The sequence below is a fragment of the Balaenoptera borealis genome, assembly GCF_965194805.1.
Source record: "Balaenoptera borealis genome assembly, chromosome: 13".
NCBI lineage: Eukaryota > Metazoa > Chordata > Mammalia > Artiodactyla > Balaenopteridae > Balaenoptera > Balaenoptera borealis.
The window spans coordinates 78,738,181-79,240,742 of record NC_138870.1 but is presented as its reverse complement, the minus strand read 5'-3'; the positions used below and the strand labels follow the sequence as shown (position 1 = coordinate 79,240,742).

General features: G+C 39.0%; 2 protein-coding genes and 6 long non-coding RNA genes across 11 annotated transcripts; 5 read left to right on the top strand and 3 right to left on the bottom strand.

Annotated features, from left to right (window-relative positions):
• The first annotated feature begins 23,245 nt into the window (after nucleotides 1-23,245).
• Nucleotides 23,246-80,451, top strand: LOC309609252. Its single transcript, XR_014233345.1, has 3 exons — nucleotides 23,246-34,846; nucleotides 35,159-42,890; nucleotides 78,454-80,451. It is a non-coding gene; the product is annotated as an uncharacterized lncRNA (long non-coding RNA).
• A 9,560-nt stretch (nucleotides 80,452-90,011) lies between these two features.
• Nucleotides 90,012-478,919, top strand: LOC309609246. Its single transcript, XR_014233337.1, has 2 exons — nucleotides 90,012-97,660; nucleotides 478,766-478,919. It is a non-coding gene; the product is annotated as an uncharacterized lncRNA (long non-coding RNA).
• Nucleotides 179,212-183,670, top strand: LOC309609256. The gene is made up of 2 exons (XR_014233349.1): nucleotides 179,212-179,463; nucleotides 179,496-183,670. It is a non-coding gene; the product is annotated as an uncharacterized lncRNA (long non-coding RNA).
• On the bottom strand, nucleotides 187,457-198,636 carry LOC309609254. The gene is made up of 2 exons (XR_014233347.1): nucleotides 197,979-198,636; nucleotides 187,457-191,121 (listed from the first exon to the last, which is right to left on the bottom strand). It is a non-coding gene; the product is annotated as an uncharacterized lncRNA (long non-coding RNA).
• LOC309609390 lies at nucleotides 198,674-205,339 on the top strand. Its single transcript, XR_014233412.1, has 2 exons — nucleotides 198,674-199,645; nucleotides 199,723-205,339. It is a non-coding gene; the product is annotated as an uncharacterized lncRNA (long non-coding RNA).
• EEA1 (early endosome antigen 1) lies at nucleotides 253,165-383,283 on the top strand. 3 transcript variants are annotated; one of them, XM_082350419.1, is made up of 30 exons: nucleotides 253,167-257,689; nucleotides 289,836-289,928; nucleotides 297,046-297,171; nucleotides 301,644-301,768; nucleotides 305,525-305,579; nucleotides 305,676-305,741; nucleotides 307,645-307,684; nucleotides 308,950-309,063; nucleotides 314,820-314,941; nucleotides 315,853-316,008; nucleotides 321,701-321,817; nucleotides 330,017-330,355; nucleotides 336,202-336,351; nucleotides 337,377-337,496; nucleotides 344,231-344,434; nucleotides 349,000-349,200; nucleotides 350,328-350,441; nucleotides 352,808-352,963; nucleotides 355,260-355,399; nucleotides 358,065-358,395; nucleotides 359,503-359,604; nucleotides 361,480-361,674; nucleotides 367,691-367,873; nucleotides 374,254-374,439; nucleotides 375,477-375,608; nucleotides 376,641-376,826; nucleotides 377,725-377,963; nucleotides 378,220-378,340; nucleotides 378,916-379,014; nucleotides 379,742-383,283. In XM_082350419.1, exons 1-30 carry the CDS (start codon nucleotides 257,666-257,668, stop codon nucleotides 379,862-379,864), a joined length of 4,359 nt encoding a protein of 1,452 aa, XP_082206545.1. In that variant the 5' UTR covers nucleotides 253,167-257,665; the 3' UTR covers nucleotides 379,865-383,283. The 3 variants fall into 3 exon arrangements, with proteins under 3 accessions (XP_082206547.1, XP_082206545.1, XP_082206546.1); XM_082350421.1 differs by lacking the exon at nucleotides 375,477-375,608 and having other exon boundaries at nucleotides 253,165-257,689; XM_082350420.1 differs by lacking the exon at nucleotides 297,046-297,171 and having other exon boundaries at nucleotides 254,074-257,689.
• On the bottom strand, nucleotides 256,227-262,324 carry LOC309609240. Of its 2 annotated transcripts, XR_014233326.1 has the most exons (3): nucleotides 258,417-262,324; nucleotides 258,215-258,338; nucleotides 256,227-258,056 (listed from the first exon to the last, which is right to left on the bottom strand). It is a non-coding gene; the product is annotated as an uncharacterized lncRNA (long non-coding RNA). The 2 variants fall into 2 exon arrangements; XR_014233327.1 differs by lacking the exon at nucleotides 258,417-262,324 and having other exon boundaries at nucleotides 258,215-258,409.
• On the bottom strand, nucleotides 383,393-478,734 carry PLEKHG7 (pleckstrin homology and RhoGEF domain containing G7). Its single transcript, XM_082350475.1, has 17 exons — nucleotides 475,794-478,734; nucleotides 471,276-472,024; nucleotides 470,744-470,766; nucleotides 456,438-456,565; nucleotides 453,516-453,556; nucleotides 447,460-447,558; nucleotides 446,267-446,410; nucleotides 443,087-443,182; nucleotides 442,131-442,232; nucleotides 438,200-438,313; nucleotides 402,627-402,801; nucleotides 400,967-401,082; nucleotides 400,527-400,620; nucleotides 394,444-394,523; nucleotides 392,353-392,506; nucleotides 387,271-387,368; nucleotides 383,393-386,264 (listed from the first exon to the last, which is right to left on the bottom strand). Exons 2-17 carry the CDS (start codon nucleotides 471,993-471,995, stop codon nucleotides 386,157-386,159), a joined length of 2,292 nt encoding a protein of 763 aa, XP_082206601.1. The 5' UTR covers nucleotides 471,996-472,024; nucleotides 475,794-478,734; the 3' UTR covers nucleotides 383,393-386,156.
• Nucleotides 478,920-502,562: the final 23,643 nt, after the last annotated feature.

Sequence of the window (502,562 nt, the reverse complement as noted above, 5' to 3'; positions counted from 1 at the left end):
TACAAAAATGAGATCTGACTCTACATTTGTTTGGCAGCCTTATTTTTAACTTGACAGATGGTGGATTTTTTTCCATGCCGTTAAATACTCTTCTACAGTATAATTTTTGATGGTTTCAAACTATTTCTTTGTGGAGGAGGAAAAACTTTTTCTCTACCCTCTTAGGTTCTATCTCTGGGGCGGGGGGTGTTGGGGGGGGTGGGTGCGGGGCTGAGAATTTAACTGAAAAAAGACAGTAAGAGAAAAAAGAAGATTTTTTATTCATGTTATGTGCATGGGAATTCACAGAAAATTGTGACTCAAGGAGGTGATTAGAATTTGGGGCTTATATACCATCATAATAGGGAAAAAGGGTACTTTTGGGAAAAACAAATGACTTTTGGGGAAGGTAAATGAGCCTTTATGAGGATAGGTAGGAGATATGCTAGTTTAGAGACAATGTCTATTTAAGTGGTTTCTTATCTGGTGCTGTCTCCAGTGATAGGAGTCAATCTTTCCCGGTTTCCTGGAGGGCATTTATGACAGTTGAATTCTTTTGGGAGGCTCTGCTTTTAGTCAGATAAGGACAATTCAGAAAAGAAAACTCTTCACAGTGGTATATTCAGAATTCCTTCACCAGTGTGGCACATATATACAGTGGAATATTACTCAGCCATAAAAAGAAATGAAATTGAGTTATTTGTAGTGAGGTGGATGGACCTAGAGTCTGTCATACAGAGTGAAGTAAGTCAGAAAGAGAAAAACAAATACCATATGCTAACACATATATATGGAATCTAAAAAAAAAAAAAAAAAGTTCTGAAGAACCTAGGGGCAGGACAGGAATAAAGATGCAGACGTAGAGAATAGACTTGAGGACACGGGGAGGGGGAAGGTTAAGCTGGGACAAAGTGAGAGAGTGGCATTGACATATATACACTACCAAATGTAAAATAGCTAGCTAGTGGGAAGCAGCTGCATAGCACAGGGAGATCAGCTCAGTGCTTTGTGGCCACCTAGAGGGGTGGGATAGGGAGGGTGGGAGGGAGACGCAAGAAGGAGGAGATATGGAGATATATGTGTATGTATAGCTGATTCACTTTGTTATACAGCAGAAACTAACACACCATTGTAAAGCAATTATACTCCAATAAAGATGTTAAAAAAAAAAAAAGAATTCCTTCACCATATTTGTATTACACAAGTCAATCCCAGTTTCTGCAGCCTCTGCTAAGGGGAACTGACCCACCCACAGCTCCTGCTAACTGGGTGGGGCATCCCTCCTCTCCTGCTCCCTCCCAACCAGCCACCAGCTAATTGGAACAAGACCAGGTACCTGACCATGGATAAGCACTATGTTATGAGGGGGCCTGGGGCACCATCTTTGCTCCGACATGGAAAAGCTGAACCAGTCATGATCTCATTATTAGATGTGAGATAAGAAATAAGTAGAAAGTTGAGCTGTTCACAGTGGATACATAGCTTAAAGACGCATGAAGGAGAGACAAGAGGGAGAGTAGTTACCTTGAAAGGTCATAAATAGGTCAGTTGACATTATAGGGAAGCAGGATGTAGGCAGTAAGACAAGCTATGAAGTTGACACAAATATGTAGAATGAAGAGTAGTGTTTTTTTTTTTTATTTGTATGTTTTAAATATTTATTTATTTATTTATTTATTTTGGCTGCTCCGGGTCTTCGTTGTGGCACGTGGGATCTTCGTTGCGGCATGTTTAGTTGTGGTATGCAGGATCTTAGTCGCGGCAGGAATGTGAGATCTAGTTCCCCGACCAGGGATCGAACCTGGGCCCCCTGCATTGTGAGTGTGGAGTCTTAGCCACTGGACCTCCAGGGAAGTCCCAAGAGTAGTGTTATAGAGTAAAGACTTTGGAGTCTGATGAGAATTTGAATTCTGACAGTTCTACTTAAATGGTGTGTGACTTGTACCATTTAATCTTCTGAGCCGTAGTTTCCTTATCAGTAACATGTGGATAATAATATATCTGTTATTGAGTTGTAGAAAGAATTTATTGACGTATTATAGGTAGGCTTCTTAGCGCACAGTCTCTGACACATAGAAGCACTAAATAAATGAAGTTTATTATAACTATTTCTTCCCAAATATATAATATATTTGATATTCTTCCTGTACTATATTTTGAATCTCTGGCATTTAATATATCAGTTAATGAATAAGTAATTAATATTTGTATATTATGTTCCAGAAAGCTTTTGTATTGAAGTATGGATTTTTTTATTGACCAGAGTTCTGAAATTACCAAATCAGTTTTCTAACCTACAGCTTTCTTCTACTTTTAAGGATAAAAGGAGATTCTACAAAGACTGCTCATTTAATTTGGGGCATATGCAACTTGACTCTTCTCTCCCATAGCCTGTTAAAGTTTTGAACTCACACAATAAAAAGGATTATTGGCTATGAAATGCCAGTTGGCAACTGGGTAGACAGCATTCTCACAGGATTGGAGGTTTCTTACCTTTTTCTCTTGTAAAGGAAGTGCCTAGAATTTTCCCTCTTGCTGGAATGGTACAAAAGGGGATGGGGGGATGGATTTAGTTTTTAGTCATGTCAACTTTCCAACTCTTCCCATCCCCTCCCTACCAGATAATTAAGGACCATGTGGCATGTATAAATAGCTTCGGCTGAGAACATCCTCATATCTTTGCCCCTCTCGTCATTGAGCAGGGCCCATAACTGATGTTGCAATTAGAGTACTGATTTAGCTCTGAGAGACGCATTGCCGATGATCCGCTGAGGAGGATGGTATTTATATCAGTACTGACTGATGAAGACTTTGTCAACTGTACCTTTGGCAGATCATTTGATGGCATGCCCCTGGGTTAATCTACTTCTCATTATAACCCATGACCCATGATGATGTATTTTCAGAACCACTCATCTTACACAGGGTACCATGATGTGGAACAGATGTACGTAAATGCAGACAATTATGGAAATTCTCAATCCAAAATGTAGAGATCAACAGAAGAACTGTAGAGGTCAAGGCATTTAGTGATTTACTGGGGCAAGTTTGGTATCATTTGTGCCAAGAGGAATTCACACTTCTGTACTTCAGGTTTAACTGTCTATTTTGACATAAGAGAAAGGAAATGAAAATAGATTGACTAGTTAGGTTTACCATAGAAAGGTCAGGCAATTTGAATTTGTCTTTTTTCATTTCTTAGATGTTATGAGTGCTTCAAAATCATAATGTATTCTCAGGTCAAGTAAGTAATACAGAATCAGAAATTCTAGGATTATTTGATTAGAGTCAAAAGCCAGTGATTGTATGTCTATTTATTATCTATCTGTCTGTCTGTCTGTCTATCTATCTATCTATCTATCTATCTATCTATCTATCTATCTACCTATCTTTCCTTAGTGAAAGATGAGTAGTGGAAACACAGATAGGGAGGTGGGCTCACTCCCTTCCTGACTCTGTCTTTGATGGCTAGGGGGTGGGATGTTATAGTCCTTTAGTAGAAAGCTTCACCTTTGCTCTCTTCTTTGATATGGAGAATTGATATATGCAATTCGTTGTGAACAGCTTTGCAAACATAGCTTCATGTCTTTCCTGATTTTCCAGCAACCCCAAGTAGATTACCACCTCTCAGCCTTTCCTACCTAAAAATATTTCTATTGATCAAACATGCTCCAGGAGTCTAGATGATGTTTCAGTATGGAAAGTCACTGCTCAGTATACACTGAGTCCCTGAGGCAGCAGGGAAGTCCTCTTCCTCTCCTTCTTTTATGGTTCCCTTATCTCAGGACCAACCTCTTATTCCTCTCTGATTCTGGCTCAGGTGCTCAGCCAGTTAGATGGGCCCATTGGAGGTGGGGAAGCGGGAAGTAGTGGGGATTCTCACTCTTAAGAGAAAGGGCAGAATGAAAATGGCAACTCCTGGTCTAGTCTCAAAGTGAAACAGCTACCAAACTAATTCTTCCCTTACTGGTTTTGACCCACTCTAAGAAAACTTTTGTGTAATTTTGTGTCTTTCTTCTCTCTGACCACAGACCCACCATATTGTTCTAACTTGTATGGAATAAGATGAAGAGAATGAAAAACTCTGGGTTACTATATAATCAAGGCCTTTTCTGTCTTCTATAAACATCTGCCTCCCTTGCGACTAGTGTCTACGAGCTAAGGACCATCTCTACACTCATCTCAGAAATGTCTGATGTAGCCCCTTGGTAGGATAAAAAAAATAAGCGGGAAATCAACATGTGATTTAGGACTTTCATCCAGAATATATAAGAACTTTCAAAACTCAGAACTAAGAAAAAACCCCAATTAAAAAAAATGGACAAATAACTTGAAAGGAAACTTTAAAAGTATATAAATGCCCAATAAGCACATGAGAAGATGCTCAACACATTAGAGAAATGCAAATTAAAACCACAATGAGAAGCTACACACATAAAAGAGTGGCTAAAAATAAAATAAAATAAAATAACAAAAAGTAAAACTTGACAATACCAAGTGCTGATGAGGATGCAGAGTAACTTGAACTCTTGTCCATTGCTGGTGGGAATGCAAAATGATATAGCCATTTTAGAAAATAGTTTGGCATTTCTTATAAAATTAAAATACACTTAACATGTGACTCAGTAATCCCACTTTTAGGTGTTTACCTAAGCTAATTGGAAACTTATGTTATACAAAAACCTGTATGCAAATGTTTGTAACAGCTTTGTTCATAAACACCTAAAACTAGAAACAACCCTAATGTCCTTCAACTGGTGAATGGATAAACAAACTATAGTCCATATGATGAAACCCCACTGAGCAATAAAAGGAACTAACCTGTGATACGTGCAACAATACGGATGAATCTCAAATGCATTATGCTAAGTCAAACAATCGAGACTTAAAAAGCCGAAAATCATACCATCTGATTCCATTTATATGACATTTGGGAAGAGGCAAAACTACAGAGACATAAAAGAGATAGTAGTTGTCAGGGGCTGAAGGGGACAACAAAGAACCATAAGGGAACTTTTTGTTTTTATTTTATTCTATTTTTCTTTACTTTTTGACCATGCCATGTGGCATGTGGGATCCTAGTTCCCCGACCAGGGATCGAACCCATGCCTCCTGCATTGGAAGCATGGAGTCTTAACCACTGGACTGCCAGGCAAGTCCCAAGGGAACTTTTTGAGATGGTTGAAATGCTCTATATCTTCATGGTCATGGTTATATCATTGCATGCATTTGTTAAGACTCATAGGATCATACACTAAAAGGTGTGAACTTTACTATATGTAAATTACACCTCAATAATTTAAAAAAAGGAATGCCCATAAATAAAATAGAAGACAAAGATAAATGGGATCAACCATGGCAACTTACCTCTTTAAGAAAACTAAGAAAATTAGACAAACCCTGATATTAAGCAGAGTTGCCAAAACTAGCTAGCGAGAGAGATGGAGCATGTAGGGTAACAGACCCATCCAAGGCAGCCTCTCTTAGGTCCCTCTGAGGTTCAGGACTGCAGAGGAAAGTGACAGTGACTAAGCGCTAGGAAAATAACACCTACAAGGAAAGGTTAAAGGAATTGAGATTACTTTCCCTGGCAACGAGAGGCCAGAAAGATGATTTAATAGCAGTCTTTGAGTTTCCAAGCCTTCTTGACAGTTTGATTACAGTGCCATTTAGCAGGGGTGAACAGCTTCAGTGGTCTTTAGCACATTATAGTGGAATTGTGTCCGTGGAATTAATGGTTTCAGTAGACAGAGAAGTCTTCCCTGAAAGGGTAAGTACTTGTATCGTCTTATAGAATGAGAATGTGCCTGAAGTGCACTGAATAGCCATGCAGCTTGGAGCCTCTGTTTCCTCATCTATAAAATGGATACAGTGTTAACCTACTTATAGTTTTATAGAGAGGATTCAAATCAGATGGCTTATGAAAAGTGCCTGGCCATCCTCCTCTTTCCCAAAGTCATTCTTCTTTTCCTTTCCTAATTGAAAGCTGCAAGCATTAACATTTTGAAGAAAATAATATTAAAAAACTAACAATTTATTGTGCTAACTATATGCCAGATACTCTTCTATGCTCTTCATATTTATTAACTCATTTAATCATCTCAGCAAGCTGTGGAAGGAGGTATTATTATTATCTCCATTTTAAAGATTTGGACACTGAGGAACAAGAGAAGGAGTTGCAGTTGTATCTACTTGTTGAAATAAAATGATGCTTTTTGTGGATTTGTCTCTCTCTTGTGTTCTTTTTTCTCTTAGTAGCATTCTTTCATTTATGTTGCCTTTTATACTTGACAAAAGTACTTTCAAAAGCCATATTTTAGTTGCAACCATAGGAATTTTGGTGTGAAGTAGTAGTGATGCATATGTATTGTTGAAGTTTAATGGTGATAGTTTCTAGAAAGTTCTAGGAAGAGTTAAATGCTTATGTTCTGAATTCCATATTTTAGTTTTTATTTTCTATACCTGTTATAAAATTCCCTCTTTTCTTTCTTGATTCTTACTGACACTTCAAGGCCCAGGTGAAGGTCCCACCGCCCTATTCAGTGACATTTATGAAGTGCTTGCCATGTGCTGGGCATCAGCTTTTCTTCTCTGACACCTGAGGGAGTGTACTACCACCTGTCTTCACAGCGAGACTACAAAGATGAATGGACCCTTGCCTCTGAGGAATTTACTGTCTAGTTGGAGAGTGGACAGATGCATGACTTACTTGATAGTACAGTATGATAACTGCAAAAGTGGGCAACTGCAGGTTCAAGTGGAGACAGTGAATGAGTCCAGGGACCCACTCATTCTCCTGAAATAGGAAGAGCAGGGAAGAGGAGAGTAAAAGGTGAGACAGAAGAGAGAAGATGAAGAATAGTCATCTGCCAAGAATGAGGGCATTGGGGATGGAGTTGGGGGCCTGAAGAAGTAAGGACGTTTAGGGAGAGTTACCATGCAGAATAGAAAAGGAGTCAACTCAGAATGAGTTAAAGCAATGATTCTCAACCTGGTGCACAGTAGACCGCCTGTATTTAAAAAAATACCAGTATTTGCTTCCCATCCCAGAGTTTCTGATTCAGTTGATTTGGTTGGTGGGGTTCCAACCACTGGTGTTTTTAGAAAGCTCCCAAGTGATTCTAATGTAAACTGGGGCTAAGAAACACTGAAAACAATTGCTGAATAGTGCCGAGAGGCTCATGCCCATCCTGCCTAAGTAAATTTCTCACTATTACTTACTCTCATATTCATTCACTTGTTCATTCAAAAATGTTTATTGAGCCCTACTATGTGTCAGGTGCCTCACTAGACAATGAAAAGGTCTTCATATTGCATTGATTTTTATTTCCCTCCCATTTTGACACTCATATTGTGGATTAAATCCTTTTCAAAAGTATAATAGAAGTCAAGATACTTGAACACTTGCTATATATTATTGAAATTTTATAATGTCTGCTTGTGGTAGCCCTGTCCTTATTATGTCCCACATTTGGGACATATGAGGCACAGAGACGTGAAGTAACTTGCCTAAGGTCACACAGCTAGAAGCTGGCAGAGCTGAGAGGCTCCAGAATGTTGTCCTTGACTGCTCTGTTGCACCTACCTCCGTGCTGAGCCCAAAGACAGTGCTTCATAAATGTCTTGAACCCTCAGAAATACTGAAAACACTGTTAGTCAGATAGCTTTAAAATGACGGAGGATATCTTGTCTCAAATGTGTGCATTTCACTGGCCAGTTTGCAGTCACAATGGCCACATCTTGTTGCAGGTGAGGATGAGAAATGCAGTCTGGCTGTGTGTGCACAGGAGGAAAGGACAAAAGGGTGAGTGAACAACTAGGAAGTCTTTGCTACAGTCTTCTCTGATGTAATACAAGTTTTGAATTTAGTGTAGTCAAATGTGTCACTTTTTTCCTGTGTAAGTTATGCATTTGGTGTCTTATTTTAAAAATACTTCTCTATCATAAGGACATGAAGATTTTATGCTGTATTCTTTTCTAAAAGATATCAAGTTTTGACTTACACATTTAAGTCTCTAATCTACCTGGCATCAATTTTGGTATATGTTGTGAAGTAAGGATTACATTTGTTCTCTTTATGTCTGATGTTTTGGAGTTTCATGATACTGCTTTTTGGTATAGCTTTTTTCTTTTGTTCTAAAGTCTCTCAACCTGAAGGTTAATGTTCTTTAAATTCTGAGAAAATTTCTTGAGTTCTTTATTTGATAATTTTATGCTCTTTGTTTTTTCTTTCTGGAATTCCTACCGATATTTGACCTGGATTGATCTTTTATATATTCTATTTTGCTCTCATATTATTCATCTTTATCTTCTGTTTTGCATTTGTATATGGTATTTGATTATCATCATTAATTTAATACTAATCACTATCATTTCATGCAGCATATTCTCAGACCAACATTGACAAAGGCCATTCAAAAAAATGGATGTCACCATTTTGGCCGATGGTGGCAACAAGAGTGCAAGCCACTAGGTGTTCTGGCAAACATGACCCTTGCCTCTCTGAAAACTTAATAGCAGATTCTGGAGGTAAAATCTGGTCTGTGTAATTTCAAATCCAATGTTCATGTACTCATAAACTTTGCTAAGGCCTCTTTTTTGTGCAAAGTGGGTGAGAGAATATTCAGAAAGAGGCAACATAAACTGAGCCAAGGAGGCTGGCAGAGGTGATACTGGGGCTTCACGGCTGCTGTCAATCATTCATTCTTTCCTTCACTCCTTGGACATTTGCCAGCCTCGTGTGCCACAGGCTTTAAGATTACAGATCTTTCTAGTGGTCAGGAGCCCTCCAGTGTAGCCCAGGGCATGGGACATGGAAGGAAAATGGGTTAGGGAAGACAAGATAGACTCTATGATGCTGCTGTTGGGGAAGGGGGAGGGGATTGACTGATAAGTATATGTATATATGTGTGTGTGTGTATATATATATATATTTTTTTTTAAATCTTATTTTCCAACTGTTTTATTGGATTTTCAATTTTAGCAGCCCTATTTTTAACTTCCCCAGAACTCTTTCTTGTTCTCTGTTCTTTTTTTAAAATAGCATTTTGATGCTGTTTTTATAGATGCAGTATCTTTTTTAACCTTTCAAAGATTCGAGTTCTCTTCGGTTTTCTATACTTTCTTTGTTTACTCTGAGATGCTGTTATCTATTTGTTTTTCTTGGTGTCTCTCTATTATTAAAGGTCTGGTCACCTGTAGCACTTCATTCATAATTAAGCTTGAGCTGCTGGAAAGCAGAGTGGGAATGCTTCTGACCTGGGTGCGGCTTGCTGTCCAATGGCAGTTGTTTTAGGGTGATTGGCAGGGACTTGGCTCAATGCTGGGAAACTTCCACATGCCATTCTATGGAGGTCTTTTCTCTGCAGCCATTCAGCTTTTCCAGATAAGAAGCCTCATAATTCCTGTCTGGAGAAAAAAGGGGCTGGCTACCAGGAAACTGTGTTCAGGCATGTTTGGGTGCATAATGTTCATAGATTAAGTGTTCCAAATACAGGCCTCTTCAATCAATCCCACTCTTTACTGTAATAACAATAGAAATGGCAAACTCTCATCTGTAGCTTTCTTTGTGTCAGGCACTAATCTAACTGCTTTACACTGTTATTTACTTTATTAATTCCTTTACCCATTTAATCCTCCCCCAAAAACTTATGATCTTACGGAAGAGGAGACTTAGGCACAGGGAAATTAAGTAACTTGCCTGAGATTGCAGAGCTACTAAGTTGTAAAGCCAGGATTTGAACCCAGGTCCTCTGACTGACCATAAGGCCTATGAAATGCTGCCTCCTTGAAAGAAAAATGACGTAGGCTGGCATTCGGACAGTATTATTTTTGAGGGAGCCACAAGACTATAAGCTCCATGCTGGCAGGGATTTTGTCTATTTTACTCACCACTGTTTGCCCAAACTCTAGCACAGATCAAAGCAATAAGTTTTCATGGAATGAAAGAATATACAGTGCCTTTTGTACAGAAATGGCACGTGTCTCTCCTGGGAGTGGGCTGACTAAAGGAAGGGGTGGTACGTGTTCATTACTGAGGCCTTCTGTGTTTCCTTTGGTTGCTAAAACTCATTTTTCCCTCTTGGCTGGGGAAAGAGAGTAGATCTGAGGTTGCAGGAGAGGTGGTCTAGGGCAGCGGTCCCCAACCTTTTTGGCACCAGGGACCGGTTTTGTGGAAGACAATTTTACCGGACTGGGGGGTTGGGGTAGGCGGGGGGATGGTTCAGGCTGCAATGCGAGCGATGGGGAGCGATGGGGCGCAGCAGGTGGAGCTTCGCTGGGTCGCCTGCCACTCACCTCCTGCTGTGCGGCCTGGCTCCTAACAGGCCATGGACCGATAGAGGTCTGCACTCCGGGGGTTGGGGACCCATGGTCTACGGCACATTTCTTCAGTTAAATGTCTTCATCTGCTTCCATAATTGGTTACCTCATTCTTTAAGACTGCTACTATTACTTGGGAAGTGAGCTTATTAAATTTTTCTCAATATTGGGTACTATGAACCAACATTCTTCTCATTAGTCATCATCTGAAGTTTGGAGCAACTTCTAGCTACCACCATTCCCATTTAAAAACAAAAAGCAAAAAACAAAAAATTCCAAGGTTTGATTTTGATATTGTTGTGTTTGAATGAATGCTACTACCATTCTTTTCCTTACCAAATGGCTCTAATTTTACAATGATTATACAAAGCATGAACTTCCTGAAATGGAGTGACCTGAAGGCAATGGCCATACACATGCTTCACATGCTTAAATGAAAAAAAAAAAAAATTGGGTCTTAATGTCAAGGATTTATTGCTGTTTTGACAATGTACTTATATCTTCCACTGAAATGTTTTTGTAAAAATGGGCCCATGCATAATCAGGATCTGAAGCTTTATTGCCAGTGTCACTAATATTTATTGTAGTTGTGGAGCAGAAATGATTACCTTTTAATCTGGACTGCTTGTTTGCAATTCCAGACTTCTCAATGGCTTATGGTTAAGGAAAATACTTTTGGTGGATTTTTCTTGTTTTAGTCTGATAGCCTGAATCTTAGTCTGTTCAGGCTATCATAATAGAATACCAAAGACTGGGTGGCTTATAACAACAGAAATTTATTTCTCACAGTTCTGGAGGCTGGAAGTCCAAGATCAAGTCACTAGCAGATTTGGTATCTGGTGGGAGCCTGCTTCCTGGTTTATAGATTACTGCCTTCCCACTGTCCTCACATGGCGGGAGGAACAAGAATGCTCTCTGGGATCCATTTTATTTATTTTATTTTATTTATTTATTTTGAAGTATAGTTGATTTACAATGTTGTGTTAGTTTCAGATGTACAGCAAAGTGATTCAGTTATACATATATATCTATATTTTTTCAGATTTTTTTCCCTTATAGGTTATTACAAAATATTGAGTATAGTTCCCTGTGCTATACCGTAGGTCCTTGTTGGGATCCGTTTTATATGGGCACTAATTCCACTCATGAAGATTCTACCCTCATGACCTAATCACCTCCTAAAAGCCCTACATCCTAATGCCATCACATTGCGGGTTAGAATTTCAGCATATGAATTTGGGGGGGGGGTGGATACAAATATTCAGTTCATAACAGTGGCTCTGATGATAGGGCGCTTTTTTGTTTGTTTGCTTTGTTTTGTTTAATTAAAGAAAGCAATTCTCTAGAAGAAAACTGTGATACAAATGGGAAAACAAAAAATTGCTTGAAAGTAATCAGCAGCTATCAGGAATTGCTTGATTAAAAATCACAGAAACCCATTTGATCTATGTTAAGCAAAATAGAAACATTTATAGAAAATTATGGAAGCCTAATATAGGAGAGTACAAAGGTTGATTGGAACCAGGACTGGAAAGTCAGAGCCTGAGATCTCCCTCCTTCCCTCTTTCCCTCCCTCCCTCCCTTCCTTCCTTCCTTCCACATACCCCCCCCCACCCACGTGCCAAGCACTGTGGATACAGTGGAGAACTAGTCAGATGAAAGCTGTCTTGTTAAAGAGCTTATATTCTTGTAGAAGGAGATTGACAATAAGCAACCCAAAGTCAAACAAAAATAAGATTCTTATAAACAGGGTGACCATAAAATTTGTTGGCCACATTTGAGAGCGAATGAAGTGCTAGTAATAGTCATGCTTGACAATAAGCATAAACCTGTCCAGGGTACACCGGAAATATCATGGGCAAAGGGCTATGGAGAGGATTAGAAGAGGACCATGTGGTAAAAACTGGGAGGCTACCTGAGACAGGTGATAAAAGGTGCTCTCATGTAAGCTGTGACCTGAACGACAGGAAGGAGCTGAGCATTGGAAGATGGCAAGGATGAGCCTCTGAGGCAGAGAGACCAGCTAGTGCGAGGGCTCTCGGGGAGGAGAGAACGTGCAGTGCTAGTGTGGCTGGTGTGCAGTGGGAGGCTGGTCAGGAATGGGATCAGAGATGCAGGCAGGGGCCACGTGAGGCTGGACCTTCTAAACCTTAATAAGGGGTTTTTGCTTTATTCAAAGCGTGATGGGAAGCCACTGGAAGGTTTTCAGCAAGGAAATGGCATGACCTGCTTCACCTTTTAAAAAGAACACCCTGTAATGTTATGTAGTTATGGTTTTTAAAAAATCGTTTGCAATTTTTATTGATCTTTCCTTTGATTTTTTTTGAAAGTTCTTTAAAGAACTTTGTATCTTTAAGAGATACAAACTTATGCAAAATCATAGATCAAATGATATGGTATCTGGGATTTATCTCAGAATTAGAGATAGAAATGAAACAGAATTGGCCATGATCGGATACTTGTTGAAGGTGGGCACATGGAGTTTTGATTCACCATTGGTTTTTTTTTTGGTTACTGTTGTCACTATTGTTAATATTGTTACTATTAATATTGTTACAACTGTTTCAAACTTGTGTTTATGTTTGAAAATTTTTTATAGTGAAATGTAAAAAATAAAAAAAGAGGCTCACTCTGGCTGCAGCTGTGTGAAGATTGTATTGTGGAAGAGTAAAGAGCAGGAGGGCCGGTTAGGTCCAGAAGAGTCCACCTGAGGTGTGGTGATGGATGGGGTTAGGTTGGCTGTAGGGCAGACGGAGAGAAGTGGATGGATTTGGGATGCATTTTGTAGCTAGAGCCAACGGGATCTACTGGTAGATGAATTGGGGAGGGGAGGGCAATGAGAGAAACCAATGGTAACTCTTCAATTTTTAGCATAGCAACTGGTTGGATTAAGATGTTATTGACCAGACTTCCCTGGTGGCACAGTGGTTAGGAATCCGCCTGCCAATGCAGGGGACGCGGGTTCGAGCCCTGGTCCAGGAAGATCCAACCCGCCGCGGAGCAACTAAGCCCGTGTGCCACAACTACTGAGCCTGCACTCTAGAGCCCACAAGCCACAACTACTGAGCCCACAAGCCACAACTACTGAGCCCACGTGCCACAACTACTGAAGCCTGCACGCCTAGAGCCCGTGCTCCACAACAGGAGAAGCCACTGCAATGAGACGCCCGTGCACTGCAACGAAGGGTAGCCCCCGCTCGCCACAACTAGAAAATGCCCACGCACAGCAACAAAGACCCAACACAGCCATAAATAAATAAATGAATAAATAAATAAATAAATAAGATGTTACTGACCAAGATAGAGAAGACATAGGAGGAACATGCTGGGGTAGGGAGGGAGGAAACGTTCTCTTTCGACCACATTACTGTGCCTTTTAGACATTGATATGGAGATGTCAATAGGCAAGGCTGGAGCTGGGAGGAGAGGACAGGGATGTTGTATAAGACACCTCTTTTGAGTTATTTCCGGTGCTCTCTGCCTCGCCTGACCCAGGAGCCTTTGCGTTTTTGTTCTGCCTCTGTTGTTGGTTCTGTGTGGGCTCCCACTGACTTTTTGTGGGTGCAACCTGACAAAGTCCTGTTTCCCAGGTGCCTGTCACCTTCCGTCCTGGGGATTCCCTGCCAATGCAGACCTGCTCAGTGCCTTTGTAGAAGCAGTTAGGAAGTGAGGAGGAGTCTGTCCTCCGTGGAGTAAACCTCTGGCCATTGGGGAATGGGAGGGAGGAAATAAATCCTTCCCTCTTCGTCTCTCTGACAGCCAGCTCTGAGGTGTCATCATTCACGTGGCCTCCTGGAAGCTGATCCTGGGAGGTGAAGCAATCAATCATGCTTGATCCCAAGGGGAAGGCAGATCCGTAATGCACAATTATATTTGCTTTCCTACCTTTCCTGATCCACTCTCCTTTCCCTCAATATCTGGAGAACAAAAGAATAAGGTAGATCCAGTGAAGCTGATGGAGATGAGGCAGCAAGGTAGAAGGTAAGCCAGGAGAAAGCCGTGTCATGGAAACTTTGTGAAGTAGGTAATGCTCGTCTTTGCTGAATGCTGCAAACAGCCAAGTAAGAAAAGATTAGGAGAGGGATCCTTAGATTTGGCAAACATGGACATCATTAGAAACCTCGATGAGACCAGTCTTCATGGTGCGATGGGCAAGGAAGTGGACTGAAGAGAGAGTATAAAATTAAACATTTTAAAAGTGGAGGAAGTAAACAGAGACAACCCTTTGCTTTGAAGAGGAGCAGAAAATGAAGTGGTTGCTGGAAGAGGATGTGTGGAAAAGGGAGGATCTTCCTTTTTTAAAGATGGGCGATAATTACTGTATATTCATGGGAATAATCCGGGAGAGGGGGCATAATCATGAGAGTGAGAAGCCTGTGGAAGGAAAATAGGGGATATAATTGAGGACTCAAATGAGAGGGCAGGTGGGCATGGGAGGGTTGGAGTTTGAAGAGGGGTGAATATGTACTTTGGAAATGGGAAGCGAAATAAACCAAGGATGTGTAGAGGGGTCACTGGACAGTATTGAGGGCAAATTGAGATTTGTGGCTGCCACAAGTCCACTTGGATTGATGTCTGTCTCTCTCAGTGAACCTGCTTTGTTCTGTTTTTCCTCCCTTTGAAGACTGGCTTTTCTGCTCAGTTTAAGACAAGAAAGAGGAGTTCCGGAATTCTGGTCTCTAGGAGAGGTGCCCTAACAAGGATCTACTCCTGTACTCCTGGTCCCATCAGCTGTGCTAGGGAGCTGGGGTCATGGGTGAGGCACAGTTGTCAAAGAATAGGGCATGGATAAGGCAGGCACCCAGGAGGTGTTTATCCCAACTTTCCTCACCTTCCGGATGTCCTGCTCATTAGAAGAGCCTGGAGAACAGGTTGGATGTGTTTGGCTAAGTTGATTTTTTGGTTTGTTTGTTTCTTGGGGATATCCTTGCTATAGACCTAGTGATCATAGTCAGACTGTGTTCTGATTTTAGTCTGGAACATTTGCTTCAGGGAAACATCTTTTATTAAACTCAATCATTTCAAAGATTTTGTGTAGGATGGATAACAAATAGAGATAGAGTGTGTGTGTGTGTACTTCCTGTGAGTGGTGTCTTGGTTCTTTCTGGATACAGGAAGATAAATCTTTTCTGTGAGAGAGGAATGTCATGCAGTGATTTGCTTACAGGAGCTGATGAGTTAATGGGCCATTAGGGGAATGTTTTGGGAGTCTCTTTTTAGTTGTCCTCCTGGCAGCATGGGGGCAGAGGAGTTCAGAGCTTAATGAATTAATGTTGTGGCCTTTATTACTACTGGCAAGTCTCTGGGCCATTGTATTGTCCAGGGCTGCCATGTTAGTCCTTCATCCAGGCTGAAAGGTTAGGAGCTCAGGCCTATAGTCAGATCTGGTTCAGATCCCCACTCTGACATTTACTAGCTGAGTGGCCAAAGGACATAATTAATATACACCTTCTTTATGTGGTTCTTGGGAAGAGTAAATGAGCTGTGGTGTATAGAGCATTCAGCGAGGTGCCTGGCACAAAGCAGACATGACACACATAATATTAGTCGTAATTTCTAGGGGGACTTATTGGCATAAAGTGCTGCTATTGGATGCCCAGTGCAGTGTATGTTCTAGAGAAAAAAGAGAAGGCTATTTGGTGAATGAGGTGAGACTGGGGAATAGAAGAGCACCAGATGAAACATGGAATTATGGAACTTCAGTTAGGGATGCAGATTTTGTTGCAAATTCCAAGCATACTGCTTGGGCCTTTGGGGAAGTTACGTCTCTGAGTCTCAGTTTCCCATCTCTAATATGAGGTCGTCGTAAGAAATAGATCAATAAAACACTAAGCATAGACCCGACATATAGTAGCTAATTCATTAAAGCACTTTGATGATTAATAGTAGTAGATGGAAATCATTGCTCACATAATAGAGGCAGTGTAGCTGAGTGGGAAAGAGTGGCCTCCTGCATTCCTGAAATTGTACCAAGTTAGTAATTATCCACTTTGCAAGGGCAGAGGCTGACCCTGCCCAAATCTCAATTCTGATTATTCAACAAAGGTTGTTAGATTTGACATGACAAGGGCCCCTTTCAAACATACATAAGTTATTAATAATCTTGGACATGAATCTTTGACACCCCATCTTTCATTTTGCTGTGGACATCACAATCCTTCTGTTAAAAGCAGTATATATTAAATCTCATTTTAAAAAATGACATTTTTTAAACTCTGTTGAATTCGATCACTGAGGCCTTGGTAAAATCCTTGTTCTGGAGTTTGTTCAAAGTTCATGGGAACAGCATTACAATATACTATTCTTGCCAAAATTGCTTAAGCGGAATTGAATCACAAGGAAGCAATCAGATTAACTCAGAACATGGGACATTCTATAAGACAACTGCCCCAGAGTCTTCAAAAAACTTGAAAAACAAAACAAAACAAAAAAAGCAGGGCTGGAGGTAGGTAGAATTAGATTTGAAAACACTTAAATATGCACGATAACTAAATGCAACGCACGAACCTTGAATGAACGTGGATGTCCCTCTCCCTGCCCAAAAATCCAACTGTAAAGCACATTATGGGGCAACTGGGAACATTTGATTATGGATTCTATAGTAGATAATGTTATTGAATCAATGGTAAATTTCTTGGGGATGACAAGGTATTGTGGCTATGTAGGAGAATATCCTTGTTTTTGTAGGAGATACAAGCTTAAATATTCAGCGGTAAAGTATGATCTCTGCAATTTACTTTCAAATGGTTTAGTAAGAAAATATATAAATATTCGTAAGTATATAGATATATAAAGAGAAAGAAAATAAATATTCTTTGGAACATTTGGAACATGGAAAATGCTAACATCTAGTTAACCTATATGAAAAGTTTATAGGTGTTCATTAAACTGTACTTTCAACTTTTCTGTAAGTTTGAAAATTTTCAAAATAAAACATTGGAGGAAAAATTTCATGGAAGAAAACCAGCTGGCCAGTCTGCATGTCTTCTATCTGTGAACATTCAGTGAGGAACCTTCAATGCAGCCTCATAAAGACTCAGGGCTCCCACCAGAGATAAAAGGTAGGGAGGTATTCAAACCCTTGGCCAAGCCTCACCTGGGAAATCCTCATTCTTTACAATCCTGCACTTGAAAATCTGGATTAGGAGATAGGTGTGGAGAGAGGGCTTGCCCAAAAAAAGGAAACAATAAAACAAACATGCATTTGAGAGAGCAACCATTAAAAAAAAACCCTAAGGAAGTAAAAGTCCCTTCAGTTTTTACAAGGCATTTGGCCCATTAAGCATCTGTGTAAACTTGGTAGGAATCATGTCCTCCTAGGTGAAGAATCAGAATTCCAGCGTGAAAAGAATCCTTAAGTTTTCACCTTGAATCTCTGGGGAGAAATGAATATAATCATGTTATATTAATTATACATTTCAGGGAGAAGGAATTTCTTTTCAAGAATGGCTTTATTAAGGACAGATGAGTCCTGGGGTCCTTCTCCTTGGAGCCTAAATACCATGTTCTGAAGCAGTTTGATATCTTAATGACTTGACTCCTTCACATATCCACTGGTGTCAAATTTAACGCCAACCACACAAAATGTTGGGGGCGAAAAGTAGTCCAGTAAACAAACTTATTAATAGACATGAAATCCCACAGGGAACACAGACACACTCAAGTCAGTGAGATATTAAATTCCTGTGATAAGTTAACATGGATTAAGCAAAACTTTTTATAGTGCAAGTTCTTCGTATCAAATTTTGAAGCACAGCAACATCTAATAATATAATTATTTATATTAACCATTTCTACTAGTTTGCAAATAATGCTAAAGGGATATGTTGAAGGAAAACACTGATTTATTCAATAAATAGTTGTTGGACACCCATTCTTTTCCTAATTTGGGAATAAAACCAGGGACATACCTTCCTGGAATTCACTCTCTACGGATGAGGTAGACTTAAATTATTACGTGATGAGTGACAATAGCAGGAAATGCTATATAATAGTAGTTTGTAGATGTGACATCTGGAGTAGCTTAGATTTTGTGAACATTAATAATTGCAGAAGAAAATTCTCAAATGTAGAAATATTTTTTAATATATTTAAAGTTTTTTTAAAAAAATTTCTTCGTTGTACAAAGGTTTTGTGAAGGCTTTAAAGATCACTTCTTAAATGCTCAAGGTTGAAACCTTTATTCTCTTGCTTAGTTCTCGTGTCCCAATACTCCCAGGTAGGGTGATTGACAGGATTGGTATCTGTGCATGTGATGGTGGATGGGAAAGACACATGGGAATTTACTCATAGTCCTCCATTCCATCAGCATGCTGGTGTAGTGCTGGTGTGGTTAAAGGTACCAATACTAGTGTTAGATCCTTGAGTTCAAGCCCAGGCTCTGCCACTTAGTAGCTGGGTGGTCTTAGCAAGTTACTCAACTCTCCTAAACCCGATTTCTTCAGCTGCAAATGGGGATAGTAGCAGTACTATATTCCTCTTTGATCTCTATCTCTATCTCTATATCTATTTTGTATTCTAAATGAGATGATTCAGGTAAAGCACTTGGCAAAAAGTAAGTCCTCAATATTTTATGGTTAATTATTGTGACTATTAGGTTGTCTGATCATTCATAACCTCTCCTATTCTTGGCAAGCTCACGGCTTTTTATTCTTATTTCCTAAGCTGAATGCAGGCAGATGCCTGATTTCACACTGAATGCATTCATCTTCAAATCTTGTATGTAGAGTAATCAAAGTAAGTGGGCTTTTATTCCCATAGAGGTAAAAAAAAAAAACCCAAAAAACATAAAATTTTAGCTGCAGTATGGAAACCCAAATTTGGTATAGGAAAGGATGTTTAAAGATATCAGAGATTAATATATGAAAGTAAAAGTTGTTTAAAAGGCAAATACACAAAGTTGAGAACAGTGTTTTCCCTGAACGAACATCTGGGTTGACTTCATGTAGATTAATACGCTCATGAGACAAGTTAGTGCCAGCTCCTTCTGAGTCTGTTGGGGACTTTTCTAGTGACTCTGGGAAATCCACATCTTTTTGCTTTTATTTTTTATGCTGGGCAGTGTGACAAAGATGGCTAGTTGTCCCAATATTCTTTTCTGCCTTCTTTTTGTTAGAGACCGCTGATTTTTAGTTGGACTTATGGCTAGTCAGAATATAGACTACATTTCCCAGGCTCCCTTGCAGCTTGGTGTGGTCATGTGACTAAGTTCTAGCCGAAGGGCTGTGGATAGAAGAGATGTGTTCTTGAGAGGCAGTATGTGCTCTCCTTCCTTTTCCCATTCTATCAGCCAGGATGTGGATGTTGTGGTGAGCTACCTGGACCATGCAGCTGAGGGTAACACCCAAAGAGAAGTGGAAGGAACTTGGGTTTGTGACACTATGGAGCAGTCATGTTATATGACGAAGAGAAATAAATTTCTATTTTGTTTAAGTATGGTTACTTGGTCTCCATTACTGCAATCATGTCTGTATCATAAATAATACAGGCAGGAATGAGTATGGTAGCAGAAGTGTCTCCCCAGCTACCTCCCAATCTTCTTCTTTGTGGCTTTAATACTGGGAAAAATGTTGGGGTGTGTGTGTGTGTGTGTGTGTGTGTGTTTTGTTTTACTCTGTGTGTAAAAACTCATTTACCCAACACATACAGTATTTATTTTGAAAGTGCCAAGCATTTTACCAGGCATACACATATATATTTATATATCAATTATAACTTCTATGTTTAATGAACATACAATGTAGAATTGGGAGAATCTATATAGTATGAGAAGTACTATATGGCCAAATGAACAAGATAATGGGCATTAGAAAATTTCAGGAAGCCTGGACCACCATTTTTACTCTGAACCCAGTGAGTTACCCATAAAAGTAGAAAGATAGTTTCCAGAATGACAAGGGATGGGAGCTGACTTCATTTAGTTTTCTCCATTGTTTACAGAACAGCCTATACGTAAGACTCAGAGTCCTGTGTCAGGTTGCGCCTCCCCCTGCCCCCCATGGTCTTTGGCTTTTTCTCAGCATCTGTCCCCCTCCCCACTCTTGTAAGGCCCCTGCTCCAGAAGCCTCTGTTATCTCCTAAACCTAGCCTTCCTTCATCCCTTCATGCGAGGCAGGCAGCCAGCATCACTGCCCCAGTTTCACAGACAGAGCAACTGAGTCATTTTTCTATTGTTACTACACCAAAGTTAACCAGTGAGTCATTCTAAAGTCCTAGAACTGGATCCTAATTCTTGTTCCTGACATCATTCACAGAGCTGAATTACACCGAAGGTTCAAGAGGATGTTGGCCTTCGAACAGCTCAGAAAGGAACGCATTTCATGTGACTGAGTCAAAAACAAGGATTAACTCTCTCTTGAAATCTGCAGACCTGAAAAATAAAAAGGGGAGAAATGTATCTGTGTAACATCATTATCATACCAAAAGTATTCTTAACCGCTCTCTAAATGCTCCACAAATTCTCTGGTTCATGGCTTCCTTAGTACTAGGTTTTTAAATAGAAAATATCTTATTTGCAGTTGACGCAATCAATTTTCTTCATCTTATGACAGACACTTATGTGAATTTAGATGAGAGGAAACTAAATTTATTTCCTTCTTTTCACAAGAGAATCTTTAAAGTATCTGGCAGAAAAGAAATGAGCTCGCTCATGTAATAAAATTAGTAACCCAAACCATTCCAAACACACACTGTTCATATTTAGTAGGGAGATGCTTTTTATGTAGCATTTTCTGCATAGCTTAGAATTTCCTAAATTTTTTCCTTTCCTTGTGTTTTTCTTTGCATCACATGTCACCCTACTTATTCATCTTGTCACCCGCCCTGCCCCCAACCAACAAAGTTGATGAGAGGCACAAGGTGTGTCTGCAGTAGTAACTCTGGATTTAAAAGTAGCTACAGCATCAGTTTGAAGGCAAGTTATAGCTTTTGTACGTTAAACTTGGTGATTTTATCCTTTGTTTCATAGCTATGGGAGAAGGGAAAATTTTGGAAAGCAGAAATAGGATTTCTAACTGGGAATACAGGAATCCTCAAAGCTGCCTTTCTAAAAATTATCACCTTCACGAACCTTTCAGACTCTACCCCAGACACCTTGAGTGAGGATCCTCAAAAATGGGCCCTGGGAATCTGCATTTTCACATGCTTCCTAGGTGGTTCTTATATCCACTAAAATCTCCAGAGTCCCTACTTTGAGGGGGTCCATGGCTGGTCTTCAGGGGTGCTGTGAAGCCCCTTGATGTGTATACAAAGTGTGGTGTGTGTGCATATGTGCATTTTTCTGAGGGAGCTTCTCAAAGGGATCGGTGACCCTGGAAAAGCTTAAGGATGTAAATCGACAATGATTGTTAAAAAAAAAAGCCCAATCTCACTTATTAGTGAACAGGGAAATGAAAGGTAAAACAAAGATTATCACTTTGCACCCACAGATTTTTGAAAAATCTGACACTGTAGTTGGCAAAGATATAGAAAAGTAGGAATTCTTATACATTGCTTATGATTACAGACATTTTGGGGAGCAATTTGACAATACCTAGTAAAACTCAAAATACATTCTCTTTACAACCCAGCAAATCCACTTTTAAGTAAAAACAAACTCTTGAAAATAGTGAGCATGACCTGTTTAAGGATATCCTATAGGATATTGTTTAAAATTGACAAAAATTGGAAATAACCTAAATATCCACCAATAGGGGAATAGATAAGTAAAATGTAGTATAATCAGTGATAGATTACTATAAAGTAATTACAGGGAATGGTCTAAGTCTATATATTAATAATAATGAAAATAATAATAGTAGTTACTTACATGGTCTTTACTGGCTTTAGGTTTACTAAAATCTTTTTATATATTAACCAAAAAAGCTGAATCTCAAAACATAACATTGAGTGAAAAAAGTGCACAAGAAAATGATGCAACATTGTGATACTACTTATGTTTAAAAGTACAAAATAATATTTATATGGCTTATCAGTACATATGTAGTAAAAATATTAAAACATGGATTTCACAAATATACACAAAATTCTCTATATTGGTAGTCTAGGGTGGCACTAGGGAGGATTTATAAGACTGGGGTAATTTTGGTCTACTTCAACTTTATCAGATATATGTTATTTTCAGAAGACCTATTAATGAACACTTATATGATACAAGACCAATTATTAAGGTGTGATGGTTAATTTTATGTGTCAACTTGACTGGGCTAAGGAATACCCAGAGAGCTGGTAAAACATTATTTCTGTCTGTGAGGGTGTTTCTGGAAGAGATTAGCATTTGAATCAGGGGACTGAGTAAAGATCACCCTCACCAGTGTTAGGTGGGCATTGTCCAATTCCTTGAGGGCATGAATAAAACAAAAAGGCACAGAAAGGGCAAATTTGCTCTCTGCCTGAGCTGGGACATCCATCTTCTCCTGCCCTCAGACACTAGCACTCTGATTCTTGGGCTTTCAGACTCAGACTCAAACTTATACCACTGGCCTCTCAATTTTCAGATCTACTCAGAATTCACAATATTCAGGGAGTAAAGGGCTTGGTGTTGCCAGGCATATGCCTTAAACTTAAGATTGGGAAAACTGGGAAAACTCAAAATATGCAATTTTGATTTAACAAAAGCAAGATCCCTGTCACCTCAACTCCTACACCCCCTGCATATAGAAAAAAAAGGAGAAGGAAAAAGGGTTAGAAAAAAAATTAGTAATGGTTACTCAGGGAATTCTCCTTTCAACCAGATTTCAAATTTAGAGCACTTTACCTCCCACTTCTCTGTCCTCTTTGTCTACAAGATTAAGTGGACCTATAAAGATCTCCGTATTTGGTCACAACATCCTCCCGGTTCACCCCACCCACATGGTTCTTCCCCTTCCATTTTTCTGCAGCCAACTTTTGCCCATGCCACTTCCTTTGACTTCTCTTTGAAGAAGAAGTCTTCTCTTCTCCTTCTGCTTGCCTGGGAAAGCCCAACCATCCTTCAAGAACCAGCTCAAATGTCATCTCCTCGGTTAAGGCTCCCCTGAAAGAGGAGTGGCACAGTCACCCTTTATACACCCAGTTATTCACCCCACCTATGCTTACCAAGTGCTGTCAATGCCCTTTAGCCAAAGACCACCAGAAACATGCTGACAATGAAGCAAGATGGGCTTCTTACTCATTGATGGAGGAAGAACATACTCCTTGGGGAACCATGGGGTGTCTCAGTAACAGAGTGTTAGGAAGAACTTATAAGATTTGAGCTTCAGTTGGGTAATTTGGGGAGGGTCTGAGATATCGAGGATCCATTCTAGATTGGAAGCCACCAGAGAGCAAGGGCAATCCTATGATTGGGTGGCACAGCGACCCTTTTTTTGTTTCTGCATAGACAAAGTTATACAGTGGCCTTGTTTTGTTTCATTCTATCATGGTTCGGAGTAAGCTTGTCTGAGGTTGGTGTTCTGTGAAATTGTTTATGTCCAACTTGGGAACAAAATTGCTGGGCTATGAGGGTCAGACCAGCCTGTAATGCTTTTGGGCTCCAGCTGTGGTTATTTCCAGATGTCAGGGGCTGCTTTCTTTCTTTCTCAGCACCTACAATGTACCAGTCATTGGACTGTGATATTGTACATTTGTCTTTTACATCACTCAGCATGTTGTATTGTGTAGCAGATAGTGTGGTTACCTCTCAAGATCCATTCTAACCCTTTCCCACAGTGGGGCAGCCATGGGATGTCAGTGAGACTGACACCATCTCTGGCTTCAATGATGAGCTCCGATTTGTCTAGAACATCCCAGTGACTGGTTCAAGGATGGGCATTGCAGGTGGGGTTGCCTGGAAATAGACACTGAGATTTGCATGCAGGAGATTTGGTGGAGAGATGCTCACAGGAACAATGTAATGGAGCAACGGAAGCTCGATGAGGCAGAGGGAAATGTTGTGGTTGCAAAAAGAGCCTCCCTTGATCCCCCACGTGAGCTCTGGAGCTGGGATAGCCCTTCAGAGATGTCTGAATTGAGGTAGGGCTTTCGTACCAACCCATTAACCTGTCCTTCAAGGCAATTTCTTCCCAAGAGGAGCAGGCAGCTCCTTTTGGCAAGGGCAATGCCTGGGGAGGAACTCAGCTGGGAACCATCAACAGCAACCCCTTCCAGCAGTGGGGGGGGGGGGGGGTGAATGAGAATTTCAATCCTGAAAAGATCTGGTTAGTATAGCCATTGTAATGGACAAATATAAACAAGCTATTTTCTTGTCTTGCTAATAATTTCACCTTCCAGAGAAAAGGTTTTTGGTGCTAATTCTATCCAACAAGGAGCACTTGGTAGGTGAAATGAAGAGCCATGGGGGACAAGTTACTATTACTTATTTAACACATTGCCCAAGGCTAAGCCAGCTGGGAGTACCATTTTTTGGGGTACAGTGATTATTTCAGGGGAGCTCAGGAATTTTTTTGATGATTAAGGGAAGAGAAGCTTGTTCTTCTACTAGACACTAGCAAGAAAGTATACAGTCCCAGTTTCTGGTTGCATCATCAGGACAAAACCAGCACACAGAGTTTGGAAGAACCACAAGACTTGTAGAGAAATGAGGGTGGCAATGGTGTGTTGGAGCTAGCCTGCATCAGCCCAGAGATGGATATGTACATCTCGTCCCAATTCTGTGTTCAGTGACTTAATGTTGGTAGCTTGAAATAAACAGGCCATGGTGGGAGTATTTACAACATGGATATTGGCAAACACTATAAATCAAAGCTTTGTTCTCTGGAGAGTCAGTGAGTTGTTAGAGACATTCCAGCACACCACTGAAGGAGCCCAAATCAAACCATTCCTGAAGTCTACCCTACCTCTGGACCTTTAAATTACGTGAGTCAATAGACTCTATTATATAAGCTATTTTGACTCCTAATTATCACATACAATTTATCTGTTTGCACATTTGTTTTCTCCAATAAGCTGAAAGCTTCCTAAAAGTCAGAGAACATACTTATCTTTGAATTTTCAGTGCTTAGAACACACTCAGTATCCAATTGAATAAATGAAGCAAAATGATCCTTGAACTGAAAAGGACTGAGCAAGAATTGATAAAAGAGAAGTAAAAGTATTTAAGGTGAGTGAAAGTACAGGTGTTCAAATAGTCCATTCTTCTGGCCTAAACAAATTACATACCACAGCTGAGGGAACTTTGAGAAGTTGTGGATATGGGAGAGAAGGTGAAAGATAAGATAGGCAAATGCACATCTGATTTTTCAAGAAGGAGAAAAGTGAAAGTGGATTCTTTCAAGAAGGAGGAAAGTGAATTCAAGCTGTATAGCTTCCTGATTACCTCATGTCAGGTTCTAGAAGAGATCACTGAAATGTTGGCTAGACAAGAAGAGGAAACAGTGTTCACTGATGATCAGGACATGCTCATTAATAATGAAAGAAATGCAAAAATAGAATGGTCACAGGTTTGCCTGATGAGACATGGCCATAGAATTAAATTTAATAGGGATAATTGAAAGACACTTATAATTGGGTCCAAAACGCCAACAGCACACTTTCAGGATGTGACATGGCTTAGCAGCAATGTGTATAACAAAGGCTGAGAGATTTTATTTGACAATATATCCAACATGAGTCATTGATGTGATGTGACCACCAGGAAAGCTGCTGCCATGCTGGATTGTGTTAAATGAAGCTTAGTTTGGTCTGGCAACTTACTGATTGATGTCCGGGTCTCATCTGATGACCCAAACAGAAACAGATCCTGCTTGAACACCATTTTGAATAATTTGTTCTCCTTCCTCCCTCAAACCTGGCAGTCTTATTGAGAAACCAGTGTGTGTGATTCAGTCAGGGGTAGTACCTGCTTATGAATCATGTTTGTGGTTGCACAGAGAGCTAGGTCCACCCAGATTCAGGTGATCTGACTAACTAATCATTTGCCATTACTGTGCTGTAAAAATTACAGAGGCTTTGTGGTATGTTACTATCTGATGGAGCTGGTCTCCTTGCATAGGTCTTCCTTTTCAGTGTTTTTGAGAAGATTTTCGATGGTGTTGATGATCTATAGGCTCCTATCATCTCTGGCACCGATGTCTTCATTCCACAGCAGTGGGACATGAGCGTGGATGGGAAAAGGAAACAGCATCTCTTGGCATTCATATCTTTCTCTCTCTCACTGTCTCTCTCCCTCTACACACACAAGCACACACACACACGGCCCTCTCTCAAGGAGACACAGTGAACGTGGGCTCTGGTATCTGACAGCCACAGCCCTAACTTCCATTTCTGGCTCAGCTGCTCATTAGCTTTGATCCTTGACAAGTTCTCTAAAATCCCTAAGCCTCATCTGTAAAGTGGGAAGAGGATGCCTTCCTCAGAGTGAGGATGAAGGGAAATGGTACATGGAAAGCACGTAGTACAGGGAAGAGTCTCCATGTATGGCAGCCATGTTTGCTGTTGTGCTTGTAGCAGACGTTGCTTTGTTATTATAGTTCTGTTTTTATTGTAATTATTATCATCTGCAACCTCCTTCCCTTTATTTCCTTTGTTCTGGTTCATGAATTTGAATGGGAAAACACTGCATCTCTATTTTATCTAAACTTTCCCTGAAACCTAGCTTTTCCTTCTAGGAAGAACGCAGGCAACAAGCTGCAGTGGTATTAGCACTGTGACTTTGTCGCCATAGAAATCACAGATCTTTTCATAACATCTGATAGTTTTTGCAGGCATCTCGAACCATTGTTTTCTCCCATCGCTCTTTGAAATGATGGTAGTCATTTCACCCTTCATCAGCTCTTACTATTTAAAGCATTGATAAAGGAGTACAAATATCACTATATCACATTATGTAAATGTTTGATAACTATAGCAGTGTAATTGTTTTCTTTTAGAGTTTTACAAATTTAAAACATTATTCTGAGAAGGGGTCTGTAGGCTTAACCAGCCTTCCAGAGGGAGCTGTGGCACATTAAAGGTTAAGAATCCCTGCCCTGGAGCCATGTTGCTGCTTCGGACTGTCACCTGGGTTGACTAAAGGGCAGTGAGGGTCATACAAGTCCCCTTGGTCAGTTTACTTCACTTCATTCTATTCATCAGCCCTAAGTCCAGAGTATGTCAGGGCCAGGCATGTCCAGAGACACAGAAGGGGCTGAGTAAGACCTACCCTAACAAGCCCATCTGTTTGACAGGAAGCAGAGTGTCCTGTGGATGGTGGATTAGCCTTGGCATTGCATTAATTGGGGAAGGGGGGCACTTGGACATGGAACTTGTTAGTTAGCCAAACACAATAAAGGCAGAAATGAATCACTTGTAACTGGTGGAGGGACCTGTGGTGCACCAGCAGTTCCTCATTCTGGCTGTCTCTCCCTCTCAGTGCAGGCCTTGCAGTCTACAACCAGTAAGGCTCCCCACTTCCTATTCCTTCCTCTCCCATCTCCACTCCTCTCTTTCTCTCCATCTTTGTTTCTGCTTCTCTTTCTCTCTCATTTTTCCCCCTTTTTCGTTCTCTCTAATTCCCTTTGCCCCACTTCTTCAGGGAGGAAGCAGTAGAAAAATCCCGAATTTAGTCATTGGGCACAGAGTGGATATTCTCTCTGCTTGGCCTTGTGCTCTTGACACTGATCCACTGAGCCTTTGCTGGCTCCCCTTTCTGTCATCACACACACACATGCACACACACACTCACTCCATTTCTGTCTCTTCCTGACACACACTCACACCTCAGAAAAATTATATTTATAATACCCTAGGGCATTTCTAAATACCAGTATTCATTTTGGGAGCACACTTGTTTCTCTTGCTTGGAACAGACTGAATATTCCACCAGCTCAGAGTTTTGAAGTTCTTCCGGCTGAGAGAGGAGTGAGAGTCTCCGGGAGACCAGCCACATGTCAGAGTGCTATCAGCTTTTTGCACCGAGGGGTGTGCTCATGAGAGCAGAAAATTTGCTGAAGGACTCACGGCCACATTTGGCCCAGGCAGCTCGTGTTGTGCCTCTTCAGATAAAACCTGGTGGGGGAAAGGGCATCTGGAGTAGAGAGATCAGGTGTCAAGTGAGGATGAATCCTACAGGGCTGATAGTTACAGGCCATCAGAATAGATCTATTTCCTAGGAGAAGAGAAGGGTATTAAAACCAGTCAATCCCTGAAGGACAAATTATAACTCTCAGTCAACTTCTGTGAATTCATCTGAGTGGCAGTTGAAGGCTCTCATTTCTCAAAACTGGACTCAAAGCTGCCTTTCTGCCTAGGTAGACTTGGGCAATTCCTCTCCTTTTCCTTGTATTTAGCTGTTTCATGAAATATCCTTAAAAGTGTTCAAAGAACAGCCATTCCACAAGTAGAGCTATGCCTTGAAATCCTCATTCCTGTGAGAGTTGACTCACTGACTTTAAATTCACACTAAAGTGTGAATGACTAACGTAAGATTCTTTCCTTTCTTGAAAACAAGTTAATTAAATAAGAAATATGGGAGAATATGGGAGAGAAAGAGGAGGGGGAGGGAGAGAGAGAGAGAGGCTCAAGTTTGAAAGGGAATTGGGTAGAGGGACAAAGGAAGGGAATGCTGGAGATTTTATAACTATGCTCAGAGTTGGTCCCAATTAATTTTCTGGAGGCAATTGCTTAGCTTAATTCTGGATTTCTCCCCATAAGTTTCTAGCACTCAATTTCAACTAAACGTTACATTGGTTGGTTTTCTTAGCCTCTCACATGAGAAGTTCTTTAGTGGGCAAGATGGGAAAGTGGCAGGAGAGAAGGGGGAAGTACTAAACTGGATCAGAACCATTGCTCAGAGTATGATGTTTCCTCACCTTCCATGAAATTTCATCAGATGTCATTTCAAACCAGAGATAACATGCTCTTCCCTTCTACTTCAGAGCAAACAAATCTTGGGAGAATCCTTTCTAGCTGAGTGCTTCCCCAAGTCATCCTTCTTTAAGTGGAATTTATGTAACAATTTGATGTTTATTTCTAGTCTGGCTGCCATTTGTTACTTGTATGGGTCACCAAGCAAAGGGGCATAATGTGTCACATGTTCCACATATAAATATCACCTGATTTTAGCAGTTTGTTGAGCTCCAAGGTCAAAGGAGAGGTTACCATCAGTGGAAAAGTATCACTTTCAACACAGGATGTGCTGTACATATTAGTGACATGCATCACATTAAGCAATTTGTGCAGGTTTCCATGAACTTGTCAGCAGGGTCTGCATAAACTTCACAATGAAATTCACTTTGTTGTCAGCGCAAATTTTTAGCACGCCTTGCAAGGAGGGGAAAAAAATGGAAGACAAGGGGATGGGTCCCAGAGCACTTTCTGCCATGTGAGGCTTCTCCCTCTGACATCTGGAAGGGAGGAGGGTGGTTGAGTTCAAGGTCACTGCCTTCAGACAGAGAGAAGGGAGAAGAGAGTTTTCCTTGGGCACCGCTCCCTTTGGGAGGAGAGTGAGGCTCCAGCCCCAGATTGTATAGAAGTAACATAGAAAAATTATGCTTCACTACTGGAAACAAATTACTTTTCAGTGTTTGTAAATTGTGAATAATAGTACCTTTGGTACAGAGTTAAGAAGTAATGAGATAAACTATGGAAAGTACCTAATATGATACTTGGTTCCGAGTAGTCACTCAATTATTATTTGTTTCTTTCTGGCTATGACCAGGCATGGCTGGAGGTAGCACCTGGTTCATGGCTGACTTTTCTCGCCGGTATTCCAGCCATCAGACTAATGGAATTATATATTGTACCTTTCAGTTTAAATTCCCTCCCTCCCTCCTTCCATCTCTCCCTCCTTCCCTTCCTTCCATGAGGTTAATTAAGGGTCTGCTATGTACCAGGCACGTGGTAAGCGCTAGGAACCTGAGGATGAATCAAACACAGGAGCGCCCATGTACGGAGAAGGCAAACCCAAGCAGTATTAACTTCAGAAGCACCTATTGGGCACTATTGGAACCAGGCACAGGGCCAACAAGAAAGACGTGGTTCCTGCCCACACACAGCTTACTCTTGAAAATGGATGATTATGATAGAGAATAATGAGAGCAATAGAGTTCTTGTTACGAGTGCAAAAAGGAGAGAGTTCAACCAGGGGGGTTGGGGAAGGCTTCTCAGGAGAGGCGCCTTTTCCCTGGACACTCAGGGCACAGTGGGTCAGAACCGTCGAGGCAGACGGGACCCTGGAATGTGCGGGGCTGGGAATAGCTGTGTGTTGCCCTAGCTGGAATGATCCACACTGACCAACAGCAGCTGACGGTGGCTGGGGTAGGGTCTAGGGTGCCAAGAGCTCAGGGGGACAATGGGAGGTTGTTGATTAGGGCTGCAACTAGGAAGTTAGATTTGTTAACAGCTGCTGGAAGATTGGGCAACGAAGTAGTTTTTAACCATTCATTCATTTAGTCAACAAATGTTTTTCTGAGCACCCACTATCTTCCGGAGACTGTGCTGGCTGCTAGGAATACGGAGGGGAGCAAGGTCCCTGGTTTCCATCTAGTGGGCTCTGAGTTTTGGGGTGAATTTCCCTAGGGCAGCAGTTCTTGAAGTGTGTTACAGATGCCCCTGGGCACTCAAGGAGGTGTGAAGTGGTACAAAGATGAACACTTTTGATTTTATAAGTTGGCTCTGTTTAGGACGAGCCTAAATAAAAATGTCTCTGCAAAGGAAATATCCAATAAAAATAGTGTAAGTGATAGGCAGGCACAGCAAAATTTGTGAAGATAGGATGTGAAGGGCTGAAGTTTTGGAAATATGCTATTAGGAAAATCTGAATAATTTAGGGACATAAAAACCACAGCAAGTTAGAGATATAATGCCTTTTCCCTTGACTCATCCCCAAAGCCTCACTTTTTAAGTTGGTGAATGGGTGTCGGGTGCTCAGGGGACCCAGGGGAATCATGGAGTCGCCCCCAAAGAAAGCGTTTGTGCCCTCAGCTCTGTCCACACACCCGTTCCTCTTTCCTGCCTGTCTTGGGTTCTCTTTGGCCTTGGCAGCATCTATAAGAAGTAACAGGAGGATGTGGGAACGTGTGGGTTGTCCCAGCATAGCACACCCGAGAGAGAGAGTGCAGTGCAATGGAAAGGATCCAGAGACTGGAATCAGGAGATCAAATGTTCAATCTTAGTTTGCAACAGACTGTGTGTGAATAACGGTACATCAGTTTTCTCATCTCAAATAGGGAGATAATCACATTTACTCCACCAAATAGAGTTGGTCTGAAGATTATATGAAATAATATATAGGAAAGCTTTTGTAAAAAGACTTTATTTTTTTAGAGCATTTTTAGGTTTACAGGGAAATTGCTCAGAAAGTACAGAGAGTTCCCAAATACTACCCACCCCCCACCCCTGCCCACAGTTCCCGCTATTATTCACATCCAGTAGTAGTATGGCACATTTGTTGCAGTTGATGAACCAATATTGATATATTATTATTAGCTAGTCCATACTTTATATTATGGTTCACTCTTTGTGCTGTACAGCACTATGGATTTTGACAAATGTGTAATGTCATATATCTACCATTACAGTATCATACAGAATAATTTCACTGCCCTTAAAATGCCCTGAGTTTCACCTATTCATCCCTTCCCCCTCCCCTTGAATTCCTGGCAGCCACTGATCTTTTTACTGCCTCTTTAGTTTTGCCTTTTCCAGAAGGTCATATAATTGGAATCATATATTATATAGCCTTTTTAGATTGGTTTCTTTCACCTAACAGTGATACTTTTAAGGTTCCTCCATGTTTTATTGTGGCTTGAAATCTCATTTCTTTCTTTTTTTAAAATCACTGGATAATATTGCATTGTCTGAATGTACCACTGTCTGTTTACCCATTCACCTGTTAAAGGACATCCTGGTTGCTTCCAAGTTTTGGTAACTATGAACAAAGCCACTATAAACATTCACATGCAGGTTTTTATGTGGATGTAAACTTTTCAGCTCATTTGGAAAAATACCTAGGATTTCAGTTGCTGGGTTGTATGATAACCCTATGTTTAGCTCTGTGAGAAACTGCTGAAGTGTCTTCCAAAGAGTCTGTGCCGTTTTGCATTCCCAGCAGCAATGATGAGAATTCCTGTTGCTGCATATCCTTGCCAGCATTTGGTGTTGTCAGTGTTTTGGATTTTAGCCATTCTAATAGATGTGTTGTAGTATCTTATTTTAATTTGCAATTTCCTAATGACATATGATACTGATCATGTTTTCGTATGCTTATTTGCCATCTGTATGTTTTCTTGCAGATGTGTCTTTTCAGGTCTTTTGCCCATCTTTAAATTCGGTTTATTCGTTTTCTTATTGTTGAGTTTTATGAGTTCTTTGTATATTTGGGTATCAGTCCTTTTATGAGTTCTTTGTATATTTGGATATCAGTTTTACAAATATTTTCTCCCAGTCTGTGACTTGTCTTTTCATTCTCTTAACAATGTCTTTCACATAGCAGAAGTTTTAAATTTTAATGAGGTCCAACTTATTGATTCTTTCATTCATGGATCCTGTTTTTGGTGTTGTATCTAAAAAACACAAAGTCATCTAGATTTTTCTCCTATGTTATCTTCTAAAAGTTTTATAGTTTGGGGTTTTCCATTTAGGTCTATGATCTATTTTGAGTTAAGTTTTGTGAAAGGTGCAAGGTCTTTGTTCATATTCATTTCCTTCCTCCCTCCCTCCCTCCTTCCCTTCCTTCCTTCTTTTCTTCCTTCCTCCCTTCCTTTCTCTTTTTATTTATTTATTTATTTATTTATTTTTTTTATTTTTTTGGCTGTGTTGGGTCCTCGTTTCTGTGCAAGGGCTTCCTCCAGTTGCGGCAAGCGGGGGTCACTCTTCATCGTGGTGCGCGGGCCTCTCACCGTCGCGGCCTCTCTTGTTGGGAGCACAGGCTCCAGACGCGCAGGCTCAGTAGTTGTGGCTCACGGGCCCAGTTGCTCCGCGGCATGCGGGATCTTCCCAGACCAGGGCTCGAACCCGTGTCCCCTGCATTGGCAGGCGGACTCTCAACCACTGCGCCACCAGGGAAGCCCCCTTCCTTTCTCTTTTGCATGTGGATGTCTGGTTGTTCCACCACCATTTGTTGAAAATAGTACCCTTTCTCTATGGAAGTGACTTTGCTACTTTTTCAAAGATCATTTTAGTTGACTATATTTATATGGACCTATTTCTGGGCTGTCTATTCTGTTCCATTGATCTATTTGTCTGTTCTTTCAATATTACACTGTCTTGATCACTGGAAAGGTTTTTTTATTTTAAAAAATTATTTATTTATTTATTTATTTGGCCACACTGCGTGGCTTGTGGGATCTTAGTTCCCTGACCAGGGATTGAACCTACGTTCTCAGCTGTGAAAGTGAAAAGTCTTAACCACTGGATTGCCAGGGAATTCCCTGGAAAGCTTTTTAAAACCATGAAGTCTTAAACCCATGGACGGCACTATTACTAGAGGCAGTGATCGGGCAGGGTGTGGTGGGCATTTCCCTCAGTTCTTATCTTCTCCCTGCTGTTTGTGAATTAGGGAACGGGATTCCTCATCTGTGAAGAGAGAAAGCCGAGGCTACAAGGCCAAGTGCTTATCAAGGGGATGGTGGACTTTGTCTCTTCCTTTAGGTTGGAGGACAGGGGTTGATCAAAAATGTCTGTTTGATTAATCCCTGCTCTTTCCGACTTTAAAGACCAGATCACTTTGCTTCTGGCAACTCAAGCATTACATGTTCTATTATTTGTATATGTTTTATTATTTTCTTGCTTATTCTGGACAGAATTGTTTCTTCTTACTGTTCAGTCTGGGCATTCCTCGTGATTGCCCATTATAACTCTAGCTGACATTTTTCTTGTGCTTTCGTAGTGGTTCTCAAAGTGTGGTCCTTGACCAGCTGAATCAGCATGCCCTGCCTGGGAAGCTGTTAGAAATGCAAATTCTCAGGCCCTACCCTGACCTGACGAATGGAACCTCGGAGTGAAGCCAAGTAATTTGTGTTTTAACAAGCTCTCCAGATGACACTGATACACACTGGAGTTGGAGAACCACTAATTTTGAGTTAGTTTTTTATCCAGTTAGTAGCAACCTTCTTATATGCATTCTCTCAGACTGTTGCATTGCCTCATTTACACTCTTGAGCTGGAGAAATGGAGGCTTAGACATGTGATGAGGAGGAGGGTCGAGAATCAGACTTCCCTTGTAGTGTCTATAGTTCTCCTTTCCCTTTGCATATCAGAGCTCATCACAGGATGTCCTCACCTCTGCTGGTACACCTCAAGGGAGCTATCCTAGAACACAACTCAGAGCACTTCCCCCACAGCCTCAGAAAGGAGAGCACCGCTGGTCATGCTGCTGAGTGACAGCTGATCGACAGCCTGCCTCATCTGCTACCTCATATCCTAGCTCAAGGGAGCTCTCTCTTCCTTCTCAATCTCTTTTCCCCTCTCTACAGTCACGCCTGCCCAGATCAGCTGAGCCACTGCCACTGCCTGTCTCTGGAGAAGAGAGAATAGTTGGGCAGATAGAATGGCCTCTCTTTCGAAACAGGCTCTCTGAGGTCAAGGCCTCGGAAGATTGCCTTTTAGGGTATGGGGCAAGGGCTTGTCTGTTTATTGAGGGCGTGGACGTGGAGTCAGGGCAGGCATTTTTTTTTTTTAATTTTTATTTATTTATTTATTTATTTGTGGCTGTGTTGGGTCTTCGTTTCTGTGTGAGGGCTTTCTCTAGTTGTGGCAAGCGGGGGCCACTCTTCATCGTGGTGCGCGGGCCTCTCACTATTGCGGCCTCTCCTGTTGCGGAGCACAGGCTCCAGATGCGCAGGCTCAGCAGTTGTGGCGCACGGGCCTAGTTGCTCCGCAGCATGTGGGATCTTCCCAGACCAGGGCTCGAACCCCCTTCCCTGCATTGGCAGGCAGACTCTCAACCACTGCGCCACCAGGGAAGCCCAGGGCAGGCATTTTATGAACAGAGAGGGAGTTTTTTTGAGTTTGTGGCCTTGTGCTGATTCTTTTGGGGAAGCTGAGTGGCGTGAATAGAGAAATCTCTGATGAGGGGAAAAAATCAATTTTAGTGAAATAAATGTAGGTAGGTTCACTTTCATCTGTAAATATATTTCTTCTATTTGTTGGTACTTCATCCATAAGTTGCATGCATATACCCATAGAGTCAGAATCCTTTTTATTACCCATCTAGGTTGCTTTCTCTTCAAGCTTAGCCTAGAGTTTAAAATAAAAACTCTGAAATAATGGATGAAATCCATTCAGGCAGCTTGGTGGTTTAAAGTAAAGCTGAACTTCCTGTTTTTTGAAAAGTTTATGTCCAGAAATAAAGCTAAGTGGGCAGAGGAAGACCTATTCCTCCCTACTGAAGAGGAAACAAAACTACACATATTAAAGGATGTCTCGAAGGTGCTCATACTGCTTGGGAAAAATGCCCTAGACACCCAGGCTATTTGTGTTAAGATTGAACACATGATGTAAATGTGAATTAAGCAAGGCCATGGTAAAGTTGACTGAAAATGAGTCAACAGGACTTTGTGAGCCATTCATTCCCCTAATAAAACATCTTCCTCCCTAAAAAAAATCCCTTTCCTCTCTCTTTTGACCTTGGGCAGTCTTTAAAGTACAAAATTCTTCATCTGTGATTATCTAATCTCTTTTAAAAATGCCTTGCCCTCATCTATTGCTGGTAGGAATGTAAAATGGTGCAGCTGCTGTGAAAAAGTTTGTTGATTCCTCAGTAAGTTAAACATAAAGTTATTATGTGTGTTTATGACCCAGAATACTCCACTCCTAGATACATATCCAGGATAATTGAAAAAGTAGGTTCATACAAACACCTGTACATGAATGTTCATAGCAACATTACTCATAATAACCCAAAAGTGGAAACAACATAAATGTCCATCAACTGAGGATGAGATAAACTAAATATTATATCCATACAATGGAATATTATTCAACCATAAAAAGGAATGACGTACTGATGCATGCTACAACTTGGATGAACCTTATAAACATTATGCTAAGTGAAAGAAGCCAGAAACAGAGGCCTGCATGCTTCTATTTGTATTAAATGTCCAGAATAGGCAAATCCACGGAGACAGTAAGTAGATTAGTGGTTGCCAGAGGCTGGTGGGAGAGGAGAAATGGAGAGTGACTACTAATGGGTATGAGCTTTCTCTTTGGGGTGATGAAGATATTCTGGAGTTAGATAGTGGTGATGGTTGCACATCCTAGTGATGATATTAAAAACCACTAAATTGTACACTAAAAGGGTGAATTTAGTGGTATGTGAATTATATCTCAATTAAAAAAAATAAAAGGCCTCAGTGAGGAGGCTCTACTACTTCTTCATTTTTCTTCTTTTAGATTAAATCAGGTAAGTAGAATGCTTCTCTACTTGGGCCCCTGGTCAAGTGTTCATTGAGCTGAGTGCTGTCCTTCACCTTCTTGATATGCTGTAGGGTATCAAGTGCTAGAACTGAAAGAGCAGATAATAAGAATTAAGAGGAGCTCAGGAAAGGAATGAAGAATTGGATAGGTCAGCTGAGACCTTTAGGGAAGAGCTGTACTCTACATATTTATGCAGTCAACAAGTATCTATGGAGCCCTTTCATGGGCTAAATGTCATGTGATTAATAACACGAGTAGGACCAAGTCTCTACCTTCACGAAGCTCAAGTTAAGACAGATATGTTAAGTAAAAAATTATAATTCAAAGCAGTCCACCTACACAAGAGATTGTGGACTTGACAGGAAAACTTGTAGAAGAGATGAGGGAAGAAGATAATGTCTTCCCGGCATTATCAACAGGAACAAAGGGGCAGAAGTAGGAATGATGGTGTATTTGGGGCAGATGGGGAAATGGTCAGAGTTTCATCTACATCCTCAAGGCAAGTAATTGTGCAATTCTTTGCTTTATCTCTTGTAAAAATTCTTTCTAAATGTTATGGATGCACTGGCAAAAGTTTTGAACAGTACAAAAGAGAACACAGTGTATAGTAATCTCCCTAATACCCTTTCTCCTAATTTTCCTCTTCAGATGGAACCATCTCCAGAAAGTCTTCTCTTTTAATAGACCCTATGTATCCCCCTTTGCTTTATTTTTGAGAAATAGAGACTTCATGATCAAGACTAGATCACAGAATAAAATTTTAAAAATTGAATTCTATAAGTTGGTTGTTTTCCATTTGCTTAATTCAATTCAGTTCAGTCAAATTTTCTTCATTCAACCAAGTCTAATTATCTTTACCTTATGGCAGTCATTTCTTGTTAATTAATTGATTTTAAAATTTTAAATAAAAAAATTTTTCAGTTGCTATTCATTCATTTAAACGTTTTTCATTCAATAAATATTTCCTGAGTCCCCTACCAAGTGTTGGGCTCTGTTCTAAGACTTGGGCTACATAGTGAACAAGATAAACATCTTGTGTCTATCCTCAGGGAGCTCACTGGGGGACACAAAGGGTAAGAAAGTACATAAGTTAACAAGAAAAGCAGGTGGTAATAAGTGCTATGATGGCAACTTTTAAAAGGGTGAAGAGATAGAGAATGGGGATCAGGGGAGCTACTCTAGATTATCTAGTCTTTGAGGATGTGATATTTAGGTTAAGACCTGAAAAACAAGAAGGAGCAGCCATGCAAAGATCAGTTGGCAGGCACAGCTGGTGCAAAGGACCTACAGTGGGAACCAGTCAGGCAGTTGAAAGAAACAGGAAGAAGGCAAGGATGGCTGGATCTCAGAGTGGAAGTGGAGAGTGAGTGAGGTTGTATGTTAGTATGTTAGGGCTGCTGTAACAAAGAACCACAGCCTGGGTGGCTTAAACAACAGAAATTTATTTTCTCATGTTTCTGGAAGTTGGAAGTCCAAGATCAAGGTGTGAGCAGGGTTGATTTCTTCTTGGGCCTCTCTCATTGCCTTTTAGATGGCCAGCTTTCCCTGTGTCTTCACATGGCCTTCCTCTGTGCATGTCCGTGTTTTAATCTCTTCTTATCATAAGGACACCCATCATGTTGGATTAGGGCCCACTCATATCACCTTATTTTACCTTAATTACTTCTTTCAATAACCTATCTACAAATACAGTCACATTCTGAGGTATTGGGGTTAGGACGTCAACATGTACATTTTAGAGGGACACAATTCAGCCCCTAACAGGACTGGTAAGGTCTAAGCAGGGGCCAGATTGTGTAGGGTTTTTTTGGCCAGGGTAAGGAGTTTTATTTAAGAGTAAGAGCCATTGGAGGGTTTTAAGCAAGGGGGTCTGCAGATCTGATTAATATTGGGGAGTTAGAGCTTCCCTAGAGATTCCCACAAGGAGAACTAAAGCACTCCCGGCCCTAGCCCAGAGGTGATCTTCCATATCAACCCGGGGCCTGGACTAAACTTTTTCCTCCTGTTCATGGTCCCTGTTTTTCATCAGAGTTTGCACAGAAAGAAACCAACACACTCAGGATAGCATTCCTCAATATTCCAAACAAATTTTGAAAAACATAAAGGGTCAACGATAAATACACATTTTGCAAGACTCTCTGATCTATTTATGTCACAAAAATCTCCTAAATAGAGGAATTGGATTGACTGCAAATAGCCGTTGTTGACTTTCTATGAGTACATGGTTGTGTGCCACAGGATTTTTGTAAAGAGAGATTTCTGCATGGTGGTGATTTTCTGTACTCATCAGTAGATTTTGTTTTTTCACTTGGATCAAGATCGCCAACCATAAACAAAGGGGACATTTTGGCTTGAGAAATATCTGCTTTACTTTGTTAATAAGCAAAGCTGAAACTGGAAAAAATAATTTCGTTTTGTAAACATAGGCTTGTTGTTCAGAGTGCAAAACATAGCTCTTGCAAAATGCTATGGTGACATGGTCCCATGGGGCTAGCATTTAAAATGGAGGGATAGAAACAGCAGATCTGTTTATTGTGCAAATGCAGGGAATGTCAAAGCCAGGTCGTCAAAATTATTTTAAACAACCAAATGCCACTTACCAGCTGTGGGCTACCTGCCTCAACCACCTCTTTCAAGTTTAAAGGGAGAAAAATCTCTCTTTTCTCTCTATGTGTTTGAAGACAGCATCAGAATTAACATCTGACTCATAAACAGTCCATGAAATTGATGACTCTTCACGTCCTATGACTTGGTATTTTCAGATAAAATCTCTTTCTCTTTTGCATTTTTAAAAGCTAGTTTCCTTCTCTGCTTGGTCCTGTGGTTAATGTGTGGAGGCAGGCTCTTGGCAGCCAGATGGAATATAATCTATATTCAGGGCTTCCATTAGCTCTTGTGTTTGAATGTGCTACCATTTCCTAATTTCAACACAAATATTTTACGAGAGTGGATTGCCATTTATGTTTTTGCTATATAATACAGTCATTATGCTAATATGTCTTGTTTTTGGTGGAGATTAATTTCAAAACACGTGTGCCCCCTTTTCATTGGTCACATGTTGACAAATGGGGTCACATTTGACACCAGACTGGTCAACCTCAATTCTGGTTTTTCTCCATGTCCCTTCCAGGCTGGTCTGGACACTGTTAGCACTTTCTTTTTAGTTTGTGGGAGTTTAGCAACCCAATTAACCTTGAGAATGGAGGAATGAGAAATGGAACCGGTTCATCTTAAGCTAAAAGGATCATGTTGCCAGGGTAATTTTTTTTCTTAGAGTAAGAGATTACTGTGTCATTCCAAATGCACAGGTACTACCATGCCAAAGTGCTACAGAGAGCTTAGTGCTGAACTTTGCTAAAATTAATTGGGTATTAATGAAAGTTTGGGGGTAGTTGAATTTAAGAGAGAAGTATTCTGCTTTTATTACCACTTCCCAAAACTATGTAGTAGAGGGCTCTGATGATGATAAAAATAACAACTCCTCCTTGCTTGTGCTAGACAGAATATAAAGCAGTTTCCCAACATTTCTGCATTGAATCAGAGTAATCCTCTCAGTGTCCTCTAGCAAAGACCTCCCTGCGGCCAATAGAATGCTGGCATTGCCATCAGAATCCTGGGAGTGAGGCCTTGGGCCGGGTCTTGGGATTCTAATAAATACAGCACATGGAACAAACTTCTCGAATCATACTCTTTAACAAAAAAGAAAAAATTGAGATCACAATTACTTAAAAGGTTTTTTGGACCTTAGAAAGGAGATGAGGAATCTACAAATGGTCTTCTGTGCAGAAGAAGATAGTCAGACTCATGTTTGTTCTCAATTATGGCAGCTGTTTGAACCCAGAAGGAATATCCACTATCTAGTTTGTCACATGAAGGAAAAGATCAGGGGTTCAGTGGAGTGGCCAGAAAAATTGGGCTTTGCCATTCCCAGTCACCGAGGTGAGCTCCAGGTGTTTCTGGATCAGCACAGAGGATCAAACATGGATGTCTGGTGTTTGCTCTTTTGCACATCAACTGAGACAAGCTTCTTGCTGCCATGTCACAAGGCCCCTGGCTGGAGAGGATGATAAGGGGAGACCTCAAGTCACATCAATAACTCTCAGTCCAGCTCCTACTATTCTTACAGTGTCTTTGTTTTCCCCTCACAACTGGCCACTGCAGGCTCCCCTCTGACTTCTCTGCTTTTCTCTGCTTTCTTCCTTGGCCTCTCTTCCTGAAAATGCTGACTTAAATGTTGACATCCCCTGGGTTTGCCCTATGACTTTTATCTGTCCTCACTTTACCTACACTCTCTGGACAACCTCATCCGTTCCCATAGCTCCCGTTGTCTTCTCTATTTGTGATGGCTCTAAAATTAAATCTACATCTCTCTAGCCCAGACCTCTTTCTCTGCTTCCATAGATGTCTCAAACTCAGCATGTTTGATCTGAATTCACAATGCTCCCACCCCTGTGAGTGTGTCTTCTCCTGAGATCCTTGTCGCTGGGATAGTGACCAAGATTGACTCTGCTCATGGTATTCCAGGCTCGGTTCCAAGCATTTAACATGCTTTACCTCATTTCACCTTTTCAAGAGCCCGATACAGAAAGTACAGTTATTGTTGCCATTTCACACTTCAGAGGCAAAAAGTGTTCAGTGCCTTGCCCCAGGTTCAAGAGTTCATCATGGGTAGAGCTGGGGTTTGAACATAGGCTGTGTAGACAGAGCCCATACTTTTTTTTTTTGGTTTGTTTTGTTTTGGCCGCGCGGCATGCGGGATCTTAGTTCCCCGGTCAGGGATAGAACCCGTGCCCCCTGCAGTGGGGGCACAGAGCCTTAACCACTGGAGTGCCAGGGAAGTCCCCAGAGCCTACACTTTAAACAACTCTGCTGTGCTGCTTGCTGTTTTACATTTACCCCGGTCAGAAACCTGGGCATCATTTTTGAAGCCTCCTTCTCGCTTGCCTCCCATATCTAATCCAATGCCAAGCCTATCATTTTTGCCTCTGGAATAAATTTCTATTTCTTTCTGTTTTCACTGTCACCACCCTAGTCCAAGCTATTGCCTCTTTCCTGGACACATGCAATGACCTAATGGCTCTTTCTGTCTTTCTCTCTTTTCTCCTTCCCACCCCGTATACTTCCCGTATTACAACAAAAGAAATCTCTAAAACATAAATTTAGTTGTGCCACTCTGCTAATTAAAATGCTCCAATGGTTTCCTACTGTCCTCAGGTCAAAATCTGAACTCCTGTTAAAGGATAAACTGAGGCATAGTAAACATTTTTAGAGTTTATTTGAGAAAAAAAATCGATGTGGATAGGGCAGTGCCAAACCAAAAGTGGCTAGGAGCGCACTATGGACAGGAACCAGGGGAAAGACCTACAGAGAAGGTGTGGAAGCAAAGAAAGGAAATTATCTCATTGGCTACAGCTTAAAGCCTTATTGGCTGTTTGTGATTGGTTGTCCTTAGGTTTTGATTTCTTAGCCTTGAGGCATTAGCAGGCTTAGGTTTTGGTTTGCTTGTGTAGACCAACCGACATTAGAGCCACCTCAGTCTAATGGGCTCCGTGTTTAATTAACTTAGCGCTCCTCAACATGCCTTAAAAGGCCTGCTCTGGGCTCTGATCTCTCCACCCTCATCCTTCTTCCCACACTCCCTACCCTCACCTTGTATTATCCACGTGATCCAGACTTTCTGAACCTCTTCCCTTTTCTGGCTCTTGGAAGGACATCTGCTCTCTTTCACCTCTTGGCCGCTGAGCTGTCTGATCCCTTCTCTTTAGCTGGTTTACTCCTACTCATCCTTTAAAGCCTCAGGATCTCCTCCTTAAGATCCTAGAAAGGGATTTTGGTGCCTTGGCTGTGTGTTCCAGAACAGTTGGCACTTACTGTGTGCCAGGCTCTGTTCGAGCATTTTAAATACATTCACTCATTTAGTTCCACAACAGCCCCCTGAGGTGCAATTATAATTTCCTTCTGGCAGACAAGGAAGTTGAAGCACAAAGTGTATCCGTCACAGTCCAGTCAGAAAAGCTGATGTTGCTCAAGTAGTTCCCCAGCGGAAACTTGATACAGGGCTCTGACTACAAGGGAATTATTGCAAGAGCAGGAAAGGCAGATAGTAGATGGCAAAGCAACCTAGAAATCATCAACAGGAAGAAGCTGCTCCTGCAGGTTAGAGGGACAGGGGAAGAAGGTGATGTCACCAGAGCTGAGGGGCTGGGGCAGCCTAACGGCAACTGGAACCCGGGAGGAGATGCAGCCCCTGCCAGAGCTGCCACCCCAAACAGAGACGGCGGGTAACAACCTGACAGTCCCCCCTCCTACCCATTAAGCTCCCCCAGTGCTTCCCGTTGGCTGAACTAACCAGACCCTCATTAGCAAGGGAGCTTGGGAAAAGTAGTTCTCAGAAGTGATGGGAAAGATGGGGAATAAATTGAGAGTAAACAGGCAGAAGACAGACCCAGAGAAGTTAAGTAGTTAGCCCAAGGTCACACAGCTTCTAAGTAGCAGATGCAGGTAGTTTGTCCCCGGAATGTACACCCTTAGCAACTGTTATATATTGCCTCTCTGAGAACTTTGGGCAAAGCACTGAATCATTCTTTGCCTCAGATATACAAAATGCAGATAATAGTAGTACCCTCTGTGAAAAAGATTAAAATATGAGTTAAAATATGTCAGATACTTTGAACAGTAATTATGCCTGCAATATCATAAATGCGGTCCGTCTTGTTCACCATTTCAGGGACAAGGATTTCAGGAGGAGGCAGTGGTCTCGTGATGGAAACTATGCCCGCTACTGCTCTAAGCTCTTTCTCTGTAATGTAGTTGCTAGCTCCATCTTATGGAGGATAAAACTAAAGCCCCAAGAGTTTGATTGTCTAAGGTGATATAGCATAAGTGGGAGTAGGGTTCAAGAATCGGATCTAGAGTCAGGGTGTTTAACTGCTATATTGAAATTCTTGTGTAACAGACTCTCCCAGCTAAACTGCAGTTACTATGGCACATGGTCTGTGCCTTTTTGCCTTTGATTTCCCAGCACTAGCTTATTGCCTAGTGCCAGGAAGGTACTCACTTCATGAGTTGAAATGGCCTGGTGATTTGCTGGTGCCCAGGAAAAGCAAATGTTTCCAGACCTGTCTCGGGACTTCTTGGTCAGCAGCAAGGTGTCCAGTCATGAGCTGTAGCACAGCCTGTCCTCAGGGACTGATTCTAGGCCATTTCCATGTTGCATCTCTGGGTATCCCAGCTCTGCCATTTCATCCAGCTTTGTGATGTCTTCTCCTGACCCTCCCCATCCATTTTCTACCTCGCTGAGTGCTCAGGGTGACCAAAGCTGAGTCAGAGCGGGGAAGATTGCAGCAGGAGGATGTAAGAGAAAAGGAAATGGGGTCAAAGGTCACCATTCGGAAGTTCTTGAGGGCATGTAAAGATCAAAATCTATGAACTGCCCATCCAGATGTAAGGTGGGACTGAGAGTTGCATCTTGCTAGGACATTATTTCCGTTTTTATCTCAGTAATTGAGTTGGTGTATGAAGCGGAAGCAATCACTCTTTGCCTGTTTCCCCACATAAAGAAGACAGCAAAGATAATTTTCACCAAGTGTCGGAGAAGCTGTGCCAGGTCAATCTCGTAATCGAGTTTTGGCATGAGGACATTGGCCTGATTTTTTGATTCGTTGGCAACAAGTATGCTTTGGGGATGCTGCCCTTTCTTCAGTTTCTCTCGTCTTGCCAGTTGAAAAGAGTTGGGCTTCTTGTGAGAAGCCGATGTGTGTTCATCTAACAAATAATATCAATTACATACTTGATAATGGTTCCCTTTTTCCTTCGGCTGCTTACAAAGGGCAGAGCCAAAACTGGCCGTTCAGCGCTTGGAAGTCTATGGGATTTTCTAACCTCGCCACTGGGATTCATTCTCTATCCCATTTTCTTTGTCTTCTTTTCCTGCACTTCTATTTAATGGCTTATATCTTGCTGGATTGTGTGCATCTTTGTAAGCCACACCTAGTCCCTCCAGACACAATGTGTACAAATACAAGGCTACTGACTCAAACGTTTTTATCATAGACTTGATTCCTCTCTTTGTTTTAGTGGAGCACTTTAAATTACTGACATGCATCAATGTCCCATTACTTTCTGGAATGAATGAGTTTAGCAGAGGCCTTTTTAAGGCAAAAAGCTAAATATTAAAGTCTGTGGTTTCTAGCTGAGAGAATTTGTAATTTTAGAACTGGTTGATGAAGAAATATATGTTGAGTGGTTGCCTGAGGCAGGGGGTGGGAGGTGGGTAAAATGGGTGAAGGGGAGTCAAAAGGTACAAATTTCCAGTCATAAGATAAATAATTCCTAGGGATGTAGTATACAGCATGGTGACTATCATTAACAATCCTGTACTGTATATTTGAAAGTGGCTAAGAGAGTAGATCTTAAAAGTCTCATCGCAAGAAAAAAAAATTTGTAATGGTGTGTGGTGATGGATGTTAACTAGACTTATTTGGGTGATCATTTTGCAATATATATAAATATCATTATGTTGTACACCTAAAATGAATATAATGTTATATATCAATTATGTCTCAAAATATATACAAACAAATGATAAAAAAATCAGATACTCATTTCAAAAATAATCAAGTCATCAGAAATGATAGTAAGTGACTGAAGAAGTGGTGTTTGCTGAAATGAGAGGTACCAGAGGCAAGGCAGTCCTGATGTTTTAATACTGGCTTGTTAGACTCATTCCTACCTATTACATTTTGTTATATTTTGGCTTTTGCTCTTGTAAAATATAGGCATAGTATACAGTAGAGATCAGGAAAAGGGAATAATCTGAGCAAGTAGATTAATACAAGTAAATCTGCAATGGTCTGTCTTAGCAAAAAAAAGAGAAAGAAAGAGAGAAAAGAAAGAAAGAGAGAAAGAATTATATACTGAAAATCTGATTGATTTTGGTAATGTTTTAAAAGGAGTTTATACCTTATTAATGCATAAAGAAAAAATAAAATTAATAAATTTGTGATTTATTAATCATATTGATTAACTATAACCAATCTACATATATTTGAAAAATAGGTGCATAGGCATCTGGTGAAAACAGGGGTCTTGGATAATGTCTTGAGCACATGGAGAGAAGACCCTTCTCAGGAGCCCGTAGTGCCCCAAAGGCTGAGGATCCTGCCCTTACTCTGTTTTTATGGCACACTTTGTTAGGTGCTAGTGCCCCAGGTATGCTGTTGCACTAGAGTGCTTTTCTTTTGTGAAAAATGGAAAACAATGGGCTCAAACGCCACCTTCACTGATAAAATTTCCCTTCTAACTTTCTAGACATGCATCAAAATCACTTCATTAAATTTGAACAATGTTTAAATAAGGACATATTTGTACTGAGATTTTTTAAACTGTTTAAGTCCTCTGATATAATACGTTTGGTTTTCTGTTTTTTTTTTTTTTTAATTTATGGCTGTGTTGGGTCTTCGTTTCCGTGCGAGGGTTTTCTCTAGTTGTGGCAAGCGGGGGCCACTCTTCATCGCGGTGCACGGACCTCTCACTATCGCGGCCTCTCTTGTTGCGGAGCACAGGCTCCAGGCGCGCAGGCTCAGTAATTGTGGCTCACGGGCCCAGTTGCTCCGCGGCATGTGGGATCTTCCCAGACCAGGGCTCGAACCCGTATCCCCTGCATTAGCAGGCAGATTCTCAACCACTGCGCCACCAGGGAAGCCTGGTTTTCTGTTTTTTAAATTTTTTTTCTTCCAGGTTTATTGAGATATAATTGACATACAGCACCGTATAAGTTTAAGGTGTACAGCATAGTGATTTAACTTACGTAGATCATAAAATGATGACCTCAGTAAGTTTAGTGAACATCCATCATCTCATGTAGATACAAAATAAAAGAAAAAGAAAAAAAATTTTTTCCTCATGATGAGAACTCTTAGGATTTACTCTCTTAACTTTCACATATAACATACAGCAGTGTTAATTATATTATGTTGTACATTACATCCTTAGTACATATTTTATTCCTATCAATTATATATAATTTAACAATTGTATATTCCTATTAAAAAACAGATCTAGGAAGGCGGGGGATCTCGTTTTCTGAAAAGGAAGCTGTAGAGATGCTTGTCTGAGGTAACTCTTCAAGTTGGAGGCTGAGCTGAGATTAGAACTTTATTTCCTAAAATGAATTCTATTACTTTTTCCCTTGACTATGGGCTGTCTTTTTTTCCCTAAATCTTTTTAGGTAAACAAGGTCACAGCGACCCCTTCATCTCTCAGCCTTTTCCCTCCAGTGACATATTAGTACAGTGCCCAGACCTGTGTCTCTGTGTTCTCCAACACCTTTGCCTCCGCTGGGGTCCTGTAATCCCTCTACCATCTACAGACAATAAGAAATCAAGATTATTCACTCTAGACGGCAGCTTTTCTTTCCTTTTTTTAAAATAGATCTTTATTGGAGTATAATTGCTTCACAATACTGTGTTAGTTTCTGTTGTACAACAAAATGAATCAGCCATATGCATACATATATCCCCATATCCCCTCCCTCTTGAGCCTCCCTCCTACCCTCCCTATCCCACCCCTCTAGGTGGTCACAAAGCACCAAGCTGATCTCCCTGTGCTATGTGGCTGCTTCCCACTAGCTATCTATTTTACATTTGGTAGTGTATATATGTCCATGCTACTCTCACTTTATCCCAGCTTCCCCCTCCCCACTGTGTCCTATGTCTACGTCTTTATTCCCGCCCTGCCACTAGGTTCATCAGTACCTTTTTTTTTTTTTAAAGATTCCATATATATGCATTAGCATACGGTATTTGTTTTTCTCTTTCTGACTTACTTCACTCTGTATGACAGACTCTAGGTCCATCCACCTCACTAAAAACAACTCAATTTCATTTCTTTTTATGGCTGAGTAATATTCCATTGTATATATGTGCCACATCTTCTTTATCCATTCATCTGTCAATGGACATTTAGGTTGCTTCCATGATCTGGCTATTGTAAATAGTGATGCAGTGAACATTGCAGTGCATGTATATTTTTGAATTATGGTTTTCTCTGGGTATATGCCTAGTAGTGGGATTGCTGGGTCATGTGGTAGTTCTATTTTTAGTTTTTTAAGGAACCTCCATAGTGTTCTCCATAGTGGTTGTATCAATTTACATTCCCACCAACAGTGCAAGAGGGTTCCCTTTTCTCCACATGCTCTCCAGCATCTATTGTTTCTAGATTTTTTTGATGATGGCCTTTCTGACTGGTGTGAGGTGATACCTCATTGTAGTTTTGATTTGCATTTCTCTAATAATTAGTGATGCTGAGCATCTTAGCAGCTTTTCTACTATATTGATTAGCTGTTTTATGGAAGAAGACTGGCACATCTGATCTATAGGATTTTTGTGGCTGTTAAACGGAATTTATTGAAACCAACTCAGCAAAGCCCTGTTTGCGTGGATAGCTATGCCTCAGGAAAGGTCTGTGCTTAAACCCCAATACTAAACAGCATGCAATGAAAGGCCCTCTTGCCTAAATCACCCCACCCCCAGCCCCCCCGCCCTGCAGACACTTCCCAGGCTTGGGGGAAAGCTGGCAGGGCTCCATTTTGATAATCTCCATGTGGAGTTTTTCCTCAGCCCCTGATATGGGTTAATTCTGAATTATAATCCAGCCTGCTTTCTGGGGGTCCCTGAGGAAATTCGGAGAGAGAATGCAACTTGTTTTGTTGAATTGAAAACCAAGTAGCCCATGTTTGGCTAAGAGTTTTTAAAAAAAAAAAAAGGGAAGAAGAAAAACTCATGAGAAGAAATGAAACGCCAGCTCTCTCTTTCATGTGGGGCAGTTCAGGGTATGGGAGGACAGTGGGAGGAGGTGGGAAGAGTAGAGGAGGGAGGCAGCTGAGTTTATTTTTAACACCAAGTTAAAGGCACACTCTGTGTTCTTTCCTTTTAAAAATAGACTTTGAACCTCTTAAAACGTTTGACTCTATTCTGCCTGTGGGGTAATACCCCTTTTGTGGCTGGCAACTCCCACTGGATCTTTTCCCATTACAGGCTTACTGGCCAAGTAGTTAGAAGGATGGAAAAACCCCAGATTTTTTCTTCCGAGAGCTCCTGATCAGCATACGCACACAGCTCCTGTATGCAGAGAGGCTCATAAACTCTGGCTGCTTACCTGAACCTTGAGCTTTATGGCGTTTCTCAAAACTTGATGGTTTGGGAAAATGTCCTCTTTTTAAAATAGTCCGGGTTACATGGATGGACCTAGAGGTTGTCATACTGAGTGAAGTAAGTCAGACAGAGAGAAATATTGTATGATATCGCTTGTATGCGGAATCTAAAAAAAAAAATGATACAAATGAACTTATTTACAAAACAGAAACAGACTCACAGACTCAGAGAAGGAACTTATGCTTACCAGTGGGGAAGGGCTGGGGGGGAGGGATAGTTAGGGAGTTCGGGATTGACATGTACACACTGCTATATTTAAAATGGATAACCAACAAGGACCTACTGTATAGCACGGGGAACTCTGCTCAATATTCTGTAACAACCTAATTGGGAAAAGAATTTGAAAAAGAATAGATACATGTATACGTATAACTGAATCACTTTGTTGTACACCTGAAACTAACACAATATTGTTAATCAACTATACTCCAATATGAAATAAAAAGTTAAAAAAATAGTCTGGGTTAGTAAAATAGTGGATAAAGTCTTTTTGAGGTCCATTGCAATAATTTATTCATTGAGCTTATAAATGACACAACACACATGTATATACACATTTACACACATGAAATTAGAATAAGTATGAGTAATATGATAATAGCTGATCTCCAACACTTATTGAGGGCTTACTCTGTGCCCGGCACTGTTTCACATACATTTAATGCTTTGAACAATGCTCTCAATATTATCATCCCATTTTACAGATGAGGAAACTTGGGCTCAGGGCTATTCAGTAATTTGTGAAGATTATAAAATCAATGAGTGGTTATGTTTTGTTTTTTGGGTTTTTTTTTTTTGCCCGTGAGGCATGCGGTATCTTAGTTCCTTGACCAGGGATCGAACCCATGCCCCCTGCAGTGGAAGCCCGGAGTCTTAACCACTGGACTGCCAGTGGTTTAGGGAAGTCCCTAAAGTCAGGCAGTCAAGCAGTTCAAGTCCACTGCTAGCCCATACATTTAGTCCATAATTAGAAAAGGACATTTCTAATGTCCTACCTTAAGACATTTTTGCTTCCATCTGTTGGGAAGTTATCAAATGTACTGATTTTGTTAGAACATGTTATTGCCATTTGCAAGACAGTTGTCATAATAAAAATGTAAATCCACAATGTTGATGATGTGAAGGGTGCCGCCTTAGATGTGATATCTTTGTGCAGTGCACAGCCTGCACAAAGGTACATGGCGGCCCTAGGTATACACACACAAGCACACACACATGTACTACTGCAGACATGGTAGTTTATGAAGAAAAAAACCATACTGCTCTCGTTTAGAAGGAGAGGGGACTAGTCTTTTAGTGTTTAGAGGTAACCAGACTGATCTGATGTTAGCAACAACTCTTCTATGTGCCTCAGTCTAGAACTAGTACAAATCTTATATGAAACTCTGAAGCTTGTATTTGTGCACAGCAGAAAAGTGCCCTACTCCCACTTCCCTCTTCTTCTCCTCTGGGGAATACACATTGAATTCACATTGGAACACGGTGGTCCATGTATATGCATGTGTTAAATGGCAGCAGGGGGCGGGGAGAGAAATAGAACAGTTCACAATCCTAGGAGATGAAAGTTTTATTATGGAAAATTTCAGAAATATACTGAAGTAGACCAAAAAGCATAATGAACTCCACTTACCCTCATGAACCTCACACCCAGCTGCAGCAATTATCAACTAATTATCAACTAATGACCAGTGTTGCTTCATCTATGTTTCTACTCAATCCTCCCTTATTTGAAGCAAATTCTAGACATCATATCATTTTATCCAAATACATTGCAGTGCATTTCTCTGCAAGATGTAAACTGTTTTTTAAAAACAACCACAATATTATCATTACATCTCAACAGAAATAGCAATAAGTCCTTGATGTAATCATATATCCAATCAGTGTTCAAAATTTCAATTGTTTTCCAAATGTCCCAAATTTTCTTTTGTTTGTTGTTTTCACCTTGTGTTTGTTTGAAATGGCAATCAACTAAGTTCAAACATCACATTGGTGGTAGTGTCTCTTACTCTCTGAATCTACATCACTTTTTTCCACAGTCTGGATTTTGCTAACATGCTGATATGGCATCCTCATAATGTAGTTTAACACATTTCTTTGTAGCAGAATCCTTTCTGGGAGGAGTCCAGGCATCTGCATATTCTTTTAAGGTGCTTGAGTGAATTTGAGCCACAACCAGGCTTGGAAAGCCCTGGAAAAGCTCAGTGTCTGCTCCCAGATTTCTTAATGGATGGGTTGAAGAAATGAAACTCCGAGGATCTTACTTGGTGCCATGGTGAAAACATATGTCTACCACCCGTTGACAGGTGAAGAATGTTGGCTTGCTTCTTGAGGGCCTGTAGACTCCCCATGGTAATTTCCTGTTCTCCAGGAGAACAGTTTCTCAGCCAGGCTTGAGAGGGGGCAAAAAACCTGCATTGGTGGCATCGGAAAAAAGACAATCTCCCAGAGGGGTGATTTGCTTTTATTGGGACAATGTGAGAACCAGTAACCAGCCAGCAAATTGCCCATTAACAGGCAGAGCCTCTATTTTGCAGACCTGAGTAAGCTGGTGCTTGACTTAGTGGAGTTTAAATAACTGGTAATACCAAATGTTCTATGGATACTTGACTGATGCTAAATCTACATGTGTTCAACGGATTGTGACATGAACACATTTGATTCATTTTGTGCTTTTTTTTTTTTAAGATTCTGGCTTTGCTGAAGAAATCAAACAAAGGCTGATAGGTTTGCTGGGCTCTGGTTTACAGCCTCTTTTTCCACAAGAATCTGCTGCAGTCATGTCATTGCTAGCCAAAGGCAGCCTCACCCTTGCTGTGGAAGAGGTTATCTGTCCTAGGCTGCTCTGCTTCTTGGTCAGCAGCCTGACTTTTCTTTCTTCTGTGTCTCTTGAAGCCTCAAGATAACTAAAAAATAATAACAGAACATTGCAGTTTCTTGGTAAGGTTAGGGTTTTGAGCTTTTCCCTTCCCCACTTCCACATTGGTCATCAGCACCTGCCCCATCCCCTGATGTCCTCCTTCCCTACACAGGCTGCCTGGAGAGGTGTTTGCACTGTGCTTGTTGTCACATAGCCTGGGGTCAAGGTCTGCTCTGCAACCTCACTGGCTAGCTGGGTGACCTTGGGTAGGCCACTTGATGGTCTGAGCACTGATATCTTTACCTGTAAAATAAAGATTGTATCAGCTGCTCTGCCTATCCCATGAAGATGTTATGAAGATCAAATTGAGAGTTGATGTAGGGGAAAGTCCTAAGCATTGCACAAGAGCCCTTGCAGCCTCCACTGCATCAGTTCACAGTGCAGAATAAATCACATGAATTTTAGAGTCTAATAAGGTCCCATTGCCTTTTGGCTGTATCATTTTGGGCAAATTGTACTCTGAGCCTTAGTTTCCTCATAAATGAAATGGGGATTATTTTACCTGGCATTTGTTTACTTGCATCTTTATTTATTCACACCACACTTTGATCTACTGTTGTCATGAGGACTAACGCTGAGATAACATATATAAAGCACCTAACATAGATTTGGTACCCAGTAGGTTCTCAGTAAATGGAAATTCTTTTTCCTGTCCTGTTCTTGGCAACTGGACTGTGGTATGACCCAGCTGACATGTCTTCCTTTATACAGAAATATCTCTTCCTCTAGATTGCTGAGTACAGAACTGCCTGCTTGTTCCTCTGTCCTCACCTATGAGGATGCTTGCTTACAGCCCAGACATGTTTCAAATTCTCTTTGTAAGTCTGTAGACTAGGAAGTTACATAATGAAGTCCTTCTCTTATATTACTTGGGAATAAAGATTCCTTAACAGCATATTCGAAAAAGACCCAAAAGTTTGGTTGACTACAAAATTAACATGAGTCAATAGTGTAATGAAGTGAACAGAAATCAATGAATTTTAGGAAACACTAATGGAAAGGTCCAATCCTACTGGACTCATCCTACTTGTGTTTAAGATGCTGGCGCACTGGGATGGATCACTAGAAGAGGAGAGCTGACAAAGGGCTTGGGATCCAGGGTGTTTGAGTAACTATTAGAAAAACTGAGGATACTTAAAGATATATTTCAGGAGAAAGATCTTACTGTCTTCTGTTTTTTAAAGGAACCATTTTGAGATATGTCAGAGCACACGGTTCTTTTTTTTTTTTTTAATTTTTTTATTTATTTATGGCTGTGTTGGGTCTTCGTTTCTGTGCGAGGGCTCTCTCTAGTTGTGGCAAGCGGGCGCCACTCTTCATCGCGGTGCGCGGGCCTCTCACTATCGCGGTCTCTCTTGTTGCGGAGCACAGGCTCCAGACGCGCAGGCTCAGTAATTGTGGCTTACGGGCCCAGTTGCTCCGCGGCATGTGGGATCTTCCCAGACCAGCTCTCGAACCCGTGTTCCCTGCACTGGCAGGCAGATTCTCAACCACTGCGCCACCAGGGAAGCCCTGTCTTCTGTTTTTGAATGGGCCAAGCAATTAGAGAAAATAGAACACCACCACTTTGCATTTACGTAAAAGAACAAATTTCTAAGGTGTATGTACAGGCATGCATTTGAGGCTATGTGACTTAACTGGGAGGAATTAGAGATAGAAGTTATAGGGGAGTAGTTCTAGTAGTGGTATTTCTATTTCTATTCCTGCTTCAAACTCTGAGCTATTGTAAGCATTTGCTATTACAACACGTTTAAAACTGGGCTTCCCTATGGCCAGTCTCAGCATGGCATTACATACAAAAGATATCCAAAACAATATTGAAATGAGAAATTGTAAAGCAATATAATCACAAATATACCAGAAATTGGGCTTCCCTGGTGGCGCAGCGGTTGAGAGTCTGCCTGCCAATGCAGGGGACACGGGTTCGAGCCCTGGTCCGGGGGGATCCCACATGCCGCAGAGCGGCTGGGCCCGTGAGCCACAACTGCTGAGCCTGCGCATCTGGAGCCTGTGCTCCCAACGGGAGAGGCCGCGATAGTGAGAGGCCCGTGCACTGCAATGAGGAGTGGCCCCTGCTTACCGCAACTGGAGAAAGCCCTCGCACAGAAACGAAGACCCAACACAGCCAAAAATAAATAAATAAATAAATAAATAAAAATAAATTAAAAATATATATATATACCAGAAATTAAGACAGGTAACAAGGAACAATCATGTACAACTTTATGTCAATTAACTGAAATATGCAAAATAGTCAATTTTCTAGAAAACTATAAAACTGGTTCAAGAAGAAATAAATGACCTAAATCCTATAATCTTCAAAGATATTAAATCATTGATTAAATCTACCCAAATTATTAATTAAGATACAAATAGTTTCTTACAGGTGAGTCTTACCAATTTTCTAAGGAGTATATAGTTCCAGTCTTCTATGAACTGTTCCACAGAATATAGAGAGAGTATAAAAAGAACCCCAAAACTCATTTTATTAGACTGGCACAAACTTGAATCCAAAATAAGACAAAAATAATAGGGGAAATTGTAAGCCAACTTCATTACTGAATATAAAGGTATAAATTGTAATAAAATTTAGCAAAAAACAAAACAAGACAAAAAAATAAAACCAAAAATACACTATGACCAAATTGGGTTTATCCCAGGAAAGCAAGGATAGTTTAATGTTAGAAAAATCTGTTAGTATAATTTATCACATTAACAAATTACAAGAGAGAAAGCATGCAATTATCTTAATAGAGGCAAGTAAAATCATTTGGTAAACTTTAATATTACTTTACATTAAAAAAAAGGAAATACAAATAAGAGGGAATGGAATTTTCTTTATTTTGTATACATTTATTTCATAAAACTCGAAATTATTCTGAATATTGAATATTATTTTGTCTAATTAATGTAGGTTGCTCATTTCAGGGAATAATTTGGGAATGGAAATCTCCCCCCAAATTCTCCTCAGTAAAGGCAAAAACATACTCTCTCCCTGTTACCTGAGCCTGGCATTTATTTTATTTATTTACTTTCACAAACTTACTGCAGTATAACTGATATATCCAAAAGAAGCCACACATTCCTGTATACAATTTGATGAATTTGGACCTGTGCATTCACTTCTGATGCCATCACTACAATCAAGGTTATAAAACACCTCTAAAGGTTTCCTTAGGTTCCTTTGCTTTTGTTGTTGTTGTAAGAAGACTTAACTAGATCTTCCCTCTTAGCAAATTTTTAAGTGCCCAATACCATAGTGTTAACTATAGGCACTGTGTTGTACAGCAGATCTCTAGAACTTATTCATTTTTACATCTGTGACTTTATACCCATTGAACATCTCCCCATTTCCCCCTGCCCTCTTCCCCTGGCAACCTCCACTCTTTCTTCTGCTTATGTAAGTTTAACTATGCAAGCGATCTCATATAAGTGGGATCATGGGGGGGATATGTGTCCTGCTATGACTGACTTATTCACTTAGCATAATGTCTTCCAGGTCTATCCATGTTGTCACAAATGGTAGGGTTTCCTCCTTTTTAAAAGCTGAATAATATTCCATTGTATGTATACACATTTTATTTATCCATTCATCTGTCAGTAGACTGATTATCTTCTCCATCTATTTTTCTCCTCTATTCAAGCTCTGAGTGTTTTCAGAGATGTAACCTCACCTCATGTTCTAATTTCTTCCTGGGCCTGGAAACTTGAATTTGGCTTCTTGAACCTGTTGTGAATCGTAACCAGGATTAACCCAGCTATTCTACTTTGCAAGAAGGGCCGAGTCTTCATTTCCTGCCAGGGAACTGGGATGTGACTCCACTTCATGGTTTATCAGATCTGGACTTGTTATCATGAAAATCACTTTAAAGGCCTTTAGGGTTACCAATTTAAATGCTAACATATTCTTCTCCATTTGCTTGTATATGTGTAGGAAATGGTGGAAACTGATGGAGATTAACAGGGGAAGGGCATTCATCGGGTCAGTGACAGGGACTGAGGGAGGGGAGAAGGAAAAAGTCACTTTTCAATTCCCACCTTTTCTTCTTGAATTTTTTATAGTAAGCATGTATCATTTTTATGATAAAATAAAAATATGCAATGAAACACTGTGTTCTAACTGGTATAATAAGCTGTTAGCATTTGGTCCTGAGATTCTCTCTTCCAGAGGCAGCTGTAGAACAGATATGCTACTAAGGATAACTTCAGCTTCTAGGAGAAATCATTATAGAGAGGTGCAATTTCAAATCCAGTAGGAGAGTGGCAAGGGCAGGGTATGGCCATGAACCCTTTTCCTAATTTGAAGAGGACATTTGTGAGGGAGTCACTGTGTGGATGTAGAGATGAATTTTGGGGCTGTTGTTCTTGTCCTGCAGCTGCTTCTGTCTCTGCAAGCAGTTTAGGGGAGAGCCAAGAGGAATGGAACCCTGCCCCTTTAATTAGCCCCAGGAGCCAGGCAAGGTAAATATTTGTGGCTGAAACTGCATGAATCCATGGAAGCTGGGATTTTAGCCTAGAAGCATTGTGCTGCCAAGTTGCCATGAGACCCAGAAAGCTGGAGCTAGGTTCTGCCTCAGAAAGTGCTTCTGAGTTTAAGAGAAGTGGGAAGAATAACAAACAGAGCAGTGGTATCGAGGTCTAAGTGTTAGATGAGGATGATGAGTGTATATCTATGCCGTATGCTAAGTTGCAAATTTTACCTATTTTAATTTTATCTCGATATTGATTTCTTTTACTAAAAAAAATGTCAGTGCTCCAAATGCAGACATATTTAACTTACTGCATTTATTAACTCATTATCTGGTTTCCAGTGATACTAAATACAATCAGATCATGCAATTGCCCTGCTTAAAACTTTTCAATGTCTTCCCATTTCTCTTAGAATAAAATCCTGACTTTTATGGGATTTTATATGTAGGGTGACTGTACAATTTATCATCCAAACTGAGACACTCAATATTTATGGTGGGAAAACAGGTGTAATAGGGACTCTCCTAGGAAAACCAAGATGTATCCATGAGGCTCTGTTGGATTTAGCACCTAGCCTCATTTCTTGCTGTCCTTGTCTGCTCACTTGGCACCAGGTATGCTGGCCTCCCTTCTGTTGGTTGCTTCAAAAAGTCATCATGGAGTCTTTTTTTTTTTTTTTTTTTTTTAATAAATTTATTTATTTATTTTTGGCTGTGTTGGGTTTTCGTTTCTGTGCGAGGGCTTTCTCCAGTTGCGGTGAGCGGGGGCCACTCTTCATCGCGGTGCGCGGGCCTCTCACTGTCGCGGCCTCTCCCGTTGCGGAGCACAGGCTCCAGACGCGCAAGCTCAGTAATTGTGGCTCATGGGCCCAGCTGCTCCGCGGCATGTGGGATCCTCCCAGACCAAGGTTCCAACCCGTGTCCCCTGCATTGGCAGGCAGATTCTCAACCACTGCACCACCAGGGAAGCCCCATCATGGAGTCTTTACTGTCCTCTGAGTCATGCTTACGTGTGCGTTATTTATCTTTGGGGTCTCAGATATCAACTCCTCAGAGAGTCCTTCCCTGACCACCAGTCTAGAGTGGTCTCCGCAGTTACTCTGTGTTTCATCTCTCTGCTCCCTTCCATCATCATACCTGTGACAATCTCTAAGGATCTTGTCTAGGTGTTTGTTTATTATCTGTATCAGCTACTGGAATGAGATCAAGGACTTGTCTGTCTTATTCGTGGGCCTGGCACACAGTAGGGGCTTAATAAATATATGGCAAATGAATGAATGACCAAGTGAAGGTTTTTAAGTTGGACTGAATCACCCAGAGATGATCACTGCCTTGATTCTCATCATATGAATAAGGTCCATCTTCAGTAGAAGAGGATGAACTGGAACAGAGAAAAGCAGAGGGAAGAGACAGAGAGGGGAGAGTAGGGGCTGATGCTGGACACGTCTTTTGTTACAGGCCCTATGGATATACAGTTTATCCTTTACTTCTTCCTTAATGGGGTGAGCCATTCAAATAAATTGTAAAAAAACCTCTCTTCCCCTTGCTTAACCTTAAATTAGCTAGAATTGGGATTGGGGTTCCATTTTTGCAACCAAAAACTTGTAGTAAAACATAATTAACCTATTTCCTTTGGATTATATATTTCCCTTTTTTTTTTTTTTTAAAGGAAAACATCATGGCAGGATATGCTAATTGTGTGCCTCATTATCCAATTTTACCTTCTTCCTTGTAACTTAAGGGAGATGCATTAGTTTCCTATTGCTGCTGTAACAAATTGTCACAAAATTAGTGGCTTGAAGCAACATGAATTTTTTATCTTACAGTTCTGGAGGTCAGAAGTCTAAAATGGGTTGGTAGGCTGGGTTCCTTCTGGAGACTCTAGGAAAGAATCTGTTTCTTTGCCTTTTCCAGCTTCTAGAGGCTACATGCATTTCTTGGCTGAGGGCCACTTCCTCATATCACTCTGACCTCTGCTTTCAATGACACATCTCCTTCTGTGACTCTGACCCTTTTGCCACCCTTCTGTAAAGGCCCTTGTGATTACATTGGGCCCACCTGGATAATCTAGCATAATCTCCCCATCTCAAGATCCTTAACTTAATCACACCTGTAAAGTAACATATTTATGGGTTTTAGGAATTGGGACATGGGCATCTTTAGCAGACCATTTTTCTGTCTGTCATGAGGGGCATGTCCTTCTTTACCTGTTTCCTCTTCTGATGGCTGGGATGTAAGTATAACAGCTGGAGCTCAAGCAACCACCCTGGGCCGTAGTTTGGAAGACGTGTGCTAAGGATAGGAGAGCAGCAATGGAGAAGGAAGATCTAAGATCTAATCAGGTGGGAGAAGCTCACCCTGATTAAAAGAACAGGATTTACAAGAAAATCTTCAACTTTACATCTTCTACACTTGAAAACCTGAATCCAGTAAGGTGACAGAAACATCATAAAAGAAACATTTTTAAAGTTACCAAGGTGACAGTATCATTGTTCATGTGATTAAAAAATAATAACAGTTTTACATCCTTGAGTAAAATCTGATTTCATTAAATATTTTTATGTTGACTTTTTCTGCAAAGCAGGTTGCGGGGCTGGGTGTGGGGAATGAGCCCTTTGTACTCTCATTCCCCATTGGGGCAATAATAAATTATATTATTCTCTCAACATCCCACACAAACAGCACATTAAGCAATCTTTAGTGCTCTGTATTATTTCCTTCAATAGCAGTCATAAAAGAAGTTCAAAGGAACACAAATACAGGTCAATGATAAGAACTCTTTTGTAATATGCAGTCACAAGGGTGTGTGTAATTATAGTGAAGATCAAGTCCACGGCATATTTCTCTGTGGAATGACTATCCTTTGCGGGTAAAATTTAAGATGTTATTTATTTACCTATTTATTTAGCTTACCACTCTCAGTTTCCTTACCCTTTATTTTTCTTCACCATACTCTTTACTACTTAATATTGTATATTGATTTGTTTTCTTGCTTTTGGCTACCTTGCTAAAATGTAGACTCCATAGGGCAGGGTCTTGTCTGCCTACTCACAGGGGTCTCCACAGTGTCCAATCACAAATGCCAGCTGCAAGGTGAGGAGTGACTGGAGGTGATACCGAAGGGGTGTGGGGTGCCTGGATCATGGGGGAACTGAAGGGGCTTTGACTGGATCCTGAGGCAGTGGGGAGTTGCAGAAAGGTATAAAGCTGACAGTTGCAGATGAGTGACATGATCAGACTTGGATTTTAGATAATAATTCTGCGTTTGGTGTGGACAAAGGATTTGAGTTGATGGAACAGTCTGGAGGCAGGGACACCAGTGAGGAGGCTACTGTGATATTTCAGGAGAGTGGAGATGAGAGCCAACCTAGAAAATTGGTAATAATGACAGCGATAATAATAATAATTTAACAAAGTTTGCTGCACAGTCACTAAAATGCATTTCTTAGACTACATTCCCCAGGCCCCTTTGCAGTTAGGTGTGGCCATGTGATTATGTTCCAACCAATAGAATGTGAGCAGAAATAAAGAGCTCCAATTCCAGGCCTGACCCATGGGAATCTCCCATGCACACTCCTCTCTGTTCTTTCCCTTTTCTGGCTAATAGGAATGGAGAAGCCATGTACTGAAGGTAACTGGGAATCCATTAATGTAGGTCCCTGTAAAGCCATGTAGAGAAAAGTTGCCCCAATTGGAATGTTATATAAATGAGGAAGAACTATCTGCTGTGTTTGAGCCATTGGATAATTCTAGCTCTTTGTTACAGCAGCTAATGTTACCCTAATGAATTTAAGCACTCATTTTTGGCTAGGTACCATTCTTAATGCTTTCTATCTTCACAACAGTCCATTAAGTAACATATTATTATTATCCCCAATTTACAGATGAGGAATTTGCAATAAAGAAGGACTATATAACCTACTGCAGTTACATAGCTGGGAAATGACAGAGCCAGATTTCAGAGTTCTAGCTCCAGTATTTTAAGCAATATCTGGTAGTGGAGATGGATAGAAATTAATAGACTTTTTAAAAAAAGACAGACATCCTTTCTTTTCAATTAAACATTCTGAAAAAAACAGAACCTTTAAAATGTTTAATGGTCCAGCATGAACATTAATTAAAATTGAAGTCATTATTTACAAAATAGTAATATTTCCCCCAAAAACTTAAAGAGATAAATTGCTTTTGGTTGGATTTTCTGGAAACAAACTCTGAAACTGAGATTTCCAAGCAGGAGGTTTATTGGGAAGTGCTCCCTGAAAGTAAGGGAAGCAGGATTGGGCAGAGAGAGAAGTTGAACTATAATATAATCACAACAGAGAACTCAGCCTATCCCATGGGAAGCTCTGGAGCTGGGATAACCCTTCACAGTTATTCCATCTGGGCAGGAGGTCTGGGCTTTTTGTCCTGCTTCAGTCATAGAATGTGAGCTGCTGTCTGGGAGGGAATGTAAGCTTGGGTGAGGCAGCATCTTTGGAGAGGGATTCAGCTATGAAGCAGTGCTCCCAGCAGCTGGAGGAATGAGCAATGTGGTCTGGAAAGGGGGGTGGGCATGGAATCTTGTTGTTGCATCACAGCATTCACTATAGAAACAATTCAGAATAAATAAGTACTGTATTTATAAATTTTAGGGTTGTTCCAGATTTCTACTGAGCCTCAGACTCACATAGCCCACTATTTCCTGATTGTGCCTGAAGCTTAAGAGGGCGTGTTGTGAAAGGACTGATGAGAGATGAGACTTCAGAGGTGAGCTGAGCTCACGTGAGAGATGAAACTGTCCGCCATGGAGTCTGGGTGAGAGGGAAGTCTGGTGGCAGCATGGAGATGGAGTAGCACACGGATGGACCCCTGGCAGGTGTACCATTCGGAGCAGTTGTACCAACCCATTGCTCCATGAGGACCAAAGCATGAACCAGTATCAATGGGATGGAGGAGGGCTGAACTTGCAAGACATTTTAAGGGTAGTTTTTAATGGCTGAATGTGAAGATGAGGGAAGATTTGAAGCAAACTCTGTAGTTGTAGCTTAGGAGACTGTGTGAAAGGTGACTCTTGAAGGGAGATTGTGGTCATGTCCACCCTATGGGGGCCAACATGAAATCTTGACTATCTTTTTAATTGACGAAACAAGAATTCCCTTTTCCTTCCTCCCTTCCTTCCTTCCTTCCTTCCTTTCTTTCCTTCTTTCTTTTTCTTTCTCTTCTCCTTTCTTCCTTTCTTCTTTAATTTTTCTTCTATTTGAGGAAACTTTCTGTTGCTTCCTCCGGTCCCTTAAAATGAGTTGTTCTTTCCATATGTAATTGGTTTTTTCATTAATCTATTTTAACAAAAATTTCTTTCATCATGTCTTCCCCTTTTTGGTTATAAATCTAAGTGTACCCAAACAAAACATACACTTAAGTAAAACCAAACAAAGTTTTAAAGCACAGATAGGAAATCCATTTTTTTCTTTATATCTTCATTTTCTGGCAGTTCTGTCATGGCTCATACTAGAAGTTCTGATAACAGGCTTGGACTGTGGGTGCAATGAGAGGTGACATGCAGTGTGCTGGGCTTGGGCACAGTGTTACCTTGTGCGTGGCTGGTTGCTCTCAGGTATGTAGATGTACAAGATCGTTTACTAAGGCCAGGTCTGAATGACCGTATTATATCCCTTGGTGTACCCAATGAGTGAGCCGTTATGCAGCTCTGATCTTTGTACTACACCCCTTTTATTTTCTGGAGCAAAAGTAATTTTCTGACCTGATATACACAAGATTAGAATCTAGCCTTCTGCAGGCTGCATTATTGCCAAGCAATTGGAAAACTTCTAATAGTGTAAAAATTTATTTTTAAAAGGAAAAAAACGTTAGTAATTAAGTGAGAGCAAATCAGTGGAGAAGACGTTGATGTTGTGTATACTCAGGGCAGCCAGATCAAACCATCATTCATTGAAAAACATTTCTTGTGTAGGTTCTCTGTGCCAGGCACTATCCTAGATGTGCCAAGAATATAAAGGTGGATGAGACAGGTGAGGTCCCATCTCTCACAGAAGGTACCTCCTAATTATGAGAAACAGAAAAGAAGAAATAATAAGATAGCTTCCGATGTTTGCAAGTGCTCAGAAGAAAATAAAAGTTGGAATTCATTTGTTTATCCAGCCCTTTCTTCCCATTTCAAGAGGTTGCACTAGTGAGAAACTGGGTCTTTTCGGGACCTAGAAACGAGATAATGTGAACCCAAACCTATTGCCTGAATAGGTAAATTGACAGACTGGGGATTTTGTGGGTAGGGAGGGTGGGGTTTTAAAACTTCGAATATAAATAGGATAGATATAATTTAAACTCCTGCTTAATATTAACAATTAGCTAGTTAAAATGATGGTGGGCGCTCTTTTAGCCAATTTCCACTTAAGCGACTCATAGGAAGAACAAGGGCTTTCTGTCCCCTCTGTAAGGGCTCAGCTGGTGCTCGGAGCACACTGAACAGTCTGCCCACACGGGCCCATCTCTGCCCCCAAGAGTTGAGTTTCACGCTGTCTGACAGTCAGAATTGTTTGTTCTTTAACATATTTGTGCCAGTTTTATTTGTTATTAAAATTATGCAATTTACTTTAATATGACCTAACTAATGAAACATGAGTCTATGACCTAACTAATGAAACATGAGTCTGGAAAGAGAGATAGACAGACAGAGAATTACTACAATGAAATTTAAATGGAATGCTTTGGAAAGGCTCAATAATGTCAAATGAGTTAATTAGCAAAGATTGGGAAAAATAATAAAATCTACAGTATTTTGTTCATAAGTGTCTTTAAGTTCTCACCCACTACACAGGAAGAAAAAAATGGAAGGTAAAAATGAGATCATATGGTGTGGTTTGGGTAAAAAAATGTAGGTTTGGAACATTTCCAGTGAATTCATAGTGAGGGAAAGTGCCACAACCTTCTACCAGATTGTTGAGTACATTTACATTTATTGAAGTTAAAATATAAGATTTACAATATAAATGTATCCTTCCCTCCAGGCCCCCTGCCCCCATCTCCGATTAGCTCATTAATTAGCAGTTCTGATTGTGTTGCATAAGAAGATTTTTACTGCATTGTAAGTTGTGTGTTCAGTGCAACAGGGACTCACAATCCCTCCATTCAGAGAGCTCCAGAGTATAGTCCTAACATTATTAGATAAAGAATTTATGTCTTCCAGTAATTCCTTAACCTGAGCTATATCTCCTTTTTATCATTTGCACAGCAGAAGCAAAGAAAATATTTTCACTTTTCAGCAGCACCTTTTCATTGAGAATATCAAAGCTCTTTAAAGGACAAATTTCTAATTGAGCAATAATGCTTATATCCCCAGAGAGAGGTGGACAGAGAGGATTTATTATCCTCTCACAGAGGATGTTAGACCCATGCTAAGTAGCTAACAGATGTCTCCTTGCTGTCTCTCAGGAGAATTATGTTTCCGCTAATCTCCTGGCCACACTGTGTCCTGTTCCCTATTCTTAATAATTCCCGGTATTACAGAGAACTATGCGAGCGTGAAAAGAGCGCTTTTCTGTGGCCAGGACATGTGGACTTAGACCCTGGCTGTGCCACTAACTCGTGGGATCTTGGACATTTTGGTCAGCCTTTCTGTGCCTCAGATCCTGTAAGATGAGGATGACGGTACTTGTCATACCAGCCAACCAGGTTGGGGAAAAAAAATGTTTGTCAACAAATATGGACATTGTAGCTGCAGATAGTGAAACAACAGTGTTTCATTTCGTTTACCTTATTTCCATTTCAAAACATGGACCTGCTTTTTGTTAGGATATTTTTGATCATGTGTTGATTCATAGGTTCTGGTTTGAACTTTCGTTCTTGAGAGCAGAAGGGAAAGTCCTTCTTCAGATGCTTTTATCCCAATCTTGCCCATCTACCCACCTTTACCATCTTTCAGTAACGATCCCGGACTCAGAGTATGTAAGGAAAGAGTAAGACTGTGGTAGGATACTGGTCTAATTGAATTCTGAACTATAAGACACCAGTAAGTGGTAGCTGTTTTCTAAAGGTTTTGAGTGACTCATTGTATCTCTTCACTCATTCACAGAAATATTGCCGATAATGGCCAAAAAAGAAAAAAAAAGTGAAATATACTTAATTTCTAGCAATAGGGAAGTATTCAAGTAAATGATGGTATTTCCATACAATGGAAGGCCATTGTTATGAGTGAATATTTATAAAAAGATATTGTAGATGAGTATTTGCTGGCATAAAATGACAGGCATGATTAAGTGAAAAAGCAACCCCAAATGGGCAGCACGATCCCATTATTATTATTATTTTATTTATTTTTTTTAAATGTTTGTAAATTCACAGGTAAGCATCTGATTTTTTTTTTAAATTAATTATTTATTTATTTTTATTTATGGCTGTGTTGGGTCTTCATTTCTGTGCGAGGGCTTTCTCTAGTTGCAGCAAGTGGGGGCCACTCTTCACCGCGGTGCGCCGGCCTCTCACTATCGCGGCCTCTCTTGTTGCGGAGCACAGGCTCCAGACGCGAAGGGTCAGTAATTGTGGCTCACGGGCCCAGTTGCTCCGCGGCATGTGGGATCTTCCCAGACCAGGGCTCGAACCCGTGTCCCCTGCATTGGCAGGCAGACTCTCAACCACTGCGCCACCAGGGAAGCCCCCATTATTATTTTAAAAAACAGGTACTGAAATAAAACATACTTAGAAGAACAAACAGTGGCTATCTTTGGGTGATGGGATTACAGAAATAAATTTTCCTTCTTTATACTTACCTGCATTTTCTAAATTTTTATGATGGACATATGCTGCTTTTTGCAAAAGAAGAAAACTGATTTAAATTAAAATTCTATTGATGCAAAAGCTGCTTGTGGGAATGAACAACAACATTTTGAAAAAAATAAATGCCAACTCTGAGGATGGAAAACTTTTTTAAAATAGGAAGGATAGAAAATGGGCAGAAGACCTAAATAGACTTTTCTCCAAAGAAGATATACAGATTGCCAACAAACACATGAAAGGATGCTCAACATCACTAATCATTAGAGAAATGCAAATCAAAACTACGATGAGGTATCACCTCACACTGGTCAGAATGACCAACATCAAAAAGTCTACATACAATAAATGCTGGAGAGGGTGTGGAGAAAAGCGAACCCTCTTGCACTGTTGGTGGGAATGTAAATTGATACAGCCACTATGGAGAACAGTATGGAGGTTCCTTAAAAAACTAAAAATAGAACTACCATATGACCCAGCAATCCCACTACTGGGCATATACCCAGAGAAAACCATAATTCAAAAAGAGTCATGTACCACAATGTTCATTGCAGCACTATTTACAATAGCCAGGACATGGAAGCAACCTAAATGTCCGACAGATGAATAGATAAAGAAGATGTGGCACATATATACAATGGAATATTACTCAGCCATGAAAGGAAACGAAATTGAGTTATTTGTAGTGAGGTGGATGGAGTTAGAGTCTGTCATACAGAGTGAAGTAAGTCAGAAAGAGAAAAACAAATACCGTATGCTAACACATATATATGGAATCTTAAAAAAAAAAAGTTCTGAAGAACCTAGGGGCAGGACAGGAATAAAGTCTCAGATATAGAGAATGGACTTGAGAACACGGGGAGGGGAAGGGTAAGATGGGATGAAGTGAGAGAGTGGCAGTGACATATATACACTACCGAATGTAAAGTAGATAGCTGGTGGGAAGCAGCTGCATAGCACAGGAAGATCAGCTCGGCGCTTTGTGACCACCTAGATGGGTGGGATAGGGAGGGCGGGAGGGAGATGCAAGAGGGAGGGGATATGGGGATATATGTATATGTATAGCTGATTCACTTTGTTATACAGCAGAAAGTAACACACCATTGTAAAGCAATTTTACTCCAATGAAGATTAAAAAAAAATAGGAAGGATAAATTTCATTCTTTTTTAAAAGGATGGAGTCAATGACAAATGTTTGAAATAAGTGAATTATCAATTGGCAACCTATTTCTTCTTAGCTGAATTCTACCTTAAATTGCTTCTAAAATTGACTTACATCATGGTAAATAAGCATGATATTTTGAAATACCTAAATTAAACAATAATAAATAGTAATACAATGTAATTTTTTTCTTTTCTGGCAAAACATCACTATAAAACAAATTACCTTATAAAACAGAGAGCAGATGTATTTATCTTTCCCATCGTAATAAAAGCAATAGGTTACCAAGTGCCTTCTGTGTGCCTATGTGTCAGATACTTGGAATGTTAACTTTATTGGTTAATTTATTTAACTATAACTGCCTTAGGAGAAAGGTATTATTGTATTCATTTTATAGTTGCTGAAAACTAAAACCCCAAAAGTTGTTTCTTACCCAACTGTTAAGTAGCAGAACCACATACCTTTTAAAAAATTACTTAACAAATATTTGTTGAATCCACTCTGTGCTAGCCATCATGTGCTGTATGCTGGAAATGCACCAATGAACAGGACACTGTGGTCCCATCCTTCAAAAACGCTTACATTCTAGTTGGATGACATGGAGCAAATAACTATAAGTATGATGAATCTTACAAAATGGGAAACACAGGATTGAGGGGAGAGTTAATCTGGTTTGCAACATCTGTCCTATGTACTAAACATTTAAACTGAGATATGAATAGGAGTTAACTGGGGGAAGAGTAGGTGTGAAAGAGTATTCCTGGTAGAGGGAATGGTACATGCTAATGCGTGGAGATGATATTTTGCTACAATAATCTGGCATAACCAACCATCCACACTCTGGCTTAAAACTGTAAGCATTTATTTCTCTCACATGGGTCTGTGGATCAGCTGCAGCCCAAATGCAATCACACAAGCCCATTTAAGACCTGTGTCATGTTCAGGAACGTTTCATTGGCTAAAGCTAGCTGTATGACCAAACCCCAAATCCATGAGATAGGGAAAATATTTTACCCACAGTGGATAGTACTTCAAAATCACATAACACAAGATGTGGATGAATAATTTAATACAGGAAAAAACTGTGAACAGTGATTCAAAAAACCACCCCTGGATTTTTTAAGGAGCCTGTTGCCAGCGTGGCTAAAGTATATTGAGATGGGGAGATATACTGCTTGCTGGCTGCTCTTATAACTCGTTGTCCTTGGGAACTTCTTATTCTAGAGATTATATATATGTGTGTATACATAAGCTCACTCCAAAAATAAGCTCACTCCTAAAGATAATGGCTTATCCAACTTCTACCCGAACTTTGTTTCCAAAGAGTTGACCAACATTGAAATACCATGGTTATACCACAGGACTAATATAGTGTTGATTGAATTAAATGTTCCTCTGTAATGCACCAGTGTTGGGTCTCTGTGTGACAGTAGCACATTCAGAAGTTATGCCTCACAGCCGATGAAACCAGTGTTTGGGCCCCTGAGCAAACAGCGTTAAATTTGGTTGCTACTCACTCTCCTGGAATGGAGGTCAGCTATTTTATACACAGTGAATGAGACAAACTAGTCATAAAACGTGAGGAAACATCTAATTTGACCACTTTATCCCACGAAACATAATCTTCTATTTGGTAACATCGTTTTGATAATGTTACGAGAATAGTTCAGTTTATTTTTACCCATTGCTGTACAGATACATTCATCTGCTCTACAAGTGCTAATGCCTGAATGAACAGGTGTGGAGACATGAGTTGGGCAAATATAAACTCGTACAGTTCATGTGTTTAACAAGCGTGGACATTTTTTAAAAAGAAGATTCATTCAACACAGCCAGCCACTGCATTATTAGCTGTAATGGTATATTCTGCCACAGAAAACTGTCTTAGTTTCAGTTGAGGCTATTCCTTTTTTTCCTTTTGCTGATAAGAAGAGATTAAATAGAAATCACTTGAATAATCCTGTTCAAAAGCCAAATTTTCCCCTTCATTTGTAAAAGCTCAGTTTTACAATCTTGAGGATTTAAAACAGAATCTACTAGTCTTTCTGACAATACTTACCTCCCATAAAAAAGAGATTTTTGTTAGCTAGCTCACAGTAAATTTTGTTATAAATCATGCGTTGTTTCAAGGGAAATCAGTGGTTCTAATAAATATAATGGATTTGGAGCAATTCTTTTCCCCTCGTTTTGTTCACAGTTATGTAAGCCTTCTGCTTGGTCACATTATTGTATTTTATTACTAAGTTTGCAAAGCTGCCTTTAAGAAAGGCTACAGTTTTCTGGTTTCCTCTTCTGATATACTTTGATTCTTCTTGTTTGAGCACCTTTTCATCTTTATGGGTACTTTTTTGCTCTTTTAGCCTGACATCCCTTCAAATGTCAGCGCAATGTGTACATACCAGGTAATAGCAGCATTTAGAGATGACCGCCTCTCATATTAATACATTCCTTAAGTGGAAATGCAAGTAATAGGAAGAAAAATACCCTAATTGTCAGAAACAAATGGGGTCCTAATTGCTTCCTGATGGTTAGTCTTTTAAAAGGGCTGTGGGAATCGTCTGCTTGTGTGTCTGTTGAGATGTCATTCCACATATTTAAGATGCATTGATTTCCATGGACAAATCACTAGGGCTTGATTACAGAGAGCTGGTAGACCAAACTCGGGCTTAATTCATGTGTTCTGTTCACAGGTCTCTCATTTCCCAGTGAGCTATTTGTACAACTAAGAAATTGACTTACTTAGTTTTTCCTCCTGAAAAAATGGAAATAGTACTATTATTTTTACAGCAGCTTTTAAATGTTTGAGTCCAACCAAATGAAAGTTGTAGCTGCATTGCAGTATTAGAAACATAAATTTGATTAATATTTCTCTCCTAATTTTCCTCTGCCCCACAGAACTGACCTGTTCACCTGAACTGACCAAGTTAACTTAGTGTTTTGCCATTGTATAGACCCCAAATCTTTGCAGAATTACAACCTCGAATGATATGGCTATATGATTTTTAAAACTTCAAAAAGTTTAGAACCTTTAATATCATCTGATACAGCTTTTAGAAAAATGATAGGATTATATCATATCACCTTTTGCAGGACAGTATAGGATTTAAATAAAAATTTACTGTGTATATTACTGAATTAAATCATATAGTTTTATATATTTTGACTAGACATAAGTTGGCCTGCTGTAGTAAGAGAATTTGAAGCTTAAAAGACCTGAATATGAATTTTGTTCCTTTCTATGTCATCCCCCCAAACCCAACTATACTAAGTCTTATCTGTAAAATGGGCCAATACTTATTCTCCCTACCTCCTTGGGGTGTTTGTAAAATTCAAATAGTGTAATAGGTATAGGCACTGTTTGAAAACTGTAAAAAACCATACAATGTGATTTAAAAAGGGAATTTAGACATGTTTTGCTTTCACAGTTACTGTTTAATAACAGTTATCTGTTAAATTGTTTTACAAATTAGAGTTTCTGGCCAATACATGAAGAGAAGGAAATATAAAGGTTGGATGAGCAGACTTAATCAACAAACTAAAATAAGGAATTTCAAAAAATAAATAAATAGGGCTTCCCTGGTGGCGCAGTGGTTAAGAATCTGCCTGCCAATGCAGGGGACATGGGTTCGAGCCCTGGTCCAGGAAGATCCCACGTGCCACAGAGCAACTAAGCCCGTGCGCCACAACTACTGAACCTGCATGCTAGAGCCCGCGAGTCACAACTACTAAGCCCGCATCATAACTACTGAAGCCCGCATGCCTAGAGCCCGTGCTCTGCAATAAGAGAAGCCACCGCAATGAGAAGCCCGCGCACCGCAACAAAGAGTAGCCCTCGCTCGCCACAACTGGAGAAAGCTCGCGCACAGCAACGAAGACCCAATGCAGCCAAAATAAATAAATAAATAAATAAATAAATAAATAAATAAATAAATAAATAAAAATAAATAGTAAAAAGTAAATAAATAAAATAAGGGATTTCAGTAAGGATGGTGAATATCTGATCAGTTTTTTAAAGTTATTAGTCTTTATCAACCTTAGCAAAACCATCTAGAAAATCCAATAGAAAATAAGATAGCATTTTTACAGTATAAAGCATGTAGGATATAACAGTCTTTCCTGAGAAAATTTTAAAACTCAATTACATATTTTAAAAGAAGAGCTGAAAAAACAGAAAGATATACCATATCTTTGACATGTAAATATGTTAGTTTCCCTTAAAATTACCTATACATTTAGTGTCAAAATTATGGCAAGGATTTTTTGAGGCCTCGACATACTTACTCTAAATTTATACAAAGGAAGAGGTTCATGATACCTAAGTCAATTTTGAAAAGGAAGAGCAAAGAGGAGGGATTCACCTTCCCAGAGAAAAGCAGTGTGGGGGGCTTCCCTGGTGGCGCAGTGGTTGAGAATCTGCCTGCTAATGCAGGAGACACGGGTTCGAGCCCTGGTCTGGAAAGATCCCACATGCCGCGGAGCAACAAGGCCCGTGAGCCACAGCTACTGAGCCTGCGCGTCTGGAGCCTGTGCTCCGCAACAAGAGAGGCCACGATAGTGAGAGGCCCGCGCACCGCAATGAAGAATGGCCTCCGCTTGCCGCAACTAGAGGAAGCCCTCGCACAGAAACGAAGACCCACCACAGCCAAATAAATAAATAAATAAATAAATAAATAATTAAAGGTGCTAATAATTTAAAAAAACAGTGTGGAACTGGTGCAGAAGCAGTCAATTAAATCTATCAAAAAGAATAGAACATTAGAGATAGAACCAGGTATAAGTGGGAGGCTATGGGGATAAACATGGTACCATAAATCAGTGGGAAAAAGATGAATTGCCTAAAACTCACTACTTGGTAGTGGGGAAACAGCTCATTATACAAAGAAAATAGATTGGTTCACTATCTCAAGTGTATACAAAGGAGAAATCCAGTGTGAAAGTAAAATTATAAAGCTACTAGAAGAAAGTACTAGAGGTGTTGAAGAAGATCCTCAAAATCTAAGCTATAAGTTGAAAATTTAGTAAATTTGACTACATTTTAAAAATGAAGAATTTCTGTTAGAGGACAGACACAATAAGTAAAGTTAAAATGTGACAGAATGAGAAACTTGTAATATCTAAAATTCACAAGAGATTAATATCTAGAAGACAGTCAAGAAGCCTCAGTTTCCCCATTTTTAAAATGGAGATTGCTGTACACCTGAAACCAACACAACATTGTAAATCAGCTATACTCCAATAAAATTTTAAAATAAAATAAAGTGGAGATAATAATAATAGAAAGTGAAGTGCTCAAGGCAGAGCCTGGCATTAATGCTTACCATTTGCTTTTATTAGTTTATCTGTTCTTATCCTCTCTGACAAAACATATTTTTGTGGTGAGCCTGAATTTCCAGTTTCTGCGTGGTTTTATGTTGCTAGTTTATGGAGTTATGGAGAAATGTATGTGCAAATATCTAGCTAGTCTCACTGTCCGCAACCCTGTTTGATAAATATCCCTGGATAAGCCAATGGTTAAAAGAAAAAAGGGGAGATATTAGTCGCAGCTCCCATGACACGGAGGTGAGCAAAATGCTACGTGCACCACTGCAGCTGTGGAACCAGCTGCCAAGGGCACCTGCCAGGTGATGTAGCAAGAAGAGTATGCTTCATGGCTTGAGGTGTGGATCTTGTAACTGTCATGTTCCATCCTGCCTGAGGCTGGGACCCGAGAGTGCTGTGTGCAGAGGACGGAAAGACTAAGTGAAGCAGCTCCCCAATCCTTAGCTCTTTGTCCAAGTGTCTTGTATGACTGTGGTTGGTGGGAGGACCACGTGGGTCAGCCCTGTCCTGCTGGGTTTCCTGGGGACTCCCATCCCGGGGGGGCAGGCTGGCCACAGAGAGATGGCTTTGCTCACGGCCAACCAAACTTGCTCTCTGAAAACAGAGCTTTGTCTTTTTCTGCTTTATGACCTCAACTTCGGGGAAGGCTTTGGCTCCACAAGTGTGGCCCAACCAAAAACATGGATGATGACACACAGGGCAGAAGGCAGTGAGCTGTACTCAGCGGCAGTGACCTGAGCTGGGTCCCCTCCTTGGGCTTGGGGGGAGATAAAACTGTCCTTCTGAAAGGGAAGAAAGGGAAACTAATGATAACTCTGTGCTGGACACTGTTCCACACACTGTCTCCTTCAATTCCCTGCAAACCTGTAGGATGAATGTTCTTATCCCCATTTTACAGATGTGAAAACTGCAGCTAGAAAGGGAAAATTTCCCAGCTTGTAAGTGACCCAGTGAGGTTTGAACCCTAGGTCTGTTTGACTCTTGAGACCCACGGTGATTGTTTTGTTTGGTTTCTTTTTCACTGCACTACTCTCTTTATCTGTGGACTTGGGCTGGAGCAGGTGGGGCTGGGATGGATCTATGGTTTGGTGGAGTCCAGGTAAGAATGTATGGGTAGTCCCATCCGTATCTGATCTTGGCGGGCAGTTCAGTTAGGTTATAGAAAGATAATTACACTTAGTGCTGGTTTTAGCTGTGGCTTTGATTTCTCAGCAAAAACTGTGTTCCTATGAAATAACATCATCCTTGAAGTGTTGTCCTTTGCTTGTCATTCAGAGAAGCCCACACTTCCAGGAGACACTCTATATCCCAAGGATGGATTCCCTGCCCAGGAAGGAAACCAGGCAGGCCCTCCAAGACAGAAAGCACTTGTTCCCAGGTGGAATTTCATTCCTCTGTACTTTGGGGATCTGACAGGTGCTTTGAAGAACTGGCTTCACTAGCCATTAACAGAGACGTCTTTTGTCCACATATCTGCAACTGACTTTCTTTGCGCTTGACAGATCACATGTTTTTTGTACTGTGCTTTTTGGAGGTCAGCAGGGTTCCCAGAGCCACATGTTCTTGCCCCTGTCTCTAGGGCCCAAGTCAATGACTAATAACGATAACAATCATGATAGGGATCATTGCAAACCATTCACTGTGTATTTGCTATGTGCTGGGCCATGTAGCAAGTTCACTTTATATTCACAACAACCCACTGAAGTACAGGCATACCTCAGAGATATTTTGGATTTGGTTCCAGACCACTGAAATAAAGTGAATATTGCAATAAAGTGAGTCACACGAATTTCTGGGTTTCCCAGTGGATTGGAAAATTATGTTTATACTATACGGTAGTCTATTGAGTATGCAATAGCATTATGTCTAAAAAAAATACATACTTTAATTTAAAAATGCATTATTGCTAAAAACGCTAACCTTCGTCTGAGCCTTCAGCAAGTCATAGTAGTAACATCCAAGAGCACTGATCACAGATCACCATAACAAATATAATAACGAAAAAGTTTGAAATATTGTGAGAATTACCAAAATGTGACACAGAGTCATGAAGTGAGCAAATGCTGTTGGAAAAATGGCACTGATAGACTTGTTTGATGCAGGACTGCCACAAACCTTCAATGTGTAAAAAATGCAATATCTGTGAAGCCCAGTATGTGAAGCCCAGTAAAACGAGATATGCCTGTGTGTATTGTTTAGGATTGGCTTGACTGCCAGTAGCAGAAATCCAGCTTCAATGGCTTAATCAAATGAGGGATTTGTTTTTCTCATGTGATAAGTCTAGCATCAAATACTTCAAGGGGAGTATGGGGGCTCCGTGATGCCATCAAGAACCAAGGCTCCTTTTCTGGGGGCTTTCTTCCTCATATTTGCAACATGGCTGTTCTACTTCATGCATTACAACTGATTTTTAGACAGAAAGAAGGAAGAAGGGAAAAAGCTAAGTGGGAAAAACTAAAATGGTGGAGGTAAGCTGAATTGCCCCCTCTAACAAGCTTTCTCAGAAACCCCAGCTGACACCTTCAGTTGCACCTCACTGTCCAGAACTATATTGCATGCCTACACCTAGCTGCAAGGGAGTCTGACACCCAAGATTATATAAGTGAGCACCTTGGTTGGGAAGGAAGAAAGGAGGAATGGGTATTGGCTAGGTAACCAACAGTGCCTGACTTATCTAGTTAATACTTGTTCAAAATGTATAGATAAGAAAAATGAAATTAGAGAAGTAACTCTGTTACTCCTAGCTAAAAAGTGACAGAGCCCAGACCCAAGTCCAGGTATGTCTGATTCTGAAGCCACATTTCTAAAAGTTCTGCTAGAATTTGTTCCTGATGCTTGTGGGTATCTGTGCTAGAGAACAGAGGACTTTAGGGGGCTCTGTTATGGAACAGAAGAGGGATTGATTTGTCAGCTTCTTGAGAATAGTGTGAAGATCAACACGTGAAAGATATGAAAAGGCAGATTGTGGCACAAGGTGAGGAAGTGATTTCTAACAATTAGTAATTAATTGTTCTATGGGCTGGGTACCAAACTCATTTGTGTAGAAATTAGATTACCCATCAGAGGAGATCCCTGAACTGACTGCAAGCTTGGGTCTAGGAAACAAAAGCAGCTGAGATAGAATAATCATGATTAGAGGAAGACTTCTGGATTAAATGTAGAAGCCTCCTGATTTGTCAGAGCTATAGTGATCATACGGTTAATTTATGGTCCAACCTAGGGCATTTTTTAGAGTAAAAGGGGGATTTATCGCTAATTACACTGGGACAAATGGCATATACCAGGATCATCACAGACCTGTGGGTTCCCTAGGCAGAGGCTTCTGATGAATAAAGGAATGGAGAGGCCTGGACTTCATAGGGGGAAGCAGCTAGGGGAATTGTCAGAAAGGTCAAACACCCCCAAGCCAGATCCCACTTCCATAGGCTGGATCTTCTGAGAGGCCCTTCTTTGTCAGTGATGGAGTTTAGGGATAGGTGTTGGAATCTGATGGGCAGGACAATGTGTGACATTGAAATATTCACCTGACACAGACGCTTGTGCCTGAGTCTCCTCTAACATGACTCGTTTTTTGTTTTTTTTTTTTTTTAAATTTATTTATTTATTTATTTATTTTTGGCTGTGTTGGGTCTTCGTTTCTGTGCAAGGGCTTTCTCCAGTGCGGCGAGCGGGGGCCACTCTTCATCGCGGTGCGCGGGCCTCTCATTGTCGCGGCCTCTCCCGTTGCGGAGCACAGGCTCCAGACGCGCAGGCTCAGTAGTCGTGGCTCACGGGCTTAGTTGCTCCGCGGCATGTGGGATCTTCCCAGGCCAGGGCTCGAACCCGTGTGCCCTGCATTGGCAGGTAGACTCTCAACCACTGCGCCACCAGGGAAGCCCAACATGACTCGTTTTTAAGAGACACTGAGAGACGCAGACCTACTAGAGAATGGACTTGAGGACATGGGGAGGGGGAATGGTAAGCTGGGACAAAGTGAGAGAGTGGCATGGACATATATACACTACCAAATGTAAAACAGATAGCTAGTGGGAAGCAGCCGCATAGCACTGGGAGATCAGCTCGGTGCTTTGTGACCACCTAGAGGGGTGGGATACTGAGGGTGGGAGGGCGGGAGACACAAGAGGGAAGAGATATGTGGATATATGTATACGTATAGCTGATACACTTTGTTATAAAGCAGAAACTAACACACCATTGTAAAGCAATTATACTCCAATAAAGGTGTTAAAAAAAAAAGAAGAGACACTGAGCTTGGATCATGCTGTGTTCCTTCCTGAGTCATGAACCAGAACCATTCTAGGCTAGGAAGGAAACTGGATTTCACATATCCCCAAATCCTTCTCAGCCTTTAAAAACTGCCTTTCTACTTAGCTCAGTGACCTTGGGCAAGTCACAACCTCTCTTTATGCTTTGGTTTTTCCTTTAGTGGAAATAGAATGGAAACAATTGTTACCCAAGAGAAAAAAATGATTCAAGATTTTCCAATGAAAAATGCCACATGGAGCCAAGTGATATTATTATTATTTTTATGACAGTTATTAGCAGAGCTGCTTCTTGTCCCATCCCCTCTCATTAGGCCACTGAGCATGAATAAACACGGGTTCAGCCAGTGGCTGGTATTTGATGATGTTGGCACTGGAGACGAAGGGAAGGAATTTCTCTCTGGTTTGTGTTTCACTATTAACCTCCTCATGCCTGGATCTCAGTGTCTACTAGTGTGGAAACTGGAGACCAGCGGGAGTCTCAGCTAGTGGTTTCATAACAGAGGCAGCCTATTCAGGAAAACTCTTAATAATGATGCTATTAAAATAGTCTTCAACCCTTCCTTAATTCCTTTATTTGATAGACATCGATTGTCTCTGTGTGCCACGTTCTCTTTCCCAAGCATACGACAAGATGTATAATGGCAAACATTAAGCTCTCTGATGTTTGTTGAATCAAGGAATATGGCGGAGATGTAAGGTTCGGAGAGCTGGTCTTCTGTAATTTTACATCTCTCTTACCTATCTTGATGCCTGAGAAACATTTCTAAATGCAAAACTGCTTTTTTTAACCCATTTATTAAAGAGTCAAGACCAAATTTCTTTTCTTTCTTTTTAAATTGAGGTATAGTTGATTTATAATATTATGTTAGTTTCAGGTGTACAACATAGTGATTCAAACTTTTTATAGCTTATATTCCATTTATAGTTATTATAAAATATTGGCTATATTCCCTGTGCAACACTTCCTTGTGGCTTATTTATTTTATACATAGTAGTTTGTACCTCTTAATCCCCTACCGCTATCTTGCCCCTCCCCCCTCCCCTCTCCCCACTGGTACCAAATGTCTTAATACAGCATAAAAGAACCTTCAGGATTTGGTCCCTGCTCCCCTTTCTGTCTCATCTCTCACCAAGCCTCTTTTAGGACCACCAAGGTCCAGCAATTGGGACTGTCCTACAGGCTCTTGAATATTTAGTAAACATATTAGATTTTGTGTGTCTTGTGGTCTCTGTTGCAACTAATCGGTGGTGCTGTTGTAACGTGAAAGCAGCCATGGACAAAATGTACATGGGTGGGCATGGCTGTGTCCAAATAAAACTTTATTTACAAAAACAGGTGGTAGGTCAGATTTGGTCCATGGGCTCTAGTTTGCTCATCTCTGCTTTAGATCTTAGCTCATGCTATGTTCTTTCACTTCCTACATTAAAGACCTCTTCCTCCCCCATTTATCTGGCTACTACCTATTTAATGTCACCTCAAGCCTGAGGCCTTTCTCTACTACCCTGGGTAGCACTGACCACTCACACCACTGTATTCTATATCTACCACATGCTTATCTGTGTTTTCTCCCCTTACTTGATTGTAAGCTTTATTCCTTCATTCATGCATTCATTGATTCATTCTTTCAACATTGTTTAATGAGTGCACGCTATGGGGCAGAGTTGATGACTTTTTAGTCTTTGTACAGCACCTAGGTGAAAGCCTAGCACATAAAACGTGACTAATACATGCTTGTTGAATAAAAGGACATAGAAAATAAAGAAGCCCATTGCCAAAGAGATATTTGTGTCTTTGGTGTAAGTGCCTAAAAGTGGGGAATGGTCTTGATTTGGAAACCTCTCCGTTGTGCAGAAGGATTAGGACAGTTGATTGCATTTGGAGTGTTCCTTTCAAGGTTTCTATAGCCTGATCTGGCATAGTTTGGTGGCTCCTACCTGTTGTCCAGCCTCATCCCCTTTCCTAAGTGCCCGGGGTCCTGCTTCTGCTGACCCTGTATGGCAGGATCAAGGGCAGCAGCGCCAACTCCCAAACTCCTTCACGGGCAGGACTCACGTGAGTTTGAAGTTTACCAACAACGTGTCAGCATAGTGCAGTGGTTTCTTACTTTCATTTTAAATAGAAGATCTTTTAAATGGAAGCATTTCCATTGCTTCCTGAGCGAGCAGGGCTATAAGAAGCTTAAACAGCTCACAACGTGGGTATATTGACATTGCCTCCTTGCAGAGTCTGAATCAAATTTTCTTTTTTCATCCACAGTCTCTGGCTCTTTGAGAATGACCCTGAGGTAAATGTAAAAATGAAGCTCCTTGGTTACTCATACTACAGCAATGACTTCATGGTTCCATGGACCCCAAAATATTTGAAATAGGGCATGAGCCGTTTTCTTAAATTTACAACCCATCTAAATGTAAGCAGAACATTTATTTAATTGGTTGTCACCAACGGAACCAAAATGACTTCATTCCGTTCAACCTGGTCAGATGTAGTTTTTCAGTGGTTACCGGAAGGTTATGGCTTTGTAGTCAGAGGCAGAGAAAAGAAAATGGTTACAGCTGGTGACCAAACAAACACAAAACCTCCACATGTTTCTCATGTTACAAGAGCAAATAAGAAAGGAGCCCCACCTGGAGATTGTAGCGCAGAGTGTGTGCTGGGTAAATACTAGAGAAACTGGAGAGAAGGTTCTGGGTCTCTTCACCTATTTTATTTTATTTATTTATTTTAATACAGGAAGCCAGCAAGGAAAGTGGCAGCTGAACAGAGTATGAGATTGTCATTCATGAACTCACTCCCACAGGTAATAGAAAATTAAATAAATCAAAGTTCCACTGTGACAGGGCCCCTTTCATGGATGCATCCGTAACCTGCCTGACCTGACATTTTAAGAATGGTTACTTTTGTGAGGGAACGCAGGTGAGAAGAAATGATGTGCCTGGTGATTCGGAGGAGGAAGGGAGGGAGCAGGGTTGTAAATTGACCTTTGGTTACAGAAGAAAAATAAAGCAGTGTTGCTAAATGACCAAGGCCACAAAGGGTAGTAAACACAGCAAGGACACAGTGGAGAATGTGTGGTATTCGTGAGCTAACCCCATTGCAACACTCACGCACTGTGGTAAGAAAGTTCTGGCAAGTTCCTCCTTTAGTGAGTTGTTCTCGAAGTACATTTTGAATGGATTCATAATAACGTCTGTGTGTGTGTGTGTTTAGGTGGGCAAGACATTGGCAAATGAGTTTCATAAAAAAAAATGAGCTGCTTGCCTGAGGTATTAAAAAGTTTAAAATAAAATACAGCCTTTGCCTTGTTTCTGGCATGAACAAATACTTTACTTTTGGCAATTCTCATCAAAACTTGAGTGTCACTGTTTGATAATGTCTATCAGAATTAAAATTCACATATCTTTTGACTGCAATTCCATTTTAAGGCGTTGATTCATCGCTCGATTCAGATATGTGCAAAAATACGTTTGTGGGAACAAAGGATTGGAAACCACCCATTTGTCTATTTGTCTATTGGCTGGGTAAATTTTGGGACATCCATACAATGGAATATAGTGCAGCTGTTGAAATGAAAGAGATAAATCTAAGTGTAAGGATTTACAATAAACTCCACAATATCTTGTTAAGTTTCACTAAGGAACAGAGGAGTATGTGTAAGAAAGGGAGGGGCACATATGCTTGTATATACATAGAAAATTTCTGGAAGGATACCCAAGAAATATAATAGTGGATGCCTCTATGGAAAAGACTGTGAGACTAGGTTCCAGAGGTTGATAGAAATTTACTTTCCACTCCTAATGTTTTGCACTGTTTGAAATTTTTATTCGCATGGTACGCAAATCATTTTTTTTAAATTAATTAATTTATCTATTTATTTTTGGCTGTGTTGGGTCCCCGCCTCTGTGCAAGGGCTTCCTCCAGTTGCGGCAAGCGGGGTCCACTCTTCATCGCAGTGCGTGGGGCTCTCACTATCGCGGTCTCTCTTATTGCAGAGCACAGGCTCCAGACGTGCAGGCTCAGTAGTTGTGGCTCACGGGCCCAGCTGCTCCGTGGCATGTGGGATCTTCCCAGACCGGGGCTCGAACCCGTGTCCCCTGCACCGGTAGGCAGACTCTCAACCACCGCGCCACCAGGGAAGCCCCGCAAATCATTTTTAAAAAAGAATTCTAAAGGAAATATCATTCTTCCCAATTAATTAGGGTTTTGCTGGTGGTGATATCAGTGCCCAGTGAAACAGGCTGAAATATATGGTTTGATTCATGGACTAAATGGTTTAAAACCCTACAGAAGAAGACATCTTTCAGTTAAGTGTGTATTTGGGAAGAGGATTTCAGTAACTAATGAATAATAAAAACATTGATTGGGGGTGCTATTTTTATGCTGACAGTTTGGAATCCTAGAGAGCTGTGTAGAAAACCCTGTACCTCTCCCCAGTAAGTCATGGCAAAGGTCCTTTCATGTTGAAGGGTCACCCTGACCTGCAAAATCATTAATTAAAGCCTTCTAACTTCTCGTACATTCTAATTCCATAGCTATTAAAGAGTCATCATTGCCATTTCTTTCTTTGCCTGTGGATGACTGAAGAATGATTGAGAGGATAAACACCCATTGATTTATCTACATTAAATAATACCCTGCTCGTTCCCAGGAGCTGATAAACTTGGTGGCCTTTAGAAACCAGTCACATGACAGCAACCTAGCAACCTCCCTCTGAAGTCGGGCTCATGGGTGGGATGGGCAGGGTGGGTGGGGTGGGGGTGATGATAAGTACAGAAGAGTGGCAGCTAACACACATTCTTTTCTGCTGAATCAACACATTGTGTTTTGGGAGAGGGTATATGACAGTATACCCTTCATTTAACCTTTAATAGCCTGTGTTGTCTTTTGTACTGTTAGGTTTACTATTAATTAATGCTTCATTTGTCTATGCCTTCTCTCTTCTCAGAGTGTGAGCTCTTTAAGTGCTAGACTGGTGTCTTCATTCATTCATTTGTTCATTTATGGAACAAATATTTAATGCATTGCTGCCAAATGTGGATCCTTCGCTAAGCCCTGGGGGATGTAAAGATGAATAAGACATATTCCTTGCTTTCAAGTCACTCACAGTCTACTAGTCTCTTCACAGTCTACTAGTCTCTTCACAGTCTAATAGTCTCATTCAGATTTGTATCTCCCAAAGTTACTGACACAGAAATGTTTAACAAATGTTGAGAAATTGAGAAACTGCTCATGCTATGAACCCAGGACCGTGCCGTGATACTGTGGGTGCACATTAAATTTCTATTGATGAGATTTCAGTAAATCACCAATTTCTTGAGACCTCTTCAGTAATAGCATTTAGAAACACAATTTCTTCCATAGGTCAGACATTTCTAGACCTGGGAACGAATACTTTTAGGGCTGGCATTGAGGACAACAATTATTCTAACCCAACAATAACCAGGGCTATAACCTCCTGAGGAAGTGGGTTCATTTTCACATGGACAAACAGCTACACTAACAAAGAGCACAGGAAGAGGGAAGGCGATCAGGGAAGCTAACATTTCCTGAGTGCTCACTCACAGCCTGAAACTCCACATGCTTCACTTCATTTAGTGAACAAGACCCGAGGAACACAGTAATACTGATATGGAGAATAAGAAATGAGTGTTTTCAATATTGGCCTGGGGTTAGTAGGTCACAGATATATTTGTAGGTATGTATACATATACTTATAACTTAAAATTAAATATTTACCAAGCACTCTTCTAGGTGCTGGGTGCCTAAAGAGGTATAAGCCATAGTCTGTGCCCTCAATTAGGCAAATGATATAAAGAAACACATACAAAGTTAAATAACCACATGAAAATTATATAACAGTACCCGAGAGGATTTTAGAGCTGCTGGATCCATAGTGAACATTTAATCCAGAGTTTGCTAAAATGGTGTGTGCACCTCACAGGTGGCCTGCAAGCTGATTTAGATATTATAAAAGTATTTTAAAATTTCATTAGGTATTTATTTAAACATGTGTTAGAAAAATCTATAATTACCATATCCAACCCTTGACTATACGGATATTCCCTCTTACTGTGAGGCTACATATGAAAGTGAGTTGATTTGAAGATTATCTGAAGGAAAATATCAAGTAAGAGCCAGGATGTGATTCGGGGATATGGTAATGATTCTACAAGTGTTATCTGAATAACCTGAGTTTGGAAAATGCAGATCAAGTCCAATTTCTGGGCTGCAGAGAGGTTAATGAGTTCTCCAAGGTCAGAAAGTCAGTAAAGAACACAGACCAGAATCTGGTCACCTGACTGGTCCTCTGTCCCCACATCCTCATTCAATCACTGCTTCCTATTTTGCAGATGACGAAACTACAGCACTGAATTACATGTCCTCTTTTGGTGCAACAACTCACATGAGAATCTGCGATGTAGAAAGGATAGAACTGGTCCCATGAAAAATCAAAATTGACATATTTCTAGAGTACTCAACTGTGCATGCCAGTATTATAAAAATATCATACTTACTAATTTATGGTCATCCCCAAACCACCCTGTGAGATATACTTAGCTATTTCTACCATCCCTCTTTTCATAGGGGGAAATTAAGGAACAAAGATCAAATACCTTTCCTAAGATTATAACTTGCAAAGCTGCGATCTGAACGTACATCGTTCAGCTCCAGAATTTATTCTTTTAACCACCACACACAGAGTTCACCAATAAGTGAAGAGGTGGAAGAAGCAACCTCTCTCCCTGGTGAAATGGGAAAGAGTCTGCTCAGACAATATATTACTCCCTGTTTCAGATTCCGTAGTTAGACCCTGGTTCGCCTCATGGAACATATTGTTTCTTCTAACCATCACTTTTTTTTTTTTTTTTTTAACCATCACTTTTTAAAGTGCAGAAACTCCCAGGAGGAAACAGTGATTACCAAAAGCAACACTTGTATAAGAATAATTTGTTAGATCACTATGATAAGAACTATAAAGAAATAGCCCCACCCCAAAAGGGAGGAGAGGGAGAGAGTCACTGGGAGGTGAATGGAGAGAGGGATAGTTTGGGGACACGGTGGGGCTGAGAGCGACCCGGGAGAGGAGGTCCCTGAAGGACTCGCGTGCACCACAGGGGGCCACCGGGTGCTGTGAAAGCCCTGCCTGGTGCCCAGAGCTCGGCACAGCACCTGGCACAGAGCAGGGGCTCAAAAGCTTTGTGGAGTGAGTGGAAGCCTGGATGGAAACAAAAGCCAAGCCGGGAGGCAGGCACGGGTACAGTGATTGGAGGTGAGAGGGCATCAAACCCGCACCACACCTGCTTTATAGCTCAGCTCCAGGTGGGCTCGAGGAGAGCACACGATGAATCTGTCATCAGACAAAGGGGCTGTGTGCTAACCATTTAACAGTGCTCCTGGCGTGTCTAGGATGCCTTGCCCTATCAAAGCAGCCCCAGTTCAATCTTCTGGCCTAGACTTCCTTAGATGAAATGTCCTCATTCCCCCTCACGGCAGGGTGCTTCAGGGTAGACCGAGGCCATCTAGGGACCGGAGCCAGCCTTCTCTGTGCTGCCGCCAAAGAGGGATCAGCCCCTGCTCGTCTCCGCCTCACCGGCAGATGCCAACACCTAAGCCGTTTCACGCGCCTTTGGGGCAAAGAACTGCCGCAAACCAGAGCCAAGTTCGGAGCCTGAAAATTCCTCCGAAGGATGCGAGGAGAAGCCTGAGGGCGCGCTCATGCATTACATAAGCTGTGGGTTCGTGGAGCCCCGCTGGTGCATGGAGCCCTGGGCCTCTCGGAATTGCACAACGCTTACGCAGAAGCACTTGTTAAGTGTTGCAACATGACTCCACATCTTTATCAAAAATGTGAAACATCCACCCAGCACACACTTAGAAAACACTAAAGCTCTTCACCAGGTGGTTAAGGCTGCTTGATCCAGCTGACAGGAGAGGAGCAGCCCGGGCGGGAGTCGGTGGGGGTGTGTGTGTGTGTGTGTGTGTGTGGTACTTACTGTAGCTCTTGGCCCAGGAAGCTGAACACGCAGTACCTTGTACCCCACTAGCCTTGGGCAGCGCAGGCTTCTGATAAAATGTACTTTTTTGTGTGTTTGTTTTTCCTGGCAGTCTCATTTTGGGTTATAAATGGCTCATTATTTCCATCCCATAGATCCATTCTTGCCTCTGTTGTGTTCTCTTCTTGCTTCCGAAATAACTGAAAGGTTGGTAAAATCATCATTGGTGGTTTTAGAACTGCCTGTTCTGACCTTGAACAGAGGCTGAATTTCCAAATTGCTCAATGCTGTCTACAGTTGCTCCAATGCGGGAGCGGTTGGCTGGAAAGGCCCCCCGAAAGCAGGGGATATCATTCTATTTACACTAAAGCACTTGGTGCCCTTCAGTGCCAGGAATCGGCGTGGACTTTCATTTGCTCCAGTCCTGCAACCTTTTTAGAGGACAATCGGGCAATCGTCAGAGGTTACAAAGTTGGTACAGCATTCCCCCCAGATAGGTCATTTTCCCTGCAGGACAGCCTGGAGGCAAATTTTATTAAGTATCACGTAGCTGACCCAAAGCATTATAAATAGCGAGAGAGCATATGACAAACTCAGAATGTGGTTAAACCCCAGGCTGAATACGTGTAATGTGTTTACTGTCATCGGCACCTGCATGGAGATGTTTGCCCAGCAACCATCCAGGAAAGGTGTTGAACCATAGAAATGGTTCAGTCTTAGAAAAATAATTTTATCCCTACTTTTGAAAGCTTGCTGACTATACAGTTATCCCAGGGAAGGCACCTGCAGATAGGCTGAATGTGTTTTTTTATAGATAAAGACTGACCCTTATAAAACTCCCAAGTTCATCCAGGTAAGAGCCAGGGAAAAGGGATGGAAGCCTAGTTTATAGTGGGTAGGAACCGTAGGCAGTCATTATCAGGCAAAATGGACCCCAAAATGAGAATTTTTCAAGGGAAACCTAAGGAGAATTTTAATTCCCTGTTTTCCCCCGTTGTTCCCTATCTTTATTTTAAGGAAGCAACACAGTATAAACCATGCTCTAATGGATTGATCAGACCACAGATGATTGAGTGGTGAGAGGCCTCTGAGCTTTCCAAGGCCAGTTTCCTAAACAGGCTGCTTTGTCCAGTTCTGTCCCTACTGGCTGGAGCTGTTAACATTCCAGAAGATAATCTTGTGTTCTTATAATGATGGAAGGAAGCTCTAGGAAGGCATAGTGTAAGACTGATGTACAATGAAATTTGTTGAATGTTTCTACTCAGAGACAACAAATTTCCAAGGCCTCCCTGGTCTTTCCTGCAACTGCAGTTTCCAGTATCCCTCGTAAGGAAAGACTTCTGCATCATAGGATCAAAACTCCAAAACTATTTTGAAGGGCGGCAGCACTGTTAGGGTCTAACCCCTTTGAAGAAGATAGTAGCCTCCTGAATATATCAATTCTTGTATGTTAAAATCGGTATCTTGGGGCTTCCCTGGTGGCGCAGTGGTTGAGAATCTGCCTGCCAATGCAGGGGACACGGATTCGAGCCCTGGTCTGGGAAGATCCCACATGCCGCGGAGCGGCTGGGCCCGTGAGCCACAGTTACTGAGCCTGTGCGTCTGGAGCCTGTGCTCCGCAACAGGAGGGGCCGCGATAGTGAGAGGCCCGCGCACCGTGATGAGGAGTGGCCCTCGCTTGCCGCAACTGGAGAAAGCCCTCGCACAGAAACGAAGACCCAGCACAGCCATAAATAAACAAAAAATGTAAAAAAAAAAAAGAAAAAGAAACATTTCTTAAAAAAAAAAAGAAAATCGTTATCTTTACTTTGTATCTAGAACCGAGGCAAAAAGAGCCAGAGGTGTTCAGAGGCCAGAGTGACCATGAGGGGCTGATGTAGTTAAGAAATGCTGCACGGAGGGTGTGGAGCCTGGATGAGGCCTTGTCCTTTTCCCAGGCTCACTCTGACTCCTGCAACGACCGTCGGCTCTTTAGCCAATATTCTCATTTCTTCCTTAGTAAAACAACTCTGTGCCTGGCTGAAGACTGCATTTCCCAGCCTCCCTTACAGTAGGGGTGGCTAATGAGACCTGAAGAGTTGTTGTTGGGAGGGCAGCATTGCCAGATAAGATATTAGTTTCCCAGTTAAATTTGAATTTCAGATAAACAATGTATAATTTTTAATGAGTATGTCCCATGTAATATATTAGTATTTTCATTTACCAAATTGGCAACTCTATGGATGAGGCTTCTGGGAAACAAGCTCGAACACTCCTTTTGCCCTTTTCCCCCTTTCTCTTCTTTCCCCTTTCTTGGGATATGGATGGGATATCTGGGACTTCAGCAACCATCTTGGATCATATGGTTAAGGATGGCAGAAGACAGAGAGGGAAGTCTTGGGTCCCTAATGATTGAACACCTTCCAACTTGATGTGTAAGAATAAACCACTGACTTGCTTTAGCCACTAATAGTACCTCTGTTATTTGCATCCAATTGCTATTCCTAACTGATATAGTCATAAAAACAAGTGCACTGTTAATTTTGGTGTTAAGTCTGTTTACCATGTGTCATCTTTGATAAACCACTCCACTTTCACTTACTGTATTTTTTTAGGACCCCAAGAGGGATGGATGGTGCTCCTTATACCCTTTAAAATGACAGCCCTCAGCATGAGTTTCTACATGGCATTATTGCCTATTTTGCAAATAGCATTTAGGTATTTTGAGTACTTGCTTCAGGTGATTAATAATAGTATTTCTAAAGCAGAACAGTTCTTATCTCTGCACAAAGATTTGGTCGTCTGAAAACTCAAGTCCCATAAAATGATACTCTGAAACTCCAGAACCATTATTTCAAGACAGTAAAATCACTTTTGAGTTTTGACCTTCTGCTTTGAGAAAAAAAAAAATTATATAGTTTAAGTCTTCATTGGCCCTTACATTGACAGCCTTTCTTCTATGTGGTAAAGATAAGCTGAGGATAGTCACGTGCACAGGTAAAGCTGATTTGCAAAGCTCCATCAGTAATTCAGGAATGATGTAAAACCTAACAACTCCTCCAGCCTTGTTAGCAAGTCGACTTCTTTGAATGTTCACTGTGAGGCATGCAGGGAAATGCAGAGGGTCATAGGATTGGCCTCTTTATGTATAAGACCAAGCTAAATAGCTTAGCTCGGCTGGGTATGCAGAGGAAAAGACGTTCCTGGGCTGTGAACTGTATAAATACCTGCCCTTCCTTTTGCAGTGGAATCTTTCGAAGGTTAAGTAATAGTAAATAATCAACTAAGATTTCTCAGATTGGCTGCGTTTACCTTTCTCTGAAAAAAAATTTTCCCCATGAAGACAAAGCAACTTTGGAGTGAGAGCAATATTTCCTTTTAGGCCTCCCTACTTCAGGCATTCAGGGAACAAGATCAGGCCTGGCCTGGCTGGCAGAGGCTGCCTGGGGCAGACAGCTAGACTTGCCATGTGGGTGAGGGGAGGTGAGTTAGAATTTAACAGAAGGGAGGGAAAGAAAACTCCCATGTCATGTTATAAGTTTCTGCACCCGCCTTTCAGAGGTGAGCAGAGTCTTGTCCCTCATCCATCATTGGGGGTAAATGATCAACTCCTGAAATCTGAGTTCTATATATATTTTGTAAGATATACATTGATGTATATAATTTTATATATATATATATATTGTGTGTGTGTGTGTGTGTGTGTGTGTGTGTGTGTGTATATCTCTCTCTCACACAAAGGAACAAGTAATACACAAATGGAGTAAGACTGACCTAGAAGATCTGGCCTTCGTGTTTGGTGACAGGTCACGATGTCATGAGTGTTAGCTCAGAAGAATTGACAGATGAGCCTATTTGTATACATCCATACTACAGATGCAAATAAAAGTTGCACTGATGTGAGCTGGGGAAAATTTAAAAGCAAACCTGTTTATTAGTATTATCTACACAATGTTAAGGGGGAAAGAATTTATTTTTTTGGTTCAGAGCACATTGATTTCTATTTTGTCCACAGTATACTGATTATATTTATGTTGAATACCCATTCAGCAAGCATTCATTGAGTGCCTACTATGTGCCCGGCACAGTGCTAGGTGCTGGGAATGCACCCAGTTGTATAGTGCTGATAGCAGAAAGGATAATAATGCCTTTGAACTTCACAGGTAGGTTAGAATTTTACAAGGCCCCTCTATTCTCTTCCCCTAACAAGAGCACAGCCAGAGCCAGCCATCCACCTCGTACTGTGACCTCTTAAGATAATGACAATTGCTGTTTAAAACAAAAGTGCACAATGGGCATATTTGCAATTTTTTCCTTTCTTTTAATAGCCTTATTAGAAGCCCTGTAGTAAAAAATTAAAAGACCAAAAATTAGAAGACTTTTTATGTTAGAAATCTTTTCTCTGCTAGTGAATAATAACAACTTTGGTCAAGTTTTTAAATTTCTCTGGGACTAACTTTAAATATTTATAAAATGAGATGGTAGAAAGTAGGACTAGGTTGAGTTAATGATTCAGTTTTAGGATAAGCAATAAGAGTAGGTTACTAGCCTCTAACAAACTGTATGATCTCAGGGTAGTTACTCAAACCTCTTAAAGTCTCAGTTTCCTTATCTGAGAAATGGGGATAATGTGCTATTGTTGTTAGGATGAAATGGATTAACAGGTAACACACCTGGTTCAATGTAAGCCATAGCAGAAATCCACCTGTGAATGTAGCTATTTTTATCCTACTGAAAAATTATTTGACTCTTGGTCTATTGTAGGTATGTATGTATGTATATATGTATCTCTCTCTCTCTCTCTGTATTTATCATCTATCATCACTGATATACTAGTAAGTGGTTAACTGAAGGATGTCAACATATTAGGGCACAAACGTGTAATGGATTCTTTTTTTTTCCCAATCAGTACTTTCAGCGATGTTGTATCTAATCCCTTTTTCTATCCTTCAACAAAATCTAGGGCAGACTGTAGAAATTTACATCTTAAAAAGCTAGGTCCATATAGTTGGAATCTTATTCTGGTTCCCAGCTTCTCTCCTCCACCCTTTCCTAGGCTCGGGCTCCTCCAGTGCATTGGGCAGAGAGGAGGGAGAGAGGAAGGGACCAGCACCTCTTAGCTGCGCACCCACGCCTGTGGTTCTCTCACCACGGTGGGTACCGTGTCTCAGGCTACCCCTGCTGGCACGTCGCTGCCCAAAGCTGGCAGCACACTGTGGGTCTTTGGAGGCCCTTTGGGGGTTCTGACTGTGTAGATCGGTGACCTGCAAGACCTGGCCCTGAATGGACTTCCTCCACTCCTCAGCTCCCGCCCTGGCTGTTACCCTCCCAGACTCTTCCGCTACGGCGCTATCGTCGCTCCAGCGTCTAGCGAGTAGTCTCCACGCTCGGGCGTGATTTCGTTGGTATTTGAACTGTGTTGCAAGAATGTAATTTTTGCCCTTTAGATGCTTAGAGCTCCCATGGGTATCTACTTCTGGCTGAGACACAGTTAATTGAATAATGGCATGAGGGGTTACATTGTGGTCTTGATTTAATCCCAGTGATGTACTTGTCTTTCATTGGTTTGGATTCAAAGTCCTTTATTAAAAACAAGGGAGTTAGGACTTCCCTGGTAGCGTAGTGGTTAAGAATCCACCTGCCAATGCAGGGGACGCGGGTTCGAGCCCTAGTCCAGGAAGATCCCACATGCCATGGAGCAACTAAGCCCGTGTGCCACAACTACTGAGCCTGAGCTCCAGAGGCCGCAAGCCACGGCTACTGAGCCCACGTGCCACAGCTACTGAAGCCTGCGCGCCTAGAGCCCATGCTGTGCAACAAGAGAAGCCACGACAATGAGAAGCCCGCGCACTGCAACAAAGAATAGACCCCGCTCTCCGCAACTAAAGAAAGCCCGCATATAGCAACGAAGACCCAACACAGCCAAAAGAGAAAAAAACCCAAAAAGAAAACAAAACAGTGATCCCAAAGAGGCGGAGTAGGAAAAAAGGGATGCGACAGGGAAAGAGGGAAACCCAATACAAGGATGAGTTGTTGGTTTGACCACTACTGCAGACAACTCTGTTCTATCTCACTAGAACCTTCTGAGGAGCCTTATGAATTGTGTCTCAAAAATGCCTGCCTGGAAACACAAAAGACCCCGAATAGCCAAAGCAATCTTGAGAACGAAAAATGGAGCTGGGGGAATCAGGCTCCCTGACTTCAGACTATACTACAAAGCTTCAGTAATCAAGACAGTTTGGTACTGGCACAAAAACAGAAATATTGATCAATGGAACAGGATAGAAAGCCCAGAGATAAACCCACACACATATGGTCACCTTATCTTTGATAAAGGAGGCAAGCATATACAGTGGAGAAAAGACAGCCTCTTCAATAAGTGGTGCTGGGAAAACTGGACAGGTACATGTAAAAGTATGAAATTAGAACACTCCCTGACACCATGCACAAAAATAAACTCCAAATGGATTAAAGACCTAAGTGTAAGGCCAGACACTATCAAACTCTTAGAGGAAAACATAGGCAGAACACTCTATGACATACATCACAGCAAGATTCTTTTTGACCCAGCTCCCAGAGGAATGGAAATAAGAACACAAATAAACAAATGGGACCTAATGAAACTTAAAAGCTTTTGCACAGCAAAGGAAACCATAAACAAGACCAAAAGACCACCCTTAGAATGGGAGAAAATATTTGCAAATGAAGCAACTGACAAAGGATTAATCTCCAAGATTTACAAGCAGCTCATGCAGCTCAATAACAAAAAAACGAACAACCCAATCCAAAAATGGGCAGAAGACCTAAATAGACATTTCTCCAAAGAAGATATACAGATGGCCTACAGACACATGAAAGAATGCTCAACATCATTAATCATTAGAGAAATGCAAATCAAAACTACAATGAGATATCATCTCACACCGGTCAGAATGGCCATCATCAAAAAATCTACAAACAATAAATGCTGGAGAGGATGTGGAGGAAAGGGAACACTCTTGCACTGTTGGTGGGAATGTAAATTGATACAGCCACTATGGAGAACAGTATGGAGGTTCCTTAAAAAACTACAAATAGAACTACCATACGACCCAGCAATCCCACTACTGGGCATATACCCTGAGAAAACCATAGGTCAAAAAGTGTCATGTACCACAATGTTCATTGCAGCTCTATTTACAATAGCCAGGACCTGGAAGCAACCTAAATGTCCATCGACAGATGAATGGATAAAGAAGATGTGGCACATATATACAATGGAATATTACTCAGCCATAAAAAGAAATGAAATGGAGGTATTTGTAATGAGGTGGATGGAGTTAGAGTCTGTCATACAGAGTGAAGTAAGTCAGAAAGAGAAAAACAAATACAGTATGCTAACACATATATACGGAATCTAAGGAAAAAAAAAAAAAAAAAAAAGGCCATGAAGAACCTAGTGGCAAGACGGGAATAAAGACACAGACCTACTAGAGAATGGACTTGAGGATATGGGGAGGGGGTGGGGTGAGATGTGACAGGGTAAGAGATTGTCATGGACATATATACACTACCAAATGTAAAATAGATAGCTAGTGGGAAGCAGCCGCATAGCACAGGGAGATCAGCTCGGTGCTTTGTGACCACCTAGAGGGGTGGGATGGGGAGGGTGGGAGGGAGGGAGATGCAAGAGGGAAGAGAAATGGGAACATATTGTATATGTATAACTGATTCACTTTGTTATAAAGCAGAAGCTAACACACTATTGTAAGGCAATTATACTTCAATAAAGATGTTTAAAAAAAAAAAAAAAAAATGCCTGCCTGGAAGACCAAAAAAAAGGAACTATGTATTCATTAGTTTCTGTCATCTATTGGTCAATGGTGGGCCCATGGCATTATTGACCCTCTTACTTCTGGGTTGCAGTGTGGTAGTGCCAGTATTCCCCTTGGTGTATTGCACCTGGCATAAGAGAAGCCCTGGGATGGGAAGCAAGAGGTGTGTGATGGAGGCACATGTGAGACACTATCAGATTTACACCCATGGGAAGCTGGACAAAGACTCCATGGAACTCGATGCTGCAGCGGTGGGCTGTAGTAGGAGATGGGGCTGAGAGGATGTGAAGTGGTGTGTGACAGGTATCCAGTACTCCAGTACACACACCATGAATGTTTTGGTAGTGTAGACCAGATTGGGAAACAGTTTCCAGTAACATGCCTCTTCTTGTAGCAGAGATTTCAGCCTGAACCCAGGCCTTTTCTTTTGCTGGAGTTCATGTTCAGGCATGTTTGGCAGACTAGTAGGGCAAACCTGAGAGAGTCTATTTGTATGCATCAGTATGGAAGAGCCTAGAAAGAGACATTAAGAGATGGAGGGAATCAGATGGTATCCCATGACAAGGTCTGAACTCTATGGAAAAAGGGGCTCAGGCAGAAAGGGCAGGATCTGTTTTCAGAGGGATCCAGTACCTTCATAGCCAGCAGTATAAACTCTGCAAAGGCCCTGGTGATAAACCAGTAGGGAAGCTGAGCATTATTCCCACTTCTGCATGGTTCCACAGGGAAGATCAAATGTTTATAATGCAATAAACATGGTTTGGGTGCTTCCAAGAATGCTTTTCCATGTGGCCCTGTATGTTTAGGGACTGAGAAAGTTTTTTAGAGATGTTAGTAGCTGTCATAACTGGGGATTGGCCAGTGGGTGTGGAACTCAGAGTCTGAACCAGCCTCCAGAGATAGCACAGGGTTGGTCCAACCAGTAGGCAATAGGAAGAAGGCTTGACAAGTGAGTAGAGATCGGTATTTGGTTGCAGATAGCTCTAGTACAGGTGGCTATTCAACGAAAGAGTGGAGACCCAGTCATGGGAACGTGGTAAGAAGGTTACACCAGGGTTTTTCCAGGCCCAGAGGAAGTAGCACGCAGGGTGCTAATCTAAGATGCAACTCAGCAAGGCATGAAGAGGAATCAAATAGAATCCCAAATGGGCTGAATCCAGTCACCAGAAATAATGAGCCTTGAGACTGACCGGCCCATGGCTCCATTTAGTTCATCTTCCTGGGGTTTGTCTGAATGCCCAGAGGGAAGTAAAGAGGCTGCTTACTAGCTAAACAGGCAAGTGGGCAGCAGGGGCAGTGAGTCAAGCTGCTCTTCACGGTTGAATTATCGATAAGCTCTATGTGTCTGAATCCACCAGGATTCATGAAGCAGGGCCCAATTTGTGAAAGCCTGTTTGCAACAGGCCTTATAAAAGAAGACTTGTTTTCCCCTGTCTAGAATCCCTTCTCCTCTTCTTCTTCCAGCAGAGCTACTTTTTTTCCTTTATAATTGGAAATACAGCACTGTATAAGTTTAAGGTGTACAGCATAATGACTTCACTTACATACATCATGAAATGATTATCACCATAAGTTTAGTGAATTCCATCATCTCACATAAATACAAAATTGAAGAAATAGAAAAAACATTTTTTTGTACTGAGAACTCTTAGGATTGACTCTCTTAACAGCTTTCATATACAACATACAGCAGTGTCAATTACATTTATCATGTACATTACATCCCTAGCACATACTTATCTTTTAACTGGAAGTTTGTAAACTTTTGACTGCCTTCATCCAATTCCCCCTTCCCCCATCCCACCTCTGGTAACCACAAGTCTCATCTCTTTTTCTGTGAGTTTCTTTGTTTGTTTGTTGTTGAAGTATAATTGACCTACAACACTATGCTAGTTGCTATTACACAGCATAGTGTTTTGATATTTCTATACCTTTCAAAATGATCACCATGATAAGTCTAGTTATGATATATCACCATACAAAGATATTACATAGTTATTGACTGTTTTCCCCACACTGTACATTTCATACCCATGAATCATTTATTTTGTAACTGGAAGTTTGTACCTCTTAATTTCCCCTGCTATTTCAATCCTCCCCCCAACCCCCTCCCTCCTGGCAACCGTTTGTTCTCAGTATCTATAACTCTGTTTCTATTTTGTTATGTTTGTTCATTTGTTTGTTTTTTAGATTCCACATACAGTATTTGTCTTTCTCTGTCTGACTTACTTCATTTAGCATAATACCCTCTGGGTCCATCCATGTTGTTGCAAATGGCAAGATTTCATTCTTTTTTATGGCTGAGTAGTATTCTATTCTGTGTGTGTATGTATACATATATATGTCACATCTTCTTTATCCATTCATCTATTGATGGACCCTTAGGTTGATTCCATATCTTGCCTATTGTAAATAATGCTGCAATGAACATAAGTATGCATATAACTTTTCAAATTAGTGTTTTCATTTTCTTTGGATAAATACCCAGGACTGGAATTGCTGGATCATATGGTAGATCTAATTTTAATTTTTTCTTTTTAATAAATTTATTTATTATTTTATTTTATTTTTGGCTGCGTTGGGTCTTCGTTGCTGCATGTGGGCTTTCTCTAGTTGTGGCAATCGGGGGGCTACTCTTCGTTGTGGTGCACGGGCTTCTCATTGCAGTGGCTTCTCTTGTTGCAGAGCACGGGCTCTAGGCACGCGGGCTTCAGTAGTTGCAGCACGCGGGCTCAGTAGTTGTGGCTCACGGGCTCTAGAGCGCAGGCTCAGTAGCTGTGGTGCATGGGCTTAGTTGCTCCACGGCATGTGGAATCTTCCCGGACCAGGGCTCGAACCTGTGTCCCCTGCATTGGCAGGTGGATTCTCAAGCACTGCACCACCAGGGAAGCCCTAATTTTAATTTTTTGAGGAATCTCCATACTGTTTTCCATTGTGGCTGCACCAATTTTCAATCCCACCAACCATGTACAAAGTTGGTGGAAATGTACACGTATTCCCTTTTCTCTGCATCCTTGCCAACACTTGTAATTTGTTGTCTTTTTGGTAATAGCCATTCTGACAGGTGTGAGGTGATAGCTCATTGTGGTTTTGATCTGCATTTCCCTGATGATTAATGATGTTGAGCATCCTTTCATGTACCTGTTGGCCACCTGTATGTCTTCTTTGGACAAATGTCTATTCAGATCCTCTGCCCATTTTTCAATCAGGTTTTTTGTTTTTCTGATGTTGAGTTGTATGAGTTCTTTGTATATTTTGGACATTAACCCCTTATCAGATATATTGTTTGCAAATATCTTCTCTCATTCAGTAGGTGGCCTTTTTAATTTGCTGATCGTTTCCTTTGCTATTCAAAAGCTTTTTAATTTGATGTGATCCCATTTATTTTTGCTTTTGTGTCCCTTGCTTGAAGAAACAGACATATCCAAAAAAAAAAAAAATCAACAAAACCTATGTCAAAGAGAGTACTACCTATGTTTTCTTCTAGAAGTTTTATGGTTTCAGGTCTTAACATTTATGTCTTTAATTGATTTTGAATTTATTTTTGTGCATGGTGTGAGAGAGTAATCCAGATTGACTCTTTTGCATGTAGCTGAAACATGACCTAAGCCCAGCCAATCAGAGTGCTTTCTTTATTCCCTTGGTTTGGGGAAAGGCAGGAAACCTAGAAAGGCCAATCAAATTCTTCCTTGAGATTTGATATTCAGGTGCTTAGACAGAGAGCAGAGCTCTCTCTCAGTCTTGGGATCACAAGCTGTAAAGATGATGTAGATGGGAGTTATTTTCTGTCACCTTTCCTGGGTGCATGAGGAAAACCATCTACGGTTAGAGAGAATGAGTTCAGCATTCAAAGAAAATAAGAAATGAAGAGAGATGAGAGAGAGGTAGAGAGAGACAGGGTCCTAAGGATGTTACTTGGGCTCTGAATCCAGCCATGCCTGAAGCAAAAGCAATCCCTGCTCTTTCATGCACCAATAAGTTCTCTTCTACTTAAACTAGTTTCTAGCCTATTTCAATCGGGGTTCTGTCATTTGCCACATACGGGAATGAGACTAATTTATGTGTTTATTCACTGCTTCATAGCAGGTACATATCTATTGCCTTCATTCATAGCTAGCCTGAAATTTAGAGTTTGGACAGCAAATACTTACTCAAGTCTGGCCTCCATTGCTCTTCACAAGGACACACTGACCACTTGGGTGAACATATAGCTAATACTTCCTATCTGGCAAAATCTCTGTGATATCATATCTTTGTCATTGCCCAGCACTGCTTTTGACATTTGCTTGTTCTTTGGAGTTCACTCCTCCCTTTTTGCCCTTGGTCTTCTCTAACTGTGGATGAAATCCTCAGCCCTTTCCACTTTGAATCTTCCTTTTTGCCCATGAGTTTAAACCTACAACTCAAATCCTGACCTTTCTCCTGAAACCAGATACCTGTTTTTAATTTCTATTTGTGGGTTCAATGATCAGCTCACACTCAACAAGTCTGAGACAGAGGTCAGCCGTCTCCTGGTAGTATTGATGGCACCACCATTGCACCTATCATCTGCTCCTGACAAGCCCGAAATTATCTGGGCAGGACTTCTTTCTCTCATCCTCATGTGCACTGAGTCAAGGAGACACCCTTCATGATGTCTGTGTGTGCCAGGAGCTGCGTGAGGTGCTGTAGGGAGAAGAAAAAAATTCAGTCATGGTCCCTGACCTGAAGAGTTTGCCTTCTAGTAGAGGAGCAATCCAAGACAGAAAGTGCTGAGTGCCAGAATAGCAGCAGCAAAGAAAGGATGGAGTCAGCCTGACAGGAGGCAGCGTTCATGTCTTCTACTGGGGAAGAATTTCCACAGTCCATGAAGGGACAAGGACGTCACAAGAAAAGGGAGCCATGAGAGCAATTGATTGAAGTGCTCTTGGAATGATGACTTGTGTTTGCTGGTTCATGGGGGTGGCTGGGGAAAGCATTGGGGAACCATGGTTGAGGTCAACAGTGTGAGTGTGGCACAGAAAAGCCAGTCAGAGCCCCCTTCTGTCTTGTCTTCCCATATTATGGAGCTAGAAAACTGAAATACCAGCTTCCCTTGCAATTATGCATGACCAACTAGTGGCCAAAGAGAGTAAAGAGAGTGTAAGCTGGTGGAAGTCGTGGGAAAGCATTTAAAAAGTAGACAGGCTGTGCTGGCATACTCATCTTGGGCTTCCTCTCCCCACTTCTTCCTACTTAGGAGCACACATCATTATTTGTGGGTACAGCAGCCATCCTGGCACCATGAGACCCTCCAAGAATGAGGATATGTTTGCAGGATGGCAGAGGAGAAAGACAGAAATATCCTGCTTTCTCAATGACATCATCTAGCTACTGTTTTCCCCCACATGCCTTGTGTATTAATAAAAAAAAAAAAAAAAAAAAAAAGTCCCGGGACTTCCCTGGTGGCACAGCGGTTAAGAATCCGCCTGCCAATGCAGGGGACACAGGTTTGAGCCCTGGGCCAGGAAGATCCCACATGCCACAGAGCAACTAAGCCCGTGAGCCACAACTACTGAAGCCTGCACACCACAACTACTGAAGCCCATGCACCTAGAGCCCGTGCTCCGCAGCAAGAGAAGCCACTGCAATGAGAAGCCTGCGCACCACAACGAAGAGTAGCCCCCGCTCGCGGCAACTAGAGAAAGCCTGTGTGCAACAAGGAAGACCCAACACAGCCAAAAATAAATAAATAAATAAATTTTAAAAAATCCTTATTTGAGTAAAATCACTGTTAGTCAGATTTTCTTTTGCTCACAGCTGAATAAAAATGCTAACTTATAAGCCATATGTTAGAAATACTGCATGCCATTCTAGAGAAAGTTTATTCTATAAGCAAGGAAGAGGCAGAAAGCTCTTTACATAGAAGTTAGGGGGATGCCATTAACAGAAACCCCTCTCCTTTTGCCGTTCACTGTTCATACCCTTCAAAGCTGAGTTCAGTCTCCTCCTATTCATGGAAGCTTCTGTCTCTTGTCTTAGCCACATTTATCCTCACTCCCTGCTGGGCAATTATCAAGTGTAGCTCAGTGACATGTACTGTTACTGATTCTTCGTGGATGTATGTTATGCATGCCCAGTAGGACTGTCAGTGCCTTGCAGGTAGTGGCCAGGTTTTATCCTTTCTCTCTTGAAGTGCCCAGGCTGGAAAAAAAATCACACGTTGGTTAGGTGCTCAGGCGCTGGAGTCTCGGGTTTGAATCCTGACTCCATCATGTAGATCATAGGCAAAATTTTTAACCTCTCTAGGCCTCAGTTTCCTCATCTGGGGAACAAAGACTGATAGTAGAACTTACTCACAGGGTTATTGTGAGGCTCAGATGAAATATTTTCACTAATTCCTTAGCATCATTTTAGTCATCATTACATACGTAGTCGATGGATTGCGTTAATGACCTCCCTGTGTCCATGTGTGTTCCAGTGTGACTTTACTGCTCTTCCCATCATGAGGTGGACTCCACTTCCCTGCCCTTGAATCTGGACTGGCCTTATGACATTCTTTGGCCAGTAGAATGTGGCAGAAGTGAGGCTGTGCTAGTTCTCAGTCTAGGCCTCAAGAGTCCTGGCACATCTCCACTCTCCCTTTCAGTGCCCCTGACTTTACCATAAGAACAAGCCCGGGGGGCTGCTGGAATTGAGACACCTCATGCATTAGACTTGGGTCTTCCCAGAGGAGCCCTTCTAGACCAGCCAGTCCGCCATTTAGCTATATACACATGAGAGAGTCCAGCCAAGATCAGAAAAACCACTCGGGAAACCCATACACTTATGAGCAATAATAAATGCTAATTGTTTTAAGCCAGTCAGTTTGGGGGAGGTTTGTTATACAGCAAAGCCAGCTGATATAAGTTATCTAAGAGATGTGGGACTTTGCCTGTTTCATTCACTACTGTATTTCCAACACCTAGAACAGTGTATCACACAATCAGGTGCTCAATAAACGTGTTGAATAAATTCTTGAATGTATTTATGATTATTATGATTATTATTATTATCTTAAAGGATCATAGTGACAAGTAAATGAGATGATGCAGGAAGAGCATTTAGCATTGTTTCTGGCGCACAGTGACTTCTCAATAAATGTTAGCTATTAATGGGTGGTCAACAATGACTGATCAATTGACGAACACATTTTGTATTAACTAAGACTAGCTGATGAGTAATGCGGTCCTAAGCCCAGTGAATGAAGCAGTCTTCTGTCTTTCAGAAAACCTAACACGAGCCACAGTAGGGTCTTTAGCTTGTAACTTTAAATAGCTAGATGATAGATAAATAGATAGGTAGATAGATAGACAGGTAATAAATTAACTGCCCCAGGCCACGATGTGTTGAGTTCCCAACTCTTATCAGTATGCTGCTTCTTCCCCCCAGATACTGGGGAACTCTCTCCCCTGCGGCACTGCTGGTGACCATGGGGGTAGGTGGTGTGTGTGGGACGGGTCGGATGGGAGGTGGGGCGTGAAGCCTGGGGTAATTCCTCTGTAACTGTGCTAAGGGGCTGGTCCTGCTTGCTAGCTCTGCTTTGCTATTGTGAAAAGAGGCCTTTTCTTCCTCACCAAGCAAAGGTTCACACTTTGTAATCACTCAGTGACCTCCCTAGTTCCCAAATTACATTTGGCCGCTAGAAAGATGAACACGTTGTACCCTCTCTGTGGGACTCATTATTTCCATTCTGGAGACTGTCATTTATGAAATTCTGACATTTTTTTCATTTTGTATTTACACTAGACAAGGCTAAGAATATTGTAATTGTCTGCAGTGTTTTGAAAACACTTGTCACAAACCGAAGCCAAATGCTGATTAATGTTAAAGTGTTTTGAAGAACCAAGCTTTTGGCTCATTAACTGGACTTGAATGGCATTACCCATCAGCTTCAAGTTCTGATAATTGCTCATCACAGATTGGTGCTAATTTAGTAATAATGGTGCTGACAGATTTGTATATTTTGCCCACACTGAACATTATGTACATATAAAGGCTAGTGTGAATGCCAGACCCAGGGCGAGAAGACTGGTCCCAGATTTGCCACAATATAAATGTGAGCAAGTAAGCTGACCTATTCTGTCTCCATTTCCTTATGTAAAATAAGGGGCTTAGAGGAGATGATCTTCAATATCCTTCTTACCAAGATTCAGTGGTGTCAATATTATGTGGTTTGGTCTTGAGTCACACAATAAATACAGATTCATTTTAGGAAAGGCACAAACATGGGGCTAAACTGATATACACAGAATATGGGCAAGGATGTCAGTTTATTTCCTTTTTGCTCTGCATCTTTTCTATATTAAGAAGGAAAGAAATGTTCCCTGTTGGGCTTGCAGGATAAGCCCTTAATCAAATGTTACATACCATCTGTTTGAGACAGTATTTGGTAAGTCAACTTAAGTAGCTATAATCACTGTGGAATCTGAAACTGTTTCCTGTTATCCTGTCTATTTTCTAAAGCAGAGGGAGGTAATCTAGTTTCTTAAGCCAGCACAAAACAGTAATATTCCAAGGAAGAAAGACACTTATTTTGAGCTTCATATTAATACTTTGGAACTGCTTATTGAATTTGCCTTTCCTTTTCTCCCTCTTCTCCCATTTATTTACGCTGCTTCTTCCCCTCACCCTTCTGTATCAAAGTTATCGACCCCCTCAGTGCGACTCACTGTCTTCCCCTCTATTCCCATTCCTTGGCATAATCCTTGGGGGTTTAATGTACTTGTTGATAATTCTTACCCTGACATTAGAAGAGGGCCAGGTTCAGAAATGTTAATGATTGGGTCAAGATGGCATCTCTGGTTCATGCCAAAGGATGGTAGATTGCCATAAAGATTAATTCAGTGTATATTGAGTGTTTCATGGAGTGTGGGACCACAACATGCTCCCCAGGTGTTAGAATCACAGAAATACAGAGCTTAGTCAGGCCTAAGAGTTGTTCTCTGTAACTCTGTGCTCCGGGAATTTATTTCTCTACTTTAAAGATTAGGAAAGTAGCTTCAAAATCTGCCTTATTTTTCCTTCCAACAACTGACATATTTTCTTAAAGGCCCTCTTTCTCTTCTACTGGCTGGATAACATGTAACATACTACCCTTTTCTATTTGAAAGCCTGGGGTCATCCTCTGGAGTCATTGGCTATTTCCTGCCGGTTGGGGTGATGGTGACAGCCAAGTAAATGGTGGAGATCATCTTGAGTTTACCACTGGTGCAAGTCCATGGGGTTGGGTTACCTGGGTATGGGCATCCCCATAAGTCCAGTGCCTTCCAGGATATTAAATGTCATGTAAACACAGCCTCACCACTGCTGCCCATGATAGTCTGTTGTCATCTGTCAGAAGGCAATGCCATGGGCTGTTTACTTGATGTAGAGACAAGATACCACCTCTTCCTGGGGCTTTTCAAGTTCTTAAATTCTGATCCTGGACAGCAGTAGTGCTGCAATATCTGGAACTACCAAAGAACACTGATGCGAGAATGTGGGATTGTTGAGGACATGACCTTGTAGGAGTTACTGTGCACATTTGGGTGTAACAGGGATGGGTAAAGATTGGGGGTCTGGAGGTACAGATTGCCTTTCCATGGTCAGAGAAAGGTTTTGGGGTTGAGAGAACTTGATGATCTGGTCTTCTGTACCATGTTATGCTGTGCATATGGGGAGAACTACCCTCTATGCTAGTGCCTGCCCCAAGGGCCGTGTCAGCTTTACTTTAAAAACGAACTTAAAATGGTGGATACTAGGCAGACATTGTTACTCCCACTCCAAAGGTGAGGACACTGAAGTCAAGGGTCTGGCCCACGGTCACCCTGCAAGGTCTTATTGAAGGCAGAAATAACATCTGAGTCTCGACTCCAGATCCGGCTCTCATTGCTCATCCCAGCGTGCCATGGCCAAAGTGACACGACAAGGCATTTAAATGTGAGAGCCAAGTTCTAGGTTCAGGTTATGTCCTTCTGTTCTTTAACTTGGCCTATTGCTGCTGGTTCAGGGCAGCTCTGTGCTCTGACTTACTGGTTTTTTCCTTAGACTGGAGAGCATTACCACACTTCCTGGTCTAGACCTCCAATGGGGGAGGATGGGACATAGTGCCAGCATTTAGATCATACTTGACTCAAGTGACTGCTCCAAACTATGAGAGCAGGGAATTTGAGTCTTTGTCTTTTAACCCTATCAAGCAAGACTGGTCTTTAGTGCATGATTTGCAATAATGAAGGTGACTCAGACAACCATCACCTGTCATAGGTCCTTGCTGGGGAGGCATCAAGAGGTTAGGACCCAAACTTTGAGGGCAGAGTACCCTGGATTCAAATCCCAACTCTATTGTTTCCTGGCTGTGTGATCTTGGACAAGTCTCTTAACCTCTCTGTAGCTCAATTTCCTGGTCTGTAAAATGGATTAAAAAAATCTGTTAGGATGAGATAATCTTTCCAAAGTCTCTGTCACATAAAAGATTTCAGGAACTCTTGGTTTCTTCACTCCTCCTCACCTCACATACATGTTGAATACAGTAGCCGTATTTTGAACCTCACATTAAAAGAATAAGTGTTATGCCTAGGGAAGCTAAATGACTTAAGGGCTAGCAAAAATTAGGTCTTTGGGGTTAGCTATGCCACATGCCACGTATAGATTTCCTGTTAATGAGCTTTAAATATATTACTGAGAGAATGCTTGTACTCCTCAGATGGTATCACAATATTTTGTGCCACTGGTATCCATGAGGAAGTACTGAGACAAATGGATCCCCATAAGTTGTGCAGTGTGAGTGAACTGAACCCTTTTTTTTCTAATATCACCAAGGCATTTGATCTCAAAGGGTGAAAACGTACAAATGTGTGTCATACAATTGTAATTTATTGCCTGCAATTGTAATTATTGATGACTCAAATTGAGGCACAGCCTTTTACATAGGAGGTTTATGATCAACAATTAAGAAATTTAAAAATATTAAACCATAGGATATACTATTACCTTTAAACATAATCAATTTGAAATGACTTCAATACTTAAAAAAATTGGGGGGCATTAAATTCTGCTGTAATTCTCTCTTTTTCCTCCTGAAATCAAAAAACAGGTCTGTCTTACCTACTTTATGGCCCACGATATACGTTTAATTAAAATCCCTCTATTTGTAACACACTTAGATTGGCAGTGGGCAAGTGGACAGATGCAAAACTATGTGGCTTAATTTTGCCCTCAAGGAGCTTACACTCTGGTCAGTCCTTTGGGAAATAGCCCAAGTAAACCTGGCCAGAGCAATTGCAGGGAAGTAGGCTGTTCTCTTTCTGTATCCATCTGTTGGTCTCTCGCTCTCCCTCTCTGTAAAACAGGACATAAGTAGTGAATGGAGAAGCCAGCTAATGTTCACCCTCAAACTGAATCCTAGATTATTGAAAATAACTAGGCTTTTATCCCAGAAGCCAGAAAAGAAATAAAAGTGCAATAATTATTTTAAAATTGTACATTAGGACAAAGCAGCTAAAATTCTAAATAATCATTATACATACCTTTTAGGTAGAAAACAGTAGATATTCATTTCTGTATCTACTGGAAAAGTAGGGCTGCCCTCCAGGCTATGACATTCCAAGTTCTCATTTGTATACAGGCAGGTACAATGAATGCCCTTCTAGTTCTAGGTGTGGAAGTTGTTGGTGGGCCCATCAACCATGTCAGTGGATATACTAAAGAATCATCTGGGCATATATAAGTAACAGGCATTCCTTCCAGCCAGACTACGCAGCTCATATTCATAAAAAGAGGAAGAGGATATTTCCAATGTGCTGTCAATAGGGCATGAACTCCTAGTTGTTTTTATTTTATTCAATTACTTATTGACTCATTCATTCATTCACTCACTCATTCAACCAAGGTGTTCCAAGCCCTATACTAGGTGCTGAGCTTCAGAGATGAATGTGATACCATAGCTATCCTAGGTGAACTAATAGTTAAATAAGAGTCCTTGCCCTGTGGTCCATAGATACCCAGGGTCAAAGTCGGGCTTTAGGGGATCAAGAAATCCCTTGAAATTAAATGCAGTCATTGGTCTGAATGTGTGAATATAAATTTTTCTGGGACAGGAGCCCATATCTTTCATCAGATAATCAAAGGGCTTGAGATCCAAAAAAAAGTTAAAGAATAACTGGCCTAGAAGGGAAGAAAACCCAGCCCAGCTCCAACAAACAACCATCAGCTCTGTAACCCTGGCTGGAAGCCAGGTAGGAGGTTTCCCTTGTCCCCTGCTCTGGGGCTCTACCATCAATGTGTCTCCATCCATGGATCTCTCTTCTAGTTCCAAAGCTACCCTCTCCTTATATCTTCACTTTGAATTCCTAATAAGGAACATTTGATAAGCCCCGTAAATTCCCATCATTTCTATTAGGGCAGAGCCTTCTTGCCAGGACACCTCAAAGGTTTTTGGCTGCTAATTGACTGCCTTTGGGTCAAGCACCAAAATGGCTCTAATCAGTTATGCCAGGTTGGGTGGGGGAGTGTCACTGGGAACAGATCATGGCCACTGCTCTCTAAGCCCTTGTCAGGAATCCTCCCCGGAGAGCTAGTAGATGAGGACATTCCCTGAGAAGTTAGTTGTAGGTGTGACAGTCCCTGCTCTCATGTATATGGAATCCTAAATCCATCCATAAAAAAGGTATGGTTAGATAAGTTGGATCAAGCTATCCATTAACTTGCCAGATCCCTGTTGGGATTGGTTAGTAAGATGATTAGTCGTATTCCATTCTATGGCTATGGAATACAAGAAAGCTAACTGTGCTATGCATATTTAAAACCTGGAATTTTGGCCTTCTTAGTCTTAGCTCAACCCAGCTAACTGGTAATAGTAACTGTGAAAAGCACAGACACTAGAACCAAGTGTCTTTATTTCAGGTCCACCATAAACTCGTACTTGTCCCAAGTCAGGGATCCAAAACCAAATAGGATTTGCAACCTGTCCTTGCAGGGATCACATAAGAATAGAAGTTATATTGTTTGGTATAAATAGCTGAATTGAAATGGCCATGGGCTGGGGGCCAGAGGGCCGGAATTCTGGTGCCAACTTTGCCACTTACTGGTTGCATAGGCTTGGCTCTACTATTTGAATGCTCTGAACCGTAGTTTTCTTACTTTAAAATGGGCATAATGAAACGCACTCTGCTTGGCTCTATGGTTATCTGAGAAACTCAATAAGATAATATATGTGAAAATGCTTTACTCTAAATTGCCAAAGCAAAACAAGGCTTTAAAAAATTATTGTCTTCGTTTTGGGTATTGTTGGCAGAACCGAACCATTCATTACTGGCGCCACGCTAGCTCCTATCATTAAACACATTCTTTGTCCTCTCAAGGTCTTTGCAAATAGGTTTAAAAGACATCTGATCACTTTGGAAACATGTGTATTTTAGTGGTGTGCATTTGGTTTCAAAGAACATCTGATAAAGGCTTTAAAAGTTTAAAAGTACAAACTGAATATTAAAACACCAGTTAAAGTTAATGAAGCAGGGCTCATAAGGAAAAAGAAGCTGTTTGCTGAGGGTGAGATGTCTTTTGCAAGAAGTTTCAAACTCTCAGAACTGTGTTAGAAATTTCCAAAGGGATTGATTGGATTCCAGTCATATTAAATTTCATAGAAGACTTTTTGACCATGGCACCCAAAGTTCCAGAACAATTATGGTTCTGAATGGCTTATTTATGCTGAGTAAAGTATATGAACAAGAGTTCCTTTTCTGATTTTAGTCTGGTAGGATGAGGTCTGTGAATTGGTCATTCACATAGCAAAGTAGCAAGTGCTTTGTTTTGAGGACTTTTGATTGTCCACATATTCTTTGTACTGTCTGGGCCACTGAGGGCTTAAATTGTGTATGTTCTTGAGTATGACTGAACTTTCTGTTTTCAGTATCCCCAGTGGGAGAGTGAGATCCTTGGGGACAGGAACTGTATTATATCCCTAAAAATACTTAAAGTACTATACCGGATATCACATTAAGAGAGCATAAGCCTTGTCGAGGCAAAATTCTGAACAGGAGATAATTATCTATTTTTGCCCTTTCTGAGTTTCCAGAGTCTTACTGAAAATAGTTAGATACGGTTTGCTGGATCAGGTATCTGTATGTAATAGCACCTGAAGTGGTTTCTTAACTTTGGGTTTAATGAAGCCAACAAAAGGATCTCTGGAAATGACTACGTCTACCCATTGAAGTGAGGATTGTACATAGTTTACTAGTCATATTTAGAAACAGGGAACTAAAAAAATACCCATAGTGTGGTGGTATTCATCACCAGTTAACCCTTTACTAAGGACTGGCTGTCATGATCAACCAGCATTGGGGTTAAAGAACTTAGGGCCTGGAGTCAAGCAGACTTGAGTTTGAATTTCAGCTCCACCACCAATTAGCTGTGGCCTTGGTCAACTTACTTAATTCCTCTAAGCCTCTGTGTTGCCATCAGTAAAATGAGGACAATAATAGTGCATTCTTATTAAGAGCTGTTGGGAAGATTAAATGAGGTGATATATGCCGAAGTGCTCAGCAGTGTGCTTGGCACAGAAGATGTGATTAATGCCTGGTAGCTATTACTATATATTAGCCAAGAAATTAGTCTTTGAGCTGGTCCAGGTTATAGCCCATTTAATGTGCTCCTAATTGTCCTTGTCTCAAGGGTTCTGTGCTTGGGCTTCTATTCTTGCTTCTTCCTTTATTAGTCACTACATATTATTCTTCTCTTTGTGTTTGAACGCTGGGAATGGCTGAACAATGAAAGATCTCTCCCTACCCTGAGTTAGGATTGGACATGTCTCATCTACTGACTGCCTGCCTGGTCAGCAGTGAGATCATATGCCATTGTGATTGGAGGAGGATTTAAACCCTTGCAGGCCAAAAGGAGTCACTTTCCACTGGGAATGTAAACTGAAAACAGATTCCCCTTCAACTCAGTGTTGGCGATGTATAGCACCATTAAATAACCCAGGAGCAGAGGCTCTGGACATGATAGTTTAATCACTTCATGCCCAAAGCCATATGGTGGCAGAAAGCAGCTCAACACTGGGTACTGAAACTGCTCCATTAAACAAATGCCTTTTAATTGAATAATTATGAGCATTACATAGTTGCTGACTTCAAGTATGGGCTTGAGAAAGAGGTGAAATCTGGAATGCTTTTTAAAGTTCTTTGGAGATAAGCTTCTGTCTGAATTGACATCTCTTGAGCTAGCCCAGAGTGAGTGTACTTTTTGGCTTTAAGGATCATTTACCTCATAGAAAACCTGGTTACTTACTGGGCTAGTGTGCCACTGCTGTGAGCTGGATGTCAGAATCTCACTATGGGCTCTGAGGTTTATGCCAGACCTGGTTAGTTTGACCAGGAAGAATGTTAGGAGAGAAGATGTGAGTCATCTCAAGTAAGCTTGTGATGGGTTGATACAGCTCTGCTGTGGGAAAAACCTAATCCCAGGAACATGGTATCTTACCCTAGACCTGTTGAATTAGAGGAAAGCAGAGCCCTCTTTCTATGAATTTATGCCTGTTCTTTGCTGAAGTACCAGACTTCTCCCAGTCTTCCCTCTGCTTTCTCTCCCAGCACTATAGGCAGACTGAAGGCTTCTAGATTCAGATCAAGGAATCATAGTTACATCTTGCCCACTAGGTTAGTGTTACAAATGTGTCAGCTAATCGGAACCCTTAAGCATGGAGGAATGATGACGGTCCCTGAGAATTTTAATATAGTATGAAAATGTAATAAGGTCTGTGATGTTGCCAGATGGTTTCCAAAGAGTCTAGTTCTGACTAAACTGACAGAGTGAGGACTGCTTTCGGTGTTTGTATTGGCCACATCTAGGCAATGGCACACCCGCTATACATGTTTATCGAATGGATGGATGGAGCTTCTGTAATGTGCTAATAAAGGTACTGTAGTTTACATTTGATGGAAGAAGCAGCATGGAAAGGAATGAAATGGCTTTCCAGAAGGACAGTAAGTACCAACAAAGTAACATGGAAGTATTCAGGGAAGATGAAGAGAAGACAGTGAGGCCAAAAAGAGTAAGTCTGAGAAAATAGAAAGTCACAACTAAAGACTGAGAGAGAAAGTTCCCTTCTAAACAAAAAGTAAAGCCTATTTTTCATTTTAAAGAAATACTCTAATGTGACTGAGGTTCCTTTCTTGAGTCAAAATGTTTTTGTTTCTGTTTCAGAATAATTCCCTTATTTCTATACTGTATTTTGAGCATATTTTTATCCTTTTATGAAGGAAGAGGGCGAGAAAAATGTTCTTTCTGCAGAAAAAAGACTCACCTTTTCTCATCCGTTCATTAAAAGCAGGATTTCCAAAGTGACATATTGAGACTATCCCATAACAGTTTCCTCTAGAAGCAAACATGCAAAGGAAGGTTTGAGGTGAATTTAGTTCTTGAATCCCACAAATTCTACTGTTCTTGTAAATATTTTACTACACTCTAATAAAATTCCTCTGTTTTTCTAGGATGAACGATAGCATATGTTTCCTCTTTGCTTTCAGCAGCCTCTCTAAGAACATAAGAGGCATTAAACCTCAATACATTGACAGAGGCTACTGAAGATTTAGTTTTGAAACCATCAACTACTCTCAGCCCCACCTTAGAAGTATTAAGTGAAAGCCATCCTGTAAAGTTATAATTAGAGATCGAAAATGCTGACCAGGAAGCTCATAGCCCTTTTTAAGTTGCTCCCAGGAGCTTGCTCAATTTCAAAAGGCTATTGGAAGAACATCATTAAAGTCAACAAGGGAAAAAAATGCTCTAAGATTTTCAGGGTGGGAGAAGAGTAGCAGCCAGAAGTAATATTGATTAGAAACTTATCCCCACAGCCTTCCTGTGACACCACCAATGAAAAGTGCTACAACATAAGACTGAAGGACATCCAGAGTTTCTTTCTGTATCAAACCTTTTGGATGCAGACTTAGGCAGCTTCATTCTACTGTGTGGAAGAGCCGAAAGACTAGTGCCCTTATGGGAATTATTTATGGTATCATGCCTAAGAACTTGGGGAAAATTTGCTACAACCCTGAATAAGGGGTCTGTGATTTTTAGCACACTTGGTCAATAATTTAACTCATAAATGCATACAGAGGCCCTACTGTATGCTAGGAGAGGCCCTGCTGTGTGTCAAGCACCATGATGGCATGAGGACAAAAAGACTGGCCTTGCCCTCAAGGAGCTCATTGTCTAATGAAGGGAGGAAGACAAGTAAACAGGAAAGTGACTGAGATGAACGTAAGATGTTTAGAGAGGGGCAAGTACAGGGAGATAAAGAGATGGTTCTGTTTGTGTGGAAAGTGGCTGCCCTCTGATGGCAACACCATCTGAAGGAACCTGAAATACCACACTTAGTCACTTGTCACCCTTACTCTCCCAGTGAGAGGCCTGCACATACCTTGCTTCCTATTTCTTTATCTAGAGCCTAGGGCCAGGATTGGGAGTGCTGCCTACTGGACTGTGTTAGAAAGAATGGAAGAAGAGTGTAGTAATCAATTACTGATGTCTGCCAAGGGTGTAGGAAATGGTGGGTGGCAGTATGTGTGCTATGCATTTGCCAACCCTGGACTAGGGCATATTCTCAGTGAGCTATGTTTGCAGTGTAACTGTAGCATATAAAGCTAAAATTCATTCAGTTGTTAACTTGAGCTAATAACGGTTTTGGTGATTTTCACTGACATTGGGAATTTTCACTGACTTTACCAGCACTTTGTAACTGTGACAGATACACTTTAGTAGATAGTAACAGTCTTGGGATGAGATAGATACACTCCATTGTGGAACAGGGATGGTTCATTTGGATTGTTTATATCCTGGAGAATGCTTCTTTCAAGACCTTTAAATTTCCTGTGTTCTGGTTTGATACTCAACAAATACCCTTCTCATTGCTAATCTGATTCTTTGTTTCTGGAAAGGAAGGATCCTGGTTGGTTGAAAGCAATGTTATTGTTACTTGGAAAGCTATTTCTCAAAGGGGAACCATAACAGTATCTCCTTGAAAATAGTTGGCAGTTGGGGTTATATGCCATTTCTTTCTAAGTGTAAATTTTAAGGGGATTGATCACTCTTGGGGGTTTGGTTAATTAAGTTTCTCAGTTTGGTTCTCCCAACCACAGGACTCCCACCCCAGGAATACTCTCTCCCATAGAACTCTAACTTCAACAGCAGTAGGGGCTGGTTTGCTTGCTTGTTGGTGATTGAAAGCTGATCAGTGTTCTCAACAGCGTTGTTAAAAATGCTTGTCACTGCTACTCTTAATAGTAGATGATCTTATAATTGGCGGCAAAATGATTCAATTACATTGATATCAATATATCTTTTTTGATAATATATTTTTTAGTTCATCAGCTTTTTTGGTTAAAAATGTGATTGCAGGAAGAGTCAGATTTGGGGCGTGGCCAAAATTTTGTTATTAGTGAATTTTAATGGTCCCTGAAAAACATTTTTAATGAGGAAACATCATTATTAATGTTGGAAATTAATTACCTTTTCGTGTTTAGCAGCAGAGTAAATGAAAAGAAGTATGAGAACAATAACTTTATATTCTAGAGTGTATAATCTAGTTGGGGACATAAAAGACAAAGATAATAATAAAACAAGGTAGTATATACTTTATTGCATATATAATTAAATATGCATGCTGGAGCTGCTCATACTGGCTTGCAAGGAGCCAGTTGCTAAATTTTCCAGAGTTTTGAGAGCTGGTTGCTAAACTCAGCCATTATTAAAAATTAAATTATATAAACTTATGATTAAATAAATTATATTAAAAACAAAGGTAATAAAGAAGTGAAACTCATCACTTCCTAATCATTCTACTACATTTTACTGTCATCTCTGATCTTGAGGTCATTTATATCTACTGTGTCTATATGGTATGCCACGTGCATTTCTTCCAACTGTGTTGGGTGATGTCACGTTGGTGGCTTGAACTCAGCCATGGTGGGACTATTTACTCCATAGAAATTAACAAGCACTGCAAACCAAGACTTCCTCCCTCCACCTCCCACCCCCAGCCAGTTGTTAAATATTTACCAGCACACCACTGGATATAAACACCAAATAGGGAGAATAGACTCTAAGAACTATCACTGGGCAGAGGAGGGTGAGGTCACTTCAGGTTTGGGGGTCAGCGAGGTAAGTTTTTGAAGTTGGCTCTGAAGCCAACTTGTATGTATATGTATGGGTCAGGGCCACCCTCAGGGGCATTTAGAACCAGGACAAATCACAGAATGCCCACATGTCCCTGGACATTTCCATATAGATGAAACCAGGTTAACATGAATATTAAAAACCTCTTTGAAGACAAAACAAAGTAAATAAAAAATCAACAGTCAGCTTGAGGGGTGTGTGTGTGTGTGTGTGTGTGTGTGTGTGTGTGTAAGGCTGTAAGGCATGTAGGGCAGTCTTGCCTGTTCTGGCTGAGGGGTCGTGAGATGGTTAGATAACCACAGTGATAGCCAGTAAAGAGTTAAAGGGCTTTCTGTGCTTCTCTTCCTGCCAGGAGCTGACACCCCAGAGACAAGGTATTCCCTTTCATCTTGCTGTATAATAGAAAAAAAGAAATTTAAATTAAAAAAAAAAGGTAGTCTAATAGAGTATATTTAGGTGGCTTCCTGCAAGTGGGGGAGGGACACTCTTTGAACTAGCATCCTGGATCACTGTTCTCTTCTACCCCCACATCTTTGCAGACCTCTACATGCCTCCTGGGAGAGAACAGTTACTCATTTTCAATCAATGGAAGTTTTTCTTGATGTAAAGAAAAAGAAGCTTAAGGAAAAAAACGTGAAGAGTAATAATAGTAGGAACAAGATGGCGATGGTGAGCCTTAAGGAGTTTTGGAAAGGAAAAAAGAAAAAAAAAAAAGCTTGAGTCTTAACAACAGGCCACAGAGTAGGCCAGTGTGAGCCGTTAGCTGTGCAGCCAGCCCTGAGGGGATCATGGTGGAGCACAGGAAGGAAGAGACAGAGGAAGAAGAAGATTCCAAGGACACGGATAGGAACCATTCACCACTTGGGGCTACAGCTGATGTCAGGTGAGGAGAGGCTATTGATTGCTTGCAATCCTCATCTCAGGAATACAGGTGCTATATTTCACCACTGTTGAAGTGCCCTTTTTCTTACAATTTAACAATTTTGAAATCAGGATGCACCTTATAATTGATGGTGTCAACATCACTGTTGGTCAGGTGGCAGATGTGACAATGTGGTCATTGCTGTGCATGTGGAAACTTGGTATAGATGTTTGTATTGTGGTCATGTGTTGTTTTAAAAACACATATCTATATCAAATAAATTTAGCATAGCAGAAAATGAAAATTTCTAATAAGAAAGCATGGTGTCATGGTTCAATGGGCATTTTTTTTCTCCATGACAGATTAAATAATGGTGTGTCTTACGATTAGTGGCACCTTAGATTCAGTGAAATACAAGTTAATTCGCTGTTTAGATATCTAAATTAACTCTTTATGAAATTGTGTTCCATTTACACACAGTCTTAGGTCTTCATTGAATACCTCTGTTGAACCAGAAATGTGTGAGTTAGGTTGATCAAAATAATCACCCAGAGGTCACTATTCTGTGTACAGAATTGGCCAACCATTTACTGAATTTGGTTGTTCATTTATAACAATGCATGTACAAGTAGGAACTATTTGGCTTGGTACTGCTGGATGCTAAAAGTTATAATTACATGGAGATAGGTGAGTTTCTGGGGTTTTTGCTTAGCATCAAAGAGTTGAGCCAACCTCTCATCTGTCCTCTTTATGGCAGTGAACTGCCACTCACTACATCAGACCAGTGTCCTCCAATGTGGGTGGCTGGGAGAAATTGTCTTCATTTTGTATCCACTCCAAAATGACTCTGCAAGCAGACTGAAGGATGTAGTGATCAGAAAGTGAAAATTGTGTTTGGTAGTTGGTGGGTCGATCATTTGCCTGGAGTGGATTGGGTTTGTATGGGAGAAGGGTTACAGGTAAAGATGGTGAGTTAGACTGGTTCTGTGTATTGGACTAGGTGAGAATCTCTGGATACGATGTGCACTGACATTCACCCACAAATCAGCACACAGCAAATGTTTTGTTAAGCAGAAGGAGCAGGCTAACGAGGGAAGAGAAAGCTGCAAGGCAGTGATGCAAAATTCTTGGCACTCTTTGTCAGAAATGAGGGCTTCTATTCCAGGTGCAAAGTTGCAAGGCATACTCCATTTCACAGCTGGTGGCCTGTTTTATTTTTCAGAAGGGATCGGAGAGGGGGAGGTGGGGAACCTCTCGCCTGATGGCACAGCAGAGGTGGGAAGAAGGGGATCCAGCTCATTTGTTTCCCTTTCATTAGGCCCCTGCAAAATTAACGATGAAGGATTTAATTGCACTGTTTGCTTCTATCTCTAGAAAAGCTGAATTGGTAATTGCATTAACTTGTTACTATGCCTTGCTCTTACAGGGTAATAAAATTTTAACTATTGCTTACTAATTACAGGGTTTTCATTATTCTGAAAATCCCGTTCAGCATGTGTCCCATTTTCACTTTTATGAAGTGGAAAAACGGGGGCTGCATCTTTGAAAGACCCAAACTGAGTTGAAGCTGTGACTTGCCTAAAGCCATTCCTGACTATGAAGAGCAGGGTACGACTGTGATTTTTATCCTCCTTTGATGAATAGCGCTGTTGGCAGAGAACATAAGTGCTGTCGCGCTCTGGAGTCCCATGGCACTGCACAGCAGAGGGATTATCACATGGAGCCAGTGATGGTTTTTGTTGGGTGGTAGTAATGGCAGAAGTAATGGCAGTCATTAAAATCATGCTGCCAGTGGCGTTGGGCCTTCAGACCACAGTTAACTCAGGACATGTCAAGGACAGGTCGCTCCCAAAAGCTCTCTGGAAGGGATTGCCCATCATGCCTTGTTCTTTCCACGGAGAGCTTTGCATCTGAGAATTACAAAGCTCGCATGCGCAGTGATAGACCTTGAGTCTTGGCCATCTCTTGCATCTACACTGTGGTGCTTTTGATGTTTCCTGAAGATCTTCCTTAGGTGAGAATCAAAGTGGACTCATACAAACCTGAGTTCATTCATAGAAAGGTAGCAGGAAATATCCTTGGGATGTCCCACTCCAAATTCAACAAATACAAATTTTGCAATACCGGAATGTATATGCAGTGCTAAAAGCTATGATGGATTTGAAGATTAGAATGGTTACTGTTCTCTGGGACCTACTCTCTGGGGATGGAGGGATCTATTCACAAGGAACTCTAATGCAAAGCAACATATGATATCATATATGTGTTACAAGAGAACTGGATTAGTGGCGGGGGGTGTGAATTGGTTCAGACTACAGTGATTTGAGAAGGTGTATGTGGGGTACAGGGGGAAAAATACCTGAGTTAAATTTTTCTGCGAATTTCACAAAGGTGACCTCGAACAAATCATTTAATCTCTTGTTTGTCAGTTTTGTCATCTTTAAAAAGGAAGTAGCTATCTTAAAGATTATTGGTAGGGCAAAGAACCACTCAATGCCTCCCACCGAAAATTTGATTTTAACAAAGCTCTGAATTCTAGGTAGGATTGGACAGGTAGAAATGGGAGGAAAAGGAATTCCAGGTGACGGGGACAGCATGGATAAGGGCCCAGTGGTAGGAAGGTGCTTTTCTGGTTGAAGCATAGGGTTTGTGTTGATATTTGTGTCTATGTGTGTCTATGTTGTGTGTGTGTGTCTCCTTTCTTTGTGAGGATAATCTTCCTTTACCCTCTTCCTTTACAACAGCACCTTTAAAATATTAAGAAACCCTAAGACAGAAGCAAGTTATTTCTTAAATTATATCTGCAGAGATATTTGCACAAAAAGGAAAAAATGAATAAATAGATAATTTTTAGATTTCTTGACTCATACAGAGTTATGCTTAGATGATGACTCAGGGATAAACTGAAAATGTATTGCTCTTATCTTAACAAAGGGAAAACATTGTTTATAGTAGATAGTCTGAGGTCCAACAAATGCATTTTTATAGTATGGTTCTAACCCACAGAATTCTGCCTGTAGGAGCACAAACACTTGTAAAAGATTGTAGGAATATAATAAGATTTAGCATAAAAATTAGAATAAATAGAATTTTATAAATAATATTACCCTACATTTATTTGGTGCTTTTTCATTTACAAAGTGCTTTCTTCATTATCTAATTTTATGCTCACCACAAATCTGGAAGAGGAGTGTTTCTGATATTACTCTGCCCATTTTCCAGATGTGGAAACTAAGTTTCCATGAAGTTGTGTGACTTTTTGTGAATTTTACACCTAACAAGTGCTAGAACTAGAACTTGAACTTTGGACTCTTGCTCTAGGATTCTTTCTAGAACATTATGTTGTCTTAGGATGATGCAGTCAGCCCACTCCTCATTTTTTTTTTTTTTTTTTTTGAGTAAATAGGTCCAGAGGGTTGAAGAGATGCGCTCAAGATCACATAGTTGATGGCTGCATTGGACCTTAAGCCCAAATTTCCTAACTTCTTGCCCAGAGCTCATTTCATAACACAGGCTATAGAGGACACAGGTTCACACTAAAAGCACTGCAGAATCCTTCCACACAGTATGGATCCCATAGGACAGTGTCTCTGTAAATGTCAGGTGGTAAAGTTCCTACAGGTAATTTCAAGGAAAATAAATAAGAGCTGGAATATATGACACACTATGCACTGAGCTCTTGAATTACTTTACATTAACTCATTTAATCCTCCCAAATACCCTCTGAGGTCACTGTGGTTATTATTTTCATTTTTTTCATTAGAGAAACTGAGGTACAGAGAGGTTAAGTAATCTGACCAGGGGTACATAGCCAGAAAGTGGTAGGTGGGAATGCAGAGTTAGGTAGTAAGGCCCTGGAACCTGACTCTTAGGCACTCAGCTATTAAGCCAAAATGCACCAATAGTTGGAATTCAAACAGGTGCTGAAATGAAGTCACATTTGCTTAGGAAACCCTTTTAACAAATAGAGCAAATTAATCATGAAAAAGCAGTGTAGGGTAAGTGTTCAGACCAATTAAGCATATAAGTAACTAATGTCAATTATCCATCATCTTACCTAGTCACTAGCTAAATACATCTACTACTTGGTTCCTAAGATCATAGCATGTTTGGAAGCTATATGCTGTTGCACTTTTATGTTTATTTTTTAAATTGAGATATAATTGGCATGCAACACTGTATAAATATGAGGTGTACAGCATAATGATTTGACTTACATACATCATGAAATGATTACCACAGTAGGTTTAGTGAACATCTGTCTCATATTTCTCATTAAAGAAATAGAAAAAAAAATTTTCCCTGTGATAACTCTTAGTGATAACTAAGTGATAACTCTCTTAACTTTCATGTATAACATACAGCAGTGTTAATTATATTTATCATGTTGCACATTACATCCCTAGTAACTGTTTATCTTATAACTGAAAGTTTGTACCTTTTGACTGCCTTCTTCCAATTTCCCCAACCCCAATCCCCCAGTTCTGGTAACCACAAATCAGATCTCTTTTCCTATGAGTTGGTTTGTTTTTGAAGTATAATTGACCTACAGGTACTATGTTAGTTCTTGTTACACAACATAGAGGTTCAATATTTCTATACATTTCAGAAATGGTCACCACTGTAAGTCTAGTTGCCATTTGTCACCACACAAAGATATTACATAACTATAGACTATATGCCCCACACTGTACCTTCATACCTGTGACTCATTTATTTTACAACTGGAAGTTTGTACTGCTTAATTTCCCCCACCTATTTCACTCATCCCTCCACATTCTTCTCTCTGGCAACCACCTGTTTGTTCTCTGTATTGGTGACTCTGTTTCTGTTTAGTTATGTTTGTTTATTTGTTTTGTTTGTTAGATTCTGCATGTAAGTGAAATCATATGATATTTGTCTTTGTCTTATTTCACTTACCCTTTAGGTCTATCCATGTTGTTTCAAATGGAAAGATTTTATTCTTTTTTATAGCTGAGTAATATTTCATTGTATACCATATCTTTTTTTTTTTTTTTAATTAGTTTAAAATTTTTTTTTTTTAAAATATTTTATTTATTTATTTATTTATTTATTTATGGCTGTGTTGGCTCTTCGTTTCTGTGTGAGGGCTTTCTCCAGTTGCGGCAAGTGGGGGCCATTCTTCATCGCGGTGCGCGGGCCTCTCACTATCGCGGCCTCTCTTGTTGCGGAGCACAGGCTCCAGACGCGCAGGCTCAGTAATTGTGGCTCACGGGCCCAGTGGCTCCGCGGCATGTGGGATCTTCCCAGACCAGGGCGCGAACCCGTGTTCCCTGCATTGGCAGGCAGATTCTCAACCACTGCGCCACCAGGGAAGCCCACCATATCTTCTTTATTCATTCATCTATTGATGGACACTTAGGTTGTTTCCATATCTTGGCTATTGTAAATAATGCTGCAACAAACATAGGGGTGCATACATCTTTTCGAATTAGTGTTTTTGCTTTCTTTGGATAAAAGCCCAGGAGTGGAATTGCTGATTGTATGGTAGTTCCATTTTTAAGTTTTTGAGGAATGTCCATGTTGTTTTCCACTGCTGTTGCATTTTTTTAAAACACAGTCTATGCATTGCATTTGTGCTCATTCAAATCAGCATTTCTATTATTAGTCTGACCTACTGAAGTTTCCTATCCATTCTACACTTGACTTCATTATCAGATAGTAACAATACCTTGGGGTTATAAAGAATTTTCTTCTAAGGACCATGGATTATTTTATTTAATTTATGGTACATCAGAACAGTTAAGATTGCATGGGCTGTTTCTCTCTGTGTGTCAGAGATGGGGAAATTGAGTGAGGGTGCTTCAGACGCCCTGGAGTGAAATGGTCAGAGGAGAGAAGCAGCGTAACTGCTCCTGTCTCTAGGATGCTGCTCCACGGTTCGGTGGAGAGAGCAGCGGGAGCCTCATTTCTGGAGTCACACAGGCAGCCGGTCATGTTATCTTCTGTTCCCTGCGATGAACTCAGCTGCTATCTATAGATTCTGCGGCCAGTACAAACACTCAAGGAATTCCTCTGGGCTTTGTATGTTCTGAGGCTGGAGAGATGTAGTCCCCTTGCTAGAAAGTTTTACTAACTCAACCAAGATTATGCACAGTGAGTGAACAGACACGTCTGATGTCCATAAAGCATTGCATTTCCACGTGATACACCACCCAGGAAACCTCTCTGCATTTTCAAAGGTTAGCTCCTTCCTGAAGATGTGCAGCTTGTGGAGAGCTGATTACTCAAGAGTCCCTGGGGGAATGCACATATAGAGCCAGCTAGAATCACGACAAAGGAAAAGAGTCCTCATTTTTTCCCTCTTTTTTTGTCCCCTTATTTCCATAAGTGCAAATTCTACCAATAACTTTAGTAGTTTAGCAGTTCCTGAATTACAGGAAAGCCAAAAGCCATCGATTCTGCTTATTACTGATAAAAAGCAATAAAAATTTGAGGGGTGTCAAGATTTTATGGCTACATTTGTCTTGTCTTTACAAATAAAGTTAAATGGGTAATAATAATAAGTTAATTGCTTATTTAGTCCTTGCAATGTGGCAGACACTATAGAACCATGGTCTCACTTACTCCTTAGCACAGCCAGAAGAAGTGGCTCCTTGGACTTAGAACTGAGATCACTTGTACCAATATGATTTAGTTATTGTTCCATGAAAACTTTTCCTGGGAAAGGTGAGACTGAAAACCAATAAATAAGTTCTCTGTTTGCCTCAGGAAATTTCTGCAGATCAGTTTATCTGAGATAACAGTCTGCTCGTCATGGGCAGACTTCTTGTTCTCATTAAACCACAGTTACCTATCAAGACTTGCTTTAAGACTCTCACCTCCCTGTATGCATCAATCCTAAACAATTATGTCAGGATCTTAGCCCAATTTTAGGCCGTTCCCTTCTTGAAAGACCTGCTTGAAGTCACTTGAACCCAGAGCCTAAACCCTATAAAGATCCTCCCCTGACTTCCCTTTTCTGAGATACTATTAAGACTTTGTCCTAGGAGTGACTCCTTTATTCAGTTGTCTGGTAATATTTTGGAGAGTTCAATAATCCTTATTTTACAATTGAGGGAAGAGAAGCCCAGAGAGTTTCAGTAATTTGTCCAAATTCACCCACTTAAGAGGTTCCGATCCAGGACTGTCTGACCCCATCTCATGTTCCTCACCACTCTGCTATTCTGCCCTTCAGTTGGAATTAAAGTCTAATTTTTCAGTTTTACCCCTGAAATTATTTGACTTTCTAAGATTTAAAAAAATATGTATATATATAAAAAATATGTCAATGATACCTCAATTTTTAAAAATGCTCAGTTTCAAAAGGTAATGAAAAACTATCATTAGGCAGTATTGCAAGAAAGATCAGCAGCAAAATGTTAACTGGTGGGAGATCTGATTTATTGCTTATCTTATAAAACAAAACTAAACAAAATTTGCTACAAGTTCATAATCTCTGTTACATTAATTAATTCTGCTATTCACTAATGAACTCTAATATTAATAAATTAACTTATATATAATAAAAAAAACTAAGTCATTATCTTGGTAACCGCTAAATAAAAGGAAATATTAAGCAAAAGAAAAAAAAAAAATATCCAAACAATGGTCTAGTTTACAGTACCAAGAAAGGCAGTCGCTGTGTGCCCTTATGCATTTAAGTAGCCGCAGAAATTTAACACTCAGTTTCAAAATAAACTCCAACAATGGTAACTCACCAACATTCTCTAAATGAAGAATATGAGTCAAGCAAGAGCTAGGAGAACCAAGCTTATAATTGGTGTGACTTTTTTAAACTATTAGTGAATTATTCAGCTGGTATATTCATTTCCTAGGGCTACCGCAAAATTGGTGACTTAAAACAACAGAAATTTATTCTTTCACGGTTCTGAAGGCCTGTGTCAACAAAATCAAGGTGTCAACATCAAGGTGTCAACAAGGCCATGTTCCCTCTAGAGGTTCTGAGGGACAATCCGTTCCATGCCTCTCTCCTAGCTTCTGGCAGCTCCTGGCAACCCTTGACATTCCTTGTTTTGGGGCTCATAATTCCAATCTCTGTTTCTGTCCTCGTGTGACCTCCTCTCCTTTCTGTCTCTTATAAGGACACTTGTCGTTGGATTTAAGGCTCAGTCTAATCCAGGATGATCTCATCTTGAGACCCTTATCTTAATTACATCTGCAAAGACCCGTATTCCAAATAAGGTCACGTTCTGAGGTTCCAAGTGGACACATCCTTTGTGGGCCACAATTTAACCCACTACAGCTGGTAACGTTTATTACTGTGTTAATCATCAGCATTATCATGTCTAAAATAAAAATGCCAACCAAAAATAATACAAGGAATAACGTAACAATATCTCCTTTACATATATGCACTCTTTGGAAAAATTGATATTAAAGTACTTTCTATGGGGTATTCCAGTGATCATATGATGTTTGATTATGGAAATACATATATGGAATTTTTAAATACCTTATTCATATCACTGATTGTGATGTAGATACAATGACTTTGTGAACAGATCATTTTTCAGAAATGTATCAAATGTTTATCTAGAGCCTTTGGTGTTCCAAGCACTAGAGAGGTACCTCAATGATTACAGTATTGTCAAGGCTCTTGCCTTCTGCAGTTTGCAAAAAAGAGAAAAGTGAAAAGGAAGATGATGAAGTGGTAACTTGGTCCCCAACTTTAAACCATCAGTGGAAGAAAATAGTAATGCTCAAAATATGATTCCTGTAGATGTTAACAAAATTATTTATAAAAACTCTACTGTATTTTCTTCATTTTTCACCTCCACATTGACAGTATGACAGGGTAATTTCTGAACCACAGAATTTAGTCGATCAGAATTTTGCAAACTGTCTGACCCTGTAGAAATACATTTTACATTGTGATCAAGTATATGTATCACTGAAATCAGTTTCACGAAACAATATTTACTGTTATAAACATGATGCCTTCTGATATTTTCTATTCCATTGTATTTCATTAGTGATCTAAATTCAAAACTAATGGGTAACCACAGTTTATTAAATAACATTACCCCCTCCTCTCCATATCTACCCAACACACACATATTAACAAGACTTGGTAACGAGTGGCATTCTTGCATTTTGTGCAGTAAATATTTAGACGTAGCCTCATTCACATGACTTTGGTAGGAATGATATTTCTGGGGACTTTAAAGACACAGTTAAATAGTTGAAAAAACCCCACATTAGGTGATTTTACATTACCTTGCATATTGTTAGAACACATTTTTTCCTGAATATATTAAAGCCTTCACATCATTAATAAATAACACTCTGCATCTTTCCTCCACAAACCAATTTTTGCAACTGCCCTATAGTAGCTTCAGCTGGCTCACAGCTTTGGGTTGCCATGGCACTGACTCTTGCTATCTCTGGGTGAGCTTATAAATCTCCAGCTATCTGCTGGCTCAGTCACTCAGAGCTTCTGTGACTCTATTCCAAATTGTTAGCAGAGAGCCTCTGGGTTGTTCACCGTGGTCAGCTGCTCACATCTGGTGTGGTCAGCCGTGACCTGATTGAGGGGCTCATGTAGGACCAGTGGTGGCTTTTCCCCGGGTCTCTAAGAGGGTAGGTAGCAGTCAGGGTCCCAGCAGAAGTAGATGAGGCACTGAAATTGGGAAAATTGGGGTAGATTTTAATAAAAATGTGATTTACAAAGGTCCTTGCAGGGTGTAAGAAAACCACAAGAAACGAGGGAGATTAGTACAGTGTCTTTAGGTTAGTAATTATGGGGTGCCACTACCATGACTTGGCCCAAAGGGGCAATGGGAGGGAGCAGTTACAGAACTTGGAGAAAGAGAGATCTGGGTGGAGAGGTCTGCTCCACAGTAATTGTGACCTTTGGTCAAGTGACCCCACAGGGAGGGCACTCAACCTCACTCTCTTTCCCTCTTCCAGTTTCCTGCTGGTTCTCCCCCTATTATAAGTCCAACAGGACTGGAAGCCAGAGGGCAAGAAGGAGCACATTGCTGTGGGTCAGGATGCAGAAGCAGAGAGCAGGAAGGAGCAGGGCTCTAGAAGAACAAATGCAAAGTATCTTGAAGCATAGGAGGTACGGACAAGGAGGGAATGATTGGCATCTCAAGTGCAGGGGGAGGTCAGGAAGGTTTCTAGAGGTTCTGGCATCTTTAGTTTTATATACTGCCACTAAAGATTTAGGGAACCCCCCACCCCCACCCAGTGTCAGGTACCATCCTAAGAGCATCATCTGTTTTAACTTTTTCCAGTCTCCACCACCCTCAGTGGTAACTACTATCCTGGTTTCTAATGCCAGGAATGATTTTTTTGTTTTGTTTTGGCTGCGTTAGGTCTTCGTTGCTGCGCGCGGGCTTCTTCTAGTTGCGGTGAGCGGGGGCTGCTCTTCGTTGTGGTGCACGGGCTTCTCATTGCAGTGGCTTCTCTTGTTGCAGAGCGCGGGCTCTAGGCACGCAGGCTTCAGTAGTTGTGGCGTGTGGGCTTCAGTAGTTGTGGCTCGCGGACTCTAGAGTGCAGGCTCACCGGCTTAGTTGATCCGTGGCATGTGGGATCTTCCCGGACCAGGGCTCGAACCCGTGTCCCCCTCACTGGCAGGCAGATTCTTAACCACGGCGCCACCAGGGAAGCCCCGCCAGGAACAATTTTTGCCTGTGTTTGACCTTTATGTATTGACATCATACAGCACTAATTCTTTCGTGTGATCTCTTTGCACAATATTACGTTTGCAACAACAGCCTTATTTTTTTATGGGAGTAAAATACACATAACATAAAATTTACCATTTTAACCATTTTTCCAGCTTTAATGAGGTATAATTGACAAAATTGTATGTACTTTAGTTGCACAACTTGATGTTTTGATATACATATACATTGTGAAATAATCACCACAATCAAGCTAATTAACATGTTCCATTATCTCATATAGTTATCATTTTCTTTTTTTCATTTTGACTGTTTTTAAGTATACAGTTCAGTGGCGTTAAGTACATTAACAATATCATGCATCGATCTCCTCTATCCATCTCCATTACTTTTTCATCATCTCAAACTGAAACTCTCTACCCATTAAACAATACCTTGCCCCCATTCTCTCCTCCCTCCAGCCCCTGGAGAAAGCTCTATTCTACTCTGTCTCTATCAATTTGCCTGTTCTAGGTTCTATGAATTTGCTTGTTCTAGGTACTTCAGATGAGTGAGATAATACAATATTCATCCTCTTATGTCTAGGTTTTTTCACTTAGCATAATGTTTTCCAGTTCTAAATTGTGATCTTCATTTTATAGATGAGGAAACTGAGGTGCAGAATCATTAAGGAAGCAAATGGTGAACCCAGGCTATGAACCCAGGCAATCTGGCTCCAGAGCCTGAGTACTTAGTGCTTCATTAGGCTGTTCATCAGTGGATCTTGTTTTCACAGTCAGTGATAGCTGTTTAAATCATGGGCTAGCTGGATGGCTCTGACTACTTCTGAGTCTACCCACCCAAAGTCAGACAACTTGAAATCCACATTTTCTCTCCTGTGTTACAAAAGGAAGAGTTTCCCTTTGTTGCCTGTGTCTGGTTAAAAGGGCAAACTTTTCCTTCTAATCGCAGACTCTTAGTAGACTACTTCTGCAGTCCTGGCCATTTGTCAGTTTCTAGGATTACTCTGCTCTCATCCCTAGTCTGGTTTCCCACTCCAGAGCCGACGTTTGGTTGTCTCAACTCCCCATTGGGTAGAACTCATCTTCCCACCACTCATAACTGCATACAATTTGCTCAAATTAGTTTGGTGCAGAACCTGCTGTTCACATGAGAACCAGATCAATCCCTTTTGAAGCCAAAGATGCCAGTCTGGCTACTGTTAGGAATGAGGGAGCCCAGTTGGCAGACACCAATCTTTCTCATCCAAAGTGAATTCAGGGGCCAACAGAGCCCGAGTCCAAGCTCCTCCCTGTCTTTGTGCAGTCAAACCAGAGAGAGCTCATGCGAATTTACAAACAGCCCACACATGTCTGACTTTTCCTTGCCAAACCCCTCGAATTCCCACATCTTAGAATGCTGGATGCCGAGAAAAGGCAGGTAGCCATAACCATCTTGGATGGCATGACCCAGCATGCAAGGGAGCTCTCCAGCAAAGAGGTGCTGTCCTTTCAACACAGGGAAAATGCAACAGCACCATGTCATAAGTGTATTTTTTAATTTGGGAATTTTCAAACATAAAGCCCCCTATATACCTATCCCCCAGATTAAAAAATTATCAATATTCTGACAACAGATTTTCTTCGGTAATGGAATGAATTACATTATCTTTCTGGTCCCATTTGTTATCAAAGACAAGTGACAATCTAACTGAAATGCTGTAGCATCCTCCTATATCGGGTCTTTATTACAGTGTTTTGTGGCTCAGTCCTCCTCTCTACACTCTCCTCTTGTGTGATCTCATCCAAGTACGGGCTTTAAGTGATGCTTGGACTTGTCAGAAATCACTTGGCTGCAAGTAACAGAAACTCAACTCAACTATCCGAAGCAAAAATGGGAATTCATTGATTCACATGATCACGAACTTCATTTCTGGAATAACAGCATCAAGGGACTCAATGCTACATCAACACATTGCCCATCACCCTTGGTCACTTGAATCTGTTTTTTGCTGTGTTGATCTCATTCTCATTAGGCTATGACCCCAAGGTGGTAAAAAAAAAAAAAAAAAAAAAAAAAGCCCTTGTGTCTCTAAGCTTTTACTGTACCAGTTTAGCAATCCTGCCAGAAAGAGGACAGGACTTCTGTTCCTGATTATTTCATCAAAAATCTTTTGGCTCATTCTTATTGAATTGACCTAATTCATTTGCGCATCCCTTAAGAATCACTGTGACCAGGTGGATGACATATGCTGACTGTCCAGTCTTGCTACTTGGCCAGAGGAGGGCTTGGCACTTTGATTAACAGCCCCATCAAGATTATTAACCAAGAAAGAGGAATATTTCCCCAAAAGAAAATCAGGATACTTTTAGCAAAAGACATGGGACATTATGCTAGACACCACTATTCCATCTACATGTTGATAACTCCCAAATTTATTTCTCCTTATCCTAGGCTTCAACCCTGAACTCCAGGTGCAAATACCCAACAGGCCCCTTGACATATCTCACAGACATCTCAAACTTGACCTGTTCAACATGTATCTCCTGGTTTTGAGCACCCTGCTCCCACTCTGTCTCCTTCCTGTATGCCCTTTGGTTACAACAAGAACTGGCAGAGGGAATGTATTGGAAGGCTTTGGGACTCACAGAATTGATTGGAGGCTGGAGTCCTGGGCTTGGGCAATAGGAAGCACAGCAGCTGCCTTATGAAGGAAAATTTTGTTAGGAAGCTGAATTACGATATAATCCAGCAATTCCATTTCTTCATACGTACACAAAAGAATTGAAAGCAAGGACACAAACAGATATTTGTACACCAATGTTTACAGCAGCATATTGACAATTGTGAAAAGGTGGAAGAAACTCAAAAGTCCACAGATGAATGGATAAACAAAATGTGGTATATACATACAATGGAAAATTATGCAGCCTTTAAAAGGAAATTCTGATACATGCTACAATATGAATGAAACTTGAAAACATTACGCTGAATGAAATGTCAGACACAAGAAAACAAATACTATGTAATTTCACTATATAGGGTGCCTAGAACAGACAAATTCATAGAGACAGGAAGTAGAATGCTGGTTGCCAGGGGCTGTGGGGAAAATGGGGAGTTACTGTATAATGGGTACAGAGTTTCATCTTGGGATAATAGAAAAGTTCTGGAAATGAATGGAGGTGATGGTTGCACAGCAATGTGAAGATATTAATGTCACTCAATTGTATACTCAGAAAAAGCTAAAATAATAAATTTTATGTTATATATATTTTACTGCAGTAAAAAACAATAATGGCTTTCTCACAGGGTAGTTTCAAGCATGAACGAGATGATGCATGTCATCACTTACCATAGCTGGTATTCAGTTAAATTGGCGTGAAATGAGTGGCAAACAAGGAGAAGCTTTTAGCCTTGAAACATTTCTCAGCAGGGACATGATGTGCACGCAGGACATAGTGAACAGCATCCCGGTAAAAAGTATTAATGGATGTACTGTGTACCTGGTGGCCTTTGCCAACATCCATTCTGCCATAGCCTGACCCAGGTTGAGTGGAGGGAAGTCTTTCCCCTGAGAGCACACTGGATCCTTCTCACTGTTTTACTCTAAAGCAGGCTAACAGGCCTGGGAAATAAACTCACTTTGAGAGTAGTGACCAAATGCTGGGGTGTCCCCCACAGTCAACAACAGAGGCCTTCACCATCTTCTTACATGGGTGGTGGTGGTGGGCTCAGGGTTGGGATTGGGCTTCTCTGGACTTCCTTCTGCGAATGCAGCCCTGCCTGCAGCCTCTTCTGTAATTCCCCTTCTTGGCAAAGAAACGTCACCCACCCAGCCCTTGAAGCGGAAGAAACTGATCCTTAACTCCAGTGCGAGCGGTCTCAGGGAATGACCAGTTCACAATATGTAATAACAGGGACTCTGAATTTAGAGAACTGATGCTTTGCCTCCCAATGGTGCCTCTGCTTCCAAAAAAGCCTCTCGATTTTCCTATCAGCTTGAGCTCTCTTGCTCCCATTCCCCAGGTCCTAGAGAAAACCACACTCTTCCTGGCAGGTTCTAGGCTCATGTCCTGGTTTAGATAAAACTGTTCTTTGATTAGCTTCCTGTGTACCATCCAGAACTGATGCTCTTCCTCTTGGGTCCCCAAACCGGTTCTTCCCAACTAGTCTGGTGTTTATGTGTCCAGCTTAACCCTCCAAAGCTTCTCCTGCTGCCCCCCATGCCTTTGTTCACTGAATCACTTCAGGTCTGAACACCACCTCACGGGCTTTTCCATTCACGGTTTCATCTCTAATCATTTCTTTTACTTGTTAGTTTAGGGATGACTTCTCTACCTTCTGGTACATTTTTGCTGTTGACTTCAGTCAGGTCTCTTGCAAGCCTTGGTAGATTGCAAGTAGAGCAGGGGAAGAACCCTAATCACTCATAAATATAACCCATGTGAAACTGAAGCATCTCACTTCCCCATCTCAAGGCTGTGTGAGTAGAGGTGGGAGAGCATCACTGCCTAAGAGTACAGGCTCTGGGGCTAGCCTGTCACTCATAAATCGGGTAACCTTGGGCACATCTCATCTTTCTGTGCCTCAGCCTTCCTCTCTGAAAACAGAAGTCATAGTAAGAGTACCCATTTCATGGGACTGTTGTGAGGATTGTGTTAATATGTGGAAAGTACTTAGAATAGACCTGGCACATAGTAAGTCCTCGATAAATATGGCTTCATCAAAAAATTTACAGAGATCTGTCCTTAACTGTTTTGAGGCAGTGGCAATGGAAGGGTGGGGGACACATTCACTTGTATTGCACAACACGTAACCAAATTTCTTGTATTCGGACTCTTTTGGTTACAAGTGACAGAAACTCAATTTAAATCATCTTAAGGAAAAAAGGGAAAGGAAGAATTGATACTTTTAATTGATACTTTTACTCTAGTAAACATACTAGAGCAGCTCAAGGAAAAGCTTTAGGAATCTCTGTTTCAAAAACTGGGATTTTCTTTCTCCCCTCTGTCTCTATCTCTACTCCTTATGTTTTCTCCTACTGCAGATGGCATAGGCTTTTCTGCATCACAAGGACTATGTCTGCTGACCAACCTAGCATAGCCATGTCAGCAGGAAAAATGTTCCTCCTCTATGCTGTATTAGTTAAAACAGGCCAGGATGATGTAACAAACATACCCAACCATGTGGATATGTTCACAGTATGCCTCAAGGTGGGTTCTCCAAGAAGCAGACTCTGAAAGTTTGGTGTGTAGGATGTTTATTAGAGAGTATTCTTAGATTTAAAATCTGTAGAAAAGAAGGAAATGAAGCAGGATTGGGCAAGACAGAAGCTGAGCTCAAGTCAGGCCTGGTGACCACCTTGGTCATCCCCACAGAAGCCCTGGAGCTGAGGTGGCTTGTTAGTGATGCCCCGAGTTAGACTGCAGTGGCTGTACATGCACTCTTGTGTCGGTTGATCTCTGGGTGTAGGCTTCCCCCGAGGGGTATGACCTTGGGTGAGGCAACTCTCCTAGAGCTGAGGCAGTCCCTGAAGGTGCTGACCGCACTCCCTCAGTTGGGATAATAAGTCTTTCATTGAAATGGAACCTGAGTGGCGGGTCGCAGTGTCCATCATACAGTAGAAATTTACCTCTTGCTCATATTATAGTCCTGGCAGGTGTTCAGCTAGGCAAGTACGCTCTTTTCCATGCAGTTATTCAAGAACCCAGGCTCCTTCCATCTGTGGCATCACCAAAACATAGAACCTCATTGTCATCTGTATCCAGCTGCAAGAAGACGGTAAAATGTGGAGGAGCACGTGGGGGAGGATTATATAGGCCAGGTCTAAAAGTGGCACACATCACTTCTGTTCATATTCTTTTGACATAGTAACGCTAACTGCAAGGGAGTCTGCATACCAAGAAGAAGAGGAAATGGATCTTGGTGAACAGCTATCAGTCTCTACCCTCCCCATCATTCGCTGGCTTCTGACACCAGACCTTCTCACTACATAAAACCTCCTAGAAAATGGTTGCTTCTCCCATGGGCCTCCTGCTCATCACCTGCTCCAAATCCTGATGAACATGATTCTCTCATTACTGATTTATGTCCTCCAGATCCTGTTGGTTTACTTTTCACACTGAAGACTTTAAGTCTTCTTCAGAGTAGGTAGAATCCCTTGATAATGCTTCTCCCATAAGCCCCATCATCCTCCTCTCCTGGGAGCCTTTCCAATCTGGCAGCTCTCCAACGTTCTCTTCTTCTACCTCCTTCTCTCAAGTTAAGACATGGAACTCACACAGACACACACACACACACACACACACACACACACACACACCCTTGTCACCGACTCCTGAAACTTGCCTTCCTCTTGACTGTGCTTAAGACACTGAACTCTCATGGGTTTCCCCTTTTTTAAAAAAAATTTTTGCTGTGTTCTGTCTGACTTAATGTTCAACTGCTTTCTATATCTGGTTTTAAGGGTCCAACTGGAAGGGAATCTGAGCCTTTTGCACAGGTCCTAAAAGATAGGCATTAAGTAAGTTCTTCCCTCCATTTCTCCCTCCCGTCCTTCCTCCCTCTCCTTGTGGCAGAGGTAGCTCACTGACTACCAAAGGCTCACACTCTCTTTCCATTGTGTGAGTTCTTATGACTAAGCAGTGCCATGAAACTAGTTTGGGCCAATGGAATGAGGGCAGAAGTCATTTGTGTCACTTCCAGCCGAGGTAGACTGTGCCTTCCCCGTGCTCTGTTTCCTGTTTGCAGCACCCTTAGAGACAGACCACGTGTTGAAGATGGCAGTGTCACAGGTCAGCAGAAGGCTGGATCCCTGGGTTACCACTCAGAGGAGAGTTGCCCAACCAGGCACATCTGCTTCAGACTTTGCATGAGTCTTTGCATAAATTGGGCTTGTTACTGGACTTGCATTTAGCCTGCTCTAATACACACTCTTTCCTTTATTTCTTAGCCCCTACTATTTGTCAAGCGCTATGCTGGGTATTAAGGGTGCAAAGATAAGTAAAACATAGTCCCTGCGCTCAAGGATCTCACAATTTAGGGGGAGAAATCAATGTATACTTAGATATTGATGTAACACTGTATTAAGTCCTGCATTTCCGATATGTACAGAGTATTATGGGAGAGTGGAGTAAGATATCTAAGTCAGCCTGCGTGGGGACGGTAGTGCGCATGGAAAGGATGGCTAGAGGTCAGCTAGGTGACAGGTATTCCAAAGAGATGGGCATGAACAAAGGTGGAAGCCAGGAAAGCAAGTTCATGGGTATATATGTGTGGTCGGGAAAAGGGGTAAGAGGATAAAAAAACCAGGAAATTTTCACTAGGATGTGCTATTAGTGTGATTCTAAAGGAGGAGAATTTTACTCAGCGGAGACAATTGTAACAAATTCTCAAATTTAATTAAAGCTTTACCTAAAAGTAATAGTTGTCCTGTGGGACCACAATACCTCTGACTTTCCAGGGGAAAACGTTACTGGGACTCAACTTCAGAGGTTTATTTTCACATAATCCTTAAACTCTAATGAGTGCTTGATTCCAGTGGAGCATAACTCTACTCAAAGGGAATCAAACTGCTGTTTTAGAGACGGACAATTATGTTTTTTATTTCCTGTGTGCTTAGCAAACCTGCTTTTTATGGGGTATCACCTGTTCATGCTGCTTTCCAGAGAGTTCTAGTAGCCAATGGATGACACAAGCCTAGCTTAAGTCCTGGTTCTACTGATTGTATTACATTGAACTATATGAGATGGTCAGTAGTTGACCATTTTGTACCTAAAAGATGACAGTTTCATAAGGTTCTACCTGATATAACCATGGGTGGGGTGGAAGGTTGAATTCTCGGTCTTAATTCTTTATTCCTTGTAGTAATATTATACATTCATGTACACATTTATATATATATATATATATATATATATATATATATATATATATATATATATGGCACATAATATTATGCAGTCATATAATCCAATAATAGGAGCGGTATACTTCCCCACTCCCTGACTTAGGGTCTTGCCTTGGAGTTTGCTTTGGGCAATGGAATGTTAGCAGATGTGATGTAAGCAGAGGCTTGAAATGTGCTTGTGTAGTTGGACTTTTCTCGTGCTTCTGTATCACTAAGAGAAGTATTTGTTCCCAGGTAGCCCCTGCGCCTTCATGCTGGGCCTAGAAGGAGGGAAGTTTTATCTTGATTCTAAAAAGGGAGCCAAGACAGGGATATTCCTTTTCTACCTCTCGTGGTAATCATCTGCATGTTGATTGAATGTGGGGCAGCCATCTTGGGACCATTACAGGAAACTGCCTTAAGAAGATAAGCCATTGTACAGAGGATGGTAGAGAGGCAATACGCGAGAAATATCTGTCATGGTAAAGTCACTGAGCTACTGGATTCACCAACCCTGAAACCGCCCTGTCTCCACACTCTTGCTATATGAGGTGATAAACATTCCCATTTTCTAAACCACTTTGCTTGCGTTTTCTCTTCCTTGTAGCTGGTAGCATCCCAACTGATCACTCAAGAATCGTCATCATGACTTTTAAGTGCTAAAGATGTTTGAGGTTGTAAAAGGTCATAAGTAAAAAATTGAATAATTATCTCCACCTTACAGATGGAGGTCCTTGTCAGCCTTGGTTAGAAGATGATACTAGAAAATGACCTTTGAGGGTTGGATCAAGTCTGACTTCTTTTGGCCTGAACCAGTCATTTTGGTTCATCATCAAATTCTGTCTGGTGTTATCATTTCCACTCTTTTTTAAAGTCCAATTTCCTTAAAGGAACGAAACAGGTCTGAGGGTCTAGAAGTTGTGTATCATGTATTTTGTTGGTCTAGAACTTAACAAATGAAGCTAATTCATGATTAATGTTCACGCACAGCTTTCACCCCTCTGGTCCCCACCTTAGGGAAAAGGTAACACTGCATAGTTGAAGGAGCAGAGTATTTGGAGTTCATTAGTTCTGAATTCAAGTCTTGGCTAGTTGGAATGATCTTGTGCAAGTCACTTAATGTCTTTAAGTCTCAGTCTCATTTGTAAAACAAGGATAATTATATGGACTTTTCAGTTTGGGGGAATAAAATATAAAGTATAAAGTACATAATAGGTGCTCTGTAAATGATCATTGTCTTCCTCCTCCCCATCTCCCACGGCAAAATATTTCTTTGATTATAAAGAAGACAAGCCTAAACATCATGAGTGGCTGGACTTGGAAAAGCCCATGCCTTACTGCTAAAGTCAGTAACAATCACTTTTGTAAACCAGGAACAAGACAGAGCCATCCTTCTAGAAAGCACTGTATGCTCTCAGGAAGAAAGATGGAACACTAACAGAAGGAGGTATTATAGCTGCCCTCACTTCTGTCCCCCAAACCATGTATTTATTTTTAATGTAAAATATATGACAACCTGGACATTTTTTAATATGGCAATTTTAAAAAGATTATTCTGCCATTCAAACTCAGGATGTATGCTTGTTTTCCCCAGAACTATTCTAAATGTCAGGACATTTAGAATTTTTCCTCAGGACATCCCTCCCAGTTAGGCTAAGATTATTTTTAGTTGTCTGGAATTTGGGAGAGTGAATGCTCTTGTGCGCGTGTGCACACACACATACACACATACATCCTTCAAAGCTATGTGGAGGAATTCAAGCTTTGTGGACCAAAGTGATATTTCCTGTCCTCTGTGGAATCCCTGACACTATCTCCTGCTGGTTTCTTTGTACCTTTTCTTTCATCCCCCAACACTGCCTGAAAATCAGGAGTTGCCCTTGGGCTACAGGAGCTAATGCTGTAGCCCAACAGGTTAGGCAGCTCATGATGTCAAGTGCAGAGTTCAAAAGCTGGGATGGGGCCTCTGGGTGGAGAATAAACTGAGGTCGAATTATCAACTCAGACTTTTTCTAGAGGGAAAATTAAGCATAAAGAGGTAAAAATGACTGTCTAATCTCAAGCTGTCCAATGTCCATGAAAGGCAAGATGATTGTAAAGGTTTTGTAAGATCCCTCGTCACACATTTATTGTGTGTCAATTACCATTACAGGCAGGAGGGATACAGAGGTGAGCAAAATCCTATCTTTAAGAAACTTACATTCTAGGGAAGAGAGACATCAGATAATAAATAAGGAAAATAAGTAACAGATACAGCATAAGGGCTTTGGAAAACAAATAAAGCAGAAAAGGGGCTAGGAGTAAGTATGAAGAGAGTTTTGCCATTTTAAGTGGGGTAGTTTGGTAAGCCTCATCCAGGTAACATTTGACAAAAGACTTAAGAGGGTGAGATCTAGGGGACAAGCATTCCAGGCAGAAGGAACAGCCAGTGCAAAAGCCTTGAAGTGGGAACGTACCTGGAATGCACAAGAGAAAGCAAAGAGGTCTGTGAGGCTGAAGCAGAGTGAGCAAAGGGGTATCATCTGATAGAATCAGGGAGAGGATGTGGTCCTTGTGTGGGGCTTGTAACACTGTAGGAAGCACAGTGTTTTTACTCCAAGTAGAATGGGAAACTGTTGGCTGCTTTTGAGCAGTAGAGTGACATGATTTGATTCACATGTTATAAAGATCCCTCTGGCTGCTGTAGTAAAAACAGATTATAAAGTGAGGAAATCATGGCAAAAATCTGAGTGAGACGTGAGGGTGGCCTGGACCAGGCAGGTGGCAGTAGAGGTGGAGAGAAGTAGAGACATTCTGGGTTACATTTTGAAAGTAGAACTAACAGGATCTCTTGACAGATTGGGTAAAGGGTGAGAGAGCCATAGAGGAGTCAAATACGACTCCAAGTCTTTTGGCTTGAGCACTTGGAATGACAGAGTTGCCATCAGCTGGCATTGGGAGGACTGTGGGTAGAACAGGAGTTTGGGGGGAAGAGCAGAAGCTCAGTTTGGGATGAGTTTGAGATGCCTTTAGACATCCAAGTGAGGGTGTTGGGTGGGCAGCTGCTTATATGGATCTGGAGCTCAAAGGTCCTGAATACGAAGTCCCCAGCCCAGTGTCCAGATGCTCAGTAAGTGGCAGTTCCCATATCCCCAGTGTCCAGATTTGGTTCATAAATACTGCATGAAAGAGAAGACTCCCAAGCCAGTGCTGATTGTCACACTGTGTGGCTTCTCTTACCTGTCCAAGCCTGGGGTTGCTTTATAATAAAATAATGTCTTGATCCAAGGAACCAGTTTTTCTCTTCAACCTCATCTTTTTAAAGAGGATGACGTAATTATGGATGAAATTCCTTTTCCTGCCTTCCAAAGGAGTAGTCAGCAAAATATTTCAACACCCTTACTCAGTGTTCTCTGTACATCTCTCTCTAGCCCTTACGCACATACCTTGTGCCAGAGGGACGATTTCCTCCCTGGATCCCTCAAAACAGCTATCCTTCATTTTCTGCCTTCCCCCTTGCCCCAGTCAGTAGTTTTGGTTTCTTCTTTCTTGCCTTGAAATAACCTTCATCTTAACCCTCTCCTTTCTCTACTGCTCCCCGCTTTCCCTAAACCTAGGATTTAGTCATCCTTTGGGGTTCCTATTTCCATAGTCTTCTTTGGATATTGAGTCCTGATTTCCTTGGACCAAGTGGTAAGGAATTTTTAAAAAATTCTTCTGGAATTGACTGCTGAGGGCAGAGCTGCTAGAGGAGTCTCAGATTGTCCAGTGGCCTCTGGGCATCTGAGTGGTGAAGGTGGTCCTAAGAGACTGTGTTTCTGTTCCCAGGGACAGTATGTGCTCCCACCCTGCAGGTCCTTTTGGTTTGCAGATGCTGGTCACCAACCAAGAGGTAGATACCATTCAGCTTAGAGAAGTATTTCACCAGCATTTACTTTGGGGTGGAAAGTTTTACCAGGAGGTCAGCTCCTCTGGAGTTTCAGGCTGTGAAGATGGTCCTTGAAGTGTGGGGAAAAGATACTAGTGTAGGAGGAGTTATGAGGGGGCACATCTGGAGGCAGCAAAGCCCTCTTACCTCCTGACTTCTCCTGTCTGTGCAAATGGGGGAGGTGTTGCAGGAGGCCAAGGTCCCCACGGCTTTTCTCCCCACTTTCATGCTTGGTACCATCTCAGAAAAGTCCTTGTTTCCAGGGTCAGCTCCAAACAGGAGGCACAGGTTGTTTCCTGAATGGCTCATTGGGTTTTACTTGACAGGTGTGTCCCGTGGCAGGAACAACAGCTCAAGTGTGGCTGAGCCTTGTCAAGAGGGCTTCTCGGCTTGGTCCTCCCTTCTGTTTCAGCTGGTCCTTGGCTCCATGCTTTTGAGCATCTGGGAAACTGGGCATGGAAGTAATCCCACACTTTGTTCAATGACTAGCAGACACACAGGCGAGACAAGCCAGGAGCCCAGCCAATTCCCTTAGGAGTGTGAGCAGAGACCACGCCAGTGGGAGGAGCAGGGGGACGGGCCCTCAGCGCTGCCACCGGTGCACCCAGCCAAGCTGGCAGCCTCAGCATCTGGCATGGGCTCCGAGTCTCTGACCCCCATCTTATTCCATCCTTCCTGAGGATTCATTAAGGGGAACACAGAAGGCTTTTTATAGGCATCCTGGTTCAGCTTCGGTAGGGTTGCTGAGAACAAAAAATATTTCTGGAGTGGACAGATCTTTAGAAACGTCCTTTCCAAAATATTTTATTTAAATCTTCATCATGAGACATATTGATGCAAGGAGGATTTTCCTAACACCTTCAGAGCTCGGAGGGGTATTGTGTGCATGAGTTGTTTGTGTGTCAAGGAGACAGAGGAGCCCAGGGGAGGGAGGTCTTGGCTTCAGCTCTGACACTTTTAAACCAGTGGGGATCTCTGGAATCACCAAGCCAGGTCCTGTGGGGATCCTCAGACACAGTCATCATGGCCGTGGAAACAATAGAGATTTCTGATATAAAATAGAAGGCAATCTCTGGTCATCACCCTTAAAAAGAACAAAGGTCTGGTTTTCATCTCTGCTCCTTGAGCTGGGGCCAGCCTTTCCTGTTCTCTCCTTTATGGACTTTGGAATAAGGAGCTGAAGGAAAACTCCTAAATGGGAAAAAGACTTCCTCTCTGAGTCCAGACAGGAGTGAGTGAACCAGTTTCAAAGTAGCAAGTTTTAACTAGCAGCTTCACTCCAGAACGTTGGAGACCCTACATTGAACTTGATTTTAAGTGGGCCTCTGAGTTTTTCTTCCTGTTTTTCGTGTAACTGTCTGGGCTTCTAAATTACAGGGGGAACAGCCCAGGAACAGAATAGCTGCTCTCATCTGCTTTCAGACCTGCCGCAGATGAGAGAGAAGCTGTGAGTACCTTGAAATTTCCAGTGTGGCCTCTCAGACCTGCTGGTTGGAATAATCCTGACGAGATTTGGAGAATGGGCACAGGCACATGAGCATTTATACGCACTGAGTAGAATCTTTATCCCTTTCGGGTTCATCGGACTGTCACTGTCACTACTGATAAATCAAGTGTGTCATCCTTTCCACTATCTCAGCACCTCACGTAGAGAGCACGATGTAATGGAAGGACCCCTGCAGCTGGGGTCAGTCATGGGTTCTGCTCCCAATTCTGCCTCTGTGAGCTGTGTGACCGTGCATGAGTCTGTTACCTTCTCTGGGCTTTACTTTATTCATCATTAAATTGTGTATGTTTGGGGGGTTACTAGATTATTCTTTTCTCTTCTTTCTTTTTTTAATCGTGGTAAAAAACACAACATAAAATTTACCATCTTAACCATTTTTAAGTGTACAGTTCAGTTGTGTTAAGTATATTCGCATTTTTGTGAAACAGATCTCCAGAACTTCTTCATCTTGAAAACTGAACTCTATACGATTGAACAGCAACTCCCCTTTCCCCACTCCTCCCAGCCCCTGGTAACCACTGTTCTACTTTCTGTACTGTGAAGCTGACTATTTTAGATACCTCATATAAGTGGGATCATACGATATCTATTTGTTTTTTGTGACTGTCTATTTCATTTAAATAATGCCTTCAAGGTTCATCCATGTTGTGGCATATGTCAGAATTTCCTTTTCTTTCAAAGGCTGAATTATATTCCTTTGTATGCAGATATCATATTTTGTTTATCCATTCATCTGTTGACAGACATTTGGGTTGTTTCCACCTCTTGGCTATTGTGAATCATGCCGCTATGAACATTGGTGTTCAAGTGTCTGTTCAAGTCCCTGCTTTCTTTTGGAAATATATATATATATATATATATATATATATATATATATATATATATATATATATATGTGTGTGTGTGTAATTTCTGGATCGCATGTTAGTTCTATTTTTAATTTTTTGAGGAACTGTCATAACGTTTTCTAAGGTGGCCGCTCATTTTACATTCCCACTAGCTGAGCACAAGGGTTCCAATTTATCTACATCCTCATTAACACTTGCTATTTTCTGGTTTTTTGATAGTTGACATTTTAGTGGGTGTGAGGTGGTAACTCATTGTGGTTTTGATTTGCATTTCTCTGATGATTAATGATGTTGAGCATCTTTTCATGGGCTTATTGCCCATTTGTGTATCATCTTTGGAAAAATGTCTATCCAAGTCCTTTGCCCATTTTTTAATCCAGTTATTTGATTTTTGTTGTTGTTGAGTTGTATATTAGATAACGATTGACTATCTTTAACATTTATAACTCTACATTCTTACTGTCTTCAACCAACTTTTTTCATTCTCTTTCCTTCCTTTCAAGGGACAGATAATGGTTAATTGTCATATCATATGTTTGTAAGAAATTGAATCCATCAGTGACTGACAGATTTTTTTTTTTTTGCATACTTGGATTTTTTGCTGAATGTAAGTGACAGGAAGTGAAGGTGCATTGTTTAAGGTTAGATATAGCTAGATGTCCTTCGTGAAAGGGAAACTGTGGCATGGGAATCTTTTTCCTTCTGAAGGAAATGCTTCTTCAGGACTGACTATATGCTGATCAATATTCTAAGTATTTTACATACATTAACGCATTTAATCCTCACAGCAACAACAAATTTATGAGGTAAATACCAGTATCATCCTCATTTTACAATGATGAAACTAAAGCCCAGAGAGAACAAGTAACTCACCTAAGGTCACACAGCTAGTAAGCTGAGGTCAGAGGTCTCTCTGCCTCCTGTCCCTTTCATCCTTAGCTGTTGCCTTGAATACAGACCTCTTTAGTCTTTGTTCTATTATACAGTATCATCCCCCGATGCTTTTTGTCTTTATCCCCTGCCTCTCTCCCTCAACTTTCCAACCATGTCCTCTGGAACCCTATTCAATGATAAACAGAGTCCCTGTATCCTTAACATTTCTACGAAATGTTTCCCCTAGGACTTCCCTGGTGGCACAGTGGTTAAGAACCCACCTGCCAATGCAGGGGACACGGGCTCCATCCCTGGTCTGGGAAGATCCCACATGCCGTGGAGCAACTAAGCCCGTGCTCCACAACTACTGAGCCTGTGCTCTAGAGCCCGTGAGCCACAACTACTGAAGCCTGCACACCTAGAGTCCACGCTCCACAACAAGTGAAGCCACTGCAATGAGAAGCCTGTGCACGGCAACCAAGAGTAGCCCCCTGCTCCACGCAGCTAGAGAAAGCCCGCGCCCAGCAACAAAAACCCAACACAGCCCACCCCCCCAAAAAAAGGTTTCCGATATTTTCTGTTGTCAGCTGAGACCTGAGTCTCTCCTGAGGTTCCTGCTTTTCTTTTATCCTTTTCAAGGGAAGGGGGCTCACTCTTACCTACCCTCTGCCCCTCAGGCTGGGAGTTGGGAATTAATGTCTCCTTTGCTCTCCAAAGCCGTTGCCAGGCTGCAGTTCCACCCCTCTTACAGAAAATTCCCTTTGGCTTCGAGGCTCACCTCTCATCCCCATGTCATCCCTGTCATGTGTCAATCTGCTGATTGGTCTCTGTGTTCACAGAGGATTTTGGCAGCTGGCCCATGACCTCTCTGTCCCCCAGCTTCTGCCAACTGCCAACTCCAGTGTCCAAAAGATGACCCTCCTGAACCCACTGGCTCCTCTGATCTTTAGCTTCAAACCCAGTGTTTTCCACTTGGCCTCTACTTCACCATGCTGGTCTTTCAGCAGCCCTACCCTGCTGTGTCATCACTCAGGATGGCCCTATCCCGAAATCTCAAACTCCAGTGTCCTTTTAGCTCATCATTCCCTCACCGCTATTAGTTAGTTCATGAAGGTGTTTAGAGCCTGGACCATCATGTCCACCCAGGCTATATCCCCTTCATCACTTACCCCTGACCCTAGGGTGATCACCTGAACTGTTTTCTTATTAACAGCCTCAGCAGCATTAGTCCCCATCTCTGCCTTCTTTCCTCCTGTTTTCCTCTCATTCCTTCAAATTTAATACTTCAACCTGTGTCCCCTGCCGCTTCTCTGGGGTCCTGCTCTGTCAGTCATTCCCTCTCTGCCATGCATCTTCACCCTCTTCCTTTTCCCTGTGAACATGCTCAACTCTTTCCATTCCCCATCCTTCCCCTGACCCTGCATCCCTACCCCAGCTTCTGTTCAATCTCACGCCTTCCCCTTCTCTAAATTTCTGGAAAGAGAGTCCCTACTTACTCATCTCCTTTTCAACTCTCTGTCCATCAAAATTTGACTTCTGTTCACAGGGTATTTGGGTACATGTGAGGCTGGGTTAGAAATCTGAAGTAGTGAATGGCTGATTACTTCCATTGACTTGATGGAGGGCGAGGCCACACTGATGCAAGACAAGGTGACGGGCAAACCCGAGGAGCATGGGAAAATCTACTGTGTGCCTGTCAGAGGGGGAAAGAGAGTAGAAAAGGGCTATGACGTGCCACTCTGTGCATCTTAATTGAAGGTTCACTTGCACAGTGCTTGGAACATAGAGGATATTCAGTAAAGGAGCTCCCCCTCTTGTCCCCTTTCTTTGGAACTCAGTTATCTTTGTATAGCGTGGGGTTGGACCAAATGATCATCAAACACCTTCCAGCTCTGTCTTCATACAACAGAATTTCTCCTAGCAATGTCTTGAGTTTGTAACTGCCTTGGAGACAAGCCTTTCAGAAACGGCTTATGAAAAGATCTCTGTTCTTTCCACAGAGCATTCTAAACAAATATCAACAAAAAATGTTTTTAAGAGACATTGAAACTCATTGCCTAATCGCCTATTACCTCATCATGCTTCTTCTTGAGTAATCTAAACCAATGTGTGTGTGGTGACAGTGGTGTTATGAGGATTAAAGCTGTGATGTGATTTCCATCCAAGTAAGTATATATGCATTTCAAAGGGATTTTTAGGGTCTAGCACATCAACCTTAAGGAGAAACTATGATTCAGTTAAATTTTGGACTAAATAAAGAAAGGCTGATGCTTTTTAGACAGATCGGGGCTTTTGTGGACAGAGCTGGACAAAAAGAATATGAAAAGAATGCAGAATTCAATCAGGCAGTAAAGAGATTGATTGAATCCAGCCTAGACTAGGGGTTGCTGAATTCCATCTACCCAAATTAAGCTTCTCTAAAAAGGGCCAGTATGTTTGCTATTTCAAGAGAATGTAGCATACTCGTATCCTCAAAGCCTGTCACTGTGATCTCAATATAAAATGGGTAACATTTTAATCTTGAGATTCTGAGTTGAAAGGTATATGAGATGTTGATCGAGTTTGTAAACAGAACTGGAATATTTGATAACTCAATTTATTATATATATATATTTTTTTTAAATAAATTTATTTATTTATTTTTGGCTGCGTTGGGTCTTTGTTGCTGCGCGCTGGCTTTCTCTAGTTGCGGCGAGCCGGGATTACTTTTTGATGCATTGCGCGGGCTTCTTATTGCAGTGGCTTCTCTTGTTATGGAGCACAGGCTCTAGGTGTGCGGGCTCAGTAGTTGTGGCGCACGGGCTTAGTTGCTCCGCGGCATGTGGGATCTTCCCAGACCAGGGCTCGAACCCGTGTCCCCTGCCTTGACAGGTGGATTCTTAACCACTGCGCCACCAGGGAAGACCTCAATTTATTATATTTTTGAGTTTATTTGATTAGAGTTGCAACAAGAGAGCTTTAAATGCTAAGGAAGCTTGTTTTTGTTACGGTCATAAATTTGTCCTGTAAGACATTGGAGGCACATAAAAATTAGTTTGAGTATATTACATTTATAAATGCAGTTTAAAATTAAGACTATTTAATTGATGAAGTTTATAGATAGAACTGATTATCTAAGCAGTTTAGTCTGTCAAGAAGAGTTTCTGGAAACTTGTCAGAGAAAATTTGAAAGTGATTTTCTTATTTTACTAGTTTTATAGAGTCGTAGTTTGGACTGAAAGTAATGAAAACCAGCTTTTTACATTTGTAATTTGGGAACTTGAATATTAATTTAGAGTAAAGTAACTGAAAACCCTTTCTGTGAAAAAGGTCCCCATTAGGAATAGGATAAGCCAAGACAGGAAGGCTGAAAAGGTCTGGAGTATATGGACAAGGAGAGCTGTTTGGGGCTGCAAGAAAGTGGGCACCCCAGGGATGTAATGGCAGATATAATGGGGAATACTGGAGTGTACTACGGCTTGTGGCCTGAAATATTTTCTCTTAATATGAATACCTTTTTAAAATTTATTTTATTTTATTTTTTTAGCCACGCCACACAGCATGTGGGATCTTAACTCCCTGACCAGGGATCCAATCTGCACCCCCTGCATTGGAAGCACAGACTCTTAACCATTGGACCGCCAGGGAAGTCCCAATAATGTAAATACTTTTAAGAATGCTCCAGTTCTAATTTTTATCTCTGCATGCCCTTTTTTGACATGATATTTGATATTTAACAGATTAAGATTAAATCAGAAGAAGGTAACACTCAAAATTGGATGACACACTAACTCCATGGGGAGTATTGAATGGTTTCTCAGTAGTTCACATACAATATTACCTCACTATTAAATGATTTTCTTATTTTGACTCTTCTAGAAATTGGGGACCAAAAAGAGGTTAAGAAGAAATGAGCAAAAGTTTTTAAGTAACCAGCTGATAAAGTAGAATTCGTACTCATTTCTGGCTCTCCCAACTGACTTGGACCAAATGGTGAGGGAGCAGAAGCAATTGTCTTTGAGATGCTCCAGGTTTCCCATTCTCTTTCCCCACGTAAAGTTATGCTTTTGTCTTCTCCACTCATCAGATTCCATTCTCAGGGAGAATTGGCCTATTGGTTGATATTTTAATGTGAATTTAAGATCAAGAGGTAGTTTTTCTCTAAGTCTTGTCTTTAGTCATAGAATGAAAGAAACGCTACAACAAGGTCATCACTGTTGGGTGAATTAAGTGACCACCACCTTCACTGAGAGCACCTTAAGGGAGGGTGAGGTACATGTAGGAGAGCACATAATGTTCATCTCTGCAGAGAGATTTTTGTAAGAGAAGGGGGTTCTGGTAATAATTATTCTGGGACTGTCCTGGTAGATGAGAGAGATGGTGGTCCTATGTACAGGCCAGTAGTTCCTAAACCTGGCTAGCCATCATAATTACTTGAAGAGATGTTTTTAAAACATTCTAGGCCTGGCATTCCTCATTCAGATTCTTATTCAGTTACTCTGGGGTGCGTTTGTGGTCAACCCTGTGGAGGGACAGCTATTATAAAACCGGTGATGAGTTTACAGTTAACAGTTACTTAAAGAAGTGGGTGTATACTCCATTGCTTTCTTTTTTTTAAAAAAATCTTTATTGGAGTATAATTGCTTTACAATGTTGTGTTAGCTTCTGCTGTAGAACAAAGTGAATCAGCTATTATGTATACATATATCCCCATATCTCCTCCCTCTTGCGTCTCCCTCCCACCCTCCCTATCCCACCCCTCTAGGTGGTCACAAAGCACCAAGCTGACCTCCCTGTGCTATGCGGCTGCTTCCCACTAGCTATCTATTTTACATTTGGTAGTGTATATATGTCCGTGCCACTCTCTCACTTCGTCCCAGCTTACCCTTCCCACTCCCCATGTCCTCAAGTCCATTCTCTACGTCTGCATCTTTATTCCTGTCCTGCCCCTAGGTTCTTTAGAACCTTTTTTTTTTTAGATTCCATATATATGTGTTAGCATACGGTATTTGTTTTTCTCTTTCTGACTTACTTCACTCTGTATGACAGACTCTAGGTCCATCCACCTCACTACAAATAACTCAATTTTGTTTCCTTTTATGGCTGAGTAATATTCCACTGTACATGTGTGCCACAGCTTCTTTATCCATTCATCTGTCGATGGACACTTAGGTAGCTTCCGTGTCCTGGCTATTGTAGATAGTGTTATAACAGCACAGTTACACTTTAGGGGCACAGATTTCCTCCACTCTTACTCATAAGCAAGCAGAAGCCCTAACTATTATAGATTCTGATGATCTCTAAGCTGTTTCTGTCTTGCCTTTTCTCTCTCTTTATGTCTGTTTCTCTGATCTTTCTCTTTTCCCCCTTGTGTTTTTCTATAACACACTTATAGGCTGCCTGAGGCTCTTTTTACTGGCTCTCTGCTCATATTGTTTTTCTATTCTTCAAAATAAATAAAGCTGAATATATCCCTATTATTTATCCAGAAAAAGGGGCTAATAATCTTATCTTCTCCTCTTAGATGAAGTGATAGGACTATTTACTATACACCAGACCCAAGACCAGCAGTTTTACACATATACCACTTCATTTCATCCTCAGCACAACCCTGGAAGACAGGAGCTATATTCAAAACAGTTAACTCTATTGCCCAAAATGACTCTGCCCAGGAATGACTAATTTTAGTTTCTTCATCACTAGCAAACATTGATTGAGCACCTAGCACAGGAGAGGGTCCTAACACAGGAGACCAGCCTAGGCTGTTCTGAGCTTGCTAATTAGATCATGCTGCTCTCTCCTTGGTACACTGTGTCTTGTGGTATTGATTAAAACCAACACATTAAAAATAAAACTTGACGTAGAGAATGGACTTGAGGACACGGGGAGGGGGAGGGGTACGCTGGGATGAAGTGAGAGAGTGGTATGGACTTATATATAATACCAAATGTAAAATAGATAGCTAGTGGTAAGCAGCTGCATAGCACAGGGAGATCAGCTCCGTGCTTTGTGTCCACCTAGAGGAGTGGGATAGGGAGCGTGGGAGGGAGACGCAAGAGGGAGGAGATATGGGGATATATGTATATGTATAGCTGATTCACTTTGTCATACAGCAGAAACTAACACACCATTGTAAAGCAATTAAACTCCAGTAAAGATGTTAAAAAATAAATAAAACTTGAAAATTTAACTCTTTGCTTAGCTTTTAAAAATCATTATTAATATCATATTCCCTTCAATTCCACAAATGCTACAATTTGGAAAAAAAAAAACATACACACACAAGGGAAAATCTAAAGATCACCAATAATTCTATTAATCAGAGGAAATTACTGTTAACTTTTTTGTGTATCACGACCTGTGTTTTGCTAAATACATGTGCACACACATTTATAGCATCCTTATACTTTAAAAATACAAATTTGATCATGCTAGGTTTTATGTATCATTTTATATTTTTCCACAGTGATTGTAGCATGTACAATGGCTGTATAAACCAGGATTCCATTATTTAACTGAGCATAATTTATCTCTTTATCCAAACCGTGATTGTTGCTTACTCAAGTTGTTTCCATTTCCACTTTTAAAAACAAGGCTGTGTTGGACTTCCTTGGAGGTCCAGTGGTTAACACTCCGTGCTTCCACTACAGGGGGCACAGGTTCGATCCCTGGTCAGGGAAGATCCTGCATGCCAGACAGTGTGACCAAAAAAAAAAAAAAAAAACCAACAGGCTGTGTTATCTAGCCCAGCAGTTCTTTAAATATCAAGACTACAGGCAGATAGCTTTAAAGATGGGAGAAGTCAGAATATATATAATCATGATTCCATCCTAAGAAATCTCCCGGGTGATGACCTGTATCCTATCAAGAGATGACTGGGGAAACAGCAGCAAAAGCACTGATAATGAGCACTGATTACACTTAAATGTAGGTCTAAGACTTAAATACAGATGGGGAAAAAGTGGAAGAATAGCATGTAAATATTAAACATTCTGATAAATTAGAAATAACACAACTAAAGGCAATGGAGAAGAGAAAGGGAAGGTAAGACCATTGATTGGCACGTAGGTAATGCATAATATAAGTGGGAGTCAAAAGATACCAGTTAAAAGTCTAAAGCAATTGTAGAAGTCCATGTAAGGAAAAAGGGGATTATGACCATTAAAAATACAAAATATTAATATAAAGGTAACCACCACAGTAAAAATATAAACTTTCTTAAATTTCAAAATATATAACAATGATAAAAAAGGGAAAATAGTTTCTTATATTTGCAAAAATACATATGTTAAGGATAATCTACAAGCTCATAAAAATAGCCACCTAGGAGGGTTACAGGTGATAAGGGTAGAAAGGATAGGAATGGAAGTGAGATTTCTCTGAGTTTACCTTTTTATACAGTTTTGACTTTTGAACCATGTAAAAATTATGCATATTTTAAAAATAAAATTAAATCCTTTAAGTCCAAAGAATAAAAAAAGGCAAACATTAAAATTGAGTGTGGGGCTTCCCTGGTGGCGCAGTGGTTGAGAATCTGCCTGCCAATGCAGGAGACACGGGTTCGAGCCCTGGTCTGGGAAGATCCCACATGCCGCGGAGCAACTAGGCCCGTGAGCCACAATTACTGAGCCTGCGCGTCTGGAGCCTGTGCTCCGCAACGAGAGAGGCCGCGATAGTGAGAGGCCCGCGCACCGCGATGAAGAGTGGCCCCCGCTTGCCGCAACTGGAAAAAGCCCTCGCACAGAAACGAAGACCCAACACAGCAATCAATCAATCAATAAATGAATAAATAAATAAATAAACAAGCTTTAAAAAAAAAAAATTGAGTGTGAACAGAAACAAATGAACCTAATTGTATATCAAATTGTACATCAAGGGAGTTCCCTGATGGTCTAGTGGTTAGGACTTGGTGCTTTCAGTGCCTTGGCCCGGGTTCAATCCCTGGTTGGGGAACTGAGATCCCACAATCTGTGCAGCGCAGCCAAAAAAAAAAATAAATAAAAAATTTAAAAAATTGTACATCAAATATAACTACATAGAAAATGGAATTAATTCAAGTACATTTTTAATATACCTTCATAGAGTATATTCTATGAACAGAAAGAACTTTAAATAAATATTTTATTTTACTTAGTTTTTATTTATGTAGTAAGTAATACTAAGATTATTTTGTATGTGTTGAAGCATATAGCAAATGAGAAAATATCTTAACCTTTTTGGAAACTAGAGTTCTCACTCTGCGAGAAGATAAAAATATGAAATGGGGAAAGAGAGGAAGATTTCTATGATATTGGATTTGAATTGGAGGTATTAGTATGAACTCATGATTTCTTGAAAAATTACACTTCTTGGCTCTGTGCACTGAAAGTGTCTAGAAACAGTGACATCCCATTAGCAATGAGCACAACTAGAAGCCAGATACTGGTTTCTAAATATAATTTTTCATTTAGAAGAACCAGGGTTCCTTGGAGAAATAGCTGATTCTAGGTCTGAGACAGAAAAAGTACAAGGTGAGCCTAGAACCACTTGTGCCACAAAGTAAGGAAGTACTCAAAGATCAATGGGACAATGTCAAAATTATGCAGAAACCAGACTATAGGGGCTCCCATTGGACAAATCTGGGACAATTTCAGCATCTAAAAGAATAATGGTGGTGATGGGGGGAAAGAATACAAAAGAATGCCAGCTAATAAATGTAGAAAGAAGGAGAGAAATAGAAAATTACCAGACATGATAACACTGCAATGTATATACCTTAATAGAATTCTGCATTAAAAAATATATATTATAAAGATCATTCTGGGGAAAACTGGGAAAATTTTTCTTGAATTCTGTATTAAATGATATTGCAACAATGTTAAATGTATTGAATGCAGTGATTGTGGCTATGAGGAGGATGTCCTTGATATTAGGAGACACAGGCTCAAGTGTTTAACAGTGAAGTATCATAATGTCTGTAATCTAATTGGAATGAAACAGCAAAAAATAAGTATGTAGAATGAGAGTGATAAAGCAAATGTGGCAAAATGTTAGCAACTGGTGAATCTAAGTGAGCATGTATGGGTGTTCATTACATTGTAACTTTGACATTTTTCAAAATAAGAAGTAGGGTGGTAGACGAAAATTGCTTTATTATAGAAGAAACAGATCTAATAAAACAATGTTATTATACAATTACAACATCACCATTTTAAAATCTCTAATGAAATAGTGGATCTAGGCAGTGATCACCAATCACTACTAAAACCATTAGGTGAAAAGTCGATGAGAAAGTATAAATTTGGGAGATTAGGCTAAGAGAATTTGAATCCACTAAGCAATGTAAATATCACTAAAAGTGGGGTAAACAGGCTTTATGTGCATTTGCTGTGATACAATATGAAGTGTACAGAGCCACCTATAAAACAAATTTTGGCAAATTCTTGCCAAAAAAGAAAAAGGAAAAAAAAGAAAGGATCTGAATTCAACCAAGACTCTAGCTCTGACTTCCAGTTTTGAGGAGATAGAGGAACATAATAAATGATACAATCAGCCAAGTCCAGAATATAAGAAATTCTACAGGACAAAATAGCCTGATTTTTTCAACAAATAAATGAATAATACAAAGTGAAGAAATTGTTATAGATTATAGAGAATAGAAATAACAACTAAATCCACTATATAGAACTTTTTTGATGCAGATTTGAACAAACTGTTAAAGATATTCTGAAATTATATGTGAATGGGCATCAGATGATATTAACAAATTACTGCTAACTTGGATAGGTGAAAGAATGATATGAGGGTAATGTTAATTTTTTAAATCCTTATTTTTTGGATATTCAGACAGATATATTTAAGAGTCAAATGCCAGGGATTTGCTTTAAAATATTTCAATGACAGCAGCAACAACAAAGAATGGTGGGGATAAATGAAACAAGAACTGGGCAAAATGTTGATAATCAATAGATCTGGGTGGTGGATGTATGGTGGTTTGTTATTCTTTTTACTTTTGTGTATGTTTGAAAATTTACATTATAAAAGTTTTTAAGCTCTAACAGAGTTTGAAGTACATGTATCTTTGTACACCTTTTTGATTATTTATTAAATTCTGAAAGTAGAATTTTGAGGCCAAAGAGTATGCATGTTTTGAAAACTTTTGATATCTATTGCCTAATTGAAAAAAAAGGCTGTCTTTTAACCAAAATTATATAGTAGTTTCTTCAGAAATATGTGATTCCTCTAAAGAAAACTCAATAATCAATGAGCACATGAGAGAGTTTTGTTTTTTTGTTTTGTTATTTGCCAAGGGAAAATTGTCTGCGTCTCTTGTGATGACTGTCCCTATCTTTATAGAATTATTCCTCCTTACTGCCTTGTGGATGCTGAATTGGTGGCAAGTCTGAGTAGGTGCTTTCACCAAATGACGCTTCTGTTCAGATCCGGAGCAAGAAACAGAGTTGGCTCTCTTAAGTCTGCTTTTTTATAGTTAAGAGAATTTAAGTTTTTGTTTCTTAAACCATACAGATCAGGAATATTTCATTCTATAATGTGGGAATCATTGAACTGTGACTCATTTCCTAAGGGAATCTGAGAAGACTCAACACAGGTGGAAGTTATGCCTGGGGAAAAACAAAAGGATCAAAAAGCCCTTAAGAGGATGAAAAAGACTTAAGGGGAGAGGGCCTCCAGGTGTCTTAGATAAAGTATGATAGAACTCTAAGAAATAGGGAAAGGGAAAAAAAGCAGCTCTTCTTGGTTCCTATGTGTCAATGATTTGCCAACTTTGGCCAACACAAGAGATATCTTAGTTGCAAGAGGGAAAAACAAAATTCTCAACAATTTCCCTGCCTACTCCACTACTGTCCATCTCCACCTGCCCCTCACCTACCAGTACTGCTCTTCCATCTAAGATTGAAACTGGGGGTTTTGGAAAAGCGTCACCGGGATTTGTTCAGGCACTGTTTTTCGGTAAGTATGTCAAAACGACTGTCAACATGCTCTTCTTAACAGCCATAGGGTACAAAGTGAGAAAAACACATGCATATTGGGAAACAGTTTTGTCCCAAAACTGAAGTACAAAAGTTCGTGTGAACACTCACTGTTAAATGTGATTTTGAAAGGCAATTTCTACCCTGCAGATGCATTGTCTTATGTAGACTCCAAACGTTGTATGGAGAAACTTTGTGGCATAAGGGGGTTGTGGATACCCCCGAATATTCCCACTTGTCATTTGAGCTGGTGTTGCCTCATTGTACTAGAGGTTAGTTCCTGTCTCATAGTTCCTTCTGGGGGGATCTTGATTAAAAGGAGACCTGTGATCTGGCAGTGGAGTCTTCATAGGAGCTTTAATGCCCCTGCAGATTAGAGGTCAGAATGGTAAGGAAATCAGCCTGCAGTAACCCCAATTTCGAACCCTCCAAAATATCTGGCAGCATGCAGAGGGCTTGGTGCTCTCTCTTCACCTGAGATTCCCCTAAGGCCTGGCTTTCTTGGAGTTGTCAGAGCACAAGATATTATCATCATTTGCCTTGATAGGAAACTCAGGGACAAATTTATTTGGATTCAAGATTCTGGTTGAAATGAATTAAAACCAATTAAAGCCAACTTCCATAAAATTTAAAAGAAGAAGAACGGAAGGAGCAAGGAAGGGAGGGAGGGAAGTAGGGAGCCATTTTATAAAGACGCAGGGATTTCTCACAGAGGTCAAGGGCGTATTTACACCTGAGCATCAGGAAGGAATTGGGATCCAGGAATTTGAAAGCCAGGGAACTCAATCTTTTTCTCTCATCTACTTCATTGTTTTTCAGTAGACCATTCTTCTGAGTTCCCATGTTACAAGTATAGCCACCCAGTCTTACGGGCTCAGCTTTAATCATGTTAACTTCTGGCCAATCTTACAAAGTCAGCTTGAATCACATGTTAACTTCTGGCCCAATCATTGATGGCCAGAAAGGAGGGTACATACTGCAAATATGGCCACCATGCCCAGTGCCCAGAAAGGAAAGAATGGTAGTAAGCAGGGCAGAAGTACTAAAAAGTTATCTACTCATCTTGTGCAGTGTTATAATCTGGATGTGCTTACCCACCATTCTAGGCCATCCTTTTTCATTTGCCAACTATGTATTAAGTACCTATGATGGGCATGGTAATGAGTTAGTTGCCACGAAAACACAAAGAAGAGTCAGACATGTCCCATCAACTTGGGAAAACAGGACACTTAGAAATTAAACTAGAAATTTAAACTTTAAAAAACTAATAATTTAACAATATTAAATAAGATATACATATAGAAATTAAATTAGAAATAATAAAAATTATATTAATATATTTATATAATATATTGTATTACTATTGATCTATAAAGTTAATGAAACAATGTATTAATTATATTAGTAAAATTAATATTAATAAAATTAAAATAGAAATTAAATTGCATTCCAAGGCATTCATCAGAAATGACCATAGTATAAAACTAACACAGGTCAGTTTGCAGAGGCTGTAATCAGAGGATCACAGCATATCTTAGAAGTCATCTGCATACTTTTCCTTTCAACTGCGGAATCTCTTCTGCAATACTGGTGGCAGACACTGGGTCTGCCAGCCTCTGCTCTAATGCATTCAGAATGCTTTGTGAGTCAGAGAGCCCTTTGCATTGTTGCACAATGTTAATTATTAGATTGTTCTTCCTTATAATAAAACAAAATAAGCCTCCTTATAATTTCTCAGCATTGATTTCTACCTCAGTGCAAACTTTACACGTACCAGCTTAGTCAATATTTGAAGGTTTATGATGGCTTCCCCAACTCTCCTACCCCAAAGAGTTGACTATATTCCACCCCCAATCTTCCCAAGTTCTTCAATGGCTATTTATAAGACCTATTTTGATTCTTCCTGAACCTCATTCCCCTCATCTGAATATTTTATCTATATCCTTCTTAAATTAGGGAGCCAGACCTCTATACTATATAGAGTTTAACCTAGGCAGACTATAGAGTAAATCCAATGAGATATTTCCATGGTGGTGCATAAGAAAGTAGGATAGCTTTTGGAGATGGAGGATCTGAGGCTTCCAGAAAATAAGGTTTTTTAAAAAATCAGACTTCTGCCCAAATGATAGCTAATCCTGTGCTCTCTCATGAAATGTTCATAGACAACCTGTATTCAAATTAATTGAGATTATGTGTTAAAAATGAAGAATGAGGGCTCCTACCCTAGCTATGAAATCGGAACTTCTGGATGTGGAGTCTGGGAATCTACATTTTAACTAATCTATCCTGATATTTCTTACATACACGAAATTTCAGAACCATCAATATGATGATTAGGAATACAGGATTTTCCAACATCTAGCTGTGTGACTGTGGGCAATTTACTTGACTTCTTTTTTTTTTTAAAGTATTTGTTTATTTATTTATTTATGACTGTGTTGGGTCTTCGTTTCTGTGCGAGGGCTTTCTCTAGTTGTGGCGAGCGGCGGCCACTCTTCATCGCGGTGCACGGGCCTCTCACTATCGCGGCCTCTCTTGTTGCGGAGCACAGGCTCCAGACGCGCAGGCTCAGTAGTTGTGGCTCACGGGCCCAGCTGCTCCGCGGCACGTGGGATCTTCCCAGACCAGGGCTCGAACCTGTGTCCCCTGCATTGGCAGGCAGATTCTCAACCACTGTGCCACCAGGGAAGCCCCTAGTTGACTTCTTTGAGCTTCAGTTTCCTCATCTATAAAATGAGGATAATAACTCCTTAGAGGCTGATTTATTAAAATAATAATGTATGTGTTGCAGACACTGCTGCTTTTCTACCTGATTGCCATTTTCCAGCCCATCCTCCTCTTCTTTGGCCATGGAGCCCAGTTATGTTTGAGTAGGGTGTGCTGCATGTGTTCAAGGAAGGTGAGCCAGAGGTGATTGTGATTGGTCTAAGATGATATTGGCAGTTTCATTCCCCTTGTCATTGACTGGTTTAGTTTTCTGTAAGTGATTTGATCCCAGACAATGAGATGTGAGGGAAATCTATAGAGACCTCCTGGGGTAGGTCTATTTCTATTTTCCCAACCAATAGAAAGAGACATGTGGAGGTGTAGTTTTCTAGATGTTGAGATTTGTGTGTGGCACCTGGAATCATTTCAGCCATTGTGCAACCACAAGAGGAGATGTTGCCCACGTGCCAAGAATGGCCGTGTAGGAGGATGGAACCTCCAGGATGTCGTTTTGCTGCTCAGTCAGCCAACCCTGGAATCAGTCACTCCTCACCAATGGTTATGAGATAGGAAACCTCTACTGCTTAAGCCCGTTTTAGTTAGGTGCTCTTACAGCCGAAAGCATTCTGACGGACATGGCAAGTAATGCCGTTAGCATAGTGCCTAACACATAATATTTACACACTAAAAGGCATCTATCATTATCATCATCATCATCATTATTATTAACAGAAACGCTGGACTTCTTATCTATTAAATGTAGAGCAGGGATTATAGTGCCAATCCTATTACAAGACATATATACTCAAAAATATTTACTGAAAGTTTGCATTAATTATCCTTGGTTTCCATTCTTTGTTTCAGCTATTGAAATAATGGTGGTTCTATTATATGATGTATATCAGCTCTCCTTCCTAGCCTTGAGTTTGTCACATATTTGACAAATTTTTCAGCCTTTAAAATTTTCACTTAAATTTGGCCTCCCTTGAAAGATGGTTATGACTTGAATAGGAGAGACAGGCTTCCATTTTGGTGGTAGGAGCACACCACGACTGAGAATTATTCAGGGAACAAGCCTAGTTTCATGATTTGTCATGGGTGGTCCCAAGGTAAGCACTGTAAAGGCATTTGGAGGGCAGCTTGTGGAGTGTAAGGATTTGGGTATTTGTCCCATAAATACCTGGAGGTTTTTGTCTAGTGAGGCATCTGGGACAGTTAGCTGAAGTTAGGTACCCTGCCCAAGGTCATTCAACGGTGGTGTGAACAAAGAGGGATTAGAATTCACAGTCACAGTGCCTGGAATTCCTGTGCGTGACTGGACTCTGCTACGTGATGTTACTTGGGGTCAACAGCAATTATTGTGGCAACAGTATCTCTGGAGAACAAGGGGAGGGACAATGGTGGAGTCAGACTCATTGACTCATAGAATGGTACAACTGGAAGAAATCTCAGGAACTGTCTGGTCCAACACTGTCATTTTATAGAGGAGGAGGTTGACATCCGTAGAGGTCGAGTGATGTTTCCAAGGTTACATGGCCAACAAGTGGCAGAGCAGAGATGAGGACTTTGGTCTTATGATGCTTGGCTTCCTGCTTTTTCCCTGTATCATTTCTGCTGAACTTATTTAAAAACACTCTAGAGTTTCATGACATGAGGACTACAAGCATGTGGCAACATTGTAAACAGACTGCATTCTCTTATTAGAGCCACTGCTTAATTTTAATTTATTTTACTGTCTAGTTTTATCAGAACTTCCTGTATTTCTTTTGAATTCCTGGCAGATGTGCTAGGCAAGTACTTACTTTCATGACTGGTTTATCAAGCCATATTTGTGAAGTGTGTCCATAATGTAGAGGTGACTCTTTTGTGGCTCTAGAACCTAGTGTTGTTACTTTATATTCAAATAACAGGTATGAAAATTGGGGAACTATTCCTTATGACTGAACTATCATTATGGAGCACCAATTATGTGTTAAGAATTGATTTTTTTTTTAAGAAATGGCCTTTGATTTATTAATTAATTTATTTATTTTTGGCTGCATTGGGTCTTCACTGATGCGTGCGGGCTTTCTCTAGTTGTGGCGAGCAGGGGCTAGCTACTCTTTGTGGCAGTGCCCGGGCTTCTCTTTGCGGTGGTTTCTCTTGTCGAGGAGCACGGGCTCTAGGCACACGGGCTTCAGTAGCTGTGGCATGCGGGCTCAGTAGTTGTGGCTCGTAGGCTCTAGAGTGCAGGCTCAGTAGTTGTGGTGCATGGGTTTAGTTGCTCTGTGGCATGTGGGATCTTCCTGGACCAGGGATTGAACCCGTGTCCCCTGCATTGGCAGGCAGATTCTTAACCACTGCACCACCAGGGAAGTCCAAGAATTGATCTTAAAACCAACAAGAACTTACTTATAGAACAGGAAATTCTACTCAATGCTCTATGGTGACCTAAATGGGAAGGAAATCCAAAAAAGAGGGGATATATGTATATGTATAGCTGATTGACTTTGCTGTACAGCAGAAACTAACACAGCATTGTAAAACAACTATACTCCAATAAAAATTATTAAAAAAAGAGAATTGGGGCTTCCCTGGTGGCGCAGTGGTTGAGAGTCTGCCTGCCAATGCAGGGGACAAGGGTTCGAGACCTGGTTTGGGAAGATCCCACATGCCACGGAGCAACTAGGCCCGTGAGCCACAACTACTGAGCCTGCGCATCTGGAGCCTGTGCTCCGCAACAAGAGAGGCCGCGATAGTGAGAGGCCCGCGCACCGCGATGAAGAGTGGCCCCTGCTCGCCACAACTAGAGAAAGCCCTCGCACAGAAACGAAGACCCAACACAGCCATAAATAAATAAACAAATAATAAAAAATAAAAAATAAAAAAGAGAATTGATCTTGATACAGCACACATGATGATATGTCATTTTTATCCCTATAAAAATAGCGGAGGAAGTTTGTGCTACCATGGCAGTTTCACAGATGAGAGAAGTGGGGATCAAGATCGCACAGCTAAAAACAGTACAGGTAGAATTAGAAGCCTGATCCATTTGAATCCAGAACCCTTGATGGATTTGCAAAACAGAGGGAATGGTAATTTTGTCAGAGAAGTGATTTGGGGTCTAAGGCACAGACCACAAGGGACAGTATCTGGAGTAGAGTCATCTGGGGATTTCCCTGGCAGTCCAGTGGTTAGGACTTCACACTTCCACTGCCGGGGGCCAGGGTTTGATCCCTGGTCAGGGAACTAAGTTCTCACAAGCCGACAGTGCGGGGGAAAAAAAACCAAAAAAAACAACCTCTGGAGTAGAGTCATCTGGGTCAACTGCAGAGGCAATGAGAGCACTGAATTCCAGGAAAAGCAATCACCAGAAATCAAGAGGTTTGCCTGTTTCACAATATTGGCCCTGGTTCTGAATATCTACCAAAAATATGTTTGGTTTGGAAGGCAACCTGGCACCATCCCCCAGCAAGTTGGAGATGCCAACTAGGGGTTGAGGTTTTTCAGACTGACATTTCATTAGCAAAGGAATTGTGCTCTTGATTCTGCATCCTGAGGGAGAAGGAGACTCATTCGGCTTTGGCAGATGCAGCAGAGGGTGGGGGTTTAGAGCACGGGCTATGGATTTAGCCTTGGCCTATCTAGTGCCAGGTCACCAGTTACCAGGTGTGTAACCTTGGACCAGTGACCTTCATCTCTGAATTCTCACCTCTAAAATGGGATAATAATAGCACTTACCTCATAGTCTTGTGCAATTTCCGTGAGATGATGCGTGTAAAACACTGGGCACAGAGCCAGGCATTCAGTAAATAAATGTTCACAGTTACCATCGTCATCTGAGTTGTTATTCTGGTGGCTCCACCTGGGGAATCAGGAGAGCAGGGCTCTACTTTTTCACTTCTTCTACAGATCTACATTCCTGCTTTCTTCAGGAGGTCACAAAAGTTTTCTGGACTTTAGTGTCATGATAGAAAGTCAACAAGTGTGTGTGCTTCCTGATGCATCACTGTGCCACATCAGAAATAAGGCAGAGAGGGACTTCCCTGGTGGGCCAGTGGGTAAGACTCCATGCTCCCAATGCAGGGGGCCTGGGTTCGATCCCTGGTCAGGGAACTAGACCCCGCACACCTCAAGTAAGAGATTCCTGCATACCACAACTAAGAAGTCTACATGCCACAAGTAGGAGTCCGCATGCCACAGCTAAGAGTCTGAATGCTGCAACTAAGAAGCCCATGTGCTGCAACGGAGATCCTATGTGCCACAACTAAGACCCGGTGCAGCCTAAATAAATAAATAAATAAATAGAAATAAGGCAGAGAGGAAGAGAGGAAGAGAGAATGCCTGGTTGCCATCCTGGGCTGTGTGTTATAGTCACTCATGATGCTTTTGTAAAAGTAGTTGTCTCTGAGCCAGACTTGAAGCCAAGCTCTCACGTTTCTAAAAATGACAACAGAAGTTCATTATCTTGTTTGTGCTTATTTTAATTCATGAAAGTGACTGAATGATGACACGGAGATGCCGACACCATTGAAAAACGAATTTATTACTTACATTTCCTGAAAGGAGTGGCCATGCCATGTCACACAGGTCCACATAGGGAGCACCAGGTTTGGTCAGGAGGCAGAAAGGAGCCAGAGGAAAGCCTAGGCCAGAGCCTTTATTGGGGTTTCTGCAGAAAAGACACAGCAAGGCAGAGTAAACAACTAAAATGGGCTAGTTTGACTAATTCTGACGGGCTTTGGGTTATAGGGGTGATCTCCAGTTGCCTGGTACCTGGACCTGCGATGATTTAGGGCAGAGGAAATATTGGCTTGGTGTGTGAGAGTTAGATAAAGGAGCTGGTTGGGGGATGGGGGCTCAGGATTGGTTAGTTTGCATATGAAAGTGTGTTCATGGGTAAGGTGTTATCTTTAGGAATTAGCTAGTCCTGAAAGGGGCACACTTTCTCTCCAGGTCTGTAAGGTCCCCCAAATCTCAAAGCATCCTTAGATACACACACACGAAGACATAATTAATACAACCATTCATCTGGTCCCTATTCTCATTCCCTGGTCCTTCAAACTTCAGCGTCCTCTGAAAAATAGATGAAGTCATAGGCATCAAGGCCAAGTGCACAGGTCAAGCATTTTTTGGTAAAAAAGCAAATCTTGTATGCTCTGGTAGGTGATGCTAGAAGTAGCCTTGCATTGTCTCTCAGGTTCTGTGGTGCCACAAAATTCACAATCTGTTTATAGCCTGCATGGAGAAAAGAAAAAGAAAGGCAAAGACAAAGACAAAGAGTTCAAAGAAAACCTACTGCAGCCCACCATATCTTTTGGTTCTGCTACCGGGCAACCAGCAAGTTCGTATCAGCCCTGCAGCTGCCTGTTAATGGTTTAGAATCTTCAGTTTGCATTTTGGAAAGGAGTCTATGTTATAACTGCAGATTTCACCATATAAAATGAGACAAAGGCAAACACCACTTAACTCCCACCTGCACAACAGCATTCACGTGAATTATTCACTGGGTCTGATTTTCTTTTATGGCAGCGATTTTTATAGAAGGTGTAGGAGATTTAAAAGACTGAATCAAATCTCATAGTGCAGGCTTTTACAGCGACTCATTAACTGATGCACATAGTCCCAAGCCTTGAGCATATTATAGAATTATGTTGCATATCCACACTTATTGCCAAATAAACTGGAAACCCAGGCTTTGGGCCTGTTTTATTATCACAGACTCATACTTGGTCTCCAAGATGCTATTTCCACTGTAGTTTATCTTGCATGTGTTCATGGGTGACTTGCTGACATAGGTCATCAGGTTTTTGATGCAGTAAAACAAATCTTGAGACCAGAGTGTTGACAGGATTACATTTATTCTCAACCCTGCACAAGAGCAGTTTCATTTTTTCTAACAATACTACTCATATATGTTGCTTTGGTCTTTAATATATAACATGATCTTTCTTATTTATTGAGCACTTAATAGATTGTAAGGGCAGTTCATATTTTTTATATACCTCTCACAAGCAGTTAGTTGTAGTAGGCACATACTGGAAGCTAAAATGAGTACTTGATTAGGTAATTGTCTTACTACAATGTTTCTCAAGGTGTTCTTCATGGTCCACCTAAGGTCTGAAGGGATTCACCCGATGGGCATTGAATGAATTAATCAAACAATACAAGACCTTTCTATTCTAGAGTTCCTGGATTTTCACTATTACATACTATGGCCTATTTATTAGTAAATAAGTGAGTTTATTAAAGGTTTCTAAAATTAGGTATTCATATTTTTATTGAGTTTGTTGGGTATCCCACTAGAGAATTCTAGAGTAGATTGCATATTCTGCTAACATAGCTTGCTCATGTGTAATACTTCTCAACATTGCAAACTCCCATTGTGTGCACACAGATGCAGGCAGGTGGTTGGACTCCCCATTTTATTTGGGAAAGGTTTTTGTTATCAGTGCCTCACAGATTCTGCCTTGAGTTGATCATGCTTTTCAATTGCTATTATCCTGGATTTAACTAATGTTTTCAAATTTTTGCTTTTGTAGTCTTTGTATTATTGAGTTTTTTCCACTGGAAAGGGGAACTGAGTAGAATATGCAGACTGTAGAAACTTTGGCCCGGTCTAAGCTGTCCCCAGTCAAAAAATGTGGAGAGCTACTGCTCTAGACCTGAGTTTCTCATGTCATAATTGATGTGATTAACTATGAGGTACAGTGCAAAAAATTCATTACTGCTAATAAGTGAAATACCGAGTTTGTGAATGATTTATATTTCTGTATAAGTTAATGAGGACTCAGGGTTAATCATGGAATAATCCTATTCTTTTTTTTTTTTTTTTTAACATCTTTACTGCAGTATAATTGCTTTACAATGGTGTGTTAGTTTCTGCTTTATAACAAAGTGAATCAGTTATACATATACATATGTTCCCATATCTCTTCCCTCTTGCGTCTCCCTCCCTCCCACCCTCCCTATCCCACCCCTCTAGGTGGTCACAAAGCACCGAGCTGATCTCCCTGTGCTATGCGGCCGCTTCCCACTAGCTATCTATTTTATATTTGGTAGTGTATATGTGTCCATGCCACTCTCTCACCCTGTCACATCTTACCCCTCCCCCTCCCCATATCCTCAAGTCCATTCTTTAGTAGGTCTGTGTCTTTATTCTTGCTTACTGCCTTCTATAGGCTTTCTTTCTTTTTTTTTTTAATAAGATTACGAATTATTTATTTATTTATTTCTGGCTGTGTTGGGTCTTCATTTCTGTGCGAGGGCTTCCTCTAGTTGCGGCAAGTGGGGGCCACTCTTCATCGCGGTGCGCGGGCCTCTCGCTATCGCGGCCTCTCTTGTTGCGGAGCACAGGCTCCAGATGCGCAGGCTCAGCAATTGTGGCTCACGGGCCCAGTCGCTCCGCGGCATGTGGGATCCTCCCAGACCAAGGCTCGAACCCGTGTCCCCTGCATTGGCAGGCAGACTCTCAACCACTGCGCCACCAGGGAAGCCCCTAGGCTTTCTTGAATGGGAAAGAAAGGGGAGAGAATTATAAAACTGGAAATTGTATCTATTATAACTGAAACTACCTTCTCAAAGCCACATCCTGCAGTGAGTGACTTGCCGATATTCATAGTAGTGGCAATTACCAATTATTGAAGTGCTTATGAGCTTTATGCCTTTTTCAGGTTTTTAAAAAAAGTCTTTCTCCCTGAGTATGAGATGTGAGTTATTGAGGGCTTCAAGAATGTTCCCATCGCCTTAGCTGCATTGTAAATTTCATTTTGGCTTGTGTGCTCACTAACACAGTGCTCCATTTTTCTTTTTAATTCTGTCCATGGACAAATATGTAATAAAGAAGAAGGCAAGGGAACTATGGTGACTTCCTAGAACTGAACAGTCATGAGCACCAAACTACAGGCATCCAGAATGAGCCTGTTGCTGAAAATTCACACTACCATTTTATTATTTCTCAAAAATCTGTACATTGTAAATGTTCAGTTTTAAACAGTGATTTTTATATGCTTATTTTAAAATATAACTTACATCATTAACTGATTTAACAAATTTTGATTCACACATTATGTGCTAGATGTAAAATGGCCAACAAGGCAGACATGGGCTTGTCTCTCCTGATGCTTGTATATGCTGGAAGGTTGGGGTGGCGTGGGGACAACAAAGTGAGGTGGGAGTGAGGGGTGGGGCCAGGGATATAGATAAGGAAACAGGCAACTGCAATATAAGAGCCTTGGTAGAGTACCTTTGGGATCCCATGGGGGCACATGGGGAGGGACATATAACCCCAAGTGAGGGAGTCACAGGGAAGCTTTTAAGAGGGAAGTTATATCTAAATTGAGATGCAAAAAATGGAAGCAAATTGACTTCTGATATTACCTATCAGAGTAGAAGTCTAGAAAAAAAATCAAGGTTCTTTTTCCAAAATATAGTTTAAAAATTTGAAATTTGATTTGCTATTTTCTTGTAAGATATATTTTCCCTTATAAGAGTTTTATAAGGGATCTTTAAATGGCTGATTTCATCATTCACATGTTTGTAAAATGCTTCTGAATTCCATGCTCCATTGCCATCCATATCAAAATGGCACCATTTGTTTTATTTGCCAGAAAATTAGTTTTAGGATTTGCCTGATCTGTATATCTCCCATGGGAGTGTGCCCTGCTTGAAAACAACACTGTCATGTGTATCACAGTGAGAAAAGAAGATTGAGATTTGTTCACTCTATACTGACTATTTATTGAGCACTTACTATGCACCAGGCAGCGTTCTATGGGCTGGAGACCAATGCAATGTCTAAGCCCTCATAGTACTCACATCTAGTGTGGAAGATAGAGAAAAATAATTTAATGTATAAAATGTCAGGTAGGGATGAGTATCATTCTTAAAAAAAGGCAGATAGGGAGTGATGGGGTGAGAAGAGGCCATTTTTGATAGAGTAATTGGAGAATCTCCTATAATGAGGTGACAACTTAGCAGAGACCTGAATGAAGTGGAGGGGTGAGCCACACAGTTCTCTGGAGAGTGTTCCAAGTAGAAGGAACAGCAAGTGCAAAGGCTCTGAGGTAGGAATATTCTGTATTTAAAAGTGACTGCCCAGAGGACAGTTGGAAAGTGATGTGGTGGAACGAGGAATAACATTCTAACCTGGCATTTTTAGGAGAAGAGAGAAAGATTTGAGTAGTCTTATTTTTCAAAGTTCTGTAAAGAAGCTTCAAAATTATGCTTTAAAGAAAGTAACAGTTCTGTCCAGAGTCTAGATCGTTGGTTCAGATACCCCAGAGTATTTTTATTTCTATTTCTGATGTTTTATATACCTAAAATACCTTTACCTCCTTCTGTTTGTTTGGATGTGTGTCCAAAAACAGGAGGATAGGCATTTTTCTTATAGTCACTGGTCTCCTTCTCACATTATCTACACATATACTAATCCTACCTAACTCTTCAGCCTAGCTGGAGTTTACCACCCACTTTCCACACTTTTCATAGGTCAGGAACCCAAGGCTCAGAGTTGTTAGGCAACCTGTCTTAATCAGCTCAGGGGCTGCAATATCAAAGTACCATAGACTAGGTGGCTTAAACAACAGAATTTTATTTTTTCACGGTTCAGGGTGCCCACATGGTGGGTTTCTGGTGAGAATCCTTCATGGCTTGCAGATGGCTGCATTCATGCTGCCTCATGTCCTTACATGGTAGAGACAGAGAGAAAGCTCTCCAGTGTCTCTTATTATAAGGACACTTATCCCATCATGAGGGCCCCACCCTCATGACCTTCTCTAAACTTTATTACCTCCCAGAGGTCCCATCTTCAAATTTCTTTATAATGGGGATTAGGGCTTCAACATATGAATTTGGGGGTGGGGGAACACAATTCAGTCCATGGCATTGACCAAAGCATATGGTGAGTAAGTAGTGAGCCCAAGACTCAAACTTGGGTCTTTAGTCCTCATGCTCAGTGCTCTTATCACATTGCATGTTTTTACAAAACAGGCAGTTTGATGATTAGTGGAGCTGATTCAGTTTACTATGAAATACTAGATGAAGCAGTACCTTATGCCTAAATGTTAGTTCCTAATCAAAATATTTCTGTGGCTTTTTCTTCCCACTGCTCTCATCCCACTGTCCCTTGCATCTTGCTGTCAGGGGGACTCATAATGCAGCCCCTGGATAATATACCATCAACTTGAGTAGTTCCTCTGTCTGTGAATTGCAGCAAGTAATTATGGAAGAAATAAATTCACAGTAGTAACAAGTGGTAATACTGACCATAGTTACTCAACAGAGAACACTTGTTCAATAAGAAAAATGCTTAGGTCACCTGTTGATGTTTTCTCAGCAACTGGACCAACAATGTAGTCAGCTTTTTTAAATTAACTAATTTTTATTGAAATATAGTTGATATACAATATTGTTAGTTTCAGGTATGTTACATAGTGATTTGACATTTGCATGCATTATGAAATGATGACCACAATAAGTCTAGTAACCATCTGTCCTCACACAAAGTATTACAATGCTATTGACCATATTCCTTATGCTGTATATTACATCCCTGTGGCTTATTTAATTTATAACTGGAGGTTTGTACCTCTTAGTCCCCTTCACCTATTTCGACCCCCACCCTGAGCCCCCTTCCCTCTGGCAACCACTGATTTGTTCTTTGTATCTATGAGTCTATTTTCACTTTGTTTTGTTTGTTTTGTTTTTTAGATTCCACATATAAATGTTTGTCCTTCTCTGTAAAACTTACTTCACTTAGCATACCTTCTAGATCTATCCTTGTTGTTGCAAATTGCAAGATTCATTTTTTATGGCTGAGTAATATTCCTGTGTGTGTGTGTGTGTGTGTGTGTGTGTGTGTGTAGGCATATACCACATCTTCTTTATCCATTCATCTATCAGTGGGCACTTAGGCTGCTTCTGTATCTCGGCTTTTGCAAATAATGCTGCAATGAACATAGGGGTGCATATATCTTTTTCAGTTAGTGTTTTTGTTTTCTTTGGATAAATACTCAGGAGTGGAATTTCTGGATCATATGGTAGTTTAATTTTTAATTTTTTGAGGAACCTCCATACCATTTTCCATGGTGGCTGCACTAATTTACAATCTCACCAACAGTGCAGAAGGGTTCCCTTTTCTCTATATCCTCACCAACACTTGTTATATGTTGCCTTTTTTTTTTTTTTTTTTATGTTGCCTTTTTGATGATAGTCATTCTGACAGGTGTGAGATGGTATCTCATTGTGGTTTTGATTTACATTTCCCTGATGATTAGTGATGTTGAGCGTCTTTTCATGTGTCTGATGGCCATCTGCATGTCTTCTTTGGAAAAATGTTTATTCAGGTCCTCTGCCTGAAAAGACATTTTTTAATCGAGTTTTTTTTTTTTGATGTTAATTTATATGAGTTCTTTGTATATTTTTTGATATTAACCCCTTATCAGATATATCATTTTACAAATATCTTCTCCCATCTAGTAGGCTATCTTTTTATTTTGTTGATAGTTCCTTCACTGTGCAAAAGCCTTTTCGTTTGACATAGTCCCATTTGTTTTTCTTTTTTTCCCCTTGCCTGAGGAGACAAATCAAAAATATATGTATATATTGCTAAGACTAATGTCAAAGAGCATACTACCTATATCTTCTTCTAGGAGTCTTGTGGTTTCAGGTCTTACATTTAAGTCTTTAATCCATTTTGAGTTTATATTTGTATACTGTATGAGAAAGTAGTCCAGTTTGATTCCTTTGCATGTAGCTGTCAAGTTTTCCCAACTCCATTTATTGAAGAGGCTGTCGTTCCCCATTGTACATTCTTGCCTCCTTTGTTATAGATTAATTGATCATATAAGTGTGAGCTTATTTCTGGGCTCTCTACTGTGTTCCATTGATATGTACCTGCTTTTGTTCCAGTACCATACTGTTTTGATTACTGTAACTTTGTAGTATAGTTTGAAATCAAGCAACATGATACCTCCAGCTTTGTTCTTCTTTCTCAAAATTACTTTGGCTATTTGGGGTCATTTGTGTTTCCATGCAAATTTCAGAATTCTTTGTTCTAATTCTGTGAAAAACAGTGTAGTCAATTTTAATATAAAAGATCATGCAGAAACTTTTTTGGAACTATAGGAAAAGAGAATATGTCTTCTACCTAGAGCTGTTGAGAGGGTAAAATGTAACTCAAGAGCCAATAGACACTGTTTTGTCATCATAAGAGAAGTACTACCTGAGAATGGAGTCAACCCAGAAGAGAGCGGAGCTGTGACATTGGTTGAGAACCTGGATCTGGCCATATGTGCCTCTCCTTGGTCTTTTCATTTATATGAGCCAAAGAATTTTGGCTCATATAAATCAGCCAAATGTAAATTTTGATCAAAATTTACATTTTTCTGTGTTTAAAATTTTTTCTTTACTTGGGAAAATTAGGTTGGGTTACTGTCACTTGCAAGTGAAAGAGTATCATTCATTTGACTCCCTGCTGGCATGTCCCAACAGGATACTATACCATCCAAAGAATGAGAGAGACTGGGGGGAGACCTGTACCCCTCAATTGCAAAGATGAAAAATGTAAATGGTGGAGATATAATAGGATCATCCAAAGCACACAAATCAGTTAGGTCAGTTTTGTGAGTTATCACGTTGTTCTTTTTGCTCTACTACTACTACTGGAATAGAACAAAATTCCTCCACAATCATGTCTAATCTGAGCCCTGATCTCCAAAACTTTTTACTCTTGCAAAGCCAGTGTTAAAAATATATCCTCCAGAGAAAAAACATACATTGGACTTTATTAAAATTAAAACTTTTGTGTATCAAAGGACACTATCAACAGAGTGGAAAGACAACATATGGAATGGAAGAAAATATTTGCAAATCATATATATGATAAGGGATTAATATCAAGAATAAGTAGGGACTTCCCTGGTGGTTCAGTGGTTAAGAATCCGCCTACCTATAATGTTTCGTCTATCTGTCATATATCTTTCTATCACTGGCATGAATAATTAAGACTACAGTTTTCTCTTTAAACCAAAATGTCTTACTAGTTTTATAGTGAGAAAAGGCTTATCTTTAGAGAAATGAGGAGACAGAAGCAGAAGGGAGTATGATGGGTTTGGAAGTAACATTTACCCAGCACCTGTTATATGTTAAGCTCTGCGTGAGGCACTGTGCACAAGTGAGAGAGGAATTCTTATTCCCACTAGATACATGGCAAAACTGAGGCTCAAAAAAATTTAAGTTCAGTAACTAGTGCAGGTTTAGTTACCCAGCTACTAATGAAGAAGCGAGTATTTGAACTTGGGCCAAAGCTCATTCCTTTCCTCTATACAAGACTGTCTGTGAAATGCAAATCTAATAGTAAAGCCTTTTCAACAACTGAAAAAAAAAAAAAAAAAAAGAATCCACCTACCAATGCATGGGACACGGGTTCAATACCTGGTCCAGGAAGATCCCACATGCCGCAGAGCAACAAAGCCCATGCGCCACAACTACTGAGCCCGCGCGCCACAACTACTGAAGCCCGCACACCTGGAGCCCATGCTCTGCAACAAGAGAAGCCAGTGCAATGAGAAGCCCACGCACCGCAGCGAAGAGCAGCCCCTGCTCGCCGCAACTAGAGAAAGCCAGCACACAGCAATGAAGACCCAACACAGCCAAAAAATTAATTAATTAATTTTAAAAAAAGAATATGTAAAGAGCTCCTACAACTCAACAACATAAAAAGTCAACCCAACCAGAAAAATGGGCAAAGGACTTAAATAGACATTTCTCCAAAGAAGATATACAAATGGCCAATAAACACATAAAAAGGTGCTCAACGTCATTAGAGAAATGCAAATCAAAACCACAATGAGATACCGCTTCACACCTATTAGGATGACTATTATTAAAAAAAAAAAAAACCAGAAAATAAGTGTTGGTGAGGACATGGAGAAATTTATATGCATTTGTATACAAATACTTGCCTTAAGCAAGTAATTACAAATATGATGCATATTACCAAGAAGACAATCTCATTTGGAGAACGTGACATTTAAGCTGAGAACTGAGAAAGTGAATCAGATACAAGAGATGTCGGTCAGGCCTCTCACCTGCAGATTTGGGAGCAAGCTGAGGCAAGGCCATGTATGCCTTCTTGGATTCCTCCAGCAGTACTTAGCATCTTGCCCCGAACAAAGTCTGCATTAACAAGTATTTCTTCACTCAGTTGAAATAAAGGTACTTAATTTCTTCCCTATTGCTGACTGCTTCTGGTAGAAATCTTCCTTAGTAATTGTTTGTAAATCAAAGTCTTCACAGTGCCTGTGAGGTCACAGAACAAAATTCTCCTCTCAGTTACCTGAAACTGACAGCCTAAACTAATTTCAGTGGAAGCCACGTGTATTTACTTGAAGGGAGAATTTGGTCGATGGGATATTGCAGAGTAATTCATGACAATTCTAATCCCTTCAAATGCACATTTCATATCTATAATCATTGTTTAAGAAGATTACATGCCACATGAATTAGAGGTTGTAGAGTCTGAGCCACCTTCACATTTTGGTAGTTGTACATTCCTTATCCTGTTCCTTTCTTTCTCAGATTAACTCCATGCTGTTATTATTTTTTCTGACACCTTATTTTCCAGGTTTAAAGACAAGAACTAAAGCTTAAGGGATTTTTCAAAGATGGAAGTCCTTTCTGAATTAAATTGTAGGGGAAAAAATACCCTGCCAAATATTGCTCCCTGAAGATCTTTCCAAATTGGAAGGATGGTCCATCCAGAATGGCCCAGCTGGGGTCTGTCAGCCGTGGACCCCAGGGATCCATTCTGGCACTGTGAATCCGTTCTGTATTTTCTTAGCACCATGCTCAGGAAGGAAATGTTGTTGTTGCCTGCTTGGGCTGTGGTTTGGGATCTGTGAATCATCTGGGTATCTCTCTGTGTGTTAAAAAGTATTTCAAACAAAGAATGAACTTGTAAATATTTAGTGACAGGAAGTTACAGGCTATGGCTGCAATGTATCAAAACAAAAACCTTTTTAAAAAAATCCTCTAGTAATATTCTTATATACCTCCTATTCCATTTACCTTTTTTTTCCCCTTTACCTTCTCTGTCTCCTCCACTCATATTGTCTGATGGAAAAATATTAAATGAAGAGTTTGAAAACAGAAGTTCTGGGATGCAGTTCTGCTATTGGCTTTGGTATAAGAGACAAGTCACTGAACTTCTTTTGGGCCCGATTCCTTCTTCTGTTCAACAAATATTTGTTGAAAACCTACCACAAGCGCTGTTTTACTGGGTTTTCAGTGGTGAATAAAATATACACAGTCCCTGCTCTTGTGAAGCTGACATTCCAGTAGGAAAGTGAGACGTGACCACGAAAATACAGGAAACCCAACCTTGTAATGTAAAGTCAGATAAATTGTCCAAACTTCTATGTGTCTGTGGCTTTTTTGTCTATAAAACTGTGTAACATTATATAACATTAAAGCATTATTGAAAATGCCGCACTTCAAAGGATCTAGAATGGCCAAGACAATATTTAAAAAGAACGAAGCTGGAGGACTTATTCTACCTGATTTTAGGATTTACCATAAAAGGTACAATAATCAAGACAGTGTGGTAGTGGCATAAGGATAGACATATGGATTAATGCAACAGAGTTGAGAGTCCAGAAATATACCCACACTGACATGGTCAACTGAGTTTTCATAAAGTTATCAAGGTAAGAAATAGTCTTCAACAAATCACGCTGGAATAACTGGATATCAACATTAAGAAAGGTACCTAAACCTTTTCCTCACAATATACACAAACTTTAAGTCAAAACAGATCATGGGCCTAAATCTAAGAGCTAACACCATAAACCTTCTAGAAGAATTTAGGAGAAAATCTTTGTGACCTTAAATCAAGTAAAATTTCTAACATAGAATACAAAAAGCATGAGTCATAAAAGAAAAATTAGTAAGTTGGACTTCATAAAGACTAAAACATTAGCTTATCAAAAACACAAGAAATGAAAAGGTAAGCCACTGATAAAGAGAAAATACCTGTAAGGCATATATTTGAAAAAGGACTTGTATGCAGACAACATACAGTTCCCTTACAACTCAATAATAAGAAAACAATCCAATAATAAAATGAGAAAAATACTTGAATAGATACCACACAAAGGAAAATACATGGATGGTCAAAAAGCACATGAAAAGATTCTCAGCGTCCTTGGTGATCAGAGAAATGCAACTTAAAATCACAGTGAGATGCCACTACACCTCACCAGAATAGCTAAGATTTAAAAGACTGAAAATAACAAGAATTGGTGACAATGTGGAACAACTAGAAATCTCATACACTGCTGGTGGGAATGCAAAACTATACAACAATTTCAAAAAATGAAGTTTCTTAAAATGTTAAAATACACTTAACCATGACCCAACAATTCCACCCTTAGGTATCTACCTGAGAGAAATGAAAATATATGTATACGGAAAGACTTACACATGAATGTTCATAGTATCATTGTTTCATGATACTCCCAAACTGGAAACAATCCAAATGCCCATCAACTGATGTACAGATAAAAAGAAAATGATGATATACAATGGATTAGTAAAAACTAAAAAGAACGGAGTGCTGATACAGCAACATGGATGAATCTCAAAAGTATCATACTAAGTAAAAAAATCCAGAAAAAAATTATATATAGTGTTCTGTATGGTTCCACTTACATGAAATTCTAGAAAAGGCAAAACTATAGCGACAACAAGCACATCAGTGGTTTCCTGGGGCATGGGGTAGGGATGAGGATTAATTACAGAGGGGCTTGAGGAAAATTTGGTGGTGACGGAAGTGTTCTAAAATGTGATTGTGGTGGTAGTTACATGACTATACATTTACTAAAATTCATTCACAGTTAATATTGGTGAATTTTGTTGCATATAAATTATATCTCAATAAAACTTTAGAAACTGTTAATTCAGAATAAATTCTTGGAAGTTATAGAAAGCAGCACATTCTACACGGTAATATTTTGGCAGTTACAGAGGACAAGGGAGAAGTTAGTATGCAATAGGAGAATTTTTGAGGTTCGTTCAGAAGAAATTTCCATTTGTAATGGAACCTCAGAAGTTCTAGGCAATATAGCACCGGGCTTGGGATACTGTCTGGAAGCACAGGCAGAAATGTCAGGCACCAGAAATAGGTTTCTTATCACCCACATAGAAATCTCTGTCAGAGACCACAGGCTGTGGCTTCACTGCTTTATCTGGCTAGATAAACCCTCAAGGGTTTCTCCCCATCTGCTCCCTGGAGGCCTGAAGGTGAGAAGGCAGAAAATGTGGAACTGCCATGTCTTCCTGTTCTGGGTTGGACTCACTGACATGTAATGTGTCCTCTTAACTGTGGACTTTCTGCAGCCTCCAGCCACTCATGCTGTTTCTTTGTGGAATGCCACATTTTGTAGGATTCTGTCACTGCATGTTCTATCTGAGTTAGATGTATCCTGTGGTGCTGATTTCTTGAAGGCATCAACATCCCAAGCAGCAGACAACAAAGGTTTCGCTGAGTATAATTAACACAAGGGTTTTCTAAGGAGACCCTCCAAACTTGAGCTCATTTCCCCCTCCTCCATTCCTCAAACCAATTCTCTGCTCTTCTCCCAACTTTCTTCTCTTCCGCTGTTCAGTTGGTGGTGATCTCTCCCAGGAAGTGTTGGTGAAGGACATAATTTCTCCCTAAAACTCTTCTTACCTGAACAAGCACCTGAGAAACTCATTTCTTCTTTCCACATACATAGATCCATAATATCACAAATTATTGGAATCTAAAAAGACTTTACAGGAAATCTGGGCCACTGTTTTCCAAAATGTCTTCCTTAGAAGTGAGAGGTATTAATAGAAACGCTCAGTGGAAAATAGATTTTATGATCAATACATTTAGGCAATGCCAATTAAAAACAGGTTTACATATACTGAATACCACAATAAGTCTCAATATGCTTACTTTTTTTTTTTAACATCTTTATTGGAGTATAATTGCTTTACAATGTTGTGTTAGTTTCTGCTGTATAACAAAGTGAATCAGCTATATGTATACAAATATCCCATATCCCCTCCCTCTTGCGTCTCCCTCCCACCCTCCCCATCCCACCCCTCTAGGTGGTCACAAAGCACTAAGCTGGTCTCCCTGTACGATACAGCTGCTTCCCACTACCTATCTATTTTACATTTGGTAACGTATATATGTAAATGCTCTCTCTCACTTCGTCCCAGCTTACCTTTCCCCCTCCCTGTGTGCTCAACTCCATTCTCTACGTCTGCGTCTTTATTCCTGTCCTGCACCTAGATTCATCAGAACCACTTTTTTTGTTTGTTTTAGATTCCATATATATATGTTAGAATACGGTATTTGTTTTTCTCTTTCTGACTTACTTCACTCTGTATGACAGACTCTAGGTCCATCTACCTCATTACAAATAACTCAATTTTGTTTCTTTATGGCTGAGTAATATTCCATTGTATATATGTGCCACATCTTCTTTATCCATTCATCTGTTGATGGACACTTAGGTTGCTTCCATGTCCTGGCTATTGTAAATAGAGCTGCAATGAACATTGTGGTACATGACTCTTTTTGAATTATGGTTTTCTCAGGGTATATGCCCAGTAGTGGGATTGCTGGGTCGTATGGTAGTTCTATTTTTAGTTTTTTAAGGAACCTCCATACTGTTCTCCATAGTGGCTGTATCAATTTACATTCCCATCAACAGTGCAAGAGGGTTCCCTTTTCTCCACACCCTCTCCAGCATTTATTGTTTGTAGATGTTTTGATGATGGCCATTCTGACCAGTGTGAGGTGATACCTCATTGTAGTTTTGATTTGCATTTCTCTAATGATTGGTGATGTTGAGCATCCTTTCATGTGTTTGTTGGCAATCTGTATATCTTCTTTGGAGAAATGTCTGTTTATATCTTCTGCCCATTTGTGGATTGGGCTGTTTGTTTTTTGATATTGAGCTGCATGAGCTGCTTGTGTATTTTGGAGATTAATCCTTTGCTGGTTGCTTTGTTTGCAAATATTTTCTCCAATACTGAGGGTTGTCTTTTTGTCTTGTTTATGTTTTCCTTTGCTGTGCAAAAGTTTTAAGTTTCATTAGGTCCCATTTGTTTATTTTTCTTTTTATTTCCATTTCTCTAGGAGGTGGGTCAAAAAGGATTTTGTTGTGATTTATGTCAAAGGGTGTTCTTCCTACGTTTTTCTCTAAGAGTTTTATAGTGTCTGGCCTTACATTTAGGTCTTTAATCCATTTTGAGTTTATTTTTGTGTATGGTGTTAGGAAGTGTTCTAATTTCATTCTTTTACATGTAGCTGTCCAGTTTTCCCAGCACCACTTACCGAAGAGACTGTCTTTTCTCCATTGTATATTCTTGCCTCCTTTATCAAAGATAAGGTGACTATATGTGCATGGGTTTATCTCTGGACTTTCCATCCTGTTCCATTGATCTATATTTCTGTTTTTGTGCCAGTACCATACTGTCTTGATTACTGTAGCTTTGTAGTATAGTCTGAAGTCCAGGAGCCTGATTCCTCCAGCTCCATTTTTCTTTCTCAAGATTGCTTTGGCTATTCAGGGTCTTTTGTGTTTCCATACAAATTGTGAAAATTTTTGTTCTAGTTCTGTGAAAAATGCCATTGGTAGTTTGATAGGGATGGCATGGAATCTGTAGATTGCTTTGGGTAGTATAGTCATTTTCACAATGTTGATTCTTCCAATCCAAGAACATGGTATATCTCTACATCTGTTTGTATCACCTTTAATTTCTTTCATCAGTGTCTTATAGTTTTCTGCATACAGGTCTTTTGGCTCCTTAGGTAGGTTTATGCCTAGGTATTTTATTCTTTTTGTGGTAAATGGGAGTGTTTCCTTAATTTTTCTTTCAGATTTTTCATCATTAGTGTATAGGAATGCCAGAGATTTCTGTGCATTAGTTTTGTATCCTGATACTTTACCAGATTCATTGATTAGCTCTACTAGTTTTCTGGTAGTATCTTTAGGATTCTCTGTGTATAGTAACATGTCATCTGCAAACAGTGACAGCTTTACTTCTTCTTTTCCAATTTGGATTCCTTTTATTTCTTTTTCTTCTCTGATTGCTGTGGCTAAAACTTCCAAAACTATGCTGAAGAATAGTGGTGAGGATGAACGGGCAACCTTGTCTTGTTCCTGATCTTAGAAGAAATGGTTTCAGTTTTTCACCATTGAGAGCAATGTTGGCTGTGGGTGTGTCATATATGGCCTTTATGTTGAAGTAGGTTTCCTCTATGCTACTTTCTGGAGAATTTTTTTATCATAAATGGGTTTTGAATTTTGTTGAAAGCTTTTTCTGCATCTATTGAGATTATCATATGGTTTTTATCCTTCTATTTGTTAATATGGTGTATCACATTGATTGATTTGTGTATATTGAAGAATCCTTGCATTCCTGGGATAAACCCCACTTGATCATGATGTATGATCCTTTAATGTAGTGTTGGATTCTGTTTGCTAGTATTTTGTTGAGGATTTTTTTTTTTAAAACATCTTTATTGAAGTACAATTGCCTTACAATGGTGTGTTAGCTTCTGCTTTATAACAAAGTGAATCAGTTATACATATACTATATGTTCCCATTTCTCTTCCCTCTTGCATCTCCCTCCCTCCCACCCTCCCCATCCCACCCCTCTAGGTGGTCACAAAGCACCGAGCTGATCTCCCTGTGCTATGCGGCTGCTTCCCACTAGTTATCTATTTTACATTTGGTAGTGTATATATGTCCATGACACTCTCTTACCCTGTCACATCTCACCCCACCCCCTCCCCATATCCTCAAGTCCATTCTCTAGTAGGTCTGTGTCTTTATTCCCGTCTTGCCACTAGGTTCTTCATGGCCTTTTTTTTTTTTTCCCCCTTAGATTCCGTATATATGTGTTAGCATACTGTATTTGTTTTTCTCTTTCTGACTTACTTCACTCTGTATGACAGACTCTAACTCCATCCACCTCATTACAAATACCTCCATTTCATTTCTTTTTATGGCTGAGTAATATTCCATTGTATATATGTGCCACATCTTCTTTATCCATTCATCTGTCGATGGACATTTAGGTTGCTTCCATGTCCTGGCTATTGTAAATAGAGCTGCAATGAACATTTTGGTACATGACTCTTTTTGACCTATGGTTTTCTCAGGGTATATGCCCAGTATTGGGATTGCTGGGTCGTATGGTAGTTCTATTTGTAGTTTTTTAAGGAACCTCCATACTGTTCTCCATAGTGGCTGTATCAATTTACATTCCCACCAACAGTGCAAGAGTGTTCCCTTTCCTCCACACCCTCTCCAGCATTTATTGTTTCTAGATTTTTTGATGATGGCCATTCTGACCGGTGTGAGATGATATCTCATTAGTTTTGATTTGCATTTCTCTAATGATTAATGATGTTGAGCATTCTTTCATGTGTCTGTAGGCCATCTGTATATCTTCTTTGGAGAAATGTCTATTTAGGTCTTCTGCCCATTTTTGGATTGGGTTGTTCGTTTTTTTGTTATTGAGCTGCATGAGCTGCTTGTAAATCTTGGAGATTAATCCTTTGTCAGTTGCTTCATTTGCAAATATTTTCTCCCATTCTGATGGTTGTCTTTTGGTCTTGTTTATGGTTTCCTTTGCTGTGCAAAAGCTTTTAAGTTTCATTCGGTCCCATTTGTTTATTTGTGTTCTTATTTCCATTTCTCTGGGAGCTGGGTCAAAAAGAATCTTGCTGTGATGTATGTCATAGAGTGTTCTGCCTATGTTTTCCTCTAAGAGTTTGATAGTGTCTGCCCTTACACTTAGGTCTTTAATCCATTTTGAGTTTATTTTTGTGCATGGTGTCAGGGAGTGTTCTAATTTCATACTTTTACATGTACCTGTCCAGTTTTCCCAGCACCACTTATTGAAGAGGCTGTCTTTTCTCCACTGTATATGCTTGCCTCCTTTATCAAAGATAAGGTGACCATATGTGCGTGGGTTTATCTCTGGGCTTTCTATCCTGTTCCATTGATCTATATTTCTGTTTTTGTGCCAGTACCAAACTGTCTTGATTACTGAAGCTTTGTAATATAGTCTGAAGTCAGGGAGCCTGATTCCCCCAGCTCCATTTTTCGTTCTCAAGATTGCTTTGGCTATTCGGGGTCTTTTGTGTTTCCATACAAATTGTGAAATTTTTTGTTCTAGGTCTGTGAAAAATGCCAGTGGTAGTTTGATAGGGATTGCATTGAATCTGTAGATTGCTTTGGGTAGTAGAGTCATTTTCACAATGTTGATTCTTCCAATCCAGGAACATGGTATATCTCTCCATCTATTTGTATCATCTTTAATTTCTTTCATCAGTGTCTTATAATTTTCTGCATACAGGTCTTTTGTCTCCTTAGGTAAGTTTATTCCTAGATATTTTATTCTTTTTGTTGCAATGGTAAACGGGAGTGTTTTCTTAATTTCACTTTCAGATTTTTCGTCATTAGTGTATAGAAATGCAAGAGATTTCTGTGCATTAATTTTGTATCCTGCTACTTTACCAAATTCATTGATTAGCTCTAGGAGTTTTCTGGTAGCATCTTTAGGATTCTCTATGTATAGTATCATGTCATCTGCAAATAGTGACAGCTTTACTTCTTCTTTTCCGATTTGGGTTCCTTTTATTTCTTTGTCTTCTCTGATTGCTGTGGCTAACACTTCCAAAACTATGCTGAATAATAGTGGTGAGAGTGGGCAACCTTGTCTTGTTCCTGATCTTAGTGGAAATGGTTTCAGTTTTTCACCATTGAGGACAATGTTGGCTGTGGGTTTGTCATATATGGCCTTTATTATGTTGAGGAAAATTCCCTCTATGCCTACTTTCTGCAGGGCTTTTATCATAAATGGGTGTTGAATTTTGTCGAAAGCTTTCTCTGCATCTATTGAGATGATCATATGGTTTTTCTCCTTCAATTTGTTAATATGGTGTATCACATTGATTGATTTGCGTATGTTGAAGAATCCTTGCATTCCTGGGATAAACCCCACTTGATCATGGTGTATGATCCTTTTAATGTGCTGTTGGATTCTGTTTGCTAGTATTTTGTTGAGGATTTTTGCATCTATGTTCATCAGTGATATTGATCTGTAGTTCTCTTTTTTTGTGACATCTTTGTCTGGTTGTGGTATCAGGGTGATGGTGGCCTTGTAGAATGAGTTTGGGAGTTTTCCTCCCTCTGCTATATCTTGGAAGAGTTTGAGAAAGATAGGTGTTAGCTCTTCTCTAAATGTTTGATAGAATTCACCTGTGAAGCCATCTGGTCCTAGGCTTTTGTTTGTTGGAAGATTTTTAATCACAGTTTCAACTTCAGTGCTTGTGACTGGTCTGTTTATATTTTCTATTTCTTCCTGGTTCAGTCTCAGAAGGTTGTGCTTTTCTAAGAATTTGTCCATTTCTTCCAGGTTGTCCATTTTATTGGCATATAGTTGCTTGTAGTAATCTCTCATGATTCTTTGTATTTCTGCAATGTCAGTTGTTACTTCTCCTTTTTCATTTCTAATTCTGTTGATTTGAGTCATCTCTTTTTTTCTTGATGAGTCTGGCTAGTGGTTTATCAATTTTGTTTATCTTCTCAAAGAACCAGCTTTTAGTTTTATTGATCTTTGCTATTGTTTCCTTCATTTCTTTTTCATTTATTTCTTATCTGATCTTTATGATTTCTTTCCTTCTGCTAACTTTGGGATGCTGTTTTTCTTCTTTCTCTAATTGCTTTAGGTGTAAGGTTAGGTTATATATTTGAGATTTTTCTTGTTTCTTGAGGTAGGATTGTATTGCTATAAACTTCCCTCTTAGAACTGCTTTTGCTACATCCCATAAGTTTTGGGTCGTCGTGTTTTCATTGTCATTTGTTTCTAGGTATTTTTTGATTTCCTCTTTGATTTCTTCAGTGATCTCTTGGTTACTTAGTAGTGTATTGTTTAGCCTCCATGTGTTTGTATTTTTTACAGTTTTTTTCCTGTAATTGATATCTAGTTTCATAGCGTTGTGGTCAGAAAAGATATTTGATACCATTTCAATTTTATTAAATTTACCAAGGCTTGATTTGTGACCCAAGATATGATCTATCCTGGAGAATGTTCCATGAGCACTTGAGAAGAAAGTGTATTCTGTTGTTTTTGGATGGAATGTCCTATAAATATCAATTAGGTCCATCTTGTTTCATGTGTCATTTAAAGCTGTGTTTCCTTATTTATTTTCATTTTGGTTGATCTGTCCATTGGTGAAAGTGGGGTGTTAAAGTCCCCTACTATTATTGTGTTACTGTCGATTTCCCCTTTTATGGCTGTTAGCATTTGCCTTATGTATTGAGGTGCTCCTATGTTGGGTGCATAAATATTTACAATTGTTATATCTTCTTCTTGGATTGATCCCTTGATCATTATGTAGTATCCTTCTTTGTCTCTTTATTTTAAAGTCTATTTTGTCTGATATGAGAATTGCTACTCCAGCTTTCTTTTATTTCCATTTGCATAGAATATCTTTTTCCATCCCTGCACTTTCAGTCTGTATGTGTTCCTAGATCTGAAGTGGGTCTCTTGTAGACAGCATATGTATGGGTCTTGTTTTTGTATCCATTCAGCCAGTCTATGTCTTTTGTTTGGAGCATTTAAATTCATTTACATTTAAGGTAATTTTCGATATGTATGTTCCTATTACCATTTTCTTAATTGTTTTGCGTTTGTTATTGTAGGTCTTTTCCTTCACTTGTGTTTCCTGCCTAGAGAAGTTCCTTTAGCATTTGTAGTAAAACTGGTTTGGTGGTGCTGAATTCTCTTAGCTTTTGCTTGTCTGTAAAGGTTTTAATTTCTCCATCGAATCTGAATGAGTTCCTTGCTGGGTAGAATAATCTTGGTTGTAGGTTTTTCCCTTTCATCAGTTTAAATATGTCCTGCCACTCCCTTCTAGCTTGCAGAATTTCTGCTGAAAGATCAGCTGTTAACCTTATGAGGATTCCCTTGTATGTTATTTGTTGCTTTTCCCATGCTACTTTTAATATTTTTTCTTTGTATTTAATTTTTCATAGTTTGATTAATATGTGTCTTGGCATGTTTCTCCTTGGATTTATCCTGTATGGGACGCTCTGAGCTTCCTGCGCTTGATTGACTATTTCCTTTCCCATGTTAAGGAAGTGTTCAACTATAATCTCTTCAAATATTTTCTCTGACCCTTTCTTTTTCTCTTCTTCTTCTGGAACCCCTATAATTGGAATGTTTGTGCATTTAATGTTGTTCCAGAGGTCTCTGAGACTGTCCTCAATTCTTTTCATTCTTTTTTCTTTATTCTGCTCTGTGGTAGTTATTTTCACTATTTTATCTTCCAGGTCACTTATCCATTCTTCTGCCTCAGTTATTCTGCTATTGATTCCTTTTAGAGAATTTTTTATTTCATTTATTGTGTTGTTCATCATTGTTTGTTTGCTCTTCAGTTCTTCTAGGTCCTTGTTAAACGTTTCTTGTATTTTCTCCATTCTATTTCCAAGACTTTGGATCATCTTTACTATCATTACTCTGAATTCTTTTTCAGGTAGACTGCCTATTTCCTCTTCATTTGTTTGGTCTGGTGGGTTTTTACATTGCTCCTTCATCTGCTGCATGATTCTGTCTTATCATTTTGCTTAATTTACTGTGTTTGAGGTCTCCTTTCCGCAGGCTGCAGGTTCGTAGTTCCCGATGCTTTTGGTGTCTGCCCCCAGTGGGTAAGGTTGGTTCAGTGGCTTGTGTAGGCTTCCTGGTGGAAGGGACTCGTGCCTATGTTCTGGTGGGTGGGGCTGGATCTTGTCTTTCTAGTGGTCAGGGCTGCGTCTGGTAGTGTGTTTTGGGGTGTCTGTGAACTTACTATGATTTTAGGCAGCTTCTCTGCTAATGGGTGGGGTTGTGTTCCTGTCTTGCTAGTTGTTTGGCATGGGACGTCCAGCACTGGAGCTTGCTGGCTATTGGGTGGAGCTGGGTCTTAGCGTTGAGATGGACATCTCTGGGAGAGCTCTCACCAATTGATATTACGTGGGACCAGGAAGGCTCTGGTGGTCCAATGTCCTGAACTTGGCTCTCCCACCTCCGAGGCTCAGGCCTGACAGCAGGCCGGAGCACCAAGACCCTGTCAGCCACATGGCTTCTGTTTAGCTGGTATATTGCAAAGGGCTGGCATGTCTTTTTCTAAATTAGAGAGCTCCCAGTGCAGGTCACGCGGTTCTTTCCGAAGCACTGGGAAGATGGCCACCTCAATATGCTCACTTTGATAATGAGCATCATGTCATGGGATGGGCATGGGGAGGGTGGAGGTGGGGTTGTGATATACCGTGATGTGATCAGAGAGATTTTTTTCTTCTCTCTGATTGTAGAGTTGCACTGTCAAACAGAAATACCCTGCAAACCATATCTGTAGTTACATACACAATTTTCAATGTCCTGGTAGCCACATTTTTAAAAGTAAAAAGAAATGGGTTGGCCTACTTTTTTATATAAAGTTTTGATTTATCTAGCATTGTTTAGAGCTGTTTTAGATTCACAGCAGAATTGAGCAGAAAGTACTGCGAGTTCCCATGTGCACCCTGCCCCCACAACAACAACAGCCTCCCATTCTATCCTAATTTTAATAACATATTTTATTTAAGCCAATATAAAAAACTATTAATTCAACATTAATCATATAAAAATTATTGAGATACCTTACATTTTTTTTTCTGTACACTGACCTAGTTTTTACACTTTAAAATGTGGCCCCAGCTACTTTTCAAGTGCTCGACAGCCACATGTGGCTAGTAGCCACCCTATTAGTGCAGAAGAGGTCAAATGTCCCAAGGCACATAGTTTAGGAAATACTGATCTAGCCACACCCACCCATCGTACAGATGAAGTTGAAGAGCCCTGAAAGTTTGATGTGACTTTCCTGAGTTACAGACCCAGTTAGTATCAGAGGTGAGATCAGTACACAGGTTTCCTGACCCTCACAAGGTAGTTCTTTCCACTCCATCATGACTCAAACACAAATCTTTTCCTTTGTAGGAGGGAGAATTCAACTTCCTTTCTTTGCTCTGCAGGAGAACTGTCTTCTATTCCTTCTGGAGTGAATTAGAATGGATCTTAGTCTAGGAACAGAGATGGCCTGAGTTTGCAGTGACTATCCACAGCCTTTCATTCTACTGCATGCTTCTAGGAATCTGCACTGTCTCTTCTTAGGATTTGCACAGTATCCATTCTTATTCATATCAGGGGCTCTTTCAGGCCATAGTGCACTAGGATCCCTTACCTTGGGATCATGGTGATGGCCCCTGGGCACTGGGGCCCTGGATTGAGAAAGATAGAAGGAGTCTTTCATTCATCATTGATTCAACAAATACTTATTGAACACCTACCATGTGCCAGGCCCTGTTCTTGGTGCTGGTGACACATCAATGGACAAACCAAGTTGTTGGCCTCTGGAGTTTAGATTCTAGTGGTGGGAGACAGACAAAACAAATATGTAAATATATGACATCTTAAGTGGGAATTAGTGTTATTGAGAGAAGATAAAACAAAATAAGGGGAAAAGGGAGTAAGGAATAGAGGTAGGTTGAAGAATGGGAGATTTTTTTTTTATTCTCTAGTCATTGTGCTTATAGATGGAAAGGGGAAATTGATTTAAGGAAAACATTCTTCTTAGCCTATATTATTAATGTGTGTTTAAATGCGTTCAACCTTTATGAACATGTAGGTCCTCTTAAGTAAATAATGAGAATATTTATTAACAACTAAAGCACATGCTATTCACTAGGCACTGTGCTGAGTACATGACATGGGTTTAGCAGTATAATGAGAAATCAAGGGTCTTTGCTGTCTTAGTATTCATTCTCTAAATTTCTGTAGTTAAGAGATGTCAGGAAAGCAAAAATTGTCATAGTGAGCTGGCCATTTATTAAAATCAGTCTTCATTCAAATATCTCTTCCTGTTTTACTCTAGCATCTATCCTGACCAGTGGGTCAGTCACCTTTGTTGGTCACTGCTTCATTGTCAGATATTTATAACATGAGACTGTACAATGAAACTACAAAGCAGATGAATTGCAAATGGAAAAATCACAATTTGCCAAACATTTAGAATTTCATGAAGTTGATAAAAGTGATACAGGAGAACTACTAGAATTACCTGCAAAGCCATTGGCAAATGTGGATTTGGCATGATTTGTGCTTCAAAAGGGAGGATTCAACACCAAAGGAACAGGAAAAGTTGTAGGAAGCCAATTAAGCCCCAGAATAGTTTTGCAAAATGTATATCCTGTTCCTCTTTCTTTGAAGGTCAAATATGAAATGAAGGATGTATAGTGCTATCGTGCAGTTTTGTTTGAAAATTTTAACAAAAATCTCCTAAGTAATTTATTTGTCATTTTTCTGAAAATAAGTATAGAGTTGAAACTTTAAATTTGGTTAAATGTAAGACAATTTTATAATTTGTATAATTTTAAGTTCATTTTTCAAGGAAATGCTCTAATAACACCTATTTTTTTCAATGACATTTTGGTGCACTTATTGTCAGTGATGTTTCCCAGGTACCAGTTACCCCTGAATGATAGGAAATACTCTGCAGGTGCTATTAGTATGTCTATTTTTCAGGTGAAGAAACCAAGATATGAAGAATTTTTCAGGTGAAGAAACCAAGATATGAAGAATTTTAGTAATTTTCTCAAGGTCACATAGGTAGTAAAGGTAGAGTTTACTGGAAACCTAGCTGAGCTGAATCCAGACCACATCTCCACTGCACAGCGCTGCCTCCTAGAGGGGTCACATTGGTTTAGCTTATTCTGGACAAAACTCAGACTAAAAGCCTTGCATAAAAAGACGTTTAGTACCCACTTCTTGTGGACCTCACAGGTAGGAATGATTCTACATTAAAATTTCATCTCGAGGTGGTTTTGAGCAGTAAATGAGCACATTGTCTGTTGTCTCGTGATCATAGTTCATACTGTCTAAAAGGTTTGAAGTCTAAACCTCCTAACTGCTAGATAAAGTCTATTATCTTTGTGTTTGCCTAACCTCTGCAGGACATATCAAGGAAGTTCAACACGTCTGTTATAAAAGTTGGGTATCTAATTGCCTTACATTATAGCTCAGCCAGAAGGCAGACCCTAAATAAAGAAAATCACCCGTCTCACAATGACATACTGCCTTTGTACATCTTTTAAGCAGAGGAAAGATAATGGCCATGTATGATTTTAGGCAAGACTGCTGATTTGCAGTCTCTTCAGGAAATTGTAGTGTTTCCGAGCACAATATTCCTAGTCAAAATAGATTAAGCCTGAAGCCAAAGTGATGACCACAGTCAAAGTAAATGATACTGTGTGTTTGGTTGGAAACAACTGGAGGAAAAACAAATTATCATAGCAGACGATTCACCTTATAATCCCTCTTTACTCTCTGGTCTTTATCACCAGTGGGGTGGAAGAAAGTAAAGTTTTTGTAGATAGGGCAGAAAAGCCCTTCACTGTGATGAAATTGAGTCTAGGATAGGAGGAGATATGTTTTAGTGGAAGACTTGCTCTTACCCAGTTTCAAATTTTTAAAGACTGCAAGGCAATCCTACAACATTGTCCTAGATACAGAGAAGGAGGATGGTGTCTGCTCTCTGGTAGCCACAGACACAGCAGCTTGACAGAGGAGACAGGAGAGGAAGGCTTCTCTCATAAAGCTGAGGAATGGTCAAGATTAGTAGACCACCAGCAATTCCACTTCTGGGAATATACTCACAGGAACTATAAATAGGAACTCAAGAGATATTTGAACACTCATGTTCATAGCAGCACTATTCACAATAGCCGAAATGTGGAAACAACTTAAAATGTCCATTTACTGATGAACGGATAACAAAATACAGTACATACATACAATGGAATATTATTCAGCCTTAAAAAGGAAGGAAATTCTGACCCATGCTATAACATGGATGAATCTTGAGGACACTGTGTTAAGTGAAATAAGCTAGTCACAAAAGGGCAAATACTGTATATCCATTCATGTGAAGTACTTAGAGTAGTCAAATGCATAGAGACAGAAAGTGGAATGGTGGTTGCCAGGGTCTGGGGGGAAGCGGGAGAAAGGGAGTTGTTTAATGATTTTGGGGTTTTAATTAGGGAGGTTGAAAAAAGTTCTGGAGATGAATGGTGGTGATGGGACACAAAAGTGTGACTGTACTTAATGTCACTGAACTGTACACTTAAAATGGTTAAAATGGAACATTTTGTGCTATTAATATATATAAAAAATATAAATATAATATATAATTAATACATATATATATTAGTGGGCCAAAGAGTGGTGAAGGTGGTGCTATCAGAGGTGATGGGGGTGAAGGTAATAAGAAGGAGCGAAGAAACACAGCTCTAAGATTTTTCCAACTATGTTATGGCATGAAAATGATTTAAAAGTAAAGGGAAGTCTCACTAGGTGCTAATAGTAATACTTTATTGAGTGCTCACTCAAGGATTACACTAAGGGCTTTACATGCATTAACTCATTTATTCTTCACAATGACCCCACGGGGTTGGAAACTACTGTTAAACTCTTTTGGGATTTAGCAAAAGTAACCACCTGATTAAGCCATGGAGGCCAAAAGAGCTAGTATTTGAACCCAGATTGTCTGATGAGCCCAGTGGTTCTCAAACATTAGTGTACATTAGAATCACCTGTAGGACTTGTTAAACCATAGATTGCTGGGCTCTGCCTGCAGAGTTTCACTGGTTCTGGGGTGGGGCCCAAAGATATGCCTTTTTAACAAGTTCCCAGATGATAATACTCATGTTGCTAGTTGGGTACTGCACTTTGAAAATCAGTGTGGTAGCTTGTCTTCTTAACCACTACAAGGTAATAGTAGAAGGACTTGTTCTGTCCAAGAGGAATCCAGGGGAATGACACAAGCTAATTGATGTGTTGGAAGGAGTAGATCGGGGGGATAAGGAGCAGAGTTCACTACACTTTCTCAGCTGTGCCTCCCTCTTTGTTATAACACAGGGGCAGCTGCTAATGTCCATTACCAAGGTATGAGTTTTAAGGTGTTTTTCCCTGGAAAGAATAGACAAAGACTGATAGAGTCATACATTCTCATGAGTCTCCTTCCTCTAGTCTATCTAAATATTCTACATCCTTCAAGCTCAGGATTAAATCCGATCTAAGGTTGATCTCTTGGTTTTCACAGCTCAGATTGTTTTTAGATTCAGTGTCACACAGGTTAGAGATGATTAATCTCTAATTGACTTACGTGCTTTTGTCTTTCTTCTCCAGTTAGTTTAAAAGTTTTCTGAGGTCAAGGATAGTGGCTTATATTTATCTAGGACTTCCAATATGGGTAGAACAGTCTTAGACTAGCTATATAATTGATGATTATTGAAAAAAATGGTTTAGTAGTGAGAGATTACCATTATGTCAATATTAATACAAATTACAATGAAATATATTAGAATATAATGAAAATATTGCAGAGTACTAAATGTTGATTAGGTGCTGGCAGTCCTGCTGTTAATCCCAATGATGACCTTGGAGGAAATAGATAGAGGCACCTCTATTCAAGACACTTAACTGGCATCCATACAAATCTAAGAAGCCTGCAAGGGGACGGTGAATCCTGGAGTTGTGCAATATATATCTTGCACAACTCTAAGACATGCCCTGTGTATTGGGTGAATCATACAGGTTCACCACTCCATTCCAAAGCAGGTGGTGGTCTTAATAAATATTAGCCCAACAGCTCTCCCATTATATGCGGTGCATATATCTTAACTGGATTCACACTAGTCTACAATTTTCTAATCCTTGGTCTTTCTCCATTATATTAATGAGAGTCCTAAGGGTAAGGACTGTGTCTTTGTATCTCTAGTGTCTAGGGAAGTATACTGCATGTCATAGACCCTCACAATAAATGTTTGTTGAATGAAGTAAAAAGTGAATAAATATAAATTGTTATTGTCAGTTTATTTGAAGCTCTAATTATGATTATATTGTGAAATGCTTTGAAATTGCTTGGAGAAATAGCAAGACGATAGGCAAGTTCAAGGGAGAAAAGATTAATGGTGCCATCTGAGTTTTGGTAGTTTACCTTTGCTGAGTCCTACAATGAGTTTTCTTAGCATTCTTACCAATGATCTAGATGGCAGATGAATAGTTTCTTCCTCTGCTTACAGATGAGAAAATTGCTCTTGTCTCAGTTATATAAATTCCACAAATTTTTGGTATTATTTTTCCTTGATGATGTTGTCAGATCAGGACACCTGTTTCTTCAAACAATTGTGATGTTCATGTTGAAGGTCTTTATGGGATTATTCCATCTGAGAAATTACTGTGGAAATACAGCAAAGCTCCTAAGTGCTTTATTCTCTTGAACATACTCCTTCACGTGACATCCTAAATATTCCTACTTTTCCCTTGGCCTTTGTGTTAGTCATCAGTGCTGTTCACCAGGTGTTGTCAGTACCCCATCCACCCTTATCAGCATATGGCCAGATTGTGCTTCCCTGTCCCCTTGGAAGTTAGGTAGGCCATGTGACCTTCTCTGGCCAATGAAATGTGAGTGGGAGGGTATATAAGTCACTTCCAGGTGGAAGCTTTAGGAGCCATGTGTGATTCCCTACTTCATCCTTCCCACTGTGCTGACGATGGGTCAAACTGAAGCCTCCATCAGCCCGAGGTTTCTGAGTAATTTCTGTGAGTAATATCTTCACATTTATTATGAATGAGAAGTCAAAATGATCAAAGGAAGTGTTTCTTTGAAGTGCCTTAGTGAAATAACTGGCTTAGACGTGTATGTTTCAATTTCCCCCTTTTGCTTTGAAGACGTTACTTCATAGTGCATTATGATCTGTGTGAGCAAGGGCGGCTTCAAAGGCCTATGCAGGGTCAGCAGTCCTTCCCAGAGTAAACACAAGTCTGCTGTGTCTTTGATTAGTGCCCTTCACAGCCATCAGTCCCTGTCACTGTTAGGGACCCCAGACTCACTGTCAGAATTACAAGCTTTGCTCAAAAGAAAGGCATTTATAAAATTTTATTTTATTGAAATATAGTTGATTTACAATATTGTGTTAATTGCTGCTGTACAACAAAATGATTCAGTTATACATATATGTACATTCTTTTCCATTATGGTTTATCACAGGATATTGAATATAGTTCCCTATGCTATACAGTAGAACCTTGTTGTTTATCCATTCTATATATAATAGTTTGCATCTGCTAACCCCAAACTCCCAATCCTTCCCTTTCCCCCCCCTGCCCCTCCTTGGCAACCACAAGTCTTTTCTCTATGTCTGTGAGTCTGTTAAAAGAAAGACATTTATTCCTCAGTCCAAAGAGTTGTCTGAGAGTTATCTCTGTTCCCTAGTCCTTCGTACTAGGTCATCTTTTGTTTCTCTTTTGTCCTTGATTTTTCCACATTAGCTCCCTGAACAGAGACCACTGCTATCTTTTATTTGCCCGTATCCAGAGCTGGGCTGTGAAAGGAAAGATACCCCTAAAGTACAGGTGACTGGCTAACCATTGGACTTTGTGGCTGCTAATCTTGCCTTTTCCCCTTGGGTGTGGAGCCAGGGCTAAGCTTGGACAAAGTATTAAGTAGGTTAACTTTGTTCTCAGGCTCACACAACCCTGTTCAAACTTGGGTGACAAGATTGCATTAGGCTACTGGGGATTGAATCTTGCACTACGCTTACCAGCAGTATGATCTTGAGCAGATAAAATCTCTAAACCTCAGTTTCCTGATCTCTTAAATGCTGGTATTAGTCCTGATCTCAAGAGGTGGTTGTAAAGGTTAAATAATGTAATACATATAAATGCTTAGCACACTGTAATCTCTCAATATATTTTGCCTTTTATTAGTAGTAGTATTAGTATTATTGAGATTCAAATGACTGACAAGGCATAGATGTGCACCTCTTGGGCTGTGAGGAGCCTGGTGTTCAGGAGGCCATGTGTCTCCAGGGAGAGTACCAGTGACAAGAGAGCACGGACACCTCCTCTGAAATAGTAAACATGTCATTCCTTTGTGAAAACAAAGTTTTAAAAAGGATATCAGCTGGTGCCAGTGATATGAATAAAGGAAAAGTAATGAGCTCTGAGAAAGTGATGAAAAGTAATAAAAGTGATGAAAAGTAATGAGCTCTGAGAAAGTTCTTAGCCAGAAAATTGTCAGAAGTTTGGGATAAATGTAAAGTGGAACATTCAGCTGGGCCATGCCCAACACTGATGAAGGGATTAGTCCACCACACACACTCTGTAAAAAAAAAAAAAAAAGGAAAACATGGTTTGTGGAACTGTTTTAGTAAGGACTCCTGCTAGCACAAAAATTGCTTATTATGTGACACACTAAACTGTAGCAAAAGCTGGAAACTCGAAAGTGGTGTGAGACTCTGTGCAGGAACTATGAGTCTTGACAGAACTGAGAAGTGGGAGAAAGCACTTTCTTAACATTTGTGTTCACAGACTGAGGGATTCGTGTAGGTGTCAGGTATGCTCCTGTCCAAAGTCAAGGGTCAGTTTTACTTTGTTGGCTTATGTCTGCTTCCGCGTTGGCCAATGGGCTGCTGGAGGGGAGGGTTCTGTATTCATCGCTGTTCTCTCTCCAAAACTAGCCCGGTGCCTGGCGCATGGTAGGTGTTGAGTATTGAATGTGTTCAGTGAGTGAATAATTGAGTGGATCCATCTCAGGAACCAGGTTCCAAGGACTAAGCAGGACAAGCAGATAGGAAGTTTGTGGTCAATTATGAACAGGGTGAGTGAAGGCACCTGGAGTGAGGGGAGCCCTCCCTGAGGCATTCCAGGTGAGAAGTTTGGAGTTCTGCAGGGACCTTGAATCCAGCATTGCAAAGGCTTACTGGTTCCATTGATGAAGATGCAGGAGAAGGTGGATTAAAGACCCCTGGCTGAGCCAGCCAGGAGGTTAGAGGACACCCACAGCTCTGTGGGAAGCATGGAGGCAAACCGGTGCCAAACCCTCTCAGACCTCAGAAGGGCACCCCCCCGCCCCCACCCCCGCTTTGGGGATTAAGTTCTCTGTATTTAGAGCACATTGTAAAAATCCTTGGATGAGGTACCCAAGGCTCTTGCCTGGATATGACAGTGACCACTTATTGAGCACTTCCATTATGCTAAGTGTTTTCTTTACTGAATTTAATTCTCACAAAGGTGGGTAATAATAACCCCGTTATTCTTGTTTTAAACATGAGAACTGAGGGTTACTAAAGATAACTACTACACCATAGATCAGGGATTCAAATCCATGGCTATATAACTGCAAAATTTCATGCCATCAACCATTAAGAAAAATTCCTAACTTTATTTTTAGGTTAGGGTGTGTGAGTATGTGCATAAATATAAAATACCCTCCCTCATTTTATGGTTCTCCTACAAATGTTTGCTTCTATAACTCCTTAGCCATACCCTTAAATTCCTAGGGCCACAGAGATATGGACTGAAGCAGAGAAGCTTTATGGTGGCCCCCATGATCTCTGCTTCCTGATGTTCACACCCTCATATAATCCCTTCCCCTTGAGTGTAGGTAAGACCTGTGACTTGCTTCTAACCAATGGACTATGGCAAATAGGCTGGAGTGTCACTCCCATGATTGTGTTAGGTTATGTAAGTTCATCTTCCCAGTAGACTCACACTGAAGTCTCTTTCTCTCTCTGTTGCTGACTTTGAAGAAGCAAGTTGCCATGAATCCTACAGTGGCAAGGAAATAAATTCAACAGTCTGAGGGAATTTGGAAGCTGATCTGTCCCCAGCCAAGCCTCTGATGAGAACTCAGCCTTGACCAATAACTTGATGCAGCCTCATGAGACCCTGAGCAGAGGACCCAGCTCAGCTGTGTCCAGACTCCTGACCCACAAGAACTATAAGATAATAAATGTGTGTTGTTTTAAGTCACTAAGTTTGTGTTAATTTGATACACAGCATAGAAAACTAACACAGAGATCATAGCTTAGGGAAAAAAATCCCTGATATTTGATGACCAGGCAGACATGTACATAGGGTTCAGAGGATGATGCAAAGCCATTCTTGGTCTTTTTCCATTGATGGAAATCAGTCCATCATTCCATAAGAATCCTCCTTTTTGGTGGGCGACAGGGGCCTTTGTCTGTATTCTACCTCCCTTTGTTCTCAGTTGGCCCTCTCCTTCTCAGTGGTCCCTCTGGAGACCTAGCTCTCAAGCCCTCAGTAGAGATGGGCAGTGGAGGGAGGGTTCAAGTTTCTTCCATTTTGCCCACTGAAGGGTCATAAGAGAAAATGGTTTACCTGGTTCAGCCTCAGGGTGGAGCATCTCCAAGATGAACATCTTTAATCACTTCTAACCATGCATTTTTCTGCATTATTATGCTCGGGAGCTTCTCTTCCTTTCTCCCATGTTACCAAAGACCCCTTTCTATTTTAGTTGGCATAAAACAGAGTCCAAAGGAGTTGTGAGTTAATTCCCTCAGCCCCAGGGGAAAGAAGAAAATTCCATCAGGCTTCCCTTCTTGTCCAGAAAAAAGGTTTATATTACTGAGAGTAGGCAAACTGCAGGTTAAAGGCTAAATTCTTTTGGCTATAATGTAATAATAAAGCTTTTTTTTTTTTTTTTTTTTAAGAATCAAACAAAGCCTGTGCTTAAACCAATAGCAGGTGCAAATACAATCACTATCCCTCTTGCTGTGACATGTTTGTGCTGGCTAGGTCTGAAGTATTCTAAGATTGAACTGCACGGGGGTTTGGGTGGAGGGCTGATCCTGAGCAGAGAGGGCAGGTGACCTACTGACTGCCTTCAAATTTCCTCCCTGCAAGCAAAACAATGGTGCCATCGTCATTCCTCCATCTGCCCCCTCGAGGGGCAGTGGGAGAGTATGTTTTGCCTGCTTTGTTGCAAGGAGGAAAGGGAGGGTTGCTCTATCCTAGATAAGGAGGCAAAGGTGGCATTCCTATATTTTTGTTGGATCTCTTTGCATGAACAACCTCACCTGTCAAAACATGATGAAAAATGGAATTGGAACAAAGGAGAAAAAGGCAGGAACCAGTGAGAAGATGGATTGAGCCAACCAAGGCCTTAAAACACCATCTGTAATTTCATTTTATAGCTGCTAATCTTACCATTTTTAGCAAAATTGTGTTTGTGTATGTGCATGTGTGTTCATATATTCATCTTTTATGACAAACAATAGAATCGTTGTCTCTAAGCCAGTGGATATCATAACATACTGTTGTGGGTGTGTAGATGTCATCATAAATGAGTAACTTCTAGACAATGAGGATCAAACATATTAACTTGAGTTGTACAATGTCTTTTGTCACCTAACTATATGTATCTAATAATTCCCAGATCTTTAAAATGCAGTTTTGTAAACAAATTATTTTCACAGTTATCTCATTTAGTGACCTGGACATGTGCTTACCCTCTTCTTCTCTGAGGATGCCCCAGAACTGCTTCTCTTAACTTCCAGGCCCAGTCCAACACCTGTGTATCCCTTAGAATTTCATGATTTCTGAGTCTGTCTGTCCCTTGGGCTCTGCTCTCCATTTGGACTCCAAGTTCTTCCCACTCCCAGCACTTCTGGGACTCTGCAGCTGCCCTCCTGCCCCTTGCTCTGTGAGCAGCTAATGCAACATTTTCTCCAAATATTCCCTTCCCCCATTTGCCTTAACAGAAACCCAGAAGTCTCCTGAGAACGTTTCTTCCCCTCTTCAAGTTTTTCATTTCATTTGTTGTTTTTTGTTTCACTTATTGCTTTTTATCTTTCTCATGCCCCCTTGTACCTTAAGACTGAGAAGTAGAAAAAGCATCCTCCTGGCTCCCCATGGTGACTGCAAGGCATTTCTCTTCCATCTCTCCTGAAAATACCCTCTCTTGCCCCTTTCTCCCACCTTGGACCTGTGATTTCCTTGACTCATTCAAGGAATTTACTTGAGCCCCTGACCTACACACTTCCTCTCCACCCACTCCTGCCGTCATCCTGCGACTCAGCTCTCACAGGTAACCTTCTCTATACCCAGCTCCTTAACCCCATCACCCACCTCCACTCCAGCTACACACCCTCTTGGCAGCCCCTGAACCTTTATTCACATCACAAGTAACTGCTTCCTTTCTGAAATCTCCAGCTACTACCTCCTTCCTGGTAATCAGCTGACTTGCTTTGTAGCTACTTATTTTACCTTATGAGTAGAATCTGCCACTTAGAAAGAATTATTTGTAATCATCCTCTCATCTCCGTTTTCTTCTTCATCCATCTTAGAGTCCATATCCATTGATATCACTTCCTTGAAAATATTCTTGGCTCATTGGGCATTCATAGTCAGAAATAAACCTTCACCTAAACCTCACACCTTATACAAAAATTAACTCAAAATGGATCATAGATTTAAGTGTAAGATGTAAACCTATAAAATTTTTATAAGATGACATAGAAGAGAGTCTTTGGGACATAGGACTTGATAAAGAGTTCTTCGATATGATACCAAAAGCACAACCCATAAAACAAAAAATAGAAAAATCAAACTTCATCAGAATTTAAAAGTTTTGCTCTGCAAAATCCCCTATTGAGGATGGAAGGACAAGCTGAAGATTGGGGAAAATATTTGTAAAACACATATCTAACAATGGACTAGTATCTAGAATATATAAGGAGCTCTCAAACTCAACATTTAAAAAATTCCAACTTGAAAATTGGCAAAAAACATGCAGAGACTTTTCACTAGACAGGATATATGGATGACAAATAAGCAGTTGAAAATATGTTCAATATCATCGGCCATTAAGGGAAATGCAAATTAAGACCATCGCTCTACACATACTAGAACAGCTAAAATTAAAAAGTGACAACCTACTGATATAAATAAATGGTTGAATAAATAAATGAAGAGAAGAAATAAATCTGCCATCCAAATATCCAAATAATTTATGTAAGTATTCCACCCTGCAGGAGATGGTATACTTAAGTGTGGTCTACACATAGTGACTTCCTTCCAAAGATCACAGTATGGAAAGGGGGGGAGGGGGGGAGTGGAGAATAACTTTACAATGGAGAATTAACAAACAAGTCTCAGCCGGGTGATCAAGGTCAATATGAGCCAGAATAAAGTTATGTTGATAGTAGGTACCCTTGATGGATGTGATGAGAATAGCCCTTTACCTGTTCTTGCCAAAACCATAACCCCAGACTAAGCATCAGAAAACATCAGGAAATCAAATAAATGATTTGAATATAGACTTGAACCCAGTGTTTCTGCCCCTAAAGCTTTTTCTACTTTGCTTAATTTACAAATGGAAAGGTGCTTTATGGTGGATGTCAACTCAACCTACAACTATACCTACACTCAGACTACTTTGGACCACATGACATTCAGAGATTCAAAGACTAAGTGCCCCACAGCAGTGGTCCCCAACCTGATCAGGGACAAAGTTTGTACTTGCCCTTAGAACCCCTATTGTAGAAATGTCCAGCTTCCCTCTGTAAGGTAGGGAGGGCCATAATGGTTCTGTCCTAAGAGTGAGGAGCAGTGACTGGGGAGCATCCTTGGCTTACTTCCTGTGGCCCCAGCCACTCACCTAGTCTTCCTACCTGCCCATTGTGGGCAAGGTGGAAGAAAGGGCTTAGCAATGTGGGAGCTGTTGTTCTTAGAATCTTGGTTTGCCTGTACTATTTCAAATTAATTGAAACACTTTTAAGACGGATGATTTCATTTTTTAAATTCATTTTATTGAAACACAGTTGATTTACAATGTTGTGTCACTTCTGCAAAGTGATTCAGTTATACATATATATACATCCTTTTTCATATTTTTTCATTATGGTTTATCATAGGATATTGAATATAGTTCCCTGTGCTATACAGTAGGACCTTGTTGTTTATCCATTCTGTATATAATAGGTTGCATGATGATTTCATTTTTGCTCATATCAGTGTGAAATGGAATTTTTTTTTTATAAATTTATTTATTTATTTATGGCTGTGTTGGGTCTTCGTTGCTGCGCGCAGGCTTTCTCTAGTTGTGGTGAATGGGGGTTACTCTTCGTTGCGGTGTGCAGGCTTCTCATTGTCGTGGCTTCTCTTGTTGCGGAGCAGGGGCTCTAGGCGCGCAGGCTTCAGTAGTTGTGGCACATGGGCTCAGTAGTTGTGGCTTGCGGGTTCTAGAGCTCAGGCTCAGTAGTTGTGGTTCACTGGCTTAGTTGCTCCGCAGCATGTGGGATCTTCCCAGGCCAGGGCTCGAACCCTGTCCCTTGCATTGGCAGGTGGATTCTTAACCACTGTGCCACCAGGGAAGCCCTGAAATGGAATTTTTGATAGTGGTAGTAATAAAAATGAAACACCAAAACACGTTGCATGTTATAGCTCTTCCTCATGGGTGAAATCAAATACAAATGTATCAAATACATATAGTGCTACCAAATTAAAAGAAAACTTATACCAAGGAAACATAACATACATTGTATTATAAAATAAATTTGAATGTTGTAAATGTTCCTGTATTTTCATATAACTAGAAATATATCCTTTTAAAATAATCTCTGGCTAACAAATAGTGTTTCTTGGGAAGAGCTTTCTTTTGTTCTGAAATTATGAATTTCCTATGTTTTTGGTGTTGAAATTTCCTTTCCTTTTTGAAAGGATGGAAAGGTAGCTTTTTGTGATTGTTGTTGTTGGCAAAGTGAACAGTTTGGCAACTCTGTGTTAGCTCTCAGTTGCTTTGGGAGGTTTTACTTTCCTGAGAAAGTTAAGTCTGGGAACCACTAACCTAAAAATGCTATCATTATAAAATACAGGAGGAATAAAAAGACAAAAATAAAAAGAATTCTATGTAAATTAAGAATTCAGAAAATTTGGCTGGTTTCATAAGTTTGTGTTTCACGTAATACACTGTGTAAAATTTCACTTTCTTCTGCCACTTCTTTACTAGGTTATTTTTATAAACAGCAAGTCTTAAAAAGACTTAAATGGTAGAAACTGGAATATAGTATAGCTACAGAGTATATCACAATTCTTTAGAATATATATTTTTCAAGGATTAATATGTTATAAAGGTTTACTGTGGTTGTTTTCATTTGTTGCTGGTCTGTGTGTTTGCTTTGATAGTTCTGTTCTTGCTGTCACATGAATCCTATGCAATAGTGAAGATTGCAAAATGTTCTCTATGATGGTCACAGTGGTTTCTTATGTTTGTATCAAAAAAACTAAGCTGATGAAAAAAATGGAAATGTGCTTCTGAGGTTAGTCATTTTCCCCCCTTTACACTGTACAGTATAAGCAATATGGCCATTCCATGAATATTGAAAATAATTTCCTCATGAATTTCGTATCCTACTTGGGAAATTTTGAGTATGGGTGTACTTTTGCTCTGCTCAGGTGCTCAAAGACTTTGTAAGGATGTAAAAAATGGGGTACTTATTGGATTTTCTGTCCATGCCCCAGTTCAAATGAATCACATTTTGCCTCATTAGAAAGCAGATCCCTTTACTCCATCCCATTCCATCTCCATTTCAATGAGCTGTAGAAGGAAAACACAATTTCCACGACACCTATCGTTTCAGAATGAGATCATTTGCAGAGGCTGTTTCACCCACATCAGGTAGTTTTACATTAACCTGGTGTTAATAGCAAAGTTGGAAAAGGTACCTTGTGAGCGGTTCCCTGCTCAAGCTGGAGACGGAAATGTGCAGCATTGTGCCCTCTATTTTTTTTTTAAATTCATTCCCCTTTAGATTAGCTGGGCATTCCAAAATTTACTTGGACTGTAGTTTTTACTGTTGTTATTTAGAAACAGCTTAACAATGGCTACTTAGAAATAGCATGTTGCAGTTACCACAATTTAATTACAATTTAATTTTTATTACAAATATGTAGATGAAAAGATGTAAGGTCTTAATTTGGGTAGCTCCTTATATCCAAGTAGACAGAGAGCAAATTCTTTATTGGTGTCAACTTCTTTCAAATATTGAAATATCTGATGGATATTTCTTTGTAAAAAAAAAAAGTGATTTAGGAAATATGGAAATATTGGTGAGGTTGAGGACAGCAAGAAAAGATTAAGATCTCAATGATAATGAATACATGAAAATATAAGATCAAGAACATTTGGAGGGAGATCAAGTTTGGAAATGGGAAATAAATTTGTAGAAAATCACTGTAGGACACCAAAATTCCCAAACATTTTAACCTAAAATTATGTATATGTATTAAGTTCTTGCTAAAGAATAGAAGAGGTTAATATTTTTAGCAGGAAAGAAACCTTAATGGATTCACAAATTATACTTTTATTTATTCTTCCATTGTGAAGGATACACATTTGTTGGCTTAAGTAAGATCTCCTGCCTTATACAGTTTCACTGTGGAAAAAATAATATTGACCAAGCCTCTGATCCTGCCTGACATGAAATTGATATAGACTTAGAATTATGGAATTTTTCAGCTGGAAAGTACCTTTGGATGAGAGATTTAAAGGCATTAAATAACTTGTGACCTTCACCACAGTTATCATTTACAAGAAATAACAATAAACGTCATAAAGATAGAAAGTTTAAAATAATTATACTGGACAATAGCACAAACGGGGTCCTAGTTAATGAACTTGCGAGTTCTCTTTCCTACAACTGGGTAAAACCCTTGCACAGAATTCTAAACTTTTTGAAGTGGGCAACACTTTGGAGATGACGGTCTGGCTGTGCACAGAGAAGGAAACTGAGGAAAGAGAAAGGACAGTTGACAACACAAAATCTCAGAGCCACTTAGTGATAAAGCCAAGTTCAGCAGAAGGAAAGACCACAGACTTTCTGCCAATGGAGAATGAGGGCCCCTATTTCAGGGAAGCAGCATTCTGCATAGACCAGGGTAGCCTCTGAGGAGGGTGGGACATACTGAAGAACTCGAATAAACCAAGAGGTGAGGAACCCAGCCCAGACCTAACCGTACTTTGAAAGGCTCTTTGTTGATCATCTCCTTGGTGAGAAAAACTGTTAACTTGTATCAGAAACTGCCAGAGTATGACTTATAACTTGCAGTATATAAAGGAACTTAAATTAGCTGTTGGAAGCCCGGAGATAGTGTACTTAAGTGGTCAGGACCTTGGGCCCTGAATGTCAGCTGTTTGGGTTTGTCTGTAGGGTGAGAGAGAGAGGAATCGCCGTGCTAGTCTCTGTAAGTCATGCCGAAGATTTTTGGTTTTAAAATCCTAACAGCATTGAGAAATCATTTCAAACCGAGAGTGTGAAATGGAGAAGAGTGTGTGTGAATTTGTACTTGAAAAGCGTATGTGACTCCTACCACTGTCCATTACTAGTTGTGTGAATTAGATATTGATCTTGTCTGTGCCTTGGATTCTCCATCTGTAAACCGGCACTCACCTTTTACTGTTGTTATGAGGATTAAAGGAGACCATGCTCTAGTGCCTAAAACAATGCCTGGGACACGGCAGGCACTCAACGGATGATAATGGCATTCCGCTTGGTCCACATTAGGACCAAGTGGTCCTAATACGTGGGGAAAAGAAAAAGACCCAAGGGGAACAAAAAAGTTAATGATAGAACAAGAAGAAGAGAGGACATTAGTTATAAGTGGGAAACTTAGAGGGGGAGTTGCTCTGGGTTTTGAAACTGGACTTCAGAGAACTCTCACCTTTTATCCACAGCCCTTGGAAATACTGAGTCATCCATTAAGAGCATCTTTGCTCTTCAGTGCTGATAAATTTTCAGCAGCTCTACTTTGAATTGGGCTGTTTGCTTGGAATGTCTAGTGCCCAGTTTATTCTCTGAACTACAAGAACAGTAAGCATAGAACTCACGTGGAGGAAAGACTAGGTTTGGCATGTGAAGCTCACTGTAACCCAGGCCCAACCTGAATCCAATTCCTACAGCCCTCTCAACCTAAGGAATGCTTAACATATTGCACTTCAGTGGCTCAACATTAAGCCGAGGCTCCCAACATGAAGCCATCAGGACCCTTCCCATCCAGCCTCTGCCTATGTCTTCCGTGTCATCTCACACACTCTCACAGCGACACTAAAGGACCAGTAGGTTCTGTTCTTTCCCCCTACATGAGAGCATCTTCTAACCTGTGCTTTTGCTCAGAAGGGTCCTGCCCTCCCTGCCTGCCCATTCTGGCCCAGGTGACTCCTATTCCTACTTTTCTCCCCTCCCTGGGAAGGCTTCTCTGATGCCTGTGACTGGGAAAGGTACCTCTCCCCTCATATCCTGCTCTCACAAATCACACTCCTGGTTCCTCCTGTTGGCTTTGAGCTCTTGGTATCAATTGTATTCAGTGCCTGGCTTATGGAAGTCTTTGTTACAATGAGTGAGCCCTTTGCTCCATGCCTAATGGCTCACTCTCTGTCCCTGGGCTTATTCCTCTTGTTGGGGTAAATTTCATTTTCAGAATTACTGAAACTCTTGCTCTGTATATTATGCGCCTCTTTGTATTGCTGTTTATTTCACTATCTGTAAATTAGGCTTTTCCCATAAACCAAGTATTTGGAGAAAGACAGCAGCTTGTACATCTCTTTATCCCAATAACTTTAATTTAATATCTAACCCATGGGGTGCTTGGTAAATAGTGGTCAGTGATGAAGACGCCGGTTTCTGTCTTCACTCTGGTTTCTGTCCTCCAGCCACTAAATCCCACTCATCCTTAAAGTCTTCCTCTTCCGTGGATATCTGCAGTGTCTACTGCTATTATTTTTCTTTGGAACACTTAATCATTCACTGTTGTTTACTTTTATTTAGCTACTCTGTGTATCTCTTGTATCTCATACAAGTGTTGTTGTTATTGTTGTTTTTACCAAAATTGGGTCTGCGCCTCATATTCTTTTTGTAACACTTCCCTCCCCTAATATGTAAAATCTTTCTTGTTAACCTCATTACATTGAGATGAGCAGGAAAGGAAATGATAAAAAATGAACAGGTGAATGCCTTGTGTATACATATGTTTGGGAGAATATGATGTGTGGGTCTGGTTGGTTTGGGAATGATAATGGGCAACTAAAAGGACTTTTTATAGATCTATATCTAAGGATTAGTTGCTTAAATAATTGTTGTATTCATTAATGAAATGTTGAAAACACTTCAGAAAAGTGGAATTAAATTGGTCAAAGTTAAGAAGCATAAACCATTAGTTTGGTTAGAGAAAGCAGTGACACGTGGTGGGTAGAGCTTGGGCTTTTGCATCAATCTGGGTTCGATTCCTTACTCCCCCATTCACTGTGGGACTCAGGCAAGTAATGCAATCACTCCAAACCTCAGCTCCTTTCCTGTATAATAGAACTGAGAGTACCTGCCACACAGGATTATTGTAACAATTAAATGAGCTAATGCATACCGAGCAGTTAATTTGAGACCTGGGACAAATTAGCTATTAATTATGATGATAAGGATGAAAGATAAGGTTAAGGATGCCAGAGATTGAAGGGTAGAATTATTGCTGGTTGGAAATTAAGGATGCAGGAAGCTTTTCATGGGGCCTAAGGAAGGGTATGAATGAAACTCGAGGCAATGGGGGGAAAAAGATGAATGAAACAGTGAAGAGCTGCTCACTAAAGGAGCAAGCGCCTAGGGGAAGAAAAATTAAAGGAAAGAAGATCAAGATGTGAAAAGTTAAAAGTGGGGCTTATTAGAAAGGAGTATAAAGAGAAAAGGGAGAAGCAATGAACTACGGTATGAGAAAATATCCGAACTACCTAGAACAACATTGCCACTCATTCAGGAAACACGCAGGGTGCTCTGCCCTTGGTCAGGCAGCATGAAAACCAGCTGATCCAGAGAGAGGTAATCCAACAAGGACAGTGAGTCACGTTGCTATGGAGACTGTGGTCAGGGAGGCAGAAAGGCAGAAGAGATCTCAAAGGTTATGCAGTGGCTCACCGGGCTCTGCCCTCTTAGCTCCAGATCTATGCTCCATGTCTATATAAATAAATATTTCTAGTCCAGCAATTTACCTACCAACACCCAAAGAAACAGCATGTGGACAACACCTCAAATTCTTCATATCCAAAACAAAGCCCATTATCATCTCTCCAAAACTCTTTGGCACCACCTCCTTCTCTATGTTGGTTAATGCTGCCAATCCCACTAAACTCTAGGCTAGAAAAGTTGTCTTCATCTTCCATCTCTCCTTCTCTCGCATGTTTTGGCATCAGGTCAATTGCCTCTGCAGTAACTCTTGCATTCATCTTTTCCTCTCTCACTACAACTGCCTTAGTCCAGGCCTGCATTTGTCTAGAACTTCAGAGCTGGAAGAGACTTCATTTAACAGAGATTCAAAGTGGTGAAGTGAGTTGCCCAAAGTCACACAGGCAGCCAGTGGGCCAGTCAGACCAGTATGACGAGCCTATGGGTCAATCAATCTTTCTTCCAATTCCTGATGTTTGAGGTGCATAAAGATATGCACACAGCAAAAGTGAGTTAGTAGACCTCAAAGTCTCCAAGAGCAAGCTCATGGCTTTAACTTGTACCTCTCAGCAAATGACTGCCAAATCTATCCTCCATACTAAATCTTTTCCTGAGCTTAGTTTCACATTTCCTATAGCCTGCTGGACATCTTCAATCAAAAGTCCTGCCAACACTTAAAACTCAGTATGCCTAAATGGAAATTCCTCACTTTCCTCCTTCCCACCCAGAAAGGCAGAGGGTAGCGATGAATTAAAAATTGGGATGTGGATTTTTATCTCATCTCTGCCATTTACTAAATTCACCCCGTGAAGCCTCAGTTTCTTTAATTATAAAATGGAAATAACAATAGTACTTACTTAATAGAACTACTGGGAGAAATAAGAGACCCAATAATTATATTAAGCACTTAGCATGGTGTCCATAATGCAGTAATTGCTCAATAATATTGAGAAAAACACAACATTATCTTCAATTCTTCTTTCTTGCTTCCCAAATCCAATCAGTTGCTGAGTCCCATGACTCTAGCCCTGGGTATTCCTTGCATTCAGCTACTCCTCTCTATTCTTACTCCCAGAGAAATGAGAACCTTGGCTGATAATTTATGGACCTACAAATAATCATACCTTGACTGCCACAAAAATAACTTTCTTCTCCACCCAGCTTTTCCCTCCCCTCCTGTAGTTTTCTCTAGGAGGACTTGGGTTGCTCAGGTGGAAGTTATATGGATTATATTTCATTTGAATAGCTTACCGTGTAGCACAGTAATGTCTTTGCACATGATTAAATGAGTCAGGTCAACTTTTCTGCAAGTTTTCTTCCATTGCAGCAGTAACATCCACATTTAATTTGTTGGCTTATATAACACAATTTCCTGCTTTCAGCCTAAAATAAATAAAAAGGAACACTGCCAGCAAAAAACCAGTTAGCCCAACCTGCTTTGCTTTGCCCAACCCCACATTATAGGTCAATTGTTTCATTATAGTTTGTTTACAGGGAAGCTGCCAGTGTCTAAGATGTAAGGCATTCAGAAAATTGTTCAAACAATGGATTCGCAGTACCTAGAATCCCTGTGACTCAGTTTTCCACAAATGTGCTATTAGGGGAAATGCTCACAGATCAGCAACTGTGCACTTTTGCTGGCAGTACAGACATTGCTGATGTGCACAATTCCAAACTGCAAGCAGTTTCCCCAGTGGAAACAATGAGAACAGAATCATAGCATTAAACAGTTGGCAGGGAATTTAGAGATAACTTAATCTACCCCTTTGTTTTGGACACAATCCTGCTTTAAACTATTTTGAACAGATAAAAATCCATGCTATTGTAATGGGTTTTCTTCAGTAAACTGTCTTCAGATACCCCCACCCTCCAAATTAGGGAGTAATTCCTTCTGTTTGCAGCAGACAGTATGGTTGCCTAGCCAAGAGCCTTTGCCCATGTTCTCCTATTTGGTAAAGAGCCCATTTGAAGGGGTTGCCCATCCCTTCCCTATGTGTCTCAGGGTTAAATTCTGATCAGTCTGAGCTTGCCAGTGATTGCTTTGGAAAGGGCAGGTGCCCAGTTCTGTGCAATAAAATGTAATGAGAGGCCAGTGAAAGCAAGCTTCTGGGAATGGTTTCCTTGCTCCTAGAAGAACACTTCCAGGAAAATCAGTCCTTCTTTTTGGCTGGGCATGATACTCAGAGCTGTGGGAGCTCCCTTGCATCCATGAAGGGAGCCAGCCAAGGGCAAGGCCACAGAGTGATAACGGCAGACCAGAGATATGGAGAGACTCTGGGTCTTTGATAATATCATTGAGCTGCTAAATCAATGAACCTGGGGGTCAATCTACCCCAGGATTTCTTGTTATATGAGATAGTCAATTTTCCTTATTGTTTATACATTGGTGACTATAAATTGGTGGCTTTGTTGTCCAGAATTTTGTGGGAGATGGACATTCAAATCTCCATATCCAGATAAAAGTCATTCCAGAGAATGGAACAATATTTCAAATGCAAGCATTTAGAGAAACTAATGGTATAAACAGTAGGATCTACTTTGACCAAGCGTGCCAAGCTGAAATTATTTCTTTTTTTTGATAAAATTACTAGATAGTAAATTACATATCAGAGAAAGTCATGAAAATATTTGATTTTAGTAAATAAACATCAGATAAAACTGTTTATAATATTTTGGTCAAGAAAATGGGAAAATATTGGGGAAAGATGCAGATGTTGAAGAAATTCAAAATGCTAAAGGAAGACAAGATTGATTGGCAGGTCATGGCACTTTAAGGGTACTGTGACAGCAAATACATAATGGTACAGGCAGGCAATCAGCAGGGAGGAGGCTGACAAGTGTCCAATACAAATGGTGGGGCATACTAAAAGATGGACAGTGTACTGGGAATAGGGTGCAAATGGTAATTGGAAACCTAGGTAGGCAAAAGTTGGGGGCATACTAAAAGATGGACAGTGTACTGGGAATAGGGTGTAAATGGTAATTGGAAACCTAGGTAGGCAAGAATTGGCAGCACAGAAAAATGGACAGGTTACAGGCTTCCAATTTTTGTGTTGGATTTTAGGAGGAAAAAAGTTCTTGTATGGGGACTTAGAGGAAGCAGATGAAAAGAACCCAAGTTTAGGGACTTCCCCAGTGGTCCAGTGGGTAAGACTCCACGCTCCCAATGCAGGGGGCCTGGGTTTGGTCCCTGGTCAGGGAACTAGGTCTCACATGTAAGCCACAACTAAAGATCCCGTGTGCCGCAACGAAGATCCCGCAATGAAGACCCAGTGCAGCCAAAATAAATAAAAACAAACAAACAAACAAACAAAACTCTCCAAAAAAAGAGAACCCAAGTTTAACTATTTTTTTAAAATGGAAGTGCTCTAATCATAGGATAACAGGGGTTAAAAAGCAGTTCATCAAGACAGTAATTTAAGAATAGGCCACATGGCAGAAGCCTAGCTGTTACACCTTGGATGAGAGCCAATACTATACTAGGAGGAAACATGACCCAACTCTAAGTTCTAGAGTTTAATTCTGGAGACCTTCAAATTCCTGGGATTGTTCCTAGACATATGGGCAGGCCAAGCCCATAGATGGAAATCTCTATAGCCTCAGCTATAGAGAGAGTAGATATACAGAGAGAGGGAATCAGGAAGGGCCTTACCCAAACACTGTTGATTAATTAATGGATCCATATCAGTTTTGTGGAAAATCTCTTAATTATTTGTCTGAGACCTTTGTCCATGACCCTGGCCTGTTCAAATATTTTTATTATGAACTTAAATGAAACAAAGAAGATATAAAAATCAGATTTGTGGACAACACAAAGTTGGAAAAAACTGCTAAAATTTTGTAGTCAATAATCAAAAAGTTGAGTGTAGTTGAACCTGCATCTGGTTAGTAGCTGTTACGCGGCTCTTAGCAATGTTGCAATAAAATACTTAAAACGACAGAAAAATCTTGAAAACTCACAATGCAGTATACTGGGATTATGTCCAAGGACTGGTTCACTGTGAGAAAGTCTCAGAGGAATTTCCATGAATTACAAGACAAAGAGAAAGTAATTGAAGGAGGTCAGTGGTAGATCCCATGTACTCATGTGGTGAGCCATTCTGATGGAAAGGGTTTGTCTCCCATCTGCTCTGTCTCAGAATCAGAAGCCCAAGATCAATCCCATCCAGAAACATACATAGTTCATTGCAGGTCTTTTGCTCTGTGTGTGTGTGTGTGTGTGCGTGTGTGCGTGTGCGTGTGTATTAGACTTATAACTTTATCCTATCATATGGTGAGCCATTTTTCTCCACACCATTTACCAAAACAGTTTATCTTTTCCCTACTAGGTTTTGATGCCACCTCTTTCATGGATCAAAATCTTATGGTCTGTTTCTGGACTCTATATTCTATTGTCCTATTGTCTGTTCCTGTGCCACTACCAAATTGTGTTTTTTAATTACCTTGGTTTTGTAATATGTCTTAATATATGGTAGGGGAATTCCCTCCCCCACTTTGTTCTTCTTTTTTTCTTGAGAAAAAATCTTTAATTTTTTTTTCATGTAAATTGAGCAAATACTCCCTAGCCCCCAAATTTTACTGGGCTCTTGGTGGGAATTATATTAAAATCATAGATTAGTTTGGAGAGAATTAGAACCTTTATCATGGTTAGGTTTCTCCACCTGAGCATGCCCTATATTTCCATTTATTCTTTAACTGCTTAAGTACTGTGATACTCAAAGTGTGGTCAATGGATCAGCTCCATGAGCCTCACCTGGGAGGTTTTGAAATGCTCACTCTTAGGCTCCGCCCAAAAACTACCAAATCAAAATCTGCTTTTTAAACAAGCTCACCAGGTGATTTGTATGTAATTAAAGTTAGAAAAATACTACTTTAGTAGAATTTTAAAGATTTCTCCAAGAGATTTTGTGCATACTTGTTAGGTTAATTCCTAGATTAACATACCAACAGTTCTAAATAGTTTTTCTATTGACTCTCTTTCGAGTTTTCTGTGACTATTTATATCACCTGAAATGACAGTTGAGCCTCTTGACTCTCTTTTCCTTCCTATCTTTATATTTCTTTCTTTCTCTTGATTTATTTTAGTGGCCAAGTCTTCCAATATCACATGGAAAGTAAGGGTGAGAAAAGGCACCCTAGTTTTGTTCTTAGCCTTAAAGGAAATACTTCTAATATTTCATCAATAAATACTAAATTTGCTGCTGAGTTTTAGTGGATAACCTTATCAGGTTATGGGACTTCTCTATTCTTTGTTTTCTACAAAGCTTTTTCAAAAGTTTGAAATTGATTTAAACTTTATTTTCTGCATATATAAGAGAAAATCATGTGATTTTTGTCCTTTCACCCATTAACATGAATTACACTGCTATAATTCCTGTCTTTGAACTATCCTTACATTCCTGGAATAAATAATATACTGTTATAATTCACCCTTCACTCTCTCTTTTATTAGATAATGTAGAATAAAGCATGTTGCTCTTCACATTAATTAAATTATAAGAGTTAAAGTGCAATTGAACTTAATTTTGGTGACTGAAAAAATAATTTGTTCTTATTTTCTGCCTCTTTAATCAAAAGAACATGGGTGAAGGCAGACACATAAAACTTCTCAGGGAGAAAAATAACTCTTGTTTGTGACCTCGATAAATATTTGGAAGAAAGGAATGAATATAATTGCTATCTTTTTCCCATGGTTTTTTGGTTCAATAACCTGGATAAACTTGGAGATTGATTCATAGAGATGAATGTTCTCATGTGCTGCTATTTCCACAGTATAACAGGGCAGTTACCTTGTGGTCAAGCTCCTCTTTTCCTCTCTGTATCAAAAGATGACGCTCTTAATTTCAATTACCATCTCTGTATAGGTGTGGCACAGAAGACCCAAGACACAACCATTTGATATACTGCTCCTACAAGGTCTTTTCTCTACGGCTAAAACTTCTGATTAATAAAGTCCAGTTAAGCGTAGAGTGGACTGAGGCCTCCACACCAAAAGCCACCCCACTGCTGATGTGTAACATGCTAGGCCAGGATGGTCTGTTCTCTTGATGCAAAATAGCTGAGCAAGGCCCTTGCAAGTCAGGCATCAGTGGGATCTTCTCTGTTGGCTGATTATAACAGTGCATCTCCTCTCTTCCCAGTTTATGAGTGTCTGCTTTGAGCAGGAGTTCTTAATCTTTCAAGAATCCTCTGGAAGCTCTTTCCAGAAAATTGAAAAAAAGAAAAGAAACACATTATTTCTGGAAGTTCATAGCCATGGTTTCAAAGCCATGGTCTGAGTAGGGGTCTGTGGACTATAATTTAAAACCCCTGAGATAGAGCAAGCGTAGAAAAAAGGCTAAAAGCATCACAGTGGAGTCGACTTTTAGTTTCAGAGAGCCACTCAAAGGATATGCTCATTTTCTTGACAGTTTCGGTTTTGTAGGTGAATAGCTCAGCTAAACTGAGCAGCAGCTTGCCATGGATTTTGTGTTTGCGACGTGGTAGTGTGTAAGGAGTGCAAAGTTGCACAAAATCTTATCAGGCCTTCAGGCACTTTGAGGAATAGTGCTAACAGCCAAAAACATCCATAACTTTTTGCGGATTTACTTTGGTACAATCTTCTGGACAATAGTTATCATGGATTACTCCTGGAAGACCGGACAAAGGCCGTGGCTGACACTCAGCCTTCCCAGAACTGGGCATTGATTCTAACACCAGTTTTCTAGTCATTTGTCATATCCTGGGTTATGGCCATCTTCATTCATCTGCTGACTCATACAGTCCATTCATTTATAAAATATTTAATTGGCATCACCATAAATCCAACCATGCCTATTAAGGGTGAATATTCATCTTCTTCTTTGCCAGGAAATGTACAATGAAAAAATACCCTTTGGGGTAAAAACAGGCTAAAGAGAAAGGAATATTATTTTCATTTAACTGATTTAACTGCTATAGCCTGAGTCTTCATTCAGAAAGTAGACAAGTACTGCAGCAAAGCGGGGCGTGTAAGAAAAGTAGGATGAAAGGTCTGTGATTCATTTTTTACGTCTGGCATGTTGTGGCGGGAAGGACAAAATAACAGTGATAAAGTGACTTTACACCTAATCCTAATCTTAGATTTTAGATATTGAGCACTTGTATAAATCTTAAACGAAGCCAAAAAATATACCAAGGGAGAAATGCACATCTTTAAATTTTTGTAGAAATAATAGAAGTGCCAAAACATATGCCCTTGATTAGATTCTAATAAATCAAATTACACTTTAATCAAATCCATTTTTTGTTTCAAAGATCTAAAATAATTAAAACCATTGAATAAGATACCCTACTATTTACAGCCTAATGATTTATACTTTTAATTAACTTCAGAACGTGTAGTTATTTTATTTGGGTTCTGAAGAGTTTTCCCACCCTGGATCCAGAATAAAAGCACTGCTAGAAACCACCATTGATTATATAATAGAAAATCCAGCAAGGTACAAATCTGATTTTTACTTTGATTTGGTTTTGGTTTGTATGTTTGTTTTTAAATTAAAATCACATATAATTTTTGAATTGAGATTAACTTTTTTTTTTTCATTTTGGAAAGCTATTAGTAAAAGCTTTTTCAGGACTAAAGTATGAAGGAATTTTGAAAAGGACTGACCTTTTTTCCCTGCTCTGGAACCTTCAAGAATATAAAACTGAGATATTATACCCTCAATTAAGCTATTAATTCTACCAGTTGCTAAAATGTAATACTGTTTTTGTTGAATTTCTTCAATCATAGAAAGTACTGAACAAGATAGTTTTTATATAAGAAAAAAAAGGGGAGATTAGAAATGATGTGTACACTAGAACAATACTACATGTCCTTCTCTTAGACCTGCTCTATCTAATACTGTAGCCACTAGCCATAAGTGGTATTGAGCACTTGAAATGTAGTATCAGGAAGGAAAAACTTCCTCCATCCTTTAAGGTTCAGTGACTGGGGACCTGCAAGATAAACTAACAGAAGACAGATTAATAAGAGAAAAGGCACAATTTTTACTACTATTGATGTGTACAGAAGTTCAGAAAAAGGAAGTGAAATTCAAAGAAGTGGTTAGATTTGGGGGCTTATATACCATTTAAACAAAGGAAAGGAAGTTTGGATTTCAAGGGATAATAAATCATGGGGAAATGACTAGGAAATATATGGGGGAACTAATGGAAGATAAGGGTTATCTAGTAAGGCCCACTGATGCAAATTCATCTCTGAGTCTCCAGTGATGAGTTGCTCTTCCCTTCCTGGTGCAGGAAGAGGAGCACCTTCACAAAGGAAAGTGTATGCTCTGCTTTTAGGCAGATTATGGGAGGGCAGAGAATTCATCCTGCATCTGCTGATTCTCAGTTAGTCCACTTCAGTTCAAAATCATTCTTATGCCAAAGTGGCATATTTTGGGATGGCATATCTTAATCCCCTTCAGTAGGAAATCTGAATTCAGATGTGACTTAAGTATAAAATACACACTAGATTTTGAAGACTTAGTATAAAGAAAAAAAGAATGTAAAATATCTCATTAATTTTTTATATTGATTACTGGCTGAAATGAATATTTTTAATATTTTTTATATACAGGGCTAAATGAAATGTATTATTAAGTTAATTTCATCTGTTTTTTTCTCTCTTTTTTTAATGTGTCTACTACAACATTTACAGTGGCATGTGGCTTGCATTCTATTACTGGGAGACAGTGCTGTCCTGGACATTAAATAAATGACTCAAGTTGAGGATATATTTGGTTTTTAATAGAGTGGCCTTCATTGCCAGATGTACAGCAGATGTTAGCTAATTTACTAACATTTGTTAGAATGATAGCAATTTAAACTCAAAAATGACTTTAACAATGGGAAGACCTGCTGGCATGCTCAAAACAATGGAAGGCATTTGTGTTATTGTGTTTGTTGTTTTAAACTTTCAGTGATATATGGGTAGTCTATTTGGGGTGACACTTTTCATGTCCACTTCAAAGACAGCCCTCTGTTCTTTAGACTGTAAGACAAGGGCAATAAATCCTGAGTTGAATTGTAGGGATGAGATCAAGTTAAACAGAAGGAAGATCTGATGAAATGAAATGTTAATTGAAGGGCATTCCCTGGTGGCTTTCATCCCTACAGAGAACGTGACCATTTATACAACTGTAATGTTGCAAACATTATCTTCCAGGTCACATCAACCTGAGATAGAGTGAGAAAGCAAGATAATAGTAATTAAAAGAAAAACTGTTATTTCACACAAGCCCCCCATCAGCTGATTCCTGGAACTTTTCTGAGTCTTTCTCAATGTCTCATGATGGCTGTGGGGATGGCTGTGAGTAAAACCCAAGGGGTCCTTCGGTCCCACACGTTCTCTTGGCTTCCCAATCCTGAAATGGCTCCCAATCATTTCAAGGGTATTTTGGGACCAGAGTTCACCACACCTATGACCTGCCAGTTCTGCACCCGCTCCCTTGGCAGTGGTGGAGCTGATGCCACTCCTCCCAGTTGCTGCCTTCAGCCAACGATGCCGGCCTCTGTGTGCCCGGAGCCAGTAGGCGGGAGCCTCCACACTCTACAATAGCTCGCCCCTCTCCAGAGGAAACCGGGACCTTCCTAGCTTCTTTCTGTCCCTCCTTCTATGGGGAAAGTCGACCTTGGACTTAACTAGTTTGGGCCTTGGCAACAGGCCTATCTCACTCTCAGCCTTTGTCTTGTGCTTATGTTTGGACAATGTTGAATTTTACCTGAAGGTTGAGGAAAACCTTTGCCCTTTTGTGTTCTGGAAAATGGCTTACTGCAAGAAACCACCTTTCTCAATATCACTTAAGACTCACGAAGGTCCCCCTGGCTTACCTGTGACAAGGCAAGACACAGACTCCAAATTCCCACTCTTTGCCTCATAAGTGACTGGTTGGACTGCCTGCCGCCACCAATCAGTCCGGGCAAAGTGTTTGTCAACCTAGCTTTGCTTAAACTTCTCTCCTAATCCTAGGTCCCTGAACTTTGGCCCACCCTCAGCGGGAGCCAGCCTACACCCACTCATTGAGCGTCCTCCTTAAAATAGGCTGGCCTCAGGGTGAAACCTCCCCTGACCTGCTATCCCATCATGCCCTCCTTTCATCCCACTTCCCCCACCCAGTTCTTGTTTATTGCTCTCCCTATCAAAGAAAACCCCGTTTTACTCACTCTGTAGACACTTGAGGACCTTGTGATCAAGGCTTCTCCCTACTACCATAGTCCCTTTCTTCCCCTTGCAATAATCCTTCTGAACAAAGCCCTTCTTACTAAATCCAGATTTGGTTTTTATTTGATTTTTACAGTCAGAGGAAAGAATGCCTCAGAGGAGCCCCAGCCTGAAGTTCTACTCCCTCCAGAAACCCGTGCTTACTTGCCTTAGTATGAGGTAAACCCTGAAGTTGAATCAATGTACTGTAATTTTTAAAAAAGGATTTTGCTATGTTTGCATATATTAAAAGGACTTCACAGATGTAACCCATCAGCAGAGGGTTAGTATCTAAGAATGGTGTAGTCAGGAAGTCTTGGGCTCTGGGAAACACGTGCCTGTCTTGAGTGTCACCTGCCAGCTGTGCAGCGGGGTGACATCACCTTCCTGAGACATATATTCACCCCGCTACCAAACATTGTTGAGTGGCAGTACCTGGGCCAGGTTCAGCCCCAGGTTTCCTTTATGTGGTTCACACAGTATTGAAAACATTTCTTTTAATTATTTAGCACCATTTTAAAAAATCAGGAGACTTCACATAAATCTACTGGCTTCTCTTGAAAAATGGGACCCAGAAACATTGTTTGCACCTCCCCATAGGGAACAAGCCCTCATAACTGGCCTGCTTTGCTCGTTGACATGACTGTCTGGCCTGTGGCCTAACATTGTTAACCCTGACCATGGCATGGAGCAAACGGTACTTTCGTCATTTAGTTGTTTAGAGGTCAAAATAAAGTGCAAAGTGGCCCCCCAGTAAGACCTCTGTGACCTCAATAATTGCTACTTCATCCTCACCTGCTGGTGTTTAGGCTCGTGGGCTTACATTGAGTTTCAAGCATTTACATAGACTTTCTACTTTGAGTACATGGCTAATGGTTAAAAATAACAACAAAAGAAAGGTTAGAAGTGCATTTGAGATGAAGCAAATCCTTAGGGAAAATGAAGCGAACTTCAGAATCTTGAAAATGTGTTTGAAAGATAAACATGCTTTTTTAAGATTAAAATCTTAGACTGTAGCTATGTCTTCCAAATGAATCATTTAATCAATGAGATAGTTCATTGGGAAAATAGATGTTTTCCCTACACTGTGCCAAAGAAAAACCTGATTTAATTGATTTTTACGATTAAATTGAGGGAGGTGGCTGATTGTTTTTGCAAACTCATTCATGCCCTTTATTGATTTGGTTTAAAGTTTAGCCATTGAACATTAAAGTGATTAATCTACCTTGAACTGACAAAGGCAAGGACAGTCACCAACTGAAAGCACCATACATAATAAGCTGTGTCACAGCTGTTATGGATTTTTGAGTTCAGATTTCCTTGAAAATTTGTATCTGATCACTGGAATATGAAGGCTAGAGTACTAGGATTATGAATCTCTGCCTCAAGGTTAGCTCTGGACTACCCAAGCTGCCTCAACTGTTTCTTCATTCTAAGAGGGTTCAAAAGTTTTCACAGAGAACTAACTTGCTGGTCCCATTTCCTCTCTGAAGATTTTTTAGTGGATCCAAACCTTGAAGAGGCTTCTCCCTCTTACCAGTCTCCCTTGCGGTTCCCACTAAGCCTACTGTGACCAAGTACCTATTTCAAAACTCTCAGGGGGCTCTTTGTCCCCCCAGGCCTTGTTGAACCCTGAAATCCAGGGTCAGTTTTAAGAATGTTGTGCTCAGTTAAACAGCTTAGGAAGAATACTCCCATCTTGACAGTCTACAGGCATCTCTCCCCAGGCCTTAAAACCCTCGTTTCTCAGCATGAAGTGCAGGGTGGGGTTTGGCAGAGGTCTGCCAGCCTCTCCTCCAAGACTTGCAACTTCTCCCAGCCTCAGGCTTCTCTTTCACAACATGCACAATATTCTCTACTTCTGGATGCTTCCCTGGCTTCTCTTCTTTAAAAACGATGCCACTTCTTTTCCCCGGTGGAGGTCTTTGAATGCTTCTGGCATTTTCACAGATTGCTTTCTTTTTTTTTTTTTTTTCCTTAAACTTTGGTTATGAAGCCAAATGTGGCAAATTTAAGCATTTCATTAGTTGTTACTAAGCTGCTTCCCTGCTTGCTTTGTAAACTCTTTCCAGGACCCAACGAAAGTTTAGTCACTTATATCAGTTTTTTGAAGTGAACTAGCACCCTCTGTAGGCCAACCTTTTTATGAGTATGAGATGCCACACCTCACATAGAGTGTTAAGTTTCTAATGCCTAAGGCAAAAAAGTCACAGTGTCAAAATTATTCCTGAAAAATCCCTGAAATTATCAGGCAGCATAAAAACCATGAATTAGCTTCTCTTTTTTTTTGTCTTTTAATGTGCTGGTTGCCTCCCTTTTTCTAGAGCAGTGGAACTTCAGTGGGGGAAGGAAGATAGGTTAAATAAAGAGATGGTCTCTTTCTCAACTCCTCTTATCTCTCCTCCCCTCTGCTTACTTGGAGAAGCTCATGCAGTATATTCATTCAGCAATGTTTATTGACTGTCTACTGCGCGTCAACTACCATTATAGTTTCTAACACCTAGAGATCCCTGCTCTTATGGAGCTTTATTCTAACAAGGAGATGAAGATTAAAGTCTAGATTTTGAAAAGAGATGCTTTTTTTTCTGAGAGTGAGACGTATTCTGAGGATAATAAAACAGGAGCATGGCTTAGAGAGTGATGGGGGCAGCCGGTTTTAAATAGTTATCCCGAGCTTCCAGGAAGAGGTGACTTTAAGCAGAGATTTGGATGAAGAAACAGGTGTATTAGCTTGATGACTGTTGCAAACAGTGGGGAGGGGAGTTGATAAAACTATTCCTCAAGCACTTTAGCTACCTTGTCTCTGAACTTAGTGGTTTGAGTTTGTTTATTGAACATCTTCTTCAGGTTTGTTGAATAGCTTTTCATTTAGCTTAACACATTGTTGGTAACCATAAACAGATTGTTCTTATTTATTTTAAATAATAGGATGTAGTTAATAATTCCGAGCTATTCTTATCTGTAGGAAGTGAGGCTGCAGGAGTTAAGAAACAGGAAGAGCATGCCATTTCAGGATACACCTGCTACTTTAAACCTTCAGGGTGAAACAGCAAGTCTTCCTTTCATCATCATTTGTCCCCCATCCTGGGAGCACTTCCTCAGGGTAATGTCCTGCCTTAGCCATTCTTCTCTGAGGGGACTCTTCTAGGACAGCGTAACAATGCTGTTCTGACCTTGAAGGACCCAGGGAATAGGAAAAGTAGCAACTGACTGCTGGTGGTCATTTGCAGGTCTGTTCCAAATTGTGTCTCTCCAACAGTGAAGAATAGAACTCCCTACTAGAGTGAGAATGAAGCTCCAGTCCCAAGGAGAGAAGTGGCAAAAGAAGAAAAAATGTTTGAGAGGGGAAGTAGAAATAAAACCATCAGAAATAAAAACATTGCCAAGTCCATCAAGAGGTCTTCTGCGATGGTACAATCCTCAAGCCCATATTCCCTGCCCCTAAGGCTGCTGTCAGACCACCCAGGGCTCTCTTAGTTTGGGATGTACCTTGCCTTAGACACCTCTTCCTATTCCACCTTATTCTTCCACCAAACATTGGCAGAGAGAACAGAGTGATTGATTGACAGTATGGGCTTTGGAATCCAAGGGTCTCGCATTCGATTTCTGACTTTGCCACTTACTGGATACCTGACAGACAAAACTTTCCATGCCTTAGTGCTCTCATCTCAACAATGGGGATTAAAAACGACTTCACAGAATTTTCTTGCAGACTAAATGAGTTAATTATGTACAAGGCTGAGCCAACTATCTGGCCCAGAGTGAATCTGGTAGGCTTAATAATGACCCCCAAAGATATCCAGGTCTTAATTCCTTAACTTATGAATGTTACCTTATATGGCAGAAGCATTCTGCAGATGTGATCATCTCCTCTTGAGATCGGGAGATTATCCTGGATTATCTAGGTGGGTTCTAAATGTAACCATAACTATCCCTATATGAGGGAAACAGAGGGAGATTTGACTACAGAAGGGTCAGATAGAAGGCAATGCAATGATGGAAGCAGAGAGAGATTTGAAGATGATATGCTACTAACTTTGAAGATAGAGGAAGGGGCTATAAGCCAATGAATGCATGGAATACAGCTAGAGAAGCTACAAAAGGCAGGGAAATAAACTTTCCCCTAGAGCCTGCAGAAGGAACCAGCCTTGCCAGCATCTTGACTTTAGCCCAATGAAACTGATTTCAGACCTCTGGACTCCAGAAATGAAAGAAAATAAAGTTTTATTAATTTAAGCCACTAAATTTGTGGTAATTTATTATAGCACCAATAAGCAATGAGCCCAGTAAATATTTGATAAATCGTAGGTATTCAATAAATGCCTATAAAAGGCAAACATGTCCCAGAGAAATATTAATAATTGTGATTTTTGAGAACTTACTATGATCTATGTACTAAGTACTTTATTCTAAGTGCTCTACATAAATTAAGCCATTTAATCCTTACAAAAACCCTGTGTTAAATACTATTATTATCCCCTTTCTAACATATGAAGAAACTGGGGCACAGAGAGCTTAAGTAATTTGGCCAAGGTTACACAGCTACAACCTTGACTGAGCTGGAATATGACCTCAAGAAGTCTAGTCCCTAAATTTCGACTCCCAATCTCTATGCCTACTGCCTCCTACACGTTGTATGTTGAGCCATACCACATGGATCCCATAAAAGAAGAGGTCATGAGGGACCAAGGGTAGGGTGGGAGGAATGAGAATTAAAACATTTGGCAGATCAAATTGGTCTCTTCAAGGGCTTGCTTCCAGGTTGAGAGTTGCTCATGGTAGTCATAGGGCAAAATGATAGACTGATGCCCAAAAAGAAATGGTTTCTGGAAAGACATGATGATAGATATCACATGACAAGTGATCAATAAATGGTTAATGAAGAAGTATGAAAAGCAATTGGGGTTAGATAGAGTATCTGAATTATGCCATGCCATGGCTCACAATTTCTTAAGGTACTTTGAAATTGCTTTTTCAATGGTCAAGTGAGAGGTTTGCAGTGGGTTGAAATTGTGTGTGACCAGAGCAAAAAGCTGCCTGTGAGATTTTTCAAGGTCTTAACTGTGTCTATAAGGTGTTTTCATTTGGGTTTTCTTCCCCCATACTTGAAAACACATTGTGTGTGAGATATTATTCTTTTTTGAGTTCCTGTCTTTCTTGGTGACATCTATATTCCAAATTACCTAGTTTGGGTCAATTTGGTAATTGATTGCTATTAATGAATAGTAAATTTCATATTATGGAATAGGCTGTCACATGCCATTTAATTACCTAAATTCATGTCTGTCTGTCTGTCTATCTATCTATCTATCTATCTATCTATCTATATATCTATGCGCAAGTCCTCAGCTCTGCTAAGAAGTGACTTGTATTCCTGATTTCGATGTTCTGGTTTTCTGGAGGCCTTTCATGAGCATATTTGTTCAATATTTGTAGTTTTTCAGGAGCACAACTGAACCTAAAATTCTGGTTTTACAGATTAAGAGCCTTGATTATTTGTAAGTAGACCATCTTAAATATAATTTATGAATGTATGAGAAACACAAATTGATGACAGTCTTCTCAGCTAAAGTCAACACTTCTCACTCTCTCTTGCAGCTGGCTGTGGCTATGTGGCTAGTTTCTTGCTAATGGGATGTGAATAGGTGTTGTATGCCATTTCCAGATCATGCCCTTAAAAGGCGTTCCCTTGGGACTGGACTCAGTTTACACAACTCTGCAGATTCACCTACCCTCCCACTCTAGACCTTGCTATTTACCCTACTTCTGATGTGTTTCATTCCTGTGGCTGTCAGTGCCCATTTCTCATTTTCTAAGACCAATGGTTGCTTCAGCCTCCCAGGCTCTGTTGTCTCCATAGCTTTAGGAGCATCCTTAGCACCCAGATCCAGAAAGGCTAGGCTTCCTCAGTGGCTGCTTGAAGGGGAAGTAATACAACTCAGAAATATAGGGGAGTGTTAACACCCCACTAGATGAACCTGACCAGTGAGAGACAAAAAATCAGAAATTGCCGCCAGGTAAATTGCTCGCCTCTCCTACCCCTGACAGGCTGTTCTAAGACCTTAGCTACATTGCCTTCATCCGGTAGCTTACTAGAAATGCAGAAACTCAAGCCAGACCACAGACCTATTGAATCAAATCTGTATTTTAATAGGCTCCCTGGGAGAGTCATTTGCACACTAGGTTTTGAAAAGCATTGCTCTAAGACACAGCTGTTCCACAAACAAAACAAACTGAGCACCTAGACACATCATAGCCAAACTACTGAAAACCAAGGATAAAGAGAAATTTCTAAGGCAGCCAGAGAAAAAAAGACCTATTACAGAGGAACAAAGATGAGAGTTACAGCAGTCTTCTTGTCAGAAGCTATGCCAGTCAGAACACAATAGAGTGATATCTTTAATGTACTGAAAGAAAAAAAAAACTGTCAGAAATATCTTTTGAAAATGAAATATAAAGACTTTTTCCAACAAACAAAAACTGAGAGAATGAATTATAAAGCAATCCTGCACTCCTAGAAATGTTAAAGAAATTTCTTCAGACAGAAACAATATTATATCAGACAGAAACTTGGATCTGCCTAGAGAAATCAACAGTGCTAGAAATGGCAAAAGTGAAGGTAAAAACAAAAAATTTTTTAAGTTTTATTTTCCCTAGAAAGATTGATGATTTGCTAAAGCAAAAATAGTATCACTGTAGTATGTGTATATAGCACATATAAAATGAAACATAGCACAAGAGTAGCACAAAAATGGGAGGTAGGAACTGGGAGTATACTGTTGAAGACATAATATTATTTGAAGGTAGACTATAACTAACTAAAGATCAACCAACTTGACCTAAGTGACATTTGTAGAACACTCCATCCCAAAAGAGAATACAAAAATATGCTTTTGAGGCACATCATAAATAAACTAGATGTTAATAACAGAAAGATATCTGGAAAATCCTTAAATATTTGGAAATTAAACAACACTCTGCTAAATAACGTACGGGCCAAAAAAGGAAGTCACAAGGGCAATTCGAAAAATATTTTGTATTAAATGAAAATGAAAAATATTGGTGACATACAATCACTGTTAAAGGGAAATGATTGAATTATGGATTCCACCCATTATCAAGGCCCTCCTGTTGGTTTCTAGATCATTTCCTAGGTTCTTCTTTGTTATGTAGAATCCAGGTAATAGGGTAAAGAAAAAAGAAAACTAAAAAATTCAAGGAGGTTCAGCTGATATCCATAAAAGTGAACTGAGGACAAGTTAAAGAATGTGTCAAGTAGAATTTTCTGAAATAGAGGGAGACAGCAGAGAGCATGACTTTGGTGGAAGCCAATGCAGAGCACATAAGAAAACTTGATCATGAGAAAGGTGTCTAAACCCTAAAGTATATTTCAAAGAGTTTTGCTGCATATTAAAAATATACCCCAACTTCAATATTTTATCAAAAGACTGAGCAAAGATCTAAATGTCTTTTGATTTAATTTTTTTGGAGACAGCTGTTTCTTTGACTGTGAGTCTAAGACCAAATCTCATGAGGCCCAGAAATAGCCCTGTTCATTACTTCTTTCCTTCATCCATTTCATGGAAGAGTACTTCCATCTTTTACATTCTTCTTAGACTTCAGGTTGTTCTTTTGTAATTTATGTTTTTCCTGAATGCCTTCTGGATATTCACTTTAGTTTCCTTCTTTTTTAAACAAGGAAAAGCCTTCATAAGGGAGAGACCCCATGCACTCGCCTGCCTAGGAAGGATTAAATCCCCCAAACCTTCTAGGAGTGGCCCTTGACGTCTCACACATACTTTGAGAATATACAACCTTTTGTTTTCATCAGGCATCTGGATGACTTGAGCATTTTGAAGTCCCATACATCCTCCTCTCACCCCCCCAACCTACCCCCACCCCTGCCAGCAAAATGATGAGGACATGACTCAAAGGGACCCAGGAACTTGAATCTAGGACATACAGACACACAGATGGAAGATGACTGGGGCTGAGTCATTTTGTTGGCAGTCTCCAAAATGTACTATTCCAGGAATTCATGGTACTGAGATCCCTGGAGCTGCCCTAGTCTGGCTCTTTCTGAGACTGGTTTTCTTCTTCAATTCTGCATTTTCTTGTATCATTTCAATCAGTTATTTAGTGCTTGAGTTAGCCAGAATCAGTTATGTTGTTTGCAAGCAAAGAACCATAACGGAGACAAATGACCACATAAAAATGGTACTGAGTGCTGTGCCAGATTCTTCTGAGTTGAGCCTGCTTGTGTTGATGTGGCTGTGTGATGACTCAGTGCTCCTACAAGTTTCTCTACTTATTCTGCCGTGAAACCTCTGATCTTACAGTGGACAATATGTTGAGACATCATTTGTCCTTCACTTGGTGCAAAAACATTATGTTTTAAGTCCACGTTTATTCTTATTGGTCTGTGTGTCGAGTAGTGCTACTTGACACCATAAGAAACCATTTGGGCCATAAAAATAAATAGCATCCCTCAGTTATAAAGTGGCCATTTAAATGATCCAGAATATGTTTATATATTTTTTGACATTATCATTGAAATGAAAGTACATTACTTAAAAAACATAAAAAAGTGTGCTGTGGTAGACCCATACTTTACGTTGTATTTCACAGACTTCATTCTTCTCCCTGATACTTCAGAAGGGATCAGATTCAGCCTTGACAAATGTGTAGTTGAGTACCATAAGCTTAAAAAGTTAACATGCAAGGACATGCATAGAAAATTCACAAAAAAGGACATACAAAATGTCAATAGGCATAGGAAAATGTGTTCAATCTCATTAAGATCCAAGATGTTTAATGCATCAGTCAGGATGGTCTAGGTAATCCTGTAGTAACAGTCAACACCAAATCTCAGTGGCTTAAAACAACAGAAAGGTTTATTTTTTGCTCACATCTGGCATGGCTTAGCTGGAGGCTTTGTTCCATGGAATTAACATGGCATGTCCCTGGGCCATGGGACCCAGGCCACCTTCAGGAATATTGCTGGTAACCAATAGCCAAAGCAAAGGAGAGCTCTGTAGGATCTTGCGCTGCCAATGAAATACTCAGCTCAGAGAAATACATGTTATTTCTAGTCACGATTCAATGACTAGAACAGGTCACATGGCCCCACCGAATATCAAATGCCATGAAATTCAATCCTACTATATGCTCAGGAGGTGACAAGTCAGAAATATTTGGTGGGCAGCATTAATGACTACATCATGAAATTTTTTTTCACAAAAAATCATATAATTTGCTTCATCATGTAATTAAAACAATAATAAGCTATTATTTTTCAGCTATCAGACTGACAACTTTGTAAAGATAATGAAACCTTGTCTCAGCTAGTGTGTAATAATAGGCACTATTCTACATCAGGAATGAGGATTCGTACATCATTTCTGGGGGCAGTTTGACAGTATACACAAACAAACACACACACGTGTGAGCACAAACACACACACAGTGTGTATATATATACTCTACCCTACAATTTCACTGCTAGGAATTTAACCTAAAGAGATACTCACAATTGTGAAAAGACAGGTTTATAAAAACATTCATTACAGCATTGTATATAACAGTGGGAAATGGGAACAACCCATAAAGGCAAGGGCAGAACTATGGCTGAACAGCTCATGTTACAACTGTTTGAGTAAATATTATGGATCCATTAAAATTTTGCTCACGAAGAATTTGTAACTAAATTCTTTACTTTATAATGTTAAATGACAAAGCAGCATATACACATTCAGAACTTCTCACTGCTCTCTGCAAGTGGAGAGCGACACCTCAGAGTTCTCCCTGATCTATCTGCCAACAATTACAGCTCCTTCAGCAAAACCTGTATATACCCTATTAGGGACCCCAATCAAGGCTGTGCTTCCGTGGGTGACTCTTATGCTCTTTTAGAGCTCAACTGTTCAGCATCCACAGAAGCTATGCTCGGAGCAGGATGGTTGGTGGGTGCAGTCTGTTCACAGAGTGGCCTCCATTTCCCTGGAGGCTCATTTGTGCTCAGGACTAGGGAAGAGATGGAAATCCTGACTCCATTCCCAGAGTCTTTATAGTTGAGTTTTCCTTTCCTGAAGATCCACCCCTGCTCTCCAGGGATTAGCAGAGTACCCTGATCTTCTCACTTAGCTCTTTTCTTTCTTCCTTCCTCCTCATCTGCCTCCCTCCTTCCCTCCTTCCCCCTCCCTCCCTCCCCCCCTTCCTTCCTTCCTTTCCTTCCTTCTTTTCCTTCCTTCTTGTTTCCTTGAAAGAAACATTTATTGAGCAGTTTTAAATTCGGGGCACTGTGCCCAGTACTGGGAATACCACAGTGAACAAGATACTCTCTCTGCCCCCATGGAACATTCTATTTATCCATTGGGGAAAAGAAGGGAAAGAAGCAATTGCAATATATCCCTGTGGTAGGAAGCTCTAAGATATCCCATGACCCCTGCCTCCCGGTATTCATGCCCTATGTAATCCCCTCTCTTGAGTGTTGGCTGGACTTAGCAAGTTGCTTCTAACAAATAGAATATGCCAGAGCAATGGGATGTCACTTCTGAGATTAGGTAGTAAAAAGGCCCTGGCTTTGATCATGGGTTTTCCCCACCACCATCACTCCCCCCTCTCTCTCCCCTGGCTCTGGGGGAAGCAAGCTGCCATGTGCTTCACCACTGTGCTACACAACCAGTGTCATTTGTTAGAAATAGAAGGTAATTGTAAGTACAATCACAGGAAAAATAAAATAATGCTGTTAAATCCTAACAAAACAAGATTGTCCCCTGAGAGCTCTAAATCTAAGATCTCCTTGTTCCCTCTCTCTGTGTCACTCTTCAGAAGAGAGGTGATAAAAACTTAGTACTAAGGACTTCCCTAGCAGTCCAGTTGTTGAGACTCTGTGCTTCCAGGGCAGGGGGTGTGGGTTCAATCCCTGGTCAGGGGACTAGGATCCCATATGCCATGTGGTGTGGCGAAAAAAGTATTAAAAAAAAAAAAAACTTAGTATTAAACTGAATTTTTCTCTTTGAGGTGACATGAAGGATTAGAGAATTAAAAAAGGAATCATATGATTCCATTTTAGTTACTGCTGTTGTTCACATATGACTAAAATTCATCTCTTATTCATGAAGCACTTTTACAACACTACCCTACCCTAATCAGCTGAGACCGTAAGCCACAAATATGGGTCAGTACTCAGACAGAGAAAGCTGTTTTTTTTTTAACTGAAGTATAGTTAATTTACAATGTTGTGTTAGTTTCTGGTGTACAGCAAAGTGATTCCATTATGTATATATATAATTTTTCATATTCTTTTCCATTATAGTTTATAAGATATTGAATATATTTCCCTGTTATACAGTAGGACCTTGTCTGGCTATTTTATTCACAGTAGCTTTGCATCTGCCAATCGCAAACCCCTAGTTTATGCCAACTCCCCCACTTTCCCCTTTGGTAACCAGAAGTTTGTTTTCTATGTCTGTGAGTCTATTTCTGTTTTATAAATAAGTTAATTTGCATCATATTTTAGATTCTATATGTGATATCATATGATGTTTGTCTTTCTCTGTCTGACTTATTTCACTTAGTTTGATAATTTCTAGGTCTATTCATGTTGCTGTAAATGGCATTACCTCATTCTTTTTTATGGCTGAATAGTATTCCACACATATATACACCACATCTTCTTTATCCATTCATCTGCCAATGGACATTTAGGTTGCTTCCATGTCTTGGCTGTTGTAAATAGTGAAAGCTGTTTTGTTTTGTTTTGTTTTTACGCCAAACCTAAAGCCGTAGTTCTGTATCTGGGTGCACAGAAGAGTGGTGTTCCGTGTATTTTCATTGTTTGTTACCAGATTTTGATCAATATATAAAATTGATTTCCTCCCTCCAGCTGATGATACACATTTTTATGTATGTGTGACAGGAGACTATGCAAAGTGAGTTGGGCAATGTGTATCCCACTCTCCATACTTGAGAAACATCACCTCTCCCTGGGAACCAGGAATTGGAACACTTGTCAGATCTATAACTACTCAAAGGCTACATAGCAATAAAGGGTGAACCAGGAAATAGTAAAATAACTCTAGAAAGGCGTTTCAATTTTCCAAAACTTGCTTTTTAAAAATCATCATTCATCTTTTAATGTTTTTGAGCACACTGAACAGACTTCTAGAATTCCAAAGTGTGGCTAATCCTTCCACTTTAGAGTTGAGAGGCTCAACCCTAAAGTATGAAAAGGGTCATTGCTTAGAGGTCAAAGGCAGAATCCTTCCAATAGCAACCATGTCAAATTTCAGAATTTTTGCAATAAGGGTTGTGCTTTTATGGGAACAAATTCTTCCTATTCATTTGTTCTGTCAAGCAATAAAATATGACTAGTGATTTGCAGAGATAAAATTCTCTCTGAAATGCTTCTTAACCTGCAACTTAATCTTTTTTTTTCTAAGATATATTATGAGAAACACTTTGAGCTTGTAAATGATTTGTTCCAAGTGACAACAGAGAATAAAATTTCCTAAAGGTACAGTGTTTTCCTTTCTCAGAATGTTGGAATCCGCCTGATATATTTCTAAATAAATGGGATCAAACAGTATAGTCAATACCCCAGAAGTGCAGAGGTGGAGGAAGAGGAGGTGCAGGGCAAGAGTTGGGGATACAGTTTTGTGCATAAGAACAGAAGAAGGTACAGGGTTAGAGAATTGTTATTATTTCTCCTCCAGTGCAGAAATGGGTCATGTTTAGGTGCCTGGAGTGAGCTTGGCAGAAAATCACTTTCTTCCTCATGCTGTTATGTTCCACAGGACTTTCTGTCCACATTACTGTCTTAGTGAATGGCCTATTTTGTAAACTAAATACCACAGTAGTTCCACATATCCAAATTAGAAGAAATATGTTGACCTGAAATATGAAAATCATTGAGATGTCAGACTTGATTTTTTCCTTGTTTAAATTTCAAAAGAGATACTTGCCTAACATCCCCCAAATGATTTTAAATTAATGTCTAACTTGGATTAAAATCTTTGAGTCCCAGACAGGGAAGAAATAAAAATAAGTCACAAGAAGAGATTGAATAAGTACCACTTCCTCTCTGAAGGAAGATGTATGACTCCCCCATCACCATTTTCTGGCCTCTAAGAAGGAGTTTTCACAGAACAAAGTAAGTTCTATTTGCTTATAAGGTCAAATCAATAGTAGGGCTTCCCTGGTGGTGCAGTGGTTAAGAATCCACCTGCCAATGCAGGGGACACGGGTTCGATGCCTGGTCTAGGAAGATCCCACATGCCGTGGAGCAACTAAGCCCGTGTGCCACAGCTACTGAGCCCGCGTGCCACAACTACTGAAGCCTGTGCACCTAGAGCCCATGCTCCGCAACAAGAAAAGCCACCGCAATGAGAAGCCCGCGCACCACAACGAAGAGTAGCCCCCGCCCACCGCAACTAGAGAAAGCCCCTGTGCAGCAGTGAAGACCCAACACAGCCAAAAATAAAAAATAAACAAAAATTTAAAAAAAAAGTTCAAATCAATAATAGTTATATTTAATTGGGACATAACTGAGGAAAAAGGACAGATTGTCATACTCTAGCAGGTCAGCCTTAGGGCATGCAGGACCTCGCTGACTGGCTGGTGGGGAGGAGGTGGAGGCTGGACCCAAGCTCAAGAATCATAATATGGCTGTGGCTCTGACCCAAAGACACTGGGTGATGGTCCAAGTTGATGTTCAAAGAGGAGGGATAAATGCTGATATCTCAGGGGGTCCAGTTTACAGATGGAGCATGTCAGCAAAGGTCTCCATACCCAGGTGAAGCGTCACGTTAACAGGGAACTAATATCATGCTTACAAACGGTTCATCTTTTTAGAGTATAACCACAGCCAGCAACTTGAGGGTCAGTGGAGTGCCTCCAGTACCCCAGGAAGGGGAATGGTGAGACTTGCCAGTGCTCTAGCAGAGTAGAGCTGGGCTCTATTCATCAGAGAAATTGAAGCCAAAGTCTAATCACACAAAACAGACCCCCACTGTGAGATTTAGGAAAGTGTTATAACTCAGTGAACCCACCACAGGCATCAGAGATACTGGGTATACAGAAAGACAACTATTTCTAGAACCTACCCACTTGCAAATGTGAGTCTCAGTGATGCCAGCTTTGAAGGTAGGAACCGACATTAGTGTTAGGAAACCAAGCAACTTTTCTATGGCAAGGAGGATCAGCAGTACCCATTGAGAGTGTGCTCAGTGATAGCCCTGTGCTACATTTCATGGAAAAGAAGTGTAAAAGAATTTATAGAATCCCAAATGGCCAATGAACAAATGAAAGATACCCAACCTCAATGGCAATAAGGGAAATGCAAGTTAAAACCACAATGGTACCATTTCACACCCATCAGGTATACATAAGGATGTTACTGCAGCATTGTGAAAAAACTACAGTTACCTAAACATTCATCAATAGAATGGATATTTGATTTAGTAACAAATATTTATTGTAATTTAAACTTTGTATTACATTTTGCAATGGAATGCTATAAAAATGCTATAAAGCAGTGAACATGGATGAACATGAGCTAGTAAAGAAAACTGAAGGCACATTTATGAAATGATGTATATCTAGGGTAACACGAGCTTAAGTTATAGAGTATATCTAATACCTAAATTAATGCATAAAAGCACTTTGTTCCTACTCCTAACATAACACTCTCTAGGTTATATTGGAAATTTTTATTTAGATGCCCAGTGACCCAGTACGACAGTAAGTTCTCTGAAGGCAGGAACCAAGCAGAATTCCATAATAGAGTAGGTGCTCCATAATGTTAGCTGAAATCTTGCCATTTGTGACAACATGGATAGACCTTGAGGGTATTTTGCTAAGTGAAATAAGTCCAATGGAGAAAGACAAATACCATATTATTTCACTCATATTTGGAATATTTTAAAAATTTTAATTAATGAATTAATAATAAATAAGCCAAGCCAAACAAAAACGAATACATGGATACAGAGAACAGAGTAGTGGTTACCAGAGGGGAAAGGGGGTGGGGGAGGGTAAAATGGGTAAAGGGGGTGAACTGTAGGGTGATGGATGGAAACTAAACCTTTGCTGATGAGCACGCTATAGTGTAGACAGAAGTTGAAATACAACGTCGTACATGTAAAAGTTATATAATGTTATAGACCAGTAAAAAATAATACTGTTAGTTGAATGAATTAGTAAGTGAATGAAGACTTAAAAGACACAATTGTGTCAGTTGCTTAACTGTCATTATTTGGACCAAGGTCAAAGCCATCATTGCTATTCCTTGGCCCCTGCTCCTCCTCCTTCCAACCCGGTCTTTTTTTGAACCCCTGACCTTCTCTCTTTACACATTTGTTGGACCAGTCAGGGAAGTTGGGAAAGAGATGCTCTGTCCCCATAGCTCACTTTCTATCCACACTTCCCATCTCAACTTGGACAGTTTGGGACTACCCCCAAGGAGAATCATATGTCTTGGAGGTGACCAAAGAATAGACCATTTTTTCTATGATATGTATTCATGTATATATGTGTGTTCTCACATGTATGTGCATAAAAGACCGGCAAGGGCTGAATGTTGAGCTTTCCCTCTACCATATTACCCCAAATTTTAAGGACACTCCAGAGACTCACACACAGAAAAGTAAATAAAATACTGTGGCTGCTCTCAGAGCACCTTGATGGGCCTTTACTGTAAGAGGCAAGTCAGGGATATACCTAGAATAAATCCAAAGAGTAGCATGTGCCAGGAGGGACTGAGGCCTTTACAAATTCTAAAAAAGGCAATACCTAAAAGAATGTTCAACCTGTATTTGAAGCAGGAGAAACAAAAAAAGGGATAAACCCACTGCCAAGGGAACATGATGCAATGTTAACAGATGGCACAGAGAACATGGAAAAACCTCATTTTCATTTTGCTTTGATTTTCAAAAACAGCCTTTCCCAAAGTGGGTGCCACAAAATGCTTGTTCTTTAATGGGTTTTGCAGAAAGAAGAGTTGCATGACCAAATACATTTGGGAAACATTAGGAAAATACACAGATTTCTTTACTGCAGGACTTTTCAGATGCTTTAAGATGCTACAATGTTCTTTGAAACCCTAAAAGAGGGGTAGTGTCTTCACTGCTATTCAGACATATGTAATAATTGACACTTTTTATCTGGAAGCACCTCATGGGACTAGTGTTTGGTGGAACATGCTTGGAAAACAAGGAGAATGGTCTCTAACAAAAACATGTGGATTAAATAGTGCAAAGACAAAGGAAACTATAGTTCTGTCTTTGAGGAAATTTGAGAGAGAGGAAAAGATTACTTAACTAGTTTCAAGGATTTCAAATCTTTCAGCCCAGAAAGTACATTCCAACTACTAAAATCAGTTTTGAGAAGTAAAAGAAAATGTTAAGGTTTCCATCAGATTGGAAATAAGCAAGTAATATATCCAAAGAAATGTTTTTAAAACTTGAGACTAAAATGTGATCCCCATTTAGAGCTAAAACAGATTTTCATTCCACTATGATTCTTCTATTGCAAGTGAAAGAAATGAATGCTGACTATTTTAAGGAAAAAGTGAATGCACTGGTGGGACTTTTACTGGGAGGAAAGATGAGAAACTAGAGACTCAGGCTTAAAACCAGGGCAGGAACCAAGGAAGCCATGGGCACTGGAGCCTCAGTTGCAGTGGCTGAACTGAGCTCCTTAAAGCATTTTTCTTCTCTATCAGTTATTCTACCAAAGATTCTAAGTCCCAGAAGAGGGAGTCAGGTTGGAACAGCTTTTTTCTCATGCCAGTCTCTTGGCCAAGGGAGAGCCAGGCATCAAGAATGCACACAATGGGGAGATATATTACCTAAAATTAAGAGGGGGGTTGGTAGAAAGGGAAAATAAATGGTGAGTGCCTGAAAATCAACAAATTCCCATTATGTGTTTCCTAAGAACCGGCTATATCAAATTAATCTAATTGCCTGAGGTTGGTAAAACTCCAAAATGGCGTAGAAGAACGCTATTCATTATGTTTAATTCATCCATTTATTTGTAAATCTTCAATACCCAGCAAGTAAACACAAGGCACCACGGTATACAAATCACATTAGCCCCCTGCTTAAAGCCTTCAGTGGTTTACAACTTAGGATAAAACACAAAATCCCAAGGCCCCACGGTGTCTGGACCCCTGACTCTCTCCCATCCCTCTCCCCTTGCCCCGTCCGTCCCAGCCGCAGTGCGCCAGGCTTCCCACACACTGCTGTGTCTGCTGGACATGCTTTTTTCAGTCAAGCCTGAATAAGCTGAATAACTCCTAGTTATAGTGGGCCTCCAGTTAAATGTTGGTTCCTCAGAGAAGTCTTGCTAAATGCTCAGTTCCATTCTGTCTCTCCTTTTGTTCCGGCCCCTGCCTCCCTGGTTTCTTCCTTCATGACACAATTTACAATCTCCTATTTTGCTTGTTGATTTATGTAATGACTCTCTTCCTCAGTAGATGACACACCTCCAAAATCCAAGGACTGCATCTATTTTGTTCAATTCTAAATGCAACATGTAACACAGACCTTGACCAGTGTTGGCACACAAGAAATACTGTTTAGTGGAGATTCAGAAATGAATATGAACTCTATTTATATGGAGTCTGTATTCTAGAGACAATAAATTATAATGATCACTGTGGTAAGCTCAATACTAGAGGCTTGTAGAGAGTACCAAAGGAACACCCTGAAGGGAAGGGTTACTTTGTCCATGAGACAATTTCACAAAGTCTCCCTGGTGTTCTTGTAGATTTCTCCAAGAGGATGCATGAGGGTGGATGACAATACCAGGTGGCAAATGCACAGAGGGAGACAGAAGAGGGAGGGAAGTTTGAGGGTACACCTTTAGGTGAGTGTGACAGGATCTGGGCTTTGACCCTCTCTGCAGCATTTGTATCCAAGATTCACATGAAAACAGAATAATTATGAAATCTGCACATGACACAGAATTGGGAAGAATGACTAATGTGCTGTCTTATCCTGCTATTCTATTTCATCAGGTTGGCTTTAAACGTTCATTCTACATTGCATTCCTGAATGGAACAGTTGCTTCCTATTAATTGGTAGTGTCTTTGTGTTTAAATATATTTGTAATTTAATTCAAATGACTTGGAAAATGGGGTTTCTAAAAGAACAAGTCAATGACTTGATATTCTGGAATGTTAAATATGTTACAAAGTTAATTCATGATGGCCACAGTTAAACACAAAAACATAAAAACCAAACGTTTAACATTCCTTTTTCAAATGCATGTGCTGTCAGCCTTTCAGTTATTACCATAACATGATTTTTATTAAACTCTTACTTTTCTTTCAGTTGCACAATTAGGCCTAAATTCAACGTTTTAACCACACCATGAAAAGGCCATTAGTCAATTTATGCTTACTCAGTTGTTAAAATGAGGTAATAAAAACCAATTTCCTGGGCTGGTCTACCCTCCTTCTCTCCCTCCCCCTTCCTTCCTCCCTCTTTCCCTCTTTCACTTCCTCCCTCCCATCTCCCTTCCTTCCTCCTTCTACAAGCATTTATTAAGATCCTAATGTGAGCCTGGAGCCCTGCTAGGAGCACATATTTTGAATATATAATACTTGGATTCAGGCATATTTAACCAGCTACATCCAGAGTGAGTTTAACATGATTCGATTAGCCCATTACAGTACATCTCCAGAAGCATCTCATACATTTTTAAACTCCTTATTTCAGCCCAATTTGATGTAATAGTGTTGGCCTCCCCCTATACCCCACACATTCACATATTCATCCATAGATACTGATTCACCACCATGCTGTTCTTGGTTAGTTTATTGTTTACTCCAACTTTGGCGGAGAGCAAAATAAAAATGTACTCAGCTGACTCTTTGGTGAGTCAGTAAGCCTTCTTTTCATTTCCTAATTCAAGTTCTAGTTAAGGCTGGAATAAGCAGCTCTCCACCCAGCAATTGTAATTAAACCCATTTATTTAAAAAATACACACGGATCTTAACACATCAATTAAAATGGTTATAGGTTGTATCTAATATAACATGGGAATCAAACAAGCACACAGTTCTACATATGACCTAGACTGGGTGAATTTAATTTAGCTGATATATCGCTGTGGACCCGCTTCATTGTCCTCTGCTGTTTTTGGAAATGTTTCCCTTTTCTTGCTTTGTTGTTGTTGGTATTTAGTAGACTACCCAGGTCTTCCTGAGTAAGGATAGAAGACAAGAATGTGTTTGCCTTGTGCATGGTGTTCCCCAACATCACAGTGATACATGAAAAAATGTCCTGGAGAGTGTTGAGTTTCTCCAAATCATTCATTTTAAAATAAACTAGAAAAATAAATAAATAAAATAAAATAAAATAAAATAAAATAAACTAGGAGGGAAGGAAATCCAAAAAGGAGGTGGGGGGGCGGTATATGTATACGTATAGCTGATTCACTTTGCTGTACAGCAGAAACTAACACAACATTGTAAAGCAACTATACTCCAATAAAAATTTTTTAAAAAATAAAATAAAATAGGAAATTCCATATATTTAGCAGAATTACTTTACAAAGTTAAATCAAGGGTAAATCTTAGTAGACTTGTATGGATGTAGATTGGGATTTTCCTGTTGATAAGAGTAAGATACAACCTCAGAGGTGTAAACAATAGGTAAGAAGCAGCCCCTTATTTTAAAGAAAGGCCCTCAACACATGTGCACAGGTCTCACTATGAAATGGACATTCTGGTCCAGCAATCATCACTCCCACAGCCTTTAGCAGAGAAAGATGGGCAGATGCATCTTTAGGGGGACTTCCCAAGAGGAGTGAGCATGGTGGCATTTCTTCCCTGGTCTGAATGGGCCATTGCTTTTCCCACTGGAACCAAGTGAAGGGAGGCAGCGAGAGAGCCCCTCAGCACTCTGGAGTGCTAGCCAGAAAGGGGTGTGGGGCTTTCAATCCCTGGCCAGATGCTTGCTTGGCTGGAGGAATGTGTACGTTTACCCTGTGCTATTACAGGAGTGCAAGATGAGCAAGTTTTTGGAAGAATCTGACAAGGGTTCTTTGGAGTTTGAGGGATATAGAGAAATCTGCACACTAAAGTCTGGCTGGAGCTGCCCCTAGTGGCTGGGTGAGGACGAAGGGTTGCAAGTTACACTTCCACCATTTGTCTGGGCAAGAATGCACAATGTTTCCCAGGGACTGGAGGGTCCCAGTAGAGACTGTCTACCCAATGGAGTGAAAGGAAAGGCCATGCTTGGCAGCTGTAATAGGAGAGGGGGGGAGAAGGGAGATTTGGAATGGATGAGAAATTAAAGTTTAATTTACACTTGACTGGAATTTTCCGTAGCTGAAAGTGAGACTCTTCTCACATCTGAGAGTGGCCCCAAAGGTCAAGGATCTGCCTGAAATGTCACCGGGGACAGCGAAGGGAGATCTGCTTGTTTGAAGGCAGTGGTGGGAGAAGACAAAGCAGTTTACTGATTATAATCACTGATTTAGCACATTTAATAAATCAGTTACACAATTTATTTAAAAAGTCAGCTATTACACCACCTATGGAGTGTTCTTGCCAAAATTTAAAAAAAAAATTTTTTTGAGCCTAATTTAATCAGATCTCTTGAACTAACTAACAGCTTCCAGGACAGACAGGAGATGGAAGAAGAACCTGTTAATGACACTAGGAGGGTACCCTTAGCCAAATCCAGAAGGTTAGATATTCCACAGGACAAAAGCCCCCTTTTTCTTCAACAAACACATGGCATCGAGGAAGAAAGAGAAGGGAAACAGTCATAAGTTAAAAGAAACTTGAGAATATCTGACATATGTCAGATATTGAATTTTTATTTGAACTGTAAAAAGATATTTCTGAGACAATCAGGAAATATTGAACTTGGATTGGATATTAAATATATTAAGGAATTGTTATTAATTTGGGGGCATGATAATGTTATGATGTTATTTTTTTCTTTTAGGTTCTTATGCACTAGAGAAATATACTGAGGTATTTATAGGTGAAGGTTTGTTTTAAAATACTCCAGGATAAAATAATAAAAAAATAAGTGTAAATTATCAAAAAAACAAACAACCCAATCCAAAAAGGGGCAGAAGAGCCAAATAGACATTTCTCCAAAGAAGACATACAGATGGCCAAAAAGCACATGAAAAAATGCTCAACATCATTAATTATTAGAGAAATGCAAATCAAAACTACAATGAGGTATCACCTCACACCAGTCAGAATGGCCATCACCACAAAATCTGCAAACAACCAATGCTGGAGAGAGGGAACCCTCCTACACTGTTGGTGGGAATGTAAATTGGTACAGCCACTATGGAGAACAGTATGGAGGTTCCTTAAAAAACTAAAAATAGAGCTATCATATCCTCCTTCTAGGCATATACCCAGAGAAAACCATAATTAGAAAAGATACATGTACCCCAATGTTCATTGCAGCACTATTTACAATAGCCAGGACATGGAACCAACCTAAATGTCCACTGACAGAGGAATGGATAAAGAAGATGTGATACGTATATACAATGCAATATTACTCAGCCATAAAAAAGAACGAAATAATGCCATTGCAGCAACATGGATGGACCTAGAGATTTTCATGCTGAGTGAAGTAAGTCAGACAGAGAAAGACAAATATCATATGATATCACTTATATGTGGAATCTAAAAAAAGGGTACAAATGAACTTATTTACAAAACAGAAGTAGAGTCGCAGATGTAGAAAAGAAATCTATGGTTATCAGGGGGTAAGGGGGGGTGGGATAAATTGGGAGATTGGGATTGACATATACACACTACTATATATAAAATAGATGACTAATAAGGACCTACTGTATAGCACAGGGAACTCTACTCAATACTCTGTAATGGCCTATATGGGAAAAGAATCTAAAAAAAGAGTGGATATATGTATATGTATAACTGATTCACTTTGCTATATACCTGACACTAACACAACATTGTAAATCAACTACACTCCAATAAAAATTTAAAAATAAAAAATAAAACAAACATAAATTTCTAAAAAAGAAAAATAAATTAAATAAAATATACTCCAGGCTAAAAGAAAATAAAGTGTGAATTTGGAGAGAGGACTGATGAAAAAAGGATGGTGGAATGGGAATAATTGTTGAACTCAGGTGATGGGTACCATGAGGCTTTATTATACCATTCTTTTTATTTTTGTAAGTGTGAAATTTTCTCATAAGATACAGCCTCAGATAAATAAATAATAAATGTTAAAAAATAGAAGTTAAATTAAAAGGCTGTTCAGATAGCAAATATCTTTTTTATTTTTTAAGGTCTGGGGATGGTATGGTATAATGGTTAACAGCTCAAGTGCTGAAATTAAACTTAGTTTTGAATGTTGACTACAACCATTATCAGTTATGTGACCTTCGGAAAATCACTTAACTTTATAAGCCCCATTTTCCCCATCTGCAAGATGAGAATAATAATAATGCCTATTATTGTTGCTACAAGGGTTTAATGTGATAATACGTGTAAAATATTAACAAAGCACAGAGTTGTTGCAACTATTAATCAGTAATCTCTGCAAGTAGGCACAAAGTAAGTGCAACTATTAGCTTAGTCAAATTTAATTTTCACTTCTCTCTCTGTTTCCATTTTAAGCCACTATTTTTGATGCTATTGCTGTCTTGTTACCTTAAGTCTCAAAACTGTAATGCAGAAGTGCAAATTTGCTTAGACAGAGATCCTCAGGGGTGGGAAACCGATTTTTTATCTCCTCACCTTGGAATGCATCCAGACTTGAGCTTTGATCAGTTAAAGTTCTATAATTGCTAGTTGCACAAACCAATTCTAAACAACTTAAGGGGGAAAAAAAAGGATATCTTACAGAATCCAAGGAAAATTTGAATCTGTGAAGGCAGACTCAGGGCAAGCTCAAGAGCCAGAAAACTCTAGAGATCTAAGTAGCATGAAGCCATATGTTTAGTTTTTTCAGGTTACCACAATCAAGATGAATGAACTTCAACCATTTGAAGTTTCTATGTCACTTTGCGTAAGATTTCAGTTTCAGAGAGTGTCTGAGTGGCTCAGTTTGGGTCACATGCCCATTCCTTGGTTGGAATGGGGAGAGGAATTGGGTACCTCTAATGATAGTCCTACCAAGACTATATCCAAAGATTGTTATCTCTAACAATAGTGCCTATCTAGGGAACTAGTTGTTCCCTAACGTTCATTCTTCCCTTCTTCCGTGGTAATAGGGTTTTAGCTGGCCAAATACCTGCCCAGAAAAAGGGTACATTTCCAAGCCTCCCTAGAAGTTCTATGTGGCCCTGTGACTAAGTTATGGCCATGGGCTATAAGCAGAAGTAATATGTGACACATCCAGGTTCTGCCCTTAATAGAATTGGTTGCATGCTCCTCAAGTCTCCTTAACCCCTTCCCCCTGGCTGAGAGAAGGCTAGAACCTTGGACCAACAATAGAAGTAAGACTGTGCAATTTAGCAAATAAAAATACAGGACGTTCAATTACATTCGAATTTCAGATAGACAAGGAATACTTAAAAAAAAAAAAAAAGTTTGTTCCATGCAATATTTGAACATAGAGAGGCTCAATGTATACAGTTAAGTGAGAACAGAGCAAGGGACTGAATAGTATATATTCATTGGTTAATGATCTATATGCTAGTGTATGTTTAGGAAAAAATCTAGTTTATGTTTGAATATGACCATTTTGTCTGTGGTAAGAACAGTGATTTGGAGAGGAAGGAGAGGAAGGCAAGAGACAATGGTGGCCCAGACCAGGTGGCAGCATTAAGAATGGAAAAGAGTAGACAATTGATGTTACATACTGACTATCAATACATGTGTTATGAAGATATACTAAATTGTTATCAGTGGTTTTCACAGGGTGGGCAGAGTGTAAAAATATGTGGGACTTTCACATTCTAAATCATATATTTCTACAATGTTTAAATAGGAAAGACTGATATTTTTTACTTCCTAGAAATAAGAAAAATTCTGAAAAGTACCATGATAAAAAAGAGTGGATACATGTATATGCATAATTGATTCACTTTGCTATACAGCAGAAAGTAACACAACATTGTAAGTCAACTATACTCCAATAAAAAATAAAAAATAAAATAAAATAAAAGCACCATGAGAAGCAATGAATGAAAACTTGGGAACATTATTTTCAAAATACATGCTGCACAAAAGGTTGATATTCCTAATATATAAAGTGCTCTTACAGATTCAAAAGACAGAGATTAACATACCAGTAGAAAATGGGCAGAAGACATGAAGAGGAAAGTGACAAAAGAAACACCTATTTCCAATAAACTGAAAACATTCTACCTCCTAAATCAGAAGAGAAATACATATGACAACTAGATAGTATTTTCCTCCTAAATTGGCAGTTTTTTAAAAGGAACAATCCTAATATTGGCTGTGCAAGTTCCGTGAGTAAGGTTGTTATCAGAGAGTGGGATTTGGGAGTTTAGTTCGTCATCAGTGAAGCAGCTTTCAGTGATGACAAATTCAAAGGAATTATGAGATCATGGTGTCAAGTGGGGTATCAATATTGTTCAACACAAATAACAAAATTAACCATTTGTTACTGGGTATTTAAAATGTACCAGGCAAATGCTAAATGCTCACAAAATACTATTGAAGGAGGTACTACTGTTCGCCACATTATACCAGTAAAAAAACTAAGTCTTAGAGAGGTTAAGTAGCTTAGCTAGCCTTTCTACATTTACATGGGTGGCATATCTGAGATTTAAATGACTCAGAAACCCCTCATTCTTAACCACTGTGCTGTATACTTCATTCAGGCATGCAATATGCATTAATCAATTAAACATCAAGTATTAGGCACTAAACCAGGAACGGTGGATACAATAGTGAACAAAATCTTTATCTTTGTGTAGCTGATAAGCCAGAAGGAAATAGAGATAAGTAAGTAGGCAATTATAATACAGAGCCGTATGTTGTCTACAAGAGAGAGACACACCTGAAACAAGCAGGGTACTGCTTTGTTTGAAGCCAGTATTTAGCAATCGGACACCAGGAGACTCCTAACTAGAAACATTGTTCTGGAATCTCATCTGTGAATGGTATCAGCCTGGTCATCATGTCCTAGTGTTGTCTGGTTTGCAAGTATAGTTCTGTGCTTTAGGAGGTGTCAACAATCTCTGCCAGTCTTGGAGGGTCTCCTGGGGAGGCAGGGGGTCGGCTGTGGCTCACTATGGGGGCAAGGACACTGGTGGCAGAGGCCCCAAGGAATATCCCTTGGTTTGACCTCCGCCAGAGGTCACCATTTTGGCAACAAGACGGCAAATATGTTTTAAAAGTAAGTGTGGGGCTTCCCTGGTGGCGCAGTGGCTGACAATCTGCCTGCCAATGCAGGGGACACGGGTTCGAGCCCTGGTCTGGGAGGATCCCACATGCCGCGGAGCAACTAGGCCCGTGAGCCACAACTACTGAGCCTGCGCGTCTGGAGCCTGTGCTCCGCAACAAGAGAGGCTGCGATAGTGAGAGGCCCGCGCACCGCGATGAAGAGTGGCCCCCGCTTGCCACAACTAGAGAAAGCCCTTGCACAGAAACAAAGACCCAACACAGCCATAAATAAATAAATAAATAAATAAAATTTAAAAAAAAAAGTAAGTGTGTTCCATGTACTATTTGGGACATACTTATATTAAAAATAATTCATTGTTTATCTGCAATTCAGATTTAACTGGGCGGCCTGTATTTTATCTGGCAGTCTCAGGTGGCAGTATTGAGACAACAGAAATCAGTAAATTCTGCAAATCAGACTCTACCTTGCCTTCCCAGAGAGCTGGTTGTTAAGCATTTGCCAGCACACCACTGCCTAAACCATTAAAAAAAGAGATTAAAATTCAAAGGATGTAAAGCTCGTATGCTAAACAAATACTAACCAAAATAAAGGTGGTATGACTATATTCATATTAGACTTTAAAATAGACTTTAAAACAAAAAAATAATACTGTAATAAGGTAAAAACATTGATAGAAGATTCACTTCATCACAATTTAATAATTCTAAAGTTGTATAAGCCGCATAGCACAGCTTTAAAATACATAAAGTAAAAGTTGCCAGAATTATAAGAAAAATCAACAAATCCCCCAGCAGAGTGGGAGATTTTGATATATCATATCAATAATTAATTGACCAATCATAAAATATATTAGTAGGAATATAGATGATTTGAAAAATGCAACAAACTTCATGTAATGGACACATATAGACCCCTAGACCTGACAACTGGATTGCATACATTCCTGTCAGGTGCCCCGAAAGCATTTATGTGAAAACTGTTCAGGTATATGGCCAAAAAGCAAGTTTGAATAAGTTATTAAAAGAACTGGCATACACAGACCATTTTCTTTAAACACAATGCAATTGAATTAGAAATGCATTTTAAAAGATTTTTTAAAACAGTGTATGTCTGAAAATTTTAAAACATACTTCTTGGAGAGGAAAATGCATGTTCTCAATGCTTATATTAGAAAGAAAAGTATACCTGAAAGTAAATAAGCTAAGCTTCAAATCTAAGAGATTACAAGAGAAAACAAAAGAATAAAACCAGGGGACTTCCCTGGTGGTCCAGTGGCTAAGACTCTGTGCTCCCAATGCAGGGGGCCCGGGGTTCGATCCCTGGTCAGGGAACTAGATCCTGCATGCATGCTGCAACTAAGAAGTCCACATGCCGCAGCTAAAGATCCCGCTTGCCGCAACTAAGACCCGGTGCAGCCAAAATGAATAAATAAATAAATAAATAAAAAAGAATAAAACCAAAGATAGTGGCAAAAAGGGCAAAATAATGATAAACAGAAATTAAAAGGACAGAACACACAAATGAACAAATTTAGGAAAAATTGTTAAAATTGTAAAAAATTGAATCAGTATTTAAAAATCTTCTCATGCATGCAAAGAAAACCCACCAGGCCCAGATAATTTTATAGGTGAGTTTTAACACACTTTCAAGGAATATAAGATGGGGGTAGGGGAGAAGAAACACTCTTGGACTCATTTTCAGAAGTTGGGTATGTAAAATTAATAAACAGAAACCTCAAATAAGTAGAGTCAGGAGACCAGAAGGGGGAGCTCCTACACCCTGCCACGATAGAAAAGCCCAAGGCGAGGAAGAAAGACACTGCTTTCCTGGCAAGGACTCAGCCAATGAAAAGCCATGGACTCTCTGTTTACTACAGCCCTCCCAACTTCCTTTTCCTCTCTTTAAAGGCATTCTCCTCCCCTTGCTGTGCCAGGACTTGTACCTGTCTTGCCATGGTTGCAGACCCCAAATTGCAATTCTCTGCTGATCAGGAATAAACCCGTCTTTGCTGGAGAAATATCCAGCAGTCTACTTATTTCAGGTTAACAGGTATAATGGTGATATTAAAACCAAACAATTTCAGTGTAAGAAATGCAAGTTATAGATTCTCTCAGTTTTGAACATAGATGTCAACATCCTAAAACAAATATTGGCAAACTGAATACCATAAGACATAGAAAAAGACCATACAGCCTTGCCAAGTTGAGTTGATTATAAGGATGCAGAATTGGTTTAACATTAGAAAATCACTTAGTGTGTTGTGATTCACTACATCAAGAGATTAATGGCAATATGATCATCTCAATAGATTAAAAATTCAATAAGGTTCAGCAGCAATTTGTGGTTTAAAAAGCAACCTTAACCTGATAATTTTAAAAAAAGACCTAGAGCAAACATATTTTAATGAAGTATTAAAGTCATACTTTTAAAACCAAGAACAATACCAGGATGCTTCTTATCACTGTTTCTATATGACGTTGCAAGGAAAGTCTTATCCAAAGCGATCCACAAGATAAAGAGATAATGACTGGAAATACATTTTAAAAACTGTCATTATTCACAAAGGATATAATAGCCTACAAAGAAAACACAAATGTATATCTTGACTTACTTTTGGAAATAGAGTGTAACAGGATCATAAGATTTAAGTTCAAAATATAAAAGGTTAATTATATTTTGATACAGCATCTACAGTTAGAAAATGCAACAAAAGTATATCTAGGAATAATTTTAATAAAAATATGTAAGACCCTTTTGTAATAAAGTGTAAGACTTTACTGAATGGTATTAAAGAAGATCTAAATAAATGGAGAGACAAAACATATTTATGAATTAGAGGACTCTATAATTGAATATTTAATTCTTCCAAAATTGATGAAATTGTTTCTAATCAATTTCAATTAAAATCTCAACAGAATTTTGTATGTGGAATTTGTCAAAATGTTTCTAAAATCTATATGAAAAGCAAAGGGCCAAGACTAGCAAAGTTAGACTAAAAAAGAACAAAGCTACAATAAGATAAGATAATATGAAACTGGCAAGAGATAGATAGACAGATCAATAAAATAGAACAGAAAACCACCCACCCAAATTACATTTATGTTTATTGAAAAACCTGATATCTGACAGAGCTGGAAATGGATATCAGTGGGAGAAAGCAGGTACAACTGGTTATCCATGTGGAAAAATAAAAGGATGTTTAGTTTACACCATTTATAAAATCAATTTCAGATAGACTAAAGAATTAAATGTGAAAGACAAAATACTTATAAAGCTGTATAATATTTTTATGACATCAGCATATTAAAGGATTTCTCAAACAACACATAAAGGGAAATATTGATACATTTAAGTTCATTAAGATTAAGAAGTCCATTTATTAACAAATTAAAACAAAGACAGTGAAAGGACAAGCCACAATCTGGAAGAAGATATTTATAACACAAATGACAGACAAAATACTAATATCTAGAATATGCAAATGGACAAAAGATAAAAATAGGAGTTTCACAGAAGAAGAAACTTAAATGTCAAATAAAACATGGAAAAATGCTCAGCCTCCCTAGGAAGTCAACAGAGACCATATGACCTGCAAAGCCTAAAATATATACTCTCTGGTCCTGTATAGAGGAAGTTCTCCAGTTCCTGCTATATAGTTCAGAAATGTCTTATAACAGTTAAAAATAAGGTCATATAAAAATATTAACATTAAAAAAGTTATTTGCATTACTACCTTACTTTAGCAGATGCCTCTAGACTAGAGATTTGAATCTACAATAACAAGCTTCTATGTTAAAGACCAAATAAAATACCCTATATGTATGGTATTTTTGAGGATGCAAGGAACAATTTAAAAGCCGAATTTTCTCTAGTGTGATGTGAAATAAGTCTCTGATTGAGACAGCAAAATGTTCGCACATTAAAAGGATCGTCAACTTGGATTTATCTCAATAAAGTCCTTCTTTTCACCTAATTATCAAATGGTTTGAACGGAATTGAGTTAATATATTACTGTTAAAGTGATTAAAGACTATTTAGGTGATAGCCTTAAAGATATCATGTCAAAAATATGACCATATTTGCAGAGTAGATGCTGACAAGGGAGGTCAAGTGGCTGGAAAACGTGTGGGAGGAAAAGTCTTTTCCCTCTCTCTTCTTAGGTTCAGTGGCTGGGGCCATGCAAATTGAACTGGCAAAAGACAGATTAACAGAAGAAGATTTATTAAATGTGCCTATCAGAGGCCTTACAGAAATGAAGTGAAAACCCTAAAGAAGCCATCAAACCCAAAGTCTTATATACCATTTCAACAAAGAGCAATACTACATTTGTGAAGTGCAAGACAAAGGAAAAGGGGTTTGAGTTTCTGGGAAGATGGAAGATAAGGGTACTTGTAAGGTCTGTCATTTAGATGGCTCTCGGTACCATCTCTGGGCTTGTAAAAGTCCGGAGCTATCTCCAGTGATTAAGATGGGGAATGATAGGTTTCTCTTCCTGGTACAGGAGAGGGAGACACTTTTACAAATGGAAATGTATGTTTTGCTTTTGGCCAGATCGGGGGACGGCAGAGAGTTTTTTTTTTTTCCCCCATGCCTGCTGTTTCTTAATTGCCTTCAGCTCAAAATAATCTTTATGCCAGAGTAGCATATTTCGTTTTTTCAGTAACAAGTGGCTTCTTGAGGTGGAATTTATTTCGTTGAGTTTTACAATCTGGATCTGGTTCCTCCCCCTTACCCCACACCCCCTCACCCCAGCTCTCTTCAGAGAGCACACAGTTGTTTCTTCTCTACTTTCACCTTGAGAATGAGAGGATAACAGATTTTCTACAGGTGCTGCTTGTTTTTCCATCTCATCATATGTCATTTCTATTAATCTCTCTGCATAAAGTTAGGCTGGAAATTTCCTCTATTCAGGCATCAATATGAGAGTTTGGCTCTCCTTTAGGATTTAGTTTACTTCTTAATTTACTTTGGACTTGGTTACTTTACATTTTTTCCTCTTAATATGGCTTATGTTTTTATTTTTTAATTTTTTTTAAATTTTAGAATTTTATTTATTTTTTTATATAGCAGGTTCTTATTAGTTATCCATTTTATACGTATTAGTGTATATATGTCAATCCCAATCTCCCAATTCATCACACCGCCACCCCTTCCCCGCCACTTTCCCCCCTTGGATGGCCTATGTTTTTAAAGTTAAAGTCAACCATATCATTTTTTGTTTTTACTCATTTATTCATTCGACACATATGATGAGTGCCTACTCTGGAACAGGCACTATTTTAGGTATTGGGGATACCGCAATGCACAAAAGACGAGAAAAGTTCTGCCTTTATATTCTAATGGTGGGAGGAAACAATAAACAAGATAAACATGTAAAATACATAATATGATAGTGATAAATGGTAAAAATGATTCTGTAGTAGTAGATGTTAAATTGTAGAAAACCAGACAGTGATTGATGCAAATAAATGTGTTTCAGCAATGCAAATAGCTTTGTCTCATAGGGATGCAAATGATTTGTGTCCAGTAGAAGACATTGGGTTGTAACCCAAATATTAGTTTTATTGCCCTATGGGGCATTAACCAATTTTTATGTAATTTAGTAATCTTATTCCAGCATTATTTTCCCTTTCAGTGACTATAAATACCTTTGTCTTCTTATGCCCCATTTGAACCAGGTTTATTATTCTGCTAGTTCTCTCATTAATGAGGTAAACAACAATGAGAATCATAGTTTTTAACTTTTTGAAAATGACATATTAACATATAGAATGTGATTTATGTAATTCTGATATGCTAAACATCTTTAATGAACAAACAAAAAAAAGATATAAATATATAACACAATAGAAATTTTTTTTTAAAAAACATTGTGGGTTGATTTTTAACATTCTAATGTTGATTGAATACTAGTCATTAGAAATGAAAATTATGAAGACCATACAGTTATAGGAGATAAAAGTTTATGAGAATGTTTTTAAAATATATAGTGTTACAAGGTAAACTGAGACCTATTAACATTTTTAAGAGTTTATTTGAGCAAAAATCTATTTTAATCGGGCAATACCAAACTAGAAGTGGTTAGGAGCACTCTACCAATAGGAGCTTTTATAGGGAAGAAGCAGAAGCCAAGCAAAGAAATTATTTGATTAGCCATAGCTTAAGTGTTTGCATTATTTTGAAAAGCCTAGTTGGATGTTTGTGATAGGTCGTCCTTAGATTTTGATTTCTTAACCTTAAGGCATTTCAGGCTTAGGTGTTGGTTTGCTTAGATAGGCTACTAAGATATTAGAACCACCTCAGTCTAATGGGCTCCTTATTTAATTAATTTCACAATAGATAAATAAAACAATTAAACTCCTAGAATGATATTGCCTATTTTACTGGTCTACTAGGTATTCAAGTATTTGAAATCATTAAGAGAATAGGCTTTGGAATCAGACTACCTGGCTTCAAATCCTGGCTCAACCACTTCTTGTGCTGGGGCAATATGTTCTTTTTTTTGTTTAATCTAAGCCTCAGTACCTTTTATCTTATCAGATTATTGTGAGGAATAAATGAAATAATATAAGTAAGTTCAGAAAACTGCTGGTAAGTGCTTGATACATTTTAGCTACCAGCTTTCTGTTTATTTTGTTCTTGGAATGAAAAATTTACAATATACAAGGTAATGTAGAGCAAGTAAGTAACCACTGCAACTTCATATCGTTATGTAAATGACTTTAAAAACAACACACAGCTCCTTCCTGGTAGTGCAGTGGTTAAGAATCCACCTGCCAATGCAGGGGACACGGGTTTGAGCCCTGGCCCGGGAAGATCCCACATGTCGCAGAGCAACTAAGCCCGAGCACCACACCTACTGAGCCTGCACTCTAGAGCCTGCAAGCCACAACTACTGAGCCCACGTGCAGCAGCTACTGAAGCTAGTGCTCTGCAACAAGAGAAGCCACCGCAATGAGAAGCCCGTGCACCAAAACAAGGAGTAGCCCCTGCTCACCACAACTAGAGATAGCCTGTGCACAGCAAAGAAGACCCGATGCAGCCAAGTAAATATATAAATAAAAATAATTTTAAAAAATAAATAAATAAAATTAAATAAATAAAAACAACATACAATGTTTGCAGTATTTAATAGAACAACATTATTCAATGTTGAAAAGTTTTACTTACTGGAGAGCTTCTTTCAAATAAAAAGGGATTAATTCTTATCCACCAACATAGTACTGTATCTTATTTCTATTTTATGGAACATTTTACAACCACAAGTAAGTTTGGTTTTCTAGTCAAAGCTGTGTCTCAACAACTAGTACTTCATTTGCATGAAAGAGAAACTTCTAAACTGACTGTTGCTTGAGTAAGCAATTGACAATACAAAGAAAATACCTTGCAGACATTTCTTTAGAGGGTTTACGAGTAAATCCACTTCTTCCAAACTTTAGCAGTTATTAATTTTCCAAATAAAAGAAACAACCAAGCCAAAAAAATTAAATACAATAAAAGGAAACAAAACAAAAACAGATATAGTTCCTTTTAAACTGTTGGCACGATTATTCAAGCCAACTTTCTAATCAGGGTCAGCAAACACTATGCAGGCTTAAAAAATGAGTTGGTCTTTCCAAATGTCTTCAACTTTCAAAGTCAGAGCAGATGGTACAACGGATTCCTTTATTCTATACTACCTCACAGTATTTTAAATTCACCAAGATTATCAAAATTGAGGGACAGAGATACTGATCTACCTAGAAATACCTTTAAGTTTTCAACTGTAAATTACTCCACTAAATTGGTTGTATGTGTTAAAAACAAACAAACAAAAAAATGAAATTCAACGAAGTAAATTTGAAGATTCTAATTGGCTCTGTTCAACGATTCAGTTACTCAGGAAGCAGCCCATTCTAGCAACTAGAAGGGCACTCTGAGGAGTGGTACAAAATGGTAAGCTTTTATAAAAAGGTAGGTGGGGCAAGGAAGTCATTAGCAGAAGAAAAGAGTTATTTTGGGCCAGGAGATCTTTTTAGGGGGAGGAGAATGGTAACAGTTTTATCATGCATATTGTCTCTTCTTCCTCTGGGGGCTAGAGGGCCCACATGACAGGTTACCTCACTGGTGATGACCAGGAAATTCCAAACTGGTTGACTAAGATTACATTTCTGAGATCTAGAGCCCAGAAATAAACCCACACATATATGGGCAACTAATTTATGACAAAGGAGCCAAGAACATACCATGGAGAAAGGAAAGTCTCTTCAGTAAATCATGTTGGGAAAATTGCACAGCCACATGCAAAAGATTGAAACTAGACCCCTATCTTCTACCATATACAAAAATTAACTCAAAATGGATTAAAGACTTGAATGTAAGACCTGAAACCATAAAATTCCCAGAAAAAAGCAGGCAGTACACTTTTTGACATGAGCAGGATTCTGTGAGGCTCTCCTTGGTACAAAAACCTTTCTGGGACCCCCATTTCTTGCTTATAGCAAAAGGCTTTGGTCTCCTAGGCCTTCCCTGAGTTCTAAAGAGCAGATTCAACCAATTACTAGTTAGGGAAGTGAGGGAATGCAGAAACAAAGGAAAATCAGTGCAGAAATAAAGGAAAATCAGTCAAGAAAGAATATTTCGGTGATAAAACAGTCCTACTTCCTCCTTGATACATACCTTTGAGTTGTTCTGCAGGAACTAAGACCCCACCCAGGTGGAAAATGGTAACTACATGCTGAGACCCCAGACTGGTTGGAGCCAGAAGGTTGATGATTGAGGTTCCTGGAACACCACCCTGTTATATCACCACTGATTAGAAGAAAGTCATGCCCCTGTAGCCCTCACCCCAAATGTTGCCTTTAAAAACTCTTCCCTGAAAGCCATTGGGGAGTTTGGGTCTTTTGAGCATAAGCTGCCCACTCTCCTTGCTTGGCCCTTCGATAAACCTTTCTTTGCTCCTAACCCTGATGTTTTGGTTTGTTTGGCTTCACTGTGCATGGGGCACATGAACATGGGTTCAACAACAACACAACAACAAGGAAAAACAAACAACCCAATTTAAAAATAGACAGAGGATCTTTTCCAAGGAAGACACACAGATGGTCATCAAGCACATGAAAAGATGTTCAGCATCACTAATTATTGGGGAAATGCAAATCAATACCACAATTAGCTATCACCTCATGTCTGTTAAAATGGCTATTATCAAAAAGACAAGAAATAGCAAGTGTTGGTGAGAATGTGGAGAAAAGGGAATACTCCTGCATTGTTGGTGGGAATATAAGTTGGTGCAGCCACTATGGACTTCTCTCAAAAAATTGAGAACTGTTGACTTAAAAAATGCACAATGTAAAAGCTGTGGGTCAAGTTTATTCAGTGTCTTACTGAGGACTATAACCCCAGAGACAGACTCTCAGATAGCACTGAGAAACTGTTCCAAAGAGGTGAGGGGGGAGGTCAGTATATATGTTATTTTGGCAAAGGGGGTACATGCCACCAAGCATATATCTTGGTAGGAGGTTGCCAATAGTCAGGAGGAACAAACATCTTAGTTTATGGTTGTAGTGCTTTTCTAAGTATGGGAAGATGAAAGAATCCAGGTTTATAAAAAGTCCAGGTTTATTTTCTCCTGAAAATATCTATTTGAAGGCCTGTTCTGCCAGTTTTCCCAGAGCACAGAGTTCCTCATTCCTGATCTCCATCCTGAACTCCTTTCAGGGTGTGTTAAAGGTAAGCTGCTGCAGTGGCTAATGATTCAATGCTTGTAGAACTGAATGGCAAGCGACATTCTTTAGTTGGTAGAACTACCACATGATCTAGCAATTCCATTTCTGGGTATGTATCAAAAGAATATGAAAACACTAATTAGAAAAGATACATTTCAGTATTATTTATAATAGCCAAAATATGGAAGCAACCTAAGTGCCCATCAGTGGATGAATGGATAAAGAAGAAGTTTTATTTATATATATATATATATATATATATATATATATATATATATATATATATATATACAATGGAATATTATTCAGCTACTAAAAAAAGATGAAATCTTGCCATTTGCAACAGCATGGATGGACCTTGAAGGCATTAAGGTGAAGTAAGTCAGATGGAGAAAGACAAATACCATGTGATTTCACTCATATGTAAAATATAAAAACAAACAAGCAAAACAAAACAAAATGAAAACAAACAGATACAGAGAATAGATTGGTAGTTACTAGAGGGGAAGTGGGGTTGGGTGAGGAATGGGTAAAGAAGGTCAATTGTATGGGCAGATAATACTAGATTTTGGGTTCTAAGAATGCTGTAGTGTATATGGAAGTTGAATTATAATGTTGTACACATGAAATTTATATAGTCATCCCTCTGTATCCATGGGGGATTGGTTCTAGGAGCCCCCATGGATACACACATGCTCGAGTTCCTTATACAAAATGGCATAGTACAATGAATACAGCTGGCCCTCCGTTAACTGTGGGTTTTGCATCCTCAGATTCAACCAACAGTGGATGGAAATTTTGGTTCGTGGTTGGTGGAATCTGCAGATGCGAAGCCTGAGAATAGGGAGGGTTGACCGTATATTTATAGAAAAAAAATCTGCATATAAATGGACCCTCACAGTTCAAACCCATGTTCAAGTTTCAACTGTGTAATGTTTAAACCAGAGTTACCTAAAAAAAAAAGAAAGAAAGAAAGATTACATTCCTGGGGAAGATTAAAACTGCAGGTTGGTATTAAATCTAGGTTTAGTATTTAGCTTTAGCACAAGTGACACCATTTTGGGCTTATAGTTTTTCTTTTTAACATATGCTATCTCAGAATTTTTCTTCAGTATATAAAATGATTTAAAGATGATTTTTGTCACTTATTTTTCATCATAAGACTAAATTATTTATTATTAGCTTTAAATTTCATCCTAAGGTCTTCCAATTCAATTGTGACATATGTAGTAGTTTCTTGAGTGAACTGTAGGGGAGGAAAAATAATTTTGCCTCTACCCTTCTGAGTTATGGGCTGGGACACTCTGTAATAAAAGGCAGATTAGCAAGAGAAAAACAAATAGAATTGTATTAACATGTATACCTCATGTACACATGGGAGATACCCAGGGAAAAATGAATAACACCCTAGGTGGCCTATGCTACCAGCTGAAAGATCATCTTCAGCTAAAGACAAAAGAAAGCTCTGTGAATCTGTGTCTGTGTCTCTGTTGGTGGGAGGAGGCCAATTATAGGAGGTTGCCAGGAAAAGACTGGTAATGAAGGGTAAAATTTCTTATGCACATTTAAGTTGGTGCCTTCTCCATTATAAGATTCTCTTGTAATTAGTCATTCAGTTTGTTAATATGGTGTATCACATCGATCGATTTGTGGTTATTGAACCATCCTTGCATCTCCGGGCTAAATCCCACTTGATCATGGTGTATGATCCTTTCAATGTATTGTTGAATTCGGTTTGTTAATATTTTATTGAGGATTTTTGCATCTATGTTCATATCAGTGATATTGGCCTGCAATTTTCTCTTTTTGTGATATCTTTGTCTGGTTTTGTTGTCAGGGTGATGTTGGTCTCATAGAAGAATATGGTAGTGTGGCAAATTTAAGTTTTGCCTTTTGGAACCTTCTGGAGTTTCTTTTTTCAAATATTTTCAATCCATGGTTGGTTGAGTCTGCAGATGTGGAACCCATGAATACAGAGGGCCAGTTGAATATTTATTCAGCCGAACCTCAAATGCCAAGCCAACTCCAGGTCTTCTCACCCAAACAAGTTTGACTATATGTCCCTAGCCTATCAGATATTTTTCATTTGTCTCTTCCTTGTTCTTTATTCTTTATCCTATAAAAATGTCTTGCTTTCTACCTCATTTTACAGTTCTCCAAAAGGAGACTATGAATGTCATGAAGTATTAAAATTTGTTGTATCACCTGAATTGTCTTCTTTTTTTTTTTAAACAGAGTTGCCTACCCTCTTCCTTTCTGCCCAAAAGCAGGGTATACATTTATCCCCTCTGCTGTACGAAGAAGAAGAGAGCTATCCTTATCGCTTGTTCAAAGATAAACTGAGGTATATTAAAAATGATAAGGTTTATTTGAGCAAAAATTGATTTGAATTGGGCAATACCCTACTGGAAGTAGTTAGAAACACTCCACAAACAGGAGCCAGGGGAAAGACTTTCTATAGAGAAGAGGCAGAAGCAAAGCAAGGAAATTATTTGATTAGCTATAGCTTAAGCAGTTGCATTAATTGAGAAAGCCTAGTGGGCTGTTTGTGACAGGTTGTCCTTAGGTTTTGATTTCTTAACCTTGAGGCATTTCAGGCTTAGGTTTTGGTTTGCTTATGTAGGCTGCTAAGGTATTGCCATTAATTTATAACACTGGAGATGGAGAACTGGCACTGAGGTGAGTCTGCATAAACAAAACTTACTAAAATAACACTTATCCTCCATTCCTTCTACCCATATATTTTCTTGTCACTTTCCCACAATTTATCTGCCCTAGAAGCCCAAACTCCCTTTCCTTCGTCTAGTTACTTCTCTACAGTATATCACCATTTGTTAAAATGATATATAAGCCCCTGAGTCTAACCACTTCTTTGGATTTTTCACTTCTTTTTTTTTGTGAAGTTATCATGCACATGTAAATATCAATAAAACTTGTATGCCTTTTCTCCTGTTAATCTGTCTTTTGTTAGTTTAATTTGTATCTCCCCAGGTACTTGAGCTAAGAGGGTAGAGGAAAAGATTTTCTTTCCCTACAAGGTAAAAGGGAGAAGAAGGAGACTGTATTTTCCAAAGATTGTTCTTTAATTTTCTTCCCAGATTAATTTGTTTGCTTGTTTGTCAACTAAGTATCCATTTTATATATTAACCAAAATCTGTCAAGTAAAATATATTTTTGGATCCCATTTTTAGCGAACTAACCTGTAACAAGCATGGTTCCTAAAACACTTTTAAAAAGTGTACCATGTGTTATTTTTTATGTAATCTTGCAATGCTGACATCAAGTACACTATTGTAATATCATTTACAAGTGATAACATGAATGAGATGATTGCCCTGAGTTATTAGGTAGATTTTTTCCTCCCTTAGCAAAGAAAACATTTTTCTTAATACAGATAGATATAGAGGAGAGAGAGAGGGAGAGAGAGGAGAGAGAAAGAGAGTCTCTTCCACCTAGAATATTTTTTACACAATAATAATTTAACTATAAATAATAATTATATTAAGTAAAGTACTTTATCATCTCCCATTCCTCACTCATGCTACCTGTGGTGGCAAGACATTTTCACATTAGTATTTTACGATGGACCATTCATTTGAGCCCTGACCATAATATTCTGCTTTAGATTTTCAGACTATTCTAAGCAGTCTATGGGCTTAAGCAACATACTGTTTGAATTAGATGGCCTCTGGAATCTTCTGTCACCGAGTTTCTGTCAAGTCATAAGGGGAGATGGAAGTGCAGTGGGTCTAAATTCTATACCACTCATCATTCTAATTATGCTGCCTAGGGAGGCCAGCTGGCTAGCTGTCAAGAGACCTCAGGAAGTTTATTTACATTGGTAAATTCACTGTGGTACAAGCTCTGAATCTTTGCTTTGCAGGCTCAAAACTTGAATTTTTGTCAGCACATTGAAAGTAAAATCTTCTCTTGGCAAACTCATTTTATTCAAGCTTACAGAGACTGAAATGTCATTTTATTAATTTACAATGGGCAATAAAACAGTCGTGTGGACTGTTCTGCTTGCCTCAACAGGATAAGTGCATTTACTCTTTAAAGACAAAACTACCTGGGAAGCCAATTATAATTGAAAATTTGAGGGGTCTGTATTCAGAACAAGAGGAGGTAGTTGAATGATGGACCTCAGGGACAGGCTTTTCATGTAGCCTAGAGTGTTTTGAGTCTGTGATGTTCCCTTCTCACCCTTAATAGGGTTGAGTACAAAATGGAGGTACACATAGGCCATGTAGCTTAGTTTGGGGTGGGGTGAGATTTTGGGGTGAGTAGGAACTGGACAGACAAAAGGAGGGTGAACAGAGGGAACATTCCAGGCAAGTGGAATAGTATATGTCATGGCCTAGAAGTCAGGGAGAGACTGTGATGAGCCAGAAAACTGCAGTAGTTCAGCATGCCTGAAGCATACAGTGCAAAGAAAATAATGTCAAGTGATAAGCGGGGAGGGGTAGCCGGAGCAAAAGCATGGAAGGTCTTGCAAATCACAGTAAGGAGTTTGGGTTTTTGTCCCCAAAGTGATGGGGATGAGTGAGGAATTTTAAGCAGGGGTGTAATGAAGATAGGGTTTGTGCTTTAGTAAGATCACTCTGGCTGCAGGGTAGAAAATGAATAAGATGGATGCAAGACCAAGATCAGAGATGAGTTACTTCTAGGTCAGAAAGGAGTGACTTGAAAATTGGGGCAATGTGAGACGGAATTTACAGGTCTGGGTGATTAATTAAATATGGGCAGAAATAAAAAGAGAATGGACAAAGATGGCAGATTTCTAGCTTGGGCGTGGTGGTGCCAGCAGTGGTATAGGAACCCAAGAGGTCATAGGGAAGTGAGTGAAGGGCAGAAGAGGCCCATGATGAGTCACTTTAGAGTTCAGACATTTTGAATTGTGCTTGAGGATTCTGGGGGATATCGAAATGGGTTTGTTCAGTAGGCTGTTAAATATTTGGGTTTCACATGTAGACGAGAGAGCCAGACTGCAGATTTTAGAATCAACAGCAAATAAATAACATGTAATAGAAACCCTAAGAGTGTCTGGTAACCCAATGAGAGTGTATGGGAGGTGGATAATAATGGTCCTATAGCTGTAAACCTTGGTGCAATCCACCTTGTTTAGCCAAATTACTAAGATCAGCAACTAATAATACCAGTCACTCTTCTGTATACATTCTGGCAATGTCCTTTCAAAGTTGAGTAGTTCTAGTACATGACTGGGAGCTTAAAGTTTAAGTTCATGACATGATTTTCCAAAGTAGGCAACTTCTTGGAAGGCATACTGAGCTAACAATCACATAATAAAGCATTCCACTTGTATTTGTTAAATAGCTTTGTGCTAGCCTCAGAAGTCACACAGTGACTATTCATTTGAAGCAAATCGCTAAGTCCAGCCTACCTTCAAAGGAAGGCAAATTAAACTCTGCCTTTTGGTGGGAGGAGTGTCAAAGAATTTGCAGATATGTTTTAAAATCGTCAGGGGAAAAAGAGGCTACATTTACGTGTTTTGGAAGGTTTAGTCAGTAAGTTTACTACCAACGACTGGTCTGAAATTTACATTTTCCTTTCTCCCTCCCTCCTTCCATCCCTTCCTCCCTTCCTTCCTTCCTATCTTTCAAAACTCATTTACAGATATTGACTACACACTGTGTCACAATCAATAAACTCTGAATTCAATGCTATATTGCTCATTGAAAAAAAATTTCTTAAAAAAAAGCAACACAAATTTGGGAATTCCCTGGCAGTCCAGTGGTTAGGACTCGGAGCTTCCACTGCAGGGGGCATGTGTTCGATCCCTGGTCGGGGAACTAAGGTCCCCATGCCACATGTTGCATCCTAAACAAACAGAAAAACAAACAAACAAAAAACACAAATTTGTCACCTTACAGTTCTGGAGGTCAGAAGGCTGCAATCAGTTTCACTGAGCTTAAGTCAACGTATCTTCAATGGCTGGTTCCTTCTGGAGACTCAAGGGGAGAACGTTTCTAGCTCCTGGAGGCTGCCTGCATTCCTTGGCTCAGGACCTCTTCCCTGCATCATTCCAACTTCTTGCTTCTATTGTCACGCCTTCCACTTCCTCCTCTGTGTTCAATCTCTATCTCCTTTTTTAAAAAAATTGTGATAAAATATACATAACATAAAATTTATCATTTTAATCACTTTTAAGTGTATCCTTCAGTAGCATTAAGTAGATTCACATTGTTGTGGAACTATTCTCCACTATCCATTTCCAGAACTTTGTAGTAGGAAAGAGTTTTAAAAACCTGACCATTATTTTTGTATTTCCCTTCAGTGGAGTGCATGGAAGGAATCACAGCTTTGTAGGCATGGATAAATTCCAAACTTCTGATCCTCAGCAAACTCACCTATGATATTTAACATAGAGCTATAGACAGCAGATATGACATGTCTAGCATCGGGCAGGCTCTTTGCTCTTCATAGCTTAGATCTAGTATATATGAACATACAGAATCTAGTTTATTTTCCAACATTTCTCCAAAGGGAGGATAGCTTGACTCCTATTTAACACAAGGTCTTAACTGCTCTACCTCTTGAGGCTGAAACTGATCCACTCACTACAGTAAGTCCCCTGTATACAAACGAGTTTCATTCCAAGAGCGCATTTGTAAGTCCAGCTTGTTCATAAGACCAGCAAAGTTAGCCTAGGTACCCAGCTAACAAAATCAGCTATATAGTAATGTACTGTAATAGGTTTATAATACTTTTCACACAAATAATACATAAAAACCAAACAAGCACAAAAAATAAAACATTTTTAATCTTACAGTACAGTGCCTTGAAAAGTACAGTCGTACAGTACAACAGCTGGCGCTTCTTACACAGCAGTTACATCACTGCTGCTTTTACGCTTGCTTCTGGACATCCTGGGCTTGAAATAAAGATACTGTGCTACTGTACTCTATACAGTACTGTACAGTAAAGTACACAAAAGCACAACCACTTGTAGAGGATGCACGCATGTGACAATGTACTCCAGACACATGAACTAACATGTAATTGGACATGTGAACGCACGTTTGCATCTTTGAAAGTTTGCAACTTGAAGGTTCGTATGTAGGGGACTTAGTACATCCACAAGCTCCCTTGCCTTTTGGCTCCTCATTGAGTTGGGCCAGTGGAAAGCACAAGCAGGAAATCCAGAAGTTGGGAAGAGAATGAAGACGGGACATATAGTCCCTTGGTATCCTCTCTTTCACATCTAAGTGTTTTGTAAATACTCCCTACTGAAGGTCACAGCTTCTGTCCTGCAGCTTCTCTCATAGATCTCTCTGGATTCTGGTTAACTGTTCTCTCTTCTTGCCCCTTCGGGCACTGGTCCAACTAGATATATGGTAACTCCTGCTGCTGCTAACCTAGGTGTGCCTCACCATTTCTTACTGGTTTTCTTAACTTTTGACCATACCTATTTCAGTTGTCCCCTCCTCTAAAATATTTTCAATTATACTTTTGCTTTTGGGCCCCAGAGTGATACTTTACTTTTTTTTGGAAACAAATCTCACTCAGAGCCCCATTATGTAAAACAGGTAAACGTGAAGCTGCATCAGCTGATGCAAGGGTGAATAATGTAGGGCCTCAATTGCTTGCTTCTCCCCATCTACTGAGGTGGCCTCTGAGGGACCACTTAGGTCTTGGAGGGACATACTTAGAAAAACACTGGACTGAGCAAATCCAAGGAAATGCTAGCCCTGACCAACACTCAGATGACATCTCTCTACCCAACTCATTAAATCACTTCACCTGACTTCACAAACACACTTTAGAAACATGTGAGAACAGGACTTCAGGTGTTAGTTGCATTTCTACAATTCGCCTACACCACCACCTTTTGTAGTAGTCCATGTGTTTTTTTCCATTTAGTTAGCTGTGCAGGTAGGGGGTCCACAGGTTGGTCTCAGTTAGAAGACTGATAGGAATGATGATTTGGATTTGATTTAACATCAATTTCATTTTGATTTACTACTGAATTTTTTTTTTCAAATAGGCAAAATAAAGAATCTTCACAAGTTCAAAAAGATGAGTTAACCTAGCTCCCCACTGTTTTCCTAGTTCCCCAAATGTGTGGTTTTAGGAAACCCAAGCAGAATGAGGAGTCTTCCAGGTCAGAAAGTCCCAACCATGAACTTTCTGTGTATGACTGGAGGAGTCACATTGGCACTCAAGATTTCACACTGTTATCATAGATGGGATTTTTTTTTCCCTTTTCTTTCTTCCTTCCTTTCTTTCTTTCTTTTAAAAACAGTTTTTTAATTGAAGTATAGTTGATTTACAATGTTGTATTAATTTCAGCTGTACAGCAAAGTGACTCCGTTATACATATATATACATTCTTTTTTTTATACTCTTTTCCATTATGGTTTATCATAGGATACTGAATATAGTTCTCTGTGCTATACAGTAGAACATTAGGACCTTGTTGTTTATCCATTCCATATATATATATAACAGCTTACATCTGCTAACCCCAATCTCCCACTCCATCCCTCCCACAACCCCCTCCCCCTTGACAACCACAAGTCTGTTCTCTATTTCTGTTTCTGTTTCATAGATAGGTTCCTTTGTGTCATATTTTAGATTCCACATATAAGTGATATCATATGGTATTTGTCTTTCTTTTTTTTTTTTGCCGTGCCACACGGCATGTGTAATCTTAGTTCCGCAACCAGGGATCCAACCTGTGCCCCTGCAGTGGAACCACTGGACCGCCAGGGAGTCCTGGTATTTGTCTTTCTCTTTCTGATTTACTTCATTTAGTTTGATAATCTCTAGTTGCATCCATGTTGCTACAAATGGCATTATTTCATTCTTTTTTATGGCTGAGTAGTATTCCATTGTATATATGTACCACATCTTCTTTATCCGTTCATCTGTCGATGGACATTTATGTTGTTTCCATGTCTTGGCTATTGTGAGTAGTGCTGCTATGAACATAGGGGTGCATGTATCTTTCTGGATTGGAGTTTTGTCTGGATATATGCCCAGGAGTGGGATTGTTGGATCATATGGTAATTCTATTTTTAGTTTTCTGAGGAGCCTCCATACTGTTTTTCCTAGTGGCTCTACCAACTTATATTAGATGGGAATTTTTGTTGTGCTACCTCTACATGATTCCATGGACTATTTTGTACTCTACCAACTCAACATGTGGTTTGAATGCAATAGGCTTAGCCAGGGCCATATATATATGTGTATATATATGTGTGTGTGTGTGTGTGTGTGTGTGTGTGTGTGTGTATTCATATACATATACATATATATATGTACATATATATGATTTTTAATAGCTCTTAAAACATAATTATTATTTTGGATCTTCCTTAAACCTGCTTCCAAAGAAACTCAATGGAGACCTGATACTTTTCTTGGAGTTACTCAAGTCAACTTGGAGAAAATCAGTAGGGACTTCTGGAGAATTCATGTATCTCCCCACTCCTTTGAAGTTCTCGTCTTTGCCTCCCTCCTCATCCTTCCTTCACGGGCTGAAAGAAGCACAAATTGATACTAGATTTCAGTTAGTTGGTTCAATGATGTTAACATAATTTGTCAAAAGTGAACAATTCAGTTAAGTTGAGAAAAATAAAAACTAATTGCTGCCAAATAGCTGGTTAGTAGTCCTGTGTGTATTCCTTAGAACCCCTAAACTATCTTTGCTTTACGTATACAGAGCCATCAGCTGCACTTTGCTTGTTGTGTTGTGATTTTTCATAGATTTGCTTCTAACTGGAAATGAATTATTTGGTGGTCACACATGAAATTAAGAAGGAGAAAAATGTTCAAATTTACAAAAGGTGGAGAATAAGTTGTTTCTCATAAATACTGGGAAAATTTTGAAGAGTCAAGAAACATACACACATATATATTATATCAAAAGAAAAAAGACTGCTGAGTAGGATCAAAAGATGTTGGATCACTCTCAAGATTGTTGGATATGGACTATATCTTCACAAGTAGGAAGATCTTAGTTTGAGGAACCCTGTAAGGCAACTGTTACAGGAATGATTATATACCCTTCTGTCTTAGTTCAGGCTGCTATAACAAAATTCCACAGACTGGGTGGCAGAAATTTGTTGCTCATAGTCCTGGAGGCTGGAAGTCCAAGACCAGGGTGCCAGCATGGTTGGGTGAGGGGCCTTGTCTGGGTCACAGACCTCTTGTATCCTCACATAGAGGAACTAGAGAGTTCTTTATGGTTTCTTTTATAAGAACACTAATCCCATTCTTGAGAGCTCCACCCTCATGACCTAATCACCTCCTAAAGGCACCACCTACTAATACTGTCAGCTTTGGGGGTTAGGATTTCAACATATGAATTTTAGGTGGGCACAAACATCTAAGCCATAGTACCTTCCTTCCTTTCTTCATTCATTCATCAATAAATATTTATTGCTAACCATGGGTTGAGCATTGTTTTAATTATTGGGGACACACCAGTGAACAAGAGACAAGACCCTTATATTCTTGTTGTGGGGGACCTGAATAGAGAAACAAGAAAAGTCAGAAATGATAGTTTTCTCTGCTATGCAGAGAATTAGAATGGGTGATGTGATAGATTGGAGACTGCTTTAGCACTTTAGATGAGGTGATCCCTGAAGCTATCTCTGAGGAGATGACTTTTAAAGTGCAGTATGAATGCCAAGAAATTAATCACAAGATCTCAGGGAAAGGCATTTCCTAAATAGGAACTGTTTGGTGCAAAGTCAGGAATAAGCTTTGTGCAGCTGAGGAGTAAAAGTTCAAGGAGGGACTTCCCTGGTGGCACAGTGGTTGAGAATCTGCCTGCCAATGCAGGGGACACGGGTTCGAGCCCTGGTCCGGGAAGATCCCACATGCTGCAGAGCAACTAAGCCTGTGCGCCACAACTACCGAGCCTGCACTCTAGAGCCCGCGAGCCACAACTACTGAGCCCATGAGCCACAACTACTGAAGCCTGCGCACCTAGAGCTCGTGCTCCACAACAAGAGAAGCCACCACAGTGAGAACCTGCGCACCACAATGAAGACCACAATCAGAGAAAGCCTGTGCACAGCAACGAAGACCCAACGCAGCCAAATATAAATTAAAAAAAAAAAAAGTTCAAGGAGGCTGGGGCATAGTAAGCTAAGTGTTTATAAGTGGAAGGCAGAGAAGCAGGCAGGGCCAGATCGACAGGTTGTGTGAGCCAGGATAAGGTATTTGAATTTTATTGTGTTTGTGATGGGGAGCTACAATCAAGAAAGGCAGTGACATTCTTTAATTTGCATTTTAAAAAGTTGTTTCTGGCTGCTGTGTAGTGAATGGGCTATAGGGAAGCCAAAGTAAAAGCAGAGAGACCAACCAGGAAACTATTCCAATAGTCTGGACAGGAGATGAAGGTGCTGTGGGCTGAGGTGATAATGGAAAGAAGTGGCAGATTTGGGGTATGTTTTGGAGGTAAACATGTCAGGATTTTCTGATGGATTGGATGGAGGGAGGGGATGTGATGAGATAAAGAGAGAAACCAAAGATAACCTCAAGATTTCTGGTTTGATCCAACTTAGTAGCTGGGGGTAGGACATACTGAGACAGGAGAACTGGTGAAGAAGCAATTCTGAAGATAAAAATGAAACAGTTTTGTTTGGCTCATATTAAGTTTGAGATGCTCATTAGATGCTCATTCATCGAAGAAGAAATATGAAGTAGATGGTTTGTCATACAAGTCTGGAAACCTGGGCAGGTTCAGCACTGGAGATAGAGACTTGGGCAGACAAGTGAATTTACAGCCAGGAGACTGGTTGAGATCACTTCTAGGCCATGTGCCATAGACGAAAGGAGGGGCCTAGAACAGAGTGGGGGGCTCTCTAACGTTAAGATATGCGGTAGAGAAGTCTTCAAACAAGTTTTAGAAGGAATGGTCATTTAGGAGAAAAACCAGAAAGTATACTGTCAAGGAAGTCAAGAGAATAAAATAATTCAAGGAGTGGGGCTTCCCTGGTGGCGCAGTGGTTAAGAATCTGCCTGCCAATGCAGGGGACACGGGTTCGAGCCCTGGTCCGGGATGGTCCCTCATACCGCGGAGCAACTAAGCCCTTGTGCCACAACTACTGAGCCTGCGCTCTATAGCCCACGTGCCACAACTAGTGAGCCCGCGTGCCACAACTACTGAAGCCCGCATGCCTAGAGCCCGTGTTCTGCAACAAGAGAAGCCACTGCAATGAGAAGCCCACGCACCGCAACGAAGAGTAGCCCCTGCTCGCCGCAACTAGAGAAAGCCCACGCAGCAATGAAGCCCCAACACAGCCAAAAATAAAAGTAAAAAAAAAAAAAAATTCAAGGAGAGAGTGGTCTATTGTTCTCAGTGTGAACAAGAGTCAAATAAAGTAAAAAAAAAATAAACTCATTACTGGATTAGGCAACATGTACGTCATTAGTAATCTTAATATGAGCAGTCTCATTGGAGTAGATGAGAAGGAGACTTGATTGGAGTGGGTTAGGAAGAAAATGCAAGGTAAGACAGTGAAAGAACTATAGGTGTGAAAGCCACTTTGGGGATCTAGCGAAAGAAGACAGGTGGAAAATATAACAGGACTGTTGCTGGACTGTGTTGAGTGCCTGAGATCTGTGGCTGTTAATGTAAAATGAGCCCAGCAGCTCCAGCTGTATACATGTATCTCTAGTGATATTCAGCAGCTCCTGTACAGCACAGAGGAGCTGGGTAGTCAGGTTTGGGTTCTGCTAGACAAAAACAATGGAGGAAGAGAGAGCTGAAGTTAAGCATATTTGCAAAGGGTGGCGGTGCTATAAAGTTGGATCATAGCTTTAAGCTGGGTTTTGACGGAAATGAGGATGCTAGGGAAATGGCCCATAGTAAGAACGTAAGAAGGGCCAATGGACTGGAGGTCTTGACGAAGTCAAAGAATTGATGGAATATTGATGTAAAAGAGTTAAATGGATAGGAATTAACAGCCAGATGGGTAAATGGGAATGTTTTGTGTGGGAAGCTGCTACATTAGTGAAGGATGTTCTTACATGATTATGTCTCACCCACTGCTTATTTTTTTTGGAGTTTTCAGTTCCCTAGTATATTATTCCAATGATGGAGTTATCATAAGCTGCAGGGGAGCACACAGATTTTTGAATAACTCATCTAGCTAAGCAGTAGATGAGAGTCTATTATATTAGTCAAAAAATTCCACTGGAGAATTCCAGTGGAGAAGGCTTTAGCATGTGACATTAATAAGCAGCTTTAAACTAATTTTTGAAAAATAAAAAATAGAAATAAATGTCACTTTAAAGGGAAAAAACTGCTTCCTTTCTCTACTTACAACACTTACGACACCAAATGTGTGGAGTTTTTTTCCATACCAAGCAATTCTCCAATTCCCTGCACACGGAGTCCTACAATTTAATTCAGTTCTGGCACTAACAACCCAGAGTTAGCACAGACCCCACAGACTAAAGGTTTAGTCCCACCAAGAATGCCCCCTACTTCAGATACCAGTTGAAACTTCCAGATTGTCACCTGTACTTTGGGCCAACTGGCTATAAATTGGGTGTTCCCACAACACTCTCCCCAGCTTTGATAATTTGCTATACTGGCTCACAGAACTCACAGAAATACTTTACTTACTATTACCGGTTTATTACAAAGGCTACAACTCAGGAACAGCCAAATGGAGGAGATGCATAGGGCAAGGTATGGGGGGAGGGGTGCAAAGCTTCCTTATTCTCTCCAGACACTTCCTCCTCCCAGCATCTTGATGTTCCTCAATCTGGAAGCTCTCCAAACCTCGTTATTTAGGGTTTTTATGGAGGTTCCATTACATAGACATGATTGATTATATCACTGGCCAATGGGGATTAAGTCTTGAAGTTCCTCTTGGCTTCAGGAGGTGGGCCGGAAAATTCCAACCTTCTAATCATGACTCAGCCCCCACCCTAAAGCTATCTAGGGACACCCAACCACTCAGTAGATCAAGCATTACAACAAAAGATGCTCTTATCACTCTATCACTCAGGGGCAGAGACCAAATCTATTCAATATATTTATTATGTCACAGTTTTATCACTCTGCTTCAGTGAAAATATTTCCCATACTGTCTGAAAATAAAGTACCTGTGTCTGGAAAGGTGGAAAAGTGTGTGCTTTGCTATGTTTGCCTGGAAGTACTTAAGTGCACTATCATCAATAGTGATTAATAATGTATGAGTTGTAGGCACGACTGTTTTGCTGCACTATAGACACAGACACACATTAAAAAACAGATATGTTTTGGATGGAAACAACATATTACATCATATAATGCTTTATTTACATTTTACAAAACACTTTTACATTAAGTAATTTGAAAATAAGATTTGCTGCATTTTTTTCAGAAGATCTGTGGGTATTTTCTAATAAGCGCTCCATTCATTGCTTGGTAGACTTCAGATCCCCACCCTCCCCTCCCACCCCCAGCAAGGTTAGTTGCGTTATTCTCCTCCTCTCCTTTCCTACTTAAACATTATTAAAGGCTTCTCTTTCCCCCTCCTCAAGGTAAAGTCGAACCTCTTGGCTCGTGAGTACTGGCAGAATGGTAGGATTCCGCAGCTGTATTTTTGAGTTTAAATAATAACATCGTGCCTGGAAGTCAGGTCCAAGTCCACTTCCAAGTCCACGTCCTTGTTTTGGCACACTGTTTATCTGTGACCTCATTATTTTTTCTTAATCTATGAAACAGACGCATTAAGGTCGATTCACTTCATACATCTATTGTCAGAAGAGGATTTAAAATTCCCTAGGAGAATGGGCCAAGCGTGGGCTTTAGATGGTGCAACATGTTAGCGACATCAGTCCATTATTGTTGCTATAGTCCAAAGATGACAACCCCAAACTTCTCTTACCAACTCAAATTCCAGTTTCTTCCTACCCTTTCTTCCGATTCTTTACTTTCCCTTTGGCTGATATTAGAAGCAGGAAGGGAGTACGGAAAGGCGCCAGGGGTTGGACCAGGGGAGAAAAAAAGCCCATCAGACCGGTTAATCGTGTCTGCGATTCTCTCCTTTGCTTCCAAGCGCTTCCAGCAGAAATGAGGATCCAGTTCAGGAACGGCCAAGGCCGGGGTCACAGTGACAAATTTTACAGAGTAATCTGAGGTGCCGTCCCAGGTACCCGCCCAGAGACCCCTTCTTGCGTCGCAGTCAGGGACCCCCTCCAGGTTCCCCTAGAGGGTACGTTGTCTGCGCGCGGGCGCGTCCTCTGACAGAGTGCGGCCGTGCGTTCGGCGCCCGCGTTGTCCCCCAGCCCGCCGGAAGGAGCGGCGGCGCCAGCGTCCTGCCGCCTGTCCGTCACGCAACCGCCCACGCCGCCGCCGCTTCCGATTGGCCGCAGGCGCGGGCCAGGCCCCTTCCAACCCCGCCTCCCGCAGATGGACAGGCCGAGAGGGCGGGGCGGTGGCGGGCGGGTCCGCCTAGCTGTCAGTTACGGGGGCGGCCCGGCAGGCTGGCGGGCGGGCGCTCGCTGGCTACCTCTTCGCTCGCTCGCGCGCGCTCCCTCTCGCCGTCTGTGGGGAAGTCGGGGCAGCCCGAGTGGCCGCCGCTACAGCCTCGCCCCGACCTCCTCCCAGTCCTTTCCCGGCTCAGTCCCTCCCTCTCGCGTACCCCCGAGTACTGAGTGGCCCCGCGGAAGGTTCGGAGAGTCACCGGGGCGGCGCCGGGTGGTGTTTAAGCCATGTTAAGGAGGATTTTGCAGAGGGTAAGAGAGTGAAACCGTCTTTCAGGAGCACGTGAGCGGGAGAGCCGGAGCCCAGGGCCGCGGAAGCTGCCGCCTCGCTGAGTAGCCAAGGCGGCGGCGGCGTGGCCGCCCCCTCTTCAGCGCCGGCCCCCTCCTTCTTTAGGCCCCGCAGCCCAGGCGGCGATTAGGCCTCGGTCGTCTGCTCTGGGGGCGGGCCGCGGGGGGGGGGCAGGGGGCGGGCGGGGCGGTGGCGGGGCAGCAGGCCGGGGCGGGGCCGGGTCCCCCGCGGCCCCCGGCGCACAGGCCCGGGCCCCGCACCCGCGCGGGCTGTCAGTGCGAGCGGGCGGCCGGGCGGGAGGGTGTGGCGCCGGCGCGTTCCTTCCAGATTCTGGAATGGCAGTGAAAATGGAGAGTTAGTGCCCGCGGGTCCGGCCGGCCAGCCGCCCGCCAGGCTGAAGCACGCCGGGTGGGAGACCTCGGGAGGCTAGCTCGGCTCTTCCCCCAGCGCCCCGCCCGGCGTGGCCCGCAACTTTACCCGACACGCACCTGCCTCACGCGGATTCTTAATCTCATCTGGGCAGCACTGCAGGGTAATGTGGTGAAACCAGGCCTAACGTTGGCCCAGTCGCTGTACCGACACTTAACTGGCTAAAGTCCGCTGCGAAGGAAGCTATTACTCACTGTTGGCAACTCCCCTACCCCACACGCCCCCCATTTAAAAATGCGTTTTCCCCTCCCAGCCCAGTACCTTTTTTTGAGCCATGCAAGTATAGATCCGTTGTCAGCTTGATCCAACGGTACACTCCTTTACTTTCTGCCAGTGCTCTCTCTATGTCAAATCTGGAAAAGCCTGAAGATACAAGGATTAGAGCATTGGAAAGCTGTAGGTGTTTTGTTTAGGAATCTGTTCCTAGAATAACAAAATCTTTTCTGTAGGAGTCACTGTTACTCAACTTTTTGTTTTGGTTAGCTTTTTTTTTTTTTTTTTCTTAATTTCTTTTTGAGACCGATGGGGTGCAACAAAATGTAAATGACTGAAAAGTTGGTGCCAAACCCATTAGTTGGTTACTGAGGGAGTAGGATAACTAGTTCCAAGGGCAAAAGGAGTTAGTGAACTCGTAGCATTCAGTCAAGGAATGTACCAAAGAGAGTTGAGTCATCCACTATGTAGAAAGGGAGTGTCCTTGCTCCTGCATAGCTTTGGGAAATGTTCAAGTCATGTGGAACTTGGTCATATATCAGGGGTAGAAATAGTTAACTTCTGTATCTTCCACCCTGTATTGACATTTGATGATTTTTTGCAATGTTTTGTCGGAGTTTTTTGAAATCTTGATAAGCGCTGATTTTGGCAGTAGCGAGGGCATGCCCTTTACACTGGTCATCAGTTCCTGTGTTCAACATTAAAGACACCTGTGCGTGATTTACTTCCACTACTTAGAGATTTTTTCTCTCGTCAGACCTGAAGGGACTGATTACCTCATGCCTCAGATTGTGTTTCCCTCACATAATTCCACAGCTGAAAATTAGTTCGCCTGTGGTTTGCTTTATAGTTTATAAATAAAGTGTTTACTGACTTGAGTAGCTTCTAGTAGTTGTAGATTAGTTTTCAGAAATATGAACTGCTTTCCAGTACTCTCGGTTTAATGTTGTTAAGCGTTACGATTATATAAAGATCATTTTGAGTGTTGGTGCATACACATCGATGGCTACAGAAGTTTCAGCTGAAACCACAAAATTGGAATTTATTCTGGTTATTGCTGAGATATGATAAGGAATCATCACACTTGAATAAGCCAGTTGACAACTGAGTTTTTTAACCATGGCATTATTGGTATTTGTGACTGGATAGTTCTTGGTTGTTGGGGGCTGTCCTTTGCACTGTAGGATATTGAGCAGCATCCCTGGCTTCTACCCACTAGATGCAGTAGCACTCCCAAATCCCCTCCCCCCTGTTGTGACAACCAAAAATATCTGAAGACTTTGCCAAATGTCACCTAGGGGCAAAATTGCCCTGGTTGAGACCACTGTCTTAAATTTATATACTCTTTTATAGGAAAGTTTGAATTGTTTCTCATCGTTAACCACTTAACTTTCTTTTTTTCAGTGTCCTTATATTGAGTGTCAGTAAATGCAAAGCATCTGCTAGGTGCTGGGAACCAGTTAAATAAGATATGGGCCCGCCTTTTAGGACTCACAGCTGGTTGGGGAAGTGGACATTTAAAAGTAATGGCAGTTCTTTGTAATAGAAGAATGAATAGTGCCTGGGGGCCACTTTGTGGGAGGGTTTTGGGGCAATCAGGAAAAGCTTCTGGGAGGAGGGCATATTTGCAGCTCAGAAGAGTGGAGGGCAGGTTGGGCTGAGGGAACCGCAAATGCCTAGACAAGAAGTCACAAAATGGGGCAAGTAATATTAAGGGGAATGTGAACATTTAAGTTTAGGGAGTGAAAAGATATGCAGGGATTGGTGGGAGGTGAGGCTGCAGAGGTAGCTCAGACCAGATCAGGAGAGGACCTAGAGTCACCTGGGAGGAGTTCGGCTCTCATAGATGGGTCACTGTTAATGCTCAGCATTTAATAGGGGCATTTGGATAAAGCCTTAAAGAAATCTTGTAATTTGTATTACTAGTATGAGCTCCACAGGTGCTATTTACTAACAAGTATAACTTGAATCTTTAAATTATGTAACATGGCAACCATTTTATTTTACCCCACCCTGATAATCTTATTTCTCAGCAGAGGTCATAAGATATAAGATTAAAACTAAGGTTGCTGATTTAGAGATTTGTTTGAAATGGTCTTCATGCTTTGAAATTAAGTCGCATACCTTTAGCATTCTGTTTTCACATGACCTTTTCATTTTAACTGTTGTAATTTTCTTCTGAATAGCGTCCTTTATTTTTTATATTTTTAAAATAAATTTATTTATTTATCTATTTTTGGCTGCGTTGGGTCTTCGTTGCTGTGCTTGGGCTTCCTCTCTAGTCGCTGCGAGCAGGGGCTACTCTTCGTTGTGGTGCGCGGGCTTCTCATTGCGGTGGCTTCTTTGTTGCAGAGCACGGGCTCTAGTTGCTCGGGCTTCAGTAGTTGTGGCACACGGGCTTAGTTGCTCCGCAGCATGTGGGGTCTTCCTGGACCAGGGCTTGAACCTCTGTCCCCTGCATTGGCAGGCGGATTCTTAACCACTGTGCCACCAGGGAAGTCCCTGAATAGTGTCCTTTAAGTAGCATTTTTGAAAGAAGAAACAGACAATGTGCTTATAATCAATTGTAACTCAGCATCTTTGAACATCACCGATAAGGTCCTAGGGTACTTTATAGAAAATTTAGTTTCTGGTTCTTTTTCTTTTTTCCATTAGCTACTAAAAGGTGTTTCTTTGAGGCTTGTAAGAATCTGAAAAAAAAAAAATTGGGATAGCTCCAATATGTATGTCTTGATTATTGTGCTTAATAGGCTTTGAAGAGAAATGTGGATTTAAAGTGCTTCATGGCTGGAAAGACATCAGCATTTAGTACTTTAGGCAGTTTATAAACTTCTTTGCTATTTCTTTCTTAAGGATCTTATTGTGATTTAACAGTAAGTTAAATCACAATAAGATCCTTAAGTGTATTAGATTTCCTTTTATTGGTATATATCAATAATATTGCTAAAGAAAAAAATGGGTTTAATTCTAGAATTGTGGAAATAGAAGGCTTCTTTTATGGGTAATGAGTCTCTCTGATTTTAAAAATGAGGAAGTAGGAAGTGAGAGATTGAGTGATTTATCTAAGGCAACACAGTAGATGTCAAAGCTGAGACTAGAGCCAAGTTTTCCCAACTCAATCCATTTCCTTTTTTTAGCACCTTGTTGCCCTTTCCTCCAACCACTCAACTCATATGGTTAGCACTATGCCAGTCATTGTGGAAGATACGGGAAAAATACAAGATCTGACCTCTCTCTCAGGGAACTTATATGATTAAGTGCCAAAGTAAATTATATAGACAGTGAAGGCTGTAGTAGTACAGAGGAGGACCAATCAGAATGAACCTGTTAGAGTGAAGCGTCTCCTTGGAGAAAATGGGCAAGAGATGGGGTTGTTTTTTTTTTGGTTTGTGACTCTTTTTTTTTTTTTTTAATTTTTTAAAAAAATTATTTATTTATTTATGGCTGTGTTTGGTCTTCGTTTCTGTGCGAGGGCTTTCTCTAGTTGTGGCAGGCGGGGGCCACTCTTCATCGCGGTGCGCGGGCCTCTCACTGTCGCGGCCTCTCTTGTTGCCGAGCACAGGCTCCAGACGCGCAGGCTCAGTAGTCGTGGCTCACAGGCCCAGTTGCTCCGCGGCACGTGGGATCTTCCCAGACCAGGGCTCGAACCCGTGTCCCCTGCATTGGCAGGCAGATTCGTAACCACTGCATCACCAGGGAAGTCCCCAGAATGTTCTTCATGTACCTGCTGGTTCTTAAATGCCTTTAATTAAAAATAATCAATATGCCAAAGTGACATATTTTGGGGTGTCGTTCTGGTTTCCTTTAGGCACATAGTAGGAGTTAATATTTTTTGAACAAGTAAAGGAATGTTTTAGGAAGATTAATTTGTCAGTGTTGCATGAGATGTATAAAACCATAAGAGAATATAGGCGGAGATCAGATGAGATTGATTTTAATATTTTTGGCACTAAGTAATTATGATTTGCATTATGATGATGGCAACATGAGCAGAAAAAAAGAAGTGATGAATAGGGAAGCCTTTTGGACATATCTACTTCTCAAACATCTATTATGGGTCTACTATATGCTGAAGCTGCATTGATGAGTAAAATAGACATGAACCCCTGTGGAGCTGAGTATCCAGGGGAGGACAGAGGAACTGTTCAAGGAATCACATAAGTATATGGTCACATCCTTGGGTGAATGTTAGGAAGGAAAGCACAGGGAGCCCCAAGAGTGTACAGCAAGAGGGCCCTGATCTAAACTAAGATGTTAGGGAAGGCGTCCCAGATTATTTACACATTTAAGTTTGATGAAATTATTACTCATTTATTGAAGCGAATTTTAAGAAGTGGAATTTTTTCTTACTGTGTAGATTTATTTTTAGTGTGTTAAGAATAAAAAAGAGATTAAGATATAAAAGAACCAAGGCTAGAACTGTTTCCTTATACTGGTGTCTTTTGCTTGAGCTAAAGAGATAGTATTGAGTTAGCCAAAAAGTGCCTTCGGATTTTAAGTAAAAATAAAAGACACGTTTTTCATTTTCACCAAGAAATTTATTGAATAACGTATTCACCCTTTTGTTCCACTACTTTCTGCCATTTTTCAGGCAACTTCATAATTCCATCTTCCCAAAACTTTTTATCTTTTTGAGCAAAGAACTGTTCCAGGTGCCTTTTACGGTCTTCCAGGGAATTGAAATTTTTTCCATTAAGAGAATTTTGTAAAGACCTAAATGGAAATCCGAAGGTGCAATGTCTGGTGAACACGGTGGATGAATCAGAACTTCCCAGCCAAGCTGTAACAGTTTTTGCCTGGTCATGAAAGAAACATGTGGTCTTGTGTTATCCTGATGGAAGATTATGCGTTTTCTGTTGACTAATTCTGGACGCTTTTTGTCGAGTGCTGCTTTCAGTTGGTCTAATTAGGAGCAGTACTTGTTGGAATTAATTTTTTGGTTTTCTGGAAGGAGCTCATAATAGAGGACTCCCTTCCAATCCCACCATATACACAACATCACCTTCTTGGGATGAAGACTGGCCTTTGGTGTGGCTGGTGGTGTTTCATTTCTCTTCCCCACGATCTCTTCCGTTGCACATTATTTTACGGTATCCACTTTTAATCGCCCATCACAATTTGTTTTAAAAAACGGAAAGTTTTCATTACGTTTAAGTAGAGAATGGCTTGTGGAAATATGGTCAAGAAGGTTTTTTCCCCTTAATTTATGTGAACCCAAACATCAAAGCGATTAACATAACCAAGCTGGTGCAAATGATTTTCAACGCTTGGTTTGGATATTTTGAGTATGTCTTTTGAGTATGTCGGCCATCTCCCGCATGGTATAACGTTGATTGTTCTCAGTTAATGTCTCTATTTGATCGCTATCAAATCGCTTCAACTGGTGTACCTGACCCTGAGCATCGTCCAGTGAGAAATCTCCAGCACAAAACTTTGCAAACCACTTTTGACATGTTCAGTCACAGTACCTTCTCCATACACTGCACAAATCTTTCTTTTTGCATTTCGGTTGCGTTTTTACCTTTCTTGAAATAATAAAGCATGATATGCCGAAATGTTGCTTTTTTTTCTTCCATCTTCAACATTAAAGTGGCTACACAAAAATTCACTGATTTTGATAAGTTTTTTTTTAACGCACGCTGATATGATGGCTGTCACATACAGTCTAACAAAATTGTTTTTTTTTTTTTTTAAGAATTTCACTTATTTATTTATTTATTTATTTATTTATTTTTGGCTGTGTTGGGTCTTCGTTTCTGTGCGAGGGCTTTCTCTAGTTGCGGCAAGCGGGGGCCACTCTTCATTGCGGTGCGCGGGCCTCTCACTATCGCAGCCTCTCTTGTTGTGGGGCACAGGCTCCAGACGCGCAGGCTCAGTAATTGTGGCTCACGGGCCTAGTTGCTCCGTGGCATGTGAGATCTTCCCAGACCAGGGCTCGAACCCGTGTCCCCTGCATTGGCAGGCAGATTCTCAACCACTGCGCCACCAGGGAAGCCCACAAAATTGTTTTGAATGAAGTTAAAGATGACTAAGTGCCACTAGAGCCATCTTACGGAAAAAACCGAATGAACCTTTTGGCCAACCCAATATAATTATTGGTAAAAAAACCTGAACTCTGAAAAAAACAACAAACAAAAAAGAACCTGAACTCTGGAGCCAGACTGCCTGGGGTGGCATCTGCACCCTATTTACTAGCTGGGTAGCTTTGGGCAAGTAACTTGACTTCTCTGTGGCTCATTAAAATAGTCATAATAATAGTACCCTTCTCATAGAGTTGTTGTGAGGATTAAATGAATTAATACATGTGAAGGTTTTACAACTGTATCTGGCACACAGTAAACTCTATAAATGTTATTTGCTGCTAATGTTGGTTTTTTGTTATTACATACTCCAGATTTCTTCAAGGAATGCTTTTCTTATCACTCCCTTGTTATCTTTTTTTTTTTTTAACTTCGTGTGTGTGTGTGTGTGTGTGTGTGTGTGTGTGTGTGTGTAGAAAGTCATTTGTCATACTGTTGAACATTTATTCTGTGCTCATTACGGTGCTGGGCTGGCAGAGATTTAATGGGGGAGACAGATACTTAAATAATTACAAAGCAGTGTGATGTGGCAATAGATATACAGAGGAAGAATGTGAGCACAAAAGAAAAAGTAACTAATTCTGTGGTGAAAGGAGGAGGGAGGGAGACGGAATGGAGATGGTTAAAGGCCTTACTGAAGCTGGAGAGACTCGGGCAAGGAGCAACAAGGGAGAGAAGGCATTTGTACAGACAGTGACCAGGCAAATGCAAAAACCTGAAGCAGCCTAGCACAGCATAGGGGAATTGTGAATATTTCGCATGTGGATGGGGATAGTTATGAGATGAGACTGGAAAGGATTTTGGACTTTATACAGTAGACAATATGGAGCCATGGAAAGTTTTTAAATAATCAAATTTGTAATAAGGAAAACCCTCCAAAAATATTTTCCCCTTATGATCCTTATAAAAAGTGTATCAGGTGAATCAGTCTTCTGTCTAAAATCTGTTGGTGACAACTCAGTGCCCATAGGAGATGTCCAGACTCTTTACTTTGGCATGCAAGGCCGATACTGCTCTGGTTCCTTGGGAAAAAAGATTCCATTTCAGGCTCATCTCCACGTACCTCTGTACATTCACTGACCTTGCCATCTTCACTAACTGTGTTTCGCACAACTTCCCCTGATCTCTCATCCCTTCACATCTCTGTAGAAGCTCTTTATTCTGCTGTGAGTGCCCTACCATTACTTGTCCACACTGCTCAGTTTAGGGGATACTAGGAGTTAGTTGCTCGCTCTTTTTTCTTTCTCCCAAAGCACCCCATACTAATTAAGAGAATGGGCTTTTGGAATTAGACCATCGTTTAAGCCCTGGCCTCCTCTATTCATGAGCGTGAGATCTTGTGCAAAATTTCAAGCTCTTTGAGACCCAGCTGCTTTATCTGCAAAATGAGCATAACATGTACTTTACAGTATTGTAGAAGGATTAAATGAAATAATGTTCATGAAGACTCACCACAGTATCAGCATTCAATAAACACTTAGTGTATAGTAGCTCAGTATACTAAAACACTTAGTATATAGATCTCTGCAAAACTTATTCCATTGTTCTTGTGATACTTCTCCACTACTAGACTGAGCTCCCTTAGGGTGGGGATTTTGTTTTTCTTTCTTAGTGTGTAGGACCTACATTAATGTTTGATACTTGGTGTATTTTCAGTAATACATGTTGACTTGGTAGCTGTGCAGAGAGGATGGCTCCATAAAGGGAGAGACCAGCTAGAAAGTAATAACGTTTTAGTTCCTAAAATTGTTGCACATTAGAATCATTTGGAATCCTTAAAAAAAGAGAAGAAAAAAAGAAAAAGAAAAAAAAGATTCCCAAGTCCCTCCATTGAATCAGAATTTCTGCATCTCTCGTTGTCAATCCAGGGGATGATGAAAGCTTGAATCAGACAATGGCTTTGGGGATAGAGAAAGGACAGATTTTCAAGAAAGTTAGGAGAATTAATAGAACTTACTGACTTGTGAGTAATCTTGGGGGAAGGAACTAAGGTGAAGAATAGAGGAGGAGGAAGAACAGGTTTGGGGAGGAAGACGAGTGTGAACTAGAGGTATGGACATCCCAACAGAGATGTTCACTAGGCAGGTGGAAATATGTAGGTCCAGCACTCAGGAGACAAGTGGAGGCAAGTATTAGATATGTGTGAATGTTGAAGAGATGTCAATTCAAATAAGGACTGAGAAGTATCCACTGAATGGAACAGTTAGGTCATACCTAGTTCAGTTTCAGGAGAGTCATGGCGAGAAATGATTGGCTGGGCAGTAAGGGCGTAGAAACAGGGAGTGCAGACTATTCTTCCAAGATATATGGAGGAGAGGAAACAGTAATTAAATATTAAATGCATGAATGTAATCTGTCATCCTTGGACAATATTCTAATGAGTGCTTTTTATTTTCAAGGATTATAAACTTCCTCAAATCAGTCTAAATTGAAAGGATTTATTGTAAGGTTTCAAAGTGATCTAAGAATAAGAATTGCTGTACAGTTGGGTCTCTAGACAGTAGAACCTAGAAAGGTGTCAGGGCAGAGGCAGTGCTCCCCTCTGTCTCACACAATCTCCTGGACCACTGGCATTTTGCCTCTACATCTCTGTGTCTGTCCATCTCCTCGCTGCTCCTTGCTTAGTATGCTCAAGACCTCAAATGGCCATCTGACCACATGATTCTACTTGCTTTTCACCTTACCTTTGCATAGCCAACTGGCCAAATGTCTCAATTTCCAAACCCCAAGAGAAGAATCAAAAATGTCCTCCTCATCTTTTCTTGTTGGGTCACGCGTAGGTCTCTGGCTGGCCAATGATGGAGTTGCTTCCTCTGGGTCAGGTGTCTGCTGCTGGTTTAGTCAGCTGAGGTTGGGAGTGGACTGAGGTCATTTGATTCTTAGGAGTCCTCCTTTTAGGAATTGTGATACCATGAAACACATCTTTTACAGATCATTCTAGAAATAAGCTTTACTGTGGCTCTGAAATAGTGATTATAGTTCTGGTTAGGTTCATTTGGTGCCAGCTAGTTTTCTTACCCTCTATTCTAGTTTTTTCCTTCATAGCTTCTGCATTCTCAAGAGTCAGTGGTCTTTTGAAACTTTGGCTGAGTTATAACTTTGATTTACTTAAGTTCCTCCTGTACTCTTATTTACCTCATGACTTTGATGTGTATCTGTTTAGTGCCAGTTTGTGTGGCTAATTTTTTTTTTTTTTAATATTTATTTATTTATTTGGCTGTGTTGGGTCTTAGTTGCAGCACGTGAGATCTTCGTTGCTGCGTGCAAGATCTTTGTTGCGGCTCATGGGATCTTCATTGTGGCTCGTGGATCTTCGTTGTGGCTCGTGGGATCTTCGTTGTGGCATGTGGGATCTTTTTTTAGTTGTGGCATTCGGGCTCTTTGTTGCGGCACGCGAGATCTAGTTCCCTGACCAGGGATCGAACCTGGGCCCCTGCGTTGGGAGCGTGGAGTCTTAACCATTGGACCACCAGGGAAGTCTCTGTGTAACTAGTCAGTCATTTCTCTTCAAAGTTTGCAGTTTAAAGGCCTAAGCATGGAGCTCAGCAGTAGTTCATTGTTCACACTGGGGTTTGTTTGTCTGTTTTGCCACTGAGCCATTTTATTGGTTGCTAGCTAGCTTGTGAATGGCTGCTTTTGGGTCCAGGTGATCACATTTGGTCGATTGGCAGTAGACATGGGGTCATATACCCTGGCTGTCTTGGACTATGTTCTCAGTATGGGCTGCGGTAGGATAACTTACTTTGGGATAGATCCATGGCCATTGCTTACACTGTGATTGATTGACATATTGAACATGAATAACTTAGTTGCATAGACATCTGTTTAAGTATTGCATGGGTCATAGCAGCAGATGGAATTTAATAAAAACCACATCCTTTCCCTCGTTTCAATGTTTAATATTAGACTATGGTTAAGTTTTACATAAGTATGCTAATATAAAAGTTTTTCTAGCGTCTCAGTGATACTTTATTGGGACTTTATTAGCTAAATAATATTTGGAAAGTGTTTTAAGAATTCCTGACTTTGTGTAGTGTTATGCCAAAACACACTCTGTTGTGGGGGATTGATTAAGAGGTAATCGTATTGAGTTGGACCTCTGATAAGGAAGTATGGGTTTATTTTGTTCTATAAGACATTAATTTTTCTGATAAAACCTTGTTATATCTGTTTGCAACTTCCAAATATTTAAAGCAATGATTTAGTTTTAAAATAGAATATTTAGAAATAATAAAAGAATATATTTCTGGTTATAAAAATAAATCATGTACATCATGGAAATCTGAAAAGTTCAGAAAAGGAAAATTGAGAAGAAGCATGGGGCTTGTAGCATAGTGGATGGTTTAACTTTGAGAGCATTTTGTTTAAGTCAGGTGGAATCTCAGCTCTGTGCATGATTACATTTGTAATCTTAGCTAGCAACTTACTTAGTTTCTTTAACCTTATTTTTCCCCCTTGGTTAAATGGGAACAATTCCTTTGACTTTATCCAAAGGATTGTTGTGATGATTAAGTGATATAATGTGAATAAAGATCTTGATGTTGTGCCTGTCACAGAGGTTGTAAGTTAGCTATTATTATTATTAATAGAAAGATATAATATTTCATTTAGCACACTACCAATTGACATTTCTTTAACTAGTATAAAACTCAAGTTTCTTATGTGCCTGATTTTGAAAGTACAAATGATCTAGGAGAAGTTGATATTCTGAGCTTTACAATAAGATTCATGCCTCTGGGTTATTTTGATTTTGTTAAGTTTTTGAATGTAAAGGCACCACATCAAGTAGAGAAATCACTGAATTTGGAATCAAAAGATGAGTTCACGTTCTAAATTCTGCTATCAGTGTGATCTTAGGCAAATCATGAGCTTCTCTTGGCTTCACTTTCCTTATCTGTTCAATGAGGGCACCACCTAGGTGATTTCTAAAGTGCTTTTCAGGGTAAAAGTATTAGTTGAAAATCACGGAAGTACCAGGATTTTGAGTCTGCAGACCATTTGCAACCACAAAGTAGCATTTTAAGTGTTACATAACAAATCCTGATACCTTTTACCCTGTTTCCTAGCCTCTTTGCTGAGAAAAAAACACTGTCTTCAGGAAGCAAGGATTCAGGGATAAAATCCCATAGCTCATGTAGCATGACGATCACAGCACCTGCCACATAGTAGGCTCCAGAAGAGAGTAAGTCTCCTTTTCTGTTGAGTTCCCTCCCCCACTCCCTTTCCCCAGTGTATAGCCCTTTATGCGTATCTCAAATGCAAGTAAGGTACATTCATTGTAGTGGATGCTTTGGTGTGGGCCACAGATACCTCTTCAGGATAGAGACACATTCTCTTAGTTGCTTGGGATCATGGCTGCCTCACTCAAATTTATGTCCCCTTCCTGGAAGCCGCCTGCATTTCATTCCTGGTTGATGTTGGGGGATGCAAAGAATCATCCTCTTGCCTTGATTAGAGACTAACATGAAGGGTCATTCTAGCTTCAGGACTCTTAGTAGGCTTAGCTGAGGCTGCTCTTGCAACTGTTATTGATCAGTACTGTTCAGCTTCTCCCTTGGCCCAGTCATGCTGCCTCTGTGCCTACACAGGTGTTCTTGAGAGCACTCCCCAGTAAACCTGCTTGCAGATATCAGTCTCAGACTCTGTTTCCTTGGGAACCTGAATTACGAGTCATCTGCTATTTGGATAGTCTTTCTCAGGGATTTTTGCATTGTAAAAGATGATAATATTCAGGATGGAGTTTAATTTTATGAATATTGTGTTCCACTTCTTTGACATTCTACATATCTTTTATAACAGGAATTCATAGCCAGTAGATTAGGATTTTTGTTAGGTTCTGGAGTTTTTACATAGTAGGTCTTCAAGCACATTTTGGGATTTTGAGTATGGCCCACAGATTCTCTGTTTAGGAAATTTTATTATTAGCACCTTTCCCAGTTCTCTCAAGTGATTTTAAGACTTAAAAAATGAAAAGTGGCGTGTGAGGGACGGGAGCAGGAGTGTGGGCCATCCTCCCTCAGGGTGGGGTGTAGTCATCGTTTCCACCACCACCCCCCCCCGCCCCCGCCCCCGCCCCCGCTCTGAGACAGGTAGGAGGGTTGTGTTGAGCCTTGAAGCCTAGGGTGTGGGCACAGGTGGAGCCACTGCAGGTGCAGATCTTGGAGGTAGTAGCAACTATTCAGATGAGAACTTTGAAGGCCAAAGTGGAGAAGGGTTGCATGTGAACAGCAGTTGAACATAGGTCAGTCGGTCCTGAGAGATGGGCAAGCACCTTTTTTTTTTTTTTAAACTTTTAATTTTATATTGGAGTATAGCCGATTAACAATGTTGTGATAGTTTCAGGTGCACAGCAAAGTGAGTCAGCCCTTCATACACATGTATCCATTCTCCCCCAGATTCTGAATTCTTATTTTGATATATTTTTGTGTCTGTCTCTCCATATTTATTGAATCAAGACACCTGATAGTCTAAACTTGCTTAAAATATGTGAATCAATTTTAATTATATGTTAGATATTTAATTACATGTTAGATACTTAAAGTGTTAGATATTAAAGTCTTTTATTCTTTCACTTAATATTGAGTTAATTGTATGATGTCTGTAAACCCAATTTAGTTGCTAGTAACTTATCTATAATTAGTTGTTTTTTTTTTAAATTTATTTATTTATGGCCACGTTGGGTTGTCTTTGCTGCACATGGGCTTTCTCAAGTTGTGGCGAGCGGGGGCTACTCTTCGTTGCAGTGCGCGGGCTTCTCATTGCGGTGGCTTCTCTTGTTGTGGAGCATGGGCTCTAGGCACGTGGGCTTCAGTAGTTGTGGTACGTGGGCTCAGTAGTTGTGGCTCACAGGCTCTAGAGCGCAGGCTCAGTAGTTGTGGCGCACGGGCTTAGTTGCTCCGTGGTATGTGGAACCTTCCCCGGACCAGGGCTTGAACCCGTGTCCCCTGCATTGGCAGGCAGATTCTTAACCACTGTGCCACCAGGGAAGTCCCTACAATTAGTTTTGATTGTCTCAGTCTCTTATTGACTAGGCTGCTTTTTTTTTTTTTCTGACTTGACTGCTTTCATGTACCTATTAATAACCACTAACTAAATTTTAGAGTTTTGAAAGTATACATAAGAAAGCTAAGCATATATAAAGATTGGAAATATATTTGACTTTGTTTCTATGGTCATGCTTTCAAGTTAGCCAGTTTAGGGCCCACATGAATCGTGGAATGAGAATTTTGGAGCTAGAAAGACCCATGATCTTGTCCTGTCCCTGTAGTTTGTCATTGAAGAAGTTGAGATTAGAGAAATTAAGTGTCTTGATGGGTATCAGAGAGATGGCCAAGAAATATTTGAGACAGTAGAGAGGATATTGAATTAGGACTTGGGAAACCTAAGTTTTAATTGCAGCTCTATTGTTAGATAGCATGACGTCAGGTAAGCCAGTTGTACTTTCTAGGGCTTTGTTTCCTCATCTATGGAGTGTTACAGTTGGAACATGATTTCTGAGACATTTTCCAGCTTTTAATTTTGATTCTACGTCTTTTTTTTAGGAGTGGTGCACTTAGTAATAATGTAAGTATCTACTACTTATAGTATATCTAACAAATGCCAGGTGCCGATTTAAACATTGTATGCATACTATTTCATTTAATCCTCCCAACAGTTCTGTGAGGCTGACATTAGTTCTACTTTACAAATGGGAATTTGGGGCTTACAGAGGTTAAGTACTTTTACAAAGCTTCTAAGTGGGTAAACTGGAAGTTGAATGCAGGTCTGTGTGACTCCAACTACTGTTTTCTGAATCAGTATTCCTAGATTTAGATGTACTTTTGTTTTTGGAACGCTTGACAGGCCCTGCTGAAAACAAGAGCCAATTGCATTTTGATAAGTGTATGCTTCTCACCCCCCTTCTCTGGCATACTGTATTGTATTTATCGTAGTCTATGTCACTAAGTTAGGCAGGGAAGACTTAGGATGTGGAAGTATATTGTGTGTTGGCACTTGAGACATTTTGGAGTAGGCTGGAATCAGGTGCAATGGGGGAATATAGCCTCTTAAAAGACACCTTAGAAAGACGAATAGGAATTGCATTCAATTCACCATTAATAATTTAACAACAGGGGTGACTATTTGATGCTTATTAAAGTCGTAGATGGCTCTAGGTTAGGCGGAACTGCTCACATTTAAAAAAATAGGAATTATTTTCAGTTGAAAGCTGATGTAAATTAATTAGGGTTAAATGTGGTATATTTGTAAAGAAGCTTACTATTGTACATGGTTTTATGATGGATAGAAAAGCATCTGTGGAGTTACATGGTGGGTCAAGGTTATACTGCAACAGTCTGAGTTAGCCTTCTACATCAGGATTTGATATAGATCGGGATATATTCAGTTTTAAGAAGAAGGTGGAGAAATGAGAAGGAACTCAGAGGACAAAAAAAAAAAGTAATTACCAAAAATGAGTTGTAAACAAGTTTAAAGTTGTTAGATTTATAATGGAGTGTGGTGGCCCCCAAGCTGTAAGCTTATTCAGCTTTCTGCTTTGCGGAGAACTGCTTGTCTCTTTCTTGGTATGCACTCCTGACGCTGCGGTATTGAGCGTAAAAAAGGAAAATGGCTTGCGGCCAGTTTCGTTCCAGGTGCCTGCTCTGGATCTAAGAGCCCCTGGTTGTTCCCCAGAAGAAGGACGTGCTGCCCTGAGGGGGAAGTCTGTATCTCCAAAGAATGGCCCATAAGGCATGCTGACGCATAGACAGTGGCGCATAGATAGTGGCGCATAGATAGTGGCGACAGAATTATGTGGAAATACAAGGTTTACTGATGTATTGTCTGATATTCGTTCCGTACTAAACCTATATATACATTCATGCTCTTTGAATAAACTTGCCTTGCAACCATCAGTTGTCTTGGCCCTTCTGACCCCATACTGGTGCTTTTCAGTTCCTTACCCCTCACCGCCAGGAACTTCTAGCTTTCTGCAGCCGGTCTGCGGCAATGGAGATTTGAACAAAGAGTATTAGTGACCGTTTTCAAGGTTGAAGATTGAGAGCAAGCAGGAAAGGACTTAAGAGACAAATTTTATATGAAGTTTGAGACTGACAGGAGTTAAGGATTAGGAGTATAGAAGATATAAAGTGAAAAGTAGGTCCTTCCCAGTAATCATTGCTAATAGTTTCTTGTGTATTTTTCCACAAAGTTTTAATGCATATATCCATTAACATTTTACAGTATGATCATACTCTTTATATGAATTTGATCTTTTTCACTTAATATAGTTTGGAGAGCTTTCAGTATCAGCACTTTCAGAACTGCCTCTTATTATTTGATTATTTTTATTTTTATTTATTTATTTATATATATATATTTTTTATTTTTGGCTGTGTTGGGTCTTCGTTTCTGTGCGAGGGCTTTCTCCAGTTGCGGCGAGCGGGGGCCACTCTTCATCGCGGTGCACGGGCCTCTCACTGTCGCGGCCCCTCTTGTTGCGGAGCACAGGCTCCAGACGCGCAGGCTCAGTAATTGTGGCTCACGGGCCCAGTTGCTCCGCGGCATGTGGGATCCTCCCAGACCAGGGCCCGAACCCATGTCCCCTGCATTGGCAGGCAGATTCTCAACCACTGCGCCACCAGGGAAGCCCGGCAGGCAGATTCTTAACCACTGCGCCACCAGGGAAGCCCTATTTGTTTATTTTTAATAACTACATTATATTTTATTATATGGATTATTAAAATTTAATCATTTCTCTATTGAAGGACATTTAGTTTGTTTCCAGTTTTGCTAATAAATAACACTGCAGTGAGCATGCTTGTATACATATATAGGTGGTCCTTTAATGAATTTGTCCACTGGGTAATTTCCTAGCAGTGAGTCAGAGAGTATGTACATTTTTTGTATTTAGTTACACTCCCACAAACAATGTTTGAGAGTGTTGGTTTTCCAATACTCTTTCCACCAATGAGTATTGTCAAAGAAAAAAAATTTTTTGATTTTACTCAAATACCCTGAAAACCAGATTGGCAGTTTAGTCTTCTAGTCTCTTGTTTAACTTAGAAAGTTAAAAAAGAAACTATGGAAAATAGAATAATGTAAATCTTGGAGTAGTTACATTAATTCTTTTTAATGTATGAGAAGTATTGTGTGTTAGTTAAACTCAGGGGGTATTTTTATTGTGTCCTTACTAGGAAATTTGACGAATACCTCATTCTTTATAGGGGTCCCATCCTCAGAAAGGTTCCTTTTCTCTCTTGTGGAGAAGATATGACATTATATCTACTGTATCTAATTGTGTCTATTGCTGCATGATAAACCATCCCCAAACTTTGGCTTTGGCTTTGGCTTAAAACCACCATCATTTTATTTACTCTAGATTCTCTAGATCAACAATTTGGGCTAGGCTAAACTGAATGGTTCTTCTGCTGGTCTCTCTTGGAGTTACTAATACAGCTGGAGTTATCTGTTGGTTTGATTGGGGTGTTAGTCTAACAGCCTCTCTCAGATTGCTGATAATATTCCTTGGGTCACATGTGTCCAAGGTTAGCCTGGGCTTGTGTGGTGACAGAAGAGTTTCCAGCAATGAAGGAGCAAATCCCATTGTGCACTCTACACTTGTATGCTATTTGCTACTCTACCATCAGCCAAGGCAAGTCTCATGGCCAGAGCCCATGTGGGAGAGGATTACACAGGAGAATTGCAAGGGCATTAAAACATAGGTGTGATTCATTGCTTTAACAATCTACCACCGCTTTCTTCTTCCTTGTATTGGTAAGTGTTACAAGAGAAGTATAAATAAGAGATATAACACTTTAAAGGAGAGAAAGATTTCTTGTCTAAGGAAAGGTTTTATTGATGTCACTTAAGTTAGAAAGACTGATTCCATCAACAGTTGCAAACTGTTGATTTTCCAGATTTTTTATTTCTTCTACATATATTAACTGACATTTTTCTGTAAAGAACTTTTCGGTTTAAACCAGGGTGATCTGGTTGCCATGAATTTCAGTGTATACTGGATGGTCAGGATAAATGCTTAATTCTTTTTCTTTAATTATGAATTTTCAGAATAAGAATTGATACACTACTGTAGTAGTGATCAATGAAATGAGGCTTACTTATTTGTCTTTTGACTTTCTCTTTCCTTGAGGAAAGAGAACTCATGGATTTTTTTGTTTGTTTGTTTGCCTTTTGATTTTTTAATTACTCAGAAAAACTTCATTTTTTAATTTAGCTTTCTGACTCTGTGCTTGTGCTTTCAACACTTTCACAACGATTTTATGTTCCTCAGTAAGGAAAGTGTGCTTGCTTGTTCCTGTCATGGACACATTTAAAACACACATGGAACCACCATAGGCCTGGCTGATATGTTTTTTCGTTTTAGACAACCTTGTAAGGGCTTTAGGTCTCACAGCACAAACTCCTCAAAGTTGGCCTGGGCACATGCCACATGTGGATTTTGGTGCTTTCCCAACCGTCTTGGTATAAAGGTAAACACCAGGAGTTTGAGACAGCCTGGTTTTGTTAGAGGCTGTATTGTAGGATAGCCTATGATGGTGTCTCAAACACTGGACCATCCTGAATGCCTCTAGATACCATCCCCGGAAGAGGAAGAAGCACTCATGGATTTTTAAATATATTTCATTAACTCAAGGATTTATGTATATTTAGTGGGTTTCAGTCAATTGAAGTCAGTGTGATTTTTTGGTATGCAAATTGCCCCATCTTTACCTAGTAGAAGTGCCTTCAAGGTGACTTTTGTCATTTTGACAGGACCCTGTTAATGTTTGATAACTTCCTTGCTTTGTGGCACAACATGTGCCAGGTTCATCTAGTAAAATTTCTCCTCCAGGCTGGAATCATCCATTTCTCCAAAGAGTCCTGGTTCCTTTTAATGGGGAATGCTATTTAAATACCACTGTCTGGGCACTTAGGATACTCATTGCTTCTGTGTTGTCATTGCTTTTAAGCATTTAAGATAAGAACTAGGATATATATATATACACACATGTACATATGGACAGATTTAAAAAGCAAAACAACATGAGTTCAAATTAAAGTATTTTTTCCTTCTTTGAGTTTATATTTTTAAATTTTATACTGAACATCTTGGCTCTTAACGTTAACATAATTATTTTTCCTACAAATATACATACCATAGCTTTAAAATAACAATACTAATATTACTGTTAATAAGCTTACTGAATCAGTTTTACTAATTTTTTTTTAGCAGTTCTTTTTGTCCTTATACTATAGCTCGCTAAGGCTATAAAGTCAAAACATTGTGTTCTTAAAACACTTGAAATAATTATCTTCTCTGTGTGGCTATAGCATTAACTTGAGATTCAGTTAGGTTTAAAATTTAAAAATTATAACGTAAAGTTTAACATTTTTATCATTTTAAAGTGTACAGTTTGTTGGCATTAAGTACACTCATATTGTTGTGCAACCATCACAACTATCTATTTCCAGAATGTTTTTATCATTCCCAAACTGAAATTCAGTACCATTAAACAACTCCTTATTCCCCCTACCCCAGCCTTTGGTAACCACTGTTTTACTTTCTGTCTCTGTGAATTTGATTATTCTAAGTACTCATATTAGTGGAGTCATATATATGGGTCCTTCTGTGTCTGGCTTATTTCACTTAGACTAATGCTTCCTGGGTTCATCCATGTTGTAGCATGTATTAGAATTTCCTTCCTTTGAAAGGCTGAATAATATTCTACTGTATGCATATACCACATTTTGTTTATCCATACATCCATCGGTGGACATTTGGGTTGTTTCCACCCTTTAGCTATTGTGAATGCTGCGATGAACTTTGGTGTACAGATATCAATTCGAGTTCAGTTAGACTTTAGCTGAGGTTTTAAATAAATGACGATTATTATTAACTAAGCTAGAGAACATAGGAGGAAAAGAAAACTTTTTCCCTGGGATGGTAAAGGGTTGAGATAAGTGGTTTGATTTTGGAAATGATTCATTTGAGGTGCTTTGGGAAATCAATTAGAAAGCAACTGGAAATGTAGTATAGAGATATAGGGTGCTAAATTAAGTCTCTCTTTTATAGTCCAGGTGAGAGATGATGAAGTCTTGAACTGAGTTAATGGCAAAGGAGATGAAGAAGTGATAGATGCAAAATTTATGTAGGTGATTCAATTAATTTGGTGATTGGATGTGAAGGTTGAGAAAGAGGGAAGTTAAGGGTAATGCTTTAGATTTAAGCAAGATGGGTGTGTGATGTTTCTGTAAGTTCAGGTAGAGAATGCAGATGGATAAAAGTTTTATGAGAACAGATAATGAATTTCGTTTTGATTAAAATGACTTTAGTATGCTTTCATGGCACTCTGGTAGAGATATTTAGCAGGGAAGGAAAATATGAATTTGAAGTTCAGCAGAGATCTGGATTAGATTTAGAATTTTATTTTTGTCTGCATTGGGGGATAATTAAAGTTAAGGGAATAAGTGAGATCACCTAACAGTGTATGGTAAGCTAAGAGGTTGAACATGAAAATTCCCTGGGAAGCCCTGGAATGCTTTCCATGAAATAAGAAAATTGTCATTTGCAAATATACCTTCTCAGTTCATCTGTATGTGCAAAGTTCTTAGTTCTTAATAGTAAGAAAGAGGTAGTGAGGGCCCTAAGAAATCTTTGATTATTCATTTCTAGTACAAGGATCAGGTAGTGTATTTAAAGCACCCTTCTTTTTTTTTTTGATAGATTTGTTTTATTTTTGGCTGCATTGGGTCTTCATTGCTGTGCACGGGCTTTCTCTAGTCGCTGCGACCGGAGCCTACTGTTCGTTGTGGTGTGTGGGCTTCTCATCGCGGTGACTTCTCTTGTTGTGGAGCGCGGGCTCTAGGCGTGCAGGCTTCAGTATTTGTGGCACGTGGGCTCAGTAGTTGTGGCTCGTGGGCTCCAGAGCACAGGCTCAGTAGTTGTGGCACGCGGGCTTAGTTGCCCCGCGGCATGTGGAGTCTTCCCAGACCAGGGCTCAAACCCGTGTGCCCTGCATTGGCAGGCGGATTCTTAACCACTGCGCCACCAGGGAAGTCCCAAAAGCACCCTTCTTAAGGTCTGAATATAATAGATGGCTTTTCAAACTTCTTGAATTTGTGAAAATTTTCCTAGTTGGTCTTTATGGTGGGAGGAGGGTGAAACAGAGTGACAAAATCAATGCTGAAAGTTACATTTTATAAGAAATCCTTGTCCATGTCTAAGAGTCTCCAAGGTTTTGAGGTTGTATGTCATTTAATTTCTAATACTTGTATCCTTTCCAGTTTCAGAAATAACTTTGCTAAGTATAAGGTGTGTTTAGTATCTTACAACAATTTTTTTCAAAGATTTTCGTAAAAGCAATATTCTATTTCTAGTCAACTCACCTTTTTCTGGCAATTAATGTGTTACTAACTCAGCTTCTGCTGGTTTGCCTTGTTCCCAGTCTAGTTTCAGCTAGAGTGGTATGCGTTGTGCATTTGCTTATTAAGCATTTACTACATCTCTTCTGTGTGCAAAGACTAGTTATCCTTTTAGTTGGTTTTAGTGCTTTGAAGATAGGTAAGATTTAGAGATGAGGTTCTTTATTTTTAGTAGCAATTAGGTTGTAAAACTGAGTTATGTTCTCAATGAAATTATTGCCCTCTTCCTGCTTGATCTTCTCTGTAGTGAAGTCATATGTAGGGGGAGAGTTATATATAGGGAGAGTATGTTGAGTTTGGAAGCTCTGACTCAGTATATCACCAGATATTAGAAAAACTTTTGTTATTCATCTATAAAATAGGTGTTTTTTATATGCTACTAGATGTTTGTTTTGATTTTCTTTGCTATTAGATTTTCAGTCATAATTGGAAGACATAGCTATTGGTTGCTTTGGATTACAGCAGTGTAATTATGATTCTCACAGTAGATTTTTAAAGTTGTATTCAATAAACAACTAGTCTGAAATAGATAAAAATGCATTTTAAAGAAATTTCATGTTGTTAAAACTTCTTTGATAGTGATACTACCTTTCAAGGTATTGCATACAGTAAACAGTAACTTTTTTTTTCCCAGTTAAGTCCTGTTCTTTCTTCAAAAACTTGTATGTGATTTTTGAAAGTAGTTTTTGGAGAGATTAATGCTGCTTTATGTTGATCTTATAGTTGTTGGTAGTAGGAATGTATTTTTATATTATCAACAACTTAAGGTAGCCAAATATATTGCAGACATCTATTCTTATTTGGTTGAAATAAATACTTTGAATACCATATAACCTTTTTCCCCCATGTTTTCAAATTTTGATCTGTTTGGCTGATACCACTAAGCATTAATGATAGGTGTTTGATAACTCTAATCATTTGGATCTTTTGCTAGCCCAAATATTTTTTAATTAAAAAAAATCTGAAAATTAAAAAAAAATATGACCACACTAATAAAAATTTTTGAGAAGAGATGGGTAGGTGGTTAACTAAATCATCAACACAAATCTTATCCTTTCAGCAACATAGAGGAAAAGTAGTAATAACAACAAAAATAACCCTGATGTAAAACACAACAGTCTTCTGTGACCTTTCAATCTCTGTGTTTATATCTTTACATAATTGAAATCATAATATATCCAAACTTTGTATTTTGCCTGTCTTACAAATTCAACATTATATCACATGTGTTATAATTTCTTTGCACAATCTTCACCCTTGTCACTTTTAAAAACAATTTAAAAAATTAAAAAAATTTTTTGGCTGTGCCGCACGGCATGCGGGACCCTAGTTCCTTGACCAGGGATTGAACCTATGCCCCCTGCAGTGGAAGTGTGGAGTCTTAACCACTGGACCGACAGGGAAGTCCCCTACCCTTGTCATTTTTAATTGTCAGTTTTGTTGATTTGGGTATGTCACAATTTAGTTAACCTGTTCTTTGTTTTGAACATAGTTTGCTTGTAATTTTTCACTTAAAATTTTTAAGAATTATATGTTTCAGGTGTATAGCATTATGATTTGACATCTGTGTACACTACAAAGTGATCACCACCACAAGTCTAGTTGCTGCCCATCACCATACAGTTGACCCCCTTTACCCATTTTGCCCACTTCCCAACCCCCTTTCCTTCTGTCAACCACTAATCTGTTCTCTGTGTCTATGAGTTCGTTTTAGTTTTATTTTATTTGTTCATTTGTTTTGTTTTTTTTTTTAGATTCTGTGTATGAGCAAAATCATATGGTATTTGTCTTTCTCTGTCTGACTTATTTCATTTAGCATAATACCTTCAAGGTCCATCCATGTGGTCACAAATGGCAGAATTTCATTCTTTTTTTATGGCTGAGGAGTAGTCCTGTGTGTGTGTGTGTGTGTGTGTGTGTGTGTGTACGTATGTGTATGCCATGTCTTCTTTATCCATTCATCCTTAATGGACACTTAGGTTTTTTTTCATATCTTGGTTGTTGTAAATAATTCTGTAATGTATAGGGGTGCATATATCTGTTTGAATGAGTGGTTTTGTGTCTTTCAGATAAATAGGCAGAAGTGAAACAGCTGGGTCGTATGGTAGTTCTAGTCTTAATTTTTTGAGCAACCTCCATACTGCTTTTCATAGGGGCTGCACCAATTTATAGTCCCACCAATAGTTCAGGGTTCCTTTTTCTCCACACCCTCTCAAACATTTATTTCTTGTCTTTTCTGACAAGTGTGAGGTGATATCTCATTGTGGTTTTGATTTCCATTTCCCTAATAATTAGTGATCATGAACATCCTTTCATGTGCCTGTTGGCCACCTGTGTGTCTTCTTTGGAAAAATGTCTGTTCAGGTCCTCTGCTCATTTTTTGATTTGGTGGTTTTTTTGTTGTTGAGTTGTATGAGTTTTTTGTAGATTTCAGATATTAACCCCTTATTGGATATATGATTTGCAAATGTCTTCTCCCATACAGTAGGTTGCCTTTTTGTTTTAATGATGGTTTCCTTTGCTGTACAGAAGCTTTTTAGTTTGATATAGTCCCATTTGTTTATTTTTGCTTTTCTTTCGCTTGTCTTTGGAGTCAGAGCCACAGAAACATTGCTGAGACCGATATCAATGAATGTTAACCAGACTTATTGTGGTGCTCATTTTGCAACATATGCAAATACTGAATCATTATGTTGTACACCTGAAGCTAATATAATGTTATATGTCAAATATATCTCAAAAATTGTAAAAAAACCTCAATTAAAAAATAAATCATAAAAAACAAAAACAAAATAAAACTCACTGCTTAAATGACAAAAAAAAAAGACTGATATCAGTGAAGTTTTCTTCTAGAAATTTCATGGTTGCAGGTCTTACATTCAAGTCTTTAATCCATTTTGAGTTACTTGTTTCATTCTTTTGCATGTGGCTGTCTGTTTTCCCCAGCACCATTATTGAATAGACTATCTTTTCTCCATGGTATGTTCTTTGCTCCTTTGTCATAAATTAATTGTCATATATGCGTAGGTATACATTTTTGGACTCTCAGTTCTGTTTCATTGATCTGTGTGTCTGTTTTTGTGCCAGTACCATACTGTTTTATTACTGTAGCTTTATAGTATAGTTTGAAATCAGGGAGTGTGATACCTCCAAGCTTTTTTCTTCTTTCTCAAGATTATTTTGACTATTTGGGATTTTTCTGTGGTTCCATACACATTTTAGAATTATTTGTTCTGGTTCTGTGAAATATGCCATTGGAATTTTGATAGGGATTGCACTGAATCTGTAGATTGCTGTGGGTAGTATGGACATTTTAACAATATTAATTCCTCCAATCCATGAACACAGAATATCTTTCCATTTGGTTGTGTCTTCAACTTCATTCATCATTGTCTTACAGTTTTCACTGTAACAGGTCTTTCACCTCCTTGGTTGAATTTATTCTTAGGTATTTTACTCTTTTTGATGCAGCCATACATGGGATTGTTTTCTTAATTTCTCTTTCTTTTTCTTTTTCGGCCATGCCATGGCATGTGGGGATCTTAGTTCCCCAACCAGGGATCAAACCCATGCCCCCTGCAGTGGAAGTGCAGAGTCCTAACTACTGGACTGCCAGGGAAGTCCCTTAACTTCTCTTTGTGATAGTTTGTTGTTGGTGTGGAAATGCCACAGACTTTTGTATGTTGATTTTGTACCCTGTGACTTCACTAAATTCATTTATTATATTATTAGTACTGACATTTTTTGTGTGTGTGTTTGTGTGTGTGTAGTCTTTAGGGTTTTCTATATGTATCATGTCATCTGCAAATAGTGACAGTTTTACCTTCTGATTCGGAAGCCTGTTATTTCCTTTTTTTTTTTTTTTTCTAATTGCTTTGGCTAGGACTTCCAATGCTATGTTGAAAATAAGTGAAAATAGTGGGCATCCTTGTCTTGTTTCCTGATCTTAGAGGAAAAGCTTTCAGTTTTTCATTGTTTAGTGTGATACTAGCTGTGGATTTGTCATATATGGCCTTTATTATGTTAAGGTATATTTCCTCTCTACCCACTTTGTTGATAATTTTTATCATAAATTGATGTTGAATTTTGTCAAATGCTTTTTCTGCATCTATTGAGATGACCATATAATTTTTATCCTTCATTTTTTTAATGTGATGTATCATGTTGATTGATTTGTGGATGTTGAACCATCCTTTCATCCCTGGAATAAATTCCACTTGATCATGGTGTATGCTTCTTTTAATGCATTGTTGGATTCAGTTTGCTAACATTTTGTTGAGGATTTTTGCATCTGTGTTCATCAATGATATTGGCTTGTAATTTTCTTTTTTTGTGGTCTCCTTGTCTGCTTTTGGTATCAGGTTAACGCTGGCTTCATAAAATGTGTTTGGAAGCCTTCCCTTCTTTTCAGTTTTTTGAAGAATTTGAGAAGGATATTAAATCCTTCTAAAGGTATTAAATCTTTGAATACTTTGTAGAATTCGCCAGTAAATCTGTCTGCTCCGGGCTTTGATTTGTTGGGAGATTTTTGATTACAGTTTCAATCTCCTTACTAGTAATTGGTCTATTCAGATTTTTCTATTTCTTCATGATTCAGTCTTGGAAGATTGTATGTTTTTAAAAAATTTTCTGTTTCTTTTAGGTTGTCCAATTTGTTGGCGTATATTCATAGATCATGAGCGATCCTTTGTATTTCTGTGGTGTTAGTTATAACATCTCCTCTTTCATCTCTGATTTTATTTATTTGAGTCCTCTTTTTTTTTCCTGGTGAGTCTAGCTAAATGTTCGTCAATTTTATTTATCTTTTCAAAGAATCAGCTTTTAGTTTCATTGATCTTGTTTTTTTTTCTTTTTTTAGTCTCTGTTTCTGCTCTGATCTTTATTGTTTCCTTCCATCTACCTATTTTGGCATTTGTTCTTCTTTTTCTAGTTCCTTTAGGTGTAAGGTTAGATTGTTTATTGGGGATTTCTTGTTTCTTGAGGTAAGACTATTGAACTTAGTCCATTTACATTTAAGGTAATTATTGATAAGTATGTGCTTATTGCCATTTTGTTAATTGTTTTCTGGCTGTTTTTGTAGTTCTCTCTTTTCCTTTGTGTTTTGGTGTGGTTTCTTTTAGTGTTATGTTTAGATTTTCTCACTTTCTTTTGTGTATTTACTATAAGTTTTTTCCTTGTGGTTACTGTGAGGTTCACCTGTAACATTCTATGTAAGTAGTAGCCTGTTTTAAGTTGCTAGCAACTTAAATTAGAAATCATTCCAAAGCTTTATCTTTTTACTCCCTCCCTATGTTTCCTACTTTTGATGACACATTTTACTTCTTTTTATTTTATGCATCCTGTAACTAATTATTGTAATTTTAGTTATTTTTAGTACTTTTGTCTCTTAACCTTTGTGCTTGCTTTATAAGTGATTGATCCTCTGCTTTTATCATACATTTACCTTTAACAGTGAGATTTTTACTTTCATATGTTTTCTTATTATTAATTAGTGCCATTTCTTTTCAGCTTAAAGAAGTCCCATTAATATTTCTTGTTGGGCCAGTTTAGTTGTGATGAATACCTTTAGCTTTTGCTCATCTGGGAAACTCTTGATCTCTTCTTCAATTCTGAATAACTTTGCTGTGTAGAGAATTCTTGGTTGGAAGTTTTTTCTTTCAGCACTTTGAATATGATCTGCCACTCCCTTCTGGCCTGTAAAGGCTCTGCTGAAAAATCTGCTTGTAGAGTTATAGAGTTTTCCTTGTATGTAACAATTTGTTTTTCTCTTGTTGCTTTTAGGATTCTCTCTTAATCCTTTATTTTTACTGTTTTAATTATAGTGTGTCTTGGTGTGTGTCTCTTTGGGTTCATCTTATTTGGAACTCTCTGTGCTTCCTGGACCTGGATGTCTGTTTCCTTCCCCTGATTAAGGATGTTTTCAGCAACTATTTCTTCAAGTAGGTTTTCTGTCCCTTTCACTCTTTCTTTCTGGCACCCCTATAATGCAAATGTTATTCTGCTTGATGTTGCCCCAAAGTTCCCTTAAGGTGTCTTCATTTTTTATCTTTATTTTATTTATTATTTTTAAAAGATATTTATTTATTTGGCTGCGTCGGGTCTTAGTTGTGGCATGCTGGATCTTCGTTGTGGCATGCGGGATCTTTTGTTGTGGTGCGCTGGCTTCTCTCTAGTTGTGGTGCGGGGGCTCCATAGTTGCTGTGCATGGGCTCCAGAGTGCGCAGGCTCAGTGATTGCGGCACACGGGCTTAGTTGCCCTGCGGCATGTGGGATCTTAGTTCCCTGACCAGGGATTGAACCCGTGTCCCCTGCCTTGGAAGGCGGATTCTTAACCACTGGACCACCAGGGAAGTCCCTGTCTTTGCTTTTTAAAATACTTATTTCATTTTCTGCTCTGTCTGGGTGAGTTCCATTGTTTTATCTTCCTGCTGGCTGATTTGTTCTTCTACTTCACCCAGTTTGCTGTTGAACCCCTCTAGCATATTTTTCAGTTCAGTTATAACTTCTGTTTGGTACTTTCATATATTTTCTATCTCTGTTGAAGTTCTCACTGTGCTAATTTTTTCTTCATCTGAGTTTGGTTAGTGTCTTTATGACCATTACTTTGAACTTTTTATCAGGTAGATTGTTTATCTCTGTTTTGTTTAGTTCTTTTTTTTGAGGTTCTGACTTACTCTTTTGATTGGAATATCTTCCTCTGTCTCCTAATGTTGCCTAATTCTTTGTGTTTGTTTCTATGTATTAGGTATATTAGCTATCTCTCTTAGTCTTGAAGGAGTGGCTTTATTTAGGAGATGTCCTATGGGGCTCAGAAGCACAATCCTATCTAGCCACCAGAGTCAGGGGCTCAAGGGGTGTCTCCTATGTGGGCTACATGCAGTTTGTGGGGCCACAGCTGCTGTGGGGTGCTGGTGGGTGGGGCTGTTGCTTGGGCAGCTGTGAGGCCCACCTGAGGTGCGGGGGTTGGCAGTGCTCTCTCACCCCTGGTGGGATGTGCCCACTGGTGCTAATAGGTTGGGTGGAGAATTCCAAAGTGGTGCCTTCCAGCACCAGTATTAGCAAGGTAGCCTGAGATCACATAAATGGCTCCTGCCAGTGACTCAGCCCGTGGGGAGCATTCCAACTGGTTCCTGCCTCTCTAGCAGATGCTTCAAGATTAATAGGTGAGTCCCCTTCACCTATGGTCTTATGCACTTTTCAATTTGGTGTTTTTGCACTGGTTTTCAGGTCAAGTCAATCTGTGTGCAAGTCCTTTAAGAGCAGGTTTTCTATTCTACTTTAAGAGTAGCTTTCCTGGACATATTTCCCGTTGGTTTGCAACACCAGGTGTTTTGGAGGCTCATCTCTCTTGTGCAAGATCTAGGGGTTGGGGTGCCTGATGTGCTCAAATCCCTCGTTCCTCAGGGAAAGGATTCGTGCCTTTGTGGTCTCTCCCAATAGTGGATTGCTGAAGCTGAGGTGTGGTTTTCATATCTTCTCCTGTCCTATGCATCTTGTTGCTGTCCTTTTATTTTACGCTTTGTTGTGGAGGTTCTGTTCATTCAGTTTTCAAATCCCTTTCTGGGGGAACTGTTCCATATGTGGTTGTACATTTGTTATGTCTGTAGGAGGAGGTCAGTTCATGATCTTTTTATGCTACCATCTTGAACTCTCCCATAATTTTTCACTTTTGTAAATAATGCTTTGCTTGGAATGCCCATTCATCCCTGCCTGGAAAAGTTTTGATCAAGCTTCAAGCCCAGACACAGTGCTTGTTGGGTTTACAGCTTTAAAAAGTCATTGCTTATGGCAGGGGGTAGTAGTTTTGGCCAACTTTCTGAGTTGCCACAGTGGGCCTGGCTTCTTGTTACCTATCACATGTAGGGTGTTTTGGTTCCTATTATCTCATTAGAACTTGTTTGCCTCTATCTACTTTAGTTCCCAAACTCTATACTCTGTGTGTTTGTTTTATTTTTTGTCCACTGAGATACTTACCTTGTGTTTGAGCATACGTCTACAATTTTAACATTAAAAAAATTTTAATCAGCTATTGATCTTTGATTGGAGCTGAGGCAGCTTAGTTTCTATGCTAACTGTGAGTGCAATCTGGACTGGAGTTGTGGACACTCTCTCTTTACCATGGCATATTTCAATGCTTTATATCCCTTACCCTATTCCACATTATCAGTTTAACCTAGTTAATAACCTGTTTGTGTGTATATTACTTTATTTCAAACATATGTATTTTTTATCAAATACAGTGTTCTTATTTCTGCCCTGTCTGCTCTTGTGCATTTTTTTCATGTATTTGGAATGATTGTCATTTTATTTAATTAAATTTAACTTCAAGAAATAAGATTTTTTTCAATTACCACAACTTGCATTGATCTCTTCTTTCTCAGAATTCTGCTCACATTCAGAGCTCCGCCCTTTAGCATTTAATTTTTTTCAAATTGTTTCCTATCTCTTTTTTTACACATTAGCTTGGTTTCCCCAGCCAAGTTGTATAGTCTACCTGAAGGCTTGCTCCTTGTTTCTCTTACATTGTCCTCATACCCAGTGTCCTCCGTTTGGCATGCAGAGCTTTATAGAATGTTAGGTACTTCATGGGAGATGGATAAATATCTATTGAAGAAACCATAAACAAAGTGAATGTGTTTTGTACCTTTTGGTCACTGTAAAAGATATCTAAATTATGTAATAATTTTCCTAAAAAACACAATTTGGAAGATATTTATCCCCTATCATTTTAAGTTTTTAGCACAAATTATTCTTATCCCATTGTATTTACAAAGTAAAACTTTTTATAAGTGTAAATGTTAGAATGCTTTATATTGTTTCCTCAGGGTCATTGTTACTGTAATTGCACTTCTCACTGAAGTGATGGGATTTTGGCAGCCTAATAATAGAAAAAGAAGTTCTTAGACAATTTAGCAACAATTGGAGGGAATGAGGGAATGTGTGTAAAATATGCACATGAAAAGCATCTCATGATGATTTTATTGTTTCTTCTTTTTTCCCCATGCCTCTTGGACTTACTTAGGTCTGTTTACTAGGATTATTTTAGGCAAATTTAAGGAAGGGTATTTTTGGTGATGATAATAGGATTATGTAGATATTTCTGTGAATTGCTTGTTCTCAGGCAAGGTAAATCTCAGGTGAAAAGCCACCTGGACTCTGGAAAAACTTAGGATACAGAAATGGGGAAAGTGTAGTTCTTGGGAGGTACAGCTTTTGTTTCCAGTGCTTTTGGGGATGGGGTCAGTAGTTTTAAAAACCATTATGATGTGAAGCTCTGAAATGTTGATGAGTCAAAAATGAATTTCTAGTTTTATACAGTTATTTATATTAAGTATATAATTAAAATGCTCTTTAATTTTTTTTACTATTTAGTTACTTTTTTTGTCACATGCATGAGTATATCATCAAACTCAGATAGCAGGCTTTTATTTATAAATTCATGTCTCAAGTATATCATTTTGGGAAAGAATTTTGCTTTGTTTTTTTGGAGGAGGGTAGCTGATGTAATAGTTCAAACATGAGAATGTTGTGGATGTTAAGTGAACACAATAAAGACATACTCTGGATAAGTTTAAAAAGTTTTAAAGAGTTATGTTTTGGGAAAATATGATAGGAATGTAGATCATCCAATTTAGACAACTGATTATTTTTAATATCAAAAATTTCTCAATGTAAAAGTAATTTAACTATGAATCTAAAATTCTGAAAAAAATGTAGCAAAAACAAAAACTGAGAAACTAAAGACCAAAAAACCCATAATTGTTTCTTGCTAAAGAAATCATTGTTTGCATTTTGGGATATTTCCTTTGAATCTCTTTTCTTATATAATTAGTTTTTATACATAATTATAATCATAGTACACACATGTTATTTCATTTTTTCTATGCAGTTTTTATAATCCTTAATTTAATTGATGAATTTTGAAGTAGTATCAGTTCATCCTTCTTTGGCATTTATGTTGAATATGTAAGTGATGTACAGGGTGTTCATGTTTTCAGACAGATGTTTAGCGATTTGTTCTCAATCTTGGGTGCTTGAGGTATATCTCAGTGGAGATGTCAAGTAGTATGCGTTAGTGATTAAGTATCAGACTGCTCAAGTTAAAATCCTTTCTTCCACTTATTAGCCATGTGACTTTGGGCAAGTAACTTAACTTCTACACCTTTATTCTCTCTTGTATAAAGTGGGAATAATGATACTGTGCACCATAAATGTTTTTGATAAGGATTATTGAGTCAGTTCTTGTGCTCTGAATCTGTCTTTTAGCCAATATTTTACTAGATTTCCAGTTCCTTTAATGTCATACCTAAGTATGATGAATAATAATGTTAGATGATAAATGTTGCAGGAGAGAAAAAAAAAAGGCCTTTAACCCTCCAAACTGTATATTTGATGATGGAATATTAAGTATTGGAAACAGATTGGTAATGGTTGGCATGGGTAGTAGATGGATGGGTGACTAGATAATGTGGCCTGTGTTGACTTTTTTAGCTCCCCTCAAATCATTGTAGTTCACTTGACGTAGTGGGGAGCAATGCAAGAGGAATTAGAATTTCAGCATTTTAGTTCTGCTTCTTTCTGATTTTTGTTAACAGTAGAATCTTGAGAAGTCCCTTAGCTGCTTTGAATTTGTTTTCTCATCTATGGATATAACATTTTACCTGTCTCTCTCAGAGATGTCATTATGATTAAATAGGATATTCTGTAAAAGTGAGGTGAAGATGATAAAGCACTATATACAAAAGTAAACTTGTTATTAATTTAAAAAGACTAAAGCTGAGAGAAGGCAGATAGAGATCTTGATACAGTATTAGGTCCAGTCAGTCTTTAATAAAGGATAGCTTCTAGTGCTGTTTGTTATTATTGAGAGGACATCTACCTTTATGTGTAAGGCTAGCCCTGATTACTGTTTAGGTTATTAAATAGTTTATGAATATATTGTTGATATTTACTTTGATTTTTTTCCCCCTTTCTGCTTGTGTTTCAGACTCCTGGGAGAGTTGGCTCTCAAGGTTCTGATTTAGATTCATCATCAGCTCCTATAAACACAGTGGATGTCAATAATGAAAGCTCTTCAGAGGTATGAAAATAATAATTTGGCAATAAATATTGTTTTATTTAAGGAAAATATTATTTAAGGAAAAATAGCAAATATATGGAGTAACAATTGATAATTTAAACTTTTGTAGGGAAAGAGCTCATAAATCTTTCTTACAAATTGGAATGCAACTTTTGAACCTCACTTGTAGATAGATAATAGTGCTTAGTTGTGAGACTGCGAAAGTGTATATTAAGACTGAAAAATAATATTGACAATTTATCTTTAATGTTAAAGTCATCTCAACTTAATGAAGATTTAAAAATCTGTTTGTAAAGAATTACCAGTTAATTAGTATCTACTTATGTGTTTGTACTGCCATGAATGACTAAGCTAATGAAAAATTAGATGAACTATAACATTTATATATTATTTGTTGTCTTCATATGACTCTGTAAGAACTTCTGATAGCTTGTTAAAAATTAATGGAGAAAGTAAATAAGTCTAAAAAAGAAATAACTCAAATTTTTTGAGAAGTCAGCCTTAGAAGTTGCTACATTACTATCATTATTTTTAACAAATAATATATACTCATTATAGAAAAAGGAGATAAGGTAAGAGAACATAAAAACCACCCATAACACTGCCCCTAAGAGATCAACACACTCACATTTCTGCTCTGACAGTTTTTGTCAATTGCCCCTTTCTCGGCCCAGCTGTACCACCTACCCAGTTCCCTTTTCCCTATTCTTTCCCATCTCTTGGTTGGTGAGTCTATTATGTGTATGTTTCTAGGTATTTCTCTATCCATTCATTTCTCTGTTTTGTCTCTTTTTGACCATCTGTCTTCATGTATATGTATATTAACCATAACAAGATCGAACAAGGCTGTGAGAGTGAGAAGTATCAGTTGAACTTTATTAAGAGCAAGTTTAAGTAAATATCTTTAAGGAAAACATTCCAAACTGTATTTATGATATGATGAGCTCAGAGAGCTAGGTTGTAACCTTGGAAAGGAATTTAGTAGTAATTGTTGACCTCATTCAGACCAAAAACAACAAAAAAATCTCCAGTGCGTAAATGAGCAGTGCCTGATAATCCTGCTATATTTTCTTATTAGGCTCCCTTTTCTGCTCTCTGTGATAGTTGTACTCTCTTCTTTGTCCTCAAACCTTCCATGTGTCTTACCTTAGTCCTGCCTTCTCACCGTCACCTTCTATACCACTGAGAAAAGATGAATGTTCTCATTTTGTCCCTAAAACTATACTTGCAACTCTATTCTCTTTATTACTTTAGTACGCGGAAGACAGGTCTCTTTTCCTATCAGATTTCAGTCCTTTCCCTTGTGCTCTGGATTCCATTCTCTCTCACATTCTCAGCTTATCATCTCTCCCTCATGCAACTTTGGTTTTTACCTATGCCACAAATTATTCCCTTCAGCATACACATACTGCTCTAGAGGTGCCACTAACCTGGGACTCCCTTAAATTAAGTTCGGTACTTGAAATTTTTCAGATTACCCACTAGTGTAAATTTCTAAACTAATTGAGAGCTATTGGTGATTATGAATTCTCAGGGGGTATAGTTTTTTCCATATGCCCAGTGTTAAGGTATTGACTTGTTAAGGTCTCAGTTGATATCTCTCCCCACCTCTCTCAATTTCTCTTTTTCTCTCAATCTTCCCTTTTACCCTGATGTTGGCTTCCCACTTTGAACAAATTCTAGGTTTTAACATTGTGCCCTTAGCATCCATCTAAATGGGGATTTGAAATATCATGGTCTGCAGGATTTTAAAAAAATAGTCAGAAATAAAGCAACACCTTGCTTTAGTGCTCATTTATATCATATTTTATATATTATTATGTATAATAATATATATAATAATATCTTAGTCAGTATAGGTTATTATAACAAAAGCACTGAGAGGATTAAACAGCAAACATTTATTTCTCACAGTTCTGGAGGCTGGGATGTTCAAGATCAAGGATCTGGCAGATTCTGTGTCTGATGGGGGCTTCCTTTCTGGTTTATAGATGGCTGTCCTCACATGGCAGAAGGGGCAAGAGAGCTCTCTGGGGTCTCTTTTATTATATAAAGGTACCAATCCCATTCATTAGGGCTCCACCCTCATGACTTAATCATCTCCCAACAGCCCCATCACATTGGAGGTTAAGATTTCAACATGTGAATTTTGAGGGTACATAGACATTCAGTCTATAACAAATATATAATCTGTATAATACATAATGTAATAAGTGATATCATATCATTTGTTCTCATCAGGACAGTTGTTCAGACTATTTAGTATATTGCATTGCAGAAGCAAATTCTTTGTTCACTCTTTATCCGTTTCTAATCTGGCTTCCATCCTTAGTACCCACTGAAACACACTAATGACCAGCATATTACCAAATCAGAGCTTCATTTTCCTAGTCATTTGGCTAGGGAGAGCAGACTTTTCTTGGGGCTTTTTTGGTCGGTGTCCATTGAAGTTTCCAGGTAGCTGGCTTCTCCAGCAGCCAGTCCAGAATATATGAGATGAAAAGAAAACCCAGAGTACTCACCACTGTCTCAGTCCTTGGCTCCTGAGATCCTCAGCTGGTCTGCCTTCTTCTCTTTACCTTTCAGAATTTTCTTTTTGTTTTGTTTTATATATAATGCCTCTGGATTTCAGCTGTACTTAGCAGGAAGAATAGAGAAGTGTATCTGTTCCATTTTGTCTGGAACTGGAAATCCGACCATTTTGAAAATTGGAGTATTTATCTTTATTTTAAGGAATTATAAGAGTTCTTTATCCTTTGTCAGTGTTTTGATTGCCTCCTATTCATCTGATTAGTGAGGGAAGGATTCCTGTCCTAGGCTTATGGGAATAGCTAAACACATAATTAGACAAATGAGACAAATGAGAACAACAGCAGTTTATTAGTCACATATACTCACAGCCCAGAGCAGGAGGACACGGTGTGCCATGCAGGGCCACATGAGGATTGCACTTGGGAACAAAATGAACAACCAGGGCTTGTGAGAGGCAGGCATTGTAGTATCAGGAAGGTAAGGTGCCCCCTGGTTTCTAAAGGAGATGTGATTGGCTTGCTTGAATAATTCCAGGGGCCGGCAGGGAACCTTCTCAGGGATAAGCAGGGCCTGTGCTTGCTGCCTGTGAAGAGGAGGGCTGTTTGGCTAGAACTCCTTATCTGTGAGAGCAGAGTGGGGAGCGGAACTTGCAGTTAGGCCATTTGAAGCCCTCCCAGTTTCACCAGTTGTCAAGGCAACACAAAATATTGGGCCTTAATTTTAGGCCTTACACCACAATCAGAAATATGTGATGTGTATATTTTTTCTCAGTCTGTGGCTTGTTTTTCATTTTGTTAATGTTGTCTTTCAAAGAGAAGTTTTAAATTTTGGTGAAGTGCAGTTTGTCAGCCTTTTCTTTTATGATTTTTGCTTTTTGGGTACTACAAAGTTTTTTGCCTACCCCAAGGTTGCAAAACTTCCTCCTATGCTTGCTTCTGATTAAAAAAAAAAAAAAAATCAAGCTACAAGGATATATTGTACAACACAGAGAATATAGCCAATATTTTATAATAACTATAAATGGAATATAACCTTTAAAAATTGTGAATCACTATATTGTAAACTGTAACTTATATATATTGTACATCCACTATACTTCAATTAAAAAAAAGACAGAAGAATTAAAAAAATTAAAAAATCATTTTAGCATGTACATTTAAATCTATGATTTATTTTAAATTATTGTATATGGTATGAGATAGTGGTTGAGGTTCATTTTTTCCATGTGGATATGGAAACCACATTTTTCCATATGCTTGTTGCAGTACCGTTTGCTGAAAATGTTACCTTTTCCCATTGAATTAAATTTTCACTTTTGTGAGAAATCAATTGACCTCATATATGTGGTTATATTTTTTTATGTTCTTTGATCCAGGCATAATGAACTGATTTTAAGGTGTGCCAAGTTTTTTCTTATCTTTGAACTTTTGTATATGCTGATCTCTATGCCTTACCTAGTCTTGCTTTTTCTTTTTTCTTGGTTAGCATCTGATTATCCTTCAAGTCTCATCACAGATAATTTTTCCAATAAACTTTCCTAACTCACATGTTGGATAGATGCTTCTTCCACATGCTTCTGTGGAAAAGAATTCCCTGTCCTTTTGGTAATGATTATTAGTCTGAGATTCATTTATTTATCAAATATTTATTGTCACCAGACACTGTTCTGGGTGCTGGAGGTATGGCACTGAGTGAAATAGTAAAAAATCTTTATGCTGGTGGAATTTATTTATTTATTTTTAATTAATTTATTTAATTTATTTAATTTTTGGCTGCGTTGGGTCTTTGTTGCTGTGCGCGGGCTTTCTCTAGTTGTGGTATGGGGGCTTCTCATTGCAGTGGCTTCTCTTGTTGCGGAGCACAGGCTCTAGGCACACGGGCTTCAGTAGTTGTGGCACGTGGGCTCACATGCCACAACTACTGAAGATGTCTCTGAGGAGGGGGTAGCTCAGAAAGAACTGAATGAAGTGAGAAATTATGTGGATTTCTGGAGCAAGCATGTTGCAGGCATGTGGAACAAGTCTCTGAGGTGGGAGCATGCCTGGCATATTGAAAAAGCATCCAGGAGGCTAGTGTGGCTCCAGCACAGTGAATGGGGGGAGGTTAGGTTAGTGAGATAATCAGGCCCACCTCATGTAGGGCCTTATAGGCTTTTGCACAGACTTTAGTGTTTTACTCTTGGTGAGATAGGAAGTCATTGGAGAGTTTGGATCAGGGAAAGGGCAAAATTTATCTATATTTTTGTAGGATCACTCTAGCTGCTGTGTGGAAAATAAAGCTGTTAATGGGGTAAGGATAGAAGCAGAGAGACTGTTAGAAGGCTTTTACAGTGATCCATGTACACTGTGAGGGTGGCTTGGATCAGGGCAGTAGTGGAGGCCCTGAGGTTCTAAATGTATTTTGAAGGTAGTTCTAGTAGGATTTTCTGATTAGTGGGGTATTTTCTTTTACAGCTCTTTCAAGAAGCATGCAGGGTTATTGAGGATGGGGTCTTTGCTTTATTTTACCATTGCATTCTCAACAACATAGCATAATGACATAGTAATCACACTCAGTAAATACTTTTTTAAAAATTTATTTATTTATTTATTTATTTATGGCTGCCCCAGTCTTAGTTGTGGCATGTGGGATCTTTAGTTGCAGCATGCGGACTTCTTAGTTGTGGCACACGTGCGGGATCTAGTTCCCTGACCAGGGGTTGAACCTGGGCCCCCTGCATTGGGAGCCCGGAGTCTTACCGACTGGACCAGCGGAGAAGTCCCAATACTTTTTGAACAGATGACTGAATGATGATATGTGGAAACTTAAAGTGAAGAAATGAGTAAAGAGACAGGCAGCATAAAGATATTGTGGTAAAAAACAATGCAACAGTGCATTTAAAAAAAATTATTATTCTGTAATTTTAATACTTGGGCCTGTGGTTGCCTGGAAGACAACCCTTTCATCAGTAAAAAGAAAAAATAAGTGAATTCATGTTCCTCACTTTAATCCCCTGGCTAATCTCCTTAAAGGGTTGTTAACAAGAGGAACAATGATATTAATGATAGCTAACATTTATTGAGTGTTTTCTTTGTATCAGATGCTGTGATAAGGACTTAACGTGTATTATTTAATTCTCACGAGACCCCCTCCCCCATATGGAGTAGGTGTTATTGTTACCTCATTTAACAGATGAGGAAATTGAAGGTAATATAAGCTACTAAGAGTGGTGTGAATCCAGGATTCAAGCCCAAGACTAGCTCTTAACTGCTACCCTGTCTTGCCTCTTACTTTGGAACCTTGTTTGTAGTCTTCCTCTTCCTTGCTATGATCCTAACGTACATCAAGGAACTCAAGGAACATCTTAGCCTCCCAGTTCTTAATGTTATCAGTGCCAATGATCTTTATTACTTTTCTTTTCTAGTTACTCAAGCCCATGGCAGTACCTTCCATCTTCTTATCAGGCAGGATAATTTTACCTGACATGTTAAAATCATATCTCTGCATTCCTTACCTCAACTGGCTATCCTCTCAAAAACTTTCATAGTCTCACTACTTACCTTCTTTGGCCTTGCTGATTATTTTAGATTTTTAATTTTTATTTTTTCTTCTAGTCTGTCAACCTTTCTTGGCTTCGTTTCCTTTACTCTCTAACCATACATCTAATGACAGTTAATATTTGTTGAGCACTTATAATGTCTCAGGCACTGTACTAAGCATTTTATATACTGCACAATAACTCTAGACAAATAGGTGCTAATATTAGTCCCATTTTATAGATGAGGAAACTGACATTTAGCAGGGTAAAGTGAATTTTTTAAAGTCATATAGTCAGTATTGGTTGAGACTCAAACCCACATCTATTTCTGACACCAAAACTCATGACGTTATAACCTTTGTAACCTATTGTCCTTCACCACTGTCTTCATTTAATTTACTTTCTCCCTGATACTCTGAACTCCTTTATTCTCTTATCCTTTTACTGTTCCTATCTGACAAAACCCCAAACCATAGATCAGTGTAACAGCCCACATTTTAAAATACATATATTGTTAGGTATGGGGAATTTGGGAGATTGTTTTAAAATGATTTTATTTGGTTCATAAAATTAGAAGGAAGGGTAACCTACTGGGAATTATGGGTATGGGCAAGAATGGGATCTTAGGCTAGTGGAATATGGTGAAGACTAAAAATTGCTTTCATCATAACAACTTTTTTGTTGAGAACATCATCTACATAAAAGTATTTGTTAAAACTGCCAATCATTTCTTGATCTAAAATAAAAGCTAGCTTGCCAATACTAGCTCTCAGATAAGTAAGGACAAAGTATCATAAACAAAAAGAATAATAATATTCCAGCTAAAGCAACTGGTTACTCAATAAAATTGACCAATGGGAATCTACAGCATAAGGATGGAAACTAATTTCAGAGTCCTACTTTGGATAGGTCTTTCAACCTTTTGTACAGTTACTACTTGAAAATTTCCCTTCCATATACTAAAAAGAGATATACTATTATTTTCCTGTTATGTCTATTTTCAATGTTTCTATTTTGTTTCATAAATAACTTTTTGTGTATATCCTCCTAAAAGTTGTTATTTCACAGGGTTTCATCTGTCCATTATGTATGAAAAGATGTATAACTGCTATTGATTTGTCGGAGCATTACCAGAAAGTGCACGCTGAAAATGAGACAAGAGGACAGGAACTTCTTAATGACTCCAGTGTTACTGTGGGTCCTGAATATTTTGTTTTAGCAGCTTGGTTTTGGGTTGCTCAAAATAGCTTTGTTTTTCCTTGCCTCAGTGTTGCTTAACTTTTTCTGCTATAAGGGAATGTGGATTGCTTTAATTATGCATGCTCTAAGAAGGTTTAATAAGGAAAAGAGGCTCTTGGGAAGTTAGCTGTTCTTACTGTTTGCAGCAGTCTTTTTGTGAATCTTTAAACATATATAAAAGTTTAAGTTTATATTTTTGCATAAATTTTGCCATGAAATTTGAAATGTAGAGTGAATGTTTTTTATTTCAACCTTTGTAAGTTATATCTTTATTATGTAGTTAATGTTTTATTAATGAATGTTTTAAAATGCTTTAGGTTAAGATGCTTTACTCTTACATAGAAAGAGGACTTTGCATGTGAACTGTTACTGTCTTTATTTGGAAAAATATACAGCATTAGAGTCTGGATCTACCACTGTTTCAGTCTTTGTTTTGATTCCCCAGACCTGTTGGAAGTGACAGAATGATATACACCTGCTATTAATCATGGGTCATCCAAATGTTTCTCTGTAGTATGTGAGGCTGGTGTATGCAGAAGGCTGGGAGTGGGAGCGAGTGAGGGGAAGTGTTGCCCATTTTCAGTCTGGAAAAAATTTCTCAGATGATCTTGATATATCTCCTTCCTTTGAAAATTACTACAGTATTCTAAAAACAAAGAGAGACTTAGCTTTTCAAAAAATTCTTTTACAAATCTTTTAAAAGAATGAAACTTTTTTTTACCATGAAAGACAAAAAAATCAGACTTACTCTTTCCTATGAGTTAATGATGTATAAGAAAACGATCTCACCAAACTTTCACTTATTTAACATTAATAGAGCACCTCTTTGTGCCAGGAATTTTGGTAGGTACAGGAGATAAAAAGGTAAATAAGATATGGTCTCTATGCCAGGAAGTTTTTATGATAGATATTTGCAAAAAGAGTACAATGTCTGATTCAGCTTGAGGGGAACTGCAGAAGAACTTGAAGAGGGGAACAATTAAACCAGACATTCTCTAGGGTGGTGGGGAAATGAGTGCAAATAGGAGGACACCAGTTAAACTACGGAGGCAGTGTGAGCAAAGATAGAGGCATAAAAGATTCTTGGAACTCTGCTTAGCATTTTACCAGTTGTTTTTCTTCCAGAACATATGGGTCAACTACTCTTTATGGGTTAGCCAAAATCAAAAGTGACTATCTTACCTACCTGTCACTTAAATAAGAACTTTCCTTTTAACTGAAAGGACACTTGGTACAATAGGGTATCATAAGTATCAAGTTAAGTTAAGTTCTTAGCTATGGTGGATCTGAGAAAGGATTACAGATAACTGAAAACTAACAGTAAGGAATTTAATGCTTTTAATCTTAAGTCAACACTGTGTGTGTGTGTGTGTGTGTGTGTGTGTGTGTGTGTATGTGAGAGAGAGAGAGAGAGAGTGAGTAGGTGAGATATTTGGAATGATTAAGGGAAATAAAATGTAGCTGGCTATTTTGGTGTATTATTGTTTGCTGTTTTACTGTTTGTAAGTTATCTATCTAGCAACCTTAATTCCCTTGAAGATAGTTTACAAAAAATAGAGGAGTCTCTTAATATCCAGAATTAGTATCACAAAGCCCATGAACTCTATTCACGGGACATCCGCAGATATTCATTCTGAGCTTATTTTACTTTAAAAAAAAAATTTATTTTTGTTTTTGGCCACGTTGGGTCTTAGTTGTGGCATGTGGGATCTTTCGTTGTAGCGTGCAGGCTCAGTAGTTGTGGCATGCAGGCTCCAGAGCGCATGAGCTCTGTAGTTGTGGCACGCGGGCTTAGTTGCTCCACGGCATGTGGGGTCTTAGTTCCCTGCCCAGAGATCGAACTGCGTCCCCTGCATTGGAAGGTGGATTCTTAACCACTGGACCACCAGGGAAGTCCCTTTACTTTTATTTTAAATGAGTGATATGGTTTAATAAACTTTTTTTCCCTTAATCTATCCTTCCTATCCATATCAGGCAAGCATTGCTAGAAATAGCATAGGAATAATTTTTAGAAATGATTGTTGAAAGACAAAACAGTGTGTAAGAAAAACTATAGAATGTGGGTACAGGAATTAAAGAGACTTGCCAGAATTAATAGAGTGGAAGACACCCATTCAGTGATTAATATTTATGCTTCTGGGATATTAAGCAAAGGTTTAATATCATCTGTTTAAGTAGGTGAGGAAGTACATATATGTATTTTAGAATTATTTTCATCAGAATTGTCCCAAAATTGAAGTTTTATTTAAACATGCAAGCTCTAATCACATGGAAAATTTACTTAGGTGGAATATTTCTAAATATGTATTACTGAATTTCTAAAACTTCTCTTTAGGGATGAATCAGTTCTTTCTGGAATATTAACCTGGTAATGTTTAGAAGCTTTAAGAAAGTATGGCATACCCTAATGGGATCATTAGCTTTTTGGCGTCCTTGGGTATCTAGAGCCAAAACCTGGAAGTAAACACAATGGTCAAAAAGCCAAAGTTGTGAAGATTAAATAGCATAATTGGGATGTGGATTCCCTGAGTAACACTGTAATTTGCCTACTAGTTACTAGCAGAAGCTGAGACACGAAAGAGAAATGACAAGCTAAATATTATAGGGGTTTATGTGCTGTTGCACTAAAAGCATGTTAACTAGTGTGGTACAGCAGTTACTGGGCAGAAGTTATAAGAATACCAAATAGAGCTTAATACAGAGCCATTATGAAATATGATGGTAGATAATAGTTGGCTTTGAAAAAAGAGCATAATACCAAGTAGATTAACACACAGGCTGGGGGCATTCATTCATTCAGAAGACAGTGCTGAGCATCACATACCTCTGGATCCTAATGGCATTATTCTGATGTCCAAAGGCACATCCTCAGTACTTCTGTCTTTGCTTACTTTAGGAGTTTCATAAGAGATCATTGCATTCATTCACCTGTAGTGCCCCTGCCCTTCACTCTGGCTCTGTGATCAGAACATACCTCTGTTTCCCAAATGCAGCATGGCTGTGTTTCATACCTCTTCCTACATCTTTGTTCATGCTCCTCCATTTGCTTAGAATGCCTTTATTTCTGACAAGTAAACTTCTATTCAGTACCTAATTCCAGTGTCTCATATAGACATATGTCTACATACATGTATATATACATATATACATAGGGGGTGTGTGTGTGTGTGTGTGTGTGTGTGTTTATTTTTTGGAAAGTATTAACTGCTGCCGCAGGCAGATTTGGATACTTCTCTTGTATTCCTATAGTTCTTTATATATATCAATACTTCTGCTATACCATTGTCTGGTAATGTTATGTTCATTGAGCCTTGATTCTGCCATATGATGTGCATAAATGATGTGAGGGTATGTTATTTGTATAGCATCCAACAAAGGAGCAGAAGTTATTTGTTTATTCTTAGTTTTTATGTGTCCGGAGTACTTATTACTTAGCTCAGTCTATCCTTTGGCAGGTTTTATAATCTGCAAGCTCTTCTGTTTTTTTTTGCCAAATTCTGCCCTGCCAGGTTCATTCATATTTCATTAAATAAGTACACTCTGTAGAAAGTATATGGTATGTTCAAAACACTACACTAGCCATTAGGGAAACATAGATTAAAAGCTTCACTGTGTTGTGCATTATAGTGGATGTAGAAACTTGACAAACCGATGATGAGAATGCTGGAGGAAAAAAGGCAATATATGCAAAAGTGTAAACATGTGAGATACTGTGGTGTGTTCAGGGAAACGTAGGTACTTCAGTATAGTTGAAGCATGTTGTATAGAGTAAGGGATGTCCAGAGATCAGATTGGTTAGGTCATTGGGGGACTATACCTGCAGGGCCTTGTATGCCATAACTATATAATAATTCTGGGATTATTTATAAGTTTTTAATATTTTATGGGACTATATATTAATTTTAAGCTCTTATAGTGTTAATCTTAAGTTAGCAAGGAATTTACTGATGAAAATACTTCTCAACCATTGTAGATAGTCTGTGGTAATTATGAGTTGTTTACATTACCTTTTTTCTCAATGATCAGAGTGCTTCATGTTCTTAATATTTTGGTTATTCCTGTGCAGTAGATTGGAGCAGATATTGTTTTACTAAGGGAGATATCTAGAAAGATGGAGGATATGATGGCAAGTCTTCTCAACTAGACTTCTAGATTAGAACTAACTTCTCAGATTAGAATTCTATACTCTAGCCATGAATTTATTCAACCTAAAAGATGGTTGTAAGTGTTTTAAAAAACATTTTGTAAACTGCAACCAGGATAGGCAGTGATGTACCTTTGCACAATACCAGAATTTGGGCTTAACACTGTAAATTACAATTTACTTATTGGTATGAATAATACATATGACTGTATTTCATAACATATAAATGGTTATTTTGCAATACTAAATACTATTTTGAAACCTTTTCTACCTCTTTCTGTAGGGTTTCATATGTCCCCAGTGTATGAAATCTCTTGGATCCGCTGATGAACTTTTCAAACACTATGAGGCAGTCCACGATGCTGGTAATGATTCGAGTCATGGAGGGGAAGCTCTGGCTCTGAAGCGGTACAGTATAATAGTTTTGAAGTGTAATGTAGTGAATGCATGTGATATCATTGTTTAATCATGAATACTTAGTTCTCGAAAAGAGTAGTGTTTTTATATTATCTAATTTAAATCTATCTTCTTTTAGCATAGCCTTCATCTTTTATTGTTATAACCAATCCTATCCTTGACCAATAACTATCTATACCAGCATCTACAATATGGTTCACAGGTTTATATTTTTAATAAAGATTGTGATTTTTTAAAAGGTTAAATTATAGTTAGCAATTCTGCTTAATAAAGAGTGATATGCTTTGTTTAGAAGATTTTATAATAAGTTGATAAAATAATGAATTTAGCAAAGAATTAAATTTAATAATTATTAAAAAAACATTTTTTTTGTAATCACCAATATAACAGCAAGCACACATAACACATTCTGCTTCTTGACAATTTTGCCTGACCATTTTAAGAATTAAACTAAAATATAATTAATTGGAACAGCATTCAACAATATGACTTTGCTTTTCTTCTTCTACTGGTAAGGACTCTTGTCTTATATTCCCACTAAGGAAGAAAACTTGATTTTATTCTACTTGTAAAAAATTGTTTTTCTTTAAAAAAAAAAAAAAGCCTCTCAGTTGGTTAATATGTTATAGCATAAAGAACACCACATTAAGGAAAAGTATTATGACCACATTATGGTTGATAGATAATGTAGAACTATAAAATATGGTTGTTTTAATTTATTAAAATATGTGGGAAAACCAGAGCTTTTGGGAAATATGAATCTTCCCTTTTACATGACTATTAGTGCTTTTTAGGATTTTTATGTATGAGTCAATAATTTTGTGTACTGTTCTTTTGTCATTTGTTAGGAGGTAGATATAAAATATATCCTTTATATGTAAATGTTTATATATTTAGTGTCAGTTTAACAGAGTTGCTTTCTCAGCTGTGAATTAGTGCCCAATACATTAACTTTCAACATAAAAACATCCATAGTCTACCTGTGTTCTTGCTTCTTAACTTTTCATCCAATGTTTAGCTCACTAAAACCTGGTTTTTGCCCTACCATTCTCCTTAAAATACTTCTTCAAAGGTCAACAGTAAAAAAAAAACCTGGATTATTTTCAGTTTTTATTTTACTTGACCTCTGTTTTGGTCATCTATAACCGTGTAATAGTCCACCCCAAACCTAGTGGTTTAAAACTGTAACTCTGTATTACTTCTCATGATTCTTTGATTTAACTGGATGGTTCTGCTTTAAGTTATGTAGAGTTGGGTGCTGGGAAGGCCAGAAGGTCCAAAATGACCTCACATTCATGGCTGGGAGATGATACTGGATGCTGGCTGTCAGCTCAGCCTGGGCTGTATATCAGGGGACTCAGTTCTCCTTCATGTGGACCTCTCTATGCAGCTGCTTGCACTTACAGGCCAGCAGTTGGGTTCTAATAAAGAGCATTACAAGAGGAAAGAAACAGAAGCCGCCAGTTGTCTTAAGGCCTGGCTTAAAAAGTTTCAGAGTGTCACTTCTGCCATATTTTATTGGTCATAGTAGCCACAGGACTGCTCAGGAATCTGAGGGCCAGCTCAGATTGAAGAGGCCAAGAAGTAAGCTCTATCTTTCAGTGGAGGAGTGGCTTCTGTGTATAGGAAGGGAAGAACTTGATGGCAGCCATCTTTGTAGACTATTTATTACAATGTCTGCAAAATTTGGTTCTTCTGGCTCTCGTTCCTTCTACTCTTCTGAGACAGCACATCATTGTGATAATTCTTTCTTGATCTGTTTAATGTACTCCCTTCCTCTATATAATGTACTTGGGGTAATATCCATATCCATGACTTCCTCCTAAACTACATCTCCAACCTAGAATTATCTCCCAAGTTGCCTACTAGGTATCTTCTCTTAGAGGTTCCAAAGGAACATCTCCCTGTTGACATTGGAAAACAGGGTTCATTATATTTCCTTCTAAACCTGTTCCTTACCTACGGTTACTTCTTCTGGTTAATGGCAACATCATCTTTCCACCAAGTTACTAAAGCCAGAAAATTGGATTTGCTCATTTTTACACACTTAACCCTCCCCTATTTGATCTGTCACAAAGTTTAGTTAATTCTGTCTCCTTAACAGCTCTTATAACCTTTTTTATCTTCCCTGCTACGGCTTTGTTTAGGCTTCCTCATCTCTCACTCAGAAATATTTTTCAGTATTTATAGTTAGCTCTCTCCCTATGTCTTGTACCTCTCTACTTAACTCTCCACATTGCTGCCAGACTAGTATTCTTTGTCTTTTTTTTTTTTATAAATTTATTTATTTGATTTTTGGCTGCATTGGGTCTTCGTTGCTGCACGCGGGCTTTCTCTAGTTGCAGCGAGCAGGGGCTACTCTTCGTTGTGGTGCGCGGGCTTCTCCTTGCGGTGGCTTCTCTTGTTGCGGAGCATGGACTGTAGGCGCATGGGTTTCAGTAGTTGTGGCACACGGGCTCAGTAGTTGTGGCTCACGGGGTCTAGAGCGCAGGCTCAGTAGTTGTGGCTCACGGGCTTAGTTGCTCCGCGGCATGTGGGATCTTCCCGGACCAGGGATTGAACCCATGTTCCCTGCATTGGCAGGTGGATTCTTAACCATTGCACTACCAGGGAAGTCCCTATGCCTCTGTTTTTATTTTTATCATAGAACTGATGGTCTGTTACTCTTACTTCTTTACATGTTTACTTCCCCCATTAAACTGAACAACTTGAGAGTCTGGCATAGACGAGTTCTGTTGAATAATGAATTAATTCTTTACATGTGAATGGCTACCAAAGGTAGAGGACTCATTTCTCCATCTTTTACATTTTTCTTTGTTGGCAGTTTCCTTCTTTTTCTATTATTAACCATGTTTCACAGATGAAGCTGACTCTGTCCATTTGTTCTCTACCCCCACTCCCATCCTAGAGAATAATTCTCCCACCAGTATGTCTCATTATCTTTTACTTTCTGATATGCTTGTGCTGGTGTGGACTTGGTCTTCTGAAACATTAGAACTGATCCTGTTCTGTTCCCTTTGTACTAGAATCAGTTAACTTGAGTATTCCCAATCAGCTCAGTTCAGTTTTGTGTCTTCTACCATGGCAGCCATTGGAGTGGCGTGGAGGAAGGAGAGTCCCTTTTTCTGCTGTTTATAATCCAACAGGGGAAGATATGTTCCTCATATCCACAAGAATAATCCTAAATGTGTTTTCTCATGGAATCTTTTTCCTGCATTAGGACCTTGAGGTGTCTGCTCACCATTCTTTGTCAGACTGACAGAGAATTAGGTGCGGTGAACAGAATGTGAGGTTTTGACAGGAAAGAGCATTTCAGACTCAAGAAACAAAAAGAAGCCAGAATTGCTAGAGCTAAAGTAATGAGGGTGAGAGTGGTAAGGCAAGGAGTAGATTGTGCAGATTTTATAGTCCTTGTTAATGAGTTTAGATTTTACACTAACTGCAGTAGGAAGCCATTGATGCTTATTGCTGGTAAATTAATGGGAGATATTTTGCTTTTGGCTCAGGTTCCTGACAGTCAGTTTTATCATTTCCATGAGAAAATGTTCTTCCATTTACAGACAATGTGCTTTAGGAATAAAATTATTTTCCCAAGGATTTTATATATATATATATATGCCACTATACATAAAATCTATAGTTTTTTTTTAAGACTTGAGAAAATTAGAATACTAATATGCAGTCACTAGCCATGATTTGTTAAAGAACATTAACTATTAATTCCTGTTTTTTTCAACTTATGCTTAGAGATGACATAACACTACTCAGACAAGAGGTCCAAGACCTACAGGCTTCACTTAAGGTAAGACTAAAAATGATTATACTTGTTTATTTTCAGTGTTTCAGATAAATAAAATCTTTTACAATTTGCTAATTAAAAACCATTTTCTTTTCTTAGGAGGAAAAATGGTACTCAGAAGAATTAAAGAAAGAATTAGAAAAATTTCAAGGGCTGCAGCAGCAAGTAATTGCTTTTAAATACTTGAAGTGTGTTATTAGTTGTTTATTTTCATTGTTGAAAATCAAGCATAATACTTTTTTGTAAACAGGTGGCCTGATATGAATAACTTCCTAATTTGTTTCTCTGTGTATTAGCCTACATGTATATCCTTTGGTAGTGCTAATGAATGCAAACCAATATAACTAATATGTGGGAAGGTCAGATGTAACTCCTTAAAGGTGCTCCATTAAGAATCATTTACCTATGGATTGTTTAAAACATTATTCTTATTTTCTGACAATATACCTAAATGGTTAAGAAATATAGGTTCAAACAATAGTGAAGCTCTTCAAAGCATTTGTGTTTGTGACAAATTGAAAATCACTAAAATGTCTATTAATAAGGACAGAACTATTAGTAGCTGCTTACAGTTTATATTAGTGGAGATTGTTTGAAAACATGGGAAAACTGATGTATTAATGATGTTAAAAAAATTTGTGTCTTTGTACACACACAAGCACATATGTACTATACAACTTTATATAAAAATAATATATAGGGAAAAGAACAAGAAAATCATTGTGGTATCAAAAGTAGTTATTTTGAGGGATTTCACTTGATATCTCAGATTCTTTATATATATATGTTCTTTATAGCTTAATGTATTTTCTAAACAATGTCTTAACCAATTATGATTTTTATACTAAAATTATTTTGACTTTTATACTAAAATTACATAAAGAATCATAGAATAATGAATTTTACCAAATACATGTATAGTTTTCATTTGTAAGAATAAAACTGACACCCTTTAACTATAGCTCTAATACTTTTATAAAGTAATTAGTGATCCCTGTACACATTATCTTAGCACATTATGACTCCCAGTTGGTCTTTTTGTCTTTTCACCAAAAATTGTGATTTGGACTAGGAAAAAAAACAAATAAATGGATAAAAAGATATCAGTCTTATTACTGCTAAGCTTCTATAATTGAGGTCGCATTAAAGAGGTTTTTAGTAATCTAAAATACTTATAGTTCACTTATGTATGTTTTACATAGATGCCATTAACAATCAGTCAAACATGAGCTGTATTATTTTCCGCACCTGAAAACACAGAGGAAATTGTTTACTACATTTGAGATGGCTATTTTAAATTTATAATAAATTAAATACGTTCCCACAGTACAATTGCCTTGATAAGAAATTTACCTTTGGGGGAAAATGTATTTTAAATATTGATGATTATTAGCAATCAGTATGTCTAAATCCAATGTATAGGAAAATAAAAAAGTCAGATGTACTATGAGATAACTTATGAAACTTTTTCAGATATATATAATTCTTTAGAATATGGAAATAATGACTAGGTAGTATATTATTTTATTCCTAATGCATGTGATAAATTAAACCTTATGGAATACATTCTTTATTTCGGCTTCTTTAAAGACAATTTATAATCTGGAATTAAAAATTTATGTTTTTAAAGCCAATTTTTTTAGTAGTGTTAGTTTCATGGCATATTTCAGCTTATGAAAATTTTCAACTATTATAAGATTGAATCTTGTCTGCTAACTTAAGTATTTGCTTTAGAATCTACTTTTATAATTGTGATACTTTATGTTACTTATTACTGTATTTATGGAATTTAAGATGCCATCTTGGCAAGACTCATAAAAATTTAATATATGTTAACATAAAAGAATTCTTAGAATCAGTGAGCTACAGTTAACATCATTATTCCAGACTGCCTAGTTGGACCTTAGAGATCTAGAAGAATGTGAGCAGGCCAAGATTTGATTTTCATCAAAATCTTGCTACTTACCTGACAGAATGTGAATTTCAGAGATTTTTTTCACATTGGTAATTGTAACAGTATTGTCTTTTCCTTTTAATGCATTTGTTTATGTTTTTTGTTTTCATCGAGGAGTCTAAACCTGATGGATTAGTGGCTGATTCATCAGCAGGTAACTTTACTTAAAGCTGTTATTTTTTCATTTTTCTTCCTTCTCATCCTTTTTTACTTCTTTCTTTTTCTGTGATGCTTGCTACATGAATTTTGTTTTGTGATTATACTTTATGGCTTTAAAACAGTGAAGATAACAGTCATATTCTAGGCTGAGAGTGTCTATTACCTGTGAACTTTGTAACTTAATCAGTTAATGAAATCTTAGTCCTTTTTTAGTTCATTATATTCTGAAGTTATAAAGAAACTTCTGAAATATTACATTAATATGGTGGTTAATGAAAATTTAGATCTGTATTAAAGAGCGATGCAGTTTTTTCTCTTGAAATAAAAAAATGATGAAACTAGCATCTTTGTAATGGACTTTAACTGGAGGAATGTGCAATGAATAATCAAAATTATATTTTGAGATTAGCTACTGTATTTAATGTCCCTCTGAAATCCCTTTTCTTTATGAGAATGAAGTAGTAGGAGTTGACTGCATATTTTAATTGATTATTTTATTTAAGACCTTGATTGTTCTTAAAACAGTGCTAATTTCATTTCACATTGTGACACATTTCATCAGAGGCACAGGATATATTCCTTTTTGGTCAGTTGACAGATACAGGAAAATAACTGAGAAATGTGAAGTCAAAATAATCCTTAAACAAATATTTATAAATTATTTGGGTATGATTGCTAAATATTCCTTTCATTTGTTTTACATGTTTGTAAACTATGACTTGAGCCTTAAATGAATTGGCTATGCTTAATTCTTTCTTTTTTTAAAAAAATAAATTTATTTATTTTATTTTTGGCTGCGCTGGGTCTTTGTTGCTGAATGCTGGCTTTCTCTAGTTGCGGCGAGCTGGGGCTACTCTTTGTTGCGGTGTGCGGGCTTCTCATCGCAGTGGCTTCTCTTGTTGCAGAGCACAGGCTCTAGGCACGCAGGCTTCAGTATTTGCGGCACGTGGGCTCGGTAGTTGTGGCTCACAGGCTCTAGAGTGCAGGCTCAGTAGTTGTGGCGCACGGGCTTACTTATTCCGAGGCATGTGGGATCTTCCTGGACCAGGGCTCCAACCCGTGTCCCCTTCATTGACAGGCGGATTCTTAACCAGGGAAGCCCTATGCTTAATTCTTAAAATGTGAAGATACTCTACTTGTAATTGGCTAGTAGACGCATGTTGATTGTCTTTAACTTCTACAATGATTATGATATAAGTAATAACAATTTAGGAAATGTAATTCACATTGTATTTGAATAATTACTGTACTTTTTTGTAGAACTACAGTCTCTAGAACAGAAGTTAGAAGAAGCCCAAACAGAAAATTTTAATATTAAGCAAATGAAAGACTTATTTGAACAGAAAGCAGCCCAACTTGCCACTGAAATTGCAGGTAAATTAAATCACAATTATTTAGCCAATATATCAGTCACATTACGATTTTGCCATTGTATATCCTAGAAATAAACATTGTATTTTACTGTGATAAAGCATTTGTTATAGATTGTGGTGGTGATTACTGGCATTTAATGATAATAGAGTTGCTATATAAGTTATTTTGTTTGTTCTTCCACCTCCTCCCTTCAAAGGACTGATTTTCTCTGTAAAATTCTTCCTGAATTTTAGAGAGGATGAATTTTCTTTTTGGGTATGCTTAAAGATTAACAAGTAACATTTTGAAGAAGTCAAATAATATAGTACAGATTTAACATTTGGTTATGCTAACAATTACATATAATTTTTTTAACTACATATACATGCTTTTAGGTAAAATATTGTATGTGATTAAGTGTACATTAAAATGCTAATTAGTAATTTATTGCTGTGTGGAATTTATGTAGACAAAGACATTTGATCATTTAAAGTTTATCATTTAGCACCAGAGGGCAGACAGCAGAAGCAAGAAGAACTACAGTCATGCAGCCTGTGGAACAAAAACCACATTCACAGAAAGATAGACAAGATGAAAAGGCAGAGGGCTATGTACCAGATGAAGGAACAAGATAAAACCCCAGAAAAACAACTAAATGAAGTGGAGATAGGAAACCTTCCAGAAAAACAATTCAGAATAATGATAGTGAAGATGATCCAGGACCCCGGAAAAAGAATGGAGGCAAAGATCGAGAAGATGCAAGAAATGTTTAACAAAGACCTAGAAGAATTAAAGAACAAACAAACAGAGATGAACAATACAATAACTGAAATGAAAACTACACTACAAGGAATCAATAGCAGAATAACTGAGGCAGAAGAATGGATAAGTGACCTGGAAGACAGAATGGTGGAATTCACTGCTGCAGAACAAAATAAAGAAAAAAGAATGAAAAGAAATGAAGACAGCCTAAGAGACCTCAGGGACAACATTAAACGCAACAACATTCACATTATAGGGGTCCCAGAAGGAGAAGAGAGAGAGAAAGGACCAGAGAAAATATTTGCAGAGATTATAGTCGAAAACTTCCCTAACATGGGAAAGGAAATAGCCACCCAAGTCCAGGAAGCGCAGTGAGTCCCATACAGGATAAACCCAAGGAGAAACACGCTGAGACACATAGTAATCAAATTGGCAAAAATTAAAGGCAAAGAAAAATTATTGAAAGCCACAAGGGAAAAATGACAACATACAAGGCAACTCCCATAAGGTTAACAGCTGATTTCTCAGCAGAAACTCTACAAGCCAGAAGGGAGTGGCATGATATACTTAAAGTGATGAAAGGGAAGAACCTACAACCTAGATTAGTCTACCCGGCAAGGATCTCATTTAGATTCGATGGAGAAATCAAAAGCTTTACAGACAAGCAAAAGCTAAGAGAATTCAGCACCACCAAACCAGCTCTAAAACAAATGCTAAAGGAACTTCCCTAAGTGGGAAACACAAGAGCAGACAAGGACCTACAAAAACAAACCCAAAACAATTAAGAAAATAGTCATAGGAACATACATATCGATAATTACCTTAAATGTGAATGGATTAAATGCTCCAACCAAAAGACAGAGGCTTGCTGAATGGATACAAAAACAAGACCCATATATATGCTGTCTACAAGGGACCCACTTCAGACCTAGGGACACATACAGACTGAAAGTGAGGGGATGGAAAAAGATATTCCATGCAAATGGAAGTCGAAAGAAAGCTGGAGTAGCAATACTCATATCAGATAAAATAGACTTTAAAATAAAGAATGTTACAAGAGACAAGGAAGGACACTACATAATGATCAAGGGATCAGTCCAAGAAGAAGATATAACAATTATAAATATATATGCACCCAACATAGGAGCACCTCAATACATAAGGCAACTGCTAACAGCTGTAAAAGAGGAAATCGACAGTAACACAATAATAATGGGGGACTTTAGCACCTCACTTACACCAATGGACAGATCATCCAAAATGAAAATAAAGGAAGGAATAAATAAAGGAAACAGAAGCTTTAAATGACACAGTAGACCAGATAGATTTAATTGATATTTATAGGACATTCCATCCAGAAGCAGCAGATTACACTTTCTTCTCAAGTGTGCATGGAATGTTCTCCAAGATAGATCACATCTTGGGTCACAAATCAAGCCTCAGTAAATTGAAGAAAATTGAAATCATATCAAACATCTTTTCTGAGCACAATGCTATCAGAGTAGAAATGAATTACAGGGGAAAAAACGTAAAAAACACAAACACATGGAGGCTAAACACTACGTTACTAAATAACCAAGAGATCACTGAAGAAATCAAAGAGGAAATCAAAAAATACCTAGAAACAAATGACAATGAAAACACGACAATCCAAAACTAATGGGATGCAGCAAAAGCAGTTCTAAGCGGGAAGTTTATAGCTATACAAGCCTACCTCAAGAAACAAGAAAAATCTCAAATAAACAATCTAACCTTACACCTAAAGGAACTAGAGAAAGAAGAACAAACAAAACCCAAAGTTAGCAGAAGGGAAGAAATAATAAAGAAAAGAGCAGAAATAAATGAAATAGAAACAAAGAAAACAATAGCAAAGATCAATAAAACTGAAAGCTGGTTCTTTGAGAAGATAAGCAAAATGGATAAACCATTAACAAGACTCATCAAGAAAAAGAGGGAGAGGACTCAAATCAATAAAATTAGAAATGAAAAAGGAGAAGTTACAACAGACACCACAGAAATACAAAGGATCCTAAGAGACTGCTACCAGCAACTCTATGCCAGTAAAATGGACAACCTGGAAGAAATGGACAAATTCTTAGAAAGGTATAACCTTCCAAGACTGAACCAGGAAGAAATAGAAAATATGGACAGACCAATCACAAGTAATGTAATTGAAATTGTGATTAAAAATCTTCAAACAAACAAAAGTCCAGGACCAGATGGCTTCACAGATGAATTCTATCAAACATTTAGAGAAGAGCTAACACCCATCCTTTTCAAACTCTTCCAAAAAATTGCAGAGGAAGGAACACTCCCAAACTCATTCTATGAGACCACCATCACCCTGATACCAAAACCAGAGAAAGATACTACAAAAAAAGAGGATTACAGACCAATATCACTGATGAATATAGATGCAAATATCCTCGACAAAATACTAGCAAACAGAATCCAACAACACATTAAAAGGATCATATACCATGATCAAGTGGGATTTATCCCAGGGATGCAAGGATTCTTCAATATATGCAAATCAATCAATGTGATACACCATATTAACAATTTGAAGAATAAAAACCATATGATCATCTAAATAGATGCAGAAAAAGCTTTTGACAAAATTCAACACCCATTTATGATAAAAACTCTCCAGAAAGTGGGCATAGAGGGAACCTACCTCAACAGAATAAAGACCATATATGACAAACCCACAGCAAATATCATTCTCAATGGTGAAAAACTGAAAGCATTCCTCTAAGATCAGGAACAAGACAAGGATGTCCACTCTCACCGCTATTATTCAACATAGTTTTGGAAGTCCTAGCCCCGGCAATCAGAGAAGTAAAAGAAGTGAAAGGAATACAAATCGGAAAAGAAGAAGTAAAACTGTCACTGTTTGCAGATGACATGATACTATACATAGAGAATCCTAAAGATGCCACCAGAAAACTACTAGAGCTAATCAATGAATTTGGTAAAGTTGCAGGGTACAAAATTAATGCACAGAACTCTCTTGCATTCCTATACACTAATGATGTTAAATCTGAAAGAGAAATTAAGGAAACACTCCCATTTAACCATTGCAACAAAAAGAATAAAATACCTAGGAATAAACCTTCCTAAGGAGACAAAAGACGTGTATGCAGAAAACTATAAGACACTGATGAAAGAAATTAAAGATGATACCAACAGATGGAGATATATACCATGTACTTGTTTTGGAAGAATCAATGTTGTGAAAATGACTATACTACCCAAAGCAATCTACAGATTCAATACAATCCCTATCAAATTACCAATGGCATTTTTTACGGTACTAGAAAAAAAAATTTTTAAATGTGTATGGAGACACAAAAGGCCCCAAATAGCCAAAGCAGTCTTGAGGGAAAAAAACAGAGCTGGAGGAATCAGACTTCCTGACTTTAGACTAAACTGCAAAGCTACAGTAATCAAGACAATCTGTTACTGGCACAAAAACAGAAACATAGATCAATGGAACAAGATAGAAAGCCCAGAGATAAACCCACGCACCTATGGTCAACTAATCTATGACATAGGAGGTAAGGATATACAGTGGAGAAAAGACAGCCTCTTCAATAAGTGGTACTGGGAAAACTGGGCAGCCACATGTAAAGGAATGAAATTAGAACACTCCCTAACACCATACACAAAAATAAACTCAAAATGGATTAGAGACCTAAATATAAGACCATACACTATAAAACTCTTAGAGGAAAACATAGGAAAAACACTCTTTGGCATAAATCACAGGAAGATCTTTTTTGATCCACCTCCTAGAGTAATGGAAATAAAAGCAAAAATAAACAAATGGGACCTAATGAAACTTAAAAGCTTTTGCACAGCAAAGGAAACCATAAACAAGATGAAAATACAACTATCAGAATGGGAGAAAATATTTGCAAATGAATCAACAGACAAAGGATTAATCTCCAAAATATATAAACAGCTCATGCAGCTCAATATTAAAAAAAGAAACAACCCAATCCAAAAATGGGTAGAAGACCTAAATAGATATTTCTCCAAAGAAGACATACAGATGGCCAAGAAGCACATGAAAAGCTGCTCAACATCACTAATTATTAGAGAAATGCAAATCAAAACTACAATGAGGTATCACCTCACCCAAGTTAGAATGGGCATCATCAGAAAATCTACAAACAACAAATGCTGGAGAGGGTGTGGAGAAAAGGGAACCCTCTTGCACTGTTGGTGGGAATGTAAACTGATACAGCCACTGTGGAGAACAGTATGGAGGTTCCTTAAAAAACTGAAAATAGCATTACCACATGATCCAGCAATCCCACTACTGGGCATATACGCAGAGAAAACCACAATTCAAAAAGACACATGTACCCCAATGTTCATTGCAGCACTATTTACAATAGCCAGGTCATGGAAGCAACCTAAATGCCCATCGACAGACGAATGGATAAAGAAGATGTGGTACATATATACAATGGAATATTACTCAGCCATTAAAAGGAACAAAATTGAGTCATTTGTTGAGACATGGATGGATCTAGAGACTGTCATACAGAGTGAAGTAAGTCAGAAAGAGAAAAACAAATATCGTATATTAATGCATATATGTGGAACCTAGAAAAATAGTACAGATGAACCGGTTTGCAGGGCAGAAATTGAGACACAGATGTAGAGAACAAACGTATGGGAACCAAGCAGGGAAAGCGGCGGGGGGGTGGTGGTGGTGCTGGGATGAATTGGGCGATTGGGATTGACATGTATACATTGACGTGTATAAAATTGATGACTAATAAGAGCCTGCTGTATAAGAAAATAAAATAAAATTAAAAAATTAAAAAAGTTTATCATTTAATGTAATCAGAAGTATTTTATTGTATATATTTATGGTTATCAAAGGAATGTGAATTTGAATTAGAGTGATATATAGATATATACTGGAATATACAAGAATTTATAAAGCTGTTCTTCCCTAGAGTTAATGTCATGTCATTTGTGTAACTATCCTGAATTAGATATAAAGTCAAAATATGATGAAGAAAGGAGTCTTCGAGAAGCTGCTGAACAAAAAGTGACACATCTAACAGAAGAATTAAACAAAGGAGCAACTATAATTCACGATCTAAAGACTGAACTGGTAATTTAGAAGCCATTTATTAGAATGTACCTTATTTGAAATTGAAAATTGAAATATATACACTGATGAAACGTTTTTGAAAGTACAACCTGAGTAGAATGGAGGAAAGAAAAAATTCCCTATAGTTTTACCACGTAAATGTATATACTTTATATGATTTTTTAAAAATGGAATTTTATGACACATAATTTATGACTAACATTTTTGTTGTTTCTATCTTAGTATCAACTGTCTTTTTTAGTAGTTTCCATATTTGCATCTCTGATCTTACCATCCCTTGAACTTTAGTTTTATAAATCCATACTTTTAGGACACTTCTGATTGCATTTCTAGCTTTCATTTCAAATTCAACAAGTATAACATCAAGTCATCCTATTTCCTCTGTAACTGTATTTCTGTCATTGGTACCATGTATTTTCATCACTCTCCCCAGGCTTAACAACTTTGGATCTGTCCTTGCCTCCTTTCCGTCCTTTATTTAGCACTCAAGAAATATATGAATAAATGAATCAACTGTATTCAACCTGCAACAAACCCAAATTATGCTTATACCTGTTTTTTCTTCATGTTATTGACCAGTTTCGTAGGATTAAAAAAAGAAGGAATTTAGCATTTATCAAGTGATTGTTATTACCAGTGGGTGTAGTTTGTGAAGGAAAGGAAAGCAATTAAAGCGCTAAGGATAATTGTGAATTTGCGATTTTGTACCATGAGTGGTAATACTATTAAGTATAAGATAGAGCGGGAACAGGAGAGGATTGTTGGGGGAAGACATCAGTGTTTGATGTTTGGAATCTAGTAATTGATATTAAAGATTGTTTTATTTTGATTTCTTAGTAGTAAAACTATTTTAAAAATGTGTGTTATTTTAGTTTCACTGTGATTTTTAATAAAAATGTGTTGCTTCACAGCTTCAGAGACCTGGAATAGAAGATGTTGCTGTCCTTAAGAAAGAACTGGTCCAAGTTCAAACGCTAATGGACAACATGACCTTGGAACGTGAGAGAGAATCTGAAAAACTCAAAGATGAATGCAAAAAGTTACAAGCAGAACATGCTCACTCACAGGTAATGAAGTTTAGTGCACTTAAACGAGATTGATGTTAACTTGTTTAGTGTGCACTCTTGAGTGAAGCCAGGATTTTTCTGAGTGACCTATCAAGCAGTATTTGCCTTTCTTTCATCTGGTCTGGGTAATATTTGTATATAGTCAATATGGTCTGGTAGTCAATATTTTTAATCTTTGCTCTATGAAGCTAGAGACTTAGAGAAGAATGTTTGCATACAAGAGTATTATTCTGTTTAATAAATGATGTATATTGTGTAGAAATTATATTTAAAGTTAAATTTGCTCCAGACTAGTCAGTAAGTAGTAATTAAGTTTATTTCAGTTTGGTAGGGGTAAAGGAAGTATGATTTCATTTTCTTCATTTGTATAACCAATGTTGTTTAGAAAAAGTATTTAAGACTTATTTTCCATTCGACTTCTTTTTCATTTATCAGCTATTTAATTATGTGGTTGAAAGAAGTCATAAAAATCATCTAGTCTAACACTCCATCCAGGAATTCCCTTTATAGCATCTCTGATAAGTGATCTACAACTCTTGCTAGGTGACGTGGGGGGTGCATATTTCTTCCTAAGTCAGCCATTCCATTGAGTTGGCATTTGTTTCCCTATGATTTACGTGCACTGGTTCCAGTTCTCAGGAATTAAACATAATAAATTGTTCTTTTCCACATGAAATATTTGAAGACTGTTCATATTTACTCTGAGTTTTTTTCTCTTCCCGGATAAACATTCTCAGTTTCTTCTACTATTTCTTGCATGACTTTGGCCTGTAAATCCCTTATATAATTATGTCAGCATATGACAAACTCTAGGATGTGTAGTAAATATACTTGCTTAAAAATGATAGCCTTTGTCCTTCCTACTGTATCATAGGAGGTATTTTGTTATAACTACTACTATGTGTAGTTCTTAAGCTCCCATATATGATACAGACCTCTGTTTTTCATGTTTTCAGTTTAAAACGTTAAGTTATAGTGACATTTCAACTTGCATCTCTTTCTTAGAGTTTTTCAGCTGGTGATCTAAAAGCCACTCTATTCATAATTAGTAACTTATTAATGAGCTATGGAGTATAAATATAGATAACCCATGTCATCCTTTATTTTAGTTCCTCCTATATCTTATCAGTGGAGGAATGGTGAAAGTTTATGGGTACAACATGCATAGGCATGTGAGGCTTTATGATGCCTAACACTTCATACTTTAAAGTTTATGAACTTCAGGTGCAGATTTCCCAAAAGTGATCTTTGTAGCCCAATGACATATAGTCCCACAAATTTTCAAATAATTCCAGGGAGTTCATGAATTTATCAAAGCCAATAAAAAGCTCCTAATGTGTAATCAAGGAGAGGCTGAATCAAAGAAGTCTCATGAGGTAAAATCCCATCCAAATAATGCTTGAATAGAAATTTCTTTTAACCCTGTAAGTTAAGTATTAAGTTTGTTTTATATTTAAGGAATCTGGGCTCAATGAGGTTAAATAACTTGTTCAAGGTCATGCACCTAACATAAAGAAGCGTGGATTAGAACTCAAGTCCTGTCTGAAGCTCGTGGTCTTTCTATATCATGTTATTTCCCATTTTAGGTGGTCTGGTGATTGCCTTAGAAGTAAATTTGTGCTATTAATCTTGATCTAATACTTATTTTTATTACTTTTTATATCTTGACATATTGTATATTTGTATTGAGTATAGCTTAAAGTACTTTTGAGTTGTGTCTCATACCATTTCCATATGAAAAAAATTACTGTCTAAATATTCCATCTCATTTATTTGTTTATAACTGTTTTTAGCTTCTGCTTACTCCTTGAAAAATGGCATGTATTTTATTAATTTATTAAAATTCATTTCTATTTAGTCTCAGTTAAGTGTGTTAGTGAATTCTATAACTTGAACTTAATAGAAAAAAAACTATTTTATATATTACTGTTTTACTGAACCTAAAACATTGGAATCAGAAACAAAACAGTAAAAGGAATTAAAGAAACTAAAAATGTAATGATTTGTTTGGTATTTCTAGTTGAGGCTCAAGATATACAATCTGGTATTATACATTGTTAAATATGTTCCATTCCTTTCATTAACAATATAACTTATGAATTCATTGACATTTAAAAAAATCTAGATATTTTAGAAGGCATATAGAAAAATAACTCATTCTAAAACATTTAAAAGTACTTTTTAAATAATTAGCTTTTCTTTAGATCAGAAGTTAAGGTTAATAAAAGTATGATTCATAAAAATCTACATTATTAAAAATATCAAAGCTATAATCAACTTATATTTGGTGTTGTCTTTAATGGAAATGATTTTTTAAGAATTTAATTTTTATTCCAAATATACTTATTTGAATCCCAATTTTTAAAGCTAAAAAGGTTATAAAGAGATGGAATAAGTACGATTACACTCATGCATAGTTACTAAAGAGAGCATTTAAGTATCATTTAAACGAATGCTAGTATAAGGGATCAGATTTAGAGGTGTGTTTGGACTTTTTATTGTATGTTCAATGTGTACTTTTGTCAGTCTTGTCTTCCACCTTTCATCCATCATTTTATTTTATTTTTTTCTGCTTTCTAATGGAGATGCTTAAACTTGAGGTAATGTGTTTTTGGAAGGCTTTTTAATATTAGTAGTTTAGTACTACTTTTAATATAGCACCTTCTAGCACCATATGGCAATTTTGTGTTTTAAGGCAATCTCAGAACTTCAAACATATGCTCATTTTTGTTTTATTAATCAAGCAAATTTTTAACCATCTTTAAAATGATTATTTACTAAAACTAGTAGAATATTAGGACAATAATTATAATAAAGCACTAGCAGGAGGTTTGCATGAAATATTTTTCCTTAATTATTTTGTAATTTAAAATTTTGTAGTAAAAATTCGATGTTAAATTCAATAACGTGGCTTCAAGGAAATGCAAACTATATAGGGTCTTATATACTGTTTCCTTGTGTACAAATATCTTGTAACTTCTTGGAGATAGAGTCATTCATCCCTTTAGTGAGTATTTTTTGAATGCCTGAGTGTCAGCAACTATTTTACATGTGGGAAATACAACAGTGAATAAGATACAGTGCCTGCTTTCATAAAGCTTATATTCCTTTGTGGAAACCAAATAATATATAAGTAAACCAAATCATGATAGAAAGTCAGTTAATGCTAAGTGCTATATAGAAAAACAAAGCAGGATATGGACAGTAGTGGGGCTGGCAATAATGTGGGACAATTTTAGATAGAATGATCAGGGAAGGTATCCTCAAAGAGGATACATGGGAGAAGAATGAAGTAAGCAAGAAGCAGGGTGAAGAATTGGGAGCAGCATTCCCAGGAAGAGAGAGTGCAAGTGCTAAAGATTTCTAGGCACAGATGAGCTTGTCCCATTAACTAGTGAGGACTGTCTGTGTGACTTGAAGAACCTTCTTTTTGAATTTCACCCATAGTGATATTACTATAGTGAATGTATTTATTTCCTTTGAAATTTTGTCTTTCTTCAGTCTTTATTTTTTTTTAAATAGAAACATATGATCACTGTCAAAAATTAAAACGACTCATAATGTGCAGTAGAGAGAGTGAAAGTGTCCTATAATTCACTCCTGTTCCTCCCCTTCCCCATAACTAAAATGTACCTTTAGGTGTATACTTTTCCCACTTCTTTCTTTTTTCCCCCCTTGAGTAAAGTGAAAATTTTTAAATGCTTGCTTTTATATTTTTAAAAATTCTAGTTTAAAAACATATACATATTTAGTGTACGAAGGATACATTATAAAATTATTTATGTTACTGTATCTAAAAGGATACATTTGCTTTACATTTTCTTTGTTTAGTTCCTTTTATATGTTGGCATTTATCAGCAAGATAGATACTAGATAGATGTTACACATGGCTAACTGTATCTTATAAACTTCAATGTGGAATCGTGGTATTTTAATGAAATATACTCAAAATTTGCATTTTAGTACACTGTTACTTATTTCTGTTTATTATGTGTGAGATATTCTAGTAATTCCTTTGAAGAGAGAGTTAGAAGGAGGGATTTAAATACGATAATTTATTTTCCTGTGTGATAAGTAGGCATTTGTACTACATGATTAAAACATACTAATTTAAAGTAGCTGGATTGTTCCTAATATTTTTATTAACATCCATAATGTTGCTAATAGAAAGTGATTCTGAGATTCAAAGTTGTTAGACCTAGCAAATTGAAATAAACTTCCAATACCTATATCCATTTCAAGGTTACATGACCAGTTCAAGACAGAAAGTGTTTAGGATATACTTTTTACCTGAAAACAGTTAAAAATACATGAATATTTAAACATTTTTCTTCTTTGAAGTATATTTTATATACATGTTTTCCTTAAAAAATCAGGTTATAAACATATCTCAGACGTGCTGTCATTCCCCAAAACATTTTTGAAACCTCTTTTTATTGACTTTAAACCAGTTTGGAAAGCACTCAAAAAACTAGTTTCATTAATTTATGGTTATTAAAATAAGCCCAAGTGTTTGATCATTCAGTTCAGTTACCTTGTTTACTAGTTTGTTTCTAAAACTTTATACCTTCATCCATTATCCTTATACCTTCATCCACAGTGGATTTGGTTTTATTACAATGAGAATCCTTTAACAAAAAAAAGGGCCACGCATTCTGGAAGGCTTTCCAAAAGAAGTAGCAAAGATCACTTGGCATTATTGTCACAATAAATTAGTAGCCTTCTAAGATTTTTTCCTTGAAGATGAAAGTACTCACTTGTAATATATGATATAGGTAACTGCAATGTGTTCATTTAAAAAAATTAAGAAATTTATTGTATTCATATTACAGTTTATTTACTGATGAAGAATATAGGCAATGAAAATAATCATAACGTTAAGAATGTAAAAAGTAAAGCCAGTAAGCAGTATTAGAAATGAAAAAGTTCTCCTGTTAATATCACTTGCAGGAAACCATACTTAAAAGGCAGTACTTAGTCTCTCTCTAGTGGTTGAAGCTTTCATGTATAGGAAGCTTGTATTTCCAGGCTCTTTGCTTATCTTTCTCTTACCTTATTTATTAAATGATTAAACCATTGTTTTCATTATAGACATTAATTTTCATTTAAACAATATTAAATGCATTAAAGCAAATTCATACCCAGCTATTCTCCATGATCACAGAGTGATCCAGGTTAATAAAACTATATATAGCTTCTGTTTGATAACTTCTTTGGACAAATACTTTCCATTACAGTCCAAAAGATGATTCACCACTTTCAAAGGTAATTCTATGTTGGTTGTTGCATTTAACATGATTCTGAAGTAAAAAAAAGGCTGTGCACAGAAACTGGGAGAAAATATAGGCATAACTTGCATATCCTTTTTAAATTCAGGAGGATTAAAGTATAGAATTTAAAGCCAGTAAATTCATGTTTGCAGTTTGGTGCTTACTTCAGACACATAAAATAGGATGTCAACCTTTCATTTCATGTATTATTAAATAAATGAAGTTGTATATTTTGGATAAATTTTAAAAATTAATTTTCAGCCAGAAAAGATGTAAGGGTGGTAAGATAAAGAATCAAGTTGAAATTTCTGAGTTATTTCAGTTCAACAACAATGACAAAAATCTATGTAATCTGAAAACCTTTGGATGCTTCCATTTCCTTTTTTATTTTAGTTTGCTCTAATTTTTTTTTTTCCTTTTAGGCCACAATAAACCAGCTGAGGAGTGAACTTGCCAAAGGCCCCCAGGAAGTTGCTGTGTATGTGCAGGAACTACAAAAACTTAAAAGTTCAGTTAATGAATTAACACAAAAAAATCAGGTGAGAATTTAAAAACTACATATAATGGTGAATTGATTTTATAGACCTTAAATTTTAATCTTGTGTATGTTATTTATATATTGGCACAGTACAGTATGACTTGTTCTGTGTGGGTTTTTTTTTTTAAGTGTTATTTACATTCACATTGTTATGCAACCAATTTCAGAAGTCTTTTCATCTTGTAAAACTAAAACTCAACACTCATTAAACAACTCCCCATTCACTGTCTCCCCTGCCCCAAACCCCTTCTACTTTCTATATCTATGAATTTACTGTTCTAAGTAACTCATATGAGTGGAATCATACAGTATTTGTCTTGTTGTGTTTGGCTTATTTCACATAGGATAATGTCCTCAAGGTTCATTCATGTTATAGCATGTGTCAGAATTTCCTACCTTTTTAAGGTTATATTACATTGTATGTATATATTGTATTATCTATCATCCGTTGCTTCCTTCTTTTGGCTAGTTCTGTTGTCAATAGTGCTGCTTTCAACGTGGGTATACAAATATCTATTTGTGATCCTGCTTTCATTTTTTTTTTGGGTAGATACCCAGAATTGGAATTGCTGGATCGTATTGGTAATTCTATTTTCAGTTTTTTGAAGAAATCACCATACTGTTTTCCATAGTGGCTATATCCTTTTAAATTCTCATCAACAGTGCACAAGGATTCAACAGTTTCTTCACATCCTTGCCAACATTTGTTATTTTCTGTGATTTTTATTTGTCTGTCTTTTTTATAGTAACCATCCTAATGAGTGTTAAGATGGTATCTCCTCATGGTTGATTTGCATTTCCCTAATGATTAAGATGTTGAGCATCTTTTCATATGCTTGTTGGCTATGTAATTTTCTTTGGGTTGTTTGTGTTTTTGTGTTGAGTTGTAGGAATTCTTTATATGTTTTTTGATATTAACTCCTTATCAGATATATGATTTGCAAATATTTTCTCTTAGGTTGCCTTTTCACTCTGTTGATTGTATCTTTTTATAAAGGAAAAACGCTCCTGTGTGTCTGTACTCTCAATACTGTACTACAGCTTCACTTCTGACATCAGATGTGAGGGTGTTCCGTATATTAACGGTTCTCAACACCAGCTGGGTGTCCTACAGTTTAGCTCAACTCTTACACTGCTTACCTGGAGCTAGCATCAGATTCCACAGATGAAGGGTGCAGTCCTGCAGGGCTGTGCCTGAGCACCCCAACCCCACCTCCCCCACGCACCCCAATTCAGACACCAACTGAAAGTCCAGCTTGTTACTTGTACTTCTGACCAACTGGCTATAAATGGGAGGTTCCCAATCCCCTGCCTCCGGTGTGATTAATTTGCTAGAGTAACTCACAAAATTTGGGAAGACATTTTACTTACTAGATTACTGGCTTATTATAGATGACTATAACATAAGAACAGTGAGATGGAAGAGATGCATAGGGCGAGATATGTGTGAAAGGGTTTGAAGCTTCCCTGCTTTCTCTGGGTGCTCTCCACGTGTTCATCAACTCAGAGTCTCTCAAAACCCTTTCCTTCCTACACGGGCATGATTGATTAAATCATTGACCACTGGTGATTAATTTAACCTTTAGCCCTCTTCCCTCCCTGGAGGTCGGGGTGGGACTGAAAGTTCCAACCTTTTCTTCAAGGTTGGTTCCCCTGGCAACCAACCCCCATCCTTAGGGCTTTCTAAAAAATCACTTCATGAATACGAACTCATAGGTGGTTGAAAGGGGCTTGTTAGGAATAACAAAGGATATCTTTATTGCTCTTATCACAGGGAATTCCTGGGGTTTTAGGAGCCTGGTTCCAGGAATGGGGACCAAGACCAAATGTATGTTTTACAATATCACACCTTTGATGCACGGAAGTTTTAAATTTGAGAGAATTCAATTTATCTATTTTTATTTTTGTTGCTATGCTTTTGGTGCCATATCCAAGAAATCATTGCTAAGTTCAGCGTCATGAAGCTTTTCACCGATGTTTTCTTCTAATAGTTTTATAGTTTTAGGTCTTTGATTCATTTTGAATTATTTTTTTTTAATAGTGTAAGGTAAGGGTCCAGTTTCATTCTTTTGCATATGGAAATCCAGTTTTCCCAGCACCATTTGTTGAAACGACTGTCCTTTTCCTATTGAATGGTCCTGGAGCCCTTGTTGAAAATCATTTGACCATGTATGTGAGTGTTTATTTCTGGGCTCTCTAGTCTTCCTCTGTTGGTCTATATGTCTTTCTTTACACCAGTACCACATTGTTTTGACTACTGAATGTTTCAATAAGTTTTGAAATCAGAAAGTATGAGACCTCCAACTTTGTTCTTATTCTGTATTCTGTAATGTTAATATTTTCTGCCTTGGTTCTTTAAAGATGAGCAACAGATAATATTTAGTTTTGGGATAGGGCAGGTATTGGTATCAGTACTTTTTTTTCCCATGTCTTTACTTTTTTGGTGGTGGAGGAATAGGAAGTTATTAAATCTTTTTACTCAAAGGTATGGTGAATTTGTTGGCTTTGCTTTAATGACTTAATTAATTCTCATATCTGCTTTTACATTTAATCTGTTGTGATATGTTTGAAGCGTGTGAAGAAAATTTAGTCTCACAGATGTGTAGTTGGAAAACGGAGGACTATCTTAATAGCCTTTTCAGATAATTGTAGCTATTTTTATTTGATATTAAACTGAAACTAAAGTATAGTTTCTCAAAAGTTAATTACAGTGTAGAATCGGAAACCATAGTAATGCAATTTTTGTACTTCGTAACAATAAAATTTTTTCCTCTGTCTTGCGGTTTGAATGGGTCTTTCCTGTGCATGATTTTGTAACATTATGCATTAGTCATGTGGAAAATATTGGTTCACTGAGTTATGCAGATTTTTTTTCCAAATATTGACACATTTCATTGTACAATATAAAACTAATCACATTTGTCAATATCACCATCAATCTTAAAATACCTTATACATATGAGGAAGTGTCAAGCTCATGGTAGTGGATACAAGTTTTCCAAAATTCTAAGCTTCATTTGGAAGCTTGAATTTTATCATTGGCAACCAATACTATCAGTTCTATCCTTTGAAGTGACAGATTTTCTTCCTCCCCAAATCTGAATAGTCATAGTTTGTCTGTCATTCTTAAAAATGGTGTTTCATGGAAAAAAGCAACTAGCTCAGTTTATAATTCAATCACATAAATGCTCTTCTGTATGACAGTTATATTATTTGGTATGCAGCAGAAGTGACCCATATATACTTCCTATTTTTTCACAGTTTTTCTTTTTTCTTGCTATTTCAAATATTGCGGCTATGAACATTCACATACAAATCTCATGCATTTGTGTAAGAATTTCTCTATTATGTAGTCTCACGGGAAATTGCTGGGTTATAGGCTATATACATAATCAAATTTACTAGGTGATCCCAAACTATTTTTCAGAGTAATTATACCAGTTTACCATTGTCCATTTTTCCGTATACTCCTGGTGCTGACTGGTTTTTAAAATTTAATCTTTTTTATGTTTTATGAAAACCTCTGTGTTTCCCTACCCCCTTTTTTCCCTCCTGTCAAGCTATATGTAGAAAACTTCCACGTATACTCTAGTTTCATCTTTGTCCCTCAGTTTGATTTTTAATTTCTTTGAGCTCAGAGTTGACCTTCTACCTCTTGGAAATTTACCAGAGGTGTACACACAATGGATGTTTATGATCAGTGTAATTTATTTTGTCTTTTTGAAACATTAAACTATTAATAAGGGATAATGAAGCACAGGTTGTGTGTGTGTGTGTGTGTGTGTGTATATATATATATATATATATATATATTCACACATGCATGTGTACATTCACGCTATTAAAGGAAGTACTATGTTTTTTTTTTATGAATAATACATAGACTCAAGATGGTTTAGTATGGTAAAATTAGAATATTTTTGATTAGGGAATAATAGGATTTTCTACTAATCTTACTAATAGTAAGACTTCAAATTTTTTTTTGAAGTTTTTTCCTGTTTAGGATTTTTTTCTCCAGTTAGAGCAAGCACAGATGTGCATCTACCTTTTTTTATTATCCTTGCTCCCCGACCTCTCCTCACCCAAGTCCTTGGCAAACCATGATTGCTGACAGTGGTGATATCCAAGTGTTATGAATTTGGAAATCTCTGTGCCTGGTCTTTTGAAGGCTATTAATGAAATGCCTTGGGCAGCTTTTGTGGGTCATAGGCAGCATCAAGGTTGATAAATAACATTATAAAATATAATGAATTGAAAAAATAGTTGCTTTTGTGTTAATGTCAAGATTTTCAGCATTAAACCAGTGTTTTTTAATCACTGGCTCTGAAAACTTAAAAACAAGCCAGGAATCTTGAAGAAATTTCCTTTTTAGTTTCTAATAAGAATCATATGCTGACATTTAAACAAAATTCTGCAGCTCAATTTAATTAACTATTTCCATATAAATTCTGAACAAAATCATATGCTTATTTAAAGCTACTAATTGATCAGTATAGGTCATTGTAAGAGACTGAGTTATTATTTGGGTCTCACCTCTTACCCATTTTCCATCCTTCATTGCTCTCCGCTTTCCAACAGTCTCAGTATTAAGATGCTCATAGGCCAAAGCAGAAGCCAGATATGGCAAGTAGTTGTATTGCTGTGTATTACCACTGTATTGCAAAGTGGTATATTGAGATGAACAGCATAGTACAGTGGTCAAAGGCATGTTTAAATCCCAGCTTTGTCACTGACTGGCTGTAACACAGAGCCTCTCAAAGTCTCTTTCCTCTTCTGCTAAGAAGTACTGTTATACTTATTTGCCTCTTAGGATTGATATGAGTATTAAAAAAATTAATAGATGTTGAAGTGCTTAGACCACTGCCTGGCTTAGAGTAAGCACCTCAGTGAATATTTGTTGTTACTGTTTTTATTTACTGTAAGTTTTGTGATGCAGAGTTGAGTCAAGACCAAGGTGGATGTTTTCCTAAATTACTGCCTAGTAAATCAGGAAAGACTCTTGTTGAAGACATAACCTTTTAGCTTAGTCTTTTTTTTTTTTTTTTTTAATTAATTAATTTTTGGCTGGGTTGGGTCGTCGTTGCTGTGTGCGGGCTTTCTCTAGTTGTGGTGCGCGGGGTCTGCTCTTAGTTGCGGTGTGCGGGCTTCTCATTGAGGTGGCTTCTCTTGTTGCGGAACACAGGCTCTTGGCACACAGTCTTAGTAGTTGTGGTGCTTGGGCGCGGGCTTAGTTGCTCCGCGGCATGTGGGAGCTTCCCGGACCAGGGATTGAACCTGTGTCCCCTACATTGGCAGGCGGATTCTTAACCACTGCACCGCTAGGGAAGTCCCTTTAGCTTAGTCTTTAAGGATGCTTAGGAGCATGTCACATGGCAGAGGGGTTAATGGCATTTCATTTTGAGAGCTAGATACAGAAGGCATGGGGACATGTAAGAGCACAAAATATAAGATGTTGGAGAGGTACAAGTAGTTCAGTTTGTTCTTTCTCACAAAGCTGTTTTGAGGAACAAACGAGATGAGATCCTTGAAACCACTTTGTAAGCTATCAAGCAATAAAAAATGCCATTCTTTTTGCATTTCTTCTCATTACCTGGGCTAGTAACAAGTGAATAACAGAGTCTAATACAGGGAAATTGTCTCTGTAAGGAAATATGTTGCAAGAACAATTGGTGAGGAAGTCAAAAGAGGACTGGACATTCGGAAGGAAAGAATTTTGCTGACTCAAATGATAATTATGTTATGAGTTAAGCTTAACATTCATTTTATAATTTAAACTTGAATAGTGTATGCTTTGGGAAGCCTGAATTGACTCACTGAGTGTCTGAATTGTGTTGTGAAAACTTTATTGGACTTCGAATCATCATATGTGACTCTGCTACCTGGCCAAGTCATATCAGGTTCTTTCAGCTTTAGCTTCTTCATCCACAGAATGGGGATGATAATGTCTGTCTCATCTTTTGTTGTAAGGATTAATATGGAGAAGTGAAAGTGCAATTACTGTTTTCTTTAACGGATTCTACTGTACTTAAAAAAAAAATCAATCTTCAAAAACCATGTATTCACTAGACTTTTTGCTTCAGATTCCATGAGAAGACCATAATAAGAATAAAAAGTTTGTGATACTAAATATAGTGAGCCTTTTGCATATAAAAATATATATAATGTGAGTGGATTAGGTTATTTAAAAAGAAAGTAGTTTAGGTTCTTTTAAATAAAATTTAATTATCTCATCTGTGCAATAAAGCAGGAAGATTTTGATTAATTTTTTAGGATAAGTGAATTTTAAAGTGAATGGTTGTAATGTATTTTTGCTTCTTAAAGAGTAAAGCTGTCTGATGGGTCCTTTATGTATAGAACTAGTAGGATTACTTGGGCACTTTATGAGTAAGCCTATGAGGAAGGCTCACTACCTCATTACTAGCCTTAATTTTTGTAGCATGTTTTAAAATTATATCCCACCGAAGTATTTGTGAGCATGGTTGCATTCATAAAATTTAGTAACTTAGAATTTTCTTTGAAAAGATGCAAGGCATTTATAATGATCAATGAATAGTCTTAATTTAGCTTATGAATTCTAAAATAAATATTATTTTCTTCAAAGAAAAAGTATGAAATCAAGTCAAGAAAGATGTGGAGTTACTAATGAGTAAGACAAAAAAATGTTTATAAAAAGAGAACTTTCCTAACAGGTAGTTTGACTCAAAATTATTATTGTTTTTCTCTAGTCTTTTGGCTCTACCTCTTTTGTTCTGTGTCTGTTGGTTAGTCAAGACACATTTCTTTGCTAATTTTGCTGAAAACTTCTGGGTGCTCTTTTTACTTTGTCTCCCATTTTGTCTTTCTTACATATACTTATATCTTTTTGACACTGCTTTTTCTATAGTATATTTCTACTTGATAATTTACATTAATGAACTTTTTCTCAGACACGTGTTTAAGAACCATTACTGCTGCCTTTCCCACTCTATTATCTAAACTTATTACTCCCCAGTGTCCCCACTTGCAACTTGTTTGTCTGTTCCTTTGTGTCTTTTTGTATAGAGCAGATGGCATGAGTCATGTATACCTAGTCCTTAACTCCTCTCACTACTTTACCAAGTTCAAACTTTGTTTTCAGGTGATTGTAACTTACTAGTTAGCCCCACCTGACTTTGCTCTTTTCATTTTTAAAAAAATTGTGCACTTGAGAAATTTAACACAGCTTTTGTATTAATCTGTGTTTTTTGTGCATTATGTTTTAACTTAGAAAAAAATGTTAAAATGTGTTTCATTTAGATTATAGTCTGTTTAAAGGCCAGAAGTTTTGCTTGCCCTCCACTATTTCTGTATTATCCCCTTCTAGCACACTGTATATAAAAATGAGTATAATAAATGTCCATGATTGACTCATCAGCTGCTTACAGTGGCTTCTTTTCCTGGCTATCTTTCTTACAGAGTTGAGTCAAAATTCTGATCCATATCTTGTGTGTAAATATCTTGACTAAAAATGTTCAATATTAGTCATAAAAACTCCACTGAGCCCAGACTTTAACATTTGATTAGGCTGGTTGATCCAGATCTTTGATTGGAGGTGTCATTTTTATATTTTGTACTTGATAGTATTGGGTAAAATAACAAATATAAGGCAGGTAAGTGATATTTTTAGATCACTGTTTTATACACCTAGAAAGAAATTTGAGTAAGTCTTAAACTTGTGACTCTTAAAAATGATGTTTGTCAAGAAGAGCAAAAATGAGGAATCAGTAGAATCAGGCATACTAGAGCAGTAAATGGTATTGTTACTGCTAAAGCTCTTACCAATTATGAAATTGCAAAGCCAAAAATCAGAATTGCCATATTGTTACTTAAAGTAATTTTTGATAATAGAGGGGTAGTTTCAATTTTTAACTCAAATGGGAGATTATAAATATGTTGCATAGCCTAAAGAATCTAGTTAGTAGATTTTAGTGTTTTCATTTTATGTCAAAATTTTGTTGGTAATTTAAAAATTATATTAATAGAGCTTAGTCAAGTAGACCAATAATAAAACCATAAGTTAGTATATAACAATTTAATTCTTCTTGGTTAAAATATTTTCAGTTTTTATATTTTAATATTTACTAAAACATTTAGTAGGAAATGATATTGCTCTAAAGATTATTTGAATAATTAGAATAATTAAAAATATTAGGAAAAGAAAATTGTTAAATTGATATTTCAGAATTTGACTGAAAAGTTGCAGAAGAAAGAACTGGACTATACTCAGTTAGAGGAGAAACATAATGAAGAATGTATGAGTAAAAAGAATATACAAGCAAGCCTTCATCAAAAAGACCTAGATTGTCAACAGCTTCAGTCAAGGTTATCTGCATCTGAAACCTCACTGCAGAGAATACAGGCAGAGCTAGGTGAAAAGGGAGAGGCTACTCAAAAGCTCAAAGAAGAATTATCAGAAGTGGAGACCAAGTACCAGCATCTTAAGGCAGAGTTTAAACAGCTACAACAACAGAGAGAAGAAAAGGAACAGCATGGATTACAACTCCAAAGTGAAATTAATCAAGTAAGAGCTGTTAAATTTTATTTATTGTAATTCCCCCTATGGTTTCTTCTTAGTGTGTTTGATGGTTGTTTGATCATAATATAGTTCATTTAAAAAGTTGTCATTTAAAAAAAATAACTCTTAATTTTCACAACCTATAGTATTGAGTCAGATCTCATTTCTGTTAATTTCAATTTCCCTTAAAATGATAGTATCTATCATATAGTATTATTGTGAAGTGTTTATGAATTAATACATATGAATTGCTTAGAATGGTACCTGGTACATGGTAGGTACTCAGCAGGTATTAGCTATTATAATAATTCAAATTGTTGATCATTCTTTTATTTAAAAATTCTTATCTTTTTTCTTTTCTTGTTACTAAATTTTAAAATATAATTGCTGTTAAACCAATAATATAAAAATTAGATATTTTAAAAGAAGAAAACAAATTAGTCCTAACAACTGTTTTTTATAGGTAAATAATATCTATCAGAAGAAGATTCATGGAAGTTTTGACTTTGCCATTAACTTAATTTTTGAATTCTCTATTCTGATTATTTCTTATAGGTAACATTAAAGTTGGTAGAAAAATGGAAATTTGGGGGAGATTAAAGTCCTCAGCCACGTTTTTTTTGATAATTTTCAACTATTTTCATTTATAGGGCAGTGATACTTGGCTTTTGTGGCATCAGTCCTCTGTCTTCTTAGCCTGAGATACTCTTCCTTTTTCTCTTCTCCCTGATAAATACAACTTACTCCACTTGTCACTTTTCCAGAAATCTTTTTCTGCATATTGCCACTTCTCACCGCCACCCCCTCCAGATATGGCTTAAGCATTTACATATCTTGATTGTTTTACTTATCACAGTATAGTATATTATCATAACTTATGTATCTTTCTTCACTAGACTCTGAACTCTTCAGGTGCAGGGACCATGTCTTATTCATTTTTTATCCCAACTACCTGGCATTTTGCTTATTAATCAGCAGATGTTTTAGTAAGTAAGTGAATGAACAAATGCAGGCATTCATAATCGAAGGAAACAGAGGCTTGGGGATATCAATGAATAACTTAAATATAACTTAGATATTTGCCTTTCAGTTCAAATGAACAAATGGGGCATTTATGGTTTCTAAAAGACACTATGCCTTGTTTATTAGGAGATACAGAAATGAAAAAGGAAACAGTACCTACCTTAAATGATTATGTAAATCTCATTGAGGATGAGGCAAGTACTATCCTATACCAATGAATGTGAGAATTAAAATAAAATGATCTCATATACCATGGGAATTTGGAAGAGTTCCTCTCCTGTTTTCTTCCCCCCCATAGTACTTCATATTGTATAATTATTTTGTCCTGTTAATGTGATCAAGAAAAGCTTTGTGTGAGAGAGAGGTGGTGCTTGAAATTGTGAATATTGGATGGGTTTCGACAAGTAGCAGTTTGAAGGCAGGAGGGTCTTCCAGGCAGAAAAGTAAACTAGAGGCAGGGAAGTATTACAAGAACCAGGGAGGGACACGCATTTGCTTTGAGGATAGGGCATGTGTAATAGTAGTGGACTATTTTGAATCCAGAGAGCATTTGGAAGTTTATTATGCAGGCTTTTGAATAGCAGGCTGAGGAATTTGGGTTTCATTTGGTTGTCAGTGGGTGGAGGGGCATCAGGAATTTTTGAGAACCTACTCAAACAATATTTTTATTCAAAGACTTGAATGTACATAATTATTTGGTTTAGTCACAATTCTGTACAAAATAAAGAGGTTGTACTGAAGACCTTGAAGTGATACCATTTATCGTCTTTTCTTCAGCATGCTGTCTGGATTCTACCTTCAAAGCATGACTCAAATCTGTCCACTTCTCTTCATCTATACTGCTACCACCCTTAATCTCAGCTGCTGCCGTTGCTCACCTGGGCTACTGTGTTAGCCTTTCTACAGGTTTCCTTTTTCTAGAGACCTCCTTAGTCTATTCTCTGTATGGAAGCTAGAGGCCTTGTTTTAAAATGTGAAGGATATCACTTTATTCCTCTGCTTAACAACCTCAGTGGCTTTGCTTACACTTTGAATTGAATCCAAATATCTTACTTGGTCATGTAAGCACTTGTTTGTAGTATGGTCCACGCTATGTCTGTTTTCAAGCTTGTCTCCAACATGTGAAGCAGCCATACTGATCTCCTTTCAGTTCCTCAAACACTCCAACACTTAAAAGCACTTTCCTGCCTTAGGTCCTTTGCCCATGTATTTTTCTTAGAGTGTTCTTGATTTCAGTTCTTCATAAGGCTTGCTCAGGTATTGTTTCCTCAATAAAGCCTTTCTGGACCATTCTATTTCAATAGCTTATTTTCCATTTATTCTGGACCCTACTTTATTCCAGCAAGCTTCTTCTTTATAATACTTTATATTGTATAGCTAGTTTACTTGCGTATTATCTACCATTCCCTTTGGACGGTGAGCTACTTAATTTGAGGAATCTGTTTTATTCTGTACTCTATCAGCCTCTACACTTAGAGCTTTCAGTAAGTATTTATTGGAAGAATGGAAGTGAACCTCACCTTAAACCTTCTTTCAGCGTCCTTAAAGAGTGTAGGGATGAACTGGGTTTGTTTAGCTCTCCACTGTGTCCTCAGCTCCCATTTCAGTGCTGACAAAAATAGATAGCTGTCAATTGTCAACAAAGGACTTGAAAGCAAAGTACCCCATATTCTTCATATTTGTGTTCGTGAGCACTTTTAGAATAGCCACAGATGTGCAGATAATGATGTTATATAATTAAACAATTAGACATCAATTTACTTTTTTTAATTTTTAAAAAAATTTATACAATTTTTAAAGGTTTCTTTTTCTTTACAGTTATTATGAAATATTGGCTGTATTCCCCATGTTGTACAGTATGTCCTTGAGCCTGTCTAACCCAGTAGTTTGTATCTCCCACTCCCCAACCCATATATCCAACTTAATTTAAAAAAATTATCTAACGTGCCATCTCAAATAGCATAGTGGTTTATGAGTGTGGATTTAAGAACCAGCTTTCTGAGTTCCAGTTCTGTGGCCTACAAGCTGTGTGAGCTTGGACGAGTTATTTAATTTGTACCTTAGTTTGCTCATCTGTCAAAAAGAGGATAAGAATGGAACTGTCTTCATAGCGTTATTAAGGATTAAATTAGTTAATATTTGTGAAGCATTTGGAATAGGGCCTGGCACTTAGCAAACATTAATTGGAACTTAATGAATAAAGAATTATGTATATAAGTTTACAAAACTAAATTTCTCAGAGAACATATACATGTATGTATATCTCAAAATGTAACTTTAGGATAGACCATTCTATTAATAACTCAAGGATGTATTATTTTTACTCTTAGTTTATCCTTTTTTTTCCTTAATATATTTACTGTAAAATGGTATAGGAGGGAAGAGATATGGGAACATATGTATATGTATAACTGATTCACTTTGTTATAAAGCAGAAACTAACACACCATTGTAAAGCAATTATACTCCAATAAAGATGTTAAAAAAAAATTAAAAAATAAATAAAATGGTATAGGCATTATGGCTTAAGGGATTTTGGCCTGCTTACACCCTTGGGCAGCTTTGATTTGAGATTCATCTCTTTATTAAAGATCAGGGATTTATCAGGATTGTACAGTAAAGAATGACAGTTATTTATAATATATAATATCTCTTTTTTCACCCCTTTAGTAAATCTTCGCTTCAGAGCAACAGTTATCTTTATTTATTTAATAAAAAATTTTTACTGGAGTATAGTCGACCCACAATAGCATGTCAGTTCCAGGTGCACAGAAAAGTGAATCAGCCACACACATCCACACATCCACTCTTTTCTAGACTCCTTTCCCATATAGGCCACCAGAGGAGTACTGAGTAGAGCTCCCCATGCTACACAGTAGGTCCTCACTAGCCATCCATTCCATATATAGTAGTGTGTACATGTCAATCCCAATCTCCCAATTTATTATCCCCCCCACCCCCCACCTCACCCTCTGGGAACCATAAGTTTGTTTTCTACATCCAGAGCAACACTTATCTTTAATTTGGTGGTTCTTCACTCTGTCTGCACACCAGAATCACCTGGGGAAATTTAAGAAATTACCAATATCAAGGCCTCACCCTCCACTCAGTTATGCCATAATCTCCGGCGTAGGCCTGGGCATTGGTGTATTTAAATGTTTCCCCTGTGATTGTACTCTGTAGTTGAGATTGAAAACTGCTGCTTTTTAAAGTGTCGCTTTTTGGCAAATAATTCCTGAAACTAAATATCATCTGATTCTTGTTATGAAAACATGGATTTCTGGGCTTCAGCTCAAATGTACTAAATCTAAACTTCTAGGGGAGAAGTCTGATTATCTTTGTGTTAATAATGATATTGGGTGATTCTTATCCAACAAGTTCAGGAACTAGACGTAGGTGATGCCTGTCTGTAAGAGATCAAGCACTTAGATGCTTGAAATATGAATTTACTTTGAAGGCCTCCTTTGCTTTCACATACCAGGATTGGATCTACTTCTTGTAGTGAGAAGGAGAGGGTTTGGGTAGTTACTACAGTGCTAATTCACTGCATTTTAAGAAGAAGAAGAAGAAAACGGAGAGATGTCAGGTTGCTGGCTTAGGACAAGAATAAAATAAATGTCTTCTCTTTAACTATTACTGATTCCTGTTTTAGTTAGGTTGAAGCATGCTTTACTTTAGAAATCCACTTCGGTTTTCTTTATTGAGGATAGGATATATTTTGACAGCCGCAGGTTGCTTCATAGCATAAGAAAATAGTGGGTGTCCACTCTTCTGATAGAACTTTATTTTTTCCTTGCCAACTGTGAATTTTTATGGAGAAATATGCAAGTATAGAGCATATAAGTGTATCTATGACACAAAGGCTATAGATTCTTAGTATTTTCAGATTTAACATGAATGGGTTTGATTGAAAGCAATTGTATAGAATGCTTGTTATTAATTTCCAGTTTTGCTGAGGCACATGCTGAGATTTGATTTAATGTGTTATGAGGGTGGGGTATAGAAGTACTCTTAGTGTGTAAGCCTTGCCGAATGTCTTGCATCCTTATCTCCATGCCACTCTTTTTTTGTTCTGTACTCCCAGCACTTGTGCAGTAATTCTAAAATTAATACAAACTTTTTTTTTTTTTAATGAACCCACCCCCAGCCAATCCCTCAAGAGAAACCAGCTGTTATTTCTGGTAGTATTAGCGAAAATAAGGAATTTGAGAAAGTGATAGTTCTAGCACCAAGACAAATTTCTCCTTTAGTTTTAGCTAGGTGGCAATTTTAAAGTTAATGAATGAGAATCACCTAATATTTTAAGAAACTATTCTTTCCTCTCTTTTATTTAGAAATTGTGTGCCAGTTTGAGGACTTGAGAATGCTTTGTGCTCTATTCAGTACCCAAATATAAGAAGTCAGTTGTGGTGGTTCATAATTATGCGAAAACAACAAGAATCACTTTGGGATTCTAAAAACTACAGTGGAATAGGTCTGAATGTGCCTTAAAGTGTCTTAATTTTTAAGTTTTGTTTTATTTAAGTTCTTCAAGTGATTACAACACATATCTAAACAAAAGCCTCAGGTTTGCTGTTTGTTTTTTTTTTTTTAAAGAGTGCAAAAACCCTGAAACCTGTGATGTTTGGTTACAGTTTTATGTGAGTCATAATTTATGTGATTAAAATTCAGTTGGATATTAGGTTCCTCTAAAGTATCATGAAAATTAATATATTATGTTTATATTGGTGAAAAATAAAACATTGTTTGGAAAGTAGGTGGTAGTAGTAATGGTGGTGATTGTAGGTGTGTTTATACATATGTACTTACTTTTTTTTCCTTTTCTAAAGTTACATAGCAAACTTCTGGAGACAGAGCGCCAACTAGGGGAAGCTCATGGTAGACTGAAGGAACAGAGACAGCTTTCAAGTGAAAAGCTGATGGATAAAGAACAACAAGTGGCTGATCTACAGCTCAAACTTTCTCGTTTAGAAGAAGAGGTAAGCTCGCATTTCAAATGAGTTTACATTAGTACATTTATTGATAGATTTGAGACACCTTAAATATTGTGTTTATTTTTTTTATGGTCAAGAGCTTTAATTGGATTTTTTTAACTTTAAGTTGGGACTTTTATTTCTCCCCAATTAAAACGTCCTATTTATTGACTACATTAAGTCATTTTGTTGTGATTGTATTCCCTAAAGTTCTCAGCAAAAATGTGCAAAGAAGGCTACTCTTCAGCTTTAGGCAGGATAAATTCTCCGGGTGAACCTGTCAGGCTGCTCAAGAAGAGTCTTCCTATCCAGGAAGGACCAATTCCTAATGACTCTGAAAAATGAATAGTTGCTGAGGGCATTAATGACATGTAGTTGGTGCATATAAACTTTGAGTTTGCATTTAAGGATTTTCTCTTTTAAAAATTAAACATAAGATTGTATGCTATCCTAATTTAAGCTGTAGTTGGCAAAAATGGTAACTGCTATTTGGTTAAAGTAAAAGTTATAATTAAAGTACGTCTTTTATTAGACTTGAACAAACCCTGAGAGTTAAAATCTGTAGCTTCAGCAAAAGATTTTCTTCTAGACCCAAAATCTTAGTGTGGTAGATCATGCTGTTGTTTCCCAATAAGTGATAATTATGATTGTTGTGAAAAAAGTAAAACAAATATTGATAATGTTACAAATATAATTAATTAAAAATAAATATATAATTAATTATATATAATTAATTCCTTGATCATATTAGTATATAAAAACAATAATAAACTAATTGCCAACCTGGAGAAAGAATTTTATACTTTTCAGGATGAGAATCAATTCTTGAGGAATAATTTCTTAACCATGAGATTACGATTCTATAAGTAATGAGATATTGCTTTTAAAGTTGATTTTTATCTGTTGTTTGAATTGAATTTTCTCTTCAGATTTGAGAATTGTGAGATCTGAAGTACTACCAGATATTTATATGATAGCATTATGCCTTTAAGTTCTCAACTGATAGTCTTCATTTTTTTTTTTTTTTTAAGTTGAGGGAAAAAGTAACAAATTCCACAGAATTGCAGCATCAGTTAGATAAAACAAAGCAACAGCATCAAGAACAACAAGCTCTTCAGCAAAGCACTACAGCAAAACTTCGTGAAGCTCAGGTAAATAGTATTTGAATTTTTAGCCTTTTAAACAAAAATTAACCAAATCATTATCCTTTTGTTGTGGTGAAATTAGATAATGCAAAGTACTTGATTATGAAGAGTTTTGATTATTTTCAGTATCTGGATAATCAGAAAATCTTTTCTTTTGATTGCTCTGTTGAAAATTTTTTCTAAAATATTAAAAAAATATTTATTATAAATAGATTTGTTACTTATTATAAATTTATTTATATAAAAATTTAAAATTTATTAAATTTCTGTTAAAGAAATTTACTAAATTTATTTAAATAAAATATATTATTTATTTAAATTGTTATTTATACATAATAAATTATTTATTTATTATTGTTTATTAAAAATACCTTATTTTAGAAATTAAAAATGCAAATAAAATTTCTCAGTTTAGTTTACCTCAGTAAAAAATAACATTTTGTATTTCCTACAATGGAACTTACTGTTTATTGGTCATGTCTTTCCCTGTTTCAGAACTATCATATGAACATTGGAATTGTAGGTATAGAAAATGTGACTGAGTTAAATTTGTACAGATTCTATAGTATAGCTCAGAAGATTGAAATAAGTTAAATTTTTTTTTTGTTACGGTGAGCAGAAGACAGTACCCAGATGTTTGAAATGAATTTGAATTTGACATTCATTTATTCCTTCGGTCTTTCATTAATTCGTTGAATATTATTGAGCACTGTGTGTCAGGCCCAGTGGTAAGCGCTGAAATTAGAGAGCTGAGTAAGACACAGTGCCTGCCTTCTAGGAAATGGCAATCTAATGATATACACACAGAAGCAATGTTGGAGTTGAAAGGAGACAGTAAGTAATATGCCTTTCTTTCCCTTCTGAGTTTGGATAGTAGCATGGGAGTCAGGTGGTTAGAGATCCAAATATTGTATTCATTTATTTGTTCTTTCATTCAGTCAGTCAACAAATATATATTAATGTCTAATCTTAGCCAAGGAAGTGATTTTGTGGATATGGCAGCAAAGAAAATAGACAAAGATGTCTGCTCTCATGGAGCTTAGTGAGGAAGACAAACACTAGCCAAGGTAAATAGGCAAAATATATAGTGTGTTAGATGGTGGAAGTGCTATGGAGATGAAAAAAGGGACGGGGAGTAGGAAGTATCTGGGGATCTGGAGGTGGGACTGCAATGTTAGATATGGTTGCCAGGGAAGGCATCTTTCAGAAGATCTAAAGGAAGGGAAGGTGTACAAGAACATCAAGAAGCCAGTGTGTGGAGTGGTGTGAGTGATAAGAGAGTTAAAAGCCATAGGAATCACAGCCATAGAGATCACAGAGGATCAGAACATGTCGAGCTTTATAGGTAATTTTAAGGATTTTACTGTGAGATGAGAAATCATTGGAGGATTCTGAGCAATGGAGTAGCATGATCGGACTTATAATTTCGTAGGATTACTCTGGCTACTGTTTTGAGAGTAGGCCGTAGGGGCACATAAGTAGAAACAAAGAAATTAGCTAAGAGACTACTATAATAATTGAGACAAGAATGATACAGCTTGGATCAGAGTGGAAACAGTGCAGGTAGTGAAAAATGGTCAGATTCTAGATATACTTTAAAGGTAAAGCTGACAGATTTACCGATAGATTGATATGGGGCATTGGCAGAGAAGTCAAGGATGATTCCAAGGATTTTGGCTCGGGTAGTTGGAAGGATGGAGGTCAAACAAGATGAAGACTGGAAATCCTATTGGATTTGGCAACATGAGGTCACTGATGACATTGGTAAGAGCAATTTGTAAAGAGAAGGAGGGGCAAAAGCCTGATGGAGAGGGTTCAAAAGAAAATGGGAAGAGAGAAGTTTGATGCAATGAATATAGATAACTCTAGGAGTTTTATTATAAAGAGTAGCAAAAAAATAGAGTAGTAAAGATGAGGTAGAGAATTTGGCATAGATTGCAGGCAAGTGGACTTTCTTATAATGTACCGCAGAATTAAATTTATTCATCCAGTCACAGACAAAGCTGGAAATGACAGCCTTTTACCTTCTTATAGGCAGGTTGTCTCTTAGACTGAGGGGAGAGCAAGGGGCTGAGTTAAACATTCTAGATTCCTTATTCCAAGCTTTCCAGTTAGTTAAATTCTCAACCTCTGGGGAGGAATAAGAAAAGGATGGCAAAGAGGCCAGGCAAAGTCTCTCATTATGAAAAGTCCTAAAAACTAATTAAAGAGATGTGATGAGTATAGTTCTAGGTATATATATGTGTATAAAATTATTATGATAGCATAGAGAAGACAGTTATGTAGCTCGGATATAATTTGGAAAAGAGCAGTTACAGAAAATTTCCTTAGAAGGGGCAATCTGTTGCAAAGTTTGTGTAGATGTTTCTGGGTTGCAAAGATGGTGATAGTGAGTAGTATACTCCAAGTAGAAGTTACAAGGGAAAGAATAGTGAAGCTGGTATGAACTAAACTTAGGTTTTGCTGGAGCTTAAGGTGTAATTTAGAGATGAGTTGGAGAAGAGCCTAGAGCATTAGACATGGGTAAGTTTATGGAAGGCCTTTCTATCTATGCTTGAAGATAGAAAGGTATTGAAGGTCTTAAGATAGAAGTGCCATTGCCAGATTTGATTTTTAAATAGATTATTCTCATGGTTTTGTAAAACATGAATTTTGGAGAGAATATTCTGAAACAGGAGATCAGTTAAAAGCCTAATATATGCAGTAGTTTAGGTGAAAAATAATGATCGTCTTTTTTTTATCAATTTATTTTTATTTATTTATTATTTTTGGCTGTGTTGGGTCTTCGTTGCTGCACGCGGGCTTTCTCCAGTTGTGGCGAGTGGGGGCTACTCTTTGCGGTACACGGGCTTCTCATTGCGGTGGCTTCTCTTGTTGCGGAGCACGGGCTCTAGAGTGCCCCGGCTTCAGTAGATGCGGCACGTGGGCTCAGGAGTTGTGGCTTGCGGGTTCTAGAGCACAGGCTCAGTAGTTGTGGCGGGCAGGCTTAGTTGCTCCGCAGTGTGTGGGATCTTCCCGGACCAGGGCTCAAACCCGTGTCCCCTGCATTGGCAGGAGGATTATTAACCACTGTGCCACCAGGGAAGCCTAATAATGATGGTCTTAGTTTAAGCAATTGCTAAAAAATATCATAGGGACAAATATGAATACTACTTTGGAGGTAAAATAAATACTACTTTGGAGGTAAAATACTACTTTGGAGAAATATGAATACTACTTTGGAGGTAAATTAATAGTTGTAGGGAATGACAGAGAAAGGGAATGGCTTGCAGACTGATAACATTGGGTACATGGTAAAGGGAGGTATCATCAGCTGTGTTAATGAACTTGAGAAAGACGGCCAGTGCGGTGAGTTCAGTTTTGGACAAGGCCTGAGGCACCTATGGGATGTATTAATTTAAAGCCTGAAAGAGAGGACCATGCTATATATTAGCTGTGAGAGACAGTATTTATGGGGTAAATGGAATTATTAGAATAAATGTGATCAACCAGGGAGAGAGTGTAATGAGAAAAATAGACAACTGGTAACACAAGACTTCTGGGAAACACTAACATTTAAGGGATGAATGAGTAGAGGAAGAACAGCTCAAAGAAAGAATGATCAGAGCAATTAAGGAGACCTTGCAGAGTGAAAGCCAAAGGACTAGGGAGAGTCAAAAGTTGGGAGTAAGCAGCAACTTCAAATGTGGGTGTGTGGTGAGGACGCCCAGTATGATAAATGAAAAATATTCATTAGGTTAAGTAGTTAAGAATTAGTGACTTTGTGAAACATAATTTCAATAAAGTGATAGACATGAATGTCTGATTTTTGATTGATGAGTGAATGAGAGATGAGGGAGTTGGGAAAGTAAATATGCATTACTTTTGAAATTAAAATGTGAATTGCATAAAGACTGGGCAGAAACTGGAGTGGGACTTGGTCTAGGAAGTGGTTTTGAGAACCAGAGATACCTGAATATGTTTATTATGTAGGACAAAGGGACTAGTAGAGAGGGAATAATTGAGGATATTGGAGAAGGGGAGGTGACTGAAGGAATAAGGTATTCATAAGCTATGATGTCACTGATACAGTGGGTGGTGGTAAATTCAAACTTATCCTGTGAAGGATATCCTTTGAAGAAAGGATGTGTGTGTGTGTGTGTGTGTGTGTGTGTGTGTGTGTGTGTGTGTGTGTGTGTATGTATTTAAATATATTTTACTTTATTATTTATTTTTATTGAAGTATAGTTGATTTACAATATTATGTTAGTTTCAGGTATACAGCAAAATGATTCAGTGATACATAATACATACATACATATGCATATGTGTGTGTGTGTATATATATATATATTCTTTTTCAGATTCTTTTCTTTTACAGTTACAAAATATTGAGTACAGTTCCCTGTGCTATATAGTAGGTCCTTGTTGGTTATCTATTTTACATATAGTAGTGTGTAAATATTTTTGAATTATATATGTCTATATATAATTTTATAGGTAAGAGGAAGAAGAATCATGGTAGGTCATTCCTGAAGATAATATTAGCACCGCCCACCCCCCAGGTTAAGTTTGAATAGTAATAGCTGAATGTCCAGTGGACAGAGATTAAGAATTTGGAGATTAAGATTAAGCTTTTAAATGGTTATTTAGGGGAATATTTGAGGATGAGAACCCCACTCAAGTGACAGGAGTGAAAAGATGATTCTGAGTATATAATAGAGGTTGGAGTCTAGAAATTTGTGGTGGCACCAATCTATGGAGGTTTGTGATTTTGCTCTAATAGTGCTCAGAAATGTAGGTGTGGAGAAAGCAGATTGCACCATTGATCTAGGATTGGGTTTTTTTTGGAGTGGCTGTATTGGAAATTTGGGGGGTAAAATGAAATGGAGAATGTAGATGAAAGAATAGTTAAGGTTAGTTCATATCCATATATGAGGTTCAGGAAGAAAAGCTAGGTGTATGCTAAATAAGCTAGAATAAAATTGAGGTTAATGTCTCTTTAACATTGAAGAGCAGAAATGAGGTCATGAAATTGGAAGACGGTCAGGAAGTTGTGGTCACAGAGTAAGATAATTGACATTTTTTTAATCTAGAACAATTTCAGGTGATCACAAGATCCTGCATGTGAGTGATTGAATAGAATGAATAAAGGTCCAGGAATTAAGATGATATGAATGTTGAGGCTGTACTCTTAATTCTCTATGTATTTTGTATTTCCCAGGAAATTGGCAGAAATTGGGATTGAGAGAAAGACTAAATCAGGTCTCAAGTCTTCAGTGAATGAGGTAGGGATTTATAGATGATAGCAACACAGCATAGAGGGTAGAATAAATGAATACATAATTCCCAAAGCAGCATAAACCTTTTACTTGAGGGAGAGAGTAATGGCGGTGAAGAAATCTAGAAAAAGTCAACCTCTCCTGCTTGCCCAACAGAACAGTCCTTACATATCAGAGAGGGCTGATGGGGAATCAGCATCTGTAAAGGGAGCACCAAACTTCAGTTAGACTTGGAAATAGAGTGATAGTTCTAGAAAAAGCTTAGCCCTGAAACTGTGTTTCCAGAAGATTGGTAGAATGTGCAGAGAGGGTTCTCAGTGGCAGGAACAGAGGATGAGAGCAGAGAGATTAGGTTGCTTTTCATCGTTTCGTGATTGAAACTTAGAGGGATGAGAAGCATGTTTGGAAGTGACTGATCTCACATATTTTAATATTGGCACACTTCGTTGAGGGTACCAGGGGGTTGCTGGCTCTGTCTCAGGAAGGTGGTGTGGGCTGCTATAAAGTTTGCATAAGGGCTTGTTAGGGCCTTGTTCTGGGTAGAGGCTCTCTGGCTCTCTTAGAATGATTGAGGCAGAGGCAAAGGCTGTGGGTCAGATAGCTCTCAACATTAATGAATGTTGCTCTGGATGTGGGCTTTTGCAAGTGCTCTGTGTAACATGACGGTCCTTGGTGAAGTAAAGAAGAGGGATTCCTTGATGTAGTGACAGAAAAGTCCTATTGGGGTATTGAAATGATCTTTCATGAGTGTATGTGCATTAGAGTACAATCACTTACTTTTCTGTTCATTCAGTAAATATCTTAGAACATACAGGTCTTGGATACCTCGATGAATAAAACAGATAAAAATCTTCACCTTCTTGGAGCCTACATTCTTGTGAGGGGGCAGAGGGGGAGGCACATAAACATGAAAGATAAGTAAATTATTTAGTGTTAGAAGATAAGTGCTATGGAAAGAAAAAATATTCAGGAGAGGGAGTATTTGGAAAGGCTGCAATTTTAAATGTAATGATCAGGGTAGGCATGATTGAGAAGGTGGCATTTGAGCAAACATTGGAAGGAGAGGGAATGAGCCATGTGACTGTGAGGAAGTGTGCCAGGCAGAAGAGACAATTGGTGCGAAGGCTCTGAGGTGGGCATGTGCCTGGTGTGATTAGGAATAATGAGGAGTCCCACGTGTCTGAAATGGAGTAAACAAGAGTCGTCGTAGGTGGTGAGCTCAGAGTGTGAGAGTAAGAATGTGGTTAATTGAAGGGGTATTTTGGTTAAATTCTAGTTTATTATCAATAATATAGGTTTATATTGTGAAGTATATAGTTCTAATTATTTAATTAAATTTGCCATGTTAAGATATAATGATTAGTAAAAAATGTGTAAGACTAAGAGTTTGAGTCTTAAAATTTATTTATTATCACTTTGTTTGAGGAATAACTTTTTAAGTTCTCTATCATTAAGGTAGTAGTTTTCAATTCTTTACAGAATGATTTGGAACAAGTTCTACGTCAAATTGGTGATAAGGACCAAAAGATCCAGAACCTTGAAGCCTTATTACAGAAGAGTAAAGAAAATATTTCTTTACTAGAAAAGGAAAGAGAAGACCTTTATGCAAAAATTCAGGCTGGTGAGGGAGAGACTGCTGTTCTTAACCAGTTACAAGAAAAAAACCATACATTACAAGAACACGTAAGCTTGTCAAGTGTATTCTATTTCTAAAATTTACTTTTATCTCTCTAAATCTTACTAAGTGCTTTATCTAAATGATTCTTCTGTTATTTTTAGTACTTTAAAAATTATTATGTATTTCTGACAAATACCATCTCATTTACCTTAGAGGTGGGTTGCTATTGTAGTGAAAATAAGTTAACATGATTTGATGAAGGAACTCTCAGTTCATGTCCCAGGATGTAACTTATTACCTGTGATGACCATGAGCAAATCATTTCACCTTGTTAGCTCATTTGAAAAGTATAGTTAGCTCATATTGAAAAGTAATTAATAATATATACTTGCCTCATGACATTTTGTGATGTTTTGAAAAAAGTAAATAACAAAATATATTTATAAACTAAAACCACTAATCAAGTGTTAGTTGTTACTATGTATTGGTTAATAACCAGGCTTAGTGGTTACCTGTATTTTGATATTGTATATGTGTTTTGAATACATAGCTAATAATAATTTTGGTAAGTTGCCTTATCGTTTTAACATCTGTGTGTTAGTTTAAGTGAAACTTATAAAATTTAGCTTAATACATTTTCAAACTGTAAAGAATGTATAGTCACTTTTGGGAAGAATTGTCCAATAAGAGAATTCTAATTATCTAAACGAGAAAGTATTAAAGTATAAGTAGGTCATATCACTTTTCTAATTTGGGTATTAGAATATAACACAAATTTTCCCCCCAAATTTCAAAGTTAGCCTAGGTTACCAGTTTTTATGAAGAATTATTTAGACTAGTTTTTATAGTTAAAAGTTGCATACAACTTGACATTGCTTATTATACAAATATGATCTGAAACGCATATACAATTTTGAAAAAAGAATAAATAAAAGTCAAATTTATGTACTTCTGCTTCTGGCAATGTTGGAGTAACTGATACCTATTAAGTCCTCCCACCGTAAACAACTAGAAAAGTAGAAAAAACTGTGTAAAACCACTGTTTCAGACATTGTACAACAAGCAGGTTTTCATCCCTGAGAGAAGAGAAGCAAGTGAAGTGAGCCTTTTGACCATTCCGACTTTTGACCCAGAGACATTTTTCAGACTGGTGCAGGTCGAGGGAATCCAAGGAAAGCACAGTGGTCTCACGAACTAAGACATGAGAGGTTTGAAGTTCAGGGAGGTTGAACTCAAATTTGCAGAGCAGAATGTCAGAGAGGAGGGAACAATGTAGAGAAAAAGCTCCAGAAATCTGCTTAGGGATACACTTGAACCTTTCAATGAATGCTAATCTTTACACTCATAAGGAGAGATTCCATGAGGCCAGGCAGTGAACAATTATTAGGAGCTGCAGCTGAAAAATGATTAGAACTCACAGAGCTGGGAAACATTCAAGTTCTAGCCAGTCAGAGCAGAAAGACATGGTTGAACACTTAGGGGCATTCAGTAGAAACCCCAGAAATGTCACCCCTTCGGAGTAAAGCTAAACTATCCCTAGACTGAAAGCTAGCCTACACCTGACCTAAGAAGCATAGGAACAAGCCTGGAAAGGGTCCAGGTGAACCACAAGTATATTAACTGTCAGCTGGAGTAAAATTCAACATTCTTTGAAAGAAGACAGCAAAATCCAGACTTGTCACAACAAATATAAAAAAAATTACTAGACACACAAAGAAGCAGAAAACATGTGAGCTGTAAGCAGGAGAAAAATGATTCAATGGAGATAGAACCTGAAATGAGAGAGGATAGAGTCATCAGACAAGTACTTTAACACAGCTTTAAAAATATACTTATATAGCACTTGTGTTTGTTTTTGTTTAATTTGTGGACAAAGACTTATAGACAGGTTCAAAAATACATCCTCTTTTGCAACCCAGAACTCAGTGTTCAGTATGAGTTTTTTGGTTTTTTTAAAAAATTAATTAATTAATTAATTTTTGGCTGTGTTGGGTCTTCGTTTCTGTGCGAGGGCTTTCTCTAGTTGCGGCAAGCAGGGGCCACTCTTCATCGCGGCACGCGGGCCTTTCACTGTCGCGGCCTCTCTTGTTGTCGGGTGCAGGCTCCAGACGCGCAGGCTCAGTAGTTGTGGCTCACGGGCCCAGCTGCTCCGCGGCACGTGGGATCCCCCCAGACCAGGGCTCGAACCCGTGTCTCCTGCATTGGCAGGCAGATTCTCAACTACTGCGCCACCAGGGAAGCCCCAGTATGAGTTTTGATACAGATAAGAAGGAACATGATACCTAAAAGAGAATCAAATGATGGGGGTGTATTGATAAACATAAAGATTGCTTCCAGGATTATAGAGCTGATAATTTCCCTCATATCTTAAGCTTTTAAATTATCAGCTGCATTGATTTAGTACTCTAATTTTAATGTTGACATGAAACAAAGATGGCTTCTTTTTTTAGGCTTTTATCTTGAACACAGTGTCTGGATTTTAAAAAGGTATTGGCGGGCTTCCCTGGTGGCGCAATGGTTAAGAACCCACCCGCTAATGCAGGGGATACGGGTTCGAGCCCTGGTCCGGGAAGATCCCACATGCCATGGAGCAGCTAAGCCTGTGCGCCACAACTACTGAGCCTGCACTCTAGAGTCTGTGAGCCACAACTGCTGAGCCGCGTGCCACAACTACTGAAGCCTGCACACCTATAGCCCATGCTCCACAACAAGAGAAGCCACCGCAATGAGAAGCCCATGCACCACAACAAAGACCCAATGGAACCAAAAATAAATAATAAATAAATAAATTAATTAAAAAAATCATATTAAAAAGGTATTGGCATATCCCAACGATCTGTATTGTTCTAGGGTGTGATGGCTTAGGAGTGAATATGATTTGAGCCTAATACATTTTTAGAGGGTGTCAAATTCAAAACCAGGCAGATCCGTCTCCTGACCCTAAACGTGGTCCTAAAGTAAATTGCTTGAGGAAATTGGATCCCAAAGATTACAGGTGGGGAATTTTGAAGTGTGTTCGTATTCCACTGGAGATTGAAGAAGCCCAACTAAAAGAATTGTGGGCTGACTCACATGACAACTTTCTGAAAGGGCTATTTTATCTTGAAGATTTTGAGTTTGGAGGAACTAAGGTGATTGGCAGTGGAAAGAATCAGAACTTGTGAAATTCCTTAAAAATTTATTGACTTAAATAATTTTGCCAGGACTTCCCTGGTGGCACAGTGGTTAAGAGTCTGCCTGCCAATGCAGGGGACATGGGTTCGAGCCCCGGTCCGGGAAGATCCCACATGCCCCAGAGCAACTAAGCCCATGTGCCACAACTGCTGAGCCTGCACTCTAGAGCCCGTGAGCCACAACTACTGAGCACTTGTGCCACAACTACTGAGCACTTGTGCCACAACTACTGAAGCCAGCGCGCCGAGAGCCCGTGCTCCACAACAAGAGAAGCCACCACAATCAGAGAAGCCCGCGCACTGCAACGAAGAGTAGCCGCCGCTCGCCGCAACTAGAGGAAGCCCGTGGGCAGCAACGAAGACCCAACGCAGCCAAAAATAAATAAATAAAATAAATAAATAAATAAAATAATTTTGCCTATGTTACACATAATTAAAAAAAAACCCTTTACACTTAAAAAAATAAAATATACTTATGGATATAAAGAAAAAACTATAATAATGGAAATAGAAGTGGAAAGAATGAAAATTAGAACTTCTAGAGATTAAAAAAAATCTGAAATGAAAATTTCACTGGATGAATATAATAGATTAAGCAAATGGAAAACAGTGTCAGTGACCATTAAGACAAGGTAATTGAAACTGTCCACAATGAAGCACAGAGAGAAAAAAGGCTGGAAAAAAATGAACAGTGCCTTAATGACCTGTGGGATAGTATCATGTAATCTAGCATACATATAATGAGTGTCAAAGAAGAGTGGGGAGGAGGAAAATATTTATAGAAATAATGACTGAAAAAATTGTAAATTTGATTAAAAATATGAAACCACAGATCTAAGAAACTCAATGAATTCTAACCAGAGTACCCCAAAGAAACATCAGATGAATTGGATTTCACCTAAATGAAAAATGAATGCTCTTCAAAAGACACCATTACAAAAATAAAAGCCAAGACAGACTGGGAGAAAATATGTGTAGTACCTATATCTGACAATTCAGAAACATCCAGGATATATAAGGAACTCTTATTACTCAATCAGATCAGTGATTGTCTGGGGCCAGAGATGAGCGGAGGGTACTGAGTGCACAGGAGCATGAGGAAACTTTTGGGGGTAATCGGAATGTTCTCTTGCTTGATTGTGGTGATGGTTAAATGAATGTATGTATTTATCAGCTCTCCTCAAACTGTACAATTGAATTGGGTGAATTTTATTACATCTAAATTATAGTTCAGTAGAGTTGGTTTTAAAAATAATAGGAATCTCTGAATTTGATGTTATTCTTATGATTCTGAGAGATTATGTTTACTTATTTTTGGAAAGATGTGAATAATGTTTCTCGAAAAAAAGTTAAGATAATCTATCGTAGAGCACTTTAACATTCTCATGGTGCTTAAATTTGGGTTTCTAGTTACATCATTTGTGACCTTCGTAATTAGAGTCTTGCTTATATGGTAGGTAACTCAACTAACAGAGAAGCTGAAGAATCAGTCAGAAAGTCATAAACAAGCCCAGGAGAATTTGCATGACCAGGTGCAAGAGCAGAAGGCACATCTCAGAGCTGCACAAGACCGCGTCCTTTCCCTAGAATCCAGCATTAATGAATTAAGTAGTCAGTTAAATGAAAGCAAGGAGAAGGTCTCCCAGCTTGATATACAGGTAATATCGAATTATGTAACTTAATATGAGTTTGCGTGAATAAAACACCAATTTTAGGCCATCACATATTTTAAATTGTTTCTCTCTCCCTCCCCACCCCCTGCCTTACTTATTAATGGAAAACAAAATTAGGAATAGGAATTAAATAAAGGTTGTATTTAGACAGTTTGTTGAGCTTTCCTGTTTGCCTTTCTCTCTTTCCCTCCGTCTCTCTCTCTCTCTCCCAGCAAATTACTCTTCCTGAAACTACCAGATCTTTTCACTTTTTTTTTTCATGAAGCCCTTATTATTGTTTCCTAAGTTCAAAGTTGTTTGATATTATTATACCATTAGATTTCTGTTACATATATTTGAATTATTTTGAATTTGATTTTTTTAAATGTTTGGTTAAAAAAAAAAAACTTTAGGGAATTCCCTGGTGGTCCAGTGGTCAGGACTTGGCGCTTTCACTGCTGAGGGCCCAGGTTCAGCCTCTGGCTGGGGAACTGAGATCCTGCAAGCCTAGAGCACGGCCAAAAAAAAAAAAAAGCCCAACTTTGTATGGTACCATTATGTATTTTAATGTGTTTTCTTTCAGAGGCCAATATGGAAGCCTTGCTCAGTGAGTCAATCATGGTGTGGGAATTAAGACATATTTCTTTCTTCATTCTCATCATTCGTTTTTTATTCTATACTATAGTAGAGAAAGTTATAGAAACATTTCTAAGCCTTAATTTTCTTTATTTGAGGAGAATAATTCCATTGAAAATCAGAAATAATAAAATAACAAGTATACTATTAGAATTTGGAAAAAGAGGATACACATTTCTTTCTTTTGAAAATATATTTATTAGATGAGTTACAGATAATTCAATATGTGGATGTCCAATTTTAGAGAGGGATAAGTGTTTTGCTGTTATATAGGGACATCTTTTTATCATTTATTCAAGCATTATTAGGAGTATTCTCTCCTACTCATTCCTGTTTGGGGGATTATCACATACTTATTTTTTAATGTCTAAATCTTTATGTTTTCTGCCAAAAGATTTAATTTTTTAAAATTATTTAGTGACAAAAGTAATGTACACTCAAGCAAGGGGAAATCGAGAACTAAATACAAATTAAATGACTTGTAAATTTTGTTACAGATTAAAGCCAAAACTGAATTATTGCTGTCAGCAGAAGCAGCAAAAACTGCTCAAAGAGCAGATCTTCAAAATCATTTGGACACAGCCCAAAACGCATTACAAGATAAACAGCAGGTAGGAGAACCTGATGCAATTTCTTACCATAACCTAATGTTTTGGTAGATAAATTAACTGGAAACATGTAAAAATGATACTCAGTTTTATATAATATTGTGATTGACTTGCTTATTCTCCTTAATTTCTCCCTGAGTTCAGAACCAGTTGAGTGGTAGATGCAAGAGTCAGACAGATGGAGATAAAAGTATCATCTTTGGGAATTCCCTGGCAGTCCAGTGGTTAGGACTTGGTACTTTTACCGTGTTGGCCCGGGTTTAATCCCTGGTTGGGGAACTAAGAATTCCACAAGACAAGAGGCGTGGCAAAAAAAAAAAAAAAATCATCTTTGTTTTTGATAAAGCTCAACTTGTGCAGCTATGGTTGAGCTTCTTAATATTGTATTTCTCCCATAATATAGACCTTGGTGTGGAGCTGAAATAATTACTCCTAATTGTTGAATTGTTGCTTCATCCCATCAAGTGCCAATGACTGGGAAAGAGACAGATTTCCACAACTGTTTTAAGTAGGTAATCAGGCTGTGACCCAGATATACTTCCCACTTGGAAGCAGGAAAAGAGCACCATGTATTCTATCTCAATAGTAAGAGTTACTCTCTTTTCTTGGGGGTAGGAGTAAGTAGGGCTGGAAAGAATACACAAGTTACTCTTCTCAACACTTCTGGTAGAATAAAAGCTTCCTCCTTTAGGGCCAAGGTCAAAATGCTGGTAGATTTTTCTTACCTTTGACCAGGTAGGAATTTTTAAAGTTTACTTTTTGCTTGAGAAGTAATACTGGTTGTTGGTCCAAACATTTTTTATAGTAGTGTATCAAGTTAACAAAACAAAATCATTTTCTATATTTACCCTTAACCCCAATCCATTTTTTCTCCTTATATGGAAATTTTGCTTTTAAATTTGTATGTATCCTTCCAGACTTATATAAGCATTGAACAAAAATATATGTGTGTGTGTATATACACACACACAGATCTTTTTGTTTTATACATATACTATCATTATATATGTTGTTCTACAACTTGCTTTTTACTTTACATTGTTATTTACATTATTGCTAAATACATCTGTAAAGTATTTTCTAAGTATTAGGTCAGTGCCAGGAACTATAGTGGAAAAAGTATTTATAAGAATAATCACATAAAAGTTTAAAATTTACCTGCCAAAAATATTACAAAATTCTAAAGCAAGTAGCAAAAGAATAAAACATTTTCTGAAGTATGTCTGATGAAGGGTTAATATTTTTGATCTTTAAAACACTTATACATAAGAAATAAGTGACTACAAAAAAAGTAAATGATCAAAACTATATTAGCAAATCCTCAAGTTCATTAAGAACCAATTGCAAATTAAGACAGTAATGGAATATGCCCTTATTAAGGTAAAATGTTTGTGTGTATGTGTTTAACACTGGAAGGATTGGACATGGTGTAGAAGAACAAGCCACTTCCATACATTGCTTGCAATAGTATACATTAGTTCAACCTTTTGATGGTGGTAGGGGAAGCTGGTTAGCAATATATTTATTTTAAGACCTTTAGGATTTTTCATATTCATTAGCTCACTTTTAGTCCTTTACCCTAAGGAAATAATCGCAGTTTTAAGTATGCAGTTTGCATATCTGCAGAAAGGTTTGTAGCAATCTAAGAATGTAAAATAGGACATTTGGCTAAAAAATGGTCTGTATCGATAAAATAGAAATTTACACAGTCATGTATAGTGATATTTTAGAAAATAATGTCACAGTTTCATGATGCATTGTTATGTAAAAACAGAGGAGGTTACAGTAAAACAGTATGTAAAGCAACCTCCTTTATTTTAAAAGTACAAATCAAAAAATAGAAACTAACATACAGAAAAGACTAGAAGGAGAGTTATCAAAACATTAATAGTAATTATCTGTGTGTAGTGGATTTACTAGTAATTTTTATTTTGTTTTTTTCTGTGCAACTAGATATTCCAAATGAATTGTTCAAGTATCATAATGTAATCCCTGTAATTAAAAAATTATATTAAAAAATGGTGTTTTGAACATTGAAAACATTTAATTATAGTATAAAAGTTTATTTTATTATTAGCCTGTTTAATATTCTGTTGTATCTTTTGGCTCCTAAAATAACTCTTCCTAGAAAAAGTTATTGAGCTCTTATGTATGTAAACGTAGTATCTCAGACTATGTACAACTTCAGTTCAGGTCCTTTCCATTGGTGGGTAAATATAACCTCTGATATATTATTAGACTTATCTATGGTCTTACTCAAAATAGTTTCTTAAATAAAGTTAGAGTTTTCTGCTTTACTTTGACCAAACATTTGGGCGTTACAGCAAAGTAAACCTTACCAAAGTTATCTTTAATTGTACTTTTTATAGGAGTTAAATAAGATCACTACTCAGTTGGATCAGGTCACTACAAAGTTGCAGGATAAGCAAGAACATTGCAGTCAGCTGGAAAGTCATCTTAAAGAATATAAAGAGAAATACCTCTCTTTAGAACAGAAAACTGAAGAATTGGAAGGTCAAATTAAGGTTTGTATAAAGGAAACTGTAGCCATATTTTCTACTGCTGTAGCAATGGGAATTGATGACCTAGAAGGAATCAAAGATTTTAAATTTGCAAACAAATGTGAAGTTGTGATATACCAATTTAAAAAATTACTTGTAGTTTTTTCATGTCTTAATTTTGAATTCCACCTTTTAATTTCTTCACTAATGGATGGCTTTTACAAATAGCAGTTTACATATATACTGGTTGCATTGTAATGTGTAAGTGTTTTAAAGAGACAACCAACCAAGGATCTACTCTATAATTACAAGGAACTTAGTTTTTTATTGTTGTGAAGTCTCTTCTGCCCTATCATTCCTGTCTCCTTCCCTCCTTATTCCAATGTAATATTCCAGTATGGTATATTTCTTCCTTTTTTTACATTTTACATTTATACCCTTTGGATTTTGTTTCTAATTTAATATTATTAAAACTATTATAATTTACACTATGGTAAATTGCTTCTTTCTTTAACACAACTTCAAGTGAGAGTATTGATTTATACTAAAGAGATTAAATGACTACACATATTAGAGAAGGATTTGACCTGAGTCCTTTGTCCTTTAAATTAGAACTTCTATAAGTTAAAGAAAAATTTCTCAAGTTACTATATATGTAACTTATACCTTCACAGTCAGATGAAGCACTTCTGTACAATTATAGAATCATGGGCTATGTATATTTCTATATGTGCATCTATACCAACATAACATGGAAGAAGAAAATTATATTTACAATTCTATTTATGGGTTCCCTTTTCTTTATGGTCAATGATAATGGTATGATCAATTACATGATGTAATGGTTGAAAAGAACAGAAAAACTTTTTTTTTTGGTCTCTTTTTTTAGATGAAAGGCATCTAATGAGAATTCTATTTGAGTATCTTTTAAAAATAGTTATTTAGGGACTTCTCTGGTGGTCCAGTGGTTAAGACTCCACGCTTCCACTGCAGGGCGGGTACGGGTTTGATCCCTGGTCAAGGAACTAAGATCCCGCATGCCTCGTGGTGTGCCCCCCCCCCGCCCCCCCCCCAAAGAAAAGATATTTAGAACCACTAGTGTCTATTGTGATCTATGACAATATCGGATATTTAACATTTTGTAATTATTATTTTAGGAAGTATTCCACCTGTTTTATATATATATGTGTGTGTTTGTGTATATATGTAGTTAATAGAATTAACATAGTTACATCGAATATCCAGTGTAAGTGTTGAGTAAGAGCCACAGGTACCTAAATTGGCTTATAAAATAGTATGCAAAATTTTTACAACTATACAAGAAAAGCATTGCTTATAGACGTTCAAACTATATATTTAACAATTTGATTTTATAAATTTGTAAAAATACATACAGTTATATGTATATGTATGAGATAGAAACCACAGTGTGAAGAATAATAATCTCTAGACCAAGAGATTAAAGAAGCAAAATCAGAAGTTTAATTGGCTTTATATTTAGGGTCAATAGGTGTTAATGAGAAGGATGACGTGACAACTCCATTTTAGTTTTGAATATTTATAATTATATAACATCAGTGTTGTTAACTGAATATAAAGGATTATATATTTTATTTATCTATTTATTTTAAAATAAATTTACTTATTTTTGGCTGCATTGGGTCTTCGTTGCTGTGCGTGGGCTTTCTTTAGTTGTGGCGAGCCGGGGCTACTCTTTGTTGCTGTGCGTGTGCTTTTCATTGTGGTGGCTTCTCTTATTGCAGAGCACGGGCTCTAGGTGTGCGGGCTCAGTAGTTGTGGCTCGTGGGCTCTAGAGCACAGGCTTAGTAGTTGTAGCGCATGGGCTTAGTTGCTCCGTGGCATGTGGGATCTTCCCAGACCAGGGCTCGAACCCGTGTCCCCTGCATTGGCAGGCAGATTCTTAACCGCTGCTCTACCCAGAGAAGTCCCAGGATTATATATTTTAAGTGGGCCCATGTGTGAACCTGTTACTTAGTTTTTTCATACTTGAGTTAATAACTTTTACTCAAGTAATAAATATAATTAAATTTATTCTCTTATTCAGAGTTCATTTTAAAAAGTAAAAACTTAGTGACTGCCTCTCATATATAAAGCCAGCTGCTAGGTCTTCTGAAAGATTCCAAGATAAATGGCTTCTTTATTCAGTGATGGCTTCAGAATGTGTTTTTTATTGTAACATAAATATTTTTGGTTATTTTTGTGTGTTATGTCAACACCAATTTGAGTGTAAATAAATGTTATAATGTTTAATAGATAATCATTGACATTAAAATGGTTTTATATTATATTTCTGCCATAGAAACTAGAAGCTGATACTCTTGAAGTTAAAGCAAGCAAGGAGCAAGCTTTGCAGGATCTACAAGAGCAAAGACAGCTGAACACAGATTTAGAGCTTAGAGCCACAGAATTGAGTAAACAACTTGAAAAGGAGAAAGAAACGTAAGCTAAACTACTTAAGAGAGAGGATTATAAACTAAGTTTCATAAGATTTCAATTTTGCTATCACAGTGCTTAAAGATTTATTTGATTCTATAAAGTACTGATACTAATGTGAATGAAAAATAAAGCCATCACAATATGGTTAAATAGGAGGGCTTGTGACCAGTCACATTTCAGTAGACTTTGTCTTTAAAGGCCAAATACACCACTCTGACTGAGTTGGCAGACTGGATCTGTGTCAGGATGGTGAGGGTTTTTGACTCTCAGTAGTAAAGATGGAAGCTGAGAGCCTGGGAAAGGTATTCAGTACCTTTCAGGGAAATGAAATAAAACCCATCAAAGTTGATGATAGTTAAATTGTTTTATGCCTTCATGGTTTCATCCTTTTTTTGGGAGTGATGACAAAACGTTTTTGTTCTCACATCTAGTAAATTGGGTCCTGATATTGTGAACTTGAGGATATACAGATGTATTCTGTGCCTCAAGTGGCATTCTTCTCTTAACATCGTTGTTTCCAGTGCCTAGGTATTTGGGGAGTACATCTGATCCTTTGTATCACCCACTGAGTGATTTGTCACCTCTGGAACCCAGTCATGTGTCTGTGAAGATGACCTTTGAGTTGGTTCTTGTTCTCTTTCCCAAGGCCCCCTATGGGCCCAGTGGTTCTTTCCATTTCTACTAAGGTTTTTAAAATTTTTGCCTTTATACTTTATGCAAACATTTCTTATGTGGGGTCCTGCATTTCTAGAGCACTACCTAAGAAAGAAGGGCTGGGTAAACACATCTGAGGTTTGACTAAACCTCACCCTTTGTCATAGGACTCAGCCCAAATAACAGGGTACAGGGCTCCCCTTTCTCAAGGGCCACCTTCACTCTGCATGCAACTCTTTCCCTCCAAATTCCATCTTATAATGTATTTTCATTACTCTGCAGTTTAATGTATTTTCAAATATCGTTTGTGATTTCTTTGATTTACGGGTTACTTAGGAGTATATTGTTTACTTTTCAAATATTTAGGACTCTTCTAGATATCTTACTGTTATTCATTTCTAATTTAATTCCATTTTGGTCAGAGAACATACTCAGTAAAATTCAGACATTTCAAATTTTCATTTAGGGCACAGTGTATGGTTTATCTTGGTTAAGTTTCCATGTGCACATATATGTGTTTTTGGGTAAAGTGTTCTATAAATATCAGTTAGGTTAAGGTGGTTGATAATGTTGTTCTAATCTTCTATATCCTTGCCAATTTTTTTCTCTGGTCATTTCTGTCAGTTTCTGAGAAAGGGGTGTTAAGGTTTCCCAGATTGTGGATTTATTTATTACTTCCTTAAGTGACTTTTTAAAAAATAAACTAAGTTTTACAGTCACTATGAAAGCCTTTATTTCTGTTTGCCTTCTTCGATTCACATAGTCTTATGATTTTATAATAATTACTTATGGGAAAGTTAAGTAGCATAGTAAATATATCAAGTCCCAATTTTAGGGTTGCTTGACAGGGATTTTAACTATATTAAATGGTAAAGTAATATTAGTACAATGACTTTTCTATTTAGACCTTTAAAAACCCATGAGGTACAGGATCCTGTGAATGTACCTTCATATGTTCTAGCTACTTTTTCGAAAGTAAAAGTAAGTTTCTGGGACTAAAAGTTAGAAAACTTCAAGTTATAGATGCAGTTCTGGTATTGTATTAATACCCAACTTCAATTATGTGGCTGGTACATTTTTTAATAACCTCTCTTTAACATATTGTTGAATTTATAATAAAATACATTGATAGTAAAGTACATTGGAAATAGTATGCATTCTAGAAATATTACTTTGCACCTAGTTTCATTTTCACTTTAAAAAATGGTTGATCTTTAATGTGTTCTTTTCTTTTGATATGTAATATGCATAATTTTATTCATTTTATGAAAGCAAAGTCTTTAGTTTAACTTTCTTAAAACAATATTTTCATTTCCTCATTCTTATAACTTTTTTTTTTCCTGTTTTAAAAAATTGAAGTATAGTTGATTTACAGTATTGTGCTAGTTTCAGGTTCTTGTAACTTTTTAATTCATTCTGGTGTAGAAAACTTATATTAAAGGACAAATGATAACAAATCTTTTATATAATCTGCTAGGCTCTAGGATTAAAGTAAATCTTTTGTCTTTCCTCCATGTTTGAAATGAAATATTTCTTCTATTTTTTAACTTTATTTTTCCTGGTTACCTTATGTGTTTTGAAGTTTAGGACCTGGCAAACACATAATGTGTTTTAGTTTTTCAAGGAAAGAGGCAGAGTTCTCTGTGCATGGGGGCTAACATAATAAATAGGTTCTTTAGGGTACATGGGAAAACATTTCTGGCTGTCATAGACTAGAGGGTTTGCTATATGCACAGATTTATTTGGGGATACATTGTGGTCAGCAACACTGGATTAAGTCATGGGCTTAGATGGTCTTGGCTTTACCACTAATTTATTTGACTTGAGGAAAATCATCTTCATCTGTTAAATGATTGGATCAGATGTTCTAAGGCATTTTTCGGTTGTGTGGTTTTACGACATTAAATTATTATTTTTACTTCTTAACTACACAAGAAAGTTTCAAAACTCAATAATTTATTAATTTGAATGGTAAATTATACATTATTAAAGAAATTGTTTCTTAAATATTTAGAGTATCCAATACAAAGTTGGATCTACAGAAGAAATCTGAAGCGCTTGAAAATATTAAGCAAATGCTTACCAAGCAAGAAGAAGAAAAAAAAGTCCTTAAACAAGAAATTGAAAATTTAAGTCAAGATGCAAAGATGCAGCACAAGGAATTGAATAACAAAATTCACACGGCAGTAACAGAACTACAAAAAGTGAAGATGGAGAAAGAAACTCTAGTAGCAGAGCTTTCTGCAGCAAAAGAGAAATTATCAAAAGTTTCTGATTCTTTGAAGAACTCCAAAAGTGAATTTGAAAAGGAAAATCAGAAAGGAAAAGCTGCTGTATTAGATTTGGTTAGTTGTTTATGTTTACTTTCTTAGGTAGAAGTGATTTTTATTTAAAATGTAGTGACTTTTCTGCTTAATTCACTGTTGACTTTTCACCTTGCATTTAAGTGATTTTAAGTGTTCTTAGAGGAAAGGAATTGGAATTACTTAACCTGAGAAAAAGATATTGGTGTTTGTGTGTGTAATTTTCCAATGGCCCAGAAAATTTTCAGTTGAGTATATAGTCTTTCTCTATTCTGGGTCTGGTGCTAGATTTGGGAAGGACTGCAGCATGTTTGTCCTCAGGGACACTTCCACAGAGAGTATAGCTACTAGTTGAAATGTTTTTCACTTGACTGTAAAAAAAAAAAAAAAAAAAAAAAAAAAAAAGAAGACCAGAAAGATCTTAATGACTTTTAACTGTGGTGCTATAAACTTTCTTTATTCAATTTTCTAAAACTCTAGATAATACCATGTCTTAGAGATACTGTAAAAAATATTTAAACTATAGAGAAAAAAAATCTGAGTCTCAGGAAATGCGTAAAGAGGAATGTATTCTCAGAAATATTTTAACCCAGAATAACACAGAATAATAGCAAAAGTAAAATTCTTTTGTTCTCAATATGAAGGTCAGTGAAAGTGTTGAGTAGCATAAAAAACATGATTATCGTATGTTACTTTTGTGTTCCTTTCTGTTTGGAGGAAACATCTATCTGTACATCTTCCCTCTTAAGTTATATGTGATTATTTTTATTTGTTGTTTCAATACTTTAAAAAAACTTGCTTCCATTTTTTGAAGCCCATTATTCTACTTTTAAAATAGTATGTTAATTAATTAATTCTGTGACATAAAAATGTGGTTTCCAAAGTATTCTAAAATCTTGTCTGAATATTATCTAAAGTATTTATTGTGACTATGGGTTGATAATAGAAACTCTTAGCCTTTTCCTCTCCCTCCCCATTTACTGCTATAATATTTGCCTGTTTTTTTAATTGAAATGGATGATTTTGTCCCATCTTAAATCATCAGTGATTCTGGTTTATTTCCTTGTGTGGATCTTACTGAGATTGTAAACCAAAATTCTTAAATTCACTACAGATATTTTCTGCATAATGTAGTTTCCATTTTTTTAGGAGAAAACGTGCAAAGAATTAAAGCAACAACTTCAAGTACAGACAGAAAGCACACATAAGGAACAGAATGAACTGAAAAAGTCACTTGAAAAAGAGAAGGAGGTAAGATTTTTTTTCTATAACAAAAAATATGTAAAGCATAATAAGGTCTTTATATTTTCAAAATATTTTCACAATACTTAAGTCAAAAGAAGGTTTTTTCATTTGTGTTCTACCTACTACTAAAAAGATTTAAGCTAGTTTAATAAAAGGCCCAAAATAAAGGATTATAATTAATAAAGGTAGAAAATTGAGTCAACTAACTATAGAGTTATAATTAGATAATCTAGATTAAGGTACATTACTATGGATAAAAAAAGTCAATAGATTTTCCATAGAAATGACATTTTAAGGGCTCTTTATTTCATGGACATTTATATTAATGGCATATTTGATAATGGTTGTATAACAATTAAGAGATTTTTCTATGGTTAATGCTTCTATTGTTCTCCATCAAAAAAAACAAGCAAATGAGTAAATAAATGGGTATAATATATATTGTTATTCTCTGAAGACATACCTCTAGCAGCTAGAGTCCAGGCATGTAGTTTTCTAGAGATCAGATTTGATAAAGCAGCAAAACATAGTCCTGACAAGTCTTTAGTGTGATTGTGTTCTGGTTGTTGATTGAAAGAAGACACCTGTGCTTTATATGCCAGCCATGTAAGTGGCAAAATTATGGAGGGTTAATGCCCAAGCTGTGAATCCAGATTGTGCAAATTTATATCCTGACTGCCAATTATTAGCTATGCTGTTTTGCCTTGTCTTAGGCAGATGACTTGCTCTCTCTGTGCTCCAGTTTCCTCGGCGGTAAGATGGGGCTAATAGTAGAATCTGTGTCATAGGATTATTGTGAGAAATAAATGGGTTAATATATTTCAAAGTGCTCAGAATACCAACTGTAACAAAATAAATGGTCAAATGTTAGCTATTTATCATTGGTTATCATAACATAATCATCATTATTAACACTACCTGACTCCTGTTTTCACAAAAATATTTCCCTTTGTATTGGAGATAAGCTGAAGCATCCATATATAGAACTGAAACTTTTTCAAAAGTAACTTTGAATGGTCAGATGCTCAAATTAGGTTCTTAATGAAATATGCATAAAATATGAAAACATGACTTTGGCTGGAAGGGTGAGAGGTAGTGTAGTTCACCTTGGCCACAGAGGAACCTCAGTGTGACTTCTATATGATATCTAATTTTGAACAGAAATATGTCCTAGTAGATTGTTAAAATAAGGTGGTAGCAAAATATGCCTCAAATCTCTAAATGAGGAAACTATTGTGTGGTATAGTTTAGTGTTATCAGACAGATACTAAACATATTTGCCAAAAATTATTTTGGTTTTATCACAGTTAATATGAAGCTATCCTTTCTGATTCACTGTGGCCAACAGGCTCATTTAGCATTTTTTTAAAAAAAATATTTATTTTATTGTTTTTGGCCCCACTGTGCTGCTTGCAGGGATCTTAGTTCCCCGACCAGGGGTCGAACCCAGGCCTGGCGGTGAAAGCACCGAGTCCTAACCACTGGACCGTCAGGGAATGCAGTTAGCATTTTGAGAATATTCAAAACAGTAGACATTTCAGCAATCTAAAGATCGATGTTGATTTTCCCTTTTTCTATGATATAAGGGAATATTAATCTAGTTCATTTGCAAGCTCTATCCAAATGTATAATTATAAGTTAAAAAGGAAGGGAAGATTAAACAAATATTGAAGATTAATCCAGCATGTCATCCAGTAGTGAATATTGTCAGTTATGAAAGCTCCATGAGGGTAGGGATTTTTCTTTTGGGTTTACTACTGATTATTTGTGGCCAATAGACTCAGTAGTTTCTACTTAGAGTAGTGCTTGGCATGAATAGGTACTCAATAAATGTGTGTTGCATGGATAAATGAATGCTAAACAGGTTTTATTTTCTTTTAGACTTCTCATCAGCTGAAGCTGGAGCTCAGTTCAATGCAGGGACAAGTCATACAGGCCCAGAATAGTTTAACACAAAAGGAAAAAGAAGAACAACGACTTCAGAGTAACATAAATGAGCTAAAGCAATTGACTGAACAGAAGAAAAAGCAAATTGAAGCACTCCAAGGAGAGGTTAAAATTGCTGTTTCACAGAAGGTAGTGATATATTTGTTTACTTTTTATGGGAAGAAAAACTTTGCAGTTAAAATAACAGTATGATAGTAACACAGATGAGTTACAACAAAGAAAATTTTACATATGCTCAAATTTTTTTCTAAGTTAAATGTATAAATGCACTTAATTATATGACTAAATATCTATGTCTGGATTTCCATTCACTATAACCATGTTGTTAGATAATTCTTATTTGAAATTCTAGCACTAATCATTTGTCTGATAGGCATAAAACTAGCTTTTTGTAAAATAACATATAACTAACTATGTTAAGAGAATAATTTATACATTTCTAGTGTATTAGAAAATTTTAAAGGAATTTAAAAATAAATTATCATCATTAAGGGAATATAATCAAGAACAAAAATCACAAATTGAGATATATTTAAATATTCAGTAGTATAGGTTTCATATAGTTATAATTGTTTGGTTTTTTAAGTTATATCATAATGGTTTCCATTTCCAAACCTATCCTGATTTATTATTAAGCATCCGTTCTTCATCCTTAAGTAAGTTTTAATACTTGTCCAGACTAAGACTTGATAAAAGTGGATTGAACTTAATATTTGAACAAAATGAGGTTTTCCCCACTGTTGGTGTGTGCATATTAATTAGTTCATGGAGAAGAAAGATATAAGATCCCTAGTATGTAAAACAAACAAAATATGTCATGTTATTAATAGTTGGCTTGTCACATTACTAGAGAAAAAAAATTAACCCCACAAATACATATTTTATGTTGACCACTATTTTTATAACTATTATTATGGCCATTTTACAAAAGAGTAATTTTCTAATAACATAAACAAGAGTAGACAAATTTGTCTATCCTTTTTTTGTGTGTGTTATATATAATCATACATCAGGATATAATTATCATAGTATGTATTTTGTTCTATGATTTGATATCTTGAGGTCATTTTTTCCCAAAATCTATTAGCCTCATATTCAAGTTTTCCTTAGATCTTCATTTTTATAACATCATGACTTAGTAAATTAAAAAAAAAACCAACAACTATTTTTAGCACATTTTCTTTTTTATTAAATTATTAGTTATAATAAGATTTCTTCCAGATTTATGATTAATATATATTGCCTGTACTTTGCATGTCTTTACTAGATGACACCTTAAGGATTTTGAGATTCAGAGGAAATGTTCTTATTGGTAGTTGTCTTACTTGGGACTGTTATAACAAAAATACCATAGACTAGGTGGTTTAAAAAATAAGCATTTATTTCTCACAGTTCTGCAGGCTGGGAAGTTTAAGATAAAGGCACTGGCACATTGAGTGTCTGGTGAGGGCCCACTTTCTGGCTTGCAGACAGCTGTCTTCTTGCTGTATCCTTATATGACTGAGAGAGATTATCTCTTGTGTTTCTTCTTATAAGGGCACTAATCCCATTCACGAGGGCTCCACCCTCATGACCTAATGACCTCCCAAAGACTCCACATCCAAATACCATCACATTTGATCTAGGCTTCAACATGAATTTGGGGGGGGGGTGTCACAAACATTCATAGCAGTAGTTCACTTGTGTCAGTGTATGAATGCTAGAAGAAGGAACACCTTTAACCTTGGGGAGGACAGCATTTTGGGGGAGTGTTGGGTGGATAGCCAGTCTCTATAAATTTGACTTGGAATTTGGAGTACCTAGAGAATCACTGAAAGGCAAGAATTGTTTGGTTTTATTGAGGAGCAGTGTACTATCATGGAAAGAAGATACATTTTAGAGCCAGGCAAATTTGAATTTAAATTCTGTGTGACACACATTAGGTTTATGGTCACAGGAAAGTGATACATCTTTCTGAGCTAAATAAAATAGGGTCATAGAGTTGTAAAGGTTGAGATAATTTGAAGCAATTATACTTCAATTAAGATCTATTAAAAAAAAAAGATTGCAATAATGTATTTAAAGTACCTAGTACTGTGTGTGCCCAGTGCCATGGGGAAGCAAAATAGTTGTTGGATATTATATATAAGTGTAGCAAACTATGATCTAAGAGTGTCATTGTGCATGGTAAACCATACAGTGATGGTCTCTGGAAACTTTTCACTGGGCCACAGTGAAATAGGAAAACAAGGATAAAGTTTAAATGGGTATAGATATGTATGTGTACACACACACACACACCCCATATATATCTATATCTATCTATATGAAACACACATATACATACATTTTTAAAATGTGATTGTGATTGTTTGGGAGTCACAGATAAAGGATCCAGCAAGGCTATATAAGTCATCAGTTCCTGTACCAACCTTATTTGAAACCTAATGTGGGAATACAGAATGAATAGGAAATGGCCCCTATTCTCAAGTAGCCTATAATTTAATGAATCAGGTATGTAAGGAAAAAGAGAACTGTAGTAAGAAGGAGAATGAGAAAAATTAGAACTTAATGGAAATTTTGACTGGCTTTCTAGAGGAGCTAGCATTTGAACTGTGTCTTTGAAGACTATCCTAATTTTGAAAGGTTAAAAAAAAGAGGAAATTAGATATTTCAAAGGAGAGGAAACAATATCAGCAAAGTTTGCGAAACTTAAAAAAATGTCATTATAGAAAATTTGCTATTGGAATACCTCGTAAGTGGAGAAGTGAGGGGAGATAAGGCTACAGAATTGGATGAAGTCAGATCACAGTAGATGTTGTATAGTTGTTTCCACTTTAAATTTTTAATATTGGAAGACTAAAGGTAAAAATCTTTAGAAGGGAGAAATGTAGTCAGACCTGTTTTAGAGCAAAAACTGATAAGCTTGTGAAGGATAAATTGTAAATGACTGACCCTCCTATATTCTCCTTTGGAACTTTGGGTTTACTTCTGTTAAACCCATTATCAAGCTGTTACATTGATCTTTTTATTTTTTTTAATTTTCTTTTATTTAACTTACCCACTAATAGATTTGAATTCCTCAAAGTCAGAGAACTGTGTTTTCTAACAAATAAGCTATCAATGATTTTTAAAAAAATGAATGAATGAATGAGCCTGTCATTTAGAGTAAGTAAAATGAAGGCCCAAATATGAACCCAGAGGGCAATTATGATCAGTGTTGAGACTTTGTAGAGGGCTTATTTGACCCATAAAGGTGATTGAAGAGAAGAAAACTAGATTTGTGGGAGGGAAAATGTTAAAGAAAAGAAGTAGTATTCTACCAAAAAAAAAAAACAAAACGCAGTGTAGTCTTCAACACGAAAAACAATGTCCAGGAATTCTTCGTTGTGAAGACTCTAAATTGGAGGTAATGTGGGATGTTGTCAGATAATGTGTGGGGTGATGAACCCCCTTTCCTCCATAGGCAGTTAGCACTACCTCCTGGCAATCTGCCTCCTAGCTCTCTTGAATCTATCCCCTTTTCTTATTTCCCAACTGCCACAGTCTTAGTCCAGGCTATTTTTTTCTCTTATGTGGACTACTATAAAAGTCTCTTAATGGATGTCCTGGGCTCTATTTGTCTACCTCCCATCTATTTGTCATTCATTCATTCAAGAAATATTACTAGGCACCTATTCTGTGCCATGGGCACAGTTCTAGGTGTTGGAGGTGTAGCTGTGAACAGACGGGGAACCTATTCTCATGGACTTAAACTTTCTTGGGGGGAAGAAACTTAAACAGGGTGATGTGAAAGACAGTGATGGGACAGAGTCCTACTAAAAGGTTGGGTGATCAAAGAAGCCCCTCTGAGGAGATTTGAGCTGATACATGAAATACAAGAGCCATCCATGTAGTGGTCGGGGTGGGACAACTAGTGCAAAGATCTTAAGGCTAGAACAAGCTTGGTATTTTCTAAAAACGGAGACCAGTGTAGGTTAAGTATAGTGGAGAGAGGAAGAGTAATATGAGATGAGCTCAGAGAAGTAGACAGGGGTAAAAGCATAAACATACAAAGTTGAAGATTATAAGATAACAGAGAATGATGTATTTTGTTCAAAGGATAATTAGAATCGATAAGGAGATTTTGAGCAGAGAATGGTGGGATCTGACTAAAGGGACATAAAGGAGCAAGCAGGAAAGGCATTGAAAAACTATTGCAGTAGTCTAGAAAGTACAAGATGATGGCGTAAACTAAAGTCTTAGCAGTGGATGATTTGGGAATATCTTTTGTAAGCTGAGTCATCAGGACTTGCTGATAGGTTAGATGGTGAGAGATGATGGAAGGAGGAGTCTAGAATAATTCTAGGTTTGTGGCTTGTGCAAGTGGATAGATGGCCATTGGATAGATGGCCATATTTATTGGGGGAAGTAGCATGTTTTTGAGGAGCAGGGTTGCTGTCAGGAATCAAGATTTCTACTTGAGATAGGTATCTGTCAATCACTCAAGTGAAGATGTCAGGGAAGTACTTGGATATAATGAGCCCAGAGTTCAGGCAGAGAGGTTGGAGCTAGAGACATAAATTCAGGAGTCAATTGTAAATAAACAATATTTTAAAAAATATATATTTTTTAACTTAACAAGGATTTATTCACAGGAATACCTGTAAGTAGAGAAAAATAACAGAAAAGCTAAACAAATGAAATGAAGAGGATCCAAACCAACTTTCACTCTGTAGATTTTTACTTGCACCCTGTGTGCATATATCTAGGGCACAGAGGGCCACCAACATGCGCCAATACAGTGTAGGAACCCTGCATTACATCCATTAACTTAAACATATCTTTAAGATCATGCTTTGAACAAAAAAAGAAAGCTTAGAAGGCAATATGTTGAGTGGGAATAAACATTGAAATATAGCAATCATGTCTTCAACTTCTACAATTGTCTTTATGTGCCAACTAACATTTATGCAGCCTCTTACAGATCTTTTACCATGTAATTTAAGTTTTAGAAGTTTTGATAAAATCACTAGTAGTATATAACCATGCAGAAAGCACATCACACTGACAGCACAGAGGCAAAGATTTTGCACAGATATATCTGCTTTCCACATTGTGCAGGTTACACACAATACAATATCAATCTTATTCCTAACAGATCCTAAAAAGATATTTCAAGGCCTAGCTGTAAACTACAGTACTTTATATCTATATTCTTAATAAAAATGAGTCTAGTTGGGATCTTCTAAATAGAGACTGTATATAGAATAAAAGAGGGCTAGAGACTGAACCCTGGGGTCATACAGTATTGAGAGATCAAACAAAAGAGGAGGAGCTAGTAAAAGATTTTAAGATGGAATGACCAGTGAGGTAGGAGGAGAATCTAAAACACAAGATGTCCTTGAAACCAGGTTGAAGAATGTTTCTAAGAGGGAGCATCATCAACTGTTTGAAGGACTGCTGGGATGTTAATAAGATGTGGACAAGGACATGAATATTGTATTTTGGAACAAGGGGGTCGCTGATGACTTCAACAGCAGTTTCATTGAAGTGTATTTATTTTAAAAGCCAAGTGCTTCTTTTCATGCTATGCTTACATATATTTTATTTATGTCATAATTTGTGCATATCTCCTGAATCTTCTTAAAGACTGAAGGTTTAGAGTTTAGAGGAGTTGTACCTTTGCAACATTTTCTTCTCTTTTTCTGCTTTGATGTTAATAAAGATGACCTGTAGAAATTTCTTAAGTTATTCTTGAATTTCAAGGAGTAGAAACAATATACTTCAACTTAGTAATGGCTTTTTAATTATTTCATGTAGAAATTTCCCATAGTTCAACCTTAAATTATATCATCTTTTAAAGCATACAGCACTGTATCTTCCATCAGAATGTAGTTGTTACTTTCAGTCTCCTGAGACCTTGGTACTTGGGAATTCTCAGTGAAATTTTTTTTTCTTTATTTAATTGCTTTTTCATTTTTTGTCGTTTAAATTGGGACTTGTTGAATTTTGTAATTCTTTAATTTTGTAACTATAAGGTAAGTTACACTTTATTAAAGTAAAATTTTAGGGCATAACTACAATTCAGTTTGTTCTTAGGAATCTTAGTTGTGTGGATTTCATTCTATATTTGTAACTTGTTTTTGGTATGCATACTGTTTTAAATAACTATTGTATGTTTCAGACAGAACTTGAGAATAAACTACAGCAGCAGTCAACACAAGCAGCACAGGAACTTGCAGCAGAGAAACAGAAAATATCAGTGTTACAAAATACCTATGAAAAAAGTCAGGAAAGTCTAAAACAGCTTCAGTCTGATTTCTATGGGAAGGAATCTGAATTTCTTGCCACAAGGCAAGATCTTAAGGTATAGTGAACTATATTATATCATAAAAACCAATAAGTTGTTTATAGACATTCATTAAATGATTGATTTGAACCCAAATGGGCATGGGAATGTTAGTGTTTATGGAATATCATGCTTGTTTTCTGTTGAATTATTATATTTGGAGAAACATGCTTTTTAAATTGTTTTATATAACAAAATATATATGTAAATATAGGCATTTAAGAATAACATCTTCAATAGAAATAATTTGGAAATTGTTAATTGCTACATTGGCTTATCTAAGGACTTTGCTGCCTTTATGTAAAAAAAATAACTTTTAAAACAGACTGCTGTTAAAAAATCTAAGGAGTTTTAAATGTAAACCACTTGTGAAAATGCAAGCAATTTTACTGTTGCTTGTCAAGCAATATTAACTTTAGTGTTATATATTAGTCAACTTCCCAAGACTACTGGAATGCATAATGATTAAAATTAGGAGATTATAGCTCAAAGTAAACTTAACCTTAATTATCTAAACATATATGGATATTTTGTCCTTGGCAATACTGTTTGATTAAAGTATCATTTTTACTAAAATGAAGACTATGGAAAAAGGGTAAACAATTTTTATGCAGCATTAAGGTATCAGTTCTCTAAGGGAAATGGAACATTTGTATTCTCTCACAGAAGAGTTAGCCATTTCTCTTTTTTGTCATAGTGAAATAGTATGCTTTTTGATTCTTTCCTATGTTTGGATTTTTGTTTCTTTACATAATTTAAAATGCCTTATTGAAAAATTCTGTTGAAAATCACAGAATATTTTTATATATAATATACATAAATATACTACGTCTATACTTTATTCATAGGCTGCTATAGGGAAGGCTTTATGAAGGAGGTAGGACTTGACCAGGTCCTGAAGGATATAAGAATTTGAATACACAGAGAGTCCTGAGAAAGATCAGTTCACTCAGGGGCACATTTGAGAAAAGGTGCAGCAGTGGGAGCCAGCAAAGCCAGGGGGCAGTCACCATAATTGTCTTGCTAGAGTGCTGGTTTGTGTTTGGAAGTTAAAGTTAAAAAGGTTGGGATCAAACTGTGAGGTATCTTAGATGCCTAGCAAGGACGACTGACTGGACTTTATATTGGGTTGGCGGCGGGCGGGGGAGGGGGGGGATGAAGAGTCTAAGCAGAGGAATAAAATGAAGAAGATATATTTTAGGCAACAACCTGGAACTGGTTTATAGATAGCAGCCTGGTTTGGGTCTGGCGTAAACTAGTGCTGGGGAGATTAGTTAAGAGGCTATCTCCCTTCCTTCCTCCATAAACTCCAGTAATCTAGCTGTGAGCTGATTAGAACTGGAGTTAAAGAGGATGGAACAGAAGAGATTAATGGGAGAGAGAATATGAAACAAAAGGGCTGAATAATGTACAGGGTGCAAGGAAGTGAAGGAATCAGTGGTGACTAATGATCTGACAAAGAAACAGGAGATTGGGTAAAAGAATTTTCATAGGGCCAACAGTAGATATTTTATATATATAAAGTTCACAATTAGCAAGAGTTCTTTTAAAAAAATACCACCTGACATTTAGAAAGTATCTTAACTTGCTATATTCTCTAAGTAGCTTTAAATTATTATTAGTTTTCCTTTACAATACTGTTGAAAGTCAGGGAGGGTTTGTGGAAGAGTTTGGACTTTATCCTAAAGGCAGGAGGGAACCACTGAAAGGATTTGCTCGGATTTGTATTTTAGGCCAATAACTGGCTGCAGGAGAAGGAATGGATTGTAGGGGAACATGGCTGAACGTTGGGATGAGAGAGGAGACTTTGTGGTAGTCCAAGTGCGGATGGTGGCGGCTCGGGCTGGTAGTAGTAAGGATGCAGAATGTGCATGAATTCAAAGGACATTGAGGTGGTAGAGAAGATGAAACCTAATGACTGATTGTAGAAGTTCTGTAGAAATCACGTTTTTTCTTCATATGGATGTATTATTTACCCAAGAGCATAACACAGTAATAAGACTTAGATCTTTTAAATCAGTATGTTTTTCATTAAGCCAACAATTATTTTTATTATGCCCGAAAGCTACATCATGTTCTAATTTTATACACGAAAGAAAAATTCAAATGTAAACATGGGCAAGAAGAGAAAGACAGAGGGATAAGGCTGTTGTGGAGTTTAACAACTGTTGAGAGGCCGTGGATAGACTCTCTCTTCCAAAGCTTCCTTTTGCAGACGAAACTGAGGCCCTGCTTGGTTAGTGACAGGCCTAGTGTTTGCACAATAACAGAACGATGATTGGATCTCAGCTCTTCTGATTCATAGCCCTTTATTCTTTTTTTTTTTAAATTAATTAATTAATTTGGCTGCATTGGGTCTTCGTTGCTGCGTGCAGGCTTTTCTCTAGTTGCGGTGAGTGGGGGCTACTCTTCCTTGCGATGCGCGGGCTTCTCATTGCGGTGGCTCTCTTGTTGCGGAGCACAGGCTCTAGGCACTTGGGCTTCAGTAGTTGTGGCACACGGGCTCAGCATTTGTGGCCCTCAGTCTCTAGAGCGCAGGCTCAGTAGTTGTGGTGCACGGGCTTAGTTGCTCTGCGGCATGTGGGATCTTCCCGGACCAGGGCTCGAACCTATGTCCTCTGCATTGGCAGGTGGATTCTTAACCACTATGCCACTGGGGAAGACCAGTAGCCCTTTATTCTTTTACCATCATTTCACTAGAATTTTTTTTATAAAATAGGATATTGAATTTTTTTAATAAAATAGGATGTTGACAAATTTTTATAAAATAGGATTTGACAAAATATCCTATTTTATTTTTTTATACAGTAGGATATTTGGAAGTTAATCCTTCCAAAATGACAGGTATCTGAACTACTTAAGTTAATATTTAAAAAAAGAAAGAAATTCCTAGGAAAGTTCAAATAATATTTATAGGACAGAATAAGGGATCAGCCATTCTTTTTCTTTTGCTTCAGTGATTATTATATGACCTTATGTATAAGAGAGAAAGGGAGAGGTTCAGAACCTTGTAACATGACACCTAAGTCAAGGCTGCCATCTGTGGGCTGACGGTGTATACCAAGACACCAGTAGAATGGAAGACGGGCTGGCTTGATCTATGCCTTTAGCCCCATCTGCTGGATTATTTATGCAATACTAAAATTTGTTGACGGGATATTTCAAACTGGCTATGCTGTGTGCTATTCTTTGTTTTCCAGGAAAGGTAGAAGTGGTGTTTAACTGTAAATTTTGCACCCTCAGTGAAGTGAAAATTCTAGGATAAAAAGTTTAGAATTAAATGTAAACCTTCTTAGCCTAGTACTGTTCTTTATGTCATTTCATCAGACATCAAGAAAAATAACTAAAAATTTTAAAGTTTTATTTTGAAAGAAAAAGGAAAAATTGTTGAACAGACCCCCCCCCAAAAAACCAAAAAACCAATAGCTACCACAGAACAGTGCAGAAAATCTTTTTTTGCTACATTACTATAATGTGATTGGGGTATTCAGGATCAGGGTTGGTACTTGATCTACTCAGGGATTTGCTTATTCCAGTGGCAGTGGGTGGGTTAAAGATAGCCCCAGTAAACCATCTAATGGGAGAGGGAGTTCTCCAAGGGAAAAGATGCTGAGCAGATGAAACTAATATAGTCTGAAGCAAGAAAGATAAAAGGAAATTTTGAAACAGCAGTATACTGCTGAATGACATAGATGAATATTCAGAGGCAAGGTTGAACAACATGTTTTGGCTCAGAAAACAGTGCAGATTTTGAACTTGACTTTAAAGATTTAGTCACTAGGATTTTGTGAGTTCAGAATTTTATAGGCTGTTATTTAAACCATGGGCATTTTGGAATTCTCTGGTCAGAGATTGGGGGTATTCTTGCTTTTAGGCTCTAGCAAGTGTTGGTATTCTTTAGCATTAGATCAGGACCTCTGTTACCTAATTACAATTGCTATAGACAGTATGGGCTAGGCTTTGTCAAATTTTATTCTTTTTCTCTGAAATCACTCTCACCTTTTGTGATACTTAGGTCAGTTCCCACATGCCCACAAAGCCTTCTTTAAACATTCCACAGAGAACACTCACACTCGTTTTTCTGTGCATTTGGCATATAGCAAATGCTCTAATACCCTGTACAACTTCCATTTTATACCCTGGTTCTGTTTTCCAGGCTGTATGGTCAGCTTCTTTAAGTCCAGGACCATCTTTTATCTTCCTGTCTACCTTAGTAGTATACTCAATTAAAGCTTAGCTGCTTGATTAGTAAAGGACTAGATGACTTTAAGTCTTTTCCAAAAAGGAAGTCTTACAGTTCTTAGTGTTCTAGTGGAAGCCATTGAAAATGGAAATTTGATTTACATCAGAAAAGACTTCTGAACTGGGTTATTTGTAAGGAATAATCTCTTTCAGGAAGCTTAAGTAAAGCCCTTTAAATAAGGTTTTCATTTATTCATTTAGTTTTCATCGATTCTTTATCAAATGCTTACTATAGCCAAGCCTAGATAGCAGTGATTCCTCCTGAATTGTATCTTCTGCCTTTTTTTCAAAGAAACTGTATCTCCAGAATAAGAAAGATAAACTTCTTCTAGATGGTGGAAGAGCATCTTAGAGTTATTTCCCTTAGCAGCTGAGAGTGGCAAGGTTCCTGCCATTTTCCATTCCCCACCTGTTACCATATCCACCTCCAAATCAAAACCTAATGAGTCAAAAAGTTGCTCTTTCCCCCAGCTTCAGCTTCTTGAAATATTTGGGCCTTCGAACAGTTAGTAACTATGGACTGTGTCAACTGACAGCGCTACTTCTACCACATAGATGAGAAGTTAAGAGGATGGGGGTGATGGCCTTGTTAGAAGTAGAGCCTCAGATGTCTGGTTGACTTTCCTCTTTTAGTTCACTTAATCAGGCTGGCAGATTTGAAATACATTTTTTTCTCCAAGACCAAAACCCCTTTCTATTTATTAAATAAACCTTTTAGCATGTCAAGGGCCATCATAGATCCTACAAAACATATATGCATATATAATGTCATGTTTATCTCTTTTTAAATTGCTTTTTTCCCATGTCTCCCCGTATCTTCTCATTATGTATATGTTCTCTGAGTGTGTTTGATATGGTTCCTACTTATTTGATATTCTTCGTATCACTTAGCTAGTAAATACTTACAGATTATTTCTAGAAGCTTTGGAATTGCTTCAGTTTTATTATTTTATACTTGCCTATGGAAAATACTACAAGTATTTTGCATAGGCAAGAGAGTTATCTAGCATTCTTTCTCTTTTACATCATCTTACTGAAGGGCATAACATACTTTTTTTTTAATTTAACTTTTTTAACATCTTTATTGGAGTATAATTGCTTTACAATGTTGTGTTAGTTTCTGCTGTACAACAAAGTGAATCAGCTATATGTATACATATATCCCCATACTCCTCCCTCTTGCACCTCCCTCCCACCCTCCCCTCTAGGTGGTCACAAAGCACCGAGCTGATCTCCCTGTGCTATGCTGCTGCTTCCCACTAGCTATCTAGTTTACATTTGGTAGGTGTATATATGTCACTGCCACTCTCTCACTTGTCTCAGCTTTCCCTTCCCCCCACCGCCGTGTCCTCAAGTTCATTCTCTACGTCTGTGTCTTTATTCCTGTCCTGCCCCTAGGTTTATCAGAACTATTTTTTTTTAGATGCCATATATATGTGTTAGCATACGGTATTTATTTTTCTCTTTTTGACTTCACTTTGTATGACACACTCTAGGTCCATCCACCTCAGTACAAATAACTCAATTTTGTTTCTTTTTATGGCTAATATTCCATTGTATGTATGTGCCACATCTTCTTTATCCATTCCTCTGTCGATGGACACTTAGGTTGCTTCCATGTCCTGGCTATTCTAAACAGTGCTGTAATGAACATTGTGGTACATGTCTCTTTTTGAATTATGGTTTTCTCAGGGTATATGCTCAGTAGTGGGATTGCTGGGTCATATGGTAGTTCTATTTTTAGTTTTTTAAGGAACCTCCATACTGTTCTCCATAGTGGCTGTATCAATTTACATTCCCACCAACAGTGCAAGGGGGTTCCCTTTTCTCCACACCCTCTCCAGCATTTATTGTTTGTAGATTTTATGATGATGGCCATTCTGACCGGTGTGAGGTGATACCTCATTGTGGTTTTGATTTGCATTTCTCTAATGATTAGTGGTGTTGAGCATCCTTTCATGTGTTTATTGGCAATCTGTATATCTTCTTTGGAGAAATGTCTATTTAGGTCTTCCGCCCATTTACTATTTTTTTAAAGTATATTACTTTCCACTGTGCTTACGCATAACTGTTATGTATAACTGTTAACTATTATGTTTCTGTTGAAATTTGCCAAAAAATGACATATAATAATTTGGGGAAATTGTTTTTATAAGTCTGTAGAAGAGAAGCTTTCTCTAGCACAGGAGGACTTGATTTCAAATAGAAATCAAATTGGAAACCAAAATAAATTGATTCAAGAACTGAAGACCACCAAGGCTACTTTGGAGCAAGATTTAGCAAAGAAAGAACAGCAATTGAAGGAGCAGAGTAAAGCACTGCAAGATATACAGAAAGAAAAGGTATTTTATTTTCTGACTAAATCTAGAATCTTAGCATTTAAAATTAAGAACCAGCTTTTTCTAAGGGTAAGTAGGGGTGTATTTTATATAAATGATGCTAAGTTATAAAGTTGAAAGCATTGTATTATGATCAGTACGTTTAAAGATCAGTTAAAATTTTATATGAATGAGAAATTCAAATTCTAGGAAACATTTTAATTTTGGTTTCATAATTGAAATTTTATATTTCCATCAGCTGATATTATTCTGAAGTGTACAATTCCTGAAGTTCTTGGTATATTTTATTTGTGCAGTTCCTGAATTATGTGTTTTTTTTTGTTTTTTTTTTTTTGGCTGCACTGTGTGGCTTGTGGGATCTTAGTGCTCTGACCAAGGATCAAACCCAGGCCCTCGCCAGTGACAGCGCGGAGTCCTAACCACTGGACCGCCAGGGAATTACCTCTGAATTATCTTTAATTTAAAAATTGGTGGATGTTTTTGTAGCAATGGTGCTGGTGAGGCTGGAATGAAATTTATGATTTGTGCCTCAAGGTTAGAAAATTCTGGCAGAACTATAGTTTAGAGGCCTTTAATTACAAGGGCTTTAGATCAGGCAGATGTTGTTTTAGTTTTATGGTTCTACTTTTAATAGCTTATTTAACTTCTCTAAGTCTTTGTTCCTTTACCTATAAAATGAGGATTAAAAAGAGCTACCTAGCATAGAGATTAAATTAGATAATGTATAATACTCCTCCCTAGGTGCCCTATATAAAGATAGTGATGATGATGATAATCATAAGCATAAGATGGTAGCTTTAGCTAAACTTTAGCCAGGCACTATTAATTTTAATAGTTACTGTAACTATTTAATCCTTGTAACGATCTTATTGTTCATATTGTATAAATAAGGACACAGAGGCAAGAGAAGGTAAATAATTTGCTCAAGTTAACTAAGGTGGAAGGGGCAGAGACAGTCATAAATAGTAGCAGTCATTTTTGTTACATTACTTTTAAGTATTTACTTTAAAACTTTTTTAAATAAATCATTTTTTCTATAGTCACTGAAAGAAAAAGAACTAGTAAATGAAAAATGTAAATTGGCAGAGATAGAGGAAATTAAGTGTAGACAAGAAAAAGAAATTGCTAAATTGAGTGAAGAACTCAAGTCTCACAAGCAAGAAAGCATAAAGGTATGTGAAGATAATCATTGTTTTTCCTTTTGTATTGTATTAGTGTTGTTAAAAAGATTTGTGTATATATACGTATGTGTGTGTATGTGTGTGTATGTGTGTAGACACACACACACTTTATTTATTTATTTTAGGACATACTATGTGCCAGGCACATTGTTTTGCTGTTTTTTGACAAATACTCTCACTCTCACAGTGCTCTTGGTGTTGCATAATACCTATACACATACTGAAACTATGTTACCTTTGTTTTCAAATTACTGAATAAAGCAAAGTAACCCTAAAAGTTTAGATTTTGTTGAGGTGGTAATCGACAAGAGCTATCCATTATGCTTATAGATGGTAAACTTCAAACTATGTAAGAGTTTAGAATTAAGATTTTAAGGGATTGTTTTTTTAATCGTTTTTCTTCCTAAAATCCTTTAATAATCTGTTGTTTAGAACATTTTTCCTATCATTAGCATGGCTGGCATGCCACCTGAAAATATTAACTGCTTATAATTTGCTTTGTAAAATGTTTGTAAAATGTCATTTTCTTAGAGAAAGGTTGGATTTTCCCTTGAGTGCTCTCATAATACCTCTTATGTCTATCAGGATACTTGCCATTTTGCTTTATAATTACTTACCTCTTTATGTCATTATGTTCTTCCAGACTGACTTCCTTAAAGCAGGGAATGTATATAATTCATCTTTATATATATCCCTAGAACCTAACACAGTGTGTGATGCCTAAATGTTGAACCAATAAATGCTTCCTAAATGAAGGGAAAATAGGGGGTAGAAATTTTTCACAAAATTTAATCAAAACATATGCATGCAAGGCATCACTTGAATTTAAATGATTGTTGAGCAGGAAGTACATAATATTTCACTTTTTTAATCAACTGTTTGAAATACTGAACTTTAAGACTCTCATAAGAGGCTAAAATTCTTTGTTTATATTGTAATAAGTTGCATAAATTTCAGCTACATTTTTCTTTTTTTTTTTTTTTACTATAAAGGATGATTTATTTTGGCCTTACTTTCTCATAGGAGGTAACAAATCTCAAGGATGCCAAACAGCTTTTGATTCAGCAGAAATTAGAGCTTCAAGGGAAAGTAGATTCCCTGAAGGCAACCCTTGAACAGGAGAAGAAAACCCAGCAAATGCTAAAAGAGCAGATGAAAAAGGAAGAAGATGAGCTGAAGAAAGAATTTATGGAGAAGGAAGCTAAACTGGTAAGTTAGTGGTGGGAGGTGTGTTTTGTAATTGATTTTGTAAATTAATCCAGTAAGAGGATTTTTCTACTTAAAAGTTATGATTCAAATGCTCACCTAACATTTAATTTTTGATTTAAGAGATCTGATTTGTTTAAATAGCTGACATGTGATTGGAAATATTTTATTCTATGATTATATTTTGGTTTATATAAGTGAAAATTCAATAAAACATGATGGGGGGGGACACTTTTAGTGCCAGAAAAACAAACAAACCTATAACTATGTAGATTGAGGTAAATGGCATGAATGCTAATCATGTTAAACTCATTTGTTTGGTCAAACTGAATGTTGATAAGGGGGAACGGAAACTTCAGTTTGGAATTACAATGACCAAAGTCTATTTTTCCTTCCCTAACTTGTGCATGCCAAATGGGAAGCATCTGGCTTTCCTCTGTTGAATTAAGTCCAAATATCCCCAGATAAATTGACTGCTGAATGTTTTCGTTGAAGAATTGCAATTTCAAGTTCACACAGTGATTTGAAGTATTGTTTTTTTGGCAGGTTGATAGACACAAAAGGATGCATTTGGAATTTGAGACATAAGAAAATGCCAGCTTTGTCTCCAGGGCACCTTGCTTTCCCTAACTATGTGTTCTTCCCCTGCTCTAGTGGAAAAAAGGAGAATCTCAAATTGCTTTACTTTAGTTTGATTTTATAAGAGGCTTGCTGATCACCATTTCAGTGTCATGACCATTGTCAGTTCAAATTACAGAGATGTTTGTGGAATCAGTTTTATTAGTGCCTTCTTCACTGAAGAAGTAATATTATTTATGTTGCCAATATTTAAAATTCAACAACTTAAATTTTGCACTACTTTTGTAATAGGTTTTTTACCCACTGTTTTTCCTTTTCTCAGCTTTCCGAAATAAAAGAAAAAGAAGTAGGAATGAAGCAGCATGAAGAAAACGAGGCTAAACTTACCATGCAGATTACAGCATTAAATGAAAACTTGGGCACCATAAAGAAGGAGTGGCAGTCCAGTCAACGGAGAGTCAGTGAGCTTGAGAAACAGACGGACGACTTACGGGGTGAAATTGCAGTATTGGAAGCAACTATTCAGAATAATCAAGATGAAAGGAGGGCACTACTAGAAAGGTGGTTGATGTCTAGTAAAATTAGTTTATTTCCATGCTAAGTGATAAAAAGGTTGTTGTATTCCACATTTAAAAAAATAGAAGTCTTGAGAAAAGTGCTCCAGCAGGTATTTAAGTAGTCATTGAAAAATTAACCCTTACAACAGAGTTGAAATTAATGTATTATGCTTAAAGTTACTAAAGTAGTTCATTATCTGTGTTCAGAGAGGGTCTTTAATGATTTTTTAAAAATGAATTGTTTTTGCAATCTATTCCAGGTGTCTTAAAGGAGAAGGTGAAATAGAAAAGCTTCAAACCAAAGTACTAGAATTGCAAAGAAAGCTGGATAATACAACTGCAGCAGTGCAGGAACTGGGCAGAGAGAATCAGTCCCTTCAAGTAAGTCACCTGGTGTATGAGGCAGTTTTTTAGTCTAGAATTTACCTCTTAGTGAAAAGCATATTTTCAACATTTAAAAAAAATCTCATATTTAATAATACTTTTGAATGGCTACTGCCCGTGTAGCAGTATTGCAGGTGTTACGGGTAATTAAATATAAGATTTAAAGAACTTATCTGAGACCCCAATGATTAGAGAGCCACGTCATTCATGAATTGTCATTATTGGGAAAAGTCAAGAACACAAAGGAATGAATGAGTTGCTACGTGATAAAGAAGTGATCTGATTATATGCTCAGAGTTCCAAGGAAGGATTGATCCTTAGGGTTAGAATGAATGGGAAATCACCAAAGGTTAGAAATTACCAATGCCTTTGAGGAATAAAACTTGCTTTGCTTTATTTATTTATTTATTGTCATTCAGACTTAATTATGTAACAACTTTTGATAATGGAAGTGGACCAAAGTATTTCTGATTTTTAAAATTTTATCCATTTTAAAACTTGGCCACCAAATTAGAAATTATCAATCATTCTTTACAGCATTGAATATTATAATGTTTTTTTTTTTTTAATAGATCAAACATACACAAGCATTGAATAGAAAGTGGGCTGAAGACAATGAAGTACAAAACTGTATGGCCTGTGGGAAAGGCTTTTCAGTAACAGTGAGACGGGTAAATGGTTTTGTTATATTGCTATAGTTCTTGATTTTATTCCTCAGTGACAATGTTTTAACCATCGAAATTGTCCTGCATTTGACAGATTTTAAAAGTTTTGCCATTTATTAACTTTAATTTACAACTACATAGAATAATTAAGTTTCATGAAATCTTGTTCCTGGTTAGTGTGTTTCAATTTTAGTTTTAAATTCAGTTATTACCTTCCTACTGAGTTACTCTCTTGGATAATCATTTTCTGAACCAGTGCATCAGTATTAAACTCATACGTTTCAGTCATCATTAGGTTCTCTTAAAGGAAGAAAAAGCAGAGATAAAAAAATCATTTAAAATAATGCCATTATGTGATGTTTCAAGTTTATATTCCTATTGAAGAAATTATGCCTGAAACATTTTGCAAATAGGAATAGTTTTTCACCTGATAGAAGTGCTTTATTAAGCACTTTATTAAGCACTTTATTAAGGCATTAAAATGCCTTCTAAGGTTCTTCTGAGAATTCCAAGATAAATTCCATATTAAATGTTTAGTACAGTATCTGATTAAATAGGAAGCATTCAAATTAACTAAGGGATTAAATCGACATACTGAGATTTTATATTATTAAATGCTTATCACTTGAAAGTTAGTATACCTTCACAGTGAAGTTTGCTGTATTCTTGTAGTCTCATAATACTTTTGGTATAGTTTTTATGCTTAAAAATGTTTAATTTTTGTCATTTACAGCATCACTGCAGACAATGTGGAAATATCTTCTGTGCTGAGTGTTCAGCCAAAAATGCCTTAACTCCTTCTTCCAAGAAGCCTGTTCGTGTCTGTGATGCATGTTTCAATGACTTGCAAGGATAATGGGTTATCGCAACTTCAGAGTAATATTACACTAACATTAGATTTTTAATAAATACACTTAATAGAGATCTTGGACTACTACTATTCGGTTTGGACAGTGGTTGCAATACTAAACCAAATTAGAATTCATATATTTTGGAATGTTATCAATATCAAGTAAAACTCTTCTATTTTTGTGAGACTCCAGCCCATCTTTCATTACTTTTTTCCATTTACCCTGGAACAGCTTTCATGCCAAGTTTAGAAGTAGCCAATGAAATGTAAATAAATTTTGGATGGAAAATAGCAATGTATTTTTTTAAATATAATTTCATTGTTCAGAAATGACATGAATGCACTTCCATAGCTTACTTCTTCTTTCTCCCACATTTAGTGTCAAGAAATGTACATGGGTGATGTTACCATATCAGATATGTTGCACAGTAACACTCTAATTATATTAAATATTCTCATTGTGAAATGCATAGAACTATAAAGCTTTTTTTCCCTTATACACAGGTCCATAGCTCAGTTGCATTGTTATGTTACAAATTTACTACTCAAGTGTTCCAAATACAGATTATATTTAAATATTAACCATGAATTCAAACATGGTTTTTATTTTAACAATATTGATTAAATTCTCTTGGGTGGATTTTATGAAAACCTCTGGAAAATTAATTTGCTTATTTTATGGTTATCCTTGGGTTGTATTTTAAAGATTAGGGTTAATTTTTCTTTTTGTCTTTTTCTATTTCATTTTTAAACTCCCATGTAGTCTTAATTAAGAATCCTACAAAACTTCCCACCCTCATCTCCAGTTGGAAGGTGAATAATAGAAGTTGTATAATGGTCCTATTCTCTGTTTAAGTGGGAAGTCTTCTGAGATTAGCCTTCATTTTATATCCTCATTTTGTCTCTCCAGCATCTTCAAGAATCTGAATTTGCTTTTTTAATGGATCTGCTTTTTTCAAGGTAATTTGGTTTAACCTTCTCAAGCATAGCTCAGCTTCACTGTAATTGTTCTATAGATTTTGCATCTTAAAGCTAGTAACTGATATTGCTATAGTCTTATCTGTGAAAACAAATACAAAATGGTAAGGAGACATTAAATATTCTGCTTTATATTCTCTTCTTACCTAATAGGGAAGAATTTTTTAAAGTTTTAAATTTGACTTAAATTTTAAAAGAAGGTTCAGAATTTGGGGTTCCATATCAACTGTGTATCTGTTTACTTTGCAAAAATAATGCTATGAAATTACCTTGAAATAACAGTTGGATAATAGAGTATTGCCAAAAACAGATGTATTTAGGAATCCCCAAATTATAACTAGAACTGAAACAGAATGGCAAATTGAGGGTAATTAAAAATTAGTTTATTTGGATGCTGAACAATGGAACTGAACTTTAATTTATCATAGTCTTATTAATTTGGAAAATTGGAGAACATCTGAAGAGAAAACTCATTAATATTGGTTTATTACTCTAAGAAGAAATGTAAAGATATATATTCATTCAGTGCAATCATTTGGTAATAGGGAAGAATGGGAGCTAATATTTCATTTACAATACATAGTTTATAATGTACACTTGCTTTCAAATATGCTGAAATCACATTATCATGTTTATGCTCTTCCTATAACATATACAAAGAGATTGCCATATATTCATTTAATTATTTAAAAAACCCATTTAAGTAAACTCTGTTGTCAGTAGCTACTAAGGACCCTGACTGAGTCCCTGGACTCGGATAAACATATATCCTTGAGCGTACAGAATGAAGAAATACAGTGGATCTTTATTAAAAATAAGTTGGATAACAAAAATTGAGCTAAAATCATTTATGCATTTTCATATAAATTCTTTCAAATAGTCTTAATTCTACACTTATAAGTAAATTAATAAGCATGTTGGAAAAACATATTCACAGCACCATTGTTATTTTTTTATGATATGAAACTTCACGGGAATTCTTCTGGCTTAGAATATCTGTTCACTCATCTCCTAATTGGGTGCACTGAAAGCCTTTCCCTGCCTTGTCCCCCCACCCACATATTCATAAAAATTTGTGGGGACAACAAATACAACCATATGTATTTGAGTGATTTTCTACTTTTCATCTAGCTAATCTCACTTCCTAGGCCCCAAATAATTAGGCTATTATATTTAGAAATGAAACTTAATATTTTGCTATTAATTTCACCAATAAGGTGTTTTGGAAACAAAAATTAAAGAGTTTTCTGTTTCTTTTAATTAAAAAGTCATCTTCTGAGTGCTTATTGGTTCTACATTTTAGATGTCTGCTGGTACTATTTGTCAGTGATTTACAGCTGGCACGTATGGAGTTCCAGCTCTAATGCAAAGCCTATTGGCATCACGTGTTAGTAAATTCTAAACCCAAGCACAGAAACGTGAGTTAAAATCAAGTCTTGCTGGGTTAGTGTACAATAAACTATACCTACAGAATTTTTAGTAGAAAGAAGACAAGCTGCTGGTATAGGATTTGTTTATTTTGAAGAAAAGAGGGAAACAAACACAAAAACCTCAATGCAGTGTATAATTTTGTTCAACTACCTCTTAATGTGGAATTAGCTAGTTTAATAGTTTCTTCACAGTAATGTTACATAGTAACTGCCAAATTTGTTAGTTCCCCATCTCTCTTGAAAAGGCTTTATGATTATTTTATAGTTTTGGGAACTTTAAAGCCACTTTTTTTTAACCTTGCATTTGCATAAAGATGTTTAGCTTTTAAGTGGAAAGCGAATTATGATCATATATTTTGATATTCATGACCTATTTGACTATAGCAGTTTTTTTTAAATGCACTTTGGCTATGAAACCATGGATGATTTGATCCATAAAATTTAAACGTGCCATCAATTTAGTATTCCTAGACAAGAGCTTGATGAATGGTATTCTGTAATTATATAACGTACCACACATTATTGTCTTAATTGCCCTTTGCCTGAATTTTAATGATCAGTTGTTATTGTTGCAAATGTGAATACTGTGCATAAACTTACTAAATTTATGTAAAATTATATAAAATAGAATTGGAAATAGCTAGGTTCTCTCCCTGTAGAAGTAGTGAATTTATTGTAACATGATGCAGTTATGTATATGACATTCTGTACTTCTTGAACTGGATCATATATTCATAACTTCTGTAGATACTTTTGCATGAATATTTTGTTTAGTTTTTGGATTCATTGTATTTACTACTTGTGATCATGTAGTTGTGCCTTATTTGTGAGAGAGTTTAGCTCAGTAAATACTGTGGTTTCTAAACTCAGTGAGTGGAAGGTTATTGATTATAAATGTAACTGATAAATTATATAACATTTGAATCTGTATAAAGAACAATGGAAGAATCCTTTATTGAATTGTTGCTTTTTTAAAAAATATGCTAAAGATATTAAAAATAATTTCTAGTAGATATATTCTGTGACTAAATTATTTTGTCTATTTAAAAGAGGTAAGATATTAGCCATTTTACATTAATTTATTTACAGATTTAGAACTTTGCACTTGGATATAGACAATGGGTGTGCTTTATTTTTTTAAATTAATTTTTATTGGAGTATAGTTGCTTTACAATGTTGTGTTAGTTTCTAGTGTACAGCGAAGTGAATCAGCTATACGTATACATATATCCCCTTTTTGGATTTTCTTCCCATTTAGGTCACCACAGAGCACTGAATAGAGTTCCCTGTGCTATACAGTAGGTTCTCATTAGTTAGTTATCTATTTTATATATACTATCAATAGTGTGTATATATATATATGTCAATCCCAACCTCACAAGGGGTGTGCTTTAATGTTCAACTAAGAATAGTAATTAAGTTCATATTTCAAGAGAAATTACTAATGCTATTTGCTCGAGACATCCCCTTCTCATTTCATTCATTATTGAGAAAAATTAGCAAAACTAAAAAATATTAAACAATATTAATCTCTTCTTTCATTGTACATTTAATACCCAGGTGACCATTTCAAGGCTCAATGTACCATTGCTTTTTACTGATTTTTTTCCCCTGGAAACCAAAGTTCCAGAAGTGATTTTTCATTTTACTCTAATGTGTTTCCCTCTGAAGAGAATAATGTGTATATCCTCAAGCACTTAATATATTATATATTAGATATGCTCTTTTATGAGCTTTATAGAATTTCACTTTAAGTACATAGTATATTCTTTTAAGTTTTATCTTATTGTGGTAAGAACAGTTAACATGAGATCTACTCATTGTAAAAGTAGTACAACTACTTTTGTTGAGAGTAGTACAACTCTCGACAACTCTTGTAAAAGTGTACAGTACAGCAGATCTCCCGAGCTTACTCATTTTGCTTAACTGAAACTTTATGCCCATTGATTAGTAACTCCCCATTTCCCCCTACCCCCAGCCTCTGGCAACTACCATTCCACTCTTTTTGATTCTGTGAATTTGAGTATTTTAGAAATCTCATATAAGTGGAATCATGCAGTATTTGTCTTTCTGTGACTGACTTATTTCCCTTAGCATAATGTCCTCAAGGTTCATCTATGTTGTTTCATATTTTTCAAGGCTGAATAGAATTCCATTGTATGTACATACCAGAGTTTCTTGATCCACTCATCTGTTGGTGAACATTAAGGTTTTTTCCACATCTTGGCTATTATGACTAGTGCTGCAGTGAACATAGAAGTGCTAATATTTCTTTGCATATTGCATATTTTAAAGCTGTTTTACATCTTAACTAATTAAATTTACATGTTTAGTCAATCTTTTTCTCCCTTTAATGAGATTTAAGGGAGAAAATAGTTTTATACATACAAACAAATATCTGTTTACTGGACTCGGACTAAAAGGAATTTTGGGAGATCACCTAGTCCATTGCCCTTTTCCTAAGTTGGCTGATATCTAGAAATCCTTGCAAGACAATTGTTAATTTTTTTCTAAAAAAATACATATTTTTCATCTCTAAGAACTCACTTGAAATTTGTTCTCCTGTACTTTGCCTTTTTTTCTCATTTATTCTTAGGCATTGACCATAGTTACTGCTTTCCTGATTTTCCTTTCATTTTCACTTACTCCTAATAAATATGACATTATTATACAGGGGCTGTGACCCTCCATTCTGATGGTGCTTGGCCCTTAAAAAGAACTGTTATGCTGCACTTGTCTATACTGCCTGGTTTACATGGTGAAATCACATTTTTCTCAGAGAATTAACTGTGCACGTGACTTCCCCAAGCATCATCCTTTCTATCCCATTCTCCAGCTTAAGGAGATCAGTTAAGGTATCATTTGTCTTGCAGTCCAAGTTGATAAATTTACTACTTCCATTTTGGAAACTGCAAAAGATACCATGTCTGAAATTGAAATCTGTGGATTTCCTTTTGATATAATCTGACTATAAGAACTAGTTCCTTACATGCAGTTAACAGTATATTCCACCATGATAATAGTTCAAGCTGTCTTTCTTAAGAAATTCTAATGATGTTTCAAGTCCTGCCAAATAAGACGAAGTAACTGTACTGTGCTCACACACACACACACACACACACACACACACATTCAAAACCAGAAAGAAGTTTTATGACAAACTCCACTGTTCTTCAAAAAGTGAGATGTAGAGAAAGATATCCTACTATTTCTATGAAATTTCCCAAGTAAAACTGTTAACTGGTGAAACTGGAACAGATATTTGCTTTTTCTTTCTTAAAACAATGGAATTTAGTCTTTGGGATTTTCTCCTTCCATGTTGAGTTATATAAAGTATACCTGAGATAAATAAACTGTTGGCGACTAGGAATTTAAAAACTGCCAAGATGGAGACCTTATTATTCATTGCTTAGTATGTTAAAAGAGCAATCAAACTTTGTATGAGGTAGGACTGTAGAGCAGTAAGGCTGATTTATAAGTCATGTAGGAAACTTGGTTTCATTACAGATATACACAAAGTAAGATGCTAGAATTCATATCAGATGCAAGCAGTGGGCATTGTTTTCCTCCTGATACTGCATTTACCTGATCATGCACCTTTTACGAATTATAATAGCATCATACTTCCCTCGCCCCTCTTGCAAGCCTGACTGAAGCACTATAACATAGTCTGGATATCAGCATGTATACACTTACCAAGAAATTCCTTCCGGTTCAAATTTGTTGCAGCCATTATTACTCTACCCTGAGGAATTTCCTAGCTTAAATTCTGGAACTTCTTTAAAATGCACATTTTCTTTTAGCTCATTACTAGGTAAGTGTTACAAGTTTGAATGAAAGAATACCTTAATCCCTAATGTCTAAAAAGGTGTGCCACTTGTTTTAGGTCCCTAAATTTCCGAGGATTCTGCAGGCAAAGTGAATAAGGACATCTTCTTGGTTTCCTGACTCTTGGTGAAGCAAGAGATTGCTGCTGTTAATTGTGCAATCCATGTTTTCTGTTAAGAAAGAAAAAAGAAATATATAGAGAGAAGAGAATGTTAAATTTCTCACATATTTGGATTAATATTTCCCCTTGTATTTGTTGACTCGCTCTTTAAAACTGAAGACTGATGAAACATTTGCATGTTTCCCATTTTCTTTCTTAAATCGAATGTATCATAAATATCTCTAATCACATATGAAAATGCAAATGGATTAGATGAGTATGGTATGCAAGTTGGATTAACAGTTGTGAGTAATCAAGAAACCATAATAGTCAATGATGGCTAATTACAAAGATGAATACTGGGAATATAAGTAGTTTGAAAGCTGAATTTCTTGAATTTCCACTTTGTGTGGAAACAGAAGTTATTAATCAGTGGCATAACTTGAAAAACAGACTGAGGGAAGAAATTGACTCCTTGAAAATAATGTAGTCTTCCATTAATTGTCTGGCCACATTGCTGCCCTGATGAAAGCCTACCAGGGGAAAGACAAAAATGGAAACTTCTAAGATAAAGAAACCAGAGTCAGATAGGCAGCTGCTCTTCAGCTCCATAGCTGTAAAAACAGTAGCATAGTTTCAAAGGGTAAAGAGAAGACTTGACACAGTTCATTTCTGCAGGAGCCCCTCACTTAAGCTGGCATCATACTGTTTGCATACTGGGGCTTTGGAAATTGATCGGAGCATCTTAAAAATCAAGCATGCAATCCAAAGCAGTTCTTCCCCCATTTCCTACAGACCCCCCCAGAAGTCAGAGGCAGCTCTTGAGCTTCTGCCACAGGAGAAAATGAGGGAGGCTGTGTCAACACTGGGGATGTAAGAAGATGGTCAGTTCTGAGGTCTCTGAGCCTGGTATGGTCTAGATATTCATATCCTTCCCCTCCTTCCAACCTACCCCCTTCCCAAAGCAGGAGAGGAAAATACACAGAACTTTCCATTCACTGTTCCTTAATGAGCTTGGGGTGTGATTTTTTTCCTTAAGTCTGAAGAATCAAAACCTACAAAATTGAAATACATACCTTGATGTTTTCTGTTTGGGCTTGTAATAAGAATGCTGCTATACACTGTCGATAGCTGTTTTCATGTTGTATGAGGAAAGAATTTCTCAGCCCAAAGACTAGAAAAACATTAAAGACAAAGAGCCAAAGCATTTAATATGAAATCCACAGTTTCTCAGTACAAGAACCTGGATTTTTGTTTGTTTATTAATGAGTGTGGGAGGTTTATGTCAATTAAAAAAGAATCTGATTCCAAGACCAAGACTTCACTGCTATGTCCAAAGAGAGCCCACTTAAATATGAAAACCTTTTCTTCCTTAGCCAATGACTTCTGGGGCTTGAGGAAATAAATGCATTTATGGCTTAAGTGATGGAAAATGTGTTCCTTCCCAAGGAAAAAGCTTAGCATAATAGGTAGATTTTGTGTGTGTAAAATATAAATACAAATACGAAAAATAATACAATCATTGTTTCTTTGACCTCCACCACTCCTTTTAAAAATGTTTTATTTTGGTACTTAAAGGGAAGTCACATCAAAACAACAGTTAAACAAATTAAGATGTAGCAAAAATACAAAACCACCTGAATGCTTCACAGCAGTCCAAGAAAAGCCAAAAAAATGGACTCCAATAAAATCCAGCATCCACCAAATTATGTGAAATGTAAAACAAACAAAAAAAATGTTGGCATGGTTTCTGTGTTTGAAAAGAAACAGTCTGTTCTGTCATTTCCTAGCTGGTCTCTTAAAGAAATGATAGGAGATACTAGGAGAGCAGATTTTCCTTTTTTTATACAGCTGGAGCTCTTAAAATGAAAGTCTCTTCCTTGAATTATTTATACAGCACCAGGAATAAAATTTTGCAGCCTATACATTCTTTCTACAGTCAATTTATGTTTAGGAACAAACAAAACCAAACCAGGGCTGGCTCCAGGTCAAACCAAGTACTTCAGAGAGGAGGAGGAGAACACTGACTCTTACTGGATGATCATTACGCTGATGCTTGCTCACAGTCATTATTTCTGTTCCTTGACGTTTGTGGGTTTAATTCAGACTCACTGAGGCAAGTTGGGCCTCATTTCAGAATCGAAGCAAATGTGAGACTTTTATTTTCTTAACTGCAAGAACTACTTCACTATTACAGATTGTAATAGTCTAAACCTCATAATTCCTAAATTCTACACAACAAAGCCTGTCAAGGTCATGAAATTCTGTCCAGCTTCTCTGGGGTGAGAGGACTTAAACCTATTAAAATGACTTTCTGGAAAAAAGATCTGGCTGTTTTTGTTTTACTCCCTGATTTTTCTCCTTATAAATTCCCTGTAGTAAGTGAGGCTTTAAAGATCAGGTGGTTGTTCTTGGCTGGATTTCAGAATCCATGTTCCTCAAAATTGTAACTGTAGTTCTCAGTTATTTAAGGTATCCCTCATCTGTTTAGTTTGTAATATGGCTACTAAGGGCTTAATAAACAAAACGACCTGGTATAGCTAGGCTTAGAAAATAAAATAAGGAGATAATAAATGGTCAGGAATAGCTTTTTTCTCCCTGATGTTCTAATATAATGATTAACAATTAATAGTTGACATCATTTATTCAGCACTTACTGTGTACTAGGCACAGTGCTATGTATTTTTTTCCTTTTTGTGTCATTTAAACCACACAGCAACTGTATAAGATAGGTCAACTAACCCCAAATAGCCAAAACAATCTTGAGAAAGAAGAATGGAGCTGGAGGGATCACACTCCCTGACTTCAGACTATACTGCAAAGCTGCAGTATGGTACCAGCACAAAAACAGAGATACAAAGATCAATGGAACAGGATAGAAAGCCCAGAAATAAACCCACGCACTTACGGTCAATTAACCTACAACAAAGGAGGCAAGAATATACAATGGAGAAAAGACTGTCTCTTCAATACGTGGTGCTGGGTAAACTGGACAGCTATTGTAAAAGAATGAAATTAGAATGTTCTCTAACACCATACACAAAAATAAACTCAAAATGGATTAAAGACCTAAAAGTAAGACCAGATACTATAAAACTCCTAGAGGAAAACATAAGCAGGACACTCTCTGACATAAATTAAGGAGATATTTTAAGCAGCAGTAAGCAGCAATATTTCTTTGGATCCATCTCCTAGAGTAATGAAAACAAAAGCAAAAATAAACAAATGGGACCTAATTAAACTTAAAAGCTTTTGCACAGCAAAGGAAACCATAAAACAAAAAGACAACCTACAGAATAGGAGAAAATATTTGCAAATGATGCGACCGACAAGGGATTAATTTCCAAAATATACCAAGAGCGTATAAAACAACCCATCAAAAAATGGGCAGAAGACCTAAATAGACATTTCTCCAAAGAAGATACACAGATGGCTACAGGCACATGAAAAGATGCTCAACATCACAAATTATCAGAGAAATGCAAATAAAAACTACAATCAGGTATCACCTCACACTGGTCAGAATGGCCATTATCAAAATATCTACAAATAATAAGCTGGAGAGGGTGTAGAGAAAAGGGAATCCTCTTACACTGTTGGTGGGAATGTAAACTGGTGCAGCCACTATGGAGAACAGTATGGACGTTCATTAAAAAACTAAAAATAGCGTTACCATATGATCCAGCAATCCTACTTCTGGGCATATATCTGGAAAAGATAAAAACTATGATTTGTAAAGCTACATGCACCCCCAGTGTTCATAGCAGCACTATTTACAGTAGCCAAGACATGGAAACAACCTAAATGTCCATCGATAGATGAATGGATAAGGATGATGTGGTGTGTGATGTGTATACACACACACACACACACACACACACACACACTGGAATATTAGCCATAAAAAAGAATGAAATAATGCCATTTACAGCAACATGGACGGACCTAGAGATTATCATATAAAGTGAAGTAAGTCTGAGAAATACAAATATCATATGATACCACTTATATGTGGTAATCTAAAAAAGAGATACAAATGAACTTATTTATAAAACAGAAATAGACTCACAGACATGGAAAACAAATTTATGGTTACCAAAGAGGAAAGGTGGGGGAGGGATAAATTAGGAATTTGGGATTAACAGGTACACACTACTATATATAAAATAAACAACAAGGACCTACTGTGTAGCACAGGGAACTAAGCTCAATATCTTGTAATAACCTATAATGGAAAAGAATCTGAAAAAGAATATATATGCATGTATAACTGAATCATTTTGTTGTATACTTGGAACACTGTAAATCCACTATACTTCAATTAAAAAAAAAAAGGTCAACTAATTCCCACTTACAAATGAGGGCACAGATTAGGTGAATTTTTCTAAGGTCACACAGCTTGTGAATAATATAGCCAGGATTTGAAACTAGGTCTCTGTCACTGCAAAGCACAATCTCTTCTTTTTTCAGACTTTACTCTGTCTCACTCTACAGCTATTCTACCTCATGCACTGTATCTGAACAGTTAAAATAACCACCAGAGCAATGAGAAAAATATTTTAAAAAAAGAAATGAAATGGTAGTGACAAGTCAAAAAGTAACAAAAGATGGTGGAAGTATGGTTTTGAAAAAGCTATTGATTTTATTTAAAAAAAAAAAAAAGAACAAGGAATACAGGAGAGAAAACATGTGTCTCCCAAGGGAATCCTGTGATGTCAGATTTCCCATAAAGTCCAGCTGGCTGCCAGGGCTGTGGCTGACCTGAGCCCACGCTGCTTCCCTCTCTTGCTTGGGGGATCTGACACCTTCCTCCACTCACATCCATTTATCATGGCAGAATCTTCTAACTATGGCCACTGTAGTAAGAAGGTTGTGCTCCTCTGAGATGCCCCTTTTTAGGCTTGCTCGGGAAAGCTCTCTGGTTTATGCAGGCTTTGGCCTGTGACAGTGATTGGTCCGTGCCAAATCTGATCTAAGAGGCCTTAAGGCCTGACCAGTTGCTTTTCAGCAAATCTTAGCAGACACAGAAAGAACAGACAAAGGAGGCAGAAGGCTCTAGTTCTAGATACAGGTTTCCCCTCATTGGAGCCCTGCTGCTCTTGGGGAGAGAGTTGGCATCCATTCACGAGTTGAACATTTAAATATACAACTTAGTTACATAACTTAATGATGTGAATTTTTGCTATTATTATTATTCATTGGTGTATTCACTGTGTAATGTGGCTCTGCTGAGTACAAGCAGGTCCTGTGCTAATGACTGGTGCTCTGGGCTTGGCTGCTGGAGTGGGAACTGCAGGACATGGACAGTGCTTCCTCTCTTCCTGCTCCTCCCTTGGGACAGGAAGGCACTCCCCTCCTGCCTGGCTTTGCTGGTCTTCTAGCAGCCTGTCCCCAGGAAAGAATGACGGATGCTTCCTTCTGAACACTGCTGCCACCCACCCAGTACTAAGTAGGCCAGAATGTCCTTCAAGTCCCTCCGAGGCCCAGGGCTCTCCTGACAGGATTTATTGATCCTTCGTTGTTCTGAGAGCTCCATCTTTGTAACTCCAGGGCACTTACAGAGCGCCTGGTTCACAGGAGACACTCAGGAAATGCTTGAAAAATAAACAAAAATATACATTTCTGATCTATATGTGTATATGTATGTACATATACATATTTATATATTTATTTCTGGCATTTTTCTATAGAGCAATTGCAATAAAATATCTTAGGCTTGCATAGCATGTCATGGTTTACCAGTGCTTTAACAATAGCAATAGTACTAAAAATGGTTAACAGAATAACAATCCTAATAATAGCTGTCATTTATTGAGTGCTTTACCTGCATTATTTCATTTAATTCTCATGACAGCTCACTGGGGTAGATATTATCCTGATTTTACCAAGATGAATCTGTGGCTTAGAAAATTTAAGTACCTTGCACACAGGGTCACACAGCTAGCAAGTGGCAGAGCTGGGTCATCCAAGCACTGGAAGCAAGTCCAATACTCTTTCCATAACTAGCCTGTAGAGTGAGTGATACTTAGCTACACAGGAACCCAGTATTATCTTTCATGAAGATTTGAATTAGATTCATGTCCTGTTACCAAAAAAAGGCCAACATAAAACTCTGGGATAGCAAACAGATGAGCTGAATGATGCAAATAGACACATACCTGACATGTGGAGTGGATCGAGACCTCTGACAACCAATCTGTCTAGTGGAATGGGCTGATCGAGTACCATACATGAACCACCTTCTTTGATTACTGTTTGTAGCTCAGGAATAAGTGAAGGGCACATTAAACCAGGGTCTGAGCCTCCAAGTTTCTAAAATTAAGGAGGAAAATAATGCAATAAGTAGGAAGTAAATATTGATGCACATACTTAAGGTACATCCTTAAGTAAACTGATTTTTAGAAACAACTGCTTGAAATCTAGCTTACTATTCTTTCTGGATCTTGAAAAGCATTTCCCAAAGTACACAGTGATTTAAAGCATAGTGTTTCTGATCCCCAAGTTTAATTACCTGAATAAATAAAAGGGTAATTTCATAGCTGGGAAACATTTAAATCATTATCACATCAATGGGAAGATCTTCATTTCCATAGTATCCCTCTATGGTACTGAGTTAAATGAACAAGAAAGAGAAGCCTCATGTTGGCTAACTCTGCCCATGGGATCTTATTCTAAAATCTAAATAAATTCCATGCTCTATGATCTGTAAATAACTGAAATTGTTTTGAATATATAAAATACTGAATTTTTTAAAAAAAGGGTGTCAAAGATTGGGATGTATGTGAAGTAATTTGTGCATTAAATAGTGAAGAGAAATTTAAAACAGATAACATTCCTTATTTCTTTTTCCAAAAAAATAAATGAAACCTGGGGTCTTCTCTGGGTGGTTCTCTCAGATTTATCAGATGGAAGAATTTAAAGAGGAATTTAAAACAGATAACATTACTTATTTTGGAATCAAGTTGTGAAGCATGAAACCAGAATATTATCTTATAATATGGCCAATAATGGGCTGCCACTAGTTTGTGGGCTCTGATTTGTGCCATTATGTAAAGAGAAGGTAAGCTGTGCTTAACGTCAGGTTTTTGAAGGGGACAGAGATTTTTCAGAGCTTGCCTGTTCAGACATGCTAGCCTGGGTAGCTGAAAATAAGAGGCCATCCAAGTCTCAAAACTGTGACTTAATATTCTCCAACACCCATTCCCTCCTCAACCACTGATCAACTATGCACGGATTGATTAATGGGTGTCTATTTTATTGCTTAAAGACCCTTAAATTATTTAGCTCAACTAACCAACATGCCATCTAGAAGCTTAGGTTATTAAAAGATCTGAGAGATCTAGTCTCATAATCTTACATCTGTGTAAGGCTAGTCGGTTAGTAAAGAAGTGAGTGGGTTAGAACAACATTAGTTATCTCTGACAGCCAAAAACATACTGCACAGCCTCTTCCCATCTCTAAGGGCAGGTGTCTGAGAGCTGCAGAGGAGGCCTCTTCCTGAAAGCACTCACACACACCAGTCAGGGAACAACTGTGAAATGGGACATTAGATAGAAAGCCTTTGGTGGACCATGAGACCCATGGCTTATCGGGGAGTAACGACAGTAATGGTAACCATTAATACTTAAGGGAGAAATCCCTATTCTTAGAAGAGATTTTGTGGCTCTAGCCCCTGGTGACTCGTTTTTTTTCTGTGATGCCAACTGTACATTTGTTTGGCTTCTGCAGTTCTTAATTATAGGCAGACACTGAGAGACCAGGGCTCCTTCCCACCTGCAGCCCCCAAAGCATCATTTCTCAGGAAGAACGTGAGAACGGGTGGTAGATATCACCTCAGCACTTGGCAGCAGACGGTTTAGAGAGGCCCCCTGCTCTGGCAGCTTTTGTTGTGGTAGTCAATTTGGATGAGGAAAAGGCGGATATGGACAAAAGTATCTTAATTTCATTTGCTGAGGCAGGCCGGGCATAAAGCCCTGTGGCTTCTGGGACTCACCTCGGAAGTATACAGACTAAGTCATTCTAAAAATATACACACGCTTTGACATCCTTAAGAAATGGGACTTGCTTTTGTTACTGTTGTTTTTCAGTCCAGCACTCTACGATGGAAAAAGCCAATATTTTTAAATGCCTCCATTTTTTAGAGGGTAAAGTCCGATTTGATGTATAAGAATCTTTTCTCTTTTTAACTCAACTTATTCAGAAATATTTCTAAACTCATTTAGCAGTATTTAGAGACAACAGCATTTTACCTTTTTGTTGCGCTTAGTTTTCGTAACTAAGAGGAAATCATCAAAGAGAAACAGATAAACATCTAGGAATCTTGTGCTTTCTGAGGAAAGAAAGAAGATGAAATTGGGGCTGGAAACAGTAAGCAGAGGTTTTTTTTTTTTTTCTTTTTAAATCAAAGAATCCCTTAGAAAACAACATAGGCCGGGGATCAGGGCACACGAGGCTTGCAGCTCAGGGGGCTCCAATCACGTGGGTCAGAAAACTGCATTATGGTTGAATTGACTTCTCCCTAAGGCAGGGACTTGATGTGAGCCCACCCTTCCAACTTTAAAGACATTGTATTTGTAAGGCATTTCATGTGGATCTAACGTTACTTGGATGATATTTGTCGTGGTTTCAGCTGAGCCTAGGACACATCTATTGACTAACAGAACTCCAGCATTTTGGCCTCTTGACTCATCTGTGTGGTCACTGGCAAAGGTATACATTACCATAAAAAAAGGCACTTTGTCGTAGCTGTGGACTGAATTGCATCTCCCCCAAATTCTATGTGGAAGCCCTACCCCCCTCCCCACTGTGTATTTGGAATAAGGAAGTAATTAAGATTAAATGAAAGCTTAAGGGAGGACCCCTGATCTGACAGGGTGAATGTCATCCCCAGAGCATGCTCTCTCTCTCTCTCTGCCACGCGTGGCCCTGATCTGACAGGGTGAATGTCATCCCCAGAGCATGCTCTCTCTCTCTCTCTGCCACGCGTGGACACTGAGAAAGCTGGAAAGAGAGCTTTCACCAGAAACTGAATCAGCTGGCAACTTGACCTTGAACTCCCAGCCTCCAGAACTGTGAGAAATAAATGTCTGTTGTTTAAGCCACCCAGTCTGTGGTATTTTGTTATGGTAGCCCTAGCTGATTAAGACAGTCACTAAAACAATTTGTTTCTTAAGTTTTACAATGTGTCTATACAAGCTTTAAATAATCTTCATGGGGCTTCCCTGGTGGCGCAGTGGTTGAGAATCTGCCTGCCAATGCAGGGGACACGGGTTCGAGCCCTGGTCTGGGAGGATCCCACATGCTGCGGAGCGACTAGGCCCGTGAGCCACAACTACTGAGCCTGCGCATCTGGAGCCTGTGCCCCGCAACAAGAGAGGCCACGACAGTGAAAGGCCCGCGCACCGCGATGAAGAGTGGCCCCCCACTTCCCACAACTAGAGAAAGCCCTCGCACAGAAACGAAGACCCAACACAGCCAAAAATAAATATTAAAAAAAAAAATAATAATAATCTTCATGAAGCTTTGTATTTACAAATATATTTCTGATATCACTTTTGATAATAACTGAAGGCAAATAGGCTTTTCTACTTTTCCCTAAGAAGGGGATACTCGTAGAAGAGAAATAAAATATTAGAATGAGATATTCCCCTCTCAATTTAACTCTATCCCTTAGAAATTAGAAAAAGAAATGGTTAGTGAAGTCAGAAAGAGAAAAACAAATATCGTATATTAATGCATATATGTGGAACCTAGAAAAATGGTACAGATGAACTGGTTTGCAGGGCAGAAATTGAGACACAGATGTAGAGAACAAACGTATGGACGCTAAGGGGGGAAAGTGGCGGGGCATTGGTGGTAGTGGTGGGATGAATTGGGAGACTGGGATTGACATATATACACTAATATGTATAAAATAGATAACTAATAAGAACCTGCTGTATAAAAAAATAAATAAAATTCAAAAATTAAACAAAGAAAAAATTTTAATTTTTTAAATTAAAATTTTTTTAAATTAAAAATTTAAATTAATTTTTAATTTAAAATTAATCTGACAAAAGTTACCCTTTCCAAAAGTTCCCAAAATAGTAATTTATATTCACATACCAAAAAAAAAAAAAAAAAGAAATGGTTAAATTTAAATGATTTTAGAGGAATAGGCCATCCTTGAGGGGGATGTGACAGGCACTTAAAGTAAATATAAGAAAAATCAGTAAATATTTTTTATTATTCTATTTTATTTATTTATATTTCTCTAGAAGTTCTTTCTCATATACATTTACCTGTGGAAACGAGATGCCTAAGGTTAAATTAATAAATAAAATATCTGGGATTCATTTTTAGTCTAAGTTTACAGAAAAGATACTTCCTATATCTGCATAGAAATTAGATATTTTATTCAATCTTGAATTGTCCTTGAATAGTTTTTTTTAATGTTTTCTATCACTACTAGAAACTCCTTTTTGCAAATTGGGCTGCAGTAAAGACTGCTGGTTGTCCCTTAAAAACCATTCTTCCCTTCTTTTGTAGTAATGAAATTTCCAAGTTTTAGTGGGTAGATGTTCACTGTGAATAAATACTACATCTCCCAGCTTTCCTTGTAGCTAAATATGACCAAGTGACTAAATTCTGACCAATGGAATACGAGCTAGAATGTAGGCAAATTGGTGACTTACCTTGGGGCCACAGAAGAAAGCAGTCTCTAGGATGGCAGAGCAAAAGGACATAAGAAATCCAGATCCCTTGTGGCTTCATGGAGTAAAGCTGTCATATAGCTCAGAATTTTACGTGTGAGATAAATAAACCGGTCTGTCTCCAAGAGCTGGCTTAATATCCTAACTAACACATAGGGTGAGGAATGGGACATTTGGACAATGCTAGACCTTTAAGACCTGTTAAATATTGCTTTCCCCACCCTCTGCCAATCTGAATTAGGTGAATGATCATTGTCAAAATGAAATAGCTTTGTTTTCTCCTTCTAACTTCAAGTATTTTAACAAACAGGTATGAGCATCTTCTATGTCCTAGACTTCATTCTAGGAAATGATGATTATTTTAGCTACCGTTTATTGAGGCCCTAGTTTTCCACCAAGCAGTCAACAAATACTGAGCACCTCCTATGCATCAATGATTAAGACAAAATCTCTCCTTCAAAGAGCTTTAATTATAGTGGGAGCAGATACATAATAAACACAAACACGATTTAAGATAAATTCAAGAACTGATAGTGCTAAAGTAAATATGGGATTACGAAAAAGGATGACTAAGGAGGAAGACTGTAGGCATAAAGTTAGAGTATTCACATTTATCATCCCAGGAGTTTGAAGCTATGTGCCACACAACCAGATATGAGACTTAACAAACTTGTGCAGTTCTAACTCGATTAGGTATTTATTTTTTCTCAAAGAGTCTGGCCTGTGGGGTTTTCATCACACTGCTAGAGAACAGAGCAGCGTCACTGACTTATTCTAGTTCTGCAGCAGCTTGAACAACGTGTGTTCTCTAGGTGCTACAGCTGCTGGGCCATCCTATTTGCCTGAACTTTACCTCTTTTTCTATTTAGAAATACCAGTCTGTGGGGAGCATGCTGGCATGAATTCCAGTGGGAAGCTGGTTATGCTCCAAAAGTTATAAAAACTTGGACCTTCTGGGAATGAGAAAATGCACTTAATTTCAACACTACAGTTTTTAAGGCTAGAAGAAATTTTGGAACATAATATATTAGTGGTGGATACCATCATCATCATGGTTATCACCATCACCATCATCATCATCATCATCAATATTTACAGAAGAGATTAAGAGAATTTAAACAATTTCCCCAAAGCCCACAGTTGGGGCTAGACCCCATAATTCTTGGTCCAATGCTTTTTCCATTCAAAATGATGTCCTGTTTCTTCTAACACTATTACCCCCACCGACACCATATCTCTATGCCAACTCCGAGCCAAAGTCCCAGTGACTTTAAACTTGATTTGACACTACTATATGACACACCCCTCTCTGGTGAAATCTGACTAACAGCATGTGCTGTCAGACAGGAGCCTGGTGTTAGTAATGCTTACGTAGGTCATCGCCATTCTACCACATTTGACTCTACAAGAGACTTTTCCTGAAAAGTTGGGTTGAACCATAATGACTCCTTCTTAGGCCAGTCTCCCACCCATGCTTCCATGACAAGCACCCCCATCCCACTTGATATGAGTACACATCTGATGCGGCTTTTCACCAAGAGATTTTTCATGGTCACGTTCATCCAGCCTCTACGTGGCCTCCCATCACGTCCACACCTGAACCCTAAAACTGACTCCTTGACCCACTCCCTGCGTCACCCTCAGGGTCATCTACCAACCTTTCAGGCAGATAGATAAGCACACTTGAAGGTGTTTGACTCATTTCCTCTTCATCCATTTTATCAATCATAAAGTCCTCCTGTTTTTGCCTTTGAAATAGCTCTCACATTTATCCTTTTAGATCCACGCCCATTTCTAACATTTTAGGATAGGCTGGTGCGTCTCACAGTTGGGAATTTGGTAGATAGGGGGAAGAGGTGAAATAAAATCTCTCATGATTCCAGGTGGAGGCCAATTTTGCAGGGAAAGGCATAGGATTGCACACAGAACTGTGTTTTGCTTCATTACTTTTGGTTTTGGTTGGATTTGGCTTTGTCACAATGATATAATTATTTTTGAAATTGTAAAAGAAAGGGTAAGATTGTTATCTTTCCAAATGAAAGTGGGAGGGGAGTGGTCTACAGGTGGAGAATGGTTGAGAAACACAGGCCCAGGCTCTTCCCACCCCATCCTGCTTCACTGTGGCGCCTTCAGGCTGGTCTCTCTGCTTTGGTCTCCTCCTCTAGCCATTTTGTGTATTGCTTCCCATAACTCTTTCTTCAACACCCTTTTAAGCCTCTCATGTCCCTGAGCACTCAGTGGCTTCTTGTTGCCTGCAATTTCCTGGCTGGGTCCCTCTGGCTTTCAAGGCAGTGGCTATGATTCTGGAAGCCTGCTAGGGTGAGGCAGCCTGGCTTGGGTCTGGATGCTGCCATTAACTTGCCAAGTGACCTTGAGCATGATACAGAACCTCCCCGAGTCTCACCTGTGACATGGGATTAAATGTAACTTCTCTGCATAACTCACTGGAAGGAAAAAATGCATGAAAAAGCCCTTTGATATAAAAAGCTGGGCATGTCTATGTTTCGAGTTGGCAGTTGCCTGCGGGGGTTATGTCCCAAGCTGACATCTGGCGCTATCCCTAAAATAGAGCAGGTTCTCAACAGGTGTGTACTGAATAAGGAATTACTGCCTGGCACCCCCCAAAAGATCTCAGGCAACCTCACATCCCACAGGCCTTCACACACCATAGGTGCTCAATCAAGATTTTGTGAAGAAATGAATCAATGAATGAATGCAAATTTTATTTCAGTCGGGCAGCCCTTTCTGATAATATTTACTGAGCACTGACTCTCTGCCAACCATTCTTTCAAGTGCTTATACATCCATTAGCTCATTTAATCCTAACAAAGAGGGGACACTGCAGCATGGGGAGATTGCTGTAAGTGGCCCCAGGTCACACAGGCAGCAAAGGCTGAGCTGGGAAGGGAATCTGGCAGGCAGCCTCGGGGATCACCCTCCTAACCACGCTGCCATGAGCCTATTCTCTCAAGTGGCTTCTGCCTCCAAGCCTTTTCTCTTGCTGTGCTTTTCATCTGGGATGTCCTCCCTCCTGTCCTTTCACTGAACTACACCCTTCTATCCCCCCAAAGCCCGCCTCCAGTCCCATGGACCACAGGAAGCCTTTCCTGGGTACTCCAGCATCAGACTCTCTTCTGGACTTAGACTGCAGGTCTGCTCATTATGGCAGCGCTTCCCAACTAGAGGGAAAGGATTATCCAGAATCATGACTTTTCTATCCTCCAATGGTACCTACACAATGCAACATGTGTTACATAATAGGTTCTCAGTCAACACTGAGAGTATGATTGCCCAGCTCACTGGGGGAGTAAAATGAGGGTGGTAACAGCTGGCACTGAGTGGTTACTATATTCCAGACCTTGAGCTAAGCTCTTCACATGTGTTACTTCACTTTAACATTGAGCTTGTAAGACAGATATCGTTATCCCATTTTACAGAGAGAAAACGGAGGGCATGTGGCCAGTTACGTCGTGGTTTGATCAAGCTGGAGTCTGCGTGACTCCACAGGATGCGCTCTGATTCACATCTTCCATCGCCTTGGCCATAAGGAAATACAGTTCTTGCCACCCTTTGATAAGCAACAGTTGGACAAGTTACAAGGTAGCAAAGATGTTGGGTTTGTAAAGGAAGCAGTTATTTACCTGCAAGAGTTAATTTTCCTTCATAGAGAAGGTGTCTGTTGGTTGGTGACAGGATGTTTTCTGCCATGTGTTCTTTAAAAATGTGTTTCAGGCACTGGCAAAACAAGGGAGGAAATCAAAGAGATGTTGTTAGTGATTGGAGGACAGCATATTCTAGAAGCTGGGGCAATGTACTCTGTCTAGAAAGTTCCTGACAGTTGGAAATGCCAGTAAATGCACATGGGAATGGGAAAGAATGGGAAAAATGCTTAGAAGGACCAGTTCAGGAACGGCATGAGGAGGTCAGCCTCCCCACACACAATGCCATGTGGATGAGGCTTTACTTCTTGCTAGATTTATAATTCTAGTGGGCAGCTGGGGACTTTGTGAGACTAGTATACTTCCACTTGAATGCCAAACGTTTAGAAAGGGACATAGGTTCTCATTGATCCTTTTTGTACCTCTGGAATGAAAAACCTTTTATCTCTATCCCAAAGTGGAGGCCACACTATAATCTCCTGTAGATGTCTGCATTTTTGAAAATTGTCAAGCCACTTCACTTTTCCTTCAAGATCCCCTGAAAGACAAGACACATTCAATATATTTTTAAATGCATGAGACATTACAGCATAAAATTTAACCAAGATCCACAGGAATCATTTAGAGATATTGACCGCCCCTGGAGCCAAACCATATCTTAGGTTCATTTAACATATTTCTTGCTATTTAAATGCCTTAGAAAAACTCACTAATTTGAAATCAGCCTCTTGCAGAGAAAAATGAAGCTGAACTAATTTAACTCAGTAAGTTGGAAATGTATTGTGCATTTTTATTTCAATAATACTAACAGTTCCCTTAGTAGCTTTCTCATATTCCCTACATCACACAGCTTGTGATTACAGGAAGGAAAAAAAAATCAGACTAACAAGGACAAACATATCCTTTTGTCTTAATCATAAAACATACATTCACTTTATGGTAAGGTTGATTATTTCTTTTGGTAAGAACTCATTTTCTCTTTGAAGGTCTATATTAATTTTCCAATGTTTTTTAATAACATATTGCTACTGAGGTTTTGAAATGATTTTTGAAAACATGGAGGGCAAGTCGTAGACCCACAGAATCACACGGTTAGGGAATCCTTGAGAATTCACCATCTTTAAGCTTTAAAGGAAGGCCACAGGATCTCTTTCCCCAACAATGAGAATTCATTTTATTGAGAAATTCCTAGAAGAGATGTTATCCCCCTCACAAACTTATCAAAATGAGTAATAATCTTCAAAATTACTTTAAAAGTTTAAAAAAGTCTGTCTTTAACTGAATTTTTTGTCTTAATCACTTGATAAACTGAATTCTAGTTCCTTGGGTTATTTTAGAATTTCAACAAAAAATTTTTAAAAAGGAAAGAAACTCCTAAGTGAATGGTCATTTTATTTTTAAACATGCAAAAGAAAAAAAATATATCATTTCTGTACAGCTGATAATCATCATTTTGAATTGTTCCCTTTTGATGCTCCCCAGGAAATCTTGGTTTATGGACATATATCACGAACTTCTTTATTTGAATGTGATTATACAGAGCTACCCAAATAAACTTAAGTCATCACAGGGCTTTCTCTTTTCCTATTCCCAAATTTCGGGTCTAATGATTGCAGTTGGCATTATATTTAGATTGGCCCTGGATTTCAGTGACCTAAAAAAAATGATCGATGGTAATTTATTCTCCGGAAAGGCTTCCCATGCTGTTTACTCCCATTTGCTTTGTGTGTGGGTTCAGTATGGATGTTAAAAACAAAGTGCCTTCATCATCTGGGAAATAGAACTTTTCCTGCCTGAACTCACATCTGAAAGCCTTGGAGACGGGGCCATGTCCTGCGTGAACTTGGAGTTAAGAGTTCTCATAGGGTTCGCCAGGATGTGACTGGAGCCCATTGTTTTGAGTGTGTTTGATTTACAATGCAAACTCAAACTCGAATCCACATTTCGGAAAGCCATGACCTCAAGGCAATGGAATTACCTCCTAGGATGGAAGCCCAAATGGTTCCCAAGAGCCAGAGGGTCCCCCAACTCTTTGATTAAAGCTGACACTGGAGCTCTGGGTCACTCGTCTCAGGGACTTACAGATTGACTTTTCCACCTTTTCCTTGATGGAGTAGATCATGATTTTCTCCGTAGAGTCTGTACTCCTTTTCCAGATGTTCTTCAGCAACAAGGGATATCGAGTCAGCCTGTGTAGTGGGGCCACTAGCAGCTCAGACAGGTGAAGGCGTCTGCACTGTTCATTTTGCTCACACCACTGGGGGAGGCAAAAGCAGGTGGATCAGAACATCGCGTCTCCTATCAAGGCCCTGAGAAGTCCTGACACAAGAAACCCTTAGCGAGTTCACTCAGTAATGACATGACACACCTGTGAGCTTGCTAGGAAAATTTATAAGCCATGGACTAGACTTTGCTTTTGAAAATTCCATATTAAATTGTCTTAGCAAGCATCTATCTACCAGTACTAAATTCAGGGTCTGAAATGGGTTTTTTCAATGTGCTTAAGAAGTATTGAATATTACTGACTGAAACATTGCTGCTTTCCAATTAAAGAAATAAAAGAATCTTTCTTCAGATGTCTTGCCTTCCCAGCAATGGTGATGAAGGAAGAGGTCATCAGCATCACCTATAACACCACCCCCTCAATCCTCCTAAATGGGAAAACTGATGTCAAGATTTGAATGCACAGGAAAAATTTGAATTTTGTTAAATCCCCTAGAAATTGCATACTCCATCAGTGGCCGTGTAAGATGTATTAATACACATATTTCAGCCTTGTTTACCCTTGACACTGAAGAGTTTAGTTTTGCCCCTTGCCTTCTCCTTTTCCCTGGCCCTTGGGGGAGACTTCTGGTTTTGCCAACCCTGCTCCCACTCTTGCTGCAATGCAGTTAGGAGAACTGAGAGTCAACACTACACACGTAGACAGGAAAAGGAAGGATTTTTGCTTGTTGGGTCAGTTCCTTGACTCTCCTTTGTTGGAGGGAATCAGGATAATGAAGAGAAAATGAAAACGGAAGTTGAAGACGCTAAATTGATCTACATGATATAGAAAAGAGAGGAGAGGGAAAAAGACGTAGACAATTGTCAATAGGGAGAGTTTGTTCAAAGAGGCAGTTGCCAGGAGTACACACAATGGGGAATACATGAAAGGAAACTTCAATAAGTATTGCTATGGGATATACATTGGATTTCCATAAATGGTATTTTGAGAAATGCAAGCAACATAAGAATAGCTCCTACATTTGTTTCATCTGCTGGACTGTTTCTTTGAATGTGACACCGTTTGAACCTGAGGGGTCCCAGCCTTTGTGCAGGTGACACATGACGCCTGGAGCCAGGTCTGTGGCTACTGCACACACAGGTACATCAAGAAGTATTATTAAGGGTGTGTTCACTTCCCTTACACTTCTCTCCTCCCACCTGCTCACACCATACTGGTCCTGAGTTCAGCTCTAAATGGATCCTGTCCTCACACTAAATATTTTTCTTGCTGCGGGCTCTTGCCTCTTCCCTCTTTCATGCTCACTCCAGGCCCAGGTTAAGTCATGACCCTCATGACCCAGACCCTCAAGACCAGCCTCAGGTGGGTCAAGGTACAGTAGGTTCTACTATCTGTAGGTTCTGCATTCTCAAATTCAACCAACTGTGAACTGAAAATATTTGGGAAAAAAAATTCCAGAAAGTTCCAAAAAGCCTGAATTTGCGGCACAGCAGCAACCATTTACATAGCATTTACACTGTATTTACAATATTTACATAGAACTTACCTTGTATTAGGTATTATGAGTAATCTAGAGATGATTTAAAGTATACGGGAGGATGTGCATTGGTTATATGCAAATACTATACCATTTTATATACTGGACTTGCGCATCCTCGGATTTTGGTATCTGTCGGGGTTCTGGAACCAATACCTTTGGATACAAAGGGACGACTGTGCACTGCGGAAGGCTCCCTCTGCGTCCCCAAAGATATCTTCGTACGTCTTTATGCCCAGGTGTCAGCCCTTGCATTTCAGAGAGGTTGGCTCAAACCTCCAACAAGTCCAAAACTCTCCCTTAGATATTTATAAAGAGATATTCCAATGGCTTCTTCTGGCCCCTGGACTCCTGTTTGTACACATTCTGTTTCTTCGCTGAACAGCATGGGCCAAATGCCACACTTAGCCCTCTGGTAGGTTTCCTGTGTTGGTTTCCACTGTAAACCCACTCATGCCAAACATTTTATGAGTGCATGTGTTTATTTTACTGAAGATTTCAGATCATGGGGAGGGCTCACAGCCCACAGTCACCACCCACCACCCCATTTTGCTGGCGCCATTCTCTTCTTTGAAAGGAGAGAGCTCTTTCTCTCTCTTCCCCTCTCCAACTTTCCCCTTTTTCTCTCCTAGCCTCGTGCTTTGCAATTTGTCCTGGTCTTTCATAACCTGACCACATCCCTGGAGGGTGGTACCCTCCTACACTAGCAGCTTTATCACATTTCTTTTAAAAACATCCGGGACTCTTCCTTACGGGAATTCTGCCGGGCGTGATCTTTCCCACTTCCCCACCTACAGATGGCAGGTCAGAAAGGTGCATGGAGGATGGAGCTCTAGGGGGCAGGCTTCAAGGCTGAGGGACCACCTCCCCGTCTCTGCACCTCAGATTCTTCTTTAAAATGGGGGAAGGTACTAGATGACCTCCCAGTTCTCATCCAGCTCAAAATGGCTGTGATTCTCATTGGGGCTGGAAGGGATGAAGGAAGCAGGGACTGCAGATGTGGAAAGGCTGGGAGTGGGAAGGAGTGGAAAGAGGAGGTGTGGAGAGGCTGTAGTCTGTGGCCTTAGTGGCTGACTTCCATGCTGAGTCATTAGCAACAGCATTCCAGCACTACCTGCTGGTCCTTGTGGGGGGCTGGGGAGTTCCAGTAACTGATTTCTCAGCAGCAGTTAGGGATTCCCTCAAAACACACAGCCCTGGGCCACTGCTCCAAACTTCCATGTTGTAGGGAACAGCTCTGGCTGCCAGTACCCACTGGTGTTCAGGGTAAATATAAAAACACCTAATCTCCCCCAGATATCAATCAGAAAAGAAACACCAGTGGTAAATAATTCAGACAGAGATCCAGGCAGAGATACTGGAAGCTTTTAGTGTTTTGGAAGGTCTCAGAAGAGCAAAAAAAAAAAAAAGATATTTGATGATTCTAAAAGTAGAACTATAAGTTTTCTTTTTTCATCTCTCTATTGGCTTTACTTTTCAGAAATATTAGGGAAAGAAAAACAATTCTCTGTCATGAGAGATTGGACATAGAAGTCCTTTTCATGGATGGGTCTAGATCAATGAAATCTGCTTCAGTTTTATAATAAATAAATTTATAGGTGGGAGATCAAGATGGCGGAATAGAAGGACACGGAGCTCAATGACGCCCACAAATTACATAAAAAATACATCTACATGTGGAACAACTCTCACAGAACACCTACTGAACGCTGGCAGAAGACATACAGCCAATGCTGCAAGAAAGATCACTGTGTAACCAGGTAGGACAAAAGAAAAAAAAGAAATCGGGATGGGACCTGCACCCCTGGGAGGGAGCTGTGAAAGAGGAAAGGTTCCCTCACCCTGGGAACTCCCTTCACTGGCTGGGAGATCAGCTGGGACAGAAAAGGAGCTTCAGAGGCTCAGAGGAGAGTGCAGCAACCAGCTTACAGCTGGCAGAAGAGAGAGAGACCAGCACACCTGGTCCTGGCCACTTTGCTGCACTCCCCAGCCCAAGACATGTAACTCCTGGTATGAGTGGGGGCTGGGTGCTGAAACTTGGGCTTCAGTGGACAGACCTGGGGAGAGGACTGGCGGTGGCTCTGCGGAGAAGCTGGAGGGGCTGGAGTGTGGCCTGGGCTGCAACTGGGGCTGTGTGCAGGATGAAGCCTGGGCCCGCCAAAGAAGCCCCACTGTTAACAAGCCCTTGAAGGGAGGAGTGGGGCCCTGCCAGAGCAGCCTCACCCTCACAGTGCTCAAAGTGGGCAGGGCTCCGCCTCTACGAGTTCTGGGGGCACGCCAGTGCCTGCAGGTGCCCACACACAGAGCTGGGGCTGAAATCTGAGCCCCGCTGGGAGACTTTGTGACTTTGGTGGATTTACGCTGCTGGCGCCTTTGTAAGCTAAATAACTGTGGGACATCCGAGCAGATGCTGGTACTCCTGGGGCTGGCGCGGGGCTAGAGTTAGCAGCTGCGAACTTTGTGGATGCATGAATGTGGAGGTGGGGCCAGGGTCTGTGCCGATTCCGTAGCTCCCGCAGCGGGTCCAGGTGCACGACTACGGGCAACTAAGGAAGGTCCCGGTGCCTGTCTTCAGGGAATCTGTGCCAATGGATCGGCGCTGGTGGCTTTGTGAGCACCGCACCTGAGGGACACCCAGGCTGACTGCCTGCATCCCCATGGCTGAGGAGGGCCTGAGGGCAGTGCCAACAATGGTGTACTTTGTGAGCACGCACAATGGGTGACAGAGGACACCACAGAGCACACCTGCCGGTGGACAGCTCCTGAGGAGGAATACTCAGTGACTCCCAGTGGGAGTGCTCCAGTACTGCCTACCTCATACCACAGCTCAGAAACAGACCTGGGGGCTTCTACTCCAACAACTGGGGAGCAGACCCTGTCCCAACAAGGCTGTGACAAGCACAGAGCAAAGAGGAGGGCCACTCAACTTCCAGTGCAGGCTCTGGTCACCACAAAAACAATCACACCCCCTATCAAGGGGATAACAACCAGCATACATAGAGGAAAGACATGGCAGGCATCCATACTAAAAACAGCCCTTGCACCAAAAATATGAGACTCACACAGACTACAAAGGGATGCTTCCACATAAAAACAGCCCTTCAAGACCACAGTAGATAACTGTTTCTCCTAAATTCATAGAGTCAAAGAAATATAAGCAAAACAAAGAAGGAGAGGAGAATCATTGACAGAAAGACACTGGAACTCACCAAAAAAAGATACCCCACATCCAAAGAAAGGAGAAACCACAATGAGACGGTAGGAGGGGCACAATCACAATAAAATCAAATCCTATAACTGCTGGGTTGGTGACACACACTGGAGAACACTTATACCACAGAAATTCACCCACTGGAGTGAAGGTTCTGAGCCCCACGTCAGGCTTCCCAACCTGGGTGTCCAGCAACGGGAGGAGGAATTCCTAGAGAATCAGACTTTGAAGGCTAGCAGGATTTGATTGCAGGACTTTGACAGGGCTGGGGGAAACAGAGACTCCACTCTCGGAGGGCACACACAAAGTAGTGTATGCATCAGGACCCAGGGGAAGGAGCAGTGACACCAGGGGAGACTGAACCAGACCTACCTGCTAGTGTTGGAAGGTTTCCTGCAGAGGCGGAGGGTGGCTGTGTCTCACCGTGAGGATAAGAACACTGGCAGCAGAAGTTCTGGGAAGTACTCCTTGGCATGAGCCCTCCCAGAGTCTGCCATTAGCCCCACCAAAGAGCCCAGGTAGGCTCCAGTGTTGGGTTGCCTCAGGCCAAACAAACAACAGGGAGGGAACCCAGCCCCACCCATCAGCAGTCAAACGGATTAAAGTTTTACTGAGCTCTACCCACCAGAGCAACACCAAGCTCTACCCACCACCAGTCCCTCCCATCAGGAAACTTGCACAAGCCTCTTAGATAGCCTCATCCACCAGAGGGCAGACAGCAGCAGAAGAACTACAATCCTGCAGCCTGTGGAACAAAAACCACATACACAGAAAGACAGACAAGATGAAAAGGCAGAGGGCTATGTACCAGAAGAAGGAACAAGATAAAACCCCAGAAAAACAACTAAATGAAGTGGAGATAGGAAACCTTCCAGAAAAACAATTCAGAATAATGATAGTGAAGATGATCCAGGACCTCAGAAAAAGAATGGAGGCAAAGATGGAGAAGATGCAAGAAATGTTTAACAAAGACCTAGAAGAATTAAAGAACAAACAAACAGAGATGAACAATACAATAACTGAAATGAAAATAAACCAGAAGGAATCAATAGCAGAATAACTGAGGCAGAAGAATGGATAAGTGACCTGGAAGACAGAATGGTGGAATTCACTGCTGCAGAACAAAATAAAGAAAAAAGAAAGAAAAGAAATGAAGACAGCCTCACTGCTGCAGAACAGAATAAAGAAAAAAGAAATGAAGACAGCCTAAGAGACCTCTGGGACAACATTAAACACAACAACATTTGAATTATAGGGGTCCCAGAAGGAGAAGAGAGAGAGAAAGGACCTGAGAAAATATCTGAAAAGATTATAGTTGAAAACTTCCCAAATATCGGAAAGGAAATAGCTACCCAAGTCCAGGAAGTGCAGAGAGTCCCATATAGGATAAACCGAAGGAGAAACATGCCGAGACACACAGTAATCAAATTGGCAAAAATTAAAGACAAAGAAAAATTATTGAAAGCAGCAAGGGAAAAATGACAAATAACATACAAGGGAACTCCCATAAGGTTAACAGCTGATTTCTCAGCAGAAACTCTAGAAGCCAGAAGGGAGTGGCAGGACATATTTAAAGTGATGAAAGGGAAGAACCTACAACCAAGATTACTCTACTCAGCAAGGATCTCATTCACATTCGATGGAGAAATCAAAAGCTTTACAGACAAACAAAAGCTAAGAGAGTTCAGCTCCACCAAACCAGCTCTACAACAAATGCTAAAGGAACTTCTCTAAGTGGGAAACACAAGAGAACAAAAGGACCTACAAAAACAAATCAAAACGATTAAGAAAATGGTAATAGGAACATACATATCGATAATTACCTTAAATGTGAATGGATTAAATGCTCCAACCAAAAGACACAGGCTCGCTGAATGGATACATAAACAAGACCCATATATATGCTGTCTACAGGACACCCACTTCAGACCTAGAGACACATACCGACTGAAAGTGAGGGGATGGAAAAAGATATTCCATGCAAATGGAAATCAAAATAAAGCTGGAGTAGCAACACTCATATCAGATAAAACAGACTTTGAAATAAAGAATGTTACAAGAGACAAGGAAGGACACTACATAATGATCAAGGAATCAATCCAAAAAGAAGATATAACAATTATAAATATATATGCACCCAACATAGGAGCACCGCAATACAGAAGGCAACTGCTAACAGCTATAAAAGAGGAAATCGACAGTAACACAATAAAAGTGGGAGACTTTAACACCACACTTACACCAATGGACAGATCATCCAAACAGAAAATTAATAAGGAAACACAAGCTTTAAATGACACTATACAGCAGACAGATTAAATGATATTTATAGGACATTGCATCCAAAAACAGCAGATTACACTTTATTCTCAAGTGCACACGGAACATTCTACAGGATAGATCACATCTTGGGTCACAAATCAAGCTGCAGGAAATTTAAGAAAACTGAAATGATATCAAGCAGCTTTTCTGACCACAACGCTATGAGATTAGAAATCAATTACAGGAAAAAAAACTGTAAAAAACACAAACACATGGAGGCTAAACAATACATTACTAAATAACCAAGAGATCACTGAAAACATCAAAGAGGAAATCAAAAAATACCTAGATACAAATGACAACGAAAACATGATGACCCAAAACCTATGGGATGCAGCAAAAGCAGTTTTAAGAGGGAAGTTCATAGCAATACAAGCCTACCTCAAGAAACAAGAAAAATCTCAAATAAACAACCTAACCTTACACCTAAAGGAACTAGAGAAAGAAGAACAAACAAAACCCAAAGTTAGTAGAAGGAAAGAAATCATAAAGATCAAAGCACATATAAATGAAATAGAAACAAAGAAGACCGTAGCAAAGATCAATAAAACTAAAAGCTGGTTCTTTGAGAAGATAAACAAAATTGATAAACCATTAGACAGACTCATCAAAAAAAAGAGGGAGAGGACTCAAATCAATAAAATTAGAAATGAGAGGGAGAGGAGCTTCAAGATGGCAGAAGAGTAAGACGTGGAGATCACCTTCATCCCCACAAATACATCAGAAATACATGTACATGTGGAATAACTCCTACAGAACACCTACTGAATGCTGGCAGAAGACCTCAGACCTCCCAAAAGGCAAGAAACTCCCCACATACCTGGGTAGGGCAAAAGAAAAAAGAAAAAACAGAGACAAAAGAATAGGGACGGAACCTGCACCAGTGGGAGGGAGCTGTGAAGGAGGAAAGGTTTCCACACACTAGTAAGCCCCTTCACGGGCAGAGACTGTGGGTGGTGGAGGGGGGAAGCTTCGGAGCCGCGGATGAGAGTGCAGCCACAGGGGTGAGGAGGGCAAAGCGGAGAGATTCCCGCACAGAGGAACGGTGCTGACCAGCACTCACCAGCCCAAGAGGCTTGTCTGCTCACCCGCCGGGGTGGGCAGGGGCTGGGAGCTGAGACTCGGGCTTTGGAGGTCAGATCCCAGGGACAGGACTGGGGTTGGTGGCGAGAACACAGCCTGAAGGGGGCTAGTGCGCCCCAGCTACCTGGGAGGGAGTCCAGGAAAAAGTCTGGCACTGCCGAAGAGGCAAGAGACTTTTTCTTGCCTCTTTGTTTCCTGGTGCGTGAGGAGAAGGGATTAAGAGCGCGGCTTAAAGGAGATCCAGAGACGGGTGCGAGCCGCGGCTATCAGCATGGACCACAGAGACAGGCATGAGACGCTAAGGCTGCTACTGCAGCCACCAAGAAGCCTCTGTGCAAACACAGGTCACCATCCACACCTCCCCTCCTGGGAGCCTGTGCAGCCCGCCACTGACAGGGTCCCATGATCCAGGGACAACTCCCCCGGAAGAACACACGGTGTGCTTCACACTGGTGCAATGTCATGCTGGCCTCTGCCACCGCAGGCTCACCCCGCATCCGTACCCCTCCCTCCCCCTGGCCTGAGTGAGCTAGAGCTCCCGAATCAGCTGCTCCTTTAACCCCGTCCTGTCTGAGCAAAGAACAGACACCCTCAGGCGACCTACACGCAGAGGCGGGGCCAAATCCAAAGCTGAACCCCAGGAGCTGTGCAAACAAAGAAGAGAAAGGGAAATCTCTCCCAGCAGCCTCAGGGGCAGCGGATTAAATCTCCACAATCAACTTGATGTACCCTGCATCTGTGGAATACCTGGAATAGACAACGAATCATCACAAATTGAGGAAGTGGACTTCGGTAGCAACAATATATATATTTTTTTCCCTTTTTGTGTGTGTGTATGTGTATGCTTCTGTGTGTGATTTTTGTCTGTATAGCTTTGCTTTTACCATTTTTCCTAGGATTCTGTCTGTCTGTATTATTGTTGTTGTTTTTTGCTTTTTTTTTTTAGTATACTTTTTAGTGCTTGTTATCATTGGTAGATTTGTTTTTTGGTTTGGTTGCTCTCTTCTTCCTTTCTTTTTTTTTATTACTCAAAAAAATTTTTTTAAAAAATTATATGTGTTTTTTATTTTAATAACTTTATTTTATTTTATTTTATCTTCCTCTTTCTTTTTTTCTTTTTTTTTCCTACCTTTTATTCCGAGCCTTGTGGAAGACAGGCTCTTGGTGCTCCAGCCAGGTTTCAGGGCTGTGCCTCTGAGGTGGGAGAGCCAAGTTCAGGACATTGGTCCACAAGAGACCTCACAGCTCCACATGATATCAAACGGCAAAAATCTCCCAGAGATCTCCATCTCAAAGCCAAGACCCAGCTCCACTCAACGACCAGCAAGCTACAGTGCTGGACACCCTATGCCAAACAACTAGCAAGAAAGGAACACAGCCCCATCCATTATCAGAGAGGCTGCCGAAAATCATAATAAGGCCACAGACACACCAAAACACACCACCAGACGTGGATCTGCCCACAAGAAAGACAATATCCAGCCTCATCCACCAGAACACAGGCACTAGTTCCCTCCACCAGGAAGCCTACACAACCCACTGAACCAACCTTAGCCACTGGGGGCAGACACTAAAAACAACGGGAACTACGAACCTGCAGCCTGTGAAAAGGAGACCCCAAACACAGTAAGTTAAGCAAAAAGAGAAGACAGAGAAACACACAGCAGATGAAGGAGCAAGGTATAAATGCACAAGACCAAACAAATGAAGAGGAAATGGGCAGTCTATGTGAAAAAGAATTCAGAGTAATGAGAGTAAAGATGATCCCAAATCTTGGAAATCGAATGGAGAAAATACAAGAAACGTTTAACAAGGACCTAGAAGAACTAAAGAGCAAACAAACAGTGATGAACAACACAATAAATGAAATTAAAAATTCTCTAGAAGGGATCAATAGCAGAATAACTAAGGCAGAAGAAAGGATAAGTGACCTGGAAGATAAAATAGTGGAAATAACTACTGCAGAGCAGAATAAAGAAAAAAAAGTGAAAAGAATTGAGGACAGTCTCAGAGACCTCTGGGACAACATTAAACGCACCAACATTCGAAGTATAGGGGTTCCAGAAGAAGAAGAGGAAAAGAAAGGGACTGAGAAGATATTTGAAGAGATTATAGTTGAAAACTTCCCTAATATGGGAAAGGAAATAGTTAATCAAGTCCAGGAAGCACAGAGAGTCTCATATAGGATAAATCTTAAGGAGAAACACGCCAAGACACATAATAATCAAACTATCAAAAATTAAATACAATGAAAAAATATTAAAAGCAGCAAGGGAAAAACAACAAATAACATACAAGGGAATCCCCATAAGGTTAACAGCTGACCATTCAGCAGAAACTCTGCAAGCCAGAAGGGAGGGGCAGGACATATTTAAAGTGATGAAGGAGAAAAACCTACAACCAAGACTACTCTACCCAGCAAGGATCTCATTCAGATTTGATGGAGAAATTAAAACCTTTACAGACAAGCAAAAGCTGAGAGAGTTCAGCACCACCAAATCAGCTTTACAACAAATGCTAAAGGAACTTCCCTAGGCAGGAAACACAAAAAAAGGAAAAGACCTACAATAACAAACCCAAAACAATTAAGAAAATGGTAATAGGAACATACATATAGATAACTACCTTAAATGTAAATGGAAAAATGCTCCAACCAAAAGACATAGACTGGCTGAATGAATACAAAAACAAGACCCATACATATGCTGTCTACAAGAAACCCACTTCAGACCCAGGGACACATACAGACTGAAAGTGAGGGGATGGAAAAAGATATTTCATGCAAATGGAAATCAAAAGAAAGCTGGAGTAGCAAGTCTCATATCAGACAAAATAGACTTTAAAACAAAGACTATTACAGGAGGCAAAGAAGGACACTACATAATGATCAAGGGATCAATACAAAAAGAAGACAACAATTGTAAATATTTATGCACCCAACATAGGAGCACCTCAATACATAAGGTAAATGTTAACAGCCATAAAAGGGGAAATCAATAGTAACACAATCATAGTAAGTGACTTTAACACCCCACATTCACCAATGGACATATCATCCAAAATGAAAATAAATAAGGAAACACAGCTTTAAATAATACATTAAACAAGATGGACTTAATTGACCTTTACAGGACATTCCATCCAAAAACAACAGAATACACGTTCTTCTCAAGTGCTCATGGAACATTCTCCAGGATAGATCATATCTTGGCTCACAAATCAGGCTTGGTAAATTTAAGAAAATTGAAATCGTATCAAGTATCTTTTCCGACCACAACACTATGAGACTAGATATCAATTACAGGAAAAAATCTGTAAAATATACAAACATATGGAGGCTAAACAATACACTACTTAATAACCAAGAGATCACTGAAGAAATTAAAGAGGAAATCTAAAAATAACTAGAAACAAATGACAATGAAAACACAACAACCCAAAACCTGTGAGATGCAGCAAAAGCAGTTCTAAGAGGGAAGTTTATAGCAATACAATGCTACCTTAAGAAACAAGAAACATCTAAAATAAACAACCTAACTGTACACCTAAAGCAATGAGAGAAAGAAGAACAAAAAAATCCCAAAGTTAGCAGAAGGAAAGAAATCATAAAGATCAGATCAGAAATAAATGAAAAAGAAATGAAGGAAACTATAGCAAAGATCAACAAAACTAAAAGCTGGTTCTTAGAGAAGATAAACAAAATTGATCAACCATTAGCCAGACTGATCAACAAAAAAAGGGAGAAGACTCAAATCAATAGAATTAGAAATGAAAAAGGAGAAGTAACAATTGACACTGCAGAAATAAAAAGGATCATGAGAGATTACTAAAAAGCAACTATAGGCTAATAAAATGGACAACCTGGAAGAAATGGACAAATTCTTAGAAATGCACAACCTTCGAGACTGAACCAGGAAGAAATAGAAAATATGAACAGACAAATCATAAGCACTGAAATTAAAACTGTGATTAAAAATCTTCTAACGAACAAAAGCCCAGGACCAGATGGCTTCACAGGTGAATTCTACCAAACATTTAGAGAAGAGCTAACACCTATCCTTCTCAAACTCTTCCAAAATATTGCAGAGGAAGGAACACTCCCAAACTCATTCTACGAGGCCACCATCACCCTGATACCAAAACCAGACAAAGATGTCACAAAGAAAGAAAACTACAGGCCAATATCACTGATGAACACAGATGCAAAAATCCTCAACAAAATACTAGCAAACAGGATCCAACAGCACATTAAAAGGATCATACACCATGACGAAGTGGGGTTTATCCCAGGAATGCAAGGATTCTTCAGGATATGCAAATCAATCAATGTGATACACCATATTAACAAACTGAAGGTGAAAACCATATAATCATCTCAGTAGATGCAGAAAAAGGTTTTGACAAAATTCAACAACAATTTACGATTAAAACCCTCCAGAAAGTAGGCACAGAAGTAACTTTCCTCAACATAATAAAGGACATATATGACAAACCCACAGCCAACATCATCCTCAATGGTGAAAAATGGAAACCATTTCCACGAAGATCAGGAACAAGACAAGGTTGCCCATTCTCACCACTAGTATTCAACGTAGTTTTGGAAGTTTTAAACACAGCAATCAGAGAAAAAAAAGAAATAAAAGGAATCCAAATCGGAAAAAAAGAAGTAAAGCTGTCACTGTTTGGAGATGACATGATACTACACATAGAAAATGCTAAAGATGCTACCAGAAAACTACTGGAGCTAATCAATGAATTTGGTAAAGTAGCAGGATACAAAATTAATGCACAGAAATCTCTTGCATTCCTATACACTTATGATGAAAAAACTGAAAGTGAAATTAAGAAAACACTCCCATTTACCATTGCAACAAAAAGAATAAAATATCTAGGAATAAACCTACCTAAGGAGACAAAAGACCTGTATGCAGAAAACTATAAGACACTGATGAAAGAAATCAAAAATGATACAAACAGATGGAGAGATATACCATGTTCTTGGATTGGAGGAATCAACATTGTGAAAATGACTCTACTACCCAAAGCAATCTACAGATTCAATGCAATCCCTATCGAACTACCAATGGCATTTTTCACAGAACTAGAACAAGAAATTTCACAATTTGTATGGAAACACAAAAGACCCCGTATAGCCAAAGCAATCTTGAGAAAGATAAACGGAGCTGGAGGAATCAGATCCCGGACTTCAGACTATCCTACAAAGCTACAGTAATCAAGACAGTATGGTACTGGCACAAAAACAGAAATATAGATCAATGGAACAGGATAGATAGCCCAGAGATAAGCCCATGCACATATGGTCACCTTGTTTTTGATAAAGGAGGCAAGAATATACAGTGGAGAAAAGACAGCCTCTTCAATAAGTGGTGCTGGGAAAACTGGACAGCTACATGTAAAAGAATGAAATTAGAACACTCCCTAACACCATAAACAAAACAACACAAAACTCAAAATGGATTAAAGACCTAAATGTAAGGCCAGGCACTATAAAACTCTTAGAGGAAAACATAGGCAGCACACTCCATGACATAAATCACAGCAAGATCCTTTTTGACCCACCTCCTAGAGAAAAGGAAATAAAAACAAAAATAAAGAAATGGGACCTAATGAAACTTAAAAGCTTTTGCACAGTAAACGAAACCATAAACAAGATGAAAAGAGAACCTTCAGAATGGGAAAAAATATTTGCAAATGAAGCAATTGACAAAGGATCAATCTCTAAAATTTACAAGCAGCTCATGCGACTCAATATCAAAAAAACAAACAACCCAATCCAAAAATGGGCAGAAGACCTAAATAGACATTTCTCCAAAGATATACAGATTGCCAACAGACAATGGCTGCTCAACATCATTAATCATTAGAGAAATGGAAATCAAAACTACAATGAGGTATCATCTCACACCGGTCAGAATGGCCATCATCAAAAAATCTACAAACAATACATGCTGGAGAGGGTGTGGAGAAAAGGGAACCCTCTTGCACTGTTGGTGGGAATGTAAATTGATACAGCCACTATGGAGAATAGTACGGAGGTTCCTTAAAAAACTAAAAATAGAACTACCATACGACCCAGCAATCCCACTACTGGGCATATACCTGAGAAAACCATAACTCAAAAAGAGTCAGGTACCACAGTGTTCACACTGCAGCTCTATTTACAATAGCCAGGACATGGAAGCAACCTAAGTGTCCAAGGACAGATGAATGGATAAAGAAGATGTGGCACATATATACAATGGAATATTAATAAGCCATAAAAAGAAATGAAACTGAGTTATTTGTAATGAGGTAGATGGACCTAGAGTCTGTCATACAAAGTGAAGTAAGTCAAAAAGAGAAAAACAAATACCGTATGCTAACACATATATATGGCACCTAAAAAAAAATAGTTCTGATGAACCTACGGCAGGACAGGAATGAAGACAAAGACGTAGAGAATGGACTTGAGGACACAGGGGTGGGGGGAAGGGTAAGCTGGGATGAAGTGAGAGCGTGGCAGCAACATATATACACCTAACAAATGTGAAATAGATACCTAGTGGGAAGCAGCCGCATAGCACAGGGAGATCAGCTCGGTGCTTTGTGACCACCTAGAGGGGTGAGATAGGGAGGGTGGGAGGGAGGGAGATGCAAGAGGGAACAGATATGGGGATACATGTATATGTATAATTGATTGATTTTGTTATAAAGCAGAAACTAACACACCATTGTAAAGCAATTATACTCCAATAAAGGTGTTAAAAAATAAATAAATAAGACGGGAAAAAAATAAAATTAGAAATGAAAAAGGAGAAGTTACAAAAGACACTGTAGAAATACAAAGCATTCTACGAGACTACTACAGGAACCCTATGCCAATAAAATGGACAAACTGGAAGAAATGGACAAATTCTTAGAAAGGTATAACCTTCCAAGACTGAACCAGGAAGAAACAGAAAATATGAACAGACAAATCATAAGTAATGAAATTGAAACTCTGATTAAAAATCTTCCAACAAACAAAAGTCCAGGACCAGATGGCTTCATAGGCGAATTCTATCAAACATTTAGAGAAGAGCTAACACCCATCCTTCTCAAACTCTTCCAAAAAAATGCAGAGCAAGGAAACCTCCCAAACTCATTCTATGAGGCCACCATCACCCTGATACCAAAACCGAACAAAGATACTACAAAAAAAGAAAACTATACACCAATATTACCAATGAATAGAGATGCAAAAATCCTCAACAAAATACTAGGAAACAGAATCCAACAACGCATTAAAAGGATCATACACCATGACGAAGTGAGATTTATACCAGGGATGCAAGGATTCTTCAATATAAGCAAATCAATCAATGTGATACACCATATTAACAAACTGAAGAAGAAAAACGATATGATAATCTCAATAGATGCAGAAACAGCTTTTGACAAAATTCAACACCCGTTTATGATAAAAACTCTCCAGAAAGTGGACATAGAGGGAACCTACCTCAACATAATAAAGGCCATATATGACAAACCCACAGCCAACATCATTCTCAATGGTGAAAAACTGAAAGCATTTCCTCTAAGATCAGGAACAAGACAAGGATGTCCACTCTCACCTCTATTATTCAACATAGTTTTGGAAGTCCTAGCCACGGCAATCAGAGAAGAAAAAGAAATGAAAGGAATACAAATTGGAAAAGAAGGAGTAAAACTGTCACTGTTCGCAGATGACATGATACTATACATAGAGAATCCTAAAGACGCCACCAGAAAACTACTAGAGCTAATCAATGAATTTGGTAAAGTTGCGGGATACAAAATTAATGCACAGAACTCTTGCATTCCTATACACTAATGAGGAGAAATCTGAAATAGAAATTAAGGAAACACTCCCATTTATAACTGCAACAAAAAGAATAAAATACCCAGGAATAAACCTACCTAGGGAGACAAAAGACCTGTATGCAGAGAACTATAAGACACTGATGAAAGAAATTAAAGATGATACAAACAGATGGACAGCTATACCATGTTCTTGGATTGGAAGAATGAATATTGTGAAAATGACTATACTATCCAAAGCAATCTACAGATTGAATGCAATCCCTATGAAATTACCAAAGGCAATTTTTACAGAACTAGAACAAAAAATCTTAAAATTTGTATGGAGACACAAAAGACCCCAAATAGCCAAAGCAGTCCCGAGGGAAAAAAACTCAGCTGAAGGAATAAGGCTCCCTGACTTCAGACTGTACTACAAAGCTACAGTAATCAAGACAATATGGTACTGGCACAAAAACAGAAATATAAATCAATGGAACAGGACAGAAAGCCCAGAGATAAACCCACGCACCTATGGTCACCATAGTTTTGATAAAGAAGCAAGAATATACAGTGGAGAGAAGACAGCCTCTTCAATAAGCAGTGCTGGGAAAACTGGACAGCTACATGTAAAAGAATGAAATTAGAACACTCCCTAACACCGTACAGAAAAATAAACTCAAAATGGATTAGAGACCTGAATGTAAGACCGGACACTATAAAACTCTTAGTGGAAAACATAGGAAGAACACTCTTTGACATAAATCACAGCAAGATCTTTTTTGATCCACCTCCTAGAGTAATGGAAATAAAACAAGAATAAACATATGGGACTTAATGAAACTAAAAAGCTTTTGCACAGCAAAGAAAACTACAAACAAGACAAAAAGACAACCCTGAGAATGGGAGAAAATATTTGTAAACGAATCAATGGACAAAGGATTAATCTCCAAAATATATAAACAGCTCATGCAGCTCAATATTAAAAAAACAAACAACCCAATCCAAAAATGGGCAGAAGACCTAAATAGACATTTCTCCAAAGAAGATATACAGATGGCCAAGAAGCACATGAAAAGCTGCTCAACATCACTAATTATTAGAGAAATGCAAATCAAAACTACAATGAGGTATCACCTCACACCAGTTAGAATGGGCATCATCAGAAAATCTACAAACAACAAATGCTGGAGAGGGTGTGGAGAAAAGGGAACACCCTTGCACTGCTGGTGGGAATGTAAATTGATACAGCCACTATGGAGAACAGTATGGAGGTTCCTTAAAAAACTAAAAATAGATTTACCATATGATCCAGCAATCCCACTACTGGGCATATACCCAGAGAAAACCATAAATCAGTAAGACACATGCACCCCAATGTTCATTGCAGCACTATTTACAATAGCCAGGTCATGGAAGCAACCTAAATGCCCATCGACAGACGAATGGATAAAGAAGTTGTGGTACATATATACAACGAAATATTACTCAGCCATAAAAAGGAATGAAATTGAGTCGTTTGTAGAGATGTGGATGGATCTAGAGAGTGTCATACAGAGTGAAGTAAGTCAGAAAGAGAAAAACAAATAATGTACATTAACGGATATATGTGGAACCTAGAAAAATGGTACAGATGAACTGGTCTGCAGGGCAGAGACCGAGACAAAGATGTATAGAACAAACGTATGGACACCAAGGAGGGAATGTGTGGGCGGTGGTGGTGGTGTGATGAATTGGGAGATTGGGATTGAGATGTATACACCAATATGTATAAAATGTATAACTAATAAGAACCTGCTGTATAAAAAAATAAAATTAAAAAAAAAAGCAGAGGAATCACTCCCAATTTATAGAACAAGATATATCCCCTGAAAGACCAACGAACAATGAAACAGATCAGTCTATAATACTAGATCCCAAGTTCAAAAAGGAGGTAATAAAAAGAAAACTGTAGAAATTAAGAAAGTCTATTGAGACAAATGAAGATCACTGTAACAAGGAATTGGAAACTATAAAGAGGAGCCAATTAAAATTAGAAAACTCATTTGACGAGACAAAAGCCAAGCTAAAGGCCATAAATAGGAAACTAAACAATGCAGAGGAACAAATAAGTGATCTAGAAAATAGAATATTGGAAATCATGCAATCAGAACAGCAGACAGAAGGACAAATGTAAAAAAAGAAAGCAATATACGAGACTTATGGGATAATATAAAGCAAGCCAATATACACATAATAGGGATCCCAGAAGGAGAAGAGAAAAGGGAATCAAAAATATATTGGAAGAAATTGTGGCTGAAAAATTCCCAAACTAAAGAAGGAAACAGATATCCAGGTACAGGAAAGTCCCAAACAAGATGAACACAAACAGACTTACACGAAGATGTATTAAAATTAAAATAGCAAAAGTTAAAGAGAGGATTCTAAAGAGAAAAACAAAGAGTTAGTTAAAACGGAACCCACATAAGGCATTCAGCTGATTTCTCTACAGAAAATGTTGTAGGCCAGAGGGGAGTGGCAAGATATGTTCAAAGTCCAGAAAGGGGAAAACCTGCAACTTAGGATATTCTACCCAGCAAGAATATCATTTAGAATAGAAGGAGAGATAAAGAAGTTCTCAAACAAAACTAACAAAACAAAAAGAAATGAAAACTAAAAGAACACAGCAATACTAAACTATCCTAAAAGAAATATTGAAAGGTCTCTAAATAGAAAAGAAGAATCTATAGGAAAGAGAAAATCACAATTGGAAAATAAATCACTTAAATAAGCCAGTATATAGATTACAATTATTTTGTGTGTGTGTGAAAGCGATGATAACTACAATAAAGAGCAAAGTGATAAACATGAAGATATAAAAGAGGACATCAAAATCATAAAATGTGGGGGGAGGGGCAAGAAAATGTAGACTTTTTTCAGAATATGGTTGAACCTATATGACTATGAGTCTAATGCAAGTAGATATAGTAATGGGTTAACATACTTGTAAAGCAGGGCAACAAAAAATCAGAAACATACAACAGACTCAGAAAAACCAAAAACAAAAGAACTCCAGCATAATACAAAAGAAAATCATCAAACCACAAGAAGAAAAACAAAAAGAAAAAGAAAGGAACAAAGAGGAAATATAAAATCAACTGAAAAATAAGGTTTAAAATGGCAATAAATACATATCTATCAACAATTACCTTAAGTGTCAATGGACAAAATGTTCCAATCTAAAGACACAGAGTGGCAGATTAGATAATAAAACAAGAGCCTACAATATGCTGCCTACAAGAGACCCACTTTAGGGCAAAGGATACACAGATTGAAAGTGAGGGGATGGAAAAAGGTGTTTTATGCAAATGGAAATGAGAAGAAAGTGGGAGTAGCAGTACTCGTATGAGACAAAATAGATTTTAAAACAAAGGCCGTAAAGAAAGATAAAGAAGGACACTATAAAATGATAAAAGAATCAATACAAAAAGAGGACCTTACACTTGTTAACATATATGCACCCAATATAGGAGCTCCTAAATAGAGAAAACAAGTAATAGGAAACATGCTAGGACACAAAGCAAGCCTGAACATATGTAAGAGGACAGAAATTATTTCAAGCATCTTTTCTGATCACAACAGCATGAAACTAGAAATCAACCACAGAAAGAGAAACGAGAAAAAAATGATTACATGGAGACTAAACAACAGGCTACTAAAAAACCAATGGATCAACAATGAAATCAAAAAGGAAATTAAAAAATATCTTGAGACAAATGACAATGAAAACACAACCATACAAAATCTCTGGGATGCAACAAAAGCAGTCCCATGAGGGAAGTTCATAGTGATACAGGCCTTCTTCAAAAAAATAAAAAAAATCTCAAATAACGTAACTTACCACCTAAAAGAATTAGAAAAAGAAGAACAAACAAAGCCTACAGTCAGCAGAAGGAAGGAAATAATAAAGATCAGAGAGGAAGTAAATAAAATAGAAATCAAAAAAACAATAGAAACAAATCAATAAAATCAAGAGATGATTTTTTGAAAGGGTAAACAAAATTGACAAACCTCTGACCAGGCTCATCAAGAAGAAAAGGGAGGGGACTTCCCTGGTGGTACAGTGGTTAAGAATCTGCCTTCCAATGCAGGGGACACGGGTTCAAGCCCTGGTCTGGGAAGATCCCACATGCTGCAGAGCAACTAAGCCTGTGCACCACAACTACTGAGCCTGCGCTCTAGAGCCCGTGAGCCACAACTACTGAGCCTGTGTGCCACAACTACTGAGCCTGCATGCCTGGAGCCCGTGCTCTGCAACAAGAGACGCCACCGAATGAGAAGCCCACGCACTACAATGAAGAGTAGCTCCTGCTTCCCGCAACTAGAGAAAGCCCGCACACAGCAATGAAGACCCAACGCAGCCAAAAATAAATAAATAAATATTAAAAAAAATCAGGGGTCTGGGCAAGATGGCAGAAGAGTAAGACGCGCAGATCACCTTCCTTCCCACAGATACATTAGAAATACATCTACACATGGAACTGCTCCTACAGAACACCCACTGAACGCTGGCAGAAGACGTCAGACTTCCCAAAAGGCAAGAAACTCCCCACATACTTGGATAGGGCAAAAGAAAAAAGAAATAACAGAGACAAAAGAATAGGGATGGGACCTGCACCAGTGGGAGGGAGCTGTGAAGGAGGAAAGGTTTCCACACACTAGGAAGCCCCTTCGCGGGCGGAGACAGCGGGTGGCAGAGTGGGGAAGCTTCGGAGCCACGGAGGAGAGCGCAGCCACAGGGGTGAGGAGGGCAAAGCGGAGAGATTCCCGCACAGAGGATCGGTGCCGAGCAGCACTCACCAGCCCGAGAGGCTTGTCTGCTTACCCGCAGGGGCGGGCGGGGCTGGGAGCTGAGGCTCAGGCTCAGGTCGAATCGCAGGGAGAGGACTGGGGTTGGCAGCGTGAACACACCCTGAAGGGGTTAGTGCACCACAGCTAGCCGGGAGGGAGTCCGGGAAAAAGTCTGCAGCTGCCGAAGAGGCAAGAGACTTTTTCTTGCCTCTTTGTTTCGCGGTGCGCAAGGAGAGGGGATTCAGAGCGCCACCTAAACGAGCTCCAGAGACGGGCGTGAGACGCTAAGGCTGCTGCTGCTGCTGCCACCAAGAAGCCTGTGTGTGAGCGCAGGTCACTCTCCACACTGCCCATCCTGGGAGCCTGTGCAGCCCGCCACTGCCAGCGTCCCGTGATCCAGGGACAACTTCCCTGGGAGAATGCGCAGCGCGTCTCAGGCTGCTGCAACGTCACGCCAGCCGTTGCTGCCTCAGGCTCGCCCCACATACATACCCTTCCCTCCCCTCCTCCTGAGTGAGCCAGAGCCCCCGAAGCAGCTGCTCCTTTAACCCCGTCCTGTGTGAGCGAAGAACAGACGCCCTCAGGCGACCTACATGCAGAGGCGGGTCCAAATCCAAAGCTGAATACCAGGAGCTGTACGAACAAAGAAGAGGAAGGGAAGTTTCTCCCAGCAGCCTCAGAAGCAGCGGATTAAAGCTCCACAAACAACTTGATGTACCTGCATCTGTTGAATACCTGAATAGACAACAAATCATCCCAAATTCAGGAGGTGGACTTTGGGAGCAGGATATATTAATTTTTCCCCTTTTCCTTTTTTTGTGAGTGTACATGTGTATGCTTCTGGGTGAGATTTTGTCTGTATAGCTTTGCTTTCACCATTTGTCCTAGGGTTCGGTCCGTCCGTTTTTTTTTTACTTCAAAAATTTATTTTTCTTGCTTTTTATTTTAAAAAATTAAAAAAAATTTTTTCTTAATAAATTTTTTTCTTACTTTTTATAAAAATTAATAAATTTATCTTAAAAAATTAAAAAAATTTTTTTCTTAATAAAAATTTTCTTAATAATTTTTTTTCTTATTTTTTATTATAATAGCTTTGTTTTATTTTACTTTATTTTATCCTCTTTCTTTCTTTCTATTTTTTCTCCCTTTTATTCTGAACCGTGTGGATGAAAGCCTCTTGGTGCTCCAGCTAGGCATCAGGGCTGTGCCTCTGAGGTGGGAGAGCCAACTTCAGGACACTGGTCCACAAGACACCTCCCAGCTCCACGTAATACCAAACGGCAAAAATCTCTCAGAGATCTCCATCTCAACATCAAGACCCAGCTTCACCCAATGACCAGCAAGCTACAGTGCTGGACACCCTATGCCAAACAACTAGCAAGACAGGAACACAGCCCCATCCATTAGCAGAGAGGCGGCCTGAAATCATAATGAGGCCACAGACACCCCAAAACACATCACCAGACGTGGACATGCCCACCAGAAAGACAAGATCCAGCCTCATCCACCAGAACACAGGCACCAGTCCCCTCCACCAGGAAGCCTACACAACCCACTGAACCAACCTTAGCCACTGGGGACAGACACCAAAAACAACAGGAACTACAAACCTGCAGCCTGTGAAAAGGAGACGCCAAACACAGTAAGATAAGCAAAATGAGACGACAGAAAAACACACAGCAAAGGAAGGAGCAGGGTCAAAATACACCAGACCTAACAAATGAAGAGGAAATAGGCAGTCTATGTGAAAAAGAATTCAGAATAATGACAGTAAAGATGATCCAAAATCTTGGAAATAGAATAGACAAAATGCAAGAAACATTTAACAAGGACGTAGAAGAACTAAAGAGAAACCAAGCAACGATGAAAAACACAATAAATGAAATTAAAAATACTCTAGAAGCGATCAATAGCAGAATAACTGAGGCAGAAGAACGGGTAAGTGACCTGGAAGATAAAATAGTGGAAATAACTACTGCAGAGCAGAATAAAGAAAAAAGAATGAAAAGAACTGAGGACAGTCTCAGAGACCTCTGGGACAACATTAAACGCACCAACATTCGAATTATAGGGGTCCCAGAAGAAGAAGAGAAAAAGAAAGGGACTGAGAAAGTATTTGAAGAGATTATAGTTGAAAACTTCCCTAATATGGGAAAGGATATAGTTAATCAAGTCCTGGAAGCACAGAGAGTCCCATACAGGATAAACCCAAGAAGAAACATGCCAAGACACATGTTAATCAAACTATCAAAAATTGAATACAATGAAAAAATATTAAAAGCAGCAAGGGAGAAACAACAAATAACACACAAGGAAATCCCCATAAGGTTAACAGCTGATCTTTCAGCAGAAACTCTGCAAGCCAGAAGGGAGTGGCAGGATATACTTAAAGTCATGAAGGAGAAAAACCTACAACCAAGATTACTCTACCCAGCAAGGATCTCATTCAGATTTGATGGAGAAATTAAAAACCTTTACAGACAAGCAAAAGCTAAGAGAGTTCAGCACCACCAAACCAGCTTTACAACAAATGCTAAAGGAACTTCTCTAGGCAAGAAACACAAGAGAAGGAAAACACCTACAATAACAAACCCAAAACATTTAAGAAAATGGGAATAGGAACATACATATCAATAATTACCTTGAATGTAAATGGATTAAATGCTCCCACCAAAAGACACAGGCTGGCTGAATGGATACAAAAACAAGACCCATATATATGCTGTCTACAAGAGACCCACTTCAGACCTAGAGACACATACAGACTGAAAGTGAGGGGATGGAAAAAGATATTCCATGCAAATGGAAATCAAAAGAAAGCTGGAGTAGCAATTCTCATACCAGACAAAATAGACTTTAAAATAAAAACTATTACAAGAGACAAAGAAGGACACTATATAATGATCAAGGGATCGATCCAAGAAGAAGGTATAACAATTGTAAATATTTATGCACCCAACATAGAAGCACCTGAATACATAAGGCAAATACTAACAGCCATAAAAGGGGAAATCGACAGCAACACAATCATAGTAGGGGACTTTAACACCCCACTTTCACCAATGGACAGATCATCCAAAATGAAAATAAATAAGGAAACACAAGCTTTAAATGATACATTAAACAAGATGGACTTAATTGATATTTATAGGACATTCCACCCAAAAACAACAGAATACACATTTTTCTCAAGTGCGCATGGAACATTCTCCAGGATAGATCATATCTTGGGTCACAAATCAAACCTTGGTAAATTTAAGAAAATTGAAATCGTATCAAGTATCTTTTCCGACCACAGCGCTATGAGACTAGATATCAATTACAGGAAAAGATCTGTAAAAAAATACAAACACATGGAGGCTACACAATACACTACTTAATAATGAAGTGATCACTGAAGAAATCAAAGAGGAAATCAAAAAATAACTAGAAACAAATGACAATGGAGACACGACGACCCAAAACCTATGGGATGCAGCAAAAGCAGTTCTAAGAGGGAAGTTTATAGCAATACAAGCCTACATCAAGAAACAGGAAACATCTCGAAAAAACAACCTAACCTTGCACCTAAAGCAATTAGAGAAAGAAGAACAAAAAAACCCCAAAGCTAGCAAAAGGAAAGAAATCATAAAGATCAGATCAGAAATAAATGAAAAAGAAATGAAGGAAACTATAGCAAAGATCAATAAAACTAAAAGCTGGTTCTTTGAGAAGATAAACAAAATTGATAAACCATTAGCCAGACTCATCAAGAAAAAAGGGAGACGACTCAAATCAATAGAATTAGAAATGAAAAAGGAGAAGTAACAACTGACACTGCAGAAATACAAACGATCAGGAGAGGTTACTACAAGCAACTCTATGCCAATAAAATGGACAACCTGGAAGAAATGGATAAATTCTTAGAAATGCACAACCTGCCAAAACTGAACCAGGAAGAAATAGAAAATATGAACAGACCAATCACAAGCACTGAAATTGAAATTGTGATTAAAAATCTTCCAACAAACAAAAGCCCAGGACCAGATGGCTTCACAGGCGAATTCTGTCAAACATTTACAGAAGAGCTAACACCTATCCTTCTCAAACTCTTCCAAAATATTGCAGAGGAAGGAACACTCCTCAACTCATTCTACGAGGCCACCATCACCCTGATACCAAAACCAGACAAAGATGTCACAAAGAAAGAAAACTACAGGCCAATATAACTGATGAACACAGATGCAAAAATCCTCAACAAAATACTAGCAAACAGAATCCAACAGCACATTAAAAGGATCATACACCATGATCAAGTGGGGTTTATTCCAGGAATGCAAGGATTCTTCAATATACGCAAATCAATCAACGTGATACATCATATTAACAAATTGAAGGAGAAAAACCATGTGATCATCTCAATAGATGCAGAGAAAGCTTTCGACAAAATTCAACACCCATTTATGATAAAAGCCCTGCAGAAAGTAGGCATAGAGACATAATAAAGGCCATATATGACAAACCCACAGTCAACATTGTCCTCAATGGTGAAAAACTGAAACCATTTCCACTAAGATCAGGAACAAGACAAGGTTGCCCACTCTCACCACTATTATTCAGCATAGTTTTGGAAGTTTTAGCCACAGCAATCAGAGAAGACAAAGAAATAAAAGGAATCCAAACTGGAAAAGAAGAAGTAAAGCTGTCACTGTTTGCAGATGACATGATACTATACATAGAGAATCCTAAAGATGCTACCAGAAAACTCCTAGAGCTAATCAATGAATTTGGTAAAGTAGCAGGATACAAATTAATGCACAGAAATCTCTTGCATTCCTGTACACTAATGAGGAGAAATCTGAAAGTGAAATTAAGAAAACACTCCCGTTTACCACTGCAACAAAAAGAATTAAATATCTAGGAATAAACCTACCTAAGGAGACAAAAGACCTGTATGCAGAAAATTATAAGACACTGATGAAAGAAATTAAAGATGATACAAATAGATGGAGAGATGTACCATGTTCTTGGATTGGAAGAATCAACATTGTGAAAATGACTCTACTACCCAAAGCAATCTACAGATTCAATGCAATCCCTATCAAACTACCACTGGCATTTTTCACAGACCTAGAACAAAAAATTTCACAATTTGTATGGAAACACAAAAGACCCTGAATAGCCAAAGTAATCTTGAGAACGAAAAATGGAGCTGGAGGAATCAGGCTCCCTGACTTCAGACTATATTACAAAGCTACAGTAATCAAGACAGTTTGGTACTGGCACAAAAACAGAAACATAGATCAATGGAAAAGGATAGAAAGCCCAGAGATAAACCCACGCACATATGGTCACCTTATCTTTGATAAAGGAGGCAAGCTTATACAGTGGAGAAAAGACAGCCTCTTCAATAAGTGGTGCTGGGAAAACTGGACAGGTTCATGTAAAAGTATGAAATTAGAACACTCCCTAATACCATACACAAAAATAAACTCAAAATGGATTAAAGACGTAAATGTAAGGCCAGACACTATCAAACTCTTAGAGGAAAACATAGGCAGAACAGTCTATGACATAAGTCACAGCAAGATCCTTTTTGACCCACATCCTAGAAAAATGGAAATAAAAACACAAATAAACAAATGGGACCTAATGAAACTTAAAAGCTTTTGCACAGCATAGGAAACCATAAACAAGACCAAAAGACAACCCTCAGAATGGGAGAAAATATTTGCAAATGAAGCAACTGACAAAGGATTAATCTCCAAAATTTACAAGCAGCTCATGCAGCTCAATTTCAAAGAAACAAACAACCGAATCCAAAAATGGGCAGAAGACCTGAACAGACATTTCTCCAAAGAAGATATACAGATTGCCAACAGACACATGAAAGAATGCTCAACATCATTAATCATTAGAGAAATGCAAATCAAAACTACAATGAGATATCATCTCACACCGGTCAGAATGGCCATCATCAAAAAATCTAGAAACAATAAATGCTGGAGAGGGTGTGGAGAAAAGGGAACACTCTTGCACTGTTGGTGGGAATGTAAATTGATACAGCCACTATGGAGAACAGTATGGAGGTTCCTTAAAAAACTAAAAATAGAACTACCATATGACCCTGCAATCCCACTACTGGGCATACACCCTGAGAAAACCATGATTCAAAAAGAGTCATGTACCACAATGTTCATTGCAGCTCTCTTTCCAACAACCAGGACATGGAAGCAACCTAAGTGTCCATCGACACATGAATGGACAAAGAAGATGTGGCACATACATACAAAGGAATATTACTCAGCCATAAAAAGAAACGAAATGGAGGTATTTGTAGTGAGGTGGATGGAGTTAGAGTCTGTCATACAGAGTGAAGTAAGCCAGAAAGAGAAAAACAAATACAGTATGCTAACACATATATATGGAATCTAAGGGAAAAAAAAAAAAAAAAGGTCATGAAAAACCTAGTGGCAAGATGGGAGTAAAGACGCAGACCTAGTAGAGAAGGGACGTGAGGATATGGAGAGGGGGAGGGGTAAGATGTGACAGGGTGAGAGAGTGGCATGGACATATATACACTACCAAATGTAAAATAGATAGCTAGTGGGAAGCAGCCGCATAGTACAGGGAGATCAGCTCGGTGCTTTGTGACCACCTAGAGGGGTGGGAGGGAGGGAGATGCAAGAGGGAAGAGATATGGGAACATATGTATATGTATAACTGATTCACTTTGTTATAAAGCAGAAACTAACACACCATTGTAAAGCAATTATACTCCAATAAAGATGTTAAAAAAAAATCAGTGAGGAAAAGTAGGATAATCCATTAAATTGGACTCAGAGAGGTTGGGTAATTTGCTCAAAGTCACACAGTCCATAAGTGGTGGGTCAGTGATTTTGTCTGACTTTGAGTGTCTGACGTTCTCACTTCACAACTTGCACTTTTAAACATTTCGCTATCCTTGTCTATCTCTGTACTACCAAGGCTTTGACTGGGCACTGCAAACAGAAGGCATCAATGAATGAGACCACAAAAACATGCAGGGAAAAAAAAAAAGAGAGAAGAAAAGAGAGTACCCAAATAAACGAAATAAGAAATGAAAGAGGGGAGGAGAGAAGATGGCGGAAGAGTAAGACGCGGAGATCACCTTCCTTCCCACAGATACAGTAGAAATACATCTACACGTGGAACTGCTCCTACAGAACACCCACTGAACGCTGGCAGAAAATGTCCGACCTCCAAAAAGGCAAGAAACTCCCCCCATACTTGGGTAGGGCAAAAGAAAAAAGAAATAACAGAGACAAAAGAATAGGGACGGCACCTGCACCAGTGGGAGGGAGCTGTGAAGGAGGAAAGATTTCCACGCACTAGGAAGCCCCTTCGCGGGCGGAGACTGCGGGTGGCAGAGGGGGGAAGCTTCGGAGCCACAGAGGAGAGCGCAGCCAATGGGGTGCGGAGGGCAAAGCGGAGAGGTTCCCGCACGGAGGAGCGGTGCCGAGCAGCACTCACCAGCCCGAGAGGCTTGTCTGCTCACCCGCCAGGGCGGTCGGCGGCTGGGAGCTGAGGCTCGGGCTTCGGTATGATCGCAGGGAGAGGACTGGGGTTGGCGGCGTGAACACAGCCTGAAGGGGTTAGTGCACCACAGCTAGCCGGGAGGGAGTCCGGGGAAAAAGTCTGCAGCTGCCGAAGAGGCAAGAGACTTTTTCTTCCCTCTTTGTTTCCTGGTGCGCGAGGAGAGGGGATTCAGAGCGCCGCCTAAACGAACTCCAGAGACGGGCGCGAGCCGCGGCTATCAGCACGGACCCCAGAGGCGGGCGCGAGCCACGGCTATCAGCGCAGACCCCACAGCGACAGGGGCGCAGAGGAAAAAACGGAGAGACTCCCGCACAGAGGCTCGGCGCCGAGCAGCACTCACCAGCCCGAGATGCTTGTCTGCTCACCCGCAGGGGCGGGCGGGGCTGGGAGCTGAGGCTCGGGCTTCGGTATGATCGCAGGGAGAGGACTGGGGTTGGCGGCGTGAACACAGCCTGAAGGGGTTAGCGCACCACAGCTGGCTGGGAGGGAGACCGGGAAAAAGTCTGCAGCTGCCGAAGAGGCAAGAGACTTTTTCTTGCCTCTTTGTTTCGCGGCGCGCAAGGAGAGGGGATTCAGAGCGCCGCCTAAACGAACTCCAGAGACGGGCGCGAGCCGCGGCAATCAGCGTGGACCCCAGAGACGGGCGTGAGACGCTGGGGCTGCTGCTGCCGCCTCCAAAAAGCCTGTGTGCGAGCACAGGTCACTCTCCACACCGCCCCTCCCGGTAGCCTGTGCAGCCCGCCACTGCCAGGGTCCCGTGATCTGGGGACAACTTCCCCGGTAGAACACACTGCACGCCTCAGGCTGGTGCAACGTCACGCCGGCCTCTGCCGCCGCAGGCTCGCCCCGCCTCCTCTGTACCCTTCCCTCCCCGCGGCCTGGGTGAGCCAGAGCCCCCGAAGCAGCTGCTCCTTTAACCCCGTCCTGTCTGGGCGGGGAATAGACGCCCTCAGGCGACCTACATGCAGAGGCGGGTCCAAATCCAAAGCTGAACCCCAGGAGCTGTGCGAACAGAGAAGAGAAGGGGAAATCGCTCCCAGCAGCCTCAGAAGCAGCGGATTAAAACTCCACAAACAACTTGATGTGCCTGCATCTGTTGAATACCTGAATAGACAACGAATCATCCCAAATTCAGGAGGTGGACTTTGGGAGCAGGATATATTAATTTTTCCCCTTTTCCTTTTTTTTGTGAGTGTATATGTATATGCTTCTGGGTGAGATTTTGTCTGTATAGCTTTGCTTTATAATAGCTTTATTTTACTTCACTATATTATAGCCTCTTTCTTTCTTTCTTTCTTTCTATTTTTTCTCCCTTTTACTCTGAGCCGTGTGGACGAAAGGCTCTTGGTGCTCCAGCCAGGCATCAGGGCCGTGCCTCTGAGGTGGGAGAGCCAACTTCAGGACACTGGTCCACAAGAGACCTCCCAGCTCCACGTAATACCAAACGGCAAAAATCTCTCAGAGATCTCCATCTCAACATCAAGACCCAGCTTCACTCAACGACCAGCAAGCTACAGTGCTGGACACCCAAACAACATGCCAAACAACTAGCAAGACAGGAACACAGCCCCATCCATTAGCAGAGAGGCGGCCTAAAATCATAATAAGGCCACAGACACCCCAAAATACACCACCAGACGTGGACGTGCCCACCAGAAAGACAAGATCCAGCCTCATCCACCAGAACACAGGCACTAGTTCCCTCCACCAGGAAGCCTACACAACCCACTGAACCAACCTTAGCCACTGGGGACAGATACCAAAAACAACAGGAACTACGAACCTGCAGCCTGTGAAAAGGAGACCCCAAACACAGTAAGATAAGCAAAATGAGACGACAGAAAAACACACAGCAGATGAAGGAGCAGGGTCAAAACACACCAGACTTAACAAATGAAGAGGAAATAGGTAGTCTACCTGAAAAAGAATTCAGAATAATGATAGTAAGGATGATCCAAAATCTTGGAAATAGAATAGACAAAATGCAAGAAACACTTAACAAGGATGTAGAAGAACTAAAGAGGAACCAAGCAATGATGAAAAACACAATAAATGAAATTAAAAATACTCTAGATGGGATCAATAGCAAAATAACTGAGGCAGAAGAAAGGATAAGTGACCTGGAAGATAAAATGGTGGAAATAACTACTGCAGAGCAGGATAAAGAAAAAAGAATGAAAAGAACTGAGGACAGTCTCAGAGACCTCTGGGACAACATTAAACGCACCAACATTCGAATTATAGGGGTCCCAGAAGAAAAAGAGAAAAAGAAAGGGACTGAGAAAATATTTGAAGAGACTATAGTTGAAAACTTCCCTAATATGGGAAAGGAAATAGTTAATCAAGTCCTGGAAGCACAGAGAGTCCCATACAGGATAAACCCAAGGAGAAACACGCCAGGACACATATTAATCAAACTGTCAAAAATTAAATATAAGGAAAACATATTAAAGGCAGCAAGGGAAAAACAACAAATAACACACAAGGGAATCCCCATAAGGTTAACATCTGATCTTTCAGCAGAAACTCTGCAAGCCAGAAGGGAGTGGCAGGATATACTTAAAGTCATGAAGGAGAAAAGCCTACAACCAAGATTACTCTACCCAGCAAGGATCTCATTCAGATTCGATGGAGAAATTAAAACCTTTACAGACAAGCAAAAGCTAAGAGAGTTCAGCACCACCAAACCAGCTTTACAACAAATGCTAAAGGAACTTCTCTAGGCAAGAAACACAAGAGAAGGAAAACACCTACAATAACAAACCCAAAACATTTAAGAAAATGGGAATAGGAACATACATATCGATAATTACCTTGAATGTAAATGGATTAAATGCTCCCACCAAAAGACACAGACTGGCTGAATGGATACAAAAACAAGACCCATATATATGCTGTCTACAAGAGACCCACTTCAGACCTAGAGACACATACAGACTGAAAGTGAGGGGATGGAAAAAGATATTCCATGCAAATGGAAATCAAAAGAAAGCTGGAGTAGCAATTCTCATATCAGACAAAATAGACTTTAAAATAAAGACTATTACAAGAGACAAAGAAGGACACTATATAATGATCAAGGGATCGATCCAAGAGGAAGGTATAACAATTGTAAATATTTATGCACCCAACATAGGAGCACCTCAATACATAAGGCAAATACTAACAGCCATAAAAGGGGAAATCGACAGCAACACAATCATAGTAGGGGATTTTAACACCCCACTTTCACCAGTGGACAGATCATCCAAAATGAAAATAAATAAGGAAACACAAGCTTTAAATGATACATTAAACAAGATGCACTTAATTGATATTTATAGGACATTCCACCCAAAAACAACAGAATACACATTTTTCTCAAGTGCTCATGGAACATTCTCCAGGATAGATCATATCTTGGGTCACAAATCAAGCCTTGGTAAATTTAAGAAAATTGAAATCGTATCAAGTATCTTTTCCGACCACAACGCTATGAGACTAGATATCAATTACCGGAAAAGATGTGTAAAAAATACAAACACATGGAGGCTACACAATACACTACTTAATAACGAAGTGATCACTGAAGAAATCAAAGGGGAAATCAAAAAATACCTAGAAACAAATGACAATGGAGATACAACGACCCAAAACCTATGGGACGCAGCAAGAGCAGTGCTAAGAGGGAAGTTGATAGCAATACAAGCCTACCTCAAGAAACAGGAAACATCTCGAATAAACAACCTAACCTTGCACCTAAAGCAATTAGAGAAAGAAGAACAAAAAAACCCCAAAGCTAGCAGAAGGAAAGAAATTATAAAGATCAGGTCAGAAATAAATGAAAAAGAAATGAAGGAAACAATAGCAAAAATCAATGAAACTAAAAGCTAGTTCTTTGAGAAGATAAACAAAATTGATAAACCATTAGCCAGACTAATCAAGAGAAAAAGGGAGAAGACTCAGATCAATAGAATTAGAAATGAAAAAGGAGAAGTAACCACTGACACTGCAGAAATACAAACGATCAGGAGAGATTACTACAAGCAACTCTATGCCAATAAAATGGACAACCTGGAAGAAATGGACAGATTCTTAGAAATGCACAACCTGCCAAGACTGAACCAGGAAGAAATAGAAAATATGAACAGACCAATCACAAGCACTGAAATTGAAACTGTGATTAAAAACCTTCCAACAAACAAAAGCCCAGGACCAGATGGCTTCACAGGTGAATTCTATCAAACATTTAGAGAAGAGCTAACACCTATCCTTCTCAAACTCTTCCAAAATATTGCAGAGGGAGGAACACTCCCAAACTCATTCTACGAGGCCACCATCACCCTGATACCAAAACCAGACAAAGATGTCACAAAGAAAGAAAACTACAGGCCAATATCACTGATGAACATAGATGCAAAAATCCTCAACAAAATACTAGCAAACAGAATCCAACAGCACATTAAAAGGATCATACACCATGATCAAGTGGGGTTTATCCCAGGAATGCAAGGATTCTTCAACATACGCAAATCAATCAATGTGATACACCATATTAACAAATTGAAGGAGAAAAACCATATGATCATCTCAATAGATGCAGAGAAAGCTTTCAACAAAATTCAACACCCATTTATGATAAAAACCCTCCAGAAAGTAGGCATAGAGGGAACTTTCCTCAACATAATAAAGGCCATATATGACAAACCCACAGCCAACATTGTCCTCAATGGTGAAAAACTGAAACCATTTCCACTAAGATCAGGAACAAGACAAGGTTGCCCACTCTCACCACTATTATTCAGCATAGTTTTGGAAGTGTTAGCCACAGCAATCAGAGAAGACAAAGAAATAAAAGGAATCCAAATCGGAAAAGAAGAAGTAAAGCTGTCACTGTTTGCAGATGACATGATACTATACATAGAGAATCCTAAAGATGCTACCAGAAAACTCCTAGAGCTAATCAATGAATTTGGTAAAGTAGCAGGATACAAAATTAATGCACAGAAATCTCTTGCATTCCTATACACTAATGATGAAAAATCTGAAAGAGAAATTATGGAAACACTTCCATTTACCATTACAACAAAAAGAATAAACTACCTAGGAATAAACCTACCTAGGGAGACAAAAGACCTGTATGCAGAAAACTATAAGACACTGATGAAAGAAATTAAAGATGATACCAACAGATGGAGAGATATACCATGTTCTTGGATTGGAAGAATCAACATTGTGAAAATGAGTATACTACCCAAAGCAATCTACAGATTCAATGCAATCCCTATCAAATTACCAATGGCATTTTTTACGGAGCTAGAACAAATCATCTTAAAATTTGTATGGAGATACAAAAGACCCCAAATAGCCAAAGCAATCTTGAGAAAGAAAAATGGAGCTGGAGGAACCAGACTCCCTGACTTCAGACTATACTACAAAGCTACAGTCATTAAAATAGTATAGGGCTTCCCTGGTGGTGCAGTGGTTGAGAATCTGCCTGCCAATACAGGGAACACGGGTTCGAGCCCTGGTCCGGGAAGATCCCACATGCCGCGGAGCAACTAAGCCCGTGTGCCACAACTACTGGGACTGCCCTCTAGAGCCCGCGAGCCACAACTACTGATCCCTCGTGCCACAACTACTGAAGCCCGTGAGCCTAGAGCCATGCTCTGCAATAAGAGAAGCCACCACAATGAGAAGCACGTGCACTGCAATGAAGAGTAGCCCCTGCTCGCTGCAACTAGAGAAAGCCCGCATGCAGCAACGAAAACCTAACACAGCCAAAAATAAATAAATAAAATAAATTTAAAAAAAAAAAGTTGTTTGAGAAAGTGCTTGGCAAAGCATTATGCATTATAAAAGTATCATATGTCATCATTACAACAGTGCATCCTCCATTCTTTTCCCTAAATATCTTTGGATGCTGTATATATTTTATATACAAACATAAACTTCTGTGTCACAGTTGTTATGGGATTTTCCACAGTTACTTGAAAACAATGTCTGAGCCTTGTTAAATTATTCTCTGCCTTAGCATGGAAGGGAGAGGAATGAACCTGGATTCTCCCTAGTTTGGGGGCTTGGCGAGGGTCTCATCCATAAGCTTCCAGGGAAAACTTCTGCAACAACATTATTCATACCCTGGAAATCTAATGAGCTTTCAGGTTTGGGTTTGAGTAGCAAAGAAAACACTGAAAGGCTGAAGCTACAAAAATAGAGCCAAGTCTCTTTCCAAGGTCATTCATACCTCGCCCAGGTTTCCTGGCACACCCTGGCCATGGCAAAGATGCACCGATTCACAGCTAAGTTGTTGGAAACTGTGTGTGGTGGCCTTTCCTCCCACAGCTCTGAGGTGATGCTCTGGCAGGTGCTTCCTGCAGCTGCAGGGAAGAGCTGGTTTTCTGGAAAGGCTTGGACCATTTTCTTGGGTCATGAAAAGGGCTCTGGCATAATACTGAAAGGCTGAAAGGTACAGTTCAGACTAAAGACATGTCAAAAGGGGTTAAAGGAAGTAGGGAAGTCAAGGAAAATTCTTTTCGGTTTTGCTTATCAGCAAACACTGAAGGTCCGTAGCAGAGATTCCTTGTTCTAATAACACTTTGGGACCCATAGCCACCATGCTGAACAACTTCAGGGGCAGTGTTTACACTGTGTGCTTTGACGTCCTCCAGGAAGCACCATTCACACAGAATACAAGGTAAATGGTGCGCACAGCTTTTGTGCAACAGGACCTTGCTGGTGCCAAATCCTGCAAGAGCCAAACCTCTAGTCACAAACAAAGCCTCAGTTCCTACTCTAGTTTTCTCACCAATTCCTTCCAAAAACAAACAAATGAACAAATAAAGCACTGTAAAGCTCCAGCTGAAATCTCAGGAGGGACATTAGATGATCAGTGTTTCCAGAAGTGCACCATTTAAAATCCTAAGTGTGCAGAGAATGATGTCTTTATAAGGAAAGCAGGTTTGTAGTTAAAATGTATGGTTGATCATTTATTTTCCTTCTTTCCCATTTAATTTGGGTCTAATAATCCCTAGTACCTGTTATATCCAAAGAGTTTCAGGAAAAATATAAAAGAAAAGAAACTGGTACTTTACTTTTAAATAAATTCCGAAGTCCTCTCTCTGCCTCAGACTCTCAAGATAAAAGACAGCAGCTGAGTAATTCAGGCAGTAGGTCTGGTGGCTCTGACACAAGCTTCCTTGGAAATACTGCAAGAGGAGAAGGGCAGAAGGAGAATGAATGGAAGCAAAGAGAGCACAGACAGACTTTCTCTTTCTCTTCACTTTTATCAGCAACTAGAACAGGGAAAGTGGAGGAGGCACCATTATCAAGTAGGAGCTATGACTGCATGGATAGTAACAGTTCAAAATAAACATTGTTTAAAAAAACCCCGATATCCCCATAATAAACAGTTAAGTCCTCAATAAGTTGCCTTTTTTTTTTTTTTTTTTGCCCATAAAGAAAATTCTGTTTAGGACATCTTGATTTAATTCACCCTTTACTTGCACTTATGCTTTGTTGAGGCCTACACACACTGCATGGAACCTGATGACAAACACCGCCTTTGATTTCACTGCTCATGTTGTTGATGTCAAGCTTGTGTTCGTAGTAAGTGATTAAAGTAACAACATCTGACTTTTCACTAAATCTTCCTCAAAAATATCCGCATACTGAATTCTCCTCCCAGCTTCTAAAAATAGAGTCAGATTTGGGGCACCTCTCCTAAATGTAGTTTCGTAGCGTGCGTTTTATGTGCTAGTCTTACCCAAGCTAACACTTGTGTTCTTTCTTCATTATGCTTATGTAATGTCTTAAACTTGCTATAAGGACTACACATTCGTAAGCCATGTCAAATTTATTTTAAAATGAGGCAAGTGGCCAATTCGTACGTATACATTCATATGTATAATGGTCAAACTGGGCACACTGCACAATGTGCCACCATCTCAGTTAAGTGTCTGTCTCGGGAATGACAGTTATTCTTTTCTCTTCACCAGTGCTTCTGGCTCCTTACTGGCAGACGCTCTCTTTAGGAATCCATAGTGCCTACCACATTGCTAAGCCTATGTGCTCCTTGATAGGTTTATTAATTAGTATAATGAGTAATGGGTCCCATTAGGGAATTTCCAATAGTGTCATAATGTGGTGAATGGGAGAAGGAAGACACACTTGCTGGTAACATTATAACCGCAGTGAGTAGAGACAGCAGACCAAGCCTAACAGGCCAGTAAAGGAAGTGACAGTAGTAAAGGCAGAGATAACAAAAACCTAGAAAAATATTTTGCTATAGGACCTCAGAGGACAAAACGCTATGGGGGGAAATGTCAAGTTCTGCCTTCAAGAAGAAGTAATTTGAAAGCTGATAATGTGAATTAATTTTTTCCTGGGGGGTTGGTGATAGCTGGGGGCTTGGAAATAAAGAGAAGGTCTTCTCACAGGTCACCTTGAGATGCTTGAGAAAGGCCATTACGAGGAGGCTGCTGTGAAGACCATAAACAGTCAGGCTTAAAAATGCAGCTCTACAACCCACTGGCTATGTGAACTTGGCCAAGTGATTTAACTTCTCCAAGCCTCATCTTCCTTATCAGCGACTTCTCAGATGGCTTTTGTGTGGATAACAAACGTCCCAATCTTCCACTGGTGAGCTTCTTGCGAGACACCGTGGTAGACTGTTATCACTGCTCATCTAGTTCCCTTTCCTGGGGAGGAATATATATGCCCACTCCACTGAGGGTAAGCTTGGCCATGTGACTTTCTTAGGCCGATGAAATGTGAACAGACATGCCAGAAACTTGAAGAGTCAGTGAGGGCTCTGCCTCAGTCTCTTACGTCTTTGCCCTTGAGACTGGTAACATTCCAGGTTGTGGGTGCTCCCTCAGCAGGGGTCCCAGAGCGAGGACAAAGTAGGAGCAGAGCATAAGTGAGATATAAAACCAAGCCACTGAGATTTGGAGTTTGTTCCTGTGGTATAACTGAAATTAACCTGACTCATGTAGGCCTTTTTAAATTTAGGAGAAACTTTTATAGCCCATCTTTACACATCTGTAACGTAACAGGAAGCATTCATATGTGGGTATTATTATTGACTTTCAGCAAAGAGTCTATGCTTTAGTAGGCTGTAAGTACACTTATGCTATAGTCTGAATATGTGTGTTCCCCTCAAATTCACATGTTGAATCCTAACCCTCAATGTGACAGTATTAGGAGGTGGGCCCTTTAGGAGATGATTAGGTCATAAAGGTGGAGCCCCCATAAGTGAGATTAATCCCCTTGTAAAATAGGCTCCAGAGAGCTGTCCAGCCCCTTCCGCTATGCAAAGGATACAGTAAGAGGTCTTTGACTGGAAGAGCGCCCTCACATGACCTGGGCACCACCCTGATCTCAGACTTCCACCCTCCAGAACTGTGAGAAATCGATATCTGTTGCTTATAAGCTACCCAGTCTGTGGCACTTCCTTACAGCAGCCTGAGCAGACTAAGACAACTTACGTGTTTTGATGAGAAGTTGATATTTCTCCAGACTATTTACTAAAGACTACATTAAAAATAAATTCTAGGATGCCAGGTCTTGGTGCTAATGTCCCAAGCAAGATGTCAGCCTTTAGATGAGTATTCCCGGATATGTTTGCCCCCAGCTTCTATGTCCCAAGCAAGAGCCACAAAATGAAACACCCAATATAATGGGTGTTTATGCTCTTCTGTGCTCCCACCCATTACCATGAGAAGAGGATGACCAGGCTAGTCCACTGATCCAAGGAGATGGATAGAGCCAAGTGGAGCCAAGCCCGTCAGCTGTCCTAGCCTTTGATGGAGTAAAGAAATTATCAAGAAAACCAGGGGGACTTCAGACCTTGAACCAATGCACATCCAAATATTCATGTCCATTATGTAACTTACTAAGGGCTCTGCCCCTTTGTCTAACAAAAACAAAAAATGTGTAGCATGTGATGGTCCTAAAAAAAAGATAATTTCTGACTCTAAAGGAATTGAGAGAGTCTGAGATTTTAGGTAATTCCCAACACTTTACATTCTTTCTCGTTTTTCAAAGCTTTTCTTATTCTAATCTGCTTTCGAAGGTCACTTAAAGATCTCCCCACTTTATACCTAATTTTTGCTTGTTTTGCCTTGTTAAACTGTCCTTCTTCTTCATATCTCACCTCAAGCATCATCGTCCCAGGAAGAGTTTCCTGTCTGTAACTACTTCACCATCTGCCCCAACCTAGAAGTTTTCCTTCATAATATCTATGTTCCTTTTTTCCCCAGCATTGATCTCAATTTGATTATATAATCATTAGTGTCATCATTGGATTAATTTCTTCCCCGCGAGACTGAAAACTCCCCCAAAGCAGGGGATATGCACATAATTCTGCACATTACTGTGCACAGGTTATCAGTCCCACACATAAGTACTTAGTAAGTGCTCAATAAACCTCAATCTATGTTTTTTTAAGTAGACTGTAACAATTTAAATCTTGCTAAATGAGGATAGATAGGGACTGAATTAAAAAGCTCAAAGTAGGGGAAGAGGTTCAAATACCTACTTAAGAAAAAAAATAGCATTTATCAGACCACGGGTACAAGTTTTCCTCTTTTCTCCTCCTTTCACACACAGAAGTCTTATTAAGGGTGTTAATGGATCTGAAGGTTTATTTTGTTCCTTTCAGAGAGCCTGGCACTTCTGTTAGAAGAACAACTGAACCATGTAATTAGCCTGCACAAACTACTGCCATGAATACAGCTTTAAATTGAAGTCATTTGAAAACCAGACTTGGAAATGGCTTTTCCATGCATGCAGATTTTTGTCTTAATAAAACCCACACAGGAGAGATGACAATGGAGAAACAGAATCTGCAAGTTATTTCTGAAAATGTTGATTGGTGGGAAAAGGGATAGTTCCCTTGTGGGAGGGTGCAGGTGGAACCTTCCCAGGAACAACAATAACAATGATCAAGGAGATATAAACGACTATCCTGAGAGGTAGGTGAATTTATCACATAGAAGCTGAGATCTCTCAGAAGGATTTTACCTTTGTGAGCACGGAAATGAAATCCAACGATGGTAAAGTCTCAGAAGTGTCGACGTAGTCCTTGAAGATGTGGAAAAGACTGTTCACAAAACCAAAGCTTGTCTAGGGCCAGAGAGAAAGAAAACAAGAGTAGGTACACTTCCAGGGGTAAGAAATAAAAATCTGATGAACTTCAAATGTCATTCTTACAGATGTTTTCCATTTCAAATTTATCTCCTGGCAAAATTCAAAGATCTATTTTCCTCTACTTTCCAATATATATTTTCTTATAAGTTTTTCTTATAAATGAATTCCTGTTGGTATCTCACTTCCTTTTTTAGAGGAAAGATATTATTTATTTATAATATATGTGAGAAAGAACATTCATTTGAGAATAGACACTTATGGTGATGACAGAGATCTTAGGGATTTTTTTTTGTATTTAACATCACTTATTGAGGAAATTCATGTATTCAACATTACTTATTGAGTCCTCCCATGTACTCGGCACTGTTCAAGGTCTTCTGGATACAGCAGTGAACAAGGTGGGTTCCTGAGCATATTCTAGAAGGTGTTCCAGAGCTTGTATTCTAGAGAAAATATGGAACATTTCCCAAATTTTTGTGTCATCCTTGCATAGGAACCATGCTAATCCTTGTATCGCTCCAATTTTAGTATATGTCCTGCTGAAGTGAGCAATATGTTTACTTTCTTAAATAGCCATAGAAGAATTTTAAAAATGTTACTGAAGGCTAACTAATAACTGCCATCTATTGGAAAGACATCAATGGATGTGTAGGTTTCCTTATTAACCTGAACTCCCGACCATAAGATTAAATGGGGATGAAATATGGAAGAAACCATATTCCATGTTCCAATATGGAATACAAGCCAGAAGAATAGACTAAGCATGAATTTTCATCGTCCTCTGGCGAATTTTAACATATGGGTACTGGAATCTTCCTACTTTGGCTCACCTGACTTAACTCCTCCAGGTTTGCAAAAAGTCTCCATAAATCCACATCCAGGAGATATTCATGAGTCTGTAGGTATTTTAATGTATTCATGAAGATCTTAAAAAAAAATGCACATTACTTTGTTTTTCAATTTTGATATTTGCCCTTTGCAAGAACATTAAACATAAACCTCCTGACTATAATTTTACAAAACAACTTGGAGATCAGTATTTTCAATCGTTAAGAGTTGTGCTAAACACGTATGACATTTAAGCCCCCACAGAACATACGGGAGATGTGCTCTTCTGTATGAAGCTGCTGCCGCTTTGTGAGCCCTAACAACACTCCTGTTGAACATAATCTGTTCAGATGGGCTTTCTCTGCTCCCAGTGCCAAAGAAATCGCCAAGGTTCTCTTCTTGCCAACAGCACTTACTTGAGACCAAAACAACATTCATACTGAGTTCTTATTTATTCCTTTCTCTGCGAAGACCCAAATGTCCTTTACTTTCAGGAAATTAAAAATAGAGAACTAATGAGTTAATACCTGATAACTGGTAAGATGTTTAGATTTGGATGAAGACACTAAATATTAATGAAAACATTGAGAGAGGCTTTATGTCATTACTTGATGGTTTCCTACAAGAGAAAAACTACAGCAAGTCGATCCTCGCAGAATACCTGCCTCTCATGCTATAAACTAGAGAGAGATCAATTTATTGAAATAGGAATACTTTGTATAAATATGATGAAGCATTCAAAGGGACCGAATATTTCAAGAACTGTAGGTGTGAAAAGACTGGACTTTAGACCACCAGCGTTCTCCAATTCCCATTGCCATATTTCTTAATTAATGCAGTAAATGGTTCTTGAACTTGCATCAGAATCATCTAGAGGCCTTGTTAAACTGGAGACTAGCGGGACCTACCCCAAGTCTTTCGGATTCAGTAGGTCTCTGATGGGGTCTGAGAATATGGGTTTCTAACAAGTTCCCAAGTGATTCTGATGCTACTGGTCCAGGGACCACACTTTGAGAACCACTGACTTAGAGTTTCCCCCAGTCCAGGAAGCATCAGTTGTCTGGAAATCTGTCAATATTCAAGCATTTAAAACATGTAATTGTAAGAAACAGAAATCATTAGTTCAGATAAATTGGGAAAATTTAGAAAAAAATCATCTTTGTGCTATAAGATTCTTTTCTTTATAGAAATTTTTGCCGTTTAAGAAAAACATTGAGTCTTTCAGTGAATTTATTATTTGAGTTACAAAATTCCAATTTACACGCAACTTTGGGAAATTCATATTGATTGTGTAAAGAGAGGTACTTATATACTTTAAATACACTGGGGCATTTGAAAATAAACTCAAATTGGCTTTCTTTTAAGCAGAAAAATGCTAGTTTAAAATGCTTATGTAGCTTATAGTGGGATGGAAAGTTCTGTGCTGTCTATTAGGGCAAGGGAGGTAGCAGAACTCACAGGGTGAGTCCTCTGCTGTGAACATCTATTGGGTACCACTCAGCTTCAGTGTCCCCCCCTTCCTTAATATCATCCCAGTTTTCACCTCAGCATCTACTCTTCCTCATACCTTGAATGTGATCATCTTAAGCCAATGAGCACTTTCCTTCCTTATCCGGGTAGTTGGTTCAGAAGTGGGCATGTGACTTAAGCCAGTCCAATCAGAATGACAATCAAGACTTTGCCTATGAGTGCTAAGAAGAGACTCTCTCTCTCTCTCTCCCTTCTATTTCTCACTCTCTCCATGGCCTCAAGGACAGCAGCCATTCTGTGACTACAACAGAAGCCAGCCACAGGATGACGCTGATATTGTGGAAGGCAGGGATGAGGGACGAAAAGAAATTTTGCCCTTGGTTTTGAGCCCCTTGATCAAACCAACCTTGAATTCTGTCTCAACTGTGGACTTTAGTCACATGGGTCAATAAGATCCTTACTTAAGCTAGTTTTCTGTATCCTGATACAGTCTCTAAGTTTTAACTTTCTGAGTGTCTTTGTGGCTTAAATTTTGCTAAAGTACTTAGCAGTATGACTGTCACAATAAACATTACTTACAGAAAAGAACACCTGTATAGCACTTGATAGATTTCAAAGGAAACTAACCTGATCATCTCAATGATCAGATGCTATGAGACAGTCAGAGATGGCACTGTCATCCCTCTTTTATAGCTTAGAACAGGAATTGTCAAACGACAGCCTGTGGGATAAATCAGGTCTGCTACCCATTTTTGTGAATAAGGTGTTACTGTGACACAGCCACACACATTTCTTTACAAATTATCTATGGCTTCTTTTGCACTGCAATGGAGGAGCTGAGTAGTTGCAATAAAGACCACATGTCTGGCAAAGCCTAAAATATTTACTATCTGGACATTTACAGAAAGCACGCGCCAACTTCTGTTTTATGGAATGGAGGACTAGACTTTCCTAAGTTCACATGGCAAGTCAGAGGCAGATCCAGGACTTGAACTCGTGTCTCCCAACACAGTGCCTTTTCCTGTGTAAGGGAGCAGCCAGGATTCAAAAATGCTTATGGGCAGAGGCAACCTTGGGAGCAATGTGGCCCATCCTCCCCTGTGGTCTTAGAAGGCATTTGCTCCCCTCCCATCCTTTGCCCTGTGGTTCTTCTATAAGGAATTCTCTGCTCAGAGCCTCCCCAGATCAGGGCTACTGCACTGTACAACCTCAGGAGCACCATTTACAGGACAGACATCGTGAATACACTGTATAATCCACCCCTCCCCACCCACCCCCGCGTTACACGTGGATGGTTGCCCTGGAAATCTGTGGCTCCGTAGCTGATAAAAAGCATTTGCCTGGCACTGTTCATAAGGGAGTATAAGAGCCAAAAGAGGAAGCTGAATGAAAGTGGGATGGCTGCCTTGAGGGTGGCTGTGAGCTCCCTGACGTGAGGAGTAGGTAAGCACAGGGTGAGACTCAGGCAGAAGAGATTCAGACATCACATGGGGAGCTGGAAGGTCTCACCCAATCCTAAGACGCTATGTTTAAGAAAAGCATAAAGAGAAACCAAGTTGCTGATAACCAAAAATAAACAAAATTTCCTTAAGATCCTCTGAAAGAGGGGAGCCCCCCCCATACTTCCTTCCTTCCTTCAGCATGCAAGAAAGAAACAAGTCCCTAAAGAACCAATGTTTTCCATCTACTACAAAAATTAAAGCCAGCATTACCATCTTAAGAACTAATAAATGGTCCAAGAAATAAGTGCATTCACTTGTGAAGAGCTCCCATACAGCCTCTTGCTGCTTTCTCAAGTCTAATTGATTAGTAGGAAGTTTTTGATGTGTTTCCACGACTTCATTCCAGGTCTTATCCTGTACGTGGGAGAAAAGAGAGAACAAAACATTTCAATGGGTTGACCTGTTCACCCTTCCTTTGACTTGCAGTACAGCAGGAACAAGCAATCCCCCAAATCACAATTTCTCACTGCAAGCCCCAGGCGTCCCCCTGGGTAGAGTTATCCAAACCACAGTTCTCTCTGCATGGCTTTGGGATATCAATTCCTCCCATGGATGGGATGGACATGCTGTTTTTAGTTTAAAATGAAAACAAATTCAAATTGATATTGTTTTGAACTATGTTTGAGAATTTCATAAGTCCTTTTCAGTTTTTTGGCAAAAAAAAAAAAAAACAACCCACCAAAAGAACCCCAAACCCAGAACTGGGAAGTCTGATCCAGGTTCCACTGGTAAAACTTGTTGAAATTAATTACTGAAGAATCATGAAATAAGAGACTTAAAGTTTTTAAGAGACCTTCAGAAATTGTCTTATCAAAACCAACTTGTTTTGTAAATGAGGAAACTAAGGCCCAGAGAGGGGAATGGTTGTAACAAATATTAACATTTGTACAGGGCTTCATGGTCTACAAAGTGGTCTCACGTCCATTACCTTACTTAAGGTACAATGACTTTCCCGAGCTTTCAGTGTGCTTTAGAGCAGCGGTCCCCAACCTCTCTGGCACCAGGGACGGATTTTATGGTAGACAATTTTTCCACGGATGGGGCAGGCAGCGGGGAATGCGAGCCAGTTGGGGGATGGTTCAGGCGGTAATGCGAGCCACGGGGAGCGGCAGATGAAGCTTCGCTCGCTCGCCCGCCCGCCCACCGCTCACCTCCCGCTGTGCGGCCCTGTTCCTAACGGGCCTCGGACTGGAAGGGTTGGTGACCCCTGCTTTAGAGAGAGCAGACCTCGGTCTGCCCAGGTCTGGGCTTCTCTCCTGCACTTTGTTGTTATTATGAACAAGCCTGGGCTTCTCTCCTGCACTTTACTGTTATTATGAACAAGCCAATAATCTGACAACTTAAAATAATGGCTAAAACAAACAAAAAAAGCTATGCCACACAGAAAACAATGCACGAGATACCTTCAGGCTGTGGAACTCATAGTCTCTGAAGTCTGTAATCTTCAAAGAGGAGAGGCAGTCTTTCAGATCAGATATGTGCTTGTGTTTGTCTTTGCCCTGCTTAAAGATTGTTAGAAACAGGATTTTCAATCTTTTAATAACACACCTTTGGTAGCCTCGGCATCTCTGGTTCATTGTCCAACATGCATGAGAACAGAGTGCACATTTTGTCTATGAGTCACTAACAGGTGAAACACCATTTCTCAGCCATAGTCTGACCCACGGGACCTCAGAATGTCAGACATGGAGGAGAGAGGCTGGTGAGGATGTCTGATGCAAACCTCTCATTTTACTAATAGAAAAAAAAAAAAAAAGACAGAGCTCAGAACACTCCTATAGCAAATAGATGGATTTCAGTCTAGCACATACCTTGTGGTCCTAGAGTCCTTCATATTCTAACTTTTCCAAATGTTTGATCATAGATGTTTACCATCAGAAGGGGCCTTGGATGTCTTAGTTCAACCCCTCATTTAGTAGATGACTAAATAAAGCCCAGAGTGTTAAAGCAACTTCTTAACACGGTAATTCACAGCTGGAGAATACCAGGATATGCTAGAAACTCTGGTTTCCTTAGGATGGAACCACTGACTCATTTTGTTATAATTTTTATTTTAAATAATATTAGTTAAAAAATTGGATTACAAAGGTAATATATGGTTATTATAGAAAATTTGAGAAACAAAACCACAAAGAAAAAAAGTTACACAAAGTTACCTGTAATCTCCACTGCCCCTTCCTCCCCCCGGGGTAACTACTGAAAGCCTTTTTCTGATTGTATTTATAATTAATTTTTAATGGTGTCATATTTATACATCCTTTTGTAACTTGCTTTTGAAACTTTATCATGACCTTTCAATTTTTTTGGACTCATTCAATATCCTGGTGCAACATCATGAATTACCTGCTTAAAGAGCTCATTTTACCAACTAAACCAGGAAGAAGCTATCAAATAACGAAGTGTGAGGCTTTCTAAAGTCAACTTGGCTGCATTTCAAATGAATATTCAGCACAAATCATTTTTCAACTTGTTCTACTGCCTCAGGGCTCATGACGCTGGTGTGGATCTAAGCAGTTTGGTGGGCGTTTTCCGACTTTAGGTTAAGGAGCCAGAGAAGGCACAGCTTATCTGTTGTGGGGAGGCAGCTCCCTGTGTGTCTGAAAGGAGACCCCGCAATCGGTTCAGAAAGTGCTAAAGGGCTGTGGCTGACTTCTCTGCTAGGGCTACGGCACTGAAAGAAGAAACTTACTAGAGACTTACAGGCTTCACAGTAGCAGAGGAATCTTGGAACTGGTTGGGGACCTCCTACAGCAGCTGGGACGTATTCCTTTTGTTGATGTCTGAAACCACAGTGACTGCATGTTGTGGAAATTAAAAATCAGCAGCCAGTTGGAAAATAAAGAAGCTGAGGCAATGGAAGAGGAACTGGAGCTGTGGGAAAGGGGGCACCAGCCCTCTGTCTTGAAGGACACTCACCGTGGCTTTCCAAGGGTCTGAACGACCTCCTGGCCAAAGTGCTTGGTGGATATGATAGTGAGAAGGGAGCAGACAGTCCTCTTGGAGGAAACATTAACTCATTAGAGTTACAGACCCTTTGTTGGAACCTGTGCTGCTTCCACTATGGTGGCATTGACTAGGAGAGGCAATGAGAAGATGTGAAGGGTATCTGAGAGGATATGGAGGATAAAGAAAAGAAGCCAAGGTTAACTCTGGGGCCTCACATTTAATAACTAAGGGGCGTGTGGAATGGAAATTTGTAGTAGGCACTGGTGACATGGAACTGGAGTAAAATGGATATACAGTCGTCCCTCAGTATCCTAGCAGGATTGGTTCCAGGACCTCTTCGGATACCAAAATCCACAGATGCTGAAGTCCCATTTATAAAATGGATTTGCATATAATCCACATACATCCTCCCATATAGTTTAAATCATCTCTAGATTACTTGTAATATATAATGCAATGTAAATTCTGTGTAAATTGTTGCTGGTGGATGGCAAATTCAAGTTTTGCTTTTTGGAAATTTCTGGAATTTTTTTTCAAATATTTTTCATTTGTAGTTGGTTGAATTCAAGGATGCAGAATGTACAGATACAGAGGGCTGACTGTATGAGAATATATGGATTCTGTAGTGGTTGACCTTGAATTGGCTTTGAATTGGTGAGAAGAGACAAGATCTTTGAGAGCTCTGATGAGATAAAGGAGGGAGGAGTGTCCAGGTCTGGTTATGGAGCCCCTCAGCTGGAGAAGCAATTCAATATTAGGGCTAAAACAGACTCAGAGCCAGATTGCCTGGGACTGCTGGGACAAATGCCCACTCTGCTGCTTAAGAGCTGTGTGACCTCAGGCAAGCTATTCAACCTCTCTGAACCTCAGTTTCCCCATTTGCAAAATGGGGGTAATAATGTTACCTACCTTGGTGGGTTGTTTTCAGAATTAATGAGTTAACATATGTAAGCTGTGACATACATAAACAGAAACACATAAACAGAAACAATGCCTGATAACGTGGTAAAAATTATATATGTGTTTGCTTTTATTACAAATACTGTTATTAATGGTTGAGAAGAAAGGAAGGAGAGAAGAAAGAAAGGTAAGGAAAGGAAAAATCTGTGATAGATTGGGGAAACATATTACAATATGGTACTGTTTGCTATTGATGTGGATTACCATTTATATATCAATAGATATGAACTGCTTGATAAATAAGACTAAAAAGATGAAGGAGTGAGTAGACACTGATTTTTAAGGGGACCAGACATTGTGTCCTTGTAAAAGTGAGCCTTCAAGAAATGAGTCTCCTTTCATTACTGAGAACATTTGCTGAAACATTTTGTCATTTCACTGATTGTTCTGTCTTTGTGTATCTCCACCACTGCCTACCCACCTCCAACATTGTGCAAGCCATTTAATCACGTTTTTTTCCAACTTACATGTCAGTCTGACCTTCTCAACTGTGAGCTGAAAATGAGCATATTGGAATCTTAAGATATCTAGTCCAGTGTTTGGCACATATAGTCACCCGATACATGTGGAACAAATTACTTCTTTATGGGGAAAAAAAATAGATGCATCACAAAAACTTGTAGGTTTTTACCCTTATCCTTCCTTAGGTAAGTCTTCCCTTTTGAAAGCACGTTCTAGCTTCCTGCTCTGGAGGAGCCCTCGGGAGAGCTGGTGGGAGGTGCCCCTTCTCCTGAGACCCTAGACCCGACTGACAACTGACCCTGCTTTCATTTAAATGAGGAAGGAAAAATATACAAGCAGCTCATGCAGCTCAATATCAAAAAAACAAACAACCCAATCCAAACATGGGCAGAACACCTAAATAGACATTTCTCCAAAGAAGATATACAGATTACCAACAAACAGATGAAAGAATGCTCAACATCATTAATCATTAGAGAAATGCAAATCAAAACTACAATGAGATATCATCTCACACCGGTCAGAATGGCCATCAACAAAAATCTACAAACAATAAATGCTGGAGAGAAGGTGGAGAAAAGGGAACCCGCTTGCACTGTTGGTGGGAATGTAAATTGATACAGCCACTATGGAGAACAGTATGGAGGTTCCTTAAAAAACTAAAAATGGAACTACCATACGACCCAGCAATCCCACTACTGGGCATATACCCTGAGAAAAACATAATTCAAAAACAGTCATGTACCAAAATGTTCACTGCAGCTCTATTTACAATAGCCAGGACATGGAAGCGACCTAAGTGTCCATCAACAGATGAATGGATAAAGAAGATGTGGCACATATATACAATGGAATATTACTCAGCCATAAAAAGGAATGAAACTGAGTTATTTGTAATGAGGTGGATGGACCTAGGGTCTGTCATACGGAGTGAAGTAAGTTAGAAAGAGAAAAACAAATATCAGATGCTAATGCACATATATGGAATCTAAAAAAACAGTACTGATGAACCTAGTGGCAGGGCAGGAATAAAGACGCAGACGTAGAGGACAGACTTGAGGACGCAGCGGGGACGGGGAAGCTGGGACGAAGTGAGAGAGTAGCACTGACATATATACACTACCAAATGTAAAACGGATGGCTAGTGGGAAGCAGCTGCATAGAGCAGGGAGATCAGCTCGGTGCTTTGTGACCACCTAGAGGGGTGGGATAGGGAGGGCGGGAGGGAGACACAAGAAGGAGGAGATATGGGGATATATGTATATGTATAGCTGATTTACTTTGTTGTACAGCAGAAAGTAACACAACATTGTAAAGTAATTATACTCCAATAAAGATATTAAATAAGGAAGGAAGGGAGGGAGGGAGGGAGGGAGGCAGGAAGGAAGGAAGGATCCCCAGAGAGGCTGCACCGCAGGCCCTGTCTCAGATCTGCCAGGAAAACCGTCAAATCATGTCCCTAAAGAGGGGCAAAATGAGAAAGACTGGTGAGCAACAGCCCTGGTGACAATGGTATCACAATTTTACTAACAGTTTATGATTTGCAACTTGTAATGTTTAGACTGTGTCCCTACGGACTGAATGTTTCTGTCCCCCCAAAACCCATATGTTAAAGCCCTAACCCCACAATGGTATTTGGAGGTGAAACCACTGGAAAGTAATTACACGTAGATGAGGTCATGAGGGTGGGGCCCTCACAATGAGATTAGTACCCTTACAAGAAGAGGAAGAGACACCAGAGCTCTCTCTACACCATGTGAGGATGCAGTGAGAAGACGGCCATCAGTAAGCCAGGAAAAGAGCTCTCACCAAAACCCGACCATGCTGGCACCCCGATCCTGGACTTCCCAGCCTCCAGAACTGTGAGAGAGAAATACTGGTTGTTTCAGCCACCCAGTCTGTGGTATTTTACAGCAGCCCAAGGGGAGTAAGACACTCACACCATTTTTTTTACCCTTGAAAAAATAATGTGAAAGTCACTCCTATACTTGATTATGGGAACACACAGTTTTCCAAGCCCTGGTTATGAACAACACTAACAATAATATGGCCAGTAACGACTGTTTCAGGCGCCCACCTCTGGGGTGAGCTTCACACGCATTATTTGACTCACTTGTCACAACCATCCTAAGAGGCTGCCACTATTACCACCTACTTTTTACAGGGAAGGGCTTGAAGCTGAGAGAGACATGGATTCATTTGGCCGAGGTCACAGGGCAGTACATGGAGCAGCTGGGATTGAAACCTCAGAGGGCTTTTAATTTAGCTACAGTAGTTAAGTATCAATGTGTGTGCATCCACAGAACCTCCCAGGTAGATGTCGACAACTGATGGCCAGCTACAGAGGCCATGTGGGCAGATTTTTAACAGAAGGAAGTGCAGTAACTACTCCTAAGGCCCTCCTGGTGCTGCTGGCTGTGGCGTGTAGGTACTGTGGGGAGAACACAGTCAGTCCTTCTCCTTCCTCCTCACTCCAGAAGCGAGGAACACTCCTCCCCTCTGCCCCCAGCATGCTTGCGAGAAAGGCTTCACTGTGGCTAACTCCTGACCTAGGCAGGAAAGAATCAGGCACTACTGATTTCAATTTATAACTCTTCAATAATTGAGGGTGAAAGAATGAATTTAAAGAAAACCCGCTAGGTCTAATCCAACTGGCTTTCCCAGAAACAGAAGTGTATTTGTGGAATCTGTTTCTGTATTATCTCATTAATTTTTCAATGTTCCCAGTATACTGGGCACTGACTGCAAACTGGGGCATACGCTTGTGCAAGTTTTCTTCATCGAGTGAGCTGTTTCCTACACTGTGTCAAGTTATAAATTTGGAGCTGTAAGGCACTGCAATATTAGGATTGCTTTGTTTTCTTGCAGAGCTCATTAACCACTGGCAATTAGCACTGTATCACTGCACAAAGTGGCATCATTTGGCAAGTTCTGTATCCACTACTATGAATGTGATGATACAATTTAAACTTCACGTGCCATCTGCTGTCATGAAAAGATAAAGTAGGATGAAGAGGCTCTTTAGCCATTTCTTACTTTCCTAGCTACTGGAGGCTTAATTAAAACAAAAATGACAATGCACAATACTCACCACTCCTCTCTTGGAGAAAGGCCATCTTGGCTTTTTGGATTCTGGTGGGTGAAATTAAAGAAGATATATTAGTACTTTGAGTAACTACTGACAGATCAATGGAGTGCTTTACAAAATCTGCTTTTCAAATGAGCCAAACAGCATTTGCCCTGCTTTAATTCTCCTTCTCTTGAAAATGCACAGGATGAATATTTATATTTATGCAGATGAGTAAACGAAGCGATGTTCCAACTGAAAGGCTGGTGTACTATTGCTACCTTATGGTGATATTGTCCTGTTTCAGCCTCCTTTTCCCCCTTCATTCTTGGAGAAATCTATAAAGTGCAATAAAATGTTGAGTATTCTTTTAAGACAGCGGCACAGGACTTTAGGGCTGAAAGGACTTTATTTTTATACTGGAAACCACCCCAGCATATGCAACTTCAATAGTCTGACCAAACTTGAGACTCAGAGACTGCATCGACCTGATAATCCCCAGGTGTGGTTGAGTGCAGATTCCTGAAATAGGGGGACATCAACCCATGTCACCAATCTTTAGGTTGGGGGCTTATAATCTCTATTGGCCACCATCCACATACTCCTTAGGAGTTGCTTTAAGTTGAAAAGGAAGTCATTATTCAGTAACTCATTCTTTTGATGATCAGGAAGTAAAGAGATTAGATTGTGGATTCTTGATTTGTATGTCATTTGCATCAATCTCTAATGCTACCCAGAAAAACGTGGGAATCATCTCTTAGGTTTTGGTGAGATGTTCTGATAACTCAGTACACAAAATGGATGTTTTAATGGTTCATCTCTGTTTCTACTAGTTTATCAGGAGACTCGGCATAATACTTCCATCAGATGAAAGCAATTACCTGAGCAGCATTTACTAAAAAAAAGAGTGTGCTTGAGGGACTTTTCCCACTGGAACCCTGGAATCCAACCGATTATCCTGCTCATTCGGACCACCTTATTGACCTTTGTAAAGGGGAGATTAGGTGGAACCTCCCTCAGAGACAAATCTGCTTCACCTCTCTTAGGCTTCAAATGCCTGGTGGCAAATTATTATGTACAATTTGTACTGCAATAATTGGGGTCTCTTGTCTTAGCAAATTTCTCTCCTCTGCTTTTCTAACTTTAGGGGTAATTTTAGGGCCTTGGGAAATCTTCACAGGTATTCAGAAGAAAATTTAAATGTGTCTCTATTGAATCCCTAATCTTTTATTATCTTTATTAAATATTAAGTTTTGCTGAATCAGAATCTATATTTCAACAATATCTCTAGGTGACTCATATGCACATCAGAGCTTGAGAAGCACTGCATTAGACCATGATGGGGACATGAGAACTCTATTCTAAACTCCTAGAGAAGAGGGCATGGAGGGATATGGTGAAGAAGGTTGCATATCTTTTATTACGTGGTATCTACTGTGATGCCAGGCACACATGCCTAGCAGAGAACTTAACAAAGAACATCATGCAGCTATTATGACCTTGTTCCTTAGCATGCTGGTTCTCAAACTTTAGCTGGTATCAGTATCACCTGGGGGGGCTTATTAAAAAACATATTGCTGGGACCCACACCCAGAGTTTCTAATTCAGAAGGTGTGGCACGGGACACCAGAATTTCCCAGGCAATGCTGAAGCTGTTAGTCTGGGACCAGTATTTGAGAAGTACTGCTTTAGTTTTTAACCAGTTTAGAGCATTTGCAAAGCATCACAGAACATGTACTAACCTCTTAAGGTTATGCTGTGTTTAGAACGAGCTCTAATTTCTAGGGGCCTGTCCTTGAGTAGATCACTTAATTCCCTCTTGGTTCGTTCATTTGGGCATTTGGATTGTTGTGTCATATAGGACAGTAGATGTGAAAGGGCTCTATAAAGAGTGAAGAGCTAGACAAATGTTAGTTATGCTTTATTCACTGGTGGCTTCTGACTTCCACACACGGAAGACTACAGCTGCCTGTGTAATGGGTGGTTGATGCAGGCTGGTGGAGCGTATACAGGGTCAGGCGTCAGGAGTCTCGATCCCATTCCTCTGACACAAACCAGCTGGCACCATGGCTAGGCCACTTCTCCTTTCTGGGTCTCACTTGGCACATATGTGAAGGAGGAAAGAGCCTGGTGGTTTTCCATGTGTGTTGTCACAGGCTATCCTGGGCTTCTAGGGATGCCTCGGGGGTGAGTCTTTGGGACCTGCCCCATTTTCAAGCACTACAACTCCACCTGGATCTGTTTTATAGACTGGATTTCCAAGTAAGGATTCCCTTGTAAAAAGAGCTCTGCTAAGAACAAAACCAGTTTAAAAACTACCAGGATGGATGATGATCTTGAAGTCTCCTTTTAGCTCTCAAAGGCTACCATCAGAATCATGGGGATGTGTCCTGAACACCGCAGTTGTTCTCTTCTTTCACAACTTAGTTCAAAATGCAGATTCATCCCTAAGGCCGCCTCTCTCTAATCTGCTCTAACAGTAATCTGCCATCACTGGGCCCGCTGCCTCCACACGGTACCACCGTGGTTAGAAGATACCAGTGCGAGGCTGAAGGCCAGGACAGGGTGGGGGGTGGCATTACAGCAATGACAGCGACACTGCCCACCAGCCCAGAGAGGGCTCCAGGATGGTCACCGTCACTGGTGTACCTGTTCCAGGTCCTAGACGTGGGGTATATAATTTGACAAGAGGACCTTTTGAGGAAAGGTCTATACCTTATCCATCTCCTTATCCATCTCTGTAAGTGGAATGCCCAATACCGAGAGCGGTATTCAGCTGGTTCCAGTAACTCATGGCTGATGCTTGTCCTAATTGGTGAGACATCTGTTCTAATGTGTCAGTGCCCATGTTCTACTAGTCATTAAATATTCTGAAAACACCCTTTGCTTATTATAAAACCCATCGTATAGCAGGTATGTAATATAAGTATGCTGAATGGACAGGACCTGAATTCAGCAGCAGAAGCGGGTGGCACAGGTAATCGGCAGCTCCATCTGACACCAGAAGGTCCCCGGGGAACACCTCAAGTCCAGATAAGTTGAGCACCACAGAACTCCTCCTGTGCTCGTAGAATCTGTGTTTAAGAGATGGAAGGAGAGAGCTTAACAGCTTACATGCCCATGCATGGGCACTCGGAAGTGACTGCTGGCAGCCCGGTTAATGCCTGCTTTTTCAGGAGGCCACTCCAGGCTCCAGGCATGGAGGGCTGTGATGACCCACACACCGCCCCATGTTTGACACCTTTTTGAGCCTTATTGACTGTTTATGATTTTGACTAATCCAAAGCAGAACAGCTCGCCTGGAAGTGTCAACATAAACATACTGGGTATGTTCTGACTCAGGAGGACACTAGGGGAAAGCCCTTAAACACAAGAGTCTTTGCAAATTATGAACATGGCCTCAGAGGGAACAGGAGGCATGGGCATGGCCATGGCCACGACACCCCTAGATACTGGAGGCCGGTTGTGTAAAGGCAGCCCTTTCGTTTTTCCTAGAGAAAAATGAGAACTGTTGTTGGAAAAGCTTAGCAAACAGGCCTATCTACCTTCTCCTTTCTTCCACCCTATTTCATGAAACTTCCTGTCTGTTGGATATTCACAAAATAAATGCTTGACATCAGACACAGTGGGGAGTAGCTCCAAAGCCACTGGGCATTTGCTCTGTGATCACTAAGAAACAAAATGGGTAAGGAATGATTGCATCGAATTGTAAGGATTTTCAGAGCTTCCCCATAATAGCTGTTCAGATATTCCGTTAGTCTATTCTGAGAATGAGAGATGCAATTCCTTCTATTTACTGACCAATGTAACCTCAAAATTCTCTTTTCATCAACAAATAGCTTAGCATATAGGTTACTTTACATACAAAGGAATTTTGTCTCCAACAAAAAGTATAGCTATGGGGCTTCCCTGGTGGTGCAGTGGTTGAGAATCTGCCTGCCAATGCAGGGGACACGGGTTCGAGCCCTGGTCTGGGAAGATCCTACATGCCGCGGAGCAACTGGGCCCGTGAGCCACAACTACTGAGCCAGCGCGTCTGGAGCCTGTGCTCCGCAACAAGAGAGGCCGCGATAGTGAGAGGCCCGCGCACCGCGATGAAGAGTGGCCCCCGCTCGCCGCAACTAGAGAAAGCCCTCGCACAGAAACAAAGACCCAACACAGCCAAAAATAAAAATAAATAAATAATTAAAAAAAAAAAAAGTATAGCTATGGAACTGCCTTGAAAGTTCAGAGTCTGGGTCAGTCATATCCCTTTGGATATTATGATTTGGGTCACTGCCATGCAGCTTCCTCCTCCAACAAAGAGGCCATCCCTGGAGCGCCGTTAGTCTCCCTAGGCCAGTCCTTCCTCTGACCCTTCCACTTTCCCACCTGCCTATGGTGTAACTCCTCCATGCTTTGTAGCCAAGTGCCATGCTTCTGACCTTCTGCAGGAGTGATGGCCTTTCTGCCTGCACCTTCATCTCTTGCCTCATAATTGAATATTCTTGGCTCTCATGTCCTTCTTCCTATCAATATGTCTGGTGTTGGGGTCCTGGTCATGTCCTGTCAGGCCTAACATGCTGTTGACCAAAGCTTGATATATATTAGAATACCCTGTGGAATTATACTACCTGTCCCCAAGTCCCACCTTTTGGATTCTGATCCAGTAGGTCTGAAGGTGGGCCTCTGCATCTGTAGTTTTACCCAGTTCCCTAGATACTCATCAGAGTTGGAGAACAACAGATTTTGAGAATACAAGTACCTTGATATAGGTCTTTCCTACCTTTAGATTTTAAGGATTATTTCAAATTCTCAGTCTTTTGCCAAAAACATTTTAAATCATTTTACCAATGAATAGTAGGGCAAGTTGTATGGGAATTTCTAAATAGTGAATAACCTATGTCTCATAAATTCCTACAAAATCTGTGAGCTAGGGCTGCCTCAGACTCTGCAGATAGATGCTGGAGGCCTAAAACAAAGTTAATTTTCAGTTTTAAAAGGCTGCTTCCTCTAAGAAGTCTTCCCTGATGCTCAAAGAAATACCCCTTCATATTGGTGCACTGCCCTGCAGCCCCACTAGATCAGGCCCTCAGCATCTTCCAGCTGCAGTAACCCAGTTGCCTCTTCACTTTATCGTTTTGATTCCATCCCACACCCAGTCACTAAATGTGAGTTATCCAAAATGTAAGTCTGACTTAGTCCCTCCTGGCTTCAGATAAACACATTTTTAAAGCATACACACAAGCCTTCCACGATTTGGCCCAGTTACCTTCCTAATATTCTTTACTTTGCAATTTATTCTCTGCAAACAGGGAATGGATTGTAATTTCCCACACAAAATGTTTCACACGTCAGTGACTTAGCTGGGAATGCTCTGCCCTCTCTCTGCCCTCTCTGAACCTGTCTAACTCCTATTCATCCCATGAGATTTAGGGCTATGGATTATCTAAGTAACTTTACAGGAATTACTTAGATAAAATCAGGCTCAGATTTATTCAATTAGCTGCATTTCCTGGGATTTTAAAATCTGTTTTGACTTGCCTCTGTTCTTCTCTTTGTTTTTTTTATTGGAGAATTTTAGAGTAATGTTGCAGGCACTGCTAGCTGCCCAGCCAGCATGCATGCTCTCCACTTTTATTATTATCAAAACCCTGCTTTGTTGGGGGTGGCATGTGCCAAGTTAATGCACTGACAAGCCCTGACTCCCGTGCAGCTAGCGGAGGCCGTGTGACACAAATCTGGCCAACAAGATTTAAATGGAAGTTGCAGGGTGTGGCTTCTGGGAAAAAATTTTCAAAGGGGACAGAGGTGGCTAGCTTCTTCCATTTACCTTTTGCCCTTTGCCCTTCTTGTTGTCATGAATATGGCTTGATACCTGAAAGTATACCTGTGATCTTGCAAAGATAACAGCAGAACGGGAAAACAGAAGGAGCCTGGCAGGATGCCGACATCTGTCCTGGCCTGGGCTCTGGTTATGTTATAAGAGAAACATCCTTTATTTGCTTAGGTTGTTCTAGTTGGGTTGTTACATGCAGACAAATGCTGTCTTAACTGACACAGATCTCCTCATCCTGGACTTCCTTCTCCAAGAATATCATCTTTCAGCATTCTGCACTCTTATTTGACTTTTTCACCATCTATTTATGATGAGGTGTGTAATAAAATCATACAACTTCTCACAACTCTCCCTTTCTTGTTATTTGCCAACCCGATGTCCATGGTGGTTATGAGGATAGAGGGGGCTGAATTAGGTGGGAGTTGGAAAAGTTACAGTAATTTGAATGAGAAATACAATTCTAGTTTCTTCATTTTGCAAACAGGACATTGGAACTGATACATAATGAATGAACAGTATACAAATCCAGCCAGGAATCTTCACAGTGCTATGCAAAAGGTATTCGATAACATAAACTACTGGGAGCCCCAAGAAGTCCCCTGAAAAGAAATATTAGAAGCTTCCCTGTAAACTTTATACTTCTCTTGATAAAGACCCTGGAAGCATACAATGAGATTTGGTATTTATGGGGATAGAGGGGACTGGGAAAAGTACAGTAATTTGAATGAGAAATGTAAGCTAGGTAAACTTTGGGAAAAAAGTTTACTCTTTTGAGCTTCAACTCTAGATGGTACACAATCTGATAACTATTATGAATTTGGCATGAGTCTATAAGCTATCTTTATATTCCCTGGGGACCTCAGAGAGGCCATAACCAATGGTGGAGTAGAAGAATTAGCCTTCCCCGGCCTCCTCTAGGCTGGTTTATATGTTTCTCTTCCATGCTTCTACAGTTATCTGGAGCAGTGGTTAAGAATGTGGAGTCAAATTGCCTGGATTTTAATCTTAACTGTGTGACCTTGATTGAGCAAGTAACCTCTCTGGCCCTGACTGCCATCTGTGAAATGTAGACAATAATCATACCTACTTCTTGTGTCAGGATCAACTGATCAACATAAAGTGCTCAGATCCATGTCTGGAATTTATTAAGCTGTCAATAAATGTGATTATGTCGGTTGTTGAATATATTATAATATCATGTTCTATTTATGTGTCTGTTTATTCCACTAGACTGCTACCTCCTTCCTTGCAAGAAGCATGTCTTATAATTTGTGTTGGTGGGTGCCCATTTAGTATTCAATCCACTGTTACTGATGAACACGAATGAATAAAAGACTCTTCTGATGTTGTCCTCCCTCGAGGAAAGTATCTTATAAAACTATCTTTATAAGGTAGTTTTGCAGATTCATGTCTTATCTCCTCGCCTTTTATCCTAAGTTCCTACCTCCTGGTCTAAATCCCTGTGTTTAGTAAGGGCTCAATAAATATTTGTTCAGTAAATGAATAATAACCAAACCTGTACACACGGAGTCATCCATTGCTCTCCTTTCCTGACGTGAGCTCCTGCAGAATGTGTACTCCAGTAATAGCTAGCTACTCACTGTTCTTTAAATTCACCCTGCACTTCATGCCTCCATGCCTTGGCTCAGGTAGTTTCCATCTGCCTGCCTCTCTCCACTGAGCCTGACACACTCATATTCATCTCTAAATTCCCACTTAGATGCTCTCCCTCCAGAAGTCTTTTCTGATCTGCTCAGAGAGAGCCAATTCTCTCCCTCCCTACTCCCACCTTGCCTCTTTATAATGATTTCACTGAAGGCTCATGCTGTGTCTTACATATCATAGAGTCTAAGCACCAATTATAGAACCTGACATAGAATAGGTAATTGGATAAGCTTGTTGAATGAATAACTATGTTGACCTATAGAATGATATCCAGATAGTCCTCAAATGAATTTGCTTTTCCATTCTGGATCATAAATGTATAATTATATGCATATACAATACACAAAGTGCAATTTGAGTCCCCCTCACAGCCTTTAAAGGTGATTAAGTTATGCCTATCCATTTCTTCCTTGTCTGGGCTACCTTCTGACATAAGGCATCCATTTGGGAGCACATAGGGCAGGTTTTGGAGTTCAATGTGCACATATGGAGCATAGGGAAGACAACTAGCTTGCATAGTGCTTGAGCCATGACCTTGGCTTTGTTGCCTTGGTGTTCAAAACCCAGTGATGCTCATTCTGGAAAGGGGGGCATGCCCCTGGAAGGGCGTAACAGAAGCTCTGATGACATTCTTATGTTCATCAGAAGAGGGCACTGGTTAATAAAAATATCAAGAATTACAGTTATAACCATATGGAAACCTAGGAAAACAACAAGAAAGAACATCTGCACATACTAACATGAAGAGACATGAACTGGTGCAGAAAAACTGCCCTTGCATCACCCATGCCTGGCAGCAGACTAGATTTCTGGGCACTCTGCACAGGATCCCATGCCTGTGTCAGCCAGGGTTGCTCAGATCATTGGATTAGTGATATTAATGCAAATAGTTGCAATGAATTCAGAATGACTTTGCATTTAGGTGTCTTGCGGGGAGGGGTGTTGGTGGTTCCAAATTGGTATTTTATTTTTGCTATTCTAAAAGGACTGCTTCTCATAAGACATGGCATGCACACAGGGTCACTGTATCCAGTTCTGGATTGATTATCCACTGGAAGCAATCACTGTAATAAATTCAGACTTTTTATCTCCCTCCCCCAAACAAAATGGTATGTGCATGGGGTCATGGCATCCTGTGTGAAGAGGGTGGGGAAGAGAATTTTTTGGTACCTAATTTCCTCAGAGGGAGATTACACTAAGGAATGAGCTGATAACAACTGCAAAATGTTTGGGGTGTGGCTGGCAGGCCACTGTCACTGTGTAACTACAGTATAGCTTCTTGCTACCCTTTATTTGTTTGAAAAAGCACACTAAACAAACATCTATGGGAAACACTTTTTTTTTTTTTTGGTTTTTGGTTCAATGCTTGGCTATTCTGGTTCTTTGTTTCAGGACAAAATTCTGGACCCAGGAGGTTGTATAACTAACGGGGTGCCTGACCCAGACTTCGCAGCCCTCTCTGGCTTGCCAGCCACCCCACTGCCCCCACAAACCCAAACACAACCACACTTCCACTAACCCTGAGTTGCGCTGCCCCAGGCCGGTCAGATCTGAAGGGACTAGTCCCATGGTTGCTGGAATAATCTTGTCTCCTTTCTGGTACCAGAATTTCTCCTTATTCTGTCTTCCACTGAAGATCCGAAGTTCCATGGTGTGGGCTGGGACGGCAACAATTTAGAGAATCCAGAGAATGCTCCCCCTCAGCTGAGCAGGCCACACACTCATGCGTCACACTCAGGAATGAGCTTGTGCTCACGTGTTGGTGCCAGAAAAGTTTCTGGCGGGGGGAAATGTGTCCCCCAGTAGACCTCAAATACATACACTTTGTAAAGAACAGATTGGTCACGGTGAATATTATTCTAACTTAAAATCAGCTGGCACTTCCTGAGCATCGGCTCTCACTAGACATTCTGTTAAGAGCTTTACATGCATTATCATATTGATTTTCACAAGTACTCTATGAAGTGGAAATTACTGTTCTCATTATAGAGCTGAGGAAACTGAAGCTTAGAAGGACAGGAACTCACTTAAGGTCTCATTGTTAGTGAACAACAGAGCAAGAATTCAATTCAAATACCCAAGTCTGACTCCAGAAAGACTTGTAAATGGAAGGAGAGAAAAAGATACTACAAACCATTTCAAAGCACTAAGCGTTTTTTGAAATTGATATAATGGTGGTTATTACTTTAGATAAAAGAGGGTGTGTAGTGGGTTGAATGGAAACCCCTGCCCCCACCCCCCGCCCCAATATATGTCCATCTCTTCACTCCTGGAGCCTGTGAATGTGATCTTATTTGTAAAAGGAGTCTTTGCAGATGTAATTAAATAAAAGATCTCAAGATGAAGTTATTTTGGATTATCTGAGTGGGCTCTAAATCCCATGACCTGCGTACTTATAAGAGATACTTAGAGAAGAGACACAAATAGGAGAGAAGGCCACGTGAAGACAGAGGCAGAGATTAAAGTAACACAGCCATAGCCCAGGAACGCCTGCATGAAGAAGCAAGGAAAGGTCCTCCCCTACAGCTTTGAGAGGGAGGGTGGCTCTGCTGACACCTTGATTTTGGACTTGTGGCTCCCAGAATTCTCAGAGCATAAATTTCTGTTGTTTTTAAGCCACCAGTTAGTGGTAATTTATTACAACAGCCACAGGAGACGAGTGAAGGGGGCAATGCAATTGAATGGCAAAGGCACCTGACTTAGTACTGCGATTCCCAACTCTGACCTTCATTACGTGTGACCTTGGCATGTCACTTCCCAGGGCCTCAGTTTCCTTATGTGGAAAACAACTTTGAGTGAGACCCTTTCCATCCCTCATGATCTATGAATCGAGGGTTTACGTTTGCTCTTATCTTCCCCGCCAGTGGGTGGGGCAGTAATTACGTGATGACCTTTATCTTGGCAGAAATGTTTGAAGATGAATAATTAAATCTCCTCCTTCAGAAATATGACAAATATATCATTTGCATTTTTTTAAGAAAAGATTCCTTGGGTTTAACATACACACACCACACTATGTATAAGATAAATAACCAGCAAGGACCTACTGTATAGCATAGGGAACTCTACTCTATACTCTGTGATAACCTATATGAGAAGAGAATCCGAAAAAGGATGAATATATGTATATGTATAACTGAATCACTTTGCTGTACACCTGAAACTAACAAAATATTGTAAATCAACTATACGCCAATAAAATTAAAAAATAAAAAAATTGCAAGTAAAAAAAAAAAGATTCCTTCTGTGCAGGGGGCTTAAGCCAAGGACTACTGGGCTCTAATTCCCAGGTGCAAATTTTAAAGGAAAATAACAAAGATACTAGAGAATATGGGGAGGGAGGGTTGCAACTGCCCTATAGTGATATGTGTGTCTTAATGGAGTAAGAATCTTATTGAAGGTACTAGTGTTTGGATAAGGCCCAGCCTAATCCTTCCCCTCTGCTGTGAATGTTGCCCAATGGTTTTTTTTTTAACCTTAATAAAAAGTACAATTGAGTTTTTTATTCTAATATTTTTTCAATTTCACTGCTGTAGACTGACAATAGTAAGATAACCCAATGGTTTTTTATCAGGGAAGCTTATCAGGCCTCATTCCTTATCTGATAGTGAAATTCATGGTAAATGTACCTTTTCCAGCAGGCGGTTTTCCAGTAATTGTGTGACTAGAAAAAGTAGGTGTTCTATTTTAGAAACCATAGTGTTCTACCCTATGGTAGAGATATAGTGCAAATGGGAATGCTTGCTTATAACTGAGTTGATCATACAGGAAGAGCCAATTAAGAATCAGTAACAATCTTGAAAAAAAATACCTTTTAAGAAATAATCAACAGAGAAATGACAACTCAACTGCCACTTTATGGAACTGTAGCTTTCTTGGGTAAATCTGGGAAATATTTTTTCATTATGAGTCTCACAAGATTGTTAGGAACTTTCCTTTGATTATAATTGCCCATTTTCTACCAAAATGTTCCATTTGCTGAAAATCCAATGGAGAAGGGAGGATGAATGGGGAGCCTCTAGCTTACTGTCCAAGGTCTGCACAGAGCGGACACTTCATGAATGTGGAGTGAACAAATGGGACCCATCCCGACACAGTTTGAACACAGAAACAGAGACAGTCTTTGGAGTTCCAACTGCATGGAAAACACACCATGCTGTGACATCTTGGGCTCAGTCAGTAATGGTTATTAAACACACACGTGTTCAGAGCACCAGGGTAGCTGCTGATACTGGTAACTTTCTAGAACTCTCACCGTCTTTCGAGGCTACTGCCTTTTCTGGACAAGAGTCAAAATACTACCCAGTGGGATCAAACCATACTTGTACAAATCCCCAACAACCCAACGTACACTCAAGAGATGAACACAAAACAGATTAGGAAGGTGGGGGAGGTTGAAAAGAGCTAGAGAGAGATAAACAAATAGCTGGAGGAGAAAACGTCCAAAAAGGGATCATACAATTTCCCCTACCAGGCTTGAACTAACCTAACTGACCAACAAATGCACTTCCTTTTTTCTTCCTTAAACTTTCACTGAACATCTACTATGTGCCGGGTAGTGTTCTAGACACTAGGGATACAGCAATGAACAAAACAGGCACAACTCCTGCTGTCATGGAGTTTACATTCTGGGGGAGCTGATGCCAGTGCAAGAATAACACATGGTTCCTGATGTGAAAGGAAGGTGCCAGTTCCCACTCTAGCCTCCAGCCATGCCCGGATCAAAAAGGCTTCCCTGATGCCCTGAGGCTGCAGTCTCCTCTTCCGACTAATTAACAGTATTCATGTATCTCATCACAAGGGAAAAAACTGTAACTATGTGTGGTGATGGATGTTAACTAAACTTATTGTGGTGATCATTTTGCAATATATACATATTTCAGATCATTATGCTGTACACCTTAAACTTATATAATGTTCTAAGTCAATTATATCTCTATACAATTGGAGGAAAAAAAGAAAGCAACACAATAAAATATGATACTATGGAGGGCTGAGATTTAAATAAAGCAAGCAAACAAACAAAATAACCAATATGCCATCTATTAATCATTAGTTAGTAACTTTCTAATAAGCTTTTAAGCTCAACAGCTGAGACAGGGCCTTCTCCCCCTATGGCGTTACTTAGAGTTTACAGACAGTGCTAGCTACACAACAGGTTTTAGGTAAAAGTCTGGGGAGGATTTAACATTGTATTGAATCTAACATTTAGACACATTAGATGAGCTTCCTGTGATCGATCATTTCACTCTGAGGTCAGAATATTTTAGAAAGAATAAGTCAGTGACTTGCATACAGGAAGTGCTAAATGAATGAATGAATGAATGATGGTTTCTTAAAAAAAAGGTAATATTTAAGTTACACGATTTATCATACCAAAAGCCTATTGGATGGGTACTACTATTGACCCTTGAACAACACAGGTTTGAACTGAGGAGGTCCACTTACACGCAGATTTTTTTTTCATGAAATCCTACAGTACTACACCATCCGTGGTTGGTTGAATCCACTGGGTACTGAACCTTAGATAAGGAAGGCAGACCGTACAGTTATATGCAAATTTTTGACTGCACAGAGGGTCAGCATCCCTAACCCCTGTGCTGTTGAAGGGTCAACTGTATTTGTATCTCCACTTCACAGATGAAGCCTTTGAGGTTTTGAGTTGTTCACAGCCTTGCCCAAGGTCACGCTGCCAGAGAAGTAGAGATAGAATTCAAAACCGGGGAGTCTGATTCCAGTAATTCTAACACCATGCCGTGCTGCAACCCCCCACCCCAACCCTCCAGGGTAACTCCAGATAAATCTGGCTTTGGAAAGCGCTTTACTGGCATTCAGTGTTTTTGTCTGGTCTCTTCCTTGTCATTTTGTTTTCATGTTTTGGACGTATTTAGGTTTGCTTTCCTATTTCTTTTGAGCACTGGAAGGTCAGTCTGCTCTCATAGATGTAATAGTATGTACATTTCCTTTCTCAGTTTCCGGGCTGACTAAAAAGTTAGGTGAGACAGTTTTCTGTGATTATCGATTTTAAGGGCTGCCAGGAAGGTGTCCCTACCCACAAAATCCCCCCACTCGCTTCCCGATGTTTAAAATTCCACTAACATGGCTTCACTGCTTGGCTTCAAGTCATGTCCTGTGTTGAAATTCAAATACATCAGGGACAGATAAGTAACACTGTAAGTCAGGCAGCCTGCCTATCATCCTTCCACCCATCCTTTCCTTCAGTACGTATTCTGGAGACAGACTCTAGCTGAGTAATAGCTGCTGAGATGAAGGGTAAATAAGTGGTCTCTGCCCTCAGGAAGATCTTGTTTCTGAAAGGAGACGGATGTGAAAGAAACACAATACATTGTTTTAGATACTATGATGGAGGCATTTATGAGGTGTAGGGAAACCCAAAGGGGATAAATACACTGCTCTACTTGGAAAGATGAGTGTGGATATGCCTTAAGCCTGAAGTCCTTCACACTTTAGTAAGAATGAATTGTAAAGACTGTTTGCCAGGAGGCACAGTTCAGTGATAGGAGAAAAAAGTTTAGAATGAGTGTGAATTCACTGGAATGTTATATATAGGCAGAGGGAACAACAATAAGAAAAAAAAGTCCACAAAGAAAAACCTGGCATCAAAGTCAACACTGAGCTGATTTCGGAAATGAGAGGAGATTGGGCCCTTCTCACTTATATAAGCCTGCCCAATTGTCAGGCCATGTGTTAAAACACTATATTAAAAGAAAAATTTTTGCAAAAGGGCTACAAGGAAAAAACAAAGTTGCTGTGATTGACTGACAGCCACAGAGGCAAGCATTTCTTAACTGAACATACCAGGGTCAGCAAACCTTCTCTATAAAGTGCCAGAGAGTAAATATTTCAGGCTTTGTGAGCCATATGGTCTCTGTAGTGGCCACTCAGTTCTGTGGTTGCAGTGTGAAAGCAGTCACGGACAGTATTTAAATGAATAGACGTGGCTGTGTTCCAACACAACTTTATTTACAAAAACAGGGAGTGGGCCGAATTTGGGCCATAGGCTATAGTCTGCTAGCCCCTGGTTTATACCATCTCATAGGCATATTAAAGGCCTAAATTAAATAAGTTTAAGTATGTTTTAAATAAAGTTTAAATAAGTTTTTGAGGTGAGGCCCCCAGCTCCTCAGTGGACATCAGGGCCTCCTGCAGAGCCCTTTACCTTACAAGGTAAGGGACTACAAGGCCTGGGAAGTAGCCACCTGAGCCCTCTGAACAAATGACTGCTGAAAAGACTGCAGTGACAGGAAGGAGAGAGAGAGAGGGAGCCAAAGACAGGCAGACAGAGGATCTTTGTGCCAAAGACGGTTAGCTGTTTACCAAAAATTCATGCTTCCGGTGAACTTTTGATTAAAAAAGTATAGATTGAGTGGTCTGCGGCTGATGCAAAATTACTTCTTTTTAGCAGTAATGCATGAATGTTTATTAAACATTGTTTATAGTTACTTAGCCTTTCATTTATTCATTCAACAAACACTGCCTACTACATGCCAAGTACTGTACTAAGTCCTGATAAAAACAATACTGGATAATTCAGGGTCATTACCAGATACCAAGATATCTAAATTACTTCCCCTCTGATTCCCTGCTGTGATTTTCTGTAACCTTCCACTATTTTGTAGTATGTGATTGTGACACACTGAACCTCACAGAGCTTTTTAAGGCCTCAAGCCCTCTGACCAAGTTTTCTCTTGGCATCTTTTAAGACTATGTCTGTTATTGCCTCACAAAGATTCTGCAGGTCAATAAAAAATCACCTGTATGTCATCTTTTGCAAATGGCTTGGTGTGCCCCATCAGTTAGCCTTTATATCTGCTAACTCCATCTTACACACAAAGCTGGGCAGACTTTACCTGCTCTAGGAAGCACTCCTTGATTAAAGATTCTCAGATATATATCTCCATCCACGATGCTTTCTCTAGTCAACTATCCACTCAAAATATCCACTCAGATGTTCCATAGGTCCTCAAATTCAACATGTTCAAACTTACATCCCACCTACCCATATCCCCTTCTCCCCTCCAAGGTTACCTAGATCAGAGAATGGAACCATTTGCCACCTAACAGTGGAAGCCATAAGCTTGGAAGTCCTTCTTGACAACTTCCTTCCCCTCTCCCCTGGTGGTCTATTATTCACAAAGTCTAGGTGATGGTATCTCCTAAATATCTCTTGAACCGAGATACTTCCTTCTAACTCCACTGCTTTCATCAGAGCCTAACCTACCAACCTCTCATACCTGAACATTCTAATTGTTCTGCTGGAATCCACTCTCATCTAACTCTCATGTCTACCCTGTATCCCTATGATCATATCAATCCATTCAGTGGTTTCACACTGCTCTTAGGGTAAAGAACAAAATTCCTAAACACCCTATTAGACTCTGCATGATTGACTCTAAACAACATCATCTTTTTCTGACACTACTCTCTTTTTCATTTTCTCTGACACATCTGAATTAGGTGTCATTTTAGAGCTTTATTCTGGTTCACACCTGTGGAAGATTTCCATTAAAAGCCCCTTTCTTCACCAACCCTTGCATCCAAACACTTTGCCATATAATACTTAAGTGTTCTCCCACTGTTGGTGAGACATAATTTCCTGCCCTTGAGTTCAGCCACGTGACTTGCTTTGGCCTGTAGAATTAGACAAGGTACAGAGCCCAGGGTCCAAGAGGCCTTGCATGTTTCCATTTATCCTCTTGAACCTCTCCTCTCACCACAAGAACATGCCCAGGGTAGAAATTTGGTTCCATGAAAAGGATGAGGGACATGTGGAGTGAACTACCTAGCTGAGCCCAGCCTGGATCAACTGATCCTCAATGGACACACAGATTTATAAGAAACAATACTTGTTTGTTGTTTTAAGCCACTGAGGTTTGGGGTGGTTTGTTATGTAGCAATAGCTAGCTGATATACTAACACAATACTTTGTATTTGCCTATGGCTTTGTAAATATTCTCTACCTTAGCTGACATTTAGGTCAACTAGGGTTAAAAATAAACAAAGACTGCATAGATGGATCTCATCCTTCCTACTACGAACAGCAAACTTGCTTGAGGATTGAGGTCCAGTAATAAAACAATAGCTAATTTCCTGAGGATACCTCCATGACTTTCCAAATGAACTGAGGGCTTTCCCACCAATCCTACAAATTGGGTGGGTGTAATTGGGCTTGGATCTTTCCCTTACTGCCACAGAAGCTCTTCATCCCTGAAAGAAATGGCAAATCCACTGCCACAGCTGGGGGACCAAGCTGAAAGTTCAGAGCTGGTTTCTGAAGTGACACAATCTACCTGCAATCTAGATAAAAGCACAGTCTGTCATAGGCATTTTAAAGGTCATCCTAGATTTAAACAGCACATCTTGTTCCTTTTATCCTTGTCCTCTGAATTTCTCTTTGAAAAGTTGTTGAATGTTTCTGGCCTTTACACTCTCTTCCTGACAAAACCTATTACTGGTGGATGTTAATTAAGCCACAGGATCAAGTCATTGACAATTCAAAATGAAAACCATGATCACCTGTGGCTGTCATACCCTGCCCCAAAAGCCACAGCAAAATGCTGGGCGCTTAAAGGAGACTCTTGAAATTAAGACTCTTTCACCCATAATATGAAGAGTGACTTGAGGGATGTAAAACAAAGTACCCTGATTAATACACCATCAGGTTTGCTATGTCAGAACAGAAGTAAAAGACGTCAAAGTAAACAGTCAACAGACTTCATAGCACTAGAGAAAATAAAGACACACATACCTGGACTGATGCAATTCTTCTCTCTGAAATAAATTTTAAAAATACATGTTTTAGTCTTGCTCAAACCCACCCAAAATTCCAAAGCAGACATCTTGAAGGGAGAGGTCAGTAACTTTCCTAACTAAAATGTTTTGCATTTTTGTTTTCGGGGGAGAAGGTTAGAACATTAGAAATTTGAGTAGTTTGTTCTTTCTGCCCTTTTAAACCAGCCACGCCAGGTGGTCTTCACATAGCGTAGACTTGAAAGAGGGCCACCTTTACTATCTAACGACTGACAGACAATCTCTAGCCTGGGTCCTTTCTTAAAGTGCCTTCAAGTATATTGAAGAAGAAAGTGAGCTCGACCTCCACGCTCCTTCCCCAAACTGCTGCACCCCTTTTACTTGACAGCCAACTGTCCTAAAGACTGTGTGTCCCCCCAGCCGTCTACCGACACAGCACCCCACTCCGCGACCAGGCAATATGGCAACCTGGAGACCTACTATGCTTTGCATCCACCAAATGAGAGGCAGGAGGCTTAGAACTGTGTTACCTGAGGCCTGGGGAGCCGTGGGGCGCGGCTGGGTGCTGGCTGGCCTCCACTCCGTGGAAGGGAGGCCTGAGGAAGCGACCCCTCGTTGAGGGACTGAAGCACGGGAAGGGCAAACTCATCACTGGGCGCCATTTGGAGCTCAAACGAGTCGGCTGCGTTGAGCGCCGTTTTGGGGTCCAGAGGCAATCTTGAGTGGAGTCTCAGGGGCCACAGGGAGTGCGAAGACTCCTCTGGGCTTCCAAATAGCCCGTTGGAAAGGCGATGCGGGGAGCCGGAAGACTCCTTGCAGCTGCCCGAGGCGGGCCCCTCCAAGGCCGCCTGCTGAGGCGGCGCATGCGCAGTGCCGTGCGCACGCCCACGCACACTCCCGCAGCTGCGGCCCCTTAACCTCCTCAATGTGGGCGAGGTGGACGCGCGGCCCGGGGCCTGCCGGTCAAAGTGGAGAAGTTTCCCCTGGTTCTGACAGTGCTTCTTGGACAGGCTTTCCAGGGGGTGTCGAGTAGAGGACCCGCAGTCTGGGGGCTGCACCTCTGGGAAGGATGGCTCCGTCTTCTCCACGCCGCTAAGAGGCCCGGTTGCTGGAAGCTTCCAGGGGACGCCGTCAGAGTTGCTGTTCTCCCGACCACACTGAGGTTGCTCCGTTTCCGCCTTCGGGTGCCTCCCTTCCTCGGGTGTGTCTTCGTCCTTTTCCAGAGAATAACTGCAAGCAGGTGGCTGCATCTTTAACGAGGACGAGCAGAGTGCGGAATCTGTTGCGAACAAGGAGACGGAGGTGAGAAAAAAGGTGTCTGAAATTTCACATAAAAACTTATCATTCACCAGAGCAGATAGGGAATGCCCAGTTAACGTTAGTATCTGTTATGTTTTGTAGATAATTAACATAAGTGAGTCCAGTCTTCCCGTCTAAATTGTTTAAGTATTGAAATTTGTGTATGTTACCGAATTAAGTCGTTTGGACCTTGCTCTGTGCCTCGATGGGGGAGAGTTCTTTTTTCCATTGGGGTTCGAGTAGGTGAATACGAAACCCAAGCGGAGATGGGCACAGTGCAAGCTTTACTTAGTGGCCAAAGAATGGAGAAGCGGGAACCGCGTTCGCAGACCAACCTCTCGCCCATGTGTCGAGAGTGATTTAAAGAGTAAAGACAAAGCGAGGAGGAGTGAGGCTAATTATGGGGAGGCTTCGTTAGTCTACCAGGAAGGGGCAGGGCTTTTTCCGAGGGAGTGGGGTGCCACCCCCTTTTTATCCTTTTTTTTGTCCTTAATATCTGGTCCTGGCCGCCGGTAGGTGTGTCACATAATATGTTAATATAGTAAAATCAATGTATAATGAGACTTAGGATCTGTTGGGCGTCAGATTCATGCCATCTTAGTCCCAGCTGGTTTCATCTGTTTTCTTCGTTTGTAGCTTGCTTTCTTATCTCTGGACCCTTTAACTTAAAGATTTGTGTTCACTCCTGCTAAAGGTGGGGTGGGGGGCATTTGGCAGGTTTTGAGCAAGGACAGTCTTGCCAACTGTGGAGGTTGATGGGTTTTGATCAAAGACCTGGAGCAGCTCTGGCAACATTTACTGGTTACTTAATATCCCTTCCAGTTCAAACAAAAAAGCTTTTAAAAACCTTGGTGATCTAAGAGATTTCTTGGAAGCCACAAAGCTCATCACCTTTTGATTATTCCATTTTAAGAGAATCAAATATACATTCAATTTCCCTTACATTCTGCATTTATATATGTATGAATATGTGTGTATGTGCTTTGGAGTATTCCAGGGATATAAGAATGAGAGAACAAGAAAAATGAGACCCCCTTCCCTCAAGGTTTAAATTACAGAATGAGACATAATTTCAAAGATAGTGATGCAAAGTATTTGGCAAAAGACATTTTGGATTTTCTCCATCCCCGTGTTCTGGAAAAATAACTCACCAGTTTGAAAAGAAAAACCGAGATGTCACGCAGGTGCTCTGCTTCTCGTGATTAGAGGTGCTCTCTATGATTCACTAATGCAGAATTACCTCCCAATTAAGCTCTTCCCGTGTTCAGGCAAATCTGATTCTACCATGGTGTAAATACGTTCATGGTGACATGGAAATGACTTACTGCTATTCCGTTATTTTGTAGTTTTCCATTTGAATAAGGTAGTTGCCTGTGGGAAAGCATCAGTCCTTACCCATCCTATCAACTATTGCATAAGAGGCAACTCCTGATTGTTTACAGATCTGGTGTGGGACTGTGGAGCAAATAATAACCATCTTGGCTTGCCATGGGCAATGTGGGAGGCGGTTTCAGGCTGTACATGGCTTGTTGGTGGATGGAACATCAGTAGTTGACCACATATTCTGAGATCTCCAATAATAACTGCAGCAAGTCTATAATTCTTTTTTTTTGCGGCCGTGTTGCGCAGCTTGTGGGATCTCAGTGCCCCGACCAGGGATTGAACCCAGGTCACAGCAGTGAAAGCCCAGAATCCTAACCACTAGACCACCAGGGAACTCCCAGCAAGTCTATAATTCTAAAGCAATCTGTAACCCTTCAGGAATGGATGCATTTGGACTGCCCAATTTTAAGGATAGCTAATAATTTACTCTTTTAGTGCTGTATAATTTTAATTTCACTGCCAACACTTTTTAGAACTTTTTCTACTGTGTATTATTTACATCCTCAATTTGATAATAGAGAATACTGACCACCGGAAAATTCTTGATGACCTGTCCGCCTATGTTGTGACTCATGAGACTAGATGACATACAATATTATGACTGTTTATTGTAGTTCCATGGAGACTAATTTTTACAGGTTTTTTATAGCATATGATTATTTACCCCATATGAAATAGCCTCACACTGATGTACTCCCTAGTTTTTAGTCATTACTTCTCCTTATAGTTTTGTACTTGCCTATGGCAGATACTTTGTTTCCTTTCATTTGTTTCTTCTAATCTGTTTCAGGGGTAGAAGTCCAATAACCCTGTGTCAAGAGAATTAATAGACTCTTAGGTTTATTTTTATCAGTAAAGGGGAGGAGCCCAACATCATGATATTGTCATGACAATTCTGTGAGATTGATTTGGGGGACTCTGTGTTCTCTTATGTTTACTCCCTGGCTCTCATCTGGTTTAAAGCCAAGTGAAACTAAAAGGTACTGGATTTTAGATTGGAGAGTTGTTTAAGGAACTACTTAGATACCAACTAAAGTCAGTTCGACTCTTACTACAAAAGAAATCTGAAATTCTTAATGCTGGGTTTGCTTTAATATTTTGAGCCGAGGACTCAAATGTTACAGGACTTCACATATAGAACAAAAATGTATGAGGTACCTTTATTTTGGGGGTGAGGGGAGACAGTAATACCTGCTAGGAAACTTACATTTTAGTTAGGGGGGGTTGAACTGGTTTTGATTTTAGATTGGTAATTTCTGGCTGATACGAGCTTCACAGGAGAAGATTGAAAAGACCCATTTTGACCACTGATGAAAACAGGTGTATTAGGTCTCTTTTCAGGTCCTTTACTGGAGGGCCAGTTCCTCATTCTCCCAACAAACAAATGCCTGAGCTGAGAACTGGAGTTCCAGGTACTTCCAACACACATACACACCCAGGGGACTTTATTCCGTTCCCCTTCATAGCATTGTCCAAGTTCTAGGCAGCAGCATGGTTAAGGGAGTTCAGTATGTTTACCCAGGCACTTGCATAATAGTTCTTTCAGAATTCTTAGTCCTTGGGTTTCCCCTCTGTTCTTGTGCCTTCTCCTTCCTCCTTAGAGGAGTTAGGACACTGCTTCAGATTTCCTTTCTAGTTGTCCTGACATAGGGTGTGGCAGTCTGTAGGTGGTTATTATACCCAACGGGACTTAAGGGTCATTAAGTATTGTTTACCGGCCAGTGTCTCATATATTGGAACCAAGGCATTAGTAACTGCTGACATGACTCACCGCAGAACTGGAGAAACTTTAACTACAGCGGAGCTCTGGGAGGCCGTTTGCTGAGAAGGGGAGCCCAAGCTCTAGAGTTAACGATCTGCTTGCTCTCTTTGCCTCCCCAGCTAGCCCTGTGACCTGGGATAATCCACTCCCCCTGTCAGCCTCCAGGCCACACTTATGAAAGGATATTAAAGTCCCTCCCTCACAAGCTCCTTGCAGGGATAATGGCTGAGGCTCCTGGGAGGCCCTCCCTAAATGATTATCCCCATGGATCTGGTAGGAAGCCAAAAGTTAACAGAAGAGTTCAGGCTAACTCTTCTCCTTTATGTTCCCTAAAAGACTAAATCAATAAATGCTCATTATAAAGTAAATCCACCAGGCTTTGACCTCCCAAGCTTTAAGAAGCCAGCAGCCACCACCCACTCTGTTAGGGGAAGCAATCTCAGTGTACTCGAAATTAAACCACACACATTAATGATTCACCCATTCTACTTAGACCTGACCGAGACCAGCAAGACAGGACCAAGAGAAGCTGGTAGCAACAGGATCTGACCAAATGAAAAGTGCAAGAGGGAAACCCAGATAGCAGCTGAACGGCCTCTAATACCTGCAAGATGGTCTGCTTCTGAAGGTGATATTGTCCAGGTGGGTCCTGACCAGGGAATCAGCAGAACCACACAGCGAGCTGCCAGGCAAGGGTTCGGAAGAACAAGTTGCACACCTGTAACAATGAACCCTCCTGGCTGAGCACAGGGACACTTGATGGGAGCTGAAATGAGGAACTGGCCTCTCCCCTCCTTAGAGGCTTTTCTAGTTATTTGTTTATGAAAAAGCCTAAGGGGAAGCAAGTTCAGAATCTAAGACCACCTAAGAAAAAGTCAGGTGACTTGTTTCTACTGAACAGTGACTGATCTAATACAGAAATGATGCAGGTGTGGCTTTTTACTTCCCTTTCAGATGCTCAGTGATTATCACTGATAGTTCAGTGAGACAGTTCTAGGTTTCTCATCTGTTTATTTTCTCCAAAGTTCTGAGAAGTCATTCCTTTCAGCCTTACTTTGCTTACATCGTAAAACATTTTGTGTGGATCTACTTACTTAGTGGAATGTTTTGATAAGCATTGAATAATAGAGGAAATGATCATTGCACTTGGGAATACATTTGTGAGCATTAATTTTCAAGTAGTTAAAAGGCAGATGGAAAGGCATTTGTATCTACCAGCATTCTCATTAGAGCAGTACCCCAGAGAACCTTTATTTGGTGTCTAGGTGGAGATATGGCATACATTCCCAAGAATGTACACAGTCTTAAAAGATATTTCTGCAGACTCTTTACAAAAACAAATTCAAACGAATTATAATTCAGTCTAATTTACTGAAGTTGTCATTGTTTAGAATCATTACAGATACTTACTGTGAAGGTTTCTTTAGGCCAGTGGTTCTCAAAGTGGGGTCCCTGGGTCAAAAGCATCAGCATCATTTGCGAACTTGTTTGAAAGGCGAGTTCTTGCCCCTTCCCACCTCCTGCATCAGAATCTCTGGGGGTGGGGCCCACAGTCTCCGTTTTAACAAGCCCTCCCTGTGATTCTTACACGTGTTAAAAATTTGAGAGCTGCTGCCTTAGGGGGAAGAAAGGTCCAATTTATAAATGTTAGCTTTGTGATAACCCTTGCTTTAGTCTTTAATCCTCTCATGTTGGTCTTATTAGAACATCATTTACTTAGAACTTTGAAAAATGACTCGACCTTCTCCCTTTACCACCATTGTCACTGTCACTGCCAAACCCAAAACGCAGTATCAAGGGCATTTCTCTATTTTGCCAGCATGGAGCCAGCATAAAATAGTCTGAGCTCCTGCCAAAGCTGTCTGGAAATGAATTGTTTCACTTTAGGAAGAAAGAAAAATGAATAAAGTATTTTAGCTTTTGGTTTGTGGACACGAAGGTCGTACTTCATCTTCGAGTCCCCTCACACACACAAGATCGTAAAACCGTCTCTCCTGGGGGATAATGATAATGGGATATCTGACACCCATCCAAAAATTTCCAACCTCTGGTTGTATCTTAAATAAGAAAATTCAGAGTGTACAGAAAGGTCACAAAGGATTATCAGGAAAAAAAATAGTGCAACCTCTAAAGAGTAAAAGGGACTGGGAAGCATTGGATAGGGAAGGGATACCATGATGGAAAGGCGATCCTGGGGGTCAGCTTCTCCTTCAGGACCTGGGGCAACTCCTTGAAACAAAGGTGGCCCTTTATCTCTAAGTGTGACACACAGATGTTCTCTCCAGGACTTCGGAGGGGGCAGCTTTTCTTATGTTTTTGCCTCCTCCTTACTTGATCGTGGTAAGTCTTCATTGGGGAGAAAACCACTTGGGATGTGCCCTTTACAAAGCCTAAAGCCTGACAAGCTCTTTTTGTATCATGAATACCTAGATCTGAGGCTGCAAGCTGTGGAATTCTGACTGGCCTTCCAGCTTTTTTTTTTAATTAATTTTTTTAAATTGGAGTAGAGTTGATTTACAATATTGTGTTAGTTTCTGCTGCACAGCAAAGTGAGTAAGTTATACATATACATATATTCACTCTTTTTTAGATTCTGTTCCCATATAGGTCATTACAGAGTATTGAATAGAGTTCCCTGTGCTATACAGTAGGTTCTTATTAGTTATCTATTTTATAAATAGTAGTGTGTATATGTCAATCCCAATCTGCCAGTTTATCCCTCCCCCACCTTTCCCCCTTGGTAACCATAAGTTTGTTTTCTATGTCTGAGTGGCCTTCCAGCTTAAAAAAAAAAATCTGACATTAAAAATTAGGAGATTTTATAGAAAATTTTGGATTGCAAGAATTTTAGAAAAATTAGCCATTCTGGCAACACTACATTCATATTCCCACAATTCCATATCTATATAAAAAGACTAGATTTGAGGACAGGCTCCCTGTTTCAGGTAGGATAAGCAGTGACCAGTTCACCATACTCTCTGCTTCTCCCAGTCTTCCTGACATAGGCTGATGCTGGCTCTCATTTATCTTTGTGCTTGTAGAGTGTTATTTCTTCTAACAGAACCACAAAGAATGGCCCCAAAGCAGAAACAGCCCCAATGTCCATTTCAATAGAATGTCCATCATCAACAAATACATTGATATATTAAACTCTGAAAGTGAAGGAACAATTTCTCTAGTCCCAAACATGATGTTCAGTGAAAGAAGCCAGACTGTATGTTTCTATTTATAAGAACGACAAGAATGGGCCAAATTAATCTATAGTATTAGAAGTTAGAATTGGAATTTTTGTCTTTGGGGAGAGGCAGTGACTGTGAGTCAGGAGTGTGACTTCTGGGATGCTTATATGTTCAATCTCCTGACCTGTGTGCTGGCACCTGGGTGTGTTGTCTTTGTGTCATTCACTGTGTGCAGTTTTCTGTTTACATACGCTTTGCTTGAATAAAAATAAGAGTGTGCCTGTGCAAACAGATTATATCCTGGTTTGCTTACTTCTTTACATGACTTACTGGCCAATACAGGTCTTCGAATTGAAAAATTTCTAAAAAAAATTGTTTTGCTAGTGTTTGAAAAGAGGTGTGATTTTTTTTTTTTAAACATCTTTATTGAAGTATAATTGCCTTACAATGGTGTGTTAGCTTCTGCTTTATAACAGAGTGAATCAGTTATACATATACAATATGTTCCCATTTCTCTTCCCTCTTGCATCTCCCTCCCTCCCACCCTCCCCATCCCACCCCTCTAGGTGGTCACAAAGCACCGAGCTGATCTCCCTGTGCTATGCAGCTGCTTCCCACTAGCTATCTATTTTACATTTGGTAGTGGATATATGTCCATGACACTCTCTTACCCTGTCACATCTCACCCCACCCCCTCCCCATATCCTCAAGTCCATTCTCTAGTAGGTCTGTGTCTTTATTCCCGTCTTGCCACTAGGTTCTTCATGGCCTTTTTTTTTTTTTCCTTAGATTCCGTATATATGTGTTAGCATACTGTATTTGTTTTTCCCTTTCTGACTTCACTCTGTATGACAGACTCTAACTCCATCCACCTCATTACAAATACCTCCATTTCATTTCTTTTTATGGCTGAGTAATATTCCATTGTATATATGTGCCACATCTTCTTTATCCATTCATCTGTCGATGGACATTTAGGTTGCTTCCATGTCCTGGCTATTGTAAATAGAGCTGCAATGAACATTTTGGTACATGACTCTTTTTGAACTATGGTTTTCTCAGGGTATATGCCCAGTAGTGGAATTGCTGGATCGTATGGTAGTTCTATTTGTAGTTTCTTAAGGAACCTCCATACTGTTCTCCATAGTGGCTGTATCAATTTACATTCCCACCAACAGTGCAAGAGAGTTCCCTTTCCTCCACACCCTCTCCAGCATTTATTGTTTCTAGATTTTTTGATGATGGCCATTCTGACCGGTGTGAGATGATATCTCATTGTAGTTTTGATTTGCATTTCTCTAATGAATAATGATGTTGAGCTTTCTTTCATGTGTCTGTAGGCCATCTGTATATCTTCTTTGGAGAAATGTCTATTTAGGTCTTCTGCCCATTTTTGGATTGGGTTGTTCATTTTTTTGTTATTGAGCTGCATGAGCTGCTTGTAAATCTTGGAGATTAATCCTTTGTCAGTTGCTTCATTTGCAAATATTTTCTCCCATTCTGATGGTTGTCTTTTGGTCTTGTTTATGGTTTCCTTTGCTGTGCAAAAGCTTTTAAGTTTCATTAGGTCCCATTTGTTTATTTGTGTTCTTATTTCCATTTCTCTGGGAGCTGGGTCAAAAAGAATCTTGCTGTGATGTATGTCATAGAGTGTTCTGCCTATGTTTTCCTCTAAGAGTTTGATAGTGTCTGGTCTTACACTTAGGTCTTTAATCTATTTTGAGTTTATTTTTGTGCATGGTGTCAGGGAGTGTTCTAATTTCATACTTTTACATGTACCTGTCCAATTTTCCCAGCACCACTTATTGAAGAGGCTGTCTTTTCTCCACTGTATATGCTTGCCTCCTTTATCAAAGATAAGGTGACCATATGTGTGTGGGTTTATCTCTGGGCTTTCTATCCTGTTCCATTGATCTATATTTCTGTTTTTGTGCCAGTACCAAACTGTCTTGATTACTGAAGCTTTGTAATATAGTCTGAAGTCAGGGAGCCTGATTCCCCCAGCTCCATTTTTCGTTCTCAAGATTGCTTTGGCTATTCGGGGTCTTTTGTGTTTCCATACAAATTGTGAAATTTTTTGTTCTAGTTCTGTGAAAAATGCCAGTGGTAGTTTGATAGGGATTGCATTGAATCTGTAGATTGCTTTGTGTAGTAGAGTCATTTTCACAATGTTGATTCTTCCAATCCAGGAACATGGTATATCTCTCCATCTATTTGTATCATCTTTAATTTCTTTCATCAGTGTCTTATAATTTTCTGCATACAGGTCTTTTGTCTCCTTAGGTAGGTTTATTCCTAGATATTTTATTCTTTTTGTTGCAATGGTAAACGGGAGTGTATTCTTAATTTCACTTTCAGATTTTTCATCATTAGTGTATAGAAATGCAAGAGATTTCTGTGCATTAATTTTGTATCCTGCTACTTTACCAAATTCATTGATTAGCTCTAGGAGTTTTCTGGTAGCATCTTTAGGATTCTCTATGTATAGTATCATGTCATCTGCAAACAGTGACAGCTTTACTTCTTCTTTTCCGATTTGGATTCCTTTTATTTCTTTGTCTTCTCTGATTGCTGTGGCTAACACTTCCAAAACTATGTTGAATAATAGTGGTGAGAGTGGGCAACCTTGTCTTGTTCCTGATCTTAGTGGAAATGGTTTCAGTTTTTCACCACTGAGGACAATGTTGGCTGTGGGTTTGTCATATATGGCCTTTATTATGTTGAGGAAAGTTCCCTCTATGCCTACTTTCTGCAGGGCTTTTATCATAAATGGGTGTTGAATTTTGTTGAAAGCTTTCTCTGCATCTATTGAGATGATCATATGGTTTTTCTCCTTCAATTTGTTAATATGGTGTATCACATTGATTGATTTGCGTATATTGAAGAATCCTTGCATTCCTGGGATAAACCCCACTTGATCATGGTGTATGATCCTTTTAATGTGCTGTTGGATTCTGTTTGCTAGTATTTTGTTGAGGATTTTTGCATCTATGTTCATCAGTGATATTGGCCTGTAGTTTTCTTTCTTTGTGACATCTTTGTCTGGTTTTGGTATCAGGGTGATGGTGGCCTTGTAGAATGAGTTTGGGAGTGTTCCTCCCTCTGCAATATTTTGGAAGAGTTTGAGAAGGATAGGTGTTAGCTCTTCTCTAAATGTTTGATAGAATTCACCTGTGAAGCCATCTGGTCCTGGGCTTTTGTTTGTTGGAAGGTTTTTAATCACAGTTTCAATTTCAGTGCTTGTGATTGGTCTGTTTATATTTTCTATTTCTTCCTGGTTCAGTCTCGGCAGTTTGTGCATTTCTAAGAATCTGTCCATTTCTTCCAGGTTGTCCATTTTATTGGCGTAGAGTTGCTTGTAGTAATCTCTCATGATCTTTTGTATTTCTGCAGTGTCAGTGGTTACTTCTCCTTTTTCATTTCTAATTCTATTGATTTGAGTCTTCTCCCTTTTTCTCTTGATGAGTCTGGCTAATGGTTTATCAATTTTGTTTATCTTCTCAAAGAACCAGCTTTTAGTTTTATTGATTTTTGCTACTGTTTCCTTCATTTCTTTTTCATTTATTTCTGACCTGATCTTTATGATTTCTTTCCTTCTGCTAGCTTTGGGGTTTTTTTGTTCTTCTTTCTCTAATTGCTTTAGGTGCAAGGTTAGGTTGTTTATTCGAGATGTTTCCTGTTTCTTGAGGTAGGCTTGTATTGCTATCAACTTCCCTCTTAGCACTGCTTTTGCTGCGTCCCATAGGTTTTGGGTCGTCATATCTCCATTGTCATTTGTTTCTAGGTATTTTTTGATTTCCCCTTTGATTTCTTCAGTGATCACTCTGTTATTAAGTAGTGTATTATGTAGCCTCCATGTGTTTGTATTTTTTACACATCTTTTCCTGTAATTGATATCTAGTCTCATAGCGTTGTGGTCGGAAAAGATACTTGATACGATTTCAATTTTCTTAAATTTACCAAGGCTTGATTTGTGACCCAAGATATGATCTATCCTGGAGAATGTTCCATGAGCACTTGAGAAAAATGTGTATTCTGTTGTTTTTGGGTGGAATGTCCTATAAATATCAATTAAGTGCATCTTGTTTAATGTATCATTTAAAGCTTGTGTTTCCTTATTTATTTTCATTTTGGATGATCTGTCCATTGGTGAAAGTGGGGTGTTAAAGTCCCCTACTATGATTGTGTTGCTGTCGATTTCCCCTTTTATGGCTGTTAGTATTTGCCTTATGTATTGAGGTGCTCCTATGTTGGGTGCATAAATGTTTACAATTGTTATACCTTCCTCTTGGATCGATCCCTTGATCATTATATAGTGTCCTTCTTTGTCTCTTGTAATAGTCTTTATTTTAAAGTCTATTTTGTCTGATATGAGAATTGCTACTCCAGCTTTCTTTTGATTTCCATTTGCATGGAATATCTTTTTCCATCCCCTCACTTTCAGTCTGTATGTGTCCCTAGGTCTGAAGTGGGTCTCTTGTAGACAGCATATATATGGGTCTTGTTTTTGTATCCATTCAGCCAGTCTGTGTCTTTTGGTGGGAGCATTTAATCCATTTACATTCAAGGTAATTATCGATATGTATGTTCCTATTCCCATTTTCTTAAATGTTTTGGGTTTGTTATTGTAGGTGTTTTCCTTCTCTTGTGTTTCTTGCCTTAGAGAAGTTCCTTTAGCATTCGTTGTAAAGCTGGTTTGGTGGTGCTGAACTCTCTCAGCTTTTGCTTGTCTGTAAAGGTTTTAATTTCTCCATCACATCTGAATGAGATCCTTGCTGGGTAGAGTAATCTTGGTTGTAGGTTTTTCTCCTTCATCACTTTAAGTATATCCTGCCACTCCCTTCTGGCTTGCAGAGTTTCTGCTGAAAGATCAGATGTTAACCTTATGGGGATTCCCTTGTGTGTTATTTGTTGTTTTTCCCTTGCTGCTTTTAATATGCTTTCTTTATATTTAATTTTTGACAGTTTGATTAATATGTGTCTTGGCGTGTTTCTCCTTGGGTTTATCCTGTATGGGACTCTCTGTGCTTCCTGAACTTGATTAACTATTTCCTTTCCCATATTAGGGAAATTTTCAACTATAATCTCTTCAAATATTTTCTCAGTCCCTTTCTTTTTCTCTTCTCCTTCTGGGACCCCTATAATTCGAATGTTGGTGCGTTTAATGTTGTCCCAGAGGTCTCTGAGACTGTCCTCAGTTCTTTTCATTCTTTTTTCTTTATCCTGCTCTGCAGTAGTTATTTCCACCATTTTATCTTCCAGTTCACTTATCCTTTCTTCTGCCTCAGTTATTCTGCTATTGATCCCATCTAGAGTATTTTTAATTTCATTTATTGTGTTTTTCATCGTTGCTTGGTTCCTCTTTAGTTCTTCTACGTCCTTGTTAAATGTTTCTTGCATTTTGTCTATTCTATTTCCAAGATTTTGGATCATCCTTACTATCATTATTCTGAATTCTTTTTCAGGTAGACTACCTATTTCCTCTTCATTTGTTAGGTCTGGTGTGTTTTGACCCTGCTCCTTCATCTGCTGTGTGTTTTTCTGTCGTCTCATTTTGCTTATCTTACTGTGTTTGGGGTCTCCTTTTCACAGGCTGCAGGTTCGTAGTTCTCGTTCTTTTTGGTATCTGTCCCCAGTGGGTAAGGTTGGTTCAGTGGGTTGTGTAGGCTTCCTGGTGGAGGGGACTATTGCCTGTGTTCTGGTGGATGAGGTTGGATCTTGTCTTTCTGGTGGGCACGTCCACGTCTGGTGGTGTGTTTTGGGGTGTCTGTGGCCTTATGATTTTAGGCAGCCTCCCTGCTAATGGATGGGGCTGTGTTCCTGTCTTGCTAGTTGTTTGGCATAGGGTGTCCAGCACTGTAGCTTGCTGGTCGTTGAGTGAAGCTGGGTCTTGATGTTGAGATGGAGACCTCTGAGAGATTTTCGCCGTTTGGTATTACGTGGAGCTGGTAGGTCTCTTGTGGACCAGTGTCCTGAAGTTGGCTCTCCCACCTCAGAGGCACAGCCCTGATGCCTGGCTGGAGCACCAAGAGCCTTTCATCCACACCGCTCAGAATAGAAACAGGAAGTAGATTGGTGGTTGCTGGTAGGTTGGTGGTGAAATGGGTAAAGCTGGTCAAACTTCCACTTATAAGGTATCTTCTGAGAGTGTTCGGGAACCGTCGACCGAAACGGCCTGCCTTGGCCAGGCACGATGATAATAACCGTTTGCGCGAGCTGTCTCACCACAGGAGGCCAAGAGGTGTGATTTTTACTTGAGCTATGTTTTAGGTTTTAGGGTTATAAAAGTCCAGTGCAACCATGTTTAAAATGATTAATTTCAATGCCTCCAGATACGTCTCAATATCTTTGAGTTGTTTATTCAAGAAAGTTTTCTGGGCAGTACATATTCTGAGCCGTTTCATATCTGCTGTAGCATATGAATGCTGGATATAGAATTCTTGCACCACAATATTTTCTTCTAAAAGTCTGTAGACATTTTTATAAGATTTTCAGTCAGTGGTATTTGAGATAGGAAGCCAATAGAATATTTGCTCTTTAGTGGGTACTTTAAACTTTAAAGATTTTTCCTTGTGATGTTGTACATATTGTTTAACTATTAAATTTGTTTCTATATTTTTTCTTTTAAAAATTGATTTTTTAATACTTGAAGCTAGAAATGTTCAATCAGCATATGTCAGAGTGGGTTCAGTTTTGCCTAGGATCTGGTGTGTACTCTCAATTACTTAAAATACTTTTCCCAAATAAGAATTTTTTTCTGTTATTTGACAATTCTCTCTCTTTCAGTAGTTTTCTTTCTTTAGGGGACATCTGCTATTATCTCATCTTCTCTCTACATTATTTTCATTGCTTTTACTTTCTCCCTTGTAGTTGGGGATAATTTCTTGACATCATTTACTATTTTGCTTGTTCCATTTTCTGTGGAGTGCAAATTGCATTTAACTGCTTCTATAATGACTTTAACATCCATTTTACTTTTAAGATAAAGAGGACTATTCCACTGCAATTCTTTTTTATTGTAAATGTTTCCTTTTTCATGATGACAGACTCTAGGTTCTTGAATCATGTTGAAATATGAATTATTTAGTGTGTCATAAACTGAGGTATATGATACACTCAACTATACACTTGTGGTCTAAAAATTAAAGTAAAAAAAATCCTGAATCAGATAATTTGTAATTTTTCTATTTTTTGAAATAACTCTGTTTCAAAGAAAGGTAGCTCTACTTAGTCATCTTAGAATCTTTTACATTATTCTCATGATGTGTAGACTATTTACTGAGTTCTGTAGTTATTCTATTTGCTATTCTTGTAGAGGGATATATTTACTTGCTTGGTGTCCAAGAAAGCATTGGACTGGGTTCTGATAATGTGTGGGTTTATGACAAGATATCTCAAGTAGAATTTGTTTGAAAGAAGAAATGAGAGAAATACAATTAAATCATCAGATTGCTTGCTCAGTGATTTTTAAGACTAAAAGGCGTAGAGAAGTATCTAGAGCCACAGCTGCAATGACAACCAGCTCTTTGTGCCATTGCACAAATGCAGGGCAGAGCAGCTCCCCATCGTGCTCAGTCTTCTGCTTGCTGAGACTTTTTGCAAGAACGAAGTCTGAGGCCTTCTGACACAGAAGCTGTTATCTATCGGCTGAGGTGAGTGGGTCCTAAGGGCTGGGCTTACCAGTGAGTTCTCAGTGCCCTCTTTTCTGAGTCTTAGGATAGCACCAAACTCACCTCTTTAGGTTGGGTTTTCAGTAAACATTTGTTAGTAGCCTCCCTGGATCCATGACCTCTTCCCCTTTCCAAACAGTTGTGACTTCCATTTAGGTTTAAGTGTTTCCATCATGATCTTCCATGTCCAGCTTGAAGGATGGAACACATGGTTTCCAACCCCCTGGCTGCAAGGATTGTTTAGAAGATGGCATGTAGGCTAAGCCAGTCCAATCAATGTGCCTCTCAGGAATTTTGCTGAGAATACAGGGACAAAGACTCTCTTTCCTGATGGATGTGAAATAGTAGGCACGCGGCACTGGAACTGTTGGCAGCTGTCTTGAGACCATAGGGGTAAAGGAGCTAGTCTTAGGATATATCTGGCACCAAGGCTGGGAGATTGGAATTAGAAAACAACAAAACAAAACTGGGCTTTAGTGACATCATTGAGTAGCTGAGATTGTCCTCATTGGACTCCAGAAAGACACTCTTCTGCATTTACCTTTTCCCAAGTCATTAAGTTTCCTTTATTGTTAAGCCACTTTGAGTCATGCTTTCTTTACTTGCATACAAATGGATCCTCAGTAGTATAGTGGTGTCATTGGGGGTCTATTAGCTCTTCTCCCTACCATCTAGAAACATTGTTCTCAGGAGGAGGGCAGCCTTCATCATCTTTCTTTGATCCAAGACCTCTTAGACTATATCTGGAGAATAAATTCCTGTAGATTTCTGATATGTAGGTGGCACCAGTCCTTGATTTCCAGTGGTTATGCAGATGTTTTCCAATATGATTATTTTGTTGGTCACTGTATTAGTTTTCTATTACTGCATAACAAATTACCATAAATTTAGCGGCTCAAAACAGTGGACACTGATTATCTCAAGTAACTGGACTAGGAGACTGGGCACAGTTTATCTGAATCTTCTGCTCACTGTCTCACAAAGCTACAGTCAAGGTGTTGGCTGAGCTGCATTCCTCTCCGGAGTTCAGGGTCTTCTTCAAATTTCATGTGGTTGGGAGAATTCAGTTCCCTGTGGTTGAAGGACTGAGGCTCTAGGTCCTAGGGCCCACCTACTGTCCCCTGCCACATGCTCCTCTCCATAGGCAGTTTGCTTTCAAGGCTAGCAGGAGAGCCTTTCCATCCAGTCTGGTAAGATGGAGTCTTATAGATGTATTGTAGCATAATCACAGGAGTGACATTCCATCACCTTTGCCATATTCTACAGGTTAGAAGCAAATCACAAGTCCCATCTACACTATCAAGGAGGGGGTTACTCAGTGTGACTTGGGGGTCACACTAGGCTGTGTCCACCACAGTCATTTCAATAGTTATTTAGTTTTTTTAGAATTGGATTGTGGCTAAGATATGTCCCCAACCTTTCGCACCGTATCTTTTACTCTTTGACATCAGTTTGGCCTGAAGAATGGTTTTAGTGTTTCTGAGAGAGAGAGGCCAGTGTGGAAAACTGGAAATAAACCAAGCAACTGATCATCTTAGAAACCCGGGAGGAAGGCACAGCTAAGGTTTCACAATTCCTTAGGCTGCCCTGGCTCTGTGGCAGCCCATCTGTGTTTGCCAAGATCCAACAGAGGCACTGTGGAATGTATTTCTTCAGTTTAATTTTAGTGTGGGCTGCTTTGAATTTTACTCTGATATTCAACAGGGGCTCACAGTAATGCTCAGACTTACCTGAATGAATTTTTTCTCTTGTTGACTAAACCAGCAAGTCGCCTACCTTGGAAAGTGTGGAGATGAGATTTAGGTGTGAAATTCATTTCTGAATAGTGCTGAAGTTCTAAGCTGCTGCTGATTTACCCAGCATGTTTCATCCAGTTAAACTCAACCAATTTTTAGTGATGATGTTTTTCAAGTGACTGAGTTTGCCTCCCTTGTCAGAATTCTAGCTGAGAAGAAGTTAATGACTACAATAACAAGCTTGGAAATGAGTTTTAAAAGCCCAGTGGGGTGGCGGGGGTTGGGGGGGAAGCAAGCCTGTGGATTTTATTTTTAACTGTAGTAAAGCTAGAACAGATTACTTGGATGAGAATTATTCTGCTTCTGGTTCTTCTCTGTGAGTTATGACCCATTGTAAGATGGGTTCATTCACCCACTTCCCTGTGATCTCTGTCCCCAAGTCATAATTCTAGCATGATTATGTCAAAATTATCTCCACAGTGGCCAATTGTGGTGTTACAGAGTTAAGACTTCAGGTGGTGAATAAGCAGAAGCAGCAGGAGCCCTAGAAACAGAGAAGCATAAACCTTCTGCTCTTCTGAAAAATGTTCCTGAGGACAGTAGAGTGAGGGAAGAGAGAAAACATGGTTTGTTACATAAGCCAGAATTATTTCTAAATGGAAGGAAGATGGATCTAATTTTCTCAAATGACATTCGTGAAATTGTTCTCAAGCAAAGGAACTCTGTGAGATGGGTCATATTACTGTCACATTATATATGGATGTAAAGCTTTTTTAAAATGAAATATATACTATTTCCTGTACCACCTATTATATAAAGATAGAGTCATCTTTAAACTTTCATGACCAAAAAAGCACTTTACCTGATTTTATTGTCCATGGGACTATATAACCTGAAACTCATGTGAGTGTGGAATAGCCTAGTGAGTGCATTTATTGAGGAATAATCAGTGCACAAGGCTGATTATATCATATTAGAAAGTTAAATAGTTACTCCCAATTAATCGGTTTTATTTCTTTGTCAGAGGTTGCTGGATTCGGTGGCTGTGCATTTTGTTTAACCCTAGGAGTGCCCTTTGTGGGTGGTTAAAGACTCAGCATCTCACAGGGTCAAACAAATTAACTCAGGAAAGGTTCCAGGGGTCCATAGGGCCTGACTGAAAAAAAGCCAATGCTTTATATTCTTGTTTTCTGCTTTTCATAGATAAGGAGAATTTTAAAAATATGTAGTGTACTTTAATTTTAATGCTGTTTGTGACAAAGATTCTCCTGCTTTCTTTCCGGGCAAGATGGGGAAGTGTGGGCTAAATTGGAGTTCAGGTAGGTTAATGAGGATCAGTTGTACCCCAAAAGGGCTCATGTGGAGGACAGGCTATAGAGGGGGGCCACAAGTTCCTGCTTTTGGTCTGTGTTGATCAACGTTTTTATCCATGTTTGTATGATGGAATAGAAGTCCTGTTTATCCCATTTGTGGATGCCACAGTGATAGATAGTGTGGCCAGTGAAATAGACAAATGAATCAAAATTACACAAGACAACCCATTCGCTGACGAGAGTAATGAAGGAAATCCAAGAAGATGGTATATGACTGGGATACACACTGAAAGTGATTTAAGTTTTTCTTTATTTTAATTTTAGATATTAAAAATGTTTAAAAATCATACAAAAAAGAAAAAAGTTTCCCATGTACTCACTTTCTAAATGCTAATATTTTGGCTGTTTTCTCATAGACTTTTTAAAGTGTGTGTATACATGCTCATACATATATTTAGATTTATATATTTTGGATGCACATAATTAATATAGAAATATGTTGCCCTGTGGAAAAATATTACAGGTAAAGTTAAGTCTTGCTGTGGTCTGATGTGCCCCCCACCCCCCTTTCCTATGTTGAATCCTAACTTCCAGTGGTGATAGTATTAGGAGGTGAGGCCTTTGGGAAGGTGACTAGGTCATGACCAAGAGTCACCTCATTAGAAGAAATAACACTCTTATCACTCAGGAAATTCCAAGAGATTTAGGAGTTCAGTGTCAGGAACTGGGGTCAAAGACCAAATGTTAGAACAAAAGATGCTCTGAGCACCCCTGGTGCTTAGGAAATTATAAGAGTTTTAGGAGTTCTGTGTCAGGAACTGGGGGCAGATACGTCTCTGTCTCTGTCTCTCTGTATCTAGATATTGTTATTTCACAAGTTTACCTGCCACTGTGCATATTTTAATGTAATCATGCCTCTATTGATATCACTGTCTCCCAATTTGTAGCAGGACATTGCCAGACGAGAGTGATTTTCTTCTACTCCTCCTCCCGGTGGTTGGATGTTTTTTCCTTTGGTTGGAGTGGGGCTGATTTTCCTTCTGCCTTCCCCTCAACACAGAGCGAGACTTGGTCAGTCCAAGAGCTTTATCACCCTGGCTGCGTGTGCTTGGTGAGGAGTTGGCAGCTGTTACAGTCCAGGTCAATCAAGACTTTTGCTGTAGTTCAAAGAAGCAGGTGCTCCCTGCTCTTCAGTCACATGCCTTGAAGATGATGTCAACTGGGATTTGCTCATGACCATATTTGCTTTCATGTGGGAGACCTTCCCCAAGTCAAGTCACTCAAGGAAAAAAAACTTATGGATCCCTGAAGCCAGTTTTAATCCCTTACATTTAATCCCTTACATTTCCCAGCTAGGTAATATATTCTCCCTTTTAAAGCCAATGTTAGCTGGGTTTCTATCACAGGTAACCAAAAGAGTCCCAATTAATACAGAAGTAAGATATAGTCAACGGAAATGGAGAGATTTAGCTTGTATAAATTTAGCTGAGGGTATATGAGAACTATCTTCCTATGCTTAAATAATTGTTGTGTGGAATTTATAGTAGTAGACTTATTATAAATGACTTCATCCCAGAATTAGGTTGTGATTTAGACACAAATTTTAGCCCTAAATAAATAAAAACTTGTAACACTTAGGGCTCTCCAAAAAAAATGACGGGCTGCTTTGTAGGTATTCAAAAGGCCAGGTCCTAGAGCAGTAACAATAGCAAGAAACTTCTATACAAAGGATACTTGTGGGTGTGGCTCAGCTCCTGGTCCTCAGGTCATTAAGAGCAGTGGTAATAGCATAGAGGAAGTCCCCATTGGAAGATCAGGGCCTCCAGACTGGGGTGCAGCCAAAAGATGGCAACCCCAGTGTGTTGATGTCTCTAAGAAGGGAAAGAGTAGTCAGGAGAAGGAGCTGGGCTAAGGTGACTGGGGAGCTGCTGATGCACTGCAATGGGGCTTACTTATTCTAAGAATACAAGGTTATTTTAACATTAATAATTAATATATTTCATGTAATTAACAACATTAACAAAGGAGAAGAATCAGGAAATTCTGTGATCATCTGTTGCCAGTATTGCTTTGTTCCATTTTCTCTCTCTCTCTCTCTCTCTCTCCCATCCTTCTCAGACTCCAATTATGTATGTTTTGATTATGTCCCATATGTCTGTTATATTGTGTTATTTCCATCTTTCCCCCTCCCTCCCTCTTTTTTTAACTTCAGGGCTTCATTTTGGAATTTTTTTTTTTTTTGCCATATAGCATGTTGCATGCAGGATCTCAGTTCTCCAACCAGAGATCAAACCCGTGCCCCCTGCAGTGGAAGCGCGGGGTCTTAACCACTGGATCGCCAGGGAAGTCCCATGATAGAAAAAAAAATTTTTTTAACATCTTTATTGGAGTATAATTGCTTTACAATGGTGTGTTAGTTTCTGCTTTATAACAAAGTGAATCAGCTATACATATACATATATCCCCATATCTCCTCCCTCTTGCGTCTCCCTCCCACCTTCCCTACCCCACCCCTCTAGGTGGACACAAAGTACCGAGCTGATCTCCCTGTGCTATGCGGCTGCTTCCCACCAGCTATCCATTTTACATTTGTTAGTATATATAACTCCATGCCACTCTCTCACTTCGTCCCAGCTTACCCTTCCCCCTCCCCGTGTCCTCAAGTCCATTCTCTACGTCTGAATCTTTATTCCTGTCCTGCCCCTAGGTTCTTCAGAACAATTTTTTTTTTTTTTAGATTCCATATATATGTGTTAGCATATGGTGTTTGTTTTTCTCTTTCTGACTTACTTCACTCTGTACGACAGACTCTAGGTCCATCCACCTCACTACAAATAACTCAATTTTGTTTCTTTTTATGGCTGAATAATATTCCACTGTATATATGTACCACATTTTCTTTATCCATTCATATGTTGATGGACACTTAGGTTACTTCCATGTCCTGGCTATTGTAAATAGAACTGCAAAGAACATTGTGGTACATGACTCTTTGAATTATGGTTTTCTCAGGGTATATGCCCGGTAGTGGGATTGCTGGGTCGTATGGTAGTTCTATTTTTAGATTTTTAAGGAACCTCCATACTGTTCTCCCTAGTTGCTGTATCAACTTACATTCCCACCAACAGTGCAAGGGAGTTCCCTTTTCTCCACACCCTCTCCAGAATTTATTGTTTGTAGATTTTTTGATGATGGCCATTCTGACCGGTGTGAGGTGATACCTCATTGTAGTTTTGATTTGCATTTCTCTAATGATTAGTGATGTTGAGCATTCTTTCATGTGTTTGTTGGCAATCTCTATATCTTCTATGGAGAAATGTCTACTTAGGTCTTCTGCCCATTTTTGGATTGGGTTGTTTGTTTTTTTGATATTGAGCTGCATGAGCTGCTTGTAAATTTTGGAGATGAATCCTTTTTCAGTTGCTTCATTTGCAAATATTTTCTCCCATTCTGAGGGTTGTCTTCTCGTCTTGTTTATGTTTTCTTTTGCTGTGCAAAAGCTTTTAAGTTTAGTTAGGTCCCATTTGTTTATTTTGTTTTTATTTCCATTTCTTTAGAAGGTGGGTCAAAAAGGATATTGCTGTGATTTATGTTATAGAGTGTTCTGCCTATGGTCTCCTCTAAGAGTTTTATAGTGTCTGGCCTTACATTTAGGTCTTTAATTCACTTTGAGTTTAGTTTTGTGTATGGTATATAGGGAGTGTTCTAATTTTATTCTTTTACATGTAGCTGTCCAGTTTTCCCAGTACCACTTATTGAAGAGGCTGTCTTTTCTCCATTGTATATTCTTACCTCCTATGTCATAGACTAGTTGACCATAGGTGCGTGGGTTTATCTCTGGGCTTTCTATCTTGTTCCACTGATCTAAGTTTCTGTTTTTGTGCCAGTACCATACTGTCTTGATTACTGTAGCTTTGTAGTATAGTCTGAAGTCAGGGAGTCTGATTCCTCCAGCTCCGTTTTTTTCCCTCAAGACTGCTTTGGCTATTCGGGGTCTTTTGTGTCTCCATACAAATTTTAAGATTTTTTTGTTCTAGTTCTGTAAAAAATGCCATTGGTAATTTGATAGGGATTGCATTCAATCTGTAGATTGCTTTGGGTAGTATAGTCATTTTCACAATATTGATTCTTCCAATCCAAGAACATGCTATATCTCTCCATCTGTTTGTATCATCTTTAATTTCTTTCATCAGTGTCTTATAGTTTTCTGCATACAGGTCTTTTGTCTCCTTAGGTAGGTTTATTCCTAGGTATTTTATTCTTTTTGTTGCAGTGGTAAATGGGACTGTTTCCTTAATTTCTATTTCAGATTTCTCCTCATTAGTGTATAGGAATGCAAGAGATTTCTGTGCATTAATTTTGTATCCTGCTACTTTACCAAATTCATTGATTAGCTCTAGTAGTTTTCTGGTAGGGTCTTTAGGATTCTCTGTGTATAGTAACATGTCATCTGCCAACAGTGACAGCTTTACTTCTTCTTTTCCGATTTGGATTCCTTTTATTTCTTTTTCTTCTCTGATTGCTGTGGTGTAAACTTCCAAAACTATGTTGAATAATAGTGGTTAGAGGGGGCAACCTTGTCTTGTTCCTGATCTTAGTGGAAATGGTTTCAGTTTTTCACCATGGAGAACGATGTTGGCTGTGGGTTTATCATATATGGCCTTTATTATGTTGAGGTAAGTTCCCTCTATGCCTACTTTCTGGAGGGTTTTTATCATAAATGGGTGTTGAATTTTGTCAAAAGCTTTTTCTGCATCTATTGAGATGATCATATGGTTTTTCTCCTTCAATTTGTTAATATGGTGTATCACATTGATTGATTTGTGTATATTGAAGAATCCATGCATTCCTGGGATAAACCCCACTTGATCATGGTGTATGATCCTTTTAATGTGCTGCTGGATTCTGTTTGCTAGTATTTTGTTGAGGATTTTTGCATCTATGTTCATCAATGATATTGGCCTGTAGTTATTTTTCTTTGTGACATCTTTGTCTGGTTTTGGTATCAGGGTGATGGTGGTCTCATAGAATGAGTTGGGGAGTGTTCCTCCCTCCGCTATATTTTGGAAGAGTTTGAGAAGGATAGGTGTTAGCTCTTCTCTAAATGTTTAATAGAATTCGCCTGTGAAGCCATCTGGTCCTGGGCTTTTGTTGGTTGGAAGATTTTTAATCACAGTTTCAATTTCAGTGCTTTTGGTTGGTCTGTTCATATTTTCTATTTCTTCCTGGTTCAGTCTCAGAAGGTTGTGCTTTTCTAAAAATTTGTCCATTTCTTCCAGATTGTCCATTTTATTGGCATAGAGTTGCTTGTAGTACTCTCTCATGATCCTTTGTATTTCTGCAGTGTCAGTTGTTACTTCTTTTTCATTTCTAATTCTATTGATTTGAGTCTTCTCCCTTTTTTTCTGGATGAGTCTGGCTAATGGTTTATCAATTTTGTTTATCTTCTCAAAGAACCAGCTTTTAGTTTTATTGATCTTTACTATTGTTTCCTTCATTTCTTTTTCATTTTTTTCTGATCTAATCTTTATGATTTTCTTCCTTCTGCTAACTTTGGGGTTTTTTTGTTCTTCATTCTCTAATTGCTTTAAGTGTAAGGTTAGGTTGTTTATTTGAGATGTTTCTTGTTTCTTGAGGTAGGCTTGTATTGCTATAAACTTCCCTCTTAGAACTGCTTTTGCTGCATCCCATAGGTTTTGGGTCGTTGTGTTTTCATTGTCATTTGTTTCTAGGTATTTTTTGATTTCCTTTTTGATTTCTTCAGTGATCTCTTGATTATTTAGTAGTGTATTGTTTAGCCTCCATGTGTTTGTATTTTTTATAGATGTTTTATTGTACTTGATATCTAGTCTCGTAGCATTGTGGTCGGAAAAGATACTTGATACGCTTTCAGTTTTCTTAAATTTACCAAGGCTTGATTTGTGACCCAAGATATGATCTATCCTGGAGAATGTTCCATGAGCACTTGAGAAGAAAGTGTATTCTGTTGTTTTTGGATGGAATGTCCTATAAGTATCAGTTAAGTCCATCTTGTTTAATGTATCAGTTAAAGCTTGTGTTTCCCTATTTATTTTAATTTTGGATAATCTGTCCATTGGTGAAAGTGGGGTGTTAAAGTCTGGTACTATGATTGTGTTGCTGTAGATTTCCCCTTTTATGGCTATTAGCATTTGCCTTATGTATTGAGGTGCTCCTATGTTGGGTGTGTAAATATTTACAATTTTTATATCTTCTTCTTTGATTGATCCCTTAATCATTATGTAGTGTCCTTCTTTGTCTCTTGTAATAGTGTTTATTTTAAAGTCTACTTTGTCCGATATGAGAATCACTGCTCCAGCTTTCTTTTGATTTCCATTTGCATGGAATATCTTTTTCCATCCCCTCACTTTCAGTCCGTATGTGTCCCTAGGTCTGAATTGGATCTCCTGTAGACAGTATATTTATGGGTCTTGTTTTTGTATCCATTCAGCCAGTGTATATCTTTTGCATTTAATCCATTTACATTTAAGGTAACTGTTGATATGTATGTTCCTATTCCCATTTTCTTAATTGTTTTGGGTTTGTTATTGTAGGTCTTTTCCTTCTCTTGTGTTTCCTGCCTAGGGAAGTTCCTTTAGCATTTGTTTTAAATCTGGTTTGGTGGTGCTGAATTCTCTTAGTTTTTGCTTGTCTGTAAAGGTTTTAATTTCTCCGTTGAATGTGAATGAGATCCTTGCTGGGTAGAGTAATCTTGGTTGTAGGTTTTCCCCTTTCATCACTTTAAATATGTCCTGCCACTCTCTTCTGGCTTGCAGAGTTTCTGCTGAGAGATCAGCTGTTAACCTTATCGGGATTCCCTTTTATGTTATTTGTTGCTTTTCCCTTGCTGCTTTTAATATTTTTTCTTTGTATTTAATTTTTTTTAAACCTCTTTATTGAAATATAATTGCCTTACAATGGTGTGTTAGCTTCTGCTTTATAACAGAGTGAATCAGTTATACATATACAATATGTTCCCATTTCTCTTCCCTCTTGCATCTCCCTCCCTCCCACCCTCCCCATCCCACCCCTCTAGGTGGTCACAAAGCACCGAGCTGATCTCCCTGTGCTATGCAGCTGCTTCCCACTAGCTATCTATTTTACATTTGGTAGTGGATATATGTCCATGACACTCTCTTACCCTGTCACATCTCACCCCACCCCCTCCCCATATCCTCAAGTCCATTCTCTAGTAGGTCTGTGTCTTTATTCCCGTCTTGCCACTAGGTTCTTCATGGCCTTTTTTTTTTTTTTCCTTAGATTCCGTATATATGTGTTAGCATACTGTATTTGTTTTTCCCTTTCTGACTTCACTCTGTATGACAGACTCTAACTCCATCCACCTCATTACAAATACCTCCATTTCATTTCTTTTTATGGCTGAGTAATATTCCATTGTATATATGTGCCACATCTTCTTTATCCATTCATCTGTCGATGGACATTTAGGTTGCTTCCATGTCCTGGCTATTGTAAATAGAGCTGCAATGAACATTTTGGTACATGACTCTTTTTGACCTATGGTTTTCTCAGGGTATATGCCCAGTAGTGGGATTGCTGGGTCGTATGGTAGTTCTATTTGTAGTTTTTTAAGGAACCTCCATACTGTTCTCCATAGTGGCTGTATCAATTTACATTCCCACCAACAGTGCAAGAGTGTTCCCTTTCCTCCACACCCTCTCCAGCATTTATTGTTTCTAGATTTTTTGATGATGGCCATTCTGACCGGTGTGAGATGATATCTCATTGTAGTTTTGATTTGCATTTCTCTAATGAATAATGATGTTGAGCATTCTTTCATGTGTCTGTAGGCCATCTGTATATCTTCTTTGGAGAAATGTCTATTTAGGTCTTCTCCCCATTTTTGGATTGGGTTGTTCGTTTTTTTGTTATTGAGCTGCATGAGCTGCTTGTAGATCTTGGAGATTAATCCTTTGTCAGTTGCTTCATTTGCAAATATTTTCTCCCATTCTGATGGTTGTCTTTTGGTCTTGTTTATGGTTTCCTTTGCTGTGCAAAAGCTTTTAAGTTTCATTAGGTCCCATTTGTTTATTTGTGTTCTTATTTCCATTTCTCTGGGAGCTGGGTCAAAAAGAATCTTGCTGTGGTGTATGTCATAGAGTGTTCTGCCTATGTTTTCCTCTAAGAGTTTGATAGTGTCTGCCCTTACACTTAGGTCTTTAATCCATTTTGAGTTTATTTTTGTGCATGGTGTCAGGGAGTGTTCTAATTTCATACTTTTACATGTATCTGTCCAATTTTCCCAGCACCACTTATTGAAGAGGCTGTCTTTTCTCCACTGTATATGCTTGCCTCCTTTATCAAAGATAAGGTGACCATATGTGTGTGGGTTTATCTCTGGGCTTTCTATCCTGTTCCATTGATCTATATTTCTGTTTTTGTGCCAGTACCAAACTGTCTTGATTACTGAAGCTTTGTAATATAGTCTGAAGTCAGGGAGCCTGATTCCCCCAGCTCCATTTTTCGTTCTCAAGATTGCTTTGGCTATTCGGGGTCTTTTGTGTTTCCATACAAATTGTGAAATTTTTTGTTCTAGTTCTGTGAAAAATGCCAGTGGTAGTTTGATAGGGATTGCATTGAATCTGTAGATTGCTTTGGGTAGTAGAGTCATTTTCACAATGTTGATTCTTCCAATCCAGGAACATGGTATATCTCTCCATCTATTTGTATCATCTTTAATTTCTTTCATCAGTGTCTTATAATTTTCTGCATACAGGTCTTTTGTCTCCTTAGGTAGGTTTATTCCTAGATATTTTATTCTTTTTGTTGCAATGGTAAACGGGAGTGTATTCTTAATTTCACTTTCAGATTTTTCGTCATTAGTGTATAGAAATGCAAGAGATTTCTGTGCATTAATTTTGTATCCTGCTACTTTACCAAATTCATTGATTAGCTCTAGGAGTTTTCTGGTAGCATATTTAGGATTCTCTATGTATAGTATCATGTCATCTGCAAACAGTGACAGCTTTACTTCTTCTTTTCCGATTTGGATTCCTTTTATTTCTTTGTCTTCTCTGATTGCTGTGGCTAACACTTCCAAAACTATGTTGAATAATAGTGGTGAGAGTGGGCAACCTTGTCTTGTTCCTGATCTTAGTGGAAATGGTTTCAGTTTTTCACCATTGAGGACAATGTTGGCTGTGGGTTTGTCATATATGGCCTTTATTATGTTGAGGAAAGTTCCCTCTATGCCTACTTTCTGCAGGGCTTTTATCATAAATGGGTGTTGAATTTTGTCAAAAGCTTTTTCTGCATCTATTGAGATGATCATATGATTTTTCTCCTTCAATTTGTTAATATGGTGTATCACATTGATTGATTTGCGTATGTTGAAGAATCCTTGCATTCCTGGGATAAACCCTACTTGATCATGGTGTATGATCCTTTTAATGTGCTGTTGGATTCTGTTTGCTAGTATTTTGTTGAGGATTTTTGCATCTATGTTCATCAGTGATATTGGCCTGTAGTTTTCTTTCTTTGTGACATCTTTGTCTGGTTTTGGTATCAGGGTGATGGTGGCCTTGTAGAATGAGTTTGGGAGTGTTCCTCCCTCTGCAATATTTTGGAAGAGTTTGAGAAGGATAGGTGTTAGCTCTTCTCTAAATGTTTGATAGAATTCACCTGTGAAGCCATCTGGTCCTGGGCTTTTGTTTGTTGGAAGGTTTTTAATCACAGTTTCAATTTCAGTGCTTGTGATTGGTCTGTTCATATTTTCTATTTCTTCCTGGTTCAGTCTTGGCAGTTTGTGCATTTCTAAGAATCTGTCCATTTCTTCCAGGTTGTCCATTTTATTGGCGTAGAGTTGCTTGTAGTAATCTCTCATGATCTTTTGTATTTCTGCAGTGTCAGTGGTTACCTCTCCTTTTTCATTTCTAATTCTATTGATTTGAGTCTTCTCCCTTTTTCTCTTGATGAGTCTGGCTAATGGTTTATCAATTTTGTTTATCTTCTCAAAGAACCAGCTTTTAGTTTCATTGATTTTTGCTATTGTTTCCTTCATTTCTTTTTCATTTATTTCTGACCTGATCTTTATAATTTCTTTCCTTCTGCTAGCTTTGGGGTTTTTTGGTTCTTCTTTCTCTAATTGCTTTAGGTGCAAGGTTAGGTTGTTTATTCGAGATGTTTCCTGTTTCTTGAGGTAGGCTTGTATTGCTATCAACTTCCCTCTTAGCACTGCTTTTGCTGCGTCCCATAGGTTTTGGGTCGTCGTATCTCCATTGTCATTTGTTTCTAGGTATTTTTTGATTTCCCCTTTGATTTCTTCAGTGATCACTCTGTTATTAAGTAGTGTATTATGTAGCCTCCATGTGTTTGTATTTTTTACACATCTTTTCCTGTAATTGATATCTAGTCTCATAGTGTTGTGGTCGGAAAAGATACTTGATACGATTTCAATTTTCTTAAATTTACCAAGGCTTGATTTGTGACCCAAGATATGATCTATCCTGGAGAATGTTCCATGAGCACTTGAGAAAAATGTGTATTCTGTTGTTTTTGGGTGGAATGTCCTATAAATATCAATTAAGTGCATTTTGTTTAATGTATCATTTAAAGCTTGTGTTTCCTTATTTATTTTCATTTTGGATGATCTGTCCATTGGTGAAAGTGGGGTGTTAAAGTCCCCTACTATGATTGTGTTGCTGTCGATTTCCCCTTTTATGGCTGTTAGTATTTGCCTTATGTATTGAGGTGCTCCTATGTTGGGTGCATAAATGTTTACAATTGTTATACCTTCCTCTTGGATCGATCCCTTGATCATTATATAGTGTCCTTCTTTGTCTCTTGTAATAGTCTTTATTTTAAAGTCTATTTTGTCTGGTATGAGAATTGCTACTCCAGCTTTCTTTTGATTTCCATTTGCATGGAATATCTTTTTCCATCCCCTCACTTTCAGTCTGTATGTGTCCCTAGGTCTGAAGTGGGTCTCTTGTAGACAGCATATATATGGGTCTTGTTTTTGTATCCATTCAGCCAGCCTGTGTCTTTTGGTGGGAGCATTTAATCCATTTACATTCAAGGTAATTATCGATATGTATGTTCCTATTCCCATTTTCTTAAATGTTTTGGGTTTGTTATTGTAGGTGTTTTCCTTCTCTTGTGTTTCTTGCCTAGAGAAGTTCCTTTAGCATTTGTTGTAAAGCTGGTTTGGTGGTGCTGAACTCTCTCAGCTTTTGCTTGTCTGTAAAGGTTTTAATTTCTCCATCACATCTGAATGAGATCCTTGCTGGGTAGAGTAACCTTGGTTGTAGGTTTTTCTCCTTCATCACTTTAAGTATATCCTGCCACTCCCTTCTGGCTTGCAGAGTTTCTGCTGAAAGATCAGATGTTAACCTTATGGGGATTCCCTTGTGTGTTATTTGTTTTTTTTCCCTTGCTGCCTTTAATATGTTTTCCTTATATTTAATTTTTGACAGTTTGATTAATATGTGTCTTGGCGTGTTTCTCCTTGGGTTTATCCTGTATGGGACTCTCTGTGCTTCCAGGACTTGATTAACTATTTCCTTTCCCATATTAGGGAGGTTTTCAACTATAATCTCTTCAAATATTTTCTCAGTCCCTTTCTTTTTCTCTTCTTCTTCTGGGACCCCTATAATTCGAATGTTGGTGCGTTTAATGTTGTCCCAGAGGTCTCTGAGACTGTCCTCAGTTCTTTTCATTCTTTTTTCTTTATCCTGCTCTGCAGTAGTTATTGACACCATTTTATCTTCCAGGTCACTTTGTATTTAATTTTTGATAGTTTGATTAATATATGTCTTGGTGTGTTTCTCCTTAAGATTTATCCTGTATGGGACTCTCTGCACTTCCTGGACCTGATTGACTATTTCCTTTCCCGTATTAGGGAAGTTGTCATCTATAATCTCTTCAAAATTTTTTTCAGTCCCTTTCTTTTTCTCTTCTTCTTCTGGGACCCCTATAGTTCGAATGTTGGTGCATTTAATGTTGTCCCAGAGGTCTCTGAGACTGTCCTCAATTCTTTTCATTCTTTTTTCTTTATTCTGCTCTGCAGTAGTTATTTCCAATATTTTATCTTCCAGGTCACTTATCCGGTCTCCTGCCTCAGTTATTCTGCTGTTGACTGCTTCTAGAGAATTTTTAATTTCATTTATTGTGTTATTCATCACTGTTTGTTTGCTCTTTAGTTCTTGTAGGTCCTTGTTAAACGTTTCTTGTATTTTCTCCATTCTATTTCCACGATTTTGGGTCATCCTTACTATCATTACTCTGAATTCTTTTTCAGGTAGACTGCCTATTTCCTCTTCATTTGTTTGGTCTTGTGGGTTTTTTCCTTGCTCCTTCCTTTGCTGTGTGTTTCTCTGTCTTCTCATTTTGCTTAACTTACTGTGTTTGGGGTCTCCTTTTCGCAGGCTGCACGTTCATAGTACCCATTGTTTTTGGTGTCTGCCCCCAGTGGCTAAGGTTGGTTCAGTGGGTGTGTAGGCTTCCTGGTGGAGGGGACTGGTGCCTGTTTTTGGTGGATGAGGCTGGATGTTGTCTTTCTGGTGGGCAGGACCACATCTGGTGGTGTGTTTTGGGGTGTCTGTGACCTTATTATGATTTTAGGCAGCCTCTCTGCTAATGGGTGGGGTTGTGTTCCTGTCTTGCTAGTTGTTTGGCATTGGGTGTCCAGCACTGTGGCTTGCTGGTTGTTGAGTGGAGCTGGGTCTTAACGTCGAGATGGAGATCTCTGGGAGAGCTTTCACTGTTTGATATTATGTTGAGCCAGGAGGTGTCTGGTGGACCAATGTCCTGAACTCGGCTCTCCCACCTCAGAGGCACAGGCCTGACACCTGGTTGGAGCACCAAGACCCTGTCAGCCACATGGCTCAGAAGAAAAGTGAGAAGAAAAGAAAGAAAAAAAAGTATAATAAAATAAAATAAAATAAAGTTATTAAAGTAAAAAATAATTATTAAAATTAAAAAAAAATTTTTAAGTATAAAAAAAGAAAAAAAAAAGGAAAGAATAGAGCAACCAAACCAAAAAAAATCCACCAATGATAACAAGTGCTAAAAACTATACTAAAAAAAAGAAAACAAGCAAACAAAATGGAAAGACAGCACCCTAGGACACATGGTAAAAGTTAAGTTATACAGACAGAATCACACAAAGAAGCATAAACATACACACTCACAAAAAGAGAAAAAGGAAAAAAATATATATGTTGTTGCTCCCAAAGTCCACCGCCTCAATTTTGGGATGATTTGTTGTCTCTTCAGGTATTCCACATATGTGGGGTACATCAAGTTGATTGCGGAGATTTAATCCACTGCTCCTGAGGCTGCTGGGAGAGATTTCCCTTCCTCTTCTTTGTTTGCACAGCTTCTGAGGTTCAGCTTTGGATTTGGCCCCCCCTCTGCATGTAGGTCACCTGAGGGCGTCTGTTCTTCGCTCAGACAGTACAGGGTTAAAGTAGCAGCTGATTGGGGGCTCTGGCTCA

Coding starts and splice junctions, on each gene's coding strand:
- EEA1 (XM_082350419.1), top strand. CDS start 257,666: ATGTTAAGGAGGATTTTGCAGAGG. Junction 289,929..297,045: donor ATAATGAAAGCTCTTCAGAG/GTATGAAAATAA, acceptor GTTATTTCACAG/GGTTTCATCTGTCCATTATG. Junction 379,015..379,741: donor TTTCAGTAACAGTGAGACGG/GTAAATGGTTTT, acceptor TGTCATTTACAG/CATCACTGCAGACAATGTGG.
- PLEKHG7 (XM_082350475.1), bottom strand. CDS start 471,995: ATGCAGCCACCTGCTTGCAGTTATTCTCTGGAAAAGGACGAAGACACA. Junction 400,621..400,966: donor AAAGGTTTTTCATTCCAGAG/GTACAAAAAGGA, acceptor TTGTTTTGCCAG/TGCCTGAAACACATTTTTAA. Junction 392,507..394,443: donor AAACTAAGCGCAACAAAAAG/GTAAAATGCTGT, acceptor CCTTAATTTTAG/AAACTTGGAGGCTCAGACCC.